This window comes from Phytophthora ramorum (assembly GCF_020800215.1).
Source record: "Phytophthora ramorum isolate Pr-102 chromosome Unknown Phyram_PR-102_s0007, whole genome shotgun sequence".
Classification (NCBI taxonomy): Eukaryota; Oomycota; class Peronosporomycetes; order Peronosporales; family Peronosporaceae; genus Phytophthora; species Phytophthora ramorum.
The window spans coordinates 1692805-2158765 of NW_027150653.1; the positions used below are offsets into that span (position 1 = coordinate 1692805).

Sequence of the window (465961 nt, forward strand, 5' to 3'; positions counted from 1 at the left end):
CTTATCCGACCAACCGCCTTGAACAGCAAAACTCTGGAATCGTTCCAACCACCGGATACGGGTAGCTAGTGACGCCTTCTCATTGAAGTCTTCCAACGTGCTGGCATTCACATACGGTCTGAACGTGAACAGAGATCCGCCTGGACCCGGTGTCGTATGGACATTCGGAACGACATCTTCGAAAGAGCTGCTATTTGAACTGTTAGAGTCAGAGTCACTCTTGCTGGAGTCAGAACTTGGGTCAGAATCCGAAGGATCACTTGACTTTCCAGATGACTTCTTCGTCCTCTTTCCTTTTCCAGATGTCAAACTTTTCTTGGACGAACCAGATTTTTCGGACATGTGCCGTTTGACGGACTTTCCAGGTGCAGTTGACTTGGTTCCAGAGGACGACTCGGCCTTTCTAGTTGCAGACGTTCTACTTCCAGACATGGGTTCCGCTTTCACATTCACAACAGGCTCAGAAATCTTCACGGTTTTTTCCATCGGGTTCTTCGAAACTCTGTCAGCAACAAATGCCTGCAACGTAGCTTGCAATTGTGCCGCGAAGATCTCGTCAGAGCTTCTCACATCCGGCTTCTGACGTGTCGCATCGGCAGCATTTCCGGAAGCACTACTGCGATCGGAACGAGTGGTTGTACGACCGGAATCCGGGCGTACTATCGGAGCCGAACCAACTTCTTGAGTCGAAACACTTCCAGAAGGCTGCTGGGCAGATGCCGTTCGGAGTTCCCGCACTTGGCCTGCTAGAAACTTCTGCAGGTTCTTCGCAGTTTCTCGCTCTTGTTCCCGGTCAACCCGTAGAGCTTGGAGTTCCTGCTGGAGCGTGGCAACCATGGCTGCAGTCCTCTGTGCTTCATCCGTCTGATATACTTCCGCTTGAGTCTGATATTGCGTAAACCGTGCTTCCGCACGTTCGCGTTCCAGACGTACTGCTTCCAAATGTGCTGCATCGGGATCATCTTCGGCGTCGTGACTTCGACGAACTTCTACCGGAGGTTGAACCGGTTCCTGTTTCGGAATGACGTCCCTGAACTTCTGTTCGACAATGTGATCCAATTTGGCTTCCAGACCGGCAGACATCTTCTCGTAGAGAGACCCCTGCTGAAGTTCCATTCGCGCCATCGCTTCCTGAACTTGGTTCATTGTGTTAAGCGCGACTTGTGTAGATCCGGAGGTTACCGACTGACGTGATCTTCCGGAATGACTCGAACGAGAGGATCTTTCCGAGGGTGACCGACGTTTGGATCGTGTCGAATGTCTGCTGTTGGAACGTCCACGCCGACGACAGGCATCTGCATCAGAGTCTTCTGACGACGACTCGTCTCGGTATCGGGAGGTCCTTCGGGAGGAAACCTTGGACTTCTGTCTTCGAGAACCCTTTGCTTTGTCTTCTGACATGACGATGTCTTCCTGAATCACTGGTACTGGGTTCCGTGGAATCACTTCGTGAGTGACGTACATACCTACACCAGTCTCTGCCGCAACGGCTCCTCCCAGACTCTGAGCTGTCATTGCCCGTGGTTCAAACACTGAGAACGGCATATGCACTCCTGCACCTTGGCCAACACTCCATCCGGAAGATCCGGACGAACTATCTCTGGAAGTCCGTGAACTGGAGGTAGCGCTAGCCATCGACTCGCTTGACCCTCCGGAAGTTTCAAACATACTCGGCGTAGATATCTGAGCCAATTCGTTCGGATACATTCTGGGCAGAGGACAAACTGCTTCTGGAGGACAACACTTCCAGGTTCTGGACAACCGAAGATGGCACCGACTGGAGCGATGACGGCGACGGGATCGATGAAGGAGGCGGTCGGGCAGCCACACGTTGAACACGTTTAGACGCAGCTTCCTCATCCGCAACCCCTCGTGGACTCCGCACCTTCCGGAAACCGGCAGCTTTCAAATGCCACACATATTCCGATCCCAACAGATTGATCTCGTGATCCGTCGCGACTACTATTCTAGGCGGAAAATGATCGGCAACTTCAAGACGCAGTCGATCAGCATCTCCAGGGGCAGCTTGACTCAGCACTTTTAGAAACTCTTGAGCCTGATTCACCACCTGTCTCCACTCAATCAACTCCACCACAAGTAGTTGCAGCATTTCGCCCACCACTCGTCGGACAAGATCCGGATGCACTTTGTAGACTCGCGTCCGGAACCATCCAGGCACCAAATTGACAAACTCGAAACCAGCCTCGAAAAGGATGGTCTGCAAGACAGCAACGCAATCCCGGGGTGTGAACATTCCGGGAGGAATCAGAGCGGCGGTCAGATCTCGGGCCATTCCAAACGTGCGACGTCGTAACTGCATCTCTGCAATCCAGGCGTCCGCTTGAGTCGGCATCGACATCCGTCGTCTCAGGTAATCCGAAGTAGTCAGACTAGCAACCATAAACGACTCGGAATCCAGACGTACTTGCGGCCAATCATACTTGACATCCGGAGGGACATTCTTTTCAGAAACATCACGTTCCCAACGTCGAACTTGATCTGCCACATACACTTTTGCCTGGGCCTCCGTCATTTGAACGTCAGCCGTCCCAGTCTCCACTTCTTGAACTTCAGGATGGTAATCCTTCTGCATAGCGGTTGGAGGGGGCTGCATCGACACGACATCTGGAAGCTCCATCTGCAATGGGACATCCGATCGCACAGGCAAAGACATCTCCACATCTTCTAGCACAGCATCTTCTTGAACGGTCGATAATGGCCGCTCATCTTTGATTGTTTGCGCTCGTTCGGATGTCTTGATGTCATCCAGAATTTCAACTTCTTCTTCCGGCTGGAGAGAGTCCGAAACTCGATCTTCTGCCGGGGGCTCAACCTTCACGACGTCTCCCTCAGACGCCTCATCAGACTCTTGCGAGCTGGAATCATTTTCGTCATCTGAACCAGATTCCGATCCAGACCACTCGGAGCCTTCTTCCCCATCCGAAAGCACCTCCACATCACCGTCCTGATTCGCTTGGTGCGCCTCCTGAACGGCGGATCCAGAAGTGTCTTCTTCTTGGGCCGTCGACTCCTTCGCTTCTTGGGCAGCCTTGCGCTTCGCAGCGTTCGCCTTCCGAGCATTCCTGACGACCTCATCCAAAGTCGCCTGCTCCTCCGGAGGCAGCCCTTGTACTCGACGTGATGACCGGGACGCATCGCCGCGTTCGGGTCCCTCACGTCCACCTTCGCATGTGCTTTCAATTCCAGCCATAATAACCACGGTTAGAAGATTAGTTAGCACCCAGTCCCCTAGAACTCAATCAATAATATAAGAACAACTCGGTGAAATCACTAGACGTCCAAATCCGGGCACGCGCACCAGCTGAGGCGAGGCGGGTGAACGCCTTTATCGTCCAGGGTGTATAGCGCACGCGCGCCAGAAGACTCGGCCGATCAGGAAGCTTAAACTTCGCCTTTCGGAAAGCCCAATGGGGTCAGACTACCTCCAAAAGTACGGGACTTCCGGAAGTAGCTTGGCGTGTGACCTTGTGTAATCCCTATAGGTGTCGTTTGTCTTCGGAAGACCGGACTCCACCTGATGAGTTGTTCCTACACAATCAAAATGAATACAAGAATACAGAGTGCGTACGTTCACTTCTCGACGCAATTAGTACAGCTGGGGTTAGACCACTAGCAAAGCCTTCCCAGATGACCAAATAATACAGAGAGTTATACACAATATACAGCTGCTACTTATTCTTTTGGACCCTTGAGCAGTGGGTCCGTACACCAGTCTACTTGTGTTTCACCTGGAAGACTGGTCACTTCCAGATGCACCCTTGTTGCGCACCACTTCCAGTAAGGAGGATTTATAACTCCTTCCAGAAGATAACTTTCAGATATATCCAAAAGGAAAACCACTTCCGGATCACTCAATATACAGTCCTATCACACAGCAGTCTATTCGATCAAATTCCGGGGGGTGACTACTAACAACCTCCTGAAACGGCAATTACTATGAAATGGGGGGTCTAGAGGACACACTCCCAACTGAAATATGAAATAGGACAGATCACGTACGAATGCGCGTCACTCGGTCACCGCCTAATTTGGTCTTGAGCCTTTCGGAGAGTTCCACGGCGGTCTTCGCGATTACGACGCGTCCAAACGCAGGCTGGGTGAACCCGGGTCCCCGGAATTACACGGCGGCTTGTCCGGCGTTATCCCAGCGTGCTTCCAGGCCAACTGATAAGGCCCCTGGAAAACACTTGCGCCCTTGGTGGCAAAACGAACTCTCTGTTATTTTTAGTCTCTGCTAGAAGTCTTCTGTCAAGGTCTCTGCTGGAAGTCTTCCACATGCACATTTGTCTTGGTTTCACTATAGGGTTCCTTTGGCGTAATCAGCATCCGGGAGGCTGACACATCCTGGTCGCAAGCCGGCTCTTCGTGCATAACATATCCGGCTGGTCGTCTTGGTCGGTCGCTAATATCTTGGGCTTTGTATACTGGAAAATTGGAAAGGTCTTGGTGGGTACAAATCAGGAGCGTCTGGTCAGCCTCCGCACCCACAACGTCTGGGTCATCTGCGAGTCACATCAGGAAGGAACTTTCGGAAGGCACACATGACTTCCGGAAGTAACTCGACATTGGGGGGACTTCTGGAAGTCACTTGGTCTCAGTATGCTGTGGGAACTTGTACCAGTTCTCCGTTCGTCCTCGTTCTTCCCTGTCGCGCGCACTTCTGGACCAATCATCACTGCGAGTGCTTCCATGGGAAATGGGAAACGACGCTCGGACATTTTACGTCCAGTCGCCACGTGTCAGATACCTCAGATCTGTAGATGCCCACGAAATGAAATAGTGGATAACAACACGAAGGGGCATTGTTCATTATTATATTTCCTGAATAGATAGAGCGTTGTACTTGTAACCACAGTGGCTGTACAAGTTTTCTCCCACTTGTTCCTTCTGTCGAATACAGGAATGCATGGTGACATTCAGCACAGCGAGCGGGTCTTCACAGTACGCCATATGCACAGACTTGTTCAATACCAACATATCTTTAATCTCATTTTGAACACCGGGACGAGCTCACGTTTTGACGACGAATTCCGCGAGCTGCTTCTCGTCGGTGACCCGCAGTCGTTACCACTGCCTTTTTATGACTTGTTCAAAGCGTGCAACGGATACGAAGGTCGACACGCGTTCTGTAACGGATCTAGCATCCGTTGGCAACGGGCGAAAACGGGCAACGGCTCCAGCTTTCTACTCTGCGCACCTAGATATCTACAGCAGCAAGCCCCCCAGGCTCGTAGGTAACGACTAGCGCACTTCATAAGCTATTAGCTCGTTTTGTCTTCCTTTTGCCTTCAACCTACAAAGTTGCCTAAGACTCATTTGGGCTTTCCGCTTATTACGTGACACGTTCCCCAACCAATTGATTGCAGCCTCTATCAAAATGACTTCTTCGTACGATGGATGGGTGTACTTTTCGCTGAATGAGTAGGGCACCCAGTGTTCCTTGGCTATCCAGTCAAGGTACACTGCATCTTTCGGTCTCGTATCGGCAAGTTTAAATCGGTAGAACTTGTAATCACTTTTGCGCTCAATGCGAGCCATGAGGAAAATCCAAGCTTGCTCTGTTGGCGAGAGTATGGACGAGAAGTTCTGCGCATTCGTAATGAGATGTCGTACACAAAAATCGTACCCCCGACCCCGATGCAACTCTGTTACAGCATACTTGAAGTTCTTACCTTCGCCTTGATGTTCTTGTTTGCAATCTACTTATAAGTAGTTTCAACAGTCTACTTACGTTTTGAAAATGGCCTTGATTTACTTGTATAGATTAATTTCTCACTCCAGCCGACTTGTCGCCATCAAACGCTGCACCGTCTAACTTTTTATGCCGCCCAATGTTGCTCATGTCATTTTCTACACCTGCAAATAGTGGTAGCACATGCCACGGATATCATTGTGCATGTCCGGGGACAGACGAAGCCTTTTTTTTCATAACAATGAGTTTTGGTTGAGCAAAGCCAACTTGCACATGCTTGGCAGGCCTTGTATTGTGGAGGACCATGATCTCGCAGACAAAATAGTAAACACACACAGCCACCCACCCTCTATCCACAAATCATCTGTGTGCCGCACAGATAAGATCCGTGAACGTGGTCGATCCACGTGGGAAGACGCGGGCCATCCATCCCGCGGCTCGGCCAGTCCACAGGTTTCTCACTTCCCAATCGGCGCCTTCCACGACTAACAGCGATCAGTGCGGCGTGCCATGGCGGGCACAGTGCCGGATCGGCGACGCCTATCGAAGTGTGTGGGCAAAGTTGTTGTTGCGTGGCTTGTGCAAGGCGTGTTGAAGGGCTCGCCTTGTACCACCTTAGCGGATGGCTGTGTGGCAATCGCTACAAACCCACTGCATTTCTACCGACGAAGTGTAGTGTGTTGTTTAAAGAAAATATGTAATTGCTACCATCGCACAATTTTTTGTTGTTAGTCCTCGACAGACATTTTGCGTCGTTTGCGCTGTCTGTACTTCTTGATCTCACCTGATGGCAGGTTTGCGGTGCACTCCCACGTTGGCTCCCATGACGTCAGGAACAGTACGCGCCCATTTACCCGCTGGTCATCGAGAATGGTTCGCATCTGGTATGTCGGCCTACCCTGTTGATCGAAACCTGTTGGCAGGACCCATTATTCCTCGCCAGCATCGTCATCTTTAGCAACTGCCTCAATGAGACGGGCCTTGGTGATGCGTGCATTATGTACCGCATCGAGTAGTCGCTTGATAGCGTCGCTGGCTGTTGAGGTGGAATTGCGTAGAATAAGCACCCATGCCCTCAGGTAACGGGCTGCCGCCTCATCTACCCACGCTTCTTTCGATGGTGTTTGCACCATTAAAAAAAGGCGATAAACGCGCCGGATGGGGCCTCGTTAGTAGCTGTTGGGTCCTCACGGACTGCCATCTTCGTACGTTGATCAAAGTAACCACTAGAAATGGAGGGCAGAACGAATTCTGTTGGTTTCGTTTATCTATTTATGATATAGCAGCCTCAATCACGATAAAAATGAACAAACTGCGATGCCGTACATCAGCGATCACCTTTTCGCACAACCTCTGTGGGACGCCCTTGAGCCTTTCGTCATCACATAATAGAAGCACGTGAGGTACGCAAATCCCGAATCTACACCAAAGACCTGGTCGACAGCGTTTTGCTGAGCTGCATCCGCCATGACGTACTTGAGCAACATTTGCTGACCCGTAACTGCAGTGAAAATCGTGCGGAGAGCAGCTAGCGCTTTGACGTACAATATTTTCAGTCTCTGCGAAGTGATGAACAGCACAACCAGGTGGAATGAGCGGCCCTTGTCTGAAACGCCACATACGATGACTGGATACGCCACTTGGTTCAGCTTGAAGGTGGCGTCCATGTGAAACACGAACGATGCCGGATCCCGCGCCCCATTCTGAAGCCGCCGTTTGGTCGTCAGTCCTGCCAAAAGCGGATGTTCATCAGGACCATTTCCGAGATCGGGTTTTCGGTGACCGTTTAATTGGTATCCGAACGAAAACGGCTGCGTGTCAGCAATGGAAGAACCATACGCTAGCTCATGCACCTGGACCACGAAGTCGTCAAAGTCGTCGTTTCGGTGCAGCGTTTTCTTGGTGAAGGCATTCGAGAACCATTGTACTTGCCGCAAACTTGGCAATTTGGAATCTGACAGTCGCATGGACATCCCCATTCGAATGGACCTCTTCATGAATTGGCTACAACCCGCTGCTGGTGGCACAGCACATGAGGCGGAAACGTCCAATGCGCAGCACCTGAATAAAATACACTGGTTGTGCAGACGACTGATGGATTGCCCCGCGATACCATCAATGACACTGCAACAACAGAATGGCGAGCACACCAGCTAACATGCCAATACATAGTGACGCCAGCAAGCAACTGACGGTCGACGAACAGGTAATGCCGCGCAATTTGCTGGTGAGCACCCCCAAGGACCACAAAATCAGCCGATTCTAGGGATCGACTGCGGTCACTCGACCAACAATAACTATAATCGGGCACCGAATTGTGGAGACAATGATACAGTCAGGCATCTCAAAAACTCAACATATATATATATATATTGCACCCGACAAACAAAATGCACATCTGCTTGTGAGGACATTAGGAAGAAAATAAATAACTGCGAGCGAAGTGCTAGCTCAGTAAATTACTGCAATAAAGTAGGTATCCTACAAACGGTTCACGACAGTCGCCACATTCCAACAAGATTCGTTCACCTTCAAGAACAGAATCATCTCCAGCATTAGAGGAGACAAGCGGTGGCGGTCGTGGCGCAAAACCGCAATGAGCCACGCTAAAGATCTTCTCCACCATGTTCGGGGTTGACGGAATTGCCACCAGTAACATGTAGGTCGACGTCTCAGCAGGTACCTTACGGTGCTTGAGGATTAGCTCGGCGAAGCGTTCCTTCCCCGATGCTGGCGGTTCCATGACGGAAATGCCGCTCGGCCTTCGCTTGGAAGGCTCTAAAGCAGCCGCTTCGTTGTCCGTTAGCAGGGTCGTTTGTTCCGCCAATACATTCTCCACTGCGTGCTCGAACGCAACCAAATGCATGAGGTCGGCGTCTGGTGCTGTTACACGTATGCATAAAATCAACAGCTAGGTTAAAAATTCTATATACAATACCAAGAGTGCTTACTGAAATACTTCGCAAACGATTGTCAAATTTCCAACAGACTGTCGAGCAGGCCACGTGCACCGATCAAAGTAAGCCCGGTGACTTCTAGGTGCTTGGACACAGACTCGACGTCATGCAGGCTGGTTAGCAACATCTCTAGCTTGCGGCGCGTCGTGCGAGACGAAAGATAGTCCTCCAGGTCTTCATTGTCGGTCGAAATAAAGTCGCGGAGCCGAACGTAACGCTTGAGCATCGGTGATGTAAAAGACCAGCGCGTATCCTGTCAGGAGACTTGATGCTATTTTCGTGATATTCGTAATATACCACACATAATTAGTAAACCGTTTCACAGACCCAGAAAACAAATAATAAATCCAAAAATACCGTAATTTGGGCGCTTGCTTCAGAGTTCGCAGTTTCCGCATTTGCTGCTTCACCACCTCGAGATTATTGTGATGTGGCTTCAAGTAGTCACGCACGGTAAGGTTCAGTTCGTGGCTCGCACAACGAATAAGCAGCACGCCAAGCAAATTGGTAAGTCGCTTGCTCAATGCCCTGTTATCACCGACTAGAAAGAGACAACCAGAAATCCCTTCCCGAAAATTGAGAGAAAGCGTTTGATGGCCGTGAAGTGGCCCTCACCATTTAGCTGGTTATCTGACTCATCCATTGCGGGTGCCATAGACAGAAGAAAATGTTGGGGTCCGGCCTCCGTCTCGTAGCACGCATACACAGCCAGGCAGTGTTCCGTACCATGGGTCCAGCCATTGATGATGAGGCCGAAACACTTGGGCATTTCACCACCGATTGCTTTCTCCGCAGCCTTTGACACCGCCACTATGATAGTAGTCAGGGACTCGGCTAAAATTGGATTTAGTTCCGTCTATCTATCCAACATAAAACGTTCAAAAATATAGTACACGAATTGTAACCGAAAAATATACGCAGTGGCGCATTTATTTCGGCTCGCATAAAGTAAACGGCAGATTGTCATTGATAACCCACCGTAACCAGCGTAGTGATCGGGGGGGCTTTGGCGGACCCACGGCGATTGGGTTCCCGACGCGGCTACGCTAGCGTCATGCATGCCGCTTTTATAGTTTATGTGTGCCCTCCGAACGTGAGACACTAGGTTAGTATAAACTGTCTTGGGCGTGTGCTTGCGGCACTCCCACAAGCCTTGCATGCGTATTAGCTGGTGGCGTCGCCTTCCTCACCAAGACAAGGCCTGGAGAAAAAGCTGTCAATCTACTGAGGCGTGAAGGTATGCTGCGCCGGGGCCGCTGCGAGTAGATTGTCGGTCATCTTTGCGTGCAGCAGGAATTGTGAGCTTGGATTCTAGTTTGGAATTGGGGCATGTTGTGTTAGCGAAGATGTCGAGGCTAGATGGATGTAGAGCGGCTGCCACTCACGGCAGCAACCATAGGGCAGCTACCGTAGTCACGTCAATGGCACTCATCACCAGACCGGCCACGCCGTCCCAACAAATGCCTTCCGACAGCATGGTGGTGTCGTCTCGTACGTCGTGATCTCCGTCGTCTCTGTCGAGCCAGGCGTCGCCGTCGTCCTGGGAGCGCTCGTCGTGGTCGTCTTCTTCGTCAATGTAGTCTCCGACGTCACAACGGGTCTGTCACTTTGGATGGAGCGGAGGAATAAGTTATGGACTACAAAGTGTAGGGTTTTCTCAAAATATCAAAGTTAACGTAAATGTTTTTTTAAATATCGCTAAAAATTCTGGACCAGTTCACAAAAATACACATTTGCAAAGTAACAAAGCAGCAATGCAGGCGCCTGGGCTCGAAGAGCGCAAGAAGGCGCTGGAGAAGAAGTTCGTGGAGAAGCGGCCTGCGCTGGCATACGCCAAGCTCAGCGGACGAATTATGGACGACGCGCCGTTCGAGAAGCTCGTCACGCACCTGCCGGCGGAGCTCGGGCGCGGGCCCATTTCTCCCGCGCCCGACCACCGCATCGCGCTGGGGGAGCAGAAAGCCATTTCGCGGCTGCACGCGCGCATCCAGTGGAACCAGAGCGACAGTTGCTTCGAGTTGCAGTGTCTGGGCAAGAACGGCATGTTTGCGGATGGCAAGTTCGTGACCAAGAATCAGACGGTCAAGCTCAGCTCCAAGATGCCGCTCAAAATTGGGCACGCGCGGGTCTATTTCCTGTGCGCCATTCGCTCCACGATCAGCACGATGAGTGGATACAAAATCATCCAAAAGGTTGACAAACTCTCTTTCTCGTTTTGGTCCGAGAGGGGTCTTATTTGTGATTTTGTGTCTTTCTGCTGCAGGCGTTCGAGAAGGCCAAATATCACAAGGGACTTGCGAGTATGACGGCGGGGCAAGTGTGCGACCAGATTCTTGAGAGCTACCCCAAGAGCGAGCACGAGCTCGGTGGGAAAGAACACCTCCGTACATTCGTCACGTGAGTTTTTGTGTGTATGTAATTTTATTTGAGGGGTAGATGTTTTTATTGACGAGCGTGTGTGTCTGCCTTTGCAACAGATCCTACTTGCAGGAAGATACCGGGGCCTTTGAACGCATTGAAGGAGGAGCATCCTCAGTACCAGAGTATAAAATGAAGTTGGCTGTAGGGACCGCCGATTCAAAGAAGAGTGTGCCGGTCAACTCGGTACCCAACAAGCCTGAAGAGACCAGTGAGGCAGCATTGAAAAAGCAGAAGATTGTTGCGTGATCAGCGAGGCTCAATGCAGCGAGGCATAGTACGCAAGCCTAAATTGATCTTGCAGCGCTGCATACATTTTCCTTGTTGAATTGGTTCGAACCGAGCTACACTTCGATCGAGACTGCACAGCTCGTTTGGTAAGTATTATATTTATATTGCGGCGAATACTCCGTCCGTATCGCGCTTCATCGGAGACAACGAGTACGGCCATGCTATTCCGTTGAGAGGAATCCTTCCGTGGCGATATCATCTGGTTCAGGCTCCGGGTGCGGTCGGTTGTCCAACTGAATCTCGCGCATGAGCTCTTTGATTGTGAGAACAATCTCCGAGGCGCTGGGGCGGTTTTCCGGTCTGCCCTCAAGACAGCTCGCTGCCAGTGCCAGAATTCCGGGTGGGCAGTCATTGTAGAAGGTTGGGCGCAACGATCCTAGTGCGACCTTCTCGAGGATTTTTTGCTCCTGCGAGCGTCGTTCGTCGGGGTTGTCCTGCCCAGGAATGCTTCCTGAGTTCCAGTACGGGTAGTCGTCAGTGTCTATCTCAGAGAGTACGACACCAAATGAGAAAATATCCGCGTGTTCGTCATAGTCTCGACCGAGCAGCACTTCTGGGGCAATCCAAAACGATGTACCAACGCCAGGAGTCATGAACCGGCCTGGGCCATCGCCTTCTGCCACTCGGTGCTCACGCGAGACACCAAAATCACTGAGCTTGGCGTCGTAGTTGTTGTTCAGCAGCACATTCTTTGATTTGAGGTCGCGGTGAATCACTTTAGGGCTCAGCGAATGCATGTATGCAAGCCCTTCAGCGATGTGCAGCGCAATTGTGAGCTTCCGACCTTGCCATGTGAGCTCATGATTGGTATTGGGTCCCTGGTGTTTTAATGCGTGCAGCACGTCACGTAGGTCACCACGCTCCATGTACTCCGTAATAGCGCTAAGGTTACGTAGCGAGTCCCACGCAACACCGATGAATTCGACGATGCGCTCATGCTTAAGTGAGCCCATGAGCGTGATTTCGCGCACAAACATGCGAATCTGTGATAGCTTCTCGCACTTTTCGCGCATGATCTTCTTGATGGCCACCTGACGATGTTTGTACATGCCAGTGTACACAAGTCCAAACCCACCTTTGCTGATACAGCGGCCAACGTGCAGATCCTTGTACTTGAGTCGGAATGACATAATCAACGGATCATCGAGTAGATCTGCATTCAGCGTCGGGTGGAGCGAGTTGTAAAATGCCTCTGTCATAGTAGATTGCATTGCACGCGAAGTCTGAACATCTTCAGCATCAGGTGATGACGAGCCTGCTTTGCTTCGTTGCTCTTGTTGATGCCGCACAAACATCGTAGCCAGGAAAAACAGTAGGAACCCAACAAGACATCCACCGAAGGCCGCGACTAGCACGAAAATCGTCCAGTTTGTGCTGTCACTTCCGTTGTCATCCCTTACCAGTGTGGGTGCAGGGGTGGTGCTTGTACCATTTACGACGCAGAATTCCGTGTTGTGGGCCTCCAGCAACTCGCCGCTGGTGCAGTCGACTCCAGCAAAACTTGAGGAAACATCAACTTTAAAGACTGCGAGCTGTGAAATGATTGCAAGCTCGTCATTGGTGACGGTCAAATTTGAGATGTCATTGCCGCTCATATCCCTAAGGACGAAAACGAAGGAGGTTAGCGTCAATTAAAACACGAGGTTTTCAAGGTCATCGACCAGGACGTACAACTTTTGAAGATTCGGGAATTTCAGCAGCTGAACCGGAAACTCGGTGAAACTGTTGTTCGCCAGGTTGCTACACAAACCTCACAACTTACGATCAGTGCCAGCACACGCGATGCATAATAAAAAAACACTCACATGTCGGTCATGGCGCTCAAAGCCTCTGCAGAACCTGGCAGACTGCCGTAAATACTAGATATCTTGTTTGCTGCAAGGTTCCTGCAAAAGTAAATTGCAAGCACGGGAGTGTCAGAGAGAAATAGCACGCATTCAATGTGTATAAATGCAAACACGTACAGCGATGCCAAGGCGGAGAAGCTTTCAAGGAATGGCTGGCTAAGGCTGCTAAGGTTGCAATTCCGCATCGATCTACAAGTTCATCCACGACCACAGTGAGCAAAGTGGTATAAAAAACAGAATTATCAGCATCCTCACAAGCTTGCAAGCGTTGATGGCACAAATTCAGCTCCGATGAAAGTATCAGAAAGATCCAGGTTAGATATGTCCCTGCAACATGCCCAAAACAAGGAGTTAGATGCGACGAATACGACCACTGGCGATTTAGAGCATCACATACACTTTTGTAAGGGACGATGCGTCCTGCGAGCGGACTATGGCCAACTCATCATCCCCCGTTGTCGCTTTCTCCAGGTTGACAGGGACAAGGTCACTGCTTTCTCCCTGAATTTTGCTGTACAGACAAAATCAACATCAAATTCTGTGTTAGGCGTGTGTGCAACAATGTCATAAGTAAAAAAAAAGAAGCGAAAGCTCACGACGAACTTACAGGATAAGCAAGGTCGGTGGCGTATCGTACAGCATGAGAGAGTTCACTTCGACCACATCACCAACGCTTATTACCGTAGGAAACGGCGACTTCGGCGCAGTATCCGGGGATCGAATGCGAAAATGCCATGTTGTTGTGTTTGCAAAGCCCGAGAAGCAGGCGCACGAAAGATTGTAGTGACTCTGAGCCTTCAGACATGCACCGTTAGCGGGAATGGTCGAAGACTTGAGTATCACCATGGGCTCGCCGCCGCAAACACTTTCGGTAAGGAGCGTGTCGCTCATGATTGTCAGACGCTGTTCGTCATCGTCCATCGTTGACGCGTAACCTCTCGCAAGGTACGCGGCGGTCTCATTGTCACTGCCACTGCTGCTATTACTGCCACTCGTAGACGAAGAGGAATTGGCACCGATCCGAAGTCTCGACACGACTCCAACACCAGCACTGAAGCTGTTGTCGCTCTCCTGTGCTGTAGCTGCCCCGGCGCAAACCAGCACAAGCCCGACGAATCCTGCTAGTGAACGTAGTACGCCGCTGGGGCGTATGGTCATAATCGACCGACTGTACCGAACAAAGCGGTTGAAGCTGTGCGACGAAAATGCTTGCTGCCGCCTGGATGAGCGAGCGGAAAGTGGAAAACTCGAAAGGCCCCCCGCGCTCTATACGGACGGGCTTGCACGAGAGCTTGTGCAGTGCAGTGGCAGATTTCTCGCTTCGTCTCCACTGAAATTTGGCCTGTGCTCCTTCGTCTCCGCCGCTGTCAGTCTCGATTGCACGCTCAAGTCACACGCGAAGTGCTTGCAATTATTTGGCTCACATGAAGTTTACACAGGCGCGCGCACGAGCCAGTGGCGACGGCTCCGAAGCCAAACGTGGCCAGCATTAGTGCTCAAACTTCGATAGTTCCCTACCAAGTCGTAGGGACACTGCGCAGGGTTTTGGTCAAGTCCGCTGGACTTCTCCGCTGTGGTCGACTCAACTCAGGCTGCCACCAGGAGGAAAGGGCCAGCGGCGCGCTGGAACCGCCTGGTGGTCGCACTTGAGACTTTCGCCTGCAGGAAAGCTAGGACGTCCGAGGCACCGAGGCGCGAGGTTTGGTCGATGCCGAGTTTGCTTTGGGCATTGGTACAGAGGAGGAGGCGGTTTTCGAGCAGCGTTGTCCACCCCTGGGTATCTATAGCTGTTTGCCATTGAGCGCAGACGCTCCTCTACGCTCGCAGCAGCCAGGCAAACAGACAAAAGCTTATTCGCATGTGTGAATGGAAAGCGAGCTGACCGGAGGGTGCGTTCGTTCGTAAGAGCTTCGCAGCACGTGTACTGGCAGGACGGCAGCATGAACCTATATCACATATGAGAGACCACATGAAAATCAGGCGAAATTCCACTTTGAGATTCTCGGCAACTTGCAGTGGATGGACGCGGCGACGCAGCGCGAGCTGGATCGAGCTCTAGGCAGCGGTGATGCGGACGCCTTCAGGCGCTTATACGAGCAGCACCCGCAGTACCGGGTGCGTGTCTGCAATTTCCCCCGTTGACTTGCAAAAACCGAATATCAAAGTTAATATTTGGATGTTGTACTCTCTCTCTCTCTCAACAGGATGAAGCTGGGCGAACGCTGCTGCACCTGGCCATCCAACACAATCTGTTTGAGGCAATAGAAGGCGACATTTCGTTGGCCATTGTGGGCGCTCGTGTAGGGCAAGCTTTGATAAGGTTGTAGACGGACTTCACAGTTGATTGACAAGTAGGTGGTGTCATGCATTTCAGGACAAGCATGGGCGGACCCCATTGATGGTGGCAGCAGAACGAGGATTCAGCCTCATTTGTGAAGAATTGCTAACCATCGGGGCCTCGACTTCAGCTGTGGTGAGGCGTAGGAGAGACGAAATGGGTCTCTTAATTTTGATTGCTGATGAGATGGTTGATTTGTTCGTAGGCGTCAGACAGAAGTACTGCGTTGACCATTGCACTGCGCAACGACCGTTTACTCGTGTGCCAGGTTTTAGTAGCTGTGGATCCGGAGCAAGCTATGCATGTACGTGAAGTGGAGTCATGAAAAAAGGTGGGTGGGTGGTTGCTAAGGTGGTGCCGCGCTTGTTGCTATACAGCAATTGCTGCAAGCGATTAACAGAGACGCACGAGATGAAGTGGTGCTACTCGTGAAAGCTGGTGTGTCGTTAGACATTTCGGTGAGTGCGCGTGGCACAAACCTAGGAGTGCACCCTCGGTACGCTTACTTTTTGTGTTGAGCAGCGGACGACTGGGGGTGAAGAGCGAAATCCACTGCGGGAGGCAATTTCGCATCCGCTGATTCTTCGAGAACTGTTGCGCTTTGGAGCACCCGTGAACACAAAGGTTGGTAGCAGAACCTACGCCGACGTGATAAGGATTGGCCGGGCGCTGTTTTGAACTTACAAATCCTATGTGTGACAGAATAAAGCAGGAGCTACTGCTCTCTCCTTTGCTGCCGCGACTGGACATTTGAAAGCGTGTGAGATTTTGCTGGACTATGGAGCTTCGCTCAACTCTAAGGTTTGAACTGACGACCCATTGAAGGCGTAGCTACGCTGTAATCTGTATGCAACGAGTCTTACTATTCGTTGGCGCAAATAGGACAACGAAGGTCAAACGCCGATGTACCATGCGTGTTGTCACGAACGCGAAAACTCGATTGCCCACTTTGTCCAGCAGCTTGGTGTCACAGTTGATACTATGGTAGCGTACTGATTGGTGAAAGCCGCTCTATTATTTCGTTTGTCAAGCTCGTGCTAAACATGATTCGTATTGCTGCAACAGAACAACAAAGGGCGGACTCCACTTTTCTATCATGCTGAACGAGGAAATGTCCTCGGGTGCGAACTCCTGCTTCGATATCATGCCAATGCGACTCACAGAGTGTGTACAGCACTTTCTAACTGTCGATTTATGAATGGGATGATGACTAACACGTTAGTGTTGCAGGATATGTCTGCATGGACAGCTCTTCATTTAGCAGCCAGTCATGGACACAAGGAAGTGTGTCGTCTCCTATTGGGATATGTGAACGTCACAACTGTGGAGCGAGAGGACCAGCAAATGGTGTTATGCCAGCCAACGTCATCAGTAGGAAGTTGGATTTCGGTGACGGAGACAGTCTTGATGCGGATATATGCGAAGCTGATGTAAGAACGGGTGCTGAACGTTTACGGTGGACATCTCTCTCTAACTGGGGCCGTCTGGCGTTTCTAGGTCATCTGGAGTGCAGGCGACATTGCGAAAATACGGAACGCTGAGGATACGAGATTGCAGCATGAACACTCTGCTCCATGTTGCAGCTTCTAGTGCGGGAGACAAGCACTGCTACTATATTATTCGATGTCTTCACCTGATTGGAAACATTGCGATCAACACCCAGGTCAAACAAACTCTGCGATGCATTCGATTACAGATATCCAAGAACTGACGTGTTCGTTGGTTTGTTTTATTATCTACTTTTCTGAATAGAACTGTTACTGCGAGACTCCGCTGGACGTTGCTGCAGATCGCCAATGCTCCATGGCTTCCTCAGCTCTTCAATCGCTAGGGGCGGTGCAGATATCGAGCGAGAGCGAGATTTTTCCCAGCGTGATCGAACTAGTAGCACCAAGAAAGGGACCTCTTTCTCGCACGGTGGTAGGGTCATCAAAGGACTTCACTTCATGCTTGCGAGATCACATAGTTCAGCTGTGCCGAGGAATACAAGATGGCATATATTCATTAACAGACGACACGATCGCGCAAGTGGACACCGACCGAGGAGATACCGTTTTGCACTACTTTTTGCAGAGTTTCGTGCAGCGCACCTCATTCCCGTCAGTGGAAGAGCAACGTGAAGTGCTAAGCTCACAAAAATGGCTCGGAACCACAGAAGCCCCGCGCCTGCTTCGTATTCTGATCAGCAAACCCGTACGTACCATGTAACTCTACTTATCGCCACTTTTGTCCAACCACTTTCTGCAACTGTGTGAATTTACAGAATTGGGAAGGGAAAACTCCACTGCATATCGCTGCAGAAGTGGGTGCTTTAGGTTTTTGCGAGATTCTGATTGAGAAGGGTGCGTCACCAAGCGAGGAGTGCCAAGCACCAGACAATCGTCTCCTAGACCAGTCGACAGAGAACCCGCAGTTTTGGAAGGCGATTAACTTTGCAGCCGCAGTGAGGACATCACTTGATGAAGCTCAAGCATCCTTTGAAGAACGTAGTACTCTTGTTGAGTACCTACTGAAGGGGACAGACTCACTCCCCAATGAAGAGAACGCAGCCCACGACTGTAAGGAGAAGATACAGATGTATTTCCCGCTATTACTCCCGCTCTTCATCCGTGTTGAAGACGAAACGAGCCACAAGGAAGACTACGCAGAAGCTGAAGAGCTGTTCTACAAGGTGCGCACAGTAATTGGAGCAGCGTGGGGTTGGGAAATGACTCATCGCAACTTTATTGTTGCCTAATAGTTCTTGGACGAGTGCTATCCGCGTTTTCAAGAATCCACGGTATATGAGAACGACCCAAGTGGTGTTTCTGTCCACAACATTTTCCTCGGCACGGCCAGGCACGGTATTAAATCGCTCAAGAAGGTTGTCCCGCCGCAATGCGTAATTGAAACGACGGGTGATAGTCTGCTTCACCTGATAGCAGTACATGGCCATCCAGACTTCGCGGGAATAATCAAGTTTCTGATTGACGAAGGGCAGATCGATATTAACAAAACGGTGCGTGTCTTCATTGCCTGCTGCTATGTCTGGTCTCCCTTCCTAACGCTAATTGACATTTCACAGAACAAACAGTTGAAAACGGCGCTACATGTTGCCGTAGAGCACGATATGACCGATATTTGCCTCTTTTTAATCGCTCACGGCGCTGACGTGACAGCCTCATGCCAGAATCTTGAGACACCCTCCAAAGAAGTTTGGCATACGCCATTGTACACTGCATTGTGGTCACCCACACCCAAGTACGAGATTATCGAGATTCTGTTGAGTACGCCTCAGTCGATTGCCAAACCACGCAACCCCAAGCTTAGTCGCTCAGCACGATACGAGCCTGGACAAGGCCCAGATACCAAGTGGAACGGTGTCGTACTCGAGCAGTTGTTGAAGATTCACGCAGCGGCTTTGCCATTGTTTTTGGATCATTACGCTGTTGAAGTAAACCGCATCAACGGTGAGAAAGTGTATCGATTTGTCGAGGTAAGCTTCGTCTGCGTGAGAACTCAACTGTTGGCGAGCCGAGTGATTAATACTCTGCTTATTTATTGTAGGTTTTCGAGATCTGCGACCATTTAGAACAGATTGTGAACCCGACGGGCACCTTAACGCCAAGCTTATCGTCCAAGAAAACCATCAAGAACTCGGCAGTGACCCATCCAGTTGTTCGCAACGCTATTCACCTGAAATGGGAACTGTTTGGCTCGACCACACATCGCAAGCAATTGTCGTTGTACGTGCTGATGGTCACGTTCTTCTACTTGTCGAATCTCTTGCTTCCCAAGATTGAGGTCGTCACGAATGAAAATGGCAAGAGAGAAGAATCGACTCACAAATGGATCGAGTTCGACTCGGTCGTCGACTATTTTGTTGGCGTCACGAAGGTGTGCTGCTGGGGTCTGGCGGTATATCACCTCCTATATGTCGAGTTTTTCAAAGAGTGGCGTTCCAATCCGAAGCAGTACTGGCGTTCAGTGTGGAACTTCTTGGATGTATTCACATACGTGCTGATGCTCGGTACGATCCCTTTCGAAGTGGTCAATGGACATGACACGCAGCGCGAGTGCATGCTCAGTCTGCTCAGTATTCTGCTCTGTGTGAACCTCATGCAGGCGCTATTGGTATCGTCTTACTTCAGCGTGCTCATATTTACGTTTGCACGAATGTTCAAGGTCGTTGCGCGGTTCCTGTTCCAATACTTACTTCTGCTCCTGGGTTTCTCGGGTGGACTGTTCCTGCTGTATCATGGAGCAGGGCCGTACACGGATTTCTTCAGCGCTATGCGGATCGTGTTCCTTACTACGTTTGGCGAGCTAAACTACGGCGACAACTACAGCTTCGACGATCGACTTCGCGCACGGAACTACCTGGCGTTCCTGCTACTCACAGCATACGTGCTCGTAGTTATCGTCGTGGCCATGAACCTCCTGATTGCGCTCATGACCTCAGAGTACGAAAAGGTGCGTGCCCAAGCCAAGGAGCTGTCGCTTCTCGAACTCGCAGGTGCATTGCACCGCTACGAGCAGTGGATCGGTTACAGCGTGGTTCGGAAGCTGTACACAACGCCCAAGGGCCAGGAACTCATCAACGACTGCGTCTTGCACGTGTCCGGGTCCGCCCAGCAACGTCGCAACTTCAATCGTCGTGGCCTCACGTCGTCCATGTCCACATCGTTTTCAGATTCGATGGCCGTACCGACAGGCAGGTTCGACGTCCTAGGCACGCAACGCAGCAAGATCGACGCTATGCACTTTTCACTCTTGAGCAAGACGAATGCTAGTGTGGATGGAGCAGAGATGGCAACCATTACGGAAGCTATCACGACGCAAGTGATGAAGCACGTGCACGAAGAAGTGGAGGCCTTGCGCATGCAGGTGACGACGGAGCTGCAGGACGTCCGAGAGCTGCTGGAGACGGCACATAATGGCAGCGCCCAAGCGCAGAAGGACGTGGCCAGCAAACTCTCAGACGTGTTGAAGTTGCTGGTCGCCAAGGACGAGAAGTCACCTCGGTCCAGGCAATAGGTAGAGAGATCAACCGAATCGCACTTCAACTTGCATTGCAAATCATCGGCGCCCTGGAACATCTTATACTACTGATTCCGAATTACAGTACAGAAACGCTGCCAAAATGGATACCCTTGCATTTCTGATTTCATGAATCAGCCAATCAAAAGCGAGTGACGCGCTAGCTCTTCAACGAGAGGATACCGCGTGACCAGCATCGCCATTTCGGATTTTGCGCAGTCGGGAGCAAGCGGAGCCAAGATGCGTCTGAGTCCGCGCGAAGAAGATCACTTGATGCTGCACACGGCTGGCGCCTTGGCCCAGAAGCGCCTGGCGAGAGGCCTCCGCCTCAACTACACGGAGAGTGTCGCGCTGTTGGCCACGCAGGTGACGGCCCACCGCATTCCTATGTAGCCTGCACATAAATTAATAGCATGGCGTCATCTTTGGTATCATTCCTGCAGGTGCTGGAGTTTATTCGAGATGGCAAGACGGTGGCGGAGCTCATGACGCTCGGGGCGCAGATGCTCGGCAGGTACGAGGCCAGAAACATCCTAAAATATAGTAAACATTTACTAAACTTTGTGTTGCTTTGTGGCAGACGGCAGGTGATGGAGGGGGTGGCTTCCATCCTGGATGAGGTGCAGGTTGAAGGCACGTTCCCGGACGGCACCAAGCTCGTGACGATCCACAACCCCATCTCCAACCTGGACGGAGACCTGTCTCTGGCTCTGTACGGGTCCTTCCTGCCGGTGCCCAAGCTCGAGGTTTTCGGCTCTCCTGCTACAACGACGGCAGTGGCACCCGGAGCTCTCATTACTCAAGACACGGACATTGTGCTCAATGCTGGCCGAACAACACGAGTGCTGCAGATCACCAACCTCTCGGATCGACCTATTCAGGTTGGCAGTCACTACCACCTCATTGAAGCCAACCCGTACCTGGAGATGGACCGAAAGGTTGCCTACGGCCACCGCCTCAACATCGCGTCGGGCACTGCCGTGCGTTTTGAACCAGGAGACCAGAAGACAGTCTCGATTGTTCCCATTGCAGGCAACAAGGTGATCACAGGTGGCAACAACCTCGCGACTGGGAAGGTGGACGAGACCAAGGTGGATGCTATTGTCGCTAAGGCTGTGGCTGAGGGTTTCCACCACAAGGTGCTGGATCTGGCTAAGCTGCCGAGCAATGTTACCCTGCCCGATTTTGGAATCTGCAAGATGCCGAGAAGTGTGTACGCGCAGACGTACGGTCCTACGACTGGAGACGTTGTGCGTCTTGGTGACATGGAGCTGTACGTGGCTGTGGAGAAGGACATGACGGTGTACGGAGATGAATGCAAGTTCGGCGGCGGCAAGGTGCTGCGTGAAGGCATGGGCCAGGCGTCTGGCAAAACGTCCGCCCAGGTGGTCGACACGATCATCACTAACGCTTTGATTCTGGACTACACGGGCATCTACAAGGCCGATGTGGGTATCAAGGATGGTTTGATTGCGGGTATTGGCAAGGGTGGCAACCCGGATGTGATGGAAGGGGTCGTGCCAAACCTGATTGTGGGTGTGAACACGGAAGTGATCGCTGGTGAAGGCTTGATTCTGACTGCTGGTGGCTTCGATGCCCACGTTCACTTCATCTGTCCGCAACTGTGCACTGAAGCGCTCGCAAGTGGCTTGACCACGCTGGTTGGTGGGGGCACTGGGCCAGCTACTGGAACAAATGCAACGACGTGCACTCCTGGTCCGAACCACATGAAGCTGATGCTCCAAGCGACAGACACGTTTCCGATGAACATTGGTCTGACAAGCAAGGGTAATACGGCCCTTCCTGAGGGCCTCCAGGACACGATCGATGCGGGTGCTGTTGGTATGAAGTTGCACGAAGATTGGGGCACTACGCCTGCAGCTATCGATAACTGCCTCAGTGTCGCGGAGGAGAACGACGTCCAGGTGACGATCCACACGGACACGTTGAACGAGTCATGCTGCGTTGAGCACACCATCAAGGCCTTCAAGGGCCGTACGATTCACACTTACCACAGTGAAGGAGCTGGCGGAGGTCACGCTCCTGATATTGTGACAGTTTGCGGCGAGCCGAACGTCCTCCCATCGTCGACGAACCCAACTCGTCCGTACACGCGCAACACCATTGACGAACACGTGGACATGCTGATGGTGTGCCACCACTTGGACAAGAACATTGCGGAGGATGTGGCTTTTGCAGAGTCGCGAATCCGTGGTGAGACTATCGCTGCTGAAGACTTGTTGCATGACATGGGAGCGATCAGTATCATTTCGTCGGACTCGCAGGCTATGGGACGTATCGGCGAAGTGATCACACGCACGTGGCAGACCGCTGACAAAATGAAGAAGGAGCTCGGTCTCCTCGCCGAGGACGCGGTATCAGAGCACAAACGTGACAACTTCCGCGTCCGACGCTACGTGGCGAAGTACACAATCAACCCCGCCATCGCCCACGGGATGTCACACCTTATCGGCTCAGTGGAGGTGAACAAGCTAGCTGACCTCTGCTTATGGAAGCCGTGTTTCTTCGGAAGCAAACCAGAAATGGTGATCAAGGGCGGTGCCATTGCGTACGCTCAGATGGGAGACCCGAACGCCTCGATTCCGACACCACAGCCAGTGAAGATGCGCCCCATGTTTGGTGCTTTGGGCGCTGCCATTGGAATGGGCTCGATTGCCTTCGTCAGTAAGAGCTGCGTGGACAAGAAGGTTGCTCAGTCGTACGGGCTAAAGAAGCGCGTCGAGGCAGTCCGCCACTGCCGTGGTGTCACGAAGAAGGACATGAAGCTGAACGATGCGTTGCCCAAGATTAAGGTCGATCCGGAGACGTACAAGGTGCACGCGGATGGAAAGTTGTTGACGTGCGGCCCGGCGTCGTCGTTGCCACTGGCTCAGCGGTTCTTCCTGTTTTAACAAAATCTGGAGTGGAAGTCGTGTTGGAGGTAACTAGCGAGTTGAAAGAGGCGCATGTTGTGCTTGGTAATGTACGTGTCATGGTCCATTTAGTTATCTACTCCTTTGTGGCGTTGGAACTGTCGCCATCTTTTGGCGAGTCGAAGGACTCCTCTGCGGAGCTCATAGATTGGAACGACGAGAGCGGCATCGCTATATCATCAGATGATTGCATTGTTAGCCCAGATGACGAGGCGACTGCAACCAGGCGCTCGTGAGCTGCAGCAGCTCGTCGCTGCTGTGACCGCTGTGATTCATGGGACGCGGTTTCCGACTCGGACGAGTTCAAGGAGAAGAGGCTGTTGGCGGAGCCAGAACGGGTGCTTGAAAATGGTCGACTGCGGCCCAAGAAGGCGCGCTTTGCACGAGTAGCACCGCGCGCCAGGGTGACTGCCTCGCCGACGTGATGCGCTTCAGCATTCTCGTTGCGACCAACCACCTTGATGTGGCCCGAGTGTTTCTTCTTGCCCCCACGTGTGCGCTGATCCTTGTGCACGAAAACGAAACCAAAGCGCAAGATCAACTTCACTGTTTGCATGGCAGTGTTGCGGTCCATTTGCTTCTCGTCTTGCGTGAGATAAATGTACGGGACCAGTCCATTGTGCTCCTTCTTGGCGTCGTTACGCCGCGGGCCGAACTTCCAGCCTTGCTCCATTCGCATCTGTGCCCACACTTCGTGCGTGTTTTCAGCCAGAAGCTCAATCACAGCGCGAAGGTGCGGGGGCACCTTCACATCATCAGTCGGGATTGGTTTGGGTACGTAAGTGCCACCGGGTTCCGACGCCGCGGTGCCAAACTCAAACCCATCAAACTGTTCTTCGTTGCTCGATGGGGGCTCCAGCACATACCCGAGTGCTGTGATGACCTTGAGCGCCGACATGGATGTATCGCGGTCATATTGCTTGTCTTGCTCCGTTAGGGCTTCGTACGGAATAAGGTCCGGGTGAAGTTTCGTGTCGTTGTCACGTTCAGTGCCCCAGCGCCAGCCTTGATCAATGCGCCCCACCGCCCACACTTCGTGTGCATTTTGCGACAGCAACTCTGCCAGGAGGTTGATAGAGTGCGGCAAACGGATGCGGCGAGTGTCCACCGGTTGTGGAGTGTACTTGTACCCCTCCAGCTCACGCTTGTCCAAAGGCGTAAGCGCTGATGGGAACCGCTCCAGGAATGTGATAACCTCCTGGAAGATGCGGTCCTCCAGGTTCGGGATGCGAAGACGACGCTTGTGCACTTTCTTGGCGATAAACATGCGGAAGTTGCGTACAAGCTCGTCAAATCGGCATGAGATGCCGCGTCCTGGAGCGGCAAAACTTTCCTTAATGAGCCGATCCACATCAGCGTCCGTCACGAGTCGATGGGTTTTCTTTTTCTTACGCTTGAACGACAGAAGTTGCTTCACGTAGCCCCACCCGACGTAACCAGTAAAATAGCGGAGCCACGTTGACCGTGGCATGATACACATCTCGTTACCATCCAGTAGCGCGTTGCCATTATACAGCACACGACACGCACGAATGTGGCCTGCTCCACCGATAGTTGGGTGAGTGTGGCGCAATCCAAAAGGGCCTTCACCATTGCGACTACTTCCATACAGGTCAGTAGTGTTCGTGTCTTCACTGATTCGTACATGGAACCCGCCGTTACTGCTGCTGTTCTCTCCATAGTCGTCGTTTTGCCTGTAGGTTTGGGGTCGGCGTTTGAAGCGTGACGGGACGTACTCGTCCTGGTCACCTAGCACTTCTAGCGTGATCTGATCCTTCGTAAGAGAGCCATCATCAACCTCAATACACATGCCGGGCTTCAATCGCTTGAGAATTTCCACTGTGTTGGCAAGAGAGGACGAGATAGGCACGTACGTGACTGGAAACTCGACAAGATCTGCAAACGAGTCCGTCGAGTCTGCCCGGGGACGCACATGCTCACTAACAATTTCCGGTTCAATGCGCATCGTGAAATCTGGGTCGTTCTGGCGCATCAGGTCGCCGCAAGCCATGATAAGGTGCACACAAGCACGGAGCTTCCGGCGTAGACGCTTTCGCTCAGCCATGAGGTAGTCGTAGTCCACAAGCAGAACACGTTGAAAGCCACAAAGCACCAATTGTTCCGTATTGTACGCTGAATCGGCGTCCTTGACCGGTGGCATCTTCACTCGCACACGCAAACCGTTCATGTAGTTCTTGAACTGTTTAGCCACATCATACTCAACATCCATTAGCTGTAGCGAGTCGCGGAAGTCTTCATCTTCGTCACCCTTGTCTTTGTCGTTGACAGCGAGTGTACGCTTGTTATCCTCAAGGTTTTTCTTCTCTGTTTGAGCCAGCGAATAGTACTCACTCATGATAGCGATGAACATGTTCACGCAAATGAGGTAGATAGAGATCATAAAGCTGAAGAAAAAGATGCCGGCCATAGTCGGGTTGGCAGTGTAGATCTCTTCGTAGTCAAATGCACCGAGCAGCATTTGGAAGCAGCTCGTCAGCGATACGGACAGCGAATGGTATTGCTGTACAGCTGTACCGAACGTAAGAAAACCCATGACCGCAAAGCCGAAGAAAATCGTAAAGAAAATAATCACGAATGCAAGCAGGTCCTTAGCCGCGAAGCGAAGTGTGCGCCATAGTAAGTTCAAGCGCGAGTTCAGTCGCAGGTACTTGAACACAATTGCCACCGACACTAATCCCAGTGCTGCGGCGTAGTTCGTAACAGAACGAGATAACCACGCAAGCGGTTCAATATCCACGAAGCAATTCCCTGCGGTTTCCTGGTCATTCGCTGGACCTGAGCAGTCCATATCACCGACTTCATACAGATCATCGCGAATGTGTTCCGATTTCACGATAAAGATTACCCAGTGCGCGATAAACACCACGAGCAAGATCAGCTGTAGCATGTCAAGAATATTCCAGAGTGACTGCACATACTTACGCAGCCCGTAATTGCGCAGATCCGAGAGTTCGCGATACACGAGCAGGATCGTGGCAACACACAACACGATCACAAGCGCATTGGCTCCCAAGAAGTCTCCCGTGTCCTTGTAGCTCGACAAAATGCGAAAACTTTTGATACGTCCGGTGACTTGCATGTAGTCGGTGTTGCTCATTTCGAACAGCGCTTGCACGTGCGAGAAGATGTTGCTGCGCGCGTTGTAGAACGCAAAGGTAGACGCCATATACCGCGTGCCATCTCGAATGAAATCGCTCTGCAGCTGGGTGACCAGCTCAGTAGCCGCAGTGTAGTTGTCGCGGGGGAGGTACACAACATACCCACCGTGGCCGTAGTCCATCTCGTGGCTCACTAGTCCGGGCTTGAACGTCTCGGAGCGCAGCAACTTGCTGAGACCGCTTGTCCACTGGTACCGTGCACCAAGCGCACTGCTGTCGCTGCCGTATGGGTCCTTCATTTCGTGGCTGGTCGCGTACTCTGGATAACAAATCTCGTCCGAGAACATGATGAAGTCATTCCGACCGTATTTCTGGCTGCAGAGCTCGCCTTTGACGCGGCCCGTGCGCATCTGCACGCTGCCAATCGCTCGGTTGTTGCGAATGGGCGGGTCGTAGAACTGGTACAGCATGGGCCCGCTCGTCCATTCCCACATGTCGCCTTCATTGCCGATGTCGTAAAAGTTCTTGTCGTAGGTCAAATTCGGCAGCTGCTCCTGGAAGTACGTGTTGTCGAGCGCCGAGTTCTGCTCGAACGGGAAGTGGACGGGAAGCGTCAACAGCGTCGCTAAGATAACAACCAAGAAGCACAAGTACACGACGAGTTCCTTGTAAAATTTGTTGCGCTTCTCCTGCTCGAGACACAGCTGCACGCGCTTCATGTGGACTCGCATGGTCGAGTAGTGCGCGATCTGCTGCTTGAGTTGTCGCGCGGCCACGAGCTGGTCGTGCGTCTTGGGCCTCGTGCTCATGCTGGCTCGACTGGCGCTGCGCTCGTCGCTGGCCTCCACTGCCTGGCACTTGTCGCCCATGGAGCGTCGTCCTCGTCGTCGCCAGCAACTGAAACACGTCCACCACCTGCGCTCGTTGCTCTTGTCGACCTCCGTCGGCTGCTGTGAATAATCTCCGTGCGCGAAGGCCAGCAGCTCCGACTTGGAGCTGCGATGGGGGACGGTGGCCTCCTCCATGAGCGCGTAGGAAGCGTCCGGCACCGCGCACTCGTCGGCTGGCGGCTGGTACGGGGCTGGAATGCTGCTACTGTTCTCGTCACGGCAACTGCGCAGCGATGGGATCCGCTGGCTGGCACCCGTTTCAATAGAGAATGCCCAACCGTTATGCTCCGCGGAGACGAAGGTGTTGTGGCATTCACCTGGAACCCCGCACGACAGAAAAGACAGTGCCCATATGGTCGCAGCAAACTAAATGATGGCTAGCGCTACACAATTTAGCCGTTATGCACACCTCTATGAGCGCATATACGGTGATATATTAACCACACATCCTGAGATTTGGTAGTATTTGACCTGTACATTTATATAGTACTCTGAAGCTAGAACTATGTGTGATACACATTACTTTGTAAACTGCACGCAAGTTTGTATTGCTGCCACCGACGACAGTGTTATCCCGTCTCATTAGCGTCTGCTGTCAACGGCTGTCCATGCTCGAGCCGATGGCCAAGCGTTTGGACCCACGATCGCATTGGGCGTGACAGGATTCTGGGCGCCATTTGGTTATGAGCGTGATAGACGTTGACACCTTGGCTGGCCTTGGTGCCGAATTGGCTGATAATCTGCGCATTTTGGGACACAGAGCCGACGGCAGCACTGCGCTGCAAAGCAATCCTGCAGCAGGATGCGAGCACTAATGATCATGAGGACGATGTGGACTAGCTCGGTGCCATGATCTCAGAAAATCCACTCGGTTGGATGGATATCGCGGCTGTGGCAACGATCATTGACCTACTTTACTGTTTCGCTGCAACCTGTCGCTACTGCTGCTGTTGTTTCCTGCGTTCACGTTCGGCCGCGAAGAAACCGTTGCTGTCGAGCAGGAACAGCAAGTCGCGCGCTTCCGAGATCTGCAACACGCTGTAGAGGAACTCAAAGCGCCGGTGGAAGTCCTGGTCCAGCACGGCAATGTTATCAGCGGAGAGCATGCCACTGCCATCTGAAATGGCGTCCTGTTGCAGCACGTACTCAGCGAACTGCCAGCAGCAGCCCAGCAACTCGTCAAGGGCGGACGTAACGGTCTTCGTATGCACGTAGCAACTCTTGACGACGCTTGCCACGAAGGTCTCATGTACGCGCTTGGTGCGGTCAAAGTCGCCAGCAGACTCGATCTGCTCCACGCACTTCTTGAACTTGCCTTCAATCACAAACACCTGAAAATACAGCTCCAACGAGCGCACCACGAAGCTCATGCGGATGCGAAGAGCACCGGCAGCAAACGCTGCACCCTTTCCGTTGGTCTCCTTCGAGCGCAGTGCGCCACTCTTCCATGCCAGTTCGAGAGCGTGGGCCACACGCTTCAGCCGAAAGCAGAACTGGAATAGGTGTCCATATGACCGCAGTAGATCGGGTGTGACAAGAAGTTGGAGAGGCCAGCGCGCCGCACAGCGCAAATTTAGCGCATGCCACAACTCGCATGCCGTTACGGCTGCGTTGTTTTCCTTCAAATTGCTTCCACTGCCTTCACGCCAGCTGGACTTGGCGGAGTACTTGTCCAAGCTCCAGTCTGTGAGACGCACCAGTGACGAAAATGCCAAACCGATCCAGTATTCCCCAGTAGCTGCATGTAACCTGAGCGTTTGCTGGAGATCGAACTGCGTCTCTAGCACCGGCATGTCATTGACGATCACAGCCATCACCTTCTTGTACATGACCTGCTTCGATGATGGCATCTGGACTTCCTGCCGGGCGTACTGGACACGAACTCGCATCGCTGGGTTGCTACCATCTACAGGGACTTCGACGACTGGAGAGGACTGCACGCCGCTTTCACCTACGCACGAGGGCTTCACTTGAGCCATTACACGCATCCCATTCATGTTCCCCGGAAGACACTCGATCGCAAGATCGATGCTTACGTAAAAAGCTTGCTGGTCATAGTCCAGCTCAAACGATCCGTTGACTAACGAGGCGGGGCCCAGCGTGCCTTCATTCCTCAGCAAAAGAGACGTGCGGTGGCTTCCGTGAAGGAATTCAGTCTGCTCCCACTGCAGGGAAAACTCGGATGAAAAAGAGTTACCATCGATCTGTGCGTGCCGCCACCACACAGTACCGCTTTCTTCCACTGCAGTCTCGGTGGGTCGTATCCGTCCTGTCGACGATGAGTTAATGGCTAGAAATTTGCCGTTGGGTCCACGTGTTAAGTTAGAAAGAAGCAATCCATCGCTCGAGGGGAACCCTTTCAGCGCGAATGTCTGCAGCGGAAGCTATCATCACAGCGGCCGCATAACATTTACACGAGTCAGCCACTTCAAGCCTTCATGGTAAGTCAAGCTACCACGATGTCCAACTAACCTGCATGTCGAAGTCGTGTCCCCACGGATCGTCTTCAGATATCAATTCTCGTACAACTTCTCGCCAAACACCATGATTGATGTCTTCTTCAGATTTTGATGTCGGCTTCAGCAACATCATGTCAAAACTACGTTCAATGAACGTCTGGAACACTTCGCCGCGCGACAGCAGGAAGAAGCCCTTCAGCACGTGGAGGTATCCAACGAAGTCTGACTTCACCACAACTTCTTCGTGCAGCCTACCGGCCACGTGACGACGCACTTTTTCCACTTCGTGTTCGACCGCTACAACATCAAACTCGGATCGCCGTGCCAGCGCCGACATCGCCGTGATGACATCCTGCACTTCACGCGGACAAAACTGGTTCGCTCGAGTCAGAATGTGCACCGCCTTGCCAATCACAAACACACTCTCGGCCACTGACGTCGGGAAATAATCCAGCGGAACCGCCTCCAAATCCACCGCAAACTGCTGATGCCACATCACCGCATTCTTCTCCGACGATGTTTCCGCCATTGAAACATCAGTCGACGTCGCATCCACCAGCTTCTTGATGAAAAATTCCCTGTACGGGTCCACAATTTCCCCGTACAGCATCCAGGCCAAAATCTGCTTAAACAACACACTAACAATTCAAAGTTAACAACCTTTTAAAACTCCCTCAGAAAGCTTCTCATCACTCACCGATGGCACGCAAACAGCAGCTCCTGCATACACTTGCGTACTCTAGGAAACCCCGAGCTCGTGCATCGATACACAACACTCAGAATCTTCGCTCCTTTGACGTCGTCCACCTCTGTGAGCCTCTGCACCAGTCCGCAGACCTCCGGCAGCACTTCCATGAACTCCTCCAGCTCAAACATGAGATTGGACATGGGGAACACGGCGCTGGTCCGCAGTGTCTTGGCCTCCAGCTCCACGACTGCATCGGCATAGCGCTGCAGCAGCCGCTCCACACCCTGCGCCAGCGCGTGCAGATACACACTGGGGAGTCTCGGCGCGCGTCGCACGAACTCGTTCAACGCGGAGAAGGCGAAGCCCAGGCGCAACAGACGGTCCAGCACGCTGCGCTGCGCCTGTGACAGGAATGAGGCCTCTGCGCGCACGAAGAAGCCGTCGGCGCGGCGCTGCACGACGTCGCCCGTGTGCCCCAGCAACGCCAAGAAGAGCTCGTGGTGCATGGTCTTCAATGACAAAAAAAAGTATCTCGATGGTGATTGCTTGAAAAGAATTCTGATTTTAACCAATGAAAATATAGAGTGAAGATAGCTCCCCCTGTCTTGGATCCAGAAGCTCTTTGAGTCGAGAGAAGCAAGATGTCCAGGTGAGTCTTTGCTGCCGCTTGCTAGTGCAGCGACCCACTGCGTCTATTGCGTGTATACCCTGGCGAGACACTAACGTGTATGGCTTCCTTTCGTCGCTCTCGCTCTTTTCCGTTTGAAAACGCACAAGATACGACCGCGCAATCACCGTTTTCTCGCCCGACGGGCACTTGTTCCAGGTGGAATACGCCATGGAGGCCGTCAAGAAGGTGCGTGTATACGGCTGATTATATACTATCCACATGACTTCCACTAACAATCTGCTGCTCTATTGCTTCAGGGCGCCGTGGTCGTAGGTGTGCGCGGCAAGAACTCGGTGGTGCTGGCGGTGGAGCGCAAGGAGACGGCCAAGCTGCAGGACCCGCGCACGGTGCGCAAGATCTGCAAGGTGGACGACCACATTTCCATCGCCTTCGCGGGTCTCACGGCCGACGCCCGCGTGCTGGTGAACAAGGCGCGGCTCGAGTGCCAAAGCTACCGCCTCACGGTGGAGGACGCGCCGTCCGTCGAGTACGTGGCGCGCTATGTAGCGCGCGTCCAGCAAAAGTACACGCAACGCGGCGGTGTGCGGCCGTTCGGCATCTCGATGCTCATCGCCGGCTGCAACGACAAGGGCGTGCCCCAGCTGTACCAGACAGACCCGTCGGGCACATTCTCGGCCTGGAAGGCCAACGCCACAGGCCGCAACTCGACCAACATCCGCGAGTTCCTCGAGAAGAACTTCGTGGAGGACGCCACGGAGGACGAGGCCGTGACGCTGGCCATCAAGGCGCTGCTCGAGGTCGTCGAGTCCGGCAGCAAGAACATTGAGATCGTCGTCGTGCGAACGGGCGGCAAGGTTTCGGTACGTTTACTGCCTGCTGAGCTGGTGTGGTCGTGGAGATTGACTTGGTGTGCTTTCTATTGTGTTCTTTCTACAGCCGCTCGCGGACGAGAAGGTGAACGAGCTTTGCGATCAGATCGAAGCCGAGAAGGAGGCGGCTCGCCAGGCCAGCGGCGAGAGCAAGTCTTCTGCTTAGATGGATTGGAGGAATGCAGCGCACCCGCAGTGCTGGACAAGTTAAGATTCGAAACAGTCAGCGACCCCATCAATCGTTGTGGGCATACTAGGCTAGGCAACAAATCAAGCGCATGCCACCATTATTGGATCATCCATCTGCACTGTTGTGCTAGGCACACGACTTCCAACGCTGCACGATGAAGAGCACAAATATCACGAGTGCTTGTTTTATCTGTGTTGTTGTTTACCTCTTCGCCGCGCTGCCTGCTAGCTTCGCTTTCAACTTCAACCGTTTACACTTTTTACAGCAGCGACCGACCGACAACACCACCAGCATCTATCCAACCACAGGCAAAGAACTAGACAAAAAGCGGTGCCTCATCGTCGGCTTAGTTCGACTCACGCTCGTAGATGGCCCAGCGGCGGTTGTGCTCCTGGCCCTTGCCCGGACTCACGTTCATGTCCGTGCAGCCAGCGTCGGCGCAACCACACGAGTGCGAGTTCGAGTCCTTGCATGGGCGCATGCAACCCTCGTCGTTGCCGTCCAAGTCCGCTTCGTTCACGGGAAGCTTGTTGAACGCGAAGGCGTGGCCCTCGCCCGCCACACGTGCAACGGCGAAGTAGCGCTTGCCCTTCTCCTTAGCGTGGTGCAGAGCGAGGTTGAAGTTTGCACCGCTTGGGCCGCCGGCGTACACGCGGTCGTTGCCCAGCGTGTCTTCGCCCATGGCACAACCCAGGAAGCGAGTCTTCTCCTTCGAGATGTCCTTCTCCTGAGCCGAGGCTTCAGACAGGCGCGCCTTCTTGACAGCCGTCGTAGGCTCCACGTTAGGCTGCTTCTTCACCTTGAAGATACGCACAATCCAGTGCTCGGAAGTAAAGGCTTCTTCCAAGTGAGTAAGTTTGATGTTCTTCACACCCACCTCCGTGTTACGAGCACGGTCATAGCCCGGCGGACGCTGGTAATCCGTCATCACCTCACCGAAGCGGTAGTAGCACAGCTTGTAGGCCAAGCAGTTGTGCAGCACCTTCGAGCCACCCGGACCGACGTCAAAGTTGCCCGAGGCAGAGTAGTAGTCCCGCTCGGCGGGCATGTCATCCGGGTACACACCCGAACCAATACGCACAGGCCACAGGAACTTGTTGATATCGTCCGAGCTGTATCCAGTCACGCCACCAAAGATGACCAGGACATAGTCCACATCCAGACTCTGCAGGATCGGGTACGCGTCTTCCTCCGACGAGGCCAACGCGCGGCCAACCGTAGCAATGTGAGTGTTGTTCCACGTGTTGTTGTCCACGATAACTGTGCGGTTAGCCATGGCCGACATCTGGTAGCCGTAGTCCCACCACGACATGATCTTGGCATTAGCGTCAGTGTTCTGGCGCAGCCAGAAGTAAGCCTCACGGTAGTCATCGAAGTTCACACGCTCACCCGTTTGCGTACGGCCAGCCTCAATCACGATACTCGGCGAAGAGTATGCCATCGAAGACACATAGGTAGCGTGGAGGCTGTAGCTCAGCAGCATAAGCAGCAGGCCGCTCACAACACCAAGAGCCAGGATCTTGGGCACCTGCTGCACGCCATCCTTCTGCACGACGAAAGTGGACGGACGGGCCAGAATACCCATGAACTTGCGCAGCGTCGACGAGATACCAACAGCACCGAGGATGCAAGCAATGGGCGCCAGCGTAAGCATGAGACGCACCATGACACCAGCGAAGTACCAGGCCACCGTGCCGTACAGAATGACAAAAATGCCACCGTCCGTCAGGTTCTGGAAGAGGAAGTACAGACCCACGGGGGCGAAGGGCACCAGGATGTGCAGGTCGAAGAAGTATGACGTCCACGTCGTCGGTTGGTGCTCACTCACCGAAGCAATGATGGGGATGTACTTGGACGCGTAAGTCGGGTCCAGCAGAGTCAGACTACGACCAGTCCACTGAACCTTGCCCATGAGCTGCAGCACCAGCAGAGCCAGCGCGAAGCCCGAGACAAGCAGACCGGCACCCACGAGAACTAGACGGCGGAACGACGCAGCCGAGATGTAGTTGCGCAGCCAGTTCACGAAGCAGTACACCTGCAGCAGCACGAAGACGCCGTGCGAGCCGGCGCACTCCGCTTGCTTGATCACGTTGAAGCCGACGAACGGCACCTGCATGGCCATAAGGCTGCCCAGCGTGTAGAACGTCGAGTAGGCAATGTACAGGCGCGGCGTGTATCGTCCGGCGAAGATCATGACCAGCACGTAGATCGGGATCATGTTGATGATGAACACATAGCCGCCCCAAGCCGCCACCATGTAGAAATAGGTGAGCGCGCAGGCCGCCGACCAGAACATGGAGCCCGTGTGCACAGCCTTGATCCAGAGGTAGAACACGAAGATGAGCGCGAAGATGGCGACGCCCTCGTTATCGTACGACCCGCCGACCGAGCGGGAGATGTACGACGGCACAATCCCCGCAAAGGCCGCAGCCAGCAGGCCCGCACTCGAGCGCTTGGTCACCTCCTTGGTCAGCAGGTAGCTGGCAACAGCCGTGTTGGCCGCGAACAGCGGTGCCAGGAACACACACGTGTTGCGCACATTGATGGAGATGTTGAGCAGGTTGAGCACCCAGTACACAAGTGCCGCCGTGTACATGAGACCTGGGTAGATGGTTCCACCGATGATGCGGCCGAGCGGGTACCACGCGCGGTCATCAAACCAGTCCAGGAACTCGAGGAACCCTTCCGACGCCAAGTACTTAGTCGTGCGGAAGTTGAAGTACGGATCGAACTCGTGGATCACCTGCGCAATAGCCACGGGAAAAATAACGTTTTAGTTATCATGATGAGATATGCATTTTAGACATTGCATTTTTCACGCACGGATTCGTAGCGGACCACCGCGAAGAGGCGGATAGAGAAGGACATGAGGCAGATCATGGCCAGGATGGCGAACTTGGCCACAGGGGCCAGCGCGTTCTCGTCATCCTCGGCGTCGCGCGGGTCGTCCAGATCAACGCCGAACACGACGCGGGTTGGGTCGACCGCCTTGGCAGACGTGGGCTCCACCACCGGAGCTTCGTTCTCGGAGTCGTCCGAGCTGGCGGACGCCGTCTTCTTGGACTTGGACTTAGGCGCCATCGCTGCGTGTGCACTCTCGTTCACTGCTCTGGCTGTGGACGTTGCACGTGGCATCAAGGCAGCAGCTCTCGACGGTGTGAAGATCTGTGCAGCATTTCAAGGAGGCGTAATTACGCTTTTACGGATCGAGTTTTTACGACTACGTGTAAAGCGCAGGTCGGGTTGGACAGCTAGATTCAATTGCACATGTTTTGTTTTCTGATGGCATGCATGAATCGATTGATTGGCACAAGAGCATTTCGGCGAAGATAGCAGAGAGCTTCAACGGAGTTTCATCCAAGCCTTCCTGGGCACTATCAGCACACACCGATAATAATTATTGCTACGAGATATGGCAGTCGAGACAGCGATTGTGGCTGTTGTTCCTATGAATTTCGGTGACAGTGAAGTTGTAGACAGCGCCAAGCAGATACCTAAACGTTGAGGATCGTCAGCACTGCGAAGGCACTGACTGAAGCTCAGTACTTAAGCGTATTGACCTATATATGATTTGATACTTGCAGTCTGCAAGTTTGCAACTAACGGTGTTGAAGTTGCCTTCAAACGAAGATAAAACAAATTGTGCTAGGCCGCCAATTTATCCGTTATTATTCATTAAGCCACCTGCACAAACATTACTACCTGGTACTGGTACTTGTCTTCCTAGTACAAAAAGCGTGGTCAGTGAGCGCTGTGCTAGGGCTTATCGTGTCAATGCTTCAGACGTCGCTGCAGAGTGCGGCGAACTTCGATCAGCGCGAATCTGAATTTGGTGTGGTACACCGTTCAGCGATGTGTCAGACACCACCTACCAAGTGCCGTTGATTCGTCCAAAAGCGTCGTTTTGCCTGCTGATTCGCCCAAAATCGTACCTATAGATGGGTGGTTCCCGAAGCAATGGTTGGTGCACGCGGCTGGTTTGGTAATTTCGAGGAGCCGCCAGCGCCGAGCTTCATTTGCTACTGTCCAAAGCTATCCAAGAAGAAGGTAAGAGCGAGCTCCCTCTGAAAGCTACAGGCAGGACGTGGACGAGGACTAGGGCCGCTGCAGCAACTCGTGATGGCGACTACAGACCATCTCCCAGGCCCTGCAGCACCCAATTAGCGCTGGACTCTGGACAATGATACACCCCCAGGCGTGCCATTCCGTGGCCTTTATAGCTCCCGGCCCCGTCCTCCTGCCTGCCAGCGTCCGATTGACGGAGATTTACTATGGAGACGCAGTGACTGACGCTGTTGTGTTGTTGGAACTGGCAGTCGCAACCATGGCTAACCTCACGTACTCCCACCCCCGCAACTACGGCAAGGACTCGCGTCACTGCCGCGTGTGCAAGACCACCCGTGGTCTGATCCGCAAGTACCACCTGAACATGTGCCGTCGCTGCTTCCGCGAGCGCGCCACGGACATTGGCTTCATCAAGGTAAATTGACAGCGATTGCAGTTGGATGGGAGTAAAACAAGGACTCACGGAGTTTGATGCTTGTTGCGTGTGCCTACAACAGTACCGGTAAATATGTTATTGGTCGGCCAACCACTCGCTGGACGACAGGGGGACGCGCGCGTGATCAGTCGCGCTCGCTGACGCTGAAGCCTGCGACTGCGCGTGCAATGGAAAGAGGCTGTTTAGATACGCCGAAGGACACGTCATTTTAGTTCATTCGCGGGAGCTGGATGAGGGGGAAACGTTGCGACGTCTAGGCGTCAAAGCTGCTCGCCCGCATCCCAGGTTAACGAATGAAGCTGAATTGCAAAAAAAAAGACTCCTCCCCACGAGCACGAGCCTGCGTCGATCGTATCCGTCGTCGCTTTTGATACAGGAACAACTACGATACGTTCTCACTTCCTCCGCACAGACAGCTTGACGACGGGATACGACGAACTCCATTGAGTCGTGACAGGGAACGAATGCAGCCATTTCATCAATGATCTGCATCAGCGCTGCGGTGGTCAAGACTACTAAATGGCAGCAGTCTCGGACATTTTCACTGCCCCATGCTAGTCGATCTACTTCGCAGTTACAGTGTTTGAACTGACCTATGTCCAGTATCTACGATCTGTCCACATCAAAATGGCTTCCTCATCAACTGTACAGTGATCTGTACATTTCCGGCAAGGTTAATCCTATTCAGAGTGCAAATTAATGCTGTGTCAGGGGGTTTTCCGGCCCAGTTTTGCATCACGCAATACCCGTTGTGCAAGGCTATTCGTTTATAGAAATGGCAGACGCGACTATAACAGCTTATTCATAAGTCATTCTGAAAAACAATTCCTCGGATCCGTAGCCGAAATGCGCACCTCTGGCGGCGCGGGCGCCTCGCTCCGGCGGCTCCGCGATGTCAAGCCAGGCGTTTTGCATCCACTAACCGCCTTGCTCTTGACTCTGTTGCTTCTGTGCCCGCTCGTTGCAGCTGAGACTGGCCCACCGCAGCGCGAATGGACTGCGCAGCTTCCGCTAGAGAGTCACGTGACTGTAGGCGCCGACGGCCTCGCAACTTCACGCGGGGCTGGACGCAGACGCAGTGACGGACTATCTATCACTCGCAGCACTCCTGTGGAAACGGGCATCTCCGCAGATGCAGCAGTGGACGACCAGGCTATTAAATTCACGCCGACGCGAGTGGATCTCGGGCGGACGGAGACATGCTCTCCACAGAGATATTACGCGGGTATCGAAAACCGCGGACGAGTTTCCGTGAGGTTGGACGGTGCGGACTTCACGCACGAAGGTTTTTCATTGGCCAATGACGTTCGGGGCATCCGACTGGACCCTGGAGACCGATTCAACGTGGAGTTCGTTTTTCTGCCCAGGGAGGTGGAACCGAACGGAGTAGATGCTCATCTTAGAGTATTGACGACGTCGGGGCTATTCGCATTGCCGATTAGTAGTCCGGATGTGGTGCTAAATCGATATGGAGTGAGTAGCGTTCGAGCCTCCATTCCTGCTGGGGTACGCTTTGAGCAGTCATTGCAGTTTATCAACCCTTTGAACTACACGATTCGGATCACGGAAATGTATACACTGGACAGTGTTGTTCATCTCGAGTTGTTTAATGGTAGCGCATGGATTGGACCACGATGGCCCAGAGAAAGTGATGACGAGGAAGCTGCAGAAGAAGTTCACGGAGAATACGATCAAGAGTTCGATTACACCAGACGAGCAAACCGCGGTGCGTGGGATATGCCAGCGGGTACAACCAATCCTTTGATTAAAGTGTCACTGCAAACGCACACGCCCGGCGTGTATTTTACCTATATTCACATTGCCGCCGGAGAACGACGCTTGCTATTGGTGCCTGTGCGCATCACCGTTTTAAAACCTGGAATTCATGTTGAGCCGAAGGAACTGGATTTGGGAGTGCTGACTGATTATTATGAAGACAAGCCTCTCGAATTGTATTTCTCTTTGTATAATACTGGATTGAACCCGATTGAAGTGCTGGAGCTTAAAGTTTTGGAAAGCAATATGATCGTCTCAGCGCAGCTACGGGGGTCGACTGTGATTCCACCGCAAACCCGAGTATATCATGCGCTTGCTGTGCAACTTCGTGTGAATAGAGAATATGTTGGTGGTGACTGCATTGCATCGCTGCTGTTAAAGTCAAACGCTTCTAGTTCGGAGCTGGGGCAACGAAAACTGCGATTATATGGACAAGTGGTGAAGGGGTATTTGGCGTTCCAGGTGAACGAGACATTGATGGAGGTCATCACACCCCTTGATGATGTATTTAATGATGAAAAAGGCGTTCAAGATACCGAAGAGGAAAAGGGAGGTGAACAGAGTGGGAGGGGTCAAGAGGCACCAGCTATTAGTCTGGTGACAATTTGTCAGAACGGATCGACGGGAATAATGACCGCAATGAGTGAGTTCCGGAAGCTTCGTTTGTGGAATCTGTTTGATCGCCCTGTGGAATTGCAACGTGTATGGGTGCAATCTGCAGTGCCCGAACAAGATGGACCCCACGAGGTCACAGTGTACAAATTTAAGCAACGTGTCGTGCCTGCTGGAGCTGCCTGGCCGAAGATATCACTTCAGGTCACGCCAGCTCGTCATGGTAATGGCAATTTTCTCGCGTCACGGGTGTATTCACTTATGATTGAGACGAATGCAACGGTCCACCGTATCCAAGTACACGTGTATCATAGCATCCTGAGCGTGAACTCAACCAGGGGTCTCCAAAACTACTCTGCCTCTGGCTACTCTAACTCGACATCACAAAAACAAGGGTCATCCCATGCGTGCTCGCTGGTGCCTAAGGATGGCGTCGTATCCACCATGACGCCTCGTATCGATGGTGGGGAAGGGTCGGTTGACACTCAAGCTGTACAGATTTGTCGATCTCTGTTATTTGATTTGGAAAAATTGGCTTCGCACAGGGCGCGCACTGAGGTGGTGAGCGTGAGAAACGAAAATCCGGTGCCACTAGTACTGAGAATTGCAAGTGCTCCTAAAAATGAGAGCGTGCAAATATCAATCAGAGCAGAAGTACCAGCAGGTGATCTTGTTGGCCCACTGATTGCTTCTGTTGCCAATGGTACCACTGACATGAGTGCCGTCGCAGTTGGTGACATCTTTGTTCTCGAGCCTGGTTATCAAGTGGTATTTTATGTGGAAGTCCAGGCAAAAGACACACTCGGAGAGATTATAGTTCCAGTCTTGTCGCTTTCAACACCCGTTGAAGTGCTACATTTATATGCACACGTTTTGAGTGTCCAAGGTACTATTGAACCAGTCACACCAGCTATTGTTTTGCCATCAATGTTCCCTGGGCGTACGCAGGTAATTCACTTAAAGTATCGGAATACGTTCGAGCATCCAGTGACGCCACTACTGGCCACTACCAGCAGCTCCAAGCTGAAACTCTTGTCCATGGGAGACGCGATGGCACCACAACAAGTCGAAAACGTGTTGGATCTACTCTTCTCCCCGGCAGCGGACTTAAAATGCTCTGATGCAATGTTCCTCGCTGACTGCTTGCTTCCACTACCACCTCATCTGGACGGACAAACGTGCGAAAAGCTTTCAGACTACGGGGAATTCGTGGATGCGCACGACTTGGCTGCTTTAAGTCGTCGCAACGCTTTCTGGAGCGAAACGCGAGGATCTAACCACTCGACCATCGAAGCTCATGTGCAATTGCAAACGGATATCATGGATGATGTTGCTAACGTTACCATCATGGCACTCCTCGAACGCGCTCTGGTGACTGTACCACCAGCGATGTCAGTACACTATAGCAACGACTCGCTCAAGGATTTCGAGTTCCACACATTTGTGCTGACGGAGCTCCTGCATCTGAGCCAGATTTTCGTGTACGTACAAAACCCAAGTAATATCTCTATCCAGATGGAGCTGACAATTGCAGCAGCCGATCAAGAACTCTTTTATTCTTGTGACTACGAATCGCGCGCAAGGGAAGCATTAAAAGATAAGGGACTCGATGGCGAGAAAAGGAATGATGCCGAGGATATTCAAGCATTGTGCTTGTCGGAGTGGAGAGCAATTGCTGCCGATGCTGTTACTCTACTGCGGGATAAGCACGTCGATGTTGGTATACCTCCCTTTTACTTCCAGAGAAAAATCGCTCAGGTTCCTGCTGGAGAAGCGACACAGCTTGGACCTATCTATTACTTGCCCTCCAAAGTCCAGGAAGTAACCACGACAATGTTTGTGCGGAATGATCTCTCGCACATTGAACCTGTGTTATTACTCGCACGCAGTGGGAAAGGAACGTTGGACCTATGGGTGGATGCACCAGCCTCTAACAGCAAGTCTATCAAGACTCACTTTGCTGCCACAGAATTTGCTGGTGTTCCTGAGCAAGTTGACCCCACACTAAACAGCCACGATGGAATACTAACCTTTGCTCTGACTAACGACGATGCATCAACGGACTACAGCCAAAGTACTAAGATCTCACTGTCCAATACGGGGCCGTTTGGACTGACAATTCATAGTGTGGCAATAGAAGGAGACGATGATTCATGGGTGTCAAACGACTTTTTGTTGACACCAGACGGCAGCGAGCACGGAGAAGGCAACGATGACGTGGTGGTGCTTCCTCCTGGCAAAACCGCGCACTTTCGTGTCTCGTTCTGTGCTAGTTGTTTTGAGGCCAGTGTGGCAAGCTCGCTTGTCATCTACACGAGCGACAGTGTCAAGCGTATTCGGCTGCAAGGCAAGATTACTACTGATGCCGCATTCGCTTGCCTGCGTTCTCGGATGTCACTTCCATTGCAATATGCGTTTCACACAGCGTGGATACTCGCAGTCGCAGCTGCAGCAATTTCTACACTTTTCACGCTTTTGGTTCTGGCGCATGACGCATGGACTTCTGGTGACATGAGCGAGGCACAGCCACTACACTTTGCTGTCCATTCAGATGATTTGGTGACGGAAAGCGAGGACCAAGACATACTGGCAACGCCTATCACGGAGGAAGGAGGTGAGGCGCTACCGCGAACCCTTTCATCAATCCATCGTCTCTTGGAAGAAATGGAGCAAGCTGCGTTTGCCCCACCAGCTCGCGTCGTGACGCCCGCGGTAGCAACATTATTAGAGCGCCGGCACAAGGGATTATGCTCCACTAATTGTAGCAGTTTGCCTTCGGACGATAGCAAAGCAGTCGTATCAGAAGTCAAGGCTGAGAAGATTTTGCGGTCTGATGCAGCGTCTACGGCGACAGAACTTAGTTTGCAAGGCGCCCAAGAAGTTGTGCGCGAGGATGACAGTGCAGATGCGTTTGCTCCGTCTACGCCAACGCCCATAGCCCAACCTGTTTCCGGGTCCATTCTCAACACTCCAGTCAAGATTGTGGAAGCCAAAGACGACATTGAGCACAGCGACTTGGCATCGGAAGAGGGCAACTCCGAGTCTCCAGAAGATTTTTTGAGCTCGTCCTCACACTCGACAGTCGTTCAGAGTGATGCTGAAGAGTCAAGTCACAGTGGTGATTTTCCCAAGCTGATGTTTGGTTCGCCGGGCGGTCAGGTAATGCATGCTATGGGGTCCGATTTTCCTGCACCCATCGGTACTGCGTCGCAGCAGAAAGAAGAAGGACCCTTTGAAGCTTTCACGTCATTGTCGGAACGGTGGCGCGCCCAGGATTGGCAAGAAAACTTGACCGATCCACCCCCACCGTCAAGGAAATTTCCTGGCGTTGAAGGTTGGGATGGCGCTTTATCGTTCAATACCTTAGGAAATGGTGTGTTGGTGTCAACGGTTGGTAATCAACGCGACGAGAGCGCTGGTTCTAGTCGCCGCAGTGAGTCGGGCAGCTTTTTGGGTGCAGGCTCCGGACTCTATTTGGACGGGTTTTCAACGTTCGCAACTCCGCCAGCACCAGCGACATCGGCCAAAAAGGCTCCTCCGGGTTTCACACCTGCGGATGCCAAGCCACTGGAGACGCGAGCGGCTTTCGAGCGCCTCCGAGGCGGTGAGACGCGCAGTTTGGGTCCCACTACCAGTACTCCCCGCGAAAGTCTTGGCGGTAGCTCGTTGTTTACAAGCAAGCTGCCGCTGTTTGGTCCAGCGCTGCCTTCTCCGAGTGGTGATCATGTCATGCTAGGAGGTGTCGGTCGCATAGGCAGTGGGCGGTCGAAAGTGCTCCGCCGCGAGCTCGAGGGGACAGCGACGCAGGAAGGCGACAATGATCGACGCCCCATGAATATCGGCGGGCAGCTGCCTTGACTTACACGAGATTAGCTGCCAGATTGTAAGGCGTGCTGTGTTATCGGAGCTGCATCAATTCATTCTCGCCTTCTTTTTCCGTTGCAGGACAAGTCTCGACGCACGAAAAGACGTACAGTATGTCGCTTCGTCTGCGGAGGTTCAGTGTTCGACGCGAAAGGACGCGATCCGAAACGATCTTTAATCTGCTGAGACGTTGCTGATGGTCGTGGTACACGTTGTCTTGCATGCGCTCGCTTGCTGGAGACGACGACAACACTTGGCCAGCGAATGAAGCCTACGACGTCCGGGCTGAGCGTGTGTGGCCAACGCAGCGACGACACTGCCGCATGGGGCACGAGAAGCGGCTCGCGTTAGTCGCGCCCACCCTCTTGAAGGATGGCCCCGGACGTCGGCTTACTTGGCACTCCATCATATGTCGCCAAGGCGCGGCTCGCACTCTATGCGTCGTGCGAGCGCAACGTTTCGCTGGTGTAGCTTGCCGATCTTGGGCAACAGTATATTTTCGCCGCCTTGTGGCAGCGATCGTATGAATGACTCGGGCTGACGCTGTCCTTCTTTGAAACCAGGTGAAGGGGAGCGGTTGGGCTCAAATACGCGGCTACGGGCACAAGTTGCCGTTGTGACTTGGTTTCACTATTCAGACCCAGTGATGCCCTGACGAGAACTCTCTAACCTCAGCACCCTGAATATATTCGCTGGCGGCAACACGATCAGAGATGCAAACCTTCTGCTTGGAGCGCAAGTCATTTCCTTACAAATGAAACTCGATAACACTAATCAGAGGACCTGGGTACGTAGCATATTGTAGACGTTGGTCCGAACGTTTTGGTCTGAACTTCCGCCAGCGCTCAACGATAACGGATGGCACGGCGCCGGCTGTTGCCCCTCCTCTCCCCAGCGCCAGTGTTTTTTGTATCGGACCAGCCCGTCCATTCGCGATTGTGATTGATTCCGGTCTATCCGTCACTTCGCCAGGCCATTGCCATTCCCGTTTCAATTCCTTGAGTAAATCCGCTCGAGAACGACGGCGAACCCCACAGCTCAGCTGCTGATCTCGCCTAATTAACTCAGGACAGAGCGATTTGAGAAATTCAAAACACGCAGGATGCTCAAGACCCTGCTGGTCACTGCCGCCTACTTCCTGGCGGCGGTCGCCGGCGATGAAGACGTCGAAGTGCACATCATGTCGTTCAATATTCGCACCTCGCAGGCCTCCACCGACGCCGGCTCGACATGCAGCAACTGGGACGGTATCCGCAAGGACAACGTCATCAGCAACATCAAAACCGTGGCGGCGGACTTTGTCGGTACACAAGAGACCTCGGACGCCCAGAAGACGTACCTGGACGCACAGCTAGCAGGGACCTACTCGGTCATTGGAGAGTCCACGGGATCACTTAACGGCAACGCCAACGAATGGGATGCTTTGTACTACCGCTCAGACACTTGGACGCTGCTCACGAACGGCATGTTCTGGCTCGGAACGGACCCGGACACCATGTCGGCAGGCTGGGGCATGACGTACTACCGCACGTGTGTGTGGGGCCGCTTCCAGCACATTACCACAGGTGCCACTATCTGCGTGCTTAACACGCACTACGAGACCCCCGGTAACGACGAAGCGCAGGAGAACGGCTCTAACATCATTTTGGAGCGTATCAAGACGTACTGCGATGCCGGCGACAACCTCATCGTGCTGACAGGAGACTTCAACGCGCTCAAGAGCTACTCGGCCATGCAGATTATGTTTGCCAACGACATGGAAGACCCCTCCGATGACGCTACGTTCTGCGGTGATATGCTGTCCGCGACGTGCTCCGTCAAGTACGACTTCACTCTGTTCCGCGCGCAGAGTGACGACGCCTGCCACCTCAAGTCCGAGGTGTCTCGGATCGACTACGGCGGCTGCTACTCGTCGGACCACGCCGGACTCGTTGGCAGCTTCTGTCTCCAAGGCTCTTGCTGCTCGAACAGCTCGTCGTCGACTTCAGGCTCAGGTTCAGACGGATCATACACTCAAGATGCTAGCATCGCAAACGAATCTGATGTAGTTGGCACTGTGAAAGCACGGGATGCATCAGGCTCTGGTGCCAGCAAGACGGCGTCGAAAACCGAATCAGACAGCTCTTCTTCAGGAATTACCCAGGCGATCTCCACCTCGTCAGGGGGAGGTGGCAACGCCTCGACCACAGTCGGAATTATCTTGGGTTCCCTCGGCGCGTGTTGTCTGGTTGCCCTCGTGGTTATTCGCCGCAAGAAAACACTGGAAGCTCGCGCCCACTTCGAGAAATCGTACGACCCCGATGCCAGCGGCTACTTCTCCGGCCCTGGAGCAGCCAGAGCGGTCTCCGATATGTCGGCGCTGTCGCCCCTTCCTGAAGACGACGACGAGCGTGTCTCTAACTCTCCTATTCCGGAACTTGTAGCAGCACCTCGCGATACTCGTGTCTCGACGTCTTCCTCAGTCTCGGTGTCCGACTCTGAAGTTGCTCGACAGGACCTCGAACGAAGAAGTTCGGAGATCCCTCGTGCAAGTGGTGGTAGTCAAAGCTCGAGCCGTCGGTCGTCCACTGCAGTTATGAACCAGACCAGCTCGCACTACTCGTCTTCGTTAGGCAACTCAATTTTGGAGCAAGAAGGTGACTTCAATACGTCCGTCATCAGCTACGGCAACTCCTCCATCTCGAGTTACGCCGAGTCGTACGGAAACTCGTCTATCGCTATGAGCAACGTCAACTTCAGCGAGATCTTCGCGCCAGACTCGTGCGTCTCGGACGATAGCGAAATCGCCAAGTCGGACTTCGCCAAGCTTTAATCCGACAGTTTTCTTCGTCCGTGCGTCCACGTTCAGTGTCGTGATGATGACTATAGTAGCATATCTGCCCTCTAAACCTCCGCGCGCCTCTCACCGCCAAGCTGGCGATACTCCCGCGAGACCAGCCACCTGATAGTAAGCTACGTCGCAAGAAGTAGTAGCTATTCCCCTTTATTTCGCGGATTTACACCGTTTGTCTGTACCAAAACTCCCTTGTCATTCAACAGCCACCAAGGTATTACCTCCCTCCCCCCTTACAGCAGTTGGACACCTGGAAACTTGTCGCTACATGGCGAATGTGGACATCAATGAATGAAATTTTCTATCTACCGGTAAACATCAACTGCACTGCACTGCACTGCACAATGTTAAAAGTTTCTAGCGTTAGGCCGTTCTCTCCTTTAGTCTCATCTTCTTCTCCTCCAGTTGCGTATCCACGGCATTGAGCTCTCTCTCCAGTCGCGTCTTCTGCTGCACGAGCCACTGCAGATGCGTCTCCATCTCCTGCGTCTTGTCGGTGCGCGTGTCCTTGATAGCCCGTTCCACGCGCTCGCGCTTGGTGTCCGACTTCTGCAGGCGGTTGAAGGCGCGCTCCACCAACTTAGAGGCGGCCTCTAGCTCCGACTCCGTCTCCAGGTGCGTGCGCGCGCTAAAGCAGTTCAAGCTCATGGCGTCTTGTTGATTTGTTTGTTCCGAACTGGACATAATCCTGTTGAACATGGTGAGATATACAATAACGGATTTGAGGGGTCGATAGTTGAAGTTTTTGGCGTCGCTTCGCAGCCCAAGTAGTTTGCCATGGCGGCGGAGCGAGAGCCCCAGGACTACCAGTATGCGAGCGAGTCGCTGGACCAGTTCGCTACGTACGAAGATTACTTGGACTCCCAGTTGAGCGAGACGGATCTGTTTTATCTGGAGGACGAGGAACTCGCTCGGCAGCTGGTGGAGCTGGGCTATCGCGGAAGCGGCGAGACGCTTCGGAGAGACGACTTTGAAGCGAGGAAGAGGGCTGAACGAGAACGCAATGCACAGAAAACGAGTGCACCGAAGCCATTGGCGAGTGCTGGGAAAGATCTGTCGCAGTACCCGTTCCTGGCAGCATTGGCGAGTCGAGAGGATCTCGTGCGCAATGGAAAGCTGACGGTAAGCACAGGACCTATGGGGTCAAGTAGTGGATATGTTCTAACGCTGTGCTGTAAATCAACCAGTGTATTATCTTTATACGCGACAAGAATGCCAAGGGCCAGGAGATTAGCGGGTATATCGACTACGCGCTGCGATTGAAGAACGAACCGTTTGAGCCTTACTTTGAGCGCAAGAAGAAGCTGCTGCCCAAATCTTCGGATCTGAGCTACTACAATTGGGAGACGCAGACCTCGACGTCTAATTCAACACCAAACTTTCAGGTGATTGCAGACAGCGAGACAGGGCTGTTGTTTAAGAACAAACGGGACAGGAAGGTCGTCAACGTCGACCCGAAAGTACGTTATTTGTGCGTTAAGTTTACAACAAATTCGCTGACACATGTGGCAGGCGAATCCTGGCGATAATTCGACTCGAACTGAGATCAAGACGAAGGAGTATCTACAAGTCGTGATCTATGATCACATGACTCGCCGCAAGACCTAGGAACATTTTATTCACGAATGCGTTGCTTCTTTATACTTTATCAAGACTTGAACGACGGGGGTCAATGAAATGGTATATCGTTGTCTCTATTGCACAGCTCGGTACACGCGCCAACAAAATTTCGCTTGCGAGTCAACGATATCAGCAACGAGAAAAGTCCTTGACTTCCTTGGTCCCACTCAACTACTGTCGTTGAGATATGTGCTTGTAACTACGATCACTAACTCGGGAATTATGAGATAGCCCCAATAATACGCTCGAGCAGAAGCCGGTATCCGTTCTGTAACAGGAACTGTTGGAACGGGCCTGCTTCAATAGCCTTGAAGAGCTTTCGCTGCACCGGCACGATTACATCCGTTCGCGGATACTCCTCGCAATTGTCCTTGTTCAACGCCATGCTGAGACGACGATTGCTCTGCTCCGTCTGGTACGATTGACGAAGCTCGTTGAGTTCGTCGGCGTGCACGATATTCAGCAGCTGAATTGCACGGATAATCGCCTTCAAGTGGTCCCACTCGTCTTGTGCTGTCCGTCGATTCGTCATGCCTGCACTGGTCACAAGCCCATTCTCTCGGGCGAGGCAACTTCTGCGGAACAGCTCACACTCAATCCATGTGTCCAGCAAGCTCTGATACTGAGTCGTAAAAACAAAATCACGGAAGAGCTTAAGAGTATCTTCACGAGAAAGCACGCGTTCCAATAAGGAAGGCTCAGCCATTGAAGGCACATACGATTCCTGCTCGCTTCGCGTCACAGCCTGCAGCAATCATTGAACCCCAATGACCGAGACACGGAGCGTTAAATCAAAAACCTTCAGCAAACAAGCGAGGGACACATCATAAGTACTTACGTCTTCAGTTATCCAAATCTCGGCCTCGTAAAGCCGGTGGTTTTCTGAGCATAGACCGATCTGGACATGAAGTGCATGAATCCAAGCCACCATCTCGTCCTTGCTACTAGCACAAAGCTAAGAAATGCACCATCGTCAGCCTTCGTCAGAAAGGATAACCGGTTGGTGAAAGTAGCCGAGATCTTTACCTCGTAATCCCGACGTGGTGTTTTAAGCTGGAACGAGAAGGGAACGCGCTACAGAATCGACGAAGCAGTCACACAGTACAATTAGAATGAGTCAATGACCGAAAGGTTCTCCCAAGGCAGATGAAAACGTACCACTTCAGGTTTAGCCTTGGCCAGAACTGCGCCTAGCAAACTGATTGACGTGACGTCTTGCTGGTTCACATTTGACTTACAATACAGCAACTGGTCTCCTTTGATGATAAACCAGCGCTTTCTCCACAAATTCGGATCCCTAGAGCTTGCCTTCTGAAGATAACCTGAGTAGACACCCTGAGCGACAAGTTGCCATGTTAGTGCCGCGACCACAGTACGTTACGAGTCGTACGTCGTACCTTTCCTAATAACACCGGGAAGTTGATCGACTGCGTGTCCGATCCCTGGCGCGATGGCGCTGCAGTCTCACTAATATCCAAATGGGATCCTCTGACGTCCTGTTCAGTTTACCAATGCAACGTTAGGAGCCAGCCAAAAAATATTCAACGAAGAATAAACAACTGAAGGTCCCACCTTGAGCACAAACTTGACCGGCGGCCTTGAGCGATGTTTCACCTTGGTGTGCGTCGTGCCGCCGATCGTATCGTCCGCCTCCACCACGGGTCGAGCACGGTTCAGTCTTTCCACGAGCGGCAGGATGAGTTCTTCGTCCCTCAGCGTCCGCGCGGACAAGGACCCAGCATTGTCCGTGGGGAACACCACCACAATGGCGTAATTATTAAAGTCTTGCAGCGGGATCTTGATCTTGGCTGCCATGGACTTGCGCACCTCGAGCACCGTCGTGTTGCTCACCAACTTGAAGACTGTCGACGACGTAAAGTTCTTGTTTTCAAAGTAAATCCGCGCAAAGCCGGAGCGTTCTTCGCGCGTCAAGGCCGCGTTGCTGGTGCTGGCACCCACGCTGCGTTTGCGCTCCATGGCTGCCTGCATCATGTTCTGCGAGCTGTTGTATCGCCGCATGGGCACGGACGCCGACAGTTGCTCCCCATGGCCGCGCACCCGTGAGGTGAGCGCCAAGACGTTGGACGCCGACTGCGTCCTCGAGTTTGGGGCCGCGTCGTCGCCCACAATAGACAGCGACGCGGCCTTCGTCTCCTCCGCCAGCTCACGGTACTGTGTGCCATCTCCCGAGTCGAATAAGCTGCTGCTGGAGATGGTGGCGGTGGTCATGCGCGTCAGCGGCTGCTTGTCGAATGGTTCCACGCTCTCAGATAATTCGTGGGCCTGGGGCTTCTCCTCCAGGAAGGACGCGGGCAGCTCCATGGCGGCGTGTCGTCGCCTCGACTTGTGCTTCTGCTGGCGTCGTCCTCCGTGGTCACGCAAGAGGAAGAAGGGGCGCACGATTGGAGGAAAAAAAGAGGAGAGGAGAGTATCCATTGGTTGAAAAGAGAGATGTGGGGCTTTGTAATTCTGGATATTTTAGAACATGGCTACAACTGCAACTTGCGCTGCATGATGGGATACATGCGGATGCTTTAGCCACAACGTCTGCTTCTGCGCAAGTGATGTGGCTGAATCGAGGACGATGGCGAAAGGTGCCGACGGATCGGAGTACAAATAGAGATCATCTCATATTACTGAGCAGTTCCATGTCTTGTGGTGGTGCAAAGGCGGCGAAGCGGGTTTGGAAACGCGCACCCAGCAGTCTGAACTCGCGATGCTGTGCCTCGAAGACAGTCCAGCAGACGGTTGAGCAGCGTCGGCGCTCGTCGTGTAGGCCGTCGTGTACTGTTTGCTGGCAGCTACTTCATGCTTAGCTCGACGACAGGACGGTTGACATCGTCTAACTTAAGCTTAGCGCAAACTTGCTGACAATGGAATCACTTTACCGGTGGGACGGTTCAGTTTTGACGGACAGCGTGGCATTGCAACACAAATTATGATACGCACAGGTTGTCATTGAACTGGGGAATCCTGGGCTCGTTCTTCGCTGCACTCCGTCCTCCGACTAATTTATCAGCTTAAACACATGCTCCTCATCTCGTCCTCACAGCAGGAAAATATCCTCCTCGGGTCGCTTGTAGATGGTCGTCCGCTTTCCGGGGACGTCCAGCACCTCGTTGATCTGTTCCGTGCACTTCTTGTGGGCCTCGCTCGACGTCCACGCCTGGTAGTCCTTCAGCGACTTCCACTGCAACAGACAAGCATAAAGCATTAGGTCACAGCAGCAAAATCCCCTCTCCAGCAGGCGCCTCACCTCGGACAGCACCACGTATTTGTGGTGGTCGTTCACGTCGCTCAGCGTCTCGAGGGAGATCAGGCCAGGCTGTGACCGCACCACCTTGTGCACCTAAAGCACGCAACACGTCAAAAAGATCTGGATTTCGAGTCAATTGGTTTGTTAACCACGCACGTTCTCCATGAGGCGCACGACGGTAGGCTCGAATCCGCGGCTCATGATGCGCTCGCTCAGCACACGCACAGGCTTGGTCAACATCATTGCAGGGTAGGCTCTCTTCGGTCTCTTTGCGTTGTGGTGTATCACTGCAACTCGACGTGATAAGACACCAGGACAAGAAATCGTCGAGGTCCCCAGCATAGTGAAACCAAGCTGCGGACAAGTGAGCTGTTTGCGCATATCGCCAGATGTAGCCATTTGGTGTAGGCTGAAGCAGTGACCGAAGTTGAAGCGAAGGGTGGGGGAACAGCGCCAGCTGGATTGGGCGCGTTGCTGCCGCGGAGCTCATTGGCAAGTGGTTATTGAGTCAGACACCAACCTCGGTTGCGTTGTGTGACTCGAGACGATTGGCGACGGTTCGAGTCGTGGTGATCATGCAGCAGGACGGTGAAGGGCAGGAGTTCCGGCTGCCGTTGTCAGAGGAGAACGTGGCACTGGGGCGGCTTGGACGCATCTACAAGGCGCTGGGCAGGAAAACGTGAGCGTGCAAGTGCAACTGAGAGGCTACTGTGGTTTAAACAGATACGTTATGTATGAAAGTGGTCGGGTGCTGGCGGTGGAATGCATCGACGTGGTTGACGATGCAGATGAATCGGACGAAGGCAGTTGCTCCGCAGAAATCGCGCGAGAAATGCTGGAAACCGAGCTTGCACGCTGCAGAGACGCTATCGACAGCAAAAATGGGCGTCATGTGTTTTGTTTCGATTCGGTGAGTTGTAGTCGACGGCGGGTGTATCTGCGCTCTTCTTCTTCAGTTATCCGGAGCCTTACAGCGTAGGTGACTGCCTTGTACTAGGACTAGGCTCGTTGGAGTGTGTTAGCAATAGGAGAATTTCGCTAACTGTTTGTCCCCAGTCTTCAACAGGACTTCGGACGCCTGCATCCCTTAGCAGTCAAACAATATATATATCAGACCGTCCAAGGGCTTCGAGTACTGCACGAGGTATGTCATATTTTGATCGTTTTCAGCACTATGCCCATGCCTGGAGGGCTGATGAGGTTATCTTCTGTGTTGGTTCTGTAGAACCAGATATGGTGTGGAGGCGTACGTGGCACCAACATTTTTTTTGTTGCTTATGTGCTGCTTATGATGCTTTCATATTTATGTCAGCTTTCGCTGTCGTCACTGCTCCTGTGTGGAGGCGATACTGTCAAGATTGCTGCATGGTTTCCGTCGGTGGAAACCGTAAACGCGCTGCAAAGGCAAAAGTGCGTATTGGTACAGGAATGAGTTTGACTAGCTGATGTGAACGTTTATGAAATATTTGTTGTCGTTTTACATGACATAGTATTCTAGCCGATCCAAAAGTTCACCGGGCGAGTCTCTATTCCCCATCAGCAAGCGATGCAATGGCTCAAGATGTGAGGAGCGTGGCTTACGTGATGCTAGAGATGCTCACTGGTCTCCGCGCTCGTGGGTCTCTGATGGAAAAGTGGAATTTGTTGGCCAAAGTTAGCGCTGATTCCCAAGAGTTCCAGATTTTACGCAACTTGTTGGACTTGAAGTCGCTGGATGAAGTACTAGCTCATCCATATTTCTCAGCAGCCAGTTCAATAGGCAATTCCTTGTCTGAGGTGCCACAAGAACAGCACCATATAATCGGGATTCTCACGAAGCAGGAGTTAGACGAATGCCAGTCAATGAAGCGACAGTACCTCCAGCAAATCCGAGCGTGGCAAACTCAGTTTGAGAAAAAATACCGACGAAAGCCAAAACCTGCTGACCGGACCGCTGGAATTGTGCGTCTGCAAGGAAGATGCCAAGCGTTGAACGAGAGAATGCAAGAAGTGAATGGCCGCTTGGCTGCTGCCCATGGTAGCATCTACCAGATGATTTCGGACAAAGAGCGTTTGGCAATAGACGCATCCAGCCAGCCAATGCCCGCGCAATTGGATGGTAGTCTCGACCAACACAAAAGTACGCTTGACGCAGATACGAGCCCTGAAGAATTTGAGGGTAACAGGTCGGGCTCGTTTGGGCGGGGTGAAGGACAAAGATCACCAGCGCAGAAAGCATTTTTAAATCGGTTTGCGCAGTAACATCACCTCGGATCAGCTTCGGCGTCGAAGCTTCGCTGTACAGTCTACGCGGAGAGCATGATAGCGAGAAGGTTTCAATAAATTCTCCAACGAACTTGTCCTGAAACAAGCAGATCGTCTCGTTTTGCTACCACAGAGAATGCACACCTCTCGGCTGTACTCCAAGATTTAGGGCCGAAATGAGTTAGAAACAGACACGGCACACTGCCCAGCGAGCCGCCGGCCTTGCAAAACGCTGTGCGGCACTGCGCAATCGGCCGCATTGGATGCAGCGAGTACGCTCGCATATGGCCTGTTTCAGCGCTCCTCGACCTCCCTCCGCCACACGCATGTTAAGCCCCGCGGCCACGCACACCGCCTTTGGTTGCCGTTGCTTCACCACGTACGCTCGCAGCTCATTGCGTGTCGTGATTGGCGCGCTGATGGCCGGTCCGGTGACGCGTCCTGCTGACACGGCGCGCGCATCTCCTTTTGATGCCTCGATGTCACAATCACTGAGGTCACAAAACCCAATCCAATAACAATACAAAAACTACTCAGATCACCCGGCGATAGTCATCTCTTCGCTACTAAAGCAAGGGGAACGTCAGCCGCGTACGCTCTCATGCGACGCCGTAAAAAAAGAGTAATTACCCTTTTTACCAGTTCAACGTCGCGGATCCGCCCAAGGTTTCATCCGTCAACTTGCTCTGCAGCGCACACTCCGCCGCCTCACCCACCGTTTCTCCATTCCCACCACCGTCGCCATGGCCAAGCAACACCTCGCCAAGGGCATCGGCCGCATGTCCGACATGGTCATGACCAAGGCCAAGGGCTCGTGGATCTGGACGGCCGACAACCGCAAGCTGCTGGACTTCACGAGCGGCATCGCCGTCACCAGCGTGGGCCACTCGCACCCGAAGGTGGTGGCCGCCGTGCAGAAGCAGGCTGCCACGCTCGTGCACGCGCAGGTGAACATCGGCTACCACCAGCCCATGCTGGACCTGACGGACAAGCTGCTGCCCGTGCTGCCCAAGAGCCTGGACTCGCTCTTCTTCGCCTGCAGCGGCTCGGAGGCCATCGAGAACGCCGTCAAGTTGGCGCGCCACGCCACGGGCAAGAGCAAGGTCATCGCGTTCCAGGGCGGCTACCACGGCCGCACGGTGGGCACCATGAGCCTCACGACGAGCAAGACGGTGTACAGCGCCGGGTTCGGCCCGCTCATGCCCGGCGTCACGTTCGTGCCGTACCCGTACGCACTCCACGGTCCGATCCATGACGAGGGTGAGTTTTGATTAGCTGCAATTGCATGTTGAGTTTATTGTGATGGTTGCAACGTGCTGACGAATCCTTGTTGATGTTGCTGCTGCTGTGGTTGCAAACTGCAGAGAAGAACGCGGACTGGTGCCTGGAGCAGCTGCGCCTCGCGCTGAAGCAACAGTCGGCCCCGCGTGACACGGCCGCGATCATCATCGAGTCGGTGCTGGGCGAGGGAGGCTACGTTGTGCCGCCCAAGAGCTTCATGAAGGGTCTGCGCGAGATCGCGTCGGAGAATGACATCCTGCTGATCGCGGACGAGGTGCAGTCTGGCTTCGGCCGCACGGGCGACTACTTCGCCATCGACGGACACTTCGACGTGCAGCCGGACATTCTGGCGTTCGCCAAGGGCATTGCCGACGGCTATCCGATCAGTGGCATTGCCAGCCGCAAGGAGCTGACAGACACGCAGCCCGCGGGATCGATGGGCGGCACATACGCCGGTAACGCGGTAGCTTGTGCTGCTGCCATTGCTACGCAGGAGGTCATCGCTGAGGAGAATGTGCTGGAGAACACCCGTGCTCGCGGCGCGCAGCTGCACGCGGGTCTCGAGAAACTGAAGGCGTCAGGCAAGTACCCAATTCAGGACGTCCGTGGTTTGGGTCTGATGCTCGGCATTGAGTTCGACCTGTCTAAGACCCCTAAGGGCACGGCTAGCAAGATCTCGGCGGCGTGTCTGGACCACGGCATGATGCTGCTGACTACGAGCATCTACGAAACCCTTCGCTTCATGCCCGCTCTTACCGTAACGGAGGACGAGTGCGCATTGGCACTGGAGATTTTCGAGAAGGCGCTGGACGACATTTTCACAAAGTAGACCGATTCGAATTGCAACGTTTTCCGGTAACCCGATCAATTTAATGTTTTGTACTGCAGACCTATTGATGTTGTGGTGTGAATCATGAACCAAGGCGGTGAGGATGCTGTGAGTCACAGGTATGTGGAATGCATACATGCATCGGGTTCGTGTTCCAACTACGGAATGTACATTCAAAAGCGGCTTTGGGGATTTCGTGCCCAGTGTTTACCGTCTACTCTGACGTATCAAATGAAGAGACGGCGCAATGTTGATAGGTCATGAGAAGACAATGGGCGTTTTATCGCTCGAGGTGCTTTCCCTTTACTACAATACTTAACAAAACCATACATTTAATTTTCTCTACTTTTGACTTCTAGTCGAGAACTCTTGTTCACTTTGTCACTAAGTGTTCCACACAGTGCTGCGAGTGCGACGACGCATCTCGTTAAAACCAACCTGATGGAGTCCAGCGCTCTAACGTCGGCCATTCCATTCGACGCGAGGCTGAGCGACGTCTTTTCCTTCCACGTGGCAATTCGAGTGGTAAGTGATGCGTGTGGTGCGTTAATGCACTTGCACAACAGGCTCACCACTATGGTTCATGGAAGTTGAATCAATCGATCGAGATCGACGATGAGAACCCCGGCTTTCTGTTCGATTGGGACCAAAACAACCTGAACGCGTTCGTGGCTGCAGCGAACGGTCTTAACCCTGCTCTTGCGCCTGCGTGGCTGAGGACGGCACCTCCCGACATCACGGCCAACTCGTTCACGGACGATGTCGTTCACGAGCTCCAACAAGTGGCAGGTCACTGTGGGCGGGTGCTGCTGGCGAGCGCTGACCAGATCACCGCCATTTCGGGGATGCTATTCAACCTGCAGCATGAAGATTTCCTGCAAGATGCCGCGCAGGTGGCGCTTCCGGTGGTCAACCAAGTCGAACAACACCTCGCCACGACGTATTATCTTACCGAAACGAGAGCGCAGCTGTCGCATCCGAACAACCTCCCAGCACCTCGCCTAGACTATCAACATTGCGCCGTCTCTTCATTTGATACGTCAGAGTAGACGGTAAACACTGGGCACGAAATCCCCAAAGCCGCTTTTGAATGTACATTCCGTAGTTGGAACACGAACCCGATGCATGTATGCATTCCACATACCTGTGACTCACAGCATCCTCACCGCCTTGGTTCATGATTCACACCACAACATCAATAGGTCTGCAGTACAAAACATTAAATTGATCGGGTTACCGGAAAACGTTGCAATTCGAATCGGTCTACTTTGTGAAAATGTCGTCCAGCGCCTTCTCGAAAATCTCCAGTGCCAATGCGCACTCGTCCTCCGTTACGGTAAGAGCGGGCATGAAGCGAAGGGTTTCGTAGATGCTCGTAGTCAGCAGCATCATGCCGTGGTCCAGACACGCCGCCGAGATCTTGCTAGCCGTGCCCTTAGGGGTCTTAGACAGGTCGAACTCAATGCCGAGCATCAGACCCAAACCACGGACGTCCTGAATTGGGTACTTGCCTGACGCCTTCAGTTTCTCGAGACCCGCGTGCAGCTGCGCGCCGCGAGCACGGGTGTTCTCCAGCACATTCTCCTCAGCGATGACCTCCTGCGTAGCAATGGCAGCAGCACAAGCTACCGCGTTACCGGCGTATGTGCCGCCCATCGATCCCGCGGGCTGCGTGTCTGTCAGCTCCTTGCGGCTGGCAATGCCACTGATCGGATAGCCGTCGGCAATGCCCTTGGCGAACGCCAGAATGTCCGGCTGCACGTCGAAGTGTCCGTCGATGGCGAAGTAGTCGCCCGTGCGGCCGAAGCCAGACTGCACCTCGTCCGCGATCAGCAGGATGTCGTTCTCCGACGCGATCTCGCGCAGACCCTTCATGAAGCTCTTGGGCGGCACAACGTAGCCTCCCTCGCCCAGCACCGACTCGATGATGATCGCGGCCGTGTCACGCGGGGCCGACTGTTGCTTCAGCGCGAGGCGCAGCTGCTCCAGGCACCAGTCCGCGTTCTTCTCTGCAGTTTGCAACCACAGCAGCAGCAACATCAACAAGGATTCGTCAGCACGTTGCAACCATCACAATAAACTCAACATGCAATTGCAGCTAATCAAAACTCACCCTCGTCATGGATCGGACCGTGGAGTGCGTACGGGTACGGCACGAACGTGACGCCGGGCATGAGCGGGCCGAACCCGGCGCTGTACACCGTCTTGCTCGTCGTGAGGCTCATGGTGCCCACCGTGCGGCCGTGGTAGCCGCCCTGGAACGCGATGACCTTGCTCTTGCCCGTGGCGTGGCGCGCCAACTTGACGGCGTTCTCGATGGCCTCCGAGCCGCTGCAGGCGAAGAAGAGCGAGTCCAGGCTCTTGGGCAGCACGGGCAGCAGCTTGTCCGTCAGGTCCAGCATGGGCTGGTGGTAGCCGATGTTCACCTGCGCGTGCACGAGCGTGGCAGCCTGCTTCTGCACGGCGGCCACCACCTTCGGGTGCGAGTGGCCCACGCTGGTGACGGCGATGCCGCTCGTGAAGTCCAGCAGCTTGCGGTTGTCGGCCGTCCAGATCCACGAGCCCTTGGCCTTGGTCATGACCATGTCGGACATGCGGCCGATGCCCTTGGCGAGGTGTTGCTTGGCCATGGCGACGGTGGTGGGAATGGAGAAACGGTGGGTGAGGCGGCGGAGTGTGCGCTGCAGAGCAAGTTGACGGATGAAACCTTGGGCGGATCCGCGACGTTGAACTGGTAAAAAGGGTAATTACTCTTTTTTTACGGCGTCGCATGAGAGCGTACGCGGCTGACGTTCCCCTTGCTTTAGTAGCGAAGAGATGACTATCGCCGGGTGATCTGAGTAGTTTTTGTATTGTTATTGGATTGGGTTTTGTGACCTCAGTGATTGTGACATCGAGGCATCAAAAGGAGATGCGCGCGCCGTGTCAGCAGGACGCGTCACCGGACCGGCCATCAGCGCGCCAATCACGACACGCAATGAGCTGCGAGCGTACGTGGTGAAGCAACGGCAACCAAAGGCGGTGTGCGTGGCCGCGGGGCTTAACATGCGTGTGGCGGAGGGAGGTCGAGGAGCGCTGAAACAGGCCATGTGCGAGCGTACTCGCTGCATCCAATGCGGCCGATTGCGCAGTGCCGCACAGCGTTTTGCAAGGCCGGCGGCTCGCTGGGCAGTGTGCCGTGTCTATCAAGGTCGTGGCAATGGCAGTATGCATGCACATGCGACAGCGGTCACCGTCCACTTGCTGCGTCAGGACGTGACGCGTTGTCGGCCAGGAACTCAGCTACTTTTGTTTGTTTAGAGCTTGGACTGGATGAACCGTTCTTGACGAAGGTGCAGCACGGACGCTTTGTCATTCTTTGTGAACTCGTTTCCGAATCAGGGGTGCAGGATAATATTGCGGCGTAAGTGATACTTTACATGATCGCGGTGAGGAACGACCGTGTTACTGGATCGTATCACAGTGTGATATATCCCTTCCAACCGAATGTCGAGACTTGAGACTACGCGGCTAACCGGATCGCGATCGTCATCGCCATTTATGTTATACGCACCAGTCTCCTTCCTTACTCCGTTGCCTGCTCGGCCAGCGCCGGCTTGTTACTCAATTGCTCATATAACTCTACGATCTGTCCACACCGCCACAACGTCAGATTTATCACCAGAGCCCCAGTAGTAAAACGATATCCATGGTGATTCACCTGCGAGATAAACTGCTTCTGCTCCTTGAGCAACTGCGCGGTGGTGTCCGCACCCGTGGCGCTGGCACCTCGGCGGCGGTTGGCCGCCAGCGCCGCCGCGATTTTCTGCGCGTTGTTGTCCACGCACTCTACCAGCTCCTGCACACGTTGCATCTCGTCCGGCACCGTGTCGCCACGCAGCAGCAGCGCGTTCAGCAGCGTGCGGCTTCCCGACACAAACCGCTCGGTCGCCTTGCCGTCCATCTTCAAAATGTCACGTTAAGCCATCAAATCTCACGTTAATTAAAAATTCTAACTGTCATGATATCCGTTATATTCACATACAAATGCCAAGTCAAAGCGAGGAGATCCTGTCAAAGGGAGAACAGCACCAAGCGGAAGCATGTCGGCGGACCTTTTCGCGGACTGGAAGAAGGAGGAGGCGTCCTTCAGCGACTCCCGCGGCGGCGGCGCCCCGGGGACGTCATCAGGTATGTACGAGTCTCCGTACAGTGCCGGGGGAGCCACCGCGGACGCGTACGGAGGCGACCGCAGCAGCAACGACGACTTTGACTTTGAGACGGTGGGAGACGACGCGCAAGCCACCGACAAGGAGGAGGAGAAACCCATGTTCGAGCTGCGGGAGCATGGGCTCAAGGTCTCGAGACGCAAGGGCTTCACGCTCAGCTGCATGGGCGTGGGCAACGGCGTGCTGGCCATGGGCTCCCAGGAAGGAATGCTGCTGCGCTGCACCACGGAGGCCACGGACAGTGGCGGTACCGTGGAGGAGATCATGATTGAGCCCCGTGTGGCCATGTCCAAGGTGTTCATCGACCCCACGGGCGCCCACGTGCTCATTTCCATGGAGAACGGCTCCAACTTCTACCTGCACACCGGATCTACACGTCCCAAGAAGATCATGAAGGCGCAGGCGCTGCAGTTCACAAGTGTGGCGTGGGACCGCCAATCAGGTTCTCCAGAAGCGTCCGAGCCCGTGCTCATTGGCACAGACTCGGGTGCCGTGTTCGAGGCAGAGTTCGATGCAGGCAAGGAGAAATCGTTCAAGAAGGTGTACCAGATCTCCAACCAGGGACCCATTGCAGGTATTGGCTTTGAGCACTGGAAGCTCCCGTCCGGGGAGTTGAGGTACTACGTCATGCTCACGACGTCGGCGTCGGGGAAGAGGCCCACACGCATGTTCCAATTTATTGGCGGCGGCCCCGGTGGCCTCGAAGCGATGTTCAATGAGTACACGAGTCCTGATAAGTTGAGGTTCCAGGAGCTCCCGGGAGACGTCACCGCTGCAGAACTGCGCTTCTACGCGAAGCAGGAGCGCGAACGCGCCAAAGGTTTTGGCGTCCTGACGGGCGAGGGCGTGTTCCATGGGGAATTTGTCTTTGGCTTGTCGAGCACGATGGAGAATGTGACGACAGGAACAGGCTTGCTGGCGTACCCTGGTAAACCTGAAAAGGCATCGGGCAGTCGTGGGTCGTGGACGCCGCCGATGTCAATGGCAGTGACCCAGTACCATGTTATTTTGTTGTTCGCACGCCACGTGCAGGTGGTGTCCAAGTTGAGCGGCGTCGTTGTGATGGAGGAGTCCTTTGATTCGCGCGTTGGTAGCGTTCACGGTATTACCGTGGATGAGACGTTCAACACGGTGTGGATTCACTCAAATCGTCGAATTCTTGAGGTCGTGATTGCCGACGAGGACCGTAACGTGTGGAAGCTGTTCCTGAGCAAAGCAGTGACGGGCAACGGTGACGACCGCGACTTTGAGCAGGCACTGGGCGTGTGCCGCAATGGATGGGAGCGCCAGCGCGTGTTGACAGCCCAGGCAGACAAGCTTTTCGATAAGGGAGAATTTGATCGTGCCGCAGTCATCTACGCCAAGACAACGCGCTCATTTGAAGAAGTTGCACTTAAGTTTCTTGAGAAGGAGACGCGCGATTCTTTGCTGCTTTTCTTGCTTCAGAAACTAAAAAGTTTGGGCTCCGAGGAAAAGACACAGAAGACTGTGCTGTGCTCCTGGCTCGTTGAACTTTTCCTGGACAAGTTTAACGTGCTTAAAGGTAGCGCGCAAGACGTTGACGCACACGCAAACTTGCTGTTCGAGTTCAAGCAGTTCCTTCAGGATCAGAAGAGTCACCTTGACCCGGCCACAACATTCAACCTGATCTCCAGCCACGGTCGACCTGATGAGCTTGTGTTCTACGCAACTCTTATTGAAGATTATGAAAAGGTTATCACGTATCACGTGGACCGCGGTGAGTATGGAGCCGCAATTGAATTGCTGCGCAGTGTGGAGACATCCAAGATTGAGGAGCTCTGGTACAAGTACTCGCCCGAGCTTATCATCCACAAGCCGAAGGAGGTGTACGAGGCATGGCTCGAGGCTGCTACGTTGAACCCAACCCGCCTTATTCCGTCCATTGTGCGCCACGTTCACCAGAAGAATGGCGTGGCAGGAGACCCGACCAGTAACACGACGAAGAGTCGATCTGTGCTGGACATGGCTATCCGCTTCCTGAAGTTTGCTATCAAGCAGGGTAATCGCGACCCCACAATCCACAACTATCTGTTGTTCCTGTTGGCGAAGCACCCCGATGAGCGTTTGCTCATTAGTTTCTTGCGGAAGAAGCACAATGGCAAGCACTTGTTCGACATTGCCTTTGCACTGCGCCTGTGTACGCAGAATGAGAAGAACCGCGCTTGTATCTATATCTACTCGGCCATGGGACTGTATCAAGATGCCGTGGAAAAGGCACTCCAGGTTGATGTGAAAATCGCTAAGGAAATGGCCAGTATGCCTGAGGATGACGAGACGCGCAAGAAACTGTGGACGCTCATCGCCAAACACACGATTGATGCTGGCGGTGAGATCAAGGATGCCATGAACATCCTCAAGGAAAGTGGTCTTCTGAAGATCGAGGACATCCTGCCGTTCTTCCCTGACTTCGTTCTTATCAACGACTTCAAGAAGGAAATTTGCGAGTCGCTGGAGGTGTACAATGACCGCATTGAGCAGCTCAAGGAAGAGATGCAAGACTACACGCAGTCCGCAGAATTGATCCGTGCCGACATGCAAAAGTTGCGTAAGCGTTGTGCCGTCGTGTCGGGCAACCAGCGCTGCGAGCTCACAGGGCAGAACATCCTGGGTAAGGAGTTTTACCTCTTCCCATGCTCGCACGCTTTCCACGCTGGTGCGTTGCGCCAGGAGATGCAGAAGCACCTTAACAGTTTCCAGCGACAAACGGTAAAGCAGCTGATCCAGAAGCTCAATGAGCTGTCCACAGAAATGCCTACGAGCACGAACTTTTTCCAGCGACCGTTGTCTGCCTTCCCATTTCTGAACTTGTCATCCAGCGAGAAGGAGGTGATGACGCCTGGTGCAGAGGGAATTAGTGCTGCGGCGACTGCAAAGGCAAAGACTGCCGCCAAGGAGCAGTCGATTGCGCAGGAGCGTGAGATGGTGCAGCAGAAGCTAGACGAGATCATTGCGTCCGAGTGTATTTTCTGTGGTGAGGTTATGATCAAGTCCATCCACACACCTTTCATCACACCAGACGACGAATCCAACGAAGGCAGCGAATGGACCATTTGAGCGTGGTGGAGGTTGAATTGATGCCCAGGCGGGAATGATGCTGGAAGAGGCTTGCGTCATGTGCCAGCGAAGAGTTTTGAGCTGTGCTAGAACACGAGTGAAGACCGGGTATACAGCCGGGCCGGGATTTCAAATGAGAGGAAATATGTGTTGAGCTTTATCTGGTCTGAGCCGAATTTTGATGGTATTTTTATCGCGTGTGTTGGTGTCATTGTGGGTCTTGGCAAAGCAGATCAAGAAGGAATGCCAGGGCAGCGCCACTTCCCGGTGAACCCAAGGCGTTCTAGCCCCAATGGCTTGCATCCGGAGTAAGTGTTTTGTTCTTCGGGGCCTGACCTGAGGTGAATCGTTTGACAGTAAATTGTTTGTCGTGGTCCAGGCAGCCCACTCCACCACCGCGAGGTTCTTCCGACGATGTGCGGAAACGAATGGGTGCGTGTGCTATAATGTGAAAAATTGCTCGGCAATTGCTAATGTGCTAGTGGCGTTTATTGCATCGTTGCTCAGATGACATTTATGGTGAGATCGAATACAGTTGGCGCAATGGTCAATTTCATCTGCCGCTCAAGTTCGTGGACTTTCACAAGACAGGTAAACAGTGCCGAAGCAGGATACGTCATTTGCTGTTGGACTCTGCTTACCGCTTCATTTGGCTGTACAACTTGTAGACGTCATGTTCCTCTTTGTGCGTGCGGCAATTGGCTACTCGTTGGCGTTTGTGAAAGTAAAGACGCTAGAGAAGGAGCTCATACAAATGCTTCGGGAGAGGAAATGCTGTAGCGACAGCGAGACGAAAGAACGCGACGAAGACGACCAGCAATCACAACAAGAAGCGTTGGGAATGGTCGAACAAAAGGAGCGAGTCAAGCGGGCTAAGGAAGCACATCGAAGTTGTGCGCAGTCAGTGTCAGCTACGTATGCGCGCCTGGTTCTCCATTGCAGCAACTTTGAGAACCACAAAGAGGACGAACGCTTTTTCGAGTGCGTTTACTTCTTTGTGTGTTCCGTCGTGAAACTTGGTGTGGTGGCGGACCACTGGCGACCGATAGAAGAGGAGTTGGGATTCCTCTTTCGTGGAGCACAATTCAGCACCAACGTCAAGCTACACGCAACCTCAGCTTACCAGGATGGCCACACGGTGAGCTCCACAGAACCCCAAGATGCTTCGGTCTCTTCAAATACAAGATCCCTTTCAAGCGGAGGAATGACGAATGGAAGCGGCAGCAGCAGTAACAACGTCGGTATCAACATAGGCAATTCCGGTGGTGGTGGCAGCAAGAAAATGCAGAGTTTGCCTGCAGCAATTACGAAGGACGCGGCGGAGCGCATGAAAACAGCAGCCGAGTCCTCTGTCTTCGAAGTGCCCAAGTCGCGTATCTCGCATTTTGCTCCATCCGTGCCGGTGCGTCGCATCGTAGCCGAGCTGCAGGCCACGAAGAACCGCGCAGCTCGCAATATGGAGCTCTCTCAAGCTTTGCGTGACCGTATCCGAGCACAACGAAGCGAAGACCGACGTCGACAACTTGAAGCAGTCATGAGTCCACGTCACAGTGCGGATCCGGCTGAAGTGACGGCAGCCATGGATCGTGTCGGTACTTCTTCCCGACTGAACAATCTGTTGAGCCCCCGTATCTCCATGAGGAGCACTTTCACCACACGCTCACCAGCGCTGAATCACCTGCTTCCAACCACCGAGGAGCGCGTGAAGCTTGTGTTAACGTACGTGCTGTGCTGATGCTTTTGCAGTTTTATGGGCGTTGCTAATTTGATTGTTGCGTCCTGAACAGGGGGTATGAACACGAACTACAAGAGCATCGGAATTCCCTGCGCGTTAGTAGCGGAAGCCGAAAGTGTCAAGAAGACGCTCCCAGCCGTAGAGAAGACTCGCCTGGACGTGAGCTCTGGCGGAAGTAGGTGCAAGGAACGAGAACTCCAATACATGCAAATTAACAACTGTAAATTATATGCTCCCTACGGTCGGGAGGTGGTGGTCGTCATGAAATCTCGTTTTACTGCAGTTGCGCTCGTTACTTCCATCCGAAGCCCGACTGCGAGCTGGCCATTGCACGCCGTGTTGAGGATCCAGCTGTGGAAGACGCTGAGCTTCTAGTGTTGCTGAGCGAGGATTGACGCGGCTCACCACTGGTCTTGAGTGCCCCCACGGCGCTTCTGGTTGGAGTTCTCGTGGGCGTTCTAACCGGAGTTCTTGCCGGGGTTGAAATCGCGCGATGAAGAGTTCGTGAGGGTCTGCTTTCTGCTGACGAAGTCGACGACGGCGAAGATGCAGGAGGCGTAGACGAACCTAACGCCTTAGCAGACCGCTGTCTTGGTAACCGGCTGGCCGAAGAACCCTGTCTGTCTAAAGTAGGTGTCGTGGGCGGCCCTGCTGGTCGTGTCCTGGAAGGAGGGTGCAAAGGTACTCGGCCCTCGGAAGATGGAGTGACATTCGCTCGCGCGGATCGAGGCGTTGTCAATCCTGACATCGAGCGTGTCTGAAGCGTAGACAACGACTTGCGGCGATTATCCGAGTCAGCAAGTCTGCTAGCAGAGGTTGCTGAGAGCGACTTGCGGCGTAGGTCCGGGTCCACCACCCGGTCCCGGGAGGCTGCAGACAGAGACTTGCGTCTTTCTTCGCGTTCAAGCATCGATTCCGGTCGTCGAAGTCGCGACCCAGCTGAAGTGGGAGTAGCTGGACTTGGAGTACGAGGAGTTCCTGCTAGCCGTGGCGAGGACGATAGCTGCGGTCGTCGAGTGGTTGGTCGCGGAGTCGATGATGCTACTGACTGCGACGATCGTGCAGAACGAACGGAATGTGCTGAACGTGCTGAACGTGCCGAGGTTGCAGATGAAACACTGCGGCTTGACTTGGCTGAAGGAGTCGGACTTGGTGGCCGCGACGGGGATCGATCCTCTGGTGGCGAATCACTCGGTTCCAGTTCATCTGCAGCCTTCGTACCGTGATGACCACCAAGGAGCCATAGTTGCCGTTCTGCTGCCTCTTTGCCGCTCTGAGCTTCACGCAACTCGTCTCCTTGCTGCTGGCATTGACGCTGGAAGTCGTTCAGCTGACTTTCCAAAGAGAGCGCCTTAGCCTCGAGAACACGGTTGTCTTCCTGCAGCTTGAAGAGCGCACCGCTTTCCACGCTAGGGCGAACAGCGCCCATCTGCACCTGGCTGACTCGAGCACCGAACTGCAGTGAGCAAGTCGTCTCCTCCACGTCAGCCATGTCGGGACTTAGTTGAAGCATCATTAGCGTCTTCGCTTGCCCTGACAGCATATCGCGTAGCATATACGTGAGTTTCGAGTTGCGGTACGGCGTATGCTTAGCCTTATGCTGCAGCGCATACACCACATCTCCAAGTGCAGCAAGCGACTTGTTAATGTGCTGCGTCTCACGCAAACGATCGCCCTCCACTTGACTGCGCGAGATACGTTCCGAACCAGCCAAATCCACCAAGCAAAGCGTACTGGTGCGCACTTCGCGCGTCTCGCGGTGCTGGCTTTCAAGGTGCAGGAACACCAGTGCGTGGGAGCGGCTACTTTCCAGGTTCATTTTCGTGGCCGCAATATTGCGGTTAGCATTACCATCACGCATCACTGCATCCATCTGCGCGTAGCCGCTAACGTCAACCGCCGTGATATCCGTCTCGCTCTTAGCCACCGCGTTCTTGCCACCTCCAGTGCTCCCCTCATGCAGCAAGTCCAAAATCTGGTCGTTGTAGATCTCCACCATGCTCAAACGGATTGAGTCCACGTACGTCATCTGCCGCTTTTTCACAACCGCAAACACCTGCTGTAGTGCGCGCGGGATCATACCGGCGTTGGCATGCACCGTGAGGCCGTTGGCGCGATGTTCCAGTTCGCCTCCATTATTGCCCACCATAGTGTGGGTCTTCCCCGACCCGGTCTGTCCGTACGCCATAATGCACGCATTGTATCCGTCCGTAAATGACACAACCAGCGGTTCAATCTGCGCATACACCTCCGCCTGGGTGCTCTGCGACCCAAACACCTGATCAAAGGCGAACTCCTTCCCAGAGTTCGCCACCAGCAGATTATTCGGTCGTGGCACGACCAGCGCCGCTTCCTCGTCTCTCTCTTTTCCGGGTCTCAAGCGACAAAACACGCGGATCCTTCCTGAGAGCTCGTAGTATTTCTCCGCCATGACCTCCCTCTCCTTCTTCTCGGCCAAGTACGAGAGCTGCAGCACTTGTTCCCTCTTGTGCACATCCTGCAGCACCATTTCCATGGCGTCTTCCACCGTCCCCACCGCTTCCGCTCGATCATGATTCACCTGGTGCTTCAGCGCTTCCAACTCGTATCTCAACTCCTGCAGCTGGCTCCCAACCTGTACTGCCACACTCTTCCACTTGGCCAAGTCTCCGCCTAAGTGGAGCGTCTGGTCCCGCAGCAGCTCGTTCTCTTGCCACAATTCCTCCACGTCCACGGACTGTTGCTCCGCCTGCTCCAACTGCACTCGAAGCGCCGTGTTCTCGTCTGCCAAGTTGATCTGCAGCGCTTTGGAACCTTTGAGTTTCGTGTGCAGCCTCTTGCGCTCGTACTCGAGCTCCAGCAGTCGCCCCTGGAAGGCTGCGAGCGAGTCCGAGCCCGGCGGCTCTGAGACGGACCCTGAACGCTGACGTTTCTTGCTCTCCTGCGCCTTGAGCAGCTGCGTGATACGCTCCAGAAGTTCCTCGGGCGGCAGCTCCTCGTATTGTGGAATGTGCACCGCCATGACGTCGAACTCGAGCTGAGACAGGACCATGTTCACATATTCGTGCGACTCTGGCTGCTTGAGCGGCACTTGGATGACGTTGCGGCCGAAGATGACGTGGTGCGCGGTCATGGGCGACGCCGGAGGAGAGAAAACGTCTTCCTCTGCGAGTAGCGCGTCCAGAGAGGATGTGGAGGACGTGGGAGATGGCGCTGGGGACAGGGAGAGCGGCCCTGAGGCGTCATCGACCCTCGACGGCATGGAAGCTCTGAATATGCGGCGGAAAAAATGTAGATTGGATGGGATTGGAGGAAAATCTATTATAGATTGTGTATGATTGGAGAAAAAGGGAGGATGCTTGAAGTGATTGCTGGACGTGATTCATCAGCTAGTCAGGACCCCTGACTCAGGAGATGTGGTTAGTATGGTGGTGGACTCGCAATGTGCTGAGCTGAGCTGGTGCATGCATGCAAGTGGCTGTGTCCGTGCGAGTCAACCGCGGCAGGCCAGTCGTCTGATCGCGCAGCCACTCATTCTATAGCTAGATCTAGATAGAAAATGTAGTCATATGAAGTGTAGCTATTTCTGACGCGTCGCTTCGTGCGCACAACGGAAATGGGGCAGACGCATAGCGCTCCCCCAGAGGAAGCGGTGCAGTTCCGACAGATGGTAAACCATTTCAACTTGAGCTGTATCGTTGCTCCCTCCGTAATTGAGGTTTTTGATCCCTTGTGCAGGTGTTGGCGGCGTACCACGGAGATGTCGAGGCACTGCGGCTGGTTTGTCGACCGGAGCTGCGGGGTTTGCAGATCTCACGGGCCACATACTTAGATATTTGCATGCAGGAGCAGTCACAGCTGGAGACGCTGACGGATTCGCTGGAGCGAGAGGAGAGTCTCAACGAGCTTCAGAACGAGAAAATGGAGTTTTTTTCGGCGGTGGAGCAGGGGAAGCTCGCTCTGGGGGACACGCTGCTGCACATCGCGGTACGACTTGGTCACGCGGAGGTGCTAGACTTTATGCTGCTGACAGACTACCAGAAACCTCTGAGGACAGCAGCCACGCCTGGTACTGCCAGTAGTTCTGTGAGTATCGCTACTACTGGCAGAATCGCCGTCGTTAATCAAGTGGCACCACCTCCGCCGCTGCCTACAAACACACCGAACTTTAAGGGTGAGCTACCACGAGACGTTGTAGGCAATAACTGCTCGCTGCAGTTACTGCTGGCAACGGTGGATGATGCGCAAGTGGTCTTCGGCTCGAGTTATCGTGACGAGCCAAAAGTTCACCGCCTCGTGAGATCTCTGCGACGTATCTGGCCGTTATGGATGTTTGAGGGTCAGCAAGAAGTCACTGCACTGGTGCGTGTGTTGTACGATGTGCGCACTTCGGACCCCGCCTTTGGTGGTCTTGTCCGCGTTGCCATGGCTGCGGCGGAGCGATTTCGGGTGGCGGTGTCTCGAGATGGGATTCGTGCTGCAATGTCTCTTTTAGCAGAGTGTGACGGCGATATTCACCAGGCGCGGCAAGCTTTGATGAAGAAGTGGACTGCTGAGCGCAAGTCTCAAGAACTCACAACGATTTTTCGACGGTGGTTTCCACTTTACAAACCAACTGGGCGACGGAAAGATCGCGAAGAGGACGAAGCACGCGTTGTATTTTTTGATGCAGCAATGATGACGTGGCTCCAGATTGCTCAGAACCTCCGTCTTTTTGGTGCGTCACATGTGAAAACGGAAGGTGTAGATCCTGATGCAAGGCATACTGAACTACCCGATGCAGCAGAACTGAAGCGCTATGACTCTCAAGTGTGGCAACGGCGCATTAGTCCACCTCCTGCCTCTATTGGAGATCTCAGCGTCCATATTAACTCTCTTGAAGGGTACTTGAGGCTACCACACCTCAGCGTTTAGAAAGCAACAAGCCTCAAAACAACGTTTGCGTTCGACATCGCTGTTATTGAAAACTTAGTCTCAAGCGTTTTTTGTGCTCAGATGGAGAATTTCTTGATTGTGGTCTGGTTTCGAACGGTTTCCATCCGCCGACTCGTGCTGCTGTCTAGTTCACACCTAGATAGCTCGATCGCAGCAGCAACGCATTCGGTTAGCAGACAGAATTTGCACCGCATATTCTGGGTACGCCATCGCCATTTTCTTCGACTTCTTCGGCTGCTTCGTTCCTGGTAAACAAAAGCAAAATTGCGTCGGCTAAATGCATTAGAGGCAGCACAGTACAATGCAGAGTCGTACCCGTCGGTCGTATTGCTACAAGAACGTGGAAGTCATACGGTCCGTCCTTGCCACTCTCCGGAAAAGATGCATCTCCAACGGGCAAAAGTGGATTCATTTTACCGTATTAGTTAGCGATAGCTCGGATCCATGACGTAAGCTGTCCTTCCTCAACACAACGATGGCCAGAGCTACTAAATTGGAGCCACTTGCCCCTGCTGCTGTCCAGGTCCGATAATGCTCAACGTCATTATCGCCCATCATCCGCGGAGCTTTCTTTTTGATGGCGTCGATGAAGGCAGCGACGCTCTCGTGTGGTTCAATATCGATCACGAGCTGAACTATTGTTCCGAAAAACCGGTGCAGTGAATACTTACCATCGTCCGTTAACTTTCTTGCTATTCTGCAGATTGAGGAATGCAAAAGCTAAGTGTGGCATCTGTGTAATCGAGTCGGCATCAGTCAAGCTCGATAGATGGATCCAATTGTCAAATCAATCATCCTTTGGACTTCAAAATTATTGGGTAGTGGAGGAAGATACTTTCAATTCCAATTCTCTCGACGGTGACGACTTGACTTTCGCACAGAAATGATGATTCCGAAAACTACACGCAGTTCGAAGCATTACACCAACATTTCCCATGATAAAGCTTCATGTGCAGTGTATGGCTTTACTTTGTCAAGAGCAAATAAGAGAAGAAACGCCAACACTATTGTAGACTCCAGCATTCCTGACCATTGTACCTCTTTTCAGGTTGACGTCTTTCTCGGTCTTGGTCGTAGCTCGGGATTGCCACCTGGGTGAAGCGCCTAATGAGTCGTGCTGGTCGCAGATCCACCAGCCTCGCCACTTGGAAGCCTGCTCGAGCTTCAATACACTCACGTGTTTGCAATAGCGCCCCAACACAATCGATTCCTGATCACGATGAAGACTGGGACAGAAAATTGCTACAGGGAGCAAGTGTTGATACCGAGCGTCTACGAACGTGTTTATCTGACGATACGTGGGCCGGTCACTTAGTCGAAAGCAAAAAGGAAGCTGGAAGTGGTGGCGCTGGTGGCTCGGAAGCAGAAACCGGCCTCGAAGCTGTGAATGACGCATCACGGACTGGAAACGCGGGCGACTTCACCGACTTCCTGGATCCGAGCTCGCCCACGTCTGAAATCAAAGCTTCGGACAACAGCAGCAGAGATGAACCTTACGAATACTGGGGGAAAGCGTGGTCATACAGCCGCAGTCCATTCTCAAACTGTAGCAGCCTTTCATTCGAAGACTCTGGCACCGAGCAAGATGCAGCAAACGACAACATGTACAACATCCCCAGCAGTGAGGTCGATAGTAGCGCTCATGAAGGATTCATATCGACCGTTCAAGCCCAGAGATTCACACCGAAGCTTTCACGTTTCTCCGATTTAAGCCCCAGAGTGGTGCCTGGATGGACTGCACTGGTTTCTGGAGCTAAGAGCTTCAAAGGACCGACATCAATTTGACTGCCAAGTACCAACCGTCCTCGCAAATGCGAGACGTGACTCGACACTTTCCGTTAGAAGTAAAGCGAGGTTTATCGTAGTATTCGATTAATTCTTTCGCATTGGATGTTGCAGTTTGATGGCATGCAGTAGCACATGTAAAAGTGTTGCATTCTTTACCACTTCTCGGTGTCAAAAAGGAAGTGGCCATAGTTCAATTGAGGATAACTCACAAGACGATGATTCTATTTATTACTTTAAGTGTGCCACTACCTGTACGTGCAGGTGTCCTCCGGGTCAGATACCTTACGCAGCGTGTCGGTGATAGCGATGAAGTACGCGTGATACTCAATGTCCAAGGTCTCCAGTATCGTTGATTTGTCGTCAGCAGCATCGGATAGCTGATCTGCTGCCTCGATAAAGGTCATGGCGCCCAGCTTACCATAGCTAAGCCCGGTCATCTCCTGAAGCTTGCGGATGCGAAAGTCGCGAGGCAGCTTGCCTACGATAACACCGTCGGGAGATTTTACGGTGTCACCGTCCACAATGTCTGCGTTAAGTTCCGAGTCGGACGTCATGCTACGTCGATTCCAGTTTGCGGAACCAATGGACAAGTACACGTCGTCGATGATCACAACTTTGGTGTGAATGAGAAGTTCCCGTTTTGCCTTGACTGTGTAGATCCTGAATTTGGTCGGGTACTTCTCTCGGATAGGTGCAACCATTTCGTACAGATACTTGATGTACCCTCCTTTGCTAAACATGTTCGTTTGTGGGTTCACGATGACAACCAGGCGCTGAATTCTTGGCATCACCTCCATGATCGCATCTAGCAGCTCCGGAACGAGTATAAAGTACTGGTCCTCAATGTAGATGAAGTTTTTTGCGTTCTTGATCGCCTTGATTCGTGCCTGAAACAGCGAATTTTCTCCGCGCGGCGCAAATTCTTTGTAATGTTCGTACTTGCAGCTGAAGGTTCGCGTGATCTGAACACTCTGGTTCCCTAAATTGGCGGTATCGCTGCTGCTAGTGTAATTCATTGCTGGGATATCTTCGTACGGCGGGTTGTCATAGTCGAGCAGGTCGTCTTCAATACCCTGGCTGGGTAAATAGTCCGAGTTCCATCGAGCTAAGAAGTTGCTCGCGACATCCTTTGCGGCAGGCCCGTGAATTCGAACCTCGCCATCAATCCAGCCCTTGTTCTTGTAGGTGATACCGCTCGCATCGCGAATCGCTGTAGCGTTATGATGTATAGTATCCCAACGATCGTTTGCAAGGTCAAGTCCACCCACGTATGTCACCGGCTGGCCATTGCCATCCGAGGACGATGCGATAACCATATTTTTCTGGTGGTGAGAGGCGAAGGCATTGGGAAGGCGATCGTCGAAGATGAACGTCGCTTTGGCTCCATTGATCGACGACGGGGGGATGCTGTTTATCACGTCGCGTGCTTTGATGTTGAAGGACTTGTATCCGATGTTCGACCAGTTCAGGATGTTGACGTTCCCACCTCGCTTCACAACACCAGCAAATACTTTATCGACACCCGTCGTCGCCCCTGTCGGATCCACGTCCGGTTTCAGCGGTACAAGGGCTGTTGTCCACCCAGTGAGCATGACCCGGTCACCCTCCTTGGTTTTGATCAGGTCGTCGTAAACTGCGTCGTAGAATTCCTTCGTTACTGTGTACGCCGTCACAGCGTTGCCCGTTGTGTAGACGGCCATGTCACTGCGTGGCACTCCACCTCGTGAGTTGGTGATGTCCTGTTCGGTCAGAAACCAGTCCGTTGCATCGAGCAGCGGCTGCTGTACATCACCATTTGACTCATTCGAGAGCTCAGTCAGGGCCGACGAAGGAACCAGCAATCCAGCGAGTGTGAAAACGGAGGCGAGTACGCGCATCTTGCTCGTGCGATTGATGAGCGCCTCGGTTGGCGGAATTCAAAGTGAGGTGGAGCCTGGCTGCTCACAAGAGATACAGCACCAGGATACCAGCAAGGATGTTGGTATCTAGCATCTGGTCGGTGATCAAGATCAGATGCTTTAATGCAGTCAGTTTGTATATCTTGTGAGATAGTGAGCATTTTGAGGTTCAGGTGCAGTCTATCTGCGTATAATTCATAGATGACGGCACCAGAAAGGCAAGTTGCCACGAAGGTTATTGTACATGTACTACTACTAGTATTATATTACAAAGACTACAGTAGCATCCACGCTGGTTGCTCTCCGAAAATTGAAAATGCCAAACTGGTTTAATGGCGCTATTAGTGTCCATTGTGCTCAGGCCGTTGTCACAAAACGACGTGAACACCAGCCTTACGGACATTAATCTTATGCTTCGCTCCATTTCAATTTTTGCGATCTAAAGTAGGCGTGCAGCAAGCACCCATGGTGTATGCTATTCTTGCGATCAAGTCTGAGTGTTTGAGCTTCACAACGCTAGGGCTGACGGGAGGCATTTTTGATCAAGTGCCTTCACCTTGCCTCGAGACCGGACGAACATGTCGGAGACTACCATAGCAGAAGCGGTTAATGAGACGACCACTGCTCCAGCCCGAGTCGAGGATGCTGAGACCTTCGAGCAGTCAACCAAGAACACGGCTTTCTTTCATGGCGTGAACCTTCGAACGCAACCTGTTCTAACAAAGCGGGGCAGAAAAACCGGCAAGATCGTGTCACGCGTTTTCGTGATTTTGGAAGGTGGGGTATCACTTGCTGGCAAATAAATGCTGTATTCGTGGGAAGCACTAACTAAACCCACTCGGCACACAGAATACCTCTTTTACTTCCAGCATCCTTCATCGACGGCACCGTGTGGAGTTCTGGCTCTTCAAAATGCAGAATACTTTGTGCATTCGTATGCATCATCGGCGCTGCTGGGTAACTTTTGTATCGAGCTTCGATCGCCTTTGAGGGCCTGGGGTACGGCGAATAGTGGACGTTCCATCATGTAGTGAAAACTTACAGCATGTCGTTTGTTGTTGTGTGCCCAGGTACTCTTATCCTCCATTTCCACGGGTATACGCCCATGGCTGTTCACGAAATTAAACAAATGATGAACGCAGCGGGGGCATACCCTCGACGCAACCAGTTTGACAAGAACGGCACCGAGCTCGAGAATAGTCGTCGCAGCACTAAACAACGCCGGCCTTCCCGGTTGATCACGCTTTCGAGCATTTCGAACCTCATTCCACAATGGGCACGACGAAGCGGAGATAGACGCAGTAGCATCGATGGACGTGAAGAAGACAGTGTATTGATGCTGGAGAGCGAGACTGAGTTTGATGCCGACGCAAAAACAAGTGCAGAAAGCAACACGGTTGTATGCCGAGTCACAAGAGGATCGAGAACGAGTCTGCTCAAGGTGGATTTGAGGAGTACGAGCACTGGTAGTGAACCCAACGATGGCAATAAGAGTGCTGAACGCCCTAGCAGTCACCAGTTCCTCCAACTTTACCAAAACACTAGATTATCCTTCACTCAACGAGGGCAACCCCGTCGCCACTTCAGTCTGGATGAGCAAGAAGAGCTCGTCGCAGAACAGGATATCAGCCCGGAACACTGCCATGAACTGTGCGTGAATGGATTCGTGGAGAATGCTGGGCGTCGGCTATTCCACTTCATTTGGCCATGGGAAGGTCTCCAGCACCTTCGTCCTAGTCACAGGCAGAGTGATGCCGCGCTTCGCTTCTCTGTAGTGGTGCAGAGTACCAATCAGAGGACACACGGCCCACGAATTCGCTTCGTATCGGCTTTTGAACCGTCAAGGCAGTTTGATTCGACCACCATGGCAATAATGAGGCAGTGCGCTTCACCCCAGCAACAGCAGAGGCTTGCGATCTGTGCAGCCAGTATCTCTCCTGACGGAACTTCGAATACACCAGTGATTGCTCAGCGTCCTGTCAACGTTGCCCGCAGCAACAGCGTGAGAAGAAACAGCATCAACGTCGCAAGTTTGCAGATGGCATTGGCTCGGTCGCAAAGCAGCGAGACACATGCCCCAGTGGTAGTCGCTCCACTGGTGCCAGCATCCGATGATTCGAAAGCGACAAGGAGCTTCTCGCCACAGATGATTCATCCGTTGTCGATCACGACAGCCTCTAAGAGCGCCAGTCCTCCAAAACTTGCCACCCCTGCGAGTAGCCCTCCCAAGACTGGAAGTCGTTTGCCCTCGCCAACATCACTATTGTCGAAAGCAAAGGCCATTGCACAGCGTTCAGCATCACCAGTGACTCCACCGGCTCCGACAACCCCTGTTACAGCGCCTGCCGTTGCCAAAATTTCTGGTCCGCCTTCGCCAGTGAAGAAGGGACCAGCTCCAGCAGCATCCGTTCCAGTTGTGACGGACATTCGAGTAGTCCAGGCTGTAAGCATCGCCGAAAGTTACAGTGGTGGGTATATGCTGCGTCAGTATGAACCGCTCAAGGTCATCGGCCGCGGCGGCTTTGGGCATGTTATGGTGGCGCGTCACTTGCCTTCTGGTTCTCTGGTGGCCATCAAAACCCTCAGCAAGCGCGCTATCGCCACACAAAACCAGATCCAGCATTCTCGTGCAGAGAAAACTGTGCTCACACGCTGCCGGGATCACCCGTTCATCGTGAAGATGCACGCGTGTTTCCAAACCATTGATCACTTGCACATCGTGCTTGACTACTGCCCTGGAGGTGAGCTGTTCTTCCACCTCTCGCAGCGTGGGCACTTCACGGAACCTATTGCAGCCTTCTACTTGGCCGAAGTCCTCCTTGCACTCGAGCATCTGCACCAACATGATATCATATATCGTGACCTCAAGCCCGAGAACATTTTGCTGGATCAGCAGGGGCACGTCCGTCTTGCAGACTTCGGTCTTTCCAAGCCAGGTATCGACGACTGGACTCTCGCTATGACTTTCTGCGGGTCCAAAGACTACATTGCGCCAGAGGTGCTTGCACTTTGTGAGAGATCATCTTCAGCATCTTCACCACCCGGCCGAGGTTACGGGAAGGCGGTTGATTTCTGGGCCCTTGGATGCATGCTCTACGAAATGCTGACGGGGCAACCACCGTTCTACAGCACAACAAGTCGGGCGCAGCTGTACTCCATGGTCATGAACGGTGCCGTATCATTTCCACCTGATATGAGCAGCGAGGCTCGCGAACTGATTCAAAGTCTGCTGCACACGGATCCGAGAGAACGACTTGGGGCACGGCGGGCTTCGGGTGGTGGCGCGACTGCTGTGAAGCAGCACCCGTTCTTCGCCAAGCACCATATCGACTGGACAAAGCTGCTGCGCCGCACTCTGCGTGCCCCGCCACTTCGACCACGCTCTGGTGCCTACGCAAATTTCGACTCGGAGTTCACGTCCATGGCACTTCGAGGCATCGACAGCATGGTCAAATTCCCAGAAAAGATCCCCATGGACTACCAGCTCTTCGACAATTACAACTGGGAATCACCTAAATCGACCAAGTAGAGCAGAAAGTAAAACAATCAACGACATGTCATCAAAGCTCATTCGATTTTGCTAACGGGACACCAATCACACACCCATCCTGGGGGGGATGCCAGACTTGTAGAAACTCGTCTGGTTGTCGTACCGCTCACTCGCTAAACCGCTAGCTGGCCAGTTTGTCCGTCAGGTTACGTCTTACTTCCAGAGCTTGTTGATCGACATGTTTTGCTCCGAGTCCTTCTTCATGACCTTGGACACTGCCATCTCGAAGTCTTCCTGGGTAACGTGGATCCGTCGTTCACGCAGCGCGAACATACCGGCCTCCGTGCACACAGCTTTACACTCGGCGCCAGAAGAGGTCGGCATCTTCTCGGCAATAACCTTCAGGTTAATACCACGCAGCAGGTTCATCTTTCTCGAGTGAATGCGCATGATATCAATACGCGACTATAAATGCAACACGCGAGCACAACAAAAGTTAAAAACCAATTATCCAACTCCCCAAGCACGCAACATCGCGTACGCACCCCTTCCGTCGGATTCGGGAATTCAATCTTTCTGTCAATACGACCGGGACGTAGCAGCGCTGCATCCAAAATGTCGATACGGTTCGTGGCCATGATAACCTTGATGTTCTGCGCCGGTTCGAAACCGTCCAGCTGGTTCAGCAGCTCCAGCATCGTACGCTGCACCTCCGAGTCACCGCCGCCGCCCTCCATACGCGAGCTACCGATGGAGTCGATTTCATCCATGAAAATGATCGAGGGCGACGCCTCACGCGCCATGACGAATAGCTCACGCACCATGCGCGAGCCTTCACCAATGTATTTTTGCACGAGTTCGGCACCCGACACACGGATGAACGTGCAGTCCGTGTGGTGTGCCACCGCACGAGCCAGCAGCGTCTTTCCCGTGCCAGGAGGCCCGTAGAGCAGCACGCCCTTGGGCTGAGCCACACCCAGAGCATCGAAGAGCTCCGGGTGCTTGATGGGCAGCTCGATCACCTCCTTAATCTCGCGGATCTGCTTGTCCAGACCGCCGATCATGTCGTACGTCGAATCCGGCACCTTCTCTACCTTCATGAGGCTCACGAGCGGGTCCACCTAGCACCAGGTACATGATAAAATTAGAGCTACTCATAGATCTCTCATATTTAATAAGCTTCAAGCGAAGATTCCTTGGACGCACCTTGGTGGGCAGGATCTTGTGCAGCACGTAGCTGTCGTTGCGCAGCGCCACGCGCGTGTTGGGCGTGCACTTGGTGATGTCAATGGTCTTGTCCACGTCCACCACGTACTTGCCCTCGGGGTTCACCTTGACCAGCACCTTGGACTTGCCCATCTGCTTGACCACTTCGCCGACGTACGAGCCGGGTTCCTGCAGCAGCTGCAGCTCCTCGCGCAGCAAGCGGACTGTCACATTTGATAAAAATACATTCAAATAAGAACGCGTATCTTTATAAAAAAATGTCGGACTATAAAGGTATTCATCTACCTTTCGAGTTGAGCTCGTTGCGCTGCGCCTGCAGACGCCGCAGGTTCTGCGTCTCGTCACGCACCGTCAGCTCCAGGTGCTCAATCTTCTGCTCGTAGTAGCTCGTGAGCCCCGCGCTGTCGTCCGCCGACGTCATGGCCACATCCGCCGTCATACTCTCAATTCAGAAGCAAAAATCCCCTTTTGGCCCTTTTGGAGAGATCCAAAGTGTCGCACCTAGGCGGGTAATTCGCACTTACCGAGATTTGATACGGTACCACATATTGTGTAAATTGTGTACGGCTCTCGCCCAGCCAACGTGTAGCCATTTCGAATTGGGAGCTGCTGGACAAGTGCGATGGTGGCGACGCCCAAGTTCCACGTGACGCAGGACGCGGCGTGGGTGTTTGTGCATGTTCACGTGCCGTTCGTGCGCGTGTCCGAGATGGAGTTTTATGTGGACGGCGTGGACTTCACCTTCTACTGCAAGCCGTTTCTGCTCAAGCTGCACTTCCCGCACCAAGTGGTGGACGACGAGCTGGCCAAGGCGGTGTACGACCCCAACAAGGTGCGGTGCAATGGCAAATGCTGCTGCGATTCCGTGGCATTGGATACTGACGATTGGTTGTGTGGAGCAGGACAATGGGACGATTGTGGTGCACCTGCCCAAAAAGGAGCCCGGACAGGACTTCCCCGACCTCGACATGCTCACCAAGCTGCTGCAGCCGCAACGACCGCCCGTGGGTATCAAGGAGGGCACACAGCGGTGAGTTTGCATTGCATCTGGTGGAATGCTGTGCAAGTGTGCTGCTTTTGTTGCGATTCTGACGCTTTGGATTTGTTGCCAGCAAAGCACCGTTAATTGAAGTCTTGGAGTCGTCGGGTCCTGAGCCAATCGGGAACTTTCAGGAGGAGTCGGACAGGTTGAATGCACTGATCGATGGGGAACCCGTTTCTAGCAGTGGAGAAGCAGCGACGGAGCAGGTGCAGGCAGACTCATCGCTTCTCGGTCTTGAATCGGCTTCCACCACGCAGAGCGTTGGATCGATTAAGCTCGACGCAAACAAGGACGCTGCAGAATCAATAGGCGTGCGGGTCACTGATATTGTGCCTTCGTATGGCTTCAATAATGCGTACAGCGACTTTTTCCGCGTGTGGCACGGTCAGGTGAGCGAGATTTTGTCTCTTCCCGACCCGGAGCACATTCAGCCAGAACAGCGTCGTATCCTGCGGGAGGGTGCTGAAGAACAGCAATTTGACGTCGAGCGCTACCTCATGGACTTTGCCAACCAGGGAGATGATATGTACTTCGAGCTGGCAATGGCATACGAGCCTTTCTGGAGGAAGTTTCCCGTTCTTCCACCCGTTGCAATGGCCCCCAAGAAGATCATTGATGTCCAGTCGAAGCCGTTGATCGTCGAGGTTGAATCGGACGTCAATGTTGTTGGAGATAGCATGAGTACCATGTCACTCGAAGCTGCGTCGTCGCAGCCACCTCCAGCACCCACGTCTTCCGTCACGTTTACAGACGCGGAGCAGGAACTGCTACTTCGACTTCCGCGAAAGGAGTTTTTACTTCCGGAAGGCAGCCCCGAAGAAAAGCTAGTGGTCGGTGGTCTAGTCGACATTCTCATCGGCTTTGCGTACGAACAGCTTACGACACAGGGCGATAGTGGTGTGGAGTCGACCTGGACTGTGAGCATCGTGAGTCCGACATTGTCGTGGCTAGACTCGAATGCCGATTTGCGTGCCGTTGTGCGCTCGACTGTACGCCGCATGATAACCTTCCCATTCCTACGGCAGTATGACCTGGCGCTTCGCTGTGTACGCGAAGCGAGCGAAGTTCTGAAGCGCGGCAAGCGTGTGGTCTTGCGGGCGCTGCTCACGCTCTACCGGGTTGTCGAGAAGTCGGAGACGCAGTATTTGCTCAACTCGCTCTACATTCAGGACTATTGCGTGTGGGTTCAATCCGTCACCGACGAGCGCCTTCAGCGTGTGAGCGCAGATCTGGACACTCACGCAGCTGCTTTCAAGAAGAGTGAAACAGGTTGGGCTCTGGAAGAGCTCGAACGCAGTCTTTTCGAGGCCGACCAGAGGGAAGGGAAGCACGATGATGCATCGTCGTCCAGTTCGGACTCGGACTCAGACGACGATAGTGATGATGAGTCTTCAAGTGATGAAGAGAGCTCGTCATGCGGCGACGATGGCAGTGGCGGCGAAGAAGAAACTCAGGAGAATGCTACGAAGGAAGCAGAGGCAGTGAGGCCTTGAACAAGATAGACAAGACAAGCACGTCATGTAAAATTAGGAAGCGAGCCGCTTGCAAAAATACAGTCCGGTGCTTAGTGCACTGCATTTGGCTCGCAGCCCGCGGTGCATTCAATACGGCCAGCTTGTTATGGCTAATCAAGGCGGCGACGTACGCGCTGCAAGCCTCGTGGGGCCCCAAGTGTCGGCCACTGCCTCCGCATCAGGGTTGAAACTGCCGTTGCTGTTGACTGCACGGCCTGGAAATGTGGGCGTTCAGATCGATGCCCACCGCACGATGAACGTCTTTTCGCATCCGCGCAGCGTCAAGTTTACCACTCAGTTTCACGGCCTCATGTACGAGAACGGGTCACTAGAAAACTATTCGCGCGTGGTGGAACGCACTGCTCAACGAGCACGACTTGTGCAGGACAAGCTGGAGAAACTGCGAGCTAGAGAGCAGCATCTGCTCGAGGATGAGGAAAAGCGAAAGCAGAGACGCGTTCAACGTGAAGCGGCTCGCCAGCGTCGGATGTGGCAGATGCACCAGGCAGTGAAACGAGCAGATGATCGTGCCCGGGAGAATACCGCTGCCGTAACAATGCAAAAAGTGATTCGTGGCACTCTAGCTCGGCGGGTCACACGAATGTTGAGGCAGGCACGGGCAACACATGAAGCTGCGTCAATGTTACAGCGCATGATAAAGACGCATGTGTCTCGGCAGCAGTTAGCTCGAGAACGTGAGCGCCGGTCCAGAGAAGAAGAAGAGCGTCGCGAGTTCGAGATGCACTCGGCTGCCGAGGTGCTTCAGCGGCAGGCACGCAAACGGCTGAAAGTAGTTCAGACAGCTCGTCAGCAAGCTGCACTCGCTGTGTGTACTGAATATGAAGACGAGCATGAGGAAGACACCATATCGAAGCCATTCGAGCAAACATCGCTCGAGGGAGATCTTCTATCTGACGAAAAGATTATCGCCGACGCTCTGAGCCGAGGGATCAGCCTGGATCTGCTATTTTCCGACGAAGAAGACGTCGAAAGTGCGACCAATTCCACGTCCTCATCTAGTGTTGCATCTGTAGAGGATAAACCTCCAGTGGTCAGCGCTCTCCGGATACTCCCGCAGCCACCACCGTCCAATGCCACAGCAGTCCGCCGACCGCGCCGACCGATGTCCATCAAGCGCGTGGGCGGAGGCTACCGCACCAAACTCCTGCCTTACAACGCCATCGACTCGTGTCCGACGAAAGAATATCCGTCACCCGCAACAATCCGAACTTCTCATGGCAGAACGTGGCAGCAAGAACGTCGCGCTTCCTCCTCGGACATCAACGACGACTTCCTCTGTCATCCACGACGCCCGTCCACCATTCCGACAGCAGCTTCATCTCCGACACTGCTCGCATCAACTTCAAAGCACCCCACAACGCCCCAAAAGAGCGACAACGACGAGGTCCGCGCTGCATCCCCCATCAAAACTTCACCGCCCAAAGTCTCTCCCTACGCCATTCCGCTGTGCCTGCTTCCTTCGCGGTAACATCAACATCAACAATGTAGCCATCTCGTCACACGTCACACTTTGTTTCTAAAACTCGCGATAGAAACGTGGTGTGTTGTACACCGATGGCTCTGCTCCAGTAGATAGCAAGCACTTTGGACCGCCAGCCAGCCAATTGAGCTTTTGCGTCCTCCGAGCACTTGACCGTCGCCATGCAGCTCTTCGCCGACTCGCAGACGCACTTCGCGGCCGTGTCCGAGGATGGCCGCCTCAAGCTCTGGGACGTGGCCAGCGGCGCGCTGCAGCAGGAGCTCACGGAGCGCGACCACCTCAGCTACCGGTACACGAGTCTGGCCTGGACGCAGCCCCGCAAGAAAAGCAAGAAGCGCGGCGGCGCTAGCGACCTCGGACTGATCGCGCTGGGTGCCAGCAACGGCGCCATCGTGCTCTGGGACCTGGCCACGGGCGAGGTGCAGCACACGCTGCAGGCGGACGCTGCCAGCGGCGCCGTGCAAGCGCTGGCCTTCAACCCGCAAGGCAGCCTGCTCTACTCGAGCTCAAGCGACAAGCACGTTCTCGAGTGGAACGTCAGCAGCGGCCAAGTTGCGCGCAAATTCCGCGTGGGCTCCAACGGCGCCTCGGCACTCGCCGTGTCGGCGGACGGAGAGATTCTGGCGGCGGGAGGCGCGTCACTGCGCACGTTTGACCTGTCGTCCGGCAAGAAGAGCAGGAAGCTCGTCTCGGGCCTGTCGTCCGCCGTCACGCAGCTAAAGTTTGCGGACGCGAGCGAGGCCTCCAGGTTCCTGTTCGCTGCCACGGCCGGCGCGCGGTTCGTCAACATGTACGACCTGGAGCTCGCGGACCACGACGAGCCAGCTCTTACGTTCAGTCTGCCGAGCAGCGTCGACGCGCTGTTTGCGCGTGCTTCGGTAGGTGAAGTCGTCAAGGTGAAGAAGACCAAGAAGACCAAGAAGACCAAGAAGGACACCGCAGAGGACGCCAAACCTGTCGTGGACTTGCTGGTGGGCGCCACGGCGCCTGCTGGCGCCATGTTCTTGTGGTCGCATAAGTACCAGCAAGTTAACGACGCGTCCGAGTTGGCGCTGGCTTCGAAGCCGCTGCCACCGACGCTCTCGACGGCTGAAAGCGCTGGTATTCTGCTGGCGGAGCTGAGCACACAGGAGGACAAGGACCAGAAGGTGGAGGTGCTTGTGGCCCGCGGATCGCTGGTCAAGCCTGTCTTCGAGAAGGTGTCTCCCGTTGAGGAGGACGCTCCAAGCCAGTGGAAGAAGGAGCTGGAGTTTGGGAAGATCAGCGACGCTCTGCTGCTTACGGCGGAGCGTGCCGAGACAGACATCAAGAATGGTAACAAGCGTCAGAAGGTGGAGGCTACCCCTGAAGATGAGAAGACTCACGTGCCGACGCTGACCGAGCGTCGCGGTTTGGCTAACTCGATGGCCGTTGCTGATGAAACTACTAGCTTTGAGGATCTGAACGGTGTTGCAGATGAGGAGAATGAGCTGACTCTGGCTGAGCGAGTGGAGGCTCTGCGTGAGCGCGTGGAGGGCGACGTGACTGCTGCTCTCAGCCGTGCGGAGCGTGAGGTTGACCCTGAGGAAAAGACCCGTGGTAACAAGCCTGATGCGTCCTCGCTTGCTAGTGTGCTGGAGCAGTCGCTGCAAGCTCGTGACAACGCTCTGATGGAGTACTGCCTGCGCACACGCGACACTAAGGTTGTGGCGCGTACCGTGGCTCGCGTGTCGGCATCCCGTGTGCTGACGCTGCTGGAAGTGATTGTTCAGAAGATTGAGCGTTCTCCCAGCCGCTTTGCGCGCCTCTGCCCGTGGCTGCGTGCCATCCTGCTGCACCACACAGCGTACTTGGTGGGCCAGCCTGACCTTGTGTCAAATCTTTCAGCGCTCTACCAGCTTCTGGAGACAAGATTGCAGGTGCACACGCAGATGCAGAAGCTCGCCGGTCGTCTGACCCTTGTGCTGGGCCAGATCCACGTTAGCACCAACGCTAGCAATGAACCGGAGGATGATGAGCCTCGTGCTGCTGTCGTTTATCACGAGGGTGAAGAGGATAGCAAGGGTGACGAAAGTAGCAGCCACAACGAGGAGGAGGAAAGTGAAGATGAGGACGAAGATGAGGATGACGATGAAGACGAGGACGACGATGTGGAGACTGAGGACGAATGATCGGATCGGTGGATGTATTAATACTCTCAATAGACCAGAACAGCGAGCCTCGCGAGCCCCAGGCTTTGCTTGTCATTTGCTTTTCATATCGTGAGTACGTATCCCGTCAACTTGAAGTCGCGTTAGACTGTTACCATGGACTTGTCGCCAACATTGTGTCGGCCGAGACACCTGGATCCAGAGCGTCTGCGTGCTCGACTCGGTTCAGAGAAATTTGAAAAGCTACGCTACCATGAAGCTGCTGTCGTGAGCACAGCGCCGATGCGATTCCAATTGTTTGCTTTGAGCAGTGATACCTTGTTCATTTTCCCGCTCATGGGTCGAGGTGAAGCTGCTACTGACATGTGCTTACCACTGCGAACCATCTCCGCGCTGGATCGGGTAGTGCCTGCAAATAAAAAGCAGCGCGGCCTACTACTGCTTCCTACGAGCCAGCTCTTTCGATTGCAACTGCGGGACGTAAAATCTAAGAAGACGCCCAACGAGTTGTTCTTTGCCACATTCGAACCGCAGACTCAACTTTTCTTTCAGCTTTCACGGGCGCTGCACGTTGACTTTCAGGTTTGTTGAGTCTGTATTATGATGAGAAATCTCACCCCAGGTCTGACGAGCTGCCATTTGTGACCTCCTAGAAGCAGTTGATGCCACAGCTACATGTAGAATTTGCAGACAACCTACCAACACGGATAGAACAGCGCCTCGAATTGGCAGGGTTACTGGAAATGCTTGCATTGGATCTAGTGCGAGCACGTAATGACGTCGAGCGTACCCATTTACTCGATGAGCTTACTGCTGCTGCCTCCTCCGGCGAATTGAGGCAGCTTTTCTTTGAAGACCGCACACAAGTGCAAGGCTGCACCGGATTAGTGTCTTTCCTGGTCCGCCAGCTTTCTCGTCCCTTACGACAAGGTGATGGTGTTGAAACAAAAGTGGAGTTCGTGCTCAGCATTGTACGAGTGCTGGGGGTTATGTGCTTTGACATGCAGCTGCGAACGAGCTGCTTGGACATGTTGTCTTTGAGCGAGTTAGTTAGTAGCTTGTTTGCTCGTGGAGCAGAGAGCTATACTATTGGTGGTGAAGCCAAAGATGAGTCGATGAACATGTATACCTGCGTCTTACGGGAGGATCTTATGGATGCTGAAGCTGCATTATTGCTTGCACTTGACGCGATGCAGCAGTACGAAGACTTTCGTTCGCACCAACATCAACAGATGCGAGGACTGCTGATCGAGAGGTCCACGTCTGTCATGCAGCAAGCACTTCAAGCACCGGCACTGACTCAATGGCTTCCGAAATTCTTCAAAAGAGTTTGCATTGCGATATCACGAGCAGCAATTGCAATCGAACAGCTTCATGATGTAGAAGAGAGCGAGACAGAGGAAAATGAAGGTGAAGAGGATGAAGAGGGAGACACTGACGGAGAAGACGAGTCTGATTGCAGAGAGGCCATGGAACCGACCCAGATACTAGCCCTCTGGCGCAGTGTGACCGTTCTAGAGCTGCTAGTGAAGGCCGATGTTGCCATTGGAGATGATCTAGTGCTTGGGCTGCTTCTGAGGACTCGAAAAGATTACATTGAGTAAGTGCACACGTGCTCGTGATCTCTTCATAAATAATGTTGTGCTAACCGTGTTGCCTTTTTGCCACACCGAAACAGCATGTACCTGAGAACACCACGCTTTATGACGGCGTTGAGTACGAGCGGCATACTCCACCTTGAAGATGCCGCACTAAAGTTAAGCAGGTTCCTGGAATTACTTCGGGAACGAAGGCGAGGATGATGAAGGATAGACTGATGCACATATTTAACGAGACACACCCAAGCGTTCTGATTGGTATCTGGTATCCTACTTGTCCATCGGTGGCGGGTCTTCAGCAAGTAGCAGCACGCGAGGCAGGACTTCAGCCAGGTGTGGGTTGTGTTTCTGCAGCATGGCAACTATGGCTCGAACTTTTTCGACTCCCTCCGTCGCCTTCTGCAATGCTTCAGTCGCTTGTGTCTCGTTGGCTGGGCTATTGCCCACTCCGCGACACAACGAATCAAACCGTTTGGTCATGCGCAACTTGCGTGCTGCAGCGTCAATGTATCGCTGCTTGTCATAGAGAGCAGAATTAATCGCTCGTTGGAGAGACAACCCACGCTCTTCGTCCACTTTGAGCTCAGCCGAGGCCTTCTCGAGCTGGAAAGATACATCCTCGCCAGCTACAAGCTGTGTGCGAATACGCTTGTCAAGTCTTGCGGCATCGCGTTCACTTTTGCGCAGTTGGTTTTGCAGGGTGGACACCTTTGCTGTAAGAGCAGCAAAGGTGAGATCAGCTTCCTGCTCCTTTTTACTGCGCCCACGTAAAGCGATGAGGTCGCGTTTGTGCACAGCTTGCTCCATGTCTTGCAGCATCTGCTCTTGGCTGCGTTGCAAGGCCTCAAGCCTCAGACGCATACGATGAATTTCTTTCTCCATGCTGCGAGCCTCAGCCTGGCCAACTTCAGGGTCTAGTGCAGCTTGGGTCTCCTTCTCTAGCTGAATTTTCTTCTCCCAAAGCATGAGTTGTCGCTCAACCTCCACCACGCGGTTCAACAGCTCGTGCTTTTCCTGACGTAATGTAGCAGCGCGTGATTCCAAGGCAACGGACGCCGTCTCTAGCTCTCGCAGCTCGCTGGCAAACTCCAGTTCAAGGGAATGATTGCTATTAAGCAGTTCGTCATGCTTTGAACCTTGACGAGCAATAAGTTCATTTAGACGACCTGTGTCAGCATGTAGTGTAGCGATTCCGTTCGAGAGATCCCGGAGCTCGCGCTGCATTTCTTGAAGCTCGTGCTGTAGTCGCAACTGCTTCTGCTCTAGCACGCTGGTCTTGCTTTTTCGTTCTTGGTTGCGTTCACTCAGCTCTTGAGCTTCACTGGCAGCGTGCACAAGTGCAGTCTGAGTGCTGAGCCACTGCTTCTGTTTAACTGTGTTCTCTTCCCTGCCCAACTTGGTTTCACGCACCAAGTTCTTGATAGTCGCCTCTAGAGGGCCTGTATCCGCATCCTCCATTTTACTCACAAGCTGCTCGTACTTCTTGTTGAGTCGGTCCAGACGCAACATCTTCTTTTCAATCTCATCGTTGCGCTGGCGAATCTCCAGCTCTGCACGCTCCACACGCTGATCGTCGCGTTTGAGCTCTTCAACTAGAGCCCGTTGAGCTTCTACAAGTTGTGCTGTATGGTTTTGAACGTTGAGTGCGTCAACACCAACGCGAGCCATTTCGTTCTGCAGGTTTGCCAGCTCAACTTCTTTTTCGTGCACGCGCGTAACCAGTCGCTGGGTCTCCTTGGTGAGGTTGTGAGCCGCCTTGTGTACTGTAGTCTGGTCATTCTTTTCAGCTGCGATCTCATCTTCTAGTAAGTGCCGCTCACGCTGTGTTGTCTCTAGGTGCTGCGCCACCAGGGCTGCCTCGGACTCTAACTTCTTGCCTTCGGCAGCTGCAGAGGAAACCTGAGCCTCTGTCTGCTTTAGGGATTTGTCTAACAGTTCGTGGCGGGCAGCAAGGCGCTCATGCTCAGCTCGCAAGTTTTCAGTCTGTTCCTCCACAAAGCGCAACTCCGCGTTAAAGCGCTCAATGGTAGCGATAAGGGTCTCATGTGCCTGCTGGGCCTTCTCGATCGATATCCTGTAGCCGCGCAGCTCAGCGCTTAATGCGAGTTCGTCCTCACCCACTTTCGAGATAGCGGCTTGGGTGGCCTGCAGAGCCGTGTCACGCTGCTGCATGCCGATGAGCGCGCTCTTCCATTGCTGCAGTAGCTGCTTCTTCTCGAATGCAACAGCCTCCATCTGTGCCGATGCCTCACGCAGCGTCTCCTGTGCAGCTTGTGTCTCCAGTCGCTGCGTCTTCAGCTGGGCACCGTTGCCTGCGAGCTGATCTTGCAATGACTTTACCTGTTCATTCAATCGGTCGATGTACAGATCTTGCTTCACCTTATCCTTTTCAGCAACAGTCATCGACTCCTCCGCCTTCTCAGCAGCGCGTTGCGTACGAGCAATTTCGTGCTTCATCTCGTCATTGTATTTCTCCACCTGCCGCAGTGTCGAATTCAGCGAATCAAGCTCACCCTGTGTCTTGTGTAGGTGTGCACGACGCCGATCCACCGCCAGCTTCTTTTCCTCCGCACTAGCTTTCCATTCGTCAAGCTTGTCTTCACTCGAGAACCGTTCATCGTGCAATGTCGTGAGTCGACGGTGCGCGCCCTCCAGCGCCACTTGCAGCTGTGCGAGTTGTTGCTGTACTCCATACAGCGCAACACCCACGTCTTCACGCGCAGCCTTGGCGCGACGCAGCTCCTCCTCCTTCTCCCGCAGCTCGAGCGACACGCGCTCGTCGTTGCCCACGAGCTGCTCGTACAGGACCTTCTGTATGCGCTGCATGCGCTCATGGCGTCCCATGTCAACAATGGTCTGCGTCGGGTCCTCATCCTCGTCTTCATCTTCTTCGTAGTCGCTATCGTCCTCCTCTTCGCTGTCGTCTTCCTGGGGACTCAGTGCACCGACCTGATCGTCCTCTTCGTCCTGCCCAGCGTCCTCCATCGCAGGCTCATTGACGTCTTTCCCTCCCACCTCGAGTTCAGCTGCCGTCATTTCCTGGTGCTCTCCATCCGACATCTTCCTCCTATCTGGAATTGCCAACAGCGACTTCAAGTCTCCTCACTCCGCGTCGTTTCGTCCGGGTAACCGTTCTCACACGTCGCAGATTCAACATCTTTTTCATCCAATCACATCACTAAAAACCTACAATTGGTCAAAAATGAGCTTAGCTTCTAGAAGCAAAAGTAAAGCGGGCGTCCACACAATTTGGTGCGCATTCCCCATTCTGAGTCACTGTAGGAGGAGTTGACAATGGCCATGCGATCGGTGCTGCTGCGTTCGGCTGCGGCGCGCGCCATTGGAACACAGACGCGGCAGCCCGCGACACTCGCGTACGGCGCGTCGGCGCTGCTGCAGCACTGCGCGTCGTTCCACAGCACGCGTGCCACCATGGAGCCATCCAAGCGAGACTTTTACGACGTGCTGGGCATCTCGCGCGACGCCAGCAAGAACGACATCAAGAAGAAATATTACCAGCTGGCCAAGAAGTATCACCCGGACACGAACAAGGCGGACCCGAACGCGGCCAAGAAGTTCGCGGAGGCCACCGAGGCCTGGGAGATCCTGGGCGACGACGACAAGCGCCAGAAGTACGACGCGTACGGCCACGCCGGCGTGGACGAGCAAGCCGGCTATGGTGGCGCCGGAGGCTTCCAGGGTCAGGGATTCGAGGACATTTTTGGAGAGTTCTTCGGCGGCCAGGGCTTCGGAGGACGCTCGCGCCACAGCGCCAACCAACCGCAACGCGGCGGGGACATTCAGGTGGACATCACACTCAGCTTTATGGAGGCGGTGAAGGGCGCGACGCGGGATTTAAACATCACAGCCAATGTCGAATGTGACTCGTGCGACGGATCTGGCGCAAAGCCCGGAACCAAGAAGAAAACGTGCCCGACGTGCAATGGATCGGGCGTGCAAATCATGCAGCAGGGATTCTTTGCAGTGGAGACGCCGTGCCGTCGCTGCCATGGTGAAGGATCGATCATCGAGTCGCCGTGCGGAAAGTGTCGTGGGAAGGGAGCCGTGAAGAAGCCTCGTACGGTAGAGGTGAAGATCCCCGAGGGTGTGGATCAGGGCATGAATCTCCGTCTGGCGCACCAGGGCGAGCCTGGTCTGCGCGGCGGACCGTCTGGACACATGTATGTGGGTATCCATGTGCTGCCGGACCCGTTCTTCAAGCGTCGTGGTACGGATGTGCTGGTGGAAGTGCCGATTTCGGTTGCTCAGGCTGTATTGGGCGGCACGGTGGTGGTGCCTACTTTGACGGGCGAGGTGGAGATGAGGATCCCGCGCGGAACACAGCCGGACACGGTGCTGCAAATGCGTGGCAAGGGTATCAAAGAACTCAACTCGAACCGCCGCGGCTCGCAGATGGTGAACCTGCAGGTTTGCATTCCAAAGTACGTACTATCCTGACATCTCTACGTCTGAGATCGCAAGAACACGGTGTTAATGTGGTTTTTATTTTTTGCGTTACAGGAACTTGTCTGAGCGACAAGAGGAGCTCATGGAGGAGTTCATGAGGGAGGAGCAAGAGCGCGCCGAGAAAGGTGAAGATCCGGACAGCAAGCCGCACTCGTTCACCAAGTCGGTGCGGGAGACTGTGGATCGGATAAAGAGTTTTATTAAGGGCTGCAAGACCGAGAACTCGTCCTAAGCGGATGGACTCCTGTGACTTGAGTTGCCCAAGCGGACGAAGGGTGTACAGTGGCTTTAACCCTCCTACTGCAGTGCTTTCGTGAGCGTGCACTTTGGCCAAACAGCGAGCCTCTAGACGATACAAGGTGTGGCCGCTGGAAACAGGCAAGGAAGGAGAAGACCATGGAAGCAGTGAACAAAATGTGACACAAACCCGCAATGTTGACTACGATGAAATGCTCATCTGGTCATTTGTAGCCTTTTGTGAAATGCTCCTGCTCAGAGAAGGAAGACGTCGTCCTTGGGTTTTTTGAAGATGCGCATGTGCAGCCCCGGCACATCCAGCAGCTCGTTGATCTGTCGCGTGCACTCCTGGAACTCGTTGGTGGCCAGCCACGTGTCGAAGTCCTTCTTGGACTCCCACTGACAAAACAAGACACGAACATTAGCCTGGGGACTGCAACTTGAGTCTTGTCGGCCTGATTACCTCTGAGAAGACGACGTACTTGGTGTGGTCGTCCACCTGCGCGTAGGTTTCCACCGAGAGTAGTCCTGGCTGCGCGCGCACGGTGGACTTGACATTCTCCATGAGGCGCGCGACGCGTGGCTCGTAGCCGCGGCTCATGATGCGCTCACAGAGCACTCGGACGCGGCCTACACTCATGCTGCCGAGGGAGAACTTACCGGTATAGTAACGGTGGGGTGGGACACATACAAGACCAACCTTTCAGGTCTACCCAAAAGTGTTTGCTCGTAGCTCCGTTCCACTCAAGTTGGAAACCCCTTTTATGGAATATGCCTCTTGGGGAACTCGTCTTCCCTGAGCATTTCCCAGGGCGTAATGCGCGCTGCGTGCGATGTCATTCGCAATGCTGCCTCCTTCCCGACTCGCGCCCGATGCTCGCTTTGTTCGCATCGCCGAAAACGCGTTCAAAACGGTCAAATACGTCGGCATGTGGCGCTGGTAGAAGTTACGAGCAATCTGTTCAAGTCCTGCAAAGAGGCCTTCAGTAACCAGAAGGTTGTCGTAGACTAGGGCAGTACTGGCTCGGCGACAAGCGTGTAATCCGCATTTCCGACATCGATCTCAAGCGGATGGAGACGATCGAGACAGAGGACACCATTTACCAGAGCATCGACAAAAGCCCTCGTGTTGGAGCCACAGTCGACTTGGAATGGCTTGTTGCATTTGTGGCCGCACCGGGCAGTCGTCTCGCCGAGCTCAACGACAGGCGACGTCCCCGACGCGTGATCTTGCAACTCGCCGAGAAGCGGATCGTGGAAATGTTGGATACACCGTGTGATTTGGTTATCCTGGAACCCAAGGGCCCCAACGACAAAATCAACTACCGACCTCTCGATCACCCTACGACAGGCTCTCTCAAAAATGTCTGGGTCAGCGCAACTGAACAAGGGGTGTATATCGTCCTGGTGTCCGAAACCCGCTTCTTCCACGACGGAAAAGTGGATCGCTTCTGGGTAGCTGCTGTTACTGTGTCAACACGTCGCTTCGAAAGCAGGCGAACGAGGTATGCAGCGAGTATAAGTAACGAGATCGGGACTGCTTTTGCCTGAAGACAGTTCATCTGGCCGACGACAAGGCCCTGGAAGCGGGAACCGAATTACTACGGCGTATTGCAGTTCTTGGCCTTTGGATGCCCGCGTTCCGCGACAATGGCAAGGAGCTTACCGGGTTGGCTATAGTAAGCCCCGACAACTCTTGCTTATTCGAGAACACTACTGTGGATAGCAACCAAGCCTCAATACCAACGTGTGGCTAGCCAAGTTGATGTGTCGATGCAAGACGCTGTCGAATTTGTCGAGCTAAGTTCGACCGCAGACGTGGACGCTGGTTTCTCCTCCTATTGAAGGCGAAGACTCGGAGTGTTTGCGAAACGCGTGCTCTTCTTTAAACCTCGATATGCTAGAGGAGCCACGAAGCCTACCTTCCGTGCTGCATTCGGAGCGACTCAGCGAAACCAAGGTGTCAGCCCCGGGCGAAAGCAATGATAGCACTCTGGTCAAAACCAAGGTGGCTGTCACGAACGTCGTCCAACCCGGAGGGGTCTTTTCTTTCAACGAAGTGGATATTTCGCTCGTCGTAGAGATTCGTAGTCGATGGGAGTTTATCTCCACCTATGACTGCAAGGGTGATGCTGGTTTCAGGGCGGTTCTATCATCAGTGCGTTGCGAATTTTGTGCTCTTTCTGTGGCCTCAAGGTGCTGGAAGAGATACGAAATTTAACTATTGAACGACTGTTGGTAAAAATGTACGGGGCGAAACAGAGCGTGCAAAACCAATGTGCCAGTCCCGAATGAAAACAATTCGCTGCATGGTCATGTGTCCGAGATTAATTCAAACCAAGTGGATATGTCGCTGGCTGCAGAGAGTTTTAGTATATGCGACTTTATCGCCGTGCACGACTGGAACAAGGGCGATGCTGGATTTTGTGCGCGACTTGCCGCCTCGCGGAGGTCTTTGCGTATGGCGTGCTATGTGTGTCACCTTGAGTTGTTCAAGGAGTCATTGACCGTAACTATTAGACGATTGATGAGAAAATGTTCGAGACGGAAAGAACATGGCGCGATGGCCCCGCAGCCGGGTAAATGACAGAGGCCATCCGGCAATTCGCACGCAGCAACGGAGAGGGCCGTACGAGTTCTCGTCTTTTCGGCTTCGCTCTCGTGTGACTCGACTACAGACCCCACTGCTTATTCTACAATCCAAGGCACGCTCGAGCCCGTGCTGAAGGCAGGACTCTTGATGAATGGCTTGTTGAAGCTATCATGGCGCCCACCTCACCTCAACAGAATTACGTCGCGATTGCTGCCAGCAGCGTCTTCCAATACACGTTTGGATTCGCTTGCGCATAGTGCTAGAAGAGCTGTGAATGTGATGGCAAGCAGGAGCGAGGATGCTTGTCTGGTAAAAAGATCTTCCAACGTTAATACATGCAGAACAACTGCCAAAGAAGCCGTCGACGGACTATTGCTGCCTGAGGACCTCTCTGTGGTACACGCTACAAGTCTTCGTTCGCAGTCGCTGCCATGCTGGTCAGTTTGTTCTCTTGCAGCTCGAAAACTTGAGCCGTTGGCGCAGGGTTTATCAACTTCTTTGCCGCTTTGAAAATGGCAATGAGGCGGCGCTACTACATGTAGAACATAATAGAGATCAACGAGCTGGAAGTCAGTCGTCGTCGAAAGATGATCACCAGAGACCTGCTTTCTCAAGAACCGCACACATTACCTGCTCATCCTTCGCCTTGTTCGCTTACAGCTCGGCGTCTTTGGGTTTGGCCGTGAGATAGTGGAAGCCCACCACGGAGACCATGATCACCGCCCCCAGGCAGTTCACAAACACCATCAGTGCCGCGTCCATCTCGTCGCTGTAAAGCACCACACCACACCGCACATTCGTCAGTACCTTAGTACCGAGTAAATGCGCCACGCTGCTCCGGCGCGGTCACGGAGAGAGCGAGCTGCGCCGTCGGCGCGCCACGTACTTGTTCATGATGCCGCTGCTCTTGTTGTATCTGGCCGTCCTGTTGAGACGCGTAGCCAACACAAAGTTGCGTGAATGTGCATGGATGTGTGGTCCACATGTTGTACAACATACGTGTACTGTAGATCCAAGAGACGTGATGGGTGGACCATTGCAGCAACTCGCTGGCAGCGAGTTGCTGCCTGGTGGCGATGGCCACGAAAGCCCCAAGTCGGCGATGCTCGCGATAATACCCGCAAGGCAACGGCAATATCCACTGGGCTTGATGCCGGCTGCGCGCCTTGTTGAAGTGCTGCCTGCGGGTGTTTACGGCGTGCATCCTGAAGCATTGCAATGCTCGCTGGCCTTGTCCGACTTGCCTTGCCGGCAAAGAAGAAGCTGAAGCGATATACCGTTCTAGATCGCCGCTTCAGCCGTTTCGCTCGCGCTGCACTTGTTGCCGTTCATGTTGCCTTTTGGTCTCCGTGCACTTGGGAGAGACGAAAAAGAACCCAGACTCGGTTGTCCCTGGCGGTGATGGATTGAGCTGCGACGCCGAGCGGTGCCGAGCTGCGATACCCGATACACTGACAGCCTCTAGCACTTATGACCCAGATGCAGCGCGTTGCCGGAAGGCGGCGGCAAGCACCGCCGACAAGACACTCCCGAAAATACATGGATACATCTGGTTAGCGCTATTGATACTTCCGTGATCCTTCAAGTGATCCTCCCCTTGCTGCCCCTCATCAGTTCCGAAACACACTGCCGACAACAAGAAGCCTGCTCTCCCTCAGCCGCGCATCCAGGCCGAGCGATATATACTTTGCGACAGTCAGCGAGACGCCATTCAAAACTCGCCCGTCCTTCCTGCAGCGATTACGCACCCATCCGCCTCGCACATAGAGGCTGCCTCCAGTTCGCCGTCGCGGGTCGCAGCCAGCCACAAGCAAACCTTCCGTCACAGACAGCACATCGCTTCTCAGCTTCCAGCTTGCTCGACAGCGAGGCTCATTCGCCTATCTGCCTCGACGCGAACAAGTCCGCCGGTCTCCTCCTAGCAAATCCCGAGCAACTTCAACGCCGCCATGTCGAATCTCAGCATCCAGTCGCAGCGCCTGCAGCGCGTGTACGAGACCGCCAAGAACTCGCTCAACATCAGCACCCAAGTGGCTCTGGCCGGCGGCGTGGCCACACCCGCCACCATGTACCAGATGGACATCTCCTTCCGCAGCACGCGCAACAAGTGGAGCATCGCCAAGCGCTACTCGGAGTTCTACGCCGTGCGCCAACAGCTGCGCAAGTTCCTCAAGCAGTACAAGCAGCACCTCGGCGACACCGGCGTCACTCCCGTGCTGGCGCTTGAGAAGACGCTGGAGGCCGCCTTTCCTCGCCGCCACTTCCGCAGTGACAACAACATCATCATCGCTGAGCGCCGCGCCGCGCTCGAAACTTTCGTGCAGTCACTTGTCAAGCTCATTTCAAGCATCCCAATGGCGGCTGACATCTCCACCACTGCCAGCGATGCTGCGGCAACGGACGAGACCAAGCAGCTGCTGGCGCTCTACACGATCCTGCGCGACTTCCTTGAGTATCCGGACAAGCAGATCGAGAGCGAGACTAAGCTCAAGCTGGCCGTGCTGTCGCTCGAGGACGTGGTCGTGGACTCCCGCAGCAACCTGATCGAGATGGTCGAGGGAATGAGCAGCAGCGAGTGCTGCAGCATCTGCCTCGGCGACTGGGACGACGAGGAGTGCGTCGGCATGAACGTCGTTAAGCTGCCATGCCTGCACGCCTTCCACGAGGAGTGTCTGCTTGAGTGGCTGCACGGCAATACGCACTGCCCCATGTGTCGAGAAGAGCCCTGCGCAACACGCAGCAGCCTGGACGACGGTGCCACCCATCGTCACGTGCACGACATGAAGGCGACCACGGACAGGCACACGTTGAGCTGAGAGACGTCGCGTGCTCCGTTCCGTCCGTTCATTTATTACCATAGGAAAGTAATAGACTATTAGCTAAGCTTACCATTATTTATCGTACGCATCAACTTCGCATCGGCTTTGAGGTTGGCGTCCACAGCTGCCAAAGCGCGCATAACAGCCACTGCAACTTCCAACCGATACGTCCTACGGTAAATCATTCTCAAGAGCGGTATGCTACATATCAGGTTATACTCCTTAATCAGGCGTTTTGTATGTCAGACTTGGAATTTGTATGCTTTACCTCGCCGCGGGAGCCTCTTGGCGCACAAGCCGCGTTGGAGGGGAAAGAATGATGCTCCTGCCGGTGGGTCCGCTCGTCTGCGCCTCTGCGTGTCTGCGACCGCTCTCCACGGAATGTCTCCAGCTCTAACCCCTCTCTGTGTCTCTCGTGTGTGCAGGTGTTCGAGCGCTTCGCCGAGTTCGGCTGGCAACCGTTCGTGGAGCCCGCCGAGACGTTCGAGTTCTTCTCTGTGTCCGGCGTCTTCCGTCGCGCCAATGTGGACGCTTCGCTGCACGGAGGACAGCCGGGTGCGCAGCATCTCGTGCAGCGCAGCGCACTCTTCGACTTGTGTCTCAAGAGCGGCCTGGCGCACCTCGTGGTGGCCTATGTCCGCGTCGAGGAGACGCAGCCTGACGGCGCCTTTTCTGGCGTCAAGAATTACGTCCTGAAGGAGCCAATCGCAGTGCAGCAGTGGGCGCGTCGTCGCCTGGAAGCTGTCGAGCAGGATGTGAACGAGATGATCAGCGAGCAGCAGTACAGCGGCCGTGAGTCGCCCCAGTCGGCCAAGACGGAGGCCGTAGAGGAGGAGCTTCGACAGCTCAATGGACTGCGCATGATCTTAATTGCGCTCACGGAGAGATTGAAGGACGGATCTCGTCAGGCTGCGTACAGCTCCAGCGGCGTGGATGCAGAGGGAAATGTGCGGGGTGAGACGGAGCTCGCGCGACTGACGACTGCAGGCATTCAGAACTTGTTGCAACTGCTTGCACGGACCCAGAGTGTGGCGTGCGCTTGCAACTGCATGTTGTGGCTCGACGAGAACGGAGTGGCAGCGAACAGTGAGATGTACAACGCATTTTACAGCCAGGCAAGATCGCTGCGCGTCACTTATCGTGAGCAGTTTGAAGAGGTTTACGGCACCAACCTTTCTTCTGTGAGTGGACTGAAAGAGCCGATGCTGCTGATTGAACATGTGATGAAGAGCGCGAGTGTTTCGTTGGAGAATCTGGGAGGAAGCTGCCCACCGACGCAACTTGGACAATTACTTGAGCTCTTGCGAACACCGAGTATTCAGGAGGATGTGGTTCGGTTTTACGGAGACGAGGTTGATCGCGAGCCTATCGAGGGATACTTTCGCGTGCAGGTGGCTTTGCTGTTGTATTTCTGCTTGGACAGGGCCTACTTGAGTGTGTGGAAACAGCACACACAAAGCGGTGCACGGATTGCCAAGAAGATGCGATCGTTGGCGGACTCACTTGCGGCGCAGCTGAATGTCCGCGACGATATGAAGTTAACGCTGCTTGCTCTGTGGCTGGTGGAGAACGCCGTCGTGATTAAGACTTCTGGAGACGACCAAGTTGGTGCAATTTACGAGAGTGCTATTAATCTTCTGCAGCAGTCGAGCGCGATGCACCTCCACCAGAAGTACGATTTAGAGGCCGATCTGATTCTTCATTTGCTCGAGACACTGGTTCACCGAGGTGAAAGTCTCGTTGCGTGGAAAGTATGGAACACATTCGGAGTGGAGCTGGAGCAGTCTGCACCAGCAGCGACAGAGCTGGTCGTTGTAATTTCTCTCGAGTTAGACTTGTGGGAGCGTGCACTGTCTCTGATTCGCAGTCACAAGCGCTCGGATTTGCTTGGTTTGCTGTTTAACTGGTTGATGAAGAGTCATCGCCTAAAGGAACTGGTTCAAGGTGTGACGCTTCTGCCTACGGAGGAAAAACTATTCCACACTTACAGGATGGAGAGCAACGTTATTGAGGACGAAGACGTTCTTCGGGATGAAAACATCAAGCGCGTAGACTTCCTTGTGATGTATTATATCCTCCGAAATAAGTATGAGCAGGCCTGGGACGTTCACCACGAGCACCTGGCGATGATTCGAGAAATGTCCCGGGGTGACACTGAAATTGCAATGGCAGCGTTAAACCAACCGAGTTTGCGCATCAGAGCATCATTGCTCTCAAACATGTGCGTTGAGCCTCCTGCAAAGTCGTTCCCGCACAGAAGTAGGAATTCGAATGTACGGGGAGGACAGCGCCATCAACCCTCGAAACCGGCGCTGTTGGAGAACGAGGAAATGGAAGATGTCTCGGATGTTGAAACGTCCGCGCCGACGGCATCCGCAGTAGCGGTGCCAAGGCCCTCAGAGATCCACACGAAGAAAAAGGATTTCACTTCAATCGGGAGCTCTTTCGTCTCTGCACAGACAGAACACTCGACACATTTCCAAGAAATGGGAGGAGCAGGGGAGTTTGACTACTCTCCAGGCATCTTTTCGTCTCGACAAGGATCCAGTGTTACGACGCGGTCTATTGAGGCGTCTTCTCCTCTCGTGGCTGGCACAAAGACGCCGACGCCTACGAAGGGGAAAGGAAAGGGAAAAACTAGCGGCGCTGACATCTCAATTGGGTCCATCGACTCTAGCCCTGATTTTGCTTTGCACGCGCTCACCCGACCGAACCCCATCGTCACCACCACCTCATCGGTGTCCCGTGGCATTGCCCGCCAAACTCTAAATTTTGGATCGCCACCCGTGAAGTCGTCCAGTGTGCCCTCTACTCCGCTGCAGACTCTCGTCTCTCCGCTGGGTGGTAAGAAAGACTAATTCATTGATTTGAGCTCGTTTGACGCTTGCACGCGCCATTCATACTAACGATAGCACCTCGATTCGTACCTGTAGATCGTCGTCCCCTTGGGACGCCGCCAGTTCGCTCCAAGATCAACCCTATTTTCGCTTCCACATCCGTGGCATCACCCGCTCCTAAAGCCTCAGGCTCCACGGATGGTGAGTTGCTTGTTGACTGTCCTTTGTTTACAGCATCCCGTACTAATCCTCTCTATCTTCATTATGTTTTAGATTTATCACTGAAGCCACGCAACTCTGATAGCATGACCGACGGAAGTTTCCCTGCTGTTTCGCAGGAGACGGAAGCAGCGACTGCAGATATTCCTGAGAACCAAGTCGTGCAGCAGCCCACGACACCACCCTCTGATTCCGATACCCCCGACGTCATGCTGACTCCGAAACGGTATCAATTCGTGCGAGAGCCGTCCACGGACTCGCGGCTTGAGGTTGCACATTACCATTCAGATCATCCGATGTCGCCGGCGTCGGAGGAGCTGGAGGGCATGGAGCTGGAACGCATTGACGAAGAGTTTAGCACGCCGATCTCACGTTCAAAGGGGCGGAGGAAGGAACCTGCGAGCGTCCCCGTGCGCCGCAACCCTCGACGATCGGCTCGTCACAAGTACTAAATCTGATGCGAACAAATCCGTAGGCGCAGCATGTCCGGCGTACGCAGTGCCTCGAAAGTCAATAGACAACCCCAGTAGATATATCAACATTCCCAGCCAGCAACCTCGTCTAGTACAAACAGACGCGAACTCTTGGTAATATTCTGGTTGCAGTAACGTCCCATGAAGTATCTCGCTTGGACTCTTAAGCTTTACTCGTGGTCGCTTGAGCTAATGATACGGCCTTCCGAAGGCACCAGCAGCGGAACCCCCTGCCAGATTGGGTACTCCACGCTGATCTCGTCGCACACAAGGCTGCCGCGTTCGGCGTCGTAGCGCAGTGGGGACTTGGAGATGGGGCACACCAGGTGCTCCAGGACGCTCTCATCCGCCAGCGTTGCCGTCCTGTCGAAGCGCGAAGACGTCGAGCTCATCCCTCGCGTCATCGGGGCAGCAGACGCGCGCTGGAACGCTCGGGCTGCAGGACGCCACACACTTCGCAGCGAACTCATATTTGGTGGTCAAAATGGCGGCTCTGTGATTGGCTAAAAAATATAATATTGAAGCCAGCGATCTTCACATCGAAACGAAAAAGAGCAAAGCTAACATGGGCAAGAAGAAGACAAAGGCGACGCTACCCACGGAGGACTTGGAGGCCAGCGCGTCGGAGAGCCTACTCCCGGGTAATGCATCTCTCCCCTCTCTATCGATTGATATGCTTCACGCTCGCAATCTCCCCATGCTACCGTTCCTCCTATTGACTTGAAGTTGCGTCTCTTTTTCTTCCTATCAGAATCGAGCTCCGAGTATCATCGCCTGGAGCAACAAGAAAACGCCATTCTCCGTCGCCAACGCAGCAAGTCGCGCAAGATCTGGTGCGCCATCATCGCACTAACCACAGGCATCCTCGGGTTCATCGCGGTGCTCGCCATTCTACGCGCTGTGGAGGACGCCAACCATCTCGCGCCCACCAAGCGCCCAGTGTTCCCGACGCAATATGAAGCCAGCGTCACCTTTAACATGCCATACATGGACATGGTGGAGCCTCTGTACGTTCATGTGGACGAGAAGAAGGGCCTGCAGAAGCTCAGCTACTATGGAGGCACCGACGTGTACATCTACAACACCAGTGGAACCAGCTACCAGATCATCCCAGTCATTCGCGAGCGCAAGTGCTTCAAGTCTGGCTCCGAGTCACTGCAGCGTATCTTCCCTAATATGACCCTCTTTGAGCCGCAGCACGGCGTGTTCCTTGTTGAAGGACGTCCGTGCTTCAGCTGGAAGTTCGTGACGAAGCTTCACGAGCCAACAGAGGATGGTCTCCTTGGAGAGTACACGCTCTATGTGGACCAAAAGACGGAACGTCCAGTGCGATTCCACTACGTTGGACGCAATGGCATGCTGGGTGGCAGCCACATTGATGAATACCACCTGGACTACATCTACGTACGCGAAGGGCCTGTGGACGAGAATGTGTTCTTGTCGCTACCGGCTTCAATGAACTGCACTGAGATGCCAGGTGACGATAGCGGTCCGTCGCGCAACCCAAAGGAAGACGTAAGGTATTGCTTGTGGCGGTGTTGCAATTGCCCCTGGTCTAATTTGCTGTTTATATCTTGAATAGATTCATCTTCTTATGCCAGAAGGCACGACGAGGAAGAAAGAGATCTTCGACGAGTTTTCGACGTCGCACAGCAAGGTGTACGACGACGAAGCCGAAGCCGTTCAGCGTATGGCGACATTCCATCACAACCGCCGCTTCATTAACGCGGAGAATCGCAAGGTACGGCGAAATATCGATGATGTTGTGATTTGAGATTGCTTGGCAAGAACTGATAATGACCAACTGTCGCATGGTGAATTTATTGTTCAGGGATTGTCCTATCATCTTGAGCTAAACCAGTTCGCAGACCTTAATCATGAAGAAAGACTGACACTGCATCGCTCATCGCGAGTAAAGCGTGCCAAGGATAATGGAGCTATGGCCGTGCATGAGTTATCGAGCTTTGAGGACCCCGGAGACATGGACTGGCGAACGAAGGGAGCTGTCACACCTGTGAAGGACCAAGGTGCTTGCGGGTCTTGCTGGACGTTTGGGTAACAGTTTGATGCGATATGTGCTGTGGTGGTTCCTTCTGCGCACTTACACATATCTTGTGATTTTTTCCAGCACGACTGGAACCCTGGAAGGTGCGTTATTTGCTCAACAAAAGAAGCTCTTCAATATGTCCCAGCAAAATCTCCTCGACTGCTCGTAAGTCTGCGATCTACCTCTTCATTTGAGACTCAGATCACCTGGGTCAGGTATCCAAAATGTGCTTCTAATTTCTGTTATGGACCATAACTTATGGTTGACGTCTGCAGTTGGGACTATGGTAACAACGCATGCGACGGAGGCTTGGACTACCAGGCATACGAGTGGATCATGGCCAACGGCGGACTCGAGACCACAGCGACGTACGGGTCGTACCGCAACGCACCTGACTACTGCCACTTCAATGTGGACAATGCGATCGGACGCATGACAGGTTTCGTGAATGTCACGAGTGTGGTAGCTCTTAACGACGCGCTAGCTACGATCGGCCCGCTGTCGGTGTCGATAGACGCGACGCTTCCGTCTTTCTACTTCTATGGCGGCGGGTACTACGACGACGTCGAATGCAAGAGCGACGTTGACAGCCTCGACCACTCGGTGCTCGCGGTGGGCGTGACGACCCACAATGGTCAGAAGTACACGCTGGTAAGGAAGACCTCGATGTGCTTGCTGTGTGGATACACTCTCCTTAAATTAAACCAAACGATTTGCGCTCTGCCTGCAGGTGAAGAACTCGTGGAGCACGCACTGGGGCGAGGACGGCTACGTCAAGATCTCCCAGAAGGACAACCTGTGTGGTGTGGCCACGGCTGCGACCTACCCCGTGCTCGCCGACTGAGTGAGAGCCTTGTTGAAGTTGCATTTTTCGTGGCTTACAAGTCCGATGCCGTAGCGTTCATCCATGCTGTCGGACGAATATGATGCCTATTCAAAAGTAAACAACCCCGTCGATGCAAAGGCCAATAATGCAACTAGCAAACATGAATTCAATACAAATAGCAATATCATTTCGATTTAGATAAAACCCAAGTAAGTAAGTAAATGCCTGCGGCGCGTTGCTGGCCCATGATGAAGATCCAGCGCCACATCACACTTGTCTTGTCACACTTGTCTTGGTGAAGCTTTGGCGTGTTTGACGTCTGTCGCTAGTCATCGCCGACTGTTGGAAGCGTCAACGATCGTCTACCTGCACGAGGCAGTCACGGGCAGCTGCGGAACCGTAGCCCAGTACGCACCCTCGTTCTGCTTGGCGTGCACTCGGGCGCGCGCCTTCTTGGAGGAAACGCTCAGGTCCACGGGAACGCGCGCGTTGCGGCCGTCCACCTGCGGGGCGTTCATGAAGGCTGAGATAATGGACTCGAGGAGCTGCGACGCCTGCATGGTGCTCGATCACTTCTGCGCTTGACTGCTAATCGGAGAATGGACAAGTCGCTTGAGGCTCAGCAGCGCCACGTCGCGGAGGAAGCCTACCACTCTGCCGCGCTTGACGCCGTTTTCTCTGGCACATCCTGCAACCTTGCGGAGCGTATCAAAACGGCGCAATGTTGGACGTGGACGAATCCCGGGACGTCTCGCCTGTGACGTTGTTGATCACTTTAAATGGTGTGCGCCACACATCAGTTCCATTGTCGCAGTACCTACAGTATTCGGTAAACGCCTATTGACGTTAGCTACATTGTAGTTATTATCCAGCAGTACCAAGGAAGCAGGACGTACAACGGTTATTAGCAGCATATCCAGCATCACCAACAAACATATCCAGCATCACAAACAATTTTGCTTTCAACGACGCTAGATTCGATGTTACGGCGGTAACCATGACATCCCCCCTCGTCAAGATGTTTTTTTTAGGTGTCACACAACGCGTGCCATCCGTCCTCATGATGGAGTATCATCTCGCATCATCTTCGTCAATAATGCCGTTTCGGAGGCTCTATTCGCTCCGACAGTCTCGGTGTGCACCACACAGTGGGACAAATGGTTGAAGCTCCGGCTCCCGCTTGTCACCTTCCTGCAACCTCATGGAACCGCGAGGATCATTGTGACGAGCATTTCCGAAGAGCTTCGTCCAAGTCCCAAGACCCATGGTGTCCACACGCAGCCGCACGACCAAGGAGGGCGTCTCCCCCACCGCCGAGCTGCCGCAGAAGCGCGCGGCCGCCAGCGACGCGTCCAAGCGTCCGGCTAAGAAGACCACGACGCCCAAGGCCGCAGCCAGCGACTTGGCCGTGGGCAAGAACGTGACGCTGGACGTGACGCTGCTGAACCAAGAGGAGAAGGACGTGGCGCTGACCGACACGTTCCGCGACCAGGGCGTCGTCTTCTTCATGTATCCGAAGGCCAACACGCCCGGCTGCACCAAGCAAGCCTGCGGTTCGTGAAAAGATACCGGTTTTGTTAAACCAGATCGAATGGCTCACTCTTGATGTGTAACTTATGGCAGGTTTCCGGGACAACATGCAGGCCATCAAGGACGCGGGCTTCACGGTCTACGGCCTAAGCGGCGACTCGTCCAAGGCGCTGTCCAACTGGAAGGCCAAGCAGAGCCTTCCCTTCGACCTGCTGAGCGACCCCGAGCACAAGCTCATTTCGTACTTTGGCAGCTCACTGCCGGGCAACAAGGTGCAGCGCTCGCACGTCGTCATCCTCAAGGGAGGCGTCGTGGGTGAGATCTCCGGCAAAGTCTCCCCTGCTGACAGTGTGAGCCGCGCCGTCAAGTTCGTCAAGGAGCAGGGCGGCGAGCCGACCAATGAGGACGAACCCAGCAAGGAGCAGGAGCCTGCGGGCTCGGAGTTTGCTGAGGGCAGCACCATCACGTTCGGCGTGGAGCTGCAGACCGATGCCTCCGCCTCGGTCAAGGTCCAGGAGCTGTTCAAGACGCGCGGCGCCATCTTCTTCATGTACCCGAAGGCCGACACGCCCGGCTGCACCACGCAGGCGTGCGGCTTCAACGACAACCTCGAGGAGATCAACGCTGCCGGCTTCGACGTGTACGGACTGGGCGCGGACACGCCCGCCGAGCTCCTGACGTGGAAGGAGTCGCAGAAGTACAAGTACACGTTCCTGTCGGACCCCAAGCACCAGCTCATCAGCTACTTCGGCAGCTCTATCAACGACGGCACGCGCGTCGAGCGCTCGCACGTGATCGTGTTGCCGGGCGGTAAGGTGGGCCAGATCGAGCACAACGTGACCCCGCAGGATAGCGTGAGCAAGGGCCTCGAGTTCGCCAAGAGCCACGCCATCGACGCCACCAGCAAGCTGTAAATCTGCAGGAAGTGTACGAAATGTTGCGCAGACGCTGTTGCGTGCGCCTTGTTCATGAAGCACAAATACCACACTACCTTTTGCCATCTTGCCATCTTGATCTTGACCTTGACCTTGCTTGTGACGAAAGCCCCGTCAGGCAGGTGACGCTGTAGTCGTCGCGGGATCAGCATTGCATTCATCTCCTTGATAGGAAGACCTTCGTGATTACGAAGCGCTAGCTTGAAGTGGTGCACCACCGCAATATCTGCCGTTGCAACCTTTCACGCGCATTATGTTGGGCACTTGTGAATTCTCCTCGGTGAAGCTTCGAAATGCTGCGTAAGTGCTCGGCGGACGTGGTGGTGGTGGGCGCCGGGGTGGCAGGCTGCTCTGCCTTCTATCACCTGGCGCGTCTGAATGCTCGCAACCCAAGCTTCAAGCCGCTGCTGGTGGATGCGTTGCCTCCATTGTCCCTCACCAGTGCGAACGGCTCTTTCAGCTACCGCAATTGGTTCCCGAGCGACGCCGAGACGCCCATGCGAGAGCTCGTGGTGCACTCTATCGATGAGATGGACGCCATCTGCAAAGAGACCAGCAACGCACTGGGCCTTAACCGCAACGGATACCTGTTCGTGACTCGGGACGTTCACAAGGTGGAGGAATTCAAGCACTTAGCCAAGAATCTGGAGCGACATGGTGGCGGACAACTACGAGTGCACGAACAGAACGACAAGCTCAGTGGCTACCGCTTCTCGACGGAGGAGATGCAGTACGACCTGGACGGGAGCGACCTGCTGGTGGGCATTGACAACGTTGCGGCTGCGTTCCCCAACCTGAAAGACTCGAATGCGCTCGCTGCACTTCATGTGCGTCGGTGTGGTTCACTGAACCCAGTTAAGGTGGCCGACTACGAGCTCACTAAGGCAGCAGAGTACTGCCCCAAGGCGAACGTGCTGCAGGGCAAAGTTACCGATTTCTTTGCTACTGGAGGCAATGTGAGTGGCGTGAAGGTGGCAATGCACAACGGCGAAACGCTGGAGGTGGCGACACCCAACGTGGTTTTTGCTACGGGTCCGCTATTTGAGAGAACCATGGATATTCTCAAACAGCGCGATATGTCGAGCTTCGATGTGCCAATTATTAACGAGCTGCACTGCCGCGCTATTGTCGACGATGTCGACCATGTGTTGCCTCCTACGATGCCGTTGACGTTCGATTCGGACCCAATGGGCAAACTTGAGGTGTGAAGGGTTTCAAGATGGCTCTGAATGAGGAGTTTATTCATCGTTGTGCTGTTTGTTTTGCTGCAGATTTCAGACGCTGATCGCAAGGAGCTTATGACTGATCCTGTAGCAGCTCGCATGCTGGAAGAGTACCCGGGCGGAGTTCATGTGCGGCCGTACAATGGGGATAAAATGATGGCAGTCTGGACGTACGATATCGAGCCTGTACCAGCGCACTATCCCGTTGAAGACGTATTGGATCGGAGGTGAGTTGTTGCCCGGACGCATGTTTATTGATACTGACTGTCATTTCGCTTTAGATTCCCAGAGGTCTGTGTCCGCGGACTTACCAAGATGTTCCCGCAGGTGAAGTCTTATCTTACGCGACCGGAAGTGCGCGATTCATTCTACGTGAGTGGCGGGTACTATTGCAAAACACTGGACAACCTCCCTCTCATCGGGCCGGCGCCGAGTACTATTGGAGGCATCTTTCTGCAGTCTGCTATGACTGGTGTTGGCCTCATGTCCAGTGGTGCGTCAGGCCACTTGCTGGCGACGCAGGTCATGGGCGAGAAACTCGAGGGCTGTGGGCTTGCTGACCACGTGGACGCATTCCTACCGAGTCGATTTGAAGACCAAGCGTATGTTGATTTTCTCAGTGACGGTGGTGGCGCTGCGTGTGGTCAAGTGTAGGCAGACCGACGGCTGCAGCGAGTAAAGCAAGTCGGAGTGATAACAAGTAACGTGCGGTGGATTCGCGGCTTTTGTTTTGTTCTACGCTGGAAATGTCGGCATCAACTCCTGCTGCTTTGGTGGGGGGGATTCCTGAAAGTATTCATGTGCGAGTGCGTCCTTGGCTGAAATTCGCTTGCGCGGACTAAGTGCTAGCATCCGACTCAGCAGGTCGAAACCAGCCTTCGACAGCGAGCACCCACTACCGGAAAACGTTGCAGCGAGCGGGAACTTATCACGTAGTCGAGAATGCTTGGGCCATTTGCCCCGAATGCTCAAATTGGCATCCGGTACGTCATCGTCAACACTAGGCCAATTCTCCTCATTTGGCGCGCCAAGCAGCTTGAAAATCTGGTCGGTCTGGTCCAGCTCACCACGTCCTGCAAACAGCGGCTTCATAAGCAGCATCTCGGCGAAAATACACCCGACTGACCACATATCCACCGCCGTCGAGTACTTCTTCGCACCAAGCAGCAACTCCGGGGAGCGGTACCACAGCGTCACCACCAGCTGCGTGTACGTACGCAGCGGCGAGCCATACTTGCGCGCAAGTCCAAAATCACACACTTTCAGCACTCCACGTGCATCATACAGCAAGTTGCTGGTTTTGAGGTCTCGATGAATGTACCAGCGGTTGTGCATATAGGCCATAGCACTCAGCAGTGAGTGCAGCAGGTACTTGACCTCGGACTGGAGCCACGGAGCCTTCATCTTGTTCTGCATAACGTGCTTGAGGTCGTTCTCAGCATAGTCCATGACCATGTAGATCTTGTCGGGCGTGGAGCCCACCACCATCTCCCGCACTTGGACGATGTTTGGGTGGTCCAGAGACAGCAGCACGTTCGTCTCCCGCAGCGCCGTGACCGGGAATCCTTCCTGGCTGGCGTCGGCGCTCATTTTGACCTGTTTGAGGGCCACCACGTCGCCCGTTTCCTTGTCCCGAGCTTTGGACACGACGCCGTACGTTCCCTCATCGATCTTGCCGATGCGCGCGTAGCAGTCGACGCTGCGACAGCCTAAAAGGTAAAAATTGTGGCGCGTTGGGTCCTCTGGAGTCACGATATCTTGGGTTATAGCGCGTTTTGAGGAACCAGAGTATGTGCCAATTGTAGAGGAGACGTCGGTGGAGTTGGAGGAGCTTTCTCTGCGGCTGGAAGGCTTGTGTTTGCGTCGGGAGACGCCCTCGTCCGCGGAGTCCGAGCCCGAGTCCCACCGGTCCCGCTTCGCCATTTTGGGTCGAATGGTGTGCGTCACACAAAATTTAATTGCTTTGCGGTACTGCGATCAAAGCTGATGAAGCATACATGTATATTGAGCTCTCCACACCAATATCTATAGTGTGTGCCTGCTGGTAACTAAAGGACCGGAGGCGTCTCCACTTACTTCCTGCTCCGCAGGATCGTGGCAGCAAGCACAGCCGACGTGGCAACTGCAGCCGCGATCACCAAGCGCGTCCGTGACTGCTTGTCGTTGGTCATCAGTCGAGTGTGGTAATCGAACGCAGCGAACGGGCACGACGCCGGCGCACGCTGGGCCGAGTTGTCGGCGCCGATGTCCTGCGTGGGGCCGAAGTACTCGTAGTGTAGCTGATCCGCCTGCACAGCCCACTGTTTGCTGAGCGACTTGTGCACAGCCGACATGAAACCCGCGGGGCCGCAGAAGTAGAACTCACAGTCCTTGGACGGCAGCCACTTCGCTAGCTGGGTCAGGTCAAACTTGCCGTAGATGGTGTGAGTCGTCACGAAGGCATTCTTCTTGGCGATACTTTCGATGTGCTCACCGAAAGCGCGGACGTCAGGACTACGGGCGTACTGCACGAACACAACCGGCTGCTTGGCAGCCTTTGACGCCACGAGGTGCTCGAGCATGCTCAGCAGCGGGGTGAAACCCACGCCACCACTCAGGAATACGAGCGGCTTGGTGGACGACTTCTCCGTGTCCAGATAGAAGTGTCCGCACGGGACACCAACGTGCAGGATGCTACCGACCTTGACGTCATTGTGAAGGTGTGAGGAAACCGCACCAGCAGGAATATCCTTGTCAACGTCACCAGACTCCTTCTTGACGGAGATGCGGTAAAAGTTTTGCCCCGGAGCGGATGAAACGCTGTAGTTACGGACGATGGAACGCCCCTTCTGGAGGTTGTCAAACTTGAGCGAGAGGAACTGGCCGGGCTGGAAGGTCATAAGCGTCTTCGCCGAGTCTACGCTCTCCAGGTAGAACGAGGTGACTTCGTCACTCTCCTTGACCTTGCGAGCCACGCGCAGCTCGCGGAATCCGGCCCATCCGCCAGGCATTTGCTCAAGCTCGTCGCGCATATTGTCCTCGGCCTGGATAAGGAGGTCAGCGAGGAACCAGTAGGCTTCCTTCCAAGCGTCAATGATTTCGTCCGTTGCGGCGTCCTTGAGCACGATCTTGATGGCACGAAGGAGGCAGCCACCGACAATAGGGTAGTGCTTGGCACGGATGTCGAGACTCACATGCTTGTGCACCATGCGAGGCACGGCGTCACCGAGGTTGCCCAGCTGGTCGCAGTTGGCAGCGAATCCAATGACAGCGTTGGCAAGCGATGTAGCCTGGCGGGACACTCCGGGAGGTGCTCCACCCTTGGTGGCGCCGGCGACGCGGTGGTGGGACATATTGAATAGGTTTTGCACCTCTGGGAACTCGCTGAACATCATGCCGTACATGGTGGAGGTGATCTCGGTTCCGTGCTCTTTGACGACAGGTGCAGTGGCCTTGAGGATGGCGATGGTGGAAGCGGACATGGGCTTGGGGCCGGCATTGCGCTTAGCGGTGGTCGTGTCAGCAGTCTGCTGGTTGGGAGCCATGGCGCTGATGGTTGCTGTGCACGGCGCGAGGTGGAGTTGCTGGGATTGCGCTGGAAGTGGCCAATTGAGAAGTGAGCTCTACCGGACCCGCACCACGAGTCGCAACAGAACTCCTGGCAGCGGGAGCTTCACACTCGCGTCGTTGGTGGGGACCATAGCCACGCAGCACCGTACCGTCGGGCCCACGCGGTTGCTGTTTCTGCACCTGCGCAGGAACCGCTGGAATAGCGCAGTGCTTGTTTCGGGTCACTCATCGTTTCGGTATTCAGCACGGAATGGACCAATCACAGCACGAGAGTCAACTTCAAGTCACTCATACGGTCGCAAAGACACGGCAGTTCAGGACGTGAGTCATCGCAAAATCCGGCCGGGTTGTCTTGTCTTATCTAGGCAGGACAGCGTCTATTTGAGTGGCGCAAGGCGAAGAAGTTGTGCCTTGCCGTACTAGCCGCTCACTCAAGAGGGCAAATTAAGATCGATCTCGGGTGAGTACGGCCACCCACACTTTGTCGTCATCACCAGAATCCCGGTGGTTTACTGCATGCGCGTGTTTTAGCAGCGAGCAAAGCGTCGCTCAAGCTGAAACTCGCTGGCACAATGGGCTAGGAATCAAGTCGCTCATACCATCATCACCGGGTGGCCTTGGTTTGGTGCGACGCGTATTGTAGTCGCTTGCACACCACGATGCACGGGCAGGTGTCCGCTGGTGCCGACAACCAATGCGGGGCGCCACAGGTCACTCATCTTCGACCAAGCAGCACTCGCGGTAAAGACATGCACCAAGCCAGTCCGACATGCACCAAGCCAGTCCGAAAGGTGCATCGTACCAGAGGACGTCTCCAAAGTTTGGAGTCCAAACACGGTTTGCTTGCTTTGACGACAAGGGAGGGGCAATGTACCCCTTCATCCCACAATAATATTGGCAGTCCGGTGACACAGAGCGAAAGCAATGAAGCTGATACACAAAATGCTTGATCATTTTCGCTGCTGAGGAACAGTGTAGTCTCCGTTGCCCTACAGGGGGCGAGACTTCTAATGGTGTCCATGTAACAATCCTGGCCAGCGCGTATCTCTAGATGTTCTGCAATATTTGCTGTCCTTCTACAGCGCTCTTAGCGCCTCCGCTAACATGCCAGGCTTCATGCCCACCCGCCGGGCATTTTCGATGACTCACTCGAAACGGCACGCTTTGATTGGCATCGATGGGGATGAGTGTCCAGCGACCACCTGCCTGCCACACGCGAAGTCTCCACCCCACATATTTGGTGATTCCAGCGTGCGCACCAGGAAAACTTGCCAGCAAACGGCCACGAGATCTGTTACGACTCGCTTCGTCAGCCACACTGGGGCTCACTTCTCATTTGACCACCTCGAGCACCACCCTATTGCCTCCCATCAGCGTCAAGATTGGCAGTATGTATCCTGCACGTGGGAGTCGTGCGGACGCTTTTGTGTTTCACCCCGCTGCTGAGTATCCTCGAGCACCTCATTGCGTCAAAGATTACCAAGCAACCGGGTTGTAGTACACCCGTAGTCGCATCGTTCGCCCAGCGAGAGTATCGCTAAGAGTCGGCTGTGTACAAATCGCTCAGCAAGCAATTGAAAGTACCGGCGGCTCAGCTGCACCACGCAGAACATCGGTGGGTAAGGCACAAAAGCATACACGTTTAGGTCACGTTCAATACAATTGATCCATTCAGCCTCGTCACCAATTCGTGAACCTTCTCCGAGTTTTATTGTTCTTTCGTCATGTTCTTATCGGCAGTGCGCGGCGTAGTCAACTCATTGCTCACCCCATCCTTGCATGGGCACGGGCCGTCAGTGTTGGCTCGGCACTTCGAAGCAGATCCTACGTAAGCGGGGTCGACGCAATCGTCTTTATCCGGAGCGTAGGCCATCACGAACAACCGCACGAAGCTTCCATACTCTCCGACGACTGCAACCACGCATGCCGGCAGCCTCAGACACAGCATTCTACAGCAAAATGGAGAAACTGTTAAGTGCAATCACGTGGATTTTTCTACCGTGTACCTCGGGTGAGCTCGCTGACGATAGTTTGCGACTGAGACTCGGAAATGCTCGTACAATGATCCCAACGTTTTGGGACTTCCGTTGCGACGAGGCAATCTGATTTTATTATTCTCCACTGAAGTCGTGGTATTATCCTCGTAAAGCTTCCAACTGCCACTGGGGAAGGTCTTCATCACCTTGGAGCTTAGTTGTAGTTTTACCTGAGATACCATCTATCGGTGCCGGCATTTTCTTGTCCGCGACGCACTGTTCAAAGCCAGCAAGTTGAGTCTGCAGTTTCTGTGCTTGTTGCACATGACCGAAGAAGATCAACATTTCGAGCAGAGCCCCCACCTCGCGTGCTAAGGCCGCATTGGGGCGCAATTCTGAGAGCTGCTGTTGTACATAGGCTTCCTCATCGGCGCTGCCCTCCTTCATTCTCTTTCGTCGCTCTCGGCGTGACGGGATACCTCCGTGCTTTGCCTTGGTCTTGGGTTTCTTGCCGACATCTCCCAGGGCTTGCGTTGCGTAAAAGTGGCTGGCCGTTGCCATTGACAGTGATTGCATCGAGAAATTACCAATGCTAGCAGCACTGTTGTGGCTTCCTACCGAGCTCATAGACACATTGGAGAGAGCACTGTCCGCAGCGCTCGAAGCACCAGAACGAATGCTACCAGCATCGGTGTCACCATCTCCTCCATTGCCGTGGTCCCATCGGCTACCATCAATGCCGTGCAGCTTGAAAAGCCGCTTTTGCTCACGAATAGTAGTCAGGCGCTTCCAGTGCTTAACATACAGTTTTTCCTTGCGTTCCAATTCCTCTTGGACGTCGTCACTACTCTGCAACACTCCCGTTTCCACATCGCTTTCTACCAGGTCGTCACGCTTGTGTAGGTAAGCTATACGCAATGCCTCTGGCCATTGCTGGTGTGTAACTAGAAGCGCTACTGCTTCGTCAATATCATTGCAATACTCGACGTAGATTCTTGCTACAGCGAGAACATCGTCAACAGATCCGCCTTGCTGTTGCTGCTGCTTGTTGAGAAGCTCTTCTGCAATTGCATACGCTTCACTACGCAACTTTTCGGAATTCTGGTGATCGCGAGCACTTAGTGCCAACGCCATCTGCCACTTGTTACCAGCGATAAATGCGCCTCGTGCCTTCTCCTTGTCCGAAGCTGACAAATACACGTACGCTGCAGCCTCGTACTTCTTCTCAGCCCCAAGAAAGTCCCCCTTTAGTGTAAGAATTTTTCGCCGAAAAGCACGGGCACTCTGGGACGCAGGACGCTGGACATGAGGAAACAAATTAAGAGCCTGATCATACAGCTCGCCCTGCTGGATCAGCTCTAGTGCCATCGTATGCAGCTTGCTCTTTTCTTCCTCGGAATCCTCACTGGTATCATTAATGAGGGCGCCCAGGTGGGACAACGCGCGTGCGTGTCTTCCAAGATGAACGTCGATGGTGTATTTTCGCCAGTTTTCATTTTCAAGCTGTGCCACACGGTCAAGGAATGGCACATATTCCTTTGGATCCCGCTGTGAATGAGCAGCCACCGTTCGCACCAGCTCCAAATCATACAACCCCAATGCTTCAGAGTACAGGCTGTCCACATCTGTCAGCATAATGAGGTGCTTAATAGCACGCGTTGCTGCCGCTCGGTTCTGTGACGAAGTGCTTGCATCTTCACGGTGCTTGCTCTGAACGAGCAAGTTCTCAATTTTACCTAGGGCTTCATCGAAGCGTGGGGGCGACTGCTTTACAGCAGCCGTAACGAATGGAAGCAACAAAGCGGCCTTCGCTTCCTCTCCATCACTCTCCAATTCTTGGGTTGCCCGCATAAACGCCTGGCAAACAGTATTGACTTTCTCTTCTGCATCGTACGCCAGTTGCACTCCATTGGTGTGCTTCTTCGCAGAAAATGGCTCGAGCAATGGGCCGTACTTCGTGGCCCAGACGTCAACAGAGTGTAGGTTGGTGATGAACAGGCATAGCCTGTCACTGGTGACTGCAGCCGGTCTTGTTGTAAGAAAACGCTTCACAAGGAACTGCGGGAAGTTTTCAATGAACGCTTGAGGGTTGAAGTCGGCAAGTATGTTCAGGTCAAGCCGGTGGCGACGACAAATCTCCAAAGCCGTATTATACTCGAGGGTTTCAATTTGTTGGACAACAATTGCAAGCACCAGGAGTCTTGGAGTCATGCACTCAAGATTTCCGCGTGGCATCTGCACAATGACGCTGGCTCGTTGACCCACCGTTGCTACAAGTAGAGCACCACGCTCAATTGTGCGCGATTCAAATGTGACAGTATCGAAGCCTGCAGTTGACGAATCTTGATCACGGTGGAAGCGCCGTAGATCATTCAACGGTGTAATACGCAGCTGTGACTCGCGTCCTTGCGTCGTGAATAAGAGCACCGAAGGCAGCGAACTGTAGTGGAACGACGAACAAGCTGACGCCAGAAGGTGGCCATTCACGTACAGCCTTGCACTTGAACCTTCGAGCCCAATTACTAAAATGCCTTCATCCGTGGACTCTCTTTGCTCCTTGGCAGACCGGCAATTGAGCACTGTTAAATGCGAGAACGGTGGGAACTTACCCGATACTAGATGTGGTACCTGCGACACCACAGACAAAGCGCTCAGCGTGTACACAGCACCACTGTGCGTCTGCACTGCCAATAAGACTGAGCTCTCATCAGCCATCTCTTGATCGTCCCTCGAACCCGCATGTTGTACTTCACAAGCTGTGCGAATGTTGAACAAGTCAATACTATGAACACTGGCGGTTGCTTCGCTGTCTGTTTCTGCGTTAAGGCAGTCAAACGAGCAAAGCACGAGTTGGTCTTGACGTCCACTCTTGCCAGCAAAAACTAGCTGGCGAGACTCGGCACAAAAACGGACCCAGAGCAAACTCTCAAGCGTGAGATACTCGCCATTTACCACAGTTTGAGGCAACACAATAGCCGTCATCGAAATTGGTGCAATTGGATTGCGGGTATGAGCTGCAGACAAAGGTGGAGGAGGTAAACCTGCAGCCGACCCTCGTGTATCAGCTGGAGTGAGATAATTCTCCACCAGCACCACAGTGCCATTAGCAAGTAGCACAAGTAATGCCTCGATTTGGGAATCGAATACAACTGAGTTGATTGTCGCGTCGAATGTAGCTTGAAGCAGTGCAAAAGGGGGTGGCACCATTGCACGGTGCAACGGCGTCAGCAGCAGATTAGACCCATCGATGACTCCGGTTACCGCAATGCTGTGGCGTTGAGGTGGCGCCTCTTGATTTTCTTCTCGCTCGTGTGCTGGTCGAGGTGACTGCAGTTGCGGGCGCTCGGCCTCGGCACTGCACATGTCCCAAGTAAATTCATGCTCGTAGAACGTAAGTTTTTGTGTAAGATACGAGCTAGTGAGAAGGCTCAATCGACCCGCGGCTTCTTCATCCCAGGCGAAGTTAACAAGTTGGTCTTCACTGGAAAATTGGAGCTCCTGTTTCAGATACCAGTGGTAATTATTCCTTGACCATAGTTGCACAACCGTTCCCTGGTTGTCTCCGCCTTCAGCACCACCAGTCGGATGCAAGCTCACACCAAGTGTATCAGACGACGTATTCCAGCGCACGCTCCCCACACGGTACTCCGGTGCGCGGTACGTCGCCGGAATCACAAACTCACCGTGGCGCAGTCCATTGCGCTCGAAAAACACTACAACCAGTCTTCTTTTCCTCACTTCACAGCTTGCAATCAACGCCAGACTCTGACTCCAGTGCAGCGTCGTGCCCAGCCCCGGGATCGCGCGTCCGTCTTCAAGTCTTCCAAGAGCGTGACACTCCAATTGCTCCGTGAACACCAGCACCTTCTGCACCTCAGCTCCACTCTGCTTCTCCTTCGTCGCCACATTTAGCGCAACAAACTTGGAATCCTCCCGCCAGCAAAGTTCACAGCACCACTGCTCGTCACCTAGTCCGTAGCTACCCAGCTCGAGCTCCGACGGCAAAGAGGCTGCAACCTCCGTCTCGTGCAACACCTCCCAATCATTGCTCATGACCAGCAGCGATCCTGCACCCGTGACAAGTGTCAGCTGCTCCTGGCTACCGCTCCACGCCAGCGCCCGCAGGCCGCTATCCACACTGCCGACTTCTTCGCCGTCGATTGAGTCGACGTCCACGGAGACGAGCGATCCGCTCGTAGAAGCGCAGACGAGCGCATTTAACTCTGCCACGTAGCTCATCCATCTCCAGCAGCCGACAGAAGCAGCTGTATCCTCCACAAACTCACGCAGATCCAGGAACAGCTCCAGGTCTTTGGACGAACATTGTGCATCTTCTTCTTCGAGCTGCAGCGTCTCGATGCGGCCACTAGTGCGTAACAAAAACACCTGAGAGTCGCCAGGGATAGACACAAACGTAACGCACTGGTCGGTAGACGCGGAGGGCGTCTCTAGGTCCCACACACGCCGCTGGAGCGACACCAAGTTGCGCATGGGCTCAACAATGCCTGGACCACCAAACGATCCGATATGCAATCTGATTCGAGTGGAATCAGAAACACGAGTTTTATTGGGTCCAAAATCTCATCTGAAAAACATGGAGCCGAAGACGCTGCTGAACACGCTGTCGCCGCAGCTTCAAGCGCTGGTGGAGGCCTCTTTAGGGACCAAATTACCACCTCCTACCGCTACTACAGCGCCCCAGCCGAAGCAGCAGAGCCCTAGGTCCCATTCTGCTGCTAACGAGGCGAAGATACGCGCCAAACCCTCAATTCCGAGCTCTCTGGGGCTCAATCCGTCGGAGCTCTTCGGTGCGTGAGCTGAAGCTCCAATTATTGATAATGGCACTAGTATTAATGGTACGATTGGTGACTTGCAGCGTTGCAACATCCAGAGTCTCCTGGGTTCGTGGTGAAGGAGGGATTTCTAGGGCGACTAAACGCCCTAGCAGTGAGAGACGCGTTGACGGAACTGGCGCAGAGCGAGGCGTTCCATGAGGCGAAGGTTGGCGCTGGAGAAAATTTACGCAACGATCGGGCGGTGAGAGGAGACAGGATCCATTGGATTCAGACGCCGCGCAATCTGAACGCGCTCAAGGAGGGGGAGAAGAACGTTAGTCCAGCGATTTTGCACCTCCGCAGACAAGTGGAAGCACTGGTGTATGGACTCAAACAAGTTTCGCCCGAGTTGGATCTGCGCAATGTTGTATCGACGCAATTTGCTATCTTCGTACGTTGTAGTGATTGGAGTCTTTGATAGACTTGAGCTGACGTGGGTTTGTGTAATGTGCTGTTCAGCCAGGAGATGGAGCCCGATTTGTCAAGCACTTTGACACGTACTCGAACGCACAAAGAGACGAACGAGGTGGGATGTTTAAGGATGGACTCGTCCGTCTCGTTACGTGTGTATACTATTTGAACGATCAGTGGGAAACGGAAGATGGCGGCCAGCTACGCGTTCATTTGAAAGGGGCCCAACTCTTACCAGAGAGTAACTGGGATATCCCACCTACCTTGGATACGCTCGTGATGTTCCGGAGCCTTGATGTCGAGCACGAGGTGTTGCCGACTTATCGCGAGCGCAAGGCTGTGACAATATGGTATTACGGCAAGCCACCTGAGCTGTCGCCTTCTCACGTGAAGCTTGCAGGAAGTGCAGACGTATCTGTACCACGTCCACTACCCTCAGTCACAGGAAATCAGATTAGCCACACCCAGCATGCTACCATTTTCGTTGCGATTCCAAGTTACCGTGACTCAGAGTGCAGGCACACAGTTGATGACTTGCTTGCACAAGCAACGTTTCCGGACCGAATTTCTATCGGAATTTGCTTGCAGGTGGACGCTGAAGACGATACTCATGCTTACTTGAAGACTAAATACTCTACAAGCAAGGTTCGTGTGCGTTGCGTAGACTATCAGATGGCTGCGGGTCCATGCGTAGCGCGTGCCCAGGCACAGAAGGTGTGGCAGGGAGAAGAGTATTATCTTCAGATCGATAGTCACATGCGTTTTCGTCCTGGATGGGATTGTTTCCTGATCAATGAGCTGGGAAAATGTTCGTCGGCAAAGTCTATCTTGACGACGTACCCGCTAGGCTACACGCTTCCAAACAAGGTAAGACCTGACACCAAACATTCGTTTTTACAAAATAGCTAACTGCGCTTTTGCGTGCGGTTCTGTACTCTTTTATAGGTCTCAGCAGAGTGTCGCCCCACACTCCTTTGTGCGTCCTCGTTCGACGAGGACAGTTTGCTACGCCAAACTAGCAAAATACTCGCGAAAAAAACGACGAAGTGTGTGGATATGTTACGAGTGCCTCTACATGCTATGACTTGTTCAGTGACTGGTATGCTTACGTTGCGTGTTTTGATATGTGTAGACCCCTGTCTTCACTTTTCTGGGCTGCTGGCTTTGCGTTTTCGTCGTCAAAAGTGATTGCGGAAGTTCCGTACGACGAAACACTGCGTTTCTTGTTTTTCGGAGAAGAGTCTTCGATGGCCGCGCGACTCTGGACTTCCGGGTGGGATTTCTTCACCCCTTCAGAAACTGTGGTCTACCACCTCTGGACGCGAGCGTATCGCCCTGTTTTCCAGGAATTGGAAAATGAGGAAACGAAAACCTGTCGCGCAGCGTCAGCTCAGTTCGTCAAACAGTTGCTACAGGCTGATGAGGCGTGTGATGGCCCAGGGAATGCATCTAGTGTTGGTAAGCATCCCTTAGGGACCGCGCGAAGTTTTGAGAGCTATCAGAAGCACGTTGGTGTTGATTTTTCCACTCGAAGTATAGAGTGGCGCTCCGAGTGGGGAAATCTTGATCCGATACAATTCGATCTGAAAGCTCATGCTGGGAAAACTCTGACTCCAGTGTAGGTCCATTGCCGTAGGTAGCAAAGCAAATGTTTCTCCCCAATTTGCGTAATATTTCGTATTACATGATACGAGCTTTAGTGGAGAACATCTTCATTTAGTTGTTCATGCCTTTTACAAATTCTATCCACGAATCTGAACCAACGTGTATGGTAACAGCCAGCTCATTTACCGATCTCGATCAGCCGCTTGCCCAGCGTGAAGTAGTAGCCGACAACACTCTTCAGATCCTCGAGTATGATGAACTCGCGAGGGCAATGAGCATCCGTGATACTACCCGCGCCAACCAAGTACGCCTTGCCGTCGAAATCAAAGTACGGCACATCTGTATTGAAGCATGCGATTCCCGTGTCGTAGCCATCAACGGTAGTCAAGTGCACCGGAGCATTAGCCGTGTACAGCTTCATGCCCACACGTCCGGCCACGATTTCCTGCAATTATATATATGCAAGTCAGTATATCATGCTAGGCACGGTGATCATTTTGATCGCTTACCTCAACGCGCTTGTAAACGACGTCGGGATCTGTCACCAAACGGAACATGAGCATCGCCGACGACTGCTCCGCCAAAGCGTTTGCGGCTTGGCCGCCGTTGAGCATACCAATGTTGAGGTCCGTGTTCCCGTATTCGTCAGTCGTTGGCCAGCTTTCCTTCTTCAAGTCGTACAGAACGTCGATCATCGGATCGATGGCCGAGTCGCCCAAGTGTGGGTAGCCTTATCCGATCAGACACAGAAGAGGTTGGTTAGTTGACGACAAATTTCAGGCCAAGTAAGCACACTCTGCCCTACCGCTGTGAGCTGCAACACCCTCCTGCGTGAGTTGAATTTTGAGGACACCCTTCTGCATCTTTGACATCTTCAGAGCAGTAGGCTCGCCCACAACCATATGAGCCGGCTTCACATTCAACTCGTTTGCCTTTTTCATACCGCTGTGGTCGGTCTCCTCAGACACGACAAATAGGAGCTGAACGTCGTCGCCAAAACCAGCCTCGACAAGCTTCTGCGCCGCAATCATTTGACCAGCAACAAGACTCTTAGCATCACAGGCACCGCGTCCGTAGAGCGTTGTGCTGTCGATCCGAGGGGGAAGATACGGTGGAACGGTGTCCATGTGCGAGTTGAACATAAGTTTCGGGGTCTTGCTATCGCTTCGAGTAGCGTACACGTTGTACCTAAACACACGCAAAGGCACATGCTGGTAAGTCAAATAAACCAGCTCAGTTTGCCTATGAAAAATAAGTACCTGTCGGCCTTCACCACAGCATCGGGCTGCGGAGAAACCTTCTGCATATGCACGCGCCAACCCCGAGCAGTCAGCCAGCCAGCAATCGCCTTGCCTACAGCAGCTTCCTCTCCAGAAGTCGAGACGATACTGTTGAGGCCAATCGCAAGCTTCACAACGTCGTCGCTGTTGGCATCCGCCAGTGCGGCAGCAGCCTCAATTTGGGCCTGATGTTCATCGGAGACAGCAGACCCTGCAGCACTCTTAGCAGCAGCCGTCGGCTGAAGCGTCTTCGAGACCGTCTCACGCCACTGTCCGTTTACAGATGTCGCCTTCACAACGCTTGAGCCATTGGCCCCGAAAATGAACGCACCCATAAGCGACGACGGGGTCGAGAACTTCAGCTGCTCTTCCTCGATGTCAACCAACGCGAAGTCGGCAGCATACCCCTCCTTGATTTCACCCTGCATTGAAACACAAAAATGTGTTAAAAGGATACACATTCGGTTAAAGCTTATCTTGGTTCGAGCAATGCCTTACCACTTTCAGATTGAGCGATTCTGCACCGTTCTTGGTGCCGTAGCGGAAAAGTAACTTCGCCAGATCCGTCTCCGACGTGGCGTCAGTGCAAACACCTCTCCTGCTCTCGTGCAGGCGGTGAGCGTACTCCAGCCAGCGCATTTCCTCACACATGTCCACACGAGCGTTGCAATCCGTGCCGAGGCAAACACGATCAGAGCAACTCGCGATAAACGGAAAGCCGTCTCCCAGGTTGCCCTAAACAAAGAGATACAGGATATAAGCATAGCTACACAGAAAAAATCTCAACACACACTTAGCTCACCTCCGTGAGCGGGCAGATGCACACGTTGCCCTTCTTGTCCACGAACTGCTTCAGTTCGTCTGCCTGGGTCCACGTGCAATGCACAGCGGTGAACTTCTCGTCAATAGTCAAGTTCTTCAGCAGCAGTGCCATCGGAGTGTCTCCATCGTGTGCGGCCTTGCAGTCGTCCACTTCCTTCGTCTGCTCCTCCAGATGAATGTGGAAGACCAATCCGCGACGCACCGATTCCTCGTGCAGCTTGACAATATCCGGGACCTCCACGGCACGCATCGAGTGGGCCACCACACCCAGCGACTGGGTAGGTGCATCCGCCAACAGCTTCTGCAGTGCGTCCATCTGGTTCCAGTACACCTCGTGCGAGTCCACCTTGAAGCGCTTCTGGGACTCCACCATGGGTGCGCGCTGAAAGCCGCCGTGCTCGTAGTAGGCGTTCAGTAGCACGATGCGGATACCCACATCCTTGGCAGCGCGCAGCACCGTCTCGTCGTACGCGAACGCGTGTCCGTTCTTGCCTTCGCCCGGGCGACCGTGGTGGAAGTAGTGGAATTCGCCCACACTCGTGATGCCGGCGTCGCGCATCTCGGAGAAGCACTGGCGCGTCAGGTCGTAGATTTGCTGCTCGCTCATGCCACCCACAAGCTTGTACATCTCCTCGCGCCACGTCCAGAAACTGCTCTGCGTCGAGTTCTTGGGGTACGTCTCGCCGAGGCCTCTCAGGCCGCGCTGGAACGCGTGCGAGTGCGCGTTCACCATGCCGGGCAGCAGCGCGCGGCCCGGGAGCTCGTGCACGCACGCAGCGTCCACGACAGCGGCACGCTGCACGGATTGGATGAGGCCGTCGGCGCCCACGCACACCTGCACGTCGCGCTCGAACCGGTCGCCGGTCCACGTGAGCTCGGGCGCCAGCACGTACGCGGCGGAGGAGTGCGGGAGCTGCATGGTGGATGCTGAGTGATGGTGGTGCGCGTGCGGGGAGCAGAATGCAGAGTATTTGCGCGGTGTCAACGGGCCACCCAAAGAGCGAATGAAGGCTGCGCGCATGGACACAAAAGGCAAAGTGAAGTGCCTGCTGGTGATTGCTACGAAGTTGAACCTCTACTATTTGGAATTTTACGAAATCGTATATGTGTATTAAGCAATCAACTTTATTCAGTTTAGCCGTCAATCGTTATAGAATACTCTGTTTACTACTCCTTTATACTCAATAGTAAACCAACACTACCGCCATTTTATCGTAATAGCAAGTATCACGGTAAATATTTTATATATTATTTCAGTTGTTAAAGAAGATGGACAATATCTAAGCAACATATCATGTATTGATTTAGGCGATTGATTGGACGCGATTGTGGAACCACTTCAACATCCTACTGGATGGGTACACGTACTTGCCGCCGACGATTTGATGCACATTCGCGATTTTGCCGCGCCTCCTCCATCAGTTCCTGCCGCTGCGACGACCCCGCTTCCCCGATGAGCTCTTTCCGTCTGCGCATTGCCAACGCGCGCCAGATCGTGCAGGTTTGTGCGCATGGCGAGCCGTTCAAGGCTGGCGCCGCCCAGAAGGAGCTAGTTGTGCTCGAAAATGCGTCACTGATCGTGGATCAGGCGGGCAAGATCGCGTCCGTTGGTTCTGCTGCAGACGTCGAGAAGTGGCTGAGCGTCCAGCCGCAGCCAGTGAGCTTCGAGAAGGACGTGGACGCCCGCGACATGGTGGTGCTGCCCGGTTTCGTGGATGCACACACGCACCCGGTGTGGAGCGGCAACCGCGTCAACGAGTTCGCCATGAAGCTCGCTGGCGCCACTTACATGGAAGTGCACGAGAGCGGCGGCGGCATCAACAACACGGTGCGCCACACCAAGATGAGCTCGGAAGCGGACCTGCTGGCGCTGCTGCGTACACGCATGGACCGCATGCTGCGTTGCGGCACCACGCTCATCGAGGCCAAGAGCGGTTACGGACTCGAGACCGACACAGAACTCAAGATGCTGCGCGTGCTGCACGCTGCATCGACGGGTGTCAATGCCCACCCGGTGGAGATCGTGTCGAACTACCTGGGCGGTCACTCGGTTCCTGACGGCATGACTGCCGCCGCCGCCACCGAGGACATCGTCAGCAAGCAGATCCCGGCGCTCGTACAGGCCAAGAAGGACGGCACCATCTCGCCTGAATTTATCGATGTGTTCTGTGAGAAGGGAGTATTTGAGCACGATGACACGCGCCGCATTCTGGAGGCCGGCAAGAAGGCTGGACTGGAGATCAACTTCCACGGTGACGAGATGCACCCCATGCAGTCCGGTAGTATAGCTGCTGATCTTGGTGCACGTGCCATTTCCCACTGTGAAATGCTGACGGCTAAAGATCTTCAAGCCATGGCGGCACACACGCCAGAGCCTGTGTTTGCTGTGCTGCTCCCTACCACCAAGTACATCCTGAAGTTGCCCAACCCGCCGGCTCGTGACATGATCGCCGCTGGCGTCCCAATTGCTCTTGGTAGTGACTACAACCCGAACGCACACTGCCTCTCCATGGCGCTGACCATGAACATGGCATGTGTGCAGTTCAATTTGACCATGAAAGAGGCACTTGTAGGCGCCACCATCAACGCTGCCGCCTCTATCAACCGTTCCGCCACGCACGGCAGTCTGGAAGTAGGCAAGCAGGGCGACTTGGTGCTGATGCGTGCGACGCAGTGGGAGCAGATCATCTACGAAATGGGCGACCCTCCCATCGAGCACGTGGTGAAGAAGGGAATTTTTTGTACTGCCAAGTAAATTCCTAGCAGCAATAAGCAGAAGTCGACCAATTTTGCCTAAAACGAAGCACTAAGAAACAAACACGTTGATTGACCGCAGTCCATTTTCTATGAGAGCAGAAGAGCAACCGAAGCTGCACAGACCCCTTTGCGCACCCGAATCGGATACAGATGTCGTAGATATCATGTTATCTATTGAGTGGGTGGCTGGTACGTGTTCTTCTCGTTCCACTCGTCCATCTTCTTCTCGATGAAGGCGATGACCTTCGGGTCTGGCACAATAAATAGGTGCGTGTCGTCCAGATCTTCAATCACAAAGCGTTGCTGCAGTCCACAGCCACGATACAAACTGTCAGCATAAGCGAGTATCCTCTAAACTCCCATTGAAAGACCAACCTGGACGGCCGTCTCGTTAAGGTGCAGTAGATATTGCTTCGTCGCCGGGTCGCTGCGTAAAACGAGAGTTAGAGAGGGAGATGGAAGTGAGGACAGACACAAACTCCAGCGCCATGCATTCGCTTCATCCACCAGGGGTCAAGTCGCTTACCATTTGACCAGCACGCCCTTGTTCGCGGTCGGCATCCTTGGCTGCAGAGCTGAGCGCTGCAAAGTTGGTGTGACGTACACTATGAAGGCTGCAATCATTTCGGTACATATCGTCCACTGCACTTCAGCTCATTGAGCCCCAGCCTGGGATATCGATCGACCACTCGCTCGCTCGATTGATCGAGAAATCCCAGCAACGTCGGGTTATGGAAACCGAGATACAATGTGCAGCAGCCAACGACGCAGGGGGGGGGGGATGCAGGGACGCGTGGCGTCGAGGTTCTAGGCAAGCCGCACCCCGTTTGGTACAAACTCCGTCGACGACAGTTTGTATGAACCTGCAAGATGAACCTCCCCTCAACGAAAACTCTGCATGCACACGAAGTGACGCAAGAACCGTTTTATTCATTTAATTTTTTTTTGGCGCAGCCTTCTTCTCTTGCTCGTCCATCTGCTTCATCCAAACTTCGGGCTTCAGGATGGTACCTCTCTTGTTTTGTGCTAGTAACCACAGATCGTCAAACCCCTCGTAGCGCAGATATGTCGGGTCCTTCTTCAGCTCCTCCAAACTTTTTCCAAGGAAGCCATACTCCCTGGCCAGAGCTTGCGGATTTTTCCCCTCCTTCAGCCAAGCCTTGTGTCGCAGCTTCTTCGCGAGTGTTTGCATTTCCCACTTCTCTGCGAGATTGCTCCAATACGCCAACGTCTTCGCTCTCACAACCCCTCTTTCTTCCGCATTGTCGTCTTCCTCTCCACCTCCATCGGGTGGGCTTTCCCTCAGGGACCGTTTGCTTGGACCAGCGTTCTGAATTGTACCGAGGGTCCCTTTCATCTGGGCAGAGTCTGGAGTCGTCGAGAATGCGTCGCTCGCAGCAACTAGTAGGGCAGCCGCGAGCACCAACACAGCAGCGTATCGTCTCATGCTTGTTTTACAAATGAGGTGACAACGTTCGGTTCTGCTGAGCACGGGGCGTCATCACAAGTTGTGTGATTCACAATAAACATTGCACATCAAGGGATACAGAGGTACAGTTTTACCGTAAGCTTATACAATATTAATAGTACATGTGTGATTTGCAGAGGATTAGGACAGCGGAGGATAGCGCGAAGAGTGAGGTAAGAGAGGGTTCTTGAGGAGGAAGTCGGCCTGGAAGATGGCTTGTGTATTGGAGGAGAAGCTGAGAAGTTGAGGACTGGAAGTCCTCGGAGGGGATAATAACCCATACCTTGACTGGTCTACATTGCACGGGATACAAATCCCTAGTACTACTTGAGTACTGTGATAAAGCGTAGGCACGTCGGAGATGCATATACTTTAACAACATGTAGTACGGCCGCCGTACGGCGTGCTCGAACGTCGCGACGTTACATCCCGCGGGGATGTTTATCGCTGGTTCACACTGTGAACTTCAAGCGCCAACAAACAGGATGACCGTACTGCAGCTCACTTGTCCTTTTGCCTCTACAACTGTTGTTGTCTAACATGCGTTTAGAGATTGGCATGCCAGACGAGTTGTCTGACCTAGGAAGTCAAAGATGCCGATTTTCCTTCGAACTCGCGAGTCTGGCTGTATTTGCTGTAGTTCGTGTGAAGACCACAGCACCACATAAGTCCTACATAAATAATGTTGGTGGTGCATTTGTTTGATGCGCAGCATCTTACTCCCACTGGGACGAGCTTCCGCCACTTCATCCGCCACCAAGGCCCTCGTAACGAGACTAGGGATCATGCGTCTACGCAGCAGGGGCCCTGCAGACGGCGATGTCAGGGCTGACCGGAAAGAAATCGTCATCAAGACGGAGGTGGAGCGTCCTCCCTCTCGTCATCGTATCAAAACTGAAGCAAAAGAAGTTGGCGGCGTAAAGCGCGAGAAGGTCGAGCAAGACAAGAAAAACGCTCCACAGGCCAATAAAAGGGCAAAGAAAGCTGCTGGCAAGAATAAACCCAAGAAGCGAGTGCCTCGCCAGGAGCCCAGCAACTGGAAGGAGATTCTACGAGGGATTGAGGAGATGCGGGCCAACAAGGACGCAGAGGTGGACAAATACGGCTGCGAGGTGCATCTTTAGAGGGCTAGAGGTTGTAACACAGGGTCGGGTGGCTAAGTGTTACGCGGTGGTTGCAGGTCTTCTTCGACGAGAGCTTCCCCCCGCAGGAGTGTCGCTTCCACGTGCTGATCGCGGCCATGATGAGCAGCCAGACTAAAGACCCGGTCAATGCCGCAGCAATGGGTCGTCTTATTAAGCACGGTGAGCTGGATATTTGTCTTCTGGACAAGGTGTAGTAAGAACTGAAGATTTTCGCTTGTGTTGATAGGGTTGACTGTGGAGTCGATGCTCGAAATCGACCAGCAGGAACTCGCACAGCTGATCAGGCCTGTGGGATTCTTTAATCACAAGGCGAAGTACATCAAGCAAACTGTTGCAATTTTGAGAAAGCAGGCTGAAGCCGATGGGAAAGACGTCGTTGAAATTCCGGACACATATGAGGGACTCATTGGGTTGCCTGGAGTCGGGCCGAAAATGGCGACGCTTGTCATGAATTGCGCGTGGAACAAGTATGTCGCGCTTTAGCATTGTTACATCTGGTACTACCGGTAGCTTGCTAACTTGGTGTTTCTTGAACACAGTGCGGTTGGAATTTGCGTGGACACGCACGTCCACCGTATTTCAAATCGCCTTAAATGGGTGAAGACATGGAACAAGAACAACCCAAAGTCGCAGAACCCCGAAAAGACTCGAGCCGTACGAAAGATGATGCATGTTGAACTGGAAATCAGTCTGGCTGACCCCTAAAATGCAGGAACTGGAGGATTGGCTGCCAAAGGAACACTGGGGCCCCATAAACCCGTTGTTAGTTGGTTTTGGCCAGACTATTTGCCTTCCACGCGGACCCAAGTGCAGCGAGTGTAAGATCCGCGGCGTCTGCCCGTCTGCAAACAGCTCCGCAATTTAGTCCTCAATCGTAGCTTCACATCAGGATGTATTGCAGCGCATAGAAGCTTGGGAATGTATTATATATATTCCACCAGCAGTGTGTCATTCAGACGCAAATCATGTCGTTAAATGTCCACCATCTCCAGGGGCTCAGTGGGAGAAGTAATCGCATGGGGGGATTGACCAGAAACTGACGCATCCATGACTCCATTTGAGGGCAGTGCGCCCCCTGATACTGACGAAGCTGGTGGCGAGGGGCTTGTTGAGTGAGCGCTAACCACGAATGGGCCACGATGCCTGGAACGATCTCCATTCACTGAAAAATAGCGATGCATCCAACTCGTTTGCAAAATCTGAGCAGTATTGCCATCGATTGGCGTGCACACACCCCTCTGAAAATCCCAATTATCATCAAGTCGATACGCCAATAACGAATCTGCAAGTCCACCAGTCTTGTCCTCGATGCTATCGCCGTTGAAAACTGCAGTGTGGCCATAATCTTCGGGTGGGTCTTCATAATCCTCTAGTCGGAACACGTGGAAAGTAACCCGACGAAACCTTACGTCGCCAGCATCAGCAAGCGATGGTAGCAACGAGGCTACGGCGGTATCAATTGCCGATGCTTCCTCTGCGTTACAACTTACAGTGCGAACCTCAACGTCGCTACCGAGAGATCGATACAAGCGTTGCAGATCACCTATGTAAGGCGCACCCAATAGAAGTTTCTGATTAAACAGCTTTGAGCCTGCATCCATTCTTGGTGAGCTGTCCGTTCCAGCACTCGCTTCCATAGCAAAGCGTGCTTCCTCACATTCGGCTGATGATAGCCGTCTAGAGCAGACCAAGTCTGTCACCCGTAACTCTCCACCTACTTTCACCAAGCTAAACGCCAGTTCCAGTATTGTGTTTTTGCTCGCTGGAAACCCCAACGATTGAATCGAGCAGTTGCATATGACCAGGTCAGCTTGACCCAATAATTTCTTCAACGCGCCGCCGCCTAATTCAGTTGACGACGATGACATACCACCATATTCTCCGACTATGAATTTCATGTTCACGTCGGGCATCCCCAGTGTTTCAAGGCAATAGCTCTCTGCAGCTTGTTCGGCCAAATAAACACTCGCAGGATTTGCTTCTACGCAGGTGACAAATCCGCTGGCTCCGACCGACGCGGCTGCGAGGAAAGCCTTGGCGACACTGCCGAACCCCACAACAGCAACACGTACCCCAGCTATGCCACCTATCAGATCGTCATCCGTGGCTGAGCCTTGACACGAACAAGCGAGCCCACGAATACTGTCGGGGAGCTGCTCCAGACGTGCAGCTTTCGTCGATGAAGGCATTGCTGCCTTTTCTTGATACCATTGCGCGGAGCACAGCTCTGATTTTTGTGAGGCCATTGAAGGTGCTGAATCCACTGTCGAGTCCAAAGTGACGGACTGTTGGTTTGAAGGATTTTCGTTACCATCTTCGACAGAGTTCTCAGTCATGGTCGAATACTCGTTTGCAACTTGTGTCTGCGATAAACCAGCAGCCAAGAGAGTTGCATTCCAAGCACCTATTGGTGCTGACTCCGAGCTACCTGGATCAACTCCAAGCGGCTGTTCCAGCGGTAGCGCAACCTTGTTCGCAGGTTTTCGTAGACGAATACAATGGCGGTGCTTAAATCTTGCCAACCAACCAACCGACAGCACGAGCTTATCATCCGACACGCTATGCACTTGTTTCAGTCGTTGCGCTTCCTCAAGAATCAGCGCTTCAGTCAGCACTCGTCCCTGGCCACCTCCACTTGGTTGAGGAGCACTTCTTCTCTCTCCATTGACTGCATTGCTCACCCCACCTGTGTTACTAGACTGCGCCTCTCCTCCTGCATCTGTCACACTCCCATTGCCTTCATCTTCACCTAGATGAGCCGTAATAAACTTGACGAGATCCGCTTCAAACGCCGGGAAAAGCGGACGTCGACGCCGCTTCATGTCGGGGTTCCTGGGCGCGTCGCCTCCTTCCTGTCCGCCGCGCAGCAGTTTCCAATCCATCGAGATGATCTTAGACAGCGTCGAGCGGCCCACGGACCAGCCGAACTGCGTCGCCACCTCTCGGCGCAGAAGCTCCTGGGACGGCGCCAGCTCCCCGCGTGTCTTGCAATCGTTCACCTTCTGCTCGCAGAAGCTCTTGGCGATGGACTTTTCGCGAAGCGTCAGCGACTTGCGCGCCAGCTTGCGCTTGCTGCCAGGCCGCGGGTCCGCGTCGACATCGCTAGTGGCAGTGCTGTCCTTGACGAAGCCGTCCATTTTCTGATAGAAAAGCGAAAATTGAGTCGTGATTGGATTCCTGAAACAGCGATTATTTTGGATATTCCAAATCGAGACGAGATATGTTGGAGATTTTATGGATATTCCGCTACAATTTGCTTCTTAGCACTGCCGCGCGTTGGCAACGCGAACGAAGGCGACCACACACCATAATTCAGGGCACACGATTACTCAAATACCTACGACTTCTGTCGAGGCAGTCAAAAGAGGCACCACCGTCGGTGATGAGTCACGTACAGCCACCGAGTCGCGTACTGATACCGGCCCGTTGCGGTCCTGGCTTCGGAATTCTAGACATCTTGTACTAGTACGCCGTAAAGTTGCCACGAACGAAGTGAAGTAAGGCTGTTTGAGGCCAAAACAAGATAGTACGAATCCCTGGCCGGAGCCGCACACATGGGGCGAGGCGCAAACCACCGGTTACACGACTTGTGATCGCATCTCTAGCAAAGCAAGCGAATGACAACCGAGACCGTGTGATCTGTCCGAGACTTGCGCTTCATTGCCCTCCCGTTGGTGTATTTGAAGATACCCTCCGCTCTTTTACAACCCTGCAATGCTAGCCTCCGACAAGCACCGGGCTACAGACCAGGCCAGTTTGGCAAATTCTCAGTCAGACTCTCTTCTTCCGTGACGCGTTCAGTCTTAAATAATTCGATGAACTAAACGAACAAGTACATGAGAACAGTACCAAAGCGTTAAGGGCAAAGCACTTGAGTCAGAGACTGATAAAGTGACGTCCACCTGTTGATCCATCATGCGGGGCTTGGGCGCCGAGAAGCGAATGTACTCGTCAAAGATGGAGCTGAAAGCCCAACGCTGCACTTTGCGCAGCGAACCAACCAGACAACCCGTGCGATGCTGCAAAAACAACATTTCAGTTAGTCTCTGTCGCACCCAATGAAGCAGTGCGTCGAACACACCTTTCCCTTATTGCAGTGAATCAGCATGGGGTGGTTGCGCTTGTCCAGTACGGCCTTAAGCGCCGCCACGATGCCGTCCTCGGGGATGTCGACGAACGGCTCCTGTTTCGTCATATATGAGAAATATCATATCCACTTGAAATATATCTAAAGTTTGCTGACCTTGTTGCCCGGCACGCCGAACTGCAGCAACTTGATCCCGTGCATGCGGTTGAACTCCGTGTTGGCCAACGGGTAGTCCTCCAGCACGAGCGTCAGGATGGACTTGAGCTGCAGCGACTTCTTGAGGAAGGCGAAGTTCTTCTTCTTGGGGAATCCACCTGCATTTCGTCATATCTATATGATCCATCATATAGACTCAATCAGCCCATTGGTAGCGGGAATCACGCACTTCGGTAGAGCCCCTTCTCGATCATGGCGAAGTTTTCGGGCGGGATGAGCTCCTCGTACTCTCCATCTTCCTCCTCCGCCGCCTTGACGCGCGCTGGGTCGCCTGCAAGCACCACGGACGACGACGACAGCGTCGCCATCATCGTGCAATAATTGCGAAATGCATTTAAAGTGTCGGGTATAAATACAGAATCATATCGGGAATTTTTATCACTACATCCGTTTTTTAATGGATAAGTCCGTTTTGTTTATATAATTTCGCCTGTGAGACTTGATGGCGTTGACAAATTGAGCGCGAAAAGTTTGCCAAACCTTTGAAACCAAATTTTTGCATGGCATATGTTTTCACAGGTTTTAGCATTTTTTTGATTTTATGAAGTCTCACAGGCGAAGTTATCCATACAAAACGGTGTAGTGATAAAAAACGATGTCGGGCGCTCCAGGTCCCTCCAGTCGGAGAAATTCCACTTGCCCAAAACTCCTCCAGCCAATTCGTCCCCCCCAGTACGTTGTCGCGCTCTAAGAGAAAGTCAACGACTTAAGAGCACTTGGCACTGAAGGTGGTGCAGGCAACAGCCTTAAGCACCAGGAGTGTTATTGAGTCGCAGCCCGTAGATTCTCGGAATCAAAAGAATGAACAGGTTTCTTCTAGAGAAGCCTCGTGAGACTAAACCTCAACCAACGGCAGCGTCCTCGTCCCAGCTTGTCTGGTTGAAGTTGACCAATTTCTCTTACGCTCGCTAGCGTGCCAACGTCCCCTCGGCCAGGCCGGGGAGTAGCGGAAAACGCCGCTCTCGCCACCGTTCGAATGTACACACGTCATACCGAATGCCTACAGAACTCGGAAGTACGCTGCCCGTCCGCGACTAACCCCATCAGAGAAGTTCCAGATTCGCAAGCGATACCAGAATGGGGAGAAAATTACCCAGCTGCATCAAAGCACGGGACACGCCCGCAGCACGGGATCGACTCCATCGTTCACGCCCAGCCCAAACAAGACGAGTCCAAGTCAGATGAACCCAGACTGTTGTATTGCATGGTCCTATTGTTGGAGCACACGTCGTTGAGTATGACCAGCACATGTGGTCTGTTGGCTTGCAAAACAACTGGAAAGTTGAGATAGATACCCGCGGTAATGTTCATCTGTAGCGTCAACACACACAGGACCGGGATTCTGCAACTTGAATTTTTGCGCTTTTGCACAATCACCACAATAGACGGAGCTGTTCTGCGTGGCGGCTTGGAGCTTCGTTGGCTCAAGAGTTTGTTTGCGGTGAGGACGAGAGAGAAATGGAGAGGAGATGAAGGTGATTTGAGGTTTTCGGGATCCCGAGTTTTGGAGTTTTGGATCACCCAGTGCTGCGCTGCTTTCGTCCGGACCGGTAAGAAGGACATCAAGGCCGTCTGTGAGGAGCACCCGGGCTGGAATCGACGGACGGTCGCCCATTACTACGCCATCTACGAACGATGGGAGAGCTTGCAGCCCAGGTGTGGCATTGTGGCACCGGTCGAGCAGGCTTATCAGCCGGTTCTTCTACCGATAACCTCCAGTAGGGATCATATACGGTACAGATCAGATTTTGTACATATGTCGGTTTTGCAGGGATCAGCTTTGGGATCTGAAAATGCATGGTTTTCTGTAGTCCACGTGGCCCCTCCACCAGGGAGGTGTTTGCGTGAAGGAGGTTCATTTGGCAAAATGCAATCGCCAGGACAAGATCCCCCGGGCAACGCCGGCGGTTTTGAGCCTTCAGGAAGTGTTGTACCGGGGCGTACCAGGGGTCAAGTGCGTCAAGAGAAGACTGCTTGCTATTTCGGTGGCTACAAGTATACGCGTGCATGGGCGTCGTCGAGGAAGATATCGTTTCGCTGCAGCCATTGGCCTCAAGGGTGCTTCGGGACCATGGCGTTCTTCGTTGGAACGATGGGCTACACGGTTGGGCGTCCCCACACCTGCCGTAAGGTCGATGCTACTGGGGATAGCCTTGCCGACGTCATAGTACAATGAAGGATAGAGTTGACACGATGGCCGTCGAACAGGTTGCGCTTCCTGCGCGACGCGTATGGGATGCAGTGCGAATTGAATTTTACGGTGCAGATAATGGAAACGTCGTGCGCGGGCTATCTGAGCCCCAAGTTCTTCGCCGTGTGTACCAAGCGAGGTGCTGACACTTCAGTGAAGATGTACATGGAGCAATTGAAATTCCGCCACTTTCTTTGGCGCTGAACGAAGCCGTTTCCATCTTTCAGTTTCACTACGTCACGATTAACCGAGAGAATCTAAACAAGCCAACGTGACTAATTGGTTGGGCGCACCCTTCCCTTGTGAATCTACTGCGCTACCATGGAACTACAATTTTCGTCGACGGTACATTCCGTTGCGCACCCCGTGGCTACAAACAGTGTGTGGTCATTATGGTGCACGACTGAGCTTCGGGGCTCTTTGTACCTGTGTACTACGTGTTGAGCGCTTCTCGTAGTAGGGATTCATTTTGGGACATGATACACTTTGTCGTACAAGGCACGGATCAACAGTTGGAGCCTGCTGAAGTAGTATGCGACTTCGAGAGCGCACTAATTGATGCCTTGCAGACGCAATTCCCCAATGCGATCGTCATCGGCTGCCTTTTCCACCTGAAACAGGCGCACAGGCGCGCTATGAAAAGGTTCCTGATCTCGGAAAAGGAGTGCGGTATAGCTATGGCGCGTGGTGTTCTCGACATGCTTACTGTCATTGAGTAGAGTCTCATCGAGAATGGCATTAAATGGGTGAAGCGTGAGATTCGCCAGCGTTGTGGTGCAGCTGGAATCGAGTATTCCAAAGCTAAGTGGCGTGGGTTCTGGGATTACTTCCAGCGGGCGTGGCTAGAACTGTACGACGTAAGTGTGTGGAACGTGGTCGGTCTGAATAATGAACTCGTGGGACGTACGAATAACCCGCTAGAGAGGTTTAACAGGGAGCTCAACGATCGCTTTCTTAAGCCTCGTCCTAGTTTGGCGACATTTGTTGGAGTGGTTAAGACACTCTCGGCTGAATACATACAGCACCTTGCTGACATTCCCCGTGGAGCCCAGTCCGTGAACGAATTCAGCTGCCTGTGCCGGTCGATATCCCGGCTGACATCGCTGATGACTCTGACGACGACGAGCCTACAGCAATCGAGATGGTATCCGATGGATAGACGGACGAGGAGGGCAAGGCTAACGATAAGAACGAGGAGGAGCAGTTTCTGTAGGGGCTCGCAGTCCACACCAACGAGGACACAAGGATATTAAGCCTGCAGAGCTAACGTTGCAGAGCAAACAGGTAAAAGTAACTTAGTGAGTGCAAGATCTAACAAAGAGAGACTAACTCACGTAAGCTACCTCAGCGCAGTTGCGTTTCAGACGCACACGGCTCAGGCGCACCTTGATTCGATCAAGCGCGAGTTCGAGCAGCTCTGGGAAGATGGACGGGTGCTTCAATGGGCCTCGAGGCGTACTGCTTGCTTCATGTACTTGGGGGAGGACGAGGACGAAACAAAGTACCCACCGAGAGAGCAGGACGAGTACGTTGTTGATGTGTAAGATGTGGTTGAACGTGCGCGCTATTGTTCAGCAGATGCCCATGAGCGAAGTCAATGAAGGCATTGCTATGATGCGTGAGGGCCGTGGTGCGCTACCACCCCATGCTGATTCACCGCAATAAGGGAAAGGTGTGTTCGACGCACTGCTTCATTGGGTGCGACAGAGACTAACTGAAATGCTGTTTTTGCAGCATCGCACGGGTTGTCTGGTTGGTTCGCTGCGCAAAGTGCAGCGTTGGGCTTTCAGCTCCATCTTTGACGAGTACATTCGCTTCTCGGCGCCCAAGCCCCGCATGATGGATCAACAGGTGGACGTCACTTTATCAGTCTCTGACTCAAGTGCTTTGCCCTTAACGCTTTGGTACTGTTCTCATGTACTTGTTCGTTTAGTTCATCGAATTATTTAAGACTGAACGCGTCACGGAAGAAGAGAGTCTGACTGAGAATTTGCCAAACTGGCCTGGTCTGTAGCCCGGTGCTTGTCGGAGGCTAGCATTGCAGGGTTGTAAAAGAGCGGAGGGTATCTTCAAATACACCAACGGGAGGGCAATGAAGCGCAAGTCTCGGACAGATCACACGGTCTCGGTTGTCATTCGCTTGCTTTGCTAGAGATGCGATCACAAGTCGTGTAACCGGTGGTTTGCGCCTCGCCCCATGTGTGCGGCTCCGGCCAGGGATTCGCACTATCTTGTTTTGGCCTCAAACAGCCTTACTTCACTTCGTTCGTGCATGATTACTTTATCATCGTAGCGCTTCAACATGCATTCTCGGGTGCTTCGAAGCTATCAAAGCCACTTGATCAAGTGGCTTTGATCAGTTTTGAATTTGCTTCAAACCATTCACAACCCCCACCCCAACAAACGTACACTACAATGGCCCCCAACTCTGCTGAGGCTACCAAGATGACCTACCGCATCCTGGGCAATTCCGGTCTGCTAGTATCCAAGTTTGCCCTTGGATCGTGGATGTGGGCCAGCGACGAGTACACAGCGGACGCATGGTACAAGATGATGGTTACTGCGTTCCAAGGTGGCGTGAACTTCTTCGACACGGCCGAAAACTACGGTGAGACGCTGGCTGAGCGTAACATGGGCAGCGCCATCAAACGGGGAATCGAGGAGGGTGCCTGGAGTCGCGAGGACCTCGTGGTGACCGCCAAACTGTTCGCTGGGACGATCGCCTGGGACCAGTCTAGCCCGAACGCCCAAGGGCTGTGCCGCAAACACGTCGTGGAAGGTCTCAAGGCTTCACTTGGTCGGATGCAGCTTGAGTATGTCGACGTCGTCTTTTGCCACCGCCCCGATGCACTCACTCCAATTGAGGAAACCGTTCGTGCCATGAACTTTGTCATCAAGCAAGGGTGGGCGTTCTACTGGGGAACGAGTGAGTGGCTTGCATCGGATATCGTGGAGGCGTGCGAAATTGCGGACCGCCTCGGACTGATTCGCCCGCTTGTGGAGCAACCGCAGTACAACATCTTCGAGCGCGACAAGGTCGAGTACGAGTTTTTGGACCTGTACAAAAAGTACAAGCTTGGTCTCACCGTGTGGTCTCCGCTGTGCTCGGGGACGTTGACCGGCAAATACAGTGCGCCCTCGGAAGGCTCCCGCCTTACGACGACTACGCTCAAGGCAGGACCGCCAGTTCCGTTGGACCGCTTTGCAGAAGAAGTCGAAATGGCTGACAAAATGAAGCCTATCGCGAAGGAATTGGGCTGCTCGCTCCCGCAACTTGCTCTCGCGTGGTGTGTCTCGAACGAGAACGTGTCCTCTGTACTCCTTGGGGCTAGCCGTCCGTCACAGCTGGAGGAAAACCTGAAGGCGTTGGCTTTCGTGGACAAGATCACGTCGGAAGTGAAGGCGAAGATCGATGGTATCGTCAACTTTGTGCCACGAGTGCCTCAACAGGACGCTCTTGCCAACCTCCGAGGCCGCCATTTGTAGCTTCCGCTCGAAGACATACCGAGGTGGTGTGGGTAAGTAAACCATTCATATTTCTCGTGTTGAAGGCACGAGGTTGTATAAAGGCTAGGACCTCGACCGTTGCATCGCTACGGAGGCACACAGACCTCGGATGTAACAAAACCTCAATGATTTAACAATGCCTTTGTTTCTCAAACGTTACTGGAAAATGCACTGCACCGCTTGCTCGTGGCGCCCCGTTGTTTCTTCGTCTCGTCATCAATTTCATGTTCTGTAGCGCTCAGTCCGTTCATGTCCTGCAGCACCCGTCCATCGCGATTAGCAGTAAAAGAATCTACCAAACGGACGACCGAACAGGCAGCTAGGGCCGTAGATGCCGCGACCAAACGTGTTCCAGTAGCCGATCGGGTAGCGCCATCCATAGCGGAAGCCGCCACCGTACGGGAACATGAAACGGTAGCGATAGCCGGGAAAGAAACGACGCCCACCACCGATGAACTGCTCCTTGATCGCAGATGGAATGGGCTCCTGGCCACCGACGAGCGTCACTCCAGCTGGGACCTCCTCCAGGATGTTGGGAGCCACGTTATCCGCATGGGCGAAACTCAGGACAGCAACCAGCATGAACAGCAGAGCGAGGACTGAGCGCTTGAACATGGCTAGCAGGACTGCGGTCGGTGGGGGTAGTGAAGACTGGTGTGCTGGAGCTCAAAAAGAGGAATGAACTGGAGAAGGAGCAGAGCAAACCGATGAAAAGCGACGCAGACCTTTTCGTCGATATCGCGCGGATTTCCGACTTCAACTTGTCAAACCGATCCTGCACACGTCACAGATATGTGGACCACTCATTTCCTCCATTTTGCAAGGCTCCTATTTCAACCAATCGTGTCGCATATGCTAATTTGTAGCCAATTAGAGATAAGTCGAACACGCCGTCCAAAGCAGTGGTGCAGATCATCCAAAGTGAAGAGCTCCGTGGCCCATTCTCCAAGCCTCCAAGCGTCTCCAAGCTCCAATCCACCATGAGCCACATCTTGCACGCCGTGTCCACGGGCTCGCAGGCCTCGCTGGTGCCCATCAAGCGCGCGTTGTTGTCCGTGTCGGACAAGACGGGCGTCGTGGAGCTGGCCACGTACCTGTCACAGCACGGCGTGGAGCTGCTGTCCACGGGCGGCACGGCCAAGGCGCTGCGCGACGCCAAGCTGCCGGTGGTGGACGTGTCGACGTACACTGGCTCGCCCGAGATCATGGACGGCCGCGTCAAGACGCTGCACCCCAAGATCCACGGCGGTCTGCTGGGCGTGCGTGGCAACGCGCAGCACGAGGCCGACATGGCGGCCAACGGCATCCAGAACATCGACCTGGTGGTGCTCAACCTGTACGCCTTCGAGGCGGCGGTGCGCAACGGCGGCGACTTCGACACGTGCATCGAGAACATCGACATCGGTGGTCCGTCCATGCTGCGCTCGTCCGCCAAGAACCACAAGGCCGTGGTCATCTGCTCCAGCCCCACGCAGTACCCAACGCTCATGCAGGAGCTCGAGACCAACAAGGACTCGTTCAGCACGTCGCTACAGTTCCGTCGCAGCTGCGCCGCTGCCGCCTTCTCTCTCGCAGCCTCGTACGACTCGGCCATCTCGTCGTGGCTCAACGGCCAGCTGGGCTCCGCGGCTCCAACGGTCACCCGCGTGTACAAGAACGAGTTCCCCCTCAAGTATGGCTGCAACCCGCACCAGAACCCGGCGGCCATCCTCAGCCGCGTGGGTAGCAAGCTGCCGTTCACGGTGCTCAACGGCACCCCTGGCTACATCAACCTGCTGGATGCCGCCAACGCCTATCAGCTTGTGCGTGAGCTGCGTCTGTCGCTCGGCCTGCCCGCTGCCGCTTCGTTCAAGCACGTGAGCCCCGCAGGTGCTGCCGTGGCTGTCGACCTCGAGGACGGCCTCCACGCCGCCTACGAGGTGGGCAACGTGACGCTCACCCCGCTGTCGCTCGCCTACCTGCGTGCCCGTAACGCCGACCCTCTGTCGTCGTTCGGTGACTTTGTCGCTGTCAGCGACGTCGTGGACGAAGCCACTGCCAAGATCCTCAAGCGCGAGGTGAGCGATGGTATCATCGCCCCGGGCTACGAGCCGGCTGCCTTCGAGATCCTCAAGGCCAAGAAGGGCGGCAAGTTCATCGTGCTCGAGGCCGACGCCAGCTTTGCTCTTCCGGACATTGAGTACCGTGAAGTTGCTGGCATCACGTTCGCCCAGAAGCGCAACGACGTCCTCTTCTCGGCCGAGAAGCACCTGGCGGACGTCCAGACGACTGGCGCGGGTCCTCTCACGGACGCCAAGAAGCGTGACCTGGCCCTGGCTGCTATCACGCTCAAGTACACGCAGTCGAACTCGGTGGGCTACGCCAAGGACGGCCAGATGATCGGTGTGGGCGCCGGCCAGCAGTCGCGTGTCGACTGCGTGAAGCTCGCTGGTCGCAAGGTCGCTATCTGGCACCTGCGTCAGCACCCGAAGGTGCAGGGCCTTGTCTTCAAGAGCGGCGTCAAGCGTCAGGAGCGCGTGAACGCTCGTGTGCGCTACATCGAGGGCGACATGGCACCTGCTGAGCTCGAGACGTTCAACGCGCTCTTCGAGACTGTCCCGGAGCCGCTTACGGCTGCGGAGAAGGAGGACTTCCTCAACAAGCTGACGGACGTGAGCCTCGCGTCTGACGCCTTCTTCCCGTTCCGTGACTCCATTGACCACGCCACGAAGCTTGGCGTCAAGTTCATCACCCAGCCTGGTGGCAGCACTCGCGACTCTGACGTGAAGTCCGCCTGCGAGGAGTTCGGCATTACCATGGCCTTCTCCAACCTCCGTCTCTTCCACCACTAAGTTGGAAGCACTGGAGAGCGATGACAAGGCTGCGGAGCTGCTTGGGCGCCCCCGCGTTGTTCACATTGAGCGGTCTGGGCGTGCTCTCGCGCTTGCAGCCTCTCTCGTGTAGGTGACACGTCCTCCCGACGAGTGTTCGCTGGCATGTAATCAGTTGTTATTTTACTAATGGACCGCATGTTTGCTTTCCCATGTTACGATTGAGTCTTGACACGCGCATTCCTCCGAGCGCGCGCGGTTGTATCGACAATCAAATTCCACGGCGCTCTATTGTTTTGCGGGTGGCTTACCTACATGTAGCTGCCTCTATCTCTTCATTCCTAACACCTGTTCACGACTTGCCCAAACAACGTGCGTCACCTTTCACCGGTACTCGTGCTGCTGCTCGATGCGCTCTACTGCGTCTTCTTCTCCTCGGTCTCGAGGCGCTTGTTGATGAACATGAAGTAAATCGTCGAGCCACCAACAAGGATCGCAAATATCGCTGCCCAAATGAGCTTCACGTAGAGCGGAAAGGGCTCCGTGAACATGCCTTGGCCATGCTTGAAAATCACCAGCAGCTCGGTGAGAACAACCGCAACGCCGAGCCACGCGCGTGGGCCCAACTTCTTGACGGGTGTTCTCTTGCCTCCGCGGTAGCTCATCGTGAACGAGCAGAAGATGTAGTATTCCGCCACCGCGTAGCTTCCAGCCGAATACCAGATAGCAAGACGGTAGATGTTAACATTGCTGCTCGCAGGCACCCACAGCACCGTCTTGAGGAAGAACGAGTTGAGCATCATAATGGACAGGATCGTCACCATCGACATCACGCGCCAGAAGCGCTCCGCCGATCGGAAAATCTTCCAGTCGTACGCCATCCAGTAGGCCGGCGTGAACTGCGCCAACGCACGCTTCGCCTTGCCCGATAAGTTGGGGATCTTGCGGATGCCCACCCAGTTAAAGCGGCGCATCTCGAAGTAGCGGCAGATCTTCATGCCCAAGTAGATACCCGCGGCGTTGCACGTGAAGATGTCAAAGAAGAGGTGGTCCCACCAGCACTCGTTAAAGTTCGCCAACCAGTGGCTGAACGTGATCTCGTACAGTTCGAACATGACGCTCAAGATCCATGAGATCATTTTGCTGCGGACCATAATGGACCCGACAATCCATCCGAAGAAGTGCATGATCACGAACCGATCCAAGAACGTCGCCTTGATGTTGGCAAACTGCGAGTCCGGGTTCTCGGGCGTGAACACGCGGCAGTCGGCAGCGTACGACGTTTCCGGCAACTCGACTCCGAGCCTCGAATCAAAGACCTTCATGAACTGGCGCGCATCGTTGGTGCGCAGGAACAGCAACAGGATCAGCAACATCTCGTACAGGATGAAGAGACCCGTGAGCAGCCTCCACACGATGGGGTGCGGGCGCACGAAGTGGCCGTCGGGCAGCTGCAGCGTGCAGTACGTGAGGAAGAAGGCGCAGGCGTACTTGACGCCGCGCTTCACGTCGGCCGCGTACTGCTCCGCCGGGTCCTCAAGCTGCGCCACAGGCTCGTGAAACGCGGCGTAGACGATCCAGAGCATGAGCAGGAAGCCGGCGGTGAGCGTGTGCGGGCTGCTGATCCACTGGTCCTCGTTGTCGTCGTCCACCTCGACCGTCTCCTCCATACTCCACTTGCGGTTCTCGTAGTTGCTACGCGGTTGCGTGCCGTAGACCTCCGGGTCGTCGTCCAGGTCCGAGTTGCGGCGGGAGCGCAGCACTCTGCGCTGTGCCACCTCGTCCTGCATGGCACTTTGGTCAGTGTTTGTTCTGATCTGAGGCGGAGCTCTTTTTGGTGGATGCAATTTGGTGACGCACTTTTATTGTCTAGTGTCACTGACGGTACTCACTGCAAGATAATTGGCTTGGAGGTGGCAGATTTTTGTTATGTCTTCTACAGTAGGTAGATGCCATCATCCACAATGAAGCCATGTTCGGGTGAAGAGAAATTGATTTAGTGGTGTCGCTTTCGACCGGATGAATGTGCTGTGCTCAGTGCGCCATGAGGTGCACAGCGTCATTGAGTTTTGTGGTGGTGGTGTGCAGGGCCACGTGGATGAGCTTCTTGAAGGCCTCGCAGGCCTCGTCGTCCGACAGGTCGAGCATAAGCGTCTTGTGAACCCACTGGATGCAGTTCACATTGTGCAGCTCTGGGATGCCGCACGTGACGGCCAGCACCAGTAGCGTGATGAGCAAGTTCGAGTTAGTGCGAAGCACCTGGAACGCCTCGCACGCGAGTTGCTGGAACTGTTGGTAGTTTTCGCTCTTCTTGCCGCCCATGGCGTCGAGCATCGAAGGTGTGAACACGAACGGCGCACGCTCACGTTTCACGCCCAGCTTGGACTTGAAATTCCCCAGGAAATGTCCGAAGTCAATGTGGAAGAACTTCCCCGAGCGCTGCAGCATGATGTTGTCGTTGTGGCGGTCACCAATGCCCAGAACGAAGGTAGCAACGCAGTACCCAGCACACGATCGCACAAAGTTTTGCGTTATTTCCTGGTCTCGGCTTGCTGTCGATTTCTTACGCCCCCATCGCCGCGGTGATATCGGAAAGCAGGATGAGACCGATCGCTCCTCTTTGCTGGGACTGCTAGGTGGAGAACCGGTTGGTGACACAGAGTCAAGCGTAACATCGGCAGAAGTGGCTCTTACTTTGTCCTTGGGCGAGCCTGGTCGCTGGAACAGCCAGTCCGAAAGAACTCCGTCCTTGACAAGAGCGTCCTTCGCTGCGTTCAGCTTTCGACCGAGTTTGGTTCGCGATTTTGCGTGGCGTTCATAGATGATGCTCGCCAGCGTCTCCGAATCGCCAACCACTTCGATCATGCCGATTTCGTCACCAGTGGATATGCACGCGTAAGGCAACAAGCAAAGGTCAAGTCCAGCCTCCCTCCATAAGTCATCCATGACGCGCAGAATCTGAAGAACAAGCTGGTCCTGGCGAAGGTCGTCGCCTGACTTGAAAATCACGTAAGGCCGTCCATGCTGCGCTTTGGCGCTTTCAAACTGTAGAAACAGCGGGCGTTTTTTCGATTCCATCACGCGGCAGCTCTCTATGATGACTTTATTGCAGTATGATCGCGGTTGCAAAGGTAACTGAAATGTTTCAGGGAGGAGGACAGCGCCCAGAGCTTTGTGTAGCTTCTCCTTGCGAGCTGTCGATGAAGTCTCACCTTTAACGACTGCAGCAGTCTCTTCCAGCTTCTTCATAACGTAAACTGACTGGCGAATCTCCAGCTTGTAGCTCCCGCACAGCTGCAAGTATTGCGATGTGATGAGGTTGAAGCGTTCTGCCGTTTGCTGGTTGTGAGCCTCAGCCTTCAGGAACCAATACAGCAAGTAGCCAATTTGTGATGGGTTTGTCAGCGCGCGCATCAACAAGAACCGAGCCAAGGCGGAATCGTGGTATCGCTCATTCTTCAGCGCCTGAACAAGCTGGAGGAGATACAGCTGCAAACGGTAGTCAGGTAATGCATGCATGCACCGAACTGCATAAGCGCGAACTTTAGGATCCGAGTAGAGCGGACTTAGCAATTGAAGTGCTTGGAGGTACGTTGGCTGCCTCCAGTGTAATAGCAATCGGTATGCTTCCAGCACCTGTTCTCGATTTCCCCACTCAACGGACAGCAAAAAGGCTGGTAACAGTGCAGAATCCTCCATCAGAATCGAGCGTGACGTCCAAATGAAAGCTCGATCCTCTGCAGACAGCTCAACAAGAGGGTCTCGCCTCAGTCGCTGCAGAAGTTTTTGCTTATCTGCTGGGATACTTTCGAGGGTATCCGGTGCGTGAGCTCCAGACTTTCGCTCACCGCCTTCGCCTTTGAAAAAAATGGATGCCCGGAAGGTTATACTTTTCTTCTTGTTCTTGGAGGATATACTCGAAAAGGCGAATGATTGCGGACAGGACCCTGAACACTCTAACACGATCTCCATGCTTCCAACCTTTTGGTGGTTGAGACGTTCGTGCCGTAAGCAGTTCTCGATATCGAGGGGTGTAATGATACCCGATCCAGCAGGGAGCATCAAAATGTCCATTAGAGTGGATCCAGCTCTTAGTATGTGACCAAAGTCGAACAAATGAAGTCCGCTCCACGCAACTACCTCTCCTGTCTTCGTAACGAAGGTAAACTTCAAATGTGAACCATGAGGGATATCAATCAGCCGTAACCCCATTTCGATTCCAGTATTCGGATCGCATGTGACCTTACGCGTCGTTGAAGACAAATGCGACTTGTCTCCATTAGAATCAGACTTTGATTCATAACGCAGCAGGGTGCTGGTTTCATAAAGTGTTGTCGACCCGTGCTGAATGCTTATCTTCGCGAGCGAAGCCGTCTCGGCGATAGTCAGGTGCACTTTTTCGATATTCAGGACAAGTTGACGATGGTCCTGCGAGACTGGGCCTTCTGGTGGAGATGGAAACAACTCCGTGTTTCCTAATTCGCTGGCTCCCGTTGCTGCCGAGAACGGAAGTGGTAGCGCATGAGTGTGCGCTGAAACGTGAAAGAACCGCTCGTAGTGGAAGAATAGATATCTGCCAATCTCCTCAGTAACGAACTCGAGAATGCAAAAGTCATTGCTGGTAGCAGTCCCCAAAGCCGATTCGTGGTCGTTGGAATCAATTACAACCTCCAAAACCCCGACAATCTTGGCTGTCTCCACAGAGCCCCCATTTGCTTGCAACGAGTTGAATTCATAAAATGGGGCAGCAAGGAGAATTGTGCCGGGTCGATACAGCTCACGCACCACATCGTTTTCGTCGATGTCATCGCGTAATAGCTCTGATGCATCTGCAATGCAAATAGGTCCGTTTGTATCCAGAACACGCTGTCCAGTGCTCGAAGCAACGTCTACGCTTCGCTTCAACAACTTTTCATCCGAAAACTGCTCCAACAAACCAGAAGCGTTAGTAAAATTGGTGGCTAACACAATCAGTAACAGTCTGTGCAGTACCTTGATGACAAGCTTGTGATTTGGCTCGTCCAGTGCATAAATCCTCACTTTGCGAGCGGAGAAAATGGAGGTCAGCGCATTTTTCACGTACTCGAGCGTGTGGTCTAGCTCATTTTCCGGTGTTATGTTTGGAAAGTGGTCCTTGCAAAAGGTTTTCACGGAGCAGTTAGCAAACCCTCCTGGCTCCGCAGTAGGGTATTCACTCTTTTGTCGGACTAGACTAAACTGGAGCGCCCACTTTTTAAAACTTTCCATCTGCACAAAACGTAACGAATTTACAATGAGATGCTGTATCCAGTGACAAAGGCCGATTCTGACTAAACGTACCTCGCTTGCTTCTGGTGCCAAGTCGTTCTTCTCTGCATCGATCAAGGCGCAACTGGCAGCATTTATCTCTAGTATGGTCTAGCGCAGTAAAACATATAACAAATTAGCGAAGATCACAGTACCAACTAACAGTAACAGGATACAAACCTTCATGGGTATGGTAAGGTACTCTGCAAGCTCCATTGCGATCACTTTCATCGTCGACGAACCGTGGATACAGAAGTAGTCTCCGATTCCAAGTCTGAGCTGGGGATACAGCGCTCCTTGTTGCAGAGCTATTGCACTGGGCGCAGAGGCTTTCGCCAACGCTAGGTGACCACTGATAACGATGCAAAAGTCTCCTTCCTGCTGTAAATTGGCGTTTGCGATGCCCAACGACAGCGTTTCACCTGGACGCATACTCTCGCGACGACTGGCAGCTACAAGAGCCTTGATCTCATCAGCCGAAAACGTGTTGAAGTATGGCACACTGCAGATCAGCGAAATCGGCTATAGTGGCAGCAAGAAAGCGTATCATCAGTTAGTCTACTGGCAGTGAGGTACGCATCACGTGCCAACTTACTGAAATGTTTTGCTGCCGCAGCTCAATCTCGTTCTTGGTGCGGTCGTTGAATTGCATGTTCATACGCTTCATGAACATGAGCTGACGGAACGCCAGCTTCCACTTGTTCTCCTTTGGTTGAGACGCAGTCTCCGTCTCTGCAGGAGCAGCTTGACGCGCTTCGTTCGGTGTCACTTCGGGTAGTTGCTCCGCCTTCTCATGGCTCACTGACAGCTGCAAGTCCTCTGGACGCACCACTTCACTCATTCGTGTCCGATTGCGTCCTAAGAAGCTGCTGCGCGAGTGGCCGTTGCTTGGCCGTCGCTTCATCCACGTCCGTTACGCTGCACCAAAGAAGGCATTTTTGCGAGATGGCTACTTTTTAGGCTATAAAATGCGTGTGCCCAAACCGCCCTCTCGAACAGAATAAAATCCGCTCCCTGACTGGATGAGTCATATGCAACTCGTCAGGATGTAGGACGCTTCTATCAAAGTTTCGAATCAGGAGCCAAAAGCCAAAGAGAGAGAGCGCATCCGCGGCGGGTCCAGGAGCTCCATGACGTTCAGCACGCCGCCCTTCATCCACCTGGGCATCGACGCCAGGACGGGCAAGTCCTACCACATTTGCTCGCGCAAGGTGCGCGCTTAAATGACAAAAACTCCGATCTTTTCGACTGTAGAAATGCTCCCAGCAGCTCCATCTTAGAAATACGTATTGTATTAATGTACGAATGGTTGTGATGGTGCTGTGCAATTGCCAGTCGCTGCTGTCCTTTGGCGCGATCCTATTGCTGCTCGTGGCCATGTCCTCGGAGAGGTTCCTGTTTAAGGTTATGGTGGACCGGATGGAGTCGTACAGGTGCGGACAGCTGCAGCTAGTTGGGAGAAATAGTTGGACTGACGGAGATTTGTGCTTTTATTTTGTGTTTTGTGTTTAGATATTTTTTGTCCCAGCTCATGACGTTCCTGTACATCCCTCCGCTGTTCTGCATTGTGAGCTACAAGGCAACGCATGACGTACGTTTGGTGGATCTTTTTGGAGTTGTGGGGATGGCGCTGATGTGTTTGTTGTTGCTGTAGGGTCTGGTGGATGACGATGGGATGGAGTTCCCTAAGTTCCACTTCTTCATCATGGGCCTGCTCGACCTCATTCATGTGAGATTATGGTGCTGGCAATTCTGCAACGATACCAGTATTCACAGTGGTGTGGTTGTGCGATATCAGGGCTTGATTCTGTTTATTGCCGGCGGCCGGACAGACCCGACGCAGACGCTTCTCTTTATGCAGGCTTCTATCCCCATATCTGCCTGCATGTCAGCAATATTCTTCGGTGTCAGGTATGAACCTGGAGCACATTTTGCCTGTTATGAGCTACAGCAGGAGTCGAGACACTGACTGTCCGTATTTGTTGAAAGATACACACGACCTCAAGTTGTTGGAATGTTGGCTATCACAGCTGGCCTCGTTCTTTCGCTGATTCCCTGTATTGAAGAGTAAGTCAACTTGTTACAGCTAAGTTGTGCGCGCTCGGGAACCTAACGCAGTTTGTTGATACAGCATCGACAGCAAGGAATTCGATGACTGGGAAATTGGCTGGAACAGGTGAGAGTGGTTGACGGCTTCGCTGCGAATACAACGGAGTGTATGTAGACTGACGTTGTTTTGAATTTGTAGCGTATTCTACCTTCTCGCAGCAATTCCTGGCTCGCTGTCCATGCTTTATAAGGAGCGCGTGATTCGTGATCAGCCGGTGGATATGTCGTATCTGAACGCATGGGTTTCGGTGAACCAATTTATTGCTGGATTGCTCGCAGCTCCTCTCATCTTCGATGCTGAGGTAAGATGTTTCCTTAAAATTCGCCTTAGGTGTTTCTCTTTCTACCAGGCGCAAACTGATTGTAAATGTGCGTGCTGTGCTTAGTTTCTCCACCTCGACCAGAAAACCAGTGGCTTGATGTGTCTAATTCAAGGCGAGAGCGAGGTATCCACAGATCATTGCTATGTAAGTTTTCGTTCGGATGCGTGTGGCATTCAAAACAAAGTCGTTGGATCCAGTAGAACTTACTAGAGTCTGTATGCATCCAGATGGGACTTCCTATCTTGATCCTATACGTTTTCAGCAATATCGTCGTGAATCTGCTACTGCTCCAGCTCATCCGACTTACCAGCGTCTCCACCATGTACGGGTGCACTCTTGCCGGTTTTTTAACTTCATTTGTGGTACTAGCGTGGTATCAAGTGGATCCCGACAATTTTGGAATCATCAATCTGCACGATGGCTTGCGAAACTGGATCCCGCCATCCGTGTTCGTGGACGTGTTTGCGTTCCTGATCATATTTGCTGGCAAGATACTTTACCAATGGGATCCGGATCCGGAGGTAGAAGCAACGACCTTGTCTGCAGAGGACAAGGAGGCCATGGCTTTACTCGATGGAGACGACGATTATGGACTGCGCTACACATAAACTGCGTTTTCAGTTTATCAGGTCAGGAACAGGAAGACGAAGGAACAAAAGCTATCATCAAGCGCAGGAAGGAGTCCGGTCCTATGTACATTTCAGCTTGCGAAGCTCCTGGATGAAAATGAAATCCGAGATACAGCGTTACAACGGTGCTGGCTGCAAGCAGGATAAAGCCATCCCCGGTATGTTACCCATTGCTGTTTTTGCCTCGTTGTCTGTGTTGGATATGTTCATGCTAAACGATTGCTAGTCACGTGGATACTTCAAGTGCTCAGCAACATCGATGGAGTGCGGCCGCCTATTCGCTATTTCCAGTGTAGGTCTCACCACTTCCACTGGGTCGTTTACTAACCGCCGTGCGCTGTCAAAACTCCTCGTCACTTCTGAAAAAGACAAGCAGGCTTGACGTGATGTCGATAGCGCTGAAGCAAACAACGGCCTCGCGCCTCGCAAAGACAAAGAAGCCGCTGTCTGAAATGCATCAGTTGCAGCGTGCCGTGAAGGAATTGCAGCGCGAGGCTGCCGACCAGTTAGTTTTGGAGGTGGAGTCGCAGGCCACGTTTGAGTTTCTGACGTCGCAGATTCGCGCTTTGCGCGGCGCGTTTGATACCCTTTCGGACGTTCTAATGGCGGAGGTGGATGGACTACGCAAAGACATGACTCGTAAGCTTGGCGACTTGGACGCCGAAGTGGTGCGCCAAGGAGAGATGCACAAGGCTACTCATACGGAGGTAACGCAACTAAAGCGGACGATGGAGATATGGGGGCTGAAAGAGCGCGACTGGGCGAAAGACAATGAGATCCTTAAAACTTCGCACAGCCACAACGTGGAGTGGATGCAGCAATTGCAACGTGATGTAATGGACGTGAAGGACAAATTGCACGAGATCAAGAGCGATACAGGAAGTCGGATCTCGGAGATCTGTGAGGAGGCAAACAGCTTGCGCGGGAACTGGCAGAAGCACGTCGATGACATGTTAGACCGACTCCAAGATTTTGACACGACTGCTCACAGGCAAGCCGCAGAAGCGCGAGCGCAGGCTCAACAACGTGCAGATGATCTGGAACTGATGGAGCAGGCAATCAACACCGTTCAGAAGCAGCAGACGCAGGTACGCTCTGGACTTGAGGAGCAAACGCAAAGCGTAGCATCCCAGCTCGCGTTGCTGGTCAAGAAAGTTGAAATTTCAGAGGCGCAAGCAAACAACCACCGAACAGCCCTGGAACAGCTTCGGGGCAAGAACGCTTTGATGGAAAAGGAGCAGCGGCGGAGGATGGACAATATAGGCAAGATGTTCACGGTGAGTACACAGGATTTATTTCCAGCAATCATCTCCTGCACAGGAGCTAACACCTTGTTCTTGCACTGTCAGATTTTCGCTGATGCACTCAACATATCGCCGACGATGCTTGCGGCCAATTGAGAAGCATTTTATTCAACAGTGTCAATGCCATATCTTTCTTGAATGCCTGAGCGCAGGGCCAGCTTAGTGCTTTACTTTTTCCTACATTTTAGGAACACACGGAAGTTCATCAAACAATAGCCGACAGGGGAACACGAATTAAAGTTGACGAACAGCAGATTGAACATTTAGCGCGAGTTCATCTCGAGGGAGATCTGCTGCACCGCCTTGATAAAGGCATCGACGTGCGCAGGTTCCATGTCCGGGAAGCAGCCGTGGCCAAGGTTTGCCACATACTTCTGCGTGCCGAAGCGCTTGAGCATCTTCTTGACTTCATCGTAGATGGTGTCCGTCGACGCGTAAATGACGCTCGAGTCCATGTTGCCCTGCAGCGAGACGCGGCCGCGAGCAAGCTGACGCACCTCGACTGGGTCGGACTGCCAGTCCAGACCAATGCAGTCGTACTTGGTGGCCACAAGCTTCTCGTAGGCATACTGAGTGCCCTTGCAGAAGCACACCATCGGCGTGTCGGGGGCCTCCGCCTTCACACGGTCCGCAATCTGGACCAGGTACGGGAACACAAATTCGTAGAAGTGGTCCTGGGTCAGCACCTCAGCGCCCACAGTCTCAAAGACCTGCAGCGCCTGCGCGCCAGCACGCTGCTGGGCCAGCAGGAAGTTCACACACACATCGGTGATGCCCTGCAGCAGCTTGTGGGCTGCCTCCTGGTGCTGATACAAGAACGTCTTGAGCAACGCTTTAGTACGACTGCCGCTTCCCTCAATCATGTAGCACATGAGCGTCAGCGGGGCGCCCACGAAACCAATGAGCGGCACCTCGCCGTTGATCTTCTGCCGAGCCAAGTTGAGCGCGTCCAGCATGTAGCCGAGCGTGTCCTCGATGTTGGGGTTCAGGTCGAGCTTGGCAATGTCCTCGGGCGTGCGGATCGGATCCGGCAGCACGGGTCCTACCTTGGGCACCATCGTGACCTCCATGCCCATGGCCTGCGGGATCACCAGAATGTCCGAGAAGATGATGACCGCGTCCATGTGGTAGCGCCGCAGCGGTTGCAAACTCACTTCCACCGCCAGCTCCGGCACGCCGCACATCTGCACACCAGAACCCCATGAGTCACAACATCACAATAAGGAAATATCAGAATAACTCACTATACCGTGAAAAAGTCGTAGCCCAAGTCACGCAGCTCGCGGAATTCCGGCAAATGGCTAAAGGCACAAAAATGACAAAACGATCAGTATCTTGACTGGCAGACGACACGATGCCTCATTAGCTCACCGTCCGGCTTGACGCATACACCACACAGGCACGCGCTCCGTGCGGTCGCCCCGCAGCGCGCGCAGCAGCAAGTCATTCTTGAGCTTGGGCAGCTGGTCGAGCGGCACGCGCTCGAGCGGCGTGCGCGTCGTGGGGAAGGGCAGAGCCTTGTTGCTCTTCTTCTTGTTCTTCTGCTGTTGGCGCTGCACGATGTACGCGGCGGCGGCGGCGGCCGACAGGGCCACGGCCAGGGACGTGGTGGCGCTCACTTCGCCCATTGTTGCGGTGGTCTGGACGAAAAGGAGAGTGCGTACGTGGCCCAGCTGCGAAGAGGTTGACGATGTGAAAAAGTGGGGGGTTGGATACGAAGCACACGATTGGCGGAAATTGAGCGTAAATGTGATTGGACAAAGGGACCACGATCTTTTCAGCGAATGAGCGGTGTGCAACGCGACCACTTCAACGTCATGTTGCCGAAGTTGTAAGCCCATACAGCAGCGGCGGGCGATTGGTCCTGCAGATATTACTAAAGTGGTCAGCGTCTTCTTACGTCTAGTGAACGGCAGAGATCTACGCCAACGTGGAAGTTGGGTTTGCCTGTCGAGTGGCTGTAAAACAACGGTGACTTTACCATGCCAAATAATCACTCATTTCCTGCTTGAGCTGCTGCAGTCTGGATGATTATGAAGAAGTAGTGTCAAATGATATATATACGTTTCTGCGTACAAAGGGCGACGAACTCCTCTCCTTCGTCTTCCACAGTAGCAGAATCTTCAAATGAAAGTAGCGCTGGCCGCGGGAAAAGGCGAACGTTCATTACTTGCTCGCGACAAAAGCTCCTCTCCACGCCGTCTTTCTGCGTGCCAGCGCAGCACTACCAAAGCTGCAAACCTACTGCTTCAACGACGACCGCTCGCTAAAATTCCCAGAGTTTTGTCGACAAAACCTGTTTACAGGAGTCCAAGAATGCGTAGACTTGCTTCCACGCTCAAGCCGACGTTCACGAGCAGAGCAAGCTGACCTTTTAAAGCACAATAAATAACCGGCAATTAGTTCCTCGTAAGAGACAGCATTCCGTACACTACCGGAGCAACGCACCGAAAGCTCCCTGCATCCGCTTCTTGGGGTCTCCAGAAGCGTAGCCACGCATGTACAGCACAAAGCCCAGAATGCGGATAAAGCCGGCAATTGCTGCAACCTGAGGACGGTAGATCCTACAACAACAACAAAGAAACACAACCCACATATCAATGTCAGAATAGTTGCGTTCTTTTGGTGGCGGGGAGACACCGCAACGTACGAAGACGTAAAGAGCAGGGCGAGGAAGATCGGGATGTTCTCCAGGATGTTCTGGTGGCCACGCTGCACGCAGTTAAAGGCCTTGGCGTTCTTGTCACTCTTCTCGGCGTACATCTATCAAAAACAGCAATTGGTCAGCTTTGTACTTAAGTACACTTTTGTGTCACTGCAAAGCCTATAGGTCACCTCCGGATACGCAACGCCGTAGAGCTTGCGGGCCTTGCCGACCTTGATGCCAGCCCACAGGTTGACGAACTGCAGCAGCACCACGAGCAGCGGTACGTAACCGTGCGCAGGCTCCAGCTCCATTTGGATTCCAGGCATCTTGGGGGGGGGGGGGGGAGGCGTGCCGGTGTTGGGCTTCGGAGGACGAATCGAAAGTGGTGCTACAGGATCGTGAGTCTCTGAGTACGGGGGTACTGTATTTACGTGATTACTTAATCCAAGCCGAAAAAAAGGCAACTTTTTGACTGTCATTCTTGTCCGTGTTGACGGCAATGGGCCGTGCCACAATCGTAGCTCTGGGCAAAATGGCTTGGTTGCAGTGCGCCAACGCCACCACCATTCTAGCCCCCGCGGACACTCCAGCTTGAAGACGAGGAGTCTGAAATGTGATGTGTTTGATCGCCCCAAGGGGCTCTTCCTCGCTACCCTGCGCAGTTTTCCCTCATTATGAATTGGCTCGTCGGTATTCTAGTCATGTATGTGTGTTGTGTCGTTACCGGGTGAGGTGAGTACACTCAACGACAAACCAGAGCCCTGGGTTGCGAAGACTTGTGCATCTTAAGCGAGTACATATCCCCGGCCAGCTACGCAAGTAAACCGACAAAAGGGATTTGTGTACATGTACGAACGCGGCGTTGTAGCTGTGCATCGTCCCGCTCGCTCGCCGGTATGTTGTCCACCAAGACTGCTCGAATTCAATTGCACGAGCGTGTCGCTGAAAGATACGTCGGGCGAATCTTCCGTGACTCTTCTCCTCCGCCTTCAATTTTACGGACACTTCAACTATTTCTTCTTGAGACGGTCTCTGCTGTTGGCTGCTTGGAGCCTTGGACTGCTGCTGCTTGGCGACGGACCCAGGCGGAATTTTTCGCCGTTCTCGTTGAAACGCCAGCGCACGCGCATTTAACGGATCAAGCGCCGGTGACACCATGCGCTGCATTAACCTGGGGCTGTCGCCCATGAGACCTCGTTGAAAATCAGTTCGTGAACAACCGGCGGCCAAATTTGCCGGTCTTCTTTCGTATCTTTACGAAAGTATCTTCTGCCGACCGCAGCAAAACCAGACTCCTCCCCCGGCTAAGTCCGCACCTGTCCGCAGTTGAAGTGCCTGCAACTTCAAACGCGAAGGGCGACGGTACTATGGACTTTCGTTTTGCAAAGACACGATCTCGAGCGGTCGCCGATGACTCTTTGCTGCGTGCGACTTGAGTCACAACGGAATTTGCCTCCGACAGCTCAAGCAACGCCCAGTACAGGAAGGAGCCCAACCACCACCACCGCTTTTATAGTCCATGTCGGTGTCGGCAGTGCGAGTGACACTCCAGCCGGCGCATGGCTACATCCCGCTCGTAGTCATCGGCGCCGGCCTCGTGGGCACGTGGGCCGGCTTCAACGTGGGCGTGGCCCGCAAGCAGTTCAACGTCCCGTACCCGCAGATGTACGCCGCGAAGAAAGACAAGAACGCCAACGCGTTCAACTGCGTGCAACGCGCGCACCAGAACGTGCTGGAGAACCTCCCGCTCTTCTACGCTATGCTCGCCACCTCCTCGTACGTCTGAATGAATGTCCGAGTTTTGGAGTTGGGAACGCAAACTGACGGGTTTGTTGGTGTTTTGCACAGGATCTACCGTCCTACGATCGCAGCTGTGGCTGGGGTGGTGCGCATCGCCGGCTTCGTCATGTACGTGAAGGGGTACTCGAGCGGTGATCCAGGGAAACGGAGACAAGGCAACTTCGGTGCGTTGGTCAACTGGTAGTGGCTGTATTTCTCAGTAGGTTCACCGTGCTAACTGGGTCCTTTTTATCTTGTGTGGATGCAGGCTACCTTGGCACGCTGGTTATGTTGGGACTCTCGTTGGAAGCTGCGCTACGTCTGCTGGGTTACCTGTAGCCGCTACAGTAGTGAGTGTTCGCCCTTGGAGAGAGACGATGACCGAAGATGAAACAGACGTCAAGAAACACGATAAAGAGAGGAGTGAGTATCGAGAGAGAAGTACGACCGGCGAGCGCGCTCATGATGCCTCCGATTCAAGGGTAGCGCGAGGCAAACGTGGCATGAAGCGATGCTATCAGCGCCGGGGACAATCGCGAGCATCGAGGGGAAAGTGCTGCGAGGCACAGTAGCAACGGTCGGAAGCTGCTACTGAAAATGCCAAGAAGGAAATGAAACGACGAACGGGTGCGGAGCTGGAGGTGGTTTAGACAGGCCTTCGAGAATGGGCTGCTTGCCACACGATAGAAGACTCCAGGGCTTCCGCGCCGTGCTTATTCTACCTTGTGTGAGATTATCAAGTTGTAAAATACAAAATGGGATCATGGTGAGTGCTGCTCTCCTTGAGCAAGACTCGACAAGGCTCGCCTCGACTTGAGTGCTAGACATTGAACACGAGTGGGATATTGTACAGGGAGGTTGCTGGTGATCGCAGTACACCCAGGCGATAGATAACCTGCAAAACGTCACAACTACCTCATGTATTGGGCGTGTTTCAACTCGAAATCCATTGGCATTGCTGTGTTTACCTGCGGTAATTTGCTCGCCTATGTCTTCTTCTTACACAAGGACAGTCTTCACGCCGGGAACAGCCCACACCACCTTGTCCTTGACGGCCGCGTCCGCATTCAACTCTGCGCGTACCTCGTCGCCCGACTGCGTGAAGTGCTTCCACGACTCGAAGTGGAGCGGCACCATCTTCTCAGCGCCGATGTCTCGGGTCAGCTGCGCCCCCTGCACGGTGTCCATGGTGATTTGGACGGGGCCCGTCGGCAGCGGAGCGATAGCTTTGCCGAGGTTCATGAGCGCCACTACAATGTGGAACTTTTTCGGTAGCTCGTTCGCCAGCTCCGGGATGTGGACCGTGTCACCCGAGATGTACACCACGTTGGGCAGTCCATCCGCTTCGTTCACTCCGAACGAGGGCGACTCGAGCACGAAGCCCGTGCACTCTCCGCCAGGCAGGTGCTGCGTGGGAGTGCCCGTGATCTTAAACTCTTTGCCATTGAGCGTGAGCGTCGTCGACTGCCACGCCGCGAGGCCGCGAACACCCGGGCGAGGAGCGAGGTTTTTGGCACCGTCACGTGTGGTGAGCACATGTCGCCCATTGAGCATCGTTCGGCCGGACGCGTCCAGGTTATCGATATGGTCTTCGTGGCTCAGGAGAATGGCGTCGATGACGGGCAAGTCCTCGAGTCCAAGGGCCGGGTCCTCGGTCTTCGTGAGGAAAAAAGTTTCTTGCAGCACAAAGTCTCCGCTCTTGTCGAACGCTGGGTCGATGAGGAAGTTGACACCGTCGATGGTCAAGATGGCCGTGGCCGTGCAGATGTGCGTGATGCTGACGGTGGACTTGAAGGAAGTGGACGGCATGGCTTGGGTGGGGTCTTTCAAGAGAGGTTTGTTGGTCACAGAGTGGAATGTGGAATGACGTGGAGAGGATTAGTCCAGAGTCATTGAGTCAACGACCCACTGACTTCAGTCGAATGAGGAAGTCAGTTGAAGTGGAGCCGTATTCGAACAGGAAATAGATCTTCTGGCGGTGTGCGCAACGAGTGATGGTAGTTGGCGATCAATGGGGGTGCATTAAGGTGGCGTGGGCTGTTCCCGGCGTGAAGACTGTCCTTGTGTAAGAAGAAGACATAGGCGAGCAAATTACCGCAGGTAAACACAGCAATGCCAATGGATTTCGAGTTGAAACACGCCCAATACATGAGGTAGTTGTGACGTTTTGCAGGTTATCTATCGCCTGGGTGTACTGCGATCACCAGCAACCTCCCTGTACAATATCCCACTCGTGTTCAATGTCTAGCACTCAAGTCGAGGCGAGCCTTGTCGAGTCTTGCTCAAGGAGAGCAGCACTCACCATGATCCCATTTTGTATTTTACAACTTGATAATCTCACACAAGGTAGAATAAGCACGGCGCGGAAGCCCTGGAGTCTTCTATCGTGTGGCAAGCAGCCCATTCTCGAAGGCCTGTCTAAACCACCTCCAGCTCCGCACCCGTTCGTCGTTTCATTTCCTTCTTGGCATTTTCAGTAGCAGCTTCCGACCGTTGCTACTGTGCCTCGCAGCACTTTCCCCTCGATGCTCGCGATTGTCCCCGGCGCTGATAGCATCGCTTCATGCCACGTTTGCCTCGCGCTACCCTTGAATCGGAGGCATCATGAGCGCGCTCGCCGGTCGTACTTCTCTCTCGATACTCACTCCTCTCTTTATCGTGTTTCTTGACGTCTGTTTCATCTTCGGTCATCGTCTCTCTCCAAGGGCGAACACTCACTACTGTAGCGGCTACAGGTAACCCAGCAGACGTAGCGCAGCTTCCAACGAGAGTCCCAACATAACCAGCGTGCCAAGGTAGCCTGCATCCACACAAGATAAAAAGGACCCAGTTAGCACGGTGAACCTACTGAGAAATACAGCCACTACCAGTTGACCAACGCACCGAAGTTGCCTTGTCTCCGTTTCCCTGGATCACCGCTCGAGTACCCCTTCACGTACATGACGAAGCCGGCGATGCGCACCACCCCAGCCACAGCTGCGATCGTAGGACGGTAGATCCTGTGCAAAACACCAACAAACCCGTCAGTTTGCGTTCCCAACTCCAAAACTCGGACATTCATTCAGACGTACGAGGAGGTGGCGAGCATAGCGTAGAAGAGCGGGAGGTTCTCCAGCACGTTCTGGTGCGCGCGTTGCACGCAGTTGAACGCGTTGGCGTTCTTGTCTTTCTTCGCGGCGTACATCTGCGGGTACGGGACGTTGAACTGCTTGCGGGCCACGCCCACGTTGAAGCCGGCCCACGTGCCCACGAGGCCGGCGCCGATGACTACGAGCGGGATGTAGCCATGCGCCGGCTGGAGTGTCACTCGCACTGCCGACACCGACATGGACTATAAAAGCGGTGGTGGTGGTTGGGCTCCTTCCTGTACTGGGCGTTGCTTGAGCTGTCGGAGGCAAATTCCGTTGTGACTCAAGTCGCACGCAGCAAAGAGTCATCGGCGACCGCTCGAGATCGTGTCTTTGCAAAACGAAAGTCCATAGTACCGTCGCCCTTCGCGTTTGAAGTTGCAGGCACTTCAACTGCGGACAGGTGCGGACTTAGCCGGGGGAGGAGTCTGGTTTTGCTGCGGTCGGCAGAAGATACTTTCGTAAAGATACGAAAGAAGACCGGCAAATTTGGCCGCCGGTTGTTCACGAACTGATTTTCAACGAGGTCTCATGGGCGACAGCCCCAGGTTAATGCAGCGCATGGTGTCACCGGCGCTTGATCCGTTAAATGCGCGTGCGCTGGCGTTTCAACGAGAACGGCGAAAAATTCCGCCTGGGTCCGTCGCCAAGCAGCAGCAGTCCAAGGCTCCAAGCAGCCAACAGCAGAGACCGTCTCAAGAAGAAATAGTTGAAGTGTCCGTAAAATTGAAGGCGGAGGAGAAGAGTCACGGAAGATTCGCCCGACGTATCTTTCAGCGACACGCTCGTGCAATTGAATTCGAGCAGTCTTGGTGGACAACATGCCGGCGAGCGAGCGGGACGACGCACAGCTACAACGCCGCGTTCGTGAACGTGCGCAGCGGAGCGTCGAGCAGGGCTCTTGGACGCGCTATCGAAGCATGGCTACATGTATGAACTGATTTTGGTGGATGCCGAAAAGTATGGCACGTCTTGGATGGGGTGCACCCAGCAATGGACTTCAACTGATCCTATTCTTATCCGTCCACTTCAACATGGGTAGTTTCACGCTCTTGCTACTGTACTCAGGGCGGGGATTCTTGTTCTGCTTTGCGTTGCTTCCAGCGTAAGCAAATCGCGATGGCTGCGTAAGTGGGCAAGCCTTCCCAACTGGCGGAAGTGATTGTTGATTAGACTAATGCGTTCATGTGCTGCAGCGCGGCTGTCAAGAAGCTCTCACGGTACTGCTGCGATAACTGCGGTGGAGCAGACCTCTACCTGTATTGCTGGGTAAGTTGGGTATCAATCTGCAGTCGTAGGAGTCACTGCCCTCGTCGTTTCTTGGCACGGTAATGATCCTGTGTTTTCGGTTGTGATGGTGAGCAGAAAGGTTGTCGGCACGTGCAGAACATCAAGGTGCGTTTGCCTCTGGGATTTTAAATTTTATTGCCTCGCGCTCACAGCTGCAAGTCGCATCGCCGTACAGACATTCTACGCCGAGACCAAGTCTATTCAGCAAGAGCTAGAGATGCTGCGTGTCACCATTTACGAGCAAGAAGTTCGCTTCCGGGAGTACGAGCTTGAGTTGGTTCGTACGATCCATTCTCTTGCGCTTTGAATATTTTGGTTCGTGACGTGGCCCCGTTCATGACTGCAGAAGGAAAAGCAGGAGAGCTTGCAGTTTCTCGTCTCCCAAATAAAGAAACTCCCAAGCTTTTATCCGGCTCAATCTTCTGACGACCTCGCGGCGATCCCAACGGGGTTGCCATCATGGTCGCAAGTTGCTGCCAAAATGGTATGGCAGCAGTTCGATGGAGACCATGATAACAAACTCACCTGTGATGAACTCCGCCGACTCAAGGTTAGTTCGACTACGTCTCGCGTGCACGTGTTATATTGACTGAAGTTGCGTTGATTTTTGCTGAATGGATAAGGATCAATTGCGAATGAACCACGAAAATATTGACGATGTTCTACCAGATTACCCGGCAGAGCCATTGACAGCTCGGAGCTTCCTAAACCTTTACGAGTGTGGAGAGGGTGCAAAATTGTCTGACGATCTTCGTTCTCTTGGAATTCTATGCGGTACGGTGCTAAGAGCAGAATCCAGAGAGTCGTGGCTCTTGACATTTGTTTTGATCGGTTTTGTAGGATTATCGGAGGCACTTTCGCAGTCGCTTTCAACCTGTGATGCTGCACTTTGTCGAATAGCAACTGAATCTCGGGTAAGACAACATTTTCAATTGAGATACAAAACAGCAAGTGTTAACTCGAAAGATGCTCTCTGTCCATTCGCGAAGCAACTGCAAAAGGAACGCGATCACTTCCAGAAAGAAATTGACGAGAGTAAGGTAAGATCATTGCTGAAAGTCCTTTGAAGCGTTCGCGTTTTTTAAACGTAGTCGCTGACAATTCTGCACTGCTATTCAAATTTCACAGAGAGCGAAAACGCGCCTGCGGGAAGTCTTCGCAGCCTCAAAGCAATCGCTGGAGGATCAAGCACGCGATATCCTTGAATTTCAGCAAAGAGAGGCCCAAAACGATCTTCAGCTTCGAATTGCCGACGAAAAAGGTTTGTCAATGGACCATTCGCTGGTGTGTTGAGTGCACCTAGATTTCACAGAGAAGATATGTTGTTTGAACTCCCAGCTGCAGCAGATGCGGCCACGCTTTCGAAATCAAAGCGCGAGCTGTCTGCAGCCAAACACGCGTTGCTGGACTTGCGAGCGCTGGTGGACGAGTAAGATTGTTTACAAACTCTTGGGCTCTTGGACTGTGGCTAATATCCACTACTGTGCCTTACAGTCAAATAACAGAAAAAGAGAAGTGGCAGCGGTACTGCTGGGAGCTGGAGGACCGGCTTCATGAAGCAACGAACGCAAGCCATGTGAAAGAGGTACGGACATTTTTTTTTACCTTACTTTTGAGAAAGTGTGTAGGTTTTGACGTGCGTGGGTGTCGTTGTACAGCGAGATCTCTGGCGAACGAAGGATGCCAAAAAGGAAGAGAGCCGAAAGAACATGCTCTTATACATCGAGGCGCACAAGGGCAAGCGCCACTTTGAGCGCCCTTCTGAGCCTGCTACACGTCCCGAAACCACAGTTCCAGATCACGAACGGGCAAAAGCGAGCAACAACAGCGACTAGCACCTCTCGCTGAAAGTAGCACCATGCACAAGGAAGACATTCGACCACCGTATTGATACGTTTTCTATCTCAATTATCATGCCCCCTTGAACAGCGTTTGGCACAGCTGCATATGGTTGTCCCCCTCATCCAGAAATGATTGGTGTCATGACCCTCCCTACGCAGGGAAAGTATGAGAGGCGGGGCTCTAATGCACTCCGGATCAATCGTCTAATCATTGGGGGCTCACAGCTTTGGTTGGGTCGGAAAAGTGACGATTTTCACGGTGTGCTGTACATAAACCACTTCAAGGTGAATCATTCACCGGATCAAACTCAAGTTCAAAAACAAACAAGGAAGTGCGCGTGTATTCATTCACCTCTGCTACATGTTGCCAGTGATGATCGTTAGGCTATCGTTAATGGTGAGTCGAACGGATACGCACCGCCTGCCGTGTTTTAGGCACGGAGCCTCTGGCATACCATAGCACAACAACTGCGGTGTTTCGTGCGCGGAAAGTCGTGTAGATCATGCTTTCGCAATCAGATACCCTTGTTGTAGATGAAGTGGCGAATGGGTTGACCATGGCGGTCCACCCGAGACCGGAACTCCTCCTCAACGCTGTCTGCCGAAATGGTTCCATTCTGTGGGAAGAGAGCCACAGCGCTCGGCATGGCGCCCCACAGGCACAACGTCAACACGACTGCGTCAATTCATGCAGAGGTACAAGACGTCAGCTGAGTCTGAGCAAAACACCGATTCGTACAGATAACAAATAAACATACCGAGTTCAGCAGCAAGTTTCGGGTACTTGGCCTGAGGCATGATATTGTGCTTCTTCATGACCTCGTACAAGTACGGTGGGAGCAGCAGAACTGTTTGAGTTGGCAGTAGTGCATGGATTAGCAAAACCGTAAAGCGAGTAAATATTGTATGGTGCACACGTACTTGGCATGGGAAGAGCAACGCGTGTAAGCGCTACCTCGCCAAGGGACTTTCGTCCTGCAGCGATAGAGCGTCCGTGCACGTCTCCATGCTCATCGATGATGTCAATGCCTTCTCTGCGAAGTATTAGCACGAAGTGAGTACAGTAGCATCGTGAATTCGCTATTCAGCGAACAACTTACTGGAACTCGTTGAAACGCATGGACACCGCGTTGAAAGCTCCTGCACTAGCCACAGCAACGAATGGCACCATCTAGCAAAAAGAAACGTAATACGCCATTAAGATTGAGTTCATTGCGTAGGCGACATCAAACACTCAGCATTCACCTTTCCCAAGAAAGAGCGCGTGCTGGGAGAAAGTCTCTTGGCCTTCTCCACCATTTTGCCCAGACCGACAGCCGTCGAGCAAGACACAATCGTTGCAGTTCCGTACGACTCTGGATGGGAGAAATCCAGTGCAGTAATTGTGAGTACAAGACATTTGCGGTGGACATCTCTCCAAATACATACTCAAAATGGTCGAGTTGTCCTGCTCGCTGCTGGCGTTGCGGTTGGCATAGTTGAAGCCGGCACTGTAGCTTTGGTTCACCCATTGCCAGAAGATCGTGTTTGCCAACTGCAGGTACGACACGAAAAATGTAAGTAGCTGTCCCCTGCAGAACCCACCATTGCATCAATTTATCCTACCGTGGGTGGTGCTAGCAGCATGCCAACGCAAATGGGAATGTTCACCGGCACGAAAGCCGACAACCGAAATGGGAGCGACACCGTCTCACCAGTCTGAGGGTGCACCGCAGCCTCATAAGCTAAGAAAATAGCGCAGCAATTGTGCCCACAAAGTCAGCAGACCCAGTCACATTTCAATCGCTTTCATGTTGCATTTCTCTCACCTTGGCGCAAGTTCCAGAGCTCAGCATCCTTGAATTGACCCGGAGAAAGGGAGCCATTGCGGAAGCCCTCCAGCGTCTGCGTCGCGTGTTGAATCTGCTCTGAGGTGAGGAACAGCCACCTGCAACAAGCCGCAACATTAGCTTCCGATGCTAACATCGGCTTTCGATGCTCGTTGACGTACTTTGGCGACACGAGCTCTGCAAATTTGCGCCAGCGACCGACGTACGTCGAGGTATCGTATCGCGGCTTGTCTGAGCAACGGGATCAAAAGCATTTTAATCAGTAAGTACGTTGATAAGCATCTTGCTTTGGCGTGCAGGGTCGTACCAAGCGAAAACGGTGGCACTTGATCGTCAGACATTACAGTTGGCTTGTAGAGTTCGCTGCTGCTCCGCTTGCACTTGTTGCAGTTGCTGTGGGTTCACGAGTGGGAACGAGCCAGCACTAGCGTTGTCACCAGGTTGGTTGGCCCAGGCTTCACGCATCCTGCGGCATTATCCCGGTCGTCTCTCCATCAAGTCCAGCTTCACTGAGCCACGTCAGTGCCAGGGATGCTTCGCACCACCGACAGATGGTTCCATACGGTTCGTGTTTAACGTCCGAGAATTAAAATGGTTTTTTGAATGCAGGTATTATAACGACTTTGCTTAGCTGCACCGTTGCTACAAGTGTTGCAAAGTTCTGGACATTGGTGCACCATTCACGAACAGAGCCATGGATTTCTCTAGTGAGGCAGGTTTGACGCGACCTCGGCCGCGTCGGCTTGTGGCAATAGCCACCAGCATGCGCTTCATTCATCGTGATTACCGTAAGAGCACAAGTTCAAGGGCTTGTAATGCTGCTGGTATCGCTTTGAGCGATTCGCTCACTGAGAAGGCCACTTGAGCCGTTTTCTTCTCTTCTCCCGCGTCTGCTGAAGTTGTCGATGGGCATTCAACCACAGATGAATACATTACGTATCATACATAGATTCACTAAACATTGTCACTCTTTCGGGGAACCCCAGCATGTCACTTGCGAAACGGGAGGTCAAAAAGTGACTCGCGATCATGGCGTCCAGGAGCTTCATCCGCCGCTCGGCGCGCATCGCCGCGGCCATCAGCAGCAACCGCAGCGTCGTTTGTTCCGCCTCCATGTCGGTGGTGGGCCGCCAGTGCTTCCAGGCGACGCCCGCCACTGCTCAGATCCGTTTCCAGAGCACACAGGCGGCTGCCAGCAGCGAAGAAAAGGCTCAGCCTGAGGCTGCCGTTGACCCGGAGCAGCGCATTTTGGCCAAGGCAATCAGCCACGTTGTGGTGCACGGGTACATCCTGTTCCGACATCCTGAACTTGAAGGCAATATACCCGCCGTTCTAACGTCCTCTATGGCGGCTGTCAATTGCTGTGTCTAATAGATGGACCATTGAGGCTCTAGCTGCGGGCGCCACTGACCTCGGCTATCCATCGGTGGCCCACGGCATGTTCCCGCGTGGAGCTGTAGAGTTGGTCGAGTACTTCATGGACTCATGCCATGACAAGCTGCGCAAGACGCTCATTGTCAACACGGAGAAGCTGCAGGCCATGACGGTGGCCGAACGCCTCAAATTTGGTGTTCGCATGCGTCTTGAAATGCTGGAGCCGGTGCTGGCGACGTGGCCGCAGGGTATGGCGGCGGGTGCTTTGCCGCAGAACGCTCCCAGCACTGCAAAGAGACTGGCGAAGATCTCGGATGAGATCTGGTACTTCGCAGGTGACAAGTCCACGGACTTGTCCTGGTACACGAAGCGCGCTATCCTCACGGGCATCTACGCCAGCACGGAGCTGTTTATGCTGAGCGACAAGTCGCCCAACTTCCAAGACACGTGGGCTTTCCTGGACCGCCGCGTCGACGAAACGATCCAACTGGGAGAGCTGCCGCAGAACGTACGTGCTCTGTGAAGTTATTTACCCTGCAAACTCTGTCAAGATTTGATCGCTAACCGACTGTGTGTTGTCTCCGTTTGACCAGCTGAACGACGTGGCTGGTATGGCTAGCATTGGACTGCAGTCGGTTTTTTCTGCTGTGACGTCACTGGCAGGACCTCTGGCTGGACAGATTATCTCCAACTCGCCCCTGAGCCAAGTTCCCAACCCAATTTCAGCCGTGGGAAGCGTGATTCCGCCCTCGATCGTCTCGGCTGTTGCATCGGGACTGCCGTTCAGTGGCCCGGCCTCCGTGTCAAGTTCAGCGGGGGATGATGCCATGGCTTTTAAGTCCAAGGATCTGAAGGAGATTAACGATGAGCTGGAGAAGCTCGGTGGCATTGACACGAGTGAGCGACGAAGCTAAATCAAGAGGAATGTGTGACTTGGATCGATCCATTGGAAGTGAATGAAGAAATGCTCGCAGAGGCACACATTAAATTCAACAGCAACACCTCCAAAAGGTATTTCTTGAACTCAAATGTTTACCTGCTAAGCTAACTGCCCGCGATTTTCTTAAGCCGCTTCATCCTCCTCGTTTGATTCATCATCGCCTTCATCCTCGCTCGCATTACTTCCATCGTTGTTGTCGTGGTCTTCCTCCTCCTCATCGGCACTTTCATCGTCCCCATCGCTGCCGTCGTCGTCACTGTGCTCCACCTCGCGTTGCACTTGCTCCATGAAAGCCTTTTTGGCTGCCGCCTGCGTCTCGCGCTTCTCGCGGCGCGCGCGCTTCAGGTTGTCAATTCTTGCTCCCTGTTCACGCTTCATGCGAGCCTCTTCAGCGTCCCAGAAAGCGTACTGCAGATCCAGGGCACGTAAATCATCACGCACACGGAGAAGCTGCCGATACCAGAGTTCCTGTCTCCAACTGGCCTCTGCCTGCTCCCGTTTTACAAGACGGATAACTTCACCGAGCAACAGCGGCGGCCAATCCGCACGAAAGACCTCGCGTTTGTCTGGGCAAAACAATCGGCCTTTTCCGCATATACGATTGCATCGCCACGTGCCGGTGTACGAGTATCCAAGAGCGCTGGTCTCCGTTCCCTGGCCGTGGCGCATATTATTGTAGAATTCTCCTTCGAAAACAGCACCACTCTGAAGCATCTGCTGTCTACCCACCCCGCAGCGTTGCCCACGCAGGAATTCGCCTTCATAGCGGTAGCCACGCTCCATTTCCATCACGCCGAAGCCATGAAACTTGCCGTCCGCGAATGTGCCCGTGTATTTGACACCATTCGGATACACCACAGTACCATTCCCGCTTGGCGAGTTGTGGACGAATTCGCCACGATATTTGCCGCCATCGGCAAAGGAGTAGACCCCAAGAACACCATGCATTTCTCCATCTTTCCAACGTCCGTTGTAGGTGAAAAACGCATGCTTCCCGTGTGATTCGAGCTGGCCTCGTACCTGTGGTGCTAATCCTGGTGGGGCATTCAGCACCGGCACCTCCGGGATAATCTCGAGCTTGTCAACTTCATCTTCCTGATTGTCGCTGGCTTGGTTGGGCTGGAATTTTGCTGGAGGTTTTTTCATAACAGTGATCGCTGCTTGCTGCTGCCGTTTGCGGGCAATATCTTCGTCAACATGAAAGGAACAGTCTCGAAATGCTCGCTGCAGTAACAATTGATTTTTTTGACGTGGCTCAAGCGCTTTCGATGCGTCTGGCGCTGCCAGATCAGCGGGTGGAGGCTTCATGACCGCCTCGTAGTGTTTTTGGTGAGCAAGCATGCGGATTTCTACCGTCGATAACTGCTCCGGTACCGCAAAGAAGGCTTGCTCAAGTCGGTTGAACAGCACAGCGCTCCAGCGGTTGAGCTGAATCTGGTTGGACTTGAGGAACCATGGCGCGAAACGAGCATGGACTTCTGGTAGACCCACGCGACGCAGCATCCGGTAGTAGAAGACACTGCGTGGGTCTTCACCTTTGACTCTCTGTCATGAGCAAGCACGCACAAAAGCTTAACAGGAAGATGCGATGGAACAAGCATCACTGTATAGAGACGTACGCGCTGGTAAGCAATTAGACTCTTTCGGTCCTTATGGATGAGTTCATTGATCTGCTTCACAAGCTGCCGAGCATTCAGTGAATTTTCCCGTGTATTACTACGTAACACAAAGAAAGCAATCGCGTACATTGTGCAGTTCGCGCTCCACCCGCTTCTTATCCTCCAATTCCCTCCGCAGAATCTCCCGGAGGTATCGTTTCCGAGCCTCCTCGGGCGTCTCCTTCCTCGGTTTCTTGCGGTCGGGCCACAGACTCCGCACAGCCGACGCCATGGCAAAACTACGATAGTCGCTGCGGCGATGTAACTGCTTGACGCCTACACTCTAACTAATCTAGGATGGATCGATTGATTGATGTCGGAACTGACGAATCGAGATGTCGGAAGGTTTTATAGTCACATGCACATGGGACCCCCAAGGGGGAACGTGCTTGCAACCTCAAACACCTTACTTTGGTTTTGCAATGCTTTACGTTTATGAGCGGCTTCATGTCCATGATAGGGATCGAACACCGAGCGAGCTTGCGATTGAGACAATACATGTAGCGGAACTTCAGCGGTGTGAAGCGAGGTGAGGGACGTTCTCTCAGTAGCGTTTGAATACATATTTGCTTCAACATCCGTCAGGTGGCGTCCGAAGACTCCCCCGGCTTTCAGGTTTAGCATGGAAGTTTTTACATCAACGAGAACGAAACGAAGATGACGACGAGAAGCTCCTGCTCCACAAGATGAAAAGAAGAAATGAGCAAGACACAGCTCGAGTTTGTCTTTGATTTGACTGGACCAGCTTCGCCCAAAGATTGACTTGAACTGAGTATTCAGTATTTTGACCAATCATGGGAGGACGCTGAGCAGAGCGTCAAGATGGTCCTCATGAATGTGGACAATCGAGCCGCGACCTAGCGATAATCTTACGGGACCCAGCGAGATTGGAGCACCACGGTGTAGGCTTCACCGCTTGAGAAACCAGCCGCGAAGAGATAGTTCCTGCCTAGCATGTGCTCGTTCACCAGGTAGATGTTACGAGCCCCGTTAGTGTCTCGGCCGCACACGTAGCCGCAAGTGCAGGCACCTGAGGACCTTCTGTCTCGTTAACCCGCGGTTGATTCTCCCGCAGAACGAGCAGGTCTTGCTAGTGAACGGCTCCGTGCACACAATCAGTCGGCCTCCGGTCCTGACTATCTTCTTCTCCAGCATCTTCTGAACTTGTACAGCGACCAAGTCAGCATCATCCGAGCCATCATCCTGGAGATGTCGCGAGGACGGGCATCGGGGCGATTTCGGCGTCGTACCATCACCGACACTCGGGACTCAGGCAGCAACACCTCGTGGTAGGTGAGGGATAACCACTTGGTGACCTTCTGATGGAAATCCTCCACTCTACGCTTGATCTGCTGGTGCGTAGCGTAAATGGTCTTGTTCATTCGCTGCCGCTTGCGCTTGTTTCTCTCGCGAGTCTTGCGGGTCTGAAGGGGGTCGATGGACGCGAAGCACCTTTCGATCTGCCTCTCCACGTCGTACACGGCCACAGCGAATCCGTCCGTGTCATAGATGGAGATAAAGTCTCGTACACCAGGATCGATGACACAGACACGAGAGCTACCCGAATCTCGGGACGCACAGATAGAACTTGCCGGTGCGTACAAATTGCAGGCGTACGGCTGCTGTCGCCTGGGGAAAATTCTCTTTGGTGTCGATGCCCTCTTCGGTGCTTTTGTGGAAGCCGAAGTATCGAAGATGGAAGCGAGCTCACCCGTCCAGATAAAATCTGTTGCTTGGATCTCGATGGACGTAGAGTTATCCTTCCTTGTCTTCCGACGGAGACTTCTAGGTGCGTGGACCGGTAGTTGCAGCCGTTGAAGTGCATGATAGGAGGCCTACGCCGAATGGATTGCTTTCTGAAGTCTAGGAAGACCGAATCCAGCACTTTCGAGTGCACTTCCAAGTGATATGCTAATAGGTAGTTTGTGAGGGTTCGTTTGGTACGGATTGGCCGGTACCGACGTGAGAGCTCTTGATCGCTCAGCCAGAAACAGTCCTCACTCGATTGCTTCACGGCTTCATTCCAGACCGCTCGGTGCGTGACGAACATCTTCTTCAGGAGTTCACGCAGCTGAGGAGTGGAGTTGAGGCCAATCTTGATGCAGCTGTTGACGGCGTAGTCGTGGAGCATTGGGTCGTCGAAGTCGAGGTCGCGCATCGGAGACGGACTGGTTGCTGAGGTTCCTCAGACCAAAGAAGGACGTGCCCACCAGTGGAAGGGCAAGTTCGCCCCCGGGCTCATCGCTCCGCTCCGAGAAGTCCTCGGCAACGGGTAGCCACACCTCCTCGGCGAGCCCCTCGACGTCTTCATCCCACCAGGCTGGTCGATCCATCGCTTGAACTTCTTGGGTCAAATTGCGGATGAGCGGCCCATGGCACTCGTCCGGTAGTCGGGGAACAATCGAGACTCGATTGTCTTCGGGCACGCGCTCCTGGAGACAACCGTCGCCCGCGATGTCGGCGATCCGCACCGGTCGGTGCCGCGGGAATTGTCGATTTTGTGATAACGCTCCTCGCAAGGCACCCACCTCAGCCTGAGGCTCCGGAAGAAATGTACATCCTCTCGACGAGCATTGTGATACACCGCAGTGATCGCAGTGACTTGCGGACTTGAAGCCTCCCGATCCGCGGGGATCCCGCTGGCGACAGGCATCATGTCACGGATCGAAAAAGGGCGATCGGCAAACAGGAATCCGCGACACAAAGCTTCCTCGGCGGGCGCGGCCAGCATTGCGGTCCACTTGTCCAAGCTGCTCCAAGCTGCTCCATAGTGCAAGGGCCCGAAAATCCTGCACCGAAATGGCTTCGCCGCCCGGCCGTTTCATGTCGGGTTTTTGCCAGTCACTTGAATCCCCGAAGTTGGAGCGTGGTCCCACCATAGATGCCAGAACCGGGTGGTGATACTTGTAATCTGTAAAAGTGATGATGAAGTAATGTCAACTTTTGGGAAAGGGGGTAGGGCACTGGCCAATAAGTCGCTCTGACGATAGGGTTCCGCGCGCCTTCCGGCTCCGGCACGTACAGCAGGAGATCTGATTTTGCATGGGCACGCCAAGATCGGCCGCGGCTCCGGGCGACCTCGAGCCGCTCCGGCGCTGGCGCTCCGGTGCGGCACTCGAGTCGGCGCGAAAATCCATGTGCGCCGTCGACGTGAGCACACCACGCTGCCGTGTGTCGATCCCGTCGGCACCGACCGGTGCGGATCGCCGACACTGCGGAAGGCGTCGCTCCGCGAAAGTCCCGCCGGTCGTTCCGATCTTCGAACTGGGGGGCACCAACCCTGGCGCACCATGTTAGGGTTGAAAGCGTCCGCGCACGTAAGCGCGTGCTATTCTTGCTGTTAGTCACGTGCCCGTGTTGACCTGCAAGCCAAGGCACTCACAGGTTGCCTTGCAAGTCAAGGCATCTTATCTCGTCGCGAGCGCCAACCTTCGTGAGCCTTTGCCGGCGTCGACGGTTGCAGGTGTTCATGTTGAAGTTGCCTTGCTGTTGCCTTTTTCGCCCGCTGGTGTGAACTCGGATTCTCAGCCGGAGGCAACTTGACGCGCGCGTCAACGGAGCGGGCTCAAGTGCAAGCCGCTGGCGCAATTACAAATTTTACGCCGCGTGGATATTGCGTGCAAGGCGGGGCAGCGCCTGTTGCTAATACGGCGGCGGTGACCGCCCCAGCGACATCTGGCAAAGGTTGCCAGGCTGCGGCCGGAATGAAGTTGCAGCAGTAACTCAAGCGCAGCCTGCGCTGCTGCAGCGCTGCCGGCGAGTTCGCGCGGCCTGCGCGGGGAAACTGTGCGAAACTGGAGCGGCGAATTTCTGCGTGCCGTCGTGGCAGCGCTGCCGGCGATCAGACAGTGGCAAGCAGGTGGTTTTGCAGGGGCCAGTGTGATTGGCTCTTGCGGGCTGGCTCTTGGGCCCCGTCTGCGTGCAGCCACGCCAGCTCGCACAAAAATATCGCCGGCCTCATTCGGAAAGTGGAAACCAAGACAGCAAGTGGCCCCGGGCTGCCCTTCCTCGACCAACGCTAGCCCTAGCCTTCGCGCCCGCATCTGGTGGAGCGTAGAGTTGCCGGCCAGCAGCTCCCGCTACATCTTCCTTTCCGCGCCCAGCCACGGACGCCGCCACTCACTCCAGCACTTTGCACCCCTTCACTGGTACGTCAAATTGTCGCGATTATAGTGGCTAGTGCCCGTCGCCCTGTATGAAGTTGAAGGGAAATACAAACTCTTCTTGCTTCCCCCACTTCCGATTTTGCACCCGAACTAACCGCCATGTCTGTCCGCGCAGCCTCGTGCACGTCGCCGGAACTCGCCGAGTTTCGCCTCCACCCAGCAACCATCCGCTTCCCCAAGCTCTCCATGGGCTGCCAGACGTCCAAGGACGTGCTGCCAGCCAGCCCCAGCGAGCAGCGCCCCAGCCTTAGCCACATCTTCCTGCAAGCCGCGTCCAAGCAGCAGGCCCGCGACGACAGTGGCGTGGGCGCCCACCGCGCGCCAGCGAGCGACTCGCACCGCGACGTCTTCAGCATCTTCGGGGAACGCGGCATGTCGCTCGAGGCCAGCGGCTCGGTGGCGTCCCCGTCAGCCAGCGACAACTGCACGCCCGCCAGCCCCAGCGGCAGCATCTTCTCCACTGCCACCACCGCCTCGGACACCGAGCGCACACTGGTCCTGCACCGACCTGCAGGCCAGTACTTCCCGCAGCTTCGAGTGAGCTACGGCATCTTTTCCGACACGGGTATCCGTAAAAATAACGAGGACAGACAGACCAGCACCTCACGCACAGTCGACGACGAACTCGTGGCCTTCTTTGGCCTGTACGACGGCCATGGAGGCCCTGAGGTGGCCGAGTACTTGGCCGAGAACCTCCACGAAAACGTCTTCAGCCACCTCTGCAAGCCGACCAACGAGCCGGAATCTGCACAGAGTTTGCAGACGCCGGACCTGGTGCTAACCGACGCCGTCCGGACAGCTTTCGCAGCTACAGATGAAGAAATTTTCAAGCGACAATTGCCGAGTGGGTCCACCGCTGTGTCGGTTGTGGTGCGAGGCTCCACAGCGCTGGTATCTTCGGTTGGAGACTCTCAGGTCGTGCTGTCCACCAACGGACAAGCCACGGACATGTGCATCGCCCACACACCCGAGCTTTCCAGTGAACGAGACCGAATCCTCGCAGCCAAAGGACAGATCTCAAAGGGCCGAATCTACGGCATGCTTGGCGTGTCTAGAGCCTTTGGTGACATTGATTTCAAGACCGGACGAGGAGAGTTCAAGAGCAGATTCAACGGTGACCTGGTCAGCGCCACGCCCGACCTGGTTATCCACGAGATCAAGAGCCAGGACGAGTTCATGGTACTTGGCTGCGACGGACTGTACGACGTCATGGACCCCCAGGACGTCGTCAACTTTGTTCGTGCCAAGCTGGGGCTGCACGGAGATGTGCAGCACGCGACAGAAGAGCTCGTGAGCCATGCCCTCGCACTCGGGTCCACAGACAATGTCAGCGCCATCATCGTGTGCTTCAACCAGGACGAGCAGGAGGTTCTGCCTGTGACGCCCATCCAGGCGGCGCAGGCGGCCGAGGCTCAGAAGAAGCGTGCGGCCGCGGCGACGGTGGACTCGGTGTGAGTCGTCACCAACTACCATCCTCCATCTATCGAATCAAGGAAGCGACAACAGGCAGCAGCAGCACCACACATGTATTATAGAAAAAGAAGTCGCTGCTGCCGCCAGCCCGTGTACTATAAGTTAGTTATCTAGGCCGTCCAGGCCGTGCAGTATTTACTAAACAAGCTCTTGTTTGGCATCGTTCGCTCGCCTCGTCAACTCGACAGTGTCAAGTGCCCCAAAATGAGCTGCAGCACAAGCGTTGCTGGCGAGGAATCAAGTTGTTTCAGCAGAGATAGCAGCGGCAGATGAAACAGTCATGGTCTGCTGAACCCAGGCCTGCAACAGCTTGAACAACATTTTTTGTAAAGCTCACTTCCGGGAGACATGCCTTGCAGTAAGATCGTTATTCGTCGACGTCCCGTCTTATGGGATTGACTGGCCAGCATGGAGTGCAGAGTTCGTTCGTGTATTATCAGCGAGTTCATGGGATATCACTGTAGGAAAAATCAACATGGGCGCGTGTCCAGCTTTGCATTCGCAGCGTACCGCCAGCAGTTTCCTCTATCAACGCATCAGGACGATGACGTAGCGACTGCGTGTGCAACTGCATGATCGCTGGTCTCGGTCTTGATCTCCTTGACGACTTGCATCGCAGACTCCCCTTGCTCCTCGCGTCGGCGCTTGCGCTCCTGAGCTATGCGTTTGCGCTCGTCGACGGAGTGGCCCGTGTCGCGTTTGGCCAGCGGCAACGTCTTCCGCTTCTTGGACAACGGAAGCAACGGACTCACGTCCTTCCACTGCAGCATGCTACTCTCGTCTGTTAGTAGGTTGCGTTCCCGCATGAGCCGCTCCAGCTTGGGTGCGTAGTGATCCAGATCCTTTACCACCAGGCCAGCACTTAGACGGAATGCCTCGAGGGCATCGAGGTGGCTGCGCAGCATGGCTGCCTGCACGCAACGCTGCTCCCACGTCTCTGTGAGCTGTGCGTGCACCTGCAACAATGCCAGCGGCGTGTACTCGAAACGCGGGCCAGATCCTTCTGCGTCATCCGGGTCAGCGAAGTAGCACTCGTGCAGCACAAGTGGCAAGTCCGAAGCCATGTCGTACTGCGGCTTGCGTGGAGTCTGTGCGATGTCCAGCAGCTGCGGGATAATGCTCGGCTCCTCTCTGCCTGACCCAATCAGGAACAGCACCTCCACCATGCAGCGCACTTGGTGCCAGAGGAATGCACGGCCAAAGACCTCGCAGCGATACATTTGCTGGCTCGGATCCTCGGCACGCTGCCCTGGGCATTCCACAATCTCGAACGAGCGTACATTACGCTCATACACATGGCAGTTTGGATCGATACGGCAGAAATTACGGAAATCGTGCTTTCCCACGAGATACTGCGCAGCAGCGCGCATTTTCTCAATATCGAGGTCACGACGTACGAAAAAATAGCGGTACATACGCGCCTTGCAGTCGAAGCGAGCATTAAACTCCGGGCGGCAGGACGCCACCGAGTACACTCGGATGTCGGCTGGCAGCGCGCGGTTCATGTGCGAGGCGTAATCCACCTCCGTAAGCGTCTTGATCTCTCCCGTCGTCAACCGCACCTGGAACTTCTCACCAGGTCGCACATCGTCGATCGAGGGCGCGCTGAGCAGCTCGGCGGTGGCCGGCAGATTCGAGCGCATGCGGAGCGCCACGACTTGTCCAAAGGCGCTGACGCCGCGGTCCGTCCGCCCGCAACGCGAGTACCCAGCATCATCAACATTTTCAATGAGCTTCGAGCGCACCAACGCTTCCAGGAGATAGCGCTCCACCGTCTCGGGCATGTGGTCCTGTCGTGCGAATCCGGCGTACTTCTCTCCAAGGTACAGGAACTTGACTGCCACCGCACGCGCCGTGTAATTGCTCATGTTAAATTCGCGCTTCTTCTTTTTCTTCTGCTGCTGCTGGTTGCTGGTTCCGCTTTGAGCATTCTTCTGCTGCTTCAGCAGCTGCTTCTCCTTCTTCGTCTTCTTTCGTGCATCGGTAGTCTTGGCCTGCTCCAATTGCGTTACCGGTACACGCATCACCTTGGCAATGGCATTGTTTACCACCTCTATTAGCAACACACGAAAACCAAATTGCAACGCAGTAGCAAACAGGTTAGTGCCGTGTGTCATTTCGAGTTATCTGGCAGTGCATACTTGGTCCAACAGAGTTGCGCAGCTCGTGCAAAATGGCCAAAAGCTGTTCTGGCGTGGCGTTACTGGTGCGGAGAGCGCCCAAATCTCTCGGCGGCGAGGGAGACGCAGCCACCACCGGTGCACTCGACTCGGTCGCGTTCATCCGTTCAGACTTTTGAGTGGAAAACAGACAGCCAATCAAAATAGTTGAATTGTTGAACTTTTCCAAAATTTGATGTAGCCATCTGTGTTAGCCAGCTCCGGCAAGCATGCTCGCGTCGAGATACGCGTTCGGATGCATCACGATATTCGCGCTAGAAGTCTGTGCAGAAGCGTCTTGGTGAGCCGAATGCATGGCGTTGTATGCGAATTGAGAAGCTGAAGCGTTGAACTTGTGCGTTGCGTCGAAAAATGCTCGGCATGCGCTCTGACAATGTCCCGTGGATGCTTGCTGCGTGATCTCCATTGTTGGTTGCAATGGTAAACCATGGCGACGCAATTCCTCTTCCAGGGCTGAGCGACCCCAATGCTTGAATGGACAGCCGTGGTATTGTCCGTGACTTGGTGCGCTGCCGGAGATGATCTGCTTGCAGTCCAAGGGTGCATAGTCCTTTCGGGAACCTTCGAGCCCGTAGCTGTGTCGAATGTGGTAGGTATACTCCTTGTCGAACTTGGCGGCTGCTATCTTCTTGATAAACTCGGTGCGGAAAAATTGAATACACTCGTGCACTGAGAACCCAGCACCCTTGAGAAACATTCGGTACTGTACACGCCCGTCGTACTTGAGATGGTGATTCTCGCGCAGCTTGCGGTGCAATTGCTTCATACACAACGGAAAGTGTTTCTGAGCAACACGATCAATCTCCGACACTTCTAGTTTAGGCTGACCCACTTTCTTCGTCATTGAGCTAGCAGAGCCGGCCAGGATACGAGCTTTCTGCAAAAATCCATCAAGTATCGGTGTCAGCCGTTCCAACTCCGCCCCCTGCGCAGGTATGGCGCACTGCATGTCTCTCATTTGTTCCTCCAGACACCGTCTAAAGTGGTACACAACCACGGTTCCCATTTTTCGAAGGGGCACCAAGCAAAACCCATCGCAAATTACCACCTCGCGGTCCTTCACCAACGCTGGGGCTTCCGTGAAAGGTACACGATAAATGCCTTGCTGTGTGATGTCGCTCTTAGGGTTGTCTGCATTCAGCAGTTCATACTTGATCCCTTCACTTGCTAACAGTGCCACTGCAGTGTATGGTGGCAGACTTGTAAGGCGAGCAGTGAAGAGCTTGGCCTCAGCAGTGAGCAGCCAATCCCACCCGCTTGAGGCTCTGTGCACTTGCACACATCAAGTGAACATTGCAATGAGCCATCGACTTGAGCAGAAGACTTATAGAGACCTTTACATCAATGAAATTGGAGTTTTACCTGCAGAATGCCAGGCGCAGCGCGTAATGGGACAGCAGGTCTGTATCTGAGAATTCCTGGAATTCCGCGACTTTGTTCACCTGGCATTTTGGCGTCTGTGGAGTCGATTGCGACGTCCATCGAGCTGCAATCTGGCTCAGTAGCCTTACGCGCTTGTGACCCAGCTCCTCGAAGTCGTCCAGGGACACGCGCTGCTGCGGAGCACGGCGATAGAAGCTGAGCTTCGAGCTCGACGCCATCGACTTTGACCAAGTGGCGTTTCTAATTGGTAGCAGCCTCGGTCGTTAGAAACGGTTTAAAATATTTTGTGAAAACTCTATTGTCATTTTTGCTTGCACCAGAGCTTGAGGCTGGATTTCATCAATCACCATCTTGTGTTCGACAGCGTCGACAAGAGCATGCCGTGCATTGACTCCAGAGTTTTCAAGTGCTGATACATGTAAACGAAATGACCGACGCGGCGCGCTCGTGATTCGCTTCGACAGTGCCAATGTACTGATGAGCGGTAGCACTATAAACGATGCAGCTTTCCGTCAGGGCTCCATGGCTTGAGTCGTGGAGAATTCTATTGAATGGTTACTTAGCTACGGTGGAGCCCGAGGAACGCGGCCATCACAAGTGGGCGTGCAAAGTGACCCGTTGAATGTTTACCCTATTATAATATTTTCCAAAAACGTGGGGTGGAGAACCAACGAAATACTCTAAACCACCAGACAGTCGCAGTCAATCATTCACACAATTCCTCCTCCTCCTCCTCCACGATGCTCGAAATCCCCGTGATCGACCTGAAGCACTACAAGGCTACCGGCGACAAGACCGAGTGCGAGAAAGCTGCCGAGTCCCTGCACAAATTCGGCGTCCTCTGCGTCCGCGATGAGGTCCGGAAATCCAACTAACCTATTTGCCATACCTCAATTGAATTTAGACTGATTCGTTGCATTTCGTGTACCCTATAAGCGAGCAGCAGACAACGACAACGACACGTTCCTGGACATGATGGAGCAGTACTTTGAGTCGACGGACTTTGTGGAGGACGCCCGACCAGAGTATCATTATCAGGTTGGCGTGACACCCGAGCGCAAGGAGCGTGCTCGCAATCACTGTGCTCGTGCCGAGACGCTGGACAAGCGCTACGCACCAGTGTCTTTGTGTCCCCCCGAAGCAGACAAGAAGAGCCGCTTCTTTTGGCGTGTCGGTGAGCGCCCTGTGGTGAGTTGAAGGAGCCACTCTGAAGTGGTTGCAGAATGAAGAGCGATGACTTGGGTATTTGTGTTTGTGCAGAGTACCAACTTCGAAGAGCTTAACGCGGAGCCAGTGATTCCCAAAACGTTTCCGGAGTGGGAAAACGTCATGAACATGTGGGGCGGCAAGATGCTGGATGCCATCACAGACCTTGTGGAGATTGTCGCTCTGGGACTCGATCTGAAGAAAGAAGCGCTGGTGGACCGCATCAAGTATGGCCCGCATTTGCTGGCTCCCACAGGCAGCAACTTCAACGTTTTCAACCAATTGAACGACGTGTTGGCGGCTTACCACTATGGTGAGACTTGTGAGCTGGCACCTAATAGCAGGTATTTTAACACCAGTGAGCTCACGACTTTCTGGTAAATGATACTGTAGATCTGAACCTGCTGACTATCCACGGCAAGTCGCGCTTCCCTGGTCTGTACATTTGGCTTCGAGATGGCACGCGTACGGCCGTGAAGATTCCTGATGGCTGCCTCCTTGTGCAAGCGGGCAAACAGATGGAGTACCTGACGGGTGGATACGTGCAAGCGGGTTTTCATGAAGTGGTGGTGGCGGAGTCGACGCTCGAGACGATCGCGCAGCGCAAAAATGCTGGAAAGAGTCTTTGGCGCGTGTCCTCCACGCTCTTCTCTCACACGGCGTCTGACAAGACGCTGGAGCCTTTGGGTCGCTTCGCAACACCAGAGTCAATGGCCAAGTACCCGCCTATTCTTGCGGGCAGCCAGGTATTGGAGGAGCTCTCTAAAATCGAGCTTGGTTCGGACTTCACCCTTCATCGTGAATAGGTTGTCTGTCCCGAATGCGCTTATCGCCACCAATTTCGTTCGACTGTTAAGGACCGGTGTATTATGAATGCCAGACAACAACTAGTTGAGTGTAGTATTTTGAGCTAACATGTCAGTAGCCGTAAGTGTCAGGTGTGGAGATGCTCGCGCTAATATCTTGTTGCATAAGTTCATGCGATGGAGCGGGGTCCAACTATGATAGAGTTCCTGGAGGACGTTGGCGTGGCTCAACAACGTGGAGGCTCACAGAATAGATGGTATAGCTACTGTATCCTCACCAGTAAATTCAACTAGCATGTGCGCTATCCCGTATAGATGATCTGCTCGAAATCAAAGACGATGGTAGCCTGTTAGTTTTGCTGGATGACACAAGGACAAAGTAATAACAGCCCTCACCGATCCAGGTGGCACAACTCCATTTTCGCTGTCATGAAGCAGACACAGGCTAGCAACTTCGAGGCGCTTGCCTTGCACGGTGCTCAGTAGCTGCTGGCCTCGGTATGTGCTGGAAGTTACGCCATGCGATTTTCGCACTGTTGCTTCGGCGTTTGTCGAAAACACCTTTTTACCGTACATGTCCTTGGTATGCGCATGCTTCATATCGCTTGTTAGGTTTTCCATTCGTTGCACTTCCCTGCCAAACCAACCAACAGCCAACCCGTGCTGTCAAATCTCCGCTACAGAAGAAAATGGTATTAAAACGTACGTTTTCCGATGATTGTCGTTCGCTCGCATGACCACGTAGCGCTTCTCCATCAGTTTCTCTTTAACCTCAGCAAGTTCCTGTTGCTGCTTCTCCAGTAGCAGAGCGCGTTTGTTTTCCTTGAATCTTTCAAACTTTGCGGTGCGAAGTGCGCGTTGATCGCGCTCCATGCTATCTGCACGAACGAACACATTTTTTGCATCCTCGAACAGCTTTAGTCGGGCCAGATTCTTCTCAGTGTTCTTGAGCTCGAGCAGCAGCTTCGAGAACTTGACGTGAGGCTCCTGCAGTTTGGTCAGATAGGTTTCTAGCTGTACTCGCTCCACTTCCTGAGTCTTTCTCAGCTCCTCCTGCTTGAGTAAGATTTCACGCTCGCACGCATCCGTTCGTGACTCACAAAGAACGTCGCTGCGTTGCTTGGCTAGCACAATTCCTCGACTGAATTGTTGTTTCTCCTGGTATTGCCGCCGGGTCTCGTACGTGCCCTGCATCTCCACGAACTCGAGCTTGATGAGTCTAAGACGGTCGCGCAGCAAGATAGCCTTATCGTACTTCTTGGTGTTCACCGCCAAGTCACCGAGCAGCTCATCAAGCTCTGCGCGGATTTTCCTGAATATCGTGCATTGGTCGTGCTTGTCGATGATGTCGTCTGGGGAAAAACCAAACACAGCAAACACATCTACCAGTGCCTTAATGTCCATCGGGTTCTTTTTCAATCCTGCCGGAGCCTTCGGGTCAAGCACAGTTAGCTGTTCTGCCTTCATGATGGCAAACTGCAGATCATCTCGCAACTGCCAAGGCAGAAACACACGAGAGCTTAGTTGTTGAGTCAATGAGGTCGCACCAGTAATCGAGTTACCTGCTGCTTATGGCCCTCGTCCATGATGAATCTGCAGCACGTAGCAAGCTAACAACCAACACAGAATAGCTGAGACCTCGAAAAATGCCCAAGCACGCGTCAATTTTGCGTCGCCTAAAAATACGTGTAGGTTTCACGTGGCATCAACGCAAGCTGCGCCATGGGTCATTACTTATGCACTGAGAGGAGCGCGATCACGGACACGCACGGCTAATGGGCCTTTGACCGGAAGCACAAAGGAGAAGTCGTAGGTGATCTTGAAAGGGTCTTCCACCATCTCGATGTCGAAGCGACTGAAAAGCACGGCCATGACGGTTTTCATCTCCAGCATAGCGAGACGCATGCCGATGCACTTGCGTGGGCCCGTGCTGAAGGTGATGAATTGCGGCGGTGTGATGTTCTTCGGCTCACCGGTTTTCTCGTCGAACCAGCGCTCAGGTTTGTACTCGGCGGCATCCTCTCCCCACACGCCTTTGCGTCTAGCTGCAGCGTACTTCGACACGACCACCACAGTCCCCTTCTTGATAAACGCACCGTCCGTGAGTGTCGTATCGCGCGTCGTACAGCGATACGTGGACACAGCTTGCAATCGAACACTCTCCTTCACTGCAGCGTCCAAGTACGCCAGCTTCTGCGTGTCTTCCAGCGTCGGTGCGTCCATTTCGCCTGTCAAAAGCGTGGGCAGCACTGATCGGATCTCTTCACGGATCTTTTGCAGTACACGAGGGTAGCGATTCATCATTACGATGAGCCACGACAGACTAAAAGACGTCGTGTCTTTCCCAGCGATGAAGAAGTTGACAGCCGTGTCCTGAAGCTCGCGTGGGTCGGCGGCCGCGTTGTCTTTCATTAGCAGCGTCAGCAAGTTCTTCTTTTGATCCCCCGACGACTTCTCACTAATGGATCGGACCATGATGTCGCGCACCATGTCGTTGACGGTTTTCATGCTTTCTCGCAGACGCTTTTCAGCTCCAACATTGAGAAACCGTGCCAGCTTCCACATCCACGCAGGGGTCTGGAAACGGTTCTGCACAGCGTGCAGTGCAATGTCCAGAGGGTGATGCTCATCCTTGAAAACGTCACCACCGAGTTGGTCGAGCTCCACCCCAAAACCGATTCGGGTGAATACATCGCTCGTGAACTTGCCCAGTAGGGACTTCATGCTGACTGTCTGCTTACGCCCGGCAGATTGTGCGAGGACATCTCGAAGTTGTAGAGTCTTTTCACGGATAACCGGTTCCATGACATCACGAATACTCTGCGTCGAGAAGAGGTGGCTAGCAGCTCGACGCTGTTGTTTCCACTTGTCTCCGTTGACGTTGAGTAGACCATTGCCCAGCACATCGAACGAGATGTCCCCGAGGGTGCCACCTTTCTCGAACACTTGAAACTGGTCTACGAAGACATCGTGAAGGTCGTTGGGCATGGAGAGCACGACCCAGGGCGGTTGGAACAGCAGTTGAAGGATCCATGGCTGGCCACTGCTGGCGTCGGTTTGGTCGTTGATCCAGTCGCTCATCCGGTAGCGATTGAAAAGCAGCACGTCCAAAGTGTTGCCGAGAACCGGGAGCGTTGAGGCTGGACGGAAGAGTTGCTCCATGCCTGGGTCCGGCATCGGGACGGGCAAGTTGAGGATCTTCCACGACGCGTACACGACAGTCAACGCTCCCAGTGCCATGAGCACAGATTGTTGAGCTCCATCGTGACTTGTACTTGACCACATTGAAGTGGCAGGGCTGGGAATTGAATGAGTCGGTTGCTTGCGCTGTCGAGAGCAAATTGGAGAATGGCAAAGCGAGCTGTTAATGCAGACTCAGCCGAGAGCAATGTGCTCTCGTACCGATGAAAGCTGTGTTGGGCTACATGAAGAGGAGGTCGGTGATGACACTAGCATGAAAAGCTCATTGTCGCTGATTGCACCAGCAAGTTGCCATGAAGTGAGTTGCAAACAAGTAGACGACCAAGTCCCGCTTGGCGTGGCATCAATTTAGATCAGATGGGATAGCCCCTCACTTTCAACCAAGCGTCGTCGATCTGCGATCTCGGTTATGGGGAATGCTTGGAGCTACTATGCGGGGAACAGCGATGCGTTCGACAAGACTGCGTGCTTGTTGGCCGGAGATGCATCGCACGCCTGCTTGTCATTCTACACGGTGTTCAGACGCAGCGCTGCCAAGGTTGTGCTGCAGCAAGAGGCGTCTGGACTGCCTTCGGAGCGTGAACAAGTACTGTTGGCAATCGAGAACTGGATCAGCGAGGCCTCTGTCTTGTATGACCAACATGGAGAATTCCCCGTTGCGGTGGTGATGCAGCAAGAATTGACATTCGATACGAGCGGGACTCGAGTATCCCGCCAAAGCGACGACGAGAGCGTGCCGGCCACGCTGGAGGAGAATATACTTAAGGGCCTGTGCGCCAACCCACTAAGCACACCGGACAGTATCTACAAAATCATGGTGCAGCTCGGCAAACGACTCGGAGGCGACGAGTTTCTGCGGGTGGTGGGTAAATATCCGCGAGCAGCTCGCTTGTTCGCCAGCCAGCAGCTCATTGCTCGCTCCGACGTGCACAACAACTTTCAGATGAGCATGCTGCAAGGAAACTACAGCCAGGCCGCAGCAGTAGTGGGCAAGGCAGCGCTCGGCGACAGTGTGCTTGAAACGAAGCGCAATCGGCTAAAGGAGGTATGCAAGTTGCTGCAGGCCTCACTAGACAGCTCCACGCCGTCCATCGCCTCATCGCTGTCCTCAAGTACTAAAGAGCTGCACGAACTCTCCTCGTCTCGAGCTGCAGACTCGTTCAACCAAGTGATGACGAGCGAGATGCTGTCGCTGCTCGAGATGCAGCGGTCGATGGAGCGAGCGCTGGCGGTCCCCGCCGGACTCCTCGTGGGAAGCTCCTTGGTGGAGACCATCCAGAAGCTTGTGACGCTGAACCCCGTGCACCGCCAGGCTCTCGTGCTAGCTGTGGACTGCGCCGAGCAGTACAGTGTCGCCCCACGGCAGTTCTGGTGGACGCTACTGCGTGTGCTTGCCCGGACCGAGCAGTGGGAGACGCTGCTGGCCTTGGCCGGAGCCATCCGCCCGCCCATTGGATACGTGCCGATCGTGGAGGTGATGCTGGACGATGACCAGCTGGAGCTCGCTCGCAACCTTCTGGACGTCGTGCAGGACCCGCAGGAGCGCGAACAAGTGCTGGCACTGCTGGCAGAGGACCAGGAACCACTTCAACTTGACACGTTGTAGCAAAAAAAAAATGCTTGGTCCTTTTTTTGCCTAGCTCCGCTTCAACGTCCGATTTGTCTTGCTCTTTGTATTTTGCCCCGATTCGTCCTATCGACCGTTTGGATTTCGCGATTCCCATCATTACGTACATGCCATACCACAGGTCAGCTTCAGTATGTTTTCCGCTAGACTCGCCTCACTTCAACGTATGCTGCATCGTAGGTAGCCGTTTTGGTCTTTTGACTCCTTTCATGATCCGCTGAATCATTTGTCATTCTGGCCTCCAAAGTCCAAGTCTCCTGCGATGCTGCGCCTCTCCGGTCTCCTGACGCGCCGCTGCGCACAGCGCAATGCTGTGCTACTGCCCAAGGCGCCCTTCTCATCGGCCGCGTCGCTCGAGGCGCTGGCTGCGCAGTCCATGGCCACGGCCTTCCGCCAATCCGGACACCTGCAGGCGGACCTGGACCCGCTGCAGCTCCAGCCGCGCATCGCCGTCGCCAGCCTCGCTGCTACCAACTTCCAACCGCTGCTTGCTTGCCCTCTGGCCGCTGCAGACTTGGCCGGAGTGGTGTCGCTGCCCGCGGCCAACGGCCAGCAACTGTACGACGAGCTGCACCGTGTCTACTGCGGCAAAACAGGCTTCGAGTTCGAGCACTTGACGTCGGCAGAGGAGAAGAAGTGGCTAGCCACTGCCGCTGAAACGCTGAGCGCCACGGAAGTGTCGCCCTCCGACCTACGCAACGCTTACTCCAGCATGCTGCGTGCTGACGTGTTCGAGAACTTCATGGCCAAGAAGTTCGCTTCATTCAAGAGGTACTCGGGCGAGGGAGCCGAGTCCATGCTGCCGGCAGTAGAGACGGTGTTGCAAGCCTGCACGACCTCTGGTGTGTCGGACGTGGTCATTGGGATGCCGCACCGTGGACGACTGGCGCTGCTCGTTGGGTCGCTCGAGTACCCAGCACACAAGATCTTCCACAAGGTGCGCGGGTACTCGGAATTCCCCGACAGCTTCCGTGGCATTGATGACGTCTCGTCGCACATTGCCACGACGGTGGACAAGAAGTACACGGACAAGAAGGTGCATGTGTCGCTTGTGCACAACCCCTCGCACCTGGAGATCATTAATGCTGTGGCGGCGGGAAAAGTGCGTGCTAAGAATGACGATGACTCGAATACGAATGCGATGGCACTTCTGCTACACGGCGACGCGGCATTTGCTGGGCAAGGGTGTGTTCCGGAGGCGTTGGCTTTATCGCAGCTGCCTGACTTCGAGACTGGCGGATCGGTGCACATTATTGTGAACAACCAGGTGGGCTACACGACCACTTACCCAGACGGCCGTGCCACAAGGTATGCTTCTGACGTCGCCAAGAGTATTGAGGCACCGGTGCTACACGTTAATGGTGAGAGCATTGCGGACGTTATCCGAGCGTGCCGTCTTGCCGTGGCGTACCGCAACCAGTTCCACAAGGATATCGTCATCGATTTGATCACTTTCCGTCGTCATGGACACAATGAGGTGGACGAGCCACGCTTCACGCAGCCGAAGATGTACGAACGTGTTGACCAAGCTGAACGGCTCCCAATTAAGTTCGCTCACGAGCTGGAGGCTGTGGGTCTGGTCTCGCGCACCAGCTTTGAGAAGACTGTCGAGCGCCTACACGACCACCTTGAGAATGAGCTGAAGAGGGTCACGGGTGATTCAGGTTACAAACCCACCGAGATTGATGCATTCAAGGGGAAGTGGTCAGCGATTACGCAGCCTAGGCCTGGCGACTTGTATGTGAACGACGCAACTGGTGTCGATGTCGAGAACCTAATCAAGGTCGGTCTCGCGTCCGTAGAGCTTCCCGAGCGTATTCGCCCTCACGGTCGCCTGCAGCGTACGCACATCAAGTCGCGTCAGAAAATGTTGGAGGTGAAGGTCGGCGAAAGTCCTGAGGATGTGCGTGTTGATTGGGCTACAGCTGAAGCTATGGCCTTCGGCACCTTGATGCAAGACGGTCACTCGGTGCGTCTCACCGGACAGGACTGCCGTCGTGGCACTTTCAGCCAGAGACACGCAGCCTTCACGGACCAGGAAACCGAGGAGAAGTACTTCCCGTTGCAGCACCACCTGCCCAAGACGTCGAACATTGTTGGCAAGCTAAGTGTGGTCAACAGTCACCTGTCGGAACTTGCTGTCATGGGATATGAGTACGGCTACTCTGTTGAGAGCCCAGACAATCTGGTGATCTGGGAAGCACAGTTCGGAGACTTCTTCAACGGCGCACAAATCGTGATCGATCAATTCTTGTCCAGCGCCGAGTCCAAATGGATGCGCCAATCTGGCTTGATGCTGTTGCTGCCTCATGGCAATGATGGAGCTGGACCGGACCACTCGAGTGGTCGCGTCGAGCGCTTCTTACAGCTTGTTGACACGCCAGGGCTGACACCGCGCTCATCTCTGAAGGAATCGGATTCGGGTGAGCCTGTGTGGAAGCAGTTCCAATACGACACCAACATGATTGTCGTCAACGTGACCACACCGGCGAACTTCTTCCACCTGCTTCGTCGTCAGCAGCAGCGCACGTTCCGCAAACCCGTGGTCATTATGGGTCCTAAGATGTTGTTGCGTCTTTCTGACGCAACGTCGCCGCTGTCCGAGATGGGGCCGGGTACAGCTTTTCAGCCGGTGATTTCAGACCCGACTATCACGGACCCGTCGCAGGTCAAGAAGGTTTACTTCTGCTCGGGCAAGTTCTACTACGAACTCGCGAAGGAACGTCTTGCGCGTTCGAAGAACCCCGAGAGCATTGCGTTGGTCCGTTTGGAAGAGCTGGCCCCATTCCCGTTCGAGCAGGTCGCAGATGAGCTGGCCAAGTTCGAGAACGCCAAGAAGTTTGTCTGGGTGCAAGAAGAACCACTCAACCAGGGTTCTTGGACGTACGCACAAGCTCATATCGAGAAGCTGTTGGGCAAGAAACAGCACCTCGAGTACATTGGCCGCGATAGCCTTGCCGCCTGCGCCGTCGGGTTGTCCAAGCGCTCACATGAGCAGTTGGAGGTGGTACTGACTGAAGCCTTCGGACAACAAAAGTAGATGAGCGGATAGCACTAGGAGACGCTGCAGCTCGATGTAGACGTTCATTCAAAATACAATCAATATGCATTCCAAGGTACATCGACGCTTTCTACAACAGCAAGCGCCTCAGAAAATAAACATGTAAACGCTTATGAATGCAAATTACTACCTAGCAGTACGCAACTGGTTTGATGCTGATATGCTGCTATTCTTTCTCGCAATGCTCACCGAGATGGCTACAGTCTACGGCTCGCTGTAAACGATGGCTGAAGCGTAGCTCACGGACGAGTCACCGTGGCGCATACATGCGCTGCTCTGAGCGTACTTCACGAACTTGAGCGTGCACTTCAATTTCTTTGAGGCCAAGATGCTGTGCAGTAACAGCGAAATTGGGTGGCGGCCGCAGATCGTATTGTTCGTTTCGTCCAGGTATCTCGTGAACCCTTCCGCATCCAAACGCTCGATGAACTGCTTCCAGGCAACACACGAACGGTATGAGTCCTTGTTGTTACAGTGTCCCAACCAATTGCGATCACCCAGGGTCACGTACACCCATGCCTTGGTGGTCTAAATATTTGATGTATTCATGGATCTCGCCATAGGTCGAGTCGTGTGGCTGGTAGCGGAATCTGGGATATCAAGTAAATGACATCGTTACTTTGCCAACCACAACACACAGAACTACATTGAATTAGCCTTCGTACCGAGGTCCCCAGTGACAGAAGTCAGAGCTGATTACGAAAAGGTTTTCGTCGTTTTCCAGGTACGGTGCCAAGATCCTGTATTCAACAGGAAACGAGTGTTAGTCCTACAAGTCACAAAGGACAAAGTGCACCGAGGACCAATACAAGACCGTACTTTCCGTATTCCTCGTCCATTTTGCTCTTTGTGTTGCCAACCAAGATAGGCACCGCCGTGAACTTGCGACCATTCATCACCTGCAACAAGAACAGCAAGAACATGAGCAAAATGCCAAGCAACAGTATTCCAGTACACCCCACCACACCTTGTAGATGAAAGGGAGGTGCATTTCGATGCTATGCTCATCCTCGTCAACATCCATCGACATGGTGGCAAATTTTCCCTATTCTCCACAAAATCAATCATCAAACCCGTTCCAGCACAAACAAAACTCCTCCAACTCACCGAATCCACGAGTTTCTCGTTCACTTCATGGTCGATCACAATGTTTCCCAATGGAGTCTCGTACTCGTGCGCGGTTGACACGGCGCACCCACTACAAAATCAATCCTCCAATGAGCTTCACCTCTTCTCTCCCCACTCAAAAATCCCCCACCTACCGCAGATAAAAGTGGTGCGACGGTCCCAGGATGAAGACGCGCTTGATGCGGTCCAAGTCCAGCAGATGGTGGTACGCGTACGCCGCTGTCGGGCCCGAGTATCTACCACAGTGCAGCCAATCAACAGTCATTAGAGCTGCAACTCGTCGTCGTTCTCATCTCCTTCATACGCACCGGAAACCTGCGTGAGGCCCGATGATGGCGCGGATGCTCGGCTGCTTCTGTTGTGTGTCGCTGTCCTCCGCCGCGCCCAACCAGCCTGCAGCACATGACCGTGAGCCAGGGACGCCCCCCCCCCCCCCCTTCAAGGCGGCACCAACACCACGCACCTACGAGCTCGCCCTCGAGCTCGTGCTCGTCGTGTGAGTACCAGGAGCCCGCGTGGGTGGCTAGTCGCACGCGCACGGAACTCGGCTCGGGCTTCTTGGACATGGGATCGAGATCTTCTAGGTCCAAGCTTCTTCCGGAAAATGACCCAGAAGAAGCATTTTCATTGGATGCTTTGTCAGGTGTGTGTTTTTTTTAATGTATTTTTTCAGTTACCTTTCCCCTCGCCGCGGTGAGTCATCACGTCGAGAGCGAAAATGCTGTGCTGGTTGTCGGATGGGGCAACTACATATTATGCTCGCTCCGCGAAATACATGGTTGTTCCGTGGGTAAATCAAGCTGCTACAGATGCTGCGAGCAATGCCGCGTGAGAAATTCAAGGCAGATGGAACCAGGAGTTCATGTTGGCTGGGACCTTCGATCGAAAACATAAAATAAATTCCGCAAACGTGCTCACTGTCAGCGACTGGCGTGGCCACATGCTGCATCTGCAATACTGGGAACTCGTACCAAAATGGTCGAGCATATTGCGATAATGCCAGTAGCGGTTATCTATCAGGCGAACATTGACGAGCTCGATACGACTGGATCGGGCGCACCAGTCCCTACCCGAAGCTTGAGTACAACCAAGCGTTGCCTCACGCCCTTCACCTTGAACTACGACTTGAATGCATTGCAATGCTGTGTTTACCACTTTTACCCACTTTTACCCACGTGGGATCGAGTGATGAGAGCGTCAGGTTTCGATGAACTTCCACTGGCCTGAATCATACGATACATTTGCGATTGGCATTATCAGCACCGGGGCGTCTGGAGCTGGGTGCTGTAATGGTGCGTGCGAGTGGAGCTGCTGTTGTTTAGTGGATGGTGAGTGTCGATGATTTTCAGGCAAATCTTCCTTCATGGCCTCACTACTGTATTTTGGTCTTGACAACCAATCTCACTGCGTTACAGCAGTATATCCAGCTCGCTAACGACTAAAGACGCATCAAAGGCTCCAGCTAGCTTCACCTCTGTCTTTGCTTTATCAAGACGTACCCGCAACAGCAGATCGACTGCCCGTACCAACGCAATACCCAAATTCAGGATGAGAAACCACCACCGCTACAAGCACACAGACGACGAGGATGCCCAGGTCCTGGCGCTCAACAACTACGCTGAAGGTTTCCTAGTGAAACAGGGCGCGCGTGTCAAGAACTGGAAGCGCCGCTACTTTGTGTTCCGCGACGGCTACCTATCCTACCGTAAGGACCAGCGCGAGAACTCCAGGGTGCTGGGCACGGACGTTGTGCTGGACGTCTTTTACTGGTCCGGTGCGGAGTTCGGCTTGGCTCTCAAGCTTAGCAGCGGTCGTTCGCTGTACGTGTCGCCCGCCTCCGAGCAGCAGGCATGCATCTGGTACGAAGTTGTGCAGGGCTACGTCATGCGCCAGCAGATGACCCGCCAGCTCCAACATGTTTACCGCCAGCGCCAGAAGCATCTCGAGCCGATCTGGGAAACCGATAACGCCGCGGAACAGAGCGCCGAGCTAATCCAATACGGCCTCTTGCGCTAAATGAGACCCTCAGCCAGCCGAGTTCAATTCTTCGCGCAAGCCAAACCGCCCGCACAGACTACCAAACACAAAGTTCCTTTTACCAGCACGAGTGGCATGCTGTTCACAACAACAACATCCACAAGCAAGAACCATCGAGTTTGAAGCCATCGGAAGCTTCATCGCCAGCACTACCCGCGATTTCGTATGCCGTGGCTCAGAAATCGCCATACAAACAAGGGTTGATAGAGATGCTGAACATATCTTCAATGCCCCAAGGCTTGAGTGACCGCAGGACCTGTTCTCAATCTAAACATCCCAGAAGAGGAGCACTGCATCAATCAGAAGCAAACGTCAATTCGTTTTCCCATTGTATATTGTCATCTACACGTAGTTTGACTTTTACTCTGCTGCTTGCTCTGCAGCAGCTTTCTTCTTCTCCTCGCGAATGGTTTTGCAGCTCGTCTTGTGATTGACCCAGTCCTCCACCTGGTGCTCCTTGCAGCAATAGAAAGCGGCCTCACACGCGCACCGCAACAAGCTCGAAGTGCCCTCCGCCCTCTCGCCATCGCGCGTCGACGAACCGCAGTAACGACAGCCAACTTCCGCTGCACTAACCTCGCCCACCATCACCTGCTCCAGGAACATGGTCTCGAACGTGTACGCCACGTTGGTGAGCAACGTGAGGATGACCTGCTGCCGCATCTGCAGCGTGAGCCACACGTCCGCCTCCATGAGTTTGCCCTGATTGATGAGGTTCTTCTTCTCCTCAATAACCTCCGGCGACGCCGAGCGCAGCAGCGACTGCACATTGTGTTCCGGGTCTGCCAGGTCAATAAAAGCCAGCGACACGTGCTTGAAGGTCTCTCCCGAGAATGTGGGCATTGTGGCATTGGCTCGAAGGGACACCAGGTAGAGCAGGTCGTGGCGGCTGCACTGGTCTCCCTTGGTGGCGCGCGCGTTCATCAAACGCAGCAGCACCTTCCCGTTCTCCTCCAGCAGCGCATTGAGCGTCAGCTCGGGCGTGAGCAGCTGCGTGGCCTGCGGACGTGGATCCTTGGGGTCATAGGCGACGGGAATGTCGGGCGACGCGTTGCGCAGTAGAGACACTTGGCCCGCGTGCGGCAGCGCCAGGAACCAGCGCATGAAGGCGGATGCATTCGCTCGCCAGAAACGGGTCAGGTACGCGGCGGGCGACTCCTCTGACCCCGGTGCTACGGGCGCACCAATGTCAACAGCTCCAGTCATTTTCTAGCCTAGGAAATGTCTGTGGTGTGCAATGCTAAACTTTATGTGCACCACCTTAGAGCATCTACCGACTTCATTGGCTTATTACGGTCGCCTGCATATAACGGTCAGCCAATCAGATATCATTATTTGTTTCAGATGGGTCTGACAGTAATATATTACATGGTTCACTCGCTATTCATTTGGCAGCATCATGAGCTGCGCGCGGCAAACGGCGTGCGAGTGATCGTGAATTTCCGTGAAGAAAATCAAAACACCTTACATAAATTAGTATCGGTGACTCTAATTGCGGTGACTACTGTAGTCGTCAGCACCTTGTAAGTTTTTGTTTTATTGCGTCACACTTTGAGCGACGGATCTTTTTACAAAAGCACGGATATCGATGCAAAAAGGCCTCGTTCGTCTGCAAGAGAAAGGAGCCGCGAGACGTGCGTCGTATTATCAAGAAGAACGACGACGCAGCAACTGCTCGAGCTTTCCGGAGCGATCACGGCGCATCTGAAGACGAAGTGAACAAATTTTGGCTGGCACGATCCGAGTGTGTAGAATCTTCTCGCTACACCGCTCGGTCTTTGATAAGATCGTTGGCACTATCTAATTCACGATCATAATTACCTGAGCGGCACATGATTTCACAACCATTTCAGACTCGACTGAGCTGTAGTTTTTCGCCTGGTTAGTCTCGTGGAGGTAGATCCCATTTTTCCGAGTGAAGGAAGCAACCCTTCCGTGGAGGAGCGGAGCTGCATATGTTGACGCTGCTAAAATATCTAGGAATCTACGACAGGAATCAAAATAGGTGTGTTTCTGGGGATTGCTAGTGGGTGGGTGTACAACTACCTCTACTAATCATCTTATTGCAGTGATAAAGCTTGAGGAAGCTACCCTTACCTGGCCATAGACGAAGTGGAGAGATGCATGCTTGCTTGGCGAATAAAAACTAAGTATCAGTTCACCAACTGCATAGATATCACGGACGGAACACTGCTACCACTGAAGTTCAAAGTACAGCATCGCGAAGAAGACCACTATCAACGCACTAGTTACATGTGATGACGTTGCTCAAGTTCGACATATTGTCGTTGGATGGCCTGGCTCCATTCATGACAACATGAACAATTCAATGGTGCTTCGGCTTGATGAACACTTCAAGAAAACCGGTAGAACCCGGATTAGATCACTAGTAGGTCAGATCATCAGAGGTCAACAGGATAGGGGGGTTCATATGGCAGTCAAGTATGGACATATGGAATTCAATAGAGACGGAGGGGGGGGGGGGGGGGGGGGGGGGTACGTGCAAGTACATGTACATATATCAATTTCCAGTTGTTCCATGATTCTTATTTCGACGAAACAAGCAAGAAGATAGAACGTCTTCTCGGCCGTCCTAATCAACATGTTGAAGCAGAAAAAAAACGTGTTAGTCGATGGGGCTTTCAGGTGTGTTCCTCGCAAATCCAAACAGTGCATTATCTTCAGCACCTATTAATACAACCGTCCTACACGTGCCTATTTTTCTGCAGCGTTCCTTCTCTGCACATCAAAGAAATACGCCATGTATTCTCACGCGATACGATTTGCTCTCGATGAGACCAACTCCGCTATAGACCCAGAGTTCTTTTATTGCGACTTTGAAGCGGGATTAGTGAGATCTATCCGTGACCATTTCCCCGATGAATCATCGGTTGGATGTCTCTTTCATTTTAAGCAGGCATGCAGAAAGAAAATGAAAGCGTACGGTATTTCGGATAAGGAGTGCTCACTTGCTATGAGCCCTGGGTTTGGATATGCTCCCTGTCATCAAGTATGACAAAGTGAAGAAACAAGGTCTTTATTGGGTGAAGCAAAAACTTGTTATTGATTGTGCATCGCTGGACGTCCATTTTTCGGAAGGTACGTGGGCGAAATTTTGGAAGTACTTCGACCGCACTTGGATCAAACGGTTTCTGCCTTTGCTTTGGAATGATGAAACTATCTCGAAACTGCTGTCAATCAGACGAACAATCCATTGGAGCGGTTTAACAGGGAAATGGACGATGCACTCCCCGCCCCACATCCAAACCTTCATGATCTTGTCGTTGGGATTGAAAAACGTGTTCGGCGATATGTACACCTGACGGCAGACATCGATATAGGTAAAGTACGTGATCCTCCTCGACTTCCGATTTCAATCCAAAGACTATAAATCTGTCTAACATATGTTCGAGCTTCAAAAGCGAGAGTAGTGCGTGATAGACCTAAGTAGCAGTTTGGCAGCGGCACGCAAATAACCCGGTGATCAGTAACTAATCACGCGGGAATTGGATTATCTCGAAGTTTGCGCAGAAGATGGTTCAGATGTACAGCTGGGCTGTCTTTTGTTTCATTGTAGGGCCACTAATATTTAGCGTGCATGCAGGAACACGCTGTGTCGTTTATCAGGTGTTGAGCTTATTCATTGTCCAGAGACTCAATTCCAATAAGCCCGGACCTTTCACTATCCAGGCATGTAGCAATCTAACAGCTGGCCCGGTTGCTGCAGCCAGTAACAATGGCTGGCAGGTAACGATTGTTCTGCAGTTCTTGGGACCAAGCCACTGCGTTTGGCGCGCGAAAATTGGTGGCTGGCGACACAGCCTCTCCATCTTGCCGTGTTGCGCCTCTCGTGACTTCATGAGCAATTTTGCTACCAACCCGACAGTCTACGACCAACTTAAGCCGATGGCTCCCCGCAGAACCCAGCGTTCCCAAGCAGTCCATGCTGGCATTGCTCGATGAGCGTGAGGTTGAACGGCGCGCTGAATATGCAGAGTTTCCTCTCCAGCCGCCTAGTGACGAGGAAGCTGACGCGCAGGACTGGCCCTGCCCCATCGTCGACTCCTGGTACAACGAAGGCGGTGCAGAGGCTGTCCGCCGCCTGACGAATTTCTCGCCGCGGGAATTCAACCGTCTCTGGGCCAGTGTGCGTCCTCACGTGACCCGATACTGCAACGTGGGTCGTGGCCGACGCTCTGCCCTGGCAGGCAAATATGTCTTCTTCATGACATTGTCGGTCCTCAAGCACGGCGGAACGTGGGATATGAACGCCGCCATCTTCTCTATCAAGACACCGACATTCGTCAAAACTATCACCGCTTTTCTGCACGTTTTGGCGCCGAGGCTGTACGACGATTGGGCGCGTGCCAAGGCAGACGAGACAACGATGAGAAACCTGGTCACGTCTGGTCGAGCTTTTCCGAACTTCCCGTGAGCCCTGTATGCAACCGACGTGACCTTTCAACAGTCGAACTGTGACGGGGGTCACACGCACCTTAGCCTTAGAGGAAGCGTTAACGCGCGAACCACAACAGACGCCTGGCGTCTCTGTTGTAAGCTTGCCTTCCAGTCGTTTCCGGGTACCGGGTACCAAACGACTTGCGAACTTCCAGGTTAGAGTTAAACTGTCTGTATTAATCTCACTTGTAAGGTACTGTAAACTATCTGCATACTGAACTCCTGTCTAAACTGACGATCTTCCAAATGGGTGGCCCCCATTTGATCCGCTACGGTAAGTCCGACTCCGTACCTAGTGTGATGTACACCATCGTACTTAACGTGCTGCCGAGTGCCACACACCAACTTGTGTGAAGTACGTACTCGTACTTAAGGTGACAAGTGTGAACCACACCGAAGAACAATGGGTCTCCCCGTTTCACAAGTTCTTTTGCTCGGCAACGGTGTAGGCCAGCGTGGCCCCATTACACGAACCGTCCGACCGGATCGATGGCCGAGGTGATGCCGTTCTACAGCGCGAATCACAAGCTGTACGGCCTGAAAGTCGAAGTGTCCGTCAATCCACGAGGGTTTGCGATTAACTGCAGCGACCACGCGCGTGGCAACACCCCGGACATTACCATGTTTCGGGATAACACGGAGTTCCACGACGCTATTCGCTTGAGGTGCGAATCCGACCGTAATCTGGCTGATGGAGGGCCGCTGAAGGACACCTTTGCGGGCGAGTGAGCGCTGCTTGCCGATAAAGGTTACCAGGGTCTTGGAGACCAGAAGCGATGCATTCACCCCAAGAAGGGGAGGAACCTGTCAAGAGCCGACCAGCAGTTCAATGATGAGGTCTCAAGTGACCGCGTGATCGTCGAAAACTTCTTCGGGCGCCTGTGCACCTTATGGCGTGTCTGTGCAGACAAGTACCGGTGGAGCGAAGATTTGTACGACGACATATTCCAGATTTGTGTGGGTTTAACAAACTTTCACATCGAGTGCAACCCGCTGCGCGAACACAACGCGGAGGAATATGCTCAGCGCGAGCATCGAATGCTTGCAATTGGCAAGGAGAAGGCGCGAAAGCATCGTCTTTCGCAGGAGAAGTACCGCCGCCGGAAGCAAATGCGTCACCGCATGTCACTCGACGATCTCCCCCGTCACCACGATACCGACGAGAACTCCGATGCTACGCAAATTTAGATTGAAGTCAACAACCAGGTAACTAGTCAGAGACTTGCTTCACAGATAAACATCTTGCTCACCAAGAACTCGTTGATGCGCTTACATTTTGTTGATATACATCGTATATTCCTTGTAAATTATTTTTTTTCAGATTATTAACCATTGTGCCAGTAGCTCGTGTGCTACACACAAACTGGTTTAGTGATCAAATAGATCTTATTCGGCCCGATCCACGCAGCTTCGCGCCAGTCCGCCGGATTGGTAATGCTAATCTACACTACAAAGCGATGATTCAAGAAGATAACAGCTACTACGATGCAGCGTCAAATCTGGATTCCTAACTACGAGCAGACCTTGGATGCTCAGTTGGCGAAGTAAAAAATATTTGAGCATAAATGAGCACTTTCATTAATTTCCACGGTTCATTACTTGCCTACCGAAGGGCCGGTATTTCTCGTCTAGGACTGGAGGATCAAGATCTACTTCAGTATTGACAAATGTGTTGCAAAACTCAGCCAACGGTTTACATAGCCCTTTTCCGCCTGGACAAGTTGATTCCGTGCAAAATTAACCCTCTGATGGGGCATCGCTGCAGTAATCTGGCCTTGGTAGAAATGCTGTAGCTCCCGTAGCTCCAGCTAAGTCGCCAGAAATGCGCGTTCAAACTGCTGAAAATTCGTCTGTAATCGTCAGACTGCGATGTCTACAGTGAGCTAGATGAATTGCACTTTGGACACATGATACCAGTGCTTTTAATGACCCTTATGAGATTTCCGCGGTTATACGCGGTGTGAAGCTGCAACATTTCCTCGTGATCCTTCTGGTCATAGTACGCTGACCGCGCTCTGTGAAAAAGATGTATGGCCTTGATGTGGGCAGCCTGTGTCTGCGATAAACCGTTAAATTCGGAAATCGTCCTTGATATTTTCGTGCTGGTTGGGATTACACGAAGGATCCGGACATACGTTGGTGGTTGACAAAGATTGGGCGGCGTTCGTCCAAACTTCCAGATTGCTGGTCCGGAAAGTCAGGGTTTGGTGTCTCGTGGATCAGTCGGCGACGATTGGCGTCTGACAATGCCTGCCATACTTTACATAGTGGTTGCCCGCGCCTGAGCAACGTGCTGTCGGACTTGATATTTTTTATTTATTAGCTTTGATCGCTTAGATGCATAAGCTTTTGCGAACACAGACCACCCGTCTGAGCGAATTTCCAAACTGCAGCGTGAACTCTCACATTAGCCACCAAGCAGGTTTGTCTCTGATGTGGTGTTCCGATATGTAGGTGTGAATTTAACGTCGGTTTTTACCGCCGATGCGCTTAAGCGTCTTATACTGCTATAACGAAGAGAGATTCTTCATAAGATACCACCCGGACTAGTTATACTAGTTATGAGGTACAAGCTAATTATGTACACGTTCAAGTGCTAATTGTGTCCAAGTGCTGAAAAGTAAATCCATATCCCCTACAAGTAACAGAGTAACCTGTCCGTCCGTCCGTCATTCCGTACGCACCTCGAGCGTAACGCAAATCCGGACTTTCCGTTGGCTATAAATAGCTGCCGAGCGCAGCGAAGGCGGCCCTCCCATTCGCCAATATTATAATTCGATCCCTCTCATTGGCTATATAGTGGAGCCTCTGCGCGATGGCTATTATAATGCGTAGTGTCGACTACACCATATCGGAATTAACGGACTGAAATTACTGCTGATTGGACAAAATAAACCGCCTTTCAACGACGTTTTCTTTTCATTTCCATTTTCAAAATGGCGCTCCGGCGACGGACCAACTCAACGGAGGACCGGGCGCGATAGCTTCGCAGGCAGGTCATCTCCGCCGCAGGCAGGGTAGGTATAGATTAATCGTATTTAATTCTAATACATAACGATTTCGGGAGTGCCGCCTGTTGCGGATAACTGGTACCTTCAGGGCAGTCGAGGGGTAACCGTGCGTGTTAGAGGAGGATAACCGGAGCCGTGTGTTGTGTGGGAAGGGCACAACTGCACGGAGGGATGGGTACCCTATGACGGCCACACTGATGCGGCCTAGCCAGCCCCCAGAGGATCCCATCCCTGCCCAGCGAGCCAGGCCGACCTCTCTCGAAGCAATCATGACGGTTACCCCGTATTTTCGGGCTTTCTGGTGAACATGCTATTTTGGGGGGCTCCCTTCACCCCCGGGAAGCATAATTCCAGGTTAGAGGTCCGATAAAAAGATTGCAGCTGGCGCCCGAAATGCGTTCCAAGACAGTCCGCCATCCAACCTGCTCTTCGGAGCCGCGGTGCTGAGGCGCCCATTTATGACCGCCAGCATAATGGGAAGTCTCATACCAATCCGGGGGACTGGGATGGGTACACACGGCGATAAAAGCCGGCTTAGCCGGGTCGTCCATCCTAGCCCCGGGCTTGATGTCGTGTAATGGGACCGGCCCGTAGTGTGGTAACATGCTATCTGGGTTTCTGAGCAGTTACTGCTGTGGCGTACACTTTCCAATCAAAAGGACGAGTCGGCACTATTGTGACAAGTGAGGACCGCTCGACGGTGGCCATTTGCAGTGGTACCGGTGGAAAACCGTTGGTTTGGTGCAGTCTGCGCGCGAACTCGGGGTTTGTACGGCCCTTTAATGCCTATGATGCCTTGCTGCTAAAAAAAAATATTAAAAAATATTCCCAAAAAGCTGACACGTGTCCCTTTACAACCAAAATGGTTAAATGCCTGAGCTGATAAAGCTCAGTGGCATTGAGCGCGACCGGTAGACCTCCGTTGCCAAAGGAAGCAACCAAAAGAAAACGAAATTTTTTTTTTTGAGGTACCGAGTCGCGCTTCAGCACCTCGAACCTGCAGCTGTGTCTCCAAAGGTATTGAGACGCAGCACCAATGCAGGGGTACTTTAAAGAGATAACGGTGGATGTGAGGGACCAGAAACAAACAAAGGCAAACGCGGCAAGGCTAATGAGGTGTTTTACAGCCGTGCAGGACTCTGGTTCGTGGCGAGGACTGTGCAAGACTGGTGGTGCTACACGGGTATCCAGCAGGTGTGTCTCCAGAAGGCGGATCCTTGAGAATTGCGAGGTACCGGCCGTCCTTTTACTAACGACTGCAGTTTTGGGTGGTTGTTTTCCAATGCGCGTGCGTATTTATTGGGAAGTCCGCTAACGCTGCATTTGCTGTTGCAGTTGTCGCGAACAGCACTATGGTGAATGTCGGCAGCAAGCGGGAGCGGTACGGCTGTTTCTTGGTTGTTGTCAAGTGTCCCTTGCTCAGTGGTCTCTTTTGTTAGTGATGAGCGGCGTCAGGAGCTGGACCAGCGCCATACCCAGGCCCTCGATGCCAACGCGTCACCACAAGGATATGAGTCTCCGGCGTCTAAGAGGCGACAGTTGGGGCGCCGCCGCGCGGCTCAAAGGCGGTTTCGGGTGGCAATGGAGCAGATGGAACAACTGAGCCTACAAGAGGCGGCCGCAGGTGGGGGGGACGTCGTCACTGTGACAACGGGTGAAACCGCCCCTCCTGTGCCGACGGTCGTTGGACAAGGGGCGACTAGCCAGCTCTCTGCAGGTGCTCAAATGCAGAGGGCAACTGACCCACAAGCAAATCCACGTCGGATGAGGGAAGCGCAGCGAGCGCGTTCCAGAAGAAGTAACATGACCGACTCTCAGCGAGAAAGTGCGCGGCGGCGTGACGCGGAGCGAAAGCTAGCCCGGCGAGCCCAACTCCGTGCCGAGCAGCTTCAGGACGTACGAGAACGAAACCGGATCGCACAGCAGGAACGCCGGCATAGTCTGAACGAAGAGGTCCACGCCGCGGAGCGTGAACGCAACAGTGCTCCTCCCGCGCTTCACAAGAGTCTACACGATTGATCTGAAGAACGGATGGTAAACCAAGAGCAACACGCGGAGCGCAGATCAGAACTTACGCAGGAGGAACGCGCTGAAGAACGCATGGTAAACCAAGAAAAACATGCGGAACGCAGCAGAGAACAGACTGAGGAAGAAGCACTTGAGCAACGCGAGAGAGAGCGATTTTGGCGTAGATCGGCTCGACGTGGAGAGGCGTTGGCAAACCATGAGGATTTTGACGTGGCCTACGTCCAGGGTCCAGACGTTGTGAATGGGCACCATCGGCTTCCTCCCACCACTGTTTGTGAACATTATGGCGCTTGGAAGTGGTCTAGAGAATCAAAAATGAGCTGTTGTCTGGAAGACAAGGTTCGTCTTCCCCCTTTACGGCCTGCACCTCCAAGATTGTTGCAACTGTATCGGGATCCAGCGTTTCGACAGCACGCATAAGCGTATAACCAAGCTTTTGCGTTCACGTCCATTGGCGCTTCGTGCTCTAATCGATCCTTCCAGGACGTCAACCAGGATGCAAACGTAGCGGGACAGAGGGGCATGTACACGTATCGCATCCAGGGTGCAATGGGTCACTACTTGGGATCTCTACTCCCCTATATTGATCCCGCCACCGGAGAGCGCACGGACTCTAAGTTCACGCAGATCTATATTGTGGACCCGGACATGCAGCAGCGCGGCCAACGCCGCAGAGGAATTTTTGCTGACTTGGATTCTGTGGCGTTGATGAACATTGATCAAATGATGGAGCAGCACAACCAATTTGCTCAGCAGTTCCTGAGTTTCGGAGAGCAAGTGCGCTCGCGAAACACGAGCGACGTCGTGGATATGATGTTCCGCCTCCATGAAAATAAAGCGCATCCTCGGACATACAATTTGCCAACCGTTTCTGAGGTAGGCGCGACACTCATCGAGGACGGCAACCTGGATTGGCCTCGCGATCTACTACTGTATACTCGGGATCACAGGCTTCCGCGACTGTTCGAGACGCGCCCGGAGTATGATCCTCTCCAGTACCCTCTTCTGCTTCCGTATGGGGAGCTGGGTTGGACCTACACAGTCACATACGCGAACGGAGTCAGACGTCGCAACAAGAACCAGATGTCCCTTCGCGAACATGTCGCCTTCCGGTTGCACCAAAAAGTGGGAGATCAGTCTGCTCTTCATCAAGGCGGCCGTCTCTTTCAGCAGTGGTGTGTCGACCAACGCGCAAAGTGCGAGCAGGAGCAACTTCGCTGGGTGGCCTCACATCAGAAGCAAATTCGCGCCGATCAGTACCGAGGGCTTCAGGACGCACTGCTGAACGAAGGTACAATTCAGCTGGAAGCAGGCGAAGGGCTACTCTCTGGATTTGACAGAGGCGATAGTACGTTGGTCCACCCTGATCGAGGCCGTGGTGGAGATACCCATTTTCTCAAACAAGTGGGACGCCGCGCTATTCTGCCCTCATCTCATATGGGCAGTCCTCGAGCGATGTACCAGTCCTACCAAGACTCAATGACCATTGTTAGAGAATTCGGCAAGCCTGATGTGTTCATGACAACGACCTGCACAGCCCTACATGGGAAGAGATAGTCGAGGCCCTTGGGTCCGACCAACAAATCTCTCAGGACCGCCCCGATATTGTAGCCCGTGTCTGGCAGCAAAAACTGCAAGCTCAGCTTAAAGACCTGAGCGAAGGAGTGCTGGGCCGTATGGAAGCGCGGATTTACGTGGTCGAGTTTAAAAAAAGAGGGCTCTCTCCCGCGCACATCTTGATCATTTTGGCTCAAGAGGACAAGCCACGTACTCGCCAAATCGTAGATCGTATGGTGTCTGCAGACCTTCCTGACAGAGAAAAGTTCCCGCAGCTATTCGAGACAATCATGACATGCATGCTGGATGGACCATGTGGAGCGGCAAACCCGTCGTGCACTTGCATGAAGGACGGGAAGTGTACGAAAGGATATCCAAAACCTTTTGCAGAGGCGACAAGGACCAATGTGAACGGCTATCCGGTCTACAGACGGCGTTGACGAGCTGAAGGCGTCCTGGTATGGAAGGGCAGGGAGTACGACAACGCCACTATTAACCAGTGGGTTGTTCCGTACAACCCGTACTTATCCCAAAAGTACAATTGCCATATCAACGTCGAGGTGCGCACGGGTATTTCAGCTGTGAAATATCTATACAAGCACGTCTACAAAGGGTCTGATAAAGCTGTGCTAACTGTCGAGGCAGTTCGCGCGGGTGGAGAGCTCCCTCGGCAAGAGCCAAACGAAAATCTGCGCTTCTTTACGGCCAGGTACATATCTCCAGTTGAAGCCTGTATCCGCTTACTCGACTTCTTGATCCAAGAAAAGACACACGCAGTCACTCAGCTTACCGTTCACGTTGAATATGCCCAAACCGTGTTCTTCAAAGCGACGGAGGACCCGGAGCGTGTCATTGGTCGTGGGAATCACACAATGTTGACCCGCTTCTTCGAATTGTGTGCGAGCGACGAACCCGAGAACCAGATCACGAAGACAATGCTGTACCAGGATATACCCAAGGAATTCCGCTGGATGGGAAACACGAAGTGCTGGGTTCGACGTAAAAGGTACCAGGCTGCAATTGGTCGGATGGTGCATGTTTCACCGCGTGATATGGAGCGCTTCTTTTTACGCCTGCTATTATGCCATCGCCGAGGACCGAGGTCTTTCGAAGACCTGCGGACAGTTGATGGTGTGCTGTGTCCCACGTATCGAGACGCGGCTGAACATGCCGGCTATCTGGAGAACGACAGCGAATGGGTTTTGTGTTTGTCGGAGGCTGCCGAGTTCCAGATGCCGTACCAGCTGCGCCAGCTCTTTGCAACAATCTTGGTCTACTCGGCGCCTACGGATGTTCGGGGTCTTTGGGACCAATTCTTCAAAGACCTTTCGCTTGACTATGCCTACAGGAACCGAGAGATGTTGGACCCTTTTAAAACGTCTGTTGTGACGTTCGACACACTGAAGAGTATCCAAGACTTGCTCAATGTCAGTGGGTACTCCGTCCAAGACTTTGATCTCCCTCGGCTGAGCGAGTTCCCTCGCCTGGTGCTTGAGTCTGTTCTGCAAAACAATCTCATCCGACGAGAGCTAACGGGATATGACGCGTCTGTTCTTGAACAAATTGTGAGCGAGGAGGACCACCTAAACGAGGAGCAGCGCTTGACCTATGATCAGATCACCCAAGCTGTCGAGGACCCACAGGAAGGCAGGAAGCTATTCTTCGTTGATGGACCAGGCGGTACCGGGAAGTCGACGCTGCTTCGGAACATACTGGCCAAGGTTCGTCTATCCGGAAAAATTGCAATCGCGGTCGCTTCCAGTGGGATTGCTTCTCTGCTGCTTATGGGAGGTCGGACAGCGCATTCTACCTTCAAAATCCCATTGAAGATAGACGGCGAATCTACTTGCAACATCAACAAGCGATCCCAGGTCACGGAATTGATGAGGAAAGCAAGTTTGATAGTTTGGGACGAGGCACCCATGGCGCATCGGCACGCGTTTGAGGCAGTGGACAGAACGCTTCGTGACGTTTTGGATAACGAGGCAGAACCTTTCGGTGGGAAAGTCGTTGTGCTTCGGGAGATTTCAGGCAAATTCTCCCCGTGGTGAAGGGCGGCTCGGCTACAGAGACAATCGACGCATGCCTGAAGTCATCCGAACGGTGGCCACTTTTCTAGAAGGTGCGTCTGACAGAGAACATGCGTGTTCGCACGGCTGCCACGTCCGATAGTGCTGCAGAAATGGCTGCGTTTTCCGAGTACCTGCTGAAGGTTGGAGAGGGGAGACACGAGGTACACAATGATCTGGGGAATGACTACATTAAGATTCCACGTGACATGCTCATCGACAACCCCGCCGGTGATGCAGATGAGGACGGGGAGATCCGTCCGGGAGCTATTCCGCGAGGTATGCGGCGCATGATCGACGAGATGTACGCCGACATCAACAATTCGGAAGTCGCAACGGACGAGTACTTTGCGGGTCGCACCATCTTCACCACCACGAACGCGATAGTCCATCGTATCAACGAAGCCGTAGCGGATCGTATGACTGGGCCAGCTCGAGAATATGTGTCCACAGACTCAGTGGAGGATGACGAGGATGGGAACGTATTCGAGCAGGAGGTGCTCAACTCCCTGAACATCAGTGGCATCCCACCCCACAAGCTGAAACTCAAGAAGGGGATGCCGATCATCATGATGCGGAACTTAAATCCCGACCTGGGGTTGTGCAACGGAACACGCCTGCGAATCGTCGAACTCAAAGATCATGTCATCCATGCCACCATCATGGCCGGCGACAGGCAAGGCCAGCATGTGTTGATCCCGCGCATCGTGTTCATCAGCGATGGCGACATAGGCGATTTCCCATTTTGACTGAGACGCAGGCAGTTTTCTATCTAGAATGCCTTTGCCATGACGATCAACAAGGCGCAGGGACAAACGGTGCAGTACCTGGGACTGTACTTGGCGACTCCTTGCTTTTTCCACGGTCAGCTGTATGTGGCCATGTCAAGGGTTACGTCGAGGTCGAGATTCAAGGCGTTGATCGAGTATCCAGAGCGGGAGGAAGAAGACGGAGTGTACACGGCGAGCATAGTGTACCGACAGCTGTTCGAGAGGGCGTAGGCAGCGACACATACTGAGCAGGCGAGCATAGCGAGTACGCCTGTGGTTTCAGTTGTGGCTTTGCATAGCGCGGTAATTGTTGACAGTCACCATTCTCCCTTGAGCGCAGCGAGTACGCCTGTGCTTTGAAGTCCGTGTGCGAAGTACGCGGGTGAAAACCCAGGACCAAGCAGTGCATGGTAGACAAGCGGAGGCGAAGCTTGCGAGTCGTAGCGGCCTTAGGGTTGTTGTACAAGTGAACATTAAAACATATCTATATAACACATAAGCCTGTCATAGCAAAAATAATAGTGAAGCGAGCTGGATGAGCGAGCGAACGGGCATCAACCAAGCATGCACGCACCGCCCGCAACGCGGGCGGCGCTCGGCTAGATTATTGCAATTATGCACTATTGCCGAATTACCTTGTTCAACTGAAGTAGATAGCCAAAAGAAATGTGCAAGGGCCAGTGAGGTAGATGACAGGATGTATTGCGGTTGAGTTAGACTAGTAGGCGGGGACTGCGTCACGCCGGCAAAGGCAAGGCAGCCCCGAAGTAGTGACCGGTGAGTGATGTTGAAGCGCAGGACAGTTGCTGCTGGACGAGCACCAGTGCTGCCAGACGGACGAAAGACTACAGACGAAGATTTGCAGAGCGAGAACTCAGGCGGAACGACGTGCCAGCAAAGCAGTCAATGAAGCAGAGAGCGGAGCAGGGCGACACGAGTGAGGCGGATGAACGGCGGATAAGACGTGCTAGCGGAAAGATCCAGGGCGCACAGGTCGCTGTCGTGCGGCGAAATGTCAATGGAGAACGGTTTAGCCAGGGTAGTTAGACGACGGGCAAGGTAGTTACGAGAGTGTTGGGTGGGCGATCGTTCACCTCGTCTCTCAGTTACCATTTTAGCGGGAAGTGGTTAAGTCAAGTAACTACGCAGCAAACACAAACGACACGTTGTGGGTAAGCTTTGGATATACAGACTATAGAAGGCAAGGTAAACGCAGACGGAGGGCAGGAGAGGTGGTTTGATACCATCAGGGACAAGGGGATCTACAGCGTCCTCGTGGCCGTGTGTCAGCGCGTGATCCAAGTGTTCGTACCCGTGTTGACGGTGTATAGTGCATGGTGTACTCGGATACTTGCGGTGAGCAAGCCTACATACGAACCGAGCGTTGCGGCTGCCGATAACGCTCACACCTGTGCCGTCTCCGTGCATGTGACGCCTCTGCCACCTGAGCAGCTGGCGTGTACGCGCCGGCGCCTGGTCGGTTATGCTACCTACGGGCCTAGTCTATCTTCAGTGACGCCTCCAGCGACTATTAACTCACTATTATTGCGCTCAGGTCCTTATCTCCTGGCTCAGAATTTCAGCTAATGCTCGAACCTCCTACCCTCTCTTCAAAACGTTCAACGCGACGGACGAAGACAACTTCATATATACAAGTTATATCAAAAGCCGAAATGGATACACCATCATGATCATAGTCCTATACATACGCGGCGTTCTTGACGGCTTGGTCATGAAGCAATGAGTAGATCTCTTGGAGTCAAATGCTGTGCAAAGATATTCTTCACGTGAAAACGCACAACTTAGCGGTTCACGGTCTGCAAATAGCCCGGTTACTTCAGACAGCACGCTCTTGTCCAATATTCCAACTCTGATATGAGGGCACGCGTACATATATCGTTACCAAATTTAACGAAATAGTGAAGTTCACCATATAAAATCCCTTCGGCTGATATTGACGGACTACGACTGCAACGATACACATGAAATCTTACACGATAGCCTCGGAGCCCCACAGACTATTCCGGATCAAAGATGACACGATACATAAAATGCATAACCACCACGCGGTGATGCTCCAATTCGGTTCGCGTGTTATGTGAGCTTGCAATAGTAATGTATATATGAAGGAACGTCCGTAAATTTCAACGCGTCCACGATGTTACACGCGCCGTCAAATCCATCGTCTTGCAAATTCGGTCCAGACATCAACGAGTCAGTCCACAGATATCCGCTGGGATCGTCCTTTCAGCGGACACGGTACCGTTAAATAAAGCCATCCCAAATTCGATCTATTATTCCAAACACGATCCCAAGTTCAGAATCTCCATTGGAAGTGTTAAAGTAATGATTTGCAGAGGATTAGGACAGCGGAGGATAGCGCGAAGAGTAAGGTAAGAGAGGGTTCTTGAGGAGGAAGTCGGCCTGGAAGATGGCTTGTGTATTGGAGGAGAAGATGAGAAGTTGAGAAGTGAGGACTGGAAGTCCTCGGCGGGGATAATAACCCCTTATCTGTCATACCTGGACTGGTCTACATTGCACGGGATACAAATCCCTAGTACTACTTGAGTACTATGATAAAGCGTAGGCACGTCGGAGATGCATACTTTCACAGCCTCCCACAACGAGGAACGTGCGTCGCAAACGTCGTGTAGTTTTACCATGTTGGGCCAAGCAATGCTTTAGATATTTTAGCAAATGTACTGATAGTAATGATACCGTGTGTCCGTATGTTTATCGGTATTTATCACGTGATAATGCTATTTTTGCCTTTTTGGCATTTGGTGCAGCGTTGCTTTTGCTCTGATGCAGTATGCCTTGTACCGGGCATGTTGGTTACTCAGGAAAACCTTTTATTGAAAGGGAAAATCTGTTCGCTTATTTGCATTGTGCGTACAAATTACTAGTGTGCACTTTGTGGCAGTATTTTACTTTGCGTATGGATGTTCAGGAAACCTTTTAGGATGAAAACCTGTTTTAGCGTATCTCATTTTCTTTGGTGTATTTGTATCACCTTGAGTCTTTCTCATTATTGTTTATTGAGAGAAATGTAATAGGCTTTGGGAATTCTTGCCAGTGTCAATGACAGGGAAGGAGTATGTGCCTCCCAATTTCATAGACTTCTTCTAAACGCTTATTGAGCTACTATCTCAGTGATCGATACATTTATTTTCCACCACATTGATTTGTTTAATTCTGTGTGTGTTGTAGGTATCAATTGGAGTTGGGGTTTTTGTTTTTCTCCATGAGTATAGTTTCTGTCTTTAGGTGTTTAGAAGCTGTTCGTTATTTTAGACAAACTGGCTTATCTCTTTACAGCAGCGTATGCCTCTAGCCGCAAGAGCCTCATCAGTGCAATTTCATCAGTAGTAGCACACCTTACTCGCAGATAGTGCGCAGGCTCACATCTTTGGGGTAATTTTCTCCCTAGTGGCCTTACGAGGTGTTTCTCGTTTAGTAATGCTATTATTTGCAGGCGCTTGCGATAAGCGTGTGTACTACCAAGTCAATTGACTGGTGAGGTTCATGTGGCTAAACACAATTGCTAATGCAAAGATGTAATTTCATCCCATTTTATTTTATTCTTGTGTAAGTAGAGATATCACTGTAATATTCCAGTAGGTAAATGACGCACATCGGAAATGGTATCTTCAACAGCCTCCCACATTGACGAACGTGCGTTGCATGCTTGGGGCGTCGATTGGCTAAGTTAGACATCACCATTATTGCTCTTAGAATATTGTTAGCATTTTGTGCCTTCATCGTTGGCGATATTCATCTTGACTGTATGGCAGGGTGCCGTCATTCTTGTGCTAATGTTTGATCATTTGATTGATTTTGGCGTATAGGCTAGTCAGGAACCTTTGCTTGTGAAGGATAAAACCTGTTCGTCTTGTGTAATATACTTGAGCATTTGTTTGTTTGTTTTGCTCATAGGTGAAACCTTTTAATGAGAACTCGTTCAAGAACTGTTTGTCTTCAGTTAGAAAGCTCATTTAGAACTATTGCTACCGTTGAATCCCTTAGTGGGTCTTGAGAGCTTTAAGACTACTCAATAACTGGGGGTTGTGTGAGGATGTTGTGCCTCTCAGTTTTCCAAGATTGGTCTAAGTGCTTGCAGTTATTACATCATGCTATGATATTTCAATAGCGAATGTCGTGTGGAGTTGCTGTTTTCTGTTATGCTTTTATCCACTAAAGTAGTGAACGTTCAACTGTTTAGAGTGCTTTTGTCATATAGATCATTGCTATCGCAGTGCATAGCTCTAGGTGTAAGGACGACATCACCGCAATGTCATCAGTAGAAGCAGATGGGTATTTTTCTCCTTAGTGGCCTTATCGAGGTGGTTCTCGCTTTAAATTGCTGTTATTAGCTAGCGGTGGGGACAAGTATTATATGTGTCCTACCGAATCCATAGAGTGGTCTACTACAGGCAGAGGTAGTGTGTGGCATGCCGTTCATAAATTGGTAACGTTCTAGCAAGTTTGCACGATATTTTGGCAGTTTTGTGTAAGTGTTCGTGCCGTACGTATTTGTGAAGACAAAGTTTAATGACAGAGACTTTGTGTACTTGTCGTTCTCGCTTATATAGTTTGACAGAGGCCGTGTGTGCTTGTCGTTAGTGCAGGAAGTGAAAAGCGTTGGTACAGATTGTGTATGCACCAGAATATATAGTTCTATTACACCAATGACAGAGGCTTTGTGTGTTTGTCGTACTAGTTCATAGTCAACAGAGGCTCTTTATGGCTTGTCGTACAATTTACAGGTAAAAACTCAGTGAGAAAAGCCTGTGGCATTTGGAATTTTCGCGTATGAGCGGTGCGTTTAAATCTTAGGAAGCTCTTTGGCTTCTCATGAAAGTTGATGGCGTTGAGCCAGCACAAACAGCGGTATTTGGCTCGCTGAGTGCTACTACTACGTACAGTAGTATTGTAGTATCCGTAAGCTTTTCGCCTTGATAAAATGAATATTATACTTCCATGGACTAACAGCAGCAGAGGCTCATTGGCTTGCTTGTGATGCAGCATGCCTGTCATGTGAGGTCTTACAGCATTTTCATGCAAAAGGCACGGCTTGTAGCCGGCATTAGCTCAAAGCACATTTGGTGCAGCAGAAGTTTTGCTCGCGCAGCGCAGTAGCTCAGTGGCTAGCGCAGTGGGCAGCACAGCCTCACAGCTCGGCAGTAGCCGGTTTAGCACGGCAGCAGTGTGGCTCGTGCGGCGCTACAGCACTTTGGCTGGGCTGGTGCATTTGGGCAGCATGGCCACACAGTGCAGCAGTAACTGGCCTAGCACGGCAGCACTGGTTCGTGCGGCGCTACAACTCAGTGGCTGGCGCAAAGGGGGGCATCATGGCCTAATGGCGAAAGCGCCTTGACACGTAGCACCCGTAGTGCAGACTTGGTTCGTCGGGCTTGCTTGACACGTGGCAACTTCGCACGCGTCCTCTTGTCAGCGTTGGGTTCATAACCTGTTAAAGTAATGATTTGCAGAGGATTAGGACAGCGGAGGATAGCGCGAAGAGTAAGGTAAGAGAGGGTTCTTGAGGAGGAAGTCGGCCTGGAAGATGGCTTGTGTATTGGAGGAGAAGATGAGAAGTTGAGAAGTGAGGACTGGAAGTCCTCGGCGGGGATAATAACCCCTTATCTGTCATACCTGGACTGGTCTACATTGCACGGGATACAAATCCCTAGTACTACTTGAGTACTATGATAAAGCGTAGGCACGTCGGAGATGCATACTTTCACAGGAAGCATGCCCATGGCGGGGATTTGCACCTGGATTCCTGATGGGTGTAGCACTGGCATCAGCACAGGCCTGAGTGTCGCTTGTACGAATCATAGCAGGTTTTGAAGTGGAACTACCAATCACAGCTGCAACAGCATTCTCGGGTACAGCAGTTACACGGGTCTTGACGTGTCGAGACAGCTCATTGGGGTTCTGACTGCAATTGAGCTGGGCCTGCAGGTCATCAACCTTCGTCCGCCCAGGTCGTCTTCCGGGACGTAGTCTTAGCGCCCGCAGAGTCTCGCTTTGATCAAGCCAACGTCGCGACACCGGTAGTTACGTCAGGCGGAGGGTCCGTAGCATAGACGACTTGACGAGCAAACAGTAAGAAAGGCAAAATCAGGAATGAGAGAGAACAGAAACTTATATCTCAGAGCGCATGAAACCTTTCAGTTCGCAGAGCCTCTTCCCAAAAGTGCCAACTGTGTGAGTCAAAACATGTCATGCCAAATTGCATCTTCGCAGCCCACATATGTCTTTGCTGGACCATGACGATTACTATCATTGTAGAAGTAATATGTCAGCCTTACAGATACTCCAACAAAATCAGTGCAATATCGATTTGACCTGCGTTGAACTGACCTGCCAGTGACCATGAACATAGATGATCAGGAAAACGGATATGTGTTGGCAACTCTGTTCGATTTCATGATTCCAGCGCTCTAGAACCCCCCAAAACGTCAAACGCACCCTGAACAAATGCTCTTGATTGCTAAACTTGCAATAGCTCGGATCAGAACGGAGCGCTACATTGGTCTCTTGAAGATGCAATTCCAGTAATTATGTGAAATTCGTACCAAAATGACCAAGCAGCACCAATACATGCGGTGTTTAATTTGCTATGTCTCGTGTGCATGCATTTTACACGACCTTATCGGAGAGTCGATCCCACCACCATGGAATAATGAACTGCAAAAACAACTAACCGGTGAGCTTCCCGTCGACGGCGAATTCAACTTACCACTTTAGGCCGCTGTGAGTGCTGATGAACGACGCAACCAGATTTGCTTGAGATCCGCAACTAGTGGCAGCAGCTGGTCAATCTCCTCCTGTGCGATTTTTTCACCCATCAGTTTTTTTACGTTCTCGCAGGATATTAACTTGGCGTTGTTGGTGCCAATGATGTGCCTCTTCTCGCAGTTTCATAGCTTGAGCGTTGGCTTCTTCAAACCGAGCATTTGCAATGCGTTATTCATTTTCCGCATGCTTTTGACGAGAAATATACTCTTTTTCCCGAAGCTCGTCCTCATTGGTGCGTACGTCAAGCTCCAACAACTGTAATTCGCGGTGCTGATCCAATTTAGCTTGTTTCAAACACAGAAACCCAGGTTGATTTGTCAGATCGTCCTTGTGGTGCCTATGCGTTTGAGGTGCAGTGATGTAAATTGGATCAGGAGTTGACCACTGTGAAATCACTGTGATGGCACTTGCAGTAGAGTCAAGCCTCGACGGTGCACCATCTTCATCATTTGAGCTGTCGTTGCCATCATCTGCGTCAGTAGCACATGCTCGCGGGTCCGTGTTAAGCAGTTGCGGTCGGATGCTAGCACGACTATCAGTAATATCACGTAGCTGATAGTACTCTGGGCAACGTAGCAGAAATATAGACTCTAACGAGGATATCTTGTTGGTGATATATTTCGCCATCCTAATCGTCTGAGCACCTCTCTGCGCAATTAATGCCACAATTTGCTCAGCAAACCCATTCTTAGTCTCTCCATTCTGGTCATCCCATCCCCGGTACCGATTGTACTTCTAGCCGTCAGTCATCCAGTCAAGCAGCACGCTCAATGAGCTTATATTTTCTGATAGACCATCGCTATAGCAAAATTACTCGCTTTTTTGCTGGTGACTGTACTGCGACCACCTTCCTCGTCTGCTTTACTAGTGCGTTGTAGCATCACGTTATACACACAGGCTGACTAAAATCGCTGCTTGCGCCAAACTCATCCAACAAGCTGTATGTGCTTCTCAATCACTTCCAGGCTTTTACAGCTTTTACAGGAACGAAAAACTTTTCCGCCATCTGGCTTAGCAACTTGCATGCAAGCTTTCCAGCGATATACTATTGATGGTGTTCTGAGCGTACACGTTGACGCTAACATCTCACTGACATTGCTTGGCTCTCTGCTTGCTACAGCAACATTAATCTGGGAATCCTCCGCAGTACTATGAGAGGAAGTTGGGTGCTGTAGATCCTCAGGGTCGGGCAGTTTGTCGTCACTATCAAGAAGCCGTTGACTTATAAAAGTTTGTTCCCGACTCATACCACTGCGTCTAGCGATCATCTCCTGGTGCGACAAGCATCCAATGTCATTGTCCCTGAGAGCGTTCGCATCAGATCAGCACTTGGATACTGAATACCCCACGCGGGAGATATCAGCTGGCAGGATTGGTTGTGGAGTAATCTGTCGTCGGCTGTCAGCATGCACAGTCATTGGTGCTCGCGTTAGAGCAATTCAGGTGCTTGATGCATCACCACTATCGCTTTAGCTGGGTGAAAGTCATCGCGATCATCCTTGGACGTTGATGCCTTCGCTAAATCGCTGAGTCGTTGAGTAGAGCTCGTAGATGTGTCTACATTGCCTGATACAACACTCGAATCATATACCCACAGGGGCTGCAGCTGCTGAAGTTGCTGCGGTACTACCAATCTGCGCCACACAACGATCGCGGTTGTACTCATTATCTCTTGTGCCCCCCCCCCCCCCCTCCCCACCTAACCAGACGTGAAAAGATCGACCGAGGAACGCACCGGCTTCTAGGAAACACTAGGTTCAGGAACCGACTTGGTAAGGCGAAGTGGCTTGAGCTCTTGATAGCATATAGCAGAGTGAGGTCTTTATTTCGTCTTTTCAGTGGTGTTGTGTTACACTGAGGAAAAACCTCTTGATACTGGTGATCACTGCAGGCTGCCTCACGCAGCAGGGAAATGGCCTTAATCTTCAGTGTGACGCCTCGTCCCCAATCTTCATTGGCCTTCAATTCCCCCCAAGGTTACGACCTCAATTTCACAACCTTCACGTTGTTGTCCGACCTTGCCAACTGCTATATTCAGTTTTCTAACCAAATTGCAGTCATGCACTTGCCTACACTAGCTACAACCGAAGTAGATGTCCCGAGCACGGACAATCATGTAGACATTTTCACGAAAACTCTTGGACCTGAGCGATTCACACAATTGCGCGATGAACTCCGTGTGGAGAACACCAAGCAGTGCTGGTTGAGAATTGCGCCAAGAAACGTATGAAGACACCGGAGTCAACATGGAGGTGGAAATCACGCCACAGGACATTCAGTGTAATTGGCGTGATACTGGTGTGCTTTCACTAATTGATAACTACATGGCTGATCTACATCACAAAGTGACTTAGCAATTGCTGCCTTGTCGCTCACAGCGACCACAAGCAACAAGCATGTATTACTACCGTCTTACCCCGCACAAAGTGCCCAGGCGCAGTAATAAAATACTGCACTCATTGAACGCTATATTCGTTTTGAGTGCCTAGGCATTGTACTACGAGCAATACCTTCAACATAGAAGAACGGCAGCTCAGGTAGGTAGAAATATGAGTCTGTTCCCTTTAATTTGTAATGTGCTGACGGCTCAACCGGTTAGAGCATGGATTGTCGTACGACTAGTCCATGGTTCGATCCCGGGCGAGTCAATTGAGGGCCCAATATGGGAAGAGGGTTGTCGCGAGAAAAATCTCGTTAATGCTCCGCACACAAAAGGTATGTCAAAGCTTGTCAAATTCAATTGGGAGAAATCAGAAACTAACATTGTTTTTGTTTTTTTGTATCGGCCTTTATCCTGCCTACACGAGGTACCCATCGACCGTCTCTGATAGCCGCGAGGTACTCTTCATCCAGCAGTCCAACCAGGTCGTCCAGCGTAGCCATGTAATTGGTTAAGACAGATGCGTACTCATGAGGCAGCACGTCAGAGTCGTACGATAGACAACAGAAGAGGCTGCTTCTTTCTTTTTCTGGGATGTACCAGTCTGGAGCAGAGACTCGCACCAGCTCTCGCTCGGCTTCTTTCGTGACAAGGTGCTTATACGAAGCATGCCACTTCCTCGCGTCGAAGTCGGTGCTCAGGATATCTTTTAGCGGAGCGTGTAGTTGATCCACCTGAACGTTTTCTTTGGCTACCAAGCCACAAAGAGAGAAAGCCTTCTTGACGTCGGCTGCCGATTTGGAGCTCACCCAATCAAGGGTCCACTGGGCCACAGTGTCGTAACGGGGAACCTTAGGGTTGCCGGCTTTGGTCTGGAGGCTCTTGTCTTGGAGGTCCAAGCTGATGTACTCATCGAACTTTGACCGATAGAATTCCTGGTAGCTCCTGTTGACAGCGACGTCCAGTGGCTGGAGCATGTTGGTGAGATTGGGTGGGACCAAGAGAACGAAGACGTTATAGCGTTCCAGTCGCTATGAGTCCGCCAGTTTCACGTGGCATCCATAGGAATCAATCAGATAGAGGACGGGCTCTCGGTAGAGCTGCGTCTCCTTCCTTCCACAAACCACTGTCTGTGCATGAGCCAGGAGGAGGTCATCATTCCACATGCCGGTCTTGTTGACATCCACAAGAACACCAGCAGGACACTTGGGCTTGTTTTTCAGCTTGTAGAAGAGCAGGTGTGGCGTCAGAAACTCGCCCTCCGCCGTGATAATAAACGTCGCCGTGAAACGCTTTTGGCTTGAGCCGTCCTTTCGCAGCAGAACCTCACGAGCGCCGCGGGTAGTTATCGTTGATTTGGGCTCAGTCTCAAAGTAGCGAGGGACCTGGTCCATATTGATGATGTTTTTGGGCTTGATTCCATGCCTGGTGATGAGGTGTTGGGCTTGCTGGATGAAACGCTGGCAAACGTTAGGTGCATCAGCTGGTAGAGTCCGGGTTGTTGTCTGTCTGCGTGACACCAAGTTCCGACGTCTCTTGAATCTCGCTAATCAATCCGACGAGGCCTCGAAGCCAGCTGCATTGCCGCCGTGGAGTTCACCATAGATATTGACCGCATGCAGCCGAATGTACGAGTCTTTCATACGCAGGCCTTTGCTGTTCCGGTGGGTGACCCACTCGTAAAGCAACTCCTCCATGTCACTGTGAGCTGGTCGTCGCCCACCACCGTTGAGTCATCGGGCCGTTCGTGTGGTAATTTGTCGATCGCGAGAAGCCTTCTCCAGCTCAATTCGCTTCACCCACCAGCCTCGAATGGTGCTAAACAAAACACCGTGTTGACGACCAAGTGCACGAAAGCCCTTCCCTTGAACACCGGGCTCATATTCATCAAGAACTGAGAGCTTCTCTGTTATGGTGAAGCTGCGTCGTGAGCTGGGCATCGTGCACTGGAAAGCTTCTGGTGAAGGTGTTGCTGGTAACGAGTGTTTTTATTAATGAGCTTATGAGGATATGCAACGTCGATGGCCACCGGTAGAGAAGAATGGCTGGAGAGTAGGTGGTCTAGCCATTTGTTAGAGTCAACCTAGAAGCATTGGTTCAGTGACACGAGACTGAGTGCAATTTCTCTGTTGGAATCAATGGGTGACTAGTGACGTGGATATGTGCTGATATTTGATTGGCTACTGAAATTTTTGAGTACTGGTTATGCGCATTGCGCATGTTGAATGTGGAATTCGGCTGTGTTCCGCGGAGCGGATGCGCTCAGGCTTTAAGATGGGCCCCCAGATTTGGAAGGTCAGATTAGGCTCCAAACAGCCTGAAACTGGATCTATGTCTGAATCAACCCCGTCCTTAAGCGGGTTAACCCAATGGAGTTGAAAATGCCTATGTGAATGTATCACATATGGTGTCCCGCCTTGCCTAAAGCCTGAGCGTGTGAATATCCGTGTACCCGGAGTGCACCGTAAGTCACCAGACGCCAGACAAACAAAAAGCCCGTTGAAGAAATACCGTGTGGGCCCTCACAATGAAGTATGATTTTGGTCATGAGACCTTGATCACATTAGATGTCTGAACGCAGATGTCTGAACGCAGATGTCTGAACGCAGATGTCTGAACGCGGATGTCTGAACGCATGTATTATGCGTGCTCAAGATTATCCCGTACTGTGAGGTCGTACACACTGGTTTCAGCTAAATGTCCAAGTTGAAGAACCCTGAGCGTGAGTTTGAAGTATCTACGTTCAAGAAATTGGAACCTGAAAATGATGTTCAAGGTCAAGTAACTTGAAAGTAGGTTTGAAGAACCCACGTTCAGACAACCCAGAACCCAATGCGAGGATTTGACTCCTTGAAGATGGAAAGTGAACCCACGAAGTGACAGCCAGTATACTCAAGCCAAGTCAAAGTCAGAAGGTCGCCAGGAAGAACACAGAAGAACACAGAAGAACACGGAAGAACACAGAAGAACACAAAAGAACGAAGACAGACAGATACCCTTTACGAAGAAGCTAGCGATCGGCTAGCAAAGATAACAATCAGAGTTCGTTTAACCCCCTATTACGCAAGTCGCTCAAAGTAAGTGAGCTTCCGACAAGCAGGACACGGGTCCGCCGTTCAGTTAAGGGCAGTTCGGTGCGGGGCTCTCTACAAGATTCAAGCCCAGTTGCGAGGAGATCATTCACGTAAGTATTTGACGTGATCCTTGCATTCCATTTATTAGTTGGACCCGCTGCGCGTACGGTAAGGGCGGGGTTTTCATTTCATATTAACAAGGCCTTCTTGGGTGATAGTAGCGGTCATCCCCAGGAATATTTGATAGACTGCGTTTGAGATAGGATTGTATTGGTGTGTATTATTTCCCTCATCTGAGGGTGGTGTGCGTGCGAAGAAAAGGCTTCAGGATTGACCAGTATCCTGGATTCAGCCTTAGTTGACTGGTGTTCAGACCCACCGTTCAAGGGTCTATAAGAATAAGTAACGGCTGTGTGTTGTATACAACTCTGTATTTGTATTGGGTATCTGAAAGTGGTGTTTGTTCCGAGTTCTCGATACCGGTTCCAGACAATGGAGAAGTGCGTTCAGGAAGTGGACGTTACGCTCAGCATTTTCAAGGCCTATTTGTATTTGACAACTCATTGTGGTGATATATCCGGGCTTCCCCCGAAGCAATCGACGCCGATAGGGATTACACAAGGTGCCACGCCACTCTGAATCACGGTTTCAAGGAACCGCGTTCAGGGTTTACACACCCCAGGCTTAAGTTTCAGAACTAAGTCTAGGCTACCGCTATACACTTGGACGAGAAAGTTTCATCGACTTCGTCACATCAGACCTCGTGTAAAAGATCCTTTTCCTCGGTGGGCGTCCTTCTATTCCGATACGTGTTGTGATTGGGGTTTTATATTGATTTTGAGCACATCGATTTTTTTATTATTACGCCTAGGCACTCTGTGCGGGGTAAGACGGTAGTTACTCGACATTTGACTTAGAGAATAACTACCGCTACACGCAAAGCATGGTCAGGCATAACGGGGTGTCAGATACTGACCAAGTAAACAACTTGATTTTACTATGGGCACGTGTAGTTTGCCCTCTGACTCCTATTTTGGACCAATATATCTAGGTTTTATTATATCGGACTCAAAAATTGGTAGACTGGATAGCACGGATGCGTTTTTTTTTAGCGGTTCCTCCAGTCCGTAGACTTCCTCTAATGGGTCTGCTTAGATCCACTACTTTAGCTTACACGTGTGCGCACGTGTATGAGGAGGTGTAGGAGTATATAACTTAGATTCAGTATCCTTAAATCTACAAGTATACTTAAACCTAAATGAAGGGACTGAACGATAGCTTTAGTGCTAAATGAGAACTGTATTGATTGTAAATGGGGTTTCCTCCTAAAACTGTTTTACACTTTCATCCGATGATGAACCAAAGGCGCGACTACTACATCGGGCTCTTCCATGATCTCCGATGGTTTGCGAGCAAGAAGACTTCTCGCAGAAGCAAAGTGCCCGAGTGGCAGGCACTTTGTCAGAGTTGGAGTGCCTTTGTTGAAAACTTCAACAACAAAAAACCGCTGGCTATCGCGACCGGATTAGCCAGGCGCGGGAGCGCTACGAGAAGTTCTCGAAGCGTGGTAAACTTGAACGACTGCACCATGGTGCAGTCGGTATTGGACTTCCTTGCGCAGTGCCTTATGACACTGCTTGTGAGTACTGCCACCCCGGGGCAGTACGCATTACTGAAGGGGAAATTAACGGGTACACATCCATGTGTGTACCTGACGACCTCAAGACCCTGCGCGCCAGTTGTCAGGCGCAGGCGTCTTCTAGTGCTGCGGATATTCGCAGCACTTATTCGAGTGCTGTAGGCGACTACAGCGCTCGTCCAAGTTTTACGCCCTTCGGCGGAGGTGGCGGTGGCGGCCTTCGTACGCCGTCACCATTTCCGGAATGTCCTCCATCAGGACATTCCGTGATTCCCACGTATCGTGTTGGGGAGGAAATCCTCTCCAACGAATACGAAAATGAACCGGACCTCGGGTCTGGTTCCGATGACCAACAATTCGCTGGACGATCCAGCGAGTTGCCCTGCGTGCGTCTCGCAACGGGGGTGGAGGGGGGGGCGGGGGGGGGGGGGGGGGGGGGGGGGGCGGGAAGACGCCCCGGGTTTGGTCAACCAAACCTTGAGTCTCGCTTGGAGGCTGTTGAGCGTCTCCAATCGTCGCAGTTCGCTGCTCTGCGTCAGGAGCTGAGCTTGTTGAAGGCTCAGCTCGCGGAGGTTGCGCAGACGACCTCGAATGTAAAGGTCGAGGTCGGGACGAGGCTCTCTGGCGCCTTGAAGCGCGTCGCCGCGCTCGAGATCGCGTTGGCGAGTCACCCGACGTAGGTGACTCGTGCTGCACGTACGGCTGCAGTCGCCCAACGTAAAACGTTGGGTGCAGGCGCATGGTGGACAGTATTGTGGTGCTGTGATTCACAAAAACTTCGTTAGTGCGGCTTCCACGCAACAACACAACAATTCGCCGAGTCAGGTCGGCGTTGTTGGCTTGCGCAGGGTTCTGTTGGTTCCCTTTGCGGTTCAGCCCAGCCGGGTCCAGTTGAGGCCCTGCTCTCGCTGAGTACCAATCCAAACTCCAGAAGCTCGCCTGAGCGGGGCAGCTTCCGTTCCTCAAACCCTGTGACCTCCACCAAAGAATGGACGTCGGCGCGCGAGCGCTTTTACAGGTCACCGAGCGCAGAGTACGCTCAGCTAGAAGATTGCGGTGTCCTGTGTTGTGCTGGCCCACCGACTCGTCGAATCGACGAGGTTTGTCTTCGCTGGTAGCGAGAAGTGCCCACTCCGGACCGACCTTGATCTCTTGGCGCTACCAGTCGATTCCCCTACAAGCTATGCCTCTCGGGGAACGACGGCAGACATAATCCAGCCCACGCAGGGACTTGCCGGAAAGTATACGCTGTTCTTGGACTTAGAAGATTCTGCTCTGTTTTGTTATCTCTGTGTCTTCGGGGAGTCCCTTCGGGCTCCCCCCTTTGGTCTCCTATCGATCCTATACAAATACCTAGTGAAATGGAGTCGTTATGGATCTCCCTGCGACCCTTCGCTCAGCTTCCTAATTGATCTTCGTTGAGTCGGGTCGTTATGGATCTCTGCCGACCCTTCTCTCCGATTCCTGATTTATCATCTCCCACTCGGAATAACTCCCAATTGGTATACACTCGCCGAGTTTCGCTGCTCACTGAGTCTTGATGCTCGCTGACTCCGATCGATCACCGAGTTCGTCGCTTAAGAGCGAACTTCGATTAGGTACGACGTACCTAACTGAGTCAGACTGGGTGGTCTACCCAAAATATGAGTTTCCCTACACCACAGTATGCCCAGTGTGTACGCGTTGCCATGCTTCGCCAACACGGTGAATGGTCCAATGAAGCGCGGAACAAGCAAGCTTGCTCCGAAATCGGAAACTGCATGTTTAGCTAGGTTCTGCGTAGCTAACAGAACTAATGAACCAACTTTGAATTCATTTGTGTTTCCCCTGCCGGTGTTATCGGTGTTCAGCTTCTGTCGATCGACAGAAGCTGCTATTGCGTCCTGGACAAACCGAATTACGGCTTGTCGGCGCTGGACAAAGTCCATTGCATCCGAGCTGAGCCCCTGGTTCAGTTCGTGCTCCTTGTTCGCAGCAGGCCCGGCCTGCGCGTGATGTTCGTTGTCGTTTAAAGTGTCTACGCCCGTCGTAGACACTGTCTTGTCGTTGCCATGACTGCGCGCAGTACGTGCGCGAGTCGTCACAGCTGATATATTGCTTGTATCTGCGTGCTTATCCGGTTGTTTTGAATTAACCGGATATCCTCCCCCACTTAAGGAAGGAGCTACCGCACCGAGTACGCTCGGTACGCGTGGGTGCTTCATGGCATTCACGTAGAACGGTGTGTGTCCTGTCGAGACATGCACCGAGTTGTTGATGGCGAACTCCGCCATCGGCAAGCAGTCGCTCCATTGATGGAACGAGTGCGCGTAGCTCTTCATGGTACGCGGTTGACACGCTCTGTTTGTCCGTCCGTCTGCGGGTGATCCGTAGTCGACATGGACAACTGCGTCCCAAGAAGTGTAAACACTTCTTGCCAGAATCGCGCTGTAAAGCGCGGATCCCGATCCGACACGATGTCGAGTGGCATACCATGGTGTCTAAACACCATGTCAACAAACAGACATGCCGTCTGTTTGGCTGTCACCTCGGCTGGTACTGCAGCAAGATGCACCATCTTGCTGAAGCGGTCAACAAAGACCACTATACCAGTCCTCCGCTTGTTGTCTTGCGGAAGACCAAAAACAAAGTCCATTGAAATGGACTGCCAGCACTCCGACGGAGTCGGTAGTGATTGAAGCGAAGCCTGCGAGTTGGGCGCAGGCTTCACACGCTGGCATACCTCGCAAGCACGAACGTACTTGCGTACCCACTTGTACTGGTGACTCCAATAGAAGTCACGCGTGAGAAGCAAATATGTCTTCTCACGGCCAGGATGTCCCGATGTCGGGGCATCGTGGTACTCGTACGTGATCTTGAGCTTCAACCCATGCTCATCCGGCACGACAATGCGATCTGCGTTGTCGTCGACTGCGCTGTAAAGCAGCAGACCATTGTGTACACGGTAACGGTGTACACGAGCACGAAGGTGTTTGGCCAGCTTCTGACGAGACTTGTCAGAAGGTGTGGAGAAGTACTCCAACAACTGCTTCGCATCCGCATCATGTGCGTATGCGGCCTTCACGTCATCCAGCAAGGACGACGAGGGTGTGGTCGTCCTGACGACGACAACTGCGTTGGCGTCGGCCTCGTGCACCGCATAATCTGGTCGACGCGAAAGTGCGTCGGCCACGACATTCAACCTTCCATGTTTGTACTCAACCTGGAAGTTGTATTCAGCAAAGAATGACAGCCACCGTGCCATTCTTTGGGATATGTGCGGCGACTTGATCGCCGTACGTAACGATGCGTGGTCGGTGTAGACCACGAATGGTCTACTCCCAAGTAGATACACTCGAAACTTTGCGAGTGCATACTTCATGGCAAGGAGTTCCTTGTCATGTACCGGGTAATTGCGCTCAGCTGGCTTCAGCTGACGCGATTGGTAGTAAACCACACGATCACGACCTTCGTGATCGAGTTGCATCAGTGCGCATCCGATCGCGAAATCGGATGCATCGCACACAACGTGAAATGGGCGATCTTGGTCGGCCACCGCCAAGATCGGCGCCTCAGTCAAGCCCTGCTTGACTGCTTCAAAGGCCTGCTGACAATCAGCAGTCCATTCCCATGCATCCTCTTTTTTTAAGAGCTGCGACAGCGGGCGAATCTTGCCCACGTAGTTGCTCACGTACTTGCACAAGTACGTGGCGAGTCCAAGGAACTGCCGGAGTTCCTTTACATTTGAAGGCGTAGGCCATTCATTGATCACTCTGACCTTTCCTGGGTCAGGGCGTACGCCGTTCTTCCCCACGAGACACCCAAGTACGGGTATCTCGGTCGCCCCGAAGATACACTTCTTCAGGTTCGCATAGAGCTTGTGCTTTCGCATGAGCTCAAGCAACTTGCGGAGATGCTCTGTATGCATCTCCACATCCGATTTCCCATTCACAGCCCGGCTGTGAATGAACACGTCGTCGAAATAGCTCGGTGCGAAGTCGCGCACCGAGCGCAACAAGTGCGTGACGCACCTGTTGAACGTCGCTGGGGCGTTCTTCAGCCCCTGCGGCATCACGAGCCACTCCCAGAGCATGCCGCTCGGAGTGCTTACCGCTGTGAGAGGGATATCACTCTCACGCATGAGGATCTGATAGAACCCGTCTCTCAGATCCAGAGTACTGAAGATAGTACTCGAGGTCATCGAATCGATGATCACATCTTTTCGAGGTATCGGCGTCTGTGGTGGTACCGTCGCATCGTTCAGCTTGTTGTACGCATGAACGATGCGCCACCCGCCCTGTGGCTTCTTGACACAGAACGTAGGCGCGCTGTGCGGGGACTTCGATTCCCGCACTTGTCCTGCATTGCGACGACTTTCAAAGAAGTCGTCGATTGCCTTGACTTGCTCACGCGGCAGTGGCCACTGTCGCGTGACGCAGTACTTCGTTCCCGGCACGAGATCAATCTCGTGCTGAACACCCTTGTCCTGCGGTAACTCCGTAGGAATGTCGTCCGGGAGTACGTCCTTGTACGCACGCAAGACCTTGTAAAAGGGGCTCGCCTTGAGCGAGTCCCAGCCTTGCTCGTCGAAGCGTTCCTTCTTCGACTTCGCGCTGAGGGCGTCCGCGCCCTCAGAGATGAGCTGATTCAGCTCTTTTGCTTCACACGTCATCCTCTCGACGTCCGAGAGGATGCAGATCTGCTCGATGCATCCATCGTGCAGGTCACGAGCGAAACGCTTCCAGCTTGTGACTGGGAGCGATATCAACTCCGACGCTAACGTCGGAGGATTATCCAGCCTCATCTTCTTGTATTGGAGACCAATACTCGTACGCGTCAAGACACTCAATGTCTCGACGGTCGTCTCCAACTCCTGTGTCTGCCCGGCAGACACTGCTTGTAGCGTCTCGGTCCCTGACCGAGACTTGCGCAGCTTTGCTCGCTTGCGCCGTTCACTTCTCGTGCGAAGCCCGGCTCCGCGAGTTTCTTCTTGTCCAGGCCCGGCCGTGGACAGTTATTCCTTGTATTCGCCGGCGGGTTTTACCCGTGGGCACACGCGTTCAAGCCCGGCTTGATCGCGAGCTCGCAAACATTTCCGGTGCGGGACGTTTGCAACCGTCCGCACTGCTTGCAGTGTCGGCTCCCAGAGCCGACGCGCCTTCTTTACCTCGACGCCTAACGGCGGAGTGTCTTCGACAAATTGTGTGTCGACATTATCTGTCGACACGACCGCGTCGCCCCGGACGCTTTGAGACCCTCTCGAATCCGATTGAATCAGGCCCTGCTGATTCGTTTCACATCTTCTTCCAACGACTCTCGCAGTCGTTGGCGTTCGCCTGGGGTGACCGGAGACAGCCGCATTCCGCGCTGTCTCTGGTGAAGGGCCGCATGCACCACGTGGTGCATGTGCTGCGCCGACAGGGCCATCGCTCTCTGTCGCGCTGCTGCTGCTCCCGAAGTGCACGATCGTGCGCTTCGTCCAGTCGATCACCGGATCATGCCGTGCAAGCCACGGCATGCCCAACACCATATCGAACTTATCGTCCAAGTCGAGGACGATAAGCTCGTCGACGAACTCCTTCTCTTGATATGAGAAGCGTACGCGTACGATACGCTTCTCAGTTCTAACAACGACACCCGTTGCTAGCCTCACTTCCAATAGACTTCGAGGTGTTTTCACCTCCTCGAAGTCAAGCCTTGGAAGGCTCTGCAGTCGAACAAAGTTGTTCGACGCACCACAGTCCACTAGAGCACGAAGAGACCTCTCTCTCTTCGAGCTTACCTTCAGGATGACAACGTTCGGCTTGTCATCTTGCTTCTTGCAGTGAGAGTCAATCTCACTGGGGGCAGCGATCTTCAATGCAGCGTGTCCGATGTCGACACGCTCGATCGCATCACCAGCAGGGCGACCCGCGCCTGCTGACCCCTCTAGTTTTTTGATAGCCCGTGACGGTACCCAGTATCGCCACGACGGCTCTTCGCCGCGTGCACAGGTGCTGTGCACTCGCGGGCATAGTGACCGATGTGTCCGCAGCGGAAACAACGCACATTCGTTGATCCACGACGCTGCTGGGAACCAGCAGCTGTCGCACTCGAGAGGTCCATTGGTTCGGGACCTCCCGACGGCCTTACCATCGGTCGTGGCATCAGCAGCGGGGCGTTCACATGCAGTTTAGCCTGCCACAGGCTAAACTCTTCTTGTATTGCGAGCGCAATTGCAGCCTCGAGAGTATTTGGATACTCTCGGAAGAGATAGGTCTTCACAGGCCCATCTCTAAGGCCCTTCATGAACGTGACGACCTTTGTCGCCTCGTCGATCGGGTTGGTCACGATGTTCGAGACCAAGTACCGTGCCCTTTGGGCGTAAGCATGCACGTCATGCTTGCTCTGTTGCAGATCGAGGAACTCCGCCCTCGATCGGAACTCGTTCTGCGGGGGCTCAAACGCTAGTTTGAGCTCCTCCTTGAACTCCTCGTACGTGCTGAAGCACGTAGGGTCCGTGAGTCGGCGTCCATACGCCCAACTCCTCGCTCGTCCGCCATGACATGACATGGCGAACGCAACCTTCGACAACGGGTCGACAATACGTCGAGCCGCAATGGCAGTGTCGACCTCGACAAGCCAACGGAGGAGAGGTTCCCCCTCTCTTCCAACGTAGCTGCTTACGTGGAGTTTCAATGACTCCACGCGCGGTGTGGCCGATGGCGACACCGAAATTCGAGCAGCGGTTTCACGCTGTTCCTTCACGATGAAACCCAGAGCAACACCGTGTTGCTCCGTCGGTGATAGCGTTCGCAATATCGTTGCTACCGCCGCTCCCCCAATGACTGTTGACAGTCGTTGGAGGCCTCCCACTCTGGTTCCGACAGGTGGGGGCAGTCTGCACGCGCAACATGCGTTGCAGACGTGTTTGGGCTACCCACGGACATGTTACTGTCCGAGGGCAGGTTCTCAGCCCCGCGTTCGTATTCCATTCGAACGTGTTAGTGCATGTTGCACTAAGGTAGGAGGTGTAGCCCCGCTACACGTACAGCTCGCGCTTCCCTTGCTTACAGGCGAGGAAGCGTGAGCGCTGGCGGAACGCATCGTTCGCCGGGAGAAAAGCAGCGCGAAGCCGCTCGCACAACTGTTCCCAGGATGCAAAGCATCCAGGAGACGTCGTCTCCAGCGTGTACGCCCAATTCTTGGCACGACCGCATAGGTTGGTCAACGCAAGCGCAACGCAATTTCCCTGATCCGAGATGAGACCCGCCCTCATGGCGATCTCAACTTCTCGGATCCAGAAGTGAAGGTTTTCACCTTCCTTCCCTTCGAACGCAGGCACAGCCAGCCGCAAAGGCTTCGGCTGGACCGGCTTCGGCTCGGCCACAGAGGTCTGCAGGTTCCCCTGCACGTGAGCAATGAGCTCACGCTCATACGTGTCGAACGCGTGAGCGCGTTCGACTTGCTCGGCTGGCGTCACCGACGCCAAGCCTCGGAGGACATCCCTCCCAAAGATGCCTCCCATTTTTCGAACGGACTCGAACTGCGAGTCGTTCAAGTGAGGAAACTCACTTCGTTCCATAGTGGCTCAGGCTTTGAGACTACAGAGGATTCAGGTAGTCCAATCCTACCCGCGTAGGCGTGAATTGACTACAAGTGCTACCAAGTGTGACGGGGCACACAGCACTTTGCACAGAGGAAGTGCTAGAGAGCGTTAGCTCTCGGTGAACAACAAGTTCACGGTTCCCGGTCTAAGGGAACCGACTACGACTTAGACGGTAGGTTTAAAGACTGAATATATCTTATAGGTGAGCCAAGCTTGATCCTTACAAACTCTAAGTCAACTATAGTAAAAGCTAAGCAAGTGCCCAATGGTTGACTCACCGCCAACCGGTACCACGTACCATGGGCACAAAAGAGAGACATCCCGTCACTCTTTATGTAACATGGATACACGTCAGTGTACCCCGTTACATGCCGCGAGGTCTATTGTGTCCAAAAGCGCTAGGTCAGACCCACGCATATGCAGCACTGTATGCAACGAGCCCTTACCTTCCTTGGCCCTTCCTGTCCTCATACTCGAGGGATCGACCAATTTGAATCCACGACACCTTGCTGCCCACCAAATCCAGTGTCCCGACAAATCCAGGTCACGACCATTATGCGCCCAGAACCGGGAGCCGCCGCCCTCCAAAAACCAACCGGTATCCCTCGCCCCTCCAGGAAAAACCGGTAAATCTCCCCTCCAGACCTCCTGAGAATATCGGTAGAGAAAATACCGGTATCTCATCCGTGTAATGCTACCATTGAAGGTTTTGTATAGTATAGAGTTGTTCAGCCTAGTGTATCTGTTTGGCGCGCCATATTGATGTTTCGTACACCGCTCCTCCCAAATACCGGTAATCTTACGTGAATCGGGGTACAAACGACGAATTGCGAAATAAAATACGGACTCACCGCGAAAATGAAGTACCCGTATGTAAAGTACATCGTCGAAATGACTGGGGTGGTCTGCCTGCGCTGGCGGTAGTCTGCTCGATCGAACGGTTTGCACGACAGCCTCGCGAGGAACGTGCTACTTGTAATGCATGGAGGAAGCTGGACTCCTCGGCAAATAAATTTTGCCTCAATACATGTAAGTCCGTCGCTTTTGGGACATCTTGCTTGCACCCCATCGAAAGCCTGGCAAGTGGCGTGATCAGCGCCGCCACAAGAGACGCAGCCCGACGTAAATGCATCCATCCGACTCGGATTCCGCTCATTAATCTCATCAGGCGGCACTCTCAAGAGCGTCGTCGACAATAACCAGGAAGGGATCCACGCCGTGACAGTGTCATGGCAGAGTAGGTGAGGCGCCGCTCCAAGCGAGCGTCGATTCGGTGCAGACGAGCGCCGTGCGGAGCAGGGGCGAGAATCCAGGCCTGCTATTATACCCTGTGGCCCACGCGTGCCTCAGCACGCCCGAAACCCAGCCTGTATTCCCCGAACGCCGCCACCGGTCTCCCCAGCAGTAGTGGCCATTGCCAGCAGGCCGAGAGCCACATGCGCCGCTGGAGCCATCACCAGCGGACCCGGTCGAGCGACGACCTCATCTTCCTCGTCGTCTGGTTCCGTACCTACGATTTAAATCCCCATCGCGACTTTTCATTCGCTAAAAACGAGCTACAAAGCCATTTTTTTTACTCCTTACCCACCGTCCCGTTGTGTTGCACACACACTCTGGCTCAGAAGGGCTAGGCGTGCCTATCGCTTCCTGCTGGCTAACCGCTCGAGTCAAATCGCGTCGCGTCCAGTGCGGCCCCAGCGCTCGTGACTCTCGGACATCGACAGGTAGGCTCGGAACCCTCTCGCGCCGGGTCTCAAACGCGCCACCACCGACTCCTGAGCCCGATCTCTTCCTACGAGCCGCGGGACACTTCCCCCCTTCCCTACACAGCCAGTCTCCAGTCGCGATGGAGGTCGGCGCTCCCGTGTGGGTCTTTGACCGCGAACTATGGCACGAGGCCGTCGTGGCCGCGCCCGTGGACGCCTCCTCGGGTCTCGTGGAGTGCGCGCTCGAGCCGGATACCGACGACGAGCACCTGGTGACTCCCGAGGGCGATGACACGCAGAACTTCCAGGCCGTGACCCCCCTCAGACGCCGCAACTCCATGCGGAAGACCGTGGCCATTTCTGCGGACCTTGTGCTGCCGCGCAGCCAGGGAGAGCACTATCACACTGTTCAGGACTTGACCAAGCTCGTGCACCTGCATGAGCCCGCGATTCTGCAGGTGCTGCGTCGTCGTTTCTTCCACGGAGAGATCTACACCAGCACAGGGCAGATTCTGGTCGCCATGAACCCGTTCAGACGTCTGTCGCTGTATTCAGACGACATCAAGGACCGGTACTATAACCTGGGAGGAGACGCCGAGGCGGACAAGAGCATCCTGGCGCCGCACGTGTATTCAGTGGCGGACCAGGCGTTTCGCACGATGCTCGTGCCGCAATCGAGCGACAAAAAGACGAACCAGACGATTCTCGTGAGTGGCGAGAGTGGCGCCGGTAAGACGGAGACCACCAAGCTCATTATGAACTACTTGGCCTACGTGTCGACGAAGCGCACGCGCCGCCCGATTCGAGAAAGCAACTGTGACCAAACGACGATTCACGACCGAGTGCTTGAGTCCAACCCGATCCTAGAGGCGTTCGGAAATGCCAGGACGACGAGGAATAACAACTCCAGTCGCTTCGGGAAATTCATTAAGCTGGGTTTCACGTCTTCAGGTGAGATGCTGGGCGCTTCTATCTCGACGTACCTGTTGGAGCGCGTGCGTCTTGTATCACAGGGCAAGGGTGAACGTAACTATCATATTTTCTACGAAATGCTCGGTGGGAGCTCCCCATCGGAACGTCAAGAACTGGCGCTGCAGGACGTGCATGGCTACGCTTATTTAAATCAGTCCGAGTGCTATGAGCGCCTGGACGGCGTGGATGATGCTGAGTCCTATCAGGTGACCCGGCGAGCCATGTCAAGTATCGGAATGAACCCTGATGAACAGGTCAATGTGATGAAGATCGTGTCGGCCGTACTGCATTTGGGAAATGTAGGTTTCACGACTGCCACGCGCAATGGCGGGAAGGATGATGCCTCTGTCGTTGACATGGATGCATGCGGCGACAACATTAAAGCTATTTGCTTACTTCTCGGTGTAGAGGAAGACGTGCTACGGAGTACGTTATGTACGAAGCAGATTAAGGCTGGTGCCGAGTCCATCACGACTCGTCTGCCAGTAGCGCAGGCACTTTCGACGCGAGACTCTGTGGTGAAGACTCTCTACTCAAACCTATTTAACTGGCTTGTGGACCGCATCAACCGGAGCATCGAGTACAAGGAAGAAGCGGGCGGCAGTCAGTTTATTGGTGTCGTTGATATTTTCGGCTTCGAGATTTTTGAGCAGAACCGTCTCGAGCAGTTGTGTATCAACTATGCCAACGAGAAACTGCAGCAGCTCTTTGGTAGGTTTGTGTTCCGTATGGAGCAGGACCAGTACGTTGCTGAAGAAATTCCCTGGAAATTTGTGGACTATCCGAACAATGACGTGTGTGTAGCCCTTGTGGAAAAACGACACATGGGCATCTTCTCTCTGTTGGACGAACAATGCCTAATCCCGCGTGGTAACGATGAGAAGCTGGCTAACAAGTACTACGAATGTCTTGCCGGCAAGCACGAAAGTTTCTCCGTGACCAAACTCCAGCGTGCGAAGGGTCAGTTTGTGATTCACCACTATGCCGGCGATGTGTGCTACATGACTGATGGCTTTTGCGACAAGAACAAGGACCACATGCATACAGAAGCGGTGGATCTGCTTCGTACCTCCAAGTTTTCCTTCGTTCGTGCTTGCTTTGCAAACAGCGTCAATACGACCGGAAACGGCAGCCCCAGGAACGGTCGGACTGAGTCACGTGGAAGTGACTCCACTCGACGACGCTCCGGGGGTATGTTGTCTTCAACGGTTGTAGCACAGTTCAAGAGCCAGCTAAGCTCATTACTGGATGTTTTGAATGGGACGGAGCCCCACTTTATTCGTTGCATCAAGCCAAACGACCAGGCGAGTGCGTCGCAGTTTGAACGGCGGCGTCTTCTTGAACAGCTTCGTTGCAGTGGTGTACTGGAAGCAGTCAAGATTTCACGCAGTGGCTATCCTGTGCGTTTCCCTCATGAGGTATTTATCAAAACGTACAGCTGCATCTTGTCGCAAGTTCCGAATGCTCAGGGTCAAGTGGAAAAGGAGGTTGCAGCGCGAATGGTGGATAAATTGGCTACAATGCTCAATGTCAACACTGATGCGAAGCATCCTCCGTTCCAGGTGGGTAAAACCAAGGTGTTCTGTGTTCTGGAAGCACATCAAGCTCTGGAAGCAGGCCGCGCAAAGGCTCTGTACAAGAGTGTCATTACCCTACAGCGCTACTGCCTCGGTTACTCTGTGCGCACTCGTTACCAGCGACAGCGTCGATCCTGCGTTCATATCCAAGCGATCTGGCGCTCTTGGTATTGCTGGCATCAGTATCAACGTATTATTCGGCGTGAGCGCGCGGCTCTCAAACTTCAGAGCGGCACTCGAGGATTTCTGGCACGAAAGGAGGTCAAGTGTATTCGTGCGGCAACCGTGATCCAGTCCTTTGTGCGTGGATGGCTTGTTCGACGCGAGTATTCCGCCAACACCCTGAGTTTTGAGCACGATGTGTCTTATGTGGGATCACTGGACGAACGCAGCACCAGTGCGAGTTCTATTTCGTTCTCGGAGTCTGTTACTTTGAAAGACAGGAAGAATACGACGATCTCATTCCAGAGCTCAGTGTCGACAAGTGAGCGCAGCGCTAGTGATTGCATGGGAGAATATACCGACAATGATGGAAGCATCAGTATCCGAGGCAGTTCCCACACGTCGAGAAAGAAGTTGCTGGAAGACTACGAGCCGCCCAAGCACGTCCAAAACGAATATGAAATCGTGTGGGAATGCGGTCTTCTGGGCCTGTACTTCGAAAGCGACCCTATTTCCGGTATGCCGATCGTTCGGCGCGTCCACGAGAGTTTGAGCAATTGCGCAGACATATTTGAGGTTTCCCGTGGCGATGTTCTTCTTGCTGTGGGGAAAGTGAAGGTGAAAAAGGGTGATATTCGTCGCATTTTGACGTTGCTGCAAGAAGTGCAGAAGCCTGTCCGTCTGCACTTCCTTCGCAGCCCATCTGAGTCGTTCCGGCTACGGTCAGGATCGCTGGAGCTTCTGGGCGAGGAGGATTATGAAGTGCTCTGGAAGGAGGGCGTACCACTTGGTCTCGGATTCCGTCCAGACCCGAGCACTGGTTATCCGTGCGTCCTGCAGTCTCAAGGCAACCAGCTATTGCCCGGCATGTTTAACGTGCGTGCTGGTGATCATCTGGTCTTCATCAACGAGTTCTCAACGCAAGGTGTTCGTTTTCAGAAGGTTATTGATATCCTGGAGAGTGGTCCCCGACCAGCAGTGCTGCGCTTCCGGCACACTGACCTTGTGGAAGACCCTCACCAGCAGCTTGATCAGTCAGGCACAATGAACAGCTCACTGAGCAGCTCGATCCTGTCGAACCCGCAAGACGATATGGGCCAGTCTCGAATGACACGCCCATCGCGTGTGAGCATGAACCCAAAGAATGACCACTCGCTTTACTACATCACATGGAAAGAGGAGGACGGCCCGTTGGGTATCGTGGTTAAGCAGGAGAGTACCAGCTACTACCCACGTGTGATCAACGTCAAGAACGAGGGTGCTGTTACTCGCGAGTCCCAGAAGAACCGTGTGGAAATTGGTGATATTCTGCTGAGTATCAACAACAACAACATCAGCAAAATGGGCTTCGGCGCAGCAATGAAGCTGTTGCAAAAGGGGCCAAAGCCGCTTCTACTTATGTTCCAACGTCCGCGCACATCCTTGTCAATGACTGCAAGGAGTTGCAACCTGTAGTCCTCGTCTTCTCCATAGGTGTTAAATAATCAAGTTTTGAGCCGCACGGACAGCAAATGACGGTGGCAATTGCAATCTGCAGACGAGGACGCAGTTTGGTCAGCAGACTTTCAACCGCTCCACCCCGTACGACCCACTTGTAGCTGTTCAGCTTCGTAGTGGACTTTTTGAATGCGGTTGGCACCAGCTCCGCCGCCCTCAAAGTATTTTGAATATTGGTTTTGTTATAAAGAAGTCTAGCTTTTCATGTTCGAGTGCGTTTTGCTCCTCTTTGTATCTCTAAACCGTACTGATCAAGCGAAATTTATCTCTAATATGTACTTCGAAGTAGCAGGTACCTGCAGGTAGGATATGACGCTTACATTGGTCATCAGGGAACGCGTAGGATTCGTGAATGCTGTGAAGCAGTTTTTCTAAACTTTAAGGTAGTTGCCGACAAGTACAGTATTTCGACCAGCACTGCGTACGTCGCTTTATCTCGACAACAAACATCACAAGCACCATTGGGTAGGTACTATTTCTATATACTTAGTTTTCGTTTCCAAACTCATCTTTGTTAGCGTTCAATGTTGCGAATGCTGATAACACAAAGGAGATACTACATTATATAGCCCGAAGAACTGCTAGCTATGATACGCTTGCATGTTTTGCAGCACTCGTGACATCAGAATCTGAAATCATAACTTGAATTGACTCTTTAGCCGCCGTACTTTGATCGACCAAGTCGGTACGCTGGGGGAATTTATAGACAAGAAAACTCATAATCAAGCGAAATTGCTTCCAAAACACAACAACATCTGTATAAGAATGCCAATGAATTTGAATTCTCCGTTAGCTATTCAGAAGTAAGAACAGTGCAAAAGAAAAGAATAAACCCAATATGTCGCAGCTCTAGTCCTTCTTCTCCTGACGGAGGTGGGCCAAGATGGCGTCAACGTCGTCCGAGTGGTCCGTGACGAAATAGCGGCCCTCGCGCTCCACCACCTCACCCTTCTCGTTGAAGAAGATGAGTGTGGGCACCGTCTTGACGCCGAACTTCTCACACAGCTCGAGCTTGAGGTCGCGACGTGCGTAAGGCAGGGCAATCCACGGCATCTCCTCGTAGTACTCGGTGAATTTGGCCTCCTCCTTGTCCGAGGACACGAAGACGATCTCGAAGTCCTGATGGCCGGCCTCCTTGATGTCGCTGTACACCACGTCCAGCAGCGGCGTGAACTTGCGGCACGGCGGGCAGTAGTGGCCGCTGAAGTAGAGGCCGATGACCTTCTTGCCGGCCAGCGCTTGCGACGTGGGCACCACCTCGCCGTTCTTGAGCATGAGTTCGTTCTGGATCAGACCCTCCATCGTGTAGTTTGTGTGTCCGAGAGCGAAGATGCCGGAATGAGGAGGAGCGGCAAAAAGAGTAATTTGGCGGGATGGGATGCGATTGGATGAAAGCTTGGAAGTGACACAAACATCCGAGTCATGTGATTGGACAACATGGTTTTGGATCAAACGCCGAGGTCTGATTGGCTGAAACGTGGTTGCAAATCATCGTGATGACGCATCATGGCTACACTGTAGACGAATGGTGAGATGCTACCTTGTCAGATTTCTTGCCATTCATTTGCGGGTTACTTGCCACCAATGCAACCTCGCTGCTTCCTACGCTACTCAAAACGCATCAAAATTGTCATCGGCGCTGCTGCGCATTTAGCCGCTGCGCCTCCTTCGCTTTTCTTCGTCATCTTCATTCGCAAACCTCGCGCATGGCTCGCTTGCCGAGTCTTCGCAGCAGGCTGCAGTCAATAAGCTTACACGCCACTTAACAGTAGTAGAAGCCTCCGTATGGGCGGCCGAACAGGCAGTTCGAGCCGTAGATGGAGCGACCGAACGTGTTCCAGTAGCCAAGCGGGTAGCGATAGCCGTAGCGGAAGCCTCCATAGTACGGGAATGTGTAGCGCCAGCGGTACGTGATGCCCCCCGTCGGGATGAAACCTCCGCCTCCTCGAATGAACTGCTCCATCTGCTCTTTGTTCGACGGCACAGGTTCCTTGTCACCGATGACCGTCACGCCGGGTGGCAACTGCTCCGTGGGGGCCTTCTCATCAACTGGGGCCGCAGGTGCGTCGTCAGCGTGCGCGAAACTTAGCATGGCGACAAGCGCCAACAGGAGAACAAAGGTAAAGCGCTTGATCATGACGCTGGAGCTCTCGGACTGGTGGAGCTTGGACGAGGTGTTCAGGACAGCGCAAAAAGCCGAATGACCAGCATCGTGAGGATTTGCCCACGGCAGTTGTTGGGAAAAGGCATGATTCGTGTTCAGCCCGTTGGAACACGCCATTTCCTGGGACTTGCATCACCGCAAGCACGTGCTCAGGGAGGGGGGCCTCGGATTTTCCGTCGAAATTACCGAGAGAAAACTTCCTCGGCTATCGTCAACTTCGTCGCAGAGATCGCCTTGAGTGATCATCGATTCCACAATTTGCAAAAACTGTTGTTAACTACGTGCTCGATTAACCAGCAAATCTTTTACAACGTTGCTATTCAGGATATGGTCATTGTGCGAGGAAACCCATCAGCGGGTCGAGATTTTCGACGCGCCTGATTAAAAAAAAGTGCCTGAACGGTGTGCGTGTAGCCGTGTTTCCTAGCAGCGCGCAGAGTATTACAGTCATCTGCTAGCGAAGCAACAATGAGTAGCGTCAATTCCCTGTCATCCGCCAAATTAATCAACACTCCTCGATTTGCGAGAATCTCCACCACGGCGACACGATCATTTTTTGTGCTCTTACGATATCCAGGTCGCCCAATGAGTCAATCGGCGCTCCTCTATTTATGAGAATCTCCAGGACGGCGGTGTAGTCATTGTTTACAGCACGATGAGTGGAGGTTGTCCAAAAGATCCGTCAAACACTCCACTATAGTACCCTCTGCATGAGTCGTAGGATCCCAGCCCTCCTCCTGCTTTACCTTCTTGCGCCTAGCAAGCAAGTCAAGCGAGGCCCTCGTTTCACAGGATAGACTCGTCATCTTTCTCACAAAAAAACAGGTATGAGTCTACTAAATCAATTGATGCCCCGCTCCCCAAAAATCTCCACCAAGAGCCGGATCCATCAGGAAATGGCATGTCAACATTTGCCTGGTAGTCGGAAGTTCCATCTTTCAGTAAGGTTTAACCTTCGTGACAATGCAGAGAGGCATGAGTGATTATTTTACTGGCAATTTGTAAGCCGGTGGATCCGACTGGACGCTGGGCGTCAATAACAGCCCCCTTGCTCAACATGATTGCGATGATACATGTATCGAAGCGATCTTTCATCCACGCCACAGTGTCTGCCGAATTAATGACCGTGTCTCCTAAGTGCCCACAGTTTGCAGAGTACTGTCCCTATTTGGGCGCTCCTTGTCGATTCTTGCATTCCTGCCCCACTTGTACATTACAATATTCACATGGCCGTTCTGCGGAGCACCCTTGAGCGGCATCCACCCCTTCCTGTCTGCCAAATCAATCGACGCCTCCCCTTTCAAGAGAAATATCACAGTCTCTACACGTAGATTTGACCATGCGACTCGCAGAGCTGTAGACCCATTTGGCCGCTCCAAGTCGACGCTAGCTTGGCTTGAACTCAACTCGGCGCTGTCTCTTGTAGCAGCGGCAACGTCCACCCTCTCGAGTCGACCGAAAGTCCTTCATCAACGAGAAACCACACAACTTCCATCCAACCGTCCTCGCTCGCGTGCAGCAAGCAGAGCCCTGACTCCGCTCGACCCTGCACTTCTCCCTGTCTTGGCCGGATATCCATAGTTCATTTAACACAAGTGGAAAGAGCACCTCAGCCGGTGAAGTTTATCGTTTCTTTATCGAATATTCGCTTGGTGGCCATAGCCATTTGGCACTTGACATTGCACCTGTATGAGCATTCGAGAGCTCTTCTGTCGCAGGAGTGATCTTGGCTGGTGCTGAGTGCAGACTTCAAATCTGTAGGCCATTCGCTTGGCAGGAGTTCGATTCTCCCTCGCCTGTGCCTTTTTCCTAAAACGTCTAAGAACTGTATACCGCACCATCACTTCCAGGCAGACACCTCGTCGCAGCCGAACTCAGGTCGCCATTGACCTCGCGGCTTCTTGCCCGGCCCAACCGCGATCGTCCTCTGTCAAAGGGCAGGTCTCGCGTTTCTTCAAAGATGAGAGTTCGTGTAATCAAGCCCGGCATCCAAGCTTCGCGTCAAGCCGTTTCCTTGGAGGCATTTCATTGGCTGTCCACCACGTCACTTAAGTGGCCACAACAAACTCACCGCCAGTTCTCAATACTAACGACTAGCAAGACCTGCCTCAACCCCTCTCTCTCCGGCGCGATGTCTCGCCAGCTCCAGTCCGAGCAGCTCCTGAAGCCCGTGCCGTCTGACATTGCCATCAGCGACGCCATCGCGCCGCTGCCCATCACCAACATCGCCCAGGCCGCTGGAATCGTATGTGTCAATGATACTGCAATACACTTTGCTGCCCCAGTGGAGACACTAGAGCGCTGTATTGACATTGTGGCGATTTGTTTTTACTATTGCTGCTGTAGCTGCCGGAGGAAGTGGTGCCATATGGCTCGACCAAGGCCAAGATCTCGCTGGGGGTGCGCGACCGTCTTAAGGACCAGCCGAACGGCAACTACGTCGTGGTCACGGGCATCACCCCCACGCCCTTGGGTGAGGGTAAGAGCACCACTACGATCGGGTAGGTTGCAAGGTCTGCAGATCTCTGGATGGATGGACGTCGAGAACCTAATGGGATGTCCGTGTTTTTGTCGCGGATCTTGTTGACCAGATTGTGCCAGGCGCTGGGCGCCCACCTCGACAAGAAGGCCTTTGCCTGCATCCGTCAGCCCTCGCAGGGACCGACGTTTGGCGTCAAGGGTGGCGCTGCTGGTGGAGGTTATGCCCAGGTCATCCCCATGGACGAGTTCAACCTGTTAGTGGGAGATCTGCTGTGTTTTTGGTTGAGAGAGAAAAGTTGCTGACGTTTGTGTTTCGATGGACGGTTTGCAGGCACTTGACGGGAGATATTCATGCTATCACTGCTGCCAACAACCTGGTAAGCTCGCAAACGATGCGTTACACGTGTATTCTGTTTCAACAGGACCTAGAATTAATGGTATGACGTTTATGGCGTGATTTGTAGCTGGCTGCTGCCATTGACACCCGGATGTTTCACGAGAATGCACAATCGGACAAGGCGCTGTTCCGTCGTCTTTGCCCGAGTGCAAAGGATGGCGCCCGCCGCTTCTCGCCGGTTATGCTCAAGCGTCTCAAGAAGCTGGGGATCACCAAGGTGTCGCCTGACGACCTCACGGACGAGGAGATCCACCAGTTCGCGCGTCTGGACATCGACCCGGACACCATCACGTGGCAGCGCGTACTGGACACGTGCGACCGCTTCTTGCGGCAAGTAGTTGTGGGTGCTGGCCCTGCCGAGAAGGGCCAGACCCGCCAGACTGGTTTTGACATCGCCGTGGCTAGCGAGATCATGGCGATCTTGGCACTTACTACGAGCTTGCAGGATATGCGTGAGCGTCTGGGCCGCATTGTCATCGGTATGAGCCGCGGCGGCGAGCCCGTGACGGCTGACGACCTTGGTGTCGGCGGCGCTTTGGCTGTGCTCATGAAGGATGCCATCCTGCCTACGCTTATGCAGACGGTGGAGGGCACTCCCGTCTTCGTACATGCCGGGCCGTTCGCCAACATTGCTCACGGCAACTCGTCTATCATCGCTGACCAAATTGCCCTGAAGCTTGCTGGCGAAGATGGCTTCGTGGTGACGGAGTGCGGGTTCGGTGCTGACATCGGCATGGAAAAGTTTTTCAACATTAAGTGTCGCACCAGTGGATTGACACCGCAATGTGTGGTGCTTGTTTCTACGATCCGCGCGCTCAAGATGCACGGTGGCGGCCCCAACGTGGTCGCTGGCAAGCCGGTAAGTTCCCTCATCCGTCAGCAATGCTTTGTTGGGTTGGTGGTGCCACTATTTCTTACTTTATTATGCTCTTGTGTTTAACCACCTGGCCAGCTCGACCCGGTGTACGTGAAGGAAAACCTCGAAATGCTGGACCGTGGTTGTGCCAACATGCAGCACCACATCCGCAACGCCCAGAAGTTTGGCGTGGCAGTCGTTGTGGCTGTGAACGTGTTCGCCACGGACTCGCCTCGTGAGATCGATCTTGTGAAGCAAAAGGCGCTAGAGGCTGGTGCCACTGCTGCTGTGGAGAGCAACCACTGGGCTGAGGGCGGCAAAGGAGCGAAGGATTTGGGCCGTGCTGTGGTCACTTCTTGCGAGAAGATGCGTGCTCAGGGTAGTCCGTTCAAGTTCTTGTACCCGCTGGAGTTCAGCATTACCGAGAAGTTCGAAGTCATCTGCAGTACGTTGCTATCCTGCCGTGTTTGGAGCCTCCTCGCCAGCTATTGAGCTTTTATCTGACTGCTGTTTTTTGTGTGAACAGAGGAGATTTACGGTGCTGCCAGCGTTGAATTCAGCGAGGAAGCCAAGAAGAAGCTCGCAGTCTATTCGGAGCGGGGCTACGGAAATCTGCCCGTGTGCTGTGCCAAGACGCACCTGAGTTTGAGCACAGACCCGACCGCCAAGGGCGTGCCCACCGGCTTCTCAGTCACTGTGCGTGACATTCGCGCTTCTGTGGGAGCTGGCTTCGTCTACTTGCTCTGCGGGGATATGATGACGGTGCCTGGCCTCCCCACGCGTCCGGGTTTCTACGACGTGGACTTGGACACCGAGACGGGCAAGGTGATCGGTTTGTTCTAAGAGCACACACTGCGAAGGCGTCCGACGACGAGCAAAGGGCGGTATGCCGTTTGCACACGCCCCCCTCTCCTCACTGTCTAGCGCGCGCTTCTGTAGCTAGAGACGACAACCCCGTTAACTCTGTCATTAAAGTCATGCGACCAGTTCTGTGCATCATGCACCACCTCTTTCGTCGTGAAGTGTATATTTTTGTTGGTTTTGTTCTCAAATCCAGCTTAACTCGTCTCTGCGGTGGTTGTAGCTGCGGGGGTCTCTGCACTTGATACGGCGTCCTCGGGCTTGCCTTCCGATCGGTTGTTGAGGAACGTTTGCCAGTGGTAGAACTGCTGGCCGTGCACGAGCGTCATAAAGTCCTCACGCGCGATCATCTGCCGGAACCGCTCGTCGTCCAGCATATCCAGGAAGGCCAGACAGTGAGGGTACACGATGTACTTGGCGTACTGCGGCAGCTTCCAGTACTTGAGGTACTGTAGGTAGTTCATGAACGCGGGATTCTCGAAGTACCGGTTGATGGCGAGGACTGCAGAGAGAAATAGAGAGGTGAGAGAGGGATATAGGGAGTGGAGAAGAAGGGGACACACGCACAGTTGAGGTAGGCTGGACTGGCCAAGCACTGGATGAACTCCAGCTCCATCTGGAAGCGAATGTCGTTCGACGGCACCTCGGCGCTGCTCATGCTGCTTACCACCCACAAAGTGGCGCTACGATAAATTGGGTTATAAATATTCCCATGGAAAAAACTCTCCAATCGAAAAACCCATTGGGGAGGCCATTCTGAAGGCGCTTGCAGAAGGCTGCATCACTCGCATGATTGTCGACGAGCGAAGCGCGCTCCAGACCAAAAACATGGCTTGGGTACGCAAATTCAAGGGCGCGGGGATCCCTGTCAAGACAGGACGCGTGCCCAAGCTTCATGGTCCACAACAAGTGGACCGTCGTGAACGGTGAGTTCATTTTAGAAGGCACGGGCAACTACAGCAAGGCCGCGTTCAATGGAGCCCGCCATGCAGAGACGTTTCAGACGACCACGGATCAGGAGCACGTTGATTCCATCAAGCGCGAGTTCGAGCAGCTTTGGGATGAAGGACGGGTGCTTCAATGGGCCTCGAGGCGTACTGCTTGCGTCATGTACTTGGGGGAGGACGAGGACGAAACAAAGTACCCATCGGGAGAGCAGGACGAAGACGAGGACGCAACGATGTGCTACTTGAGAGAGGAGAACGAGGAAGAGGAAGAAACGAAAATGAACCCCCCGGGAGAGCAGGACGAGAACGTTGTTGAATTGTAAAATGTGGCTGAACGTGCGCGCCATTGTTCAGCAGATGCCCATGAGCGAAGTCAACGAAGGCATTGTTATGATGCGTGAGGGCCGTGGTGACGGTTTATACTAGGGACTCAAAGTACACGCCGGGCTCGCAAAATCGGATGAGTACGGGGCGAGGTGCCGTCTTCAACAGGTAGCGTGTCAGCGCGTAGCCGACCTGGCGGGTGCTATCGTCGCCCGCTGCCGTCACGGTTGTGGACCACTTCCACCCGTTCGTGGTGTCGGCCAGTAAATCTATTGCGTTCACGGACTCGCTGACGGTGTTCAACACGTTCCTGGGTCTCATCATCTCCTTCCGCTTGAACTCCGCTTTCACGCAGTGGCGAGCGGGGATGGTGACAATTGGGGCGCTGTCCGAAGTGGCTCGGGACATCGTCGGCTCTGGTTGCGCCTACGTGAGCACAACCATCAAAGAGGAAACGACGGAGCTCGATGCCGAAGACGTACACGATAACACGCACGTTGAAGAACCATTGAAGGATGAAGACGAGTCCAAACATCTCGCCCTCAAGGGGCTCCAGCCCATTTCGCGAGATACACTGGAGAAGTGCACGTTCTTCACGGAGCTGAGGCGGCTGGTGTTTCTGTACATTGCCATCGTGTCGCGGCCGCGATGGAATCGACAAGCTCAAGGACACTGGAGTCTTAACTGATGCCGAGTACGACGAGCTGTACGCGTGTGGATCCGAGCACAAGAAGCCGAGCGAGGACATGAACTCGTTTTGTGATCTAGTGCGCCGCACTCCTCACAAGCTGCGTGCGACGATCACCGAACTCTGGTTGAAGCGATTGGTGCAGGTTGCTACCAACTGCGGTCATCTAACGCCGGGTAATGCCAGCAGCTTGCAAAGCAAGATTTCCCAGTTGCCCAATCTGTACACAACGGTATTCCACATCGCCAACGTCCCGATCTTGTTCAACTACATGCAGTACCTGCAGTTCCTCCTCGGTGCGTACATGTTGCTCTACACCTTTGTCATTGTGCCGAACTCGGGGCTGTACACGCCGATTTGGGTGTTTCTGTGGGGGACCTTCCTCTTCATGGCCGAAGAAATCACCATGGAGATCGAATGCCCCTTTGGTCTGGACGCCAACGACATCGACTTGGAGGAGAGACTGTTGCAGATTGAGGAAGAGCTCACGGTGCTGATTCGAAGTCAATATTACTTCATCACGGGCGGCGCAAGTCTCTGTTTCACTGGCGGGTACTGGTGCCAGTTTCAAAGCCAGAGATCATCAAGTCGTTTTCCTTCCATCAAGGCCGCCTATCTCGCTCTAACACCACTACGGTGCAGGAACACATGCTGCCCGAGATCAACGAGTTCACTTCGCTGATCCAAGACCCAGTACATGCTAAGATCTCTGCGAGAAAGAACACGCACACGACGAACATCCAGGGATACGGCTCAATGGCTAATGTGGCCTAGATCAACCGACCGAGAAGCTAAAGGCTTCCATTCGATGTCTTCCAAGCTTTACGTTGCCTATAACTTCAACATGTCCTTCTCCGAGTATTGTGCCAAGATGTGTACATTATGCACCGTACAAGTGTTAGTAGTCAGTAATAAATGCTGCAGCGGGTGTTGGCTCGGGAGAAAGTGGACGAGCGTCAGCGGGCGCTGTTTCGCGCTAGCGGTATCATCACGCAGCGCCACTTGCTGCAGCGCCCTCTGTGGGATGTCGCCCATGCTGTGGACTTGTCGGTTCGAGAGACGGAGGTCTGGTTACCAAGTAATTCGCCACTTCGTGAATGTATCATTCTCACGGATTGCGACTTTTACTTGTGCAGGAATTGATCGCAAAACTTTCGATTCGACTGGCACCAGCATGTCGTTCGGTAGCGTCAAGTCCCAAGTTCAACTGCAAAACAAATGATACTGCAACGGTTTGCTGCTAACCAACTCTGGGTCAGGCCTTCGACCTCTTTCTGGAAAGTGCCAATCACCCGATGTTCCTGCGGACAGGACTGACGAGCATCGACCAGGCTCTGAATGGGGGACTCCACTGTCGAGCCCTGTCGAGGTGCAAAGCTACAGTTGTAGATTGAGGTGGATGTACTTGTAGCTGACGAGATGCTGTTGTGAATAGTTTGTGGGCACGGCTGGAATCGGCAAGAGTCAAGTCGCTATGACACTTGCAGTGATGTGCGCAATAGACTACCCAGACAACAGCGTCATGTTTTTCGACGTTGAACTCAACTTTAGTGCCAAACGGTTGGTTCGCATGTTGCAAGACGATTCGTTGGAGCTTTTGTTGCTGCCGCTAATGTTTGTTGTTGATAGTTTGCTTGCAATTACCGTTTGTTTGGACTTTAAACTCGCTCGCTGATTATGACGAGCGTATCCTAAATTCAGGCTCCCTATGTCGTGGATGATCGCCAGCCTTCATCTCGAAGGGTGTAGACTAAAGCCTTGGCTGGAAGGTATCCACCGCTGTGCTGTCAGTAGAACTACACGCGCAAAAAAATAAAACGATTTTAGATTACGAGCAAACTGTGGATAAACTGTTTCCACTTTAAACTGACTTCTGAGTACTCATGTGATGAGCTCAGCGCGGGAACGAGGCCTAGATGCCATGGGATCCGAGGTTGACGACGAGGTGGGGGTGATCGGTTCCGCTGTGAGCAGGGCGTGCGTCTCATCAGCGTGCATCGTCTCGTTAGACCAATCGGCTTCAAACGCCAGGTTGGACAGCGACGCTTTGAGGTCTTCATCGTCGTCGCTTGTCTCCTCTGTTCCGACGTCGTCTAGACCGCTGTGAGTCATCGAAAAATTGGGGTGGCGGTGCTTCAGCTCTAACGGCACGATAGAAGTGAAGCTAGTCGGGGAGAGACAGCTATTTTCAAACTCCATAAACATCAAGTCATCGTCATCTTCCATAGGAAACGGCGCCACTGCGAGCGAGGCAATGCCTGATGACAGCGACGAGCCAGTGTGCTGCGAAGGATTCCTAAGCACGGAGCTGAACTCGTCCTCGGAGAGCACGAAGCTGGACGAGTCGGCAAAATGGCTAAGAGGACTGCTGAGGCTACGGATTGTGTCGATGCAGCGCATCATGCGCAGCGTGAGGGGGATAGTCGAGAGTTGAATCCACAACTGCGTGCTCGAGTTGTTCAGTATCCGCACCACCATGCGCATTTGCTTCATCGGGTTGAACGCCAAGCCGCCGCCGCTGTTGCCGATTTGCTGGGCCCGCTGAAAATCCTTGAGCTTTTCAGCGTCCCCGACCGCTAGAAACTGGAACAGGTTGCCACCGTAGAGATCCGCCGCGTCTTCGGCGCCGAACTCAGGCGCGCACGTGTCTGCCACGAAGATGAACTCACCCGACGGGAGGCAGTAGGCGATCCGCTTGCCGTGCGGCACCTGGTAGAGCTCCAGCAGCGTGACGGAGCCCAGCCCCATAGCGGTCGGTAAAAGTAGTCAAGTCACGCCGTGACGTCCGTAGTTGACGGGCTAGCCAGTCAGCGCGTGGTGCAATTAAGCACTTGGGAGGTGACTGAATCTGGCCCGAGTCCTGGACACCGGCCTTTTGACCACTTCGGTTCAAACTTGGCGAGAAGCAATAGGAAAATAACCGAGTGAGTGGATCGAATGCCCAGCAACCTCGACCAGTATAAGAACCGGCAGAGAGATTGACACTGACAGACAGCTCACGCTAATGATAGCTTCCTGACGACTGGAACCCCAAAAGCGGAATGGAGTGTGGCGGTGGGTTTGGGCGATGAGAGCGAGGAGGACGTCCTGGTGCTGGCTGGCACTGTTGCGAACTGCGGACTTTTTGGTCAAGCTGCAAGGCGGCACCGCGGTTGAAGTCCACTCGATCGGATCCCATTGGCGACGCGAAAGACGAACCAGATTTCAGCGTGTTGGATCGACGCCGGAACCCTGCGGTTTTCGATGGAAGCGATAGCGATAGGGTATGGATTTAAACAGACGCAGTTTGCGTTATATTTGCTGGTTTTGTAACCGAGCAGCAGCGATCGAAATGGACAGGGTTAAAACAAAATGCAGGCAGCGCAAGTCGCTCGTTGAACTTGCACTGCCGCTGCTGACGTGCTCCTGGCACAGTGTACCCTTTAAGCTCTCTCTGATTGGTCGAAAAACACATATTTCAACCAATCGTGCGTGACCAGCCTATTTGATGAAGGCCTCATCGGCAGTGGAATGGCATCGGATGAGGAAGCGGTTGCTGCGGCGGCCCCGGTGGACGATCACGAGTATCCCGTGGTGCTGGGCGAGTCGCTGACGGGGAGTGCAGATGCAGATGACGAACAGCAACATCATAGCAACGTGTTCGCGTCCTTCGGGTACGAATTCCAGCCCGCGTCGGTGGACAAGAGCACGCTAGGCCTCGTTAGCGTGGACGGATCCAGCGGCGTGCAGGTGCTCATGGGCTCATCCGCCGGTGCGCCGGGCGGCGTGGGCTTCAAGGGCAAACTGGTGGAGCACAAGGAGACAGACTGCCTGCTGATTTTCGACGGCTCCGGCTTCCGTCTCGAGCGCTGCCCATTTTCCTGCATGCAGTTGCGCCACGTGCGTGCCCCTACTACTCGCCGGCGTGTGAGAATCCAGCTTGAGCAAGAAAGCGGCAGTGCTGCAAAAGTAGCAGCAGCAGGACCGACGGATGCCGGCTCGCCAGCTTCATCGACAACAGGCAAGGGGCCGGTGGGCAAGTCAAAGGCCTCCGGAGGCAAGCGTCCTATAGGAAAACCGAAGTCCTCCGGAAATAAACGATCAGTTGGGAGGCCAAGGGGCTCCACCGGAGTGAAGCGCCCTCTGGGCAGGCCCAAGGGGTCCACCAAGGCGGCAATGGCTGCCAAGAAAGCTCGGCTAGAAGCTGCTAGTAATACAATCTGCGAGATGTGACTTGCGCGTGATTCATTTGCACGAAACTTCTGGAGGTGTCGACAATACGAGTTGTTCGACAATCGCACTCGGACATTTCAGCTAGAGCGCTACTACGGAACCTGGTGTGCGACACACTAAATAGTTCGTTGAGAAGGCGCAGACATCTGAGAATAACGGGAGGGTACTCGCCCCCATACAAACGGCAAGTAAAATCAGGTAGGTGACACCTCAAGTGTGGGGTCAGTTTTCTCGCTTCTTCAAAGTGAAGAACGTTGGCCGCAGCAAACCTCCCCAGCAGTCGCGAAGAAGGACGGAAGCGAGCCCGGCAACCCAGCCGCATACACACCGAGAGCCTCCAGCATGAGCAAATCCAACAAGCGACGCGAGACGGACGTCATGAAGCTGTGCGTGTCCTTTGGGCGTTTACCATCGATAAAACAGTTAGAAACGTGTCTGAAAAGTGATCTCGCAAACCTGCAACTGTGCGTGCTACCATTTTTGCTTGCGTGCAGCATGATGAGCGACTATGAGGTGCACCTGACGGACGAGACTAAGACCAGCGACCTCGACATCAAGTTTAACGGCCCGAAAGACAGTGCGTGTGCGGCTTTTTGTGCCGGGGCTCTCTTTCTTCTAACGGCGCTTCTTGGGTTGTGTGTGAGCAGCACCATACGAAGGAGGCTCCTGGAAGATCCATGTGACGCTACCAAAGGACTACCCGTTCAAGTCGCCATCCATCGGCTTCATGAACCGCATCTACCACCCCAATGTGGATGAAACGTGCGATTGCACGCTGCGCGATAAACAGAAGAGAGAGAGAGGAGCTGACTGTGGGTGATATCGTGTGTTCACTGTCAGGTCGGGGTCGGTCTGCCTGGACGTGATCAACCAAACCTGGAGCCCGATGTTCGGTAAGAAGATATTGTGGTTGTTGTGCTCTTGAAAAAAGTCTCATGCTGAAGCTATCTGTGTTCACAGAGCTGGTCAACATTTTCGACGTGTTCATCCCTCAACTTCTCCGCTACCCGAACCCAAGCGACCCACTAAACGGCGAGGCCGCGTCGCTGCTCATGAAGGACGCCGAGTCGTACAATAGAAAAGTGAAAGGTGCGCTGGTTGCAGCTACTGGTTGACATGGGAGCTCCGAATACTGACTTGAATTTTCCTTGTTTTCTATACAGAGTATGTGCGCAACTACGCTTCGCAGCCCATCGAGATGGGTCGTGAGGATGAAGACAGCGATGTCAGTGATATGAGCGACATTGAGTAGTACTCGTGCATAAGCACCGACACTCGACAGTAGACCGACCGATCTGGCGGAAGCCAACTTGCGTTTCTGCCCTGATTTTATCCGCTGCATGGTCGAATGTTTCATTTCGTTATTCCTCTCCATGTCGTAACAAAAAGAAAGGAATGGCGATTTTCATTGTTTTTACTGGCCAGCGTCTCGCTCCTGTGCTTCGTGAATGCTATGAAAATGCATCGGTACCAACACCTTTGCAATTTGACTACTTGGAGAGGAAATTAGAAGCGTCAGCCTTCCTCTGAATGTAGTGGGCATTTCTGCGAAGACGGTCGCTCATGTTGCTCTCGCCATCCAGATACGCCTCCGAATGCAGTTTCCTACACCATCGTAAAGCCACAGAACAGTTAGTCGTAAGTAGAGGAATTGATGCAAAAGGATCGATACCTCACCTGAGAAACTCTGGGTTGCTGGTTGCAGACTCTTTTTCCTGTTTGTCTTGGTTCCGGGTTGCGCGCTTAACAATGTAGTCATCGCGCTGTTTGGCATCCTCCACCATTTGTTGCGCCATACGCTTTTTTTCCTCGTCAGTCAGAGCGCGGGACTCCCCACGAGAGGTATTCCCCAGCTTACGACGACGGTCCTCTTCCTCGAGGCGTTTAGCCTCACGAGCCTTTGCCAAGTACTTGGCGTTGGGTCCCAATGACGTCTTATCAACATCTTTGGATTCCACCGCCCCCCCTTTGCTGATGAGGCCGTACTTGCCCTCGGTATCAAGAGGCTTGCGCCTTGATCCTGATTCCTTGTCGTGTTGGACTTGACGACCATCAATCACATCTCTCGCCCGGTCGTGCGACAAATCGCGGCGCCGACTACCTCGTTCACGCCGCGAAGGGCTGAACTCGCGCAAGTTCTCACGGGGACTGCGAGAGTGACGGCTGTCACGATGATCAGCTGGGCTACGTGAGCGACTTCTTCCTCGACGATCTCGATCACATCGATTTGAACCCCACCTATGTTCGCGTGGTGGTGGTGTTCTGCTGCGGTGACCCATCGAGCGATGGCTCGATCGAGAAGGAGGCCTATCGCGACCAAAGTTGTCACAGCCCTGAGCGCTACGACTACGACCGCGTCCTCTCGGCTCACGGTGACGAGGGCTTCGGCTTCGGCTTCGGCTTCGACTGCGGAATCGATGTTGTTGAGCAGGACTTACGCTACGTTGGTCCCGAGGCGAACTTCTACCTCGTCGGCGCTCACCCGTGTATTGATCTGGTTTCGAACGACCTGGATGGTGGCGGATTGGACTGCGTTCGCGACGTTCTGCTTCATGCTTGGTGTGACGCGACTGACTACGCTCATGTTTACTACCGTGGCGAGCAGGACCCGGCGACCTAGTCCTGCTTTGCGATCGTGATGCAGACCTCTCTTTCTCACGCTCGCGACCTTGCTTCGAAGAATAATCTTGGTGGCGGTGTGGCGTCTTCTCTTTCTCCTCATCTCCGGTGACGTCACTTTCATCTTCGCCGTGCTTTCGTTTTTTTTTCAGTCGACGCTTTTCCTCTCGCCACGCGTGCCTTTTCTCCTTCTTCGCAGCCTTCTTCGCTTTCTTGTGAGCCTTCTTGTCCTTCTTCAAGCGGTCCACCTCAGCCTTAATTCTGTTCATCTTGACAGGATTCTTCAGAACCTGTTCACGTGCAGCCTGCTGTCTCTTGCGAATCAGCATCATCGGGTCCTCATTCAACCGTTGGAACGTGTCATTGGCCGGCAACGCACTCTTGGTCAGCGCCAACGAGCCATATTTGGTGGTAGTGCTCAAGTCCAAATCCCCTTTTGCAGCCTTCTCATCCTCGCCCTTGTACTCTTTGCCCAGCAAAAACTCCTCCGCCGTCTTCTCCCGAGAGGCTGACGGCCCTTCGTACATCCAATCGAGACGCTCCACCGCCGCCGACTTGTCACCCCGCGCCGCCTGCAGCTGCCGGAGCTCCTGCAGCTGCCGCTCCTCCTCAATGTTCTTGCGCAGCTCCGCGACCTTCTCCTCCGCCGCGTGCTTCTGCTCGGCGATCCAGACCTTCTCCACATTCTGCAGACAAAAAAGAGAGGGAACACGGTCAGTTTTACAGACCAAAATCAGCTCGAGAATGCTCATTCCACGCAGCGGGAGACTAGGTAATAAGCGCAACCGGCGCTACCTACACGTAGATTGGCTGTATGCCAGCTCTTCTTCGACAGGAACGCTAACGACATGGCCGACGCTCCTTCCCCTCAGCGAAAGCGGCTCTTGTACGTATTTTACTGTCGTGATTAATTCCTTGCCAACTAGTGTGGCGCACACCAACCAAAGTATTTTGGTATGTCGTGTACAGTACCGCCCAAATTCGGTATTTTCGAGTGGACCACACACTGCAAACGAGCAGCCCAATTCCGCTCTCACTCTCGATCATGGAAGGTCGCGGACTCCAAGAAACCGATGGAGTGCGCCGCTCCGGAGGGATCGCGGGGCGCCAGGTGCCTCTGGAGATGGGGAAAGTGCGTGTCGGAGGCTCCGGGAGGCCTGTGCCTGCGTTGTTCTCCGCTGTGGCCTCAAGTCGCACTGTAACTTCGTCGCGAGAACCTGCAGCATCCGCCTTCTCTCCTCGCGTGACCGTACAAGTGTGTTATTTTGTCTGTTTCATGGTATTCGTGGTGCAGTTGTTAATACGTTGGTCTTGTGTTTGCGTATTGCACGTAGCCGCGTCTGCGGAGCCCCTCCCTTCGGAAAGAGGAGCTCTCGAAGGTGCGGAAAGAGATGAAAGCTGTGTGGATTCTTACCTTTATGAGGGATGCTGTGTATTAGCAACTTGCTGTATTAACTGTTGCCACTTACTAGACTGTTGTTCGGGTATCGCAGGAGTCACCCGGCTCTCGTTTTCAAGTGCCTTATCCTTTGAGTGCTCGTTTTCCTCAAACCCAAGACACGAAAAATCGGTCAACAATGGACGAGTTTGCAGTTCCATCGAATGAGAGGAGAGGCTCATACAGAAGGGAAACGGAGTTGTCAATGTCTGCAGACGGTATGGAACCTGAATGGTCCAAGCATGTTGTGCACAACTCGCAGGTCCGAATACGAGAGGCTACAAGTGTCGTGCAGGAGCGGCAGAGCAGTGCAAATGACTTTGCTAGTGGAGGTATTGCGAGTGACTCGGCAGTTGATTTGATTCCAAATTCACCAAAGGGGGAGAAAGAAAAAACATTGATGGAGAAGAAGATGGTGTCTTCCCGTTCAAAAGATACGAACACAGTGGAGGCACAGAGCCGAAAGGTGCTAGTACTCCCCACAACAGGCGCTGGTGCGGGTACGTTCGTGTCGAGTATGCCCTCTTTGACAAAACTGCAAAGTTCTTTCACCGCAAGGGAGTTGGCATTATTTACACAACGGTTAGATACAACGGGGCCAGAGGGTAAAGTCCAAACGCGGTATCACGTAGCTTCACATCCTCGTTCAGCGACAGTTTTGGCTGCATCCCCTGAAACCATACAAGCACCAGGGTGCAACGGTAAAACAGCGGAAAAGGCTCACAAGCGGTCATTGCCATCGTCTACTCGTCGTTATGAGGCTACCAGCGCATTGAAAAGCGAAAATGGTCAGATAGAGTCATCGTGGAGACAGGTAGACACATCGATTGAGCATATTTACGAGGACCCGTCAATCGACATGGTACAGCTTCACTTATTGCACAGTCACCACACAGCTACTGGACACAAGAAAAGGAAGATGGTGGAACGAGAGCGAGTTCTTGCCGCTGCATCTGGGCTTCGCGAAAATCAGAGTGAGGAACAGCGACGTCAGGAGCAGGTACAACAACGGAAGTTGCAGATTCAGAAAATGTCCGAGGCGGTACGCTTACAGAATCAAAGAGCTGTTCAAGTGAGATCAGTGCGCTCGGTAGGATCGAATGATCGGCGTGTGAAGTCTGGACGGCGCTCTGAAATTGAACGTACTTTGCCAGAACGAAAGCCTCCTGTCCCGCGATTGAGTGGTAATGAAAAGCAACAGCAGCCAAAGAGAAGAAGGCGACCTATAAAGGAAATGCCTGATTCTCAAGGAGCTGTTAGTGCGACTATATTGATGGGCTCGACATCGAATGTGAGTACGAGCCCTAACCAATTGGAAAGCCAAACTGATGCAAAAGACCCCACGATAACCAAGTCAGAACCTGTGGACCATCAGCCTGTAAAACGGAGGCCTCTAACAACGACACCGCGTCAATCGAAAAAGAAAGAGAAGCAGGGTGTTTCGACACTTCAAGTTGGCGTTGAAGCGGCAATTCAGGCTAGAGAAGAACGCAGAGCAATTGCTCGTGAGTACATGCAGCTGCAGAAACATAGTCGTCGAATCTGGAGTGCACAGGCAAAAGAACAATCTCAACTCGAGCGAGAAAAGCGACAACAGCAACTGGAGGTACGATAGTAGGCTACTCTGTCTCATGGTGGTCAAATTGCATCTGCTCCACTGACTGTCGTGTAATACGGTGTAATGGTACAGTTATTGGAGGCTACTCGACTGAAAAATCTACGCTTATCAAAAAAGAAAGCAAAGCAGCCCGAAAAGCAGGAAGTCCTTAATCACTTGTTGCCAGGCAACTCTTCGCCAGCTTCTGTAACTACGTCTATTATCTGTAGTAGCTCGACCCTGGAGGATATCAATACTGGTGTCTTTACCAAACCTGCAGAAATACCAGACGGCAGCGACAGTGACAAGGAGCTGGTTCTTGATGAGCCGCATCTGGACAGTGAAAATGATCAAGCGATTGGAAATCTTAAACTCACTGGACACTTGGTTGATCACGACGTGAGAATTCTAAACGCACACGAGCAGCGTGGTGGCAGTCCACTGCCAAAAGCAGAACAATTCACAGAATCTGCTGATCGAGTTCGGAAGTTATTCCAGCTGAGAGAAAAGGCAGCAACTCTTTCGGCCCGGTTGAGTGGATTAAGAAATCGAACGGCTACTACTGAAGTTGTGGTACCAATAGACGATGTGTTTGAGCATGACGGTATTGCTGATCTCGGTGCAAGCAACACGAGCCCGTCTGCAGGGGGCGAGCGTCAAACCTTAACTCGTGATTCAGGCAATGCCGCACTTCCCAATATTGAAGAACTTCAATTTGGGTCTGAATATATAAACGGCCAAGAGGAAGAACAGAGCGACAGCCATGAAAGTGTTCATGGTAGTGAGAGGAGAAGTGAAGTGGCTGATGACGGAAGTAATGTTTCAGCACGTGTGTACAGTGTTGACGAAATTGCTGATTGTCTAGAAAATCAACGGAGCGGCTCGAAGGGAGAAGAAGATGATGACGGGGAAGCAAGATTGGAATTATCAAGAAACCGGCAAGTTATGCTGCAAAGTGAGGAGTTTATCATCGCATCAGATAATGACGGAGTTTACGATGACAATGAAGGCGGGGATATTGACGTTCGATCAATTGGCGTTTACAATATTGGGGTGGGGTGGCAGCAGCAAAACAAAGCTGTGGAACCGGTTTCTGAACCAAAACGCATCATAAGATCGGTCTCAGCGAACTCTTCAAGTTCATTGTCGTCGGATGCGTCACCACCTTCGCCATCTTCTACAATTTTACGACGAGCCCAATTGTGTGCACGAACGAATGAAAATTCTGACGACGAGAAGGGAAGCATCGAGGGGGTATTTGAAGTGGCGTTTAACGAGCAACTGAAAAATAGGCTCTACTCGTCTGAATCTGCTACAGTAGTTGATGGTGTGACGAATGAAGCACAAATCCCATATTATCGAGAGGAGGGCGAAGTGGGCATGCGAAGCGCTTCCGATTCTAATTCTGATCAAGATCGAGGCTATAAACGTGTTATTGAGCCGACGTCACAAACATTTTTTTTCTCGACAAGTAGAGCTGTTTCGCACGGACATGCTCAGCATGACGGTGGGTCTAGCAAATCCGATGCAGCTTTGATGCGACTTATCCGGGAGACCGACGATTCTTTGAGTGTTATAAACCGAGAAGCAAAGAAGCTGTTCTACGAACAACGTGAAAAGTCGGAGCGTGAGAAAGAGAAGGAGTTGCAGAAGCGAATAGAAGCGGAAAAACAAGAGTTGCTCAGAAAGGATATGGCACTAAAGGCGGTTATGGCTTCTTTGAATGTTGCGGACTCGGATAGCGTCGGAGATGGTTCTGAAAGTGACATTGGCATACACTATGACGACGAGAACGAGATGCAATCATCACAGTACAAACGGTTGGAGGAAATAATTGATGAAGTTGAAAAAGAACGAGCCAGAGGAAAAGAGGAGGTTGGCTATTTGTTGGATGATGATGACCTTCATACAGATGAATCTGATCATCAAATTTATTTGGAACGACAGCAAGCGCAATATCATGAAACCGAACGACACATACAGCAACAAGAAGGTGTATCTGTTTCGCTCTCGTCCCCAGCTTTTTGGGACAAATTGGTTTCAGAATCTACTGGCAACGAGCTCGAAAAGCATCCTGGTCAAGAGAAGTTTTATAAACCACGCGTTCAGATCGATAAATCAGAGCTCATTGCTCAACGAGAATCCCGACTTCGTGAGGACGACGAGCAACTGCCGGATCACATCGATAGTCCACCTCGCATACATTCTCCGAGAACGCTCTCGAGGAGACTCATGGCAGCTGTGGATTATCAAGAAGCAATACATGAGGCCCATATGCAGTTATCGACGATGGAGCACGCTCACGAGCTGGAAGCAGTACAAGCAGAAACGATAACGCTCGCGCATGCCTTTAACGAAGAGATGGAGCACAATGCTACGACTCATAAACTTGCGCTGGACCACGCTACGTTGGAGAAGAAGTTTGATGGTGATATGCATGAGGTGCTGCAACAACTGAAGAGCATTCGGCAGGCGGAGGAACAGGAGCAAATAGCCAATAAAACTCAGATGGAGCAAGAACTGAGGTTGGCCAGCTTACGTGAATGTAGCGTTCAGACAGAAGTCTCACAACGCGCAGATGCTGCGACTTCTGCAGCGCTGTTCGTCGATACGTCTACATCACCCGTCCTATTTCTTGTTGATGCAGGTGTACAGCATGACGCAACCGAGCGAAAAATAGAAGAACCTTTTTCCGCTGTCGATGTCAACAACGATTTGGAATACGCAAGTGATGAGGATGAGGATTCATACGAGGAGACATTTGAAAAGGAGAGTCAAGTGCGAGTAGTGTTGCAAACTCGCGATAACGAAAGCACTTCTGAAGTGCCATCCTATGAAGAATCACCGGCACATTATCCACGCGAGATCGAGGAAGAAAATGAGAGTGAAATTCAGTCGTTACCTTCACATAGAGAGGTAAAAGACAGCTTTGATGAATCGTATACGGTAACGAGTATAGTGGAGCAAAGCTTTGCTGGTGCAAGTATGTTGGCAAGTGTAGTGGAATCGACTATTGATGATGAGATGAACGAAAATCACCCCAACGAAGCTCGCGAAAACAATGGCGACGCGTCAGCATCTATGGACTACGAAGACGATTTTGAGGCGTCGTCCCCCAAAATGAGAGAGGTGCGCGGTCAAATCCACCACAAAGCTACTGTTGAAGAAAATATTGAGGATGAACTACATGTAGAAGCATCTGGGAGCATTCACAACAATGGATATGGTGAAGACATCGAAGAGGAGGCTGATGCAAGTGTGCTGGCAAGTGTAGTGGAATCGACTATTGATGATGAGATGAACGAAAATCACCCCAACGAAGCTCGCGAAAACAATGGCGACGCGTCAGCATCTATGGACTACGAAGACGATTTTGAGGCGTCGTCCCCCAAAATGAGAGAGGTGCGCGGTCAAATCCACCACAAAGCTACTGTTGAAGAAAATATTGAGGATGAACTACATGTAGAAGCATCTGGGAGCATTCACAACAATGGATATGGTGAAGACATCGAAGAGGAGGCTGATGCAAGTGTGCTGGCAAGTGTAGTGGAATCGACTATTGATGATGAGATGAACGAAAATCACCCCAACGAAGCTCGCGAAAACAATGGCGACGCGTCAGCATCTATGGACTACGAAGACGATTTTGAGGCGTCGTCCCCCAAAATGAGAGAGGTGCGCGGTCAAATCCACCACAAAGCTACTGTTGAAGAAAATATTGAGGATGAACTACATGTAGAAGCATCTGGGAGCATTCACAACAATGGATATGGTGAAGACATCGAAGAGGAGGCTGATGCAAGTGTGCTGGCAAGTGTAGTGGAATCGACTATTGATGATGAGATGAACGAAAATCACCCCAACGAAGCTCGCGAAAACAATGGCGACGCGTCAGCATCTATGGACTACGAAGACGATTTTGAGGCGTCGTCCCCCAAAATGAGAGAGGTGCGCGGTCAAATCCACCACAAAGCTACTGTTGAAGAAAATATTGAGGATGAACTACATGTAGAAGCATCTGGGAGCATTCACAACAATGGATATGGTGAAGACATCGAAGAGGAGGCTGATGCAAGTGTGCTGGCAAGTGTAGTGGAATCGACTATTGATGATGAGATGAACGAAAATCACCCCAACGAAGCTCGCGAAAACAATGGCGACGCGTCAGCATCTATGGACTACGAAGACGATTTTGAGGCGTCGTCCCCCAAAATGAGAGAGGTGCGCGGTCAAATCCACCACAAAGCTACTGTTGAAGAAAATATTGAGGATGAACTACATGTAGAAGCATCTGGGAGCATTCACAACAATGGATATGGTGAAGACATCGAAGAGGAGGCTGATGCAAGTGTGCTGGCAAGTGTAGTGGAATCGACTATTGATGATGAGATGAACGAAAATCACCCCAACGAAGCTCGCGAAAACAATGGCGACGCGTCAGCATCTATGGACTACGAAGACGATTTTGAGGCGTCGTCCCCCAAAATGAGAGAGGTGCGCGGTCAAATCCACCACAAAGCTACTGTTGAAGAAAATATTGAGGATGAACTACATGTAGAAGCATCTGGGAGCATTCACAACAATGGATATGGTGAAGACATCGAAGAGGAGGCTGATGCAAGTGTGCTGGCAAGTGTAGTGGAATCGACTATTGATGATGAGATGAACGAAAATCACCCCAACGAAGCTCGCGAAAACAATGGCGACGCGTCAGCATCTATGGACTACGAAGACGATTTTGAGGCGTCGTCCCCCAAAATGAGAGAGGTGCGCGGTCAAATCCACCACAAAGCTACTGTTGAAGAAAATATTGAGGATGAACTACATGTAGAAGCATCTGGGAGCATTCACAACAATGGATATGGTGAAGACATCGAAGAGGAGGCTGATGCAAGTGTGCTGGCAAGTGTAGTGGAATCGACTATTGATGATGAGATGAACGAAAATCACCCCAACGAAGCTCGCGAAAACAATGGCGACGCGTCAGCATCTATGGACTACGAAGACGATTTTGAGGCGTCGTCCCCCAAAATGAGAGAGGTGCGCGGTCAAATCCACCACAAAGCTACTGTTGAAGAAAATATTGAGGATGAACTACATGTAGAAGCATCTGGGAGCATTCACAACAATGGATATGGTGAAGACATCGAAGAGGAGGCTGATGCAAGTGTGCTGGCAAGTGTAGTGGAATCGACTATTGATGATGAGATGAACGAAAATCACCCCAACGAAGCTCGCGAAAACAATGGCGACGCGTCAGCATCTATGGACTACGAAGACGATTTTGAGGCGTCGTCCCCCAAAATGAGAGAGGTGCGCGGTCAAATCCACCACAAAGCTACTGTTGAAGAAAATATTGAGGATGAACTACATGTAGAAGCATCTGGGAGCATTCACAACAATGGATATGGTGAAGACATCGAAGAGGAGGCTGATGCAAGTGTGCTGGCAAGTGTAGTGGAATCGACTATTGATGATGAGATGAACGAAAATCACCCCAACGAAGCTCGCGAAAACAATGGCGACGCGTCAGCATCTATGGACTACGAAGACGATTTTGAGGCGTCGTCCCCCAAAATGAGAGAGGTGCGCGGTCAAATCCACCACAAAGCTACTGTTGAAGAAAATATTGAGGATGAACTACATGTAGAAGCATCTGGGAGCATTCACAACAATGGATATGGTGAAGACATCGAAGAGGAGGCTGATGCAAGTGTGCTGGCAAGTGTAGTGGAATCGACTATTGATGATGAGATGAACGAAAATCACCCCAACGAAGCTCGCGAAAACAATGGCGACGCGTCAGCATCTATGGACTACGAAGACGATTTTGAGGCGTCGTCCCCCAAAATGAGAGAGGTGCGCGGTCAAATCCACCACAAAGCTACTGTTGAAGAAAATATTGAGGATGAACTACATGTAGAAGCATCTGGGAGCATTCACAACAATGGATATGGTGAAGACATCGAAGGGGAGGTTGGCCAGAAAGAAGATGATATTGACAGTGAAAATGAGGAAAGTGTTCATTATTCTGCTGAATTTGAAGAGGCGTCTCGGAGTGATTCAAGGAGTACCACGAAGTCGTTTCTTAGGAGGCCATTGACAGACACTCATGACCTGAAGATTGAAGTACCTGATCAAATTGAAGCTTCTTTTCGTCCGCTAGACAATCCGGAGCTGACCGCTTCGGAGACCGCGGATAACATTACAGCAGCATATCTCATTGATCTTGAGCGGCGCAAGCAAGCCGAAGAATCGCTGCTCAACCTTCGCTTACAAACTATTGAACGAAAATTCCATCATGAAGAAAAGCATCTTGAGAAAGCTGGTGGAAACAACCAGTCGGACTTACGAACAGTTCACGAATTGAAGATACGCAAAGAGACCTTGACGATTGCGTTTTTCGCGGAAAAGGCTAATATTGAAAGCCTGAAGGCTGCGTCAACTGCGCGATATTATCAAGATCTACTTATATTTAGGTCTCTCTCACTAGATTGGCCAAATGTTATGAGGCATACGAGCGAGAGTGGAAAAGGTGATGACATTTACTCAGAGCGCAGAAGTACTAGTACTTCACAATCTCCTGCTATCGTATTTTCCTCTTTCCATCTAGCACCAGTCAAAACTTCGACCCACATTGATGCAGAAACAAGTATTTCAACGCGCCATGCTGAAGAGTACAAATATAAGTTTGCGTCCGATCCTGAAAGTGTCCGTGGGGGTGTCGTCAGCGAAACAAAAAACGAGGAGGGTGGCGAAATTGCCGAGTCGAGGTCAACTCTTTCTGAGCACTTGGCGGTTACTGACGGAAGTAGTAAACCTAGCAAGCTGTCCGATTCGTCAGAGGTAACCAGAGAGGAAGTCGAAGACGAAGGCATATCACAGTATATGAAGGAGGAAGTGGAACAATATGAAGACGACTTTGTCTCGATGGGTGAAGATACTGCTGCGCGAAAGACCACAGTCATTATCGATATTGAAGTAGCTGAAAGCGATCAGATTGCATTGCAGCAGACGTGTCCTATTCTAAAAGCAGCAATCGGCCAAGATACCAGGGCTGCTATTGTTACTGATGGAAATGGGTTAAGTGATGATTTACCGATGAATCCCCAAAATGCTCCTGCATCTTCAATAATGAGTAAGCTTTTTGGAAAGAAGAATATTTTGGACAAACCTTCAGTAGATGGATCCGATGAAGAATATGAAGTTGAGTCGTTTGAAGAAGAGCAACATGGAAGTTGTGCTGACAGTAACAAAAACGATGAGTCTACTAACTATGAGGCTGATAAAGTGAAGCAGGAACAGGGTGAACAGCAACAAGTTTATGAGTCAGTACGAGATTTGCTGCTTGGATTTGATTATGTCGAGAAGGTCCAAGTAGATGAACGTCAAAACTGTTCCCGAGCAGATTTATCACTATCCACTGCTAATTCTGGTCGAATTGGAGTGAGAGATGGCGGTTTGCTTTACGGGTACACCTACATTGAGGCTGTCGAGCCAATCAATTCCTACGTTGATGTGCCAATAGTAGCCGTACCGGTATTATCCATAGCAGTCGTTCAACGCACTAATGCTGGCAAGCGTGATCGCAGTGAATCAGAAGTTGAGGAGAACGGCATACGGACACAGACGGAAGAATCCCTTTGTGCGCTGAATGAAAAAAACGAAAAAGGGAATGTTGAAGGGAAATTGGCACCAGCACACTCACCCACGAAAGACCAGGATGGCATCGCGTCTAGTCAATCTGATGATGACAATTCAAAAGATGATAACAAGAGCTTTACTTTAATTACCCGGGATGACGACGTTCGGGCACCAGGGGCTAATGACACTATCATTTCTGGTGTACATCCTCCCATTTCTCAGGAAGAGGAAGGCAATGTTGTGATTCAACAAACGAGTACCGATCGACAAGGACCTGGGTTGGGAAATTATAACGTGGATTCTTCGTTATCTAGCCTACAGCAAGGTAGCGATTTACTCACTGAATACGCGTATGTCGAAATTGCAGACGCTGTGTTAGAAATGCAAGCAGAGTTGTCAACAATCGACCTACTGATCGACTTCGATTTCGTGGAAGTTGCAGAAACCGTCGACTTGCAGCCAGCAGATGAGATAAGAAGTCAGGAGTCGGATGAAATGGTAGAACTCCTCGACAACAATTGTGCTGACTATGAAACGTTTGAAGACTCTTCTATCACAGGATCTCTGCAGCGAAATGAGGAACACATGAACGAATCAACAAGTGTGGTCGATCATGTTGCTAACACTTTTACAAGTTCTAAATCGGGGTCTCGGACACCTTTAGAGGATACGACGACCGAAGATGAAGGAGCTCACGATAAAAGGAGATGCAATGAAGGGTCAAGAGAAGACCATGAGCATGCAGTAGAGATCGATGTGTTAGATTCAACCGAAGCTGGGGTCGCTGTCGATAAGGATGACACGTCACCGTTCCACAAAGCTCATCAATCTGTAGATTCTCCAGACGAAGCTGTTGCAGAGCGTGTAGCTTCCTTGTTGTATGCTGGCTTCTTCAAGACGCTGGAAGAAGGTACGACTCTATGAAAAAGATATGTGTGTGTTTGATGCGCTCACGTATGTGTTGTGCTGTGTGTCTCTTAGACATTGTGGCATCGATAATCTATAGAAGAAAAGTCCAAAGTCAGCCAGATGATCGAGAGCTCCATGGTCCAGAAAAGCTAAGGTTGTCACGCATGGAGGATGTCCCCCCGGCTTCATCCTTTAGCGATCTTGACAGTCCAGCAAACGAAGTCGGAAGTGAAAGTCTTGATTCCCGCTATACAACGGGTTGGAGTGTGAAGCAGACATCTGAGACCGTTCTCGTCGCATCATCGACCAAAATTGATACGCATAGCGAAGGCCCCAGTGATGGTGCCCCAGAGGAGAAAAAAATTGACGACAACGTAGTCAATGAACCACAACTTTCCTCTGTCAGTGAGAAAGGCCCCAACAAAAATCACCGTCTTGAAGACGATGTTGAAATACCTGGTGATTTTCCACCAATTGAAGAGCTTGCGCAAGGTTCTTGGGATGACTTTGGCTATGACGCAAGTATCGATGAATCGGCACGTGTTCTGGTATCAAGTGTCGAAAATGATGTGGAGCAAGAAATCGCAGCGATATATGCACCTGAGGTGTCTCAGAAACCAAGCTATTGCTCTGAGAAGGTAATGCAGAGCGAGCGTTGGGGGGATGCCATCTTTACCATTATCTTCGATGAAACCTTGAGCTCGGAGCTACGCCTTTGGTCTCTCCAAGAACCCGCAGACCCAGCTAAGAGCAGTCCACAATACGCTGCTAAATCTATTGGACCTTCTCCTCCAGTCAAACTGCCTCAAGGGTCAGCGAGGCACGCATCCATCCAGGACCCAAGAGTAAGGGATCGTGACCTAGTGGATCGCATTACGGGAAAGCTTGAAATCGTAAATGGAGAGGTACGTTTGGTGACGCCAAATTTACCACATCGGATGGTTACTTTTTTGCTAACTTACTCGTCAATAAATGTGAACAGATCCGGCTTCCGAGGTTTGACACTTTCGAGGTCGGAGGAGCTTCATCCACAGCGCGTGCTCTCTTCAAGACTATTGAAGATGTCGCTCGTAATTGCTTCAGCTCGACTCAACAATCTTCATCCACTCTCGATGACGCCTCGGTGCTCGCAGTGATTTATCGACACATCCAAGCTGAAGTTGATGAATTACTAGCGATCCGAGAGCAGTCCGAGCGCGAGCTAGAGCGGCAACTGAAGTTGCTTTCAGACGATTCAGAGACCGATGGTGGGCTCACCGGGGATATACTGCTGTCACAGAACTGCGTGGCGTCCAACGTGAGCAGCATCGTATCCAGAGTTCAATCGGAGCTCAGCCGGACAACTGAGGCGCTCTCCACTGCAGCCCGTCCCCCTCAGTCGGGACTGTTGCCACGTACGCCAATCTCCCGCGCCAAGAGCACCTCCATCCTGTCCTCACTGCAGATCCAGCAAGATCAAGAGCTGCAGCAGAGGATCACAGGCATGATACTCAGCGACCTGTTGAGTGGCGCCGGCCTGCCGTGAGAACACTTGCTGACGCGCTTGCGACCACCGGAATCTTCTGATAATTTATAGGTCTATGCGAACTGTAGAAAATGATATCGATTTCACATCCAGCCACTTTGAAATGAGCTCTCCTGTTGTCGTGACGGCGTTGCTGGAGTGGCTCGAGGCCCATGGAGTCACTGACAGCTTACTGGACATTCGATACCTGGGTAAGCTCGAAGGCCACGGCGTGTTCGCCAAGCAGCTGCTCCAGAGCGGTCAAGTGACGCTCCAAGTGCCATTCAAGCTGACCATGAACACCGAGTCGGCGGCCCAATCAGATCTTGCACCCGTGCTGCAGAAATACCCACAGATCCCTGCGGACGAGGTGCTGGCGCTGCACTTGATGCACGAGCGCAGCAAGGGCAAAGACTCGTTCTTCGCGCCGTTCATTGCATCACTGCCGACCACGTTCGACTTGCCTGCCTTTTGGTCGGAACAAGAGCTGAACGAGCTCAAAGGAACGAATGTGCTTCTACTTACTCAACTGATGAAGCAGCATCTCGAAAGGGACTTTGGGGACATTCACCAAGCTGTGGCGGAGGATTTCCCAGAGGTTTTCGCGTCACTGCCCACGCTGACACTTGAAGATTACATGTGGGCTATGAGCGTTATTTGGAGTCGAGCATTTGGTGTGAGCAAGGGCCAGACCTACTTTCGCGTGCTGTGTCCAGCGATGGATATGTTTAATCACGATGTGAGCTTGTTGAACCCACTGGACGATTTTATTTCGTTCGATGAGGAGAACCAGATGATGACACAACATGTATCAAAGAGCATGGCGGCCGGATGTTCATTGCAAATCAGTTACGGTCAATACTCGAATGCGAAGCTGCTGTATTCGTATGGGTTTGTTGCCCAGGAAAACTCTCGTCGAGCAGTGGACTTTTGGATGAAGATTCCGCCCACCGATCCTTACCTGAAGCTGAAACAGACTGTTCTCGACTCGAACAAGCTCACCAATCAGCAGACGTACGATTTCTGTGGGACCCTTTCCAGAAATAATGTCGACGAGCGCTTGCTGGCCACTCTGCGAGTGATCTTGATGAATGAGCAAGAAATTCGCCAGTACAAGAAGGTATGCATATCACCGATCGACGTAATCGAGATCTGATCAGTATTTTTGTCGTTTTTTCTTTCTTTCTAACAGGCATTTGAGTCATCCATTCTCAGCATTCGCAACGAATTGGCAGTGTATGAAAACTTGCAGAACACGTGCCGCCGAAAGTTGGCTAACTACCCGACGACGTACGTGCATTAATATTTCCCGCCTTAGTGGCTGCGTTATTATTCTAACGTATTGATTATTTTTACTGATGCAACTGAAACAATACAGACTCGAGGAGGACGAGGCAATTTTGGCAGAATCGGAGACCGAGTCAAACCCACGACTGTCATTTGCTGTTCGGGTGCGCCTTGAAGACAAGCAGGTGTTCACTGGCGTGATCGACACGCTTGAGCAGTGGAAGACAGCGCTAACAGCTAACCCTGAAACGTATCCTCCCAGCACCACACGATCGTAAAAAACTACATTAGCCGTCATCGTTATGACAACCTTTGTAGTGCTTTTGCGTCGTCATCAGGGTTTTACAAGTTTTGATGGAACACATCAGAAGCTAAGCTTATGGCAACATCGAGAAATACCGTAGCGCTTTGGGCGGGGCCAACTCGCTTCAACTTAAAATTAATGTTAGTTGCTAAGCTTGCGGTCCAGCAACTGGCGCAACACGCTCGAGGTGAAGTACGGCAAACGCGCGTTCACTTCGTCGTCGTTGAGGTACTTGGCGCCGCCGATGTGTCCGCGGCAGTTCGGAGCGCCGCAACGGCAATCGAACTTCTCGTCCATGTCCCACTCGCTTGTGGAGTAGTCAAAGGTCAGGTGCTCGCCCTTGGAGATCGGCTTGATGGCCACGAACGAGACCTTGGCCTCGTTCTCAGCCATGTCGATGCGCGTGTTGGGGTTGCAACTATGGTTCACGAACTCCAGTCCGCCCGTGAAGTCCATGTGCTTGTGTGGCGTGATCTGCACCGTGAACCGAGTCGCCTTTGTGTACTGTAACAGCCAAGATACCACACTGGAGTGAGTCATCACAGCTTATCGTATCAATCAGCATCTTATTTCGCGCCATACCAAGTTACCAGGAGCCGAGCCGATGACATCGTCCCCCTTGAAGTTCTGGCCTGCCACTGCCGAGCGCCAGTGTTCGTTCCTGTTGAAATGCACAGCCACAACATGTCAATAAGAGCTGCCTGTGGTACGTGTATTGGGCGAGTATCATAGGATCCGTCTTACAGCTGCTCGATGTAGAAACGGCCGTCAGAGCCCAGGGGAACGTAGGTTAACTGGCCTTGCTGCATGGCTTCATGGCCTTGAGCTCCGTTCACGCGCTTGGCGTTAGTGGAAGCCGCTGTGGCAGCAAAGTGGCGGCGGCTGATAGAGGCCAAGGAGCGCGAGGCCACTGAGATGTTGCGGGTCAGCATTGTGGTACGGGGTGGGGAGGAGCGCGGTCTGCTGCTTTCGGGGCGAAATCGATTGTGGGGATCTCGCCACGATTGGGAAATTGGCCGCGCAGCCGCGAGCGTGACGACGGCGAGGCTACACACTCCTTCCTGCCCAGCCCCGAGGAAATAACGACTGTTGTTGCGTTTCAAGCCGCTGGAGATCGCCAGATAAGGTTGCTGAACTCGCAATCTGGGCTTCAGTATGGTTGAAAGTGACACGTAAAACGAGGGCTAGGGCAAAAAGTTGAACTTTTGCTTCAACCTGTTGCACCAGAAGATCGTGCTTGAGTGCCTTTCCATACAGCACCAAGACGCTGTTGCTTGAGGCGTTGCTTGCTCGAATGCCGGATGCTCTGTCGATGCAGGTACACATGCATCCCACAACACTCAATCTTGTAAAACCACGGTTTGCCAGCCGTGGCAACTTTCTCCACGCCAGGCCCCGTCCAAGTCCATATTGCCGCGCATACCATCATCAGCTCTAATCTGAGGCCAAGAGGTGGTCATAACTCTGCAACGACACTTGGTGTGACACGGTCGATTCGCGAAGACATTCGCGCGTACTAGTAGGCGTCAAAAGCCTGCATTGGCTTCAGTGCTACCGCCAACCAAGATTGTCGTAGCTAGAATTGGGAACAAAGCTCACACGAAGAGATTATATCTGTGAGAATCGCCGGAACGCGGTTGCAGGCCGAGTAATTCGCGGCGTCAAAGCAATGGCTGCAAGGTGAGCCGATGGTGTCTCGTACATAATCCCCTCAAAGCCGATTTCTTCATTGCGATGCTGGCGTCGCTCAAGACGTGGTCGCTCGAGGAGCTCAAGAAGGAGCCGTGGCGCCTGCAGATCCAGGCGGACAACACGGCGGAGCAGTTGCGCAATCTCGTGCTCAAGAACTACCACGTCTTCATCCAGAGCAACCAGTGCGCAGCCATCGTCAAGGATGACGTGCGTTCAACAAACAAAGCGAATCCACTACATTTTCCACTCATTTCCAATACAATAACTGTATGTTGTGCTCTACAGCTAGCGGAGCTCAAGGAGGAGACCACCAAGATCGAAGCGGCCATCCCGGAGCTTCAGGAATATTGCTCCAATTTCCAGAAGGAGGTGGCAGACGTGGTGGCCAAGCACGGCGACATCCAGTTTGTCTTTGAGCACTACTTGCAGGTTCGTCGCCATGCGCAATTATTGTCAATTATTGCAAGTTGCTAATAATACAATTATTGTACATGGGTTGGGCAGCTAACGGAGCTGCTGGAGATCCCTCAGCTTCTGGAGGCGTGCATTCACAACGAGTTGTTTGACTCGGCGCTGGATGCGATTCAGTTCGCCAATGAGACGTTCCAAGCGGACGAAAATGCTGAAGCTTCACGCAACGTGGTGATTGACTGTCTGGTGCGGGAGGTGGCGGAGATGACCAGCATCATGCGCGAAAAATTGCTCCAAAAGCTGCGCGAGGATCTGCAGTTGGCGCTGTGTGTACGGGTTGTAGGGTATCTGCGACGTCTTGATGCTCTTATTGAAAGAAATGCAGCGGCAGCTGTGGGGTCGTTGGAGTACGAGAAGCAGCTCAAGGAGGAGTTCCTCTCCTGCAGGAATGTGTGGTTGTCGACCTTGAGTCGAGGCATTTCGACTTCTGAACCGTATCAATATGTACGTCTGCCACCGTGGTCAATATGGGAGACTGGGTGGTGCACTTCGCTGATTACTGTATTACTACGTGCAGATTATCCAAGTTATCGACATCAAGAGAACGAGTTGGTTTGACATGATTACTCAGTATTCGGCGATCTTCGGCAGTGAGGTAAGTCAACCTTTTCCCTCGCCGTCTCACTATTGCTACGACCCTTAGAAAATGGTCACGACTCATCACCGTCTCATTCATGATAGAATGTTGCCGGCAAAGTGGACCCACCGCTCTGTCGCTGGGCGACGACGACAGTCGCAAACTTCATCCACATTCTCATGAAGTACGCAATCAAGCTCTTGTGCGTGCTGTACTTTTGTGGTATCACGAGCTGATTTTTGTTGGACTGTTTTCTGCTGGGTGCAGGCAACTTCCGAAGATCGATGATTTTAGCTCAATCGCGACAATTCTAGAGCAGAGTCTGTTCTTTGGAGGGTCGTTGGGTCGTGTTGGCGTAGACTTTCGTGCTGTGCTCGTCGTGTACTTTGAGGATCACGTGCTGAATTTGATGACAGAGTACTGGAGATCAGCTTGTCGTGAGTTCCAAGAGAATCTGAATGCACACTCAGTATCAGCGTCGAGCGGTTCTTCGTTCTCGGCATCCTCAAAGACACCCATTGTGATCGCATCGTACCGTTCTTCTGCGAATGGAGGTGGTAGCAACTTCCCTTTTGCCTCGCGTGTATCTGCTACCTTGTCTGATGGAGAAGATTATTCACCCCCGCGGTGCCTGATGTCGTTCCCGCTGCTGGCTGAGTTTACTAATGCGCTGCTATCTTCGCTCAACGAATTGAGACTGTGCTCAATCTCATCGCTGCAGAATCGTCTTGGAAAGAAGTACCAAAGTGCGATTGGAACGATGTTGCTCACGATTGCTGATTTTGTGGAGGAAAACGGGCTGGACTTGCACTCCCCGGCTGGTGAAAACAATTCTGATAACTCAACCACGACTCCGAGAAATGCCAGGTCAGCGGCTCTTACTGACTCAGTTCGTGCAATGAATGAGGTACGGATATCAACTGCATGTAAATCACTTATAGTTAATTGAAAAAATCTAACTGTGGGGGTGCGTGCAGGTTATTCGCGCGGATCTCGTGCCATACCTTATCAAATGCTTTCATCGTCTCTTCCCTGTCCCGTCGGCCGCTGCTCTCAGTGCCGCGAGTGTCGTGAGCAAGGAAATAGAAGGCTTTGACGAGATCATGCGTGAAGCAGGCTTGTTTTTTCCCCCACCATCTACCGCTACGGAAACCAAGAATGAGGTTGGCTTGAATAGTGAAGCGTTGGAGCCAATAGCCACTGATGCTGATGCTCCACTCACCGAAATGATTGGATAGACGCACTACAGGTTGGCAACCTCAAGCGAGCCTGAGAACATTGGAGCAAGACTGTCATTAACTTTGCTCAAGGAAACGCAAAACGCAATCCATCGCAGGGCATTTCGATGCTGAGACCCTTCTCGTTACGAATCTGCTTCACTAACTTGTCATAGGAGAAGTAATCCAATTCGTGGCTCATGCCAGTGAGAAGCGTACGCTTTGGGCAAATTGTCTCGATCTTCTTGAGCGCTTGAATTAAGTTCGTGTGCACTATTGCACTTGTCCAAATACAGCGCGTCAATCATCACTATGTCGATACGTGATTTGCTGGCGTCGTTGAGGTACGCTCGAGTCTTCACTGGAAACTCATAAATGTAAACGAACGTTGCACCGAGCTCATCGAATGAAGTGTAGCCAATCCCGTGGATCACTGGAATGGGAAGAAGCTCCATGCCACAAGCGTTGAATGGTTCTCATGGCTCAACAACTTCCAGTCGAAGTTTGGCCGTCCAACGAAAATGTGTCTTGGTTGAGCTTCAGTCGTATTTTCCATCAAGTATGGGAACTTTGCAATGTCACCTCGACTTGTGTCTTCACAGCAGTGCACTTTCATAGACTCCGGAGGAATCTTGCACACCTCGTTCGCGATCGGATCCAGGATCTCCACTATAGGTTGCACCTCACGTAAGTCGTCCATGCCCAGACAAGCGTCTGCGTGGTTGTGGGTGAGCACCATCGAGTGGACAGCGGAGACGCCGATCTTAGGGATGATCCGCAGAGCTGTTTCCCTGAACGTTTTGCCGCAGTCGACGAGTACGCTAGCGATGGTTTCAAGGTGGCGAACGAGTAGACTGGGGTTAAGACGGCGGTTCTTGGAGCCTGGATTCGCTTGAGCTTCTCGGCAGACATCGCAGCACTTGCAACGCATAGATGGCGCGGACGATGAAGTCCCGCAGCCAAGTATCACGACAGATGTCTGCGAGGTTGAATGCAAAAGTCAAAGTGAGACCACGTTGAAGCCCCTTGGTTTAAAGGGATCGATAGCGTGCCGACAAGTCAACCTTTGATCATGAAGAGGATTAATCTCACTTGAGAAACACAACAGAAAGATGAAATAGGAAGTTTTGCGCTATTCGTGACACAAATTCCGTGATGATAGCATGGCTGGCCCCATGACACCGCAAAGTATCGCTCCTCGAGTATATTGATTGTGTAACATGATCAAGAGAAAGCAATACGCAGTCCGTCGTAGGTCATTTCGATGTTCAGACCCTTCTCGTCGCCCATTTTCGGTAATTCGACGCTGTGCTTCGGGTAGTCGAAGTCGTGGCTCATTCCTGTCAGCAGCGTACGCTTCGGGTGGATGGTGGCGATTTCCTCCATCACTTTCTGCACGTTCATGTGCGTGCTGTGATATTTCTCTAGGTACAACGCGTCGATCAGCAGCACATCGATGGGGGGTTTGCTATCATCGTTGAGGAACGTCCGGGTGTCTTCTGGGATTTCGCTCACGTCTGAGATGTAGACGAACCTTGCACCGACTTCGTAGCCAAATTCAAAGCCGAACGACGTGTACCCCGCGCCATGGATCACTGGGAAAGGAAGGAACTTCATGCCACAGGCCTCGAACGGCTCCCAGGCGTTGAAAGCGTCAATTTGAAGCTTGGCGGTCCAACGAAATGGTTTCGGCGCAGTCTCACCAGTCGGGAAAGGGGGTTCGTTGTCAATCAAGTACGGAAACTTGGCGATTACATCATGACTCGTGGGCTCGCTGCAGTGCACCTTCATGGCCTCCGGTGGGATCTTGTACAGCTCCTTCGTCACGGGGTCAACCGTCTCTACATGGGCTTGAACTTCGCGCAGGTCGTCCATGCCCAGCAGTGCGTCCGCGTGGTCATGGGTCAGAACTAGCGCGTGAACCGCCGAGACGCCGACGTTGGGGAAGATCCGCAGTGCCGCCTCGCGGAACGTCTTGCCACAGTCAATGAGCACATTGGTGTCCGTTTTCAGGTTCCGCACCAGCAGACTCGGGTTCAGTCGACGGTTTTTGGAATCCGGGTTGGTGTGCGCCTCGAGACACACGGCGCAGTTCTGACTCAACACGCAGCGCATGGACGGCACCGACGACGACGGCCCGCAGCCGAGCACCACCACTTCCATCTTGGGACGAGAAGGAGCTTGTCGAGGGACCTGCGCTGACGCAGAAGTGAGACTGGCTGAAGAGCTCGCTGAGAATGCCCCTCCTCGTGCATAAAACTTGTCCGTTACCAGGACGTTATGAACGATCTCGCGAGCTAGCTGTAACAGACTTTGTTCGAGCACTCCTTTCCGACATTGCACGCTTGGCAAGTTCCTTCGTCGAGAGTAGAAAAATTGACTAGGTATAGTACGTATAACAAGTGTCCTCTTTGTGCTGCAGGCGCTCGTGCAAGTGATGTCGTGCTGTGTTTGATAGTCGAATGTCAGCCGCAATCCGTCGATACTGTAAGCCATGGCGACGCGCAAGCTCTTCTTTGCGCTACGATCACTGTGCGAATAGTAGTCGCGTTCGTGGCTCAGCAGTGGGCAGTGTGAGCTTCGGTCGAATGGTCTTGATCTTTCCGATCACCCCTAGCAAGCTCAAATACGTGTACGGTGGCGAATCTTGTGCGCCTCGGTCGTAATGGGACCCGGTGCTCACCGAATGGGCAGCGGAGGCATTAGTCTTAGGGGAGATCCGCAGTGCTGCTTATCTGAACTCCAGCACAAAACCTTCAGGTCTGAAGGTTTTGCCATAGTCGACATATTACGTTGGTGTTAGTTTGTATTTTGAGAACGAGACAGATTGGCGGTTCTTGGAGTCAGGATTCGTAAGGGCTTCCGTGCAGACTTCGCAGTCTCGGGACACAGTGGACGGGTCCATTCGCGATGCGAGCTTCAAGCAGTTCAAATTGAACAGAGAAATGCTATTTTTGATAAGCATGAGCAAAGGAAATAAGCGCTGGTAACTTACTGCAAGCGACCCGTTGGGCATGCTGATACACACAATCGTTTTCTTCTGGTGATGGAGTTGACAGCCACAATCGTATTCTCCAGGTGTTGAAGGGTGATTCAAGTGCAACCGCTTTCTGCCACGTGTGTGGAAGTGTGCGTCTCAAGAAGCGCTTCCCTAGGTGTAGCCACTTTTAGTCTTTCATTAGACAAGCAACTGCGGTCATGCACGAGTCTTCCTTCCTCTACGAGAAGCATGGCATTGCACGCTACACCCACTTGGCACGTCGGTGCCATCCCGTGCATCGTTGGTCTCCCTTTCCCCGTGCAGTGTTGCTGTTCGTAACTCGATTGCGCCAGAACGCCCTCAACATGATTTCATTGTCTACTCTCTACAGCTCGACTAGCGCTTTACCAGCAAGTCGTTTGCTCTTGTCCATGCCACCTCAGTTTATTTGTTTCCTGCAGTGGCAGATCGTTGCTGTCGTTTGCCTATTTACTGCAAATCGTTGCTGCTGGCATCATGTCGCCACGCGGAACTCGGTCGGTGGTTGCCACGTGGATGTTGCCCTCGACTAAGTACGAACATCGTTCTGGAGGCACGTGGCTTATAACGTCGCCTTCAAGTCCACCCATTGTCAGCAGCGCAGCGCATATGCCCTGCCACTGCCGTTGTGCAGTACGCCCCACACGCTCGTTCGTGCCGCCTTCGTCGGGGCTTGACCCCATTCTCGTGGCCGGCAAGTGTGTCGTCGCATATCTTCGTACTTAGTGGGTTCCTCGACGCGTGGCAGTCGGTCACTTGGTTCTTGTATGATGCATACCAAGACCAAGTGGCTTCTGCGCGGGTTTCTCGAACCCGTTTTCTAGAAAACCCGCGCCCGGCCACGTGGTCTTCGATCTTTGAGTTCCACGCGTTGCACCCGAAGCTGGTCATTATCGTTTTCGCCTTGCAACGAGAAGAGAGAAGGGATGAACCTGTCCAAGATCCTCGTCATGGCGGCGGCGGCCTTCGTTGGCGCCGTGTCGGCCGAAGAGGCCCGCGGACCCGTGATCGGCATCGACCTGGGCACGACCTACTCGTGCGTGGGCATCTACAAGGACCAGAAGGTGGAGATCATCGCCAACGACCAGGGCAACCGTATCACGCCCTCGTACGTCGCGTGGGACTCGAACGACGAGCGCCTGATCGGCGACGGCGCGAAGAACCAGGCCACCATCAACCCGGAGAAGACGCTGTTCGACGTCAAGCGCCTCATTGGTCGCAAGTACAACGACAAGTCGGTGCAGTCCGACAAGAAGCTGCTGCCGTACGAGATCATCAACAAGGACGGCAAGCCTTTCATCCAGGTTGAGGTCAAGGGCGAGAAGCGCGAGTTCGCGCCCGAGGAGGTCTCGGCCATGGTGCTCACCAAGATGAAGCAGATCTCGGAGGGATACATCGGCCGCGAGGTATTCGACGCCGTCGTGACGGTGCCCGCCTACTTCAACGACGCCCAGCGTCAGGCTACCAAGGACGCCGGCACCATCGCTGGACTCACGGTGCAGCGCATCATCAACGAGCCCACGGCCGCTGCCATTGCCTACGGCATTGACAAGAAGGCACAGGGCGAGAAGAACGTGCTGGTGTTTGACCTGGGTGGTGGCACCTTCGATGTGACGCTGCTGGCCATCGACGGTGGCGTGTTCGAGGTGCTGGCCACCAACGGCGACACGCACCTGGGCGGCGAAGACTTCGACCAGCGTATCATGCAGTACTTCATTAAGAAGTGGAAGAAGGACAAGAACCTCGACGTGGCCTCGGACAAGCGTGCGCTGCAGAAGCTGCGTCGCGAGGCGGAGCGTGTCAAGCGCGCCCTGTCGGCCCAGGCCCAGGCGCGTCTTGAGATCGAGTCGCTGCTGGACGGCGAGGACTTCACCGAGTCTCTGAGCCGCGCCCGTTTCGAGAAACTTAACGAGGACCTGTTCAAGAAGACGCTCGGCCCCGTCGAGAGGGTCATGAAGGACGCAGACCTCAAGAAGTCGGAGGTGGACGAGATTGTGCTGGTGGGCGGTTCGACCCGTATCCCCAAGGTGCAGCAGCTGATCAAGGACTACTTCAACGGCAAAGAGCCCTCGCGCGGTGTGAACCCCGACGAGGCTGTTGCCTACGGTGCTGCTGTGCAGGGCGGTATCCTGGGTGGCGAGCAGGACGACCTGACCAAGGACGTGCTTCTGATCGATGTGGTGCCTCTGTCCCAGGGTATTGAGACTGTGGGTGGCGTCATGACCAAGCTCATTAACCGCAACACTGTGATCCCGACCAAGAAGTCGCAGACCTTCTCGACCTACCAGGACAACCAGCCCGCTGTGCTTATCCAGGTGTTCGAGGGCGAGCGTGCCATGACCAAGGACAACCGTCTTCTGGGCAAGTTCGAGCTCACTGGCCTGCCGCCCGCCCCGCGTGGTGTGCCCCAGATTGAGGTGACGTTCGAGATTGACGCCAACGGTATCCTGCAGGTGTCCGCTGAGGACAAGGGCACGGGCAAGGCCGAGACGATCACGATCACTGCCGAGAAGGGCCGTCTGTCGCAGGAGGAGATCGACCGCATGGTCCAGGAGGCCGCGGAGTTCGCCGACGAGGACAAGAAGGTCAAGGACCGCATCGACGGCCGCAATGCTTTGGAGGGCTACCTATACAGCCTCAAGAACAACGTCGAGGAGAAACTCGAGGACAAGATCGACGAGGACGACAAGGACACGGTCCTGACGGCCGTGCAGGACGCCATGGACTGGCTGGAGGACAACCAGGAGGCTGACAAGGAGGACTTCGAGGAGAAGCAGAAGGAGGTCGAGAAGCTCGTCAACCCCATCATGTCCAAGGTGTACCAGGGCGGCGCTGCCCCGGACGACGAGGAGGACTACGACGACGACGACGACGAGCACGACGAGCTGTAGACGGATACGCCCGAATCGCAGAATGCATTTGGAAAGTCTGTTGTCTCCGTTATTTTTTTAAGTAAGGCGATTTTCCCTTCAGCTTTTTTTGCTTGGTATCGTGCCATCACTGCAAATAATCTTTGTGCTGTTTGTTTGGGTTGTGTGGAATGCCAGTCATCGGTTGTGTGAACCGGCTGATCCCTTGATGACTGGTGCTTCGACGAGCTCAGCTAGCAAACACAGCTGCGAGCACGATCTCGCGACGGCTCCAAGCAGCGAAATGTTTCGGAGTTCCGGGGCTTGCGTGCTCGGCAACACGCCAGCCTGTAAAGGCAACTGGAAGTGGAAAACTGCTCGAATGACGACCTCGGTGGACGGTGGGTGTCTCCATTGCTACAGATGACGCGCGTGGTGTAACCAACGAGGCGACAGTGCCTAGCAGAAGCCGAAAGTGCTGGGTAAACCTGCGCCATCAAAGCACAGGCACCTAGCACTCGAGATTCCCTTTGCCGAGCTTTACCAGCGCGCTTGGAAGTCCTTCAAGGGCTACAGAACATCAGCAGCTTTCATGACGACCATGCAGCCTTCAAAGATCGGTACAACTTCAACTAACGACAAAAATTGGTCGCGGCAACGTTGGTGCCGAACAAATGCGCCCCGACCGTCGAAAAAGGTGCGACTTGCTGATGCCTCGTTGCGAGGGCATCACCAAGAGCCAGCAGCAGCGCCAGGCATCCGGTGCCGTCGACACTCGATGTTGCTAATTGCTGCGTCAATAGTGCGCCCGGTGGTTCGCTGTCCCCACTCCTCAATTTGCTGAGCCCACGACACCCTCCACGCGACTCCTTCCTGCCTCAACTGGCAGATCCGCCCACATCAGTCCGAATGACGGAGAGCTACAAGGGGAGCAGCTGCCGAGGCAGCGTCCGTAGCTGCGACTTCCAGAGCAGCGCAGCCTCCCCCGTGTCGGCACGCAACGCACTGCTGTCTACGTCTTCGGTCAACGCTCTCGTGACCGACCGCGAGCTGTTCACGATAGCAGCGAGCGTTGTACCCAAGCTCCGCGCTGTCGTGGAGAACCGCAAGGACGTCAGTCGCCGAGGCAGCTTGTGGCAGTCGACGACGTCTGACAGACAGCAACCACCTTGTTGGGTCGTCAAGAAGAAGCAGCACGGTGCAGAGGTCAGAGAGTTCGACCGAGCCAAACTCCCATTGGCGAAGACCATGGACGGCCCTCACTGGTTTCGCGGCACGATGAGAAGTGCCGACGTTCGCCACTCAATGATTGAGTCTCGCGGCTCACTCTACACTCGCGACGCCTTCGTGGGAGAGCATACTCACTCCGAAGTGCAGGCGAGAGCGTTGCTGCAATGGCCGCTGAACGACGTCAACGTCACCTACGCGGTGTCGGCACACGTCACGCTAAGCTGTCGAGTGGACGAGGCGTTGACGATGCTCTTCAGCCGCGAGCCGCTTCAGTTCGATGCGAGCATGAGCGCGCTTTTCGGCGCTAGGAAGTACAGAAGCGGCGACTTGCTCGTCTCGCGAGAGTTTCGCAAAAGTCTGCGAGCTATGGACTTTGGGGACGACAATGCTTCTTGCTGGGAAGACGAGGACTTGAATGACCTCTCTCAATCGGGATGGATTGCGCTGCAATCTGTGGTGCTGCGCTCTCGCCGGTCCCTGAACCCGGTGTCAGCGGCCAAGCACACTAGTCGCCGACAGCGACTCTGCTTCGCTGCATACTCACAGCACTGCCCCGCGACCAACGAGGCCTTCTACACTATGAAAACTCTGCCCAAACCCATGCACGACAAGTTCACTCGCCGCAGGGATGAGCACGCTACGGAGCAAGCGCTTCGAGGCGACCTGGACCACATCGCTGCTGGCTACCACCTCACGGGATCATACAGCGACCTGAATGGACACCAGACACGCATCGTCATGACAGCATACGTGTCCAACCCGCCAGCACCGACAACCAATACCCCGCGTGCGCGTACAAGATTCTGGGCAAAGGACCAGCCTAGTGCTTCTGCCGTCTGTGAGTCATCGGGAAGACGCTACGCACCCCCGAGTGCCAATGCGGAGGCCAAGTACGTCGTCAACCTCCTGGCTGCTGCGACGACATCGTTCGAGCAGCTCGTTCGTCGTCGCCGTTTGGGGTACCAGCCATTCCTGCACACGCCCGTGACGCACGACGCAGTGCAAGGCAACAGGTGCTCGGTGTGTCTAAAAAACTTTGGGTTGCTGCGTCCCCAGCGGTTCTGCCAACTTTGTGCGCAGCGTGTCTGCCGCGAGTGCTCTCGGAAATTTGATGTAGAACCTGTGGCACGCAGCGTGCGCCGCAATCGCATTTGCTTCGCATGCGTCGCCAACGTGGATGCCAGCGTTTTCCACCAAGATAACCCCCTTCTGAACGCGTCGCTTAACAGGATGTCAACATCAACGACTGGGATCAGATCAAGCGAGGAAAAGCGACAGGATGTTGACACCGAAGAGGCAGCAGGCGTGAAGATATCGACAGCCTTCTACGACGTTTTACTAAAAAACGATCACGACCACAGTTCCCAATCCACAGGCGCAGAAGATGAAGAAGAAGTATCGAACACCCAAAGTATGTTTGAAGCGCAGATGCACCGACTGGATCGGAGTAGCAGCGCTGCTACAGCCTCTGCGTCGTTCTCCTCGACGCCTGGACGACAACTGGCCGATGCTCTGTTTTCGGGCAACCCATTGATCCGAGCGCAAGCGCTCGAGATAGTGCGTCAAGTGGTGAGGCAAGTGACAACCGATTCGGCGCCGACGAGCTCTACTTCCACGGCTTCATCGACTTCAACGTTCACCTCGTCGATTCCCGTGTTTCACCCCCAGAATCCCGACAGGAAAATGGTGGACAAGTATCTGGAGGCAAGGCTTCATCTCTCGAGCATCTCTCTCAGTGGCGAATCAACAATCACAGACAGCAACAGTACCAGCAATTTCCCACGTGAGCAATCAAGCTCGCTCTACAATCGTCAAGAAGTGATGCAACGCCGCCGACGCAGTACAAGCGGACAATGCTCTTCGTCCTCGATGAGGCTCGACGTCAATACTCGACCCTCCGTAGTGCCGCGTCCGTGGGCCACAACTGCGAACATGGAGACGGAGCTGGACCTTGACGACGATCTCGACTCCGCAGCATTGGACTCGATCTGCGAGGTTGCTGCCATACGCATGCGGTGCTCTGTCGCTTACATTGTCGCGCTCAACGGCTCCCACAGCGCGCAACCGCAGCGGGTGGTCGGGTCTTCCGGAGCTCCGCGTCCGTGGACGGAGGTGACAGTGTGCCCATTCTCACTAGTGGCCAACGGAAAACCGTTCGTGGTGAAGGACCCGATGCGAGACCCACAGCTGCGTCATCTTCGACTCGTGCGAGACATCGGCGTGCGGTTCTTCGCGGGGTTCCCCATCAAATCTCCCGACGGCTCCGTGGCCGCTTGCCTGTGCACGGTGGACTCCAGAGCTCGAGACAAAATCTCGTTGGACGACCTCAAGGCCATGCACGCGCTGTCCAAGCTCGCCTCCGACTTGTTCGAGGAGGAGGTGAACCCGTACACACCTCGCGGCGCCAATCACTGATGAGTGACTTCAACTTGGTTCTTCCAGTACAGAGGTCCCTCTCAATAAGTGCACCTCGTTGTTTCGATATCCCGATATTTTTGATCACTTCTTCAAAATAAGTCAGTACAGATCCACTTGCACATCTCTAATCCCTCCAAAATCGATTTGATGACCCCCTTTGCTTATTGAGAGGGACCTTGTACTACAGGCTTCAAGGACTTCAGTCCAGCTCCCGATAATCTGTGAGAAGCTCTGTTAGTGACGTGTGGCCATGCGCATGCGCCTGATCACGCGCCTCACGCGCGCCCCAGTGCGCTCAAAGGTGCCACCGACCTCTGTCCCTGAGCATCTGCCGGTTGCCAAGCCAAAAGAAGCTGCGTACGGCAATGGGACGGCGTGGGTCGGTCTCGTGACGACGGCGGCGGCGCTGGGGGTCGCTGTGATGATGTCTCACGAGACGCCCAGCAGCGAAGTGGAGTGCGGATCGAGCGGAGACTCGTGGTGGACGAGCACCAAGCCAGAGCAGCGAGGACACTACGCGCTGCTGAAGGAGCTCGGACGAGGAGGTTCAAAGGGTTCTTCTTGAGAGTGAGAGGTGTAGGAAGCTAAGGAGTCTATTCTTTTTGTTATTGATTTTGTTGATGTGAAGGCTTTTCAGTTGTTCGTCTTGCAGTTGACACGAAGACCGAGCAGGTGGGGAGGGTGGCTGAAGAATGAGTTGATCTCGCAGCAGGCTTGCTGACGCTTTGCGCTCGCTCGGTTTTCGTATATGTAGATGCTTGCAGCCAAGATTTTCGACCCGAAGAGCTCTTCCATGGAGACTATTCAGGCTGAGGTGCCTAGCGTTTGATGCTTCTGGGAAGCAACAACTGACTGAAGGGTGTTTGTGCACTGTAGATTGATATTCTGCGGCATCTTGGCACACATAAAAACATCGTGTCGCTGCACGATGTGCTATATCTCAAGGATGAGACTATTATGCTGACAGACTTGGTCGAAGGCGGCGAGCTATTTGACTATATCGTTGATATGGTAGGAACAGCGCTGCTGTGGTACGGGGCTGGCAATGGTCTAACTTGCGCGTTACTGTTCTTCTGGACAATAGGGATCAGTATCGGAGAAAGATGCTGCCCACTTTCTCCATGATGTCTGTCGAGCACTAGACTACGTGCACTCTCGTGGCGTTTGGTACGTTTTAGAAGAAGTGTCCGATATCTATGCCTGTCAAACTTTCACTGCTAAATGCTTGTGTTCTCCAGCCACCGAGACCTAAAACCCGAAAATGTATTGCTGTCCGACCGATCTACCAATGCAAACATCAAAGTGGCGGTAGGACGACTTTTTGTCACCTGAAAATGCTAGCATTCCATGATCTATTGCTACTTGCACATGCAGGATTTCGGGTTGAGTCGGCGCCAGCGTCAGGGGGAGCAAGTAGTGGAGAAGTTTCCAAACGGCACAATGTAAGTACTTGTCCCGCGATCAAACCGGACATGCTACCGGTATTGTAGTGCTATAGCTCATACTGTGCACTTTACGTGTGTACAGTGCGTACTGGGCCCCTGAAATCATCACGCGTCAACCTCAGGATTTTGGCGTTGACATGTGGGCATTTGGTGTACTGGTAGGCGGATCGATATACGTTGTTGAAGTCGATTCAATGATTTACACGTTTTTTTGCTTTGCCAGGCGTACATCACACTTACCGGTGTGCACCCGTTTGATCCAAGAGGTGACAGATCAGATGCAGAAATTGTGAAGGAAATCGCAGAAGGAAATTATGATGGTGAGGCTGATAGCTTTGATTCGATAAAGGCGAGAGACTTACGGCTCGTTGTACTTGCTGTACGTTTGGGAGAGCAGTGGAGAACCAATGGTACAAGGACCTCTCTGCTGACTCAAAGGATTTCCTGACGCAGCTATTACATTCGGATCCGTCCAAACGACTGACCGCTGGGCAAGCACTGCAGCACACGTGGCTCAGCGGCAACAGCACATCCACGGAGCCTCTTGATAGCGGTCACACTCAGCGACTACTATCCTACCAGCGTCTGCAACGGCTTCGCGCCAACATCTTGGCAGTCATTATGGGTGTGCAGCACGTGAAATTTGAGAAAACTGACGAAAAGCAGCTTGTGTCACATCGGACGTCAACCGTCAACATGGACATGTTCAAGGAAACGTTTGCGCTGTTTGACAAAGACGAATCTGGCTGTATTGATCGAAATGAGCTGAAGAGTATGCTGTTGGCCCTCGGGCAGCAGCTTTCCAGGTTAACTGAGCGCTGTTATCTGTTTATGTTTATATTTTTATTTCTCTATGCTGACTGAATATTGGCACTGTGTATCCGTAGCTCTGAGGTCGACGATATCATGCGGCAAGCGGACACGGACGGTGACGGCAAGATCTCGTTTACAGAATTCGTGAGCATGATGAATCAGCGACTATTCCGTCGGTTCGTGTAGTCTTTTCCTTTATTCATGGCTTGAGAAGAAATGTCTAACCTACACTCATTTGTTAGTGGCGATCTGACAACTGGAGATCTTAAAGCAGCTTTCGATGTACGGTTGACAAGCCCGCTGATTACTATGGAGCTTGCACTTACAGGTTGCAACTTGCTGCCTTGCACAGACTTTCGACGCTAACCATGACGGGTTCATCTGCAGCAGCGAGCTCGCACACATTCTTCATCTGCTCGGCAACAAGCACATCAGCAGCGACGAAATCTGCAAGATCATCGAAGCAGCAGATAAGAACGAGGACGGGAAAATCGACTACGACGAGTTCTGCGCCTTGATGCAGCAAAACACGGGTTGAGACGTGCTCTAAAGGGTACTTACGGACGTAGTGGAGGTCCCAAAGTTACATGCGATGGAAATCAGGGCAAACGGAGGGTGCACCCGGAAAAGCTCTGCAAAAACAAGTTGAAGTTGACCTGGTACTCGGTTCGAAATGCGGCCTTGCGATTGGAGGGAATTGCGATCTGTGACGTGGCGCGAGCGGCGACTTTGCCCAAGTGCAGCTTTCATTTAAGTCCCATGGCGTTAGTCACTGCAATTCGTGCTGCTTCTTGTGTGGGTGGATCCAATGCAGCACGCTTCTGCTTTCATTATCGCTGTTTTTGCAGTTGGTTGCCGAGACACAATCGATCGTGAGCCGCATAGTCGGGGGCAATCAGACACCCATGCGGTGCCGTTCGAATTGACGTGGTCGCTCGCCGCCATGCGATATCAACCATATGCTGAGCTTGGCTTGGACATGAGGAAAAGTGGTCAAAACGATGGTTTTACTGAAAATGTTCAAGTAAGAGTCTTCCAAACCCGATAAATTTCAGTCTGACAGGACTAGCACATATGAAAGTCAGGCTGTGTATATGCTGGGCAAGCCTCTGTTCGTTTGTTTTCGCTGATATACGCACGTTGAGAGTATCCGTTTTCTCGGTGGAAACATTCATCGATTATCTGAAAAGATAGTCGATGAATTTTTCAGCAAAGGGACGATCGCCCTCACAATACGTTACAAGGGGCAGAGGGCAGAGATGGAGGTGCCCACGGATGTAGCAGAGAGCGCGTCGCCCGTGAAGCCCCACGCGGAGTCGCCGCGGGATACAGTTATGCCCACAGGCGCAGACGTGAGCCCGTCCACCCCCACGAAGCAAAGCGAGAGCGACGTGGCGGAGGTGGAGACGGAGAAGAGCCCAGCGGCGGAGCGAGAGCTGCACAAGACCCACGAGGATGGAACTGAGTCGGACAAGGCGCGCACAGACAGCGATGATGACGAGGAGGAACCCGTAAAGCAGCCGTCGAGTCCTGTAGAGCTGCAAGAGAAGTCCGCGACTCCGGTGGAACAGCATAACATGCCGGTAGAGCCAGTGGAGCAACCCACGACTCAAGTTGAGCGGCCTACGGCGTCTGAAGAGCATCCTACGACGCCTGTAGAGCAAGAGGATCCTGCGACTCCGATAGAGCAGCCTACAACCCCGGTTGAGCAGCCTACGACTCCCGTAGAGCAGTCCACAACACCGGTGCAGCAGCCTACGACGCCTGTTGAGCAAGAGGAGCCTGCGACTCCTAAAGAGCAGCCTACAACGCCGGTTGGGCAGCCTACGGCGCCGGTGGAGCAGCCTACGATGCCTGTTGAAGAGCAGGAGGAACCTACAACACCAGTGGGTGAATATCCTATTGAACAGAGTTTCCAGGAGGAGGAGCAGGTTGCCGACGTGGCTCAGGAGTTGATGCAGCCGCTGTCTCCTGTTGCTATGCCTGCCGCGATCAAAGAAGAGGAAAAGATGCAGATACAACAGGATTATGGAGTGGGGGTTCAGACTCACGAAGTCGAATTGGTGATTCCTTCGCCGAAGCGCCCGGCGCCATTGAACCTTGTGCAACACGATATTGATGACGAGACAAGCGACAGTGACGAAGAAGAGGGTGGAACTGCAGGTGGAACTGCAGGTGAAGCTGAGGAAGGTGCGGACCTGGGCACGCCGTTAGGCTATGGCGGTGCTGCGGACTTTGGTGAGGGACAAGACGATTTTGCATCGCATCGCTTCTTGGGCCCAAGCGTGGCTTCTGATTCGTCGTCAGTTCGCGCGCTGCACAGCATACGACATGTTGCTCTCCATGACAAGCCGCCTCGCTTCTCGAGTGAGGCACCAGTCGTTCCGGCGAGCTCGGGTAGTTTGACGAGCAGTGGCGAATCGTCTGGGCGTAATTCGTCGAGCGCAAGTCATTCACATGCACCTGATGCAAAGTCTGGGCTGCGCTCGCAATCTGAAGCGGACTACATGGAGCATCCGCTCAACACGTACGCTTTGACCTTCACGGAGCCTGTGCTGGGCTTTAACACGAACGTCGTAGTGTCGCTGGAGAATGAACTACTGGTTGAGGTTTGGAGTGTGGAGAAGGACAGTCCTGCGCAGCGTGCAGGCGTTGTTGTGGGCGATTATCTTATCACCGTGAATGGGCAAACTATTGAGCCGCACATGACCAAGGAGCAGGTGTTCGAGATCATTCAAACGTCTACTGTTCCGCGTACGCTGGTATTCCAGCGTGACGTGCACGACAAGGACTCACAGTCCAAGAGTCTGCCTGACAAGAAGAACTCGCCTGCGAAGCCGCTTATGGGTCGGCTGGGTGCAGCTATGAGTCAGGGAGCATCTATTATCGGTTCGAAGTGGAAACGCAAGAAAACGATCGTACATGCGAACTCTTTCTGCGATGGCTGCGGCATGGATCCTATCGCTGGTGCGCTATGGACTTGTAGCGTATGTTCAAACTACAACCTGTGCAGCGAGTGCTACGACTTGGGTACACACGGCATGGAGAACACAGAGCAAATGCAGGCGCTCAGCGAGGCCATTGTGCAGTATAAGCTACAGAAGAAGTGTAAGCATTTCACGCCCGAGTTCCTCCTATCGCTTCGCCGCGATATCTGTAAGGGACGACCGGACAAGTTCGAGTACCTGGGCGAGTGGATTGCCAATATTGTAGTGGGAACGTCAGCAGCCAAGATCACAGTACGAGGGATCGAGATCCCGTCCCTCCCGCCGGCGTCTCGCCAGCGATTCGTGTCGTACCTCATGCCGCTCGTGTCTAACCGAACCGATATCGAGGTGAACATTGAGTGGCTACCGGACGATGCGGACCATGTGAATGCTGCAGGTCGTGCAAGCGTGGATCGAATGAGTGCCGGCGCGTATGCCAGCGGTGACGAGGAAGGTTCGGACGATGTCCATGATAACTTAGAGAAGCTGCGCATCTGGATTTCCGACAAAAAGACCCGCACCACGTCGCCTTTTGCGTGAGACGCCCGATGGGGATATGTGCATGTGGTGACGTGGAGACAAGCAGGCCAAGCTGGCAAGTCGAGCACGTCTTCGAGAAAGGGACCAGGCACTGACGACACTCAAGTCACGTATATCACGTCCTGCCGCGACCCCAACCTAGCGAGCGTAGTTTAGCTACTAGTAGAGACAGCCTTTTGTAGAGCTTCGATTTGAATAAGCAACAGCATGGCAACCTATGTAGCCATGTGTTCAATTTAGTGAACCATAACTGATACGTGTTCGTATTCTATAACCTCTCCAAATAGATGAAGCTGTCTATCATTTTCGCCAGCTCCTAGTCGTGTGGCAGCAAAGAGGCCGTTGCTCTCCACAACTCACAAGATGCTTGCTTCATTGCGTTCGCAGATGGGCGCGCTGGCGCTCCGCCCGGCCGCCGGTAGCGCTTTCGTAGGGCGCGCCGCCCGGGCGAAGATGTCCACGACCGTCGTGGAGGGCGAGGCCGCTGCGGACGACGACACGGCCGCGTTCCTAAGCTCCACGTCCCCCGCCGAGTCGCGCACCGTTAAGACGGTGAAGCGTGCCATCCGCGCCAGCCCCCGCAAACTCTCGTATCTGGCGCAGCAGATCCGTGGACTTTCGGCCAGCGAGGCCATTTTGCAGATGAAGTTCTCGCCCAAGCGCAAGGCCGAGATCTTCCAGAAGACGGTGCAGAACGCCATCAACCTGGCTGACATCAAGTACCAGATTGAGCCGGAGAACCTCATGGTGTCCGAGTGCTTCGTGAACAAGGGCACCTTCCTCAAGCGTCTGCGGATCATGGGCCGAGGTGCGTTGAGACTGTAGTTGGACTGTGAGCAGAGATTGACTAACGTTGATTGATTTTGATGTTGCAGGACGTTCGGGTGTGATGCACCACCCGCACACGCACCTGACGGTGATACTGCGCGAGTTTGACCCGTCCAAGAAGCCGCTGAACCGCCACCTGACCAAGAAGCTGGCGCGCGAGAACGCCAAGAAGCAAGGGGCGACCGCGGAGGAGTAGATGGAGAGGTGCAACATACAGAACAGGATGCTCAATGAGAATTGCACGTCGCGCGGAGGATATTGCTCTTGCTAGATTGCTCGTAGCGACACCTCCATGTAGACAGAAGCGACATTTCTATTTTTCGTACATGCACAACAATTGGTGTCCCCCACGGTACTGTTCCGACCCATGATTACGTAGTGGATCCACGTGGCAAAAAGTCGCAGCTTTACTCGCTTTCACAAGGCGGTCTATCGTGATTTTCTCGGTAGCATCAAACTATTGTGTCCGTTCCAGTCCCACTTGGATATCGGCAATCGTCTCCTCATTTTCTCTCTCGCTGTCCAGCCCCCAAACCAGAGAACACTATACAAAAGCCATGAAGTGGTCGGAACAGCTCGGCGCCAAGCTCCTGACGAAGGACGGCCTGCAGGACACGGACTACAAGCTGGCCGGCAAGAAGGTGGTGGGCTTCTACTTCAGTGCGCACTGGTGCCCGCCGTGCCGCCAGTTCACGCCCTTCCTGAGCGCCGTGTACGACGACATGATCGAGGAGCACCCGGAGTTCGAGCTCATCTTCGTCTCGTCGGACCGCGACCCAGCCCAGTACAGCGAGTACTTCGGCGAGATGCCGTTCCTGGCGCTGCCCTTCGAGGAGCGCACCGCCAGCCAGGCTTTGAGCACCAAGTTCGGCGTCACGGGCATCCCCATGCTGGTTTTTGTGGACAGCGAGGGCAAGGTCATCACCATGGATGGCCGCACCGTCGTCGCCAACTCGCGTGGCGACGTGGAGGCACTCTGGGAGCAGCTCACGAAGTAAAGAAGCTGCGGCTCTGCTCTGACGCGGTCAGTTGACGGCCGACTGGAGTGCATTAGTTGCCTTCTCCTACTTCTTCTTGAAAGAAATTCATGTCCATTTGCTATGATTCAGTTCGTTGTTGAGGGTGCTGTTACTTATGCAAGATTTAGGATATCTGCGAGCGGCGGAGGCTTCGAAGAAGGGAAATTTTGGAGGTGATGGAGACGGGTACGACGTTCTTGTGGTTGTAGCTGGACTTGTCTGGAAGACGACGCTCGTCCTGCTTGGGTGCAGGTGATGAAGGTGTGAAGCAGGTAGTTTGTGGAGGAGCGCTGGAGAGCTCTGGGTAATGGCCGATCCCGGCACCGCCACGCAGTGTCATGACGCGGCGACAATTGCCAGATGAAGGCTCTGGGAAGAGGCCGTGCAGCACTGCGCTCGTCTGGAAGAATTGGTCTCGAAGGCGACGATGCCGACGATCGCGCTGGAAGCTGGATGATGCTCGGGCCTGACCTGCCTCGTGCGTCGTCTCCAGCACGGCTAGACGACTCCAGTGGGCGTCTGGGTCTAAGAGCTGCGAGATCCTGGCGTCGATGACTTGCAGCATTCGATCCATTTCTTCCGAAACACACGAGAAGCTCGTCGGATACTGCAAACGCACTAGTGTCTCGACGTCTACGCGAAGAGCGAGCAGCAGTAGCGGCACGAGCACGGCAAGTTGAGGTCGAGGTGTTGAATGCTCTTTGCGCTCCATTTTAGCTCGAAGCATGGCAAAGCGCTGCACAATGGAGACGAAGAGTGCATCTTGGTTATGCCTGCTCAGTATCGTCTCCCTGGCTGTGGTGGGGGAGTGTATTACAGTGAGGAAGAGGTAACGCACAGTGCTCTGGACGAGTTCTACCATGGCGGGGCTGAGCAGGGTTTCGTAAAGCACGGTACGCGTGTGCTCAGCACCCTCGGGCAGACCTAGTGACGTCAATGGCAGAGTAAGGTAGAACTCATGGTGCATTTCGGACACGGTTTCTGTGCTTGGGTTCGGCGGTACGGTGCGTTCGTCTACAGATTTGAGTCGTCTCTGCGTCTCCCATCTGCCGACAGTTCCTTGAGCTGTTGTTGTACCCGGCACTGCGCTCGGGTCCCTGAAATGCGACGTTTGGTTCGGCGTCAAACCTGCATCAACCTCCAAACGAGTACCATAAAGTTGTAGCACGTCAGGCTCGGGCGGTGGTGTCGCCAGCTTGAACGGCAGCAAGAACTTGCGCTTCATGTCGTCGAATGTGAAGCACACCGTGCCAATTCGATACACGTACCGAGATTGCTGGCCGCGCAGCTGACGCCTCGGCGATAGCTGTTGTGCCTCGATCCCCGTTGGCTCATACTGTTTAGTACCCCGAGCTTCAGTTTTCAATGGAGTTGCCCCCACTTGAGTCAGAGCTTTCGGATTCAAGTCAATGGCCAACATATCGGCCAGAGATCCACGCGATTTCCAGGCTGCGGACACAGCACATTTCTCCAGTGGCAAATATTGCAACACCATTGCAATGTTTTGCGGAGTGGAGTTGGCGTCAATCTGCTGCAAGTAGCGGATGGCGAACTCATCTTTGACTGCTTGAGTCAGTCGGGGCGGCAGAGCAGCCGGCGTGTGCTGCGCTTTGAGCGGGATAGACACGTGCAGCACCTGCACTGCAGTAGACGCGTCGACATTGTCCTGCTGAAGCGACACAGCTCGGCGAGACCGAGCTGGGGGCATCGGCCGCATGGTCTGGTGCACGATGTCTTCAACAAAAAATAGTCTCTCTCTCCTATTGGTGGATATTTCCAGCATTATTTTGATTGGACAATACTCTATTTGAATTTTGAATGGCAAAAAAGGCGAGCACTTCCACAAGACTTGGTCTTTGTATGCTCTCCCGCTTTCCAGTTCAAGACAAGTCTCCGAGCTCCTAGTTGACGTTCTTGCCCCTTATCATGGCGCCCACGACGCGCCCCGTGTATGACCAAGACCCGGACGCGCTGTTTCGTGGTGTGGCCGCTCCCGTGACTCGAGTGCGCGCGATTTCGTCCACCGATCGTCTCCTAAGGCCCACGAAAGCGTCGCTAGCAGGCTCAAGGGCGAAAGCGCTGACTGGGAAGGAGAAGGAGTTGGCAGAGGCGCGCGAGGTGACACGTAAGCGGCGTCGGCTGGCGCGTGTGGCCAAGGAGAACGGCCGTTTGACGATCCCCAAGTCGCCCAAGTTTCACAAGATGAAAAAGGCCGCACCCCGCTCACGCGCCGACATGTTGACGAGGACGTCCCGTGAGCTGCTGGAGATTGCGGCCATCCGCAAGCGCATACAGTCCCAGAAGCGCAAGACGCAGAAATATCATGACGCTACAACGCACGGATCTGCACCTGGAAAGAGCGACCTGTTCTCCCAAGCCCTTTCAGCCAGTGGAGGTGTGGGCGTCCCGGCGGTGCGACGCACGAAGCTCACGACGCCTGTGGGTTTTGAGTTTCAGATCGACAAGCGCGCGGCAGCGGCAGAGACTCGGAAGAGTCTGAAGAGGAAGAGCGTGGCAGTGACGGCCAAGGACGAGGAGGCGTCGGCGGAGGACGGGAAGGCTGAGGCCGAAGAGAAAGAGCCGCCGCTCAAGCAGCGACGAAAGTCGGCAGCCGCAGAATGGAGTGAGATGGATAATGCGTGATGTGGCTATCGAGCAGCATCTAATTTAATGCCAACAGCACCTTCGATAACGGTTAGCCTCCCTCTGTACGAAAGTCTTACGGAACCCAGTCAGATTGAGAATCCCCCCAGGAACACCACGGTGCAGGCTTCACCGCTTGAAGAACCAGCCCCGGAGAACTAGTTCCTGCTGAGCATTAGCTCGTTCATCAGGTAGATGTTACGAGACCCGTTAGCGTCCCGGTCGCACACGTAGCCGCAAGTGCGGGCGCCTGAGGACCTTCTGTCTCGTTAACCCGCGGTTGATTCTCGAGCAGAGCGAGCAGGTCTTGCTAGTGAACGGCTCGTGCACACAATCAGTCAGCCTCCGGTCCTGGCCATCTTCTTTTCCAGCATCTTCTTAACTTGTACAGCGACCAAGTCAGTATCATCCGAGCCGTCATCCTGGAGATGCCGCGAGGACGGGCATCGGGGTGATTTCGGAGTCGTACCATCACCAACACTCGGGACTCGAGCAGTAGCACCTCGTGGTAGGTGAGGGATAACCACTTGGTGACCTTCTGATGGAAATCCTCCACTCTACGCTTGATCTGCTGGTGCGTAGCGTAAATGGTCTTGTTCATCCGATGCCGCTTGCGCTTGTTTCTCTCGCGAGTCTTGCGGGACTGAAGGCGGTCGATGGAGGCGAAGCACCTTTCGATCTGCCTCTCCACGTCGTACACGGCCACAGCGAATCCGTCCGTGTCATAGATGGAGATAAAGTCTCGTACACCAGGATCGATGACACAGACACGAGAGCTACCCGAATCTCGGGACGCACAGATAGAACTTGCCGGTGCGTACAAATTGCAGGCGTACGGCTGCTGTCGCCTGGGGAAAATTCTCTTTGGTGTCGATGCCCTCTTCGGTGCTTTTGTGGAAGCCGAAGTATCGAAGATGGAAGCGAGCTCGCTTCCCCGCACCCGTCCAGAGAAAATCTGTTGCTTGGATCTCGATGGACGTAGAGTTATCCTTCCTTGTCTTCCGACGGAGACTTCTAGGTGCGTGGACCGGTAGTTGCAGCCGTTGAAGTGCATGATAGGAGGCCTACGCCGAATGGATTGCTTTCTGAAGTCTAGGAAGACCGAATCCAGCACTTTCGAGTGCACTTCCAAGTGGTATGCTAGTAGGTAGTTTGTGAGGGTTCGTTTGGTACGGATTGGCCGGTACCGACGTGAGAGCTCTTGATCGCTCAGCCAGAAACAGTCCTCACTCGATTGCTTCACGGCTTCATTCCAGACCGCTCGGTGCGTGGCAAACATCTTCTTCAGGAGTTCACGCTGGGTCGTCGAAGTCGAGATCGCGCATCGGAGACGGACTCGTTGCTGAGGTTCCTCAGACCAAAGAAGGACGTGCCCACCAGTGGAAGGGCAAGTTCGCCCCCGGGGTCACCGCTCCGCTCCGAGAAGTCCTCGGCAACGGGTAGCCACACCTCCTCGGCGAGCCTCTCGACGTCTTCATCCCAGCAGGCTGGTCGATCCATCGCTTGAACTTCTTGTGTCAAATTGCGGATGAGCGGCTCATGGCACTCGCCCGGCAGTCGGTCTGCATGCATGAGACTCGATTGTCTTCGGGTACGCGCCCAAGAAGCCACCGCTAAAATGTGAAGACACCGGTAATCCCCTCGATTGTCTTCCGGCTACGCGCCCATGCCGCAACCAACTGCGAACGCTTGGCTCAGACGGATTGCTTCTGGTTGGAACGGCCTAGCTAATCGCGCCGACTGCAGCGCGCTGCTGTCTTAGCGCATATGTTGCCCCGTGTTGCGCCAGCGATAGCCTTGAAAACCAACTGACGCGCTTTGATACGTCTTCATCGCGGCACAATATACCGTCCGCTATTGTCAGGAAGTCGGCCACGTTGCAAGTGACAAATCTCGACCCAGATGTAGGCAGATGGCTCAGATGGACAGCCCCCGACCGGCGGTACCTTCAGTGAGGACCTCAGGACCGCCCTGAGTCAGGACGGTTCTGCTTGCTGCGCAAAGCTGCTCTTCACCCAAGAGCGCACCTAGCCATGGTGCTCTTCGCGGCTAATTCGGACTCCCGAGTCGGAGCTCCTCCTCGACAGGCACTGCTCTGCGCAATGCAGTGCAACCGCCGACGGTCTCTCGTGTCGCACGCAGCCATATCCGCCGCATGATCCGACCGCGACACCTAGCATTCCCGCGGCGGCAATGGCGGCGCCGAGCTGCGATGGTCTCCTGCCGAGCGAAAGTTTGGCCGAGCGAAAATTGGCCCACAAAAAAAGATTTGCGGGGGGATGGGCACTACTTTACGCTGTTGCATAAACTATTTCAGTACACACAACCACGGATCCAGGAGGACGAAGCCCAACGAAAGTTCGTTGCCCGTGACAAGTCTGGACGAGTCCCGACGGTCACAGCGAGGGGCGACTTGCCTCAACGCGCTGGACTGTGAAGGCGCTGTTTACAGCGAGGCACATTGAAGTGGCGGTATCTGCGGCACGCTGCTCGCAACATTGCTGCGGAGACTAGAGAGTTGCGTAGCTCGCAGCCATGCCGCTCGCGGGCCACCCCCATCCGTCGCAGGATGGCAGGAATCCACTCAAAAAAACACGTTTGCCACTGCGGCGACGGCGGCGCTCTTGCCGCATCCCGCGGAAGGAAAGCGGCGTGCATGCATGCCCGCAGTGGAAGCGGCGGCTGGTGTCTCATACACAACCAGCGTTCGTCGAAAGCCGAGTCAGCAACCAGCGCATGATGCCCGTGGCAACTGTGCAGGACTAAAGCCATGCGAGACCGGTGGGAGAAGAGGCGGTTGCAAGCCGAAGGAGGCCGAAGGAAGCTCGATCGGCGCAGTGCGTCAGGCTCAGCGGAGTGGTGCCATGAAAGCGCTGGCGTTGAGAACGCCGCTGTTAAAAAAAGAAATCCCAAGCAACTTCAACGCCTGCTGCAGCGTCAATTTCCCACGCAGACTCGCCGATCTTTTTCTGGCGAGTGGCACCGCCAAGATGAATAAAAAAACGGATATAATCGCAGCGACCTGCGGAGCGACATGAGTGTGTCGCAGATATGACACAACAGAGGCTTTTAAAGTAATTTATTAAATGGTCTCCGTATCAGTTGGTTTTCAAGGCTATCGCTGGCGCAAATCGACCCAACTGACAGGCAGCATATGCGCTAAGACAGCAGCTCGCTGCTGTCGGCGCGATTAGCTAGGCCGTTCCAACCAGAAGCAATCCGTCTGAGCCAAGCGTTCCAACATCTGCGCATGGAGGCCCCTGAAGTCATCTCAGAGCCACCAGACGCGCACGAGGAACGCCAACGCGAAAGTATGCAGGTCCTTTACGTTGCAACAATGCTCCTGCGATGATGCAGCTTGTCCACCAGGTTGCTGTTCCAGCGGAGAAATGCATTTCGCATCGACGGTTTTGGCGCTGCAACTCGCAGTATCATACTGAGATGAAAACAGCAAATATCGACACCTGGATAGCCGTGCAGTGTTTTGTGCAGGCCTCTGAGCGGCGCGACTACTGTGCTCCGCAAGTTGGCATTGAAAGCTGTTTTCAGCGTTCAAGCTGCGAGGCAATTGGTGCTGAAAACTTGCGGCGCGGGATAAATTACCGTGAGATACCGCAGCGCACAGACAGACGAGCCAGTCGTACTTTATACGGGTGCACAGCTGCTATTGGTCGATCTTTTCGCAAGGAATCGCTCTGAGCCATATATTACCCCTACCCGCTCTAGACGGAGCCCATCCCCCTCCAGCGTGTCAAGGTGAGGCAAAGCTAAAAAAGTGTCCAAGCGGGCAGCCTGGTCACATCAATCAACTCCATTCCCGAATTTCGCTCGAGCCACGCACGTAGCCCAGCGCCACCACTACAGCAACCATAGCCGCCCCCGCCGCCATGATCATGATGCCCGCCAGCGTAGGCAACCTCGTCGTGGCGCCCGCGCCTTCGACGCCGATCACGCGCGGCCTCTGGTCCGAGCAGGAGCACGAACAGTTCCTGCACGCCATGAAGATGTTCCCTACGGGTCCGTGGCGCTCCATCGCCGCCTTCATCGGCACGCGATCCATCAAGCAGGTGCAGACCCACGCGCAAAAGTACCAGCAGAAGATCAACCGCCGGCGACGCGGCTTGCGCAAACAGAAGAAGAAGTTTGTGCGCCCCGAGCACCGCGTGGACGCTCACGCTACGGGCTGCATCCAGCGCGTCAAGAACTTCACCATGCAGGGCTCTCCGCGCTCGCCCTCGGCCTTTCCCATTGGCGCTATGTCTCCAATGAGCGGCGGTTTTGGCCAGCTTCTTACGGGCGGTTGCAGCCCCGTGGCCAGCGACGCCGGCAGCAGCACCAGCAGCATTTCTAGTCTGGACCTGGACACCGACACGGACGCAGTGTTGCACAACCTGGAGCCGCTGCCGTTCACATCTGGAGTTTCCTACGACGAGCTCCTGGCTGACGATGCCTACCGGCAAGACGTGCAGGAATCCATTGACCTGCTTCTCGCCTAATTTATTGCGCCAATGCGGCAATCCGTAACCCTTCAAGAGCACGGCAGTACCAGCCGATCGCAGAGAGATAATATCATTTATACACTCGTTATCCTTAACCTTGCTGTCTAATATGTTAGTCATGAACTACTCACACCAAAGCGCACGACGCTCGCGAGAAAGCAGAAGCAATGCGCCATTCAGGCTGCGTCCACGGTGCGAGCGAGCTCGTGCCGACAGATCGAGACGCTCTCAGCGTGGAAGAGGATGCAGCACAAGCTGAACGAGATTGAGAAGAGCAAGATCTAATGTGCGCACTTTCGAAGCGGCAGTTAGGAGCAGTTTCACACCACACGCTGGTCATGAATGAATGAATCACGTCCAAAATGGCAGTGACTCAACGCCAAGGAGACCGTTTTTGGCAAGTGGACCCCCCTGCAAATCACTGCATCTGCAAAGAGGAAAAGAGCCGTCACAAAAAACTCCGGCGGCTCAATCGATCAACTGAAGTCTCAACCAAAACAATTTCGCCTTGGTGTTTGCCAAACATTGTTGGTGCCTTACCATCGGCATTATGCATGTATCATCAGGGTACTGCTCTCGTCACTAGGCGCTGCAATTGAAGAGGCTTTCACTGGTATATGCTGCAGGCAGTACACAGATTCGTAGGATCCCCTGGGCGGCATCGGAGAAAACCAGAAACCGCAACGTACTGCGTGACTTAAAAAGCAGGTCGACCGGTTCAGGAAGGGTGCCTGCCCACAACTGGAAAAGGTCTGTAGCAAAATTACGACGAAAGGCTCAGATGATGAATGAAAGAAGTATTTGTGAATGCCACCGTAATAGCGGGTGTCTTCGTGCATATATTGCACTTGAATCCTTTGTCCCCAGTTCGCCAGGATCACGGTCGGCAGTTCTAAGCAGTGGTTTGCAGTGTGTTGCCCGGACCGGTAATAAAAATGACCAACACAGCTCGAGTCAAACACGGCGCTGCGTGTCCATGCAGCGATGCAGTTGAATAATTGATAACGTGTAGACTGCCTTCAAGGGTGGACCTTGATGGGTCGTAGCTGGCGAAAACGCACGAGATATCGTCCGCACTGGCAAGCAATGTAAAGTGCAATTTGAACCAGGTGTACCCACAACAAGTGTACTTGCATCAAGTGCGACTCCAGACTTGCTAAATGGTAGGCTTCAGATTGCCGACCGAGTGGGCTACACGATTTGACTCTGACATGTGAGTACTTCGAAGTAGTCGTTACTCGAGCGATTTGCCACTGTTGGTTTTACACGAGTCGATCACTTCGTACAAAGGTTTTACTGCAAAGTTTTTCAACCGAGGACGCTGCCTTATCGATTCCGTGGTAGAGATTGGAGCCAACGGCTTGGTACAGTTTGCCGGACAGGTGTGGGGGCCGATAGCAACCCTGTATCGGCATCACCAGCGGCATCAGCATGCGGCTCCACAGAGCATTGATGCGTTTGAGTGGTCAGGACGACCGCGCTGAGAACAAAGACGCAGAACTGAACAACAAGCAGATCCAAGACACCGCTGCACGCTGCACCAGTCGTTTCGGCGTTCAGGCACCGAGTTGAAGCAACGTCATAGACATGCTGAACGAGTTGAATCTACAAGAGCTTCAATGCATCGGCAACTGTACACTGCAGTCTGTACTACAGACTCTGCAGCACGCCAAGCTGCTGGTTGGCATTCTTGCAGCAATTCACTCGCGGCGATTTGAACCGCAAGTCTCGATGCACGGCGGCATCGGCATCGACCGGCTCTTAAGGTGGAGATTCGAGGCGCTCAACGCGAGTAAGTTGGCGATCTTCTTCGCCGCTCCATGAACACGATCGATCAAATCCCACAACATGGCTACGCCACGCAACGCGCGTCACGGCCTTAGGAAAGTAATCCCACCGATAGGATGCATGCCATCTCCTGCTTCGACTGGAAGTGGTGGCAAGGCATCGTCTTGGTGTCCCATGAAATCCTGCCTTTCGATCGTGTTCTCCTCGATCAAGAGCGTCGAGGCGCTAGAGCCAGCAGTCTAGGCATGCTGCAGCAAGGAGACTGCCGTGGCAACCAACGGATACATGAAGTATTAAATACATGTACCGTAGTGCATCGCTGTCTGCCCATCGGCGAGGATCAGGAAGCCGGCGTGCGTTCCAACACCGATTGAAGCCGTGTGTCGTGCACCGGCATCATACATGTACACTGTAGTGCGTGGCGTCAGTTCTCTCGAGTTTTGCCCTGGAGAACTTCTCCACGAAGACACTTGGCCCGCAGGAAGCGAAGGTTGTTTAGTTTTTGCGCGGCTGTATCGCCATGACAGTGGTGGCACTTCCTGGCGCCATCGAATGTGCTAGTTTGAACTTGATCAAGCTCGAATATGACAAGGAAGAAGAGTGCACTGGACCAGCACGCGAGGCCACCACATCTCGGTTGCACTGCAAGCAAATGACACCCCGGTCCGAGGGTGGGCACACCGTTGTCGAAGGATCAAGCGGGGGCTGTAGTGGCGAGAAGCCGATCCGCTCCAAGCCCCCACCGATAATGGCTTGTATTGGCAATCCCTTTATGATATAAATATGAAGTCACCGCCTCTGCAAGGCGTGCTTGATCGCGGATACCTCACCAAGTATGACGGGTCTACCCCATCGCCTACTGCACTAACAGCAACTGGTGCTCAGCTGCAGGATTATATCGACAGGTAGTCGATCAGGAAGTCTAGTGACTCGCTCACGGTCGGGATGTGGACAGGGTCCAGATCGATGTCATCACCAAAGTCCAGGAACGGCAGCGGCAAGAAGTCGTCGGTCTTCATATCTACGTCGGTGCCGCGCGGGCTGCTGTGGGCCTCGCGGGGCTCCTGTTTCACCACGTTCTTCTTCTGCAGCGGCTCCAGCTTGACGCCACTTGCTCGCGAAGACGACTTCCTACTTGCTGCCACGAGTTTCTCGGCAGCGCAGTCCACCAGTTTGCAGAGCTCCATGGTGTCCTCGTCGATGCGGTGCTCGGGACGCACGAGTTTTTTCTTGGATTTGCGCAGGCCACGCAGGCGGCGCGACACCTTCTCCTGGTACTTTTGCGCGTGGGTCTGCACCTGACGCACTGAGCGCGTGGCGATGTGGTCGGCAATGGTCTTCCACGGGCCCTTGGGGTAGAGCTTCATGGCCTCGAGGAAGCGGTCGTGCTCCTCCTGCGACCAGATACCCTTGGCTGTGGGTGACATGGACTTGGCCTTGGGTTTGGTGACCGACAACGGCGAACTTGATCCGGCACCAATCATCTGCATGATGAAGTGGGGCTTGACACGAACAGGAACTGCTAGCGAGCTGCTTTGCCGCGTACTACTCGATGCGAGGCGAATTTGAGAATGACAGCTCCGTTCATGTCGGCACATCCAATGTCGGTTGATCCCCTCTGGTCAGTAAACAAATCCCTTGTGGCTCGGTTCTGGGACCTACCGACATTTCGCTTATGTGCGAGAAAAACAAAGCATGAGTGCTCTGCTCGGCAGTCGCTCGCTCACTGGCAGCGAGTCGCTGTCTTCGCTGACGTGTGGCACGGAGGCCGAACAGTTGCCTGCGCTCGCCATCCCCGCACAAAAGTCCGGCGGGCTGCAACTGGAGCGGAGGAAAAAGTGAGGGGCTCTCAAGGGAAAGGCCCGGGGCGGACAACCCGACCTGCGATCGCCGGCAACAACCCCAGCTTGATTAACCAGAAGTTACTTACTTTCCTGCCCAAGTGCAAGCAAGCTACGGTATCGTGGGCAAGCAAGCGGCTTGACTGCTCGTGTCGCCCGCTCGAGCGCAACGGGGATGGCGAGCTGTAGCGATGACGCCCATGCTGTGCTTGAAGATGGTGCAGCATAGATTGCCAGCGCTCGCAATCGACAAGCCCAGCGAGTTTCTCGCGAAGCGTACAATATCCGAGCATGTCGCTGGCTCATAATCGGAGGTGTTTTCTGCGAGCCCCGTCCTCCACGGGAGCCCGTGAGGATGGCCACGATATATGCGCTGGCCTCGGCTCGGCTCGCGAGTCGCGGCCCAAAGTCAACGGCGATTGCAATGCGGACCCGAGAATCAATTGCCGTTGACTTGAGATCATCTCGGCGACGTGCAGCGCCGGGCGGGTCGACTATTTCGGGTCATCATAAATACACTTTTTGGGCGATCTTGTGGCCGGCCCGGCCATGGCAACATACAAGTAGCAAGTCTGTGGCAGCGCCGGAAGAATATCTCGAGCCTGCACACGAAGCGTGTTGTTTCTATGGGCCGGATGACAGCTTCAACAGCAACACCGCCACGGCGGCCGTGTCGAAAAATGTGAAGACATTTGCGCGCCGCCAGCCGTTTAGAACGCGTCGATAGCGCGGGCAGTGCGGTGCTTATGGCGCTCGCAGCACTGACAGTCAAGTGCGTGGGAGCCCAGAACAGCGGTATTTTGGGCTCAGGGCATCATGGTCCATGCACTTCTGAAGATTTTGTGAAACGCAAATGGCTGGCTAATACGACGGCACACGCCTGCAGCGCGGCCAGTCCTTGGGGTTCTGCCCGCTCAGGTTGTTGTCGTCGCCGGTGAAGCAGCGCCAATGCTGCTCGGATCGGGCCTCGGTGGGCTCTAAACGATCCTTCCAGTCGCGCGTATTGGAGGCTCCAATTTGGAGCTCGCGGGCGAGGTGCCAGTTTTGCGTGTCCCAGATACATCTCTACCTTCACTGCCAGTTGTTTGCTGATTTGCAACCAGCACTTTGCGCTGCCCAGTCGATTGGCGGCACCGCAGAGTTTCCGATGATCTGCGTTTCCGCCTCCATTTTGTCGTCGGCGGTCTTGGAGCCAGATCGCTGTTGGATCGGTGCGGGCAATGGAGGCATCCCCGCAAATATCATCGGAAGCTGAATGGAGTATGTGTGCAAGTGTTGTGGTTTTTGTTTGGCCGGTGCATGGCAAGTTGTCATTGACAACCCTATCTAAAAAAACAGTTTGCACTGCAGCCGCTGACGTCAACCCCGCCAGCTGACTCGCCGTGATTCACTTGCAGTGTTCCAGGCAACCAACTGAGCTTGCACAGCTCAGCGAATTGCCTGTAAAGCATGCCTCAACTGTTTCTTCCGTTCGCTAAACGCGTGGCAATGCGCGGCTCGCTAAGCAGGCTGCACGTGTTACAGCGATGACCACCGGCGCTCGGCATTTTACGTTGGCATTTATGTCAAATGTCGGTACAGTGTCGGTAGAGCGGGCAGCTGCGCAATCAAGGGAGTGATCGGCTGCCGACATGTCGCTACCTACATACATGTACACGAAGTTCGTGGTCCCAGCGGATCGAAGTGATTTCCTTCCCACCCACTGGGCCCCCCAGGCTGGGGCCCAGCGTCGACAGCCGATCAGCTCGGTCATGCCAAAGCAAGCACCGATCAGGGGACTTTCTCCATTGCGACACGAGCTCCGTTTTTGCCTGGATGATCTGCTTGGCCAGTGCTTGCTGGGGCAGGTTTTTAAAAAGCCGAGCTGCGCTGTAAATCCCAACGTCTCGTGCGATGACGTGCAAAGCAACGTCACCGCCAACTACACGTCTCGCTCGCTTCGTTTACAGATATTCGCGTTCTGCAGTAGTCTCGACGGACGTCTTCCAATGGAGCCCGCCGAACAACCGAGGCCATGGCAACCAATTTGCGGTGCTGTGCTTCGAGAGATTCTACGGTTAAATCTGCATCGTTGCCGCGAGTCTTTGCGGCCGCTTGGCGATCGAATCGTTTGGATCAACGAAACGCGCCGCGACAACCAGACATTCTCAACTAACTTTTCCGACGATGCGTGCCTACTGGCGCCGCACAAACGGAACAACGACATCGGGCTTCGATCGTGGCAACGCAGCGAAAACAAGCTCTGAACCCCGCGTTCGAGCGGTCATTCCGCCAGTACATTTGGATTGGAGCGACCGTCGGCGCGGTCTCCGCAACGCAGCCGACTCTTTGGACCCGCCACGTACAGTGAGATGGGCAGCTGCGACATGCCACGTACCAATCTCGATTGATTACCTTGCGTGTCGATTGATGATGACGAGGAGATGGACCCTTCTTCGGTGATCGCAAAGTCGGAGATCTTCAGGTGATAAAGCTCCTGGCAAAGCCTCGCATATCGATCATGCATCTATTGTACGGCAAAAGGAACGTTTAGATATGAGCAGAGCCACGAACAAGGAGGTTGCGATTTACTCAACGAAAGGCTCTTGCGAGCGCTGTCAGTTAAGTCTATCTAGTTGTCGATGCCGAACATCAGAGCAAATGGTACTCGATCTCGTTGGACTCACGCTGGCTGGCCAACTTCGATACCCGAAACGAGCGCAAAAACCACCGCCGGCCCACTGCGACCACACTAAGCTGCTTGCTCTGCAGAGCAGTGACTTCATACCAAATCAAATGGCGACACGGCAGCTGGTACAGCGAGAAAAAATCGCAGTCGCAGCCGCTTCCGTCACGTTGCAGGATGTGCTTTTCACGAGTCATTTTGTTCAGCCAACGCACCGTCGATTCTGAGACTGGCGGGCCTGGGGAGGCAGGAGTTGGATTAGCTCCGGTGTTATTGCTGCACTGGTGAGTCCTTGCAGCTCGAGACTTGGTGACAGCCACAGACCCACTGGCGTGTGCGCTCAGAATGGTAAGTTGCGAGCTGACGAGGTCCACAGCAAATCTGCTTAGGCAGTTGATCATCAAATGCAGCAGAGGGTCGCAGTGATCCATTGCTACAGGCTTGGTCAACTCGAGAATCAGCATCCTGGACGTCCACTCACTTTCAATAAACTTCATCATCGTCAAAATCTCAGCGGTGCACTTGGCCAGCGAGTTGCCGCTAGTAATTCTCATCGAGTCCGTCGTACGGAGTGCCATTGTCAAGGGGACTACACCCAACTCGTTAGATGCTTGTAAACGCATTTGGTTGTCAGTAGCACTCACCACAGGTTGAAACGGTACATTGAGTGCTGGTGGGTGGGTGGATATTATCGTCGTCGAGGAATCAGAGACGTCTGTGACTGCTGGACTGAGAAAATTATCTCTTGTGCGGCTAAATGAACTCTTCATCGGCTCCCAAAAACTGTTCATGCCCTTCGTAAAGAAGGATGAGAAGTCGAATTGTTCTGTGCGAGCATAAGATACCCACAGCGCTCGATAGGGTTCCCAATTCCTTTCGAATATGGAAACCAGTTCTCCGGTAGAAAGCTGCTGCACGAGTAAAGCCTTCGCTTCGTTGTATCGCGAGTCGGAGTGGGCGAACACAAGTTGGTGGAGCGATTGGTGGAGCTCATCCCGATCTGAGGGTGCTCGGCGAATTTTTGCAGTCGGAGCGCCTGAAACTTGGGTGTGGATTTGTTGCTGGGGGTCCGCTAGTAGCTCATTAAGAAGCCGAAGCACATGAAACTGGCACAACAGCACTTGAGCATGTGGAAACTCGCGTGTCAGTACATGTATAACGCTTGGCAATAGTCTGTTCATGACCAGCACCTTTGTTTCCACCCACTTCGGATGCGTCCTCTTAAAATCTTGACACGCCCGGCGTATCAACGACGATGACATGGCCAGCGACCGCACCACGTAAACAGGTTTAGCGTTGCCCAGTGCATCCATGGACAAGAATCCGTGCAACTGCTGTCCTGGTTGCACGTCTGGTTGCGTTACCATGGAAACGTCCAGGATGAGCAGCTCCGGGAAGACCTGAAAGTGCTCTTTCATCGCTCGACTGGCCAGACAAATCGCCTCGTTGGAGCCGTCGTCGCCTGACAAGATGCTCACATGGTTCTCCACATCAGCGTCCACGAAGCGTTGCAAGACAGGCTCCACCCGTTGACCGCTCGCACCGCTGTTGAGCTGTCTCCCCGCGTTCTGTGAGCGATTTAGCTCGAGAGAGCTGCCGGTAAATACTTGTTGTGGGTCGGCACGTGACGCGTCCTTAGGGCTCCCTCCATTCTCTCGCTTCTTGAGCCGCGCGTACAGATTGTGCATGTCTTTCATAGTACACACTTTGCCCGTCAATGTCTCAATGTGCTCTCGCGCAACTCTCTTGTTGGATCCTATCCGACGCATGAGCTCAGCTTCGTGCGTGAGGTAAGGGTGGTCGATCACGGCCGCTCGGTTCTGCGAATACATGCGCCACTGCTCCAGAGTCACTGGGTGATCGGTGTGGACTAAGTGTTGGCCCGTCGCCTTGATGAAAAGAACTTCTCGTCCATCTTCAGACAGCTCACTGGTCACGCAAGCAGTAAACCGAGCCTTGCAGTCGGTGTAGCGCACATTTTGCCGTGGCCGCGAGCCGCCGGACCGCGACACCCGCTTGTAGCCATGAGTGCACACATAAATCTGGACAAGTGCAAAGACGGCATCACGCATAAATCGAAAGGAATCGGGGCATGTAAACACTTTTGATGATAGGTGGACGCACCTTCCTGTCGTAGACCCAAGTGTCGGGCACCTGCAGTTTGCGGCGCCTGTTGGCCACTGCCACTTTGACAGAATTGCGGCACACGTACATGGTGTACGTCTTCTCGCAGTGAGCTCTACGCGCTACATCGAAGGCCTCCCAGGACGGGAAGCGTCCCTGGAACGGCACCGCATCGTGCGCAGTGGACGCCATCGTACTGGTCCGAAAGCTGCGTGACCAGCACTCCATATCTGAAGTAACACGTAGTTTTGACCAATCACGTGCTTGATCTCTATATTGAGTTTGCATGTGCACATATGAGTGTGCATGTGCATATCGGGCAATGCGGCAACCAGTTGGGTGCCGCGTACTGGCGCTTGGCCGCTGCTTCTGGAGGAAATCAAAATGAGAATCGCAGTGGAAGTGACTCTGGCGCATCTCGTCACGTGTCTGGAGTCTCTAGAGGCTCCGTAAACGCCTCTACTAAGTCCTTATTCTTGTCCAGATACCTGTTCCACCCGTCGACCCGAGCTGCTCGCTGTATTCTCGTGGACACCGAGCCTAAAGTGGTCCATTCTGTGTGCTCAAGTGAAATTGAAGGGGTAGGAGCGTTCCGGCCGGCTCATACGCACGTGGAACAGGCAGGACGAGGCAACAATTGGGCCATGGGCTACTACGGACCGAGATTGAAAGCCCCAGCGCCAGCCTTCACGTCGTTGGCTGTAGATGATCGCAGGGAGCTGGTGGAGCTCGTGATGGACTCACTACGTCGTGAGATTGAGGCAGTGGATTGTTACCAAGGAAGTATGGTGATGCATTCTCTGGGAGGAGGCACTGGGTCGGGATTGGGCTGTCGCGTGCTGGAACGCATGCGAGACACATACCCAAAGGCTTACATCGTGACGGCATCAGTTGCACCGTCCTGCACACGCGGGGACTCGCCACTTCAGAATTATAATGCTGTTTTGACGCTGAGATGTCTGCAGGAGGTTGCAGATGCTGTGATTTACAAGGACAATGACGAGATGTTGCGTACGGCGGCACATTGGAAGGCGATCGTCCAGGAGGCAAAGGCAGGAACCGATAGCTCGAACCTGCGTGTGTCGCTAGCTGAAATTAACTGCATGGCAGCTGCAGATCTGGCGGGGTTGTTGTTTCCGGTTGGGGAAGGAGATGGTGCTAATTCTCGGCCGTTTGACTTCGGCAAACTACTACTTGATGTATGTCCCATGCCGACGGCCAAGATGCTTGACGTTCGTTCGGGTGTGTGGAGAGATCGCATTGGATCCAGTATACGTAGCAAGGTTCCCTCCAAGTCATCAGTTGCGAGAGGCGTTACTTCTGCGACCTTGTTTCATGCTCCGGTGGTCGCCCAGGCGCGTTCGCTATCTCTCCGGCATGACCGGGCCTGTGACTTTGATGCATCCCTTGACACGATAGAGAGGCTTGTGCAGCAAACGGCAGCTTCCTTTTCACGGAGTTCATATGCAATTCTGGCATCGAGTACACTTGTCCGCGGCTTCTATCCAGCCTTGAGTGAAGCTGATCGGTTTTCACAAAAGCTTGGTGAGGTCGTCCAGGCTTCGTTTCCCCCCGTGCCATGGTTAACAGCAACACCGCAAGCAACGCTAACGTACTCTAGGTCCGCACCTTTCTCATCGCTGCAGGCGACAGCATCTGCAACGCTGTGCTTGAATAATGGCTCTTTCTTAACGAGTACAAAGCGGTTTTTAGAGCGAGCTCAGCGCCAGCTTCATGCTAACGCATACGTACACTGGTATAAGCAGCATGGACTAGAAGATGCAGATTTTGAGGCAGCTTTCGACAAGTGCACTGCACTCATCAGCGAATATGAAACCCTACTTCGATGATTTAGTTTGTGGAGCGAAGATTTTGTTTTTTGGCATTATTATCTCTGTAAAGCACTTCGCAGTTCCTGGATTTGCGTTGCCAGTGAGCGTATTCTTCCTTTTGTACGCAGCCATTGGTTTGTGCGTACAGCATGTTGCTCTTCAACTAACCGTAGCTTCGACTGAATCCGCGGATCTCTGTCAGCTTCTTCACGCAGTGCATTGAGCTGTCGCTGAAACCCCTTCCACTCCTTTTTCCGCTGGCATAATGCTAATAGCTGCCGCTCCAAAGCGTCCAGCCGCTTCGCGGTTATACTGGGTAGGCACAGAGTGCTATCTTCTCTTGGTGGCATCACAGGAGCAGAGAATCTTGAGCACATTCTGCCAGAGTCATTATTTGCAGGCAAAAAAGTCCTCGGAGAACTGGGTGGCTTGGCTTGATTTCTGGGTGGCGAGCTTAGAGGAGCAAAAGGCTCAACAGGGAACTCAAACCCACATCGTACGGTTTCATGGGAATTTGTATAGGCGTTTTCGTTTGCTCTTGATAGGTTTTCTGTGTCTGCTTCTCCATTTGCAAAAATCAAAACTTCGACGGGTCTTCGAGGCTGCGGTCGTTTCCTCGGAAGCAACACAAACTCGGATAAAGGGGATCGTTCATTCGCCCTGTTGGAATATTCAACTGCTGTAGACAGCATATTTCCACGTCTAAGTTTGCTTGTTCCATCAGGAGGTAACAGCATAGGCTGCATGTCTTGTGCACGTGCTGTTCGTTGGCGCTCAGATGGCCAGTATTCATCTTCCTGAGGTCGGAACGCACTTCTAGGATTTTCCGGAGCTTGTGCTTGATCTCTGATAGTTCGACGTCGAATGGCAAGGTAGCGCCAGTGACGAGCTATCGCTGCAACTCGGTGCCAAACCTGCGTCGTGCTACTTGCTTGAGCACGTGCTACCTGCTGCTCACGACGCTCCTGCAAGTTCATCGCAGCGGTTATCCAATGATGCAAGCCATTGCGAACAAATTGTTGATGGCGGAACTCGAGCGCCTCATGTATTCGCTGCTGCTTTGCCCTTTTTGACTGCAAGTACTGCTTCCAGCCATCAAATACCTTGCACTGCAATACCAATTTCCAGTGTACTAAAGCCGTTCGTGTCTTTTTGCGATAGCGCCGGCGCAAAATAATGTTGTGTTGCCACCGCTCAAGGCATTTCCTCAAAATCACACCTTTGTAGTGTTGCTCCGCTCGGGCACGCGTAATTTGCTGCCAGCGGAGGAGTGAAATGTACGTTATCCATTGGGATAAGTGCTTCCGAAGAATACGTCGCTGTGCCAAACCTCGGACCTGGACATTTACAACCCTATTTGCAGCTTTTGCTCGAGCAAACTCTGACCAGTTCTCCAATACCCCACATTTTATTGTTCGATGTTTTGCCAGCATGTAATCTTGCAGCATGTTGTTCAAAACGTCATCACGGCTTCGTTCATCTTGCCATTCATCTTTCCACATACGAAAGCTATATCTCACCGCTCTGGTGGTATACTGCTCCAGTGCAGCAAGCTGTAGCCTTCTCTTTGTCAACGCTCTGGAAAAGAAGCACCGGAAGCCATTTGCCCAAACACGTTGTAGCAAACGAGATTCAGAATGAAGAAGGGCACGCTGACACTTGAGCGCTCGAGTTTTCTTTTTGCTCGTGAAATGGTCCCAGTGTGAGAAAGCTGATGTCATAAGTCTGGCATCTGCTGCATCTTGCATAGTTTCCACTCGGTTTAATCTAAGCTGCCGCTGGTCGCGGCAAGCTCGAAATCCAGTGAACCCTTTGCGCAAAAGTGATAAATAGCAGGCACGGACTGCTTGACGCCGTAGCTGCTCTTGGCGTCCCTTTTCTCGCGTCCGCACACTCCATGCTTCCCAAAACCGTCGGAGCCTGCGTTCCTGGTAACTTCGCTGAAAAGTGTCGAGCTGGATAATCTGGCGTACCTTGATTTTCCACGTTCGCCACGCTCTCTCACAAACTTTACGGTACAGCTGTCGGTCGATAACATTGACTAGCATGTGTTGTGCTTCGTTCCTAGCATGCTGCTTCTCCCAGGCACCAAATGTAAGTTGGAGAAGGCGATGGTGAGTTTTTCTGGTTAATGCGTCTGCTACCGGTCGGTATAGTAGCGCTTGATGTCGTCGTTGTCGCACGAAACTCCGCCATAAGGCTAGAGTTTGGTGCAACCGAAGTCGCATTCGCCAGATCTTCATCGTTTTGACCAGCATACGCCGCCTGCTCGCCTTCACAATCTTCACTGTGAGCGTGCCTTCTCGCTTCTTGATCAATGAATGTTGGCCAAGACTAGTCAACGACCGTTTAAGCAGCCAATAGTAAAGAAAGAAATAAGCGCGCTGCTGTTGGACTGTGCGGTCTTTTTTCAACCGCACAAATCCGCGCCAATGCCGAATGGCGTGTAGCGAACGGATGCGCACAACTCCGTTGCCCCAACTCCCAGTGTCTCTTCCATCTACCTTAACCGCAAGATTCCACCTCTGAAATACAAACAACAACAAAAAAGCTCGCCATATCAAAACAGTGAATGCAAACAGCATGGTAACGTGATCCAAGTATCGCCTCACCTTGAAGTAGCGCCGCTTTCGCAGCAAAATGGCAGCACCTCCTCCATGTTGATCACCGCCTTCTTCCCCATCAGAAACATTCTCCACTGTACGCTCTTCCAAATCACCGATGATTTTGATGTTGCTGAGAGATTCGTCCTCCAGTGACGCCACCTTCTCTCCCTGAAGAAGTCTCGGCGCTTCCTCCTCTGGTCTCTGCTGACGCTTCTTATCAACAAAAACTCTCCATTTCTCCCAGAAAACTCGCTGGCAGAAGACGGCACCCACACGGCAAGCAGCGGAAACTTGCTGTTCATAACAAAGACCAATGCACTCAATTGTCAGGTGTGCCACGATTGAGATATACAATACGGTACTATTCTTCCTCGATATTGATACAACGCACTTTTCTTCGCTCACGCTGCGCCTGAGCGCACCGTTTCCACGCCAGGAACGGCCGCAGGAGCTGCCTGTGCCGACCATGGTGCACAGCCAGCAGCATTTGCGTCGATGGAGGCACTGGCGGACCCACCAGGCTGCCATCTTCGGAGAGCGCCATTGCGACTTAAGGGATTTTATTTTTGCAATAGCGTTACTTCATATTGTAGCCATTGTAATTGTTGAAGTTACCTTGCTCAATGGCCCTGAGCTGAGAAGTGCTGGTGCATGTATTCGAATGTGAATCACTTCTCCGCCCACCTTATGATTAAAATGACTGCCGAAATAGACTACAGTTAAAATTGCAGACGCTCGTTAGTCAGGCGGTCGTCCTGCACCGTCGCTAAAAGGCCAACAATAGTGAACAAACACACTGCTAGTTGGGAGCACTCTGCTATAAATGGGCTAGTCCTGGTCCTCCTTTGGTTCCCTGTTCGCAAGCGCACTCGACACTCAGAGCGCAGAGACTGATAAGCAAGTTGATTCATGAGATGCGCAGTGTCAGCACAGCCGATTCCAGGACGGCAAGAGCGTTGTCGTTCAGACTCCCCAGCGGCCGCTTTCCGATCCATGAAGAGGCTATGCAAGAGTTCAAGGTGGCCAATTCACCGACAAATAGACCATCGTCCGCTTTAAAGTCAACGGGCCATCGATTGATTCACGATGACCTGGTGTTGGCCGAACCGATCGAAGTCCGAGATGCCTCACCAAAGGCAGCAACACCCAGACAACTATCATCTCGACTCAGTGGCCGCTTCCAAGTACCTGACGCCGGAATAGCTGTGAACAAAGATGAATTTCTGGCGATTTCTCCCCGGATGAGCAATACACCTTCACTCTCGCAGCAGTACGGTGCTCGATTCCAGCCTCTGGACAACGAGATGCCCATCAACTCCAAGTTGGAGTCGTCAACTAGAAATGCAAGCGGGTCTAGCCGACCATCGTCCGCAGCTAAGCTTAGTGGGCGTCTGCAAATTCACGATGACGCCATGTCTATCAGAACACAGGAGATTCCGGCTATGTCGCTAAATAGGAGCAGGCCGTCGTCTCCATCTCAAGAACTGAACGAGGTCCACAATAACGATGTACCTGTCAAGAAGCAGGAAATACCAACGAGGATCGTTCCACTTTCACCAATTCGACAGCTCTCTGAGCGTATCAAACTTCATGACGACGGTGCTCTTGTTAACAGACAGAAGATTTCATTGAAGACGACCACATCGATTTTGCCGATTCAACAACTTGGTGATCGCCACCAAGTGCATGGCGACGGGGGGGCTAGTTGTACGAAGGACTTGTTACCTGGATTACCCAAAAAGCCAATAGCCCCTGGAGCGGTAGATACCCGAGATCCTGGCAGCCAGAGTGTTAACCTCGTCAATGACCACCATGACGAAACTCACCAAACTCAAAGCAAGCATGACCATACCTCTGGTATCCCTGCTTCATCAGTCTCAGAGCAAGCTACACAGGGCCCCATTTCACGATTTGTACCACTTCATAGTCAATGGACCTACGGCCAGCACGTTTTTGGACGGTACAAGAAGACGCCGTACTTCTACTCGGGAAATATCGCCACATATCTCGGCGCAGGTATGTTCATGCTCGTTTTTGATGACGGAACTCTGGATTATCGAGTACGCCGCGAGGATATCATGTTGCGAGAAAAACTTTCGCCGCCTTCTCCTTCGATGACTACAAAAAAGAGGAAACAAAGTTACCAACACGACCAGCAAGGGCAGAAGAGCTCTGGAACAAGTGAGTCATTGCACCTTGATAGTTTTAGTGGCTTGGGTGGCGATGATTCCAACACGGTCAAAGTCTCTGCAGTCAGGAGGAAATCACTGCAAGATCAAGATCAAGAGCATGATGAGCAGTGTTCAGATCCATCAGTATCCCCAGAGCTATACCTCCTACCATTGCAGCACGTCATGGTAGATTTTTCTGTGACGCCTCCGAGAGAAATGGTGCTAAGTTTCGATGCCAACGGCGGCGATTATGAAAGTGGATGCGCTCCGTGTGGCACAATTTGCTCAGAAATCGAAACGTGGCGTCTGCATTTGGAGGATGAAACTCTGACGATGAAGCGACTTGAGTGTGGAGTGGGTTACGAGGATGACTCAACACAAGTAAGCGACTCTGGCGAATCCAGCGAAGAGGATATGTCCATGACGCCGTGGCAACAAATGACACAGACTTTCGGTATGGGAAAAGCTACCCGTGCTCAACGTGGCACAGGGAGACGTTCGAGCATTTCGTCGGTCTCGCAGGTTGATCGGCTTTCAATAACGCAGAAAGGTATGAAGAAAATTATTCCCACGCCAAAGAGTCTCAAACAGGTTATCACCGAGTACTTCCTCCGTAGCAACAAGAAGGTGCAGCCTTCAAAACTTACTGGTGAGCTCGCATTGGGTGAACAGATCCGTCTGATGGATGCAAAGCTTAATGGTATGCGGATAACTCGATGTAATTCAGGATCTCCTACCGCAACTCTTGTATCGCGAGGAGATTCTGACAGTCTCCGAGTTGTATACGAGCGAGCTCCTGATGGTATACGCGCCTATGGAACAGTTACTAAGCAAGTTGAAGGCGGTGGCTTCGCCGTGGTGACGGAAGATGAACACAGTATTTCGGTGCAGGTTGTGCCGATAGACAAAGTGGACTTCTTGCCATCCGTGTGCGAGCTAGAACAACAGTTGACAGACCTAGAGTGGTCACAGCGCGTGCTCTTTGCAGGCCAAAAGGTTCAGGTTTCGCTGTATCCGGGTAGCCGTTTTTCAGGTCGCGGGCTCATAACTCTGGAACGGGATTATCAATCGCGCTTTCACGTCTTGCTTGCAAATCGTATCCGGCTTGTAAATGTTCCTGCGGACAAGATCAGTCCTTTGCGGGAGAAGAAGAAAGCTGCAGTTACCATCACGGAAGACCAATTCCTCGTTTGCCATAACAAGGTCAAGGTTTACATCGGTGATCAGATTTACGTCAAGTGCTCTCCTGGAAACGGTGATCTAGACAGCACCTCTGAAGAAGAGAAGCTGGGGCTTCTGAATGGCGTTTACTCAAATAAAACTGCTGCTGTAGACTTTGCTGACGGATCTACTGGCTACGAGGTGCCTCCGCACCTAATTTTCAGGCGGAAGCGCGTAAGAGTGCCTGCAGACCAGGATGTGCGATCCCTCAAGAATGCTGTTCTCATGCAGGCCTCAGCTAAAGTAAATTTGCCGGTACTCGAAGAAGGGTACCAAGTCAAGGCTGATCATCCTCGGAAAGCTGCAGTCGAGAGCTGTATTGTCATCAAGACGCACGCTTCTTCAGCGTGTGATCTGCGTTTTTCGGATGGCACAATCGCGTTCGAGGTGTTTCCGTCGCAAATGATTCTTGATAGCGTGGAGCAGCAACGTACACAAACAAAAGCAGCTTCCACGTTGATTGCAAACGATAATTGCAACCGGGCAGTACCAGTATTTGTCGTGGGAGAATACGTGCTAGCCTGGAGTTCCCGTTTTGGGCGCTATTGCTCAGCCAAAATCATCGCCAAAACGTCACAGGACTCCATCACTGTCCCTGGAGCACTTTCACCGTCAGTTAGCTCGATCTCTAGCTCAGATGTGATGGCATCCTCAACGGTGCATTCAATCGCGACACCAGCCACCACGTCGTTATACACGTTGGTATTCGACTACGGTGAACAGAAAGCACAAATGGCGCCTGATAAAATCACGCGCTTGGACGACACCACTGCGTTATCATACAGTCAGCGTCTGACAAACTTCAGCATCGACACAATGGGCTTCGAGTTGTCTCCTGTGAATTTCTCCGTCGGCGAAGCCGTCATGGCTCGCGTACATGGAACAGCACGGTACTTCAACGGCATTGTTGAGGATGTAAACGACAAGGAACGAGTCTGCGCAGTTTGCTTCGACTCATCCGAGCGCGACGCAGCCGTTCCTTTCTCAGCTATGTTTTCAGTCGATTCGAGGCTGCGCTTTACAGGTCGAAGTTCTAGTACCAAGCAGGTAGGCAGCGGTGGCAGCTCGTCCTCGGAAGCTGCTTCGCGAGCCCGCCTTCTTGCACGTCATCACGCCACCGAAGATACCACAACAGGATTGAATGCTGCTCCTATTCGGTCTCGAAGACACAGTAGCGGCTCCGTCATCAAAATGCTTAAATCTGTGGACAACTTTTTCCGAGGCTCGCGGGCGAAGCTCAGTTTTGAGCCGCGACGAGCGTCCCAGATGATAACAGAGATTGGAGCTCGTGGCCGACTACCAGAGCGTTAGTGACTCCGAGGTAATACTCATCAATAATTGTCGAGCCAACACCATTTTGCACCGTCCTACCGATATCAAAAGGCATTTTGCTGGTTTTCGTTAGCACCAGCTTCTGAACGACCGTTCGGCTAGGCATAAACCATGTACAAAGGGATATCCAGCCACCACAAAGTTATACAACCCACTTACTATTTAGAAATAAACCGGCTTTCGCTGCTTGCCTGCTGCGCAGTTGTCACCTTCATCTCCCACCGTTTTCACAAGAGCAAGCCAGAATGACCAAAGTGACACAACCTACTTGGCGGCGAAAATGATACCCATGAGGGCGATGAAGATGAGTAGCGCGAAGATGGCGACGCAGATGAGCTTCATCCGTGAGCAAGCGCAGCACTTCTTGCGCTGGTCTGCCTGACGCACCTGCTCCAGCGCCTTCTCAACGTTGTCCTTGGCCGTGTCGGTGTTCTCTACAATCTCCACCACCATCTCGCCCTGATCCTGTACCAGTCCGTCAATCTCCTCGAAGGCCGCGTTTACCTCGCGCAGCTGGTGGTTGATTTGGATAATGTCGTCCTCTCTCCGCTGCAGATCTGTCGAAACCATAAAACAATAATTCCCCGTCAAGAATTACTGCCAACCCACCACAAGCAAGCAGCACAACGCACCGTCTTCGTCGTAGATGACCACATTGGCCTGCGCGTAGATCTGGTCCTCGCTGTAGTTAGTAAACTCTGCGCCACCGCGGGTCTGGCGCGCGTCGCCGCCCTTGAAGCTTTGCGAGGAGCGGCGGATGAAGTCCACGGACTGGCGCTCCGACTCGAGCAGCCGCTCGCACGTCTCCTCGAACACGCGCACCTGGTTCTTGAAGTCGGTCGAGAGTTTGCCCATCTGCGTACGGCGCGTGCGACCGCTGGGGCCCTTGGCGCCGCGGTTGAGCTCCTGCAGGCGGCGGTTGATCTTAGCCACAAGCTTGTTGCCCTTCTCCGTGAGCTCTTTGATCTGCGCGTGATTGGCGCGCGAGTCCTGCGGCGTGCCGAAGAGTGACATCTTTTGCGCCATGCTACGCGTGAGTTGGTTGAAACTCGAGATGCCCTTGCTGGTCTCGGTCACGAGCTTCCCGAAGCGGTCGTCTGACACGCCGCCGCTGCTGTTGCGCGGGGATTGCGCGCTGCGGTACCGATCGCCCATGCTGTCTGGCTGGAGGGTGGGGAGAGGAAGGAAGGAGGACGACTGCCACGGAGCAGCGTAAGAGCGCGAGTGGCGGCGTCCGCTGGACAACCGATTCCAGCCAGTTTTGATGCAAAGCAATTAGGCGCTGCAAGAACGGATAGATAGATTCAGTATGACAGGTGACGGTGTATTTATCGTGCTTAAGGGTTTATAAACGCAGTTTATGTAAGTGGATATGTTGTACGGGGAAATAGCTGTACATTGATATATGAAGGGGAAAGAACCCTGACTAAGCGAATGTTACTTACGGAACGACGATGCGGGTAAAATCGTGCTTCGCGTTCTGCGAGGCAAGCAAAAGTTGGCTTGTGGTTTTGTGGCCTCTTGCGGTGCAAGTTGCACCGTGGGTTGCTGAGATTTGCATTGCGGCGAGGCTTCACGCATGATAGGGATGTCTAGAGTACCGGTATGCACTTGTCGGGCTCTGAGTGCGCCATGAGAAGAGCGCTGCGTTTGGGTATTATATGTATTAAAATATAATACATGTACTCTCATTAGCGGCATGGACGTGTCGACCAGAGGCGGCAGATGGCCAACTGCCGCTGTGAGGGGATCATGTTGAAGCGCGTGACGTGCCGACAGGTGGCTCTGGTCAAGTTGGCATCAGAAGACTCCTCCAGACAATGTTGCCGTGTCGGCAGTCCGACATTCCTTTGCTACTGCCACTGCCACTGCAAAGTGGCAGTCGACTGTGCATGCACGTTGCGGCAGGGCAGGAGGCCGTCTCTTTCAAGGCGACGAGAGGGCGATGGCCTCTGATCGTGCGGTCGCAAAAGATATTTCTCTCGCGGCAGGATGACGGGTAGCAGCGACTCGCTGGTGCCAGCGAGTCGCTTGAAAGCTGGGCGTGGTGGCATTGCAATGCAGTGTACGATGGTGCTTGCCGGCGAGCTTAAAGGTTGCCGCCAAGTTGAAGCGCAGATCATCGCGTCGGTGTGATGTGCATCATCTGATGTTGCGAGGGACCTCTTCGTCTCGCATTCACTCGTTTCTACTTGCCAGCACCAACTTGATCCGTAGCGATGGTCTGCTGATGCACCAGGCTGCCAGCCTGCGAGGCAACGCCTACAAATAGTCCTGCAGCAGGCACTCAAGCGACTCGCAGTCAGGGAGGCTGTTCAACCGCATCATTTCAGCCAATTGAATTTGCGCACCATCTACGTTTCGTCCAATCGGGTCCGGCGGGGAGGCCGGTTCCGCCAAAGTACGAGAGCTTCGACCCACCCACAGCAAAACGGAGAAAAACTTCCAGAAGGCCCTAATTGGGGAACCACCATACAAAACACAAGTGACATTCGGCGGCGGTTGCCACTTTGGGGGGGATCGCAGCCTTCTCCCCCCTCGCCCGCGCAGCTTTGCGGTCATTTTCCTTTCGCAGCAGGGAGCAGCAGAGCGGAGCCGAAGCACAGAAGGGAGGAGCACCACCAAGATGGCTTTAAAGCGGATCAACAAGGAGCTGCAGGACCTGGGGCGCGACCCGCCCGCCAACTGCAGCGCCGGCCCCGTCGGGGATGACCTGTTTCACTGGCAAGCGACCATCATGGGCCCCGAGGACAGCCCGTACGCCGGCGGCGTCTACTTCCTGAACATCTACTTCCCGGCCGACTACCCGTTCAAGCCGCCCAAGGTGAACTTCACGACGCGCATCTACCATTGCAACATCAACGCCAACGGCGGCATCTGCCTGGACATCCTGAAGGACCAGTGGAGCCCCGCGCTGACCATCTCCAAGGTGCTGCTGTCGATCTGCTCGCTGCTCACGGATGCCAACCCGGACGACCCGCTGGTGCCTGAGATCGCGCAAATTTATAGAACAGACCGCGCGCGCCACGACGCCACTGCCCGCGAATGGACCGCCAAGTACGCCACTTAGAGCACGCTAGGAGTAGGAGGTCTTCGTCCACGTCCACGCGCTGGCTGCACGCAGCTCGGGGTGATGTGGCTGCTAGCTGCAGTGAGCAAGGGATGAGATGGAGAGCCAGAAACAGTCGGTAAGCAGCAGGAATTTGCAAGCTACAGTAGCGAAATCTCAGTTTGGTTTGTTTTTCGTGCTGAGTCGTGGTGTTCGACTTGTATTCGTTGTGGCATCAGTCCATGCTGGCGCATGTAGCTCTTTTCTCTGCTTGGGAGGGGAGCTGCAGCTTTCTGATCTTTCAGCAGCTGTGTCTGCTTGCTTCTTCTGCGGCGCGCCGCGTGGCAAAACCATCAGCGTTCATGACTCATCTTGATCACCTTCGTATCTCTTCTCTTTCGTCCTTCTCTAGCGTAGTGAATCCTTTCCCCATGTTGTATATCCTGCCCACTGCACTGTGCGTTATGAAGCCCCTGAGCCAAGACACCTCGAGACAGAGCCGGCTTGGTCGTGACATATTGCTCGTTGCGTTTTTCTAATAGTGTGGTGTGCGGCACGCCATTTTCAGTTCTGCGATATATTGTCGCCTTTATGGCCGCAATAAGCATGGATGGCGCCTGCGGTTGGTGCGGCGAGTCGCCCTGGGACTACAAATGCTCCACGTGCGACCCTCGCTGCGAGAAGAAACTGTGCGTGAACTGCTCCATGCTCTGGCACTCGCGTGGTTTTGCTCGCGGCCACCAACTCACGAGTCGCTTCGGCCTGGCGCGCTCGTATCTCGCCTGGGGGTCTAACGCGAGCAACGGCAATGGAACAAGCCATGACACGTCGGAGACAGAAGCTATACCTGCTGCTGCAGGTCCTAGTGTGGCTGCTAATGGTGCCCCAGCTCCGTCCGTGTCAGCCGATGGCACAACAGATATACAGGCTGCAGCTGAGAAGCCGACGGAGAGCGAGAAATCAGAGGCTGACGAAGATGCAACAGCTCCGAAAGAGACCCAGCCTGCAGCTCAACAACATACTGGCTTTTCAGAACAGACCAAGCTTCAGGACGAAGAGGAGGATGAACCGATGGAGGAGTTCGGGTTTGAGACAGTGGGAGAATCAATGGAGAGCGGAGAGGACGCAGACACGGCAAGTATTGAGAACAACGGTGATCTGGAGGAGAAGGCGAAAGAACCTGCTGTTGAAAAAGCGTCGAAAGCTGCAACTACTACAGCAGAAGCAATGGCAGATGACATGGAGCCGAGAAAGGAACAGCACTTGGAGTCGGATAGGGGGCAGGAGAACAAGGAGACGCCTCTTGCTCCTGTTGTCACAAACCCAACTCCTGCACCAACCCCGACTACGATGCCTGCAACCACTCAAGCTTCAACGTCTGCTACTACAACCGCTGCCTCTGCATCTGTTCCATCTTCATCAACAACTCGGAGAGGTACTTCTACTCCAGTAACACAGCCTCGTACCGAGCGCTCCTCTCCTACCTCGAAAAGTGCAGCTCCCCAGGTCAAGCTTCTTGATCTCGAAAAGCTGCTACGTTGGTTCCCTACGACTGATCACGTGCTGATGGAGATGCTGGCAGCGCGCGTTGAGTCTGCTCTTGTTATCGAAGACGCGCTTATATGCGCAAGAATCGGAAAATGTGAAGACCCAACATGCCGCTCTCTCCTCTTACATTACGAACATTGCAAACGTGACGAAATATGTAGCGATCCCAAGTGCTTCGAGATATCAATCGTGTACCGGCATCGACGCGCATGCTTGAAAAAAGACACGGATATTGATGGCAAAAAGACTGTGTGCCCGTTTTGCATTCGCATCCGGCAAAGGCGGAGTCTCGGAGTGGTTGCAGCGCTTGATCATCTAATCAGTGATCAGCGTCGTGCGCTTCAAAGTGCGCACAGCGAGGCAAACCGTAACTTTTGTTTGCAAAGTATTAACACGTGGACTCGGCGCAAGCAGCTTCTTCGCACCGAAACTGACCGTCTTAACCAGCTAGCGATTGAAAGCAGCGCTCCTATCTTCAACTTTCCGAAGTACCGGTGGCACTTCAGCGATGCTGTACTGATCAAACGGGAGCCGACACCACTAGAAATGAGCGAGAATACTACATCGGAGTCATTTGCCGCTGAATCCTCTAAAGACGAGGTACCTGCGAACGAGCTACGTGCTTCAACCCGTGAAGAGGATGATAACAGCTTCACGCCAGGTAATATTCCGTGTGGGGGGCTATCACTTACACCACGTGCTAACTCTTGCTCTTCTGTGCGGTTATCAGATGACGAGTTGAATAACCAGGAGCCACAAGACACACAGGATAACAGCATACCAGGCAATGTGAACTTCAATGCAGACTTCATCAACGAGCTGCTACAAGCCAAAATTGAAAACGGAGAGAGTAGAGATGTGGTGCAGCGAGAGTTTGATGGTGTCATGGAACTGGGATATGCCATTGTGGATGCATCCTTCTGTGCCCCATCGAAAGCACAGCGGTGCCTGCTGAACTGCACATCTATCCTGGTGCATCTGCAACACCACCTTGATTTACAGGTTTGCAACCAGCCAATGTGCACAGCGGTGGAGCACCATTTCGCGCACCTGTCGCAGTGCAAAGCCCGCGAGGAGAGTGAATCCTGCGAGTATTGCTTGCGAGTGGAAGAACGGCAGCTTGTTCGGTCCGTTGATTTCATGGAGGCCCAGCAACCTGAAGCTGAAGCGAAGGTACAGAAGATTATAAACGATATCACGGCTTCTTTCACAAATCATCGCCCTGATGAGCGGGAGCAGGAGGTGATACAACTGGAGGATGAATTAGAGCAAGCGGAAGACAGCAAGCGCGAATTAACGGATAAGCTCGGTGCCGCACGGCATAATCTCCGAAAAGTGCGCAAGAATTTGGAGCGCCGTGCCATGTCTACATCAGGAAATCATCGACTGCCAGTTCATTTCATCAAGGTTCGGCGTGGTGATGGATCTTCCGGTAGCAGCTCGAAAAAGCGGCGCCTCCTAGGCTCACTTGACTAGGATAAGCATAAGTAACATAGAGAACACCAGTGCCATGAAATAGATGGAGACACGCGCCAACGGCTATGGGAACTTTTTAAAGTTTGGTTTACGCTGTCCCAAAGCACGATATGCATCGAACATGACTTCAAAGCACCTGCTTCCTCAAGGATCGCACCTTCGTTGCAGTTGTAGGCGAAGTAGATCAGAAGCTGTTGCAGCACCAGCTGGATTGGTTTGCGTTGCCTCCGTTGGCAGCACCCGTGGGGCGGAAGGTGTCATTGCGTTTCTTGGCCTCAGACTTCCGCTCGAAAATGTCCTGGTGCTCCAGGATACCTGTTACCAGAGCCTTGGCTGCATCATCAATGTGAATGTTTTCCTTGGCGGATGTGTCGAACCAGCCCGTAAAATTGTTCGTCTTGCAGAACTCGTCCAGGAACTCCCGGTCCACGTCCTCCTTCAAGTCGCACTGCAACAACCCACCACAAAAAAAACACTCAGCATCGTATCCTGAACCTTATCACCTCTCAATTCAGGTGCAAATGCAACGCACCTTGTTGCCACACAGAATGACAGGCAGCGGCTTGCCGTTTGGAAGCTCCACCTTGGAGTCAATCTCCTTCTTCCACTGCATCACAACAACAAATAGACCATCAGCAGCCAACCTCCAGCCTCCCACTCCAACCTCCAGTTACCTTCAGAACGCTGTCGAAAGTCTCTGGGCGAGACATGTCGTACACCAGCAGCGCACCCAGCGCGTCCTTGTAGTACACTCGGTTAAGCGCTCGGAAGTGCTCCTGGCCGGCGATATCCCACAGCTGCAGGCGCACCGTCGTGCCGTTCACCGTCACCGCCTTGAGCGCAAAGTCCACGCCGATCGTTGTGCGGTGGTGCTCCGAGAAGGCGTCGTGCACGTATCTGCACGAAGAAGAAATTCAGCGTCAGATCCCCTTCTGATTGGAGCTTCTGACCAGCTACAGCTCGCAGTACCGCTTGATGATGCTCGTTTTTCCGGTGGCAGCATCGCCCAGCACCAGCACCTTGATCACCGCGTCCTGCGCCGCATTCACCCGACGCTCACTCATAGTCAATCACACAGCAAGAATGGGCTGCCGGCGCTTGAGATCTCTCGGACTGATTCTGAAGAACACCCAGCACGAATCAGAAATTCTGATATTATTGTACGTAGCATACATATTTATACGTATAACACATACTCATCCTTAGATACGAAAAAGTGGCGCTGCAGGAAGACACATCCCAAGTCGGTATCGGGTAGTGCTGCGCTCTGCCCCTCGCTCTTCCTGGGCTTCCCCCCGTCATGAGCGACGACTTCGACCGCGCCAACATCCGCACGCGTCCTCGTCGTCGCAGTCGCAGCAGCGGCGCCGTCTTCAACACGCCCAGTAGCGCCACCACCGCCTCCACCAACACCTCTACCAACGTCAGCAATGGAGAACGAACGCTGCTACCCAGCGACGTCATGGAGCTGCGGCGCAGCGCGTCCGCGGACCACGTGGTGGGCGCTGGACGGCGGCTCAGCCGCTCGGGCTTCAATCCGTTCAGCAGCGGCGGATTGAGCTCTTCATTCCGCCTCAATAGCGCCGGCTCGAGCTTCCGCGCGGGCGCGGGCGTCCCCGTGTCCTCCTCGGCTCTGCGCAGCCACGCCAGCTTCCTCATGATGGACATTGACGCGGCTAGGCAGTCTGTGGACGCGCATTCCCAGGCGGCAAGTGCTCGCGCCATGAGCTTCGACGAGGAGGACGACGGTGGCAGACTCACGAGGAACATGCTGGGGGACTCGTCTACCGGCAGAAGAAGTAGCGGCGCTGAGAGATACAGAAGAGCGTGTACGTTGTAGAAATGGAAGAGGTTGGAGGAGTTGGGACTGATTGTGTGTTTTATGTTGTTGCTGATAGCTTCGTTGGATTCAAGTCCGCCGTTGCCGCCGGACAGTACGATATCGGCGGAGGAGGTGATTCGAGAAAGTATGGCGAGTGCTCTGAGCTCGTCGCTGTATACGGACAAGGATGAGTTTTTATTGCCGCACCAACGACGATCAACTGCTGTGGGTGGCAATTTGGGGGTGGCAAACGAACGAGACTCGTTGGCCATGTCGAGGCATTCGCGGGACAGTTTAGCGTTCTCGTTTTCGAGTCGCAGCACGTTCCGAAGAAGTACAATATCGGAGCAGATGCTCTATGAGACAGATCTATTTGAACCGGAACGTGAACTGAGCGCACGTGAGCTGTCGGAGGTGCTAAGCGGATCGGATGAAGATGTGACTGGGTACGAAGTCACTAGTATAAAGGAGGAGGAGGAGGATGTCAAGCTTGAGAACGCCAAGTCTCGATGGGCACAACACGTTAAGCTTAAGGCTCGGAGCTTCCTTTATTCCACAGTATCAGGGAACAGAAACGGCGCTTCCGCTGCTAGCGATGCCAGCAACAGCGGCGAAATGACGTCTGCTACACCGACAGCGGCGGAGATTTGGGCAAACAAACAGAAGCAAATTTTATCGCAAATGAGCAGCGGCAGTGGGTTTGGTGTTATGTCAGGTGCGTCGTCAGCTGCATCTTCATCATCAACACACCATTCGCTGCTGCCCCCATTGCCATCCTTCGGTCCTGCGTCAAATGGCGGCGCCAAGTTTCAGAAGTGGAATAGATGGATGCATGATCAATATCAGCACAATTTCGGCAAGGTGATGCAACGGGCCTTCAAGGACGAGGTTTTTCAGCGCCAGCAACAGCAATTTGCGTTCCCGCCACACCAACCTACTCCAAACCCGACTACGCTTATTTCAATCGAGGAAGTGATAAGCAACCCGCGCATGATGCGCTACTACGCTGCCTGGCTCCCCGACCCTGCTGACCAGAGCAAATTGTTTTTCCTCTGCTCATTTGAAGAGTACCGTCAGTTTTGGTGTACTTTACGCGCCAACTACCAGAAGAAACCTTTCGCGAAGGATGATGTACTCATGTTACGTACCTACGGCGTCAAGATCGCGATGAAATACCTCGCGAAAAACGCGCAGTTTCCAATAAATGGGCTGATCGATGCTACTGAAGCTGAAGGTGGGAATGTGGAGCCTCCTATTGTAGACTCAAACAACATACGTACTATCAAACGTGATCTCGCTGCTGGGGGTGAAGATGCATTGCGTACTTTCGACGATGTCGCTGTTAAGGTGAAACGTGTGCTGATGATGAAGTTTCCTGAATTTCGCAAAACGGATTTGTATACTGAAATGCAGAAGACTGTGGAGCGTGAAGTGATCTGCCTCGAGGACATCCTGATGAACCACCGCTTTGCGAACTTCTTCTGGATCTTCCTTTTTCCGCACAATTACCATCGCGAGATAGCGCTGTGGTTGGACGTCGAGTACGAGTTCAAGCCTGCATTCCGCATTTACATGTCATTGCTCAAGTCCAGCGGCAGCAGCTCCCGAAGCGCCTCAGCATCGAGCAGCACAAGTATCAACCACCGTCGCGAGCGTATAGAGCAGGCTGCTTATCGCTGCAGAAGGTTGCTCAAGTACATTTCGCAGAAGTACTACGCCGGGGATCGTGAGATGCAGACATTGTCCCGCACGCTGGTGACATCGTGTGCCCGACTTCAAGCGGAGCAGGATGCCATTTTGACGAAGTTCAGTCTCATCCACCTGGAGCTTTATCATCGCTTTCTAACGAGCCGCGCCTATGCAGAATTTGCTCTGTATCCAAAACTTTCCGCTGAGGATGAGAAGGACTCCATTGATGACTCCATGCGACTCTCGGCGCTGCTTTTGAGCTACGGGTTGCGTGCGCATCACTGGACTGGAGGAAATAATGGTTCCTCATCGTCTAGTGGGTCTACTTCTTCTTCATCGAGCTCGCGTGATGGAGATTCCGCAGCGCCAAAGAAGAAGACTCTGGATTCACTCCGTACAACGCGAAGTTTTGAAGCGGTCTCTGGCGTGCTTACATTTGAAGCAGTTCCCGTTCCTATTACAGCCGAAGAAGCAGAAAATGGTGAGGAAGACGGCAGCGTGCCGTTCAATGACCCGATCGAACTGCGAGTTGTTCAACATCCACTGCCTCATGACCCGACATCACACAATGTGGACAAATCTATCGAGAACTTTCTCGTACCTTGGAGCGCTGATCCTAGGCACGTGGTACTCACAGCACCGAGCTGTCCAGCACCTTTTGCCTTTAACTTTCGCATGGGCGATAGCAGTGCTGGTGCCTCTGCAGCCGAACTTTTTGCGGCTTGTATTGTGTTTTATAAACCAGCGCCCCCACTGTCGCGGCGCGCGCTCGAGTCTTCCCGGATAGACTCTGCAGCTGGATGTCGATGGGTGCCTTACGGTGTGTGCGTCCTATCTAAGCTTCCACTGGTGGATCTTTTGCGAGAGCGTCTAGCGGAAGCATACGAGTTCATTCTTGAGCTTGAAACCATCTCTGCCGCAGCTGCTGCCAACGGCGACGACAAGGGAATTCTACACAATGGTGGGCAGGGTTTTCAGCTCGACAAAAAGGTCCTTGCCAAGTTGACCCGTGCCGTCTCTAAAGAGCATATTTCGCAGTATCACCAGCCGTCACCACTGCCAGAATCGCCATTGCTTGAAGCATCAAGTCTAACTCCAAAAGCCACCGCAGTATCCTTGCTTGCGGCGCTTCCACGTCTGGACCACTCCGTCCGCCTTCTTTTCGATACTCTGGATGTGTCCACCGTGCTTCTTGTGTTTACCGCAGCATTGCTGGAAAATCGTATTCTACTGGTGTCGTCATATCTCTCGGTGCTCATGAAGGTTAGCGAGTCTCTCCGAGCGCTTATGCACCCGCTGTCCTGGCCACACGTATACCTACCTGTGCTGCCCCGTCGAATGCTGCAGTACTTGGAATGCCCCACGCCCTTCATTTTTGGAGCTGAAAGGCAAGCGCTGGACGACGCCCAGCGCCAACTTATCGAAGAAGGCGGAGATGACCTATTCGCAGGAGCTGGAGAGGAGCTGTTGGTTGTGGACTTAGACAAGGGGGCGGTTCTTCGTGGAGAAGTACCGTGCGCGCTACCTGACAGTGTTCGATTCGATTTGCGCGACGCTCTTTACGAGTGCCTCAAGCCTAATGTGAGCCGCAGCGACCACGTATTTGCGCACCATTTCCCGAGCAAGCCGCTAGTTTTCCCGGAGGTCGCCGTGCGTGGACTCTTTTTGCGAGCTGTCAACAAGCTTATCGGCAACTTCGGGTACCACCGCTACGTTTGGACGGACGAATTTGCACGAAAGCGCACTGTCTTCTTCGACGAGGCCAGCTACCTTGCAGCTTCCTCGCCCGAGATGCGTGAGTTCCGGACGTTGTTTATTGCCAGCCAGGCCTTTTCGGAATTTATGGTCACACATCACGGCTTCGAGGAGCAGCCAGGTCAATCTAACGGCGCCACGGCACCATCATCGACCTCTTCGCCCTCTGCTTCAATGTCGTCGTCCTCTGTATCGTCCTTGCCGCGGAAATAAGCCGGTCGTACTATCAGCTGCGAAGGCTGAGCTTTTACTCTTGGAGCAATGCTTCAATGTATGTGTGAATAGGACCTCAGTGTGGAGGATGAAGAATTAATGTGCGTGACGTTCGCGTTCTTGAGCTTAACCAACTTGATATTTAGTGTTTCTCGTGACATGCCTATTTTCTTTGGTGTACTCTGGCTTAGCTAGCGACGAAGGACGGATGCCAGCAACGTGGTGGCCGCAAGCAATCCAAATACCGCAACTGGGGCCGCGAAGGCCGACAACCATGGACGCTTCGACTCCTTCAACTTAACTGAGGTTGCCTTGGAAACAGTTTGCGGTTGTAGGTGCTGGCGATGGCGTGCCATCTCCTTGTCGATGATGGTGTAGAGAATAGCAGCTACGCGTCGGCCGCTGTGCTTGAGCATAGGTGCCTTCTTCCACTCGCGCGCCACATGGCCAGCTACAAGGTCTTCTTGGAAAGTTTGGCCTTGAAGCAGCACTGGGTGCTCACTTGCCACCATTTCGGGAGTAGGCAGCAAAAGCTGTTCGCCACGCTCCACGTACGGCGCAAGGACGTCTTCAGGTGGGTATGTGTTGTTGGCAATCACGTAGTCGATTGCGTTTGCGCCTAGATAAGTGGACAGCACCTCCAGCGTTTTCTCGAGTGTATAGCCATCGGTCTGGCCATTTTGCGTGGTCACGTTGCTCACGTAAACGGTAGCACCCGCGCTGCGAGCAATGGCATCGCGAATGCCGGGTACCAACAGTGTGGCGATGATGGAAGTATAAAATCCGCCGGGGCTCAGGATGATGATGTCAGCATCCTCGATGGCACGCACCGCCGGCTGGAAGGCTTCCACGTTCGAGTTCTCGAGGTAGACACGCTCGATCGGCGCTTTCTTGATCCTCATCTTCTGGTCTTCGGGCTTTGGCGGGGTTCCTGGTGGGGTTCCACTCGTGCTGCTCGTAGCGGAATCGGAACCTGATCGAGGCTCGTCTTCTTCGTTCGGCACGAAGGGACTACGCACGTTGACTTCCGAGACAACCGTGGAGCCGTCTGTCAGCTCAGCACACAGCTCAGTACTCTCGAGTGTGGCCGGTAGCACGGAACCGTGAATGTTTAGAATGTCAGCAATGGACGAGATGGCGCGATCGAATCCACCCTGCAAGTCCGTGAGTGCTGCCAACAGCAAGTTACCGAGACTGCAGCCCTCCATGAAGTTTTCGCGGAAGCGGTAGTTCATCAGCTTGCTCAAGAGTTCATCTGCGCATGTGCACACAAATGGATTAGCATAGGCATTGCGAAATTAGAGTGACACTCACCGGAGTCAGATAGCGCCACGAGGCAGTTGCGAATGTCTCCAGGAGGCAAGATACCCAGGTACTTGCGAAGAGCACCAGAGTGGCGACCCGAATCGAACACTACGTAAAAAGGAAGCAGGTAAAACGCCATCGAGTTAGTCATAGCACTTTAAGTGCAAGCAGGTGTAGCAAAGATTCATTGAGTGAGCGTGTCGTTAGCGTACCTGTGACAACGGCTGTAAGATCGGCCGGGTAGTGACGCAGTTCCTTAAGCAGCACAGCCAAACCCGTGCCGCCGCCAATAGCTACGATCTTGGGCTGCAGCATTTGCTGGTCTGCCAACTTCACAATTGGCACGAGCTGCTCGATCGACTCGATCTATCGCCACGACAGCATAAACGTCAGCGACGCAAACAACAAATAACCAGCACAAGCAAACTTTGCCTGGAAGTTCGGCTGCTCCATCTCGTCCGTAGGCATGACGCTCGTGTACTTGCCGAACAGCTACAGACACAGCACATTGCAACATCAATAAACTATCCAGCACAAGACTCTCTCTCTCTCTCTCTCTTGCCTCCAAGCACGCACCATGCGGACGGTGAGCATGCCCACCGTGTTTGCAGCCTTGATCTCGTAGAAGGCCTTGCGCCCCACGAACATGACTGCCGACGACGGCACCTCCAGTTGCCTCGTGAGCTGCTTCATGGCGCTCGTCACCTGTGCCAAGCTCGGGTTGGGACTCACGTGCACCACTTGGTCAAACAAGTCGTCCACCCCCAGAGCTTTGAGTCGTTCTCGCTGCACTTCTGGCTTGCCAATGAGCAGCAGCGCCAAGTGGCAGGCTCCTCCGTCCTGCAGCTCCAATAGCGTCTTGCGCACGCCCGCGAAGGGTTTGATGCCTCGAGCCTCGGGCACATTGCTCTCGTAGTAAGCAGCAATGACGCGCTGCGCTTGAGCGGGCGAGAGCTTGGCTTGAGAGCCGCCCACGAGGCTGTCGACGAAGCGCGGGAAGCGCTTACGCAATCCGTAGGCGTCGCGGAAGGTCTGCAGGGCCTCGAAGGCCGCTGCGTTGGTCGGGAACGCGCCTTCGTCGAGCAATTGGGCCACGCCGCGGTCGATGGCCAAGTGCGAGAGTAGACCCGAGTGGTCGTACAGGACGTCGTCCAGGATCATGGCAACTGCACGCACGCGGCGACGTCGCGGGCGGGCGGACGACGCTGGCACGCGCATTCCGCTGGGAAGACGACGCAGCGGGTGTACGGAAGGACAAGTGGCGTCCGTCATGATGCAAGGACGGCGACTTGGGACGCTCTTAAATGGTGAGACCAACCAGAAAAAAGATGGGCTGGTCCCACTTCCGTGGTGCACGGGCTCTAATATCGATGCGTTTGATGGTGATGGCATCTATGGTGGTGTGTATGATCAAGCGGTTTAGTTGGATATCTAGGCATCTACCGACGCTGCAGCATGCGCAGCGCCATCTCTTCCTGGCTGGCGACGGCGTTGTGGTCCACCACCTTCCTCTTGGAGTCCTGCTCTTCGTCTTCGCTGCTGCTGCTCTCGTCGTCGCTGCCGCTCTCACCACTGCCGCTCATGTCCTCGTCGTCGTCGGAATCCACGGCAAGGCGCGCGCCTTCGTCCTCGCTGTCGTCGTCGCGCTCGCCCTTGACCTTCATGCGCTTCTTGTGGTGCTTAGCACGCACACGGTCCTTCTCCAGACGACGATCCTCGTCGTCCTTGGCGGCGAGACGCGCTGCCACCTGCTCCGTGTACTGCTTGGCGTGCTGCTCCACGTCAGCGAACTCAGCGTCGCCGGTGTTGCGCGCCGAAAGACGGTCCGCCATCTTGGCGCTGTTGCCCTCCTCGTCGAACACGATCTTGGAAGCGTTGATAGCTTCGCGGTCCACACGCAGCTTCTTCTGCTTCTTCTTGCTAGGTTCAAGCGCTTCCAAATCAACCGGCTCGTCGTCTTCGTCCCAGTTGTGTACACGCTTCACCACCATGAGCGAGTCTTCGTCCTCCTCCGCATCGTCCTCAGACTCCTCCTTCTGCTGCTGCTTCTTTTCGAGCTTCTTCTTCGCTGCTTCCTGCTCCTTGGGACCCAGAGCAGCCAGCTGGCGCGCCAAGCGCTTGCGCTCCTTCTCCGCCTTAATCTTCTCCTTGAGCTGCTGCAGCTTACGGTTGACGTTCTTCTTTCCGCGCAGCTCCTCACGCAGCGCATCGTTGCCACCCTTGTCGTGCTCAGCTTTCATCTTGGACAAGAACGGCATGCGCGGTGCACCAGGAAGTCCCAGTGACTCGGCGAACTCATCCAGCGGCAGTGCAGAGGCATCAAACACATCGCGATCCGGCTGCAGATACACAGAGCGCACGTAAGACATGAAAGCCTTCTGCGCCAGCGCCTTAATCTCCTTATCACCGGCCACAACGGATGCCACCTTCTGACGGCAGCTTGTCGTCTTGGTGGGGTTCAGCTTCGTCTCGCGGATAGGCACCTTGGCGTCCTCGAGGCGCTTCGTCATGCCTTCCACCTCAGACGGGAGAAGACACATCAACGCCTTACCCTGCTTGTTGTAACGTGCCGTACGACCGACACGATGGATGTAGTTCGCGGCGTCTTCAGGGCAGTCCAGCTGCAACACCCAGTCGACCTGAGGGAAGTCCAGACCGCGAGCAGCAATATCCGTAGCAAACAGCACCGCCGCGGGTTTGTTCAAAAACTCGTAGTACACCTCCACGCGCTTGCCTTGCTTGTACTTGCCGTGCAGTGCGCAAAGCGGGACGCCCGGCTGCAGTTTGCAGAACACGCTGTGCACAAAGCGCACCTGACGGCACGTGGACAGAAACACAATCGTCTTCTGCTTGAGGTGCGACTTGATGAACGACAGCAGCACGTCCAGCTTGCGCTCTAGCGGAGTCTCGACGTAGCTCTGCGACAGACCCTTGGGCGTCGCATTGGCCGAATGCTCGTGCACCGCAACGTACTCAGGCTCGCGCAGACTCAGCGCCGCCAGATCCTTCACGGACTTGGTCTGCGTAGCTGAGAACAGCATCGTCTGGCGTTCTCCAGCCGGCGGCAAGTGCTCAAGAATGGACGTCAACTGTTTGTGGAACCCCAAGTCCAAAATTCTGTCAGCTTCATCCAGCACCAGCACCTGCAAGTTGCTCGCATCGAACGCCGGCGTCTGCTCCATATGCTGTAACAGTCTTCCGGGCGTGCAGATGAGAAGGTTCATGCGGATGAGCCGCAGCTGCTCCTCGCGGAAGTTCTTCCCGCCAATGACGAGCCCGGCCGAGAACGCGTGGGCCTTGCCGACATTGCGCAGCACCTCGAAGATCTGCAGCGCCAGCTCGCGAGTGGGCGAGATGACGAGCGCGCCCAGTCCGTCCTCCACGCCCCAGCGGAGGCGAAAGAGCTTCTCCAGCACCGGCAGCAGGAAGGCCAGCGTCTTGCCAGAGCCAGTTTTGGCCGCCGCGAGCACGTCGCGCCCCGCCAGCGCGTGCGGCAGCGCACCCACTTGGATCTTAGTGGGCGCCGTGAAGCCGCAGGTGCGCAGGCCGCGACGCGAAGCCTCCGACAGTGCAAACAGATCGAAACTCGCGGCATCGCCGAGCTGCGAACCGCGAGCGGGCGTCTGTTCCGCGATGCGCGCATTCAGCCGTTCGATCTCCTGGCGCTCACGTTCGTTCTGCTTGAGCTTGGCATCCGCGGCGGCGTCTTCGTCCTGCACGAGTGCGGCGTGCGGCCGGCTGTGCGCCTGTCGGAACGCCCGTGAAGCCATGCAAGTCGGTGGACGTTGACCTTTGTGGAGTTCTACGCGAATGGCTGGAGTGCAATAGCACGTTTGGTTAAATAACGGTTAATGGTAGATAGTGACTTATGAGCAAATGTGACGAGACACTTGGAGTGTCGAAGCGGTTATTGCCCTTTTCTAGGCTTGGGTTGCTTTCAGGCTGAGCGATGGCGGACGACGACGAAGTCAAGCTGGTGCATGTGCCCGTGCAAGCGCTCAAGACGGCCATGCACGGGGCTCAGACAGTACTAGATGAGAATCGACGACTGGCTGCGGAGCTCGCGCTGTCGGAGGAAGAGGCCAGGGAGCTCGAGCTCAAGTTACTCAAGCGGCAACACCAGCTGGACTGCTGCACGGGGGTGCGCTCGGAGCATCGCCCGTATCGACCCGGCGACTTGTTCAATCCTGCGACGCCCAAGCGCCCTCGACCCAAAAGCGAGATGTTCGGGGCCAGTATGCGCAACCTCATCGGAGAGCAGGCCGAGACACTCAACCAGCTTACAGAGCGAGAAGAGAACGTACGTATTCGCTGCCGTGCGAAATCCTGTTGTCAAGTGCTGTGTCACTTACGACCGCTGGACGTGTCCTCAGCTCCGCGCGCTCATGGATGCCATGCGCGAAATATCACAAGCGTCCGACAGCCTGGACATCGTAAGCAACGCGCTTCGTGCTGCGCAGCACGTGCTTCCAGCAGAAAAGTACACCGTAGGCATCCTCAACGAAAAGAAAGACCGCGTCGAGCTTTACTCGAACCCACCAATGGACTTGCCTAGCAAACGCTACCTTACCGAGGAAGGCAGTGTCCTCGTCGATTCTGCCACGACGTTCGGCCGCGTTGTACTGGTAAACTCCGCTGCATTTGTTCATCGTGCGCGGTGTCTTTGCCTAACCATGTTTGTCAATTGCTGTGGATCCAGACTGGAACACCTCTTGAAGTCGCGGATGTCAGTGGTTCGGAGGTCGTCGATGTGTTTGAGGAGCAAATGGAGCTCCTGGAGTTCGAGCCTGAGGCGTTGCTCTGCGCGCCGATTTTTAATGTCCATGGAGTACTAGTCGGCGTCTTTCAAGTCATCACTCGCAAGCAGATCCTCGAGCTTGGTCTCCTGGCTGCTCCAGCTCCCGTAGTGGAACCTCTCTGGTTTTCAACTACCCCTCGTGCTGCCTTGGCCAAGCTTGGGCGCAATCAGGAAGCTCATCAACAGGGAGCCTTCGACCATCGCGACAAAGAGAGCTTCGACTACATCTGCGTCACTGCGGGCACAGCATTGTGGAACTTGTCCCTCGCGAAAGCTCACCAGGTCATGCAAGGTCGCATCGAATGTCTCCTCAAACTCAACCGAAACATCGCAGCTGAGATCAGCGCGTCGGCCGTGCTACACCAAATTATCGCAGTGTCTTATGAGCTGCTGCATGCCGAACACATTGCGCTTTACGTGCGCGACGAAGGTGCGGATGAGTTCTATCTCTTCGTCAGCGATTACAAGGATGATAGGGCCAGTACTTTGAGCAAAAGCAGAGCAAAAGCGAAAGCGAGCAACACACCTCGTCACTCTAACGAACGTCTTCGACATGGCGGTGGGTACGACGACGTTCTCTTGAAAGCGCACAATGGTATCGTTGGTGTGGTTATGCGAACAGGACAACTTGTGCTTTCCAACTCGGCACCAAGCCACCCAGCGTTTGATCCGAGCTTCGACGCCTTATGGTCGTCACTGAAGACGAAGCAAGTGCTCTGCGCGCCGGTCAAAGATGCGAGAGGCCAAGTCTTGGCAGTTGTCTGCGCCACCAACAAGGTCGACGGTGATGAGTTTACCGCGGACGACGCACTTTATCTCAACTACGCAGCAGAGGCCGCAGGGATATCGCTGCACAAGTCCAACCTGCTTCGTTCCGTGCTGATGTCACAGCGCCTGACCGAAGCGCGACTACAGCTCGCCGATTTTGTAAACAGCAACGGTGAACGTGCGTATACCAGTCCCGATCACGGATTCAATGACGAGACTAGCGCCGCTGCCTCAGTCGCAAGGTTCGTGCGTGTCGTCATGGTTGAAGGCAAGAAATTATTGCACTGCGACCGATTGGGCTTCTTGCTGGTGGACCCGCTGAAGAAGGAGCTATGGATCACCCAGGAAGACGGAGAGAGCGTGCGAATGCCGCTCACCAATGGTCTCTCTGGACGGATCGCAACAACGGGGAAGACAATTTGCACGCGTGACGCCTACACGCACCCGCACTTCAACCCCACGCTGGACCGCAAAACGGGATACCGCACCACAACGGTGCTGGGCATGCCTGTGTTCGAGGATCACACACCGGTCAACCCCAAAATCGTGGCGGTTGTAATGGCAATCAACAAGAAAGACGATCACGACGACGGAGCAACCAACGTGAGAGTAGATGGCGATGAATGTCACCATCTTCCCAGACATCGGGTGCCTTTCACCACCAGTGATGCCGATTGCATGGCTCAGTACTGCCGGGAAATTCAATTCGCGCTCGGTCGATTGTCGCTTGACATTTCATACTACAAAGTGGTGTCGGATTGTGGGCTTGGTGAGTCGTTGGCCGAGTCCCCCAATGCCTCCAAAACGCAGGACCCGGTCATAGACGATGTGAATGAGCCCGAGATAATTTCATCCATCGTGCAGAAGTTCTGCCAATCTAGCGACTTGGACGCCCTGGACGAGGTAGCAATTGCAGCTATTGCTGACGACCCCGACGACGTCGAAGACGCGGACGAGGCGAATGGCGGTGATTATAATGACGACGATGACGATTCCAACGCGAAAGAAGAGCATTCAACATCATTCGCTGCCATTCCGTTTCCCCAGCGTATACCGCAACGACGAATCTCAACTGCGCGCGAAAATGGACATGTGATAGGTGTTGGCGATATAACTCGCTGGGACTTTAGCTGTCTGGACCTGTCCAACTCGGATATATTCGCGGCAACATCGGTGCTGTTCCGTTCACTTGGTTTGTTAGAGCGCTTTCAGGTGGCGCAGGAGACCTTCTCCACCTTCCTCTCGCACGTAGCATCTCATTATCGCTCCAACGCTTTCCACAATCTCCAGCACGCCTTCCAGGTTACACATGCAACATACTGTCTGCTGCGTCGCTCTGGTGTAGCACAATCATATTTCGCACGGGTCGAAGTCTTTGCCATGCTCGTGGCTGCATTGTGCCACGACTTGGATCACCCTGGCAACACGAACGACTTCGAGGTAAAAGCGCAGAGCCAGCTCGCTCTTACGCACAATGACGACGCCGTTCTGGAACGGCACCACTGTCGCGTAGCATTCATCATCTTGAGCCACCCAGGTGCAAACCTTCTTGCACGATTACCCTCGCGCGCTTGCTTCGTATACGTGCGGCGGCTTCTCATCCACTGCATTCTGGCGACGGATATGGCAAAACACTTCGAAAAGTGCAAGGCACTGGAAGGGCTTTCCAAGCGCCACCTTCTTGTTAACAGCAGCGGGGCCAGAGGGTCGAAGCGAAGTCGGAGCAAGCATCGCTTTGTTTTCATGGCCATTCTCATCCATGCAGCAGACCTGTCGGGTCAGGCTTTACCATACACACAAGCCGTTCGCTGGGGCATGCGCGTGCTCTCCGAATTTCAGCAGCAAGCGAAGAATGAAGCCGAGATGCACGTTCCTGTAGATTCCTTCATGACCAATTTGCACCACGCGAAGACCCGGGTCACCGTGCAACTCAACTTCATCAACTATGTCCTGCGACCCATTTGGTTGCCTCTGGCCACTCTGTGCCCTGCGGTACGGGTTTACGCGGACTCGTTGGAGGCCAACCGAGAGCGCTACAAGGCTGAACTGGACAAACTCCAGCGAGAGGCAGAGGAAATTGCAGAGCTGGCAAGAGTTTATGTACGTGGCTCCAGCTCGCGCAACCTTGTGGAGCGTGCTCCCAGCACGAGACGTCTATCTGATCACAAAAAATGACACTGGCCATCCAACCCGTTAGAGCAACGTATACTGCTAGCAAAGGAGAGAACAGATACAAATGAACATATTGAGGCCCACAACGATCTTGCTTTCTTTCCTTCTTGAAACCATCCGCCTAATCAGCCTCGGCGGGACAACACTTGCGTACTCTTCGTGCTCACGATGGCAACAACGTTGCTCTGCTCCATCAGAACGTCCTCAACGGCACGAGCGCGAGCATTCGAAAGCAGATCGGACAGCAAACTCTCCACTTCTTCCTCTGCTCCTCCAGCTACCACAATATGCATCAGTGTGCTGCGCAAAAATTCGGCATCCAGCTGAATCTGTTGTAGCCCAAACTTTGACAGTTCCAGCAACCTCACCCACTCGCTGAAAGCTTTAATGCACATTTTGAGCATGGTCTGGACGAAAGCGTCCGCCGTAAGCTCTACCTGGGACGGGGAGATGTGGATTTTGCGTGCGAAGATGCGATCCACATCTAGCTGCATACCCGACGATGCTCCAGCAACTCCTGCATTGCGAGATCGCAGCGCACTGGCACGTCGGCGGAAGTCACGGCTTGTAGTACGACTGTTGTTTCCAATAAACACACTTTGTTCATCGCCGAGCGCAAGCGCTACTTCTTTTCCGAAGCGGAAAGTAGCCTCTACAACGGCAGCCATCATCTCTTGAACGCTTCTTGGTTCCTCATCCATATCAGCCCAGGATGTAGCAGCCACCCCGTTATGAACAATGATGCATAACTGGTTTCCGTACTGCTTTGCGACGTGCTGCAGCAGCTCTGCAGAAGACTCGCGTGTCACTTCAATCATGTGCGTCACATCCTGTTGGTTCATTCGGCGACTACGAATCGGTTCCCCCTCGGAGGTTCTCGAAGGAGAGAGGGGTGCTGGCAAGCACTCTATGAGGCCGCGCACGCATTCACCAATGCCTTCAGCAGACAGCTCTTGGCACATGCAAGCAAGGAACAGCAAAAACTGAGGAGTGGGTTCCAACCACGGAAGCGTTACACCGTCTTGCTCTTCACCCCGTGTCCCTTGTGGGTCATCCGCTGGGGTAAATGCGCGCTTAGGTTCAGCATACCGAAGCACGGACGCATTGAACCACTTCAGAAAATCGTAAAATTGGCCCTGAACAAGACAAGCGTGCGTATGACAGCGATCAGCACACGATAGGCTCAGAATCGTTTAGTAGCGTCAGTAAAAAACAGAGTATGGCTTACCTGGACTAAGTCAGAGAAAAGTCGGCTCATTTCAGAGAGAATCGCAAAGCCTGTTTGCACCATGGGCTCCATTTGCTGCAGCACCTTCTGCATCATGTCAGTGAACTTCTTTGCTGATTCTTGTGCTAGGGGTTGAATGTTCTGTCCGCCATCGCGTGAGCTGCGCACCAGACTCGACACATCTTCGTGAGAGGTGCAAAAGAGTTCTCCAGTATCCTCGCGGAGTTTTCGAAAGACACCCTCAATCTGGAAGCGCACGCAGTTTTCAACAACTTCGGTGGCACTTGTGGCCAGTCTGCACATTGGGATGCTTGTGTCCACAGCCTTCACTTGCGAGACAAAGTATTTCATCACTTGCATGAAAACAAAGTACTCACTATCGACGATTTCGGATGAGAGGTCATCGTCCTGCAGCACGTCAAGAACCTCATCTGTTGATCCCTGCAAAAAAGAACAAGGTTCGAGCAATCGTTAGTACGAAGCGTAGCAAATTGTACAGCGAATAGTTAAAAGGCGCTCATATTGAAGCAAGAAACTTACAAATTCAGTGTGAGGACGACGGAATTGTGCAACGCATTCGCTCAGGTACAGTGCAAACAGTTCTTTCACAAAACTGAGGAACAAGTCGTCACGAATGGCATCAGAGGACTTTCGAGATGTCGACGATTTCTCGCGTGCGACGACGTCAGGCATGAAGTGTGTTTTGTACACCGAGAACACCCGACCCATCTTCGCAAATACGTCGGTGTTAAAACTCTGCAGAAAGTTGAGCACCGAGTCGACAGTGCCTTGAGACTGCAGTGCAGATAATTGGTGCGCATGTTAGAACATGAAACCCGAAGCCCGATAGTTATGTGTACCTTAAACTCTGCCACCGCGCACTCAAAGTATGCCTGGTGCCACTCAAGAAACTGGTCACGGATATCTTCGTTGCATGCATCTAGTTGGTGCAATAGCACCACTGTCTCGCAGACCTGTCCCCCATAAGCAACATCAGCAGATGTGCAATGCGCCGACAAGCATTGCATAACGTTACCTCTTCCGATTCTAGCGTCGTGTCCAGCATTCGTTTCTTGAGCAGCCGTTCAAGTTGCTGTATAATTTTCTCGGCCTCCAATTGAATCGTCTACGGCAAACAAAGTCAGCTAGTGGTGGAAGACCAGCAAACATCACAGCCAAACCCACTTTGAACGACGAAATATGCTCATATCTGCCCAAAATTCGGCGTGCAAGTAGATAGTACTTGGTCGCATTGGCATACTCCTTCTGCTTCACAGCACTGCATCCACAACAAACCAACACTCAGCCTTCCCCAGCCCGAACACTACCCCAACAGACCACCTCCCCCCACGTACGTGTTGAGTCTCTGAGGCAGGTCAAAAATGAACTCGAATCTCTTCAACAGACGTCGCACGCCAATGAGCTTTTCCACTTTCGAGCGATGTGGTGCCAGTGCCACATTGATACTCTCGCTCTTGGCCGTGATCGTGTCCATGCTCTTCACTACTCGCCCCACCTCGTCCTCCATGCTTGCCACATTGTTCTACATCAACAAAGAACCCACAAACTTTGTCAAAACTAAAACTTGGACAGCACTGTACCCTAAAATTGTACCTTCATCTTCCGGATCGTGTCTGTGGCACTGATGAACTTGTTGTAGTTCTCGTACACGAGCATCTGCATGTTGGTGTCCAGCTCCTTAATCTCCCGGATCAGTTGGTCGTCCGTCGTGAGCAGGTCATTGAGTCCACGGGTCTCCAGCAGCTCCTAAAGTAGCAGCAGGTTACGCTGGGATTACACGAAGGGATATACGCTGTCTTCCAGGACGCTGTTGCGCACCTTGACATAGATCTTGGGGTCAAATCCTGGCGAGTCGATGTTGCGCAGCTGCCCCTGCCTGCTCTCCTGGTCTTGCAGCCCGTAGTAGCTGCTCAGCAGCTCCTGCATGCGGCTCATGCCGGGGTCCTCCATGGCGGCCGGCAGATCCTTCCTAATTCGTACCCTATGTGTTTTCGCAGGAAAAGCATTATGTTCCACAGGTACCATTCTTTTTTTGTTTGGATCCTGAGTCGGCCAAGATGGACGTCAAGCGGCTGCTGTGGGAGTCGAAGTTGGCGGTGGCGCTGTGTCTGCTCATCATGGCTCGCTGCGTGGACCGCGTGTTATACACGTGCGTGGGGAGCTGTAGTGCAATGGTTACTATACTGGTCGCTTACGTTCCTGTGTGTGTACAGGCGGATCACGTACGACTACACGGAGTTTCTCTGGTACTTTACGAACGTGATTCTCCCCGTCGCGTTCCTAGTCTCGTCGGCTCCAGTAGTGGCGTAAGTGATGATATATTAGTTAACTGGTGGTGGTTGGGGCTGCTAACGTAACTTGTGGACAGGTACAAGCTCTACTTCACCGGTGAGTCAGGATTTGGCACTTGCCTAGGTGTTCTTGTGGTAAATGACTGGAGACATGCGCTGTTGTTGTATAGATGACATTACGCCAGAGATGCGCGAGTTCCCGCACTACAAGTACATGCTCATGGCGCTGTTCGACACACTGTACAACCTGCTGGGCGCGTTCCCCACGCCTCACATCGGGTACGAAGATCGTACACCTTTTTTTCTGTGGAACTGGAGAAACTTACTTTTGTTGATGTTGGCCAGAGGGAACATGGCGAATGTGCTGAACCAGCTGAATTTGCCGTTCAACATGGTGCTGTCCTACATGTTTCTGCAGACGCGCTTCAAGCGCGGCCACATCTTGGGATCGATTCTTGTGCTGTACGGCGGTATGGTGAACTTGATCCCGGTCCTCACAGGACAGGACAGTGCGAACACGCCTGACCCAAGTGCTGGATGGATCACTTTGTATATCGTGTCGCTTGTACCGGCAGCGGCGTCGAACGTCTACAAGGAAATTGGACTCAAGGATGTGGATCTGGATATCTGGTATGCCAACATTTGGATCAGCTTCTACCAGCTTATCATCGGCTTCGCCACGATTTGGACCATACGCATCAAGGCGTTTAGCGACCCGCCTGTGCCCTGGGGAGACTTTCCGTCGTATGTGACGAAGGCTCACGAGTGTTTTATCGGCAATGAAGTTGAGCTGAACGGCAAGGTGCTGCCGTGCGACTCGGGCGTGCTGCAGGTCTTCCTTGTCTTCATCATATTCAACACCATGTACAATCAGCTCATGTTGTATATCTTCAAGGAAGGCAGCAGCGTGTTGTTTGTTGTTTCGTCTGCTGTGGGACTCCCTCTCACCGACCTGCTGTACATGATCCCCTTGCTCACGGGCAAGTTTGCCGGCCAGGCCTTCACTATATACGACGGCTTCGCACTTTTCGTTCTTGTGATGGGTTTGCTCGTATACCACTCCGAGAAGGAAGAGCGCCAACGCGGCACTCAGTCTGTGGAAAAATCGCCCATGTACGCGTCGCCTTCGCTGCAGAAGACGCATCTCATGCGCAAACGCCGCGGAAAGGTGGTGTATCGTCAGAGTCCCAATGTGATTCGTCGCAGTGGAAGTGGTAGCGACATCTCCCAGCGGCTTCTGGGTCGCAATGGCCCAGGCAGGAACACGTACGGGTCCAACGGCACTATCCCGGCGGCGCGCCAAACGGGTGACAATGGTTACTTCCCTTGAGTTCGCAAGCGTCTATCTCGATAGCTCACCTTGCAGCTTATGAGAGGATCTCTTTCCCTTCGTGCCACGATGTCGTTGGCGGATGCTAGACTCATTCATCGCATTAATAGAAGGTTTGTTGTTTTTAACAACCTCGGCATCGTTCTCATGATAAAGCTGCTCTCGTTTGTTGCAGAGTTTTAGATTCCGGGCTGTCCACACCAGGTTTGGGTGATAAAGGTGAAAACGTAGTATCTGAGGCGACAATTCGACCCAGTGACGGGAAGTATCGATCTCCTTTCTTGCTGCGGCGTGCCTGCACGTTCACGTAATGCCCAAAGTGATCAACTTCTTGAGAGAAACTGCAGGGGTTGAGTACTTCGTCCTGTTGCGCTTCATCCGTTATCTTCACGTTGCTGCTGGGTAGTCTTCTGGAATTCATCGAAGCAGAACCAGAATCAAACAGCGGGTCGAGCATTAAACAGTATGCTGGGTCCTGATCTCGTCGTTTAGTCTTAGCCTTGGGCCTTGTGAAGACGTAGTGGTGGTGATTATGCGGGGACTCGGAAGAGGGGCGCGGCTTGTTGTTCCCAGGTGGCCTAGTCGATGCGATCTTCACTCCGTTTAAACTCACGGGAGACTTTGATCCACCATCGAGGACCAGAATTGAAGGAGCAGAACTCGTCGGAGTTGCTGGGACTGTTGCCTCTGTTGATCTCGAAACTACAGGGGATGATCGCGATCCAGAAATCTCATCTAATCGACTGAGAGGTGACTGTGGAAGAGCTGGAAAAGACGCACGGCCTCGATGGATTGGACTGCCAGCCACCGTCGACCGACCCAAATGCTGATCCTTAGATCCAGTAATGCTAATGGCAATTGACTTGCGTTGTTGCTCAAGTTGCCGTTGTTGCTGCTGATGATGCTCGTTGATGAAAGCCATCGTCTCCCGAGCAAGTTCACCCACAGATTTCTTGTCTCGCAGTGCCATAGGTTTGTTCTGAAGCTCCATCGCGAAGTCGTACCCGATCTGCTTCACTCTCTCCATCACTATTGTCGGTGAAGTTGTTGCTACAGACTTGTCTCCTTTGCTGCTTAGCTTCTTCTTCTCGTCCGACGAAACACTATCGAGGTCAGTACCGTTGACATTTGTCAAGTACGTATGATACTCACCAAACGGGAATGACGCGATGGAGCGGATGATCGTCACAGCGTCATACTGAAGAGATACGAGGTGTGGGTTTGGATTTCCAAGTCGCATGAGGAACGGAAACAGTAGCTCGACAATACCAAGTGCCACTACGCGGGGCACGCACACGAGCACATCTTGGCTCAGTGCAGCGATAGCACCAACAGCATGGACCAGAAGTCTCCATCTTTTCACTTCATCCGTCTTTTTCGACGCGGATGCTATTGTAAATTGACCGAGTAGAATACCTCGGTGTTGCTTCAGCACGTTTGTAAGCAATTCCAACACTCTGAAGTGCAGAAAGAGCTCACTTGTGCTACCCTCCACCGAATTCACCATAGCTAGTCGAGCGATAACGACAGCGATCTCGCTCTTACACTCATCATCAAGAATTCTAGAGGTTGGATGCCGTAGCTGCATACGCTTGAGAAGGCGAGGAAGTACTTGGGCTCGCATGATCCCTGTGCGGCCATCAGCAACTGCACACAACTTACCAAAGAGCGTATATAGTGCCGCAGGTACATCAAGAAGACCGTGATCATCAACAGATGAGTCGAACTCCACGGTTTGATGCTTGGGTGAGGATTTCCCCATTGTAGTCGCAATCAAAATCTCCGGTAAATGAATAAGTGTCGTTTGCAGACAACCTTGGGCGAGAAGCAGACTGCGTGCAGCGTTTGTGCAAGCAAGACGACTCAATGCCACGCAGCATGCACTTACGAGGTCAAACCCGATGCTCTTCTCGCGGAGAACGTGCAAAATGGCTGGAGCAACCAGCTCGACTAGTTGCAGCAACTTTTCTTGAGAGAATATTCCGTGCGGATGGTTCGCGTGTGTCTTTAGAAACTTGTCTCGGGCACTTTCGCCGTAAGGCAGTGGCCGAATGTAACCCGTCAACTCCACTGCAGCAACGACCTTGTCTAGTTCCACTTGCGCAAACTCCACAGCGTCACTCGGGTTTCGAATAAGCGCAATTAAGTCCTCGAGCACGTGCATGCGGAACATCACGTCACAAATTAAAGCTTGGGGCCATTCTGGAACCTGAGGTGAAGTCACGGAAGGCCGGAGTCGTGCATCCACCAGGTTACTGGGACACCGCGCAAGTCGACTGAGTGCCTTGCATGCTTCTTTCGAGCCGAGCTGGTGGATGAAGCGATCTTCAGAGGAGCTACGCGCCACCAAGCCCTCGATTTCATCAAGGCGATTACACTGTATAGAGAGGGAGAGGTGGTTGACGACGTCTTCAGAAAAGCACGCACGTGTCACGTTGGTGACCTTGCACAAACGACCGAGTAGAATGCAGCTGATGTTTCGCTGTCGAGAATTCTGCACGGGTGACTCCATACAGCTCGGCGAGACCTGAGTGAGAAATTGTACGAGCGTGGGCAGTGCGTTGACCGAAAGGAAGTAAGCAGCTGTCTTCTCTGAGGCTCGAGAGGAAAACTCATCTTGCAGAGCCAAGTCTAACAAGAGAGTGTAAAATGCATCAAGACTGTCATCAAAATCGCCAGCGCTGCCAGCAGTGATGCTACGGGTTTCACTTGATTAGATTGTCGAGCTAGGAGCGCACACCCGATAAGTCCCAGGATGAACGCCATCCGCGACTCCGAAGCCTCAAGGCTTGGTCGGCACCATCGCATAAATACTTCCACCGCACCTGCCGTCGTGAGACCGAATCGAGCATCTGCACGGCTAGTCATTTCGTAAAATAAAGTCACCGATGCTTGAACGACAATCAAGTTGGCATCTTTCATGCATAACAAAACTTGTTCGAGCCACCGACCACCGCATCGAGTGAGTGCATCCAGCAGTTGAGTGAAGCCGAGTGAACGCGAAAGCAAACACAGGATCTCAAGTACCTGTGCCCGCAGCTGCTCACCTTTGTCTCGACAAAAGCAAAGAACCTCAAATAGCGTGTCGTACACGTCTGCAGTAAGCAGAAACGTTTGCACCGATCCCTTCAGCTTCCGCAATAAGTAACTCTGTTCCTCCAAACTCGCTTTGGTAGGCGAAGGCGTTCTTCTCCGGGACGGACTATGGTCGAGGGAGCTGACAGGTGTACTTGAAACAGGGATCTGAGGCCCCCATCGTTCTGTCGCCAGAACAACTTTCGTGGCAATGCAGGACAGCAGATTTAGTGACGTTGTTAGCGCAGCTGTAGCACCAGCTAAATCGGCACTCGTTTGTATAGTGCGCATCAAGTCCAGTTGCACCCTTTGCACGACATTGCACTGAAGAATTTCCACAATCTGCTCGTCTCCATGACCTTCGACAATCTCCAGCACAATTCCTTTCACCAGTTCGATCACTTCGCGGCTCTGGCGCTTGGTGATCAACGATGCGATGAACACTAGCACACCCGAACCTAGGATACGCCTCTGGTCCGAGATCACAGTGTTGTGCGTTTTATCCGATATTGAATTAGCATCGTGCTGGGGCTTTACCAAATGGTACAAAATCGTGATATACGCCTGCGTCACGCTGCTAGGAATTCCTCCAGGCCCAATGGCTTCCCGAAATACCTTAAATTGGTGCCGCAGTTCGACGAACTTGATCATATGCATAGAGCGCAAGCGTGTTCGGACGATGGGGTCATAATCGCGCTGGTTCACAGTCCGCTCGAAAATTACCCCTCTCCAGTGGTGCTGTAGGATACGCGCACACAATTCGGTTTCGCGCAGCAAACAACTTACGCTCTTCTTCGCCGCGTTTTCACTCGAGAGTACGTGCGCAAACCACTCGGCTAGCACTGCAACGAGTCGTGCCATCCGGAAGATCTTCGTATTGTTTGTGAGCTTTGAGAGCGTCTGGAACGCCTTGTTGGTCAAACTGGGCAAGGTGGTCTCAACGTAGTCCACAGCATCTAGTACAACAAAACAGTCAGCAACGAAAATACCGTTTGCATCGTCGCGGTCCCTGTCGGCGCTGTCCTCAAACTTTCTCAAGCCGACGAGCGTACCGACCTTCATGGGTCTCCAGCAGACGAAGTAGCATTGTAGTAGCAAGTTCTCGTCTTGAATCGTCCTCGGAGTGCTCTATCTCCTCGTACAAAGTGTCTACCGCGGTTCGGACCTTAACCGTATTCCATGCTCGAGTGTCCCATTCCTGGTCCATGAGCATTGTTGCCTACACACTCACCATATGCACAAGGTCAACACAAATTCGCTGTATCAATTGCAAAATGTTCGCTCACGATACGGCCATCCGTCACAACGGGGTCTTCCTCTTCTTCAACCCGATCTGGTTCGCCTGCGTCCTCTTCGTCAACGTCGGGCGTGATTTCGGGGAACCGACTTGGGATCACCCGCTTGGGGGACAGCTTAGGACCATGCTCTGGTCCATTCTTCTTGCGTGCTCGCTTCGTAGTGTCACGAAGGAGCAAAACGCAGCGCCCCACATTCTGCAGGTGTTCAGCAGCTGCGGGGTCTGATGGTTTGTCCAGCGCCAGCGTCGGCAGCAATTGTTCCTGCTGTGCGTACATGCGCTTCGCCTCCGTGTTCACTTCCACGGTGCGCTCGACGGTCGACCCACGCTCGTCTTCCCATGGGTAAGTCTTCTCGTACGGCAGAGCCACCTCACGGCGTCGAGCACGGCGTGCATTGCTCTCGTTCATGGAAACTACGGAAGTCGAGCGGCAGACAAACTCATGGAGCACGACAGAAATAGTTGCTAAGATCAACATGGCACGGCAGCACCATCAAACGCGAGTTAGAAGGACATGTAGCCGTTTCTCATCATGACGATGTATTACATACTGGACGCTTGTGAGCAGCCCTTGGTTGTCCAGATAGCTAGTCTGCACGGTAGTGATTGTTGCAGTGTCGAGGAGCCACCAGAGTCTTGAAGCTGTTGCACTCACGCAAACAAAGGAGGTTGCATCTCTCAAAAGACGTCAACGCAGGCAATTACTTGCCGCCGAAGAACTTGCGCCAGCCCGAGGTCTCCTGGAACTTGACGCCGTTCTCCGTGAGCTTGACGAAGGCCTTGGAGAAGTCTTTGAACCACAGGTCCTCGTCCTTGGCGTACAGCTCGACGTACTTCTTGAACTGCGGGTCCTGGATGAGCACTAAGTCGGCCGGCAGCATCATGAGCTTGCCCGTGGGGTCCTCGTACTGCATGGGGCCGTTCCACTTCTTGACCGTCCACTTGTTCTCGAGCAGCTCGCGGAAAAACTCGTTCGAGAACGTCCACTCGGCGTTGGTCCACGGGCCGCTGTAGCCGCTGCGCGTGGGGTAGCAGCGGCCAATGGCGTGCGCACCCACGAGCGCCACAATGTCGCGGTCGTCGAAGCCCATGCGGTAGAACACGTCGCGCACGTGCTGCGTCGTCTTGTCCTTGGTGCCCATGTCGGCGTTGGGTAGGCGGTCGTCAGGCGTCTGCGTGGGCTCCTTGCCGCTCTTGGCGTCAGGGCGGCCGAGCCGGAACGGGATCTCCGGACCGCCCATCTCCTCGATCATGGTCACGCCCGCCAGGATGTACAGATCGGCGTACGAGATCTCGGGGTGGTTCTTCTTGACCTTCTCAAGCGCCTTGACGGCCAGGTGGAGGCCGGCGTTGCCACCGTGGTTGATCTCTGGGTCCAAGCGGATGGTGCCGCCCGTGGAGCCGCCGCTGCCGCCGCGTTCCTTGCTGTACGAGCCCGACGAGTGCCACGCGAGACGCACCATGGTGGGGCCCATGTAGTTGTCCTCGTCGAAGATCTCGACGATCTCTTCCTTGATGGCGGCCAGGTCCACGGGCTTCTCGCGCGCGTTCACCAGGTCAGTGAGCGCCAGGCCGCTCACGGCCGCGACGCCCGCGGCAGCCAGTACAATGGCGTTCGGCTGCTTCTTCTTGCTGGCAGTGCGCAGCTGCGACGAGGCGAAGCCGCGCGTCTTGGCTGCAGACGCGGCGGACGCCTGCTGAGCAGCGCGGAGGGCGGCACGGCGAAGCATGTTCACGGTGTTGGGCGGGGGCTTCTAGACTTGAGCTGGACGCGGAAGATTGGCGAATGACGAGGTTTCGGAGGAGAGGATCGAGACCCAGCAGGTCGGACATCGCCTTCAAGGGCCGCATAAATGCGTTAGAGATCGGGGATTGCCAAGTGACTTGGGTTTAGTATACCGGGCCCTAGTAAACGTGATTCGTCATACAGGATGGTGCACCATCGGATTCCGTTGGTACTGGCCACCTTTGTGTGCGCACCGGTATGCCGTTCGAAGCTGATGGACTGGAGACGCGTGACCTGGGCTCGCCACCCCAGCTTTCAGACCTAAATGCCAATTGGAGTGAACTCTCTAGCAGTGGAGGACAGTCAGATCTTCTGGCTTAGCCAGACGGCGGCCCATGCCTTGCAGCATGGAGTGTGGACACCAGTGCCGACGGTGTGTGTTCGTCCATGAAGAGAAAACTCGCTCAGATCCTTGGACGTCTCGAAGAAAGTAGATTCCTGTTGCATGAATTCACGGGGGATTAAACTGAGCGATGATCTTTTCGCGATCTTCCGCTTCACTTTCCAGCTTCAAGTACGTGGCAAGTGCCGTTGTCTGTAGCTGGTACCAGCCGTCGCTTTCGCATTCGCCGTCTTTTGCAAAGGTGGCAAATTGCTACTGAAGTTCAAGCACAGCGCTAAGAACTCAAGAAGTTGTCTCCGCGGCAACCTCGAAATTGATGCCTCACGACGATAGCCCTGTGTCTACATAGTTTTTTTTGTCGGCGAGGGTGCTAGCTGATCTATGGATCAAAAGCTTCAGTATGTTGCTCAGGTTGGCGCTTTTCGGTCGGTCAAGTCTCAGCACGCGCGGGGTGGTCATATCTCTGCCTGTATCAACAAGATGCAGGGAGCGCAAGCAATAAAGTCTCGAGATCCGAGGGTCGGTGGTAGCGACCAGGATAGCAGCTACCCGAAATGTATACGTGTAACCACCCCGCAGTTTATCACGACGGCCATGACCTCCACGGAGGGCGACAAGAAGGTGTTCGTGCCAGCCGACGCTCTTAAAGCGGTCTTGAGTGGCGTTCGCGAGCAGCAATCGGAGAAGCGACGATTACTCGCTAGGCTTGAGGAAACCCGCAAGCGGGTGCAGTTGCTGCGAAGCAGGTCAACAACTGTGGAATCGAGACTGTTGGAGCATCGGCAAAGCACCATCGGACATGGCGGCAATGGCGTCTTCCCCAAGATGGGGCCAAAAGGCCTTGTCGGATCACAGACAGAGATGTCTCCGGTTGCTGCAGGGTCATCTGAGCAGGCTTCAGGCGGTGTCGTGGCGATGCAAAAGCGCGTTTCGCAGCTGGAGGCGCTGATGGCTCTGGCCAAGGAGGTTTCTGCGCAGAACAGCTTTGAAAGCGTCATCGAGTGCACGCTGCGAGCTGCGCAGCAACTGGTTCGAGCAGACAAATTCACGTTGGGTATCCTTCACGAACGCCGGAATGTCCTAGACATCTGCTCCATTTCCCGCAATCCCGCTGATGCTGACGTTGACTTGTCGTTCGTGAAGGTCAATGTCATCAATGAAGGCTTCGTTGTGCCTGACTCCCCCACTGTTTTCGGTCGCGTCATCATGACAGGTCGGCCATTTGCTATCAACGACCTCGACACACACGCAATTTTCCAAACCCAGCGAAACAAGGCGGACAACAATGGTGGTGTAGGTACTCCTCAAGCCTTGCTTTGCCTACCGATTCGCAATGCTCATCATGCAGTAATTGGAGTACTGCAAGCCATCACTACGGGAAATCCTTCGTCGACATCAACTGACAAGCCTATGGTGACTCCGCCATCCTTCACCGATACAGATATCTCGAATTTGGAGTTCATTGCGGTTGCAGCTGGTGCCACCATTTGGAACCTAGTGCTTTCGCGTCAGCGACAAACTGCCCAGCACCGAATTGAAGGTCTACTAAAACTACACCGCAACATATCCATGGAGAGTGTTTCATCGTCTGCCGTCCTGGACCAAGTGCTCGCAGTTTGCCACGAACTCGTGGGCACCGAACGCATCGGTTTGTTCATTAAGATTGAAGGTGAGGACGAATTGTACATCGCTAGCGCTTCTGATATCGTACGAGGCGAGTATGTGCCGATCACCAAAGGTATTGCCGGGTACGTCGCGAGAACTGGTGAGATGGTCATCACGAATGACGCTTACTCCCATCCGCTGTTCGACTCGACACTGGATCAGAAGACAGGCTTCCTCACCAAGCGCATTTTGTGTCTGCCCGTCAAGTCTCCTGAAGGAACGATCCTTGCAGTGCTCTCTGCAGTCAATAAGGTGGACGGAATGGACTTCACCAGCGAGGATGCAGTATTCCTCAATTATGCAGCTGAGGCCGTGGGTACCTCCCTCCACAAAGCGTCATTGCATCGCGAGGTCAGGACGTCGCAGAAGTTGATAGAGGCGCGGCTTAAACTCACCACGTTTATCTCTGAGAGTACCGACATTGCTGAGTTTGTGGACATGGTTATGGAACTGGGGAAGGACATCATGGAGTGCGATCGCTTCGGGATGCTTCTTATCGACCACTTTAAGCATGAACTCTGGATTACTCCGCGTGTGGGTGGTGAGAGCATTCGATCTCCTATTAACCGCGGGATTTCGGGGCTTGTAGCAACCACCGGCCAAACGGTTTGTACCCGTGATGCCTACAAGCACGAACTTTTTGACCCGAGCGTTGACATGAAGACAGGATACCGCACTACAAGCGTACTTTGCATGCCAATATTCGAGGATCACTCGGTTACAACTCCTCCAAAAGTGGTTGCCGTGGCAATGTGCATCAACAAAAAAGAAGGCGCCCACGTCGTAGCATTCACCAAAACGGATCGTGAAATCATGAGCAAATACTGCGCAGAGGTGCAGTTTGCGCTGGGGCGGTTGTCTCTCGATATCTCGTATTACAAGGTTGTGTCAGACTGCGTAGCTGTCGCACGAACGAGTAGCATAGACTCAAGCTCCCGGGCGTTGAAGCGAATGTCAACCACGAGTCGCATCGATAAATTCTCCGAGACGGATATCATATCCTCAATCGTACACAAGTACTGTCATTCCGGTGACGATAACACCAGCGTCACTAAGAAGAAGGGTATACCGTCCTTTGCAGCGCTGCTTCCCGCCATTAAGAAGAAAAACCAAGAGGACGACGAAGTACCATTCCCACGAGAAATCTTCTTCGCTCATGGGAAAGATGAACCACTGGATCACTGGGATACCGAAACAATGTCGCTTTCCAGCAGTGAAGTATCAATGAGCTGCGGCATCATTTTCCGCGCCTACGGGTTTATGGACGCCTTCCGCATTTCCAGCGAGAAGTTTTCGGCCTTCACAACGAATGTGGCCAACTACTATCGCAGCAACCCGTTCCACAACTTCCAGCACGCCTTCCAAGTGATGGTTGCCATGCATATTATCCTACGCACCGAATGCCGACGGTACTTCAGTGGTCTCGAAATTTTTGCCATGCTTGTCGCCTCGCTTTGCCACGATATCGACCATCCAGGCAACACCAACGACTTCGAGCTCAAAATGCTGAGTCCCATGGCGCTCACACACAATGACGACGCTGTGTTGGAGCGCCACCATTGCCGCGTAACCTTTATTATCCTCAATCACAAGTCAGCCAAGATGTTGCAGCATTTGGACCGTGATCGCAGCAAACGCGTGCGCCAACTGATCATCGCCTGTATCCTAGCGACCGACATGTCCAAGCATTTTGAGAAGTGCAAGGTTCTCGAGGGTCTTACACGCCGACAACTCAACGACAAACGCCCAGTTTTCATGGGCATCCTCATGCATGCTGCTGATCTATCGCACTACGCTCTGCCATTTGCACAGACACAAGAGTGGGGGGCTCGGTTGCTCGACGAATTCCAGAATCAAGCAGGGGTTGAAGCCGAGCACGGTGTGCCCACCGACTTTTTCATGCAACACTTGGAGAATAAGCGCGTTCGGATCATCGTGCAGCTCAACTTCATCAACTACGTCGTGCGCCCCATTTGGCTTCCGCTGACGTCACTTTGCCATCACCTTCGGGTATGTTCGATGTGTTCTTTTGTGTAGCTTATCACCACTTCCTAACTCTAGTATTGACATTCATGCAGTTTTACACCGACACACTGGAGAAGAACTACGACATGTATAGGCAGCAGCTAGACAAGGAAAGGAACGTCAACACTGCATTATCTAGCGTCTCGACGGCCCCTCTCTCAGTCGCAACGAGCCCGCCGCAAACTACCAGTAGAAATACTGTTATATCTCCTCGCAACGCACACAATTCGAGTTAGAAACCATCGTAAAGAGGGGCAAACCCTTCACTTTGATTCTTGAGCTTTTGGATGCTCGCGTATTTTGCATTTTCCTCCGTGTAGCTAGCTGTACATAAGGCTGCTTGGCAAGACACAGACTCAATTCACTCTAGTCGAAGAAGAGGACAACCACCGTCGTGTCATCGTGACGACGGCGACGGTGGCTTCCTGGGGGCAAGCTCAGCAGCTCCTGGTACGTCATACCATAGCGCTTCGCTGCCTTTTGAAGCACTCGCTCGACCAGCGCACGACCAGCGAGGTCGTGGTTTCCGCACGAGGCTTGGCCCTTCACCACTTCCACAGCCTCCTCGTTGCTCAAGTAATCCCACAGTCCATCAGAGCCGATGATGAGGAATTTGTCTCCCTCCTCGAGTTTGTGTGACTTGACCTCGGGGGTGGCCGTGATGTACGGCGGCGTGTAAGGAGCTGAGAAGTGACGTCCAGCAGAGCGATCGCCGTTCACGTAGGGCGGGCCGTTGAACTCTGGGTGCTTGAGCGAGAAGTCACCAAACGCACGGGTGGGCTGCAGGGCGCCCTTCACGTAACATGAATCCGGGTGGCGACACGTGAACACGTTCGCCTCCCCCGGGTGCTCCTTGGTCAACTTCTCCTGTTCAAACTTCACCATCGCGTTCTGGTCGCTGCTGAGGGGTTCCGCCACAATAGTGTCTGCATCCTTGCCCAGTTTCCCCAGCACGGCGCGGATGTCACCAGCGTTAGCAACGTGAACGGTGCCTTCGTGCACGTACGCAAGGCACGCGCACGAACCGCAGCGTGCCACAGCTCCGAAACCCAACTTGAACGCCGACGCCACCTCAGCCAGAAGGTCGCGGTCCGTACGTCCAAATGCACGCTGGATAGCAGCAGCTACGCGACCGTCTGGGACGGTCTTCTCGTCTCCATGAGCGGGCTCGTTCGTCCCCGACTTGTACAGGTACGACAGCTCCTTCTGCACGTTGCCGATTAGCGTCTTCCTGGCGTACTCCGACACCTGCCAGCCACCTGCCAGTTGCCACCGAAGCACGATTAGAGAGCTCCGAAACATGCACAGAAAGGCTCCAAGAACTGATGCTGTACCGTGGCCATCCAGCACAGCCGCAAACACGTCGCCCGAGTCCGTCGCCTCGACCGCGTACTTGTCCTCAATGGGGAAGTTGGCCTTGTACGACGCGCTGCTGAGGCGCGTGGCGCGCGACTTGGCGATGGACGCGAATTCCTCGCGCTCGAGCGGCACGGAGAAGGCGCCGTCCACTTCGGGCGGGGCGTATCTGGCGTCGCATTGCGCCTCCAAGTGCGCTCCGCTCACGTCCGCGTTGGCCAAGGCCAGCACCGACAGCCCCAAGCCGCTCAGCAGCAGCGCCTGGCGCAGCGTCGAGCCACGATACTGCAAGCAAGAAAAGTCAGTGTTGCGAATGGAAGATTCTACAGCGTGTACGCTCGCAAAATTAATGGGGAAGAATTGGTTGAAGAAGAGAGGAAAGTAGACAGGGGTAGAGCGCTTCCTACCTTGGGGCTCTGTCGGCTGGTCAAGCGCGCCAGGTTCCGCGCCGCAAAAAGTCGCATGCTTGACGTCAGTCTTGATGGTTTATGAAAAGGGGGATCTGGGGTGGCTATGGTGTAATTTATCGTTTTTGGTCGTGTAGTTGACGTTGAAGCGAGGCATGACCAACATGTTTGCGGTTGCGCTTTCGTGTCAAAACGAAGCAAACAAATGCATCTACCGGTGGATGAAGAGCTGGGACTTGCGGCAGAATTCCTGGCAGTTGTGCAACCAGTCGTAGATATTAAGCTCTGCAAATGTTACTGATGCTGTGGTCGTGAGAGCTGCCAGAGTCCAATGTAGCAGGCGTCGACGCTCGGGGTCATCACCGTCGAGTGTGCAGTGGTCGAGTTGGACGCAGTCCACTTAACGAAACGTGTTGGGCAAAGCGCTGTCCACAGAAGATCGGTATTATGGGAAGCGCTGACGACCATGCGGGCGTTACGCGGCGGCGCCGACCCAGGCCTGACGCAGTGTAATACCAGCATGGGCTTGTCCACTCATCGGCGCTGCTCGCCGGCAAGTGACGATGTGTGCAACCTGGAGCGCTGAACTGGGCTCTTCACCTGACTCATGCACAGCGTAAACCCAAACGATGACGGCAAGAACACAGTGAAAATCAACTTGTTGTACAAGTACCAGCTCGACATTCCGGGTCGCTCGCATGTGGTCGTCACATTCACAGCTTGTTCGCCACGAGCTCCGTCAGGAAATGGGAAGTAGATGCATGCTTCAACGCAGAGGAACTTTTCCGTCTGCGCACGACCCTTTTTGTTTTCGAGCAACGCTCCGGGCTGGGTTCAAGCGGATCGTACGACGCGTGCACACTTGACGCCTCCCTCTTCCGGCTCCACGGGTTTTCGCACGGGCCCCGCCCAAATGGGAAGCCCTGGGCGTTCGGCGGCGAGCGCTGCCACGCAAAAAATGAGGTTCGCTAGCGTTGGGCCGCGCTGAAATCGAAATTTAGCAACCGCCACATGCCAGAAAACGCCGTCGCTGTTGCGCCGCTGGAACGCTTTCCGCTTGACTTTCTGCAGTTTGCGTCGCCACCGACTCCTTCCGGGCCCTCCAGAAGAAACATTAAATAGACAACGCGGGCGAGATGGAGGGCGTTTCGTTCCATTGCCCGCGGTCGCCACATTGCCCGGGCACTAGCGGTGCCATTAGTCCTTTTCCCGGCGCGGTGATACATAGCCCCTCTGCGACGCAGAGCTAGCGCGAGTCTTGCTCGAGTTTGATCGGACGAACATGGCGGCCGACGACTTCTTCGTGCTGCACCTCGTGGACTCAGCCGACTGGGTCGCCGACCACGAACGCACCCTGTGCTACGTCTGTACGAGGCCCTTTGGGACCTTCCGTCGCAAACACCACTGCCGCATGGTAAGACCGTTGCAGTTTGAAGCTCCCTTCGGGATCCCTGACGCTTGTTTGCTATGCTTTTCCGTTTTGGTTGGCAGTGCGGTGAGGTTGTCTGCAAGAACTGCACACTCCACAAAGAGGCTCACTTGGATTCAACAATCGGCCCCACGCGCGTTCGAGTGTGCATGTCCTGCGTGATCAACCACTCTCACCAGCATGACGGACGTTCACCCGGGGCTCCGTCGCCACATTTCAGTGCGACCTCAGAAGTGTCTCGCCAGTGGCTTCGGAGCCACTTGCACTCGCCGGCATCCGGTCCCTCATCCGAGCCGGACAGTGAAGAACTCCAACTCCTCTCACTCACACCCAAACCACGCCAACACTTTGAGCTTGACGATAGTCACTTCAACGCGGAAGGCGAGACCAGAAAAACTCACCAAATAAATCTGCAGGTCGAGCAGGACAGCAACGAACTATCATCTCAGTGGGCTCACCCATGGCCTCGACCACCAGTGAGCATCGATGAAGAAGCCCGACTTCGAGCCTTGTACGCGCTTGGTGTGCTGGACTCCGAATCGGAAAAACCCTTCGACATGATCTGCGACTTGGCCAAGGCGCGTTTGTCCTGCGCCATGGCTGCGGTGAGCTTCTTGGATGAGCACCGACAATGGTTCAAGGCTAGCGTGGGTCTGGCACACAAGATGATCCCGCGCAAAATTGCCTTTTGCGCCTACACGGTGTTCAGTCGCGAGCCGATGGTCGTACTGGACACGCTTCAGGACCCTCGATTCCGAAGAAACCCGCTCGTCTCGGGTGCTGCCGGCGTGCGCTTCTACGCTGCTGCGCCTATCCTGGACCCGAACTCGGGTCACGCCGTCGGAAGCGTCTTCGTCCTGGACACACGTCCCCGTGAAGCGTGCGATATCTCCATTCTGGAGCGACTGGCCTTAGCTGCTGGCGAAAACCTCCCAGAGATCGCAACAACCGCTGCGATGGCCGAAAACGAACAGAAGGCCGAGCTGGATAACAATGCTGCCGAGAAGTTCGAGAGGCGCCAAGATGACAATCAAGTAGATGGTGTCAGCAACATCGTTCACGTTGCGGTGCAAAACGAGCTCCAAAGCTTTGGCAGGAAGACAATCGGAGTGCCGATGTCTCCAGCGACGTCAGCTTCAACATCTTCAATGTCATCGGTCGCATCCGGATCGTTCGCAACTCAAGTCTCGTTGGCCAAACCGAAGGACAACGACGACGTCAACGAGAACCAAACTGAAGATAGCTCGTTGGCCATGACGCAGCTTTCCATGGGGAAGACGGCAGCGGGTGAGCAGATGGAGGTGCTTCTCATGCGCCTGCTGACACAAAACACCGAGACGCAGCAGCAACTAGCGGTGCAGCAGATTTCGCTGACGGCGAAGCTGGGGCAGCACACCGACCAGATCAACAAGCTCATGTCCGACTTCGCACGAATGGAGGCAAAGGTCGAGGCCAAGGTGGACAGCATGACGAAATGAGGAGGCAAACAAGACTCAAAGCTGGTACGTCCTTCTTTGAGTGCTGTTGTGGGCTGCACCCACCGCCGGAAGTGGTTGTAACTACGCAGCGGAGCGATGATGAAAACACTAAGTCTCCGGTGATAGCCATGGGTATGTGCCCAGGGCTGTCATTTCTTAAGCGCTGCCAAGAGGCTCATTGTTGTCAGTGTCGTTGACGACCGTATCTCAACGAACACACATTTCAGTGGCGTTCACGTCAAGGCAAGCTCGTTTCATCACAAGGCAGCGGAATCCTCGACCAACGCCACACGCGGCGTCTCCTACACGTCCCGACATTTAGCAGAGTAATGCAGATAGGTGAACGAAAGCTTAACGAAGTTGCGCACGAGCAGTATACAAAACCGTCTTCCGCTAACATTTTTATGGGGATTTTGCGAAGACGTCAACGACTCACGTGTAAGCAGGTGCCAGGTCGATCGTCGCCATGTACCAGTCCACGCGTCCAAAACTGCCGGAGCTAGAACGAAAATCGCTGCCGTTCACTGCAATCAGCAGTAAAATGACAGAAGACCCGAGGAAGAAAACAACTTAGAGACGCGACCGGGCAGTCGCGCTTCAGGCGTAGACGGCCTTCTGCTTCTCCACCTCAGCGATGTAGGCCTTCATGGCGTCCTCCGTGGACACGCCCTTCTTGGCGGTCCAAGCGTTCCACTTGGCCTTCCCCGTGAGGTCGAACATGCCCGGGGCGGACGTCGTGTTGTCACCGATAGTGGCCTGCTTGTAGTTGGCGTACAGGGCGAGTTTCTCGTCGTTAGACTGCAAAGAGAGATGACACAAACTTGGTTAGGGGGTTGGTTGTGAGAATTGCCGATGGTGTTGCCACATACGGGGTTCTTGGTGAACGTCTTGACGAGCGCGGCGGCGGCTTCGAACTCGGTCTTAATCTCAGACATGGCGATAGAGTGGCGAGGTGATGTCACGTGCGAGCACAGGAAGGAAATGGAGAATGACCGGGATCTCAGGAGCAGTTCTCGAGGACGGATGTCATGGCTGATTGTAACTGCAAGTGCAGGTATTGGAGGTGTGATTTGAGTTTCACCCTATCGATCAGGTTTATGCACGTGTATGCCTCTTCCGCAGCACGGCAATGTGTCGGTGAATGACGTGGCCCTCAACCAGGCTGTGCTGTCACTGCCTCAGTTGACGGTGCACGTGGACGATGTACATTGCCGCTTGCATTGCGAATCGGCTATGCGGAGCGGCTTCTTCCAGAGGTAATAACGAAACTCGTTGTACATTTGCCACGCTACCAACGTTTAGGTTGAACCGGGGCATCCCTTCGCGCAACATATCAAACTATTCTGTCTCCCGCAGTACTCTCGTCTGGCATGTGGGTGCACTAGACAGTTCTGCTACACCCGACGACAAGACTGGTAACTTGCGTTTGGTATGGGGAGGTCCGATCATACAAAACACAAGTCGCCTCTGCCGAACAGTCTGCTGACCAGTCATGCTGGCAACACAAAAATGCCGCAGCGCCGCCACAGCAGATACTCTTCGATTGGTGGTCTCCCGTACAACCGACATGAGCTCCGCGCGACTCCCTTCGTGAGCCATTTTAGATTTCCCAGTCGACAACTTGTAGCATGGCGAACGAGCAGCCGGAGTTTCACGACGTGGTTGTCATTGGCGCCGGCATCGCCGGGCTGCGCTGTGCCAGCCAGTTGGTGCACGTCAAGGGCGTCAAGGACGTGTTGGTCGTGGACGCGCAAAACCGCATCGGCGGTCGTGTCATGAGCAACACGACGTTCATCCCGGGCATGAGCATCGAGGTGGGCGCCGAGTTCATGCACGGCGCCAACACGACGCTCACTCGGCTCGCCGAGCAGTACCACATCGGACTGCGGGAGATCTTCACTTGGGCTCAGGTGAGGAGAACAGAATGCTAATACATGTCAGTAGAGTGTAGTCGCATCGATTAATCAGCCACTGATTCAGCTCGCAAGAGCCCAATGATCTTCTGGCCTTCATACGAATGCAAGAGCGAATGCTTCCTTAATTAACATCTCCAGGGCGAGCGATGCGGTCTCCTCCGGGCGACTCTTTGCTCTTCTGCGTGCATTCGACGGCACAGTTCTTGTGTCGTTGAGTCTTGTACGTGTCCACCCGCGAGAAGTCAGTCTGGATTCATACATCCCATTACCACGAAATTGATATGCACTTGTAGCACTAGTTCAGCCAATTTATTGCACCGATCGGGTATACTTACAGTCATTACATTTTCTGCTTGAATGTAGGGCGATGGTGGTCCAACCGAGCCTGCTCCCGATGGAGGCATCGGCTACTACTACATCGGTGACCAGAAGCGCATGCTGAAGTTCGATGATGAGGACGAGGAGTTCCTCAAGTTTAACTTGTCGGTGGCCGACCTGAGCGACCTTGAGAACATTGACCAAATCCCACCCGAGAAATCCATGCGAGACTACTTCAACGAGATTGGTCTGTCTCCGTCGATGATGAAGTTGTGTGAGTCAGGATATGCCAACACGGCTGGTGGACCGCTCGAAGACATCTCGATGCGCATTACGTGCCGTTACGAGAAGCAGTGGATTGAGTTGGAGGACGAGGGCGACTTCCGTGTCGTGCCGAGCTTCATGCGCTTTGCTGAGCTCTTTGCCGAGGGTGTGACGACGCGTCTGAACTGGCCTGTGGCGAGTGTGGACTACTCCCAGAGCGATCGCATTCTCGTGACCAGCACGTCTGGTAAGCAACTCTTGTGCCGCACACTGGTGGTGACAGTGGCTACTGCTGTGTTCTCGAAGATTGCGTACACCCCGGCGCTTCCGCAAGAGAAGGTTGACGCTGTCGCGTCGTTTGACATGCGTCGCGCGGGCAAGGTGCTGCTCCACATGTCGGGTCGCTTCTGGCCGGAGGACGCGCACGGTGTCGTTTGCTCGGAGTGCTTCTTGCCCGAGTTCTGGTTTAACAATACCAAGGGCATCGGATATCTGAAGTCGAACGGCGATATGCTGTGCGCTGAGAAGGAAGCTTGTGACTCCGAAGGGGGTAACGTGCAGTACCTGATCACTGGCTTTGCTGGTGCGCTGTACGCAGAAAGGTTTGTGGGCGTGGCGCATGAAGAGATCATTGAAGGCTTCCTCGACCAACTCGACACGATCTATGGCACCGTGGATGAGCCGGCGCCGGCGCGCAAGTATTTCGTGAAGGGAATGTACGAGGACTGGGGAGACAACGAGTGGATTCGTGGAGGTTACGCCTTCCCGCGCGTGGGCCAATCGGACACGGCATCCCGTGATCTCGCCGAGCCCGTCGATGGTCGGATCTTCTTCGCGGGCGAGGCCACCGCCTTCGAGCAGCCGGGCATGACGGTGCATGCTGCTATCGACACCGGAACGCGTGCATCTGTACAAGTGACGCGTGCGCTCCAGGAACTGTAGGTTTTGAGCCTACGCTAAGCGCTGTAGTAGCTCTAAGGAGAAACGCACATTTAAGTTGAAGTACATGGTATTAATCGTTTTGATTGGTCGGTAATATAACGTTTGTGTACATTTTATTGGATGAAATTGTTGAGCGGGAAAAGTTCTCAATGCAAAAGGGTGCATTTCATTCAAAAGGACCTATAGATTGAACCTCTTTATTAGTTTTGGTATGGTGGCCCATGTATCGTACGCTCAAACCTTGGTCTTGGTCATAGTGCTGTCACTGCAGCTTGGTCTTGAACTCAAATCAGCGCGTGGAAGGCGATCCGCTGATCGTTGCGCCGCAAAATATTTATATAAGTTGTGTAGGCGGACAGGAAGCGCAGGAGCGTGTTGAGGGCTGCTGGGCTGGTGCCCCACCTGCTTGAGAGCCGCTAGTGCTGCGGAGTGGTCTCCAGAGCTGCCTGATCAGTAGAAGTTGTTCACTTGCTCCTCGCGCTCCAGTCGGCTTAAAACGTGCTTCCCAAACGTGAAGCGCTTCAGATAGTCTTCGTTGTGTCGAATAATACATACAATGCGGTGGCGGTCGCGGTCATTCGCGCGTTCCAGCAGTTTCTGCACCACGTAGTTGCCGTACATGTGTTTCATCATGGGGAGCAGCGCACAAGATGCTCCACTCTCGTCACACTGAAGGATGAAGTCAACGATCTGGCTGATCTCTTCCTTCGTTGCGTGCTCCAAGCAGGATTCCACCACGTTGCTTGCGTACTTGTGTTGACTCCAGCGTGCTATCTCAGGGAGCACCGCCTGCATTACGATGTTGCGTTGATCCGTCTCGCCGTGGCTAATGACGTGCTGTACAACGTAATTGCCGAACTGATCCTTCACAAGTTCACGACACTTGAAAATGATCTCGCTCAGCAGCGGGCGGATTTGATCAGGCGCGCAGTGTTCCAGCACGCGCTGAATCACACGGCATCCGTACGAATGCGTAGAGAGTGCTGCAGCGTGACCGACGAAGCTGTCGATGATGAATTGGATGTCCTCCCCCGTCACAAAACGTCGAGATCCCAATCCGTTGCACTCAGCCGCTCTTTTCCAAGAAGCTGCCTCAATGCACTTCTGCAAGACATGGTTGCCGTTTTGGTCCACGACGCACTTCATCACGTGCCCCTTCAGCTGCCGGATCAATTCAAGTTGCTCTTCAACTTGCGTCACCTCAAGAGCTCTCTGGATCACGCGGCACCCGTACACTTGCAGCGCCAGACTGATCATGTTGCTTGTCATCAACTCCACAAGCAGTTGCTGCTGTTCCAGGGATCCATACTCGAGGAATTTCTGGATAACGTAATTGCCAAACACGTCTGTCATCAGCAAAAGCGAGTTCGGGAAAATCTCGTTGAACGCCTCGGCTTTCATGTGTTCATCAGCCTTCTCCAGCTTCTGCTGAATGAATCGAGAACCCGTTTGGTCCTTTGCGAAGATGAAGAGGTGTCCTTTGATGGCAGACAGCCCCCATTTCTCCGACTTCGGTGCCGAATTGAACTCCTCCAGGAGGCTGTTCGACGAGTACGAGTGCACGACTGGATGGAAGTACTCGAAATCGCTTCGTCGAGGTCCTCCGATCTTGGGCCTGTGCAGCATCTGCGGACGCGGCACGTAGCCACCGAGGTCGTGGCGCTCGTAAAATGGGTGGTCAACCTGAGTGTACGACGGGCGGGCTTTGGCGGTGGGTTTCATACCTCGAAACTCCCCAGCATAGCCAACGGGGTAACCCGGCAGAGTTGAGTTGTGTCCAGGGTGGGGACTGGCATAATCTGCCGGCATGAAGCCGAAAGGAGACGATGGAAACGAGTACGTGTCCTCGTTGGCAGACCACCGCGACTTGACAGCACTCATCATTCCGGGGTAACCCTGGACACCTTGAACCCCCATGTTGTAGGACGATGGAAAGCCTTGAGCCATTGCTCCATGGTACGACCCGCCGAATGGAGGCTCACTGGTGCTCCTGCCGAAGGTGTGGCGCTGACCATCCACTCCAGTAAACCTTGGACCAGTCACGTGCTGAGGCATTCGGGGCATATCTTCAAAGTCGTGACTGGAACGGCGACCGACATCGTAGGGCGGAGCCGAGCGGTAGTTGTCGAGCCGTAATTGCCCCATTCCTTCACCGAGACCGAACGCCGACTGCGTTTGCTGTTCTCTTCCGCCAAACGCAGGTCTGCAGGCAGCCAGCCCTTCGTCGTCGAACTGCCCGTACTCAGGGGATGGCGTACGGGGGAAGTCCTCTTGGATACGGTCAATCAAGGACATTCCCGGGGGAACGCGGAAGCCTCCACTTTGCGTCTTGCTGTCTCCACGAGAGGGTTTTGTGGGGATGGCCCTGGAAGTACTTCCACTCGGTCGTGGAAAATTTGGGACTGCACGCGGATTGAGCTTGTCGGGGGAAGTGGTGGGGCTGACGGTAGCACCGTGTGAGTTGAAGTCGGGAGCCTCTTCGAAATCGTTGAGAGGATTGGTCCAGATATCCGCCGAGTGGTGGTTACTGCTTTGAGTATCGCGGTCTAGGGGTTTCTGCAGCACAAGCAAGAAGAGCACAAGTCAGCAAGGAAGGCTCCACATCGTTGTAGAAAAAATGAAATAGAACGCACCAGAGTCAACGGCACTGTACGCGATTCCGCCTCCTGGTTGTCCGACTGTTGATTGTCCTGTTAATTAATGGAAGCCACAACGAACCCACCGTTAGAACGAAGCCCACCCAGCAATGTAGCCAACGAGAGAAATAAGTACCTTGTTAGGTAGTTTCTGCGCTGTTCCCCACGATGACTGCGGTTCTGCGGCGTTCTCAGATGGAGAGTTGGCTCGCTCTTCATCTTGATCTTCCTTCTGGTTGTCCACCACCGAGTCACCGTCCTCGGACTCGCTTGGCGGTGTCGTCTGCGCGCTGTGTACGGAGCGGGCGTCCGTCTTGGACTGCAACCGCGGAGCACGCAGCGCGAAGCTCGCGGGGCGCTCGCTCAGCGCCTGCGAGGTGGAGAAGAGCAGAGGAGAGCGAGACTTGAGCCCTTCCGACGACCAGAGCGAGTCCGCGGGCGGGTACCCGACGGGGTCCTGCAGCTTCACGCGCGTGGGCTCGACGGGGTTGTCGTGATGGACGGGCTTCTCCATGGGCACTAGCCCAGCGCTGGCGCGGCGGGGGGCACGCGGTGGCACGGAGGAGGAGGAGGAGAGGGCCGGGCCGCTCTTGGCGGGGCTCATCGAGTCGCTGTGGCCCATGGTGGCGCGGGGCGGGCGGTTGCGGAGCTGCGAGTGCCGCTGAAACGCCGCGAGCCGCTAGTCGTCCACTTGCGCAGGGGGCAGCAAATTGGAGAATGAAGCCGCTGCGGACGCCAGCGGTGGGTCGGGGGGTTATTTTTACGCCCGAGTCAACGTGGGTGGGTCCTCTCGCTTTCGAAGGCAACCTGTCACAGGCAAAAGAGAAGCGCGTTTCGCGCAAAACGACGGAAACCCTCGCGCGATTGCCCAGCCTTTTGCAGTGCTGAAGACCCGCTCGAGCGCGAGCTTTCAACGACCGCGCGTCTGAGATGGCGGGTGTGTAACCCGGCCGCGAAACTGCGGCCCAGCTACAGCGGATCCGTACGCTGTAGCTGGCGAGCCTGGGGCAAGTGCTGCGGCAAGGTGTGCTGCAGCAACCGAGGGTGGGTGGGCGGTGGTCTGCTCGCCGTCGGAAATTTCGGGTCGCGAATCGATGCATGCGTGTGGTTGCCTTTCACGGAAAAATCCCGCGCACGCACGTGTCGAGCCACGGCGTGATGTGACTTGACTGGGGCCGGCGTTGGTTACTGTTGCTCTTGCCGTCGTTCGCGCCGGGGTTTCCGCAACGAGGGTCGGAAGAAAGGGTGGAAGCGTTATGCTAACGGCGAAGTTGAAGCGACGCGGGCAGCCTGGGATCGTCAACACGCGTTCCCAGAAGGGGCAGTGACCATCACTCCGCCAAAAGGCAACTTGTTGTTGCCAGCTGGTCCCTTGGCATTCGGCAACGACACATCTTGGTGACTGCAGCAAATGCAGCGCTGCAGAAGCTCGCCGGCATCATTGGAACGAGGTGACTACGCCGCTTCGGCGCGGAAACGAGGTGCTGAGGTGCATGCGTCCAGATGCAGGAGCACCGACTTGCAAAGGACAATCGTTTGCCCAGACCGAGGCAGGCTGCCGTGGCCGCTCGGGGTAACTGAAAGGAAGCTTTGCACCAGCGGAGACTCAACAAGGACTAAACCATCTGCATTTTCACTTTTGCTGCTGATCGACGGAGGCGCGGAGAGCGAGTTATAGGCAAGCAACGAGGCCCACACGTCTTGAGCTCGCCCTGTCGCAGTCGCAGCTGCTGCTTTCCTTTTCGGCGACGATGGGGCGTAGTGGAGACCCCGGCGCGATCGCTCGACTCTGCCTAACCACTGATCTGACCGAGAGAGCCAGCACTCGAGGTTGAAGTGGCAGGGGACACCCGAGCGATTGCTTACGAGCTCTTGGGTTTCAACGCAAGCAGCGCCACGGCTGCCACGCCCGCCGTCACGACCGAGGCGGTGGCAAGCGCTCGCGTGGTCAAATACCACGGCTCCTCGTGCTGGGCAGCGGACTGCTGCTGCTGGCGCTGCGCTCTGGTCTTCCGCGTGAAGATCGACTTCTCCTCGGTACCGCTCTGCACAGTGGTCGTTTTGCTGGTCGTCGTCTTGATGGTCGACGCCGACACCTCGATATTGTCGAAGATGCCGCCCCAGGCCTTCTTCTCGTCGCGCTTCTGCTTGTCCACCAGCTTGCTCACCTTGTCCAGCAGCGTGCGGCACCCCTTGTCTCGCGGATTCAGCTTCACCGCCAGCAGCAGATCATGCTTGGCGTCCACAAACTTCTCCAGCTTCACGCACGCCTGCGCGCGGCGGAAGCGCGCCTTGGACGGCCAGTCCTCGAACATGAGCTGCTCGGACATGCCCAGACGCCCCATCCACGAGACGACGTTGCCGTCGCGGTTTTCCGCCAGCACCGTGAGGATGCCCAACGCGTTCGTGCACGCAATCTCGGCATCCGTGTGCATGTTCAACTTGAGCTTGCACGCGCCAATGTTCAGGTGGCAGCGAATCATGGTCTGAATGATCGTCGCCTTCTCCTTGTGAGTAGCATTGTCCTGGTCCACGCGCTGGAGGAAGCCCAGCGAGCGCAGATAGCTGTACACCGCATCCTGCAGCTTGCCTTCACGGAACTCCTCGTTGCCTGCGTCCGCCAGTGTGATGGCCTCGTTCGTCAGATCCTTTGTTGACATCTCACTGATGTCCTTCTGCGGTAGCTTCACGTCCTTTCGCTGCATGAACATGCGCGCGTAGTTTGTCTTGACGATCAGGATGTCATCGTGGGGTCGGATCTCTTCCAGGACGCCCAAGCCGTATGGAGTCGCCACCTTCATGTGCATTCGGAGGTTCGGCTCGTCGGGCTCTTCCTTCACGACGTTCTGGCGCAAATACGCAAGCGTGTGGTTCTTCGATGCAGCGTCAGTGTCCATCTGCACCACATACATCTTGGTCTCTGGTCGGAATGAAACCACTACGCCACGTCCAAACGGAGTCACAATGCGAGTTTTATCGGCCAGAGGCGCAACACTCACAGCACCCGGGTGGTGTACATCCACGTTAAATTTGTTTCCGGGCACATAGAGTGCAGCACGTGCCGTCTCCTTGCCGAATGCCGCAGGGTGCCGCACCGGTGCATTCACCTGTCGCGACGTAGTCTTGTATCGCTCAATATCGTCATCGTTCTCGCGCTTCTTCTGTAGGAGCAGAGCCACCTCACGCTCGTGGCGCTCGCGCGCCGAGTACTCGAACGTGACACGCAGCAACAACTTGCCAGTGACACCAGTCGTAGCTGCTGATGCCGGCGCCTTCAGGTCGAACCATTTTTCGTGTGGCAGCTGGTCTTTCAAGTCTGCACTGCGAAGCTCCAGTTCTCCAAGCACCACGTCGGCAATAACCTCCGCGCTGCTGGTGAGCGACACCTTGATTCCGAACTTCTTGGTCTTGGCACCTTCATACACCAGCGGCTCTTGCCAGCTCACAGTCGAGCTGTCCACAGCTCGCACACTGCTCGTGCGCAAGTGCTTCTTGGTGGTCCTTTCGAACGCCGACAGCGGCGTCACCTGCGTTGACACGTATAGCTCCGGCTGCGCGTTGCCGCTCACCGCCAGCACTGCCGCGTTCTTGTCCAGAGTCAAGTCCTTAGCGGCCAGCACCTCCACCGTCACGCGTCCCGCAGCCTTGTTGCCCTTGACATCCACGCCATTTTTGTTCTGCTTGGCATTGGCAACAGCAGCGGCCAGCTCCTGGGCGTGCTGCAGCTCGTGTTCCAGCTGTACGGACAGCAGCTCCAAGGGCGACAGCGCCACCTTTTCCCACATGAGCGAGTTGCCGAGCCCCACGGACGATGCCGGCGAGTCACTCAGCGATTGCACGTCGCTCATGCCTTTCCTCGGGTGCTCCGATCGAGTGGCGTGATGTGCGATGGATATGGTGTCAAAACGCCGGCCTGGGCCAGAGGTTCCGTCCACCTTCGGACGACATTCGTCTGATACCAAGAATAGACCGTAATCGGTGTCGCATAACACAATTCGCGAATTCGCGGACAAGATGCGGATCCAGGCTGAGGCCGCGGCGGCTGCCGAGGACCCGGGGCAGCGTCTGCGCGTGATCCGCGTGGACCGCAAGACGCTGCTGGCGCGCGCAAATGCGGCGCAGCGCCGGCGCCGCCGCGAGGAGCGCGAGGCAAGAAGACTGGGCAACCGCCGGCGGTCGTCGTGGCTGTTCGGCGGCACCAAGCGCCCACACGAGGACACCGTGGAGCCGCCGTCGCCCTTCACTAGCAACGTGGTGGTGAGCGCCAAGTACAGCGCCTGGAATTTCGCTCCGCGCGTCCTGCTGGCGCAGCTGCAGCGGCCCTCGAACGTGTATTTCCTGTTTATCGCGGTGCTCCAGACTATCCGCGAAGTGAGCAACACGAACGGCATCCCGACCATTCTGCTGCCGCTGGCGGTGGTGTTTGTGTGCAGCGCGATTAAGGAGGCGTTGGAGGACAGAGAGCGGCATCGAGCAGACCGAGTGGCCAATAGTCGTCCCGTGTTGACACTTACACCGTTGGGGAGCTGGGAGCAGAGACAGTGGGGAGAGCTGAGCGTGGGAGACATCGTTAAGGTGATGAATGACCAAACCGTTCCGGCGGATTTGTTCCTGCTCTCAGCGGAAGCGGTGCAGCACGAAGAGGATGTCGATAAGCAGCAGCAGGATCACGTTACAACAGATAACCCGAGACAAGTGCAGGGTCATGAAGATTTGGAGGAAGGGGGGAAGAACCCTACAGCGGATGCCTCAGGTCTTAGTTCAGATGGAAGAGATACTCCTTCGTCGCCAGCAATTGTGGTGCCACAGCAGGAGACGGTGGAGGCCAATCTGGCGTATATCGAGACCAAGTCACTAGATGGCGAAACTAATCTCAAGATCCGTACGGCCATCCCGTTGGTGGCTGCGCTGTGCCGAGACTCTGGCAGCAACCATCGCACCATTGATGGCGGTGGGCACAACGCTTTGCGTGGCATCATGGTGTGCGAGCAGCCAAACAATCGCATTACCAGCTTCGAAGGCACTTTTTCGGCTATGCTAAGCCCCACTCAAGCAGACACATTGGGCGTAGCTGTATGTGATTCAAGAAATACGAACCAGCCTTCACAGCCTGCTGCTGGAGTTTTGCAGGCAGAGACGACAGGAGAAGGTCTCGTGCGCGTGTGCATGCCAGTCACTGCAAAGCAAATGATGCTGCGGAGCTGCGTGCTTCGTAATACGCGCTCTGTCACAGGAATGGTGATTTTTACAGGTCATGAGACCAAGGTGTTCTGCAGCAACACGGAACCTGTTGTGAAGACTTCGTCTGTAGAGCGGCGACTGAACAGACTTATCATTGGCATCGTGTTCATCCAGCAACTTATTTGCTTTTTGGGAGCGCTGCTTGGTGCCCATTGGATGCATACAGAAGGAGATTATTTCTGGTACCTCCTCAGTGCTGCTGAGCGGAAGCATCATAATTTGACTGACGCGCCGTCTTCTCATCCGCTAGCCGAGCTGGCGAAGCTACATCTTCGGTACTTCATTATCATGCAAAACTTTGTCCCCATCTCTTTGAACGTCTCGCTGGAGTTCGTCAAGTATTGGCAAGCCTACTTTATAGAGCAGGACCTGGAGATGTACGACAAGCAATCCGATACTCCTGCAATGGTGCGATCATCAGCTCTCAACGAAGATTTAGGCCGCGTGCATCATGTCTTTACGGACAAAACCGGCACGCTCACGATGAATCTTATGCTCTTTCGTTACTGTATGGTTGGAGGACGACATTACGGTGGTCTGATGCAAGACAACGATATGGTAGCGGAGGAGGCCAACGAGCCTTCATCTCCCTCGATGGCTGCCATAAATGATGGCCCACGATTTGTTGACTTCGACCCAAGCGAGCTGTTTGCCGACATTCAGGCAGGAGGAGAGCAGGCGCAAACTCTTCGTCGATTTTTACGGCACTTGGCAGTTTGCCATACGTTGATCCCGACCAAATCGTTTGCTGAAATGTGCAGTACGTCTTTCCCAGAGTACTCTGCGTCATCGCCCGATGAACAGGCACTAGTTTCTGCAGCGGCCTTCTGTAATGTGCGCTTTGTGCACAGAACACCCACTACCATGATGGTCATGGAGCCAGGTTGGGCAACTCCTAACACATACAAACTGCTAAATGTGCTGGAATTTGACAGCGACCGAAAGCGCATGACGGTAATTGTAGAGGCCCCCGATGGTGCGATTGAACTCCTTTGCAAAGGCGCGGACAATGTCATTTTTGAGCGTCTTGCAGCGGATCAAGCGACTTTGCCTGGTGGTATGTCTAGCGAACAAGCAGCTGAACAACTCACGCTGTACGCGAAGGCTGGTATGCGCACGCTCTGCCTCGCTTATAAAACGATCGGCAGATCTGAGTACGAGACATGGAGTGCCCGTTATACGCAGGCGCATGGTTCGATGGAGGAATTAGTAAAACGACGTCAAGGCCGTGCAAATGCGATTGACCCGCTGATGAACGAGATTGAACGTGATCTTATCCTACTTGGGGTCACTGCGGTCCAAGATAAACTCCAAGCTGGGGTGCCTGCAACACTTCGGCTCCTGCAAGAGACCAACATAAAGGTTTGGACACTCACAGGTGACAAAATGGAGACTGCTGTGAATATTGGGTATGCCAGCGCGCTGCTTTCTCACGATATGAATCTGCAGCAAATTGGTGGTGATGACTACACCTCGACAGCTGCAGCGTTGAAAGAGTTATCCCTGCGCGGTGATCAAGACTCTTTGTCTTCTCATCTATCACCATTCACGGCTTTACTTTCTACCACTAAATCAAGGACCAACGGAGGTAGAGGGACACGACGCCGCTATCGCGATGGCAGACGTCGGCCATCGATTCAAACGGACAGTTTTCTTGGTAGCACAAAGGCAGCAATAAGCGGCTTCTTCTTTGGGACTCCAACAAAGCCAAAGCGAAAGCAAAAACGAAGGCGACATCGCAGTCGTCGTGCGTCGAATGCATCTTCACAAACGCAAATGTATTCATCAGTCGCAACAGACGCTGAATACGCCGATAAATTCACGTCCGACGAGGAATCACTGTACGATATCACGGTTGATGCTGAGAACGAGGCAGTATACACACCAGAGTATGGGTCTCTTACAGGAAGTTTGTACGGTGGCGAGGGGCGTCGTCAGGGTGAATCAACGTCTCAAAAACTAGCGCTTGTAATCGACGGACAGGCGCTTGAGTTCGCCCTTCGCCCTCAACTGCGCAAACTGTTTTACCAAGTCACTCGACAGTGCGCGTCAGCGGTTATTTGCTGCCGCGTGTCTCCAAAGCAGAAGGCTGAGATCGTCGAATTTGTTCGCGAGTTTGAGCCCGACAGCGTGACACTGGCGATTGGAGATGGAGCGAATGATGTGGCGATGATTCAGTCGGCGCATATTGGTGTTGGCATTTCAGGCCAGGAAGGAGCGCAGGCGGTGAACGCTTCTGACTATGCACTGGCACAATTTCGCTTCTTGCAGCGACTACTGTTTGTACATGGCCGGTGGGCTTATCGCCGTGTGGCGAAACTCATGAGCTATATGCTCTACAAGAACGTGACGTATGTGCTCACAACGTTCTGGTTTGGATGCTTTTGCGGGTTTTCGGGCCAACCACTTATTTTGGACGTAGCTGCGCAGAGTTTTAATGTGCTCTACACGAGTGTGCCATTGGTACTATTTGCTGTGTTCGACCAAGACGTATCTTCCACCAGTGCCGCCAAGTTCCCATACTTGTACGCGCTTGGTCAAAAGAACGTTTTGCTCGCCCGTCGCGTGTTTTGGCCATGGATATTCAACGGTGTGTGGCACTCACTTGTTATCTTCTTCGTTTCTGCCTGGGCGTTTGAGGGCTTCGGTCTAGGCATACGTGGCTTTCCGGTTGTCGCCACCGAGACAGGAAAAAGTGGTGGGCTCGTCACTCTGGGATTTGTGGTGTTCACGAATCTTGTGATCGTTGTGAACCTAAAACTGTGCCTCGAGACGTTCATGCTCACATGGCAGTTCCTACTGACGGTGACCGTGTCAATATTGCTTTGGTTTGCCGTTGGCTTTTTCATCTCGCTGCCAAACATTGGTTTCCCTCAAGCTACTGGCGAGATGGAATATCTTCAAGAGCTCCCAACTTTCTGGCTTGTGTGTACCCTGGTGCTGTCATTGAGCCTGCTGCGTGACGCTCTGTGGAAGATTGTGCGTCGTTTTTCGCTACCGTCATTGTACCATATTCTCCAGGAGCGGGAGCTGATGGGTCTTCCGAATTCACCTCGTGGTATGCTGAGTGAACACCGGCGATCTCTATCCAGTACGGCGTGGTCGGATACACCAGCTACAGTCGTGGACTATACAAAGCTATTCAGCAATATGCCACGACTAGAGAGTCCGGAGGAAACGCTTATGCGCTCTTCTCCTCTTGGCGAGAGGTTGATTGCATCTCCTTTCTCGTCATCAAGTGGCGGGGACACCATGAACCCTGATCAAGTGGCTGGATTCCAAAGCCGAGAGAAGAAGCGTAACATCCGCATACGCGGATCATTCCATGCCACAGGCAGCAGTGATAGCTTTGGCTCGGGTGTGGAACCATCTTTCCTGGAAACACCTGGATCAGTTGCCGCCACAATCACAACGAATACAGCAGCAATTCGGTCGTCATCGTTTATCGGAGTCCCAGGGGGCCAGTATCACGGCTACGCGTTTTCGGAAGACGAAAACGTGGATAGCGACGTGGAGGCAGCGTCCTCGAGAGGCGACACCGAGCATTCGAAGTCTTCTTTCGGAGCACATGCTTCGATCAAGAAGGTGCTCAAAACGGTTCGCGGTAGGAAGAACGCATAAATGTTTTGTTTTGTTTATCTTGAATAGATCACGATGATTCAGAGAAGAATGAAGGCATCATTGTCTGTGTGACGCAGTCAGCTTTCCCCCCTGGTAACGAGGAGAAGCGACGCGGGATAATAACAGACTCGCTGTGCTTCTCAACAGCACAGCGATATGGCCGTGCGATACGCACAGGTTGAAAATGGTCGCTAATTACTTGTTGGTATGGACGAGCATTTAACACCCGCTCAGGCGGAGGCGGTGGAACCGCAGTCATGAGTCCAGAAGTGGCAGAAGGTGGTAATGGGGCTTCTGGTGGGTCCATTATGGCTCGTTGCAGAAGAATGCAATTGAAAGAGTGCTCCTATGAAATACAGAGAAACATGAGTGCGCTGAACGGAGACAAGAACGAGCTCGTGCTACTTGCCTGCTCCCACCGGCTGTCACCGTCGTCATATTCAATCTTAAGCGCTGGAGGAGAGACTTGGGCTGCACTGACGGTTCCATTGAACCATTCAGCTTCGTCAGGCCAGTAAACAATCGCCCGTCGTCCTGTTATCGCCGCTGCGGTTTGTTTACTGAGCGGCAAAAGCTGCTGTTGTTGATCGTACTCGGTTGTTCTAGTGACGGATGCTGGAAGCGGGCGAATGCTCGATGGACCCTACGAAAACCAACAGCAAAACGCCAATTGCACGTTCAGTAATGGGAGCAGAGGGATTTACAGCAGGTAAACATCTAATACCTCCCACTGCTCCTCACCGTCGTCATAGTGCACGTAGTAACGCCGCTCGTTCCCCTCCTCAACATGCAGAATGGTGCCATCGAACCACTCGTTCTCCTCTCGCCAGAAGGCCTGCACACGCGTCCCGACACTCAGCAAGATAAGCTCCGTCCTGCTGGAAACAGACACTGCTGCTGATACTGACCCCCCGTCGCAGCCAGCATCATTGTCCGACTCGAACGAGTCCGAGTACTCATCAAAGCCGTCGTCCTCGTACTGCTCCTCAGTGTCGGGAGCCGAGGCGGAGACAGCGGAGCTCGAGGCCTCGAGCTCGGTACTGCACTCGCTGCTGCTACCGCCGGGCATCTCTTCGCCCGACTGGCAACATTCTGCGGCTTCTCCGGTAGCTTTACATGTCCATTGCCCGTTACGGAACCGCCAGCAACAGTGCGGCGCAGCGTAGTGCGGCGTCTTGCCTTTTGCTCACGAAGCGGCAGCTGTAGCCATCTGTCTGGATATCGCCGAACGCGTCACACCATTCAGCGCTCGCCACGTCCCGCTTATTAATAACGCGGCTTCAATGCCTCGGTTAGGTGCTCGCCTCGCTTGAGCTATCGGCGATTGTGCTGCTGGATAGGATACGGTACAGTAAGTTACTGTCAGTACCATGTACCTTGCCGGCTGGGCTCGAGCTCGATCACGAGATAGGATTGGCGCGCAGGTGGGACCGGCCTAGCGCGTGTGCAGCCAGTGCACTCATGAATGTGTTCGGCAGCGCCTGGTGCGGTGCCATCACTGCGTGATTTACGCGGCAATCTGCACATGTATCACAACAAGACCTTCTCAACTCACCGCTTCTGAAGCTCTTAGTATCCGAACGACAAGGCAGCAACAACGTCGCGCATTGCAGCAGACCGAGGTCTTATCCTCGTCTTATTGTTGATACACCGTGCGGCGGCCTGCGCCAACTGCAACTACATGCACACTGCGGCCATGCCATGCTACGCCACGCCACGCCGCGGCGTCGCCGTTGCCGGGGGCGGAAGGTGGTCGTCCAGTTGCAAGCGACCGAATCTCGCCGATAATCAATTTTGAGACGAATCTTGGGCACGTCCCATCGGCGCCGGCGAGCCGCGCCATTTTTTCACTGGGGAGCGCAGCCAGGTGTCGCCTTTGCCTCGCCGTCGGGCAAGCACTTTGCTCAGCGAACATTCTCGGTAATACGGTTCGTAACCGCGGACCGGTTAGGGCCACAAAAGATGGCCCTACCCCGCGCGCGCTGGTTGGCCAAAAAGAGATCTCGATGGATTTGATTGGCCCCGAACCGCCGCGGTGGTCAGAGAGTAGACCCACGCACACATAGCCGGCTCCGTGCGGCAATGAAATTGCCGTGTCGGTTGCCCTCATTAGAGAATTTGCGCTGTAGAAGACAGAAGAACGTTGCGCAGAGAGAAGCAGGTACGGATCAGAACACTTGAGAGCTGAGGTCGCTTCCCGTCGCCCGACGCGAGTATTAACGACTAACGTGTGTATGTGCTCTGCTGTCTTGCGCTGTTGTGTGCAGTAGTGCATTTATCGCATTAAAAGGTGGAGGTAGAGAGCAGCTCTTCCTCGTACACCCAACACCCACCCTCACTCAAAACAAGTTGCCGCACGCGCCTCTAAAAAGACGTTTGTGCACGAGCTCCTTTTGTTTGTCCCCACCGTCCCTCGTCCACACCAAAAGCACGGCGGGTGTTTGTGCCTGTCTTCTGTACCCTTTCTGTGTGTGCCACGTGCTGCCGTTGCGCTTGCGCTTTCGCAGTTAGCTGGACGGAGGAAGACGCGCGGCTTTGACTTGGCTTGCACGCTACAGAACGCTCTTGTTTAGTAGGTAGCTTCCACACGAACTACTGAAAGACGGCACCGTGGCGACGACAACAGAGGCCCAAGAGTGCGAGTCGGAGCAAGTCACGGGAGTCGGCTAATACAAAGCAGAGCAAAGATAGGCAAAACCCTCAGCAGCCAAAGCAGGAACGACCGAGCAAATGACCGCGGAGGGCATGCGTGCCAAGCGACGAACGACTTACCAAAACATGCACGAGATCGTTAAACTGGCCAAGAAGTACTCGCCCAAACTGGTAAAGGGCTACAGTGCAGGAAACATTTCAGTCGTCGACAAGAAGAGCTGGTTGGAAGTGTGCGACCGCAAACACCGGTGCGTCCGTTGTGTCTCTTCAGGATCCTGCAATGTTCGACAGTTGCACTCACGCTGTGTGACTACTTGTTTTCTTTTGTCGGACAGGTATGGCGCCAATCTGAGGGCGTACTATAAAGAGTGGAAGCGTCAGCCCATGGAGCCCACGAAGCCGAGCTTCTGGGAGTGGCTGGACGACGAATCGATCGAAGTTGCAGGCGTACCAAGAACGAAGCTTGAGCGCGAGACTGTGCTGTACTGTGATACGGCTGCAGAGCGGCAGAAATTTGCGCTGTCGGTGCAAAATGGCGAGATTGTACATGACGTTTCGCAAGAGATCGTGGAAACAGGACCGGATGGGTGGATTTTTGTGCTGCGTGATGGAGTGCTCTACGGCTCTCAAAAAGAGACGAAGAAGATTCCCCGAATCCACCATACGAGTTTTGTTGGCGGCGAGTGTGTGCAGACGGCAGGTATGATGGTGATCATGGACGGGATCATTAAAACTATTTATCCCCATAGCGGTCATTACCGGCCGTCCGAGTACGAGCTGCTAGTGCTGCTGCGTTTCCTCGTGAACAACGGCGTAGACCTGAGCGATGTTGACGTTGATGTGCAGCGAATTCAAAAGGTGTTCCGTGACACAGTGAACGGTGCCCTTGTAAAGAAACTGGACAACGCGCACTTCTGGAACGCGTACCGTGTGTGGCACTTCTTGGAGGAGAAACACCTTGCGTGGAAGATTGGCTTATTCGACGAGCTCGTTGAGACTGTTGGACAAAAGACAGACACGCACGTGGCACTTGAACGATCTGAAATTCTGGAGGACAGCATCATGGAGGAAATCAACGACGAGTCCTCCGAGATGTCATTCAAGGATGGTAGCTCTCACGCGCTATCCCTCTTGCATCCGGCATACGAAGCCCCAACTTTTGAAGATGCAGCTAAGCACCTGGCCACGTGCGAGCTGCAGCCGTGATTAGCAACCATCCGAAAAGATGTTTGCCTTCTCAAACCAAGACACCACCATCACCTCCGCACTATGGTGGCAGCGGATACAACACAAATCAAGCAAAGTTTAATGTAATCTAGAGTAACCAGAGACATGGAGGGGCTCTGGTGTATTGGTAGTTAGCATATTGGTAGGAGCGATAGGGAAGACGAGATCGAGGAGCAGAAGAAGTCATTATTGGAGCGCAGCTCGCGGCGCTCGGCATTCAGCACAACAGCAGTGGGTGCGTTATATTTTTTATTTTATGAATCGCGTTTCATCGTTGTTTGCGTCGTCGTGCAAGTGATGTTTTTGCGGGGGCGTTTTGGCTTCAGAACGGCAAGCGTTGTCTAAATGCGTCCTTGTGGGAGGTAAACGGGCATTTGCTTCTTGACGCAATGGCCGACCGAGGCAGCAGTGTAAGGAGCACAAGTGACGATTTCTGGGGCAGCGAAAGTCATCACGATGGAAGCTCACCTCCCGCAAACGATGGTGGTGTTTCGGTGCTGAGCCATATCCACGTTTCGTGCTATGTCACGGCTGCGAATCGGGCCACCCCAGTATTTGAAGTTCTATCCCAACGAAACTCCGTGCGTGTGGCGAATAAGCCTGCTGGTGATACATCTTCGGGATCCTCAGCAGGAAATGGGGGAATTGCTGGGGTGCTACCAACTGGAGCTAACATCAGTGGTGTTAATCCTTCGGCCGAATGGGACTTTCACTCGGTGTTTTCTTCAAGCTCGCCTTCTCACGCCATCGACTTTTTCACTGAGATCACACTACCTGCTCTTCGTACTGCGCGGGAGGGAATCAACTCCAATGTTGTCGTGTGGGGCGTGCATCCTACACAGAAGTTTCGGTTGCTGTTTGGTAAAAGTGTCGGCGGAGGAGGGTTTGCTCCCCAACCAGAGATGGCGGTAAACGACGTCGTGGAGCTGTATGGCCAGCTCGTTGGAATGCTTCATGCCTTTTACTCGCAATTGGATCTGGGATATGGAAATTCTCGACGGCTGCAGCACCCAGAAAGTGATCCCTGGCGACTGGGAATCAGTAGTTGGATCATAGTGAACAATCAGGCAATCGATCTTTTGAAGACTCCAGCAGGAGGAGCACCAGTCGGTGCAAGAGCACACCCAATGTCTTCGGTTCAAACCGATCAACCAGTCTCCTTTGTTACCATGGAGGCTTCATCTTTGGCAACAGCTTTTCGCATTGTGCAGACTGCAAAGACCAACCGTATCGTTCGCAAGCAAAACGTAGAAAGTGTCCATTTCTTCGTGCGCCTGGCGTTGTTTTTCGATGGCCAAGTCAGCACGGTGCACCTCGTTGACCTCATCGATCAGAAAGATTTCCAGGATCACGTTCTGATACAAGAGAAGATCGAGTTTTACAATATTCTGCAAGACTTGAAGCGACCAGTACTCTCTCCGAGACAAAGCAATAGCCGATTCTCTGTTTCTGATCGCGCTAGTCCAATCAACTCAGCAGGGAAAATGGTATTATCAAACTTCATGCTGCCGTTGCTGACTGCGAACGCCAAAACCTTCGTTTACGCAAATGTGATTGATTCGCGCACGAGTTTACGAGAAAGCGTGCAGATGCTGAATGCTGTGGCTAATCTTCGGGGGTTCGCGTGTGTTTGTAAACGACTTCGTGGTGTTTCGTTTGAACAATTGGGGTTTCAGTCCACTCCAAACGAGTTCGAGCGGCTAGAATTTTCAAGCCAAAATGAGCCGTGTAGGCAAGTGGCATCACCCGAAGCTGAAGGGGACGTTGAGTCTCCTTTGCTGAATCGTACGGTATTTTCAACACCAATCGGGTCGCTGTCAACCGCTACGTCGTCACTGCCAAACCTAGCTTGCATATTGGAAAAACAGTTTCCACGTGAACAAGCACCAACAGGTGACGATGCTGAACCTATTTCCACCGCGGGTACTGAGTCGGCTGCTATGAGCTGGTTGAGTGCGTTCGCACAGCGGAAACGAAACATTCTTGGTGGATCCGTTGACAGCATTTCTACTTTTGTTGTACCCCGAGTATCAGAGCCATCCGCTACAGACATAACACCGTGCCCAGCCCTAGGTGCTCGCACAGAAATTGACGAAATTACTCCTGAAGCACGATCATCAATATCCGATTTATATGAGCGTCTTCGCGAGTCGTTGGATGAAGTTAATGAGATTGAACCAACAATCCTGTCAAGTCCTCGAGCATCACACTGCTCAGTTCATTCATTGCCTCCAGAACGCTCGACACCTAGCTCACATGCGTCACTGCCGATCGTTGACCACGAAGCTGATGAAGAAATCTTGGAACCGACTGGATACAGCAGGACCACAATTGGCGGTATCACCCGACATGAACTGCAACCAACGCACCAAAGAGATGAGAATGTATCGATGTGGGCTCAAATGAATCATGCGAATGCTGATCGTCCTGCCGCCTATTCTTCTCTTCTACCTCGTGAAGGTGTCGACAGCACTCGACAGGAGAGAAACTCAGTGGAGCCCTCATCATCTTTTTCGTTGGCGTCACCGATTTCTTCAACGCAGCCAAAACCTGACAGTATAACGCTGGAAATCTTCAAAAAGGCCGGTACGCCCCCTTGCTTACTAGAACCTCCAAACCTAGATGGTCTGGACGTCAAGACTGTCCAGAAAATTCAAGCTGCAGACGCAACATTGCTCCGCAAAAACTATGATGCACTACTCTCCATTGTTCGTGAGCAACAGCAAGCAAAAGAGGCGGCAGATACTCGTGCAGCTGAGGCACTTCACGATCAAGAAGAGCTGCGGGCAATCTTCGAGGTGCAAATAGAAAACATGAAGCTGGCGAACGTTGGGCTGCGAAGCAAAGTTCGTGCCCTTGAGAATCGGACGTCGATGCCTCAAGTATTTGAGCAATACGAGCAAGAGCTTCGCAATCTTCATGTCCAGGTTCAGGAACTACAAGCTCGGAACGTCGCGCTAGAGCTGCGGGTAATGCTTTTTTTTTGCTTTCAATCGTTGGGATGGGAATCAAGTACGAACGTTCACCATTTGTTGATTCTGATGTCACGCAGGGAAGCACCTTCGAAGGAAGAGCCGTGGTTGGATCAAGTGGGCCTTCTTCATATGACATTAAGAAGAAATATCAGCAGGTTGTTGAAGAGAAGCTAGCGCTAGACCGAGAAGTGATGGAGCATCGAAGGAGGGAAAGGTTCGTTTCTGCATCGAATAGTTAAGAGGACGGATGCTAACGTCACATCCTAACTATAATAACCTTGCTGTGGTTCGCGGTAGGCACCATCAAGTTCATAGTCGTCTTGCAGGCGCGTCGACGCGACGTGTAGATCAACTTTCACGGTACGTTGCTGTCATCTTGCTGGCACTTTACGACCACCCATATAAAAACTGATGTGCAATACTTGGTGATTGTTTTTGCAGTGACCTGAACAATAAGGAAGAAGACTTGGTGGCCGCTCGACTAAGCAAGCAACGCATCAGCGCAGAGATGAACCAGGCTCTTGAAAAAGCAGACCAACTGCACCACGAGAATGAGAAGCTCCTGCACGAGAAAGCGACCACGACCGAAGAGCTTCTCGCCACGAGGATGTACTTGGCCTCGCTGGAGAACGTACGTGAAAATCCCTGGCGTCAAAGTTGTATAGGCACTAATAATTATGAAATGTGGTTTTACAGGAGAAAAAGAAAGCATCGATCCTCGATCGCTTCGTTGAGAAGCACGGAGATCGTATGAACAAGCTACGTCAACATGGCCAATCTTCCTCGTCTGCTAAAGGTGAGGGTTGGCGTCGTGACCAGTACGCGCGTGAGTGCGAAGACAAGTTGCTCGCAACAGTCAAGAGGTCACTTCCACAAGCTGTGCCGCTATGCAACAAATTGCTTCGTCGACTAGAGATGCAGGAATTGTCCTTACGCGAGTTCTCCGAGCGCGAAGTGGACTTTATCAATCTGCTGGTAGAGCTGGTGTCGGACCAACCTACCGCCTCACTCAAGCAAATGATCGAACAAGAGATGAAAAAACTACAAGCATGCTAGCAAAAGTAGGATAAATCAAGAACGTGTGTTTGCGTTTGGCAAATGCCCCGGGGGAGGAGCAGCGTTCTCCCCACAATTCTCAATTATGATGCTTAACACCACAGCAGGACTGGCACCTGCCATACTTTGGTGGTTCTTTCCTTCTCTCTACGATAACAATGCTCGAGATGGCAGCCACAAAGTGGCAACGACCGGACACTTAGTCGACGTTGGCCATGGCGACATCCTGCTCCGTGAACTTGCCCTTCTCGGTCTCGCTCACGGCGCGGTTCTTGCGCTCCAGGATTTTCTTGCGGTCCTTGTCAAGCTTGAGCTTGGTGATGACCACCTTGGAGGCGTCGACGCCAATGGGCACCGAGGCGCCGTTGGCCTTCTCGCGCACCACACGCTCGACGTGAATGACGAACTTCTTGCGGTACACGGCAGTCACGCGGCCCTCACGGGACTTCTGCGAGCCACGCACGATCATCACCTCGTCCTCCTTGCGGATAGGCATGCTGCGAACCTGAAATTGTCAACAACAAAAAAGATAGGACCATAAGATAATATTCACACGAGCGGCCTGGCCTGAGCTGTCGTCCGTCTGAGAGTGTGGCGACACTTACGATTCCCGCGATGCCATGAAGTGCCAGCTCTAACCTGAAGCTGGTGCAGCTTCAAGAGAGAGTCTGACATGGACTTACAGCGCTGAAAGTACCAGTGTACTAACTTACATTGTACTTGTTCTGCAGCTCCTTGGACAGAGGCGCACTCATGATGACGCGGCGCTGCGTCGAGTGGGCGCCGAAGTGGGCCTTGCGGCTTTTGCGGCGCGACGAGGACACGGTCGAGTTGAACTTCACTGTAGTTGCACACACATTTTTGCGTTAGGGCCCTGCATCCCGAACGGCATTATCATTTTTCAGCAGCAACGTACTATTGTTATCACGTAAGAAAAGAGATACTGGACACTGCGCTGGAGCTGGCGGAGCGTAGAGCCCTCGACGCCAACCAAAACGATCACCAGAGCCGAATTTGACGGTTAACGGGGTCGGTCCGGGGTAGGGTATTCTGGCCCGGTTAATTTTGGGGTTTGTACGTAGAAAAGGCTTCGTTGAAGTCAGCATTTTAGAGGACACTGGTGGACACCCCACGCATTTATTAATTGGACTCGTCTAACGCTGACGGTAGCGAGAGGCGCGTCTTGTGCGGAGTCAGCAGACTGATTCTGGCAGACCGAGTCGTGTTGCGAACCTTGGCGGGTGCCACCTGCTTCTGCTTCTGCTCCTGCGCGTGCTGTAAGGGACGAATACAAGCACAAGTGTTAGTCGTGGAGGGGGGGGGGGGGGGGCTACGATTCAACGTTGTCATGAAGTGAGCGTACGTCGCGAAAGAGAGAAGCAGGCTCTGTTGCAGCCTGCATGCAGGGGTTTTTCAGGATGGCTGCAGCGGTGGGTCGCTGTGCTGGGTCGGGGTGCATCATCTTCGGAAGCAGCACAGGACACACAGGTCAGCTAACGTTTTGGCCATTCGAGAACAAGCGCGAGTCGTCCGCATTCGTACCTGTCGGATAATGTCGCCGAGCTCCTCTGAATATTCTGGAGACAGAGATGGAAGCTTTCGCTCTCGGAGATCATGCCACAGCTTCCCAGCCTCCGGTAGCGTTTCTCTTGTAGCAATTTCGAGCATCGTGATACCTGCAGCATCGTCATCAAGAAGCCAACAATGTAAGTCGACAAAACTACACTCGGAAGTTCTGCTATGCTTCTGCTTACCAAGACAAAAGATGTCTGCCGATGGAAGTCGATCGGCGCTAGAGAGCAGCTCCTTCGCCATATACTTGGCATCGCCCTCAAGGTCTCCTATCCGGCTCGACGCTTCGGTGGATGTCACCACTTTCCCCGCCATACCGAAGTCACCAATCTTTAACCGCCCGTCTTCCGTGATAAATATGTTGTCCGGTTTGATGTCCAGGTGAACAACGTCATGCACATGGAGGACCTTCAACCCACTTGTAACATCCCTGAGAATGGTCCACAAGTAACTTTCTGGGAGTGTCTCTCGATGTCGCGTTGTCATGAAGTCCTGCAGCGTTCCGCCCTCGCACAGCTCCATTTGCAGGAAGAAAAACCCTTAATCCAAAAAAATGATGTCAGTGAGCCATTCGAACGATATCATCATTTAAAAGGGCAGCAAAGTCTACCGTTCTCCTGCCAAGCCTGATAATACCGAACGATGTTGACGAAGTTATGCCGTGAGGCTGCCACCTTTTCTAGAACGGCGATTTCTTGCGCCAAGAGGTCACTGTCAGAGATTCAGTTGTGTCAGATATCTACTCCAATTGCGACTCACAGTTGTGTGCACTGTACCGTTCTCGATCACTTCGCAGCTCTTGCTTCGACTTTTTGATCGCAAAAAAACCTCCACCTCTTGGGTCCCTAACCTGTAGGTTGCAGCAACAGCACCAGTTAGTCGAAAGTTTAGCAGAATCAGAACTCGAATTTAATACCTTGAACACCTCCGCCGAAATTCCAGCACCCAGCCAACAAATGGTCTGCAAGTCTTCAAAAGAAGTCACGAAGTGATTCTGCACAACAACGAATTCAATCAACTACTTGCCCAACCTCGCACCAGCTCTTTTCATAAACACCCACCGGACAGTCCTCCACTTTCAGCTTCTTCAGCACAACCTTCTTCATCCGATGACGCAGCCGAGCAGTTACGGGACTCAGCATGGACAGCGTCGCTCCAAGATCACTGCTCAGCAACGTTGCCGGACTCGGACAGGGCGGTGACGCCGACCGACTGGCTCTGCACCAGCCAAACACCCCACACTCAGTCACCCAATCGCCTGCTCTCAACACTGCAGCAAACCAAAACCTTCTAGCGAGACTTCTGTGCGATGTTGGTGTTGTCTGTTCCGCCGAACTGGAGCGTCGACATTCCTTCTTACTGGGCATCCGCAGCACAAACCGACAGTAGGGCGGGTCCATCCCCCCGTACACGTCCAGCCTCTCCATGCGACGAGTGCGATAGCGAAAAGTGCCACCAGAAGCCGAAACGTTTGGACTATTTCGCTCCTCGTTGCTGCTGTCGAGGCCGCCGTTCTCCTGCTGTTCGTCTGTTTCATCGTCGCTGCTCATGAAGCTCAACGTTTTGTGCACGCGTGGGGACGACGCCTCGTTCAGTGCCGTATGCAGAGAGCGCGCCCGAGCCGGCGACGGCAACGTCAAGTCCCGCGCCATTTTGGTGGCAAAAAAAAATAGTTCTCCTCAATTTCGTTTCGGCCAATCGCAGGCCCTGAAAACAGTATTTATAGGCTAACCAAACTCAAGCTCAGCTAAGACGCAGTCGCTGTTCAAGCAAAGCGAGGAGATCATCGATGCTGGGCAGGATTTCGCATTGGCTGGCCACTCGCCACGAGGGCAGGGGCGGCGTTGGAGACGCCTTCGTGCAGCAGCGCTACGACACTCTGGTGCGTGGCTTTTCTTGGTTAAAGGGAAAATGAGGAATCTGAGAATACTTTGTGACGTATAGTCGCGGTTGAAGAACGCCACGTTAGCGGTGCTACGCAAGGAAAATGCGGTGGAATTGAGTGATGCAGAAGGTCAACAGCCAGTTGCTGGTGTTGGTCAAGAAGAAAACTTGGTGGCTGTGTCCCTGCCCAGGGAGCAGCGCCAACAGCTCACAGAACGCGACCCTTGTGTCGGAGAGCTCTGTACGTCGCTACTGTAGATACATTTTTGGTGGAGTGAAAGTGTTGACTAATTGGATGGTGGGCAGGTGTGGCTCTGGAAGAGTGTTTGGTACTGGGACTCAAGCCCCGCAGTGACGAGGAGCAGCCGTCCTGGTGGCACGTGCTGTACGCCAGCACACTCATTGTCGATGAACCGACGTTGGTGCAGAGTGTGCTGTCTGCTGCATTCTTATCGGAGGTTTGTGTGGGGGCTATTGTTTTTAGGAGTTGGTGATATCTGATTGCGATGGATGTGTGGATCTTGATAGACTGATCCAGGGAAGGCGCGTTGCTGGCTGAAGATCGCACTGAATAACCACACAATTGAGTCGAGTATTATGGTAAGCACTTGTGATTTTTGTTATGTTTGCTGTATTGCAAGCTGCTCACAGTTCACTGTTGGCGGCTTGCGTTGAAGATGATCTTTTCGATGGCTTGTGAGCACTTGATTCGCGATAACTACGAGGAGTGGTCATTGGTTCGCTGCTCCGAAGGGCTGGGCTTGTTTCTTGAATTGATTATCGCTCTTCGGGAGGTGCACTTTGCTATCGAAGTCAGTGGTGAACCATTCCGCTTGCCGGAGCAATCAGAATCGGTGGAAGCAGAGCCTAGTACTGAAACCAATAGCGGTGAAATGGTTGCTACAATCACTGATGCCGACATTGCTGCGGCAGTGGGAGTGTCACCTTCCAGAGCTGGGTCATTTTTGCCATCCTCAGAGGGCCAACCAGTGTTAGTCGAGATTGAAGACGCTAAAGATGTGGAGATTCAAGGGGCTGTGACCATCGCAGAGGAGGAGGAGGAAGAAGTTATTCAGTTACCTTCAGCCATTTTCCCACATCGTCTTAAGGGCATCAAGCCGTGGCAGTACGTGTTCGGTATTAGCCTGGCTTCAGTTTCGAAGAATCCATATCACAGCCGTTATGCTCTGATTGACCCACTACTGGCACTTCCTAATATTGTGAACGATTGTGTTGCGATACTGAGGCAAAACCCAGACACACCACGATTGTTTCGCACCACAGTTTTGAGCATTCGCTTGAACCACCTTCGAGAAATTGTGGAGACCGAGGGCTCGGTACCGACAGATCTGGATCCACAATGTGCAGGAGCACTGCTGTTAGACTTTTTGAAGAACCTGCCGGACTCATTGCTAACGGATGAAAAGTATGATGCCTTCGTTGCAGCTGGGCAACTGCGGGATGAAGACGCCAGTGTGCGCAATATCACGTGCTTGGTGAATGACTTGCCTGTTCATTGCCAAATCGTCCTGAAGAGAGTGATCAACCTGATGCATTTCTTACAACAACCGGAGCATACTGAACAAAATGGTGTCGACATTTCTACGGCTTCCACTATTCTTGCCCCAGTAATTGCTTTCAAAAAAGACACGGGGGCCGGCTTGCCATTTGATCGCCCGCGTGGGCGAACGCATTCTCAGTATCAAGATGTACGGTATGCAGCAGTGGGTGCCCAGGTAGTGGAGCGGATGATCCATCACTACGCGACTATTTTTCATAATGTGCGTGTGCAGGTGGTAGACGCACTGGAGCGCTTGGAGGCTAAAAAGGAGGCGATGCGAATGGTGTCTCATCAAATGAAGCTCCAGCCGCAGATGAATTTCTTGTCAGATAGACAGCAGGTGAACGAGATCACTCGATTGTTCCGCGCGCATTTAGAAGGAGGCAATAATTCCTCAGTTGCGCCGGACAATTCTGTCGTGGCTCAAGTTGCTGAGTGCTCGAAGGTTGAAATAGCGACCAAGATGCAGACTGAATTGCAGTCGAATACTGCCGTCAATTTGGAGCTACACTTGCTGGGAGCGACAGTTGCAACGCCGGTGGGGAGTGCCACCAGCAGCGGTGCATCTTCTCCTACAACGAGCGAAACTACAGAACAGGATCGTGTGATCATCTGGGAACATTTCGGGTTTAATAGGCAAACCATCTTGGGGAACTTCGATAAGGGCGGTGTGCTGATGCTTCGAGCTATTTTGTACTGGCTAAAGAACGACCCAGGCGCTCTACCTCTGTTAAAAATGCGCGCACTGCCGTCCGAGTTGCCGTCTTACGACGCAGGGCTGGTGGCGTCGTCCATCTGTGAATCTTTGGTGAAGGTTCTGAAATTATTGTACGTGAGGCACTGTTTACATGCGTGTACTCAAACTCTTGTCTTAGCTCATTTCTTTTGTTGTATGCCCCAGCGTAACACCGAAGCACCCGGAGATTGACATTGTGACGATGTCACTGGAGCCGTTTTGGGAACTGTTTGACGAAGACATGTACTTCAGCAAGCTGTTTATGTTTATGTTCCAGGTGTTCGATCAACTTTGGAGCGAGCTTGATCCAAAGGCAGCCTCCTTCACTCGCGTGATAACGGAGACCGAGGGGATCATGAACGAGTTGCTGAAGAAGGCACCAGTCACCGTAAACGATATGCGAATGGAATGGGGAGAGATAAGGACACGCCGCCTTGAAGAAGTAGAAGAAGAAGAAGAAGAAGAGGAGGAAGAGCAGGGAGGGTTGATTGAAGATGAGGCACTCCGGATTGCTGGACTTTCAGCAGACCCCTCTCTTGTGTCGCCGCCGTTGCGCTACTCCAAGAAGAAACCTTCGTTCGATTTTAACCCGGACGACTACAAGTCGAAGCTGATGGATACGTCAAACATTTTGACTCTCGAGCATATCGCCTATATTGACCATGCGTTGCCCATAACGAGTCAATTATGCCGATGGTTTCGAATCTATAGTGTAGAAGCAAACGGATCGTCGTTGGAAACGCTGCTTATACTGGCACAAAAGCAGAGCCCCACGTTGCTGGTGGTCAAGGACACGGAAGGCAACGTGTTTGGCGGATTTGCGTCGGACGAGTGGCATCGCGCGTTCCACTACTACGGCACCGGCGAATCGTTTTTGTTCTCCTTCGCGAACACAAGTGCAGCAGGCGGATTTGTGAAGTACCATTGGAGCCGTAAGAACAGCTATTTTATGCTCTGCTCAGATGAATCGCTGATTATGGGCGGTGGTGGTAACTTTGGCTTGTTCCTGGTGAGTATTCGATGTCGGCGTATGATTATTGAGGTGACTGACCTTGTAGCTGTTTGGTACTTCAGGATAGCGATTTATCTGCGGGGACAAGTGGCGCGTGCGAAACATTTAACTCGCCCCCACTGACTACTTCGCCCGAGTTTTCATGCGTCCAAGTCGAGTTGTGGGGTTTCACGACTGGAGACAAACCTCTTGCCATTGATCGACACAGGAAAAGTGTGTTGGAATAGCAGCTAGGCAGCCTTAAGAACGACATATCTTATTTACTCTAATCGGAGAATGATAGTAGCGATGCCATCATGTGCAAGTTGTGGGGAAATGACAACACGACCGGAGGTGCTCGTCGTCGTGACCCGCTGTGTTGCCTAGAAAATGTATTCAAAAATATAGTGGGAACATGATGCCATGTAGCCGCCTCATTGCATAATGATGTCTACTTCAGTTTGTGGCATCAATTGGTTGTCGAGCTCTGCTTCGAATCTCCGGAAGGGGGCTTCGACAGCCTCGCGCTACAAATAACACAAATGCGGCAAATTCATCAGAGAAATGGGACGTTGCCAAATGAACATAACGAACCTCTTCGGCGGTAGGTGTCGCGCTCGCTTGCAATTGAGGCTGCAATTGTGCCAGCTCGTGCGCGAATTCTTCTGAGAACCGCTGCAAAATTCGTTGCAAAAACGCCTTGAGCGCGGCGCACGCTGCGTCAGAGGTGCGGTCATGAAACAGCACTGCCTGGACGTTCTCATTCTGAAGAGAGATCATGATGAGTCCTCCTGACGAGGCCTGCAAGGTTTTCGACCGAAAATATTCGTCGAATCAGCAACAATAAACCTTCGTTTATGAAAGGCATTGTTCGCTTACAGGCATGGGACTGCTGCCAGAGCGGTCTTTCTTGTCCGCTCGGCTCGGGTCGAAGTGCGCCTGCACTACCTCTATTTCACAAACAGTTAGAGAGCACAGATACATGCAATTTGCTGTCTAAACCGCACCTCCGCCGTCGATCTCGCGCGCGAACTGCGTAAACGACATGACAAGCGCGTCCACGCCCTCCGCATGCGCCTGTGGGTTCCATTTCCACTGGTGCGTGAACAAGCACACGCCTGACTGCTGGTGCAGTACTTTGAGCATACGCAGCTCTCCAAGCAGCGCGTTCATCGTCGAAACAAGTTCTTGTCTAATATGCTCTAAAAACCCATCGATGAACCCTCATTATACTGACCGTCGTTATTACGGGGAAATAGACACTTTTCGATTATGAGTGGCATGAAGGCGACGTACCGCTTCCACGGCGAGGTGGTACACTCGTTCGAGAGCTTCCCGAGCGCCGCAGAAGCGTCCAACGAGTACGCACCGCCCGCAGAAGAGGAGAAGCTGAACCACTCGTACACGGGCAAGATGGACGGCGGCAAACCCATGCCAGAGCTCAAGTCGTCGGGACCTTACGCTGCTCTGGTATCGTCCATAAAGGTGCGCTCCATGCAAATTTGTATCAATATTTGCATTTACTGATGTATTTTGTGGTATCTGCAGCGAGCGAAAGAAGACAGCGAAGGGTTCCTCAAGGAACGCGTGGAAGGCCCCGTGCCGGCTAAGCTCTACAACCAATAGAGTCTTCTGCTGATCCTTTTCAACAAGCATACATCTTAAGTTTTCATCAGTTTCTAAGTGCAGTAGTAAGAGACAAAGCTACAGAGTCGATAGGTTGTGTGCACGCGCGAGCCCTTGGTGTTGTGCGTGCGACGAATGGGTCGCGCAATTGGTGAGAGTGTCCGACTTGCTGACCAGCTACTGCTCGGCTTCGCTCTCGTCGCTCTCGTTCCACACGGGGAGGGGCATGTGCTCCAGCTCGCGGTAGGAACGGTCTGTGGCGCGATGCCGCTTCTTGTAACGGCGCTTGGTATGTGGCACCGAGACGTGGAAGATCTTCTTGAGGCTTGGAACAAGCGGTGCCGCGTGTGTGCGCAGATGCCGACCAGCATAGTCGGTTTGGTTGGCACTTCTTGTGCCTCTAGCGGCGACGATGGCGGTGTCGGACGTTTCCGAAGCCTTCTGAAGATGCTTCGGGTTCGTGCACTCGGAGCAAAACCACGGGATGCCATCCGGAGGCACCATGGCGAGGTTCGTGCAGTTGAGATGGAAGGCTGCAGGGCAGCCATCGCAGCAAATGAGCTCGCCCGCCAGGCCACAGCGAAAGCAAGCATCTTCATTCAGATCGTTCTACAGGACGGTGAGCAGCACAAGTCAGTGAACAGTAATAACGCTTTCACGCAGCGAGCAACGGTACCTGGTCAGTGTTGATGAAGATCTGCTTGCCCTTTACGCGATAAATAAGGCGGTGAATTCGGTCCGCGTCGATAGAGCGAGACGACGGGATGCGCTTGTTCCACTTCGACTTGCCATTTGCGAACGCCAGAAGCTCATCAACACCCCTTGAACGTGCTTGGGAGAGGCCTAGGCGCTTGTGATTGAGCTTCGTGCCTAGGGGGGTACGCTTTGGATGTGCGAGTACAGGCTCCATCTTTTTAGGACGACCGCGCTTCTTTGGCGGGCGTCCCGGGCCTCTTTTCTTCGGCGGTGAAGGAATCGCGGGCTGAATTGTAAAATCGACCAACAAATCTGCTGTCCAGTCTGATTTACCGCCGCAGATGTAGCTGTGCAGCGCCCTCATCTCGGGCAAGTGCTCCCCGGCAATGATCTTTTCGTACCAGTTGCTTTTTCGTGGCTTCTTTTCGATGAAGTTACTTTGAGTCGCTAGTGGTGGAGTGAGCGATACATCCTCTTCAGTCGTAGTTGAGCATTCCGACGCTGGGCTGCTCGATGGTGGGTTACCGCGAGCTTCAACTGTGCTTACTGTTGTGTGTGCCTCCTTTTTCTCCAGTCGGCGCGGTCGGTGGCTAAGGAACAATCGACGCCTTGAAAATCCGTAATATTCCAGCCAGCTATCATCCATCTGCGCACTTTTGAGCAAAGCCAACGAGGTCAAGTGCACGGGACGCTTGAGCTCTGGTGGAGGCTCGTCCACAGGCACCTGCTTTTTCGCCTTTGCAATGCCCACACGAGGATTGAACGATGGGAGTTTGGACCGCTTGAGACCAATTTTGCCTGTGCACGCAGTGGATCCACATTTGCAATCAGCGGCCTCGCCGAAGTGAGAGAAATTGTAGTCGATGGTGATCTCCTCGTCGGGAGCGATGTTACGGCGTGAAAAAATGCCAATGCGCTGCATACCGTCCACATTCCTGTAGCGAGCGCACACAAACACTATTAGATGCTTTGATGTTAGGGACCGAATAGTCACTAGCAACTTACCATTTTTGCGTGACGCTGTTGGGGTCGCAGCTGTGGTTGATGAAGCGAGATTCGTTGCTGCGGTACTTGGCGTCAATCACGATGTTCTTCTCCAGCTCCATCATGTAGAAATTGGTCTAGTCAAACAGTCCAATCCTGGTAAGTACACAGCAACATAGCACACTGTGTAAAGCAACCCACCTCGCCATTGTCCCGGTACTTGATCATCCTCCGCTCGCACTCGCGGTCATCAATGACCTCTCCGACGTATTCAATGATAAACTCTCCCGCACTGATCTTCTCGCTCGCAACGAGTCCGAAGCCAGGTCCGGGAATGTACTCCACCCTCACCAACTTGAGTTCCCTCCTCTTAATGGCTCTGTTGCTGCACAAGCTTGAGTCGGGGGCCGAGCACGAATCGTCCGAGCAGCTAATGAACAGCATACGGTTGTAGCACCCTTCCCCACAGTACATAGTAGTGTCCACCTCATGCTGCTTCTCGTCCGGTTTATCCTCGTTGCTATCTCCACTGGCCACGAGCTCCTTCCTCGCCTTCGCCGTCGCCATCAGCGTCGTGCGCTTGGTCATGGACTTGTGCGTGTCCGCGCAACACGTGCATTTGTGCACGGGGAAGTCTGCGATGGGCATGGTCGTGGACACGTAGACGCAGCGGTTGATCTTTCCGAACGATGGCGGGCGGCGCACCCATTGGCGCTCCTCGAGGCTCTTGATCTCCGCCTCCTTGAAGGGCAATTGGAAGTCCACAACGTGCTTCTCGGGCGGTGATTTGCCGGCGCCGCGTCGCTTGAGGAGTGGAGGTGGCGGGGGCGGCAGGCGGCGCTTGTCCTCCTCCAACAGCTGCAGGAAGCTCGTCGTCTCCGGGTCCACCGTAAGCTGCGGCTGCGTCTCGGGCTCGGGAGCAGACTCCTGAGCCACAGGCTTCTTCTTCTTCGGTGGTCGACCAGGTCCGCGCTTGACGATTTTCGTGGGCTCGTCGCCAGCCTCGAGTTTGCGCTTCTTGGCGGCCACGGAGAACCGCCGCCCGGCCTGCTGCGGAGGCATAATATCGACGGCTGGGACCGAGGCGGTTGATTGGCGACTGCCTCACAAAAGTGGCGGGAACAATTTTTAAACAAAGCGGCCATAGGATTGGATGAAAATGCAGAATGGCTACATTGTGGTCCTCTGGTTGAGGACGATCACCTGTCTAAAGCTGTGCTTCCCTGGCGTTGACCTCGTCCAGCGCGGCCGCGAGAGTCGTCACTGCCTCGAGCTCAGCAAAGTCCAGCTGCGCCTTCTTGAGCACGCCGCGGATGTACAGGCGACACGAGTACAGCGCCTTCTTGGTGCCTTCCGCCAGGTAGTCCTCGGCCAGTCGAGAGGCCGCCAAGCACAGCGCCTCCACCTTCTCCTGCTCGCGCTCCCAGCCGGCAACTTGCAGGGCGCGGCACTGCTTCAGGCGGCAGTCGCGCGCCTTGTCGGCGCGGCCCTCTACGCCGTCGTTGAAGTGGGCGTACACCTGCCACACCCTGGCGTCGTTCGTCACGATGGACGTCACTCGGCCAAAGAGCATCGCTAGCTGCTTCTTGTAGTGCTCGTCGGAGCGCGGGGGAGTCGCGTCGGTGGCTGTTGCGGTCTCGTCCAACTCCGCCAAGTCATCATCGTCGCTTCGGTCAATTTCGTCCTCGTCATCAATGGCGGCGTTTTCGAATGCAGCAGCCTCAGCATCGGCCTTCTGCTCCATCTTCTTGAGAGAATCGGGGTAAATGATTGCTTCCACGAGCCACGCTAGCATCTCACTGTCAACCGGGCGCTTGTGCTTGGTGCGCATGTCCAGAAGCTGGTGCATGGCATACATGGCCTCACCGTACCGCTTGGTTTCCATAGCGCACAGCGCGTAGTTCTCCCACATCTGCCACATGTGACGCTTCTGCTTGAGCGCCTCTTGTAGCACCGCGAAAGCCTCCGCGAAGCGCTGGTTGTTTAAGTGGATGGAGCCCAGGTTGCCCCAGGCCTCGCCGTTGTCGGGCTCGAGCTGTACCACGCGAGTAAAGGCGCGCATCGCAAGTGCCCAGCGGTGGACACGCATCGCCATTGCACCCAGCGTGAACCATGCACCAGTGTGCATCGGGCCCACACGCACGGCATCTTCGTAATGGGGAATAGCTGCCTCGGGGTCTCCATTCTCGAAGTAGTGGCGTCCGAGTGATCGTTTGGCGCGAGCAAATCGCTGCTTCGAGAGTGTCCACGACGTCTCGTAGTGCGCTGGTTCCTGGGTGAGGTCTCCGAGCGTAACCCACATGAATGGTGTGGGGGCGATCTCCAGCCGCTCGCGCACAAGTCTCTCTGCACGCATAGGCTTATCCAAAAGCTGGTAGCACTTCACCACGTCATCCCACATCTCTAGCTCTTCGCAGATTTCAACAGCGCTGCCTAGGACGCCGAGCTTGAAGTAGCGCTCGGCCAAGTCACGCTTCAGCGCATACCGCGGGGGGAAGGCCAGAGAATACACAAACTGCATACGCTCGCGAGCTGGGGCAGAGTCCGCAATGGACTCTAGCGTGTTTTGAGTGATCGTGAGCCGCGTAGTGTGTTGGTCCACCAGAGCCTGCATCTGCAAGACAGCGCGCTCACGGCGCTTGGAGCTCTCGCATTCGAGCCATGCTCGCTCCAGTAGAGCTGTGGAGTACACCATCCAGTTGTTAGGGTTTTCCAGCACGCGCGTGACGTAGGGCATCATCTCCTCCCGCGTGAGACCGTCGTTGGCGTTGCTGTTCTTCACGTCCAAACACAGTCCCAGCAGCACAATCTGGTCTATGATCTGCAAGTTGCCCTGCTCTGTGAGCTTGTGATCTTCGAACGCAATGCTTTCCAGAAGCACATTATCCTGGTCCACCTGGTCCAGGTTCACATTGCGATAAGAAGCCTCGCCTTCCTGAACAAGTCTTTGGATCTGCTCTTCGTCAGCCGTCAATCCGTCGGCCGACGGAGCAGCAGCTGCAGATTCACTACTGTCTTCATCCTCGTTTTCAGTTGTGGCTTGCTTTCCACCAAAGTCCACGTGGGTCGTTTCAGCCACAGCTGTGGCGTACACAGAAGCCCCCGTGTCCTCGCTCTGGGGTTGCTTCTTCGACGCCGCGAGTAACACCATCTGAGCTACACTTTTCCGCTGGAACTTGGTACGCTTACCCAAAGACCCGCTGAGCTGCACACTCACGCCCGAGATCTCCTTAGCACGCGCAAATGTAGCCTTGCCATGTTTGTTCTTGTCGAAGTAGTGCTGTGTAAGGCCCCACTCCACATTTGCACGAGCGAGCAGATACTGAGTATCCTTCTCAAATGCAAACAGTTCCGTCATGTTCAGCGTCTGAATGTATCCACGGCGAGCTTCAAACCACAGTGTGTTGGACGGGTGCTTAGCAAGCAGCAGTCGCTCGTGCGCGACGGCAGCACGAGCGTTCCACCACGCGGCCGACTTGATCTGCTCGAACAGCTCTCCAAGCGCACGGAGAGCCGCACCGCCCGTAATCTGGCGTTTGGCGGGGCCTTCAGTGACATCATCGGATACTTCGTTGTCGTTCTGGCCGTGCACAACCTCGTTGGCAGCCACGGACCAGTCGTTGTACGCGTGGTTGCCCACAAAGTCCAGCAAGCAGCGGCCGACGAGCAAGAACTGCGGGTACTCGCAGATGGAGAACGGACTTTCACCGTCCACCTGCAGTGCTACAAGCGCATCACTATGCGCCTTCTTGTTGTCGCTTTCGTTCGAGAGCGTCAGGAGGCGCGTCGTCTGGCCGAGTACGTCACGGAGCGTCTCCTTCTCGAACGCCGGACCCGTGTAATTGGCTTGCACGTACATGTCGAAGAAGGTAACGCCCACAAAAAGGATCTCGTACGCAGTCACGAGGCGGCTCTCGACGCTGTCGCTTTGGTCCAGCAAGTAGCTCTGCAGTGCCGTGGCGATGCTGACACAGAGGTGCGTGTCCTCGTCCTCGTTGTCCTGCTCTTCGCTGCGCAATCGGACCACCGCTTCCAGGAGCTTCTGCGCTTGCGGCAGCCGCACGACGTCCGCGTACTTACCCTGGCAGATGAGTTCCGCCATCGTGAGCACTGGCGCCATCTCGTCGGCGTCCTCGAGCGCATCCAGCGCATCGCGAACGCTCGTGGCGTCGCTCTCCAGCACCGCGCGCTCCACTGCAATCAGACGCTTCTCCATCAGCTTTTGAGCCTCCTCCTGTGAGCTGTCGATGGCCGAGAGGCTCACGCCGCACAGCTCCTGCATCAGCTCGTCCGTGTCGGCCATTGCTTTGAAAAGTGCCCAAAATATGGGCCAACATTTCGGGCGTTCATTGCGACTGTGACGTAAAAATATATGATTAGAGGCGTTACAATATGTAGGGGCGATAACATATGTCATTTATCTAGCTTTCCGTCTTTATATTTTGGCGCAACCATGGCGGACGCGGAGCAGGACCAGCTGACGAACATGACGCCGGCGCAGAAGAAGCTGTTCGAGCTGCGCATGAAGATGAATGCCGGACGGAAGGCTAACAAGCAGGTTCGGCGGTTCGGCCGGGCGTGGCCCGCATGCTGAGTGTGAGAAGGGAACGACGTGCTGACGAGTACATTATCTGTAGGAAGTGGCGGCGGAGCACGACCGCGTGAAAAATAATGACAAGAAGGCCAAGAAGGAGGAGCGATATAAGAAGCGAGAGGTTCGTTACAATTGCCATTCTCTTCTGTCTCTGGTCAACGTGGGTCTCACGCTGTGGTTCCGTCCAACAGGAAAAGAAGCTAGTGGCAGCAAGTGGCAAGGCGCATCTGAACGAGACAGGTTGGTGATCATTTTGGAAGCTACTGTAGTGCTGGGAGTGTGTGGCTGATACGATGGTGTGTTGTTTGAAACGACAGCGGAAGTGGCGGAGGTTAAGGCTAAGAAGGCTGACAAGAAAGAGAAGCGGAAAGCAGCCTTCGGGTGGGACGTCTTTAACCAGGACTCGCTGTACAAGGGCTACAAGAAGCGACTAGTGAGCTTGCCGACGGCAGAAGAAAACACGACTCCAGTGACTGCTACAGGCGACGATGCGCTTGGCGACGAGCTGGCTTACGGCAAGGATGACAACGTGGAGGAGGTACGTACTAGGCTACTAGACAGAAAGCTGCATGCAGGGTGTCAACTCATGCTGATGTTATGGATGTACTTCGTAACGACGCAGGCCAAAGTGGATCGCATGGCGCAGGAGCTGGAGGAGCGCATCAAGGCGCGCAAGAAATTCAGCCGCCGGCGCCAGCACTACGAGGGCGAGGATGTTGACTATATCAACGGCCAGAACCGCATCTTCAACCGCAAGGCGTCGCAAGCCTTCGACAAGTACACGGTGGAGATACGACAGAACCTCGAGCGCGGTACTGCCTTGTAAAGTCAGCCCCCACACGGCGAAAAACATGCATTGTTGCTTTACTGAGTTGACCTGTTCGGTCTTCGTGGCGTGTGTTTTGATGCCTGCAACTCATGGTTCGTGCGCTGCCCGGTCATCTTAAACTTCGTTCGCAGGACGGGGAGGCAGTCCGTGATCGTCCTTTGCATCGGCGCGACCATCTGCATCGGAGCTGTGCTCATGACGTACCAAGCCATCAAAAGCACCATCAAGCACGCTGGCGAACCTTTCGAAGTCAACGTGTGCAGGTAGATACCGGTAGTTGCGCCGCATGGAGCCCCGCATGATCCCGACACAAAATAGGCTAAGCACACTGCAACGAGAGATCTTGAGCATTTACTTGCAATATATTGACAGTGTAAAGCAGTATGCTTGCAGTAATCCATTTGGATACGACTCGCCTGCGCACACGGGCTGCAAGGCTAGTCTAGCCGACCGTAGAGTAGTGCAAGTATAGTCCCAAGACGCATTTACCAGGCGCCACGGAGCTCACCCTCACGGTCACGGAAGTTGACAGACGCGGCCTTCAGGTCCTGCACGCCCACCATAGCCTCGCCGAGGTCGGTGGAGATCTCCTTGAGGATTTTGGGGTCCTTGAAGTGGGTCACGGCCTGCACCATAGCGCGGGCGCGCTTGGCCGGGTCGCCGCTCTTGAAGATGCCCGAGCCGACGAACACGCCGTCCATGCCGAGCTGCATCATGAGCGCAGCGTCCGCGGGGGTGGCGACACCGCCGGCGGCGAAGTTCACCACCGGCAGCTTGCCCGTCGTGGCGACCTGCTTCACCAGCTCGTACGGGGCCTGCATCTCCTTGGCAGCCACGAACAGCTCGTCCTCGTCCATGGACTGCAGACGGCGGATCTCGCGGTGCACTGCGCGGGCGTGGCGCACAGCCTCGACGACGTTGCCGGTGCCGGCCTCGCCCTTGGTGCGCAGCATGGCAGCACCCTCGGCAACGCGACGCAGGGCCTCGCCCAGGTTGCGGCAGCCACACACGAACGGCACCTTGAACTTGTGCTTGTTGATGTGGTTCTCCTCGTCGGCCATGGTCAACACCTCGCTCTCGTCGATGTAGTCGATCTCGATAGCCTCGAGGATCTGGGCCTCGACGAAGTGGCCGATGCGGACCTTGGCCATCACGGGGATCGTCACGGCCTTCTTGATGGCATCGATCATCTGCGGGTCGCTCATGCGGGCCACGCCGCCGTCCACGCGGATGTCGGCGGGGATACGCTCGAGGGCCATGACGGCCACGGCGCCAGCCTCCTCGGCGATGCGCGCCTGCTCGACGTTCGTCACGTCCATGATGACGCCGCCCTTGAGCATCTTGGCCAAGCCGGCCTTCACGAGGAAGGTGCCTTCGGTGGGGGTTGTCTGGGAAGCCATGATGTAGTCTTGGTCGAAGCTTGAGATGCGCGCGGCGAATACAGGAATGAAATCGGCTGCAGCGCACACGTATGGCTACGGTGGCCCACAAGTGGCCCGAAAACCTGTTGAACTCGATGTTCGGGGTGGTCCGCAACCTGGACCACTCACCAAACCTTATACCGGTGGTTGAGTAGTCCGCATTGATCCCCAAACAGTATCCCAAACAGTATTAATAGCGCGTGGTGGCATGCATCACCACCAATACGCACTATTGCTTGACGGCATCGAGTCTCTGTGGCGTTCTGATACCCGCACACAATGGCAAGCGCAGTGATACCCAACAAATGCGGACTACTCAACCACCGGTATAAGGTTTGGTGAGTGGTCCAGGTTGCGGACCACCCCGAACATCGAGTTCAACAGGTTTTCGGGCCACTTGTGGGCCACCGTAGCCATACGTGTGCGCTGCAGCCGATTTCATTCCTGTATTCGCCGCGCGCATCTCAAGCTTCGACCAAGACTACATCATGGCTTCCCAGACAACCCCCACCGAAGGCACCTTCCTCGTGAAGGCCGGCTTGGCCAAGATGCTCAAGGGCGGCGTCATCATGGACGTGACGAACGTCGAGCAGGCGCGCATCGCCGAGGAGGCTGGCGCCGTGGCCGTCATGGCCCTCGAGCGTATCCCCGCCGACATCCGCGTGGACGGCGGCGTGGCCCGCATGAGCGACCCGCAGATGATCGATGCCATCAAGAAGGCCGTGACGATCCCCGTGATGGCCAAGGTCCGCATCGGCCACTTCGTCGAGGCCCAGATCCTCGAGGCTATCGAGATCGACTACATCGACGAGAGCGAGGTGTTGACCATGGCCGACGAGGAGAACCACATCAACAAGCACAAGTTCAAGGTGCCGTTCGTGTGTGGCTGCCGCAACCTGGGCGAGGCCCTGCGTCGCGTTGCCGAGGGTGCTGCCATGCTGCGCACCAAGGGCGAGGCCGGCACCGGCAACGTCGTCGAGGCTGTGCGCCACGCCCGCGCAGTGCACCGCGAGATCCGCCGTCTGCAGTCCATGGACGAGGACGAGCTGTTCGTGGCTGCCAAGGAGATGCAGGCCCCGTACGAGCTGGTGAAGCAGGTCGCCACGACGGGCAAGCTGCCGGTGGTGAACTTCGCCGCCGGCGGTGTCGCCACCCCCGCGGACGCTGCGCTCATGATGCAGCTCGGCATGGACGGCGTGTTCGTCGGCTCGGGCATCTTCAAGAGCGGCGACCCGGCCAAGCGCGCCCGCGCTATGGTGCAGGCCGTGACCCACTTCAAGGACCCCAAAATCCTCAAGGAGATCTCCACCGACCTCGGCGAGGCTATGGTGGGCGTGCAGGACCTGAAGGCCGCGTCTGTCAACTTCCGTGACCGTGAGGGTGAGCTCCGTGGCGCCTGGTAAATGCGTCTTGGGACTATACTTGCACTACTCTACGGTCGGCTAGACTAGCCTTGCAGCCCGTGTGCGCAGGCGAGTCGTATCCAAATGGATTACTGCAAGCATACTGCTTTACACTGTCAATATATTGCAAGTAAATGCTCAAGATCTCTCGTTGCAGTGTGCTTAGCCTATTTTGTGTCGGGATCATGCGGGGCTCCATGCGGCGCAACTACCGGTATCTACCTGCACACGTTGACTTCGAAAGGTTCGCCAGCGTGCTTGATGGTGCTTTTGATGGCTTGGTACGTCATGAGCACAGCTCCGATGCAGATGGTCGCGCCGATGCAAAGGACGATCACGGACTGCCTCCCCGTCCTGCGAACGAAGCCTAAGATGACCACCTGAGACACCGCAGTGACGATGAATGCGAGCGCACACAGAAGCATGGCCCAGTCCCATGCGATCATGTTGAACACGGCAAACTTAGCCGTCGCTGCAGCTGAAGAATACAGCACCATCAGTGCCGTAGTGGCCGACGCTACCTCAGGCACGATCCCCATCTCGATCATGAGCGGGCCGGTGACGATTCCACCACCGACGCCGAAGAGACCAGCAATCAGACCGGCACCGCCACAAGCCAACGGGAAGCGAACGACAGTCTTCCTGGTCCAGTGGATATCACCCGCTGCGAACACGTAATTGACCGACACCTTGCGGCCGTGCTGTCGGAACAGGTATGCGGCTGTGCAGACGCCAAAGCCAACAATCCATGGCACTTCCATGACCAGCAGCACCCAGTACGCAGCACCACCGCAGGTCACCGCTGCGCCACCGATACTTGCTGCCACGATGCCCAAATAGCAGAGAATGATAACTCCTTGCTTCGGCAACGAGAAATGACGCTCGCGTTCAGTAATCTCGACGAGTACCTCGTCGTCCGCCCCACCGCATTCGCTTGACAAACTTCCGGACCCTTTCAAGAGGGAGTCACTAGCAGAATCGCCACCCACGTCGACAGTTCGTTTATCGTCCGTACACGAGCTTGGTGAGCATACAGCCGCGTACGCAGCGGCTCGCTGCTCCTCTGCTGTTGGAGCGGGGGCGATTTCTTGCACTTTGCAACTTTTCATCTCGGCACGGTGCATCTTGATGCCTTTCGAAACCGCACGCGTACCGCCCAAGACGAGCACCACGACGAAAAGCAGTGAGAGCAAGTAGCTGGGTAGCAGCTTGGCAAGTATGGTTCCCACTACAGCGCCGCCCATAACGAGCGGAATCATGGAAAGAGCCAAGTCGGAGTCGATAAGTGGACGATCCACTGCTGGGTGACGTTTGCGTATGTTGAACCAAGCATTGGCGACGGCTCCGCCGACGATGGCAAGATTGGAAATGGGCGTAGCGCGCTTGATGTCGAAGCCCATGATGAGGATCATCGCCGGTACCAAGATAGTCCCACCGCCGACGCCGCCTGCTGCCGAGATTGCGAGCCCCAAGGCGATGAAGACTAACGCTAGCGCGTCGTAGGTGTCGAATGACGAAATGCTGCGCAATTCTGGGACTCCATCACTCGAACGTTTGCTGCTGCTAGCATCGGACGAAGCGGCGACTGTCAATGCGAACACGGAGATCAACACAGCCGTTAGAACCAATGGCGAGTGCTGGCATGGATAGAATTTGCCCATGACAACTCGAGCCGGTCGCGCGGGGAATGTCGGGAGTGTTTCAGCTCGATCCAAAGTCGCGTGCTCGGCAGAAAATAGGTGTCCACGCTGAACGTTTTCCGCCGTTGGAGGTCACTTCAACAAAGCCACACCCCTTGATGCGAGGCGAAAAGGAAACTTCCGACAGACCAGTCGCGTGGTGAGAAGCCAAGTGCACGCTTGTCCTGACAAAGATAAGATGCATGCGATGGCTCCGTAGCGACATGGAACGAGCGCTCCCAACGCCATCAATGATCAACGTGATCGTGCAACCAACGCACACAACAATACTAAGGGTAAACTTTCACTATATTAGCTGTGTATACCACGGCACAAAGCTCCCTCCGACTGTGGAGCTGACAACTTCTACTAGCTACAAATGTCGGCGGAGAAGTGGTCACCAGCGTCGTCCACGGTGGACTTGATGGCCTGGTACGTCATAATCACGGCACCGATGAGCACGGCCGTAGCGATGCACAGCACGATGATCGATTGGCGACCCGTCCTGCGAACGAAGCCCAAAATCACCACCTGCGACACTGACGTCACCACGAAGGCCACCGCGCACAGCAGCGCTGCCCAGTCCCACGCGATCATCTTAAATACAGCAAACTTTGCTGTAGCTGCGGCGGACGAGTACAAAATCATCAACGCCGTCGTGGACGAGGCCACCTCTGGCACGATGCCAAGCTCGATCATAATGGGGCCTGTGATGATGCCGCCACCAACACCAAACATACCGGCGACAATACCGGCGACCGCGCACCCCAGAGGGAAATACACGACAGTTTTCTCCGTCCAGCGGATGTCACCCTCCACATACTGGTAGTTCACAGCAGCCTTACGCAGGTACACCTTGTGAAGGTAGCGTGAGGTGTACACAACGAAGACAGCTACCCACGGGATCTCAATGAGCAGGATCACCCAATAAGCGGCACCTCCGCAGTCGACGGATGCGTCTCCGATACTCGCAGCCACGACACCGAGGTAGCAGATCATGATAGCAATATGGGGGGCCCAGGCAAAGTGACGTTCCTTCTCAAGAATCTGCGCCAGTGAACCAGTTGAACCGGCCTCGTCGCCCGTCGACGCCGACGTACTCAGACGCTTTTCCTCACCTTTTCCTGCAGTCACGGGCGTGCTGGTCTGGACGTAGACGCCAGGACTAGCCGGAACGTCCGCAGCGACCTCGTGAGCAGCAATCTCGGCCTCTTTTGTCTTGGCGACCTCCTTCTTGTGCAGGCGAATGCCCTTTAGCAGAGTTCGCGAGCCGCCGACAGCGAGCACCACGACGAAGAGCAGCGACAGGACGTAGCTCGGAATGAGCTTGTTGATGAGCGCGCCCAGGACAGTGCCACCGATCACGACGGGGATCATGCCCAGCGCCAGCTCCGGGTCGATCAAGGGTCGATCCACCGTCGGGTGGCGCTTGCGCATGTTGAACCAGGCGTTGGCCACGGCACCGCCCAGGATGGCCATGTTGGAGATGGGCGTCGCGCGCTTGATGTCGAAGCTCATGATGAGCACCATGGCCGGCACCATGATGACACCGCCGCCCACGCCGCCCGCGGAAGACACGGCGAGGCCGATCACCATGAACGCGATGGCGAGCGCATCGTACGTGTCCATCTCGGAGATGCTGGGGACGTCGTCATCGTCGTCGCTGCTGTTGGCAGAGGCGAGAGCGGCGAGCACCACGAATACGAGCGTTGCACGGCGTGCTACCGACATGAAGCCCATGATGCGGTGCTACGACCAATGCCGCGAATTCTGAAGTGCGCGACAGCGACACATCGGTGGAGAGCATGTCGCCAGTTGTTTGGTGTGGTATTCCGCAAATCGAACATCGTGAGTGATGGTGGCTTCCGTTTTAAGGCCACATTGCCAGTTTCAGGTGTGGTGCTGCTCATTATATGGTTATATGCCTTCTTTTTCCACCCTGTTTTGACTAGGTACTTCCAAATTGCACCGTTTAGTGGTTCAAATGACCGTGACGTGTGCGCGTTACTGGATCCTAGTCGAGCATTAAACTGCCCAATCGTCTCCGTCTCACGTGCTGCGCCTCGGATCGATGCGTTGCAGCCAACTGGACCTTTGCTTGTTTGTACGATGGCGCTCACCGCTCACTTGCTAACATTGCTGGAACCTCCGCCTATGACGTGTGGGTCACATTGTGCGTTGTTCCCGCTGCGCAACCGTGATAACGCGGCACCTTCACTCACCGGAGTGATGGCCACTTCAACTTGAACATGACATATCATGCCGCTGCCTGGCTCAGTTTTGCTGACCGGCAGCCTCAGAGGGGGGATATTGGGCGTTGTTGCTGTGCGTGCTGGCCTTCGTGGCCACATCAGCTCGCAGGTGATGATATTGGGGCGAACGGGCTGTCACTGACTTGTCAGTCCATTATCATTTTGTGTATTCATTTATGATGCTGTCAAGAATACATGTACTGTTCTCCGTGGACATTTGTAGCTAGATCATAGATCGTGTAAACAGCACAAACCATTACCATGCGCTTTAACGCTAGTGGTCGTTCGTCTGCATCGGGATAGACCCGTACTTTTGCTGCTCCATGCGGCGTTTGATGGCGTGGCGGATCAGGAGCACTACGAAGCACAATATCATGCATACGAACAGAGTCCAAGGTAGCGTCGCGGGTGTACGTGGCTGCTGAAAACTATCAGCTGTACTGATATCAGCGCCTCGCGCGAGATCCATGGCGATGGTGGCCGTCAACGTGGAGTTTTCGGAGAACGTCTCTTGACGACTTAACCCGTCAACAAAAGGACGCAGTGTATCGGCGACACAGACGTGCTTGAGAGTCTTGCCGATCAGTTTCTTGAATGTCGAAAAGGGACAACGGACATCTGTAGCTCCATCACCAATGTCAACCTCCTCCGAGCATGAAGGGATGACCACCTGCACGCGATCAGGAGGCTGCACGACAAACGCGCCACGTTTCAGGTTAGACGAATCAAACGGTTTACAATACATGCGCGCAGACTCACATTTTCGGGGGAGAGTTGGTCGCCACCACGAATCTGATCAGGAGAAGCCGCGACAAAGTATAGTTTCACATAGAATCGATTCTCGTCATCGGTGGCCGCACCGTCGGCTTCATCTACGCGCCAAGACACATGCGTGTTACCCATGGCTGCGGACTTTAGGTGCCGGGACTTCGAAGTCCCGGCACCAGTTTGGCCGTCAACTTCAGGGGAGGGAGTAGCGTGGAGCTCGAATACAAGCATGCCACCTGGCACCGGTTGATGTGGGTGCCACCCCTTCGTATACCATTGCAGCCTGTGTAACGAAGCATTAGCAGGCACAGCCACAGCAATATGAGGAGCATTACCAATGATATTTACGCGTAGTGCAGTACCTTAGCAGGTTGCGAACATACAACAAGTTGATATCATGGGCAGCGTAGTACAATAGCCGATTGTCTGGGCCTTGTAAAAGATGGGGACCCTCGCCTTTTGCCACAGGCAGGGGCTTTTGCAGAATGTTTTGCTCAAAGCTAGCTGTGAGGTGGGCGAGCAAAGTCGCACCAAAGCTTGCAGAGTTGACTTCATTAGTAATGAGATCCATGTGCGTCTACATGTACATGGTCAGTGGCAGCAGATGAGCTGCAGATTAGTTGAAGCACGATCATTCTGAAGACGCACCTCGTGGATCTTGGCGAGTGACAAGACTTTGTCGAAGGTCAACTGCGAAGGCAAGCTCATATTATTGAGACTCTGCAGCAAAAGCCACTCCGAAAAATAGTCTGTGTTGGAGAGAGTATCCTTCCATGGGAGATAAAACGCTCCATTCCACTGCGTGGGGATTCCAAATAGGTCGCACTTTTCAGAGCTTTCAGAGGCATCGACGTCGCCAGGCATCTCGTCAATGTTGCACACCGATGCGGCACAACACTGAAGAAGGTCGTTGACCTCTGCTACCTCCTCGCGGATTTCTTGGAGCACGAACCTCGTGTCAGTGCTTCCAGTGATCCCTTCATACACTACGTACCACGGTAGATGGATAACGTATAGCCCAATCCGAAGACAATGAGTATTAACCACAGCTATCCCTCTTTCCCTCATGAAATGATCTACGTACCAGCTTTCGAGCACACGGGGCAGTTGGCAGTAGGATCCTGGCCTTGCTCAAACAGCAACTGAGTTTCTTTGGTAATTGGCACGAGATCCTTACAGGACGGGTAGAGTCCACTCAAGAACGCGATCGCTGTCAGCTGGAAGCGTCAAAGTGCACCCATTCCCGTCTATTAGATTGACGGTAAACAAACAATGCAAATCTTAACATATACATTTACGTACATTGTCCCGCTGGTTATCATCTGCATATGCAAAGGTTTCCTCGCAAGTGGCGTTCAAAAACTCTTCATAGAGATGATCTCGGAAATACTATGCGCACACAATTAAGCCATCCAAAACAAACTATTAGCTTCAAAAGTAGTCTACTGTTATACAAAAGTCTTACCTCCCCCATCCGCTCCACGACGTGGAAGCCGTGCTTCGTGAGCTTGGGCGATACAATCTCCGTCGGATCTTCGGTCTCCGACGTTCCCCAGGCGTTGGCACTAAGCGGGAGATCGAGGTTTGGGTTGCGCACATACTGCTGCAGCAGCTCTTCCGACGGAGATTCCGTCCCCAACCCGTAGGGGCCGCGCACTCCGTGGCGAGAGAGCACGATCACCTGCGCATCAAGAGGCGATGAGTCCGAGCCCGACAGACGCACGCCATACATTTTCAAAGGCAGCCAAAACATCAAACAAAATTACCTGACGCAGACCCGACTCGGGGGTACCCAGAGCTGCGTCCGCGGGCGCCAGCGCAACGAGCGCAACGAGCGCAACGAGCGCAACGAGCACTGCTACTCGGCCCACCATAGTCACCCGACAGGATTTCCCCATGTTTGAGTATGTACTGTGGGAGCTCAGTTAAGTGCGTATCTGATGTGGCCCACTCTGTATCCCCTCTCGAAATCATTCGAGTGAATTCGCAGGCAGCATGTTTAAGTACCCGGCAACCTGGCGCCCATAGGAATGGAGGAGCATGTGCCATACTGGACACGGCCAGTTGTTGCTTGCGCTGCGATCCTTTGGCCATGCAGCCTAGGCGCGGGTAATCTTTGCCAGCGCCACCTGATTCGGCTGCACTGCTCCAGCTGCTCGCGATACCCAGTCGCCAGTTTCAGCTCTGTGGAGTGCCATGACAGCAACTTGACGTGGTATCTGAGCTCTGCAGCCACACGTGGGGAAAAGCTTTGGTCGACATACATGTGGTGATGTAGTTGAGTGTTAGGCAGCTAACGCGGCGAGTTGTCGCTACGGAAGTCGGCGCTGGCGATACACAATGGGGCGAGCCCCGTCAACGTGGCGCGGCGCATGAATGAGCGCGAACTTTTTTGCCGCGCGGTTTCGAGTGATAGAGCTCCGGCGTTTTAATGCGATGAGATCTGCCCCGATTGTGGGCGTTGGGGCGTGCACTGTCCAAGCAAGCGGTATTTCACGCTTGCCCGGGCGGCGGAACACACGCCCCGAAGATGACCAAGCCGTATTTCGGGCGCTTGCGATGGTGCGCACAGAGCCCGCGAATCCGTTGGCAGCAACGGACCGTTGCTGCGGTTTCTTGACTCGCCCGTCCACAGCGCGCGGTTTCCTCAAGAGCGGCGCCTGCGACTATGCCCGCTCGCGCGAGCGCGCTGTGTGTGGCTACAGCACGCTCGATGTGTCCCCCCACTGCGCCCCCAATGCTTGCGGCCCGCGGCGCTTGGGATCAGCTAGACGCCGCAGCTGTTTCCTCCAGATCACGTGCGACTCGTTCGGGGCCATCAGAATAGCAACACCCGCCTCTGCTCTGCTCGGAGCGCAGCTTCCTCCTGTATCGATGCTCCGTTTGACTCGAGTCGAGCCGCCCAGGTATTATAGCGGACCTCGTGAGTGCCCTACAGCCTTTCCCGGAAACCAAGCTGAGCCCAGCATGGCGCTGCCGAACCGATGGCGGGGCAGTCTCTACTCGCGCCGGCCGTTCCCGGTTTGTCGCGGTGTCGCTGAGAGCGCCACAAACGCTGCCCGAACCCGCGCGCCGCCACTTGGTCCCGGCTGAGCAGAGGTGCACCACACCGCCCAGTGTCGAGTCTCTGAATAGAGTCGCTGAAACGGCCTCTCCCGACGAGCACTTTGTATTTGTCATTGAGAGGCGCGCCACTGTCCTAAACGCCACCGCTACAAAACTGCTACAGACATGACGTCCTGCGTGGTGCAAGTCCAGGAGCTCTCGCGACGCCTGCTCAAGCGCGTGCGGCCGTCGCTTCCCTCGACCGCCGGCGTGGACGACCTCGGCGCCAACCGCGACTCGGTCACCAGCGAGGCCCTTCTCAAAGTCAGCAAGCGCCAGATCGAGTCGTCGCCGCGCACGTCGGCGCCCGCCGTCGATATCATGGCCGTTGAGCCGCTACAGGAGGAGATCGTGGCCGCTGCGCCCGTGGGCGAGGCCGCTGCCGTGCAATGGCCCAGCGTCACCGGCTGCGAGAACGTGCGCAAGGCGCTCACGTTCCTGCAGACGTCTCGCCAGCACGCGCTCATGCTTATGCTGCAGAACCACTGGGAGCGAGCCATGAGCGTGCTGGAGAAGATTGAGAAGGCCACCGAGAGCGTCAGCGAGCAGCGGCGACAGGTCGTGATCCAGCAGGCCAACGCCGGCCGAAATGCGCTCGTGGAGAAGATTCAGGAGCTCGAGCTTGCGACCCCGCGCCGCGCCGTACGCTTCAACGACGACGTGGCTATCGCGTTCGCCGATGACATGGACCGCAAGTGCAACTCCGTGTCGGAGCCCGTGCGCGAAGAGATGCTCGTACTGCGTGCATCGCGCAAGATCCCGCAGGAGAACCTCTCGGAGTTCTGGAAGGAGTAAGCCCGCCGTGGTCGCAGCGGTTGCATCGAGCGCCCCCTAGACTCGTGCGATACCCTTTTTAGCGTGGGGCTGATCGCCAGGCCCCCACATACAGCCTCCTAACTTATTCGGCATAGAACATATTTAATACGATACGACGCTTTTTCAGCCACGAACTTGTCGCTTTCTTCTCGTTCTGCGTGCCACCTCGCCACAAAGGTAGGGTGGGGGATTCCTCTCGCCCGAATATCGAGCAGGTGGACAGCCTTGAGGATCTTCCATTTCGGTGTCGTTAGTCACGGCTTGACAGGGCGGAACGGGCTGGCCTTGCTCCGCCATCTTTGGATGGGGCGCGGTACGGAGTTCAATGCTCCGCCGTGGAGCGGCGACGCAAGGTGAAGGTTCGGTGCACGCACTCACCCGTCCTTGACCGAGAGCCCGACAACCTGCACTCGAGCGACGAGACCTTGAAGCGACTCACGCGTACAAAGTTTGAGCTCAAATCGCCAGCTCGCGCCGGAAATCCCGGTTTGTCGCGCTCCGACGGGATACGCCCTTGCTGATCCCGCAGCGCGGTGAAACGGCAGCTTCCAGCACCAGCGCGTTCATAGTATACACCGCTGTTCGACTGCAACGCAGTAAGATAAAGCACGAGCCTCAAGTCAAGGGGTTCATGTCAAGAGCTGCTCCTTTTGGTTTGAATTCCCCTATTCATGCGCAATTCGTATCTAGCAGAAATCATACGATTACCAAGTGAAAACAGAACACCCCCAGTTCCGCCTTGCAGTTGTATCATTCAGCGCGTCGACCCCCTCCCGAGACAGTCGAGAGCGCACCATCATGGCCGACGCGACGCTGCACCGCCCCGCGGGTCTCCCGGAGAAGGCGCGGCTGGTCTTCAACGCGCAGCTGCACCAGCAGCTCAAGAATATCGCCAAAAACCGCGAGATCTCGGCCGTGCCGGGGGCGCCCACCATTTCCAGCAACGGCAGCATGCGCCCCACGCAGCCCATGGTGCTCAACGGGGCCGGTCGCTCCACGGAGCTCAACGGCTGGAACCTCGAGAAGAAGATGCTGGCACTGGCTGAGGCGCTGGACCTGCTGCGGCGCCCCTTCTTCTTCTACCTGGACTTCGGCACGGCGGCTGCAGCCGAAGCGTCCAACGGAGGCAGCGCCGCAGCCTCCGGGGATCGCAAACTCACGTACCATTCGTATTTTAACAAGATGCTGCCGTTGCACGTGGGCCAGACTGTGCTGCTCGACTTGTGGTACGAAAAATGTGCTGCTGGTTGAGGTTTTGGTGCAGGGTTGACGGAATTTGATGCTGGTTGGAATGTAGGGACTATTTGATGGATATGGTGGACCACGTGCCTGTGCGCAATCGATGTCGGGCGCTGTATATGCAGGCCGCGGTGTATATTTGCCGTCGCGTCGAGTTTATTGAGGGATATCCGCTCGACGGACAGCAGGTGCATCTGGACTCGCTTGTGTCAAAACGGTATATCCGCCTCTTAGAGCGCAGTGTGCGCTTTTGCTCCGTCAAGATTCGCAAGGCGCGCTTTATGGCCGAAGAGCACAGATTCTTCGTGGCACATATCTACACGGCGGTGTATTTCCGTTTTCCCTTCTCCACCCCCAAGCTGCTGGGGGCTGTGCTGCAGTGCACTGAAAAACTCGAGGGAGGTGAAGCCGATGGCATCCAAAACGGAGTAAACAATGGTTCTAATGGAAGTCTGAACATCGCCAAGAATGGCGCGGGGTCTCGTCCTCCCAAGAACAAGCGCCGGCGGCCAGCACATCGTGGAAGTATTACCGGTGGCTTACGCAGTCCGCGACAGTATCGCCGTCACTGGAATGATCTCTCAGGTAACGTATTCGCTGTCTTATACGCTGCGTGAGCTTGTTTGCTTCACACGGCTGACTTCAAATTATGTTGTTGGCTTGTAGAAACGAAATGCCGGCCGGATCGCATCAGCGGTGTTGACTTGCAACTCGAAATCTTCTCGTCTTTTTCGGAGTACAAGTTGAACCGCGGTACAGGTCGACTGGTGGTCCCCGAGAAAGGCGGTAGTACGCCGAGCATTCCGCACGATATGCTGAGAACAAGTTCTTCTAGCAAATCTACCGCCGTCGCTCTTGAGGCCGTATTCCAACAGGGAATGAACCGTGTCGGCGAGGAGCAGGAAGTGACGTTCATTTACCAGCTTCCTCTGCTATATATTGGGCATAAGCTGCAGAACGACGCTTTCGTGAAGCTGGCGGTGACAACCCAAGACAAGATCGATGCCGGATTGGATTTATTCATCGAGCGCCTGAGATCACCAGGGAGGGATGACCTCATGGCCGTTACCTTCGTTGCAGCCGTGCTGAGCGATGTGAGTAGCTGGTGCAACCACCGTTATGCAGATGGTCGCATTTTGTGGCATTGCGTGCCCGGGTACTTCGCACTTGTGCGCATGTACGTGGCAGTTTTTGAACGTATGTGCCAACGGCGTGCGCGGTCTAGTGCAAGTTCCTCATCGCTGCCTTCAGTGAATCGCATTCTCTCCATTATCGAGGGCAAAACGAGCGACCCGTGGGAAGACTACTGGAATGATCGCGAAATTGACACCGTACTGGACGCGGGTAGTGAGATTCTGAAGAATGAGGCTCTGGTGAATGTGCTCATGCAGGTTATCCTGGAAAGCACCAACATCCTCGACCCCACGAGTGTCAACTATTCGTTTGGCATCCTGCAACGCATGCTTGAAGTGGCCTCGATGGCTGCCATGCCTGCTGCAACGGAAGTTGGTTCTCCCGCTGCCAAGTTTGGCGGTCGTGTCCGTCACTGTCTCGGATCCGTGTTTGATGGAGATTATTTTTTGAGCAGCATGCGTAGCGCATTGCAATCTTCGCACGTCCAAACTCTGCTGAAGGTGCTCACCTGCATCTACAACTGTATCGGTGCGTGTAGATCGACTATGAACTTTCTCGGCAATTTCGTTTGACTAACAGCGATTGAGTTTTTCTCTACGTTGCAGACCTGTTGCCGACTACTGCTCGCAAACGGCTTGTTGCAGAGCTCATTTTGCGCGAGAATTTCTTCCACTTCTTTTTGCATTGGAACGAAGAGGTTTGTGATATTGCTTCATTTGTACGTTTCACATCCACACATGCTCACAAACTTGCACGCGCTCTGTGCTGCTTTTGCTACGCAGATTCGGAAGATTTTCTGCTACATGATCGTGTTCAAAACATCAGCTTCGAACCGATTAGACCTACCTAGCGCATCCGATCGGATTTTGCTTGCCCAGACCCCGTTTTTCAAGGTCGGCCCAACATCTAGGTCCAACGGCTCGAGTCTGTCGGCTGCGTCACCAGCACTCAGTTATTTGAGTCACTTGAGCGAGCTGGCTCAGGCCATGTTGCGTCCTACTGAAGACAGTGAGATGGACCCGGCGAAGAAAGCGGCCGTCGGCAAGAAGGCACTCCAGCGGCTCACAAACTGGGACGCAAGCGCACGATTAAAGCGCACCCGCAGTGGTGGCGATGCCGTGTTCCGGGACAGCCTCGTTGACGAGGAATTGTCGGTGGATCTTTCAATCGCCAGCAAGCTGGACGCAAATTTCAAGATGATTGCCGAGCAAATGAACCCGGCTACTCACCGGCGCCGGAATCCCGGAAATGGTGAACTCAAGCCTGCGAAACGCTACTTTCCCCGGGAGTTGGAAGCTTACGCTGAGCGTGCACTATCGCAGTACGTTTTGGTGCTTTGGGAGTACTACGAAGCGGCGTTCGAGAACCCGGCGAAGATGCCGATCGCTCCATCGCTCGAGTTCACGATCTCCGTGCCATTCTTCTCTGACTAACCCGACAAGTGAGTGTATTGTAACATGTAAACGTCGCTAGGCTACTCGCTTGCTGATAAGCAAGCGCGTGGGCTTAGCTAGACTTGAGCGTAGAGGCTTAGCTGGCGGTACATTTCCTTGCTGCTGTACACCGTTGTGGTCGCCCCCGCTGAGAAGACACATAGAAGAAGAGAAATACATTAGTCGCCAACGAACGCGACGTTCACACATACAACGTTTTGTTTACCGTAAAGCGGTTCCGTCGTGAACATCCGCATATCCCCTGCACGTAGGCGCTTCCAATCCCGTTTTCGCCGTGCAAACAAGTTGTCGTGCTCCTTCTTGTCTGCCGTGCGGCCTGTTGAACAGCAAGCATCGGCAAGCAGCATTTAGGGCTCAATCGACAATCATCACCCAATTTGAAGAAAAGAACTTACATGGGTTCTCCTGCTTGCGCTTGTGTGAGGTCCGACAAGAATTTATCTGTCGCCAACGAACAATCGATTAGAACCTAATGTGAAAAAGTTCAAAGCAAGACCAACCAAACGAACCACAGCATTCTGTTGCAGAAGCCTTTGGCGCTCCTCGCGCTCCAGCGTGTGTTCCACGAACGCTCTCAGCCACCACTACGGCAACCCAACCACTACTCGTCAGAACAACAAGCCCATAATCACAACATTGGCATCACAACGCACTCTTGCATCCATGTTACGCAGCAAGTGCTTCTTGGAGCGCACATAGGTCTCCAGGAACGAGTCGTCGCGCAGTTGTTCGCGGTGTCCATTCTTAAGGCAGTTGAGCACAAACTCGCGCAGCGGTTGGTATGCTCCTTTCTCCAGATCCGGACACTCGTGCAGCTCCATGAACTCAAACACCTGCGTCTTGAGCACGAGCGGCGCCAAATCATCTGCCAATCCCCCCTCCACAGTCACGCACACCGTGTGCACGCCAGCGTTCTCCAGCCGGATGTCCTGCACGTAGTAGACGCCGTTGGGGAAGGCGGTCCCCACGCGCTCGTTGAAGACGACCTTATCCTCGTTCTGGATGGTCACACGCAGTGCCGCCACCGCGCGAGACTTGACAACGGTCGACTTTCCGTTCTTAGTGCACGCCACGTAGAAGCCCAAGTAGCTGCATAGGAGGCAAATGCATTCGTTAAGAGAGAATTGATACATTGGAATGGCCAGCGTGTTTTCGAGCAACTTGGAGGTTATAACGCACCGGAAAAACGAGAATTGCAGCGGAACGCACTCGGGCAGCAGCTCTGCCCACTTGTCCGCGATGGGGAAGAGCTGGTAGCCGTCTGGAACGGTCGGGTTGCGCTTGATGGTGATCGGCTTGAGGTTCTTGAGCGACATCGTTTTGAAATTTGACTCGCGCGGGAGGCACGACCTTTTTTTAGTCACCTAAACTGTAATCACAAATCACAAAAAGTCAAGAGGACCACCAATATGAACGCTATCGGAGCTCGTCACTGGAACATCGCGGAGACGCACCGCGTGGCCAAGCGCAAGACGGAAACGGGCGACAAGTTGGTGAACAACTACCGCCTGCTGCAGACGCTGGGCCAGGGGCGGTTCGGCAAGGTGAAGCTCTGTCAGAGACTCGTGAACAGCGGAACTTCGAGCTCCAGCGGTGCTGTCGGCTCTATCGCAGCGGTAGGTGTTGTTTCTGCTGCAAATAGTGAAGAAGCTGGAGGTGATGTGGTGTCGCTGCCTCCCCCAGCATTTGGATCGCCCAAGGCACGTCTTTTTGCAATGAAAATCTTCTCCAAGAAGACACTGCGCAGACTTAAAGACTATTGCGCGGAACCGGCGACGCCGCAGAGTGGAGAAAATGATGAAGAGGATGCGGTGCCTATGAGGATGCGGGCGGTGACGGCACTCGACCGAGTGCACGACGAGATCGAGATCATGCGGTCGCTCTACCATCGCAACATTGTGTTGCTGTTTGAGGTCATCGAGGCCGACGACAGCGACAAGGTTTACATGGTGCTCGAATACATGGCGTGCGGGCCGTGTATGGTCTATCGACCAGATACAAAGGACTTTTACAGTCGGGCTACGGGAGGCACATTGTCGGAGGAGCTGGCCCGGAGCTACTTGTCTGATATCTTCTTTGGCCTGCAATACTTGCATCAACGTGGAATTTGCCATCGTGACATCAAGGTGAGCATAATGGAGGACTTTGTGATGCACTGTATTGTACTTTTTGTGACTAAGTTCTGGTTGTTGCGTCTGGTGATTTATTCGATGCGCTTAGCCAGATAACGTGCTTCTCAACGGCACAGGGCGCTGCCACATCACTGATTTTGGCTGTGCGAAAGCGTTCGGCAACGGTAGTTACACTAATGAATCAGCGCGTGTGTCGGATACAGTGGGGACCTACCAGTTCTTGGCACCAGAGTGCTGCTCCGGTGAAGGTTACGACCCGTTCAAGGTGGACATATGGGCTGTCGGGGTCGTACTCTTCATTTTTCTGTTTGGGAGACTACCTTTCGCGTCAGAGAGCACTCGGGAACTCTTTGATGAGATCATTCGCGCACAAATTGTGTTGCCTACGCTGGAAGAATCGGGTCGTGAGTTGCCATTTTCGCCCGAGGTTCAGGACTTGCTACGCCGATTGCTACAAAAAGACCCCGAACAGCGGATTACGATTGTCCAGGCCCTTGGACATCCGTGGTTCGGTCAAGATGATGAAGAAGAACCGCTCTCATTTTGATGAGTGTGGGCTCAGAGTGTTGGTTCAATCGTGTTGCATGTCCGCTTAGCCCAACGAGGAAGCGCTCAGCTATATCCAGCGACGTAATTTATCGCAGGGTGGCAATGCGCAGATATTTTCTGGCGTTATGGTCGGTGCCGATAACTTCCAAATCGATGGTTGATTCCAAGCTTAGTCTGCGAGAGTAAGCATCGCTACGCCTTCCGCGGTCTGAGGATGCAGAATCATTGGAGCCTAGCGAGGAACGTTGGCACTGTCACCGCTCTCGAAGCTAAGGGTGCCGTATCGAATGACGCTGCACTGGCATCCAGTTGCGCCACCCCAGGCGCATTCTCACGCAACGCACACAAAGAGACCACAACAGGCTTTTGTGGTCATATTTGCTTGGCTCATGTACTTGCAGCGAAGGAAGATGGCGTGCGTTGAAGCTGGGTAGAATTTCCTGCTCTCATGGGTATTTCCTGTTAACCAGAAAAGGCCAGTGCTGGAAGTCGGTGCGCATCAGACGTAGTTGAGAAGCGAGACCAAGATTGGCTTCATTTTTCCATTTACCATCCCAGACACTGACCCCTGACGCACTCATTTGGACGCTCATGCATCTTTTCAACACGCGCTTTGACCGTTTGCTTGTTAGAGCAGGCTTGAAGAAGCCCAAACGCCCAAGAAGACGTGCGGTGTTACGAACGCCCGGCCCGACGGGGAGGACAAGATGGAGAGTGCAAGCACAACCTGCTCACCGAACAAAGACGAGCGACTCAAGGTCAATGCACACCGAAGACTGGCTGATAACCCGGCGCCAAGTTGAAATGGCTCCGGTACCGTTTCGAGTTGGATCGTTTGGCAAGATTTACCACGCTGTTTGGCTCGGATCTCGCGTCATCGTCAAGCTCGTTGATTTGGAGACCCCCGCGATTCGCTGTGCCTTCCTAAAGGAGGCTGCGATTTGGAGACACCTGCACCACCCACATATCGTTCCGCTATATGGTACTTGCATCTCGCCCAGAGGGGAAACCGATGAGCAAGGTCTCTTTGTGTGCGAAGAGGAGGAAAACGGAAGCCTGCGGGACTATTTCTTCAATGAAATCCAAGCGGGTAGAACACCAGCAGTATGGCGGGCGCTTCGCGACGCTGCGTTGGGTCTTCATTTTTTGCATCGGAGAGGGATCGTCCATGGCGATCTCAAGGGCAACAATATCCTTGTGAATAAGGCGGGTGTGGTCAAGCTGACGGATTTCGGACTAAGCTTCATGCCCGGTCGAGAAGTATCGACCAGCACTCCTGGTGAAGCTATCGGTGCTTTTCAATGGAAGGCTCCCGAGTTGTTCGGAACTAACTGCAGTCTACCAACCTTTGAGTCAGACGTGTACGCATTGGGCATGTGCATTGTCGAAGCTTTGCGCGGTGGGTCTCCATGGGGTGCGCTTCCTGAAGCCGCAGTGCGCTACAGCCTGTTGAAAATGAAGCGACCTGCAGCAGAGGCTGGACTCCGCCGGACGATATCTCGAGTCTTACCACGCCCTGTCAACGTAAAGAACGATAAACACTGGGCGTTTGTGAAGCAATTATGCGCTTTCGAGCCATCGGAGCGGCTCAAACTGCGAGACGCAATCCGAATCCTCGAGCAGTTTACTCGCGAGGAGACCATGCTGGAGCACTCCCGAACGCAGTCGATGGAATCTGCGTGAATGGCATGATAGCGCGTGCATGATCTAACCCTTTCATGCTTTCACGTTTGTTATTCGCAAATACCTATGAAAAACTTACCTACTTTGGCGCGCCCATGTCGAGACCTGAACGTTCGATGAACTGGGACTTGTCGTTGTAGCACTCGTCTAACATTTGATGCGTCAATTGGAACACTTCGTGGACGTGGACTCCATCCATACCACCACCCGCGAACGGATCCTCCATGGTCCTCTCGACGTTAAAAATACCCGTCATCAGCAAGCTCGTTGATACACTGAGCAGCAAACAGAAGGCAAAGTTCGTGGTCTGGTACTGGTTTCCACGCGCGATGTAGACGTAGTACGGACCGTAGAATACCGGGAGCACTAGGATGAACAGCCGAGTAAAAGAGCGAGTCGCTTGTGGTGTCCGGTAAAACTTGATGTTCTGAAGTTTCTCGATACGAGCTTGAAGCAGCCAGTGGTATTGATTGATCCGAGAAGCTTCGTTGGCAGGCATCCCACAAGCTTTCAATACTTCCACTTGGTCATGCAGCTGACGTATCGTGTTCACGATCTGTAGCTGCAAATGCTTCACCGGGTTCACAAACTGCGAGGCCAGTTTACGTCCATGGGACGTAAATCGGTGTCGTCCGCGTGTCAGCGTCGGCATGATAAGCAGCGACATCGTGTCATGTAGTAATGCTTCCAACAGCGCCTTAGTCTTCTGTACATGATCTAGTGGCAGCTTCTTCCTTCCATTGTCTCCCCAGTTCCACAGTGCATTGGCCAGCAGTATATTGACCAACAAAGACCTCGCTGTAAAGGCAAACAAAGCTGTTAACGTCGCAAAAGCTGAGCTTGTACTTGAGCAAAATAAAAACTTACATTCTGCAATGATGTCGAGTGCCTGTTCTCGTCGCGTGAAGGCTTGTCTAATCTGCATGATCATTGGCGACACCACTGCGAACGACACGATGGTCCACGAGATGTTGGCGCCGAAGCTCGGGCCCGAGCTGCTCTCGCCCAGGAAATAGTAGAGCGAGGTGGTGACCACTGAGAAGAGCACCACGAACAGGCCTTCGAATGTGATGAGCATGATGCAAAACACCTTCGAGGCCGCGTACAGGTCCAGCACCGTGTCGCGAAAGCTTTCGCTGGCGCGTCGCAACGCCGCACTGAACGTCATGTCCTCGTCGTTGCCGCTGCTGCATTCCCATACACCTTCAGCATTGCCCGCATCTTCTGCATGTCGACGCGGAGAATTGCTGCCGTACAACGCGTAGCCAGGCATCATTGACCGATTCCGCCGATTGACTTTTGACGTTCGTCACTTTTTGGGGCTATTTTCGCATTGCTTCAGTTTAGTGACATTAATGACAGCAGCTTTGATGGAGCTCATGGCGACACGACTGGATGGCGCTGTGGTTGGGATTGAAGAGTTTGTGGACAGCTGCAAAGGGCGGGTAGTTATACGCAGCTGCATTAAGACAACGTACGTGGTGGTTGTAGTACTAGAAATTGTGCTGTTCCAGTGAAAATGGAGAGCTAAACGTTTTGTGTCAGACCGGAGGATTTTGTGGTGCGCGAGATCAGTGCCGATGGAGTCGTTGTGGACTTCAGTGAGGAGAGAGATCATCTGCCAACTGAGAGTACACGCGAAGCTGTGATAGAGAAGCTCGAAGCGGCTTTGCAGGCTTCGCAAAAGGAGAAGAAGGAGAGACCGGTATTTGATGAGCCGACCGATGGCTGGCGAGCAGCACTTACTGAGCTGATTGGAGCCAAGATGCTCGAAGCCTTTGAGAGTGTGGTTAATGGACAAGTGGAGGGCTTTTTTATTGTGTCACCCGCGGAGTTCCGGGACCGCGTGTATCTTCAAGTGTGCATCCAGGTAAAATGCGCAGCAGCTGAGCTAAGAGTTGGTTTTAATTCGGAAGCTAACATTATGATGACAATAGAATTGTTTTCCTGGACTGGACTGCAAGATACAGAAGGCGATGGCAACGGAAGACCAGCAGATTCAAATACTGCTGGATCCAGTGTACAAAAAACTTCGTGATGGCGGAATGGCATTGGAGAACTGCGATCGCCTACTTTCATTCCTCCGAAAAGGAGCAAGTGATCCAGCGGCGACCAAAGGTGCGCACGCAGGCTTATCTCTTTGTATTGGAAATGGTTACTCAATGGCATCCTGCGTAAAGGACTCGAGTTGGAGCACGAAGACACGAAGGAAGCTAGAACAGCGCTGCATCGATTGATCGCCAAGAGCTCATCGTCCTTCAAAACGAAGACGGAGACCCGCAATGGTGTACAGCGTCTGGTTGTGCAGTTCTTACCAAAGAGCAATAAGAAGCGCAAACGTTCACAGCCGCAGGTGTATCTACGGTTTGTCCTGCAAAAGTAAGCCTCGTTTGGTGTTTCTTGCATTCCTTGCTTTTTATCCAGTTTGTTGAGTGTGACGCAGACAAACCAAGAACATTTTGCGTGCTTGGATAAATTAGCTCGCTTACTCCGTCGCCCAGTCTCAGCATTCTCTTACGCTGGCACGAAAGACAAGACAGCCGTCACCTTCCAGCACGTCGTGGCCAGCGGGGTTGTACCTGACCGACTTTTAAGTGTCAACAATGCTGAAAGTGAGGCGGAAACCGGAATTCGTGTCGGGGACCTCGAATATGTTGGTACCCCAATGAATTTAGGTGGAGCAAACGGAAACAGGTTCTCGATAGTGCTCCGGGACCTTTCTTCGGAGGCGGAGTGCACTCCAGAAATTATGCGGTCTACACTAGAGTCTTCGCTAGAAAACGTCAAGCACCAAGGCTTTGCCAACTACTTCGGTTTCCAGCGCGTTGGATCGCCAACGAACACAGTGAGGCCGCATCATATCGGAGAGAAGATAATTGCAAGCAAATGGGAAGACGCTCTGAGGCTGATGTTGGCAGTTCAGGAAGGCGATTCCGAGGATGCAACAAAAGCTAAACAGCTTTATCTGACATCAAATGATATTGAAGCTGCTCTGAAGTTCATGCCACTTGGTATGCCGGTCGAACGACAAGTGCTTCAGGGACTAAAACGTTTCGGAAGCGATGCCTTCGAGCAGGCAGTACTGAGCGTGCCGTACTCGCGACGCGTGATGTACATGCACGCGTACCAGAGCTTCCTTTTCAACTGGATGGCATCGTTCAGGTTGCGTCATTACGGAACCAAAGTAGTTGAAGGCGATTTGATTCAGTGCGATGCTCCGAGCGAGAAAGCTATTGCGGTGAAGACTGTGACTGCAGCGGAAGCAGATGAACTGAATAACACTCGCAAAAACGCGTTGGGGCTGGTGTATCTACCGCTACCTGGATCAAGCGTGATTCTCCCGTCCAATGCGACGAAAGATGCGTGCATGAAGGTTTGTACATGTACTTGCAACGCATAATGCTAAGGCTCTAACAGAATTTGTGTGTACCGCGCACTAGATGATGAAGGAAGACGGCACGAAAGACGCTCTATGTAAATCCGGACCAGTAAAAGGCGCCTACAGACCACTGGTTGCGTACCCGCGAGACTTGGAGTGGACGTGGCAAGAAGATCAGCACAATTGTACGTGTAGTTTGTTGGCAGTGCTCTGTCACCAACTCATTCACTGACCTGTTATTTCGTTTTTCAGCGCTCTCGCTTCAGCTTTCGTTCTCACTCGACAGCGGGTGCTTCGCCACCATGTGCCTACGTGAAGTGCTGTATTCAGACATTTAGAAACGATGCACTGCAAACTACTTCGACGTAGAATACACACGCCATTGCAGTCAAACGCAATTCATTATTCGGTCCGGCCGTACCGGTATCATTCGTGCGCACATTCCTATTGCCAGTGCCATCCATCGACCGGCAAGGCAACACCTCGCAGACTCTACTTCTTGGCCTCCATGTCTTCCAGAGCTTGGCGCACAAGCTTGGCGCCCGTGACCATGAAGAGCGTCTGCCAGATCCCGAGCCCCAGACGCGGCACGATGCCCTTGAACAAACCGCCGTAGCCCTGCTCCTTGATCACAGTGCGGAAGACCTGCATCATGTTCTGCTTGGGTTCGCCGCGATCCGCCGCGCTCTGCATCTGGATACGCGCCACCTCGAACGGGTGGTTCCAGCAGGCCAGGCCACCGCCTACAATGCCGGCACCAGCCTCCTGGGCCACCGTTAGTTTGGCGTCCTTGTCTCCGTGGAACAGCACCTTGAACTGACCGCGGACAATCTCCGTGAAGCCCTGACGCGAGGCCCAGTTGGTGGCTTGACGGAAGGCGATGGCGGTACCGCCCGGGTAGAAGCCCTTGACGCCGTGGGCGCCGTACACCTTGTGGATGCGTTGCATGGTGGTGATGGAGCGGTCGCCCGTCACGGCACCCGTGACGAGGAAGGTGCAGGGTCCCATGACCACGACCTGGCACACGCCGCCGCCCGCGCCGGCCAGGAAGCCCGTGGCGGTCTGTCCCACGCCCGCCGAGATCAGCGAGTCCGAGATGGCCTCCTTGGAGAAGAGCAGGATGGCACCCTTGGACGCGGACTCGACCATCTTGGGGCCTGTGCCTGCCCAGAAGGCCGAGACGCCGCCGCCGTCGCGCATGACGTTACCGAAGGCCTGCAGCGTCGACTCGGAGCGGTAGCGGCCCATGCGCGTCTTCCAGACCTCGAAGGGCATTCCCAGCGTCGCAGCCTCGAGGCACTGCAGCAGGCCGCCGTTGAGCAGGTCACGCGGACCCACTTTCTTGCCGGGCGCGGGCGGGGGAGACATCTCGCTGAGGTGTAGTGAAGGAGGCGAGCGCTGGGCGGCAAATTGAGATGTGAGCTGAGTCTGGAGACCAATCTTGGGGAGAGAGGGGACGTCATGAAGCAATCTTCAACCGAACACGTACAGGTGGCAGATATCCTAAGAACCAGTTTCATTTCCTGAAAACTGCTATGATATCAGGTGTACGGTGAAGGTTAGTGCGTCGCTCGATCTTGGTTACATGACGTCACATTGCTGGTAGTGTCGGAAGGTAGAAGACGTCAGCCCACACAGCGCATTCGCCATTTGGCAGGAACCATCTGCGCGAGCTTTATGCTGTAAAAGCAATGCGGGTTCGTCACCGAAAGCATTGGATGGACTGCCTGTATTGATACCAGCTTACCGGAGACTACCACGAACACAGCTCGTCAGCGATACTACTGACTCATGGGGTGCGTCGTGGAGCCTGCGCTATGAGTCATAGCCTGTGACGACGCTGAAGATGCAGGGTGCAATGGTTCTCTTCTCGGTGGGACTCGCGTTGTTACCCTGCAGCACTTTGATAAATGATCGTTCTTCGGACCAAAACAAACCTCGTTTTGTCAGTGCAAGAAGCTGTGGCTTGCTACCACACTATGCGTGAGCCCACAGGGATCTAGTCTAGACTGTCTAGCCCGCTACTATACTTGCAAACGAAGGCGTCCATGCCGTACTGCGACTGCAAATGAGCCCCGGATCATTGCAACCGAGCTTCAAACGCTGGAGGATACGCTTGACACGCGTCCTATACATGAATGTACTCGTTTGGAGGTGCCCGCACTTGTGCGTGTTCTAGAGTGCTGCGGCGCACGATGAATCTAGCTAATGGCCCTGCACCAGCTCTCTTCCCCAAGCTGCAACGCCGGAGGTTCGTCACGGCAAGCCCTGCCAAGCAATCGGCTCTCCAAAAGCCCGGCTTCCATCCGATCAGAGTTCCTACAAACCATTCTAGACACACCGAGTCCAGGACGGTTTGTAGGTTCAGATCAGAGAGTCAGTGGGAGCGCATAGCCCGGCCATCATTAAGTTTGAAAGTCGCACTGAGGAAAGGCGCCAGCGAGTCAGTTATATCGCCTTATCACGGCCGACCAGTCCGATCCGCTTCTAGCGTTTCCAGGCGAGCGTCCCCAGCAGCAGCAGCAGCAGCAACAACAGCAGCAGCAACAACAGCAGCAAAAGCAAGCCGCCGCCTTAGCAGTGCTTACCAGGCGACACTCGGCAGCCACCACGTGCGCCGCGCATCCAACCGCGAGTTCCCGTCGCATCCTGCTGTTTCCTTCGCATCCTAAGGGATCGCCCCTTCTTTCCCGTGTCCAAGGCCCGTAGTTCGCGATAGACAGCGCGCCGACTGCTGGGATTGAATAAGCGACGACCCCCCGACGCCCGAGCCACCGACAGGCGTGTAGATGGCAAGGTCGCACAGCTCGGAGACTCCCTACCGCCGCTCCCAGTCCGTCACCAGCCACTCGCAGCAGCACCGCGGCACGCCCGTGCTAGAGGACCAGAACTACATGAGCGCCTTCAGCCCGTCCAACAACGGCGTGTACGTCATGGAGACGCCGCAGCAGCGCGACGGCGACTCGGCCCCCGACGGACGGCGCTCCCTGCGCCAACTGCCGCCCGTGGACCAAAACGGCTCGTTCCGACAGCGCCACGGCGTCACCCGCGACGCCTCTGGCGGCTTCGTCACCATGGACAACAACAGCACTATCAGCAGCTCCAGCGGCAACTACATTGACGCCATGAGCCTAAACAACAACATGAGCGCCACGGCGCAGCAGCCGCTCATCTCCACGCCGCGAGTGACACAAAAGAACATCGTCCGCGTGATCGACAAGGATATGACGCAGCAGTTCCGCGGCCGCTCCAAGTCCGCGGGCCAGGGACGTATCCGCTGGTTCGAGAACCGAAAGTCGCAGCTGCTCGGTTTCTGCCTCACGATGGCCTTCCTCGGAGTGTCTGTCGCCATGTACAACTACCGGTGGACGGGACTAATTGCCGGTTCAGTGAACACGATTATCTGCGGCTGCGCTGTGGTGATCACGTACTGCCGCAAGAAGCAGTGGCACCAGCACCCCAACCCGATCGTGCACAACCGCTCCGTGTTGAGTATTTTCATGGCGGTCTGCTTGTTGCTGAATGTGCTCGTTGATTTCGACCCGAGTGGATCGAACACGGATTGCCAGCGACTTGCAGGCATCACCGAGTTTTTCTTCTTCACGGGCGAGGCGTGGGGACTCGTTATGGCTTGCGATCTCTTCTTCTCGCTTACGAGTCCGTTCACGAGTTACAAGCGGTTGATGAAGTTCTACCACCTGTGGGTTTGGCTTGGAGGTATCAGTGTAGGTGTGATCACTTACGCTGTTCAGGGTGCTGGTGGTTTCTTCACAGTGGATGGTCAATCTATGACCTACGACTCGGACACGGACACGGTTATTGGGTTTTGTCTTGCATCATCGCGAATTTGCTGCGATACTGGCGAAACCTGCCCGGACAGTGTGACCAAGTGCTCGTCCACATCGAGCTTTCTGAACGCGCAGAAGTGGCCGTGGATTTTGATTTACAGCTTCGTGCTTCTGGTGCTTTTTGTGTCCGTATGCGTGCTGACACTGGCATGGCACCGACTTTACCTGCGCGGTGTCCCGAAGACGTACAACATTCGTCTTCGTGTGCTGAACTACATTTCCTTCTTCACCGGCGCTTACGTGTTCTACTGGCTGCTTCTGCTTCTTCTGTACATGTGCGCGTACTTCTTGTCGACGAAGAGTGACACATCGAACTCGAAGGCCGTTGCTCAAGTGCTGCGTCAGCTGGTCATTTTCCTGATTGCGTCCAGGGGTTACCTTGACTATGTGATCTGGTTTGCAGTGAACAACATCGAGCGAAAGGGTGGAAACGGCGAATCAGCAGATGTGGATGTCGATTTGAGCCCGCAGGTGAACACTGCTCTCAGGTCCGAGATTTTGTACTACACCACGTCAGGCATCAAGGAATCTGTCCGTGCGGTCACCGATGAGTTGATCTCTATCCCAATTTCAGGCGAAAACGAGGCGGTACGTCGACTCTCTGCTTTGCCGTTGTGAATTATATGTTGGTGTGTCCTTACGCTTAACGGCTATTTATTGTTTTCAAATTGCAGGGAAAGTCTATCAAGTTCTGGTCATTCTGTCCCGCTTCGTTCCGCAACATCCGCTTGACGTTTGGGATCAGTGACGCTGACTATATTCAAATGTTTGGCGCCACGACAAAGGAGCGATTCAGTGAAGGTCGAAGTGGTGCTTTCATGTTTTACACGTCCGATGAGAGTCTGATTGTGAAGACAATGTCCCCCGAAGAGTGCGCATTCCTGCGCAAGATAGCACCCAACTATGAAGCCTACATGACGAGCAACCCCGATTCCCTTCTGACACGGTTCTACGGCTGCCACTCTGTCTCCCTGTACGGAAAGATGTACTACTTCGTGGTAATGGGAAATTTGTTTGCAGACACGGACGTCGTCCACCACCGTTACGATATCAAGGGATCGTGGGTGGATCGCAATGCGAAGGTACCTAGTCCCGGCGACAAGACTGCGTGCCGTTACTGCAACGCTTCGTACACGTTTGGCAGCACCAAGAACCAGGAGTGTGGTGACGGCATGAACTTCCACGAACCCGATATCGTCCTCAAGGATAACGACTTGATGACCAAGGTGCGTTTTGTACTTGGATTCGGAGTAATGATAACTTGTGTGGTGACTGACTCTTCCTTTTGGTACAGATTCGTATCGACCCCGGCACGGCACACCGCATCTACGACCAAATCCACAAGGACAGTGATTTCTTGTGCTCCCAAGGCATCATGGATTACAGTCTACTTATGGGCATTCAAAGCTCCGAGTATTTTGTCGACACGAGCCAGCTCCCGCAAGCTCGTCGCGAACTGCTCTTCACGCAACCCGCGACGAGCGTGGCTGGTCCGTCGCTCTACCATTTCGGTATTATTGACTTCCTGCAGCAATGGTGCGTGGTGATTTCTATCTGTGAATTTCCTGCATATTTGCAGTTTGATGACCTGTCGATGCTTTCGTTTGTCTTACAGGACAATGGAGAAGAAAATGGAGCGCTTCTACAAGACTTTCTTCAAGCGCAAAGACCCCGAAGGCGTGTCTGCGCTGCCGCCGAAGCCGTACAAATTCCGCTTCCAGCAGAAGATGTCACGCATTTTCGCACTGACGACGCACACTCGAGCCGAGAATGACACGGCGTTCCACCACAACTATCCAGCGCTGATTGATGTTCTGGACCAGGGCAACTTCGACGCCCAGCGCCACAACACGTTTGTCAACAACTCCGTGGTTGACCAGCGGCCGGTATTCGACCCTGACCAGCAGCAGGACATCCGAGTGGTGTAGCTGGATGGAAGTCCACCCCTAAAGGCGTAATGAGTTAAGCAAAGGATGATGAACGTGGCGCGGAGTTGCGAGCACCACGATGCACAGATCCCCACTTTTGATAAGTAGGAACACAGAGAATCATTTTATAATCACCAGGGGCAACTTGCATGGTGTTATCGTGTCGATTCAAAGTGTGCCAGTTTCAACCAATCAGATCGCCCCACCTAGCGTGCAGGAGCTCCCCCTTCACTACACAGAAGTGCCGGCTATCAACATGGTGAAGGTGCGCACTATTGGCCTCTGTCTACACGTTTCTGCAGCAGATGCGCATACGAGGACGCTGCTGGCTATCGGCAGTAAGACCTGCAGTAGTGGCTTACGCTTGTGTTGCTTCGTGGACGCTTTACAGGCCTCGTCTCCGAGCGTGAAAGCGATCTTTCTCCTGGACAGCGATGGCAATCGCGTGTGCGCCAAGTACTACGACAAGTCGTACCCGACGCAGAAGGAGCAGCTCGCTCTGGAGAAGAAGCTGTTCGCCAAGACCAAGAACTCGAACGCTCGTCTGGAAGGTGCGAGCGCTGCGCTGTTGCTTGAGGAGGAGACTCGTTCTCAGACGTCTCGTTGTGCCTACAGCCGACGTTATCCTCATTGAAAACATCGTGAGCGTCTTCCGCTGCGGATCAGACACGACGATGCACGTAGTTGGCTCGGCTTCGGAGGTGAGTGACGAGCATCTGTGGCTGTTGACGAGGATTTGTTGGGATTGTGGACTTATGGATTGGTGTTGAATGTGATAGAACGAGCTTATCCTGTTGACGGTCTTGGACTCGGCCTTTGACGCTGTTAGCAACCTACTCAAGTGCGTAGTTTTTTTCCCCTCCAATTGTGTGCACTTGTCCAGAGTCTTATGGCGATTTTACTGCGATTATAGAGGTCGGATGGACCGTCATGTGATGCTGGATAACATCGAGCTGGTGCTGCTGACATTCGACGAGGTTGTCGATGGCGGGTATGATGCATGGCGTTTATTCATTTGTACTGTAATGGAGCAGCTTCTAAAGAAGACGCTCGTTTTATTGCTACAGGATCATCCTGGAAGTCGACACGCCCTCCATCTCGAACCGTGTGCTCATGCGTGTACGATGTTTCTTCTGCAGTTTGTTGTTTACGATCGTTGATCGATTTACTCATCTGTTTTTTGCGTGTTGTTACTCAGGGTATCGACAACGAAGTTCCTATGGCGGAGCTCTCCATTTCACAGGTGGGTTTGAACAGCTCCAGTCATCGTTGTACGTTGGTTTGCTCACTGTGCTTGTGCATTGACTTTCGTAGGCGTTTGCTTCGGCTCGCGAGCAGTTCTCGCGTTCCTTCCGCAGCTAGACGGCATCCTGCATGCCACATTAAATGTGCCTATCTCTCTGCTTTACTCTTGCTTTCCTGAACACGACTTCGTTGTGTTTTTGCAAACCATGGCGGTGTCTTCCATTTCGATGCACGATCATTATTAAGGTCTTTGCTAATTCGTCATAAATCAGAGTGTATCGCCATTATAATTGGTCAAAAACAATTTAAAAACACAAGCTTGTCATTATCCATCAGGCAAACTCGCGCCGAAGCAGTTAAGGTGAAGCTCGCGTCATGGCGGAAAAGGAGCCCAAGCAGGAGGAAGCCACACCCTGGGGGCGCTTCACACTCGTGTCCAAGGACCCGACCGACGACAGCGACCACATCTACTTCTCCAAAAAAGTGACCACGATTGGTCGCAATAAGCGCCGCGCCGATGTTGTTCTCGACAAACTCTTCATCAGCAGCGTCGTACGGTTAATAATTGGAGCTGCACTACTGATCCATACTGTTGGGATGACTACTGAGAGCTGGGTACTTGCTTTTGACAGCACTGCGTCGTGCAGTTGGTTGGCACAGACAACACCGGAGAGCCGAAAGTCACGCTGCAAGACAACAGGTTCGTGTCATGGACTTAGGCTTTTGTTGCTAGTGGCTTCGTGGGAAATAGGAGAAAATTAATGATACGGAATGTGCCAATCCAGTCGCAATGGCATTTGGGTGAACGCGGAGCGTGTGGGCAAAGGCGTCTATGCGAAGTTGGGTAATGGGTTTACGGTTCACTTCACAAAGCCCGGGACAACACCGACAGGTACGTGCAATGAGACGAGTTCTTTATTGATCTATCTGCATGGATACCTCATGTTTGGTGCGATGCGTCTATCCAACAACAGGACTCACTCCAATGGCTTTCAAGTTTGAGTTTTTGAAGTACGTGTCGCCTGCATTTGTCTTACATTTGGTAATTGTATTCATTGCAGAATGAATGAATCTGTTTGTTAAACAGCTTACCTTCCCCCTCTTCGCAAAGCGAGGTGAATGACGTTCAAGAAGACACTAATATGACAGTCATCGTCGATGAGTCTTTCGAGGCAACGCAGCAAACTGCCCCAGCAGATCCTCCGTCTCCGTCAGAGAAGAAGCGTAAGCGGGAACACAAAGAATCCACCGCCGTTACCGTCGCTACTCAAGAACTTGAGAGCAGGCTCAAGGCTGCAGAAAGCGAACTAAAGGTTTCTCAAAGCAAATTGAAGACCGCAGAAAGCCAGCTAGCAGCTTTGAACGAAGAGCTGCAGCAAACCATTCAGGATAAAGTGAGCAAGCTTGCGCAAGAAAACTTGAACTTGATGTCGAAGCTGGAAGCAGCAACAGCGGAAAACCTCCAGCTGAAAACTGATTTGGCGGCGAAAGACTCGGAGACGAAGATTAAGATTAAGGAGGCGATCAAGAAGAGTTTGGAGTCAGAGCGCGAGGTGAAAACCCAAGAAATGACTACCAAGCTGAGAGAAGCCACGAAGAAATACCAGCAGAAGGTGGAAGCTGAGAACTTCGAGCAGCGACGAGAGATGAGTGAGAAAATGGCCGAGTTCGCTAACGAGAATGAAAAGCTGCAAACCAAGCTGGCCACAAAGGAGGAAGAACTAGCAGAAAGTGAGGACAAAATTGCAAGTTTGAGGGACAAGGTCACCACTTTAGAGGGACAGGCAGCCACGTTGGCCGAAATGAAAAAGAAACTGGCGGAGAGCGAAGAAATGATCAGCGAATTGGAGGAGAAGATCAACGCATCAAAGGATGAAAGCTCCGAGATGTTGGCGCTCCTGGCTACAGCTGAAGAAAAGGTTATTGCTACTGAAAATAAGGCTGCCGAGGCTGCTATAGCCGCTTCTGCTGCCGCCAGTACCAACAGTGGCGCTGATTCGAGTGAGCGACATGAGCTACAAGCTGCCATTACGTCCCTTCGAAGCGAGCTCGACACTTATCGCGCTGAGTTCGCCAAACGAGAAGAAGAGGTGAGCACACTGATGGATTCTTAGAGTTTTGTCCAACGTTGTTCCCGACTAACGATTGTATCGATTCTGGTCGCAGCTCAAGAAACAACAGGAAATGACTGCAAATGCTGTTGAGTCTGCAGCGGCGGCAAGATCAGAGTCTCCATCAAGCGTTGCTGCAGAGAGGTAAGGTGTCAGTATGATTTCACTTCATGAGCGGTGAGTGACTTGACTGCTTTGTGGCCAACTTTTTTATCAACAAGTAGAATCGCGCTAGACGGCGATACAGAGGGCCTGCGCGCTCGGCTGGCAGCTGCGCTGAACCTGTTCGGACAGGTGCAAGCTCTAGGTCTCCAAGGAATGAGCTTGATCAGCGGAACAGAGATGGAAGAGCTCGGAGACCTTCACCTTTTGTCAGCGGCTTCCGAGCGCACAAGCACTGCAGTGCCAAACTCACCTGCTTCTTCTCCCACTGAAGGTGGCCAAGAAAACGGCAAAGATGGCCAGGAGAATGACAAAAACGACCAAGACGAATCTGTGGAGATTAAAATCGAGAAGAAGGCCGCAAAGGAAGGCGCCAGCAAGACAGAGGAAGCTGCGACGGACGGTGCCAATGGAGTTGCAGCGGATCCCAAGCCATCGCAGTCCAAGTCGAAGTGGGAGAAGAAGAAGTCGAACAAGCAACCAGCGCCTCTCTCCGCTGCAATCGAAGCCGATGCCGCCTCTGCAATTGCAGCCATGGCAGCGGCGGAAAGCAGCGCCAAGAGCTCGCCGAGCGACGCAAGCACCCCCGTTGCTAATGGCGACGGCGAAGGCGACTGGGAAATGCTCGAGTAAAGTTGTCCGGGACCAAAATCCAACGGACATGTGAGCAACAATGATGTCGGTGACGTATTTTTGTTGTGAGCTCCATCCACCATTGCTGACAACAATTTGAAGCAGATCAATCCTGCACTTTGACCATTTTGATTTTAGTTTCAGCCAATCGCTGTTCGTCACGCGCTTTTTTTTGCCACTGCCATCCATCAAATTGGTGCTTGGGGTGCAGATCGCCGGGCACTACGAAATTCGCCCTCGAAGCCGCACCAGTCCTCTATCGTCATGCTTCGCACCGCCTTCCGTCTGCGCGCCGCCCTGCCGGCCCAGCGCCGCGTCGCCGCCTGCGCCGCGCGCTCCTTCTCCTCGTACCCGACCCACGAGGTCGTCGGTTTGCCTTGTACGTGGCTCAGCTTCCAATGGATGAGGAGCCCTTTTAGTGACAATTTGACAATTCCTTTTATTTCTCAATGCAGCACTGTCCCCAACCATGGAGACGGGCAACATGTCCAAGTGGAACCTCAAGGAGGGCGACGCCATCTCCGCCGGTGACATCGTGTGCGAGATCGAGACGGACAAGGCCGTCGTCGACTACGAGGCCACGGACGACATGTTCCTGGCCAAGATCCTCATCCCGGAGGGCGCCGAGAACATCCCCGTGGGTCAGCCCATGATGGTCGTGGTCGAAGAGGAGGACGACATTGCTGCCTTCAAGGACTTCAAGCTGGAGGACGCCCCGGCCGCCCCCACTGCCCCCGTGCTCTCCGAGGAGGAGAAGCCCCCTAAGAAGGAGGACGTACCCGTGGACGCCAAAACCCACCAGCCTGTGGTGCCCCAAGACTTCCTGGTGACCTCGCAGGTCCCCAAGAAGACGGTTTCCGGCCCAGCTGTCCCGGCGACCCCTGCAGCCAAGCCCGCCGCCCCTAAGACTACCGCCCCGGCTGGTGGCGCCGTGTTCGAGGAGAAGTGGGGACTTGGCATCAAAAAGAGCGCCATCTCCACCAGCCTTATCAAGAAGCAGCAGGCGTACGTTGCCCTGTACGGCATCACCGGCATGACGCCCGCGGCGCTGCCTGAGAAGAAGAAGTAAATCCGTAGCGCCAGGTTGGCAAGCATAGACGACCCCTTGTGATGCAAAACGCTTGAAGGAAAGCATTTGCTGATTTGTTAATGAAAGCGCAGAGCTGAGCTAGTCTCGCTTGAGCTTGCAAATGCATTGGAGGATTCACGAAGGAAAAGACTCGACTGAGCTCTTACTGAGGGACGGTAATGCTCATTGAGTGAACCTTTTCCAGGTGGCTGAGTACGCCAAACGCGTCCACCGTGAGGAAGTCAAACAGCCCCGGGTGTTTCGCATCAAGAGCCTGCAAATGTAATCAAAGAGAAAACATGGCAACGTCAGCCAAACGCACAATTGGCACGTGGGTGTTGGTAGGTAAGAAGGACGGGAACGAGATGGCGTACCTGGTACTCGTTCAGGTCGATGACTCCATTGCGGTCCAAGTCGGCGTCCAGGAAGGTGTTGTCCACAATGTGGGCCAGCTGCTCTTCCGACAGCGAAATCTCCAGCTCTACAGGTCAACAGAGTTCAACGCCGCAATCAGCAAAACCTCGATGCAAATCAACCTAAAGGGCCCCGGAACCAGACCGCACCGTTGCATTCCGCCAGACACGATCGCAGCAGCTCTGTCGTCATCTTCTTGCTGATAAAACCAGTGCCCTGGGGGTCCAGCAGGTAGAACGACAGCATGAGCTTCTGCTCGCGCGTGGCCTTCTGGCTAAGCAGCGACAAGCCCTTCATCAGGTCCTCGAACGTCACCTGCACACAAAAGCATTAGCTCCCTACAATTTCCACTACATTTCTCTCCAAGTTGCACTCCTTACGTGTCCCTTCTTGTCCATGTCAAAGATTGCGTAGAGGCGGTTGACGTAGAGGCTGGAGGTGCTGCCGTCGCCGCCCGCCAAAAAGCGGAAGAACTCGTCCTTAGGGATCACCACCGCGTCGTTCTCGTGCTGGCTCAGCACTGCCGCCAGGTGCTTGCGGATCGACAGCATCTCGTGCTGCGAGAAGACGGCGGACACGTCCACATCGGCCAGCTTCGTCTCCAGCAGCGAGTGTGTAGGCACCGGAGGCGGTGTCGGCGTGGTGCGGGGAGCACTGGACGGTGCGGGGGGTGGCACTGACAGGGAGGCGGGTGGGGCGGGGGAAGAAGACGTCGCAGATAGGGGCGCACTGCGCGAGGCGCTCGTCGGAGGCGGCGTCGGCTTGGCCTGCTTGTTGCCCATGGTAGTTTGGTATCCTGAAGAACTGAGAAGCAAGTTGTCAAGAAACGATTTGTTTTTCTATGAATGTTTACGTGCCACATATAAAATACCTAGATTTGCTACACATACATGCAAAAAACGTTAGTTTACATTGGACCCGGGTTTTAGCAAAGATGGTGGTGGTGCGATCGAGTACACGGGTGCAGGAGGACGGCAAGGAGGCGACGGTGGCCGTCCCTACTGAGGTGGCGGAGGCCATCGCTATGGTGCAGAGCGACTCTCCTCTCGTGGCGGCTGAGGGATTCTCCAAGCTTTCGCACGCCACGTTCAACAACCGTGAGTGGATCAGCATTTTGAAACGGCAGCACTAAAGGACTGCGCTTTGTGCATATAGCGGTGGGCAAGGAAGCAGCAGGTGAAGCAGGCGCCATCGAGGCCATCGTGGGCGCTATGGAGCGCAACATTTCCAACGGAACGGTGCAGGAAGACGGTTGTCACGCGCTGCGCAATGTGGCATTCCACTGCTGTGAGTAAAAACCAGAATATGCTCTAAACGCTGCAGAAATGGAGGACTAATGCTGAGTTAATGTACGAAGTGCCAAACCTGGCGCTGGCGCGGGAACAGGGTGCCATCGCTGCTGTGCTCAAGGCGATGGAGACGCACCCGGAGAACGAGGCTCTTCAAGCGGAAGGCTGTTGGGCACTGCTGGTCTTCTGCTCCAACACGGGTACTAGTTCCGTTGTCTTCAATGGAGGTTGGACGAGTGTCTAATGTTGGGTATTGCGGTTTTGCTGGAGCAGAGGAGAACGCCGCCGTGGCCAAACCGCAGGCGTCGCTAGTGCTCAAGGCCGTCGCGGCGTACCCGACGAACACCGACATCCAGAGCCGCGGTCGCTTCCTCACGGTACTCTTCGCTTGAAGTGTTGATGAGCTTTGATTGTAGAACACTGTAAGTTTGCGGTGCAGGTACGGAGAGAATGCAAAGCAGGACGACGACGTAGAGCATATATTATCCTGTCTCTCTGCCCGTGTACACTGCGGTTTGGCCATGCATACTACTTATACTTGCTGCTTGAACGACCCGTATCCAGCCGTCCCGTAGTCTGCAGGCGCCGCGTAGAGGCCGTACTCTGGATGCTTGTGGCGCTTGTGGATGTTCTCTAGCTCCACGATGCTGAGCACGCTGGAGCCAAGTCCAAGCAGGCAGCCCGATGCGAAAGGCACCACGCAAGCCTGGAACGAAAACAGCACCGAGAACGGGTCCATGAACTGCAGCGTTGATGACAGGAAGAAGCCTATCATGGCCATCATGTTCAAGCCTGTCGAAAATAAAACAGCAACAAGTCAGCATGCCACCCAACATAGCAGCGAGTCTGTGATCAAAGCTGTGGACGCACCAGTGACCCACGTCTCGAGTGTGGTGAGGCGGCACGAGAACCACTGGTGGACGACCTCGACGTGCGCCAGGTAGGCGCTGAGCAGCAGCAGGAACGAGCCGGCAAAGAAGGGCACCCAGTAGCCCACGATGAGGCTCAGGTCGTCGCGTTTGACGTCCACGACGCCGAAGTTGTCAGCGTCGGACCGTGCCCACACGTACGCGCGCGCGAAGACGTAGAGCATGGATCCGAGCATGCCGAGGATGGCGGTCCAGAAGTCGATGCGGCTCGGGAAAAAGCCCACGTACTGGCGCTCGAGCACGGGCTGCGTGCCGTGGAAGTACTCTTCCAGCCAGATCTCGAGGTTGTGGCAGCAGTTGATCACTTCCAGGTACGTGACGGTGTGGTAGGCGAGGAAGAAGACGGCGGCGAGCAGCAGCGGCAGGTCCACGGACGAGTGCACTCGGTTGCCCGTCTCCTTGTCGCCGTGGGCCATGGCCTCTCCGGCGACGCCCGTGACGAAGAGCGTGAAGGCCACGATGGCGCAAAGGCTGGCCCAGAAGCTGAGCGAGTAGCCCTTCCAGGCCTTGCCGTGCCATGCGCGGTACAGCGTCGTCATCATCTTGCGGTGCGCGCGCGAGGACCAGACGATGCGCTTCTGGTCTAGCGTGTAGAAGTCCACAAGCGTTGGTGAGAAGGCGTCCACGCCGTAGTAGACCGAGTTGACGCTGTCGGGCGCCGGCACGATGAGCTCCTCGGACGCCACACGCGAGTAGGACGACGACACAGACGAGGCTGTGGGGCTCGTGGCCGCGTAGCTGCCGTGCTGCAGCAGCGGTAGGTCCTTCATGGCCACCATAATCTGCGCTTGCTGCGGCGAATTCCCAAGTGAGGTCGGGGGGATCTCAGGCAGGTGGCTGGGGGGGCTTCCTGTCTGCTGTTACAAGCGGTTGCCTTTGGCTGGGAAAAAATCTGGAAAAACTTTCCGCTCGCGTTCCTGAATTAGAAGCTGGCGGCGAGTATTCCCAGGCTGGTGAAGGCTAAGTTGGTGCTGAGTTGGGCTGGTGAAGACTGAGCGGTGCTGACTGGTGATGACTGGTCCTGCCTGGACCTGCTCAATACGCGCACGAGGCAGAGAAAACTGGAATGGCGGCTCACGAACGCCAGCGGCTGGCCCTGGAATCATTAGAATTGGATCTTGGTATTGAAGCGGGTCCGCGCAGAGCCGTGCAATTTGACTTGCATTCACTATCGGCCCTGTTTCGATTTTTGAGAGGGAAAGCAAAAAAGCAATTCCGCCCGCGAGAGCGACGACTGTCTGCAGGCGAGGCATGGGAGGGCCAACGCGTTGGCTGCCTGCGCCCCGAAGCGCTGGCTGCAGAGGTGTCCTTGTAGGCGTGTTGTGAGGCAGGTGGCGCGCGCGGCTGGGGGTGCGCAGATGTGTGGGCGAAACCGGCGGCGATGCGACGGAGCTTGCTGGCGCCCACGACTACGAGTCTGATTTCGCCTCGCCCCAACTGGCCCTGTCTTGCTGCTCTGCGACGGCACCACCGAGTTGGCATGGCATCGACCGTGGCGGTCTCCTCGACACATATACGTAGCCATCTTAGCAGCCCTTCACCTTGCCAGCGGCTGGCTGGAACGGGTCAGCTGGCAGGATACGATCGGAAACACATCCTGGCGTGCTGGCAACCAAGCCACATGCGGCAAAATGGCAACTGCGGCAGCAACGACGGCAGCAAGAGCAACGTGGGCGCTTTCGGCAACAACACAGAAGATGATCTGATCCACGTAGCGCGCTGCTATCATTATGACCTACAGGTCTCCGCGGGCATTGCGCCACAATTTGTAGGGCACGTCATGAGACCTGAGTCATAAACCCGCGCACCATTGGCGGGCCAAAGGTCGCGGTAAAAAGTTCGAAAAACGGCGCGTTCGCGGAGCGTGCCACCCACACATTTCGGTTTGAACTTTTCGGATACCGCAGCCAATCACGACGCTTCAAGCGAAGGAGATCCATCCCAATGGCGACGAACCACTTGCTCGCGACGCCGGCCTTCGTGCAGCCCCTGGACACGTCCAGCGACAACGAAGGCGGCGCGAATGAACCAGAAGGTGTCTACAGCTTTGGACAGGTGCGAACACCGCAAAAAACAGCAGAAAAGTGCTTCGTCCGCTATGATTTCGCATGCCTCTTACCGTCGAGATATGGATACACTTGTCGGCGCCTAGAACACGTACGGGGAGCTGGCACTGGGCGATACCATCGACCGCAGCAAACCCACTCGCGTGGATCTCGGCAGCAACGAAGACAAGCGCGTGGTGGACGTGGCCTGCGGGAACGAGCAGACCGCCATTCTGTTCGGTGCGTTTCATAGTTTTTTGTTGCATTAGATTGTTGCATGGCACTAACTAATGGTGGCGTGGTGCAATTGGGGCGTCATTTGCACTGGTTGTGTCAGAGGACGGAAATGTGTACACGTGCGGGTATAATGACAGGTACGTCAGCGTCTGTGCTGATCTTGGTGACTCACTGCAGCCAGCCAGTTGACCTCTTGTCGCTCGTGACGCATTCGTTGCAGTGGGCAGTGTGCAATCGGTACGACGGAGCGGGTACCGACGCTCCGGTTCTCGTCGGGACTTAGCTCCAATCGTACAGTGAGGATTTTCTCGGGTAATGGCAGCGAGCACCTTGCAGCCCTTAGTGGTACGGAACTGGATTACAGGCAATTCTTTTTGGAGTGGTGTAGCTCGCTCTTACTTGAAACCTGGTGCGGTGTGTGTGTGTGTGTTTTACGGTGGTATTGCATAGCAAATGGAAACTTGTACACGGTCGGATTCAACATGCGTGGTCAGTTGGGACTTGGAACGGCGACTACCGTGACGGAGGCGACGCTGGTGGAAGAACTGTCTGGCAAGCGTGCGGCTGATGTGGGCTGCAGCTACTTCCACACAGCGATCGCAATGGACAACGGCGAGTTGTATGCGTGCGGTTGCAATGACTATGGTCAGCTAGGCTTGGGCAACCACAATGGCCAGCTAGTGCCTCGGCCAGTTGACTACTTCTTTCAGCGCCCCGTTCTAGCAGTTGCGTGTGGACAGCATTACACAGTGGCATCCCTCAGTACGTGCCGCATTGCAAGGGATTCATCGAGTTACACCGGAGAAACTCACGCATTTATTAAATTCAGGGGATGGCGGCGTTGTAGCTTTTGGGAAAAATGATCATGGGCAACTCGGGCTTGACAGCGCATCCGAGCCTGTATTGCAGCCTACACGTCTAGCGCCGCCTCTAGATAGAGCAGTGGTGCCCCAACTTTCATGTGGGTACCACCACACTGCTGTTGTTACGGAGGGTGGCGCGGTGTACACTTTCGGACGCAATGACTACGGTCAACTTGGTCTGGGGCACAAACTACACATGGCGCATCCAACGGTTTGTCAGAGACTAAAATGTTGGTTGACTCTTGTGGCTAACAGCATAGTGCATGTGTTTTGACTGTGTTGTGTAGCCTGTGGAGAGCTTGTCACGCATGAGGATCACCCAGGTCGCGTGTGGTTGTTATCACACGCTTGCGCTCTCAGACGACGGCAAGGTGTATCCATTTGGTCGCAATAACCACGGCCAGCTTGGACTAGAAACATCCATGGACTGCTTAAGCCCTCAACTTATTTCAGCGCTGAGGAACAAAACAGTTATTAAGGTACGCATCGGTGGAGATTTATCCGCTGCGATTCTTCAAAGGCACCAACCTCACTTCTGGTTCACTCACTCGGCAACTAGGTTGCGGCTGGGTTTTATCATTCGGTATGCTTGGTTGGTGCACCTGAAGGCGAGACCCCGCCAACAAGAGGATCCGGGACACTAAGTGGGGACTTGCGCAAGATGCTGAACAACTCAACTCGAAGCGATGTTACCTTCGTAGTAGAAGGGCGTCTGCTGTTTGCGCATAGTTGCATTTTGGTAGCTCGCTGTGAGCCTCTAGAAAAAATGCTGGACGGTCGAATGAAAGACGGGTCATTGCCAGAAATCGTCATCCCCGAGTATTCGGTGCGTGTGGTATTACGGATATGGTGTTCCTCTTGAATTAACCATCATTGATGTATCTGGTATGGTGCGGTAGTATGACGTCTTTGCAGCTCTTATGGAGTTTCTTTACACTGATCGAGTGGCTGCGCTGGCATCACAAGACTTGACAGCGGGTACGAAGCCTGCACATGTCGATGGCCTCGCGGCAAATTGTGATCATTCCTTATTTGTGTGACTGATATGAATGTTGGTATAGATTTTTCTCTTGAGCTGCACGCGCTGGCCGACCAATATCTAGTCACAAGTCTTCGAAGGTATCAAGTGTTTGATCTAACAAATGTTGCTTGGCAATTAACGCAACCTTCTGCATTTCTTCTTGGTTCACTTTACGGCAGCGCGTGTGAGAATGCTTTGCTGCAGATTTTATCCGTGGACAATGTCGTCATTGTCATGGAGGTTTGTCCTGCTCCTTCGCTTAGTTCGTGAATTTGTTGCTCAGTTTAACTGCCTCCTTTCGTTCTCTCTTTCTGTGCAGTCCGCACACTTTCGCAACGCGTATACACTCAAAAAGCGCTGTCTTGGCTTCATCTTGGACCACTTCGCCCGCGTCATAGCGACACAGGTACGTTATTGTTGTCACCTACCTTCAGCCTCGTTATCTGGTGTATCTGCTCAATGCGCATGGTGTTTACACGCACGATAGGCTTTCGTTGGGCTTCCGCAAGAGCTACTCCAGGAGGTACTCCTTTTAGCTTCACACCAAGGAGTAGCAATTCCCAACCAAGCCAATACTGGTGATGGAGCTTGTAGTGACTATCTTCGCGATCGCTAGACGTTTGCACTTTAGCACAGACCTCTTAAGAACGCCAGGTCCCTCCGTGTGCAGTTGACGAGGTCAAGAAGCTTGAGCCGAACAAAATCTGTGCTTGGATGTGTTCAACCATGCTCCTTCTTCACAAATATTCCAGAGAAAACTACCACTGTCTTGCAGCAACCTCATGCTTTTCTATTCAATCAACTCAATTCCGTCAGCATGCTGACTGGTGTCTCTAAGTATCCCTTCCACTGGTTCGAGAAGCGAGCCATTGTCGCTCCGTCAATCACTCGGTGGTCGCCGCTCCACGACACGTTCATCAAACGCACAGGCTCAACGTTACCCTCCGCATCGTACCGGGGCAGTTTCTGGATCTGCCCAATGGCTCCGATGGCCACCTGGGGGACCATGAGAACGGGGCTCATGTACGTGCCACCAATGCTTCCGATGTTGGAGATTCTGTTCAAAACAACCAAGCCAAATGAGATTGGACTCGCGAAGTAACCGTCACATGAGAGCAAGATATGCATACGTACGAGAATGTGCCCCCCGTCAGATCGCTGGGTGTAAGTTTACCTGCCACCGCGAGTTGCTGGAGGCGGTTAAGGTCTTCAGCGATCTCCATGACGCTCTTCGACTGTAGAAAATAACGGGAACGGAATGAGCACCTGCACTCACAATCTATGCAGCAAATGTCTACGAAGTACATACCTCAACGTTCTTGACGTTTGGCACAATAAGGCCTGCGGGCGTGTCCATAGCCACCGAAATGTTGTGCGCGGCGACCAGCGTGAGCTCCGTCTCGCTTTCGTTAACGGTCGCGTTTAGCATGGGGTAATGCTTCAAAGCGAGCGATGCAGCCTTAATGATGAAAGGCATGAACGAAAGCTTCACACCGCGGGACTCGGCGAGCGGCTTCAGCTCCTTCCGGAGATCGTATAACGCATCCATTTGGATCTTCAGTAGCACAACAGCCAGAGTTACTGAGCAAAATGCACACCATTACCCACTCAAACACCACAAGGACCCTACCTCATCAGCATATCCAAAGTGGGGGATTTGCAGCGCTGCGTTCATTGACTTGACCATCATTTTCTGAATAGCTGTAATCAACAAATACATTCCACATCGATCGATTAGAACAAGCAAACGCAAACAACCCCGAGAAGGCACTTACGTGTCAACGGCACTACCGTGTCTTGCTGCAAGTACGTTGCATTGGGCCCATCCATTGCGGGGGACTGCACAGCAGCCGCGGTCTGACCCGTAGACGTGGCAGGCTTGGGCGGGTGCGCAGCCAGCACCTTGATGTACTGCAGCAGATCTCCCTTGAGGATGCGACCTTGAGGTCCCGTGCCTTCCACGTCGTGCAAGTCAATGTTGTGTTCTCTTGCCAGTCGACGCACTGATGGCGACGTCAACAGCTTTTCGTCGCTGTCCTGGCGACGAGCTGCAGCGACAGGAGCGGGCGTGGGCACGGGTGCAGCCTCCACTGGCGTAGGAACTGGTGCAGCAACAGTTACAGGCCCCTTAGCAACTGGCTTGCGAGGGATGGGGGGACCCGATGACGCCTTCTTCTTGCCGCCGCCCTGCACCGCCGCAGCTGTGGCGTCGTCCACGTCAATGTCGATGAGCGTGGAGCCCACCTTGGCCATGTCGCCCACCTCGTAGTGCACCTTGGTGATGACCCCGTCGTAGCGGCTCGTGATCTCCACTGTGGCCTTGTCGCTCTGCACTTCGCACACGTTCTGGAACTGCTTGACCTCGTCGCCGCTCTTGACGAACCACTGCAGCACCTCCACCTCAGCGATTCCTTCCCCGATGTCCGCCAGCTTGAACGGAACCTCGGGGAACGCGACTACGGCGCCGGCGTGGAAGCCGCGACGACTTGCAGCCAGTCGTTGGCCCAGACGCAGCAACGCGGAGCTCATGTGGACGCTTGGACTCGAATCGGGAAATGGCTCAATGTGCTCAAGCGGCGGCCCAATGTTGCAGTGGCTTGACGTCGGTAGAGACTAGGGTTAGTAGCCTAGGATTGGGCGGGAGGGGCGACATCTTTGATTGTCATCACTACGTTGAAGCGGCGAAAAAGTGGCGGTGTCATCTTAGAGCTGTACATGCACTAGCAACGCCATTGCTCCTCTCTAGCCGTTCATTCCCCCTTTTTCCTGCTTCCCAAAGCCCCCTTTATCAAGCCAAAAGATGACTCAAGACGGCGCGCTCTTTCTGGGTCTGGACTGCTCCACGCAGAGCATGTCGGCCGTGGTTGTGGACGCCCGTGGCCAGGTGGTGTACGAGAGCTCCTTCCGCTTCGACGAGCGCTTCCCGCAGTACGGCACGGACAACGGCGTGTTGCGCGAGCAGGAGAACGAGGTGGTGATCCCCTCGCTCATGTTCATCGAGTCGCTGGACGCCGTCATGCAAGACCTGGCCGAGAGTCCGGTGGACACGGCCAAGATCAAGAGCGTCAGCGGGAGTGCGCAGCAGCACGCGTCCGTCTTCTGGAGCAAGGGATTCTCGCTGCGTGACTGCTTAGACGCTGCCGCAGAGTCTGGCGATACCTTGGTGGAGGCTATGAAGCAGCAGCAGTCTGCATTCTGCCTGCCCAACGGTCCGAGTTGGATGGACAGCTCGACGACACGCTACTGCTCGGAGCTGGAGGCTGCCGTTGGCGGAGCTGATCGTGTCGCCGAGATCAGCGGGTCCCGAGCGTACGAACGCTTCACGGGCAACCAAGTCGCCAAACGGATCCACGAGGACCCCGAGTTCCTGGAAAAGTGCGGCCGGATCGCTCTGGTCTCGTCAATGTTGACGTCGTTGCTCTGTGGTGACTACACTCCTATCGACGACAGCGATGGATCGGGCATGAACCTGCTAGATGTGCGCCAAAGGGTGTGGTCACCAGAGCTCGTGAAGGCTACGGCAAAGTACAGCAGCTCTGCCAACGCACCGGAGAAGTTGGAGGAAGCGTTGGGCTCGAAGGTTTCGCGAGCGTACTCGTCGGTGGGTGCTATCCACGCCTACTTCCAGGAGAAGTACGGCTTTGTCGCTGCTTGCAAGGTGATCCCATTCTCTGGTGACAATCCGTGCACGCTCGCCGGCATCGGCCTCTCTCAGCCCGGCGACGTTGGCGTTTCACTTGGCACGTCCAGCACGCTGTTTGCGGTGGTGCCCACGGAGGCCGCCCGATTCTCCGGCAAGGAAGGACACTTCTTCTGTAACCCTATTGACCCGAACACTGTCATGGCCATGATCTGCTTCAAGAACGGTGCGCTCACTCGCCAAGAAGTCCGAGATCGTCGCGCTGGTGCGTCGTGGGAAAAGTTTGAAGAACTGATGAATTCCACGAAGGCTGGCAACGGAGGCACCACAGCATTCTACTACCAGGACCCGGAAATCACCCCGTCGACACTCAAAGCAGGCGTTGTCGGCTTTGACGCCAACGGTGCCCGCACTGACATCTCGCTTGCACCTGCAGAGGTGGAAGTGCGTGCAGTGGTGGAAAGCCAATTCCTTTCGCTGCGTTTGCACGCGGAGAGACTCGGAGTGAACAAACCGCAGCGTCTGATCGTGGTTGGCGGTGCCTCCGCGAACCAGTGCATGCTGCAAGTGCTGGCGAACGTGTTCAATGCGCCCGTGTACCGCCTCACCTGCGCTTCCAACTCGGCCGCACTGGGTGGAGCCTTCCGTGCCCGCCACGGGTTTGCTTGTGCTGGCAATGCGTCCGGATATGTTCCATTTGACGTGAATGACAGCCTCGACTTCTCGTTAAGTGCCACGCCCGTCGACCAGGACGCCAAGACGTACACGAGCGAGATCCCGCGCTTCGAAGGTCTGGAAAGCCAAGCCGTCAGTCTGCTCAGCTGAACTGCCTGCAGGGCTGTTCAAAGTGAGCTGTCCCCTTTTCATGTGCAGCGTACATGTATCAACAAGTAACAAGGAATCAATGGTTTCAAATGATCGCCATCACCAAGTTCCACCACCACAGTTTAGTATCGCAGAGGTCATCCCTCCGCGTGAGCCGCATTTCTTTCAGTACATGGCCTTCAACGTCTCCGAAATTCAAGTACTTCATCAAAACGTTTGCTATGATGCATATGAAAGGTCAAAAAAAGGTCTAATCAGGTTCAAGCACCAGAGGCAACAGTCTTCGAATAGCTCCTTTTAGCCATCGCCAATGTCTCTGCTGTCTTCCTCCCGCCGTGTCTTGACGCGCCGTCTGCGCCATGCAACACTGCTGCGTGCACTTCATGTCGCCCCGCCGCTCGCCCAAGCACAAGAGGAAGAGGACGACGCGTTGCCTGTGCTCGAAACGGCGCAGATGAACATGTTCACGGCCATCAACGACGCCATGCGCGTGGCAATGGAGACGGACCCGTCGGCCGTGCTCTTCGGCGAGGACGTGGCCTTTGGTGGAGTCTTCCGCTGCTCCGTGGACCTCCGCGAGAAGTTCGGCAACGACCGCGTCTTCAACTCGCCGCTGTGCGAACAAGCCATCGCTGGTTTCGCCATCGGCTACGCGTCCACGGGCCGCACGGCCATCGCCGAGATCCAATTCGCCGACTACATTTTCCCGGCCTTTGACCAGATCGTGAATGAGGCAGCCAAGTTTCGCTACCGGTCGGGCAACGAATTCGACTGCGGGAAGCTCACGTTCCGTGCACCGTACGGCGCTGTGGGCCACGGAGGACACTACCACTCGCAGTCGCCGGAGGCGTACTTCGCACACACGCCCGGGCTCAAGGTGGTGGTGCCACGCAACCCCGTGGCAGCTAAGGGATTGCTATTGGCGTCTATCCGCGACCCCAACCCAGTGCTCTTCCTGGAACCCAAGGCTCTCTATCGCGCTTCAGTCGCAGAGGTGCGATGTGTTTTTTCATGCGAAGAAGTTGTCTTTGCTGACTATTGATGCTTGGTGATGCCTAGGTGCCAGTTGGGGAGTATGTACAGAACTTGAGTGAGGCTGAGATTGTGCGACGAGGCTCGGACGTCACGGTGGTCGGCTGGGGAGCGCAGATGCGGGTGCTGGAGGAAGCCTGTGGCTATGCTGAGGATCTTGGGATCAGCTGCGAACTCATTGACTTGCAGACGATCTTCCCTTGGGACGCGGACACAATTGAGCACTCGGTACGCAAAACTGGACGGCTAGTCGTCAGTCATGAAGCTCCGGTAAGTTTCTGATGAATGGGTTTGTTGTGTTGACGTCATGCTAACGAGTAAATGCATTTGCAGAAATCCGGGGGCTTTGCCGCCGAAATCTCGTCTAGTATTCAGGAGCGGTGCTTCTTGAGCTTGGAAGCCCCCATTCAGCGCGTGTGCGGCTACGATACGCCTTTCCCGCTAGCGTATGAGTCGGTGAGTTCACGCTGTCTGACGGGTTTTGTATTGCAGAAAGATGAACTCACGTCTATGTCGTTTGATGAGCAGCACTATCTTCCGGACGCGCTGCGGAACTTCGAGGCGATCAAGAAAGTAGTGGATTACTAGGGCTCAGCTGCCAACACCTATGATTAACGATAACCTCGATTATTCACTCCACGTTTTCAACTTTATTATCGCAACCAGTCCATAACAACAGCTATTGTGCTTTCTGCGCTTCTGGTTGCAGCAAACTCTCGTAGTACTGGCAGAACAGCTGCGTCTGTGTGAACTCGTCCAAATAATCCTCGTACATGCTGTTGCGCACCTCCTTGGCAACCTCTTCCTGCAAACGATCGTAAAAGCTCTGACCTCCTGATTATGGTAGCGCATAAGTTAGCCGGTATCGCACAATTCAATCCGCAGTGGCACGAATCATTTACCTGAGATTGATGATGCTAGGTCTTGAGAAGAAATGTCAAAACCAAGGTCTCGCAGGAAAATCTCCGCCTCTTGCATCGTTAGTGTGATGATCGTGTCTTGCTCGTCTGTCAGCTCGTACCAAGGCTTCCCTGTGGGATACAGAGCACAAAAGCGTTCTTTGGCTTTGCGGAGAAGGCGGCAAAGTTCCACGCCATTGGGAATCGATGTCGGACCCAAATGCTTCGTCACAGCCGGCACCGCGATACGGTCCTTATCGACGCCGTAAAAGCAGACGTCGGGCCACTCGGATGTGTCTTCGAGCGAGTGACAACCTACGAGAAACGGTACGGGGGAGTGCAGGAAATCCAGGAGACCTGACGGCAACAAGGGGATATACGTCGACTGCCACTGGAATGGAGCAAGCAGAAGTAGAAGCGCCGTGCACACTGCTGACACCTTGGCGGGGCTATCACTCATGATCACAACCTGCTTCTCAAGGAGCAAGTAGGCCATAATCTCTACCACTTTGTCAGGTGTCAAAAAGCGTAGCACGACACCAACAGACCATCGATCAGAGTGGCGTTTCGGGAACTGGTAGCTGAAATCGAACATCGGAAATCGCGCTGTCGACCAATGCCCCGGATCATTAATCTTGATCCGACGTGCTCGGTGTAAAATCTGTAACAAGCAGTCAGCAACAATACAGGTTAGTAAATACTCATGGGTATGACAGTATGCAAAGCAACGCACGTCGATGCCAGAGGGTGATAAGCACCGACGATGGTTTGGCCGCTTGGAACTTGTCGAAGACGTTTGCTCTGTAGACCTTGGTCTGCGAAAGCGCAGTCGCATCGGTCGATCCCCTTTATCCAACAGTGCCATCGTTTGTTCGAAGGTCATTGAGGCTACAAGACAAACCAAAAGCATTTCGATCATGAAAAAATATTACAATGTCATAAGCAAATACTTCAGCCTCACGTACCCGTTGAGATGCTGTCAACCGCCTCCAGAATGTCGCCAACTTTCACGCGCTCGTATTCTTTTGGTTGCCTTGAGTCAATCGTTCTTACCATGGGTTTGTCCACGATCAACTCGTTTGCAGAATTGTAAGTGCCAATGTCGTCAGTGCTAAGGCTTTTTCTCAGTTGGCTTGGTTGCTTTCTCGTCTCCTTGCTGCTGCCATCAGTTTTGCTGCCGCTCACGCTAGCATCTTCACTTAACACGACACGCCGTTCTACCGGAGAAACGGTCAGTTTTGTTGCTACTGAAGTCAAACTCTGGTGGCCGGCTTCCGAATCAGCCTGCCGATCTCGAGCGCGAGGATTTTCCTCGTGAAAAATCGTGAATTCTATCGCCAAATCAAGCAGTGGTCTTAAAATGATCTCGAACTGCTCGTCCTCTCTGGCTTTGTCCCCCGGATCCTCTGAAGTAGCAGTAGATGAGAGCCTCTGTTGCTCAAGCTCATTCTCTATGATATGGCGGAGTAGCTACGATGAACGATCAGCCCAGTGGCATCAGTAGAACCACCACAGCGTGACCAATAATGCATGGAAGCAGTGAAAAGTAAATCAAACTCACCGCGAAATGGAAGCGATAAAACGGGAATTTGCTCGTGAAGCAGTAACACACCGGCGCTATCTTGCTTGTCATGGTCATTCGGCTTCCTTTGTTAGATGGCGATGCGTTTCCACCAAACCAGCTCGGAGTCCAGTTAGAACGAGGGCTCTTCGGTGCTGCACTGCTCGCCACTGAGATGTCTGCCGCTGCTACTTCCCTCATGATTGCAACACAAAAGCCGTATAATACTTCTCCTTTCGCACCTGTAAGGCGAAAGGTGTAGCCCGTAGACTCGGGTGCTTGCTTGATATGTTTCTGAAGTGGCTCGATCTCGGTGAACCACTTGGACACTGCCACGCCTAGAACGGATGCCGCTTGGTCGGGAGTGCACATCGTCAGAGGCACGCCTCTCGGAAAGCAAAAATCCGCGACAGACTCATCTGGAGGATCGTTTATTCGCTAGCCCAGCAAAATGAACGAATATTAGCACTAATAGCATCCACATCAACGGTGCATAACTCACGTACGTTTGGAAAATCATACAAGAGTTTGGGTTTCCAGTAACCTGCAAGACCTGAAGGTTGATGTTGCCGCTCCGTCTCACTGAGAGCCATTCCAGTCACGAAAAAGCGTTCAAAGATGTGCTCTTTCTTGAGGTGCATGGAAAACATGATTGAGCGTGCCACGTTTTGCAGTTTGTTCGGATGCGCTCGTGCATGCCAAAGATCGCGTGATGACGGTTTAGCATACATAATGCGGTACATGAGCTGTTGCTGCTGCGAGTGCTCATTATCAACACCATTTTTGCCATCCATTAGTCGCTGCGACGACCCGCCAAACGCTTCCAACGCAGAACCGGTAGTCGACGACCGACTCACTCGCCCAGGAATTCCCGAGCCTGAATTCAAATGATACAGGAGCGATTGTCGGTCTCGCAGCTCCAGTGCCAATGACGCATTGATCCGCTGGCTAATTCTGTGTTTCATCTCGGGCTTTTCATCTTCTGATTCTGCAACAACTTCTGACTCATGTCGTGTGGCCTCTTCAAGAGAAGGCGGCGTCCCCGGTGCCTGCTCATCGGAATCATCACTGTCCTCTTCACTAGAGTCGTCGTCAAAGTCAAAAGACGACAACGTCGGGCTCAGTAGATTGGCCGTGTGGTCTGGACTGCTGCTCACAACAAGAAAATGCCGAAGAAGTGCTCAAAAATCACCAAATTTTGCTCAGAGCTTCCTCAACCGCATTGCAACCAACCTGAATATTGAGGAAGTTCTCTCTCTCGTGGCAGTGCCGGCAGGATCACTATCCCCGTCCGGGTGGCGCTCGGTGCGCACCACGAGGTCCAGAAGGTCCCTCGCCGTCTTCTGCCGCCGTCTCTTCTCCACCAAGTACTTCTCCTTCCACTTCTGTGCCTCATACTGCGCCAGCGCCAGCTCATTCTGACCGGAACACGCACAAAAATCAGCAAAAGACTTCACAGCAACTAAATGCGATCTTCTTCGGTAGGGAAGCGGTTTACGAGGCTGCAATTGGGGCCCTAGAGCCCCAGCACATACACAGCAACAGTCAGCGCACCTGCAGCTGCTCGAACTTCTCCTGCCACGCGTCACCGACCGCGCTCTCCTCGCTAAAGCGAGAGCTCATCGGACTCCTCGGAATCTGAAACCTTATGTAAGACAATCAGTTAAGGAGCGTATTTGAGTGCTCTTAAAAACTGTTGTGGACTGCAGGAAACACTGACAGAGTCAGCAACGCAACGAACACAGGTGCTGAGCGGCAAAAAAAGCCACTCGGGGGTTCTCCTCAACCTTTCTTCAGACACAGCCCCCCTCCTTCTCATATCCGTGGCGATCAACCAGTATCACAACAAAAAACAATATGCACTTCAACTTCAACATTCCCTGTTACAAAAAGCAAATAAAAACCCAAGCAACCCCTGTTGTCTGCTCTCTTTCCTACTCAATAATCAAAAATCACCACCTCCATGTCGCGCAATATCGCTACATAATGGCACAATTGCCCTCGCTCGATTTGTCCTGGGCTTCTTCGGCAACCTCCATGTCGGTGTCCTGATCGGGCGCCGTCGCACCGCCTGCTTTCAGGTTCTGTTCCATCTGCAGAATAGACAACGAAAGCTACAATGTTAGGAACGTAACTCCATGCAGAAGCAAAAAACAGAGACGAAGTCGCAGCGTACCAGTTCTTTCGTGAAAAGGAAGGAGCTGCCCACCGAGAACTTATCGCCGTTGTCGTACTGCATCAAATACATTCCGTTCTCCAGCTGCTTCAGTGCGACGCCACGGATGAACTGTGTGCAATTCTCGCCAACAGGTATCTTTGAGTACAGGGTCGACCCCACATCAAACTCATAGGGCGGCTTTTGTGGTTCGGGAGTCTCAGTCGCTCCTCTCGTCTCATCGCTACACGCTGGAGACTGGGTCCGCGCATTCCTGCTCTGATCTTTCTCCGCTCTTGGAGAGTTGGAATCACTCTTAGCATCGGTGGGTGCGACAATCGCCGATATTGCCGTTCGGTACGGTGTGACCGCTTCCGCATGGCTGTTTGTAAATGTTGGTAGTGTAAACGCCGGGATAACCTCGTCAATCGCATTCGCTGTAATGAGCACAGGAACCGCAGGCTGTTGCGGTGGTTGCTGTGGTGGCTCAACAGCCACAACACCGCCTGCAGCCGCCTCGATTGTCGCCACAAACTTCTTCATGACATCTCGCATGGGTCCACTCAGCTGAAGCCACAACGCCTTGAACTCACGAATTAACACAAGGCGCACTGATGCCGGGAGTACAGCATCCTTTTGTTTCCATAGCTGCTCCTGGCCTTCCGCTATTTCCATGATCACTTGCATTGAGCTCTGCGTGACACCTATGAATTCGCGAATCCGCTTCTCAATATCCCCCTTCTTGATTGGCGCAGAGTCACCAAAGTACTCATTGTGAGCTTCCAGGGCCTTTTCCTGCTCTTGCAACTCCTCTTTCGCCTTAGATTGCTGGATGGAATGGAATTCATAGTATTTGAACAGTGCGCGTGCAAGCATCGGGATGTAGCCTTCCAACGCTGGTGTTGCGCGGGCCTCCGAGTCCATTCGTGCCTTCTCGAGGCACTTGGAAGAGGTCCTAAGCGCTTCCTCACGCCGCTTACGAACCTTACGGAACAAAATATTCAGATTCTGGTGGAACGTCAGCGCATAATTGGCGACCATTAATTCACGTGCAAATTTGTCCACGCGCTCTTCGCTATCGCTTCGAGAGCTCCACAGCGCCTGAACCTCGTCGTCGTCTCGTTTCCAGACTTCAACGACCGATTGCAGACTGGCCGATGCTTCTGTTTCGCCGTCGGCAAGAAGCTCCTCGTGGCGCTTGCGAACAAAATCTAAGATTCGCTGGGATCGATTTTCCTTCGTCTGCTTGGCGTCTAGCAGTGAGCGCTCCGCCGCCTTCACTTCACGGGTGCTTCCTTCCGCCAATGAAGCCAACTTCTGGCTCAACGTTTCGAGTGACATCTGCACCTTAGTCTTCTCTTCGCTTATCGTGCTGTTTGACTGCCTAAACCAGCCCAACCGATCCATGTAAGCCTTGCAGGCCGAGGACATACACTCAATAGCGTTCTTGGCAGTATTGGCACGCGCAAATGCACTCAATTCAGCTGCCTGGTTCTCTGCTAAAACCACGGCCGCTACCTCTTCATCTTTCTTCAACAGGACTTCATCCTTTGGCGAGCATGCCACCACTTCTTCAGCATTGGGCACAACAGGCGGAAGACTAGCTGCCACTTCAATTGTCAAAGCTGCTCCGCGTGTCTGGATGTCTTGGGCATTCTGCGTCTCCACAAACTTTACCCACCTGGCCAGCGCATCCACCGTCAGATTCAATTGCATCGCCAGCTCCAGCACCTCCGGAACCTGCAGACTCTGCCACACTTTGGTCACCCACTCAGGATTGCGCAGCGGCTGACGAGCAGCCACTCGGTCCTCCACTGTCTGCTGCAGGATCTGCTGCGCTCTCGCACAGTCCGCAGCAGTCGGCGCCGCCTCCGCATCCTGCTGTGTCTCTGGCGTCGTGTCTTTCTCCTCCTCCTTCTCTTCCTCGTCCAGCAGCACGAAGCTCAGGTCCTTGCGCCTCTTGCTAGGCGCCACGTTGTCGTCCACAGACGACTGGCTCATGCGCCGCTTCTCTCGATCCGGCGTCGCCATGCTGGTGGCGGCTGGCGCAGACGCAGACGCAGGGGTCGCAATGGAGCACTGGTGGCGGCGACTGGCTTTGATATACTCGTAGGCATCTTCCGTGCGGTTGTCGCATGCGCGCAGCGCTGCCACCAGCTCTTGACTGGACAACGGCGGCTCGAACTCGTACATTGCCAATACGCGGAGCTGCTCTAACTCGCGCAAGCTCGGTGTGTCACGAGGCTTCCCCCAGTGCTCGCCCGTTCCCATATTCGAGCTTTTTTCTGCAGAATATGACCGCACGCACCCAACACAAAAATTCGGGTTGTATTGCAACAGTTTGACTTACAAAGTGAAAGAGATCTAAAAATGACAATACGCGGGTATACTTTGAAATATGACGGCTAGTACGAGGCGTCTTCATCCTCGTCGTCTTCTTTCTCGAGTTGATGGGAGATGACGGCTGCTACACCCCACTTGCCGTCGAGGGGATCTTTCTCCAGCTGCAGTATAGTATACTGACCCAGCCGCAAGGAACCTGCAACCACAACGTCGGGTCACACATTCGCTAGTCACAAGGTCTCAGATGTCATCAGCGTGAACGCACCTGGATAGATCAACGGGAGCTGCGCGTGCGGATGCTGGTCGCTGCCGCCAATAATTTCAACCGCGCGAGGCTCCTCTTGCTTATTGGACTGCAGCATAGGCAGCAGACCAGCGAAGAAGGAGTTCTCCACCGCAGGCAGCCGAGTCTTGACCGCCGAGTCACGCAGCACCAGTACCATGTCGCGGTCTTGCATTGGATTCTTGCCGTCATTCACCAACCTGTCAGCAACCAGGAACCAGACCAAGCACCTTTAGTTCACCCAACCACCGCTCTCAGGACGAGTCGGTCGTACTTGAAATATCGTGCTTCGCCCATGACCGTCACGCCTTCAATAAGTTGCTCTTCTCGGCAGTACACGTTTGAAGAATACTGTGTCAGCGACGGCGTCGACGCGGCGATGTTGCGCGTCGTGGGCGGGTCGTTCTGCTCAGTCAAAGCGTATCAGTCAGCTCTGGCTGCAAGCCCCACCATTGCCAACTGACAGAGACGCACGTCGTCTGGGATGTACAGCACACGGCAAATGATCATCTCCAGCCGCGAAATGAGCGCCATCATGTCTCCTTCGGCCGCCGACACGGCCTCGAGCGCCTCGTACGCGTGTGGCCCGCGCTTGGCCACCAGGCCGCCCGTGACCAGCACGGCATCTACGTCGCAGTCTTCAGAGCTCACTAGCTCCTCGCACAGCTGGTTCACGCGCGGGGTCTGTCCCTCAAGGTCGCTCAACAACAGCACCTTGAGCTTGTTCGCGTCGCTGCGCATGGTCGTCGGTTTGATTATGAGCAAAATCGTCACCATCTTAAAGTTGAGCGAGTCTTACGTTGCGTCAACTTGCTAGGTTTGGTGCAACGTAAGATTCGCGCAACTTCAAGATGTTGGCAATTTTGCGGCAACGCATGCCATCATGCAAGGTTCTCACTGGGTGCTTTGCTGCTGCAACATGCAAGCGCTGGTGACGAAACGAGATAATTTCTCAGCTCGTGCCTCGTGATCTTTGATCGACGTCGAGTCGAGTCGAGCATGGCGTGCGTTCGTATGGCAGATAGCCTCGACACCAATGCCGGAAAGCTACATCGTCAAAGCCAGAATACATCTGCGGTCGACGGGTTGGCACTGCACCTTCCAGGACGGAAAGTTGGCGAGCAGAGACTCGTCGGTTTGCCGCCAGGACACCAATTGCCGCACGTCTACAGCGGCAGCGACGATAAATGAACTTGGTCAAACAGATACGATCTTCGTATTGGCGACACTTGTATTTAGAAACCACCTTTCAACTGCAGCAGCGACAACGGTTTTGCTGTTCAACGTCATTGCAGCGCGGAAAAACGTTCGGACGTGGCAGAACGGCGGCACCGCCGTATACTCCGGATAAATGCAAATTACCTTATGTTTAGTATGTTCAATACCATATCAGCCGGTAAATGTACTTCCTACTATACGCTGCCGCCGTTAGTGCCCGGGTTGCGGCTTCGTCGGAAATGGGATGGGCGGCAAGAACCGGGAAGGGGCACGCGGCCCACACTCCATTCGAGAGCGCCCACTTTCGCTTCCCTCGTCCGCGTGCGAGCGCTCTTCCTGCCGGCCATGAACGCCGCGCAGTATCTGCTGGACCGCATGCGCACGTGCAAGGGGCTGACTGAGATCGGTGACAAGAAGGCGCCCGGCTGCTTCTCGTCCGTGGGCAGCGCTACGCACTCGTTCCACGGGGACGACGCCGTCGGCTTCGGGCCCAGCTACATGGTGGTGGCGGACGGCGTGTCCGGCACCATGAAGGCGTCAGGCGTGCTAGCTCGCATGCTGGTGGCTGAGACGCTCACGTCGCTGTCCAAGCTGCGCAAGCGCTCGCGGGAGGAGCCGCCCTGCGCCGAGGACTTCGGCCGCAGCATGCAGGCGGCCACCAAGAGCGCGCGTAAGCTCGCCAAACGCAAAGGCCGCCTCGACTCGACCATCTCGGCTGTTTTCTTTGACGAGACCTCGCGGCAGATGTTCGTGTACACGATCGGCGACTGCAAGTGCGTCGTCTTCCGCGGCGGCGCACTCGTATTTGAGAGCGACTCCATCGTCTACGACTTTAACGTGCCGGCCGTGGTGTCCAGCAACCAGGCCATCAATTACGCCACAGAGGTGCAGGTGCAGACATTCGAGTACGAGACTGGAGACGTGTGCTTGCTGTTCTCGGACGGCGTGCACGACAACTTGTTCGTAGACGACATCGCATCGTGCGTCGGCTCGGCTGAGATCTCGTCGTCGGCTCGATCGAAGAGCGGCGCGGCCGAGGAGATGGCGCGCAGGACAGTACAACGCGCCAAGGATACTTTCACATGCAACACACAGTACATCCCGTTCGCCGTCTCCGCCGCGGGCTTCTGCCTCGAGGCGTTGTCGGAGCTCGAGGCCAACAAGACTGTGGATGCCGAGGAGTTCGAGCGATTCCGACGGAAGTGCGAGACCATCCCTTCTCTGGACGTGAAGCGCGCGACCTTTAGCAAGGAGCAACGTGTCCGCCAGTTAGCTTTCTACAGCGCGTCCAACCTGCTTGCCTTTGCGCACAAGAAGCAGGGCAAGCGCGACGACATTTCCGTGTGCGCAGCCATACTCGCGTGAGCATGTTCCATTGGCAGACATCCCAACACCACGCAGTCTGGTACCCACCGCACACATACAGACCAAACCACACCAGCTATAGTATGACTAAAATATATATTAGCCGTAGTAAATTCTTCTAAAAGAGCAAGCACTTGACAATGAGTTCTCAACGTCTCTGCCTTCAAGGCAACTTGACCATGTCGACCACCGCATAGAACAAATGGGTACGTTAGTCCCAAAAATGGTACCCATAAACCTACTTTTGCTCGTAGCCAGTGATACTCAGCATTCCTCTATCAGCAGCAGCAATGGGCAAGCGATCGCACAACGGACGAGGCGGTGGCCGCGGCAACAAGAAGCCGCGCGCCGTCGGCAAGACGGAGGACTGGCGTGCCGACAAGTTCGCGGATTGGGTGTACGAGAACGACAACTTCAATGCGTACTACAAGGCGCAGAACATCGTGCCGGACGCGGATTGGGACGCCTTCAAAAAGGCGCTGGCCACGCCGCTGCCCACGACCTTCCGCATCAACAGCTCCTGCCCGTTCGCTGACCGGTGAGTTGCCTGCCATCTGCAGCTGAAGTTGTTGTGAATTAGAGTTCTAACGAAGTTTTGGCGAATGTCTTGGCAGCATTCGCGAACATATTGAACAGGATTTCAAGTTCGATGGCCTCGTGGTAGACGACGAGCCCGTGGAGCCCATTAGTCCCATGCCCTGGTACCCTGACAGCCGCGGCTTCACGTGGTCGGTGGAGCGTCGGCGTGTGCGCAAGCTGCCGATCCTGAAGGAGTTCCAGTCGTGGCTCGTGGAGCTTTCGAACAGTGGCAGCATCACTCGCCAGGAGGCGGTGAGCATGATCCCGCCCCTTGTGCTGGGCGTGGAGCCGCACCACAAGGTGCTGGACATGTGCGCTGCCCCTGGCTCCAAGACGTCGCAGTTGCTCGAGTCGCTGCACTCGCAGGAGTTCGCAACAGGCAAGACCCCCACCGGTGTCGTAGTGGCCAATGACGTGGACCTCAAGCGTGCTTACATGCTCGTGCACCAGTCGAAGCGTATCAGCTCGCCTGCTCTGCTGGTCACGTGCCACGAAGCCCAAAACATCCCGTTCCTCGGCAAGGACGGAACAGAAAAAGAGGGGGTGTTCGACCGCGTTTTGTGCGATGCGCCGTGCAGTGGTGATGGTACCCTGCGCAAGAACCCGCTTATCTGGAAGAACTGGAGTGCGAAGAACGGAATTGCTTTGCACCCGCTGCAGCTGCAAATTGCCAAGCGCGGCGCGGCGTTGCTCAAGGTTGGCGGTAACATGTGCTACTCGACATGCACGTTCAACCCGCTGGAGAACGAGGCTGTGGTGGCCGACCTGCTGCGTTGGAGCAAAGGGTCGCTGGAACTTGTGGACGTGTCGAACACGCTACCGCTGCTAAAGCGCCGTCCTGGCATCAGTACTTGGAAGGTGCTGGACTCGACGCTGACAGAATACACGTCTTTCGATGACTACGTTGTGAAGAACACGGAGGAGAAGAAGAAGGACAAGATTCGGGCCACCATGTTCCCACCAACGGCGGAAGAGGCTGACACCCTTCACCTGGACAGATGCATGCGCTGCTTGCCCCAAGATGAGAACACGGGCGGGTTTTTTATCTGCTTGCTGAAGAAGGTGGCTCCGACTCCGGATGATAAGGAAGAAGTGGAGGCGACTGTCAAGGCTGAGTCCACGATTAAATCTGAAGAGCCAACGGTAAAAACCGAAAAGGAGGAATCGGCTCCAAAGGGAGATGCAGCACCTTCGAGTGATGCCACTGCTAGCGACATCAAGGTTGAACCTGTGGAGCAGAAGACTGCACCTGATGAGGCTAAGCCTCGGAGAAACCGCCGCGATGATCGTCGCAACAATAAGGGTGAGGTCTACGTGGCTTTCAGTGCCGACAACTGGTCCAACGTGCGCGAGTACTACGATGTGAGCCCTACCTTCTCGGCTGCGCAGCTTATCACACGATCAGAGGACGCAAAATCCGTCACTTTTGTGACTGAGAGCATCACGATGGCTCTGCTGGAAGAGATGAAGCGCAAGAAGCTCAAGGTCGTTTATGCTGGACTGAAGATGTTTGAGCGCAACGAGACCAAGGAGGGTGGCAAGGTTTACCGCGTGTGCCAGGCTGGTCTGCCGCATATCCTGCCTTTCATGAACCAACGCAAGGCCAAGGTGTCTACGAAGGACTTTCAGATGATGCTGGAGAGGCTTGGTGACCTACTGGATTTCGACGAGTTTGAGCTGGCTTCTCGCAAGTACTTTGAAGATGCTCCAATCGGTAGCATTGTCTGCTCTCTTAACCGTCCCGGACAGTCGGCTATCGAGTACGTATTGGCACCTGCATTAAAAGTTTCAACTTGAAACTCGCGTGTTGCTTGCCGAGGGTGTCGTTGCTTAACTAACAGTTTTTTTATTATTCACAGGACGAAGGTGATGAACGTGGTCGTGTGGCGAGGACGTAACTCTATTAACATGATGGCTGCCAAGGCGGATGTGGCCGTGCTGCTGGGAACGATGAAAGAGATGAAGATCTACAACCCGGCTGTGCACGAGGCTGTACTGGAGGCCAAGAAGGTGAAGGATGAGGAGCGAGCTGCCCGTGACGAGAAAAAGGAGGAGGAGGTTGAGAAGCCGGAGGAAAAGGAGGCTGAGGCTGATGCTACACCGGCCGTCTAAGACGGATAGGTCAAGGAACCACCCTCTCTTACTTCAAGCGGGTCGAAGTTCCCGGAGAGATAGATCGTGCTCCAACAACTTCATGGCTGAAATTCATGCGACCAACTAGCACATATGTCACATGTAAACTTTCTTTGATGAAGCTTTGATACTAACGGTTTGATATTACCAGCATTGTTCCCTGCTAATTTTGACAGCTCCTTTTGGTGCGAATGGTGAGCAGGAATAGCCATGGTGCTCACCCGCCGTCTTCCTTCCGCAGTTTATTTCTGCTCAAGTCTCACACGAGATCGATATCTCCATCTTGAGGGCGTTGGGTGCACTGAAGAAACAGAGCAAGTGCAGTCGGGCTGCTATCGACATGGAGCGGAACGCAACTTCATCAGCCGAGATGATCAGATTGCCCGATCACCTTGATACGCCGACGTTCACATGGTACGATGTTTACACTTCTGTACTTTTGATCAGCAATTCTAACTTCGTACGTGTCGGTTGATGCAGTGAGGTGTGTAAAATCTCGGTGCGCTCTGCGCAGAAGCTCATGGACCACGTGAACTTCTCGCCGCTTCATCAAGCTTCACTTGGCTTGGGCAAGAGCTCAAAAGCCGGTGATGGGGCAAAGTTTGCGGGACAAATGAGGCGACTGCTGTACGATGGTTCCAAACTGTTTTGGCGTGTGAATGAGACGCTGGATCTGTGCATCTACGAAGACGTTGCAGCGAACTGCGTCACCATTCGTGCTTTCACGCAGAAGCCGCCCCAGTCTTTGGAAAGCGACTCGAAAAAATGCTCAGAAGACGGGATCCAATCGTTGGAGTTAGATTTGCGCCGAGTGCGTCAGACGCTGGGCCTTGAAGCGGCGCCCAAGGCACCAGGCCTTCACGGAAGAATGGTGTATCCTCCGAGCAACACGATGGCAAGCACAAAGATGAAGTCGACAACGGAGCCAGCAACACCGGAACACGCAGGCGAGTTGATCACGAAATATTTGCTTGCGCGACTTCAGGCTCGTCGTGATTCGCACGACCGCGTGCATCTCATCCTGCAGCAGCTAAACGACGATGACGTGGATCCGGCCGACCTGGTGCTGATCTCTTCTGGAGGCTCGCAAGCAATGCCTACTGATCTCGCAATCCGACGCCGCCACACTATTGACGATGTCAAGGAGGCTCAAAAAGAGGTTTCTGTTGCAGCCGCGAGACTCAAGGACGCGCGCATGAAGGCTGAAGAGCTGTCCAACCTGGCTCGAATGACCCTAGATGCATTTTCGAGCAACCATGGATCCAATGACCCCCACGAGAAGCGGATGATCGCCCGCAACCAAGCCAATGTTGCTGCTTTGGCATCTACCGCGTCGAACACTATCCTGGGCATGAGCGGAAATGTCCGACGCTTTACTGTTATGGGGAGCAAGCCTGCATCTGCGTGGATGCGCGCGTACGATCGTGTCGCGCTCCAAAATGCCGTGGAGCGCAGCAAAGACGTGATTGAGCACCTGCCTCAGTACGATGACAGAATGGGCCCAATTGATGAGGCCAAGTAGGGGAGTTAACCTGGTAATTTGACAACATGCATGCTTGAGCCTTGAAGAAACAGCAGTGCGTAAACCTGGGCTGTTGGGTACTGCTAAGCTTAAGGATAAACTTAACCACTTGGAGCGTGATGGTTTTGAACGAAGTTAAACGAGTGAAATTGGAACGAGGTTATGATTGAAGATTCTTACGCGGGTCTTCCCAGGTTGTGACGCGGTTGATATGGTCAACAAAGAATAATCGGCCCTTGGCGTCCGTCTTCTCCTCCCAGCCGACTGGTAACGGGGCTGTACTTGCTGTATCTGCTTCTGGATTCATTGGAGACACATCCGTTGCAGCGTCCTCTTTCTGTTGGCAGATATACCGAAGGAGCGCTTCGCAATACAAGTCTCGAGCTTCTTGGTTGGAAAAGTCCAGTCTTGCTGTGGACTTCCACGGCATTGCATCATGCTCACTACGAGGTGTCTCCGAAGGCAGCCTTTTCGCCATGGTTAGGACGTTAGGAGGCTTGGGACTGGTTTCACGCAGCAAAGTACATTCAACAAGGAGTGTTAGTGTTTCCTCCTTCATCATGGAAATATGTGCTGCAAGCTTTGGAGAACACTTACTCACGAATCCGAATCGAGGTACCTGGCGAGATATTTTGGGTCCTCGGGTGCATTGCAGGAAAGTTAGTTGTCGCGGTAGTTGCGTGGAGTCGATCGCTTTCCTAGTGTGGCAGGCACCAAACAATGAGCTCGACGCATAGTCAAGAAGAGAGCACTGTTTCCAAACTTGACGCGTACTCGGTTGTGGTAGTCGGTGATCCGGCGATTCATATGCGCGATTCGGACTTCGTGGGCGGATCGCTCCTCGCGCATTCGTCTTGCAAACGTGCTTAGTGTTTCACTTCGCGTCTTCCTAGAAAAGGAGCCAACAAAACGTATCAGTTTCAATTTTCCTTCATGATAGACGGAATCACTTACGTTGGACTGCCATCCTGGAGCTCATCGACTGTGAATCGACGGGAATCAAAAGCGTCAGCGCTGGATCAATCACAATTCCAGCAACCGCCATACCTTTCTCGCCGCAGTCGACTCCTGCAGCCGTATACGCTACCACGTGCTTGAAGCGCCGAAGTTCTGCCTGCGTCTGGAATCTGCCTCCAGCATTGCGTTCATCGAAAGCGCAGAAGCCTGCGTGCGTGGCGCGGTTCATCACGGAAAATGTAGTGCACGCTCAAAATCTGAAACGAGCTGCTCGGGTCTGCTCTGTTGTATAAAGGATGTCGACGTGGATGTGAACGGCAGGATAAGACTTCTGCCGAGCTATTGTAAACCATCTCGCCATCGTCCCCGCTTGCCATATCCGGATCCCACTAAAAATACGAGCTCACGGCTGATGTCTGTTTGGCTTGCAAGATAACCACACAAAGTTGCCTAAAGGGAACGCTAACGCCGTCTTGAAAATGCCAACACGAAGCCAAGTGAGCCATCATGTTAACCACAGCCGCGGCAAAAGAAACGATCATGCAGTCGCGATGGGTCTGGAGAATCCATTCGATCTAGCGTTGTATACTCCCACGTACATGCGGCGAGACCCATCAGCTAAAATCTTTCAAGACGGCGACGATGCTTGGACTCGATTTCTTGCTGCTCGGCCCCTGATGTATCTGCCCGATCGATCTCCGGTCGCGGACGAAGATCCGATCAATCGCCACCGACGGATGTGGACACATCAAGAGCTCCAAGGCTTCGGGGATGTTGTAGAAGAGCGGACTCGAGTTCAACTGCTTGCACAAGAACGCACGCTGCGTCGTTGGCACCAGTCAGCAACGCATATCCAACGTTACTTCCGAGGTATGCACGACAGATTGTACGTGCTCCGACTTCGACGAGAACTGTTCGAGCACGCAGCCACATTAGAGAAAGCGATGGAGCTAGCGCGTGAACGACGGAGGCAGCGCAAATCTGCAGTCGCAATCCAGAGAGGTTATCGATGCCATCGCAAGCTCGTCAAACGACGCGAACGAGCTGCAATCATGCTGCAGGCCACAAGTAAGCGCTTCATGAATCGACTAAGGCGTTGGGAGGCTCGATTAACAATGCAACGCGCTGCTCGCTGCTTTCTCTGGAGACTGCGCTGGGGACGATACAGACAACACGTTAGAAAGATGCTCAATGCTGCAGCAAAACAGCAACAGCTCATCCTGACCACTGAAGCCTTTCGTCGGGTTAGACGAAATGTGCTGCTTCGACGCCAAGCAGATACGTGGGGTGCCCATCCGGAGCGTACTCAAATGTTGCTGCGGGCACGCAAACGGAAGCAACAAATACGAGCCTCCGCTGCTGTTGATGTTTTCCCTCTCCTTCGGGCCACTGCAAAATATCAAGACGTTATCGCAGCAAAAGATAAGCACAAGTCGTTAGAGCGTTCAAAACAACAGCTGCAGGCCTTACCTTCAATTTATCCTTGCAGTCGTGGCGAATAAACACAAATACGTGCAACACGTTCAGAACAATTCATTATCACGCACTCATAGGCTTAGTTAGATATCCTACGTTCACCACTCGTCACTTCCTGCGTCCAGACCAGTCAAACTCGGCAATTTATTCACCAGGCACGTAAGGTGCAATGCAGCTCGGTAAAATTCCCGACGCAGTTCCATCTCATGTGCCCGGTGGGCCAGAGCCCGATGCGCCTTCTTGGTATCGACAAACCTCGCTTGAACATGCGGGCTCGAGTAGAAAGCTTCATGGAAATCCCTCAGCTTACTCTCAGTCTCGCTAGGCGTACGGTCTTCTTGTTGGGCCTTCGTTCGACAGTGTGCTAAAATGTTCACCCACTCCTGTGCGATGTTCTCCTTCTCCCGATCGTTCATGGCCATGGCCTCATGTAGATCTTTAATATCGCGGGTGCAGTCGTTGCCCGTTGTCTCCAACCGCGATATAGTGGCGCTGATCGCGTTCTCTCTGTTCCCACCATCCGCCAATAGCTGAGCGATCCACGGTTCCATGAGCTGGCACACTCTCTGCATCGTCGTTGTCCGGTGACCCGCCATCTCCTCCTTAATCAAGAACGGCCCATGTCCCTGCATGGGAACAGTCTGTGCGAGGCTCAGTACCTTGCAGATGACAGCGACTAAGTCCTCACACGCACGAAGGCGCCGAGGATGGTCACGACAAAACGCCAGCAGCTTCGCTAGCTTGTTGCAGACGCCGTGTATCGCGAGCTTTACGCCCCTCGACTGTGGAATGCCCAGATCCTGCAGCAGTTTCGTTAGAATTGACCCATCTCTTCGCAGGTCGCGGTGCTCAGCCAGCAGCAGCAGTCGGTCGATCACCTCCGACCAGTGCAAAGGCCCCGAACGGTTGGTCCCTATCGTGTCCTCGTCCTCGTCACCGTCACTTTCGTCGTCGCTGCTTATGACAATAACCTCGTGGACAAGGAGAGGCTGCACTTCGTCTCCCCGAGAGCTTGCCGCCATCACTACAGCCTTCGCAGTAAGTGTCCGTATCCCGGAGTGGTGCCCGTTGACAATCACTTCAATGTCGCTATCGGTTTCAAGAGGGTTGAAGCGCCATCACTCTTCTCCATGTCGCATGTCACTCACGTGAGGTAACCGGACCGTGCGGCCGGTCCGTTGTGAACCGTCGAGCCAGTGGCCGCCTTCTTCCCCCTTTTTTCTGAGAGAAAACTTGCGAGAAACTCCCCATACATTCTCAAAGAAGAAGCCGCCCCAAGAAGCGCCCGGCCCTCTAAGTACAGCGAGCGAGTGGTTATTGCTCTTGTCGCTCCTGTCAGCCCGCGCCGCCTGTTTCCTTTGCATTCCGACTCGTCCCTCAGTCAGTCGACCGGCCGTCTGTCCGTCGCGTTACACGTCGTTCGCTGTCCGTCGCTGCGTGTCTCTGGCTTTCCGCTTCTCGGCGCAGTTTGCCCGTCGCTCTCAATTGCGACGACTCGCTGTCGGTTCCTGAACCCATTCACATCTGTCAGCACATTCGCTCAAGGTAAAGATCCCAGTCAATTGTAGTATAAGGTATAGAATGCTGCTGGTGTAGCATGAGGCACTCGCATTGCCGCCATTGCACATTTGCACCCACCACATGCACTCGCATCTCTTGGTCGCTGCCTCCCCCGCCCTCCCTGGGCTCCTCGAAATCGATGCGGCCCATGCTGCTTCAACTTGAGTGATAGAGAGGTCTTCCTCGTGACATTTGTGGTTGATTCACGCCCGAAGGTGGTGCAATGACTGAGGCTTCGTGCCTGTCGAGCTCACCCAAGGAGGGATAAGATCTTCTGATGGGAGGGGAGACGTCGAGTGATGTGGTGTTTGCCATCGGCAAGCAGCTCTGGAACGTGTTGGAACGAAATGACTCACTAGCACGTGTGTAAACTTATCTGGATGTAGAACATGAACGTCAACATGGAGCGAGCGAGCTTCACGAGCCTGCTGGACAACGCGCAGTTCGGTGGAGCGCTACCAGTCCCGCAGCAGACATTGATGCACGCACAAGCTCAGCCGGACTTCGGGCTGCAAAGCATGATGTCCCAGCCGATGTCCATGCCACCGCCGACCAATATGCAGTTTATCAAGCAGCAGCAAGTTCCGGCTCCAGCGCCCGTGAAGCTTCCAGCGGATCAATCGGTGAGTCTTTGATGTATGCACCGTGCGATCCTCCGTGAGATTTTAGCTCTAACGGTGTTGTATTGCTGTCTATTGTGTTACCAGGTACCGAACGTGCTTCAGAACATGGTGAGTCGCAGCAACAGCTCCAGACTGACGCCCTCAAGCGCCGAGGCATCACTGCTGTCTCTCGTAGATGGCGAGCTCCGCGTGTCGTCCATTTCAAACCTCACCACTTTTCTTAAGGTTTTGCCAAGCTGCAAGACTGAACCCGAACAAACACTAGGCCTTGTTGTGCTTCGTGCTACCTCCACGGCAAGTGACGCCAAGCTTGCTCACGCTTGCGCTGGTGCCTTTGAGAAGACCGGCGGGTTGCGCCTCGCTCGTGCTTGGGTCGATTCCGCAGTCACCTGGCAACACAACGACTTGTTGGTTCTACTGTTAGAAGTGCTGCAAACTCTACCGTTGCAATTAAGTAGTATTACGGAAGCACGTATCAATGAGCCTATCGTCAAGTTGCGCAAGAATGCTCGCGAAGAGCGTGTCAAGCGCGCAGCTCAGGATCTTCTCAAGTTTTGGCGTAGCAAGTTTACTGAAAAAGAAAAACCCTCAGCACAGCCGTCGGCAGCGAAAGACAAGATCCAGAGCTCGACTCCCAGCACAAGCAAGTCGCCTTCATCAACGACTGCTTCTCCAAAGCAAGCGGCTTCGACCGCGTCTAACGCGGGTGCTAGTACTTCAGTGCCTGCTAAGCAGTCGAAGGTTCTGAAGAAGCGCACGATCAAGCGGTTAGAACGGCTTCCTTTTGGCGGTGGCAGCGCAGTGTCAAAGTCTAGTGACTTGATTGGAAACTTAATGCAGCGCAAGTCAGTCAAGGACGCCGCTGCCGCTGCTGCTGTGGAGAAGAAGAAGAGTACTTCAGCCAGCAGCAAGGACACTGACGGTAGTGGCCAGAACGATTCGAAGATGGAGGACTCGCAGTCGACGGTGTCTAGCAGTGCAAGCGAGAGCTCTGTCTCGGCGACGAGCAGCGTGGACGATACGCTCTCGATGCCCCTTCCCACTATTCAGAGCTTCAAGGCTGTTTCGTCGAGTACGACCTCGAAAGAGCGCAAACGCATTCGCTGGGCAGATGAAAACGGCGACGAGCTTGTCAAGGTGAAGCTTATCGAGTCCTGGCGCGACCTTGTGCCGTACGACCCGCGTCACGATGACCAGTCCTTCAAGGATGCCAAGCTTCGCGAGCATGCCAACGAGCGACATGCGCTTCTTGCTCAGCATCACAAAGTGCCGCCTGCTGTGGCAGCTTCGAAGTCACGCGAGTGGACTACGCCAGCATTCGTTCGTCTTCCTGAAGCAGTGGCAACGCGTATAAACAACAACGCCGTGACGGACGAGATGCACGTTCAAGACAGTCGTCGACGTCATGTGGACGAGTATGAAGTGTTAGCTGGTGAGATGCCGATTCACAGTCCTAAGGAGTGGGAACGCGTCAACGAGCCTCACCGCGGACCACCGTTGGAGATTCCGTTGAGTGATGTGGTCGAAAGCGAGCCTAACAATCTTCCGCCATCTTCTGCTCCGATGATGGCCCCGCCAACTTCGACAGGCCCACCTGACTACTCTCGAGAGGGATATCCTTCTGGAGGGTACAACCAGGCTCCGGGCTACGATCAGTACAATAGTCGTCACGACCCTGAGGAAGACCGCAAGCTGCGGGAGGCGCTGGGTCCGCTTCAGGAGAACACGGTCTCGCTTTTGCTGGATAACCCTGACGTGGTGCCGCAGGTGCTCGATGAGGCGCAGCGCCACGGCAACCGTATTCCAGATGCTCGTGTGTTTGAAATTGTGGATCAGTATCGTCGCGGACGCTTTCAAGCGCCGCCTAATGCTGGTGGTCCTCCGCCATCGTATAGTCCTTACGGTAGTCAGCAGCAGCAGCAGTATGGCGATATGGGCCCTGGTGTGGGCTACGATCGCCAATACCCGCAGCAGTATCCGCCTCAGCAAGGCCCGGGAGGGCCCTTCATGCCTGGCAAGCGGAAAGCGGACGCTATGGGCGCTCCCCAGAACGGTGGAATGCCCGACGCACCGCAGTCAATGAAGCGGCCGCAAAAGAAGAACCGAGGCACGCTGCCCTGCAGGTATTTTGCCTCGCCAATGGGCTGCAAACACGGTGGCAACTGCCATTACGCTCATGTTCAGCCAGCGCCGGCCAACAGCCCTGGTCTTATTTATAACAATGGTCCCATGATGGGAGGCCGAGGTGGCGGTGTCCCCATGATGGGCGGCCGAGGAGGTGGCGCCATGGAGCGGTATGGCCCTGGCGGTATGCAGCACGGAGGCCCCGGCCACCACATGCGAGGAGGACGGTGATGACGATCTCGGGAATATATGAATCGTCCAAACGTCACCAGCCTACGGGTTGATCTCAATGTGGGCAGAGAAGAAGCCAGCCCAGCTCATGTTTGCTTGTGGCTCCTCTGTCGGTCCGTAAGAATACACAACGTCGGGAGACGCGTTCATTATTAAGCTCACCTGCACACCTTGGATGCCAAACTCCTCACGTCGAACGGTAGGTAGTGCTTTGCTTCAGTTCATAAGACCAGATGAGAAAATACACAAAACATGGTTGACCTCAAGCGTTTCCCTTCTTATATTCATTCACATGGTCTCAAACTTTCAAGGCAAAAGACTCGGCGAACATGCAGATTGAATGAAAGGACGAATAGAAGTGGTTTGTTTGCCAAATGGAGCATTGTATATTGCCTTTTGTCTTGTTCCGTTATTCGAACCCACGCCACATCAAAACGCTAGGCGTCCGACAGAGCGCAGGGAACAACACGTTTTGCAGAGGAGAGATGCCCCAGGACCGTTCACCTTTCAAAAGGTGAGGCGTGAGCCCAGGGCTCCCGAGCCGCTAGCGTGTTGCAGCTTACGCCTTGACCGACGAGGCCTTGCGGCTGCTGCGACGCTTGGCGATCTCGCTGGCACGACGGTCCTTCTGCTCCTTAACGCGCTGCAGTGCCATAAGGCGAAAAAGGAGCAGGATAGATCCAACATCCGCGCATTCATAAAGTCAGTTTCACGTACCAGAAACACCTCTCAACGAACACAAAACTGGTAAGGACAGGGACGCACCTGAGCGTGGAGACGGTTGTACTCGGCGGCCTCGCGCTGCACCTTCTCGCGCTGCTGCACCTTCTTGAGGGCAATCTGGCGCTTGTGGTGGAGCGTGCGGGGGGTCACAAGACGCTGGATCTTGGGGGCCTTGTCGTTCTTCTTGCCCGTCTTGGAGTCGAACTTGCGACGGATCACGTACTTACGCACGTCGTCCTCCTTGGTCAGGTTGAACAGCTTGCGGATGTTCGAGGCACGCTTGGGGCCAAGACGACGCGGGATCTGCACGTCGGTCAGGCCGGGGACGTCAGCCTCGCCGGCCTTGACGACCACCAGGTTGAGCACCGAAAGGTCCGGGCCGACGATGCAGCCGCGCACCGACTTGCGCTTGCGCTCACCCTTGCGGCGGGGACGGTAGCACGTCTTGCCCTTGGCGAGCAGAAGACGGGCACGGCCGTTGGACAGGACGCCCTGCTTCATGGGGAAACCCTGCTTGTCGTTACCGCCCGACACGCGGAAGATGAAGCCCTTGAACTCGTCGCCGAGCACCTCGCCCTCAACCTCCTGGGAGATACGCTTGTCGTAGAACGCGCGGAGCTTGTGCTCGTCATCGACTTCGAGCACCTTCTGGGCACCCGTCAGGGGGTTAGCAATGTTGAGCTTCATGGTGGAGAATCTGCACGAATCACGACTTCGTTAATTTCGCGTTACACCAAGTAATTGGGGGCTGTTTGCTGCTGGCAGAGTCATCGACGGGTAGCTACGCGTCCCCGCTACGCGATTGACACAACGGCAGCCTCCAATTTGACTGCCAGCAGCTACAGAAGAAAAGCGCGCGAACAGATCCGCTTTCGTACCTCACAAGACAATAAGGACAATGGTAGTAGCGACTGGATTGAAAGCCCCACCACCAACGCTCACAGGCAGCCTTCACGGCCAACCAAGTGCCTGCTCTTTGGAAAACGTCAGTTGAGCTATGCTACACACATTAATCAGACAAGTTTTTCCCGCATCTTCATAATTGTATAGATATATATTTTCGTCATTAATATCGGGATCCGAAACTAGTGCTAGTTTCGGTAGCAGATAATAGTGCTAGTTTCGGTACGCGTCGCCACCGCTCGTTTGGACACCTTTGCGAAGAGCTCACATTGCAATCCAAGCAACATGGGCAATCAAGTGAGCACTCCCGCTGCCGCGGACAAGACCAAGCAGGGCAGCTGTCCAGTGCAGCACGACTCCACGAAGACGGCGCCTGAAGGATGCCCCGTGCAGCATGACGGCCCTAAGATCGAGGACTGCCCCGTGCAGCACGACAAGAAGCCGGTGGTGGCCGACGCCATGGCTGGCGGTTGCCCCGTCGTGAAGGATGGCAAGGGAAGCGCGGAGGTCTACAACGTCTACGGTCAGCGCATTGACCCCACCAACATGATGCCGTACAATCCGAACCAGGACCCGAACGATGAGCAGCGCTACCCGTTGCCGCAGGAGCGCGTGCAGTCCACGATACCCAAGGGCGGCACCGAAGGCACGTGGCTGTACCCGTCAGAGCAAATGTTCTTCAACGCGCTCCGACGCAAGGGCAAGGGCGAAGATGTGCACGAGGGCGACGTGACGGCCATTGTCTCCATCCACAACAACATGAACGAGCGCGCCTGGGCGCAGGTGGAGCACTACGAGAAGGTGTGCCACCCGGACCTCGAGAGCTCCAAATTGCTCAAGTTCTGCGGCCGCCCAGACAAGCTCACGCCCATTGCGTGGGTTAAGAACGTGCTCGGATACGGCAAGCCCTTTGACCGTCACGACTGGACCGTGCAGCGTGGCGACAACACGCAGGTCCGCTATGTGATCGACTACTACTTCGACGACGACAGGTCTGCGGAGGATGAGGTACCGGAGCTTCACTCGGCCGACAAGGTCAAGAGTATCTCCATGTACGCGCGTCCCGCTGTGGACTCGGTTGGCGCTCTCGTGGATCGCATCAAATTCCCGGTTATGGGCTTCTTGAACGGACTGAAGGGCCCCGATATCACTGCTCGTTCCGCGTTGGTGGAGCGTACTCAGGAGGAAAAAGATGCTCCGGTGCCGTTGACCGTGGAGGAGGTTGAGCAGACGTTTGCTAAGATTAAGGACACGTGCAAGAGCTGCATGCAGGAGATCAGGACCTGCAGCAACGAAGTGCAGTGCTCGCAGGCGGCAATGGCTCTGCAGCTCTGCATGGGCCGCATCATCTGCCCACCACAGGCTTCTGCGTTTACCAAGGCGCTTGAGGGTGGCGATGAGACAGCAGTTGAGGCTGCCTTCGAGGCCATGAACAGCAGCTTGGAGCAGTTCCAGGAACGTGGTGCTAGCGCTATGCAGGAGCAGGCCGTGCGCGAGTCCCTGGCCAAGAAATAAGCATGCCATGGAGAACATAGGAAGCTAAATACCCACTCTAGACGATTTTTATGCCATTCCGTGTTGCCTCTATTTCTTAGTAGAAGTACTTGGTAGCTGCCACTCGTCCTCGTCCGTGCATACGATCACTTGCCCTCTGCAGTCAACGAATTGGTTCCGCAGATGACCAGAACGCTCCTGTTCGACCTTCAGCTTGGTGAAGAAGTCCTCCGCTGTTCATGCAACAGCAGCAAAGTAACGTCAACCGTATGTGGGATTGATTGCGAGCTGACACTTACGCGTTTTCGACCAAGTGGCCGCCAATGCTCCACGTTTTCGGTTAAGCAGAGCAGTTGTCTCGCGACATTCTTTCTCTTCGGCTCGTACTAGTTCAACGGTGTTGTAGTGCGAGAGCAATCGATGCAGATCCTTAAAGTCATTATCCTTTGCGTAGTGTACGGCCGATTTCCCCTTTCGATCACGAATAAAAGCATCGGCGCCGTGCAGTAAAAGTAACTTTGCGCAGTCTTGCAGACCATACCGAGCGCAAAACTGCAGCGCTGTTTCTCCAAATGCATTCTAGCAATGAGGCATTCAAATAACAACGTAAGTCGGTGATGTTGCGGTGGAACGTAAGGTTCGTGCGGTGGCTCTATACCTGGGCATTGACATCGGCTCCCTGTGCGATCAGGGCCACAAGAATATCTTGAACACGCTGAGTCCGTAGCATCAGCGCTGTAATCTCTCTCACCGTGGCTGTAGTACCCAGCGCCCAATCTCTCCACAGGAAATGAATTGCTGCGTCTCCATTAGCAGTAGCAAGCCACACGACTGCCCCATGTTCCAGCAGACACCGTACGAGGTCAACGCACAAGGACCGGCACGCAGCCATAAGTGGCGTAACCCCCAATGTTCTGTCTTCGCATACAGCAACGACGTCGTTACTGGGATTTGGAACAAGTCGCACGGGTATGTTCACATCCAGAAACGAGTGAAACTTCAGCCATGCAATCACTTCTCTACATGTACATACCGGTAGATGGAGTAGCAGAACAACCAGCACGTGTTAGTTCGTACCAAACGACCTCCAAGCCCTAAAGTGAACCTCACCGTTTAATAGGAGCAGTGCGCATCAGTCTCCAGAACTGCTCCATTCCCTCGCGATGTTTTACGGCACACAGCCGAATTTTTCGCTCCGCCTCCGACCGGCTCACCTGCTCCTGTTCGCCGTTCAACACAGTCGTGAGTTTCTCCACAAAATGGTCCAGTTTGGACGGTCCGAGTGTCCGTTCTAAGCCGCCACCTTTCCTCGTGGCACCAAAGGAGCTCCTTTCAACTAGTGACGATGCATCGGAGAGCAGCAACTTCTTCTTGGCTGCAACGTGCATCTCGTGCTCCTTCTCAAGCTTCAACTGTGAGCCAGCGATCGGGTACGCGTCCTTCATATACCGCGCATGGTACTTGCCCCGTGTATTGAACGGCCTCTGGCCGCCGTAGCGAGTCGCCAGCATCTGCAGCTCGTCCCCTCCAAGGTCATCGAACCGCGCGTAGATACCTGGCAGGCTGTGCGTCGCCTGAAATTCCCCATCACTCGGTGTCTTGCTCTTTGCAGCGCGGGCATCGTCCCGCCGGGCCTTCATGGCGGCAACATCGGTCACCAGCTCCTCTCCACGTCGCTCCTGCACCGCAATCGTCAGTGGAAACTCGGTCTATCAATGATGACGCTCCGTGCCTACCGCCTCCCGTCGGTAGCGCTGTTGGATCTGCTCCCGATGGTGCCGCAGATACACCAACCGCCGGCGTTCCTCCTCCTGCTCCTGCTCTGTCATTTGCTCAAAAAAGTTCAACTTGACTCATTTATTTTCGACCATCACTCTTGCCAAATTCCCCGAACCATTCCGCCACACAAATTAATCGACGCAGGAGCGACGATGCTGTCGTCGGCCAAGTCCCTGGACGACGAGGCGGCGCGTCTGGCTGTGCTGCGCGACCCGAAGCGCATGGCGGCGCTGCTGGTGCGCGCCTTCTCGTCCTCAATGGTGGAGGAGGCAGTGACCGGCGATGGTGTGCGGCGAAAGAGTCTGCCGCGCCAGGAGGAGGACGACGAGGAGGTGGAGGAGACGCAGGAGGAGTTCCAGGAGCTCGAAAGACGCGCCAGCGCCGGGGAAGCGACGCCTTTGCGTGTGGTGATTCGCCCCGTGGCGGCGGATGACGACGATGACGACGCGGAAGAAGAGGAGGAAGAAGAAGAAGAGGAAGAAGAAGAGGAAGAAGAGAACGCCGATCGACCGCTGGACGAAGAAGAGCTGGAGGCGGCAGCCACGGCGCTGCAGACGGCTACTCGCATCGTGGAGGAGCTGCAGCTCAAGATGCTGCTGAAGGCAGGGCAGCAGATGGACCGCCAGCAACAGGGCACTGACAACGAGCCGCCGTTCTCGTCTGCCGGCTCGGTGGTAATGACCCCACCACTTGTACCGCGCTCGGACAGCTGCCCTTTGACCAATGGAGGGCCGGGCGTACCGGTGCCTCGTGCAGATGTACGCTATAACTCTGCGTGTAGTGGATGCGGCAAGTCGTTCAACCCGTTCCATCGCAGCAAAAATTGTGCAGCGTGCGGGTATGCGTTCTGCCCCAAGTGCTCGTCGAAGAACGTGGTGCTGCCGACGAGTTTTGGATATCGAGATGAGGCTGTGCGGACATGTGATCCCTGTGCGCAGTGGTTTCAGAAGGCGTTGGACCGCTACTTCGATGCGATGGAGCTGGCAAAAGGTCAAGACCAAGACCTCTCGGTGCATCGCGGCAGTATGGGTGAAATTACGATCGAGGAGAAACCACGTACTTTATCCACTTACAGCAATAGTCCGGTGCCTGCGTCAAGCACGAGTGATGGAAATCTGTCGGTGATGACGCGCCCTCACTCGTCAATGTCATCCCCAGAACCCGTTCCAAGTGGCCCTGATGAAGAAGACGCCGATGGTGGTGACGAACAATACACTGCCTCGAGCTCAACGCCTTCCACTTCAAGGCGACGTCACCGGCATTCATCGATAACTTCTGCCCCATCTCCATCGATGAGTAAGAATAAGCCCTGGTTTAGTGGCCACTTGCGTGCGATGCATGTGAGTGACAGACTACCCCGAAAAAAGAAGACAAGAGGTGACAGCGAGGGTGACTCTGAAAACTACAGTCCGGACCTTCGATCATTCACCTCTCGGAGGGGTCGACTAAGTAGCGTGGCGTCAGCTCCTTCTAGGAGCAGGCACACAAACGAGGAAATTGACGAGGGACTTGATGGGCAGCAAGAGGGGAGTGCAGGAAATGGCCGGGCAGACATTGAAAATGGGGAAGCCTCGGCAGGAGTCGCACAGACTGGATCGTCATTGAGCATCTCCGTGTCAAAACCTACCGATAGCTCAAATGACAACGATTCGACTCGCCCACGAAGAAAAAAACGGCGCTCCAAGTTTTCGCGATCAGCCAGTTTCGATCTCACCAGCCTGCAGTCTGTTGCATCTCCTGATTCGTCATCGGGATCCCCGGATATGAAGCGCTGCAATACCTTTGGTCCGGATGAGGTCAGAATCGGTGTTGCGGACGCTGCAAGCAATGGCAGTGATCATTCGGGCAGCATGCGATCGAAAAAAGCCTTTGACGACAGTGATATCGTGGACGAGCGTGCTCAGCTTGAATCTGCAGAGGTGCAGATGAACAGCGAGGCGAAGCTATCTGCAGCTGTGTTGCGCTTCGCAGTATATGAGATGGGTGCAAAAGAGGGCACAGGCCTTCGCCGCACTTTTGGGTTTACTAAAGCAAACCCAGTGCTGGACAGGTATACTCTGGAGCTAGATTGTCGCCAACGCATCGTGCGAGCGAAGTCTGTTTTCATGCATCGCTTTTGGTCATTCCATTGCGACTCTGTACAATCCTTCGTGTTTGGATCGTCAGAAGGTATGGCACGTCTTATCGTGTTCAATGGCGGGCAGGGAAACCAATCGCTGGAGTTGAAATTCGCGAATGATGACGAACGAGAGCAGTTTAAACAGGCAATGGATAGTTGCCGATCCACAAACTTGGATCGTATGCGCGGGTTTGCTTCCCGTGGTGCCATGTCGCTCCCTGTGCGACCTGAACTGCCAATATCCCCTGTGCCGGACAACCTGTGTTCACCTACGCCTCAAGAGCCGAGCACTACCTTCTCTGCGGACACGGCCACATCTATTGAATCAGAGCTGGGTCTGACTCGTGATACTGGGGGAGGTAGTTCTATTGATTCTTCGATTCTTCAGTCGATTCATGTGCCGCTTCTTCCCCGAGAGGTGGTGGCAAAGGGAACGGAGCTTCAAGCGACACTACTTATTGGTCCGGCTAGCGAGACGTACGAGTCAACTCTGGTTTGGGGGCGTATTCGCGGTTCAGTGGCGGTGACAAATTTTCGGGTGATTTTTACACCATTCGATCGTGTTCAAGTGCAACCACGATGTGGAGGACAAGGTGGAATCGCGTATATTCCGCTGTTCACTATTACGCAGGTACAGCTTCTCTATCCTGGTGGCCGACGTACAAAATCTGGACGCACATACTACGCAGGGATGGCAGGTTCTGCTTCGATTATATCGATCAGTTGTAAGGATATCCGCGTGATGCGATTCCAACTGGATACTCATCCCTCTGTTTCAGATGACCATACGCATAAACTGCGTGCAACAATCGCAAAAATGGCAGATGCTTCCCAGCGATATACTATCGTTGAACGGGGCAGTCCGACACGGACGTCCTCTCCTGGACTTGGCCCGCTGCCGAGCGTAGTTAACGGCAGCGACACGCCACCTGATGGAGACGCCGGAGAGTCCACTTTACATGAAGGCAAGGAGCCAGCCTTCAATTCATCTCACGGTGTCTCACGGATTCCAGCTTATGCTGCGTCACCGGTTCTTCGTCCGGATCGGATTTTGGCGATCCCTCGTGAACTTAGTGGATCTTTTGCTTTTTCGTATTCGATTGGAAATGTCCCCTCTGATCAGAATGGATGGAATTTGTTCATCGACGAACGTGAGTTCAAACGACAAATTGGGGGTGATCATGCGGTTTCACCGTTCCTGAAGGTACAAGTGGTTTGATCTTGTGAACACAACTTTGGTGGTCTCGAAAGCTCATCCTCTAACTGTATTTCACTTGCTTTGTCGCTGTTATGCCCTACAGTTTTACAAGAACGACAGAGGCAACATTTGCAAGTCGTATCCATCGAAGTTGCTCCTTCCCGCCTCGATGAACTCCGCAACATTGGCCAAGGTAGCTGATTTCCGAGCGAAGAACAGACTGCCGGTGATAACGTACTATCATCGCCGTAACCGATGTGTCCTGACTCGCTCAAGCCAGCCTCTACTTGGCAATTTGCTCTCTGGTACCTCAAACGTCTCTGACCAGTTGCTTGTGGGGGTGTACCGTCGACTACCGGATATTATCAAGAACCAGTCCCAGTCATCAGTATCGTCTCGGCCTATCTACATATTTGATGCCCGTAAGCCGAAGGCATCCACTGGTAATCGGCTCATGGGTAAGGGTGGCGTTGAGACGCCGCAGGACTACCCAGGCGCCGTTGTCCACCATTTGAACATCGCGAACATGTATCGGATGCAATCTTCATTTATGGGACTGATGAAGCTGTTTCTTCCTGGCGGTATCGATGACACCGACCGTGCGTATCTATCGAACGTGGAGTCCACAAGGTGGTTGGATCATGTGCGTCTAGTGCTGGATGGTGCGCTGAAGATCGCGCGTGTGCTGGAGCTGGAGGGTGCGTCCGCACTTGTGCATTGCAGTGACGGCTGGGACCGAACGTCACAGTTGTGTGCTCTAGCGCAGCTGATGATCGATCCATACTACCGAACCATAGCCGGATTTTCGTGCCTTGTGGAGAAGGATTGGTGCGCGTTTGGTCACAAGTTCAGTGAGCGGACGTCAGGGGACCGTAATCGAGACCCACATCGCAACAAGGCCTCGCCCATCATGTTCCAATTTATCGACGCCGTGTGGCAGATGCAACGTCAATATCCCCGCTCATTTGAGTTCAACGAGCGCTTCCTATTACACTTGGCGAACACGATGACCTCAGGTCTTTACGGAACATTCATGTATGATTCACGACTCCAGCGAGACGTGAACGAGGTGAAGTACAACAGTGTATCCGTGTGGACACCTGTGCTGATGAAGCCGTCGCTGTACTCAAACGATAATTACGAGATGTACGACGGCCCTATCTGGCCCTGGGTGAGCTGCAAAATGATTCGTCTATGGGACAACTACTTCTTCCAGTGGCATCCGAAGTTTTACAAGTGCCAGTGGGCGTGTAGTTTGATCTACCACGGCCCGTCGAGCTCGCAAGGCAGCAGCAGTGACAACGCCAGCCAAGCTGACAACGACAACGAGGGCGGCCAACAACATCGAACCCCGCAGCAAACCCCTCGTCGTGAAGCCCAACGTATTAAAGATCCGCCAGCACTAGACCTCCTGGCGACGCCCATAACTTCCACTATCGCTGAGGATGGCAACGACCACGAAGTACCGACGATTAGTCTCTCTTCGGGAGAAGAAGACATCGAGAGCTCTAAGCGGACTCGGACCGCCAGTGGGTCGTACACACAGAGGGCATCAAAGCTGAGTATCTTTGGCCTCAGCCGAAGCAGTCGCCAGCGTGCACAAAGCGAAGAGAACGGTAGTTAAGGAGATGTGCCATCATCAACAACTCCTAGAGATCGGAGAAAGTAAATTGTACCAACGTAGGAATTGGACCACAACAGGGAGATTGAGGTTGGCCCTGTACCACGATGCAACTTGTTTTCAGAGTGATTGACTTATCCTGCTACCCGAAGCAGGAATCGCTGTCTGCTGTAGATCTCTCAGGGGTTGTGTCGAGAATGATAGTGCCTGGGCCTGCTGTTCCACACAAACGACTGCCGTAAATCTTGGACACCACGCCTCTGACGTTCGACTGTGGCCCGAGCCCATCAACTGCCTGGCCGACTGAGTACTTCGAGACTTCGCTGCTCCGCAGCTCAATATATCGATCAACGACCGCCGCTTGCTTCACGAATTCTGGATCGCTGCCCAACTTCTCGAATACTTCAACTGCGTCTTCGATAGTTTCCGTCACGAACGATGGCGGAGTTTCTCTGAAGAAGATGTACTCTTTTGTAGGGGTACTTCCTGGGTCTCCCAACTGCACGCGTTTTAAGCCAGTCTTGGAGGTGCGTTTTCGAAGGGCATATTGTGAAATATGGTCCGTACTTGCATTTTCAATATCTTCGTCACCTTTCGTTCCGTTCGTGAAAGCCGAATTAGGTGCTTTCTCGCCATCGTCGTCGAGAGCCTCGAATCCTAAGCGGCGCAAGTCCTTCGCGCGCGCCATTGGCGTCGATCCTGGCTCACCAATTACGGCCCCGTGAGTCTGATGGTGTGGTGTGGAGCCTGGATGGCCCAGACGATTGTAGTCGCAGACTGTTTGATCGCCGCCAAGCGGAGTAGTGTTGGCAGCTGTAACAGCAATTCTATCCAAGTTGCTAGTTATCACGTTCAGCACCGGCTTTTGTCTGCCACTTGGCGATGACTTGGTGCGTGATTTCTTCTCTGTTGTCGCAGATCGATCCTTATCAAGCAACAAACGAACGAGTCAATACACACTCATGTGATGACTCTATAATCTCGAACTCACTTTTGTGCCTCGCTTTGCTCTTGCCTTCAGCTTGGCTTCGTTCGAGCACACAAGGAATCGCTCCAACAGCGAAGTAGAGTCGACCCTACTTTCTTCTTTGCCGACCAAACGTCGACTCAGCTGCTTAATATCTGCGGCACCAAGCATCGGCATCGGCTGGGTAGACATGGCGATCGATGTCAGTAAACGCTCTGGATTAGTCAGCAACGTACTAGATGCATGCTCAACTTACGCGCTCATGGTCGAGTATCTTGACAACATCTTCGTGACTGTGCATGAGCAGAAATTCGCGAACGAGATGATGCACAGTGATATCTAGATTCGATTTCGCATGGGTCTGTTCCCTTGGAAGTTGTCGCTCTTGTTTGGAGCTCGACGTCGGAGCAAGTTCATGAGCGTCAACTGCACGGTCGACAATGTCAGCAGTGCTGATCTCATTGGTTTTCAGGCTTGTCGCTTTGGGAACACCCGAAAATCCTTTGCGGTGGTCGTCTTCGTCCTCATCATCATCGCTGGTCTGCTGATCTTCCACCAGGAACTCCACTTTTCCTTGTTGCTTTCTCCGCTGGGACAGCGTGTTGTCCCCCCAGCCAGACGTCGACACCACCTCCACTTCGTTGGCGAAGCACGTTTTCTTTCTTTGAGGCCGCGATGCTACGGGCTCGTTATCAAGAGCCCACACGTTCATGGTCGTCGCTCACCCGAAGGAGGTTGGAAAATGCCTCGCCTTCAAATCGCTCAGGGCACCATGCCGCGCAGTCCTAAGTTAGCCTTAGCGCGCTATCAATAGACAGCACTCGTGAAGCTTGTCAATCAAAATAGTATCTTATCGACCGAAGTGAAGCCATCATTACTGTAGTAGTATATTTTTAGTCATTTCGGTGCTCGACAGTCGAGTTCCACACGTCACAGATTAGAGCGCGAGATTGACAGCAGGACACAACACAAGCTTAGCGCAGCATAAAGGTGTCGAGGAGGCATGACCACAGGACACAACACAAGCTTAGTGCGGCATAAAGGTGCCGAGGAGTCATGGAGGCATTCTCACAAGCGAGCACGTTAAGCTCAGCTTTGCAACCAACCGCGACCCCCCGCTGCTTGATCGAACCGCACTGTCAGCAAAAAAACTGTAGCGGGGATGGGATTGTGGAGACACTTTTGAGAGGATTCACCTTGGGTGAAGCAGTTTGCTTGGAACTCGCATTGAGTGTGAATCTCGCTGTGGAGTGCTGCCGATCCTCGCGCTGGGGATCTGCTCCCGCGGCGTGTGCGGTGCAGTTTGTTTCGCGCCAGCTGCCCAAGCAGAAGGGCAAGACGATGTCCAGGAATTTTGAAAAGAGGTGTCCGCTCCATTGCAGCCTGCGGCACCGCTATTAATTCCTTCCAGCATGGCGCAGTACACTGTACTTTAAAGTATTTATTAACACGCAAATAACATTCGCAAGTACTGTATTCGAACCTGCACTTAACAATGCACTGCAATGCCTACTTGACAATACCATTGGTGTGGACTGGCAGGCTGCAACAAACGCCGACTCGCCGACCTGACGCGGGATTGTCATGCCTTTGCGCGCCGTATCTGTTGACGAGCAAGAAGGACAGGCACAGTGGCGATCTTCCGCTCCGTTTTGCCATGTGCACACACGCCCGGCTCCCAGCGCGACATGCCCAGCACCAGGAAAGCAGAGGGCGTTGGCTAGCACGCAATTGACGACTGCGGCGATTCTCTCATGCGTTTAATCTCGGAGAGGCAGGACCAGAGCGCTGTCTGCCGGAGAAAACCGCGGGTCGAGATAGCGAGAAGATGGTGCCGGCCCTGATCCACCCTAGCCGCCTGCGCTCTTGCTCGGCCCAGCAGATCTCCAGGAAGCGCTGCTCCGGCTGCAGCTGCGGAAATGATTTGGATCGACGCAGCTCAAGTGGCTTCGTCACGGTCATTGCAAGCAGTGTTCGCCGTGTTCCGGGATTGTTTTGTCAAAAGATTTGGCTCCAGTGATCGAAAGCGTTGCCAGATCGCGAGCTGTCTCGGGCGAGAGCTTTCCCGGCGGCGCCCAGAAAACCGGAGCATGCTGCATTGATGTGGTGAGAATCCCGGTTCATCCTCGCTGGCGGACTGCTGGCGGGCAGGCGCTGCTCGGCAAACAGTGCAAGCAAGGCCCTTAAACTTCGCTTCAAAGCTCTTGAAGAGCATTCCACACATCTTGATCCATTTTCGCCGGAAAACTGTAACCTCTACAAATATTGAGAGCATCCAGAGCACGACCGTGCTACATGTACGTGTAGCGGATCTCTTTGGTCACCTTGCGTGGGCCTTACTCGAGCCCGCCATTGCAAAGAGATTGTGATTATGGAGGGTTCGTTTTCCCGTCAAGTCGACGAACCGTTTGCCTTCAACGAAACAGCCGCGGCTCGAAGGTACATGCACTCGATTTCATCGTTCGAGCTGGAGCAGCAGCAGCAGCAGCAGCGCCTGAGCAGGAACCCTGCTCCAACGCATCGGGGATCACGAGCACTTCTCAGCTCGTATTTTTACCGCAGCACTGTCCAATCTCGGTGTTCACCACAGTCTGCAGCAGTGGTTGCCGCTGTGCCCCATTGCTGCGCACAGAGCCTGTAGCCAGGACTGGGGCAAGGGATGCGCTCTGGAGCAGATGGTGGTTGAGCTCGAGAGCCGAGCTCTCCCCGAGCGGAGCGCTACACGTACTATTAACCTCACTCTTGGATTTACCGTCTGTCGCTCAAGTGCCTCCATTACCCCACCCACCTTACGACCACCGCAATGGACGCGTGTCTGCAGAAGTTCGAGACCAGTATGGGCTCCACACCGACCTCGCCCACCTCGCCCGAGGAAGTGGCCACCTCCACGCCTCGCCGCCTCGCGCACTGGGACAGCAAGCGCGAGAAGTGCAACAACTGCGAGCTCATCTACCTCAAGACGCTGAGCCAGCACTCGGGCTTCTGCTCCGTGGACTGCAAGTCCAACATGGTGTATCTGCAGAAGGTCAACCACACCATCCGCGCCATGAAAGACGCGGTGGACGAGCGTCAGCGACTGCAAGAGCAAGAAATCCGCGAGGAGCCGGCGGCGCAGCAAGAGCCGCAGTCCGCCGAGGCGGAGCAGCAGCCAAGTACTAAGGTGCAGCCCAGTGAGGAATCCTCCAAAGCCGACACTACTGCGCACAGCTTGAAGCACGCGAAGTCGTTCGCCGAGTTCGGCCTCGAGTCCCGAGTGCTGGACGCGAGCAACGTCGAGTGGTCTTTCAGCGCCGTGTACTAGAGATCCTAGAGCCGACTGTAAAACTAAAGCCTCACGATAGAGAATTGCAACGTGAGATGTAGAGCTAAGCGTAAAGCGGCATATAATAGAGCACACCACAAACTATCCATTTCATTGAGCAGACTGCGCTTCCTTTTCGTTTGTACCGCATCGCTCTCACTGCAGCATCGGCGGCAGCATTTTACAGTAGTCTCCCACCAAACGATACGATCTAACCAAACATGATAGCCATGTGCATTGCATTGGCCAGCTAACGAGCTTTGTACGACATCGCTGGCTCGTAGATGAAGCGAGTAAGCCATTCTGCTGCACACCTGCCGATACATGTACACATTCAGACGAGCAGTTCATGAGCAGGGCGCCGCCGGAATACATAGATCACCGCCACGTGGTGCCTCAGGGTTGCAACTTAAGGCTGAAAGCCCGAGCTGCTCGACCAGCTTGCAGCTTGCCGCTCGGAATTGTCGACGTGGCGAAAGATGCATGTACACGTGTAACAGTCTGTTGTTACTAAACAGATACGGTGGGGTGTGAGCGAGTACACCACGCCCAGCATTGAGAGCGCAGTCCGAGTGCAGAAAAGCACCGAGAAGCTGCTGCAATCGAGGCTCCAAGCGAGAAAGAGAGAGGTGGCTCCGGGAACTCCGGGAAGCCGACGAAAGGCTGCAGGCGAGGCAATCCTGAGTTCCGCGCCGTCCACTTTCTGGTCTCGACACTGCGGATCTCTCGACACTCGAGCAGATCTCCGAGGAAGCGCGCTCGGTTTGTGCGCGGTCTGCAGGTAAGCAAGCCAGGGCGGTGGTGAGTGCGCGAAAAAGACGAAGGCGAGACAATCAAGATGAGATGGCCAGCGTCTGATCGTGCGCCGCCGAGCTCGTCTCGCGCACCCTGCCAGCGTTTAACTGCGCTGCAAACCAGTCGAGCGTGCCGCGCGGTAAGAGAGAGCGAGCGGGGACGGCGCGTCTTTCGTCGGTGCTCGACACGACTCGACAATGCCCACGCCCCGTCCGCAGCCCCGAAAAAATCGGTGTCAAGCTGAGGCGAGGCAAGAGAGGGGCTGCCGTCGTTGCAGTGCTCGCTTGCTGGCCAGTCCGTCTGAGTCGGCAGACGGGCTCCGCTTCCGCCCTCAAGCTTACGCTGAAGCAAAAGCTTGTCAAACATGGCAGACGAGGACGAAGGTCCCTCCCTGTTCGCCGCTCTTGCTTCCCGGCGCCGGCTGCGCTGCTCAGAGCAGCGGCGGACACGCAAGTCCAGTGTTGCGGCGCCGGCATCAGCCATGGCATCGCCATCATGGCATTGCCATGCCGCTGCCGCTGCTGGAGGGAACACGCGTCCCACACATGCCACCGGGATCTGCAAAGCGGTGGCACCGGTGCGCGGCGGCACCAACACCGGAGCCGCCGTGTCTGCCGTGGCGCTCCGTGGGAATGCAGCGTCGGGTGTCGATAGATGTATTATACATGTAACCCGCGCTCGCCCTCCTTTTGACTGGCAACCACCCAACCTGCGTGGTGCATGGCGGAAAGCTCTTGAGTCGGTCCACGTCCTCCAGCGACTGGTGCGTGGTTTTGTTGCGGTGCTGAGGGTGCACTATCCAAAGCTGAACTTGATGTCTGCTCCTCTTCCTCGCCACAGCTTCCTTGGGGAAATAAGGGAAGTTGGACTTCCTCCTCATGGAAGGTCGATCCATGACGAAGGTTTAGCGCCGCTCTAACGCTCAAGATGCCCTGAAACCCCGGCGTGCTATGACAGCAGTGCTGACTCAGGAATGCGAAAGCGCAACGTCACCGGCCGACACTTTATGTCGCCGCCGTTGTTTTTTTTGCCGTTCTGGTGCTGGGCCAAACGGGAAGGCGAGAGCTTCCAATGCCTTCGCTTGTTGTGATAGGATCTGTTGTCGACCTGCACACTCGCAGCTACATGTACATGTCCTCACAAGCCTGGAGCTGTCGTTGAAAGATTTTCGTCGGCAAAG

General features: G+C 53.8%; 178 protein-coding genes across 181 annotated transcripts; 95 read left to right on the forward strand and 83 right to left on the reverse strand.

Moving 5' to 3' along the window:
- Window positions 1-10424: 10424 nt before the first annotated feature.
- Window positions 10425-11337, forward strand: KRP23_8519 (Fork head transcription factor 1; the record flags this gene model as incomplete). Its single annotated transcript, XM_067893968.1, has 3 exons — window positions 10425-10862; window positions 10934-11067; window positions 11148-11337. 3 exons carry the CDS (start codon window positions 10425-10427, stop codon window positions 11335-11337), a joined length of 762 nt encoding a protein of 253 aa, XP_067743448.1.
- A 203-nt stretch (window positions 11338-11540) lies between these two features.
- KRP23_8520 (uncharacterized protein) lies at window positions 11541-14384 on the reverse strand (the record flags this gene model as incomplete). The annotated part of the gene is made up of 8 exons (XM_067893969.1): window positions 11541-11830; window positions 12809-12978; window positions 13051-13119; window positions 13185-13265; window positions 13344-13415; window positions 13482-13553; window positions 13624-13737; window positions 13834-14384. The coding sequence occupies 8 exons, from the start codon at window positions 14382-14384 to the stop codon at window positions 11541-11543; spliced, it is 1419 nt and encodes a 472-aa protein (XP_067743449.1).
- Window positions 14385-15245: 861 nt separating this feature from the next.
- Window positions 15246-20580, forward strand: KRP23_8521 (Ankyrin repeat domain-containing protein 50; the record flags this gene model as incomplete). Its single annotated transcript, XM_067893970.1, has 16 exons — window positions 15246-15341; window positions 15431-15526; window positions 15601-15699; window positions 15770-15868; window positions 15942-16022; window positions 16087-16188; window positions 16267-16365; window positions 16447-16548; window positions 16630-16728; window positions 16795-16994; window positions 17062-17227; window positions 17317-17757; window positions 17828-18235; window positions 18305-18562; window positions 18629-19039; window positions 19111-20580. 16 exons carry the CDS (start codon window positions 15246-15248, stop codon window positions 20578-20580), a joined length of 4227 nt encoding a protein of 1408 aa, XP_067743450.1.
- A 243-nt stretch (window positions 20581-20823) lies between these two features.
- KRP23_8522 (Urease) lies at window positions 20824-23495 on the forward strand (the record flags this gene model as incomplete). The annotated part of the gene is made up of 3 exons (XM_067893973.1): window positions 20824-20949; window positions 21027-21097; window positions 21164-23495. 3 exons carry the CDS (start codon window positions 20824-20826, stop codon window positions 23493-23495), a joined length of 2529 nt encoding a protein of 842 aa, XP_067743451.1.
- A 97-nt stretch (window positions 23496-23592) lies between these two features.
- Window positions 23593-27877, reverse strand: KRP23_8523 (Polycystin-2; the record flags this gene model as incomplete). The annotated part of the gene is made up of 2 exons (XM_067893974.1): window positions 23593-27772; window positions 27843-27877. The coding sequence occupies 2 exons, from the start codon at window positions 27875-27877 to the stop codon at window positions 23593-23595; spliced, it is 4215 nt and encodes a 1404-aa protein (XP_067743452.1).
- A 586-nt stretch (window positions 27878-28463) lies between these two features.
- KRP23_8524 (Gamma-tubulin complex component 4) lies at window positions 28464-31178 on the reverse strand (the record flags this gene model as incomplete). The annotated part of the gene is made up of 3 exons (XM_067893975.1): window positions 28464-29909; window positions 29998-30622; window positions 30682-31178. 3 exons carry the CDS (start codon window positions 31176-31178, stop codon window positions 28464-28466), a joined length of 2568 nt encoding a protein of 855 aa, XP_067743453.1.
- Window positions 31179-31313: 135 nt separating this feature from the next.
- On the forward strand, window positions 31314-32338 carry KRP23_8525 (Proteasome subunit alpha type-7; the record flags this gene model as incomplete). The annotated part of the gene is made up of 4 exons (XM_067893976.1): window positions 31314-31321; window positions 31450-31528; window positions 31600-32163; window positions 32240-32338. 4 exons carry the CDS (start codon window positions 31314-31316, stop codon window positions 32336-32338), a joined length of 750 nt encoding a protein of 249 aa, XP_067743454.1.
- A 370-nt stretch (window positions 32339-32708) lies between these two features.
- On the reverse strand, window positions 32709-35443 carry KRP23_8526 (Dolichyl-diphosphooligosaccharide--protein glycosyltransferase subunit STT3; the record flags this gene model as incomplete). The annotated part of the gene is made up of 2 exons (XM_067893977.1): window positions 32709-35105; window positions 35186-35443. 2 exons carry the CDS (start codon window positions 35441-35443, stop codon window positions 32709-32711), a joined length of 2655 nt encoding a protein of 884 aa, XP_067743455.1.
- Window positions 35444-36300: 857 nt separating this feature from the next.
- KRP23_8527 (40S ribosomal protein S29) lies at window positions 36301-36933 on the forward strand (the record flags this gene model as incomplete). The annotated part of the gene is made up of 4 exons (XM_067893978.1): window positions 36301-36322; window positions 36395-36409; window positions 36679-36842; window positions 36925-36933. 4 exons carry the CDS (start codon window positions 36301-36303, stop codon window positions 36931-36933), a joined length of 210 nt encoding a protein of 69 aa, XP_067743456.1.
- Window positions 36934-40178: 3245 nt separating this feature from the next.
- KRP23_8528 (uncharacterized protein) lies at window positions 40179-43109 on the forward strand (the record flags this gene model as incomplete). Its single annotated transcript, XM_067893979.1, has 1 exon — window positions 40179-43109. One exon carries the CDS (start codon window positions 40179-40181, stop codon window positions 43107-43109), a length of 2931 nt encoding a protein of 976 aa, XP_067743457.1.
- A 1108-nt stretch (window positions 43110-44217) lies between these two features.
- Window positions 44218-45927, forward strand: KRP23_8529 (uncharacterized protein; the record flags this gene model as incomplete). The annotated part of the gene is made up of 1 exon (XM_067893980.1): window positions 44218-45927. One exon carries the CDS (start codon window positions 44218-44220, stop codon window positions 45925-45927), a length of 1710 nt encoding a protein of 569 aa, XP_067743458.1.
- A 384-nt stretch (window positions 45928-46311) lies between these two features.
- Window positions 46312-46596, reverse strand: KRP23_8530 (uncharacterized protein; the record flags this gene model as incomplete). The annotated part of the gene is made up of 1 exon (XM_067893981.1): window positions 46312-46596. One exon carries the CDS (start codon window positions 46594-46596, stop codon window positions 46312-46314), a length of 285 nt encoding a protein of 94 aa, XP_067743459.1.
- Window positions 46597-46725: 129 nt separating this feature from the next.
- KRP23_8531 (Cilia- and flagella-associated protein 299) lies at window positions 46726-47556 on the forward strand (the record flags this gene model as incomplete). Its single annotated transcript, XM_067893982.1, has 3 exons — window positions 46726-47070; window positions 47136-47408; window positions 47461-47556. The coding sequence occupies 3 exons, from the start codon at window positions 46726-46728 to the stop codon at window positions 47554-47556; spliced, it is 714 nt and encodes a 237-aa protein (XP_067743460.1).
- Window positions 47557-47788: 232 nt separating this feature from the next.
- Window positions 47789-50004, reverse strand: KRP23_8532 (uncharacterized protein; the record flags this gene model as incomplete). Its single annotated transcript, XM_067893984.1, has 6 exons — window positions 47789-48313; window positions 48407-48523; window positions 48595-48642; window positions 48727-48903; window positions 48966-49064; window positions 49141-50004. The coding sequence occupies 6 exons, from the start codon at window positions 50002-50004 to the stop codon at window positions 47789-47791; spliced, it is 1830 nt and encodes a 609-aa protein (XP_067743461.1).
- Window positions 50005-50614: 610 nt separating this feature from the next.
- On the reverse strand, window positions 50615-51067 carry KRP23_8533 (uncharacterized protein; the record flags this gene model as incomplete). Its single annotated transcript, XM_067893985.1, has 3 exons — window positions 50615-50758; window positions 50825-50917; window positions 50981-51067. 3 exons carry the CDS (start codon window positions 51065-51067, stop codon window positions 50615-50617), a joined length of 324 nt encoding a protein of 107 aa, XP_067743462.1.
- Window positions 51068-53811: 2744 nt separating this feature from the next.
- On the forward strand, window positions 53812-55178 carry KRP23_8534 (5-aminovalerate aminotransferase DavT; the record flags this gene model as incomplete). Its single annotated transcript, XM_067893986.1, has 2 exons — window positions 53812-54328; window positions 54433-55178. The coding sequence occupies 2 exons, from the start codon at window positions 53812-53814 to the stop codon at window positions 55176-55178; spliced, it is 1263 nt and encodes a 420-aa protein (XP_067743463.1).
- A 441-nt stretch (window positions 55179-55619) lies between these two features.
- On the forward strand, window positions 55620-56227 carry KRP23_8535 (uncharacterized protein; the record flags this gene model as incomplete). The annotated part of the gene is made up of 2 exons (XM_067893987.1): window positions 55620-55703; window positions 55769-56227. 2 exons carry the CDS (start codon window positions 55620-55622, stop codon window positions 56225-56227), a joined length of 543 nt encoding a protein of 180 aa, XP_067743464.1.
- Window positions 56228-56441: 214 nt separating this feature from the next.
- On the reverse strand, window positions 56442-57808 carry KRP23_8536 (5-aminovalerate aminotransferase DavT; the record flags this gene model as incomplete). The annotated part of the gene is made up of 2 exons (XM_067893988.1): window positions 56442-57187; window positions 57292-57808. The coding sequence occupies 2 exons, from the start codon at window positions 57806-57808 to the stop codon at window positions 56442-56444; spliced, it is 1263 nt and encodes a 420-aa protein (XP_067743465.1).
- Window positions 57809-58743: 935 nt separating this feature from the next.
- Window positions 58744-59121, reverse strand: KRP23_8537 (uncharacterized protein; the record flags this gene model as incomplete). Its single annotated transcript, XM_067893989.1, has 2 exons — window positions 58744-58806; window positions 58879-59121. The coding sequence occupies 2 exons, from the start codon at window positions 59119-59121 to the stop codon at window positions 58744-58746; spliced, it is 306 nt and encodes a 101-aa protein (XP_067743466.1).
- Window positions 59122-59260: 139 nt separating this feature from the next.
- KRP23_8538 (Vacuolar sorting protein 18) lies at window positions 59261-62461 on the forward strand (the record flags this gene model as incomplete). The annotated part of the gene is made up of 1 exon (XM_067893990.1): window positions 59261-62461. The coding sequence occupies one exon, from the start codon at window positions 59261-59263 to the stop codon at window positions 62459-62461; it is 3201 nt and encodes a 1066-aa protein (XP_067743467.1).
- A 243-nt stretch (window positions 62462-62704) lies between these two features.
- KRP23_8539 (uncharacterized protein) lies at window positions 62705-64375 on the forward strand (the record flags this gene model as incomplete). Its single annotated transcript, XM_067893991.1, has 5 exons — window positions 62705-62769; window positions 62841-62893; window positions 62969-63052; window positions 63130-64180; window positions 64249-64375. 5 exons carry the CDS (start codon window positions 62705-62707, stop codon window positions 64373-64375), a joined length of 1380 nt encoding a protein of 459 aa, XP_067743468.1.
- A 113-nt stretch (window positions 64376-64488) lies between these two features.
- Window positions 64489-67437, reverse strand: KRP23_8540 (Kinesin-like protein KIN-14D; the record flags this gene model as incomplete). The annotated part of the gene is made up of 1 exon (XM_067893992.1): window positions 64489-67437. The coding sequence occupies one exon, from the start codon at window positions 67435-67437 to the stop codon at window positions 64489-64491; it is 2949 nt and encodes a 982-aa protein (XP_067743469.1).
- Window positions 67438-67791: 354 nt separating this feature from the next.
- KRP23_8541 (uncharacterized protein) lies at window positions 67792-69089 on the forward strand (the record flags this gene model as incomplete). The annotated part of the gene is made up of 2 exons (XM_067893993.1): window positions 67792-67845; window positions 67914-69089. The coding sequence occupies 2 exons, from the start codon at window positions 67792-67794 to the stop codon at window positions 69087-69089; spliced, it is 1230 nt and encodes a 409-aa protein (XP_067743470.1).
- A 2054-nt stretch (window positions 69090-71143) lies between these two features.
- KRP23_8542 (Phospholipase D delta) lies at window positions 71144-72775 on the reverse strand (the record flags this gene model as incomplete). The annotated part of the gene is made up of 1 exon (XM_067893995.1): window positions 71144-72775. The coding sequence occupies one exon, from the start codon at window positions 72773-72775 to the stop codon at window positions 71144-71146; it is 1632 nt and encodes a 543-aa protein (XP_067743471.1).
- A 2980-nt stretch (window positions 72776-75755) lies between these two features.
- KRP23_8543 (Serine/threonine-protein kinase YPK1) lies at window positions 75756-76325 on the forward strand (the record flags this gene model as incomplete). Its single annotated transcript, XM_067893996.1, has 1 exon — window positions 75756-76325. One exon carries the CDS (start codon window positions 75756-75758, stop codon window positions 76323-76325), a length of 570 nt encoding a protein of 189 aa, XP_067743472.1.
- Window positions 76326-76499: 174 nt separating this feature from the next.
- Window positions 76500-77952, reverse strand: KRP23_8544 (26S proteasome regulatory subunit 8-like protein A; the record flags this gene model as incomplete). Its single annotated transcript, XM_067893997.1, has 4 exons — window positions 76500-76751; window positions 76832-77407; window positions 77493-77716; window positions 77799-77952. The coding sequence occupies 4 exons, from the start codon at window positions 77950-77952 to the stop codon at window positions 76500-76502; spliced, it is 1206 nt and encodes a 401-aa protein (XP_067743473.1).
- A 183-nt stretch (window positions 77953-78135) lies between these two features.
- KRP23_8545 (Protein SHQ1-like protein) lies at window positions 78136-80048 on the forward strand (the record flags this gene model as incomplete). The annotated part of the gene is made up of 3 exons (XM_067893998.1): window positions 78136-78345; window positions 78416-78543; window positions 78626-80048. The coding sequence occupies 3 exons, from the start codon at window positions 78136-78138 to the stop codon at window positions 80046-80048; spliced, it is 1761 nt and encodes a 586-aa protein (XP_067743474.1).
- A 127-nt stretch (window positions 80049-80175) lies between these two features.
- On the forward strand, window positions 80176-81558 carry KRP23_8546 (uncharacterized protein; the record flags this gene model as incomplete). Its single annotated transcript, XM_067893999.1, has 1 exon — window positions 80176-81558. The coding sequence occupies one exon, from the start codon at window positions 80176-80178 to the stop codon at window positions 81556-81558; it is 1383 nt and encodes a 460-aa protein (XP_067743475.1).
- A 173-nt stretch (window positions 81559-81731) lies between these two features.
- Window positions 81732-83720, forward strand: KRP23_8547 (WD repeat-containing protein 43; the record flags this gene model as incomplete). The annotated part of the gene is made up of 1 exon (XM_067894000.1): window positions 81732-83720. The coding sequence occupies one exon, from the start codon at window positions 81732-81734 to the stop codon at window positions 83718-83720; it is 1989 nt and encodes a 662-aa protein (XP_067743476.1).
- A 1847-nt stretch (window positions 83721-85567) lies between these two features.
- Window positions 85568-88357, reverse strand: KRP23_8548 (Coiled-coil domain-containing protein 40; the record flags this gene model as incomplete). Its single annotated transcript, XM_067894001.1, has 1 exon — window positions 85568-88357. One exon carries the CDS (start codon window positions 88355-88357, stop codon window positions 85568-85570), a length of 2790 nt encoding a protein of 929 aa, XP_067743477.1.
- Window positions 88358-88591: 234 nt separating this feature from the next.
- Window positions 88592-89996, forward strand: KRP23_8549 (Chaperone protein DnaJ 2; the record flags this gene model as incomplete). The annotated part of the gene is made up of 2 exons (XM_067894002.1): window positions 88592-89739; window positions 89819-89996. 2 exons carry the CDS (start codon window positions 88592-88594, stop codon window positions 89994-89996), a joined length of 1326 nt encoding a protein of 441 aa, XP_067743478.1.
- Window positions 89997-90256: 260 nt separating this feature from the next.
- Window positions 90257-90641, reverse strand: KRP23_8550 (uncharacterized protein; the record flags this gene model as incomplete). The annotated part of the gene is made up of 2 exons (XM_067894003.1): window positions 90257-90400; window positions 90465-90641. 2 exons carry the CDS (start codon window positions 90639-90641, stop codon window positions 90257-90259), a joined length of 321 nt encoding a protein of 106 aa, XP_067743479.1.
- A 3902-nt stretch (window positions 90642-94543) lies between these two features.
- Window positions 94544-95410, forward strand: KRP23_8551 (RING-H2 finger protein ATL70; the record flags this gene model as incomplete). Its single annotated transcript, XM_067894004.1, has 1 exon — window positions 94544-95410. One exon carries the CDS (start codon window positions 94544-94546, stop codon window positions 95408-95410), a length of 867 nt encoding a protein of 288 aa, XP_067743480.1.
- Window positions 95411-95729: 319 nt separating this feature from the next.
- On the forward strand, window positions 95730-98921 carry KRP23_8552 (uncharacterized protein; the record flags this gene model as incomplete). Its single annotated transcript, XM_067894006.1, has 4 exons — window positions 95730-95744; window positions 95839-98257; window positions 98347-98451; window positions 98524-98921. The coding sequence occupies 4 exons, from the start codon at window positions 95730-95732 to the stop codon at window positions 98919-98921; spliced, it is 2937 nt and encodes a 978-aa protein (XP_067743481.1).
- Window positions 98922-99112: 191 nt separating this feature from the next.
- KRP23_8553 (Protein preY, mitochondrial) lies at window positions 99113-99412 on the reverse strand (the record flags this gene model as incomplete). Its single annotated transcript, XM_067894007.1, has 1 exon — window positions 99113-99412. The coding sequence occupies one exon, from the start codon at window positions 99410-99412 to the stop codon at window positions 99113-99115; it is 300 nt and encodes a 99-aa protein (XP_067743482.1).
- A 95-nt stretch (window positions 99413-99507) lies between these two features.
- Window positions 99508-101833, forward strand: KRP23_8554 (Counting factor associated protein D; the record flags this gene model as incomplete). The annotated part of the gene is made up of 7 exons (XM_067894008.1): window positions 99508-99583; window positions 99694-100457; window positions 100525-100683; window positions 100774-100997; window positions 101071-101154; window positions 101265-101640; window positions 101720-101833. 7 exons carry the CDS (start codon window positions 99508-99510, stop codon window positions 101831-101833), a joined length of 1797 nt encoding a protein of 598 aa, XP_067743483.1.
- A 1246-nt stretch (window positions 101834-103079) lies between these two features.
- On the forward strand, window positions 103080-104259 carry KRP23_8555 (Peroxiredoxin bcp1; the record flags this gene model as incomplete). Its single annotated transcript, XM_067894009.1, has 2 exons — window positions 103080-103368; window positions 103439-104259. 2 exons carry the CDS (start codon window positions 103080-103082, stop codon window positions 104257-104259), a joined length of 1110 nt encoding a protein of 369 aa, XP_067743484.1.
- Window positions 104260-104573: 314 nt separating this feature from the next.
- KRP23_8556 (uncharacterized protein) lies at window positions 104574-106157 on the forward strand (the record flags this gene model as incomplete). Its single annotated transcript, XM_067894010.1, has 3 exons — window positions 104574-105482; window positions 105552-105730; window positions 105785-106157. The coding sequence occupies 3 exons, from the start codon at window positions 104574-104576 to the stop codon at window positions 106155-106157; spliced, it is 1461 nt and encodes a 486-aa protein (XP_067743485.1).
- An 81-nt stretch (window positions 106158-106238) lies between these two features.
- KRP23_8557 (Cyclin-dependent kinase G-2) lies at window positions 106239-107426 on the reverse strand (the record flags this gene model as incomplete). The annotated part of the gene is made up of 1 exon (XM_067894011.1): window positions 106239-107426. One exon carries the CDS (start codon window positions 107424-107426, stop codon window positions 106239-106241), a length of 1188 nt encoding a protein of 395 aa, XP_067743486.1.
- A 149-nt stretch (window positions 107427-107575) lies between these two features.
- On the reverse strand, window positions 107576-109027 carry KRP23_8558 (Flavohemoprotein; the record flags this gene model as incomplete). Its single annotated transcript, XM_067894012.1, has 1 exon — window positions 107576-109027. The coding sequence occupies one exon, from the start codon at window positions 109025-109027 to the stop codon at window positions 107576-107578; it is 1452 nt and encodes a 483-aa protein (XP_067743487.1).
- Window positions 109028-111187: 2160 nt separating this feature from the next.
- On the reverse strand, window positions 111188-115519 carry KRP23_8559 (Elongator complex protein 1; the record flags this gene model as incomplete). The annotated part of the gene is made up of 1 exon (XM_067894013.1): window positions 111188-115519. One exon carries the CDS (start codon window positions 115517-115519, stop codon window positions 111188-111190), a length of 4332 nt encoding a protein of 1443 aa, XP_067743488.1.
- Window positions 115520-115622: 103 nt separating this feature from the next.
- On the forward strand, window positions 115623-117896 carry KRP23_8560 ([Skp1-protein]-hydroxyproline N-acetylglucosaminyltransferase; the record flags this gene model as incomplete). Its single annotated transcript, XM_067894014.1, has 5 exons — window positions 115623-115836; window positions 115905-116254; window positions 116323-117141; window positions 117220-117320; window positions 117407-117896. 5 exons carry the CDS (start codon window positions 115623-115625, stop codon window positions 117894-117896), a joined length of 1974 nt encoding a protein of 657 aa, XP_067743489.1.
- Window positions 117897-118057: 161 nt separating this feature from the next.
- Window positions 118058-120900, reverse strand: KRP23_8561 (Peptidase M20 domain-containing protein; the record flags this gene model as incomplete). The annotated part of the gene is made up of 6 exons (XM_067894015.1): window positions 118058-118324; window positions 118389-118609; window positions 118685-119067; window positions 119139-119581; window positions 119658-119894; window positions 119962-120900. 6 exons carry the CDS (start codon window positions 120898-120900, stop codon window positions 118058-118060), a joined length of 2490 nt encoding a protein of 829 aa, XP_067743490.1.
- A 534-nt stretch (window positions 120901-121434) lies between these two features.
- KRP23_8562 (putative imidazolonepropionase) lies at window positions 121435-122736 on the forward strand (the record flags this gene model as incomplete). The annotated part of the gene is made up of 1 exon (XM_067894017.1): window positions 121435-122736. The coding sequence occupies one exon, from the start codon at window positions 121435-121437 to the stop codon at window positions 122734-122736; it is 1302 nt and encodes a 433-aa protein (XP_067743491.1).
- A 173-nt stretch (window positions 122737-122909) lies between these two features.
- On the reverse strand, window positions 122910-123299 carry KRP23_8563 (General transcription factor IIH subunit 5; the record flags this gene model as incomplete). The annotated part of the gene is made up of 3 exons (XM_067894018.1): window positions 122910-123041; window positions 123114-123165; window positions 123265-123299. The coding sequence occupies 3 exons, from the start codon at window positions 123297-123299 to the stop codon at window positions 122910-122912; spliced, it is 219 nt and encodes a 72-aa protein (XP_067743492.1).
- Window positions 123300-123672: 373 nt separating this feature from the next.
- On the reverse strand, window positions 123673-124185 carry KRP23_8564 (Secreted RxLR effector protein; the record flags this gene model as incomplete). Its single annotated transcript, XM_067894019.1, has 1 exon — window positions 123673-124185. The coding sequence occupies one exon, from the start codon at window positions 124183-124185 to the stop codon at window positions 123673-123675; it is 513 nt and encodes a 170-aa protein (XP_067743493.1).
- An 806-nt stretch (window positions 124186-124991) lies between these two features.
- KRP23_8565 (Endonuclease III-like protein 1) lies at window positions 124992-126216 on the forward strand (the record flags this gene model as incomplete). Its single annotated transcript, XM_067894020.1, has 5 exons — window positions 124992-125318; window positions 125387-125510; window positions 125578-125818; window positions 125891-126005; window positions 126064-126216. The coding sequence occupies 5 exons, from the start codon at window positions 124992-124994 to the stop codon at window positions 126214-126216; spliced, it is 960 nt and encodes a 319-aa protein (XP_067743494.1).
- Window positions 126217-127679: 1463 nt separating this feature from the next.
- KRP23_8566 (uncharacterized protein) lies at window positions 127680-128488 on the reverse strand (the record flags this gene model as incomplete). The annotated part of the gene is made up of 2 exons (XM_067894021.1): window positions 127680-127714; window positions 127780-128488. The coding sequence occupies 2 exons, from the start codon at window positions 128486-128488 to the stop codon at window positions 127680-127682; spliced, it is 744 nt and encodes a 247-aa protein (XP_067743495.1).
- Window positions 128489-129090: 602 nt separating this feature from the next.
- On the reverse strand, window positions 129091-129965 carry KRP23_8567 (Tyrosine-protein phosphatase DSP1; the record flags this gene model as incomplete). The annotated part of the gene is made up of 5 exons (XM_067894022.1): window positions 129091-129171; window positions 129254-129370; window positions 129433-129534; window positions 129595-129752; window positions 129824-129965. 5 exons carry the CDS (start codon window positions 129963-129965, stop codon window positions 129091-129093), a joined length of 600 nt encoding a protein of 199 aa, XP_067743496.1.
- A 3525-nt stretch (window positions 129966-133490) lies between these two features.
- Window positions 133491-133859, forward strand: KRP23_8568 (putative tyrosine-protein phosphatase DSP4; the record flags this gene model as incomplete). The annotated part of the gene is made up of 3 exons (XM_067894023.1): window positions 133491-133517; window positions 133580-133696; window positions 133779-133859. 3 exons carry the CDS (start codon window positions 133491-133493, stop codon window positions 133857-133859), a joined length of 225 nt encoding a protein of 74 aa, XP_067743497.1.
- Window positions 133860-136332: 2473 nt separating this feature from the next.
- On the forward strand, window positions 136333-138183 carry KRP23_8569 (Bifunctional purine biosynthesis protein ATIC; the record flags this gene model as incomplete). Its single annotated transcript, XM_067894024.1, has 1 exon — window positions 136333-138183. The coding sequence occupies one exon, from the start codon at window positions 136333-136335 to the stop codon at window positions 138181-138183; it is 1851 nt and encodes a 616-aa protein (XP_067743498.1).
- A 395-nt stretch (window positions 138184-138578) lies between these two features.
- KRP23_8570 (CDP-diacylglycerol--serine O-phosphatidyltransferase 2) lies at window positions 138579-139952 on the reverse strand (the record flags this gene model as incomplete). The annotated part of the gene is made up of 1 exon (XM_067894025.1): window positions 138579-139952. The coding sequence occupies one exon, from the start codon at window positions 139950-139952 to the stop codon at window positions 138579-138581; it is 1374 nt and encodes a 457-aa protein (XP_067743499.1).
- Window positions 139953-140196: 244 nt separating this feature from the next.
- On the reverse strand, window positions 140197-144289 carry KRP23_8571 (Phosphatidylinositol 3-kinase 2; the record flags this gene model as incomplete). Its single annotated transcript, XM_067894026.1, has 5 exons — window positions 140197-143085; window positions 143155-143409; window positions 143482-143559; window positions 143629-143970; window positions 144044-144289. The coding sequence occupies 5 exons, from the start codon at window positions 144287-144289 to the stop codon at window positions 140197-140199; spliced, it is 3810 nt and encodes a 1269-aa protein (XP_067743500.1).
- Window positions 144290-144578: 289 nt separating this feature from the next.
- On the forward strand, window positions 144579-146488 carry KRP23_8572 (Crt-like protein 1; the record flags this gene model as incomplete). Its single annotated transcript, XM_067894028.1, has 10 exons — window positions 144579-144659; window positions 144784-144881; window positions 144961-145039; window positions 145103-145177; window positions 145247-145359; window positions 145438-145515; window positions 145580-145624; window positions 145697-145859; window positions 145944-146024; window positions 146108-146488. The coding sequence occupies 10 exons, from the start codon at window positions 144579-144581 to the stop codon at window positions 146486-146488; spliced, it is 1194 nt and encodes a 397-aa protein (XP_067743501.1).
- A 112-nt stretch (window positions 146489-146600) lies between these two features.
- Window positions 146601-147909, forward strand: KRP23_8573 (uncharacterized protein; the record flags this gene model as incomplete). The annotated part of the gene is made up of 4 exons (XM_067894029.1): window positions 146601-146667; window positions 146736-146801; window positions 146906-147786; window positions 147859-147909. The coding sequence occupies 4 exons, from the start codon at window positions 146601-146603 to the stop codon at window positions 147907-147909; spliced, it is 1065 nt and encodes a 354-aa protein (XP_067743502.1).
- A 167-nt stretch (window positions 147910-148076) lies between these two features.
- On the reverse strand, window positions 148077-149441 carry KRP23_8574 (Uroporphyrinogen decarboxylase; the record flags this gene model as incomplete). The annotated part of the gene is made up of 3 exons (XM_067894030.1): window positions 148077-148997; window positions 149063-149114; window positions 149185-149441. The coding sequence occupies 3 exons, from the start codon at window positions 149439-149441 to the stop codon at window positions 148077-148079; spliced, it is 1230 nt and encodes a 409-aa protein (XP_067743503.1).
- Window positions 149442-150113: 672 nt separating this feature from the next.
- KRP23_8575 (Microsomal glutathione S-transferase 3) lies at window positions 150114-150786 on the reverse strand (the record flags this gene model as incomplete). Its single annotated transcript, XM_067894031.1, has 4 exons — window positions 150114-150184; window positions 150262-150377; window positions 150464-150576; window positions 150649-150786. The coding sequence occupies 4 exons, from the start codon at window positions 150784-150786 to the stop codon at window positions 150114-150116; spliced, it is 438 nt and encodes a 145-aa protein (XP_067743504.1).
- A 1193-nt stretch (window positions 150787-151979) lies between these two features.
- KRP23_8576 (Microsomal glutathione S-transferase 3) lies at window positions 151980-152578 on the forward strand (the record flags this gene model as incomplete). Its single annotated transcript, XM_067894032.1, has 3 exons — window positions 151980-152236; window positions 152309-152424; window positions 152508-152578. 3 exons carry the CDS (start codon window positions 151980-151982, stop codon window positions 152576-152578), a joined length of 444 nt encoding a protein of 147 aa, XP_067743505.1.
- A 660-nt stretch (window positions 152579-153238) lies between these two features.
- On the reverse strand, window positions 153239-154048 carry KRP23_8577 (uncharacterized protein; the record flags this gene model as incomplete). The annotated part of the gene is made up of 1 exon (XM_067894033.1): window positions 153239-154048. The coding sequence occupies one exon, from the start codon at window positions 154046-154048 to the stop codon at window positions 153239-153241; it is 810 nt and encodes a 269-aa protein (XP_067743506.1).
- Window positions 154049-154968: 920 nt separating this feature from the next.
- Window positions 154969-155567, reverse strand: KRP23_8578 (Microsomal glutathione S-transferase 3; the record flags this gene model as incomplete). Its single annotated transcript, XM_067894034.1, has 3 exons — window positions 154969-155039; window positions 155123-155238; window positions 155311-155567. 3 exons carry the CDS (start codon window positions 155565-155567, stop codon window positions 154969-154971), a joined length of 444 nt encoding a protein of 147 aa, XP_067743507.1.
- A 919-nt stretch (window positions 155568-156486) lies between these two features.
- Window positions 156487-158492, forward strand: KRP23_8579 (uncharacterized protein; the record flags this gene model as incomplete). The annotated part of the gene is made up of 12 exons (XM_067894035.1): window positions 156487-156494; window positions 156564-156636; window positions 156733-156762; window positions 156833-156934; window positions 157004-157207; window positions 157281-157431; window positions 157498-157571; window positions 157647-157697; window positions 157786-157918; window positions 157996-158086; window positions 158152-158242; window positions 158316-158492. The coding sequence occupies 12 exons, from the start codon at window positions 156487-156489 to the stop codon at window positions 158490-158492; spliced, it is 1185 nt and encodes a 394-aa protein (XP_067743508.1).
- Window positions 158493-159013: 521 nt separating this feature from the next.
- KRP23_8580 (Sideroflexin) lies at window positions 159014-160668 on the reverse strand (the record flags this gene model as incomplete). The annotated part of the gene is made up of 10 exons (XM_067894036.1): window positions 159014-159174; window positions 159257-159346; window positions 159420-159532; window positions 159599-159669; window positions 159744-159853; window positions 159927-160032; window positions 160104-160222; window positions 160307-160425; window positions 160489-160558; window positions 160635-160668. 10 exons carry the CDS (start codon window positions 160666-160668, stop codon window positions 159014-159016), a joined length of 993 nt encoding a protein of 330 aa, XP_067743509.1.
- A 688-nt stretch (window positions 160669-161356) lies between these two features.
- Window positions 161357-162615, forward strand: KRP23_8581 (Ubiquinone biosynthesis protein COQ9-B, mitochondrial; the record flags this gene model as incomplete). Its single annotated transcript, XM_067894037.1, has 3 exons — window positions 161357-161610; window positions 161702-162209; window positions 162295-162615. The coding sequence occupies 3 exons, from the start codon at window positions 161357-161359 to the stop codon at window positions 162613-162615; spliced, it is 1083 nt and encodes a 360-aa protein (XP_067743510.1).
- A 149-nt stretch (window positions 162616-162764) lies between these two features.
- Window positions 162765-164531, reverse strand: KRP23_8582 (Radial spoke head 10-like protein B; the record flags this gene model as incomplete). The annotated part of the gene is made up of 3 exons (XM_067894039.1): window positions 162765-164186; window positions 164261-164323; window positions 164388-164531. 3 exons carry the CDS (start codon window positions 164529-164531, stop codon window positions 162765-162767), a joined length of 1629 nt encoding a protein of 542 aa, XP_067743511.1.
- Window positions 164532-167341: 2810 nt separating this feature from the next.
- On the forward strand, window positions 167342-169920 carry KRP23_8583 (putative protein phosphatase 2C 54; the record flags this gene model as incomplete). Its single annotated transcript, XM_067894040.1, has 3 exons — window positions 167342-167405; window positions 168373-168447; window positions 168581-169920. 3 exons carry the CDS (start codon window positions 167342-167344, stop codon window positions 169918-169920), a joined length of 1479 nt encoding a protein of 492 aa, XP_067743512.1.
- Window positions 169921-170474: 554 nt separating this feature from the next.
- Window positions 170475-172221, reverse strand: KRP23_8584 (tRNA pseudouridine(38/39) synthase; the record flags this gene model as incomplete). The annotated part of the gene is made up of 2 exons (XM_067894041.1): window positions 170475-171991; window positions 172080-172221. The coding sequence occupies 2 exons, from the start codon at window positions 172219-172221 to the stop codon at window positions 170475-170477; spliced, it is 1659 nt and encodes a 552-aa protein (XP_067743513.1).
- Window positions 172222-172308: 87 nt separating this feature from the next.
- Window positions 172309-173719, reverse strand: KRP23_8585 (DNA primase large subunit; the record flags this gene model as incomplete). Its single annotated transcript, XM_067894042.1, has 2 exons — window positions 172309-173383; window positions 173481-173719. The coding sequence occupies 2 exons, from the start codon at window positions 173717-173719 to the stop codon at window positions 172309-172311; spliced, it is 1314 nt and encodes a 437-aa protein (XP_067743514.1).
- A 522-nt stretch (window positions 173720-174241) lies between these two features.
- On the forward strand, window positions 174242-175513 carry KRP23_8586 (uncharacterized protein; the record flags this gene model as incomplete). Its single annotated transcript, XM_067894043.1, has 4 exons — window positions 174242-174358; window positions 174438-174689; window positions 174762-175020; window positions 175101-175513. 4 exons carry the CDS (start codon window positions 174242-174244, stop codon window positions 175511-175513), a joined length of 1041 nt encoding a protein of 346 aa, XP_067743515.1.
- Window positions 175514-175815: 302 nt separating this feature from the next.
- On the reverse strand, window positions 175816-178798 carry KRP23_8587 (Cytochrome P450 704B1; the record flags this gene model as incomplete). Its single annotated transcript, XM_067894044.1, has 4 exons — window positions 175816-175833; window positions 175910-176147; window positions 176220-177007; window positions 177986-178798. The coding sequence occupies 4 exons, from the start codon at window positions 178796-178798 to the stop codon at window positions 175816-175818; spliced, it is 1857 nt and encodes a 618-aa protein (XP_067743516.1).
- A 325-nt stretch (window positions 178799-179123) lies between these two features.
- On the forward strand, window positions 179124-180320 carry KRP23_8588 (Vacuolar protein sorting-associated protein 16-like protein; the record flags this gene model as incomplete). The annotated part of the gene is made up of 1 exon (XM_067894045.1): window positions 179124-180320. The coding sequence occupies one exon, from the start codon at window positions 179124-179126 to the stop codon at window positions 180318-180320; it is 1197 nt and encodes a 398-aa protein (XP_067743517.1).
- A 283-nt stretch (window positions 180321-180603) lies between these two features.
- KRP23_8589 (putative 2-oxoglutarate dehydrogenase E1 component DHKTD1-like protein, mitochondrial) lies at window positions 180604-183381 on the forward strand (the record flags this gene model as incomplete). Its single annotated transcript, XM_067894046.1, has 1 exon — window positions 180604-183381. One exon carries the CDS (start codon window positions 180604-180606, stop codon window positions 183379-183381), a length of 2778 nt encoding a protein of 925 aa, XP_067743518.1.
- Window positions 183382-183606: 225 nt separating this feature from the next.
- On the reverse strand, window positions 183607-185096 carry KRP23_8590 (Protein MEMO1; the record flags this gene model as incomplete). Its single annotated transcript, XM_067894047.1, has 9 exons — window positions 183607-183831; window positions 183914-183992; window positions 184068-184142; window positions 184222-184301; window positions 184370-184447; window positions 184510-184600; window positions 184665-184766; window positions 184839-184923; window positions 184994-185096. The coding sequence occupies 9 exons, from the start codon at window positions 185094-185096 to the stop codon at window positions 183607-183609; spliced, it is 918 nt and encodes a 305-aa protein (XP_067743519.1).
- A 982-nt stretch (window positions 185097-186078) lies between these two features.
- KRP23_8591 (uncharacterized protein) lies at window positions 186079-186546 on the forward strand (the record flags this gene model as incomplete). Its single annotated transcript, XM_067894048.1, has 1 exon — window positions 186079-186546. One exon carries the CDS (start codon window positions 186079-186081, stop codon window positions 186544-186546), a length of 468 nt encoding a protein of 155 aa, XP_067743520.1.
- A 381-nt stretch (window positions 186547-186927) lies between these two features.
- Window positions 186928-187773, reverse strand: KRP23_8592 (uncharacterized protein; the record flags this gene model as incomplete). Its single annotated transcript, XM_067894050.1, has 1 exon — window positions 186928-187773. The coding sequence occupies one exon, from the start codon at window positions 187771-187773 to the stop codon at window positions 186928-186930; it is 846 nt and encodes a 281-aa protein (XP_067743521.1).
- Window positions 187774-190510: 2737 nt separating this feature from the next.
- On the forward strand, window positions 190511-191002 carry KRP23_8593 (uncharacterized protein; the record flags this gene model as incomplete). The annotated part of the gene is made up of 1 exon (XM_067894051.1): window positions 190511-191002. The coding sequence occupies one exon, from the start codon at window positions 190511-190513 to the stop codon at window positions 191000-191002; it is 492 nt and encodes a 163-aa protein (XP_067743522.1).
- Window positions 191003-191514: 512 nt separating this feature from the next.
- KRP23_8594 (uncharacterized protein) lies at window positions 191515-192213 on the forward strand (the record flags this gene model as incomplete). The annotated part of the gene is made up of 2 exons (XM_067894052.1): window positions 191515-191704; window positions 191774-192213. 2 exons carry the CDS (start codon window positions 191515-191517, stop codon window positions 192211-192213), a joined length of 630 nt encoding a protein of 209 aa, XP_067743523.1.
- Window positions 192214-223773: 31560 nt separating this feature from the next.
- KRP23_8595 (Myosin-12) lies at window positions 223774-227799 on the forward strand (the record flags this gene model as incomplete). Its single annotated transcript, XM_067894053.1, has 1 exon — window positions 223774-227799. The coding sequence occupies one exon, from the start codon at window positions 223774-223776 to the stop codon at window positions 227797-227799; it is 4026 nt and encodes a 1341-aa protein (XP_067743524.1).
- An 891-nt stretch (window positions 227800-228690) lies between these two features.
- Window positions 228691-229143, reverse strand: KRP23_8596 (Nucleoredoxin; the record flags this gene model as incomplete). The annotated part of the gene is made up of 1 exon (XM_067894054.1): window positions 228691-229143. The coding sequence occupies one exon, from the start codon at window positions 229141-229143 to the stop codon at window positions 228691-228693; it is 453 nt and encodes a 150-aa protein (XP_067743525.1).
- Window positions 229144-229603: 460 nt separating this feature from the next.
- KRP23_8597 (uncharacterized protein) lies at window positions 229604-229978 on the reverse strand (the record flags this gene model as incomplete). Its single annotated transcript, XM_067894055.1, has 1 exon — window positions 229604-229978. The coding sequence occupies one exon, from the start codon at window positions 229976-229978 to the stop codon at window positions 229604-229606; it is 375 nt and encodes a 124-aa protein (XP_067743526.1).
- Window positions 229979-232136: 2158 nt separating this feature from the next.
- Window positions 232137-234582, forward strand: KRP23_8598 (Formate--tetrahydrofolate ligase; the record flags this gene model as incomplete). Its single annotated transcript, XM_067894056.1, has 7 exons — window positions 232137-232250; window positions 232352-232506; window positions 232597-232740; window positions 232818-232863; window positions 232951-233742; window positions 233836-234184; window positions 234266-234582. The coding sequence occupies 7 exons, from the start codon at window positions 232137-232139 to the stop codon at window positions 234580-234582; spliced, it is 1917 nt and encodes a 638-aa protein (XP_067743527.1).
- A 215-nt stretch (window positions 234583-234797) lies between these two features.
- KRP23_8599 (putative mediator of RNA polymerase II transcription subunit 31) lies at window positions 234798-235258 on the reverse strand (the record flags this gene model as incomplete). The annotated part of the gene is made up of 2 exons (XM_067894057.1): window positions 234798-235102; window positions 235168-235258. 2 exons carry the CDS (start codon window positions 235256-235258, stop codon window positions 234798-234800), a joined length of 396 nt encoding a protein of 131 aa, XP_067743528.1.
- Window positions 235259-236007: 749 nt separating this feature from the next.
- KRP23_8600 (uncharacterized protein) lies at window positions 236008-236559 on the forward strand (the record flags this gene model as incomplete). Its single annotated transcript, XM_067894058.1, has 2 exons — window positions 236008-236039; window positions 236136-236559. The coding sequence occupies 2 exons, from the start codon at window positions 236008-236010 to the stop codon at window positions 236557-236559; spliced, it is 456 nt and encodes a 151-aa protein (XP_067743529.1).
- Window positions 236560-236617: 58 nt separating this feature from the next.
- Window positions 236618-237333, forward strand: KRP23_8601 (uncharacterized protein; the record flags this gene model as incomplete). Its single annotated transcript, XM_067894059.1, has 2 exons — window positions 236618-237062; window positions 237125-237333. 2 exons carry the CDS (start codon window positions 236618-236620, stop codon window positions 237331-237333), a joined length of 654 nt encoding a protein of 217 aa, XP_067743530.1.
- A 141-nt stretch (window positions 237334-237474) lies between these two features.
- Window positions 237475-238234, forward strand: KRP23_8602 (uncharacterized protein; the record flags this gene model as incomplete). The annotated part of the gene is made up of 5 exons (XM_067894061.1): window positions 237475-237637; window positions 237696-237743; window positions 237819-237928; window positions 237995-238119; window positions 238189-238234. 5 exons carry the CDS (start codon window positions 237475-237477, stop codon window positions 238232-238234), a joined length of 492 nt encoding a protein of 163 aa, XP_067743531.1.
- A 206-nt stretch (window positions 238235-238440) lies between these two features.
- KRP23_8603 (uncharacterized protein) lies at window positions 238441-239307 on the reverse strand (the record flags this gene model as incomplete). Its single annotated transcript, XM_067894062.1, has 1 exon — window positions 238441-239307. One exon carries the CDS (start codon window positions 239305-239307, stop codon window positions 238441-238443), a length of 867 nt encoding a protein of 288 aa, XP_067743532.1.
- Window positions 239308-240069: 762 nt separating this feature from the next.
- On the forward strand, window positions 240070-240771 carry KRP23_8604 (uncharacterized protein; the record flags this gene model as incomplete). The annotated part of the gene is made up of 1 exon (XM_067894063.1): window positions 240070-240771. The coding sequence occupies one exon, from the start codon at window positions 240070-240072 to the stop codon at window positions 240769-240771; it is 702 nt and encodes a 233-aa protein (XP_067743533.1).
- A 342-nt stretch (window positions 240772-241113) lies between these two features.
- KRP23_8605 (Ubiquitin-conjugating enzyme E2 8) lies at window positions 241114-242023 on the forward strand (the record flags this gene model as incomplete). Its single annotated transcript, XM_067894064.1, has 6 exons — window positions 241114-241157; window positions 241266-241348; window positions 241419-241533; window positions 241612-241664; window positions 241732-241860; window positions 241935-242023. The coding sequence occupies 6 exons, from the start codon at window positions 241114-241116 to the stop codon at window positions 242021-242023; spliced, it is 513 nt and encodes a 170-aa protein (XP_067743534.1).
- A 238-nt stretch (window positions 242024-242261) lies between these two features.
- On the reverse strand, window positions 242262-244240 carry KRP23_8606 (Pre-mRNA-splicing factor CWC25; the record flags this gene model as incomplete). The annotated part of the gene is made up of 4 exons (XM_067894065.1): window positions 242262-242376; window positions 242449-242919; window positions 243418-244076; window positions 244190-244240. 4 exons carry the CDS (start codon window positions 244238-244240, stop codon window positions 242262-242264), a joined length of 1296 nt encoding a protein of 431 aa, XP_067743535.1.
- Window positions 244241-244435: 195 nt separating this feature from the next.
- Window positions 244436-246540, forward strand: KRP23_8607 (uncharacterized protein; the record flags this gene model as incomplete). The annotated part of the gene is made up of 5 exons (XM_067894066.1): window positions 244436-244645; window positions 244725-244769; window positions 244884-245410; window positions 246384-246434; window positions 246519-246540. The coding sequence occupies 5 exons, from the start codon at window positions 244436-244438 to the stop codon at window positions 246538-246540; spliced, it is 855 nt and encodes a 284-aa protein (XP_067743536.1).
- Window positions 246541-248714: 2174 nt separating this feature from the next.
- KRP23_8608 (uncharacterized protein) lies at window positions 248715-256503 on the forward strand (the record flags this gene model as incomplete). The annotated part of the gene is made up of 5 exons (XM_067894067.1): window positions 248715-252344; window positions 253311-253443; window positions 254437-254979; window positions 255051-255883; window positions 255961-256503. 5 exons carry the CDS (start codon window positions 248715-248717, stop codon window positions 256501-256503), a joined length of 5682 nt encoding a protein of 1893 aa, XP_067743537.1.
- Window positions 256504-256606: 103 nt separating this feature from the next.
- KRP23_8609 ([Fructose-bisphosphate aldolase]-lysine N-methyltransferase, chloroplastic) lies at window positions 256607-258047 on the forward strand (the record flags this gene model as incomplete). The annotated part of the gene is made up of 3 exons (XM_067894068.1): window positions 256607-257602; window positions 257675-257772; window positions 257861-258047. 3 exons carry the CDS (start codon window positions 256607-256609, stop codon window positions 258045-258047), a joined length of 1281 nt encoding a protein of 426 aa, XP_067743538.1.
- A 167-nt stretch (window positions 258048-258214) lies between these two features.
- Window positions 258215-259005, reverse strand: KRP23_8610 (Histone-lysine N-methyltransferase ASHH3; the record flags this gene model as incomplete). Its single annotated transcript, XM_067894069.1, has 3 exons — window positions 258215-258577; window positions 258656-258734; window positions 258818-259005. 3 exons carry the CDS (start codon window positions 259003-259005, stop codon window positions 258215-258217), a joined length of 630 nt encoding a protein of 209 aa, XP_067743539.1.
- Window positions 259006-259807: 802 nt separating this feature from the next.
- KRP23_8611 (Conserved oligomeric Golgi complex subunit 8) lies at window positions 259808-262051 on the forward strand (the record flags this gene model as incomplete). The annotated part of the gene is made up of 7 exons (XM_067894070.1): window positions 259808-259972; window positions 260051-260194; window positions 260270-260680; window positions 260754-260831; window positions 260918-260997; window positions 261081-261720; window positions 261791-262051. 7 exons carry the CDS (start codon window positions 259808-259810, stop codon window positions 262049-262051), a joined length of 1779 nt encoding a protein of 592 aa, XP_067743540.1.
- A 1203-nt stretch (window positions 262052-263254) lies between these two features.
- KRP23_8612 (putative hydrolase) lies at window positions 263255-264193 on the reverse strand (the record flags this gene model as incomplete). The annotated part of the gene is made up of 1 exon (XM_067894072.1): window positions 263255-264193. The coding sequence occupies one exon, from the start codon at window positions 264191-264193 to the stop codon at window positions 263255-263257; it is 939 nt and encodes a 312-aa protein (XP_067743541.1).
- Window positions 264194-265975: 1782 nt separating this feature from the next.
- KRP23_8613 (Luminal-binding protein 5) lies at window positions 265976-267940 on the forward strand (the record flags this gene model as incomplete). Its single annotated transcript, XM_067894073.1, has 1 exon — window positions 265976-267940. The coding sequence occupies one exon, from the start codon at window positions 265976-265978 to the stop codon at window positions 267938-267940; it is 1965 nt and encodes a 654-aa protein (XP_067743542.1).
- An 867-nt stretch (window positions 267941-268807) lies between these two features.
- KRP23_8614 (uncharacterized protein) lies at window positions 268808-271543 on the forward strand (the record flags this gene model as incomplete). Its single annotated transcript, XM_067894074.1, has 1 exon — window positions 268808-271543. The coding sequence occupies one exon, from the start codon at window positions 268808-268810 to the stop codon at window positions 271541-271543; it is 2736 nt and encodes a 911-aa protein (XP_067743543.1).
- A 253-nt stretch (window positions 271544-271796) lies between these two features.
- KRP23_8615 (Calcium-dependent protein kinase 19) lies at window positions 271797-274342 on the forward strand (the record flags this gene model as incomplete). The annotated part of the gene is made up of 13 exons (XM_067894075.1): window positions 271797-272091; window positions 272175-272218; window positions 272301-272360; window positions 272423-272557; window positions 272631-272713; window positions 272785-272854; window positions 272921-272988; window positions 273074-273149; window positions 273215-273311; window positions 273389-273797; window positions 273879-273980; window positions 274047-274086; window positions 274157-274342. 13 exons carry the CDS (start codon window positions 271797-271799, stop codon window positions 274340-274342), a joined length of 1665 nt encoding a protein of 554 aa, XP_067743544.1.
- Window positions 274343-275063: 721 nt separating this feature from the next.
- KRP23_8616 (Zonadhesin) lies at window positions 275064-277331 on the forward strand (the record flags this gene model as incomplete). The annotated part of the gene is made up of 1 exon (XM_067894076.1): window positions 275064-277331. The coding sequence occupies one exon, from the start codon at window positions 275064-275066 to the stop codon at window positions 277329-277331; it is 2268 nt and encodes a 755-aa protein (XP_067743545.1).
- A 387-nt stretch (window positions 277332-277718) lies between these two features.
- On the forward strand, window positions 277719-278355 carry KRP23_8617 (50S ribosomal protein L22; the record flags this gene model as incomplete). The annotated part of the gene is made up of 2 exons (XM_067894077.1): window positions 277719-278139; window positions 278207-278355. 2 exons carry the CDS (start codon window positions 277719-277721, stop codon window positions 278353-278355), a joined length of 570 nt encoding a protein of 189 aa, XP_067743546.1.
- Window positions 278356-278716: 361 nt separating this feature from the next.
- Window positions 278717-279157, forward strand: KRP23_8618 (Nucleoredoxin; the record flags this gene model as incomplete). The annotated part of the gene is made up of 1 exon (XM_067894078.1): window positions 278717-279157. One exon carries the CDS (start codon window positions 278717-278719, stop codon window positions 279155-279157), a length of 441 nt encoding a protein of 146 aa, XP_067743547.1.
- Window positions 279158-279302: 145 nt separating this feature from the next.
- On the reverse strand, window positions 279303-280895 carry KRP23_8619 (uncharacterized protein; the record flags this gene model as incomplete). Its single annotated transcript, XM_067894079.1, has 1 exon — window positions 279303-280895. One exon carries the CDS (start codon window positions 280893-280895, stop codon window positions 279303-279305), a length of 1593 nt encoding a protein of 530 aa, XP_067743548.1.
- A 209-nt stretch (window positions 280896-281104) lies between these two features.
- Window positions 281105-281821, forward strand: KRP23_8620 (uncharacterized protein; the record flags this gene model as incomplete). The annotated part of the gene is made up of 1 exon (XM_067894080.1): window positions 281105-281821. The coding sequence occupies one exon, from the start codon at window positions 281105-281107 to the stop codon at window positions 281819-281821; it is 717 nt and encodes a 238-aa protein (XP_067743549.1).
- Window positions 281822-285708: 3887 nt separating this feature from the next.
- Window positions 285709-286317, forward strand: KRP23_8621 (Protein REVEILLE 6; the record flags this gene model as incomplete). The annotated part of the gene is made up of 1 exon (XM_067894081.1): window positions 285709-286317. One exon carries the CDS (start codon window positions 285709-285711, stop codon window positions 286315-286317), a length of 609 nt encoding a protein of 202 aa, XP_067743550.1.
- A 2684-nt stretch (window positions 286318-289001) lies between these two features.
- On the reverse strand, window positions 289002-289598 carry KRP23_8622 (Protein REVEILLE 7; the record flags this gene model as incomplete). The annotated part of the gene is made up of 1 exon (XM_067894084.1): window positions 289002-289598. One exon carries the CDS (start codon window positions 289596-289598, stop codon window positions 289002-289004), a length of 597 nt encoding a protein of 198 aa, XP_067743551.1.
- Window positions 289599-292580: 2982 nt separating this feature from the next.
- Window positions 292581-293192, reverse strand: KRP23_8623 (uncharacterized protein; the record flags this gene model as incomplete). Its single annotated transcript, XM_067894085.1, has 1 exon — window positions 292581-293192. One exon carries the CDS (start codon window positions 293190-293192, stop codon window positions 292581-292583), a length of 612 nt encoding a protein of 203 aa, XP_067743552.1.
- A 494-nt stretch (window positions 293193-293686) lies between these two features.
- On the reverse strand, window positions 293687-294930 carry KRP23_8624 (uncharacterized protein; the record flags this gene model as incomplete). Its single annotated transcript, XM_067894086.1, has 3 exons — window positions 293687-293734; window positions 293805-294656; window positions 294739-294930. 3 exons carry the CDS (start codon window positions 294928-294930, stop codon window positions 293687-293689), a joined length of 1092 nt encoding a protein of 363 aa, XP_067743553.1.
- Window positions 294931-298023: 3093 nt separating this feature from the next.
- KRP23_8625 (uncharacterized protein) lies at window positions 298024-299720 on the reverse strand (the record flags this gene model as incomplete). Its single annotated transcript, XM_067894087.1, has 4 exons — window positions 298024-298062; window positions 299036-299095; window positions 299183-299470; window positions 299568-299720. The coding sequence occupies 4 exons, from the start codon at window positions 299718-299720 to the stop codon at window positions 298024-298026; spliced, it is 540 nt and encodes a 179-aa protein (XP_067743554.1).
- A 1843-nt stretch (window positions 299721-301563) lies between these two features.
- Window positions 301564-303879, forward strand: KRP23_8626 (uncharacterized protein; the record flags this gene model as incomplete). The annotated part of the gene is made up of 1 exon (XM_067894088.1): window positions 301564-303879. One exon carries the CDS (start codon window positions 301564-301566, stop codon window positions 303877-303879), a length of 2316 nt encoding a protein of 771 aa, XP_067743555.1.
- Window positions 303880-304164: 285 nt separating this feature from the next.
- KRP23_8627 (Syntaxin-7) lies at window positions 304165-305055 on the reverse strand (the record flags this gene model as incomplete). The annotated part of the gene is made up of 2 exons (XM_067894089.1): window positions 304165-304457; window positions 304533-305055. 2 exons carry the CDS (start codon window positions 305053-305055, stop codon window positions 304165-304167), a joined length of 816 nt encoding a protein of 271 aa, XP_067743556.1.
- Window positions 305056-306526: 1471 nt separating this feature from the next.
- On the forward strand, window positions 306527-306970 carry KRP23_8628 (Ubiquitin-conjugating enzyme E2 4; the record flags this gene model as incomplete). The annotated part of the gene is made up of 1 exon (XM_067894090.1): window positions 306527-306970. The coding sequence occupies one exon, from the start codon at window positions 306527-306529 to the stop codon at window positions 306968-306970; it is 444 nt and encodes a 147-aa protein (XP_067743557.1).
- A 585-nt stretch (window positions 306971-307555) lies between these two features.
- On the forward strand, window positions 307556-309973 carry KRP23_8629 (uncharacterized protein; the record flags this gene model as incomplete). Its single annotated transcript, XM_067894091.1, has 2 exons — window positions 307556-309158; window positions 309228-309973. The coding sequence occupies 2 exons, from the start codon at window positions 307556-307558 to the stop codon at window positions 309971-309973; spliced, it is 2349 nt and encodes a 782-aa protein (XP_067743558.1).
- Window positions 309974-310157: 184 nt separating this feature from the next.
- On the reverse strand, window positions 310158-311037 carry KRP23_8630 (Ras-related protein Rab-32; the record flags this gene model as incomplete). Its single annotated transcript, XM_067894092.1, has 4 exons — window positions 310158-310421; window positions 310506-310580; window positions 310648-310870; window positions 310943-311037. 4 exons carry the CDS (start codon window positions 311035-311037, stop codon window positions 310158-310160), a joined length of 657 nt encoding a protein of 218 aa, XP_067743559.1.
- Window positions 311038-311273: 236 nt separating this feature from the next.
- On the forward strand, window positions 311274-315452 carry KRP23_8631 (DENN domain-containing protein 5A; the record flags this gene model as incomplete). The annotated part of the gene is made up of 2 exons (XM_067894093.1): window positions 311274-311802; window positions 311872-315452. The coding sequence occupies 2 exons, from the start codon at window positions 311274-311276 to the stop codon at window positions 315450-315452; spliced, it is 4110 nt and encodes a 1369-aa protein (XP_067743560.1).
- Window positions 315453-315643: 191 nt separating this feature from the next.
- On the reverse strand, window positions 315644-318029 carry KRP23_8632 (putative gluconeogenesis factor; the record flags this gene model as incomplete). Its single annotated transcript, XM_067894095.1, has 5 exons — window positions 315644-316707; window positions 316767-316865; window positions 316970-317123; window positions 317190-317249; window positions 317334-318029. The coding sequence occupies 5 exons, from the start codon at window positions 318027-318029 to the stop codon at window positions 315644-315646; spliced, it is 2073 nt and encodes a 690-aa protein (XP_067743561.1).
- Window positions 318030-318196: 167 nt separating this feature from the next.
- On the reverse strand, window positions 318197-320527 carry KRP23_8633 (ATP-dependent RNA helicase DBP4; the record flags this gene model as incomplete). The annotated part of the gene is made up of 1 exon (XM_067894096.1): window positions 318197-320527. The coding sequence occupies one exon, from the start codon at window positions 320525-320527 to the stop codon at window positions 318197-318199; it is 2331 nt and encodes a 776-aa protein (XP_067743562.1).
- A 179-nt stretch (window positions 320528-320706) lies between these two features.
- On the forward strand, window positions 320707-324498 carry KRP23_8634 (3',5'-cyclic-nucleotide phosphodiesterase regA; the record flags this gene model as incomplete). The annotated part of the gene is made up of 3 exons (XM_067894097.1): window positions 320707-321057; window positions 321131-321382; window positions 321457-324498. The coding sequence occupies 3 exons, from the start codon at window positions 320707-320709 to the stop codon at window positions 324496-324498; spliced, it is 3645 nt and encodes a 1214-aa protein (XP_067743563.1).
- A 122-nt stretch (window positions 324499-324620) lies between these two features.
- Window positions 324621-327694, reverse strand: KRP23_8635 (Vacuolar protein sorting-associated protein 51-like protein; the record flags this gene model as incomplete). The annotated part of the gene is made up of 9 exons (XM_067894098.1): window positions 324621-325631; window positions 325724-326164; window positions 326264-326518; window positions 326584-326697; window positions 326760-326849; window positions 326909-327002; window positions 327079-327266; window positions 327338-327490; window positions 327563-327694. 9 exons carry the CDS (start codon window positions 327692-327694, stop codon window positions 324621-324623), a joined length of 2478 nt encoding a protein of 825 aa, XP_067743564.1.
- A 107-nt stretch (window positions 327695-327801) lies between these two features.
- KRP23_8636 (Crt-like protein 1) lies at window positions 327802-329365 on the forward strand (the record flags this gene model as incomplete). The annotated part of the gene is made up of 5 exons (XM_067894099.1): window positions 327802-327893; window positions 327958-328050; window positions 328113-328132; window positions 328206-328314; window positions 328381-329365. 5 exons carry the CDS (start codon window positions 327802-327804, stop codon window positions 329363-329365), a joined length of 1299 nt encoding a protein of 432 aa, XP_067743565.1.
- Window positions 329366-329510: 145 nt separating this feature from the next.
- KRP23_8637 (uncharacterized protein) lies at window positions 329511-334146 on the reverse strand (the record flags this gene model as incomplete). Its single annotated transcript, XM_067894100.1, has 5 exons — window positions 329511-331742; window positions 332747-333178; window positions 333227-333396; window positions 333497-333659; window positions 333727-334146. The coding sequence occupies 5 exons, from the start codon at window positions 334144-334146 to the stop codon at window positions 329511-329513; spliced, it is 3417 nt and encodes a 1138-aa protein (XP_067743566.1).
- A 292-nt stretch (window positions 334147-334438) lies between these two features.
- KRP23_8638 (Cytochrome c peroxidase, mitochondrial) lies at window positions 334439-335467 on the reverse strand (the record flags this gene model as incomplete). Its single annotated transcript, XM_067894101.1, has 1 exon — window positions 334439-335467. One exon carries the CDS (start codon window positions 335465-335467, stop codon window positions 334439-334441), a length of 1029 nt encoding a protein of 342 aa, XP_067743567.1.
- Window positions 335468-336460: 993 nt separating this feature from the next.
- On the forward strand, window positions 336461-339792 carry KRP23_8639 (Dual 3',5'-cyclic-AMP and -GMP phosphodiesterase 11A; the record flags this gene model as incomplete). Its single annotated transcript, XM_067894102.1, has 2 exons — window positions 336461-339541; window positions 339610-339792. 2 exons carry the CDS (start codon window positions 336461-336463, stop codon window positions 339790-339792), a joined length of 3264 nt encoding a protein of 1087 aa, XP_067743568.1.
- Window positions 339793-339922: 130 nt separating this feature from the next.
- KRP23_8640 (putative protein phosphatase 2C 38) lies at window positions 339923-341376 on the reverse strand (the record flags this gene model as incomplete). Its single annotated transcript, XM_067894103.1, has 3 exons — window positions 339923-340815; window positions 340891-341197; window positions 341320-341376. 3 exons carry the CDS (start codon window positions 341374-341376, stop codon window positions 339923-339925), a joined length of 1257 nt encoding a protein of 418 aa, XP_067743569.1.
- A 1225-nt stretch (window positions 341377-342601) lies between these two features.
- On the forward strand, window positions 342602-344226 carry KRP23_8641 (Lateral signaling target protein 2-like protein; the record flags this gene model as incomplete). The annotated part of the gene is made up of 2 exons (XM_067894104.1): window positions 342602-342733; window positions 342811-344226. 2 exons carry the CDS (start codon window positions 342602-342604, stop codon window positions 344224-344226), a joined length of 1548 nt encoding a protein of 515 aa, XP_067743570.1.
- Window positions 344227-344823: 597 nt separating this feature from the next.
- Window positions 344824-345161, reverse strand: KRP23_8642 (Acyl-CoA-binding protein-like protein 1; the record flags this gene model as incomplete). The annotated part of the gene is made up of 2 exons (XM_067894106.1): window positions 344824-345024; window positions 345096-345161. 2 exons carry the CDS (start codon window positions 345159-345161, stop codon window positions 344824-344826), a joined length of 267 nt encoding a protein of 88 aa, XP_067743571.1.
- A 693-nt stretch (window positions 345162-345854) lies between these two features.
- Window positions 345855-347666, forward strand: KRP23_8643 (Lysine-specific histone demethylase 1B; the record flags this gene model as incomplete). The annotated part of the gene is made up of 2 exons (XM_067894107.1): window positions 345855-346136; window positions 346506-347666. 2 exons carry the CDS (start codon window positions 345855-345857, stop codon window positions 347664-347666), a joined length of 1443 nt encoding a protein of 480 aa, XP_067743572.1.
- Window positions 347667-348116: 450 nt separating this feature from the next.
- On the reverse strand, window positions 348117-350924 carry KRP23_8644 (Pumilio-like protein 3; the record flags this gene model as incomplete). Its single annotated transcript, XM_067894108.1, has 3 exons — window positions 348117-350222; window positions 350300-350356; window positions 350439-350924. The coding sequence occupies 3 exons, from the start codon at window positions 350922-350924 to the stop codon at window positions 348117-348119; spliced, it is 2649 nt and encodes an 882-aa protein (XP_067743573.1).
- A 1240-nt stretch (window positions 350925-352164) lies between these two features.
- On the reverse strand, window positions 352165-354150 carry KRP23_8645 (Peptidyl-prolyl cis-trans isomerase D; the record flags this gene model as incomplete). Its single annotated transcript, XM_067894109.1, has 1 exon — window positions 352165-354150. One exon carries the CDS (start codon window positions 354148-354150, stop codon window positions 352165-352167), a length of 1986 nt encoding a protein of 661 aa, XP_067743574.1.
- A 166-nt stretch (window positions 354151-354316) lies between these two features.
- Window positions 354317-359164, forward strand: KRP23_8646 (the record flags this gene model as incomplete). Of its 3 annotated transcripts, none has more annotated exons than XM_067894110.1 (1): window positions 354317-359164. In XM_067894110.1, the coding sequence occupies one exon, from the start codon at window positions 354317-354319 to the stop codon at window positions 359162-359164; it is 4848 nt and encodes a 1615-aa protein (XP_067743575.1). The 3 variants fall into 3 exon arrangements, with proteins under 3 accessions (XP_067743575.1, XP_067743576.1, XP_067743577.1); XM_067894111.1 differs by having other exon boundaries at window positions 355538-359164; XM_067894112.1 differs by having other exon boundaries at window positions 357866-359164.
- Window positions 359165-359192: 28 nt separating this feature from the next.
- On the reverse strand, window positions 359193-360233 carry KRP23_8647 (uncharacterized protein; the record flags this gene model as incomplete). Of its 2 annotated transcripts, XM_067894113.1 has the most annotated exons (3): window positions 359193-359510; window positions 359574-359807; window positions 359889-360233. In XM_067894113.1, 3 exons carry the CDS (start codon window positions 360231-360233, stop codon window positions 359193-359195), a joined length of 897 nt encoding a protein of 298 aa, XP_067743578.1. The 2 variants fall into 2 exon arrangements, with proteins under 2 accessions (XP_067743578.1, XP_067743579.1); XM_067894114.1 differs by lacking the exon at window positions 359193-359510 and having other exon boundaries at window positions 359767-359807; window positions 359906-360233.
- A 1661-nt stretch (window positions 360234-361894) lies between these two features.
- On the forward strand, window positions 361895-363022 carry KRP23_8648 (IQ domain-containing protein IQM3; the record flags this gene model as incomplete). Its single annotated transcript, XM_067894115.1, has 2 exons — window positions 361895-362064; window positions 362152-363022. The coding sequence occupies 2 exons, from the start codon at window positions 361895-361897 to the stop codon at window positions 363020-363022; spliced, it is 1041 nt and encodes a 346-aa protein (XP_067743580.1).
- A 2894-nt stretch (window positions 363023-365916) lies between these two features.
- KRP23_8649 (uncharacterized protein) lies at window positions 365917-367074 on the forward strand (the record flags this gene model as incomplete). Its single annotated transcript, XM_067894116.1, has 5 exons — window positions 365917-366012; window positions 366096-366232; window positions 366316-366378; window positions 366460-366649; window positions 366715-367074. The coding sequence occupies 5 exons, from the start codon at window positions 365917-365919 to the stop codon at window positions 367072-367074; spliced, it is 846 nt and encodes a 281-aa protein (XP_067743581.1).
- Window positions 367075-367273: 199 nt separating this feature from the next.
- Window positions 367274-368180, reverse strand: KRP23_8650 (60S ribosomal protein L26-1; the record flags this gene model as incomplete). The annotated part of the gene is made up of 3 exons (XM_067894117.1): window positions 367274-367579; window positions 367788-367915; window positions 367991-368180. The coding sequence occupies 3 exons, from the start codon at window positions 368178-368180 to the stop codon at window positions 367274-367276; spliced, it is 624 nt and encodes a 207-aa protein (XP_067743582.1).
- A 34-nt stretch (window positions 368181-368214) lies between these two features.
- KRP23_8651 (putative protein kinase) lies at window positions 368215-370298 on the reverse strand (the record flags this gene model as incomplete). Its single annotated transcript, XM_067894118.1, has 9 exons — window positions 368215-368349; window positions 368438-368536; window positions 368617-368750; window positions 368829-369185; window positions 369257-369357; window positions 369423-369496; window positions 369563-369640; window positions 369708-369864; window positions 369934-370298. 9 exons carry the CDS (start codon window positions 370296-370298, stop codon window positions 368215-368217), a joined length of 1500 nt encoding a protein of 499 aa, XP_067743583.1.
- Window positions 370299-370435: 137 nt separating this feature from the next.
- KRP23_8652 (TLD domain-containing protein 2) lies at window positions 370436-374066 on the forward strand (the record flags this gene model as incomplete). The annotated part of the gene is made up of 7 exons (XM_067894120.1): window positions 370436-370528; window positions 370591-370771; window positions 370837-370988; window positions 371059-371130; window positions 371208-372919; window positions 372993-373836; window positions 373902-374066. The coding sequence occupies 7 exons, from the start codon at window positions 370436-370438 to the stop codon at window positions 374064-374066; spliced, it is 3219 nt and encodes a 1072-aa protein (XP_067743584.1).
- Window positions 374067-374252: 186 nt separating this feature from the next.
- KRP23_8653 (uncharacterized protein) lies at window positions 374253-374991 on the reverse strand (the record flags this gene model as incomplete). The annotated part of the gene is made up of 4 exons (XM_067894121.1): window positions 374253-374345; window positions 374413-374619; window positions 374698-374768; window positions 374826-374991. 4 exons carry the CDS (start codon window positions 374989-374991, stop codon window positions 374253-374255), a joined length of 537 nt encoding a protein of 178 aa, XP_067743585.1.
- Window positions 374992-375099: 108 nt separating this feature from the next.
- Window positions 375100-375444, forward strand: KRP23_8654 (uncharacterized protein; the record flags this gene model as incomplete). Its single annotated transcript, XM_067894122.1, has 2 exons — window positions 375100-375303; window positions 375367-375444. The coding sequence occupies 2 exons, from the start codon at window positions 375100-375102 to the stop codon at window positions 375442-375444; spliced, it is 282 nt and encodes a 93-aa protein (XP_067743586.1).
- Window positions 375445-375621: 177 nt separating this feature from the next.
- KRP23_8655 (Histone-lysine N-methyltransferase ASHH3) lies at window positions 375622-378186 on the reverse strand (the record flags this gene model as incomplete). Its single annotated transcript, XM_067894123.1, has 4 exons — window positions 375622-376053; window positions 376121-377075; window positions 377146-377261; window positions 377326-378186. The coding sequence occupies 4 exons, from the start codon at window positions 378184-378186 to the stop codon at window positions 375622-375624; spliced, it is 2364 nt and encodes a 787-aa protein (XP_067743587.1).
- Window positions 378187-378331: 145 nt separating this feature from the next.
- Window positions 378332-381427, reverse strand: KRP23_8656 (Tetratricopeptide repeat protein 27-like protein; the record flags this gene model as incomplete). Its single annotated transcript, XM_067894124.1, has 1 exon — window positions 378332-381427. The coding sequence occupies one exon, from the start codon at window positions 381425-381427 to the stop codon at window positions 378332-378334; it is 3096 nt and encodes a 1031-aa protein (XP_067743588.1).
- Window positions 381428-381577: 150 nt separating this feature from the next.
- On the forward strand, window positions 381578-382544 carry KRP23_8657 (Pre-mRNA-splicing factor syf2; the record flags this gene model as incomplete). Its single annotated transcript, XM_067894125.1, has 5 exons — window positions 381578-381682; window positions 381762-381839; window positions 381910-381958; window positions 382036-382256; window positions 382341-382544. 5 exons carry the CDS (start codon window positions 381578-381580, stop codon window positions 382542-382544), a joined length of 657 nt encoding a protein of 218 aa, XP_067743589.1.
- A 488-nt stretch (window positions 382545-383032) lies between these two features.
- KRP23_8658 (Pyridoxal 5'-phosphate synthase subunit PdxS) lies at window positions 383033-383947 on the reverse strand (the record flags this gene model as incomplete). Its single annotated transcript, XM_067894126.1, has 1 exon — window positions 383033-383947. The coding sequence occupies one exon, from the start codon at window positions 383945-383947 to the stop codon at window positions 383033-383035; it is 915 nt and encodes a 304-aa protein (XP_067743590.1).
- A 509-nt stretch (window positions 383948-384456) lies between these two features.
- KRP23_8659 (Pyridoxal 5'-phosphate synthase subunit PdxS) lies at window positions 384457-385371 on the forward strand (the record flags this gene model as incomplete). Its single annotated transcript, XM_067894127.1, has 1 exon — window positions 384457-385371. One exon carries the CDS (start codon window positions 384457-384459, stop codon window positions 385369-385371), a length of 915 nt encoding a protein of 304 aa, XP_067743591.1.
- A 218-nt stretch (window positions 385372-385589) lies between these two features.
- KRP23_8660 (Sulfite exporter TauE/SafE family protein 3) lies at window positions 385590-387032 on the reverse strand (the record flags this gene model as incomplete). The annotated part of the gene is made up of 1 exon (XM_067894128.1): window positions 385590-387032. One exon carries the CDS (start codon window positions 387030-387032, stop codon window positions 385590-385592), a length of 1443 nt encoding a protein of 480 aa, XP_067743592.1.
- A 387-nt stretch (window positions 387033-387419) lies between these two features.
- KRP23_8661 (Sulfite exporter TauE/SafE family protein 3) lies at window positions 387420-388790 on the reverse strand (the record flags this gene model as incomplete). Its single annotated transcript, XM_067894129.1, has 1 exon — window positions 387420-388790. The coding sequence occupies one exon, from the start codon at window positions 388788-388790 to the stop codon at window positions 387420-387422; it is 1371 nt and encodes a 456-aa protein (XP_067743593.1).
- Window positions 388791-389576: 786 nt separating this feature from the next.
- KRP23_8662 (Periplasmic AppA protein) lies at window positions 389577-391944 on the reverse strand (the record flags this gene model as incomplete). The annotated part of the gene is made up of 8 exons (XM_067894131.1): window positions 389577-389990; window positions 390062-390353; window positions 390433-390647; window positions 390719-391056; window positions 391155-391287; window positions 391373-391459; window positions 391536-391751; window positions 391837-391944. The coding sequence occupies 8 exons, from the start codon at window positions 391942-391944 to the stop codon at window positions 389577-389579; spliced, it is 1803 nt and encodes a 600-aa protein (XP_067743594.1).
- Window positions 391945-393301: 1357 nt separating this feature from the next.
- Window positions 393302-393970, forward strand: KRP23_8663 (uncharacterized protein; the record flags this gene model as incomplete). Its single annotated transcript, XM_067894132.1, has 1 exon — window positions 393302-393970. The coding sequence occupies one exon, from the start codon at window positions 393302-393304 to the stop codon at window positions 393968-393970; it is 669 nt and encodes a 222-aa protein (XP_067743595.1).
- Window positions 393971-394789: 819 nt separating this feature from the next.
- Window positions 394790-397797, forward strand: KRP23_8664 (uncharacterized protein; the record flags this gene model as incomplete). The annotated part of the gene is made up of 5 exons (XM_067894133.1): window positions 394790-395217; window positions 395289-395815; window positions 395897-396892; window positions 396970-397061; window positions 397147-397797. 5 exons carry the CDS (start codon window positions 394790-394792, stop codon window positions 397795-397797), a joined length of 2694 nt encoding a protein of 897 aa, XP_067743596.1.
- Window positions 397798-397874: 77 nt separating this feature from the next.
- Window positions 397875-399134, reverse strand: KRP23_8665 (uncharacterized protein; the record flags this gene model as incomplete). The annotated part of the gene is made up of 6 exons (XM_067894134.1): window positions 397875-397945; window positions 398024-398134; window positions 398214-398259; window positions 398328-398402; window positions 398472-398907; window positions 398998-399134. 6 exons carry the CDS (start codon window positions 399132-399134, stop codon window positions 397875-397877), a joined length of 876 nt encoding a protein of 291 aa, XP_067743597.1.
- A 93-nt stretch (window positions 399135-399227) lies between these two features.
- KRP23_8666 (Serine/threonine-protein kinase ssp1) lies at window positions 399228-400497 on the forward strand (the record flags this gene model as incomplete). Its single annotated transcript, XM_067894135.1, has 2 exons — window positions 399228-399944; window positions 400039-400497. The coding sequence occupies 2 exons, from the start codon at window positions 399228-399230 to the stop codon at window positions 400495-400497; spliced, it is 1176 nt and encodes a 391-aa protein (XP_067743598.1).
- Window positions 400498-401303: 806 nt separating this feature from the next.
- On the forward strand, window positions 401304-402182 carry KRP23_8667 (U-box domain-containing protein 34; the record flags this gene model as incomplete). Its single annotated transcript, XM_067894136.1, has 1 exon — window positions 401304-402182. One exon carries the CDS (start codon window positions 401304-401306, stop codon window positions 402180-402182), a length of 879 nt encoding a protein of 292 aa, XP_067743599.1.
- A 79-nt stretch (window positions 402183-402261) lies between these two features.
- On the reverse strand, window positions 402262-403458 carry KRP23_8668 (uncharacterized protein; the record flags this gene model as incomplete). The annotated part of the gene is made up of 2 exons (XM_067894137.1): window positions 402262-402980; window positions 403050-403458. 2 exons carry the CDS (start codon window positions 403456-403458, stop codon window positions 402262-402264), a joined length of 1128 nt encoding a protein of 375 aa, XP_067743600.1.
- Window positions 403459-403537: 79 nt separating this feature from the next.
- Window positions 403538-405899, forward strand: KRP23_8669 (Pseudouridylate synthase 7 homolog-like protein; the record flags this gene model as incomplete). Its single annotated transcript, XM_067894138.1, has 7 exons — window positions 403538-403656; window positions 403728-404052; window positions 404120-404300; window positions 404363-404546; window positions 404607-405555; window positions 405623-405746; window positions 405814-405899. 7 exons carry the CDS (start codon window positions 403538-403540, stop codon window positions 405897-405899), a joined length of 1968 nt encoding a protein of 655 aa, XP_067743601.1.
- Window positions 405900-406053: 154 nt separating this feature from the next.
- On the reverse strand, window positions 406054-406929 carry KRP23_8670 (Citrate/oxoglutarate carrier protein; the record flags this gene model as incomplete). The annotated part of the gene is made up of 1 exon (XM_067894139.1): window positions 406054-406929. One exon carries the CDS (start codon window positions 406927-406929, stop codon window positions 406054-406056), a length of 876 nt encoding a protein of 291 aa, XP_067743602.1.
- Window positions 406930-408350: 1421 nt separating this feature from the next.
- Window positions 408351-411337, forward strand: KRP23_8671 (putative phosphatidylinositol phosphate kinase; the record flags this gene model as incomplete). The annotated part of the gene is made up of 4 exons (XM_067894140.1): window positions 408351-409997; window positions 410084-410635; window positions 410704-410945; window positions 411025-411337. 4 exons carry the CDS (start codon window positions 408351-408353, stop codon window positions 411335-411337), a joined length of 2754 nt encoding a protein of 917 aa, XP_067743603.1.
- Window positions 411338-411593: 256 nt separating this feature from the next.
- On the forward strand, window positions 411594-412699 carry KRP23_8672 (Coatomer subunit zeta-1; the record flags this gene model as incomplete). The annotated part of the gene is made up of 8 exons (XM_067894142.1): window positions 411594-411602; window positions 411729-411888; window positions 411953-412038; window positions 412117-412178; window positions 412251-412328; window positions 412405-412456; window positions 412536-412580; window positions 412652-412699. 8 exons carry the CDS (start codon window positions 411594-411596, stop codon window positions 412697-412699), a joined length of 540 nt encoding a protein of 179 aa, XP_067743604.1.
- A 258-nt stretch (window positions 412700-412957) lies between these two features.
- Window positions 412958-415488, forward strand: KRP23_8673 (uncharacterized protein; the record flags this gene model as incomplete). Its single annotated transcript, XM_067894143.1, has 7 exons — window positions 412958-413134; window positions 413215-413282; window positions 413368-413474; window positions 413557-413593; window positions 413670-414672; window positions 414749-414837; window positions 414918-415488. 7 exons carry the CDS (start codon window positions 412958-412960, stop codon window positions 415486-415488), a joined length of 2052 nt encoding a protein of 683 aa, XP_067743605.1.
- A 264-nt stretch (window positions 415489-415752) lies between these two features.
- Window positions 415753-416557, forward strand: KRP23_8674 (Dihydrolipoyllysine-residue acetyltransferase component of pyruvate dehydrogenase complex, mitochondrial; the record flags this gene model as incomplete). Its single annotated transcript, XM_067894144.1, has 2 exons — window positions 415753-415867; window positions 415944-416557. 2 exons carry the CDS (start codon window positions 415753-415755, stop codon window positions 416555-416557), a joined length of 729 nt encoding a protein of 242 aa, XP_067743606.1.
- Window positions 416558-416720: 163 nt separating this feature from the next.
- On the reverse strand, window positions 416721-417753 carry KRP23_8675 (Calcineurin B-like protein 9; the record flags this gene model as incomplete). Its single annotated transcript, XM_067894145.1, has 4 exons — window positions 416721-416831; window positions 416932-417038; window positions 417121-417286; window positions 417352-417753. 4 exons carry the CDS (start codon window positions 417751-417753, stop codon window positions 416721-416723), a joined length of 786 nt encoding a protein of 261 aa, XP_067743607.1.
- Window positions 417754-417905: 152 nt separating this feature from the next.
- Window positions 417906-418652, forward strand: KRP23_8676 (Protein aardvark; the record flags this gene model as incomplete). Its single annotated transcript, XM_067894146.1, has 4 exons — window positions 417906-418068; window positions 418127-418258; window positions 418329-418460; window positions 418534-418652. The coding sequence occupies 4 exons, from the start codon at window positions 417906-417908 to the stop codon at window positions 418650-418652; spliced, it is 546 nt and encodes a 181-aa protein (XP_067743608.1).
- A 140-nt stretch (window positions 418653-418792) lies between these two features.
- On the reverse strand, window positions 418793-419968 carry KRP23_8677 (uncharacterized protein; the record flags this gene model as incomplete). Its single annotated transcript, XM_067894147.1, has 2 exons — window positions 418793-419052; window positions 419131-419968. The coding sequence occupies 2 exons, from the start codon at window positions 419966-419968 to the stop codon at window positions 418793-418795; spliced, it is 1098 nt and encodes a 365-aa protein (XP_067743609.1).
- Window positions 419969-421133: 1165 nt separating this feature from the next.
- On the forward strand, window positions 421134-423971 carry KRP23_8678 (RCC1 and BTB domain-containing protein 2; the record flags this gene model as incomplete). Its single annotated transcript, XM_067894148.1, has 13 exons — window positions 421134-421244; window positions 421342-421474; window positions 421572-421608; window positions 421692-421816; window positions 421922-422233; window positions 422301-422545; window positions 422622-422813; window positions 422894-423160; window positions 423234-423312; window positions 423396-423453; window positions 423535-423595; window positions 423675-423761; window positions 423843-423971. The coding sequence occupies 13 exons, from the start codon at window positions 421134-421136 to the stop codon at window positions 423969-423971; spliced, it is 1836 nt and encodes a 611-aa protein (XP_067743610.1).
- A 182-nt stretch (window positions 423972-424153) lies between these two features.
- On the reverse strand, window positions 424154-425884 carry KRP23_8679 (Lipoamide acyltransferase component of branched-chain alpha-keto acid dehydrogenase complex, mitochondrial; the record flags this gene model as incomplete). Its single annotated transcript, XM_067894149.1, has 5 exons — window positions 424154-424412; window positions 424490-424590; window positions 424665-424910; window positions 424986-425056; window positions 425131-425884. The coding sequence occupies 5 exons, from the start codon at window positions 425882-425884 to the stop codon at window positions 424154-424156; spliced, it is 1431 nt and encodes a 476-aa protein (XP_067743611.1).
- A 271-nt stretch (window positions 425885-426155) lies between these two features.
- KRP23_8680 (Xylulose kinase) lies at window positions 426156-427820 on the forward strand (the record flags this gene model as incomplete). Its single annotated transcript, XM_067894150.1, has 1 exon — window positions 426156-427820. The coding sequence occupies one exon, from the start codon at window positions 426156-426158 to the stop codon at window positions 427818-427820; it is 1665 nt and encodes a 554-aa protein (XP_067743612.1).
- A 310-nt stretch (window positions 427821-428130) lies between these two features.
- Window positions 428131-429440, forward strand: KRP23_8681 (2-oxoisovalerate dehydrogenase subunit beta, mitochondrial; the record flags this gene model as incomplete). The annotated part of the gene is made up of 4 exons (XM_067894151.1): window positions 428131-428814; window positions 428880-429122; window positions 429186-429308; window positions 429381-429440. 4 exons carry the CDS (start codon window positions 428131-428133, stop codon window positions 429438-429440), a joined length of 1110 nt encoding a protein of 369 aa, XP_067743613.1.
- A 91-nt stretch (window positions 429441-429531) lies between these two features.
- KRP23_8682 (DENN domain-containing protein Crag) lies at window positions 429532-432935 on the reverse strand (the record flags this gene model as incomplete). Its single annotated transcript, XM_067894153.1, has 8 exons — window positions 429532-429686; window positions 429755-430412; window positions 430485-430639; window positions 430717-431221; window positions 431313-431750; window positions 431819-432461; window positions 432546-432730; window positions 432867-432935. 8 exons carry the CDS (start codon window positions 432933-432935, stop codon window positions 429532-429534), a joined length of 2808 nt encoding a protein of 935 aa, XP_067743614.1.
- Window positions 432936-433291: 356 nt separating this feature from the next.
- On the reverse strand, window positions 433292-435738 carry KRP23_8683 (uncharacterized protein; the record flags this gene model as incomplete). The annotated part of the gene is made up of 2 exons (XM_067894154.1): window positions 433292-433405; window positions 433489-435738. The coding sequence occupies 2 exons, from the start codon at window positions 435736-435738 to the stop codon at window positions 433292-433294; spliced, it is 2364 nt and encodes a 787-aa protein (XP_067743615.1).
- A 134-nt stretch (window positions 435739-435872) lies between these two features.
- On the reverse strand, window positions 435873-436834 carry KRP23_8684 (uncharacterized protein; the record flags this gene model as incomplete). The annotated part of the gene is made up of 4 exons (XM_067894155.1): window positions 435873-436006; window positions 436076-436293; window positions 436368-436498; window positions 436568-436834. The coding sequence occupies 4 exons, from the start codon at window positions 436832-436834 to the stop codon at window positions 435873-435875; spliced, it is 750 nt and encodes a 249-aa protein (XP_067743616.1).
- An 822-nt stretch (window positions 436835-437656) lies between these two features.
- Window positions 437657-438676, forward strand: KRP23_8685 (putative protein phosphatase 2C 80; the record flags this gene model as incomplete). The annotated part of the gene is made up of 1 exon (XM_067894156.1): window positions 437657-438676. The coding sequence occupies one exon, from the start codon at window positions 437657-437659 to the stop codon at window positions 438674-438676; it is 1020 nt and encodes a 339-aa protein (XP_067743617.1).
- A 290-nt stretch (window positions 438677-438966) lies between these two features.
- KRP23_8686 (RNA cytosine-C(5)-methyltransferase NSUN2) lies at window positions 438967-441367 on the forward strand (the record flags this gene model as incomplete). The annotated part of the gene is made up of 3 exons (XM_067894157.1): window positions 438967-439214; window positions 439291-441015; window positions 441115-441367. The coding sequence occupies 3 exons, from the start codon at window positions 438967-438969 to the stop codon at window positions 441365-441367; spliced, it is 2226 nt and encodes a 741-aa protein (XP_067743618.1).
- A 391-nt stretch (window positions 441368-441758) lies between these two features.
- Window positions 441759-442910, forward strand: KRP23_8687 (uncharacterized protein; the record flags this gene model as incomplete). Its single annotated transcript, XM_067894158.1, has 2 exons — window positions 441759-441802; window positions 441869-442910. 2 exons carry the CDS (start codon window positions 441759-441761, stop codon window positions 442908-442910), a joined length of 1086 nt encoding a protein of 361 aa, XP_067743619.1.
- A 160-nt stretch (window positions 442911-443070) lies between these two features.
- Window positions 443071-444096, reverse strand: KRP23_8688 (E3 ubiquitin-protein ligase Su(dx); the record flags this gene model as incomplete). Its single annotated transcript, XM_067894159.1, has 5 exons — window positions 443071-443413; window positions 443508-443608; window positions 443685-443799; window positions 443865-443892; window positions 443958-444096. 5 exons carry the CDS (start codon window positions 444094-444096, stop codon window positions 443071-443073), a joined length of 726 nt encoding a protein of 241 aa, XP_067743620.1.
- A 1345-nt stretch (window positions 444097-445441) lies between these two features.
- Window positions 445442-446365, reverse strand: KRP23_8689 (uncharacterized protein; the record flags this gene model as incomplete). Its single annotated transcript, XM_067894160.1, has 1 exon — window positions 445442-446365. The coding sequence occupies one exon, from the start codon at window positions 446363-446365 to the stop codon at window positions 445442-445444; it is 924 nt and encodes a 307-aa protein (XP_067743621.1).
- A 927-nt stretch (window positions 446366-447292) lies between these two features.
- KRP23_8690 (uncharacterized protein) lies at window positions 447293-449881 on the forward strand (the record flags this gene model as incomplete). The annotated part of the gene is made up of 2 exons (XM_067894161.1): window positions 447293-447526; window positions 447611-449881. The coding sequence occupies 2 exons, from the start codon at window positions 447293-447295 to the stop codon at window positions 449879-449881; spliced, it is 2505 nt and encodes an 834-aa protein (XP_067743622.1).
- Window positions 449882-450440: 559 nt separating this feature from the next.
- KRP23_8691 (40S ribosomal protein S6) lies at window positions 450441-451644 on the reverse strand (the record flags this gene model as incomplete). The annotated part of the gene is made up of 4 exons (XM_067894162.1): window positions 450441-450524; window positions 450647-451301; window positions 451483-451553; window positions 451624-451644. 4 exons carry the CDS (start codon window positions 451642-451644, stop codon window positions 450441-450443), a joined length of 831 nt encoding a protein of 276 aa, XP_067743623.1.
- Window positions 451645-451792: 148 nt separating this feature from the next.
- KRP23_8692 (Holocytochrome c-type synthase) lies at window positions 451793-453022 on the forward strand (the record flags this gene model as incomplete). The annotated part of the gene is made up of 1 exon (XM_067894164.1): window positions 451793-453022. One exon carries the CDS (start codon window positions 451793-451795, stop codon window positions 453020-453022), a length of 1230 nt encoding a protein of 409 aa, XP_067743624.1.
- A 69-nt stretch (window positions 453023-453091) lies between these two features.
- Window positions 453092-454830, reverse strand: KRP23_8693 (Inversin; the record flags this gene model as incomplete). Its single annotated transcript, XM_067894165.1, has 5 exons — window positions 453092-453234; window positions 453301-453580; window positions 453660-454020; window positions 454112-454680; window positions 454738-454830. The coding sequence occupies 5 exons, from the start codon at window positions 454828-454830 to the stop codon at window positions 453092-453094; spliced, it is 1446 nt and encodes a 481-aa protein (XP_067743625.1).
- Window positions 454831-454932: 102 nt separating this feature from the next.
- Window positions 454933-459721, forward strand: KRP23_8694 (Myotubularin-related protein 2; the record flags this gene model as incomplete). The annotated part of the gene is made up of 3 exons (XM_067894166.1): window positions 454933-456949; window positions 457913-458103; window positions 458201-459721. 3 exons carry the CDS (start codon window positions 454933-454935, stop codon window positions 459719-459721), a joined length of 3729 nt encoding a protein of 1242 aa, XP_067743626.1.
- Window positions 459722-459860: 139 nt separating this feature from the next.
- On the reverse strand, window positions 459861-461397 carry KRP23_8695 (uncharacterized protein; the record flags this gene model as incomplete). Its single annotated transcript, XM_067894167.1, has 3 exons — window positions 459861-460643; window positions 460710-460865; window positions 460942-461397. The coding sequence occupies 3 exons, from the start codon at window positions 461395-461397 to the stop codon at window positions 459861-459863; spliced, it is 1395 nt and encodes a 464-aa protein (XP_067743627.1).
- Window positions 461398-463488: 2091 nt separating this feature from the next.
- Window positions 463489-463986, forward strand: KRP23_8696 (uncharacterized protein; the record flags this gene model as incomplete). Its single annotated transcript, XM_067894168.1, has 1 exon — window positions 463489-463986. One exon carries the CDS (start codon window positions 463489-463491, stop codon window positions 463984-463986), a length of 498 nt encoding a protein of 165 aa, XP_067743628.1.
- Window positions 463987-465961: the final 1975 nt, after the last annotated feature.